The sequence below is a fragment of the Lissotriton helveticus genome, chromosome 9 (assembly GCF_964261635.1).
Source record: "Lissotriton helveticus chromosome 9, aLisHel1.1, whole genome shotgun sequence".
Classification (NCBI taxonomy): Eukaryota; Metazoa; Chordata; class Amphibia; order Caudata; family Salamandridae; genus Lissotriton; species Lissotriton helveticus.
Genome location: NC_136070.1, coordinates 1,017,601,124 through 1,018,177,839, shown reverse-complemented (window position 1 = coordinate 1,018,177,839; position 576,716 = coordinate 1,017,601,124). Strand labels below are relative to the sequence as shown.

The 576,716-nt window shown below is 45.3% G+C and overlaps 1 protein-coding gene across 1 annotated transcript; it reads left to right on the top strand.

Annotated features, from left to right (window-relative positions):
* Positions 1 to 142,424: 142,424 nt before the first annotated feature.
* LOC144783125 (uncharacterized) lies at positions 142,425 to 441,416 on the top strand. Its single transcript, XM_078662267.1, has 6 exons — positions 142,425 to 142,512; positions 163,048 to 163,386; positions 164,090 to 164,147; positions 169,992 to 170,049; positions 258,942 to 259,020; positions 440,881 to 441,416. The coding sequence occupies exons 1-3, from the start codon at positions 142,433 to 142,435 to the stop codon at positions 164,100 to 164,102; spliced, it is 432 nt and encodes a 143-aa protein (XP_078518393.1). The 5' UTR covers positions 142,425 to 142,432; the 3' UTR covers positions 164,103 to 164,147; positions 169,992 to 170,049; positions 258,942 to 259,020; positions 440,881 to 441,416.
* Positions 441,417 to 576,716: the final 135,300 nt, after the last annotated feature.

The window sequence follows — 576,716 nt, the reverse complement described above, 5'->3', positions numbered from 1 at the left end:
AGCTTGAAGGGAAGTCATTGAGGTCTGAGGCGTTTTTCCCTTGGAAAGGATAAGGTCCAGTGTCTGTGTAGCGCTGTCGCGGAGCCAAACAGATGGCTGTAGTTTAATTATGTAGTGAAATTACTAGAAGCTGCTGCAACATTCTTTCGTTCTTCTCAATCTCCCATTTTAATTAATGACACAGAATGAGCCCAGTGCTCACCTGGGGGCTATCGGCCATCCCTGCCAACTGACAGCTCGAGTGCAAGGCCATGTTCCAGCAGAAAACACACTGAGATGGGGGTAGACTGTCTCTTTATCGCTGACCTCAATTAACCCCTTGCCTTGTACTTGAAGTAATGGCTACCTAAATGCCAGAGCACTCTTTGGGCCATGAAACAAATACGCTCCCACTTCTTTCCAGGAAAACATTTACCTTAGTCTTTATCCAAAATCTCCTCTGTTCCATACCGGAAGGAGTGTGTCTGTTTCTATTCTTTCAGCACACGGACTCTTTTTTCCTATGCTCAAAGGTAATTGCTCTACCCTTTTACTTTATGGGGTATACTTACAAGGGGAACGCGCCCCCAGAATATCACTTTTAGCAAGTTTCTGGTGGCGCTCTGCCCTTCTCCATATTTACATAGCAGCATTAAGCCACTTTTATTGGCTTATCACCGCCTAATAAATACAGCCCTTTTAGATGCATCACTTTGTATGAAAGGGGCGTGCAATGGGTGTTACAACACCCATTGCTTTTTAATACTGCCACAGATTTACAAAAATCTGTAAATCTGAGGCAGCACCAAAAACTAACACCATGCAAGAGCAGGCGTTAGAATGGTGAAATGAAGAGAAATCATTGTATTTCTTCCTGTTTTTGCTTTTTCAATGTGTGCTGCATTCTGCAGCACACGTCAAAAGAGCAAAGCGCCATGAATGATTGTCTATGTGCAGGAAGGCGACCCTTCCTGCACATAAACAAGCATTAAATAATGACAATGTGCTATTTGTATGTTTGCTGAATTCTGCAGCACACATGTAAGTAATAAATCACCATTATGGATTGTTTATGTTCGAGAAGGGACACCTTCCTGCAAATAAACAATCAGTCCCTGCATCACAGGCACCCATGCACTATGGTTCAAGGGTGCCTGCGTTGGCGCTAGGCAGCTTATTTTAGTACCAGTGCTATGGAAAAAACACTGTGAGCAGGATGCAAGAAAGGTGGGAGAAGGACATGGGTGAGATGGATGATACCGACGGATTAGCGGACCTGATGCACCCGAGAGTGATCGCCAAAAAGTCTAGATTGAGGCTAATAAAGCTTTAGATACTGCATAGGGTTGACCATGACTGGGAGCATTTGAACATGGGGAGAGAAATATCCCCAAACTGTGTGAGGTGTAAAGTGTATAGTAGGAGTTTCCTGTGCAAGTTGTGGAGCTGCCTGTCATTCATACCTACTAGACCACAAGAGTTCGTGATTTATATAATATTTAGGGAGTTGATATACCCTTGAACCAAACTAAATACTCTTTGGCATTCCAAATGATGTAGATGTCCCACGAGCCAAGCTCTTCTTCAGTAATCTGAGATTATTTTTATCGAAGAGGGATATTGCCAAATACTGGGGGTGCCGGATGTCTCTGCACTACAAGAATGGAGGAAGGGGATGGACATATATATGGCTGTAGAGAAATTCCCCTTCAAGAATAGAGATTGTCCCTGAAAATTTTACAAAGTCTGGGGTAATTAGATAAAATACTATGATTTGGACTCTACTGAAGGTGCAACTAGGCCTCTAACGTAACCAGCTTTATGTTCATGCCTTGATGCCATTGTGTTTTCTACAAGTTTCAATTTTTATTTGATGTGTTGGGGAGTACTGAGGAACCAGGGAGACAGTTGTGGCCAGCATGACTTGTGGGTCGGGGGCAGGGGGTCGCACGGGGAGGGAATGTTTAATTTAAAATAAAATAACTTACCTCCGCCAGCCCGGTTCCGCGTCCTCTGTCCTGCGTCGTTCTCTGCAACAGGAAGCAGGCAGCTTCCCTCCCCTCTCCAAAGCCAATCAAAATGCTGCAATGGCAGCATCGTGATTGGCTGGGACGCTGACCATACAGGTGTCTGTGGAGAGGCCATTTTCTCCATGTAGGCTGCATGCAACCCACATGGAGAAAATGAAGAATGCGCATGACTGGTTTGGTTGGCCCCAGAGGACCGACCAAACAGTCAGGGCCCACAGCATTGGGCTTGCCACTCCTCCCCTGCCCTCAAGCAGGCTCGCCCACCCACCGGCCCCCAAACAAACCCCTCTGCTTTCTCACAGTGCGAGCAGCAGAAACATAAATTGGTATTTATAATACTATGTTATGTTTCTGGTGCCCACACCGCGAGCAAGCAGTGGGACCACGCTCCTCCGTCCACATGGAGGAGCCAACCCTGCAGGAAGATGGAGGGGTTGAACCTTGTCATGTAATCAGGGATGAAAGGGTGGGTGGTGTCACTTCTGCTACCCCTGTATGTATGTATATTATGGTATTTGTATAGGACAAACCTAGCCGAGAAACAATGATGCAACAAACCCCCTTTGGTTGTGTCCATTCAGTTTGTGTTCAGCACAGGGAGGGGGCATACTTAAGCCCCCTCCACACAGAGCTTCTTTTCATGTATAATTTGACAGGTGACCGGCTTTCTAGTCTCCTCACAGCCAGTGGATCGATTCCCACTCGCAACAGCAACAAAGCTGATGTAATGTTGAATTGCAAAAGCCTTCCACAATCATGAGCTCTTTGCTTCACTCCTAGGACTGAGCCAAAGGTTTCATTCAGGCTTAAATGGATCAATGATAGATTCATTTGTAAAAGTATTCAAGTGAATCACATGGGAATAACACATCTCCTAGATTGCACAGTTTGAAGAAAACACAACAAGCTTCATAGTCTTTGTTCTTTGTAAAGCAAGTGATGAAAAGTTCCATAGTCCTGTCAAACAAACTATCAGGATGGCAGTGCATAGAACACTGCTCTGAGAATGTGGCACTGTAGATGACAACAGATTTCTTTCCACCAGCCTGCCTCAAGTGGACCATCCGTAACACAACCTGACAGTGACCATGTTAATAGTAAGCTGTGTCTTCATGATTCCTTCATTTGAGGCAAGGGTGTGACTGGAAGTCTCCTCTAAACAGTGAGGTATGGGTCAGTTGTGAGTCCAAACCTCAATTTCCAGTTGCTTTCATTACAATGTAACTACAAGGAAGGACCTTCAAGCCTCTGAACAGTGATACAACAGCTTTAACAGCCCAGCTTCAATGAACAATAAGCTCCAAAGACACAAATGAGCGGAGGGTAGTAGGACAATGACATGCCAGAAGAGAGCATTGAAATGCAGCAAACATGGGGCACATGGTATGGAGCAAACACAAGATGATAGATGGAGTGCTGAAGCATTTAAACTACTCACCCCTAGTCAAGAGATCTGGGTTTAATCCATCGTTCTTTTACTCACTATGCCACCCCAGTTTAGACCTAGCCATATACAAATCAGTCTTGGGCTTGCTCCTCATGGGAACAGTCCAACCCAAACTGCCGGGCCAGGTCCTCCCTAGACCAGAAACAAGCATCCTGGGACCAGTTTTGGGGTATCGCCTCTCATCAGCCTGGCTAGATTGACTCCAGTGGCACAGCAAGCAAGGAACCCATGTCTTGACATACCATTGGCCACTTAGGGCAAACATAGCAAACAAAACAAGATGATGGACAGAGTGCCGACACTTTTAAACCACTCACCTCCAGCAAAGAGATCGGGTTTAATCCATCATTCTTTTACTCGCTATGCCAACGCAGTTTGGACTCAGCAATGAGCAAATCAGTCTTGCCCATGCTCCTCATGGGAACAGTACAGTCTGACCTCCCAGGTGAGGTCTTGCTTAGACCAGAAACAAGCGTCCTGGAACTGGTTTCAGGGTATCATCCCCTCATCAGCCAGGCTAGCTTAAATTCACTGGTACAGCGAGCAAGGGACCCATATTCGAGCATTACGTTGGGCAATTAGGGCAAACTTAGCAAATACAGCAAGATGATGGACTGAGTGCTGAAACTTTTCAACCACTCACCCCAGTCAAGAGATCATGGTTTAATTCATAGTTCTTTTGCTCACTATGCCACCCCAGTTTGAACCCAGCCATATGCAAACCAGTTTTGACCTTGCTCCTCATGGGAACAGTGCAGCCCGAACTGCTAGACCAGATCCTCCTTCGACCAGAAACAAGCATCCTGTGACCAGTTTTGGGGTATCACCTCTCATTAGCAAATCCAGCTTGAATCCAGTGGCACAGCAAGCAAGGGACCCACGTCTGGACATACTCTAGGCCAATTAGGGCAAACATAGCAAACACAACAAGATGATGCACACAGTGCTGAAACTTTTCAACCACTCACTGCCAGTCAAGAGATCTGGGTTCAATCCATCGGTCTGTTGCTCACTTTACCACCCCAGTTTGGACCCAGTCATGTGCAATTCAGTCTTGACCCTTATCCTCATGAGAACAGCTCAGCCCGAACTCCAAGGCCAGGTCCTCCCTGGACAGGAATTAGCATCCTCGGATTGGAAAATAGATGGGTACATTACCCTTCCGATCTCTACTTTTCATTTTCAGTACTGTCAACAACACCATCAAGTGGGCAGGTATGAAGCGTTAGGTGAAGGGTTCACACATCAACAATGGGAACTTCCTTTTACGTTCCGATGTAGAAATAAGGACACTGAAGTTTTTTCTCAGTGGTTTGGACTCCAAGAATACTTTAAGTGGGTCCTAAGTGTGCAAAGATGTTTCATTGCACGGGCTTGCAGATGATCTGTGGAGCATATTTCTTGCCACTTAATATTGTCTCCGATGGCCGGGGTACGTCCGACTTTCAAACTGTTCTTGATGTTGAATGCTCAGGGTTGCTGTGGAATGAGCCTGGGGTTGCCTATGTGGTAACTGTATCTTACATTGTAACATGTTACACACAAGTCCTCTTTCTGCCTACCCATGTAGTTAGAGAGGATATGCCAACATGCGCTTTGACGCCCTGATCAAACTTAAGCCTTATTGTTTCAGAAAGATGCAACCTTAACTTCGGCCAAGGAGACATTTGATCTTCAGGTACTGTGTTCCTCTTCGTAGATACAGGCGCTTCTCTGCACTAACTTCCTACAACATTTTGGGGAGCTGGGCCATTATATTTTTAATATGTCTCATACAACTGTAATTGTAGGGTTTTTCAAGAGCACAGGCACTGGGTTGGTCAGCTCCTTCCAGACTGTGTTCAGAGTTATTCCATCCTTCATCCACTCCATCCTCTGAAGCATCTATGGAGGCCTTCCACTGGTCCTGATCCTAGATGCAGGGATACTGCTTTTATTATTTTTGCTCTGCAATGGATGTCCCAGTTCGAGATCAATTGGAGCTGGCACTGTCCTGTAGTGCCATTAAGGCATGGTGCATTTCTTTAGCATACCTCTGCCTCAAGAACTGGAGGAACACTGGTTTCTATCTTTCTGGCCTGTATGGCTTCATTGCGCACAATCTGTGTTCCGCTGTCTCTTGTGCTCTTACGAGTGTGCCCTTGACCTGTGCTTGGGATCGCAGTTGGTTGAATGTTGCAATATATATACGTGCTGATGGACCTGCTGAAAGCCCATTGTACAGCTGTCTCCTGCGTAAACCTCTGCTCCTGGCCACGTTCTATGAGCTCCCCAGGGTTGCCTCCACACCTAGCTGTTTGGATCTAAGCTCTGTTTCAATGGAACATCAGGTGGTTGTCTGCAGAAGCTGGGAACAGCAATCTGTCTTCTACCACTCACAGCATGTAAACATCTTGCTTTCCATGCGGTGGAAACTTTTATTCTGACTGTTCTGCTTCAAATATTTGTTCTTTTAAAAAAAATTCACTTTGTTTTAAATGCTTTAAAATTTGTATATGTTTGGCTTTCATTATGCTTTAGACCTCCAAGTAGCATGAGTGCCTGATTTTAATGCTGCTGTAAAGCGATTTTATTATACATAATTTTTGGTATTTTCCTTTATGTTGGCTAGTATAATATAAGTTTTCTTTTGATAGCTTCTTACACCGACATATATCCGAGGAGTGGGTGTCATATGCCCGAGTTAGGCCCGGTAGGAATTAGTGCCATTCTTACATGCACACAATATTTTTTCCTAAAGTTGCCTTCTCTTTACCACTTCGAAATTTGACACACATTTGCATTTGTGATGCTTGGACTAGTTTCATAGAAACATCGACCTTGCTTACACAGAACACTTCATGAGAATACATTCACACTGCCTTGGCGTTAGGTGCAGGCCTCTCATATGTGTAATACAAATGTGTTTATTATTACATGCATATGGCTACACAGCTATCAGTAGAACACAAACAATGGTTGTCTGATCACAATCTCAGTCCGAGGCAAGGATGCATTTTCTATATATATAGTCTTTTTCATATCATAATCAGAGAAGACACTTCTACGGATCCCGAGGGGCCCTGCATGCTGAAGCTTTTGCCTAGCAACTGACTGACATCTCTGTGATGGGTGTCTAGTTCTTACTAAGAAAGGGGTAATAGACTCTTACCCACCAGGTAAAGGGGTTAGACCATCCAGCTAGGGGTTTTCTTGGCAGATCATATATTCACACCCAGACTCAAAGGTTAGGGTTAGCATCATAGGGATACACTCAATTGTTATAATCTCTTATATGTATGCATTTATAACCTGTCTCAACAAGGTGGTAGAACTCTTTGTTTTATTCACTGTGTTGACACTCATTATAACTTTTGTCTGCTTCTGTCTAATAATCATCACTGCCCATATTTTCTATACAAGAATCGCTAGGGTTCAATAAAGTTTGAAAACGCCCCTTTGTGTATTCTTTGTATATTTCTCTGAGCAAAAGAAAGCATGAGTGATTGAGTGGAAGTTTGAAGCCTGTAACCAGAGTTCCTGAGGGAACTGAGTTGTCATGTTCAGTGGTTGCCAGAACGGTTCACTCCCTGTTCAGGTGGCTAAAGGTGGCACTGCAAGTTAGCTGTTCCAAGAGACAACATATCCTACGAGGGTGCATGGAATCAGTTTGGCACCAACCTAAGTTTATGTCGTCCACAAATGCGCAGTTCCTACTGATTGGCGGAAACTACAAGACATGGCATGCCAGAAATGATATCACCTTTACATGACCTATGCATCTTAGCAATGTTCTTAAGAGATACTAGATGGAGGGTTTCTTATTACTATCGCAGTCTCATACTCACGTTCCCTGTCTTGTTTCTGTTTCTTCTTCTTCCCTCTTTCTAAGCTCTCCCTCTCTTTTGACTCTTTTATGGGTTTCTTTTGTATTCAGTCAAGCACTAAGGACTAACCAACTCTAGCTCTATCCAGATTGCACACGTTTTTAAGTTTGCCCAAATTTCTCTCACTTACCCTGTATGATTATCTTACAAGGAGTACCCACTATACGAGTGCACCTGTCGCTGGATATCATTGTGTTTCGAAGTCTATAATCATAACAACATTCTTGATGTATCACACAAAGTAATTCAAAACAGCACAGTCACTTATTATGAACTGATTGGGCATAATCATATATTTTCTACTGCAACAATTCCTCAATATTCAATTTCAATTCCTGCTTGTAATGTTTATATAAAACTCAATAAAATGTTTGAAAACCAACCTATTTGTTTTATGTATTATTTGAACTGATAAACTTTTAATGAATTTAAAAGTTATTTTGTTTCATATTCGAGCAACAATTAATAGCTAACAATTGAAAAGATATCAACAACTTGGAGAGGATGATCTAAAACCCTTCTATCTTATAGAGGCCTACAGAGGACGGTCATGCTGCCTAGACAAGTTGATCAGACTGAAGTAATCCATAAACTTTGTAATGCTAGTAGTGAATAAAAATAGGTGTATTGTATTAGTCAATTATTAGAATGATTCTGACTATTTAACATCTAATACTACCCCCTTAAAAATACATCACACAAAGAACAGTGATTAAGATAATCAAAATAACACACATTAAATAAACAAATTAATTACAACTATGACCTCTTAGGGTATACAGCGTTTACAACGCGCGCGTTACAACGAAGTACCATTACCACGCGGTTATAACAACGAAAGTTGTTACAACGAATTGCGCTGGGGGGCGCTCAAGGATAAAAAATCATTTAATTTACTATTCCAACACCTTCCCTACTATCCACGGGGACTGGTGTTGGAATAGTAAATTATATTTTTTAAATTTGCGCCCCCCCCCAACGCAAGTCGTTGTAACGACTTGCGTTGTTACAACCGCATGGTAATGGTACGCGTTGTAACAGTGTGCGTGCTAACGTCATACATCCCCTCTTAGTAACTTATTTAAGATTAAAATAAGGTTGATTAGAGAAATGTCTTGAAAATTATTAGATTGTGCATTAAAACAGTTTAATGACCCTCTAGCTTCACAGCTAGCAGCTATTATGCCATGGTTTCTTGCCTAGAATGAAAATATAAACCCTCAATCCCCTATAATTTGTGCAATATCTGGGACCCAAAAAGGCATCCCCCCTCTCCCTGAAGAAAGTTAGTAATACTGTGTTCCTGAGAGCCTTCTCCCAGATGGGACATCACGAAAATGTTTGCATGTATTGCAATTGCATTTATGTAGCTCTTATTACCCCTGGCGAAGTGGCCAAGTGGTTTCCAAATGAACCACATAAGACACCATATCAAATAATTCTTCAGCCTCTGAGTAGATTCTTCACACACATTAAGAGCAGTGGCATTGTGAACACTAACAGCCCACTCTAGCAGCTTAAATGGGGGTGACCACTAAAAGTTGATTAGTTTTACATTGGCATGATACTGTTTTATTTCGCCAACTAACGATGAAAGCACAAGTCATACTTCACAAGTAAAACATTTAAAGCATCTCAAGATTAAGCCTAGGCAGAATTTGCGGAATTCCGAGCTGACAAAAAAACGCTGCCCACACTATGCAGAGTTCCACAAGCGGCGGAGTGCGTTAGGGTCATGCCGTTCACTGTGATTTTGTGTGCTGGGTGTTTGTCCCATGCTGTAAAATCATTGCGAATGGCACCATGTGCAGCCTAAGAGGGTGAAGCTTCATTTCTGCTGCTCGCGTAGATTTTCTACTTTCTCAACGCGAACGGAAGGTTTCTCAAAGCGAGTGGTCGTGACCTGCCGGGACCACTCGCATTAAGAAATTCAACCACCCACGTGCCCCACAGAGTGCAGAAAACTATGCAAACTCCGCGAACGGAGCAGAGTTCACCATCCAGGCTTACTCAAGATATATTTTAATGCCCTGTAAAGGAAAAAGCAGCAGATGGGCAGCAATCAATCATACTGATGCAGGAGAATAAAATAAATGAGACGAATAAAAAACATCCATATTAGTAAAAACAATTCAATTCCTACTAGGGAAGCATATCATTCCTACAGTATTAGCCGACGGGCTTCAATCAATCATGATATAGCAATGATGACATAGATAAGAACATGCAAATAGCCAATAATCAAAATCCCTAATAAAATCAAATTGTCATTCATACAATATCATCATCTTACATATTACACAAAGGAGAACATTTCAAGCCCCCCCTCCAACCTAATCTGCGGGTGGAGAAGCAACCCATTTCAGTCTACGCCTGTTCATTCTGCAGGGCTCAACACAAAACCTACAAAACGCTCTGAGGGAAGAACAGGGCAGGTCGAACAAGTGCATGGAAGCAAATATGAAAGGAATGATGAAAACGAATCAACGGAAGAAAGTGTGGGTGAAAAGAAAAATTAAAGAGTTCAAGGTCGGGTGGTTGAAGGGATGGATAGAAGCGTGAAAAGATCACTTTGTGAAAGGAAGAAAGGGAAAAATGATTGATAAAGGGATCAATAGGTGAACGGAAGGATGGACACAAAAGTGTAAAGATGAATGGATAGATACATTGGAAGGAATGACAGACATACAATTGAAAGGATGAATAGATTGATAGCAAAAATGGAAAGGTCAAAATATGGATGGATGAAAGGATTGCGGATTGTGTGAACAGGTGGATACAATTGACATGGATGGTGAAAATATTGAAAGTATAGAAGGAAGGATGGAAAGTTGAAAGGATGATGGATGGATGGAAGGGAGGCAAGATGAATGGATAGACGAGTTGATGGGAGGGTGAAGGGAACTAATGTATGAAGGGTCGGGCTTACTTGTTTCATGCACTCCGTATCATTAGAGGCTCTGTTTAAAGTTGAGGTATTTTAATTTTGAGTCTTCTCCCTTGATTGAGAGGGACATTTACACCCTACAACCCTTCAACACTCCCCTGACTCACTGAAGGAGGCCATGTCTCTCTGGATCTAATGAGTGTTGCCAGCCTTCTCTCTTCACCACCATGCGGTGTTCTTCGTCTCTTCACAGACCTGAAAAGTTCAATTCCCAATGGAACGATCCTGCGTGTGCCGGGATCTTTCCCAGCTGCTTTCTTGACTTATTAATTAATATTTCTCTAGGTTTCTAATTAAACCATAAAACATACAATTTTTATCAAGAACAACTTCCTTAAAAGAAAGAAAAGGAAAGAGATAACACCGAAGCGGGCTTTCAACAGATAAAAAAATAGCACACAGCATAAAACGAAGCAACTCACACCATGCTACATTCAGTGTCCTTCTCTTCTAGATTACAGAACCACCAGTGCAGAGTCTAAACAAGACGAACAACCCACTTGCATCACAGCGGTCCGGATCATTATCCAAATACATAAGTAATTCATATTTTGTCATTTTGCCAATCTCATCGCTATTTCCTCCAATCTCATTAACACACAGTCCAAGAGGGAGGTCTCACTGGCCAGCATAAGTGAACATTGTCATAAAACAGTCTGTCCTGCTAAGTCTACATAAGCTTCCTAACTCAGATATAGCTTGTCTGTGCATTATCGACTTCTCCTCCCGCTACCTTCCCCTGCCACAATGCAGGGCAGAGGTGTCAGAAATTTGGGTCCTTGTCAACTGAAGTGCGAGCCCTGGTCAAGCAGCAACCACAAGCGTTGTCAGGGTAGGGCACAAGCAAACCGCAAGTGAACATGCGCTCACCCTCGTGGTAGCTTAGATCAGAGCAGTCAGGGTCTACTTAGGGCAATGGTTAGTGTTTTAGCGTAATACTTCAAATAGTAAAATGTAAATTGATATTTGTATAGCGCACTACTCACCCACAAGGGTCTCAAGGCGCGTGTACGAATACCGCTTTGGAACCCATCCTGGCTTTCCCTGTGAGGTGTCCACTCCTGTGCACCCCCAAGGTGGAGGCCAGGCATCCTTAGCGTTGTGGGGGACATTGTGGAGATTAAGCAAGCTATTGCCCAGAGTTGCAGAGTGGGACTCTATGATTGGAATAGGCACCGAGGCGAGAATTATCAGGTCCGTGGAATTTAAGCCCATGACCCGCCGAGGCGGGGAATTGTACCCTGGTCCCGGGCTAGACCTCTGCATCAGGGTCTGCCGCTCTAACCATTGAGCCACACTTATCCAGTGAGAGCCACACCACAAAAGGAGCCCACAACAGAGTTAGAAGAATAAAGTAGCGTTTAATATATAAAACAAGACCAACACGACAAAAATCCAGTTAGTAGAGCTAAAGATATTGAATTTTAAAGATTTTACAGAGTATAGTGCCAAAAGACGTAAAGTGCCAACTGTGACTATATGGTCACGCTGGACCAGGACAAAGTCTCAAGTTCAGGCCGGCCACAATTGAGCACGGATCAGCTACAGGGACCCAATTAGGCCTGCTGAACCCAAAGGGCCATATTTACCACTTATTTATGCAGTGCATCGGCTGCAAATGCTGCATTCCGTGAAAAGAAGAGAGGAGGAGAGAATCATATTTGCAGAAATATGGCACTCTCCTCCCCTTCCCCTTGCACCGTTTCCGAAATCAGCTGCTGTGCACCATGGAGACACCTTTGCACTATAGTGCAGGGGGTCTCCGTGAGTCTAGCATAGGTTTTGTACTGGAAGATTACCCTTCCAGTACAAAATACTATGCATAGACTGACTTTAACCCGTTTCCCTTTTTGTGCAGCACACGTACAAAGTCGGAAAAGGAAGGAGAAATTAAAGCATTTCTCCTTCATTACACCTACTTCAAAAGGGTGCAGTTTTTTGATGCTAAACCCTGTCTCCTTTATTTAGTAAATAGGGCTCAGCATCAGAAACCTTGGGTGGTTTCATGGGAATGCCCATGCTCCACCCACGCTATACCCCATTGGCGCTAAGTATTACTTTCACGTTATTTCCAGGGCTCAGTTTAGTGCGGGAAAGTAAATCGGAAAAAAGGATTTGGCACAGATTTGCATCACTTGTCCTAGTAAATCTCCCCCGAAGTACCTTTTAACCTGTTTGTGGAGTGGATCCAAGTGAAAGATGGGTCGTGCAACTGGGGCGATGCAGCAGTTCTGAGATGCGTCAAGGCTGCAATGCAAGGTCTTGTTGCATTGACATCAAGGATCTCGTCGACAGGGCTTGCAATGCGAAGTCTGGCATCAAGGATGTGGCGCACAGTTGGGGGCGATGTGTCGGTACCAAATAGCTGCCAGGCTGCCAAGCGAGTCTGACATTGTCGTTGAAGCTGCCATCGAGATGCAAGGGCCTGCACCGAGGAATGCTTCATATAGTGACAGTTCTGAAGGCGATGCCGGCTGCCGCAACAATGCAAGTTTTTGTGACAGGTCCAATACACACAGCAGCAGAGATGCATGTGTTCTGCTCAGGGTTTCGCCATGCAGCAGAGGTGCTGCTTCAGCTCTACTGAATCCATAGAGATTGGCAAAGCATCTTAAGCCCACTCTCAAGGGTCCAGGACAGGGGTGACACCACTTGGCAGGGGAGACTTACCTCACAGAACACAGAGTCCAGGTTCAGAGCAAGGTTGTTGGAAGCCTATTATATCCCTCAGGGTTCAGATCAGGATGCCAGACAACTAACCTGTGGAGTCGCTCTGGGTTCAAGAGATGCAGGTCCAGTCCTTCTCACATAGGCAAGAGGGGGCAGGCAGCAGATCAGCACAGCAAAGCAGGATTCCAGCAGCGTGCAGTACAACAGAGTGGCAGTCCTTCAGCAGCACCACAGTCTTTTCTGGCACAGTATACAGAGGTCCAGAAGTGTACTGAAGTGTTGATGTCTGAGGTACAGTATGTATACCCAGTTGCGCCTTTGAAGTGGGAAGAAGCTTCAGGAGGCCAGCCTTTGAAGTGCACAGATGCCCTGCTGTTCCTGCCCGGGCTCCAGACTAACTACAGGGGGTATGCAGCCCTTTTGTGTGGAGATGGTACACAGCCTAGCTAGGTGTAAATGAGGGTGGATCCAGCTCTTCCCTCCCATCCTGTCAGTGAAGACCCATCCAGACCCACCTAATCTCCTAATGTGTGTGGCTGTCTAGGAGTAAAACGCAAAGCCCAGCTGCCAACTACACCCAGTCATGTGGCCAGAGACAGGCTGCAATAGATAAGTCAAGAAAATGGCAACTTTCTAAAAGTGGCATTTTCAGAATTGTAATTTAAAATCTAACTTCACCATGAATTAGGATTTTAAATTCAGATTCCAGAGACACCAAAAATGATCTCGTCATCTCTTCCCATTTGGAAATTACAGGTATAAAATGTAATAAGACAACTCCAATGTTACCCGATGGGAGACATAGGCCTTGCAGTAGTGAAGAACGAATGTAAGAGTTTTTTACGACCATGAAATGTAAAACTTAAAAGTTCATGTCCTGCCGTTTAAAAATAATACACCTTGTCATCTGGGCTGTCCAGGACCTGCCATAGTGTTATATCAGCTGTATTAAAAAGGAAGGGTTGGGTTTGTCAAAGGCTAGTGTTTCTAGGTCAAAATGGCCATTTAAACTGCACACACAGGCTCTGCAATGACAGACCTGAGTCATGTTGATAAGGCTACTTAAGTGGATGACACAATCAAATCTGCAGGCCCACTAGTAGCATTTAATTTACAAGCCCTCGATACATGTAGTAGCACCTTACTAGGGACTTATAAGTAAATAAATATGCCTTTTGGGGACTAGCCAATATTATCATATTCAGAGGAAAGAGCACAAGCACTTTAGAGCTGGTTAAAGTGGTATAGTGTCCAGAATCCTAATGCCAGCAACCACGAGGTCACAAAATGTGGAGGAGGAAGGCAAAAATCTGGGGGGTAGACCACCCTAAGGCTGGTTGGACTTACAAGAGATTTATCTCATGTTATCATATTTGAAATTTACTGTGAGAGTCTGTAAAATAAATAGTTCACAAATATTGGGGTTTGTCCACCATCCCTTGAAAAACATTGTCTTGTTAACATCTGAAATAAGATTTGCCCAGAATCGCATGTCTTTTGGCAATTTCAAGAGCTGAGATTAAAAAAGCAGCTTTCTTTATTACACAAGACAGCAACTTAGAGCCTGATTTGAAGTTTGGTGGACAGCTTACTCTGTTGCAAATGTGATGGAGTACCTTGTCTGCCAAACCCTTGGTCCGTCTGCCTCATTTATAAATAGGCAGACCATACATATTCTTTTGACTGAGCCCCCTATGGTCTCTTCAACAGAATACTGTATTTCCTTCTATGACTCCTACTCCATCAAAGGGCATTACATTAAACTGCCCTATTTAAGGTGGACAGTGCCATGCTTCTTTTGTCTTGTTCATCAATCTAAGGAGAAACCTGGGGGTGAGGGACAGGGAAAAAAATCAATGATGACACACTCACCCTGGAAGAAAACTCACAGGGGTTCAGGATCATTAGTTTTTTTGTTTTTCACAAACAAATTCCCACTTTGGGAGTTTTTGGGAGAACAAAAACTGAAATGTTTTACAGCCAGCAGTTATGGCTGGCAGTGCCATCAATCAGACATTTCCTACATTGACAGGAACTGCCATGACAGCGACTTTGGTCAATGTGGAGAGATGTCAGCGGTGTCTACGGACAACTCTAAATTTGTGGGTTGGGTTGTCTGTAGGACATTAATCCATCTGCCAAACTCTAAATCAGGTTCCTAGACAGTACTAATTTGAAAGTTGGAACAACTTAAGGCCTGCGAGAAACATACATTGATGATCTTGCGATTATCATTGACAATCTTGAGCTCTCCATCTATAAGGTAGATAATTTGGCAAAGGCAACACTAAATGCCAATGGATCAAAATCCACAGAAGCCTATGTATATTGGAGTGGTATTACGGTGCAGTTGACAGTAAGAGGAAACAGGACCAGGGAGACATGCAGCAGACATTACAAGAGTAAGGTCTGTGGTACAGCTCCAAACTGTGGTATGGTGTCATGCCTTAATGGTTAGAGCAGTACAGAAAGCCCATAGAGTTAATAGAACTGGATGAGGATGTCTGCATCGGCTAAAAGTGCTGGACAAGCAGTAGAAAAGATAGAGGATTTACATAATATCAGTGTTGCTGTGCCTCCTAGGCTAAGTGAGGCCAGTAACACAAGGCCAATAAGGAATAAGGTTTTGGATAATTTTAGGAACAAGGGTGCAGAGTTGGTGCTCTGACATATGCCATACCCTTTAAGACAGTGTTGGGTGCTTTTGGATTTGCCCCCAGAATATTGCTGAGATAATAGATGAAGGTGCATTGCTGTGAGTAGAAAGAAGGGATACCATTCCTCATCATGCGTGTCCCCAAAAGTGACAGGTCTGTGTGTCCTTAAAAGTGACAGGTCTGTGTCCCTAAAAGTGACATGCCTGTGTGTGTCCTTAAAAGTGACAGGTATGTGTCCCCAAAAGTGACATGGTGTTTCTGTCCTTAAAAATGACAGCTGGTGAGCAAAAAGTTTGGTGACATGAGGAATGTGTGGTCTCCCTAACTGGAGCTGGGCTGTGGGGGATGTAGCTTAGGGGGGGGGGGGGGGGGTCAGAGCACGAGACAGTGTTAAATGTTATGTTAGCCTAGCAGGGCATTTAGGTTAAGGGAAATGTGTGCGCAAAAAGTGGCTTCGTGTAAGAGGGGGGATGTCTGGGGATATTTAAATGGCTTCGTGTAAGAGGGGGGATGTCCGGGCATGTTTAAATGTTTGCAGAGTAAAGCTGAGAAGAGGAAAGAAAAACTAATCAACCAGGCCCCACCTTCCCAGGAGAACAGTCACGAGTCCCAAGCACTGCTGATTACACATCCCTCCCCTCAGCAAACAATAGGTTTAAAAGCTGTCATAATAATAAGAGTCTATCTAACAAACAAAGCCCTGATTAGAAAAACATGGGCATCCGCCATGTCCCTAAACTACGGAAAGAGCTTATCTTTCCCAGAGATTGAGTCACGAGCACCTCTCTTCCCACTATAGACAGTAGGTTTAATTAACATATGTTAAAGGGGGCTAACAGAAGATTGGTCAGAAAATGTTCCCCCCAAGGCCCCCATTACATGTTTCTAAACCACACCTCCATAAAGGGTGTTGACTTAATCATCAGGTCAGTCCATGTATAAAAGCATGCTCTGTGGGGTCAGCAGAAATAGCCATTAAAAAAAAAAAAACAGAGGGAACAACATACTTGGATTGTTTTGCTGCACAGGCCCAATTCAGGAGTTTCAAGGAATAATGGATCAGAACAACCTATCACAGATTGATGCAGCGTGCTACACATTTATGCCTGTAAGTAAAATAGGGGGCTGGCGCAATGTTGTATGTTTAAGGCTTTATTTAAAAGTATCAGGAGCAAGGCTTTTAAGGTGAAGGAGGGTGTATTTAAAATATTTTAAAAAGGGTACCTAGTGCAATGTCGGACAGTGTTCATAATGTTTTAAATAATATATAATGGGGGTTGTGGGCTGTTGTCTAAGGTGTAAAATGCTGGATGTGTAAAGGGGTGGTTGTCATTTTAAGTTTTTAAAATGCGCTAAGCGCAAGGGAACTGTATGTAATGTGAATAAAGGGTGGTTTTGGTTGTGGCACAGGGTTCTAACCTTAAGATTATGCAGGTCATAGAAACATTTCAACATGTGGGGGCTTGTTTAATGGGGTCCTGCTAGAGTTTGTAAATGCTTTCAAGTTACGTTTAAAAGGTTGTTTAAAACAGGTTGGGATGGTGTCTGAAGTGAATAATGGCTTTGTTGATTCATTGTGGACCCCTTGCTCTCCCTGATAGTGACTGTATAAATAGCGGTAGTATTCTCTACACCAAACAACAACTACTATCTCTGTGTCCCACATTCAATGATAGCTGCCGCCACAACCTACGAGCGGACACTCCCTCTCTACAGTGTGAGATCTGTGCCTTTACTGCACACCCCTCGAACATTGAAAAACAAGAAACAGCCAAAATAAAGCTGATATTGCTCAACTGCAGATCTATGAAAAAGCATAAACAGGAGATACATGATCTGCTCACAGAGGAGGGCCCTGACGTCCTTTTTCTGACTGAAACTTGGTTAGATGACACATCGGCGCCCAAAACCCTTGAAGCTATTCCCCCAGGCTACGGTCTGCTCAGAATTGACTGAGTTCGCCAGAGAGGTGGGGGGTTAGCACTGATATATAAGGGGGACTTACAATGTACTTTAGAGAAAGCCACCCTATCTAACAGTGAGTGTGGTTTTTTCACGATAAACGTTTGCCCTAAAAATACCATCAATGGATTCCTTATATATCGTCCTCCCGTGGGGGGGGCACACAGTTCTGTGACCATCTCACAGAACTGATAACTCAACCTGCACTCCGTTATAAAAAATTACTCGTTCTGGGTGACTTAAACCTCCATTTTGAAGACAATGACTGTGGGGAGGCACAGGCGGTGGATGAAGCTCTGAAATCTCTAATGCTCAACTTACAATTATTGTCCCCATCGCATCAATTAGGGCATCTCTTGGACCCTGTTTTTGCTAATTGGGATGGTATTAAGGTCTCCACTCCGATTAGAATCACTTGGTCTGACCATTACATTATTCCCTTTGTGGTAAATGGTACTCCTCAGGAAATCGGGAATACTAAGCCCAACTCCCACAAATGCAGAAATTGGAAACATTTTAGCCTAGATTCTTTTAATCTTGCCCTGCTAAAGGAACCCCCTCCCCGTGGTGACACCCTTCTGGAAGCATGGCATGACTATGAGAGTTGGATGTCCAAAGCTCTGGATACAGTAGCGCCTTGGACACTGAAACCCCCCATAAGAAATACTAAAACATTTACCACATAGAGAAATGTTACACATCCCAAGTTGTCTTGATCTAATTTTAACTTTGCACAGATACAGAAATTTGATGGATGAATAAATATCTCAGGGACCTATACTAACTCGCAACTTAGCAGGATGGCTAAACCTCCACTAGCATGCCCCTTTGTAGATTTTTTTGCTGCACTACAATACACGTAGTAGTTATCTAACTGAAATTATTCAACTGCCCACGTCTCTTGGAGGCAGATTATTTTAGGGTCTAGGTGTGCTAAAGAAATAAGCGAAATGTAAAAAGCTTGAACGCTCCTTGAGAAAAAACTATGATTCAGAAAGCAAGCTTAATTACAGAGCAGAACAAAAAAAATATCATAAACTCTTGAGAGCTACTAAAGGCAATTATCTCAGGGAAAGAATAGAACTGGCAGACAACCCCACCAAAGAACTCTTCTCGGTATATAAAGAACTTATGGTACCCACTAGACTAGAAGCCCAGGACATCTACTCCAATGAGCTATGTCACTCTATTGCAGACTACTTTGTAAGCAAAGTTGAAAAAATACACACCACCTTTACGAGTGGCACTGATCCACCGTCTGATCACGGTGCGACAGTGGATATTTCAGACAATAAACCTTGCCTGTCGTGTTTTAAAGTCCCTGACAGACAAGACCTGCTTAGCATCGCTAATAGCATTCAGTCCGGCTCACCCATGGACATCATCCCTCCGAAACGTTGTAAGGGAATTTTAGAAAGCACTATTGATCATATTGGTCATATGATAACTCTATCCTTCCAAGAGTGCCATGTGCTGGATAGGTGGAAAATGGCCCAAGTCATCCCATTAAAAAAGAAACCCAATGTGCAAATTTCCCAGTTTCAGAATCTCCGCCCTATCTCCCTCCTCCCCTTCTGTATGAAAGTGGTGGAGAAGATAGCCAACATTCAACTCATGAAACATCTTGAAGATGAGTCTCTCCTTCACTCCACACAGTCAGGGTTCAGAGCCTGTTACTCTACTGAGTCAGCCCTTCTCTTCTCTACAGAATGTCTGAGGCAAATGGCGGATGAGGGGCAGACAGCAGCGTTGGTACTTTTAGATCTTAGTACAGCTTTTGACACCGTGCTGCACACAACGCTGCTGTCTCGCCTCTCGGATATGAGAGTGGTAGGATCTGCCTTTGAATGGATTAAATCTTTTCTTGAAAACAGGAGTTTTCAAATGCATTGTCCTCCATTCAAATCCTCCCCCAGGAAGCTGAGACATGGGGTTCCACAGGGCTCCAGTTTGAGCCCTACCTTGTTCAATCTCTATATGGAACCCCTGGCCCACATTGTGCAATCTTTCGGAGTGGATATTGTCACGTATGCTGACGATACCCAACTCATGATTAAACTCACACACAATCAGGAAGATGCCACCAATTTCTCCAACTGCCTTCTGTCAGTAGCAGGTTGGATGAATAACAACTGCCTACGCCTTAATGGCGACAAGACGGAGCTTTTAGTCATCGGTAAATCCTTTTGTGACTGGTCACCTGAGTGGTGGCCAACTGAACTGGGCGCAATTCCTTCTCCATCGGAATCAGTCAGGAACCTCGGAGTTATGCTTGATGCTGATCTCTCTTTTAAACACCAGGTCAGCAAAGTCACGGGTAGATGCTACAGCAAACTCAAAACTCTTCGCAAAATCCTCGACCTTCTTCCCATCAACGCTAGGAGAAGCCTCATCCACGCATTAGTCACACCTCATCTTGACTACGGTAATGCCCTGCTCTTAGGTTTAAGTAAGAAAGGCTTACACCAACTACAGTGTTTACAAAACGCTGCTGCACGCCTGGTTCTCAATCTGCCCCGCAGAGCATCTGGGAAGTTGGCTCTGTCAAGACTTCACCGGCTCCCCATCAGGGAGCTTATTAAGTTCAAAGCGCTTTGCTTTGCCCACCGCATTGCCCAAGGAAAGGGCCCAAGATACCTGCAAAAGCTCCTTACCGTCCATCGCCCCATCCGGAACCTGAGATCGGCCGGAGCAATGCTGTTTAAACTCCCTCGCATTCGCAAGGCCAGGATGGGAGGCCGTTCCTTTAGGTTTTTGGCAAGTAAACACTGGAACGAACTGCCCATAGATCTTCGTATGGAGCCCTCAGAAACAAGATTCCGTTCAAAACTTAAAACCCATCTTTTCCCTGCCAACTACAACTAGTGTTTCTAGCTTAATTTTCCCCCTCCCTCCGGTCTTCTGCCTTCTAGGGTCTTACAGCAATTTATAGCGCGGGGACACACTGTTTTAGTGTAACCAGGCGCTCTAGAAATGGCTATATTATTATTATTATTATTATTGCTTTTAAAAGCTAGGTGTGTAGGTATTAATGTTAATAGGGGTTATGCTGTTGGGCTGTCACAGAGGTTGCAGGGTTTGTATTTAAGGTGCATAATGATATAGGCCTTAGGCGGGTACCTGTAGAGGGTAATGTGTATTTTACAGCACATAGAAACATTTTACAGGGGTCACTACTGCTTTAAGGGTCCCAGAGCCAACAAAATAAAATAACACCGGTTTGTACTCACCCTCTGGTTATGCAGGCGGTGAACTGTGTCAGGCAGTATAGTCTTCTGCTAGTTGTCCCGCTTGGATAAAAAAACTGTTATAAGTTCACAGGGTCAGGGTCCATACGAGGTGAAAGGCCCTGTGAAGGGACATGTACATGTACATGTGTACATGTATTTGAGCTTGTAAAGCGCACTGCTACCCGTCCGTAGGTTTCCTGGCGCTGTATAACTCTGGGGAACCCGTCCTGGCTTTCCCTGTGGGATGGTCCCTGCTGGGAGTCCCCAAGGTGGAGCCAGGCATCCCTGGAATTGATGGGGCCGTTGTGGAGATTAGGCAAGCTAATGCCCAGAGTTGCCGAGTGGAACCCCTGATTAGAGTAAGCACCGAAGCGAGAATTATCGAGTCCGCTGACCCAAGTCCACAACCCTGCCGCGTCGGGAATTGAACCCTGGTCCCAGGCCGACTTCTGCTCCCGGGTCTGCCGCCTCTAACCTGTGAGCCACACTACTCCTACACTAGATGGTGGACCCCTCAAAAAAAAAACAAGGTTTGTAACCCCAGATCCCTATGAGGTCCTGGGGCATGGTGTGGTCCTAGGGCCCAAAGTAGCATGTCCAATGTCGGTGCTCTGGGGTCTATGCAAGGCTTTGGGTGGCTCGAGGCCCCAAAATTATTTTAAAATAAATAAATAAAGATGGCCAGGGTGTTGGGGCTTGAGGCCCCATTTTTTTATTAAAATAAAGAGCCCCCAGAGACCTCTTCCCTGCGTGGTGCTCTGGGGGCCTCATTGCTGCAGCTGTGTGGGGCGCGATGCCCCGTTATTCATAAAATAAAAGGTCCCAGAACCCTCGGTCCAAGTGAGGGGCTCTGGGACTTGTGCTGCGGTATGGCCGGTGGGGCTCGAGGTCCTTTTTAATAAAAAATAAAGGCCCACAGAGACCATTGCCATGCGTGGTACTCTGGGGGCTTGTGAGGCAGTGCTGGGGCTCGAGGCACGATTTTTAAAAAATGAAGCCCCTGGAGCCCGCTGCACTTAATGCGGAGCTCCGGGGTGTTTGTTGTGCTGGGGTGGCTCCCAGAGTCCGCTATGTCCCGTGCGCGACTCTGGGGGCTACTGTGGGGTCGGGTGTGGGGCTCGACGATCCGTTTTTTAAAAATGAAGCCCCGGAGCACTCTGCAGTGGTGCGGAGCTTCGGGGGCTGGTGCAGGATCCGGGGCATTGCGGGATGGCTTTAGGCGGCCCGGGGGCTCGAGGCAAGGTTTCAAAAGTGAAGCCCCCAGAGCCCACTTACCGCTGGCGCTGCTCTGGGGGTAGATTGCTGCGTATACATGGATCCCACGTGGATCCCGATGGCAGCGGCTGCAGGGAGCCAGGGAGCTCCCTCTTCGTGACTGCGAGTTCAGGACCCGGCGCTTACGTGATGTCACCGGGGACACCCCTGACATCACGAAAGGGGCGGGCCCTGTCCTAGCAATCACGAAGAGGAAGCTCCATGCTTGGGGGTGCCCATGTGCCTGCTTTGGCTTTTTTAGGTGTCTACAGCCCCTAAGGAGGGCTCACAATAAATAAAGTGTTTTTAAAAAAAATATGTGGCAGGGCAGCAGGCAGCGTCCTCAAAGCGGATGCCAGGGCATGCCCCGACCCTCAGTGATGTCACCGGGGACACCCCTGACATCATGAAGGGGCGGGGCCTGCCCTCGCACACGCGACACGGATGATCCCTGGCAGAGCTTCCTACATGCTGGCTGGGCCCCAAAGGGGGCATTCAATAAATTTAAAAAAAAATGTGTTTACAGCAGCAGGGACCTGATTAGCAGCGTCCCTGCCGCTTTCAAGATCGCGTGTTTTGGGGGTAATTTTATATAGCTCATACACGATCTGAAGGCCTGCCCTTTATTGCAGTATTACCCTTTTACCTGTATTTGGTACTCTTTTGTAACTTGCACACGTCACTTTTCTCTTGTAACACACCGTTTGCTATCTCTTACATTTTGTTTGCTTTAGATACTTGCAAAAGTGCCACCAATGCCTACGCAATGTTTGTTCTTGTGCTTGAGTGTCTGACATTTATTGCAGTATTATACCTCTACTTGTACGTTGTTCGCTTTTGTAACTTGCACAAATGTCACTTTTTTCCTCATGTAATGTACCTTTGCTACCTCTTGTATTTTGTTTGCTCACAATATCACTATTGCCGCATGTAACAAAACGTTTGCTTCTGTAATTTGTTCACCTGTAATTTGCGCCGCATGCATCAGTACTGTTCCAATTATTAAGCGCTCTGACACCTTCGGGTAAAGCCTGTGCTATATAAAAACGCATAAATAAATAAATAAATTAAGTGCTTTGCCCAGAAGCATAGGCTATGGCGCAGGGTTGTTTTTCTCATGTTTTTGCTCTACCCCAGACAGCCCATTTTTAAAATGCGTGTTTTTTCCACCACCAGACATCCATTTTAAATGCAGACCTGAGAGTGTATATAGTGTAGACAGTGCTGCGCATAATGTATTTAGGGGTAGATTATGACTGCTTTTTTTCCTAGGAGATATCCTTTTGTTACTTGCAGTTTATAAGCAAAATTCTAACCCGGCGCTATGTTTATTAAAGGGCTGAAAAGAACAACTTGAGGTTTGTATACTATGGATATGCACCCATGTTAGGGGTGTACCTATGTTGGGATTGTGTGTAGATATGAGGGGATCTTATTAAAAATTAAATGTCCAGAGAAGGCTGTTTTCAATTTTGAATTTATGATTGCCATTTTCTAAGGTGTATGTAACAAACTGTAAGGCCTTGTTTATGAGGTGTAGTTTTAAACCTTTTTTTGTTGTTTTTAAATCTAACCCTAAACAGGACATCCCTGTAATTGACATCACCGACACCGAAATGCTAACCATACAAGCACGTATATGTATTTAGAGTTGCATAGTTCTGTGTAGTTTTTTGTACACCATTGTCTCAGAAGTTCTGCTTTTTTCTAATGGTCTTCTCATGTGTGCATGCTTTTATAGATTATGACGCCGCTCTACAACTAGATTCTGATGATCTAGAGCTATACCTGGGGGCTCAAGACGTGTCGCAACGTATTCAGGATAATGTGGTTCTTTCTGGTAAATCAAAAAGAAATGCCAGGGTTCTTTAAACTGTCTAAGACTTAGACTTTGTTAGCCCAATAACCCCAGGGGTGTACTGTAGGAGGGCTTCTCAGAAGGGACTGCTAAGGACTTGTTTATACCACAAATGTGATTATTGTTTCTTTGCAGGTTCCTCAGAGACAAGCACGACCGACACCGCTTTGCAAGAGGCTGCACCACCATCAAAAGAAAGACCGCTAAAGAGGAAAGCTTCAACATATGGAAAGGAACCGATGACAAAGAAAGGAGTGGGGAAAAGACCTCTAAAAGGTGTATTTTTACAAAAGGGTGCGAAAAAAAGAACTCTCTGTGTTTTATTCTAGCAGGTAGAAGAGGGGCCAGCCGCCGTGTTGTAGGGGTTGTACAAAGGGGGGCGGTGTAGAAATTATTGTGGTGGGGTGTCTATGGGTAGTGTAAGCATAACATTGTAAATGTAAATTGATACTTGTATAGCGCACTACTCACCCGCAAGGGTCTCAAGGCGCTTGTACGAATACTGCTGTGGAACCCATCCTGGCTTTCCCTGTGAGGTGTCCACTCCTGGGCACCCCCAAGGTGGAGGCCAGGCATCCTTAGCGTTGTGGGGGTCGTTGTGGAGATTAAGCAAGCTATTGCCCAGAGTTGCAGAGTGGGACTCCATGATTGGAATAGGCATCGAGGCGAGAATTATCAGGTCCGTGGAATTTTTTAGCCCAAGACCCGCCAAGGCAGGGAATTGAACCCTGGTCCCGGGCTAGACCTCTGCATCAGGGTCTGCCGCTCTAACCATTGAGCCACACTTCTCCACATTATCTCCAGCATCATTATACATGTTCTTTATTTTTTCTAATATATTTATTTTTTATCTTACATTCTAGGAGCCATTCAAAAGAACACAGCTGAAAATACGTGTGAGGTCAAGAGGTCTGCGAAGCCGTTAAGGGACATAACAACGACCGTTCAGAATGCAGAGCCTCCAGCAAAAGGTGTGAGTAGGCGTGTGCGACAGGACAAGCTCTGCACATACTACACGCACATACAACAGAGAACCCGCACGGCTGCGAAATGTCAGATCAATCCCTCCTCCAGCATGTTGAACAATCCTACAGGAATGTCTATTCTACACCAGGAGGGGGGCAAGAGCGAAGACGTACTTACAAGCCCAGACAAAGTTAGGCCTGTTCAGTGTAAAAGCGATGTGGCGTATCTGAACCCTCTCAAAATCTCAACGCCAGTCGCTGAAGATATGTACATCCCCAAACTCCTAAAGCGAGGCACCTCTCAAGATACTATCTTAAGAAGAAACACGGGGTGCAGGCAGATCCCTTAATCAAGCCCCTTACGACGCCGTCTCCTACCCATACCTTGAAGTCCTCTATAGTTTTAAATAAACTAACAGCTTCTGTAGCAGGGTTCCCCCTAGACCAAACCCTAAAACCGGCTATAATCATGCCTTCTGGGCTTAGAGGCTCAGAGGATGATAATGCTCAGCCCCCAGACACCCCTTACAAAGCTAGCAGTGGTGGTCTCAAGGCATTGATAGATATGGTCACCAAACTTGATAGCCCCGCAGAAGCACCGCACAAGGACCCTTCCAGCACGCACAGTGGGTATTTGTATACGGCTGTTAGACATTCACCCTCCCACAACCACGACAATTCCTTAGCCGATAGGGACCACAATTGTTTTGACGGTCATTTACACTCCCCAACACTTATGTCACCTATCCCCCCACCGGGAGCATACGACCCAACCAGCCCCGCGCCCGGTGTAAGCCACACATCACCAACAGCAATATGCGGCGATAATAGTACGGGTTGGGACGATTGGTCAAATCAGGGTTTAGAGGACATATCTAGTGAGGACCCTTTCACGGCAGCCCCGGGGTGTTCGCACTGGGACCCGCTTTCTATGAACCCTCCGGTACCTCAGTTACAGAATGGTGTTGCGGCGAATGGGGCGAGTGGGGGTCCAGGGATGTTGCAGCCTGGTGTACAACCGGCCACTGTATTCATCCCTAATCCGCCGCAATACGATTCTCTAAACCCAAAAGAGGTACTAGGGGCCCATGTGAAAGACATACAATTGGCGGTCAGAAAGTTAAAACGACAAGTGAACACCGCCACCTTAAAACTAGGGGTGTGCGGTAGCGTCGACAGATCGGGGCTGGAGGCGCAGCGAAAGATACTACAAATGGTTGACCAGTGTAAAAGGGTTATCATACAAACGTGCCAAACAACAGTGGCCGATATTTGGAGTATCCTCTCTTGACTATGCCTACGTAGGCCCTTAAGGACCCAACAAGCCCTGGGTGTTAATAAAAGTAAGCGTAAATCTAAATACAGCAGCAAGGTCCACACAGTTCTGACAAAGTCCCTGCGTTTCTTACGCTTCCTCAACCGTAAAAAGGACATGGAACCCCTCAAGCAAGATTATATATTTTCACTTGCAATTGGAGGGATCTCGGGGTAGAGCACCAAAACGACAATCCCAGGTACACACAGAAGGCACTAGGGCTGGGGCTGTAGCAGAGGTCTCTATGAGCACATCACACACAGACACAAACCATACTGTTCAGGTAGGAGGGGGTCGGCTACCTAGAAAAGTATGGTCCCGAAAAAAACATAAGTGGGCTAATAGCGCTAAGCAACACCGGCTTTTAATAAGTAAATTAAAGAAAGCCAAAATATGCACTACACGGCGTCTTAAAAGGACCCCCGAGCCCGGCCTAAACCAGAATCCCCAAAATGATACAGCAGCAAACTCCCCCTCCAGTCAGATTCCTAAAGATGAGGATTCAGAGACAGTGTTCTTAGAGAGCGTCAGAACCTACAGCCGTACTGTAGAGAGATTTAAAGCTACAGAGCACTACGAGGAGTTTAGGTTTATTAACCTACACCGGATAAGGTCCTCCATGCACGGGCAATTAGTCATACAGCAGGCTGTGCAATCACTCATAGATAGGTTGATACGTGATGTGGGTCCTAATGATTTTTTCCAGCTCCGCTTCCAGGGGCAGGGCCTTGACAGTCCGTTGTTCACCAAACGAAGGGCCCTTGATGTGTTTGATGCTGTGTAATTTTTAGAAAACCTGTCGAAGCTTTTACAGAGTAAGGCTGAACTAGTCGCCTATGGCACTTTCAGAGTCATAGCCCTCAATGTAAGGGGTCATGAGGGGGTGTTTCCAGGCCTTTAAAGAGCGTCCTGTACAGTAAGATCATTGGTAAGAAACAACGTTGGCTGCCCAACTTTAACAACGGAGCAGCCAACACATGTCTGGCGGCCAGCATCGTGGAATTGCTGATGGGTCGCAACTCCACCGACGCTGTCATCATGTCTAAAGCAGCTGAAGCCCATGAGGTTCTTGAAATACCTCCAGACCGCATGGTCGGCTTTTGGCGACATAGGTCTTTTTGAGAACTATTTTGCCGTTACGGTGAAAGTTCTTTATCACAACGGTTCTTGGAAGAACTTTACAACCGGGGATCATGTGAAAAACAAGACTGTATATGTCCTTCACCATGAGAATCACTTTTACGGTATCTTGAACCTTAAAAGTTTTCTGGGAGTCAAGTACGTGTGCACACATTGCGACCATATATACAACACTAAGGCACAGCATCAGTGTGAAATACATTGTAAGATATGTCAGAGGGATGGTTGCGTTGTAGATGATGCCCTGAAGGTGCTGTGTCGCACCTGTAAAATGTTTTGTCGCTCGCAAGACTGCTTGCGCATACACCGTGAAGCTATTAAATGCAGCCCTAAAATGGACTGTCAAGAGAGTGGCAGGTATGTGTCGACAGAGCACAAATGCAAAGGCATGAAATGTCCAAGGTGTCAGATTCCATGTTGGGCTGGATTTGTACACCAGTGGTACATGGTTAAAGGCAGACCCCAGCCCAAAACCGAAGATTACATCGTTTTTGATATAGAGTGCACACAAGAGACGGGGGTACACCAACCTAACTATATTTACGCCCATCACCTAACTTCCGATGACTGCTGGGAGTTTGAGGGGCGAACGTGCGTTGGTGATTTCCGTAATACGTTCATTCAGTCCAAATTCAAAGGGTATACCATGCTCGCTCATTTTTATTTTACAGAATATGATTCGTGAAAAGGTGCAAGTAGAACTCATCACTCAAGGTTCCAAGCTGATGTTGGTAATGGCTGGGCAGTTACAAATAAGATTCATAGACACCCTGAATTTCCTACCCACTTAGAATCGTACCCTTAACGATTCTAACGGCTGGCATGGGCGGCGGCAAGATGGCGGTCTGGCCGTAGGACCCCACAGCAGCGTCCTGCCTGAGCTCCGTGAAACTTACATGGAGTAGAGAGCAAACACCAGCGAGAAACTAGCCGAGGCTTAGTTGAAAGATTCGTTTCAGTGGCGGAAAAAAATCTTTAGCCTGGAGGCTTTAGACTGCAGCGGCAGCGACGATGGCGGCTGAAATAAGAAGACTCTATAGATCCTTCTAGCGGATTAAACTAAATACAGACTGGTCCATTGGAGGCGGTTAATGAGTGAGAAATACCTGAGAGACGGGAAACGCTAACGGTAACCGGAGCAAAAGTCGGCTATCAAAACAAATATGAGCTTACTTGCTACCGTCACGCAGCCTTCCCCCTATGAATGCGGCTTACCGGTGGCCGGCTCATCAGCTTGTAGAGAACTGGTTGTTTTGCTCGGATGGGCGCCGGCAGTTTCTCAGCAGCAGTATCTGCGGGTGCGGAAGCAGGAGCATTGGCGTAGCAACTCCGTGGAGCTTAGGGCGGAGCTCAGAGCGGAGCTGAGTGTGGAAGCATCGACGGTGTGCAGCAAGTCACCGGAGCTGAATGCGGATGATCTCGATCACCTCAGCGGGGAGTTTGATTTCAACAGCCTGTGCCTACGATTGGGAAGAGCAGTTGTGGAAATTTTGAATTTAGCGGAGCTAGCACCGTTTGAAGACTTTGCCAATTTAAGACTAGTTCTGGAAATGCCGGCTAAATCAGCTTCGTCAGCAGCTGCAAGAGCAAGACTGGCAAAAGCAGCTAGAGCACTCCGCGAGGCAGAACTGGAGGAGCAGCAGCTACAACAGGCTGGGGAAGGCAGTCAAAGTGGTGGTGTGTTTACTGATCCTATAATTGGTGCCAAAACGAGGAAACAAGTCCAGAAGACACCAACCACCTGTTTACCACGCCAAGAGGTCTTAGCCACCAAGCGGAAAATGAATAGCACTTTAGAGGTAGCAAGTCCTGGTAACACGGTTATGGATCTACTCAGAAGAAAGCAAGGGGGCCAAGGGGTCCCGGGGAACGTAGGAAATACAGAGGATACCCTAGTACATTCACCTAGTACGCCTACCACGGGGGTACCCCTCGAGGTTCTACTATCCCCGCAGCAACTAGAGAAAAGTGGCCCTGCCCCTACACAAGCTACACCGGCGGAGAGTCCGGAGGAAAATCTAACTGTGAGTACTTTAAGCGTTATTAATGGTGGTGCTGGCATTAACACTAACCGCCATTTAGACTCTAACACTGCTCCAACCGCCTCGCCGAGAGCTATTAACATGTCTCCTAACACTCAAAGTGATTCAACCTCTAATTTTTCAATGTCGTTCTTTGGGACTGGTGAGAACATAATGGGGGTAGTGGATGATAATCAACCTCAAGATAATCAAGTAGGTCAAATCTCTTCTCTACCTACGAAGGGCTTAGCAAGTGGTCCTTCTTTAATGACTGCGATGGAAGAAACACCCTTGGGGGAGCACATCCTAACTCATGGCCATGCAAATTCTGACCCTCAAACGCTATTGATTGACAATAACGACAGTAATGACGAGAACAGGGGAGCAACTGCAACCCAGGGATCTTCCCTTCCTGAAGCTGAAAAAGAAGGGACTATATTCTACTCTTTTTCCGATGAGACAGGAGTAGAAACAGGAGTAGAGGTGGAGAACGAGGACGGAGAGTCAGATAAAGCTAACTCTAGTATTGAGTATGATGAAGATGACCTGGAATATGAAGAAGATGGCGAATCCCTTCTTTTTACATCTTCTGCAGAAGAGAGTATAGAGGAGGAGGCGCAAACAAATACAGTCAAATCCAAACCTAAACCCTTGTCCAAGATTAGACAACGAGCCCCATGTAGCACTGATCTGTCTAACCAACATGTACTTCCCCCTAATGCAGTAGAAACCATCCTGCAGGCCATCGCGGCCCATAGGGAACAGACGGAGGAGGACAGTAAACGATCAAGAATGGCTCTACGCAAGATCCAGGGGGTGGTTAAAAAATTGACCAAAACTTGTAAATCAATTGGTGAAAGGGTTACGGAAGTTGAGGCAAGAGTAATGACTATGGAAAATGAAACTCAAGCAAACGTAGAGAAGATCAAACTCCAAGAAGCTGAGCTAATGGATATGAATTGGAAGCTCGAGGATTTTGAGAATCGTCAGCGCCGCAATAATTTACGCTTATTGGGAATTCCGGAAAAAATGGAAGGGGAGAATGTACGCGCATTTGTTATTAAACTATTCAAAGAGTCTATGCCCGACCTAACTAATTGGAACTGGGAACTTGAGATTCAACGAGCTCACAGGATGCCGTTTAACCCTCCTGTTAAACCTGGCCCCTATCCTCGTGCTATCCTAATTTACTTTGGGAATTTCTTATTGAGACAATCAGTGGCCGAGAAAGCTAGACCTGATCATAAACTTACATGTAATGAGGTTTCTTTTTTTACTAGGCCTGACTTCTGCCATGCCACAGTGGAGAGGCGATGGCGGCTGCGATCTTTAATTAAACCCTTTCAAGAAAAGGGGGCCCAGGCTTATTTAAATAACCCCGCGAAACTAAAGGTTGTATGGGCAGGCTAAGTTTTTCGTTTCAGAGATTAAAGCAAAGGCTTATCTCGATGAGATTAATAGATAGGGGCTAGTAATGTTGTAAATAGAATATATAGTCTCTCGCTAAGCCACTACCATCGATTGATCAGTGCTTGATTATTATTTTTTTTTGGTATGGTCTATTGTTTAGTATGTAACTCTATATTCCTATAGGCTTGAACATGTACTACATTATTAAGACGGATACGGTAGCTCAGACGCTGCACTGCTAGCATCACCAGGACTCTGGTAGAGTCCGATTGCCCATTAATTGGAGGGGGGGGTCCCTAGAGGGGGAGGGACCTGCAGGGGGGAGGGGGGGTGGGTGGGGTCTGCGGGGGGGTTGGAAAAAAGAAAAGAACCTGATCCAGAGGGTGAAGCCTTGTTTTGTGTAGATTTTAAGAATTGTATAAATAAAGTAAATAAAGTAAGTAGCTGCATGATGAAGAAATCAAAGATCTTTGATAACTACAATGAAAGAATTAGAGAGTTTTTTATACATGCCGATTCACTGACTAATGGCTAGATTGAAAATCCAAACTTGGAATATTGGGGGTCTATTGAACAGGGAAAAACAACGCCGATTGTGTGAATTAATAAAGCTTAATCCTGTAGACATCCTATGTCTACAAGAGACACATGTTTCATGGGACAAAAGATCACAATTGAGGCTAAGAGGATATAATCTATTAGCCGTCTCTACCCAAACATCAAACATAAGAGGGGTGGCGATTCTCGCTAAAACTTATCTTGGTCAACCAATACGTGCTGCCTCTGATCCACTTGGTAGATGGGCAATAGCGAATTACCAAATGGTTTGGTTATCTGCACGATTTATGGTTCTAATCAGGACGATCCGACAGTATTTTCACTACTCGAAGTTGAGCTTGCAACCTGGCAAGGCTCGCTAGTGATCTGTGGAGACTTTAATATTTCATTAAAAACACATTTATTTAACGATCACAATAACCATAATCTGCAGAGCTATATAGGACGCAAACCCAAAGTATATAAAGCTATCAGGAGACTCGCAAATAGTTTGGGACTAGTAGATATATGGGGTGTTAAGAATCAGCAGGACTCAGGATGTACATACTTTTCCCACCCACATCAAAAACATGTCCGTATAGATTACTTTTTTTCTACTAGGGATTTATTGGCTCAGGCGGTAATTACAAAACATCCTAAGATCTTATCTGATCACAATGCTCTGGTTCTCACACTGACAGTTGGCGATCAAAAGCAGCTGCGACAGTGGTCATTTGATCGAAAACTGTTGGTCGACAATGAATACATTAAACACATTAAAAAATGGACGGAGGAATTCTTTGATATCAACCGTTTCAGTGCCTTCAGAAACACAGTATGGGATTCCTTTAAATCTGCCCTTAGGGGTGAGACCATTAGCTACCAAGCTAGAGCGAGAGAGCTAAATAAGAATGACTTTAATGCTAAAGTAATAGCCTTGGCTAAGGCAGAGGAAGAGCATACCACAGCTATTTTCCACGGGGCAGATGCTACACAATCAATGTATTTAGTTACTCTATTTAAAAATGAGCTAAACAATAGTCTTAGCCAGAAAGCAGCACAGAATTACAGTGCTCATAGGAGAGATATTTATGAAAATGGGGGAAAAGTGGGGAGGCAGCTGGCGTTACACACCCGTCAAAGGAATGTTTCCAATCAGATTAAATTGATAACTGACAATGGTAAATCATATACGCAAGCAGATGAGATCATTTCGTTATTCCAGCAGTATTATCAGAATTTATATACGGAAGACTCTACCGTTCTATCAAATACAGAGTATGAATTTTTGAACAACTTCGTCAATAACACCGAGGGTTTACAAGAATTAGACGATACTACACGTCAGGATTTGGAAAGAGAAATCACCCTAGATGAGGTATTACTATCTCTAACCTCACTTACATCGGGCAAAGCAGCAGGTCCTGATAAACTACCTATAGACCTATATAAAATTCTGAGCCCTCAGCTGGGACCAATACTTCATGATCTGTTTTTAGGTATTCAATGGAACGGGCTAACGCCGGATTCCTGGAATAACACAAATATAATTGTTTTCCCCAAAAAAGAGAAATCACCTCAGCAATTAACATAATACCGTCCCATATCATTAACCAACGCGGATTCCAAAATATACGCCAAGGTGTTAGCCACGAGACTTAGCAGTGTCATTGAGCAAATCGTCTCCCAGTGGCAACATGGCTTTGTTCCTGGCAAAGGAACAACGGACCATACATCTAGAGTAATTGCCTTGTTTGATGCCATGACGGTCACGGGGGGCCGAATGTCAATGATACTATTAGATGCCGAGAAGGCATTTGACCGTGTCTCGTGGAATTTCCTGTGGGCAATTATGCAACTAAATAATTTTGGCCCCAAATTTATTAAGGCGATAAGATCAATGTACCTGTCTCCCAAAGCTAAAGTACAACTGATGGGATTTGAATCTGATGATATCAGTATAACTAGAGGTACGAGGCAAGGTTGTCCTTGCTCCCCCTTATTATTTGCTCTATATATCAACCCTTTGATTTTAAAACTTATTGAGAGTTTTAGTATTAACCCAATTGTTCTTGGCCCGTTTTCTACTAAAGTATTAGCATATGCTGATGATATTGCGATCTTAACATCAAACCCGACTGAGGCTATGGAGGAAATTGAGGCTATAACCACAGAATATGGCATCTATTCTGGATACTCTTTAAATAAAAGGAAGACAATTGTATTATGGACTGACAACATCAACTTTAATGATCAAAGGAGAGCTGCAAATGCTACTTATTTAGGAATTGTTTTTGCTCCTAATGTTAAAACCTTAATCAACCATAACTTTATCCCATTGATTCAAAAAATTACAAAAGATCTGGATAGAGTAAATGGGCTCAACTTGTCTATTATAGGGCGGGCTAATTTCCTTAAAATGAATATACTTCCCAAATGCCTTTACCTGTTTCGAGCAATTCCACTCGCCATAGATCCGAAGATCTTAAAAACTCTTGAATCCCTTATGATTAAGTTTGTTTGGCAACATGGAAAAATCCGAAGGTCTCATAAGTTAATGTCTCTACCTAGCGAAAGAGGTGGGTTGGCAATACCTAATATTAGTATGTATCACTGGGCCGCACTTCTTAAACAAATGACCCCACTGATTAGCTCTAATGTAAGGGTGCTAACCCCTGATAACAATATTCCACCATCAATATATGAGCTATTATTAGGGGATAAGGCCAATGGATTGTTTTTACAACAGATTGAGGCACGAGATTACAACAATGATCGGAAATATGAAATCATAAATGGGGCATTAAAGGTTTGGGGCAAAGTTACTAAACACCTGCACATTACTAAATGGAATAGGTATACCTCTTTGTGGTATACGAAGACGACCCTGCCTTTTTCAAACGACATTATAGCAAGGAAATGGCAGAGACTTGGAATTATGCGTGTTAAAGATTTCCTTGTACATGAGTTAGAAACTACTTTCTTAGATGTTAAGGATAAATATCATCTCTCTAATGGGGACTATATTAAATATGTGCAAATATATACAATCCTCAAGGCTAAGAGACCCACCCTCGAGTTACAGAAAATAGATCTTTTTGAGGCTATTAATAGATCCTACACAAGAATTGGTGTTATATATAATCTTCTCCTTGTTAATGTACAAGATGATCTGGAAAAAACTGAATCTAGCTGGGCAGCCAAACTTAGCAATCCCAATGTTGATATATATAAAAGTTTAGAGTTGAGCCAAAGACTTTTTAGGGCTAGCAACCTTAAAGCCCAAACATATAAAACCATTTTTGGTCTTTATTATACACCCGCTAAACTGTATTCCTGGGGTAGAAGGGAAAATGATTTATGCCCAAGATGTACACAAGGACCAGCTGATCTAATACATATGCTAAGCAGTTGCCCCAAACTTGTTCAAATCAAACGTATGATTGCGGATTATTGGGAGGTGCTGTTTGGCCATAAACTTCCAGAAACAGATTCATTGTTTATTTTAGGACATGATTCATCGATTGCTCTATCAAAGAATGAGCAAAATTTATTATTTATAGGTACGGCGGTACTCAGAATTATTTTGTCGGCCCGCTGGAAAGAAACTGAACCACCAAGCTTCCAGATGTGGCTGGCTCGTTTTTTAGCTGTTTTCAGCTTCGAGAGAGCAATATATTCTACAAGAGGGCTTAAATGGAAAAGAATTGGAGAATCAATTTGGTCTCCAGTGTTGAGCTGGAAAGCAGGATTAAATATATTTATCTAGATTTGCTTTGATGGGACGGAAGGTAACATATAACCTACAATATATGTAATAGGGTATTATCTAAAAATTCTTGTTATTTGATGTAATATATTTTGTGAATTATTGGTGGACATCCTTGACTCATCAAAGGTCTGGTATTACCTTTTGTAATTACCTATTGTATCAATTTTTGTTTTATCCTATTATTCTATTATTCCTTCTTTCTTATCAATGAGAAACCCTTGAATATGAATATGAATATGATTATGATTATGTTTATAATTATGATGGTTTATGATTTCACCTTGATTTCACCTTGTACTCTTTTTTTTTTTTTTTTTTTTTTGTAATACGCTCTCTTCTTTTTCTCTTCATTTTTTCTTTTCATTGTTCTGCTATGTACCTGTCTGGATTGAGTTCAATAAAAAAAAAAAAAAAGAATTTCCTACCCATGAAATTGAGAAAGCTGCCAAAAGCTTTTGGTTTCCCCGGGTGTAAAGGGTTTTTTCCACACTTTTTTAACACTTGGGCGAACCAGAATTATGTGGGGCCCATGCCGCCTCAGGACAGCTACGGGGTTAATTATACGATGCCTGCTGAGAAAGAGAGTTTTCTACAGTGGTACTCTGAAAACCATGAAAAAGAGTTTAATTTTCAAACCGAATTGAAAGCCTATTGCAAGGCCGATGTAATGATCCTGCGACAGGCCTGCAACCTCTTCAGAGATGTTGTGGTGTCTATGACTAAGAAAGTCAGGGTCATGAAACACAAAATGCCTCAAATGACTAAGAAAGTCAGGGTCTTGAAACCCAAGGCACCTCAAATGCCAAAGGCGGTTGAATACATAGACCCTTTTCAAAACATCACCTTGGCCTCCATGTGTATGTCCATCTACAAGCACATGTTTTTAAGACCAGAAAGTATCGCTTTAGTGCCGCCAGACCTCTATAACGGTGAACAGAAACGTTATTCAACCCCTTCTATCCAATGGCTCATGTACATCTCTGAGAAGGAAGACATAGATATTCGGCATGCCTTACAGGGTGGTGAATACTGCCTGGGTCCCTATTACCTGGATGGGTACGCCGAAATTAAGGGCTTGCCGATGACCTTTGAATACAACGGCTGTTTTTACCACGGCTGTCCTCAGTGTTACAAACCCCATGAGTTTAACAGACTGATGGGGGCCAAATTTGGACACTTACTATGATAAGGGCCCAGAATGTTGAAAAATGTGGCTTTGCTCTGAGGGTACTATGGGAGTACAAGTGGTTAGAGATGGTAGCAACCAACACCGAGCTCCCTTCTTTCCTTCAGAGTCGTGATTTACCACAACCTCTGGAACCCCGCGATGCCTTATTCGGGGGGCGTACAAATGCCATACAGCTATACAGGGCTGCTGGGGAGGGTGAGAAAATACACTATTATGATTTCACTAGTCGCATTTCAGGATTTCCTTACCTGCTGGGGGCGATTTTCTTCCACTGGCCCCGCTCCTCCAGCTGTTCTGAGGCCAGTCTTCTGCCAGGTCCGCTGAGTACCGTGAGGGGAACGGCCGCCGACCGCCGAAAAACGCGACAAACTACTACTCCCAGAAGCCCCAGTCCTAGCCCATGCGCCTGCCATTGGAGTCATCAGGCAGTGCCAGGGCTCTTCAAAAGGGCAAACGGTGCTCCACACCGCGGGACGCGCCAGGCTAAGCCTGGGCAAAGGGCGGGCCGTCTGTGGCCATCCGGGGCAGGACGAGGCTGGGCTGGGCCACCCCTCCAACACCCTTGAAAAGACTTGAGCAGGTACCTTTGACACCGAACTTGTAATACGATTAATGGGGAAACGGAAAAGTACGGAAGGGGGACTAAATGCTCCAAGTAAAGTAAAAAAGCCAAGGAGGTCCAAGAAAGCCCTCAAACATGCGGGGGAAAACTGTGTTATGAGTCGCATCGAGGCACTGGTGGAGGACTGTGAACTTTTACTCAGGACAGATGACCCGTTAAACAGGAATGTTGTAGCAAATGCGGGGAGAGTTACTGAAGAGCAAAGGGGGACAGGCATACAAGGCCCTATAGTAATCCCGTATATGTTCTTAGGGAAAAAGCAGGGCAATAGTGTTCCTGTAGAAGTAACTGATACACCATGTACAAATGTGATTGGCAACACAGATTTAGATTTAGTAGCTATCTGTCCACCAGTAATTGACCCTATTATAGTTTGTAATAATAGGTTTTCTGTGTTAGCTAATATTGACACCCCTGATGCTGAGACTGTGGTCCAACCAAATCAACTAAGTGCCTCACATTTGGTACAGGAGCTGATGATATTGAACAGGGGGGATGTATAGAATTTTCTATGTATTCTACTACCCAAGGGGCCAATAGCGTTGCCTTAATTAATATAGTAAATAAACTGTGCAAGACAATAGAGGACATGCAATTAAAGATTGAGGCTCTCACTAACACAGTAAATAATGCCATATCTGGGGGAGGCACATGCTCAAACTGTTGTATGGTAACAAAAGCCGGGCCTGATAAATTGCTAGTCTGCCATAAATACCTCGAACAAGGGGGAGAACAGAAATGTCCAAAGTAAGGAACGAGCACTGAACAATGGTACGGTAAAAGGAAGTAAGGGGCCTCTGCTGGCCCAGCCTAAAGTAGCTGTCGGGCTTCCAAATACAACAGCTAGAGATTTATCATCTGCCCCTAAAGTCGAACCTAGTGCCGTTGCCAAAACCGACGTACCCCCCCCCCCCCCCCCCCGCCCGGGTAGGATGACTTTTTTTGCCACCGGAAGTAAATGACCTAGTGGTAGTCCTCACAGGTGTAACACCGCTGAAAGCTAACATCCAGGAGTCAACTGAGGACCTAGTGAGGAAGACTAAGTATTGGCTAGATTGTAACCAGTGGGGAAACAACCTTAAAGTATCGCCTCACATTTTGATGGCAAGACGCATAGCATGGGTAGGACCAAATGCAAAGGAAATTGAGGGCGACTGCATAGTTGTTAACTTCAATAAAGGGGATATAGCAGGGAAGATATGCTCACATTAGGGCTCAGGGGGGTATTAAAGTTCTACCCCTAGCCTTTTTCTATCCACCAACTAAAGGGAAAAATCAAAATGTTAAGCGAGGTTTGGGGGATACTTTTCCCAGATTTAGTCAACATGCAAATAATGTAAATAATGGGGGAATAGTATCTGGTCCCCAATTTGCAAGGAACCTAGTAAATGTGCGAGGGCATACACAGATTGCAACTAGATTACCATCACTCACCACCCTTGATGAGAACGATTGACTGGATATAGAGATTTCTAACCAGAGTAGTCAGAGTAGCCATCCAGAGATTTCCAATCCCCATGGGCAAAGTGAATTAAGTAGGCCCAACTTCGGTATTCTGAGCAGGAACATCGCCGGTCTAAGAAATAAAAAAGATGACCCTAAATGGCTGGAACTGATTAAGCGGTTTGATCTGGTAGGGTTTCAAGAAACCTGGGAGAGGGAGGGAGATTGATGGTTGGATTTATATACATCTTTCTCCAACCCAGCGGAAGTGGTCCCTTCTGGTAGAGCTAAAGGGCGGCTCCTTTTGCTATTTTCTGTAAAATTACCGTGGCAGTATCAAAGGGTTGAAGTAGGTACACCCCATTGTTTAGCAGTGGAACTGAGGGAGTGTAATACTACAAAACTTCTGGTAGTAAATGTCTATAACTCACCAGATTGTGCAAATGGAAATGAACATTTGTTGATCTTAAAATCATTTTTAGAGGACTATAGAGAAAAGCAAACCACTTATTACCTGATTATTCTTTTAGGGGATTTTAATATACACCCGTGTGAGCAGGATTGTCAGGGGGATCTGGATACGGGGGAGGCCACAGCCTATCCTATACCCCATTTTGAGCATAATAGACAGGGGGAATGCTTGGAGGAAGTCCTGGCGGCAGTGGATCTCTATGAACCTAATATATCGGAACAAATTAACAGGACCCCGACGTTTATTGGTAAGGGTAGTAGCACTGTTATTGATTATATTTTTTGTCGTCTTTACTGTTGTCTAGTGTTATTTTTTATGGGGCAAGACACTCATATTTTAGTGATCACAATCCGGTCATTTTGAAATTAAAAAATGAATGTGGTTTGGTGCAATCTAGGAGACACATGCGGGTAGAGGTTAGCATTAAACCAACTGACCAGGGAAGAAGGCTAAAATGGACAAAGATAATCCCGGAGATTTTTTTAGATACCCTTTTTTTGTCAATAACGGCCATGTTGAATATATGTATGGATTCTATATCTGGGGACATGATGGTTATTGAGGCCTTCACTGCCATTTGTAAACAAATATCTGTGAACTTAATGGCCCTGGTAAAAAGGGGGCAACAAATGGCCGAGAAATGGTTTGATTCCACCTGTTCGAGGGCACATAGCCTTTTAATGAAAGCCATTAAACAGACCCCACAAAATAGGACTAATGTGGCTATACTTAGAAAGGATTATAAGTTTGCTGTAAGGGCTAGGAAAAAGGACATTAGAAGGGAAGCTTGGGAGGCCTTGATGTCGGTTGATGTCTTAAAGAATAGCCGCAGTTTTTGGGAAATTGTAAATAAACCATTTTTTTCAGAAAACGGTAACAATGTGGCAGAATGTAATATCACTGAGGCACAATGGTTAGAACATTTTGAGGCTATATATGATACCCCTACATCGTCTGATCCAACCACTTGGGCTGTCCCAAGAGATTCAAACCAGCCTTTGAATTTTAAAGAGGATGAAGTAGTTTTGGCCATTAAGGCCATGTCTAGTAACAAGGCCCAAGGCCCAGACGGTGTCCCAGCCGATTTATATAAAATACATCCAGTCTTCTGGGCACAATTTTTGACAACATTTTTTAATATTGCAGCAAAGGGGAATCATCCACCATCCTGGGCCACGTCTATTATAGTTCCTATATTTAAAAAAGGTAACAGAGGAGATGCCCGTTGTTACAGACCAATCTCCCTAATTGATTCTGCCGTAAAGGTCCTGGGGAGGGCGGTTTTAGGTAAAATGAAAGGATGGCTAGATGAGAATAATGTAATATCAAATTCTTAATATGGTTTTAGAAGTGGCAGGGGGACTCAAGATCAGTGCCGTAATTTATCCCTGTTAATTGGCAAATATACCTCAGCCAAAGGGGGAGTACTCCAGTTGGCATTTATGGACTTATCGTCAGCTTTCGACCTGGTAAACAGGTCAAAGCTCTGGACGATCCTCCTAGAGATGGGGATGGAAAAAAGTCTTGTTCACTTCCTAGCTGACCTGCATCAGAACCTTACTGCGCGGGTGAGGATCGACCAAGATGGGAACTGCACTAGGCACTTTAGCTCTGGACGTGGCGTACGACAGGGTTGTATTTTAGCACCTTTGCTTTTTACTCTTTATATTAATAATTTAGGCAAGTTTTTAGATATAGCCAGTCTAGATGTCCCCAAAATTGGTCAGGAGCGTTGCCCGGTGCTTCTGTATGCCGACGATGCTGTTTTGTTATCCCGCACAGCAGTCAGCCTACTGCTGGTGGGATTTGGTAATTTTATGAAATCCCTGGATTAAAGGTAAATATAGCCAAGTCACATGTAATGAGTGTAGGTCGCCAGAGTAAACGAAATTGCCGGGCTTTTTATTGCGAAGGCTCCGAAGTTACCAGGGTAACTTCTTTTATGTATTTGGGGATTCTCTTTGATGAGAAAGGTACATGGGCTGCTCAACATAAACTTAAGGTCAATGGCATGGCTAGGGCAATTGCGGCCGTAAATGGATTTGCCAAACGGTTAGGAACCAAACCTGTTGAGGTAATTGTGAACATCTACAAAGCTAAATGTATCGCAATTGCCACATATGGCTCCTCTATCCGGGAGTATAGAGCTATGGAGGGGATACAGCTGAAGGAGAATACATTTGTACGGGGTATATTATCGGTTCCCCAATCAACACCCACCTATGCTGTACATCAGGAACTGGGGGTGGGTTATATAACCGATACACTCAGGTTGGCGCCAGTTATTCTTTGGCTTAAATTGTGGCTTAATCCAGAATTAGACCTTAATCACAGACTGATCAGGGATTGTCTCACTTTGGATGGTGTACATAAGGTTAGGTGGCTTGTTTATGTAAGGGAAACATTGGTAACTGTTGGTCGACAGGACCTTTATGATGAACCTGGGTTGATCACGAAAATGGATCCCAGCGGGGTGAAGAAACAGCTTTTAAATTTGTGGGCAGTACAACGGGAGGAATTGGAGCTGAAAAAAGTAACGGTAAAAGCCCATTATCTTTTAAAAACTACACCGTCGATGGAACCTTACCTGAAAATTGTGACTAGGCCTTTCCATTATATACTCCTTACACGCTTCCGTTTTAATTTAATTCACCTCTCACTGGGAAATTCCAAGGGGTGGTGCAGGCTGGAAGAACTAGGGCCATGCACTTGCGATAATTTTTCAGCCCAGGACACAATGCATTTAATAATGTTCTGTGACTTGTATAGTGACATCAGGAAGAGGTTTCTTTTTCCCTTACTAAAAAGAAAGGGTTTTATCCAAGTTAAGCCAGCCTTATTGTACTTACAGTTACTAAGTGACCCCGACGAGATCTTTTATATAGCCAGTTTTCTTACGGCAGCTATCCGGTTGAGAAATAGCCGTGAGAAGAGTCCATAATTAATTAATGAGGTTTTAATTTTGATTTTATCCTTTTAAACTTGGTTTTTATGACTGGTATTTTTTAATGAGTTTTATATCAAATATCTTGGATGTATTGTTACTTTTGTCCTGTAAATGCACTTTACCTGGCCAGTACTGTATTGCGTTCTTTGCACATAGCCTGCCCACTGCCGGATTGTATCACACTATGGACACTTTATATTGTATTTTTGCACATATATGTATGTATGTATTTTGTGTCTGTACTTTTATGGTTTTAACTTAACCGAATAAAGTGGTTTGACTGACTGACTGACTGATTTCACTAGTCTGTAAACAAAATGAAGGTGTACCCCTTACAACACCCTACCATCATATATAGAGATTTTAAGCCCCTTTCCGAATACTTTGGGCTTGTCAAATGTGAAATCTTTCCTCCAAGGCAGCTTTACTTTCCAGTGTTACCATGAAGAGTCGATGGTAAGCTGATGCTCCCCCATGTCGAACGCTGTGTTTAAAGAGGTCGGTGGTTGCAGTCACACCGAAGAACAAAGGATGCTCACAGGGACCTGGTGCATCATCAAGGTCCAAGCTGCCTTAGACAAAGGCTACAGACTCGCAGAGTACACGAGGTGTGGCATTTTAAGAGGACCACGACACGCCTCTTTTCACGCTACATTAATTTGTTTCTCAGAGACAAACAGGAGGCCTCCGGATATCCCGATTGGTGTACTAGTCAAGCTGCAAAGCAGAAATACATCGATGACTACCACACGCACGAGGGTATACATTTACGGCCACATTTGATAGAGGTCAACCCTGCCGGCCGACAGTTAGCCAAACATTGTCTCAACTCCTTATGGGGAAAATTTGCACAGCGTACAAACATGTCAAATACGACCTTAATAACAGATCCTGACTAACTGTTTAAGTACCTTTTTGCACCTTGTTACGAGGTGTCCAGCTGCGAGTTTATCGATGACGAGACCGCTGCTGTGTGCTGGAAATACACAAAAGAGTATCCCACAATGTGTAACAACATAAATATCTTTATAGCATGCTTCACAACTGCACACGCCCGTCTAGAGCTTTACGGTGTTATGGATAAACTCCAGGACCGCTGTCTGTATCATGATACCGACTCAGTGATTTTTTTGAGGTAACCGGGGGATGAAGATCCTCCTCTTGGGGATTATCTAGGTAATTTAACCAGCGAACTCGATAAGGATGAGCACATAATAGAATATACCTCAGCCGGACCTAAGACATACTCGTTCAAAACGAACACCAACAAAGTGTGTATGAAGGTCTAAGGTATAACATTAAACGTCAGCAACACCCTAAAAATTAATTTTGACAGTCTGAAAGATCTGGTGCATGAATACACTGCAGCGGACGATCACGGCTGAGTTATTCAATCACCAATTTTTCAATGAAAGATTTTTGGTTCTCTGGACGACATGTCCACACACATATTCTGGGAAGTATTTTGCAACCACCTCTCACCACCCAATAACCCTACAATTTATATCAGCATTCACAAGAGAATTATTCTCCATTCCTGACAATGAGCATTCATCATTAAGTGACATCCATGCACAAACTCACCAGCCATCCAAAACTTATTGTTGCTAACCCTGGGCGTAGTTTGTGTAGTAGCGCCACGGGTAGCTACGCCAAGTGCACTATGCAAGTTACGCGTAGCTACGCAAATTGCGTAGTGCGGTAGGGAAAATGCTGTTCGCACTAATTGCACAGTGCCGGATGCTTGTACGCACTGCATAATCATTGCAAACGGCATCTTGCACAGTACAAGCGGTTCTTTTCTGCCGCTCGAGTAGATTTGTACTCGAGCAGCAGCTTTCTCATGCGGACTGGTAGTTTCTCATCGTGAGCAGTCGTGAGCATACGCGACCACTCGCAGTGAGAAACCTGACCTCCCCGCGTTGAAAATCTCGCCTGGAGGTCTATTTTCCACTCTCGCGATCGGCAACTTGATGTTGCTGTTCGCGAACGAGGAAAAAGTCTCGCTTGGATGTTGATTTTGCACACTTGCGGTCGCAAACTTGACGTTGAGGACCGCGAGCAAGCAAAAAATGCCTGCTACGCTACGAGTTTTTGCACTGTGTTACGTGCAATTCACGTAGTGCGTAGTAGCGCAAACTATGCATGCTCCGCGAGCATAGCATAGTACTACACCCAGGGTTAGTTGCTATCCCATTTCTTCATCCCATGAAACCTGTAGGTAGCAGCTCATATGCCTCCCTTTTAATCTTAACTTTCCCTATACCTCCAAATTAAACCTGTTGTAGTGCAACAATACACCGCTGTGCCTTCTGTAATAATTACTTGTAGCATAAATTCTAGCCTTGGTCTTACAAGCCTGGTCGGTCCCCTTGGTCTTGCTCGTTTGTGTATTTGTTCACACTTGGGGTATGTACTGTTTGTGCAACCATTTCTTACTGAATTATGGTGCTCTTGCACTAAGCTATTATATGATTGGTAAAGCTCTGATCCATAAAATCAGAGCCTTTCTGTTGGAAACCGGCTATTTCTGGTAGGCTAAGGCTGATGCCAAAGCCAGGCAGAAACCACCATTCCAGTCAGGGCAAGGAAGTCACACGCCAAGATAACCCCTGCTCACCCTCTAGGTAGCATGGCGCAAGCAGTCTGGGCTAAACTCGGAGGCGATGTGTAAAGCATTTGCGTCAGCGCACAACAGCAACAACATACTAGGTACACCACAAAAGAGACTCCACACAAGGTTATATTAAAATAACTTTTGTATTGTCAAAAACATATCAGATAGAAATCACACATGTACATTGTGCCAACTGGCACGGCAATATTCACAAGGAATTATTTACAAGACAGGGCCACATGGGCCACTGTCTGAATCAACACTTTGCAGATATAGAAATACTTGTCAGAAATTAGAATAAAAGTATATAAACTTCACTGTAACACAAAGTAACAGTTATAGATCACATCCAGTAACTACAGGGAACAGGTAAGTACCACCTACGCAACCCTAAACTCCTTGGGAGACTGTCACGCAGGGGACCAGGACCTCACTAGGACCACCTGTACTAAAAAGAACAACCACCTAAGTATCACACAGCATTTAGGGGTCTAAGAAAGAACACATTACCCATGATGTATGAACCACATTCAGAGGAGTATTAAAGGAAAACCACATAAGTAGCACACAGCGTCTAGGGGTCTAAGAAAGAACACAGTACCCATGATGCATAAAGATACATTCAGAGGAGTAATAAAGAGAAACACATAATGTATAAACCTACACATTCAGCGGTGTTAAGAATAAAGCACATGATGCAATAAAATTACATTCAGAGGTACCAGAATAATACAGTAGCGCAAAAGTCACATGATGTCTAAAACATTCAGAGGTGCAGGAATAAGACATGATGCAAGAAATCACATTCAGAGGTGCAAGAACCATACAATTGCGCAAAACCTACATAAGCCACCACCTGTGGCAGTCCCTAGGCCAACTGGCCTTGTTGGGGCTAGAACGCCCTGAGTCTCAATGTCAGGGGCCTAAACGATGCAGGGGCCCACTACTTGCTGGGCCCCTGGGAACACTCACAAGGGCCTAAACGTAGCAGCTGGCACTAAGTGCTGCGCAGCTGGGTAGGCCTGGCACCACGGTGCCCTCGCTGTCCCATGCAGGGACTCTCTCTCCAACTTGCGCCTAAACGGTGCAGCTGCCCACTAATTGCTGGACAGCCGGAGAATCATAACTGCGCCGGGGCCCTCACTGGCCCTAGAACGAACTACGCGAAAGGTTGGAGCCACACAGGCTCTGTCAATAACCTTCGCAACTCCGTTTGAGCCACACAGGCTCTGTCCTCAGAAATGCCCCCTGAGCCTAGCAGGCTCTTAAAGCAACTGTGGGAGTCGTTGGAGCCCTCCCTCGGGGGCCCGACATCAAGCACCTGGCCCCCGAGCCTCTCTGGGCTCAAAGCACACAAAATGAGGCCCCTGGAGCCTCTCGGGGCTCTGGATATCGTTGGGGCGACCCGCTGCCAACCGGGGCCGCCCTGCTCCAATTATGCCCCTCCGAGCCTCTGGGCTCGCCAAACGAGATGAGGCCCCTTGAGCCCCTCTGGGCTCATAGAACGTTGGGGCGACCCACTGCCATCTGGGGCCGCCCTCGAAGCCCTCGTGGCTTCACACTGGCTATCGGCGCGAGCTCGCGCCACTGGGGGGGGGCGGACACCGCAGCGTGCCCCAGCGCCCCTCCCCTCTTCTGCCGTGGCGGAGCTCTCAAGCTCCCAATTATCATGCCCCTTCGGTGGAGCCTCAAGGCTCTGGCTTAACGTTGGGGCGACCCACTGCCAACCGGGGCCGCCCAAGCACCAACTCTGCCTCACCGGCAAGGAACACCCCCGAACTCCCTCCTGGAGCGGAGCAGAAGCAGCACTGTCCCCTGCACGCCCGCACTCACCGGTACCTTGGGAGGCGGCGTCGGCTCTTCTCTGCGGGGCTCTCAGGCGGCGGCGGCTCCTTGATGCAGCAGGGCTCCCTCGCATCACGGGAGCCCTGCAAGCCGACCGCCACGCTTCTTCTTCTTCCTCCTCAGATGCCGCCGGGCTCCCTCAGCTCACGGGAGCCCGGCCGACCCGCCGCCATGCAGCGCCATCTTCCCCTCGCCTCCTCATCTTCCTCACGCGGACCGCGGGGCGGGACTTCCGGCCGGCCGCCACAGGATTGGCCGGCCGGTCAACCACTTCCGGGTCGCCGCGGGCAGCGCGGCGGCCCGATTCAGACAGGCAGGCGGGCAGCTATCCAAGGGAATGACAAAGCGAGGTGGGCTCTCGTGCAGTAAATAACTACGGGCGTCACCTCAGCGCGTCCAGCGCTATCGCCGAGCCTGAAGCGCTCCTAAGCGCTAGAGAGTCCAGGAAAAGCGCTCTCAAGCGCTTGGGTGAAATGAAGCGCTCCTAAGCGCTAGAACACCGGCAGAGCGCTCCCAGGCGCTCAGGGGGAAGCGCAGCGCCTCCAGGCGCTAGAAATCCAGCTCCAGCGCTCTCCCCAGGAAAATGCAGCTCCTCCATGCTGCCACGGTCCCAGAGCCTCCCAGGAGTAAAGCCAAGTCCCCCCCTCAGCCCAGGCAGGGCAGAGGGGTCCCCCAGGAGTCCAGGCATCCAGGAGCTGGGCAGCGCCCACCCCTCCTAGCTTCAAGTCCAGCAACCAAGAACAAGACAAGAACATTTTGGAAGGGGCAGAGCCCCTTCTTATCCACAGAAAAAGCTTTGAAGTCTTTAGAAGTCTTTGTGTAGGCGAGCCCTAAGCTCTGGGAGTATCTGGTTTCCCTCTCCTGTCAGCCTCAGGTCAGAGGTGACAGGGGGCCATCGGGAGGGAGAGTCATCCAGGGTGGGCCGACAGACACAGCCTGGCACCACCAGAGCTCTTTCCACTCCCCCCTAACAGCAGATGGGGGGCCTTTCATCTACGGCTTGACTCAGACCCCCTCCTCCAGACAGTCCATCTACCAACAGGCCCAGGCATGCCTGGGCCAGGCCCATCAGCCAATCACGTGCTAGCAGACTCACTACACAATTATGCCAACTTCTAAAAGTGGCGCTTCTGGACTAGATACAGCCATGCCGCATACACCATTCTGCAGCATTCATTCTCACGAGTTCATACATATCAAACTCGCCCCTGCACTCCCCATGCATCAGGAATCTACCATGGGCATACATATTCCCCATTCATTCCTATGGGAGGGCAGGTCACTCACCATCCCTACACAGAAAGCACACGCACTTTACACTGTACCACAGTGAAAAAGTGCGCAGAGGCCTACAATCACCAATCCAGGTTCCAAAAACAGGCTAGGAAAAAGCAAAAAGTCACGGTGTAAACCTGCCCAAAGGACCGGGTCCAACTCATCCCCCTTCCAGCCAAAACGCAGGGTAGACCAATCACTACACTGATGGTCTTCAATGCTTTGGGCGACAAAACCACGGAGACGGGCCACCTTACAGTTTTTCGCCACTCTGAACCCACAGGGATTTCCCTCAACAAAAGCTCTCTGACACAACTAGGATACCCCACTGGTACACACTAGTCATCCACAGCCAGGACCAGGCCCTAGGCCATCCAAAGATCACAGGTCCTAACCAATCCACAGAGTGGGGGCAGAAGCCCCTGGCACCCAATGGCCAATCTCCACTCTCTCCCTCAGGGTAGCTACACTACCACTGATCCTACAACCTAGGGACCACACCCTCAGGCTGACTAGAAGTCACGGCAAGAATGCCCGATCCTACCTCTACTCTACCAATGTTAGAACGGGGGGTCTCTAGTTGGCAGAGGTAAATACCTTAGACCAAGTAGGGACCCTTGCTTCCAGTCAGGGTGAAGGAATAACCCTCACAGGGAAGCACTCACCAGAACACAACTCTCCTACCAGATCAGGACCTCACTCCGTCACTGGTCTACCACCTGGAAACGATTCCACTTCTGAGGTACAAAGCACACAGCACAGTCCCTCTTCAAGCCGGTGGGGGGACACAGCACACAGCAAAGCCCCCTTTCCTCTACCTTAGTGGAAACAACAAACTGCAGGCGGGCCCCAGAACACACAGCAAGGGCAGCCCCCTCGGTCTCTTCAGCTGATTCACTTTGGTAGAGTTCCTCTTGACCTAGAAGTTTCCTAATCTCCCAACCTAGGATTTACACCCTTAAGTTGCACCGGGGTCCGAAGTACACCGTCCTTCTGCACCCCCTTCCAGTTCCACTATCACAGGCACCGTATGTCTCAGGCTAGACAGAGCACACGCCAGCGGCGTAGCAGCGACACACTCTCCTCCCCTATTCCCTATCACAGGGTGATTCTCAGTATGTTCCCGGCTAGACAGAGCACACGCCAGCGGCGTATCAGCAACACACTTTCCTCCCACCGGGGTCAGAAGTAAGGACACCGTCCCTCTGCACCCCCCTCCAGAGTTCTGCACCCTCCCACCTGGGAGCGGTACCCCTGGAAGCCAACAACCGGTCAGGACACTGATTACCGATGCCCTTCCCTCCAGGTCAGGCTGAACCTGAACCTGGCCTCCCCCCTCCTCGGGGAACGACCTCCAGAGGCCCCAAAAAAAAATGGTCAAGCACTCTAGACGGTCAAATGCTCAGCGTACCAGGACTTCTGCACCCTCCACTTAGGAGCGGTACTGCCCAACACTAGGACCGCCGGAGTTCTGATTACAGACACTCCCCGTCCTCTCGACACAGGAAGATCCTCTTCAAATGACTTGTAAGTACAGCCTAGGCCCCTGACCTGGCGCTCCCTTAGGGAACCCTCCAGGCCCCGAGACAAGGTTTCGGGCCAACGTGGGACACACCGTCCCACACTCACTCCGCCTCCACTGAGACAGGACGTGAGCCCCTACACCCCTACCATCCTAATGGGACATAGCTGGGCTACACATGAACCTTTTCACCTACACAGGATCATCAGATACACAAGCCACTACTTTTAGAATCACTCCCTAATGTCTCTGCACGACATCCAGCACACCGCCAGACATCCACCTTCTTGTCCAATGCCTCTGCAGGATCTCCTGCACACCACCAGAGGTACACCTCACGTGCAAGCTCCTTAAAAAAAACTCACACCAACTCCTCCAGTTCAAGACACCACTCATCCACACACTCCCCCTCCAGACTGGTGAGACAGTTCCTCACTGCCTCTGACTCTCAACCTGTCACTCTCTTACTGAGCACCAGGCACCATACTCTGGGAACTGTGGTAAATAAATAATTAATTACCGGTACTATTTTTGACTAGATATATATAATAACAGATAGCTCAATAAATAAGAGTCAAGATTCGAGGTAGCTGGAGTTTGCAGGTTTTAATATAGCATAAAGGACAGGAACAGGACAACCTGCACGGGAATAGGATGGCAGCTGCCGGGGGGCAGGATCTGGGCAAGAGTGGCAACTTTTAATAACAGTGCACAAGTATATATAGTTAAACAAAACACATGGTATTCAATACAGTAGGCGTAACAGTAGGCGGGGCCTGTAACAGTCGCGAAAGATAAGGCATGACTGATGCAACAAGAAGGCGTGTTCAGGGCGTATACATAGACATGTGATGTAAACGTAACAGAATATGTCATAAAAGGGGTGGAAACATGGAGGGGGCTACCTGAGCAGCTGGGACCTCTAACCTAGTGGTGCGCGCAAACTGGCAATGACGTGTTACTAGGGAGAACTGGGGGGCTATGACTTCTGCGCTAGAAGAAGAGACGAAAAGTCTGGAGTGTCAGGGCGACATGTACCTAAAGCCTATCTAGTATCTAGTGTTTAGAGAACATGTTGATAGATTCCAAAAGTTATCAGGGCAAAGGCTAACAGACACTAAGACTGGTGCATGCATTATTCTACATGTAGTGTGTGTTGAGGAATATTCTATGAATATTAATACAGTATTTCTCTTACATGGAGACATAAAGGCTAGACCATGACGGAAACTATTGATGTGATTCAGTAGCTTAGGAATGCAGAGAAGGAGGGCTGGACTGATAACTAGAAACATAACATACTCTTGGCAGACTGGAGGCAGAGCCAGGCCGAGCCGGGCACTGTGAGGCATGAAAGTAAGCTAAGGGTCAGGGATACAGGTGGGGGCTGTATCGCTCCTCAGAGAGGTTTCAGGAAACAGGAGCTGAATCTGAGTCCGGGCCCTTTTGAGGCCTAGAAACGGGGACTTTTCAATGAATTAACGTGCACACTGTAAAACGTGGCAACGTAGGTTTACATAGGCCTAATACTCGTAGCTTTCACGAGAACTGGAAACTGGCATACTAGAGATGGACACAACTGTAATTGCGTCTTTAATCGATCATAGGGAATACATATGCATATTAATCATGCACATATAACATAGGATGGGGAACATGTAGGCACATATAACATGGCAAAATTTACTTTTCCACATTCCCTCCTTGTGCCCTACGTTTCCATCAGGAAACATCAATATTCATGATACCATCTATCATTTCATACAGTATCATTTGTTCGTCTCGAATTGTCTTGGAACGGGATTTAGAACGGGATTTAGGACTAGGAATACATGATGTAGCACAAATGCCGCAAATCGCAGGGCCACATTGTATACAGAGGCAGCAACTGAATATGATCATTACTGCAATACCTAGGAATGACAATACTTTCCATCCCCAAGCAGATATGATACTCCAGAGCCAACCGGACCATGTGCCTGGATTCTGGTGTAACTGATGGGCAATTTTATGAAGTCTGGTTATAGCTGAATAAACAGACGGTGCGTTATTAGGAATGAAAATGCAACAACTAGATCCGATGACTCTACATGCTCCTCCTCTATCGGCCAGTATGACGTCAAGAACGAGACGATTTTGGAGCACGACAAATCTCATAGCAGATTGCTCTTCGGTCAAGTTACCTAGAGCAGAAGTAGTCTCATTCACTACAGCTTCAAGGGTTCTGGTTAATCTACGTATTAGCTTACTATTCTGGACAGGTCCTATAAAGAAGAAGAAACCTTTATTAAAGTCTTGATATTGTTCTAGAGTAGTTTCAGTTTGATCGACAATTGGGGACTCAATCTCCCTTCTATGTCTGACGTGTACTAGATGTGTGTTTCTGTGATAATCAGATGGGGCTAGGAAAACTGGTGGCAGTAGGAAGGCAATATAACATGTTCCATCCCAATCGAGGGGCAGACGAACATATGCGGTCTGACCACACACAAAATAAGAATGACGTGAGGCTTTGAAAATAGATTTCCCACTGTCACTATACTTAACAGTAGTAGTACAATCACTATGTCCTACATGTGCGGAACCATTATTTCTGACACATAATTCGCCTTTGACTGGTAGTACTGAAATGGCAGGTAAGTCTGGAGTAGTATCAGACTGAACATTCAGGACCATGAAATTCGAAGAATAGTTACCTAAATTATAAACTTCATTTTCTAGTCCTAACCCTGTTCTATGGGGGAGACCTTGCTTGTCTGGAAAACATGTTCTATTCAGAAGGGACATATCATTTGAGGATGACGTTAACGTGGACCATGCTCCACACGAACCATTATGTGAAAACGGATAAGGAAAGAGTGGCAGAACTCCCTTCGGTGTCTGGAAAGGGGGGAGTCGACCACACACCCAACAATTAGTGGCATTGCTGGTCTGGTGTGAATAGTGTAACATTCTGATGAACGTGTTATTTCTCATAGCAAGACGATAGGATAACTCGTGAGGAGGCAGATCACTAAACATGTGCTCTACTGTAGCATTAGGAAACTTATTTACATGAGAAATTGGAAAACATAAATGAAATGCATAACTTGTGCAGGTAACCATCAAACTTAGAAACAATAGAAAACTTAGAAAAACGATACATCGGATAGAGTTTTGACTAACTCTCTCACTATGGGGGTCTATCTCATACATGTCAGATACCTGTCTAACCGTTTCACCCGAGGGGGACTTAGACAATTAAACTGGCTGACTTATTTTACTAGACCGGAGCTTCTTTTTATACTCCTGCTGCGGAGTTTCCTCTAACAGGGGAGGCTTGGACTCAAAGTTTGTAGCGGGACAGTCCTTGAAAATAGGGCAGTCTTTAGAATTCTGGCAGTCCTTTAAAATGGAACAGTCCAATGTTTTTATGCGACATACATGGAATTTCTTGACGTGAGACAGGTGCACCCAGCCCTTGCGGCCTTCTAGCTTCACGGCCGTGCGGGTGGTCAGAAGGACTAGTTGAGGTTGCTTCCAACGGGGCTCCAGCGGACTTGAACGATCAAAGTTCCTCACAAGTACAAAACATCCTGGAACGATTTCATGCGGTTTCACCTCGGTATTGTCTGGAAATGCGGCGGCAACCTGTGAACGACAAGAGTGTAGGGCAGACATCAAGGAAGCTAGGTAATCTGGAAGTATTACTGGAAACATCGGTAATACTTCGGGGTCTAGGTGTACCCCACATGTTCGGGGGGCGGCCGAATACGACCTCATAAGGGGACAGACCTGATCTGGAATGTGCGACCATGCGCATATAAAATAGAGCGACTGGCAGAGCTACTAACCAGTCTACACCTTTCTCTTTACATGTCTTAGCAATACGGATTTTCAGGGTTTGATTATGTCTCTCTACGAGACCGGCTGCTTCTGAATGGCGTACACAATGGAACTTCCACTGGTACCCTAACAAAAGGGAAACATGCTTCATTAGCTCAGATGAGAATGGCTGGCCGTTATCAGAATACACGACCCTAGGGAGTCCATAACGGGGGAAGAATTCACGAACCAACTGCCTGGCAGTGGTCGCTGCTGTGTAATCTGGAACTGGATATGCTTCTGTCCACCTGGACAAAGCGCATACAACTACGAGGACATACTTGAAACCTCGACATCGCTCCATCTGAATATAATCCATCTGGAGGACTTCAAAAGGGTGGTCAGGAGGTTGGAATCCACCTTGTTCCACCGGGACACTTTTACCTGGGTTGAACTGGCAACATATCATACAAGTACGGACTTTCTGCTTGGCTGCAGCTCGTAAGTGCTTGTTAAACCAAAGGTTCTGGATACTGTCTAACATAGCTTTTTCTCCTAGATGTGCTGGACTATGTGCGGTATTGATAATGACTTGAACCATAGAGTCGGGGAGAAACCATGTGGCTTTTCCCTTCGTCACCCATCCCTGATCTGTCTGGACCCCTCCTTGTTCGGACCATTTCCTGATTTCTTCAGGAGTAGCATGTAACTGTATGTCTATGACATCTTGTGTAGGGTCCTTAACTGTCATACAAGTTGTCTGTTCTGGAGTGGATGTCTGTGTCGTGTTAACTGGAATGTCTGGTGTCTGAGCTGTAAGCTTGGCTGTTCGATCTGCTAGATCGTTACCTTGGGAAATAATGTCAGTAACTTTCGTATGTGCTTTGCACTTCATGATAGCAATAGCTGTCGGTAAATGTATTGCATCTAACAGAGCTTGAATGAGGAGACCATGCTGAATCTTGGTTCCATGAGAAGTCATGAAACCTCTCTCCTGCCAGAGCACTCCGAAGTCGTGTACAACTCCGAATGCGTAACGTGAGTCTGTATATATGTTTACTTTCAGGTTCTTGGCTCGTATGCAGGCTTGGGTCAGAGCAACTAGCTCTGCTGCTTGAGCAGACAGGGTGTCAATACGGTGTGTTTCAATAACTTCAGTGTCAGTAGTCACTGCATACGCGGCTACTAGTTCTCCTGTACTAGTTCTCATACATGAACCATCCACATAAAGTGTCAGGTCAGGATCAGGTAATGCAATGTCTGTCAGGTCTTGTCTTGGCTTAGTCATAGTGTTAATGACTTCCACACAGTCATGTGTGGCGGGATTTGAAGTAACTGACGGTAACAGAGTAGCAGGATTTAAAACGTTGCAGCGTCTGATTTCTATGTGTGGCTGGAACAGGGTCAGTTCATAACCTGTTAAACGTGCAATGGTCAAGTGTTGAGTCTGTGTTCGGTTTAAAAGAACTTCCACGGAGTGTGGAACTTGTACTGTCAGGGAATGTCCTAATACTATGGAATCACTTTGTCTAATAGCTAGAGCTGTGGCTGCAACTGACTTGAGGCACGCAGGCAGAGCCTGGGCTACTGGATCTAATGTGCTCGAAAAATAAGCACAAGGCTTGTATTGTCCTGCTTGATCTTGTGTGAGAACAGATAATGCAGTACCATTACGTTCTGTGACAAAAAGTGTAAAAGGCTTGCTGTAGTTCGGTGTAGCTAGAACAGGTGCTTGGCATAAGGCTTTCTTTAATTCATTAAAACTAAGTGTATGTTCAGATGTCCAAGGGATGACAGTCGATACGGCTGCCTCCTGTGTCGTTAACTGTATCAGTGGCTTTGCTAGAAATGCATACTGAGGAATCCATTATCTGCAGTAAGAAGTGAGGCCGATAAAAGCTCGTACCTCCTTCTGTGTCTTGGGCTGTGGAAGACTCGCTATTAACTGGATACGGTCTGGTGTCAACTGCCTACCCCACTTGGACAGTAAGTGGCCTAAGTAGATCACTTGCTGGACACAGAATTGTAATTTGGAAGGGGACACCTTGTGCCCCATCTCGGCTAGGAAATACAGAACTGTTAGTGACGCTCGCTCGCAGTCACGTTCAGAACGGGCTGTGATCAGTAGATCATCGACATACTGGAGCAGGGCAGTGTCAGCTGGCATGTGAATATTGTCTAGTTGTCTTTTGAGTGCTTGACTGTAAATGCTAGGACTTTCTGTGAAACCTTGAGGAGCTCGTGTGAATTTATAGCTCCTTCCATTTAAACAAAAACCGAAAAGGTACTGGCTATCTGGATGAATTGGAACACTGAAAAATGCATTCTTGAGGTCGATTACAGTAAAAAATACAGCTTCAGAGTCAATAGCTGTCAATAGGGATGAAATATCTGGGACTACTGGATACTGGGGTATGATACATTTATTAAGTTCTCGAAGGTCAATCACCAATCGATATACTGGAGGTGCATTTGGATCAGTACATTTCATGACTGGAATGATAGGAGAATTACATACATTGGAGTCAGTTTCTACAACCACTCCTTGAGCAATGAGCTCGTCTATAATTTTGGATAAGGCTGCTACAGCCTCAGGTGGCAATCTGTACTGTCTGATTCGTGGCAGGACTATACCTTGCTTGAGAGTCACACGATGGGGTGTGATTTGCATGAAACCTACATCAGTTGGACCTTGCGCCCATAAATGCTGCGGTACATTTGACAATCTTGGATCAAAATCTCGTAATACATAGTGACCTTTAAAGTCACGCAAAAACATACGTATTCCTTCTGGGGAACAGCAAATAACTGCACCTAATTCTTTCAATGTCCTAATACCTAACAAATTTTCTGGACATGACTTCGTAAGTAACAAATCAGTAGTTCGGGACAATGGACCAACTTCTAGAGTAACTGGCTTTGATATCTCGTTTACAATAGGCTTTCCTGAAAATCCAAGGGAAACATTTCTAGAGCCTGAGAGCGGAGCCCCTGGAACCTCGTCATGACTGATAGTAGTCCTACTTGCCCCTGTATCAATCAGAAACTTTCTGTCTTTCCCTAATACTTGACTATGTACATAGGGACCCTCTTGATCTACAGGTATCTCGATGAGAGGCAAGCCTACCTCCCTCTCTAGGCTGTTTCATGAATATGGTTGATACTCTGGATACTCTGACTGAGCATACTGGTACATCTGCTGTGTAACATGCTGTGTTGCAGCGATAGGCTGCGGTGCTGGAACTGTCTGTTGTGCATTCTGTGGCTGAGAAGCCTGTGAAACTTGTTCTTGTCTAGGCGGGCGTGGTCTTTCTTTAGTTTTACCAGTGGCTATGTTGTGTTTCAGAACTGCACACTCGTTTATAAAATGACCTGTCTGTTTACAATAATTGCATGTCCCTTTAACGGGAGCCGCAGGATGACTGGCTTGATTCGGACCCCTCTTCTGACTGTCTTGTGGAACAGATTGTGCAACTAGTACTTTAATTTTCGTGTCTTTCATACGTATCCTTTCATGTTCTTGCTCTTCCCTGATTCTATTCTGGTGATACTGGAGCATCTGGAGCATCTGTGACGGGGTACTAGCTTGCCAAGTACTTTCGACTTTCAAAACTCGATTCTTCACTTGTGGGCTTGAATTCTCGACTAGTTTAGTAACAAAAAGATGAGGGTATGATTCGCTACCTGTCTTCAAACCACTGTTGATTATAAAACATTTCTCGAATCTAGAATAAAAATCACTAGTATCTTCATCCTGTTTCTGTTTGCATGCTGAGATTGCATCCTAGTCTTCCTTTTTCGTGGCTAATAACCTAGGCAAAACTTGAATCAATAACTCTGGCAATTCTTTACATTTGTCCCCAAGACCGGTACCTGGTACTCGTATTTTATCTTCAGCTTCTAGAACTGCCCAATCGATCTTTTTCTCTCCCACCTCCCATTCTTTTTCCTTGAGTTTTTCATATACCCCTGCGGGCAACAGGACCTTTAACATTTTAATAATATCTGGATACGTGTATTCTCCCATACGGAGCATGTCTTTTAATTCTCGATGGAACCCTGCTGGATCTTTGTCGTGACAGGGAATTAATTTCTTCATCTCTAAGAGTTCCATCTTTGTGATGGGGGTGTAAACAAATACTCGTTGCATTTCACCACCCTCTGTCCTAACTGGGTGTACTTCTCGTAACGGATGCTGTCTATCTATGTAAAATGGTTTACTTTCTGGGGGTGAGACGTGAACAAAATGCGGGTTCAGAAACGTTCTATATTTGTGGCGCTGTTCTAAAATGACACTAATTAAATCGGTACCTAAACCTTTCCATTTATACTGGAGTAACTCGTTCAGGACATCATGTAACGGACCTGGATCAGAATGTTGTCCCTCATACAGTGTAATGAGGTGCTGGATCATATACATACCCACCAGTCGCTGCTCGGCTGGGGGCAGTTTCAGAAACATTTGTGCCACTATTTCGTCTGGAAAAGTGGTAGAATCAGTAATCCATCGGACTGCTGATCGGGCTAGTTCTTGTTCATGCATGGTACTAAGTTCACTATAACCGATACGTAATTTCAAAATGTGATCGGTAGCTTGAAATACTTGTTCCAGAGAACCTTGTTCTGGTGCTGGATGATGAATGACTTTCTTGTGTTCTAGGCGTAAATGTCGGTCTGGAAATCTAGATTTACCTACATACGCTATTCTGGCGGTATTCTCGTCGTCTACCTCTTCAGTAGAAGAGTCGTTTTCCTTCTCGCTTACTTGTGCTGTTTTGCGTTGCACGTGTAACCTTATTATTTCTTTACGGATTTTCTTGTACATACTCTCTATACTACTGAGTGTCTTGTGTCTACCCTCGGCTATATTATCACTCCACCTGGTCAGAACTTTCATTTCGGTCGGATCTTTAGTCGGACAATCTTGTTCCCTTATTAAGCAATTGATTAAAAACTTTAATAGCATGAGCTGGGTCTCAGCTTTCCTTAGAGACATGATTTCGCCAATACTTTCTGGATCATCCCCTGTACGGATGAAACGATACATTCTGTCTAGATCTTCTTTTTTTTAATATTCGGTAGGGTGTCCAAATACTCGGTCACCCGTCTTACACGCAATGAATATAAAACCATATTATCATCGCCTGGGACTGGATCATAACGGCATTCGGTAAGAGCTCGTCTGATATCTGCGACGGACTGATATTTGGGCGTACGCTGTAACGCACGTTCATGTAACTCGACTAATGTTACACGTTTGTGTGGCGGCGGGGTACCAGGAGGACCTCCTCCCGCGGCCCCTAAACTGGAATCGTCGACTGATACTCTTCGTGCTGGCAGAGTGACCGAAGTAGCGGGAATTTGTACTGTGGGCTGGACCGGGGGTACCGTAACAGGTACTGCAACAGGTGCCCCGGTGGCTGGAAGAGCAGGAATTACATTATTTACAGGAGCTGGCGGAGCAGGATTCGCATACTCTGGGACTGTGTCGTCCAAATAGGACGAGAGAAAAATATCAGCTGCGGTCGGTTTGTGACGTAGCTTAATCGGAACTAATGGCGGCGGGAAATTACATGGTGCTTCCGGGGTTGCTTTTGGCAAGCCCTCGGCAAGAAGAGGATACATACCCTTAATGAGGGCATTTCTCTGTTGGTCTGACTGTTCGGCTTTAACTTGTTCACCTACTTCGATTAATTCCCTTTCTTGGGCTCTTTCTGAGGATTCTCTACTTAATTCTGACTTTCTGATTTCTTTCTCTGTTCTTTTATGCGATTCTTTGCGCCATAACTCGATGGCATCTTTCTGGGACTGTCTGGCTTTCTTTTTCCATTATGCTTCTTCTACTCGCATGATGCACTCGGCATCCCACGTACCTGATACGGGCCATCTATACTTTTCCTCTAACTGTTTGGTGTACTCCACCCATAAATCTAAATACAATATGGCACTTATGCCATGCTTTTGATACATAAAATGACCTGGACTGTCCCTAGGCGGGACAGGAACTGCTTCTTCTAACAGACCTTTTCTAGTTTTTAACTGACGTAACTTGGAGAACAGAGGCATGGCTGAACTGGAGTCTAGACACAATACAATACACAATGAACACGATGATTACTGAAAAACAACACATTCATACCACGACATTGAAAACACATTGAAGAACATTTAAAATAACAGTTCGGACAAAATACTACCTGGAGTACTGAAAACAGAATACATGAATTTCTCGAGAACAGAACTGACTAGAACAGAAACTAGAAGGACTAGATGCACTGCTAAAACAGTACGAAACTTACCGGTCCCATAAAGAGACACGTCAGGACCCGCATCCACCTAAGTGGACACTTCGTGTTGGATCTGCGTACCCAAACCCACGGACCAGAGACAAATTAATTGACCCTGTCTAGATACTACCCCAGCAACGGTACTCACCGGGCAGCAAGAACGGAAGGCCTCGGACTGGACTGGACTGCTACGACGACGGACGGACGAACTTCGGACTTCTGTTACGGGTGGGCCTCCGGATACCTCGGACCTTGGACTCTCGGCTTGGGCTCTGGTCGGGACTCGCCGCGTTCCTCCACCGCCTCGTCTGGATGCTGGACCGCAACCTCCGTCTCCTCCGTGGGCCTGAGGGATACTTGAAGCAGAAATATCTGCACGTGCACGGTATGGTTCCGTCACGGCTGCAGAGGATCAGGGGGCCTGCGTGGCTTCTCCGGCGCGTGGGGAAAGGGCAAGTCCCTATTCGGGCGCCATTATGTGGTAAATAAATAATTAATTACCGGTACTATTTTTGACTAGATATATATAATAACAGATAGCTCAATAAATAAGAGTCAAGATTCGAGGTAGCTGGAGTTTGCAGGTTTTAATATAGCATAAAGGACAGGAACAGGACAACCTGCACGGGAATAGGATGGCAGCTGCCGGGGGGCAGGATCTGGGCAAGAGTGGCAACTTTTAATAACAGTGCACAAGTATATATAGTTAAACAAAACACATGGTATTCAATACAGTAGGCGTAACAGTAGGCGGGGCCTGTAACAGTCGCGAAAGATAAGGCATGACTGATGCAACAAGAAGGCGTGTTCAGGGCGTATACATAGACATGTGATGTAAACGTAACAGAATATGTCATAAAAGGGGTGGAAACATGGAGGGGGCTACCTGAGCAGCTGGGACCTCTAACCTAGTGGTGCGCGCAAACTGGCAATGACGTGTTACTAGGGAGAACTGGGGGGCTATGACTTCTGCGCTAGAAGAAAGGACGAAAAGTCTGGAGTGTCAGGGCGACATGTACCTAAAGCCTATCTAGTATCTAGTGTTTAGAGAACATGTTGATAGAATCCAAAAGTTATCAGGGCAAAGGCTAACAGACACTAAGACTGGTGCATGCATTATTCTACATGTAGTGTGTGTTGAGGAATATTCTATGAATATTAATACAGTATTTCTCTTACATGGAGACATAAAGGCTAGACCATGACGGAAACTATTGATGTGATTCAGTAGCTTAGGAATGCAGAGAAGGAGGGCTGGACTGATAACTAGAAACATAACATACTCTTGGCAGACTGGAGGCAGAGCCAGGCCGAGCCGGGCACTGTGAGGCATGAAAGTAAGCTAAGGGTCAGGGATACAGGTGGGGGCTGTATCGCTCCTCAGAGAGGTTTCAGGAAACAGGAGCTGAATCTGAGTCCGGGCCCTTTTGAGGCCTAGAAACGGGGACTTTTCAATGAATTAACGTGCACACTGTAAAACGTGGCAACGTAGGTTTACATAGGCCTAATACTCGTAGCTTTCACGAGAACTGGAAACTGGCATACTAGAGATGGACACAACTGTAATTGCGTCTTTAATCGATCATAGGGAATACATATGCATATTAATCATGCACATATAACATAGGATGGGGAACACGTAGGCACATATAACATGGCAAAATTTACTTTTCCACAGAACTGGGAATGGGAATTCACGCACTGGACACATTTAAGCTGCCACCACTGGATCCTACCATACTGGGGAATCCAGACACACACACTACACTCAGGGAATAACCACCCTCCTGAGCAAGCAATTTCTCCTCCACCCTCCCTCTCTTCCATCTACCCACACAGGGACAGGAATAGGGATTGGACACTGGACCCAGCAAGGGGTTCCTAACCTATGGGAACCTCCCCTATCTGCTGGCGTCCCGCCCTGTCATTTTCTCTCTTCTGCCACTAAACATAAAGCGCAGGAACACCATCTGAAAATGACACTTTTGAGGAAAAAGAAAAAAATAAACAATAATCCCAAATATGTGACTATCTGAAAAACGCAGAGTTTTTGTAATGTAGCCAATTGTCGCTATGGCACTGGGCAAACGCAAGTCCAAATCCGCACCGCTGACCCACCAATGTTGGAAACCGGCTATTTCTGGTAGGCTAAGGCTGATGCCAAAGCCAGGCAGAAACCACCATTCCAGTTAGGGCAAGGAAGTCACACGCCAAGATAACCCCTGCTCACCCTCTAGGTAGCATGGCGCAAGCAGTCTGGGCTAAACTCGGAGGCGATGTGTAAAGCATTTGCGTCAGCGCACAACAGCAACAACATACTAGGTACACCACAAAAGAGACTCCACACAAGGTTATATTAAAATAACTTTTGTATTGTCAAAAACATATCAGATAGAAATCACACATGTACATTGTGCCAACTGGCACGGCAATATTCACAAGGAATTATTTACAAGACAGGGCCACATGGGCCACTGTCTGAATCAACACTTTGCAGATATAGAAATACTTGTCAGAAATTAGAATAAAAGTATATAAACTTCACTGTAACACAAAGTAACAGTTATAGATCACATCCAGTAACTACAGGGAACAGGTAAGTACCACCTACGCAACCCTAAACTCCGTGGGAGACTGTCACGCAGGGGACCAGGACCTCACTAGGACCACCTGTACTAAAAAGAACAACCACCTAAGTATCACACAGCATTTAGGGGTCTAAGAAAGAACACATTACCCATGATGTATGAACCACATTCAGAGGAGTATTAAAGGAAAACCACATAAGTAGCACACAGCGTCTAGGGGTCTAAGAAAGAACACAGTACCCATGATGCATAAAGATACATTCAGAGGAGTAATAAAGAGAAACACATAATGTATAAACCTACACATTCAGCGGTGTTAAGAATAAAGCACATGATGCAATAAAATTACATTCAGAGGTACCAGAATAATACAGTAGCGCAAAAGTCACATGATGTCTAAAACATTCAGAGGTGCAGGAATAAGACATGATGCAAGAAATCACATTCAGAGGTGCAAGAACCATACAATTGCGCAAAACCTACATAAGCCACCACCTGTGGCAGTCCCTAGGCCAACTGGCCTTGTTGGGGCTAGAACGCCCTGAGTCTCAATGTCAGGGGCCTAAACGATGCAGGGGCCCACTACTTGCTGGGCCCCTGGGAACACTCACAAGGGCCTAAACGTAGCAGCTGGCACTAAGTGCTGCGCAGCTGGGTAGGCCTGGCACCACGGTGCCCTCGCTGTCCCATGCAGGGACTCTCTCTCCAACTTGCGCCTAAACGGTGCAGCTGCCCACTAATTGCTGGACAGCCGGAGAATCATAACTGCGCCGGGGCCCTCACTGGCCCTAGAACGAACTACGCGAAAGGTTGGAGCCACACAGGCTCTGTCAATAACCTTCGCAACTCCGTTTGAGCCACACAGGCTCTGTCCTCAGAAATGCCCCCTGAGCCTAGCAGGCTCTTAAAGCAACTGTGGGAGTCGTTGGAGCCCTCCCTCGGGGGCCCGACATCAAGCACCTGGCCCCGAGCCTCTCTGGGCTCAAAGCACACAAAATGAGGCCCCTGGAGCCTCTCGGGGCTCTGGATATCGTTGGGGCGACCCGCTGCCAACCGGGGCCGCCCTGCTCCAATTATGCCCCTCCGAGCCTCTGGGCTCGCCAAACGAGATGAGGCCCCTTGAGCCCCTCTGGGCTCATAGAACGTTGGGGCGACCCACTGCCATCTGGGGCCGCCCTCGAAGCCCTCGTGGCTTCACACTGGCTATCGGCGCGAGCTCGCGCCACTGGGGGGGGGGCGGACACCGCAGCGTGCCCCAGCACCCCTCCCCTCTTCTGCCGTGGCGGAGCTCTCAAGCTCCCAATTATCATGCCCCTTCGGTGGAGCCTCAAGGCTCTGGCTTAACGTTGGGGCGACCCACTGCCAATCGGGGCCGCCCAAGCACCAACTCTGCCTCACCGGCAAGGAACACCCCCGAACTCCCTCCTGGAGCGGAGCAGAAGCAGCACTGTCCCCTGCACGCCCGCACTCACCGGTACCTTGGGAGGCGGCGTCGGCTCTTCTCTGCGGGGCTCTCAGGCGGCGGCGGCTCCTTGATGCAGCAGGGCTCCCTCGCATCACGGGAGCCCTGCAAGCCGACCGCCACGCTTCTTCTTCTTCCTCCTCAGATGCCGCCGGGCTCCCTCAGCTCACGGGAGCCCGGCCGACCCGCCGCCATGCAGGGCCATCTTCCCCTCGCCTCCTCATCTTCCTCACGCGGACCGCGGGGCGGGACTTCCGGCCGGCCGCCACAGGATTGGCCGGCCGGTCAACCACTTCCGGGTCGCCGCGGGCAGCGCGGCGGCCCGATTCAGACAGGCAGGCGGGCAGCTATCCAAGGGAATGACAAAGCGAGGTGGGCTCTCGTGCAGTAAATAACTACGGGCGTCACCTCAGCGCGTCCAGCGCTATCGCCGAGCCTGAAGCGCTCCTAAGCGCTAGAGAGTCCAGGAAAAGCGCTCTCAAGCGCTTGGGTGAAATGAAGCGCTCCTAAGCGCTAGAACACCGGCAGAGCGCTCCCAGGCACTCAGGGGGAAGCGCAGCGCCTCCAGGCGCTAGAAATCCAGCTCCAGCGCTCTCCCCAGGAAAATGCAGCTCCTCCATGCTGCCACGGTCCCAGAGCCTCCCAGGAGTAAAGCCAAGTCCCCCCCTCAGCCCAGGCAGGGCAGAGGGGTCCCCCAGGAGTCCAGGCATCCAGGAGCTGGGCAGCGCCCACCCCTCCTAGCTTCAAGTCCAGCAACCAAGAACAAGACAAGAACATTTTGGAAGGGGCAGAGCCCCTTCTTATCCACAGAAAAAGCTTTGAAGTCTTTAGAAGTCTTTGTGTAGGCGAGCCCTAAGCTCTGGGAGTATCTGGTTTCCCTCTCCTGTCAGCCTCAGGTCAGAGGTGACAGGGGGCCATCGGGAGGGAGAGTCATCCAGGGTGGGCCGACAGACACAGCCTGGCACCACCAGAGCTCTTTCCACTCCCCCCTAACAGCAGATGGGGGGCCTTTCATCTACGGCTTGACTCAGACCCCCTCCTCCAGACAGTCCATCTACCAACAGGCCCAGGCATGCCTGGGCCAGGCCCATCAGCCAATCACGTGCTAGCAGACTCACTACACAATTATGCCAACTTCTAAAAGTGGCGCTTCTGGACTAGATACAGCCATGCCGCATACACCATTCTGCAGCATTCATTCTCACGAGTTCATACATATCAAACTCGCCCCTGCACTCCCCATGCATCAGGAATCTACCATGGGCATACATATTCCCCATTCATTCCTATGGGAGGGCAGGTCACTCACCATCCCTACACAGAAAGCAAACGCACTTTACACTGTACCACAGTGAAAAAGTGCGCAGAGGCCTACAATCACCAATCCAGGTTCCAAAAACAGGCTAGGAAAAAGCAAAAAGTCACGGGGTAAACCTGCCCAAAGGACCGGGTCCAACACTTTCTAACTGCAAAAATGGCATTTTTGAATTCATCTCTTTGCGATTCAGTCAGATATTCCAGAATCATGCCTCTGTATCACACAGAGTTTGGATTGGTATAAACTGGAGAATCCTATTTTTCATCCATTCAACGATTTATTTTTCATCTGAAAAAGTTTTCCTTCACATTTTGGATCGATGTTACAAAATTTGAGAATAGTGCCACTTGCCCATTGTAGCATAATACTCTTTTCCCTTGCTGTCTTTGTAATTGAGTCAATAATAGTGCTTCGCTCCAGTTGTGGGCCAAACCATGGCTTTAAGGCTTGGGCTTCATGCTAGATGTGAGGGAATGTCTGTAAATCTGGAATTTTGATGAAGAGTCTCTACACAATTGTCTCCATGTTTGCCACAGTAAGATCCACTGAATCAACGAATATTGTGCTGCAAGAGCCTTTAAATCAGAATTTTGGTGTAGATAGATATAATCATTGCTTAAAGCTTTCAAACTGATGTAGGCATTGGATATGGAATCTCACTGAACACCTCTGAGCTTCATTTAGCCACTCTCTTTGTTTTTGAAGCTTTTCTATATGTGTTTGCCATGTCTCTTCAGTCCATCCTTCTCGGTTCAGACCTCTCTTAGGGCAAACAATACCTCCAGAAAGGTGTAGTATAGATCAGAAGGAAATCAAGGGGCACATTTAATTAAAAACCATGCATTGCAGCGCAATAAGTCACTTTGCTGCACTGCACGATAGAGAAAGGGCAGGAATACCCCATATCTAACATGATATGGCACATTGCTGTTTTTTTCCTGCGCTGGCGCACAATATGCTGACTAGTTCCAAAGCAGACACCCTTACACCATGGTGAAAGGGTCCATGCGTTGTAAGCAGGATTGTTTTTGTGCAGGAAGGTGTCCTTCCTGCATAAAAACAATATGGAGAGGCAGTTTCTTCTGTCTATGTGTGCCACAGAATGCAGCACATATAGAAAGAGGAAAGAACGAAGAGAAATAAAACAAGCATTTGCAATGCAATAGGTCTCGCAGCATTAAAGTTTGAGTTACTGGCATTGTAAATGACAATGCTTTGCATTAATGTTTTTTTTATTTGCAATTGGTATATAAACATTGTTTGTGAGTGGTTAGCTGTTGCTTATGCTAAGCTAAGTTGGCAGTAATATAGAGTGCTAGTCTTGCTTGTTATAAGCATGCTGATTTAAAGCGCTCTGATACCTGCGGGTAAAGTTTGCGCTATATAAAAGTGAAAACTAATAAATAAATAAAAAACAGCCTACCTGTACAACGTCCTTTCTTATGACAGAAGCATGCACAAAGAGAGAAGGGATAGAGGTGTTCACACACAAGGAAGCAGGGACGTGCACACATTAAACAATGGAAGCGCAGAGGTACGCATAAACGCGGGGCATGGGGAGGCAGATGGATGCACACAAGAGAAGCTGAGAGGTGCAAGCGGGGATGGGGAGGCATGCACGGGCACCAGGCACCCTACCCCCAAATCCACACACACCTCTGGCAATCAGGAAGAGCAGAAGCCTCATGACCAGGCAAGTACTGAGATATAGGCAGCCTCTCTCCCCTCAATCTGCTCCACAAGAGGAAGCACGGCTGATCATGTTCATTAACGCCGTCCAATTGCATATAATTAGTGCAGATGGGTTCAGGCTGAATGCCGTGTCTCTGGTGATGGGCCTATAGAGCCTGCACCTCCACATATGCAGGGTTCAGCAGCTGCTGACTGAGCTGAGTCCATCGTTTAAGTTGTATTGCAGGAGTGCCCAAAGCAATGTCTCAAAGAGGCTGCATAATCCAGGCCTCCCAGCTCCTGCCAACTCCGCGCAGCATCACAATGGCAGTCACTCGCCAGGCCAGCCGGAGATGAAGGCCTCGATGTCTGAGTGTCTCACAGGCGGTGAGGGCTCTGCATGTTCGGGACAGGATAGGAAGGAGAGGGTGTCCCTCAGCTGCCCGGCGTCTGCACCATGCAGGAATCCGCCCAGTCCCACGGCCGGCATACACGGGCCCAATCGCCTCCCCAGCCGTCCCGCCAGCAGCAGCTCGCAGGTCATGACCATGCACTAAGACCTACACCTGCCTCTGCAGATGCAGGCCCAGGCGAGGCAGCTACCTCACTCACCACAGCTAGCAGGGGCAACTCGATGGTCCCTTCTCAGCGGTATATGGGGGCCGCACCTGGGTCCGACTCCGTCTCTGGGTCTCGGCGGGGCAGCACGTCTCCTGCAGGGCCTGCTCAGCAGCCATGAGAGTGCCAGGCACCGGCCAGGTGATTCCGCCTCTGCTCGATTCGCAGTGCACTCGTGTAGCGCGAGTGATCAGAAATACCGCGATCTGCCTCCTAACACCATCCCTCACCGCAGGGTCAGAGCAGGACAGCACCACGGCTCAGCTTAGATCGGCAATGCGGCCATGCAGCCCCACCTCCGCTCACTCCAGGAAGGACCAGCACCACAGGGGATCAGGAGGTGCGCTTGAGGGCTCCCCAATGGCCATGCATTCCACCCTTGGCCCCTGCCGCTGTCCGCAACTCTGGGGGAGAACGGGGTGGGCAACATTCAATTACTGCCAGCAGCTCCATAGGCTGCCCTCGGGCCCGCGCCGGGCCACAGTTCAGGGCAGGCAAGTGGTCTGTCTGCAGCGCTGGAGGCAGCTCTGGGCCATCACTGCAAGCTGTGAGGTCAGAGGGGCCCCAGTCTGCTGATGCAGAGGCGGTCGTCATCTTCCTCCGGCGGCGCCTTCCAGTCTCTGCGCCACCGCAAGTTCAGGCCAATTTGCATGACAGTAGGACGGGGCCGGTCCCGTAGCTGCGCCCTACGTGGCCATCTTGCCTCGCTGTCTGCTGGACTACTGGGATACAGCGAAGTACACAAGTCGGGACCCCCACATACCCTGAGCGCGTGACTCCCCCCCCCCCTCCCTAGCCCCTAGTGAAAGCAGGCTCTTACCTAGGCGCTGGGTCTGTTGGAGCAGCGATGGACTGACGAGCCAGGGAGGGTCTGGCCATGCTTTGTACCCGTGACCGCCCCCTCCGCTGAGGGTGGACCGAACCCAGGGAAGCCGGGCCCCGCTCTCACACCTCCTGCTCCGTCCTCCATTGGACGAGGTGATGCCCGGTCCAGCTTATAGTGGGCTTCGAGATCCCGAGGCCAGGAGGTGCGAGGGAGTTTATTCTGGCTGTTAGGAGGGTACATATTGATGCACGAAAAGAAGGGTGGGGGTAGAAAGATGGGACGGATGGGGCGGTGAGGGGCGGGAAACTGTCCGGAGGATCAGATGAATGGGCAGAGGAAACAGAAGAGGCAAAGAAATTGATAGCGAAACCGAAATTTACCAGCCGCGCGTCGTGAGCTGTCTACGTTGCAAGATCTTGTCTCCCCTTGTTGTCGGCTGAGCCGACAGCTATAGTTCTCTGGCGAGAACGCGCTTCGCGCGCTTCTAGCCGAGACCTAAAAACGTCTGGTTCCGCCTTACCTGGGGAGTTGTAGCATTTTTACGCATTCCCAGGTCTACCAAAATGGTAAATCTGAGAGTGTGCCAAAATGGATGGGTGGATGTGTGGGAGCACCCATTCTCCACCCATTGAGCACCTTCCTGGGGCAGAGTAATGAAACTCAGCCATTTGCGCTGCGTTGCATAACTCTAGATTTAGCAAGCCACGCAATGTAGCCTTGGCATGATAAATCTTACTTAGCAGTTGCATCTCCATTGCGTGGTGCAAAGGCGATGCAATTGCTTAATGAATCCTGCCTTAAATTCTCTTTGGGGCATAATCTCAAGAACGTGTGATTACCATCGCAAAAGTAACTGAACGCAACTTTCAACATCGCAGTCTATCACGTGAAAATAACGATGTGTTAACTAAGTATTCACAACACTGAAGCACCATGCAATAGGCTCCCAACACCGCGTCAAATGTCGTGATGAAGTCAATGCGATGCAGCAAAAATGCGAAACACAAACGCAGAAAAAGTAGCGATGAGGCCAAACGCGATACAAAAAGCAGCGAAAACCTGCGACAGGCCGGCAAATCCCAGACGTCAGGTGGAAAAATGCACCATAAAAGCAGAGTAACAAAAGGTGAGATGACAACGTACGAGCACAACCCCACAGCAGTGACACAGAACTAATGACCATTGTCCCACATCAGATAGGCATTACCTCACAAACAGCCACAATGTACATTGACATGCATTCAGCATGTAACCTGCCCCAATGCGGAAACATACATGGAACACACTATGAAACTTCATCTCCTCTTCACATTGCAGAGGGACAATCAACACTCCCTGCGCACCGACGTGCCATGTCCATGATCGAACAACAAGGAAAGCATGGACTAATGTAGGGGCAGTGACACCCCCTTAAGTACATGTCACACAGAAGTGTGTCTCAATGGTTAGAGCGGCAGACCCTGATGCAGAGGTCTGGCCCAGGACCACGGTTCAATTCCCACCTCGGCCGGTCTTGGACTCAATTTCCCCGGACCTGATAATTCTCGCCTCAGTGCCTATTCTAATCATGGGTCCCACTCTGCAACTCTGGGCAATAGCTTGCTTAATCTCCACAACGGCCCCAACAGCGCTGGGATGCCTGGCTTCACCTTGGAGGTGCACAGGAGTGGACATTTCACAGGGAAAAGCCAGGAAGGGTTCCACAGCGGTATGCGTTACAGCGCCAGGACACCCATGGGTATTAGTGCGCTTTACAAGTACAAATTACATTTACATTTACATTTACATTACATGTCATGGGACTTGAGTCACAGGGTGCATTCCTGCATCATGGCGGCACATATCAGAGCCTAAAAGAAGCCCTGTTGTCACTTGTAGGCCACAAATGACAGCCAAAATGGAACGAATTTGGTATACATGTGACTCGCCGAATAGTGGTATACCGTAACAACTGTGACACATAGAACTGGCACTTCGAACACATGACACCCTGAACAGCCTCATTGCCCAGAGGTGACACACCAACCATCCATTAACAAATTCCTAAATTGCTAGCACTTCATGTCGCACCTACACTTGTCTGAGTGAAGTGCCTGTACAGACGAGTGACAATCACGCTCGGAATGTGTTTCTGAATGCATTTATTTTCACATGCTGTGCCTGTGGTCAGTCATCGTACTGTTGCTAAGGACAGTCACAATGTGAAGTCAACCAGAGAAGAAATTGTCAATGATGTAGTCCCTACGGGCTATTCCTGCTGCATCTGCAGTGGGGTGTGGTCCACCTGCCTCATCATCATCATCATCATCCGGTGCATCTGGCACCCGTATCCATGGGGCTCTGCTGTACACACATATGTTGTGCAACACACAACATGCAACGATCATCTTGACGCGATGTCTGGACTGTACAGGAGCCTTCCACCTGTGATGTCCAGGCACTTGAAACGTGACATCAACACGCCAAATGTGCACTCCATGATGCCCCTGGTGCATTTGTTGGCCAAACTGTCTTGCCTCTGGGCCTATGAGTTGGGGGCTCGGAGGGGTGTCATCATCCAAGCGCAGAGTGCATACCCTTGGTCACCTGTGACAGTGCAGAGAGACATGAGTCAAGACTACGTACTGCATCATGTCTTTGCAGGCACACTGGTTCATTGGTGTGTGATATGTGTGACTTAGTGATTCCTGTATAACATTAACTGTTTGTTGCAAATGAGCGGCATCAATATGTATTATGTATCCTCACTGCTGATCCTCCCTCCCCAAGCATCGTCACTAGTGTGTGCAGCGCGGTTGCATCACTTGCACCCCCACGTCACACCATTGTCATTCCTGTCTGCGCATGTCCACAAGCTTGACTACGACACAGTGTTGATTTGCGCAGAAGGTGGCCAGCCACGTGTGTAGGCCCATTGTAAGGACAGGAATGACAGCTGTAGAGCACCTGCCTAGCTGAACTCGACAAGCAGTTGAGGGTAGATACTTGGCTAATGCTGCACCAATGGCGACACACACAACAGTTGGCATGTGTGATCCCTGACCCCGAGCAGGAATGCCCTCCCCCATGTACCCCTTTGCCCGAGCATGCACACCGGGGCCATGCCACATAGCAACATTGTCAATAGCAGGACGGGTGGTGCAGACAACAGAGACACACGCATCAGCCACATCCTCGGCAAGGCCTACACTTATCCACACCCAGATCCAAGTGTGGAGGAGCCACACCCCTACGCTGTACTGTCCTTTGCCAGTCCACCCCACTTACGCTCACAGGGAGGTATGACTTGGTTATATGTCCCAGGTCTGCGCCACTGCCTACGGTGACACGGTTGCACCCACTGTTCACAGCACAATGTAATGTGGTATGGCCCGGGCCCTCATGCATACATAATGACCACACAGACACACTGAGTGATTTCATGGAACTGGCTACGGGCACATGCGTCCGGCCCCTTTTATTGCCAGGGTCACATGTCCAGTGACATCTGTGCTGGATGGGTGTTGGGTAGTGCAAGCCACCCCCCAGGGTTGGTGCTGACAACAACCACAACAGTGATCAGACAATCAGAAGTTGAAAGTTCAAACAGCAAGGGTCCATGACTTGAGCTGCACAGAGTTAGTGGCCCCGGATGCACAGCGGCCGGCACAGGCACACCGCCCTGGGACGGTGACTTGCGGTGCACTGAAGAAAGGGTCACGCGAGCTGAGCGGGTCCTCGTCGATGTCCAAGGAGAATGTCATGGAGGGTTGCAGGAGACAGTGGAAGGGGTCCTTCCAGGGCATGAGGCAGAGGGCAGAAGCAAGCAGAAAAAGGTAAATGCGGAGTCGAATGCTACAGACTCCTCTTTTCCTCCATGTCAGTATCAGTTACATGAAGATGTAGACTACCCCCAGCCCATGGTCTCAGACGCCACCGAAGTTCAACCAGACTGCACTCAGTGGGACCAGAGCTGAAAGGGGATGCAGTCTGCCATGAGGCCCGTACAATGACATGAACTCTGCAATGCAAAGAGCAAGACTCAGTTCCAATTGTGTGACCTACACCACCGCAGTGTGTGCCGGAGGCAGCAGTCAGCAGTGGCCCACAGCCACGTGTGGTAGGCCTGCACTGCACAGAGTCAGTGGCACCAGTGCTGTTGCACCAGTGCTGTTGTTGGTAGTGTACCATCACCTCCATAAAGGTGAGCCTTTTCTTCTCCGTACTGAAGCGCGTCTACCTCTTACTGCACTCCTTGCACACTGCGACATGAACACTCCCATGAAGAAATCAAGACGCAGTTCCAAAAGTGTGACCTAGTTGGCAGCAGTGTCGGCCAGAGGCAGTGGTCAGGGTGAGTTAACCATTGGCCAGCCATCTCCTCCTGGATCTCTAACACATGAGGTTGGAATGGAATGTGGATTAGATTTGTGTCTGACGGAGTTAGTGACACCAGAGCTGAGCGGGTGTGCTGCCTATGACGATGCCGTGTCCTGCCTGATACGGACTGCATTGGATTGATGTGAGGCCTGCAGGACCACTGTGTAGGCGGAAGGCAGCAGTCAGCAAGGGCCCACAGACACGTTTGGTTGTAGTCCTATGCACAGACTTGTTGGCACCACATCGAAGGCTGTATAGTGACATAAACTCAGCCATGAATAATGTTCTCTGCAATGGTGTAATCAAGACTCAGTTCCAAATGTGTGACCTACTTGTTCGCTGGGTATGCCAGTGGAGTACGTCAACAAGAAAGGAGAACTACGGGCCTGTGTCGCGGAGGCCGTGATGTTGGAGGAGGCTGCCAAGGTCGGGGGCCTTGGGCTTGGAGCTTGCACCGGCACGTGGTGGGCCCTCTTCGACACACACCAGTGTTGGCAGGTGGGCATTGGGGCCTGGGTGAGCAGGGGCGGGCAAGATTTGTCCGGGGACCAGCGTCCCGGGATACAGCAGGCACACAGGATTGCAGGCAAAACACCACTCACAGCGTTGGCATCGGCCTCGTGACATGGTGAGAGGTACAGCCCCGGCAGGGAAAATGGGCATTCCGGAAGAGGACCACGCCCAGAGTTACGTGCTTTTTATTCACACCCCTACGCTAGCCTGTCGTACACCAGGCCAGGCCACTCCGCACACGCTTACGGGGGGGGGGCGTAAAAAATGACAATTCCGTGATCTTCCCCACTCGCTGGGGTGACATGGTTGTGGCCACTGTCCTCAACACTACCACCACCATCAGTATCTGTCGATATGGATATGTCTGTGGTCTGCATACTGCAGTCCGGCCAGCACATCCACGTCACACATGGCATTGTGTGCAGTGTCATTCATCGGTCACATCGCCTCTTTCGCACATGCCTGGTTCCCTCCTCTCCCCACGTTCTGCAATTGTGTGGCTGAGGTGCCATGCCGTTGATGGCTCATGTACATGGCTAGCCAAGGTTCCCACAGTAAGTTGTGCTGTCATGTCTGGTGGGTGGGCGTGTTGTTTGGCATGTTGTATTTGACTTTGTGACATGTGCATTCTCACAGTTGAGGGTTGCATGATTGTGGAGTTGAGGTGTGTGGTGTGTGGTGTGTTCATTTGGTACTTACCAACGAGCAGTACATTTCTGTAAGTGCCAGCCTGGAAGCGCTGGTTGATGATGGACTGTCTGAAGATGTGGGAATCATTCACACTGCCTGGGTAGTGTACGACGACATTGGTGAAGTGTCCCTGGTGGTCCACTATGATGGAATGCGTGTGCTTTCTGTTGCGGTAATTGTGTGCAGTGTCGACAGGGGGCAAAAGTAGGACATGTGAGCAGTCAATTGCCCCAACACATGTGGGAAGCCAGCTATGGCGTAGAAACCTTGCTTGGTCTCCAGCTGTTCCTGCGCAGTGTGGGGGAAGTATAGGTACTGGGGTACCAAGCTGATAATGGCATCCAGGACAGGTCTGATGAACTTTGATAGGGCTGCCTGTGAGACTCCTCCGAGTCTGGCAGTTGTTGGTTGGAAGGTACCACAGGCTAACAGATGCAGCACAGCCAGCAGCTTTGTCTGCGGAGGGATGATGGCTGTCCGCTGTGTTGGTACCATCAGCCTGTGGGCAATGATGTTCAGGATGCAGAGGATGGTTGTCCTTTTGAGCCTGTAGTGGGCAATGACATACTCTGGTGTTAAGTCTGTGAGGCTGGTGCGTTTTCTTAAGGTCCGCGGCCTGTGTATGCCTGCCTCTGTGGTGGTCCGGGGAGGGCGGGGTCCGGGTGGGGTTGGCGGGCCTGGGGGTGGTGGCGGTGGTTGTTGTGGGCCTGTTGGGGCTCCGAGCTGCATGATCAGTAGCTCCATGGCATCTGGGCGGGGATCCCTTTTCTGGTGCAGGCTGTCGTCCGACTTTAGACCAGGTCAGGGCACTTAATTTCCTGCTGCTAACGCACCTTATCACCTGTTTTGGGTTCTTATCGATGATCGGGCTAATCGTTGAGAATGTTGCGAAGTGGTGTTGTCGCTGTTAATTGCGCGGGAACACCTACTCTGCATCTCATTAGCTTTAGTTGCCGGTGTCATCTGTGGCGATGTTTTTTGCGGCTGCTATCGCATGTAAATTGGTGATATGGGCTGTTGGCGCCAGCTTGTGAATGGGGAGATACATTTATCGCGACTTTGGCTGCGATAAAGTGCTGATAACTCGGCGATAGTTCCTCGAGAATATGCCCCTTACAGTGGTTGCTCAGCTGCAGGACCATTCACACTGACTCTGCACATCACAAAGTTATTGAGATAGACTGCATTTTTATTTTCTACGGTTCTCGTGTTTCATTTCAAAAGATGGTCTCAATTCAAAGCACGGGGTAGGCTTATTCTGAAATAAAACTGTGTATTCACGTTTAGTACCAAAATATCCGATGGCTTTCTCTTCTAGAGATTTAGCAACGAAAAACATGTTTTTACATCAAAGCCAAATCTTTTTATGTACTACCTCTTTGTCAAAAATATAAGTACCACATCCCATTGTATAAAAAAATCACAAGCGAGCCCTTTCAAAATAAAACATTCAAACTATTTTTAATTTACTTTTACATCAAAAGGAAAACAGTAAAACAAATGTTCTCATTATGATGTAAATGTTAATCAACAGAGTCTTTGAGCTCAAACACTTGGATTATGGGTATCCTAATTGCTTAGAATCATATTTACACAGAATTTAATTTCTTTCCCCTCCTATTTATATTAACACTTTCGTTTATTGTGCTTCAATCTTTAATTATATGGCCTAGTACAAAATGGCAACTTGTTTTGGCCTTTGCTTGAGCTATTCAGGACAGAGATAATAATCACCTTACAATTCAGTGTTTTTGTAAATAACCATTATTGTCCCATCTGTTCATTAGAAAAGTTACTCAATTATTTTTTCCATTTTCTGTAGATGTCCTACATGGCAACCCAAATTGTACTTACGTTTGATAATATAGCTGTGCAAAAATGCCATAGCAAATTCTCAATTTCGATAAGTGGGGGCTTGATATTATAATCCCAGAAACCTCATACAAATTAGGAAACCCACTTCAAACTATCTGAATAGCATAATGGGGTTACAAGTGGTTCTCAAAAAGAATCAAACTTTTTTCATTAGTGCAAACAAAAATGATTATCCAATTAGTGAAAAAAAATGATTAAGGTTTCTTGAAGAGAGTCAATCATTGTGCCTCTAGTTTAGCTGCATTGATCACTCTGAACAGAAGGCAGCTCCAGTTCGGCGAGAAGCACACATAGACATTTGCGGTATGGCATGCACTCCCCTGGACAACTCACCTTGGCTCTCCGGCCATCAACCTTTAGTTTCCCACTCTCTGCAATCTGCGACATTTTAGCGGTAATTGTTTGCAACCAGTGGCGTAACGAAACTGGAAGAGGCCTTCCTGCAAAGTATATGGAGAGGGCTACCCATGTTCCAGACCCAGTTAGGAGCTCTTAAACCAGGGGCCCGCTGCCCATGCACAGTGCTGGAAAGAGGCTCCTGGAGCTCAAGAACACCCCCCACACCATGGGGGCTGTGAGGGCTATTGCTACGCCACTGATTGCAACCCTATGGTGACATTTCCTACATCTGTGCAGGGGTAGCATGCACACAGCGTCCCTCCAGCTATGTGGTCAAAGTTTCTGGCAGTGCCAGTCCTGGTGGCACTCTGGAGGGTACCTAGAAAGCCGCTAGCGCAATATCAACACCACTCCACTCCACTATGTTAATATTTTCCAAGATACAAAGGGGCAGATTAACAAGCCACTTGCGCCACTTTTGTGTCACTTTTCCCATGTTAAAAATTATGCAAAAGTGGTGCAAGGGGCTTGTAAATCTGCCTATAGTGATTACAACCAGTCGCATATTTCATTTGATCTGAAGGGATCTAATCAACAACAGGTAGCTCTTCAAAATGAGGAGTTGCTCTTGCTCACCTGTGATCAGTTGTACAATTTATGAATAATTTGTTGGTTTGGAAGGCAACATTTGGGTGGATTTATAAGGGGCTTGAGTACATATTCATAAGAGCAGCCTTCTTGGATGTAGTACTCACCAATCCACTCCTCAACCCCACTGTATCTCTTTTTTAAAGATATCCTTATCCAATACTGACCATGCCACTTGTATGAAGTTTTGTTTAGGAATTACCTTTAGAGTGATGCAAAATATTGACTTTGTGTGTTCACCTGTCAGCATCAGTAGTTAAATAACAATTTAAAAAATGATATAGGTAGGACATAACAATTGTGTATTTTTAACATTGCAGGGCTTAATTGTGAGAGCCCTGTGTCACTTTTGCACCACATAAACTGGTACATGCATGATGCAGAGCTCTCATAAAGATTTATGGTGAAAGGGTGCCTATGTTGACACTAGGCTGCTGAAAAGGCACCAGCGCAGGCATAAAGGACAGCAATTCACTGTATTGCTTAAATAGGCTGTCCTTTCATTTTGGTGCAGGGCAGCACAGGAAGATGCCTTGTTGCACTGCTCTATTCCAAAATGCAATAAATGAGACCCTTAGTCCCTCATCACAAGTATGTCAGTTTTTGGTGAGAGTATACTGGATGGTTAGAATCTTGATTCCGACTGGCATCCTCACACCACATTCTGGTGAGTATGAATTTTCACCCCAGAATTGAAAGTAACTGCACAGTATAGGTACTCTATGGAGAAATTTGCTGGCTCGTGTTCAGGGAAGGCAGAAAGTGTCAATGAGAGGGCCAGTGTGGAGCTGGGCGGTCATTTGCTCAGGGGAGGCTTCAGGCAGCCCAGGTAGAGCAATTTCTGCTCCGCTGATACTTTTGCCTGAGCCAAGCAGTGGTGCTACCTGCAGCAAGTACACCTACAGACTGGAACAAGGACCAATGTCTCTTGTCCGGGAATATTCAGGTCTGGAATGTATAGACCTGATAGTTTTGAACCAGTGTGTACTTGGACTTGGGGGTGCCTGAATTTCACCCGGAGTTACTGCTCCAGGTAAACCTTTGCCTCTTGCAATGAAGACCTTACGCCCTTGAGTGCAAAAGAGCTTTCTGATCCTTGCTGAAAGCTCTGTTTGCTCAGGAGTTGGGACTCCCAGTAGAGCAGAATTTATCGCCCCCAGTAATTACCAGGTGTGATAAAGTCCACACCTTTCACAAAATTTCAGTAGGTCATACCTGGGGAAAGCGTTGGCTATTTACAGCGATATATATGCATGTTACTCTACAAAAACTCAGAATAGGTACAATTTATGCCAAGTGATACATTCTGAACCCTCAGAAGTCTGATTTATAGGGTGCAATAAATATCACATACCCTTCTGGGGAATTCATAATCTGAATATACATCATAGGAATGGGGGATGCACACCCTCTTGAAATACGGTTCCTTCACTTTTTTCATACTTGTTCATCCTATGTTGCGTGCTCGATGTTACAGTGCCTTGCCCTGGTGGCACGTGAGTATTAAATTACATCATTCTTGGGGCGATTTTCTGCCCCAAAACCAATGGCACAGCCCAGTGTTGCTTCTTCTATGTCTGTCGATCACTTTAATCAATCAATCAATCAGGGGTTGGTAAAGCGCACTACTCACCCATGAGGGTCCCAAGGTGCTGGGGGGGCAGAGCAGATCCTGATCAGTCGAAAAGCCAGGTCTTGAGGTCCTTCCTGAACGTGTGAAAGGTAGGGGAGCATTTGATGTCAACAGGGAGATCGTTCCAGGTATTGGCCGCAATGTAGGAGAAAGCTCTCCTGCCGGTTCTGTTCCTGCATATGCGGGGGACCTGAGCCAGTTTGAGGTTGGCGGAGCGGAGGTTCCTCTTGGGTGCGTGGAAACAGACTCTGTTGTTGAGGTATTTGGGTCCGATGTCGTGGAGGGATTTGTAGGCGTGGTTGAGGAGTTTGAAAGTGACCCTCTTCTCGGCAGGAAGCCAGTGGAACGCTCGTAGGTGTTGGGTCATGTGTTTGTGGCACGGTGTCCCTAGGACGAGTCTGGCTGCGGCGTTCTGGATGGTCTGGAGTTTGTGTAGTAGACATTTGTTGACCCCGGCGTAGAGGGCACTGCGTAGTCCAGTCTGCTGGTTATGAGTGTGTGGGTGACGGTCCGTCTGCAGTCGCGGGGGATCCATTTGAAGGTCTTCCGGAGGGTGCGGAGGCAGTTGAAACTAGTGGATGCGACGACGTTGATCTGGTGGTTCATGGAGAGGGAGGAGTCCAGGATGATGCCAAGGTTGCGGGTGTGGTCTGTGGGGGCCGGTGGGCTCCCGAGGGCGGAGGGCCACCAGGTGCTGTCCCAGGCAGTGGTGCGGGGTCCCAGGACGCGGATCTCCGTCTTCTCCGAGTTGAGTTTTAGGCAGCTGTCCTTCATCCATGCTGCAACATGCTCAGTCCTTCCTGGAAACTGGTGTCTTCTGGGTTCTTCGTGAGGGAGAGGATGACCTGGGTGTCGTCGGCGTAGGATACGATGCTGAGCCCATGCTGTCTGATGATGGCGGCGAGAGGGGCCATGTAGATGTTAAACAGCGTGGGGCTGAGTGATGATCCTTGGGGTACTCCGCAGTTGATGTCCGTGGGTTCGGAGAGGAAGGGGGGATTCTGATCCTCTGGGTTCTGCCGGAGAGGAAGGACTAGACCCAGTTGATGGCGGCTCCCTGTATCCTTGCGTCATGGAGTCTGGCGGCTAGAGTGCGATGTGAGACGGTGAAGGACTGGACTTTCTAAGGCCCAGCGGTGCCAGGGAACAACACCTGAAACCTTCGTGGGTTACCCGTTCTGGCGTACAAGTGACAGAGACACAGGACACTTCCTTCGGCGTCAAAGATCAGCGTTTATTACTGCAGGGATGCAAAAGTCACAAGAAGTACAACTGAGTGTAGGTTCTGAGAGTCTGCTTCGAATTGCAAACGTGGATCGCTCCTTTTATACACGTTTTCGACATTGCAAAACATACAGACAAAAGGTTACAACTTAGTTCCCATAATAAACGCTAAAAAAAGAATTGTATTGATGTTTTCAAAAACCCGGCACATAATTACAGTACATTTGTCGGTTCCCAACTGTAAAAGCACATTATCCTGCTGCTAGGCACATTCCACTCTAGTTGTAAAAGGACGAGAGTAAGAGACAAGAACAGGTGTAAGGAAGTCAGACAACAGAAGAAGAAAGAGTGTGGGGGTAATATCGGAAGCGCAATCCCAGGATCAAAGGATTCGAGCCGAGCGCATGCAAGGCTGAAACAATAGGCCAACGTGGGAAGATTACCCTCGAGCGGAGCCATCTGCCTCTGCCGTGTCATCCCCCAGTCATAAAAGACGCACAAAAAGGAATATACATCCTCCGCAAAGCTTGGGAATCACAGGGTCATGAGGCGGACATTCGCCTGTTCGCTGACTACGTGAGGGCAAGAAACAAAATGGATGCCGTATCTAAAATGGAACCCGAGGGTTCAGATGTAGAAACCCGTAAATAAGATGAACCCTTCTAAGTAGCGTAGCGAAAACGCATACACCTACTAAATTCGTCATTTACGGTTCATAGATACCAAACTCGTCCATATTCGATCACGCCCAAAACATAAAACATCGTAACGATTCTCACGGAACCTCAGACGCTCCTTTTGCCCTTATGTAGGCAAACACTAGTTGAAATCAAAATCAATTTCGATTTTCATCAGATCATTTAGGTGTTGCTGGAACATTATTCTATCCATCAATGCTTCCTTGGTGACAGGTGGCCTTCTTATACACGTTGCAGCACAAAGGCCACATAAGGCAGGACCACACTGTACACAAAGACAACACGTGAACAGAAACGTCACAACGACCCCTATAATCATCAGAATCTTCCAACCCCAAGTCGACATCAAACCCCAAAACCATCCTAGTAGCGTCCAATCTCCCTCGTCCACGTGTATGGACTCTGAGATTTTATGCAACTTCGAGATGGCTTGATAAACAGTCGGAGCATTATCAGGTATGAAAATGCAGCAACTCGAATGGATTACCTTACACACACCATCTCTATCTGCAAGAACAACATCTAGAACCATACGGTTCTGTAATGTCATGAGTCTATCCGCTTGAAGCTCCGCTGTCAGGTTACCAAGGGCGCTTGCAGTGATATTAGCAGTCGATTCTACCACACGAGTTAACTGCCTCAAATTCCTACTATTAACCATAGGACCCCAAAACGGCAGGAAACCCTTAAAGAAATCTCCTGCCTCTTGACCAGCAGTGTCCTCTTTACTAATAACACCTCTCACAACTCTGGTTTTGTGATAATCTGAGGCAACTGTAAAAGTCGGTGGTAGAAGATTCGCGATATAACATGTGCCCGAGAAATCACGGGGCAACCATGTATAAGCACGATCGTAACACACAAAATAAGTACCCTTGGCAGTCAGGAAGACAGGGGAAGAGAGCATCGGTAAGACATACGTGTCAGTACAAGCTCTCTTCCCAAGCTGAGCTCTCGGATTTCGACCAAGACCTTGCAGACAGAAATGACCAAGATGTGGTACGATCCATATCGGAGACGAGCTTCTAAGCTGCCTATTACTCACTGATATACTATACTCAACCTCACTCAGATCCTTGTAAGCTCGCACCTCTTCCTCTGGGATAAGCGATACATCAAAAATATCTCTATTTAAATCAGCAATTGCTATCGCCAAAGACTTGTGGTACGGGCCAGGACCAAGGTCTACAGAGCGAGGCTCTCGATGGGGGTAGGAATCTAGTGCACTACGGAACATAGTTTGGAATGCTCGAGCTGACCCCTGGGAGCTATAAGGAAGGACAAAATACGGAATACCCCTATCCATAGTATGTGGCATTAACCCACACACCCAGCAATTGGTGGTATTCATCACCAACTGATGCTGATGTAGGAGTTGAACAAAGGAATTGTTCATAAATTCCGCACGTCTAACCTGTTCATGTTGGGGCAGAAGATGAAAGGAATGTGGAGAAATAGTGGGAACAGAATTCAGATTGTGGGAAGGAGGAGTAGGTAAAGTAGGAGGCAAAAATGATTGAATTTCAAGGTATACTCCACCCACCAGTAGCATAGAAACAGTTAGGAACACCATAAAAACCTGAAACAAAAAACATTTGGTTCGAAACATCTTACGCAATTTTGATCTTTGCACCGACATTTTCTCCATTTCCGACAGCTTAGAAAACTCCATCCTCTAAAAACCGTCCGTGACGTTCTTGACGCACTTCGTTCGGAGTAGCAATTATCAATTCCCAGGAGTTCCCAGAAATCGACAAAAAGTAATCAACCTAGTGTCAGATACCTGCTAAACAGAAGAAAGTACCCGCACGGCCCTACGGTCAACCCGGATGATAAGGTTCTAATCAATAAAGCATTCAGTTTAATGTAACTCTTCTAGCTGCACGAAAAAAGAAAGGTACATATATAATATAAATGTCCACAATATTCGTAGCAACAGTAAGGGCTGATGTGAACTCAAAAATAAAATAAAAACAATTTTATGAGTCTCTATCGCGCGATCGAAGAAAATATCGACGTCTGCCAGGTCGAGTCTGCTCTTCAAATAACGGTTCAGATGGCAAAACAGTGTTCGATTGATCAGGTAATAGTTCAGAATTTGAACTCTCCAATGCCGATGACAAAGGTGTGGTTTTAGATCCTTCAACAGGTCTGTCGGATTGGACTAAATCGTTCCTTACAAGCTGGGCATCACTAAATGGCACATAGTACGGGAGAGTACTGGTTTCAGACGAGGCAATTCCTTTCTTTATCCATGTATCTGCTGGCAAAGGAAGCGGAACCTTCTTGGTGTGGGTGGCATGCACCCGATGCTTTCTTCCTTCCAGCCGAACCGCAGTCCTCGTCGTCAGCAAAACCTGGTAGGGTCCCACGAATCTTGGCTCAAGATTCCGTTTTCGTCCAAAATTACGGGTGACCACCCAGTCACCTGGTTGGAGCCGATGACCAGGACCCTCTGTTCGTGCCGGTAAAGTCTCAAAAACCTGTTGATGAATCAAACTCAATTTAGCAGTCAGATCATAAAGATAGTCAATCAACATTGGATACTCAAGTCTGTTAAACTCCTTAGGCCTCGGAACTCCCCAAATGTTTGCAGGACGGCCGAACACAATCTCATATGGGCTAAGCCCTACTCGAGAGTGCACAGTCGCCCTGGTCGATAAGAGAGCTAGAGGCAAGGCATCAGGCCATGCTAAACCAGTCATTGCCTGGATTTTGGCAAGCTTTAGTTTCAGGGTACCATTATATCCTTCCACCAAACCCGCAGACTGAGGATGATTGGCACTGTGATATTTTTGAACTATCCCGAAACCACTACACACATTCTTCATCACACTTCCCACAAACTCACTTCCGTTGTCTGACCATACAATCCGCAGCATTCCATACCTCGGGAAATACTCTTTAAGCAAAACTTTTGCCGTGGACAGGGCAGTATTATCCTTGAGAGGGTAAGCCTCAATCCATCTGGAGAACGCACAAACTACAACCAAAACATACTTCAGATTATTGCATCTCTCCATATGGATGAAGTCTAACTGAATAATTTCAAAGGGACATGTAGGAGGAGCAAAGTGACCAGGTGGAGTGGGGGTGCCCTTGCCAGGATTATACATCAAGCATACCATACAATTCTTAACCACTCTCTCCGCACATTTAGTAATCCCATCATTCTTCCATACGGGAGACAACAACTTACATATGCCTTTCGTGCTAATATGTGACGTGCCGTGAGCCATAGTAACAACGGCAAGCACATATGCATCCGGTAACATCCATCTCTGCTTCTCTGACAAATCAACCCAACATCCATTCTCGTCTAACTTCCCTGTACTTTCTTTCCACTGCGTCTTTTCCATTTCAGTAGCTTCATTCTGTATTTCCTTCACACTCTCAATTGTGTCCTCACACATACTAGTCTCCGCTGGCCATCTTATTGAACTCGCAACATACATTCGATTTGTCAAATCTCTGGCTGTCTCCTTAGCAATCTCATCCGCAAACGCATTACCGCGACCAACATCATCTGTCACTTTCCGATGCGCACTGCATTTAATTATTGCCACCTGCTTAGGCAATGTAAGTGCATCCAAAAGGTCATTCACAAGCTGTCCATGCTGAATCTTCGTACCATGCGACGTAAAAAACCCTCTTTCTCTCCACAATCGACCAAAACTATGTGCTACTCCAAACGCATACTGACTGTCGGTAAACACATTCACTCGCTTTCCTCTAGACAACACACACGCTCTCGTCAATGCAATTAATTCGGCCGCCTGGGCCGAATTCTGACTCAATCTCGCAGTCTCCACAACCGTACTCAATGTCACTACAGCATACGCAGTCGTCACATCACCATTCAGCATGAACCATCCACATCCACCATTTAGCATGAACCATCCACATACAAAGTACCATCGGGGTCTACCAATGGAGTGTTTTTCAGGTCAACACGACCCTTCGTCTCTTCTTCAGTTCTTAAATAACAATCATGTGGTGCTACATCATCTGATTCCACGCCGACCGGCAACAATGTTGCTGGATTCAATACATTACATTGTTTTATTCGTATATGACTTGCCAAGAGTGCCAGCTCATACCCAGACAATCTTGCGCTTGTCAGGTGTTGAGTTTTTGTTCGGTTCAAAAGAGTGTCAACTGCATGCGGAACCATCACCGTAAGCATATTGTCCATGACCAGACCTGCGGACTGTCGAATAGACACCGCAGCTGCCGCCGTTGCTTTTAAACAACTCAGCAAAGCTCTAGCTACTGGGTCTAAGGTCGAGGAAAAATACGCACATGGACGTTGTTTGTCACCAAATTGTTGCGTCAAAACACTCAACGCACAACCATCCCTCTCGTGAACGTAGAGTGTAAACGGCTTACTGTAATCAGGAGTGCCTAACACAGGAGCCGAACACAACGCATCACGTAAATCCGAAAAACTTTTCTGACACTCCTCAGTCCAGGGCAAAGGAGTCGAAACATCCTTGCACGTGAGAGCTAACAATGGCTTCGCCAACAATGAAAAATTTGGAATCCACTGTCTGCAGTATGACGTAATACCTAGAAAGGCACGTACATCTCTCTGAGTTTTTGGCACAGTCATTCGAGCAATCGCTGCAATTCTTTCTGGGGTCAACCTTCTCCCTTCTTTTGACAGTAAGTGACCTAAGTAGGTTACTTCTTGACAACAATATTGCAACTTAGAAGGTGACACCTTGTGATGTAAGTCACATAAATGATGCAACAACGATACTGTAGCAGTTTTGCAAATGACCTCAGTATCAGCAGCTACCAATAGGTCGTCAACATACTGAATCAAAGCCGCACCCGTCGGTAACACAAATGCATCAAGTTGACTCTTAAGAGCTTGACTGTAGATCGATGGACTCTCACAGTAGCCCTGTGGTGCGCGTTTAAATCTAAAACTACGACCACCTAATGAGAATCCGAATAGATCCCTGCTTTCCTCAGCGATCGGAATACTAAAGAAAGCATTCTTTAGGTCGATCACTGTGAACCAGGAGGCAGAAGCTGGAATCAGGGTCAACAAAGCCGTGATGTCAGGCACCACAGGAAACTGTGGGACCACAATTTTATTCAGTTCTCTTAAATCAATTACGAAACGATATACAGGAGGTTGAGATGGATCGGTTCGTTTTAGGATGGGTAACACAGGACTATTACACACATTTCCCCTAGTTTCTTCAATGACATCCTTGTTGATCAGGTCATAAATGATCGCTAAGAGCGCTCGCTCACCATCAAGAGAGATACGGTACTGAGGTATACGTGGCATGCGCACATTTGACTTCAACTGGACCACATAAGGTGGAATGTCCAACAGGCCCACATCATTGGGACCCGTGGCCCATAGCGACGCAGGAAGAGAACTCAGTTCCGGTGGGAACTTATCGATTGACAAATACATAGGAGAGATTACTCTCTGCCCTAATGTAAGCTCCACTCCCGCAGGAGAGCAATACAGAGTTGCATATAACCGTTTTAACAAATCCAAACCCAAAAGATTCTGACCACAACCTGTAGATAAGATCAATGGGGCCTCTAGCTCGCAAGGACCAATTGTAAGAGACAAAGGGCTAGAGACGGGATTGCTAACAGGGGCGCCAGAGAATCCAATAGAAACGTTGGTTGAGCCAGACAAAGGTGCGCCAGGGAGTTTCGAATGCATGATGGAACGTTTCGATGCACCAGTGTCCAACAGAAAAGGCTCAACTACGCCAGATGTAGCAACTGCGACGTAAGGCCCACTCTGATCAACCGGAACTGACACTACTCCCTCTCTTTGTCTGTGGCTGTCCTAGTAACGATCGTCTGCAACAACCTCATGTGCCACGTAATAATCATCCACATGGTACTGTGCGGATCTAGCGGACCCCGCATTTCGCTGGTCAAAACAATTATTCACGTCCGACGAAGTAGCAGGGCGCTCATTCTGATTTTGAGCAATACCCCGACCTCTACCTCGAGATGTCTGCTGGGGACCACCACGACCCCCTCGCGCCGACACACCATTAAGGCGATCACGTAAAGCGGGACAATCATATTTTATATGGCCTTCTCTCCTACAATATGCACACTGATTATACCCAAGCGTAGATCTAAAATCAGAGGAGTCAGACCGTGGCTGTATCCTAGAAGGCTGTGCTTGTGGTCGATACTGCTGTTGTGAATCATTTTGATTCGAACGCGGAGGATACGCTTGCTGCAACAAAACCTTCGTTTTAAGCTCCTTCGTTTTCTTATCTGAACGATCACTTTCCTCCTTTTCCCTATTCTCATAGTATTGAGCCGTCGCTAAAATTTGAGCCGTGGTTGAAACAGCCCATGCACTTTCTGAATTTTTCAATTTGTTGCATAGCTCAGGCAACAAATTTAGCACAAATTTATCGACAAATAATCGCTGACCTCCCTCAGTGCTCATGTCCTGGCCACTATGATCAATAAAGGCCTCTTCAAATCTAGTAAAGAAATCTGAGACATTCTCGTCTTTCTTTTGCTTGCAAGCCGATAATTTGTCCCAATTAACCCTCATCGCTGGCATAAGTGTTTTCATGAGCGCAATGATTCTTTGGGGCAAATCTGCAATTAACTGCTCGGGCTTAGCCCCACCAATTTGTCGCCCATCAGCCGCTAGTAGTGTAGCCCAATCACCGCCCAATTCAACTAAATGATTCTCCTGGCGAATTTTCGCCCAAATTGGTTGTGGTACGACATTTCCAAACAGCATGTCGATGTCAGCAAGGTTCATAATAGAAGCATCCACCAATTGGGATAACTCCTTATAATAACCTGCCGGATTCTTGCGTGGATCAGGCAAAGATTGCTTCACCTGTAAAACTTCTGATCGCTTCCATGGGAGGTGTATCCAAACTCTTTGGAAGTATGGCAGAACCGCAGGATTAGCTGTAGGATCACCTGGCATGTATACTGGCGGAACCTCTCGCATAGGATACTGACCGGAATTCGTTTTCTGAGTATCGGAATCATCATCAAACGACACTCGAGAAAACACTGTGCACCGTAAGGCTAATAATCGCTCTAATGCACGTCGTACATCTCCACCTACAATCATGCCGTTCGAAAATTGACTCTGGAGTTCAGTCATACCGGGCGGTACATTATCTATATCGTCATTGTACCACTCTTCTCTCAAGAAGTTACACATTTCTTCGAACACGAATCTCTGTGTAGGCTCATTAAACTGAGAAAACGTATCGAAAACTATGCGTGGAGGGTAATTAGCAGGGTGTCTTATCCACCTACGCGCCATGGTTACTAACTTAGCACTCTCCTCGTCACCAGGGATCTGACTTCGTCTTTGGGGGGTTGCAGAAACTTTGGGTGGAAATAACGATCCGGAAAATGGGGAGTAGAGAGTAGCAACGGTGTTAGGGATACGATTACGAACAGAAGGAGAAGAGGGGAAAAGAACGGGAGCAACAACGTTAGAAGTAAACGTAGGAACAGCAGAGGCAGCCAAGATAGTCGAAGTAGCAGGTACTGAAGGCTGCGAAGGGAAAGGCAAAGGAGCAGTAGGAATAAGTGCAGTTGGAGGAACTAACACAGGACCAACAACAGACTGACCAGTAGCCGCTGGAACAACTGGAGGAAGAACAGGGGGCATTACGGGAGGAATTACAGGAGGAACCACAGGGGCTGTAGTACCCTGAGCATAAGGAGGTGGCGATTTCAACAATACGCTAACAAAGGATCCTCTTTCGAGTCTTCGTTCTTCTTATCTAAACTCGATAAAACCGGATAACATTTATCCACCTTCATGTGATGCAATCTAGTAGAAACTTCTATCTCTGTTTCTGCTTTATCTCGCTGACATTGTTGTACAACTTGCATTATCGGAACGATACCTTCTCTTTTATTTTTCTTAAGCTGTTTGATTTCTTTCTGTTTGGCCTCTTTGCGCCATAACCGAAAGGAATCAAACATAGCTGGCCTAGCTTTCTTTTTAAACATTTTAATTTCGAGATTGTCTAAAATCTCAGTTTCAAAACTTCCATGTGGTGGCCAACTAAGGACACCATCTTTTTTCGTATAGCGGACCCAACAATCATTATATATAATTGGGCCCACACCATGTCGACTATAGAGCTCATATATCGGAGTTCCAACTGGAGGTATCGGACACGAGTCCTCCAACCGGGAATCCTTGTTGCAACACTTAAAGAAACCAAAGAAACCACTATGGCCAGGCATCGTGCACACTGACCTAGTATCAAACTTCAAGGGTTATCAAAGTACTAATTCTTCGTAAAAAACAAAACCCTCGGTTTTTGGCAATTGCAACTGTCAAATAACAACTAAGAACCAACAACTAAGGACCACAAATGCAATGGAACCATGCAAACAACTAAGCACCAAGAAACAACCAAGGATACAGGGAGCGACCCACAAATACTTAACTAAGAATTCAATGGCGTCACCAGGAAGGCCCGTCTATCGTCTCGCCATACAAAGGACTACGCCAGGCGCCAAAACAGGTCGACAGTCAGAGCATCGGTCCGTCGCAGCCGTCAGGAGGCGGGAATCTTCGCGGGAAAAATCTTCGGACCACTTATTTCGACAACAGGATCGATGAAGCGGGGTGCACCTTCCCTCGGAGATTTCACACGAAGTTCCTCACGATCGTCAGGCTTTGGACCGGTACCGCTGATGTCGCCCCACGTTGGGCGCCAACTGAAGGACTGGACTTTCTAAGGCCCAGCGGTGCCAGGGAACAACACCTGAAACCTTCGTGGGTTACCCGTTCTGGCGTACAAGTGACAGAGACACGGGACACTTCCTTCGGCGTCCAAGATCAGCGTTTATTACTGCAGGGATGCAAAAGTCACAAGAAGTACAACTGAGTGTAGGTTCTGAGAGTCTGCTTCGAATTGCAAACGTGGATCGCTCCTTTTATACACGTTTTCGACATTGCACAACATACAGACAAAAGGTTACAACTTAGTTCCCATAATAAACGCTAAAAAAAGAATTGTATTGATGTTTTCAAAAACCCGGCACATAATTACAGTACATTTGTCGGTTCCCAACTGTAAAAGCACATTATCCTGCTGCTAGGCACATTCCACTCTAGTTGTAAAAGGACGAGAGTAAGAGACAAGAACAGGTGTAAGGAAGTCAGACAACAGAAGAAGAAAGAGTGTGGGGGTAATATCGGAAGCGCAATCCCAGGATCAAAGGATTCGAGCCGAGCGCATGCAAGGCTGAAACAATAGGCCAACGTGGGAAGATTACCCTCGAGCGGAGCCATCTGCCTCTGCCGTGTCATCCCCCAGTCATAAAAGACGCACAAAAAGGAATATACATCCTCCGCAAAGCTTGGGAATCACAGGGTCATGAGGCGGACATTTGCCTGTTCGCTGACTACGTGAGGGCAAGAAACAAAATGGATGCCGTATCTAAAATGGAACCCGAGGGTTCAGATGTAGAAACCCGTAAATAAGATGAACCCTTCTAAGTAGCGTAGCGAAAACGCATACACCTACTAAATTCGTCATTACGGTTCATAGATACCAAACTCGTCCATATTCGATCACGCCCAAAACATCGTAACGATTCTCACGGAACCTCAACGGTGTTGAAAGCTGCTGAGAGGTCCAGGAAGATTGAGAGCCGTGGTGTGTCCCTGGTCCAGCAGCTTGCGGATGTCGTCAGTGGCGGCGAGGAGGACGGTCTCTGTGATGTGGTTGCTGTGGAAGCCAGACTGGGAGGCATCTAGGATGGAGTTTTCTTTGATGAAGGTGGTCAGCGGGTGTTCACGAGTCTCTCGGAGACTTTGGCTGCGAAGGGGAGGAGAGAGATGGGCCTGTAGTTCTTCAGATCGGTGGGGCCGGCCGTTGGTTTCTTGAGGAGGGGTTTCACCTCTGCACGTTTCCAGTCGTCTGGGCTGATGCCGGATTTGAGGGAGGAGTTGATCTTGTGTCCTAGTTTGGGTGCCATGACAGCACCAGCCCTGTGGAAGATGTGAGGGGCGCAGGGGTCGGTAGGGGCTCCTGAGTGAGTCTTCTTCATGGTTTTGGTGATGAGCTCGACGGACGCGGGGCCCAGGAGGTCATGGTTCGTTTCTCAGTGTAAGAATTGGCTTTTGTAGTCTGGTCTGCCCTGTTCCCATGATGCACTGGGCCAGGGACAGACTAATTTGCATATAGCCGGGTTCTGAAACTGGGATGGTGCAATGAGCTAAAAAACGGTGTTGGATCTAGCCCTGATCTCTTGACTGGGTGAGAGTACTCTGCTTAATTCAGAGACTCTGTCCATCACCACCCCTTGTAGTAAATAATGGTTCGCTTCTCAGCGGGGGTGGGTCGAGGGGTGCTGTCTTGCGATGGCTCGCTGAAATTATCATAGAGGTCCTTGACCTTCAGGTGGAAGTAGGCTCTGAGTTTGTCGCAGAGTTCCTGGGAGGGTGTGATGCCAGTGGCATCGCAGGAGGGTTTTGCGAACTGCTGAATGAAGTTCAACAGTTCCTTGACATTGGGTGCGTTTGCCTTGACTTTATATCTGATGAAGGTACGCTTGGTGTCTCTTATGCGCTGGTGGTATTCCTTCAGGGCACTCTTGTGGTTGTTCTGTGCTTCTGTTGTCTTCTGGTTCCGCCAGGTTTTCTCCAGGCACCTGCAGGTGCTTCAGGCATCCTGGAATTCAGTGGTGAACCAGGCGGCCTTCGGAGTGCGTTGCTGTCTGGCAGGGAGGCGGAGAGGTGTCAGCTTGTCGGCGCAGCAAGAGATCCAGCGGTGAAATTCCCTAGCTGCAGCGTTGGTGTCGGTAGTAGTGGTGCAGGGGGGTTCTTGGAGGAAGGTGGAGATCAGGTGTTCCTCAGTGATCTTCCCCCAGTTCAGTCGTGGCGGTAGCGGGGCAGGGTTGGGTGCGGTGGTGGTGTTGAAGGTGACATGGACGCAGTGGTGGTCGGTCCAGAGGGGCTGGGTGGTGTGGCTGAAGCGGATGTTGGATCCTCCCGCGAAGATAGGGTCGAGGGTGTGACCAGATTCTGTGGATGGGTGTGCTGACGAGCTGCTCCAGTCCTAGGTTGGCGAGGTTCTCGCAGAGCGTTGTGAAACCGGCTCATTCCTGTTGTCAAGGTGGAAATTCAAGTCCCAGAGTACCAAGTAGTTCGTGGAGGTGATGGCGAGGGGTGCGGCGAGCTCGCTGATGGTAGTTGCGGCCTGGGTGCAACGTCCTGGTGGTCTGTATATGAGGGTGCCTCATAGAGTGGTCCTGGGGTTGGTCTGGGTCTGGAAGTGGATGTGTTCAATGTTAGAGTGGGGGTCGTTCATGCTGGATGTGGAAAGCCGGAGGGAGGTCTGTGTGTGCGATGGTGAGTCCTCGTACTGGGCGGTGAAGGCAGTCTTTTCTCTGGATCTTATAGCCATCTGGGATGGCCGCAGTGATGTCGGGTCCAGAGGTTGAGTTGGTCCAGGTTTCCGTGAAAAATGCGACATCGGGGGAGAGGGAGTCAATCAGGTCCCAGATCTCGGTTGCTTGTCGGTGCATGGAGCACACGTTGAGAAGGATGCATGTCAGGGTTCCGGTGGGGCGTGATGTCTGTGGGTCCTTTACTCCTTTTTACTTCTTGTACTCATATGTTTCATCACACTTTTCACTGTAAAACCAATTTGTTCCACACACCAAGTGATGCGATTTTCAATGGTTTCTCATATTCAAGATGTGCCCATCTGGACCTCTCTTCAAGAATAACTACTGACACATTTGTTCATCCAGGACAGTTTTTATTAAGACCCAATGCATTTCGGGCTTCTAGGGCCCTTCATCAGGGGTAACCTATAATAACAGATAAGACATTTATTGTAATTCCATAAGCCAAAATATATATATAAACCGGCATGCAAACTTTTCATATAATATTGACGGCACCCCAGTCCCTAATAACTGTCACATTATACATTTGTCTCCTATGCAACTTGAGGTGCAATAAGATAACACCCCATTTAAATAAAGAACCTTTAGTGAGATTAGGTCCCATCCCTTTATATCTACTCAACCTCCTCGACCAGTGGCTCCCACAAAATTTCAGTATCACCCTGAACACACCTACTTCTCCAACCAAAAAGTACCATCGTGCTTTCACACTCTCTCTGTTCCATCCTGCTATAAAGCACAACATTACTCTCAAAACTTTACCCTTTGCTAAAAAAAACCTTTCAATACCGCCCCCTACTTATAACCTTTCTTTCCTCTTTCTTCAACACCCACCTTCACTTAACAAATCTGTGTGAGTTGTGCTGCTCTCGCTCCATCATTATACTGGTCTTTGGTTTTCGCATTCCCCGTTTTAATCAGTCGCTATCTACTATCTACCAATCACTATTACCATGTTTGCTATTCCTCCCCCCTCCACACTCTTTTCTTCACCCCTTTATCACCCGGTATTATCAAGAGTCATCTGCACTGTTCAAATCTTTGCAGTCTCTGCCTCCCATACCTGTCAACAAAAACCGTCCGTCCTCTTCTCCCTTTCCACAATAAGACTTCCTATCACTTACACAGCCCAGATTTAAACCAAATCCTCGTGTTCAGGATCCTCCCACCTAGTTAATCTATAATTGGCCACATGTGCAACCCTCTCTCACCGCAAAGGAGTAAAAAGGAGTAAAGTAATCGACAGACATAGAAGAAGCAACACTGGGATGTGCCAATGGTTTTGGGGTGGAAAATAGCCCCAAGAATTATGGAATTCATAATCAAAGCCATATTGCAAGTAACAATTGGAAATACATCTTCTTTTAAATTACTCAGTAACCTAAAGTGATTGAACTATACTATTTCAGAAAAGAGATACGTTGCTAGTGTGGACGTATGAAATAGTGAATAAATAACAACAGAAAACAAGTTTTCTCAATGCCATCATCTATAGATACTGTTTGAGCAAGAGAATTGTAATGAAAAAGGTTTTGGGCTCCATCCATGTAATGTGGAATTGGTGCTCTCACTCAATGTTTCAGCCTAATGAAGAGGGTGGTTTCTTGGCCTGCTTCAGTATAATACAGAGATGCTATATTTGTCCTCTTAAATAGCCTGAAAAAACACCCTGAGACATTATATGATAGCATATATAAGTGTGTGCACAGGTTACAGAGATGCGACCGACAAACTGGCGGTTCATACGAGAAAAAAGTATCTAAAATGCCAGTCTTAGCCACTCTTTCTAAAATGTCCCGGTATTAAATTCTCCTATGAATAAGTATGGAGCTCTATTATGTCTGTGAGAAAAGGAGCTGGAGTGGAAAGCCATTTTATTAAAAGCAACTGGATGAAGGAAGAAAAAAGTGTTATGTGCAGATAGCGGCTGTAGCATTACCGGCCTTTTTAGCATTATATTTTTTCACATTATTATGAGATCTTAAAACGAGCTTCAATGTGTCCCCCGCGCCTCCCCCCCCTTAACTGGTAATGACGATAATGTAGCCCAGAATCTATTCAGGTGAAAAATTATTTTAGCAGTATTTGCTTCCGTGCGGAACAGCAAAAACTGCAGCCACTGATTACATGTTAAACAAAAACATAAGCACACAAAAACTAGAAATAATCATATGTTTTCAGGACATGCACATTGTTTCTGTCCCTAGCTACCCTAGGTTTATGTTTCAAGTCGTGCTGGTTTGGTTGGGAGAACTGTTTTTTTTCAAAGAAAGCAGTTACTGATAACACAAAGACTAGAAGCCATTTCAGTTCCTCTCATTAAAATTGCGTGGCAACGAGGTACCAAAGCGGAAAATAGCTTAATTTAGCATTCCGCATTTCGAAAACAGGAAATGTGTTCCTGCAGGTAATGACTAATAACACGTGCATATGTAAAGCCTCTGCCCTGGTTTCTCGGCGCTGAATAATAGATGTTTATAGTTACCCTGCTCAATGGTGGGTATGAACGAGGACTCGAACCTGTGACAAAGATGTCAAAAACAAGTCCCTGATGTGGATGCTTTTTCCCGCTGAACCACCAGATCCTTTTAATATAAGTATAGTCCTAGGCTTTTGTTGTGCGATCTATTTATAAGTTAGGCATTTACCAACATACCTTGCGTATTGAATGCTATGATTACGTTTGGTAATCCCCATTACTCTTAGTCCTACTCGTCCTCGACCCAGTCATCACTCATGAGGTATTCCACAGACAGGAAACAAAACAGGAAACACTTTTAGGCTCCACCCCCCCTCCTGCCAGGTGCTATATCAGACCTAACCACCAGAAGCACATCCTGACACACCAAGCAACAAAGGCCTGGACAGGGAGGGAGGGTGGGAAGTATGACTGGGTCGAGGACGAGTAGGACTAAGAGTAATGGGGATTACCATACGTAATCATAGCATTACCTCTACGTTCCTCATCCTCGACCCAGTCATCACTCATGAGGCATACCAAAGCAACGCTTAAACAGGCCTTTGGCAACCCAAACACAGCAAAACACAGACCAGACACAAAGGAGTGCAGCAAGTGAAAAAGTTTAATACACAAACAGAAATCAGAGCGGAGGGGGAACCCCCACAGCTTGCAACACCCCACGACCAAAATTGGTCCGGTCAGACAGGGCACAATTTAACCTGTAGTGTCGCACAAACGTGGACTCGGAGGCCCTGGTCCCAGCACGACAAATCTCATCAAGAGACACACCATGAAAAGCAGCCCAGGAGGCAGACACGCCCGAGTGGAAAGCGCCTGAACCCCCGCTGGACAAGGCAAACCAGCACCACGATAGGCAAGAGTGATGCCAGCCTTAATCCAACGACCCAAGGTGAGCCTGGAAGCAGCCTTACCCTTACCAGCCAAACCAAAGGTCACAAAGAGAGAGTCAGAAGTACGAAACTCCCCAGAACGAGCCACATAAATGGACAGGGCACGCCGCAGGTCCAAAGAATGAAGCAAAAGCTCAGAAGGAGAAGAAGGAGAAGGACACAAAGAAGGAAGAACCAGCTCCTGAGAGGAATGGAAACGGGAGCGGACTTTGGGGACAAAACCAGGATCCAAAGAGAGCACCACAGCGTCATCCAGAAAACGCAAAAACGGCGGGGAACAACGCAAGGCTGTAAGCTCCCCCAACCGCCTCGCAGAAGTGATGGCCACCAGAAAGGCCACTTTGTAGGACAGAAACTTAAGGTCCACAGTCTCCAAAGGCTCAAAGGGGGAAGACTGCAAAACACCCAACACCAAAGACAAATCCCAAGGGGGTACCAGAGAACGAATAGAAGGGGAAGAGAGAGAAAAACTACAAAACAGCCGAGAAACCAAGAGACCATCAGAAGACAGAAAGGAATCCGGGTCCCGGAAGGCCCGGATAGCAGCCCACTGGCCCCTCAAGGTAGAAACAGCAAAGCGCTTCTGAAAGCCATCCAGAAAAAAGACACAGGGCAAGAGGTAGGAGACAAACCAGAAGAGGAACACCACCCCGAGAAGGAAGCGCAGTGCTTCGAGTAGGAAGACAAAGTAGACGGCCTACGAGAGGCCTGCATCACAGAGATGATGTGGTCGGGCAGACCACGGACCCCAAGAGACAACCGTTCAACCTCCAGACCGCCAAGGAGAGGGGAACCAGAAGAGGAGACGGGGACCTCAGAGGAGACCGGTAGCGGGGCAGAAGCCAAGGAGGGCCCACCGCGAGGCCCAGCAGCAGAGGAAACCCGGACCTCCTCGGCCAGTGCGGAAGAACAGCCACCACCTGAGCCCCCTCCCGCTGTACCTTCAACAAGAAGGCAGGAATCAGAGGAAAGGGAGGAAAGGCATAAAGAAGCCAAGGAGTCCACCGGAGAGACAAGGCATCCACTCCCCAGGCGCCCACCTCCGGAGACCTGGAGCAGAACAGGGGAACCAGGGCATTGGACCGGGAGGCGAACAAGTCCTGATCCGGAGTCCCGAACCTCAGACAAAGCAAGCGAAAAGTACGGGGATCCAGGCACAGGGACAGAGACGAAGGAAACCTCTGGCTCAACGAATCCACCACCACGTTGTCCACACCCCGAATGTGCTGAGCAGACAGGGCCAGAAGATTCTTCTCCGCCCAGGCCAATATGGAGCAGGCCATCAGATTCAGGGAAGAACTGCGGGTCCCCCCCTGTTGATTGAGATAGGCCACAGACACGGTGTTGTCCGACCTCACCAGAACATGGCAACCCCTCAGATGAAGATGGAAAAAGCGGCGCGCCCTCTCCACTGCAGACAACTCCCTCCAGTTGGATGACCTGCGAGACTCCACCGGGAGCCAACGAGCCTGCACAGCCCAATGGTCCAGAGTCGCCCCCCAGCCTGAAGCGCTGGCATCCGTGGTCACAACCAGAGGAGGAGGCAGACGGAACAACATCCCCACGGAAAGGTGGAGAGGATCCAGCCACCACTGAAGAGCAGACACAATATCCAGAGACACGGGCACAGGGATCGCATAATCCAGGACAGGAAAGGGGACCCATCGCTGCACATGCCACAGCAGGGGGCGCAGATGAACCCTGGCCCAGGGCACGGTGAAGACAGAAGCAGCCATGTGGCCCTGAACCTCCAGCCACTGAAGGAGGGGAGCCGAGGGCAGTGACAACAACTTCCTCAGCAAAGACTGGAGGCGGCGAATCCGGGCCTCCGGCAGGAACCCTTTGCCCAACACGGAATCGAACACAGCACCGATGAAGGTCCTCTGAGTGGCAGGCTCCAGGTGGCACTTCGGCAAGTTTATCAAGAACCCATGTTCCCTGAGCGTAGTCATGGTCAAGAGAAGGTGGCGGGACATGACCTCCAGGGAGGAAGCCTGAACCATCCAGTCGTCTAGATACGGGAACACCGACACCCCCAGGAGATGGAGATGGGCCACCAAGGGAGCCACCACCTTGGTGAACACCCTGGGGGCGGATCGAAGACCAAAGGGAAGAACGCAGAACTGCCAGTGCTGGCCCTCCAGGCAGAAGCGCAGGAAACGCTGATCCCCCACAGCCACCGGGACGTGAAGGTAAGCATCCTGGAGGTCCAGAGTGGAGAACACCCAACCGGACTGAATCAGCGAAATAACCTTCTGGAGAGTTTCCATCTTGAACGGGATCTTCCTCACGAACAAGTTCAGACCCCGAAGGTTGATGACCACCCGGAAGCCCCCTGTGATCTTCGGCACCACAAAGATGATGGAGTAGACGCCCAACCCCCTCTCCGCCACCGGAACAGGGACAACTGCAAGCTTGCTGACCAAAGAACGAACCCCGTCCGACAAGGCCAGACGGCGGGAGGCATCCCGCGGAGAAGGGGTCACCACCACCCCTGAGGGGGGAGGGGGGGATAGGAACTCGATCCGGTAGCCCCTCGACAAGACATCCAGCACCCGTCTGTCGGTTGTCGTCAGGCGCCAAGCAGGAAGGAACAAGCGAAGTCTCCCACCAACCAGTGGCGGACCAGCAGCGAGAACGTCCCCTAGGCTGGCATAGTCAGGAACGCTGTGGACCAGACCCGGCACCCCTCTGGGACTTCTTCTGAAACTTCCTGGGAAAAGACCGGCCAGTGCCACGCTGACTCCGAAAAGAGGACTGCTGAAACCTGGAAGGCTGGCGGAAAGTCCTGGCACCAGAGAAGGATGAACCCTCATGGGGCGGAAGGTCACGAAAAGACAAAGAATGCTTGCGTTCCTTGAAGACCTTGTGTAGCTACTCTTCCAGCGAGTCACCAAACAGACGAGCACCAGTGAAAGGCAGCCTCAAAGCCATGGAACGCTGGGCTGCGTCCGTCTTCCAATCCCGCAGGAACAGGTTACGGCGGGCAGCATTAGAGGAACCACAGGACATAGCAGAAGCCCTCACAGTATCAAAGGCGATGTCCGACAGGAATTCCGCCTGGCGCTCCATAGACTCCAACAACTCAGGACAACCCGCACCCGCCTGCATGGATGAAAACAGGGACTTGAAATCGGTCAGCAAACACTGGGCAACGTACGCCCCATAAATGCCAGAACGAATAGCCAGATGAGAAGCGGCATAGGACTTCTTCAGGGCAGAATCCACCTTCTTGTCCACCCCGTCCTTCAAAATGTTATCCTCAGCCATGGAAGGGCGACCCACAAGACTGGCCACCACAGAGTCCACAGGAATGGAATCAGGCAAAGTGTCCGCCATATCCCGTAACGGATAAAGTTTAGACATAAACCTAGGCATGGCTATATGATCCGGGTCCTTCCACTCCTTCAGCAGGACATCAGACACAAAGGGATGCACCGGCAAGGAAGAGGCAACAGGCTTCCGAAACTGCAGCAAGAGCGAATCCTGAGAGGAACTAGGCGTAGCGTCATCAGGAAACCCCATGTTAACCCGAACATGGGAAAGGACGTCAGGCAAGAAATCCCTAGAAATGTACTTTCCCTGCAGATCAACAGCAGCCAGCGAAGATTCATCAGAATCAGCAGAGGAGGAAATATCGGAATAAAGGGCAGCAGAACCAGAAAGACCAACAACATCCTTCCTCATCGCCTTGATATCAGAAAGAGTCTCCAGGATAAGGCGCTTAATCCGCTCATCATCAGCCTTCCTGGCTCGCTTTACAGGAGGAGAGGAGTCCCCACTGGAACCCGGGGAAGACGGAGGCACAGGAGAGGAATGCTTCCTCTTGCGATGAGGTTTACCCATAACGAACACACAACGCACAAAGCAGGAACAAATGAATGCACACCACAAGAGCACACAAACACCCCCCCAGAGGATGCCTATATATACATATACAGGGAAAACCCAAATCAACCCCCCACAGGGAGGACCGTAATAGGCCAAAAAATAGCCAAAACAACCAAGAAAGCCTCTCAAAACAACCAGGGAGGCAAGCCCACGACCCCCTAGCCAACCAACAAGCCAGGCCGGAAAGAGGGAGGGGCAGGCAAAGCAAAAAGAGAGACAAACAGCCCCCGCGGCTAATGCAGCCGAAAATGAAAAGGAGCGACTCACCCAGGCTCTGCTAGCGCCATAATTACCACCAGAATCTGGACGCAGGGCCGCCGGGTCAGGAGGAGGCGGCACACATCCAAAAATGCCCCTCAAGGACCCGGGCGTCCGTCCAAACAGCCTACCGTGAAGAAAGCCCACTGCGCATGCGCGGAACCATCCAGGCATCGCGAGAGGAGGGCGGGCTTCCGAACCACAACACAGGAGGAAGCCCGGCCAGAGGAAAAACAGCGCAGCGGCGCCAGCCATCCCTCGCAAAATGCTGCGACCAGCAGCGCCACCACACCGGGCCCCCACATCCCCAGAGGGGCCCGGGGGAGAAAGAGGATTGACACGGGGAGGAGCGACGCATCCCAGCGCTCCCCCCACGGCCCCAAGGCAACAAAGCCTAAATGCAACATCCCCCGGGCCCCCATAACCACAGAGAGGCCCGGGGGGGATGGGGGGGGGGAGGAAGAACAAGGGGAGGGACGCGCAAACAACAAACCAGCGCGCCCAACCCCTACCTGCCAATGCATCCATCCAGGCACAGCAACAGCAAACTGGGCATGAAGCAGAGGAAGATCAGAGAAGCCCAGCAGCCCCGGTCAACCAAGCCCAGGAGGAGACAGGGAAGCCCAGCAGCCCCACTCCAAAAGAATCCCACGAAGGTCCATGGGAGCCCCCCAGAGCCCAGCAGAGGAGGATCCACAGGACAAAGATGGAGATAAGTGCCCGGCACCCACCCCAGCATCTCCCATCAAGTAATTCACCGACAGGAAACAAAACAGGATGTGCTTCTGGTGGTTAGGTCTGATATAGCACCTGGCAGGAGGGGGGGTGGAGCCTAAAAGCGTTTCCTGTTTTGTTTCCTGTCTGTGGAATACCTCATGAGTGATGACTGGGTTGAGGACGAGGGACGTAGAGGTAATGAAGTGTTTGTAAGGAACCACATCCTTAGAACGGTTGTAAGGATTTCGTCAGCTTATAGTGAACCCTGAAATGCTTTGCTTTGTGCTTCGCCTTGATTTGTTTGCTTGTTAGACTTTTACGCCTTTTCTGGGCTAGGAGAAGGTAGGATATGGTAATTTAAAGGTAAACAAACCTGCCTGGGGACATTCTGCCTGAAATGTCAAACCATGGAGAGCCCACGAAGACCAGGCACCGTGCTAAAAGACTGATGCTGCATGGCATTGATGCAGCTCCTATACAGTCGCCATACTGGTATTAGGGTGTGTGCAATTTGCTTTCACGTAATTTGGTGAAAGTACGTGTAATTATGATTAATACAAATCCGTAATTTTCGTTATACTTGTTAAAAATGCATCCTCGTGTCACTTTTTAGCACAAGGGTGCATTAAAGAAGAGTTCTATTGTTCCTGTGCTTTCGCTGTAAATGCTTTCTGCGAAATATTGCAAGTTGCACCATTTGCTGAAAATATTTTCTGCAGGTGACTTGAAATTACACAAAGTGTCGTAAATTTGGCAATTTCACGTAATAAGTGTTTTTCTAAATTCATAACATTGCATGGGTTACACTGGTGTTATTTAACCTAACTGGTATGCCATCAAAGGAGGAGCAAGTGAAAGGGGATCAGGAAGCAAAATGAGTAATAAATCAGGGGAATACATTATCGTTGGGGGATGTGGGGGAGTGGCTAAGTGAAGAAGGACATGCACACAGAAAGGTGGTGTGGTATGAACTGCGCAAGGTAAGTGAACACGTATAATATAACAATATGATAATGACAAAGCTCTAAGGGAAATTGTACAGCGACCACCATTCACTGTCAACAGCGTAGGAAAAGTCCACTTAAATAGAACAAACACATCAATTCCCGAGCTATAGTCAATTAGTTTTCAAGTGCAACCAATTAATCCACGCAGGGGTCTGTTCAGTAAGTTTTCTTCTTGGGTTCTTTATTCAATGTTTAGTGCATGGAATACATTCTATTGGGGCGTGGCTAAACGCCCAATGAGTATGGCGGTGCTCTGGTGAAGCTCCGGGAACCGAAGCGGCGAAGTCGCGCTCACAGGCTACTGTGCGCGAAGATGACCGGCAGAATGTTTCCCTAAACAGGCGCTCATCCCCACATGACTTCGTTCGAGGGGACACCTCGTGAGATTGCTTCACTAGGAGTGGAATGCTTATTTTTTTGTAAGAGGACTGGTTTGGCGCTCTAACGCTAAATCTTGCTGCACCTGCTTCACGGGTGCCGCTGCGCCGTTAAGGATTTCCCTACCTGGATTGGCGGTACTGGGCGGCTGAATCCATCAATCAGGAACGCCTGTGTCTGCTGTGAGGCGCGAGGAGCAGTGTAGCAGGGACTCAATCTCCCAAGAGTCCCTGCTTGATTGTCATCACCTGGTCCAGCGCTACCAGCGAGACCCGCCCACTGGCACCTGCCCGCCCTATATTTTGACTATTGTCTGCCGCTGCGCGGGAGCGCGCGGGAGCGTCGGGCGAAACCCGGGCAAAGGGCGGGCCCTCTTAGGCCCTCATCGTCCGAAGGAGGCCGGGCTGGGCCCCTTCCCTTTCCATCAGCATATTGATATTGATGTCATTACAATCACTGAGTAAGCACACCCATTTAAAAAAACTCTAAATGGTTCCTTGTAGTAAAATGCTTTAGTGGAAATTGACCTGAGTTCATTGATTAGAGCTGAAGCGTGTTCTAATTAGGCTCTCTCACCCACTACTAATTGTTATAATGTCGTCCCTCCAAAAGGAAAAATCACAATTGCCTGGAGGAAATAATCGAGGTACACTCGATAATTACATTTTCAGGGTTGGCTCAGACACTGACATGGAAACTATGCTTTCAGAGCGACGGGCCGAGAGACGCCGCTCAGTGGAGCTCATTAAGAATAAGCGTTCGTCTCTGGGCACGTTGCAGCAAGCTATTTCACCCGTCCCTAGTTCCATTCACGAAAAGGAGGGCTGTGCTGAATCCCTTAATGACAGTATCCCACTACTTTTCCAGGATAGATCCCCTACACTAGCTGAATTTAGTCACCCGACAATAAATGTCTCAACATCTTCTTCTAACCCGATCCCAGAGGTCGAAGTTCTGTTAGATACACCTTTACCTAAAGTTAAGTCAATTCAAAAAGCAAAAAAGACACATAAACCCAACCAAGTCCAAGGTCCCCCCCCCCAAAAAAAGGAGGAAGAGGGGCAGTAGTCTACATAAAAATAAAACCACCCATACCAACTTGGGGAACACCAAAAGCTCCTTAGATAATCCATCCCTAACATCTGTAGTAGTTACACCAAACACATGTTTCATTAAAAGACTCGTCCACCACTGACCTAGTGGGCAATATGGAACATTTAATTAGATCCCTCATATTGCCACTAGGCTGAAAAGAATAGCCCTACAATTGGGAAAGCTGGAACTAGTCATTGGGGAAATTAAAGAGGCCACTAAGGACCTACAAAAGTTCACACCAGCCCCCCCTATATCTGTCCCAGCCCCAAATATCACGATTCAAAAAGTCACAAAAATTGTGAATCCACCTAAAACAAAAGTGACAAAATTAATCCCCCATAAAACAATAGAGCCAAACATAAATATAAAAAGAAAAGAGAAGGAGGCCCTAGTGAGAGGAAAATCAAACCCTCCTTGGAGTGTTCCAAAAGTGAATGACCAAGAAAATGCTGTGAGGGAAATTCCACTTAAAAGGCCCATAGTGGAATTGCCGCCGGAATCAGTCCCATATGTGGCGGTTCTTACTGGCGTGCCACCTCTAGAGGAGGGTAGCGCAGAAGCTGAATACCAACTGAGAAACAAAGTAATCTTTTGGCTAAAACAGAATCGCCCACTCCCTCCAAATATAAACGGCAAAATTCTGTATGTCAGACGTCTTCCCTGGCTAGGAAAAAGGAAATAAAACATTAAGGGGGACATTATAGTAATACATTTTAGGGACAAAAGAGCTGTTGGACATATTATAAATTGGATTCCCAAAATGGCAGTAATGTAATTACTGCGCGCAATTTAACATACGTTTATCCCAGAGGTTCAATGGCCCCTGTAAGTAATGTCAGGCCCCTGTTTCATCCCCAGAGCAATCATACAGGGCCCCCATTCCGAAACCAGAGTGACTGGTTTGGGCCTCCATTTTCAAATTTGGAAGGTTGTCTTAGGTTCTTTTCCCACCAGCAATTTAACCATCCCATTCCCGTGTACAATCGTTATGCCGTCTTTTCAGGCATGGAGGGAGTTGACTGACTTGATTCTGGGATCTTACCTAACAACACTTCTGACAGCCCACAAAAGGTGTCATTTACGACTATGGAACAACCCCCTAATGCCATCTTACTCACTCAATGCCTAAAGCAAACCTGTTCGCAGGATATAGTGATTGACCTCGCGACTTTGACCGCGGGTCAGAACCATTCTTCCATAGATTCCACCTTTAAACAGGACTTAACCCCTAAAACCACTAATAGACTGACATCAGACAATGGGGTACATACAGGGGTTGAGAAAAAACATCGTGTCACAGTTCTATTTTGGAATGTGGCAGGTCAGCGGGCCAATGTGACTAATGATAAATGGGTGGACTTTATCCCCAAATTTGACATTATAACAATACAGGAGACCTGGGCATGTGATGTGATACATATGGAGGGTTTTAAGCCCTATTTCTCACCTGCCCAACCACCTACTTCAGGTAGAGCGAAAGGAGGTCTAACAATTTATGTTGCAAACCTCCTCAACACAACTGAAGTTGTGCCTATTAAATTAGACCCAAATTTCCAGATTCTAAGGGCATGCTTCAATAATAATGATAACTTCCTTGTAGTAAATTTCTATAACAACCTGTCAGATCTTGAAGCACTGAATATGGGATCCCTGATTCGCTCTATACTATTAGCTCGCAAGAGAAAGGCAGTCAAGGAGGAGGTAATTATTTGGAGGGGGGGGGGATTTTAATCTGGGACCATGTATTTCTGGAAAAAATGACATTTGTGGTTTCCTAGATGAAGCCAGCAACCCAATCACACACTTTAGGCATTCCACCTTAGGTAACCTCCTCAACGAAACAATGTTTGAATTAGACTTAGTTGTAGCAAATAATCTTAATAAGGCAGATTTGTTACTTACTCCAACATTTCATGGGAGGGGGCACCAAACAGTCATAGATTATATTCTGGTCTCAAATGGCGAAAGGTCGGCAGAAGCAGTGTTCACTTCACATAAAACTGCATTAAGTGACCACACTCCAATTAGCATCTCAATCCCATTGCCCCAGAATCCAAGAAGCGGTTATAGCTCCATTTTAGCACAAAACAACTTGGTGTTAAACAGAATAAATGGTTACGCTTTGAAATGGGGGAAAATAGTCCCCACAGAAATAACAAAGCAAGTGGTAGCAAGGGCCTTCCCTCATCTCACAAAATGTCTTAGCTTAGATGTAACAGATCAAGAAATCATTACCAACTTTGAGGCAATTATAAAAGTAGTTAATGAGGCTTTGTGGATTGAAGTAAAACATAAAACCACACAGAAAAAGGGCTGGTTTAACCATGCTTGCATGGTTGCCTATTCTAATCTAAAAACCGCCCTGAGGAAACCAGTTAGGATCTCACAAGAGGTAAAAGAATTACGGAAGACATACAATTCTGCACTTAAAATTAGAAAACAGGAATTAAAAAACCAATTATGGGACCAATTGCACGAAAGCTGCACTTATAAGAATTCGGCTGCCTTCTGGCAAGTGGTCAAATCCCCTTTCTTAGCTGACAATAATAAGCTCCCAAAAATAGAGGTAGCAATAGAAGAGAAAGATTGGGTCCAACATTTCTCTAAGATTTTTTCTCTTATTTCGGATTCTCAAAACCCACAGGACCCCAGACCCATTGATCCACCTAGCTCTTATCCAATTGACCTACAGTTTACACCAATGCAAATTGAACAGGCTCTGAAAGTTAGCAAAAATAGGAAGGCACCGGGTCCCGATGGTGTCCCAATCGATCTGTTCAAAGCCCAAATGGACCTTTGGACCCCTGTTCTAACCAGAGTTCTGAATGCAACTTGCAACGTTGGTCTACTGGAATCCTGGTCGAGGTCCGTGTTAGTTCCCATATTTAAAAAAGGGGACAGGGGGTCGGTTTCTTGCTATCGCCCAATCTCTCTTCTAGACTCCCTTGGTAAAGTGGCTGGTCGAGTCATTTTAGAACTATTACAAGATTGGGCAGATGATGGCAGAATCATTTCAGACCTACAATACGGGTTTCGTCAAGGCTTGGGGACTACTGAACAGGCCTTAAATCTTTCCCTCCTGATCGATCAATAAGTTTCCATCAAGGAAGGAGACCTGTACATGGTCTATGTGGACTTATCATCCGCATTCGATTGCGTCTCCCACTCCAAACTTTGGTCTATATTGATCGACATGAGGGCACCACCGAATGAAATAAAATTCCTGAGAGAACTTTACACAAATGCTACAGCAAAAGTCCGCTATGGGATGGGGGGGGAGCTGACGGTGGAGTTTCCAATAGAAAGAGGGGTGAGGCAAGGGTGTGTCCTGGCACCCTTCCTCTTTACATTGTATACCAACGGGCTGGAAAGAGAGATGCTGAAGGGGTGCCAGGATCTCCCAATGGTGAACAATTGCCCAATTCCCGCACTCCTTTATGCTGACGACACAGTCATACTAGCCCGTTCCCCCTCAAACTTAAATGAACCTGGACAGATACTCCACGTTTATGGCAGGTCTGGATCTGAAAATAAATATTAGCAAAACCTTTGTTATGAGGGTAGGTTCAGGTCGTAAAAATAAAATGAGGGGGATCTAACTCAACAAGGAAAAGATAGTGACTACTGATAAATATTCTTACTTGGGTATAACAATTGACCACAAACTCTCGTGGACAGCAGCCGTGGAAACACGAAAATTGCTTTTTATAAGAACCACAGCAGCCCTAATTAATTTCACCAAAAAGCTGGGAAAGAGAGCTCCCCCAGAAATTATCATGATATACAAAGCCAAATGTTTATCTGTGGCCTTGTATGGAGCTGGTCTTTGGGGCTTTGTGGCCCTTGATAGTATCCAAAGGGTAGAAAACTATTTTTTAAGGTTCCTTCTTGGAGTGCCTGGCAGCTCGGGTACTTTTGCTTGTCACACTGAGCTGGGTCTCGCATATGTAACAGACCTATCAAAAATTGAACCCTTGTTATTGTGGGCATAGGATTTGGACCTCAGACAAGGCAACCTTAACTCAATGTATTCTCTCTGACTGCTTGAAAATGGATAACGCTAATAACTCAAGGTGGTTGCGGTATATAGCAAGGTTCTTCCATGATTTGGGGTGGAATCAATATTATTTAAATTCCTCCCTAATTCGTGAGGTACCGAGAAAGGTTCTAAAAAAGAAATGCCTGTCTCATCTAGAGGATTTGAGATTGATGAGTGAAATCACCAAACCTTCTGTTATTCACACCTTGCTTATACAAGCGGTACCCGCTATACAGCCGTACCTCACCTATAACACCACAAGTTATGAGCGTCATCTTCTTGTAAAGTTCAAGATTAATTCTTTTTATAGATTGGTTGCATTTCCTCCTAGAAATAATTGGGCAAAAGTGCTGTCGCCTTGTCCTTGTGATGGTGTCTCTTCCCAATCTACTTCCCACACCATTTTTTTCTGTAATTTTTATCATAAACTCAGGAAAAAATGGCTGATACCTCTTTTAAGGAGTACTGGTTTTATACAATATCGTCCAGCATTGCTTTTTCTACAACTGCTACAGGGTGAGCGGCTGGTATTCGTAGTGGCTAGCTTTCTCAAATGTCTTGTCCGCCACTGTATGACTTTAGATTGAACATTTTATAACACTTAAATCTGAAATTTAATACTGTAATATGCAACGTCAAGTTTTTAAAACTGAATTCAATTCGCTGGTTGCTAATCGTTTAATATTTTAAACTGTAAATATTGTATTTTAAAAATTGTTTTATAAACGGTTATTTGATTGTATTTATTTATGCACATATATATGTCTATTTCTTTGTATGCTTTTATGATTTGCATCCAAAATCGAAATAAAGCAATATTGAATTGAATTGAATTGACTTTGTTCGCAGTTTCCTAAGAACAGTGAAGCGACTATTTCCAGAGGTAACCACCCGATCACGGAGCCGTTTTACTGCGGCCGCCATTTTGTTTTGGTTTTCTCCCTGTTTTTGCCGCATTCACTTTCTTTCATCCCAGTAGAAGCATAAAATGACATAAATCGCAATCTGAAATGCCCACACATGCTGCTCCATTGTCTCTGTTTGAGTTTTGAAGGGATGGAATAGCCAGCTTTACCTCACTGATTCATGCGCTGTGTGACAGCTGGATGCAACCACCATTTTGAGGAATGCTTCAAGTTTCATACAATTTGATGAACAAAAGGTAACAACATGGAATTTAAATACTTTCAAGATGTTTTTTCTTCATGCATACTGTTCTGCTAAAATTCTCTCCTGCGTTCTACATGTTTTAAAAGGAAAAAGAATAACGAGCAATAGGTCTGTTTATGTTGTTGAGGACATTGCTACGAGCCTGGCTCTAAAACATCCTTCAACAGTGCACGGAGCATGAAATATAATATCATAATCCCTTTGGCTGCATTAGTTACCCTGTGCCATTGACTCTCATCGACAGAATACTTGTACTTTATGGTCTGAACGCTGAACTCCTCATACTTGTTGGATAGGACGAAGGATTCCTTCTATACTGCAACTAAATCAAAAAGCTCTTTCATTAAAAACTCAAAGCTCTTTTCGAAACTCTCCGAACTGGAAGATTCTGGTATCCTGATCTCAGAAGATTACCGTGCAACAATGGATTCTACGTCAGTAGTCTCAGGAAAGTCTAATGTAAAGCGTCTGAAAAAAGACCCCCCTAGACCACCTAAACCACCTTCCCTTCTCCGGTTTCAATGGAGTTATTGCTACAAGAGTTAAGGGCCCTTAGACCCTTTGTTGAGGAAACAAATTCCAAATTACAAGTCCTGTCGGATAAATGGTCTCAACTTGATACCAAACTTACAACAGTGGACCATACTATGTCCTCTTTCTCAGACACCACCAAGACTGTCACGTTAATGCAATCACAAGTGTCATCACTCCTAAAGAAGATCGAAGATGTCGAAAAACGCAATAGAAAGAACAATATACGTATTTTTAGGCCTGGTGGAAGGGGCAGAAGGTACAGATCCCATCGGTTTCTTCAAATCCTTTCTCCCGAAGACCCTACACCTATCAGATGACACTGTGTTAAACATTCAACGTGCCCACAGACTAGGCAGAGTTTGCAGTAACAGCGCCTCCTCAAAGCGGCCAAGAGGAGTTATCCTTCACTTCCCTGAATACACGGATCTATTGAAAGTTCTGTCAGCCACCAAAGCTATCCAACAGATCTCCTGGTCTGGATCAACATTATTTTTTGCACAGGATTACTCCAAGGATACAGCAGCTAGACACAAAGCTTTCCTTAACTTGAGACCTGATCTGCGTTCCATGGGAGCCAGATATGGCCTTTATCATCCATGCCTATTTAAAGTCACCTATAACAGTAGAACAACTTCTTGTGAGGATCCTTTACGTCTTCAAAGCTTCATTAGTTCACACAAGATAGACCTCATGGAAACTTCAAGACCTTCCTCCTCACATATCACATGATTTCTTTGATATTCATATTGGTCTTCCCATTGTTCCTTTAAGTACAGGAAAGTGCTACTATTTTACAAATTTGTTTCTAACCTACTCTTAATTGTTTTAAAATTGAAAACCGATTGTACTGTTCCTAGCTCAAGTTAGGGGTTCTTATCCGCTGTTTATAGTTTATCATTCAGGATAGTGCTAAATATGTTACTCTTTGTTTTTACAGCTGTGTTATCGTCTTGGCGTGACTCGCCCCCGGTTAGGTTCAGTCCTCACTAGACTTCTCGTCTGCTCCATGTGGTTCTATCCACCCCATACCTGTGTTCCCTTTATGTAGGTATGTTATTTATTTTGTCTTTTGTTTCTTGTTTTGTCTGGTTTTTCCTTGACTATTTCTCTTTAGGTGTCACTACTCTATTGTTCTTTCTTTCATGATTACTTTCAGGTTTGTAATTATCCATCTTCTTATATCTCTGTCTTTGCATTACTCAACTATTATCCTCTTTTTCCATGGTTTTACTATTGCTATTCTTTCTTCTTGGCTTAACCTATCAAGTTTCCGTTTTTTTATTTCACTTGTATCTGAGCTAACAATTTTTCTTACTCCTTTCTATTTATCTATATACAATGATGGTTTCATTGGATTGGATTTATCTGTCATATTTCTTATACCTCTCTTCCTTTTTGAACTTTTATGTCTTTAAAATTAATTTCATGGAACGTTAGGGGATTGAACTCTCCTATTAAACGGCAATGAGTTTTAACACATCTAGCTAAATTAAATTCTGATATAGTTTTTCTACAAGAAACGCATCTCACCGAAATTGAATCTTTAAAATTAAAAAGAGATTGGGTAGGAGAAGTATTCTTTTCTCAAGGAGACGGGAAGCGCAATGAAGTCATGATACTTTGTCGGAAATCACTCCCAGTTAAACTCATTTCACAAGACTCGGATGCTGATGGTAGATGGTTAAATGTCAAACTATCTCTTAAAGGTGTTCCTGTTTCTCTTCTTAATGTTTATGCACCCACAGGTGGAGATACTAGTTTTTGGCATACCCTAGCTAAGCAAATTACTCATTGCATTGAAGATAATTTTATATTGGCCGGCGATTGTAATCAGATTGGACCCGTTTGTGAACAGATTTTCCAAAGTTTCTTTTGTCCCCAATAAGCCTCATAAATCTTTTGTTCACACAATTACTCAGCATAAACTCCTTGATGCATGGAGGCTGTGCAATCCGGTGACTAGAGAATATACCTTTTATTCCCCAGCCCATCAAACTCAGTCACGAATAGACTATATTTTTGTTTCACATAATATCGCGCAAACTCTTACACATGCAGAAATTGGCCCCATTCTCTTGTCAGATCATGCCCCTGTCTCAATTGGACTCGACATATTACCTAAAATTAATGCACCTAGAAGATGGCGCTTCAATAATTCTCTCCTTTTAGATCCAGTTTTTACAACCTCTTTTATCATTTTTTTCAATGAGTACTTTGCTATAAATCACAGTTAATCCTTGCCATTTTCAATTGTTTGGGATGCTTTTAAAGCTTCAGCAAGGGATTTTATTATTGGGTATGTGGCCAAAAAACGAAAAAAGCCTTGCAAGATTACAAATGGTCTTCATCTTGACATTAAGAGATTGGAGCATACATACTACACATCACATTCGAAAGAATGCCTAACAGCTCTTATAAATGCCAAAATGCAATTAAAAAAAAATCCACAGACAATGCCTCATTATACCTTTTAAAGTCTAGTGCAAAATTCTACGGAGGCAAAAATAAAGCAGGGAAAATACTGGCTAATTATTTAAAAATTCATCATAATAAATTGAATATTGAATCTATATACGATGAGCAGTCTGCTCTAAAACTTAAAGACGCTGAGATATTGAACGAGTTTTCTCTTTTTTATAAATCCCTATACAACTCCGAAACGCACCCTACACACCAATCATTATCAAATTTTTTCACTAGTTTTCAAAAATTTCAAGGCAATCCTGATGATCTACACCCCCTGGAAGCAGACCTAACACAACCAGAACTTTTCAAAGCCCTCTCACATCTTAAAAAAGACAAAGCACCTGGCCCAGATGGTTTTACTGTCAAGTTCTACCTGCACTTCTCCAAACTACTAATGCCCAAATTATATACCCTATTATGCTCTTTTCGTTCACTAGATAGGTCCTCTGGCTCCTTTTCCGAAGCATACATAGTCAACATTGATTACAGCATTTTTTCCAAAGCTTTAGCCATACGTTTAAAATCCTATCTACCGAATTTATTGGGTAAGGAGCAATCCGGTTTGGTTAAAGGACGAGTCATAACAGATAACACGCGGATGTTTGTCCAAATCATCCCACCTAAAATATCCCTTTGCAGCCATAGCATTAGACGCAGAAAAGGCATTTGATGGAGTTGAATGGGATTACTTTTTCTACACTCTCAAATGGTTTGGCTTTGGTCCTAAATTCATATCTTTGATATCCCTTCTATATTCCAACCCTCGAGCTGCAGTTTGTGGTAATGGTTTAATTTCTCCTTATTTCGATTTGGGTAGAGGAGTACGACAAGGAAGGCCCTTTCTCCTTTCCTTTTCAATTTGGCTCTAGAGTCCTTTTTGTGTAAATGACGCCAAAATTCAAATTTATATGGTTTCCAAACACCTAATTCCCATATTAAACTTGCAGCTTATGCTGATGATATTTTGCTTTTTATGTCAAAAACGGAAGAGTCAACCCCGCTTTTTTAGAGGAAGTAAATTCTTTTCCCCTAATTTCCACCTACAAATTGAATACCGACAAGTGTGAGATTTTGCCCCAAACAAAGTACACTTTTACATCAGATTTTAATGCATCTCATTTTACGTGGAATTCCAGGCACATTAAGTATGTAGGACTATATTTTACATCGTCATTATCGGACACAGTTACACTATGTATGAATAAGTGTATACAAAAACTCTCAGAATTAACAACTAAATGGCATCCTCTTTACCTATCCTGGTGGGGACGCTTAGATACTATAAAGATGATGTTTGCCCCTATAGTCTTATAAACTATCTCTAACATCCCAATTACTATACCTGCTAAATTATTTAAGGAAATCAATTCTATTCTCTCCTCCTTTCTGTGGAGTGATAAAAAGCCCCGAATGTCTTTAGTAAAATTAACTGGACCCAAATTCAAAGGTGGAGTTAGCTTCCCAGACTTTCCGGCCTATCAGAGAGCTTTTCTTTTGCGTCAAGCCTTCTTTTGGCTACTTGACTCCACAGATGATTGCCCTCTTTGGACTTCACTTGAAAGTCTATTTTATCTCCTTTCTCCTTCCGCAAATATCTTTCCTTTTCACGAAAACCTCAGTACCTCTCCACCCCCATAATGAAGACTACCTCCAAGCTCCTGGAATCAATTATTAACTTCACTTGTATTATCTCAGATTCCTTTCTTAATTCACCAATTTGGCATAACAAAAACGTACTCATTCGTAACAAGCCCTTTTATTGGAAGTCTTGGAGGCAGAGGGGACTGTCATGGGTGTATCAATTATTCTCAGGTCCCGATTTTATACCATTCTCCTCACTTAGCGAATCATTCAATCTCCCTGCCTCATTTGTCCATAAATACAAGCTACTCAAGAAAGCTGTGATGGATACATATACCCAACTCTCCACTTTAGCTGATGCTCCTAGCTTACTAGAAACTTCCCTGTGTCTCCACACTCTGTTACAGTCCCAGCCTAAAGCTTCCACTATATATAATTATTTACAAATCATGTGCGCCGACAGACCGAAGTCCAAAGTTGAAAAAATTATGGGAACAGACCTAATGACCTCATGGCCGCTAACACTTTGGGCCAAAATATGGATCAAAATACGTAAATCTTCCACAGAAGCTAATTCAAAACAAACACTATTCTTCGTATATAAACACCTGCCGCAGTAAGCAAATCCTTTTCAACCGTATCAGATATCTGTTGTACATGCTCACCTTCAAATGCTGATTTATTCCACATGTTATTTTATTGTCCATGGGTATATACTTTTTGGCAGCAAGTTTGGTCCCAAATTAATCGAATTCATGGTACTAAGTTTACTTTTTCTTTTATCCATGTTTTTCTTGGAAGCTTGTCACATATTTGGAAAATTCCAAGTTTAATATCAAAATCATTGATTTGTTAATTGCGGCCGCTTTTCAACAAATTACCACAAACTGGAAAGATTGTACAAAGATTTCTTACAAGGCATTTTGGTATGCCGTGTGTCGTAACCATATATTAGTTATCTCTTTTGTTTATCCTATACATTTGGCAACAAAGCGCTTACATTTATGGTCACCTGTTACAATGTATATTGATGCAAGCGCCCAATGACGCACCTTCCCACAACCACTCCAGCAAGAGGTCCCTAAGCCACCTTGACACTCCCAAACGCTCCTAAACATGTTTTTAATTTAATGTTGCTTCTATTCTAATTACCGTGCTTCACTTTCTCTTTATCTACAAATCGGTCGACTTCAATGTCCTTTTAAGATCGAATTGTAATGTAACAACAGAGTTTAATATTTTGTATTGTATGATGACACCTCAATTGTTTCAATAAAATATTTTCTGAACTGGAATATCTTCAATCCTTTAACAACAGAACAGATAGCCACAGATTATGTCCAGATCATGCCAACACGTGTTTCATCCAGGATTAACCTAGGACTTCCTCAGGGCGCACATTCCGATGTATTAAGCTTAAAGAATCAACTCAATGGCTACCTTCATGAACCTTCTTCATTAGGGACAGCAACCATAAATAGTAGAATCAATTGAAAAGGTCAAAGTACATGTAGCTACACACCAGGAATCACTACGGAATAGTTTCCGTCTGGACTAAATGGATTTTAAGGACTATACTTGGTTTTAATAATATTGCTGCTTTTGACTGATGATGTACTTTGACTCTTCAATTGATTGTACTATTTATGGTTGCTGTCTCTAATGAAGAAGGTTCATGAAGGTAGCCATTGATTTGATTCTTTATGCTTAATACAGAGGACTGCAGCAGAAAGTGGTATATTTACAAGATGACGTTAAGCTACACAAAGTGGCTTAGACCCATCTTGTAAATTCGGAAAATGGCGCTGGTCCACCGTAGTGTTAAAAAAAGTGATACTCAAGTTGCGGACAGGGCTTATAAATATGCCCCTAAGTCTTCTGCTCAACGCATGCTACCTAAGGGTACATTCAGGTGTTTATCACAGCAAACCCATCCAGCCACAGGGGGAGAAAGTTAATATGGCGCACGTACTACAGCCAGTAACCCTCCTTGCACTTTTAGCTTCAATCAATTAATCAAACCGGGGTTTTGAATTGCACTGTTCACCCATGAGGGTCTCAAGGTACTAGGGTGGAGGTGCGAGCAGCTCCGTAGCTCTGTATATCATTCGAACAACCAGGTCTTGAGGTCCTTTCTGAATTGGTGCAGTGTCGGGCTTCATCGGATGCGGAGAGGGAGTTCGTTCCAGGTCTTGGCCGCCAGGTAGGAGAAGGATCTGCCACCTGCTGTGGATACGGGGGACCGTGGCTAGGGTGAGGTAGGCAGATTGTTGCGGGGTTTCACTAAAAGGCCGATGGCAATCCAAAATTGATTTATGTGGTGTCACCAGGGGTTCAAGGCTGTGCACTGGTACCTTTGCTGCTCCTATTATTTTGTTAAAGTGGTGGCACCCTCGACTGAAAACTGGACAAATATCTTGTAAACATAAAGGATATAATCAGAAAGACATCCACCTGCTATGTTCAGAGAAACACTTGTGTGCTCACAAAGAACTAAACAGCATTATGTGGATTGCTTATATCCTCTGACGGGAGAGTAAATGTTTCAAAGAAGGTTATAAATATCAAGCTGCTTTAATTGGAACAATTAAATACAAACAGTGTCCACTAAGAAATCAATTTCCCTGTTTTTACTTACAAATATGTCTCTGTCTATCTCACTGGAATACAAAAGTTCAAGTGAGTGTCCATTCAACAGTTGCCCTGTTATAAACAATTTTTCATTTAATGTCACAGTTTCAGAAATGTCAAAGCATAATGAAAGCAGTACAAAGAGAATAGGACAAATCTACATGTCACAATCACATTCAACCCTGTTGTTGCAAAGTCATCATGGGCCCTGGGCACCTCCAACATTTTTGCTGACTGAAGCTGGTGGTAACTGATTTTGGCTAACCCTGGGCTCTGCTTAACCAGGCCCAGGGCCAGTACTAAGCGCAAGGAACACATTAGAATATAGTTAAAACACATAACATACACTAGGGTACACTATGGTATGGTGGGGCACCCCTGTAGTTGGCATAACCTACCCCATAAGCCCCTTGTATATAATAGGGTAGGGGATTGAAACTGCCTAGAAGTCCCCAGTACCCTGGGGCATGGCAGTTTAGAGGTCAGCAGCTTTTTCTGCTCTTGCATGTGTGCACAGCTGAAGCCTAAGGTCAGTTTAAAAACAGCCCTGGGTAACCAGGACTGCTTTTAAAAAGTAAATTGTGCCCACACTCGACTTTGGTGGTGTGGGCACTTAAAAATGGATAACCTACAATATGTTGCCATGTTAGGGATCCCCAGGGTCTCTCCTAGGTATCCCAGGGGTGAGCGGTCAGATATATATAAGGTACACGATTATGAAATGAGTTTTTATATGCCTGGGTAAAGTGAAATGTCACATTTCACTCCCCACATTGTGGTAAAGTGCTGCTCAAATTCGAATTTGATGCTAGGAGCACTGGGAAAGAGAGCTCTGCAATGTTTCTACAGATTCAGGACCCCTAAAGACTCCCCTAGTGGCGCATGGGGTGGGGTTCCTGTAGATATACGGCAAGTACTTATAACATATGTTTTTTATAAGCCCTGGTGTTAGAAAACTGGCCTAACTCATTTGTCCTCTTGAAAATCCCATGCCCTATAGGTTAACATTGCAGGAAGTTATTAAATAATAACTCCTGATAGGAAGGAGATAGAGCTACCTTTCAAAAACATCTCAGAATAGTATTGCTAAATCCAACAATGTCATATTGTTGATTTTTTCTAAAGTGTACAAACAAGAAGTTATAAGACTTTCTTGTTTGTAAGTTCAAATTCAGCCTTTCAGTGGTCTGCCCTGATTGGTCAGAGTTAAGTGGATTAGCCAGCCTGCCTTGAAGAGGTGATAAAGAGCTCAGTGGTTAACCAACTCTGCTGGGAGGGCAGTGTGCTGTTACATAGGAATGAAGACCAGGGGGCGGAGTCGTAGACCATGCTCTTCAAAGGCAGGGGGAGGCCTGGGTGTCAGCTACACGTTTACACTTTTGACCCAGAGTCAGGCTAGGCTTACAGAAGGTATGTGCAGATGGTAGTGGGAGAGTCTAGGGTAATAAGCCATCCCTGGGGGTGTGTTTAGCCAGGTCTTGACTCTCTGCTGGAAAATCAGCCATTGTGAATTTGAAAGATTTGATGCACTCCAGGACAAAATAATGCCACACTCTAAAGGATGTGGTCATCGCCTTGAGGAGTTACCCTACTCCCATTGGTCAGGAGTGACCAGCTGCTTGACCCAGAGAATTTAGAATAAGTATCTGAGAGGGGCAGAGCCCTCCAGATCTGCTGCTTGAAACTGAATGAAGCAAGATGTGCCTGCTGAGAAGATTTTGCTGTGCATAGAATTCTAAGGCCGGACCTCTGAAGACTGCACCATCTGAAACTACAGCCCTGTTGATTATCTTGCTGTAAAAGAGTGGACTCCATGAAAGCTACAGGTTAAAAGAGCTCAACTGGAACATCACCAACTAAATCTACACCTTGGAGACCCATCAGTGGATTTGTAAGGGTTTTGTACCAGTGGATTGTGGAAATTGAAATCCTCAACTTTCAAGGACCATCTTGGAGCTTCCAAACCCTTGGAGTAAGTTTGAGACACGCTGGGACCCCTTGAGGAACTTCAGGAAGAAGTTCAATAAGTTTGGTGAACTTTGGACCAACTTTGAAAAAAAGCTCCATAGAGGGACCGACTCAACCTGGCCAGCCAGGCCGCCTGCCTTCAACCGCGAGCTGGCCAAGCTACCCAGGTTCGTCCCACTAAAAGCTCCAAAGCTCCAACTTCCAGAGATTGACTCGGACTAGAGAAAATCTAAAGCCGGCGAACCCTCACCGGATCTGGCTACATGAGGAGCATCGAGAGACCCTGCGACAAAAAGCCCCAGAAAAGTTTCTAAGTCCGCTCGTAGAAAAGTCGACCGGGAGCAACTGTGAGAGCCAAGCCGCCTGCCTGCCATTGAGGGTGGGCCTGGAATCCTGGGTTGTCCCGCTAAAATGTTCTAAGTCCGCTCCAGGGAAGTTGACCAGGACCTCATCACAAGTCAAGCCGGTGAACCCTCACCGAATCCGGACTGGCTGGGAGCTTCAAGGGGCCTCGAGAGAAAAAGCTCCAGAAAAGTTTCTAAGTGTGAAGGTAGAAACTGAGACCGGGACCTGCCAGGGGTTTAGTCGCTCAGGGCTCCATCGTGCTCAGCCTGAAACTTTGATTTTGCACCAGTCTATGGCGAGCATGTATCACAATATGGTGCTATCATCTTTTTTGTGCTATATTTGATTAAATCTTTAAAAATTCCTATCTCTGGTTTCCTACATTGGATTTCTGTCGTTTTGGTGTAATTTTAAAGATAACAATATTTCTTGTTGTTATAAATTGTTGTTGGATTTTTATTATGTGTTGTGTCTTACTTATTTACTGAAATGGTGTTTTTAAATGCTTTACATACCTGTCTTTGAAGTTAAGCCTGTCTGCTCGCAGCCACGTTAGCAAGGGTTGTGCATCGGAATCATTTTCTAAAACCTATGCTGGGTCCTACCATGTGTTAGTGGCCTTAATGCCAGTGGCAGACCTACATTTGCCCCTACCAATAACCCACTTTCCAACACCTGGTATTTGCCTATACAATATAGATATAATATATAGTACATATAAAATATATCTATGGCAGGTACAGACACAACAGCCTGAATTTGTTGTTTAAAATGAGGGCATGGGGCATATAGACTGCTCTGTTCATGTAATTTTGCACCAACACGCATTTATCATTATATTAAGGATTATATGGGTGTGGTGTTTTATTTCATGTCGTTTTTGTGGTGGTCCTTGCTTTTTTGCTGAAGCAATTACCAAAACGTTTATGTTGCCCTGAGCATGTTCATATGAGTATGAATTGATGCCACCTCAAAATAGCAACAAAAAGAAAGGAAAAAACTGTTCAAGATTAAAGAAAATGTAATATTGTGAAAAATGGCAGTTCTGTGCAAAATAGCACTACTTGATAGTTTATTTAATCCAAGCTCTGAATATTTGTGATTTATCAAAACATATTCACACATAAATATAAAACGGGCCTTTTGTGTGATGTGTACGCAAAATAATCAGGTGCATATCAAGCTAGAAACAAGTTCAAATCAATATTCATTATTGAATCAAACAACGTTTAATTATTGATATCCAAGCACTGATGAAGGTAGGCGAGCCATGCTGCATCAATTGAGTATTTGCAGACCAATAAGTGGCAATAACCCATATGTGCACAGGAGAAACTGAACATTGCTTTCCTAATTAATGAATCATCACACCACGTTCGCCGTAGGGAGCTGACAAACTGCTCAATATCACAGCATAATAAATAGGGTCGATTTATGCATAAACTGTCCAATGCAGAGCGGTGTCCAGTAGCTGGAGGCCAATGCAGTGGGAGTTGTTTATACGACAGTCTAAGAGTCGCATAATAAATGACGTATTTATGGTTAGGGGACAGTGGAGAGACGAATAATCACATCATTGCAGTGCAATCATGTTTACATCTTGTAAATAAGCAAGCGATATGCAATCATTAGAACACCCTCAAATAACATAAAAACAACAGGGGGTGAAATTAAATTTCTCAGCTGAATTGCTAATGCATATCTGTGTGCTGTTATTATGGACAAAGGTTAACGTGAAAAGATCTCTAACCAATCATCATGAATAAAATGCAAAAATCTTACGTGTGATGTTCCCTGTGAACATTTGTTGTGGAGCCTGCCTCTTTTCCAATCAGTGAATACAACAGAAGCAATCAACATCACTCTAGTATAAAACGCAATTATGGTGACACGTGTCTTCCGCAATCACTCTAATGCTACAATTAATAACTGTTTCTTCCAGTGAAGGGATATGTTGAGCTAAGATGAAATGGCGATCAGTTAATTAACTATAATAATATTAACAGCACCCTGGCTGAAAAATAATTATAAATGCGGGTACTAAATCATGCACGAGTCATTTGCTGTTAATGCCCATTCATTCTAGTGTTCTTGTGTCTGTCCTTAAACTTGAGGTTGCGCATATTCGTAGACCAATCCCTAGCTGCCATTTTTAAAGGGCCAGTACTAAATTATGGTTATTGCAGCAAGCTCCCTAAAGGTACCAAGAACAGGAGGCCACAAGATTGCGACATCACTAAATGGTCCCAATCAAAGAGAGGCGGGGCTCAAATAGTTTGCCTGGGGCTCCAAAATTCTTTCCATTGGTCTTGACAGGGGTGGCTCCTCCATTTTAGGGGAGTCACTTCGCCCCACTGAAATGTCCCCAGAGACAAACAATAAAATAATAATGACGTTAAATCATTACCATTTATTTTTCTTCGACCAATCCCAAACAGAGCATCAGGATAGGGGTGGGCAGGGCACTTTCAGTTCAAAGTGAGCATGTCTTTTTGGCTGTCCGTCTCGTGACGGCCAGCCATACATGCACACTTTAAACCTCTTTAACCCAGCTGTTTTAGGACAGCGGGTTAGAGAAAGCAGAAGCCTCCAGTGCTCCTCTGAGCGCTGATGGAGGCTGCTCCCACCAATCCTGGTGCCTGTGTCTTGCTGGCGAGTGCAGCGCCACTTTGGCTCGGGAGTTTGATTTAGGAAATACTACGGAGAAACTATGACAACTTTCCACGTGTTCCTAGATTCTTATGCAAATTTAAAAAATAAATCATAAATGTCCATATTCTTTTGACTAGGCCCCCTATTCTTGTCTCAGTGCTACAGGACGGGCAACATTTAAAGAAACTGCAGTATGAAAGTGTCCCTACTCGTGGTGTGTATTATTTGCGTTTAATAATACTTTATTAACTTCCTAAATATGATGTAATTCAACATATAGGGCCTGATTACGATGTAGGTAGGAAAGCCTCCGACTGCTATTCGGAGGCTTTCCGACCTACACGTTAGGTTTACATTCTGACCGCTGAATTACAATGTCAGCGGTCAGTGTGTAAACCGGTTTGGGAAACCGATTGGGTTCCAATGGGCTCAAGGAGCCTGTCGGCCAGTCAGAAAGGCCACATAATCTCTTTAGGAAGGCGTTTCTGCCTTTGGGATTATGATGGCACTTTCCGACAGCAGTTCCATGTTGTCCTTTACGACATTGAACTGCTGATGGAAAGTGTCTTTGGGGGCCCCTAGCAGGGCCCCCTTCTTTCCTGGCCCTCCGGTTAAGACCCTGGAGGGCACTCATGTTGACTCCTTCACACCCCTGCACCCCATTGAGAAATGTGAGTTTTTACACATCCCTGCAACTTGTGGCACCAAGAGGTGCCTGCCACAAGTTGCAGGGATGTGTAAAAACTCACATTTCTCAATGGGAGCTTGTGCTGCAGGTGGTTTTTCCCTGCAGCACAAGCTCCCATTGAGGAATGGGAGTTTGCAGCCGCCCCATGTGTGGTCGCATTGTGACAAGGTGGGCGGAACCGATGACCTGTGGTTGGTCAGTTCTCAAAACAAGACAGTGTCTGGCAGAGAAAAATCCGCCAGACATCGAAATAGGGCCCTTGGTGTTATTAAAACTATTTCTTAATCGCTACTCATTAAGAAAAAAGAAAACAACTAATTTAAAATGTATCATTACATTTGACAATATATCAGACAGAAGGCTATTAAAGTAACCAATCCAATAACGTATGAATCAATTCACAGTTAAATATATAAACAATGTCAAGGGCTTTTATACCTAGAACGGCTAGTAACAGGAAAAAATATGAAAGCATCATTTCAAATATTATCTAATTAAGGGAAAACATAATTTTAATTATAATCTAATTTAAGGGATAATTAACAAATATATTTAAAAAATGCACACTGTCCCTTAACCTAAATGTGAACAGCCCTATCCAGCAACTAAATAATACATGGCTTTAATTTCATTTGGATGGGCGGGTTAAACTTTTCCTTGGATGAAGTTGGGTGGGAATATATGCCTTCTGCAAATTCAGAGTATTTTTCTTGACTTCATCCAACTTTGCCCGAGGCACAGTTTTACCCAACTGGCTACCAACAGGGATAATTTCTTGCTGCAGGAAGTCCCAATGATGAGACATCTTGAAAAAGAAAATTGATACTACAACCCTTTCCACCAACACCTAAGTGTCAAGATGTCATGGTAGGGGAGCTGCAATCAAGGGACGGATACAGTTGGTTCTGGCAGGGGTCACTTCAGGGGCAGAGAAGCTCATATATGCCCATGTAAACTGGAGCCACAGGACATTTGAAGCATAACAAAGACAGAGATGAGAATCCCACATTTCAGCCCTACATATTTCTAGAACTGATCGTGGAGGTAACAACATTTCTTCTTCAACAATCCTGATCTTATGTGGGCAACATTGACCAATCCACTGAGAGCAGACATAAAATGTTTCTGTATTTCACTGTTCAGCCAAAAATCTTCAGTGCTTCATATGCTCAAAATCCTGCTGTCCTTCCTAAAGTCACCAGATAGGCCCCATGCACTAACAAACTTCTCAAATTTAGAAGGGATATGGCTAAAGGCTACCGTATCAAGCCAAACACTCTCAAAAGGCACAGAGCACTAAGGAATAGTGCCAAGAAACCCTCAGGTATTCGTGCGCTCAATAAGTCTTTTTAACATTAACATAAATCTGCAGCTATCTCATAAATATTACATCTACTAATAAGCCATTATATATCAAATAATCTAGAGACACTTTTTTGAGCTATTTAGCCCCAAATTGATGTACTCTCCAAAATACCAAAGTCAATTCTCAGAACGGAACCTTCACCTGAAACGCATCCAATGTGAATGCCTTCAGCAACATTACTTATTTTTCCATCCTGCCCTGCACCATACATGCCATGCCAAAAGCAGTGTATCGCTGCCATCTGCACTTTCTCCAAGCCACATCCAATTCCCTGTGAAATGCTTCAAACACAAATTCAATATTTTCTGAGAAAAACTTTTAGTCATATTACACCAAGGGGCATATTTACAAGCCCCTTGCATCGCCGCTAAGTCATATTTTGTGATGTATCGGTGGCGTAAACCACCAAACCATATTTATGAGGCCCCAAAGGCCACTTTGCATTGCTTTGAATGGCAAATCGCTGCGTTGCCTTACTCTGCGCTAGGAAGGTGTTCCATGGGTGTTGCGGTGAGTGTTCCCACGCAACACCCATATATTGTGATGACTCACCAGATTTACAAGTCCATGCAAACCTGGGGATGCGCCAAAACATTATGCCTCCCAGGGGAGGTGCACTGAGGAGAAATAACTTTAACACACAAATATAAATGGCAGGGAATCGATGGGGCACTGGTCTACCATTGCAGTGGGTTTGGCAATATTGCAAAAAAATCCAATACCATTCTGTATAATCTGGATGCAAACACATTAAAAATAGATGATACATAACTCCAAAAGTCTCAGACCAGATTTACTGTGGTGCATTGTGTAAATCGGGCAAGCAGAACAGCGCCATACCTCCTAAATTATGGTGCTGATTCCATCACTCCCATAGTACTGGTGCTCTTTAGGCTGACATGAGGACAGGGGTTCCTTCCAGTATGAAATCTATCCTTTAACACTTTTCTCACCTCAATGTATCACAGAAAGGCACAATGCTCATGAAGGGGACTATCTATAATGCAAACAGATTTTAAATGACAAAAACACACAAGAGCTTGCTGATGTAATTCAATGTTATGCTCATTTGCAATTGCATTCAATCAAGCATTTGATCATGTAGGAGTTGATGTTAAGAAATTTTAGGGTTACAAATTGTGGTCAGGTCTTCATCTGAACAGAAACGTGGCATACACCCTTAGTAATGAAAAGAAAACTGTGTTCGGGATCTTTTATTTTTTTTCTGTTTAATAATTGTTTGTATTAAATCACGTCACCTTCACGAGCACGGTGACATCAAACCTCATCACCAGGAATAATATCCTTATGTGATGAATTGGCATTTTCTGTTTATGAATATAGATGTAGTCTCTACTTGGAAATTGTTGTGCTTTTTGCTTGTACCCACAAAGAGGACTGATATTAGCCACTTTCCCAGTAATATTTACTGTACAGAGTTATTTCCTGACAGAATCATCATATGATATATGTGTATATTTTTCCCAGTAAAATAATGTGTTTATGCTCTTCTCTTTTCTGTTGTTACACCTGAAAATAAATTGATTTATATTTTGTTTAAAAGAGTACACAGGAACTAGAAGAAATATTTTTCAAAATCCCTGCCTTAGACGTAGTTCTGTGGGCTTTCTATCCTTCGCTGTTGCATCCTGTTGTGGTTGGGGTGGTGGTGGCACTTTTTGTTCACCAGAGCTGTCCCCCTCAGGTACTATGGGAAATCCTTTCCTGGTAGCAATGTTGTGCAAAGTAGCATAATAGTCTACAATTTTACATGCGGACTGTGGTGCATACGCAAGAGCTCCTTCATTCCTGTGCAGACTGGAATCTACTTTTGAGAAAGCTGTTAGATCTGAGGGTCTCTAGTTGGCACAGGTTGGCACTTGTGACAAATAGGGACCCTTGCTTCTAGTCAGGGTAAGGAGGAAACACTCTTCAGGTAACCCCTGCTCAACCCCTTGGTAGCTTGGCACGAGCAGTCAGGCTTATCGAAGGCAATGTGTAAAGTATTTGTACCAACACTCACAGTAACACAGTGAAAACTCCACAAACTGACTCCACAACAGTTTAGAAAAATAAAGGTATTTAATCTAAACTACACAAGAACAAAACAACAAAAATCCAACATACACAGTTCAAGAATATGGTTGCCAAAGGGTTCTTAAGGTTGCGTTAAAATAATCCACAGATGCGTCACGTTTTAGCCAACAGTACCTTTAGATGCGACAAAAGTTCCAAGTGAAAGCTGTAACATTGAAAAGCAAGCGATGCGTCACTCCTGAGACCCTGGGGAGGCGATGCAAGAACCCCGCTGGACACAGCAGGTGTGTTGCGGTGACTCCGGTCTATATGGGGAGGGATGCGATACCTTGCGTGGATTCCGGTTCACAGGTTTCGGTGGAAGCGGCTCGCAAAAGGTACGATGCGACGATCTTCGGGCGGCGATGATCTCTGGTGCGACGACGATGCACGGCTCAGCGGTGATCTTCTCCTCTCGCGGCCCCTCGATACGATGGCTCTGTGACGACTCTCGCAGCGACGTGATGCGGTCCGCAAGCAAGCAGTGCGGTGATCTCACCCAGTGACGACAGGCTCTGTGGAGATACTCACAGCGATGGTAATCCACCCGCACCCGTTCAGTGCGTCCTGCAAACGAAGGATGCGACAACTCTGGCAACGGCAACAGGTGCTGCAACGATCTCGGCCTTCATAGCTGCTGGAATTTCTTCGCACTGACGGGGATGCGCTCCGCAAGCGAGCGATGCAATAGAACTTGCAGAAAGTCTTTAAAATCTTGGTTCCCTGCTTCCCAATACAGGTACAACTTCCAGAGGCACCACACATGGGCCAATCACTCTAGGAAGGACAGAACTCTCTCAGTAGAGTTCAGGGAAGCTGAGGTTGAAGTCCTTTTGTTCCTGGGACTTCTAAACAAGGAGTTAGCTCTTTTTCAGGCCCTTGGAGATTTCTTCAAGCAAGGGGACACAGCACAAAGCCTAGTCCTTCCACTCTCCTTGGCAGCAAAGCAACTGTAGGTCAGTCCAGCAAAGCAACAGCAGGACAGTCTTCCTTCTTCGGTCTTCCAGCTTTCTTTCCTTTCACAGTGCAGAGCAGAAACATCAGACGCCCCACAGGAGGAGGAGCCAGCATTGTGGAGGGAAGGCCCAGCCCTGGGGCACTTTGTTGACATGATTCCTTCTCTCCTTTCACAGTGCAGGACAGAGACATTAGATGCACCACAGGGGGTGGAGCCAGCACTGTGGGGGGCAGGCATAGTCCTTTTCAGGTCCCAGGTGCAACTCCTCCCTCCCATCTAGATGCAGATCTCCCTATTCACCACTGGGCAGACTCAAAAGGGCCATTTCCAATAAAAGCTAAACAAATGTTCGATAACTGAACATATGCATCTGGCTGCTACATTATACCTTCTTTGGCTGAAAGTGCAGGGCTATTGTATGGGATCATTGTCCACTATCATCAAGCATTTGCACTGTGACTCGAAATGGTAAAATAACACAAGATGCAATGTTCAATTAACATATATCTAAGATATTAAAGAAGATTTTATTTATTAAACTGTCCTACAAATAGCTGCCTCTGGACATATGGCTGTATTATCCACAGTGAAAAAACATGTAGGAATTGCGTGTACTCCCAGGGCATTTTGCCACTAGGTCTGTGATTTTTAGCATTGTATACAAGCTGTGTGTTTAGAGATTGCTGAGTCTTCCAATTGCAATAGAGGTGCTCTGTTACGGAGGGATGGCCCCATGTGTCCCATCTATACATCAAATCACATCAAGAAAATGCCCTTTTCAATAAACCTTACCTTGGTATCATGTGTTTCTTGGTTGTGTTTAGAAAAATAGTATGATTGGGTATTTGTAATAGCATAGTATCCAGATTTCAGAAAAATCTTGAAAGCTCACTTTGTGTTACTCCCCCTGTTTCAAGAACCGTCAAATAGCCGCCTGAGGTTGGGAGATACAGTGAACATGGAACCTGTACATGTGTTTGGAATAGCCACACCCCTTTGAGTGTTTGGGATTATCGATGGAAATGCTAAATGAGATCTAGCATAACATGGCTACTGTTCCTATACTTAATATAATAATTTCCTCCTGCCTTTGGTCAAATGTAGTGATTCTCTTTTTTGCATCTCCATATTATCTGCTTCATTGCAAGGAGAGTCATCCTTCATACCATCACATATACTGCAACCTTTTTGAGGAAAACAAATGTGGGACTCCACATTTTATAGTATGCACATTGTAAACCTCTGAACTCACTTGGTCCAAATTAGAAGGTACAAAACACCTAAATTCTGGCAATCCACTATTTGTGAATGGTTCATACATAAGGTTTTTGATTCCCAGTTTGTGATTCACAAATAGGAAATCGCTATTACGAGCTGCTAAAATAGCAATTTCAAAAATGTTCTAGTTATTATTATTATTTATATCATTTGTAGAGCGCACTGTAACCCTGCGGTCATCCTGGCGCTGAGATATAGGTCGAAAAGAGGCGGTCAGCTGTGAAAAACAAGCAGAAGGCATACCAGCAGAAGCTATTACTATTGCACCTGGGGTGTTATGCCCTCGGAAAAAGCCAGGTCTTGTTGGAGTGCAAAAAGAAGACATGGACTTTAAGATGCCCATAGTACTTATCAATGTACTCATTTAGCAGTCACAATCTAGATAGCGGCTGTTATGTTACTCGCTAAATGTTAGTACACCTGACTCCTTCTTCTGACTAGGGGATTCTCTGTTGTCTCTGTAAATGAATGTCCGAGAAGGTTCATTGGTGTTCTTTTGCGACAGCCTTCTCTATGGTCACAGAAAAGACCAGATCTTACCTTGCAAAGAAATGTCCCAAATGATTCTTTAGTTCTCATGTTTCATGATCCTTAACCATCTCAGAAGTTTGAATCTGCCTGGACTATGTAGGTAATCCCAAACAAATTAGGATGGAACCTTTTCAAAGCCCAGACAATGCCTTTAGCCTATTTCACAGTCATTGTCCCATTCTGTTTCATGATCTTGAAATAAAGATTGATAAAGGTTTTTAGAGGGACACCAAATACTTTGTCAGAAGCATTCATATTCCCTATGAATGGCTGACCCTATCTGAAATCCTAAACTGCGCGGGTTTTACTATGAACTATAGCATGCCTGTCAACGTTCTTCTGACATTTCACAGTCCAAGTGAAGTCCTTTGTCTTTTTCCTGAATGTCATTGTGTTATGGGAACAAATAGAATATGAGCCCACAATTCTACACAGCATGGCTATAATGCCCAGAGAGGTCCAGAGATATTTGCACTAGGGTTTAGAGCTTAGGAATGTCCCTGCTCAAATGGGCCTTGACCTTAATAATAATTAAGTATCCCGCAGAACATGTTGGTATCTCTGAATCCATAGTGATAAGGAAATCCCATAATACGTGATGCAGGTGGCAAATTCATTGTAGATAGCCATCCAATCAGAGACTGTTGCTGGGACTGCTTATCGCGCTACCACTAATTTTCCTGATTACTATACACTAGTTATGTGGGACTGGCGATTTTGGCATTCCAAATTCATTTCAGCAAGGTCGGAGGCTTACTTTCATCTCTGATGTATCTTTCTTGAATCTAACCCAGATACTCAGATCACTACAGTAGAAATGTGCTAGTTACTTCGAACTATATACTGACAACTGAACATAATGAGCCCGATTCACAGAACTAACTTAAGACAAAATCCTAAAATTACTACCATTTTCGTATTCACAGAAGACACTTACTCATTTTGGTATTCACAGAAGACACTTACTAATTTCGGTATTCACAGAAGTTAGGAGTCCTAACTTTAGGATTCCTAAATGCCTTCTGTGAATACCGAAAGTTCTAAAGTTAGGATTTTTCTCAGTTTAGGAGTAGTAAAGTTAGGACTCCTAACTTTAGGGCTCCTAAATGCCTTCTGTGAATACCGAAAGTCTTAAAATTAGGATTTTTCTCAATTTAGTAGTAGTAAAGTTAGGACTCCTAACTTTAGGACTCCTAAATGCCTTCTGTGAATACCGAAAATCTTAAAATTAGGATTTTTCTCAGTTTAGTAGTAGTAAAGTTGGGAAAAATCCAAATTTTAAGACTTTCGGTATTCACTGAAGGCATTTAGGAGTCTGAAAGTTAGGAGTCCTAACTTTACTACTACTAAATTGAGAGAAATCCTAATTTTTAGACTTTCGGTATTCACAGAAGGCATTTTGGAGTTTTAAAGTTAGGAGTCCTAACTTTACTACTACTAAACTGAGAAGAATCCTAATTTTAAGACTTTCGGTATTCGCAGAAGGCATTTAGGAGTCTGAAAGTTAGGAGTCCTAACTTTACTACTACTAAATTGAGAAAAATCCTAATTTTAAGACTTTCGGTGTTCACAGAAGGCATTTAGGAGTCCTAAAGTTAGGAGTCCTAACTTTACTACTACTAAATTGAGAAAAATCCTAACTTTAAGACTTTCGGTATTCACAGAAGGCATTTAGGAGTCCTAAAGTTAGGACTCCTAACTTCTGTAAATACCGAAATGAGTAAGTGCCTTCTGTGAATACCAAAATGAGTAAGTGCCTTCTGTGAATACCAAAATGGTAGTAAGTTTAGGATTTTGTCTTAAGTTAGTTCTGTGAATAGGGCCCAATGTGCTGTTTCCATCTTAAAATAGGCTACTGTTAACCAGTTATTCAGTCAGGTTTTATTTATTCAGTCTGTGCTAATAAAGCTTGCACAGCTGATACTCCCAGGCTACCTTTTATCTGTTGTTTATGAAAGTTTACACTGGTGATGCTCATGTTTTAAATCTTCCATGTGTTCAGATAGCTTGCACTGAAGTGGTACCTGTTCTGTGCGTGCGACTTAAGCTTTTATTGTTAATGCTCATGTTGTACTTGTTCTGTGTGTATATAAAGTTTGTACCGTTGATGTTCATGTAGCACCCGTTCCAAGGTTTTGGACCAAGTTTGCACTGTTGATGCTACTGTGGTACATGTTCTGTGCTTGCGAGTTACGTTTTCACCACGGTTGCCCACGTATTTCTTTCTGTATGTCAGCTAAGGACCCTTGCACTGCTTATATCTTTATGGTACCCTTCCTGTGTTTGAGAGAAGCTGATCATGTGGCACCTGTTTCTTCTTCTTGGACAAAGCTTGCACTGATGATGCTATTATGGTACCTGTTCTATGCCAGCAAGTGAAGCCTTCACAGTTGAGGCCCACGTAGTACTTCTTGTGTGTCTGCGAATGACCCTTGTACTGCTGATATCTCTGTGGTACCCTTTCTGTGCTTTATATGGAAGCTTTCACTGTTGATGCTATTGTTGTACCTGTTCTGTGCTTGTGAGTGAAGCCTTCACCATTGAGACCCATGTGGTACCTGTTGCGAATCAGCTTATGACCTGTTTACTGCTGATATCAGTGTGGTACCCTTTTTATGTTTAATAGAGAAGCTTGCACTGTTGATGCTCATGTGGCACCTGTTCCTTTTGTTTGCATAAAGCTTGCACTGTTTGCTGTTGTGGTACCTGTCCTGTGCATGTAAGTGACGCCTTCACCGTTAGAGCACATGTGGTACCTATTGCGAGTCTGCTTATGACCTATTCACAGCTGATATCCATGTGCTACCCTTTCTGTGTTTGAGAGGGAAGATTGCACTGTTGATAACCATGTGTCACCTGTTCCTTGTTTTTTGGCAAAGCTTGCACTGTTGATGCTATTGTGGTACCTGTCCTCTGCTTGGGATTAAAGCCTTCACCACTGATGCCCACGATGCACTTGTTCTATGTCAGTGAATGACCCTTGCACTGCTCATATCTCTATGGTACCCTCTCTGTTTTCGAGATGGAAACTTGCACTGTTGCTGCTCGTATGGCAACTGTTCCTTGTTTTGCGTAAATCTTGCACTTTTGATGCTATTGTGGTGCCTGTTTTCTGTTTGCGAGTGAAGATTTTACCACTGCTGCCCATGTGATACTTGTTGCGACTCTGGGGAGGTATGCAACCTTTACAACGCAACTTTCACCACGCAGTGATGTTACAAGGCATGTAATACAATGAAAACCATTACAACGCATTGCACTGGGGGCGCTCTAGGATAAGGAATAGTTTTAATTTACTATCCAACACCTTCCCTAATGTCCACGGGGACTGGAGTTGGAATAGTAAATTAAACTATTCACTATCCAGCACCCCCAAGTGTAATGCGTTTTAAAGGTTTGCGTTGTAATACTTGCGTTGTAACAGCATGCATGGTAAAAGCATGCGTTGTAAAGTCATACATCCCTCTGGGGACATCCATAAGTAAAGCCAAACTGTTGAAGTCTATGGGCCTCCGTTTATCCGCTTTTACCCCTTCCGAGCGCTTTCATTACTTCATTGCTGCTTTGAGAAGTAGTAGGAAGCAGTGAAATCCTGTCCCCTGATTAACTTGGAGAAGTGTGCTACTGCTGACAGGTGGGCCTGGGCCAAGGACCTTGACCTTCTGTTCGGAAATGCCCTCTGAATGAATTGTTCCACATCCCCCTTTCTCTTGCCTGCATCGTCTAGCGTCTGGATATTTCCTATTTGCATCACTGTCTAAGCGTATTTCTTGTAGTGCTTTGCCGCATCGGGGGTAAGTGCTAGCGCGTTGGGTAAATGTATAGTGCTTTTCCTACAATGCAGCTGCGTAAAGGGCCAGAAGAGTTGTCTCCAGTGACCATATGCGTGTTACTATGTCATCACACCGAAGGGCGCAGGGGTCCCTTGAGTGAGCTGTCCATAATAGTGGGTAAATTGCTGGAAGAAGATGCACACCGCTAGTGTGTGCGGCGGGGCCAAAGGGCGGGGCTTCTATGCGAGTTCACATGCCTCTTGTGTGTATAAAAGGTCAGAGACGATCAGAGCAGTAAACGAGGAGAAAGAAGCTCCTGGTCACAGGAACTGCACGGGGATTGCACTCGTGAAAGTGAAGGATGCAGAGGCCTCCATCAAGCATCACAGCAGATACTGCATCGACGGCAGATACTGGGAGAAAGCACACCTGCCCAGCGCCGGGGTCCCTTGAGTGAGCTGTCCATCATAGTGGGTCAGGGTGGGAAAACGGTGCACACCGCTAGTGTGTGCGGCGGGGCCAAAGGGCGGGGCTTCTATGCGAGTTCACATGCCTCTTGTGTGTATAAAAGGTCAGAGACCGATCAGAGCAGCAGACGAGGAGAAAGAAGCTCCTGGTCACAGGAACTGCATGGGGATTGCGCTCGTGAAAGTGTAGGATGCAAAGGCCTCCATCCAGCATCACAGCTAATTTTCGACTGTAGATATGGGGAGAAAGCACACCTGCCCAGCCTCGACGAAGCTCACAATTGTTTGTGGGCTGATGAATGCGTAACTGAATTTGAGCTTCAACTCGGGCACCTGCTTTATTTATATCTGTAAGTGCTTCCTGTTGAGGTTTAATTTTTGTGACAGGAGCATCGTGCCAGAATGAACCCTGTCCTTCATATTTATCCAAGAAGACACCACCGGTTTGTGCAATACCTCTACTCAACTACCAAACTTGCGGGGCTTCTAAAAAAAATCCACCCACAAGCGGAATCGCGAATTTTTTGGCAATTTGGCATGATTCACGGATCGCAAAATTGCCGAAAATCCGCAAAATCCACGAGTGGAACGGATTTTGCACCCATACTTAATCAATAGGATCGACAAGTCCATCCTGCCAGAGACCATAAATTCTCTAGGAAGGGGGTCATGTCCCTCCCCGCCTTTGGTGCCAGCTCCCTGAATCTGCTCACCTGTGCACTGGAAAGAGCATCCGCCACTGGGTTCTCCATCCCAGGTACATGGTGCGCCTTCAGCTCGATGTTCCCTTCCAAATGTAATTGAACCAAGAGGAGCATTAGCCTCAATGTGTCAGGACACCTGGCTGTGCCTCAGTTGATCACCTGCACCATTCCTTTGTTATCGGACCAGAGCGTCAGCTTCATGTCCCTCAATTTTCACTTCCAGGCCATCAGGGCCACTACATTGGGGAACAACTTTAGAAATGTGAAGTTGCTGGTGATGCCCTGTTTATGCCAGCTGTCTGGCCATTGTCCTGCGCACCACTTGTCACCTAGTTTTGCTCCGAAGCCTATGCTACCTGACTCGTCTGTGAACAAGGCGATCTGCCATCACCCAGCCCTCTCTCCAAATTAACAGGCCGTTAAACTCAGCAAGGAATGTGCCCCACATGATGAGGTCATGCTTGACCCCCAACCTGACATGGTGGTGTTTGTGCGTAAGCCTGACAGTTAACTAAGTTAGACGTCTGGCAAAGACCATGCCGGCCAGGATGATCCTTTCTGCACAGTTGAGCTTTCTAATAAGCTGCTGTAACTCGCAGAGGGTTGACTTCTCCCTACTGCGCATGTTTCTTATGTCATCCCTGAATTCACTTACTTTAGCCTCTGGGAGCCTGGACATTCCTGCGACTGAGTCAAGCTCAATCCCTAAAAATGTGAGCTGTGTGGAGGGTACTACTGTTTTATCTGCTGCCAGTGGTACTCCCAGATCCCCGCTAGTTCTTGGAATGCTGCCAGGGTCTCACCACATTCTGCCGACCTGGCTGGACCGACGAACAAGAAGTCATCGAGGTAGTGCAACTTGACCCCCGCGGGGTGCTGATCATGCAAAGCCCATTCTAAAAAGGTGCTAAACTGCTGAAAATATGTGCAGGACACTGAACAGCCCATTGGCATTGCTTTCTCAAAGTAATTTGCCTCCTCCCACTGGAAACCCAACAGGTGAAAGCTAACCGGGTGAACCGGGAGGAGGCGAAATGCAGATTCAATATCGGCTTTCGCCATAAGGGCGCCATGGCCCGAATCCCTTACTAGGTCCATAGCATTGTCCACTGTTGCGTAACCCACTGCATACCTCTGAGCTAATGCCATGGTTAACCGACTCCCCTTCAGGGAAGGAAAGGTGTTGAATGAGTCTGAACTGACCCGCTTCCTTCTTGTGAACCACCCCCAATGGGGAGATCTCTAATCTCTTTGGTGCCGGGGAGGGCAGGGGGCCCTCAATCCTAACTAGAGATTTCTCTTTGTCTATTTTTTGCCTCACTATGTCTGGGTTCTGCAGCGCTGGTTTTAAATTGTTAGCATTGCCCGAGGGCAGGGGGGCCTCACATGGTATGACAAAACTTTCCTCAAAACCTGTCACTAAAATCCTCACGCAATCATTGTTATGGTATTTGTTAGCCAGCCGTCTGAGCTAGTGCGTGTTAATGGGGGACGCGGCTAGCTGGTAACTGCTTGAGTCCTCTAGTTCCCCCATACCCCTTGTGCCTGTGCTAGTGCTTCTCCTTCTCATTCTTATCCCCTCACTGATCGTTCTTGCATCTGTATCCCGCTGCTGGGTGCCCCCCCACATGTGGCACTATCAAGTACAAAAAAGATAGGTACGGAGGAATTAATATGACTTTTATTTCAGTATAGGGAACATTTAATTACCCTATCGTCAGTCTTTTGACATTACAGAAATTCTAATCTGATAATTTACGACAAACATATACAGAGGAACCGATCTATAAACATTACAGAATGACAATGTGAAAACATACACAATTACATATAACAAAATTAATGAATGAAATTATATATGCATGGACAACAATAAACAAAACTTTGAGTTGCCAAAACCCAAACAGTATTTTAACTAGTGTTCACCTATTAATTCTAGGTGATACACTCAGAGGTAGTCCAAATGAACACTTTAGGCAAAGGCACCTCTTTTCTTTTGTCTCTATTGTGTCAAAATCAAATTCTTAAACAATTCTTTGTTAATTTGGTAAAGACTCCTCCAAAAGTTGTTGACGCGGGCTAGCTTCAGCTGTAGATTCTTCTAGGCCCGCTGGTGGGTGGGGCCTTCCAATTGTTGTATGTTTTAGGCTTGTGAAATGACCTGCCTTTGCTTTTGTAAAAGGAACCCAAAAAGGGCTGCTCACCCTTCTCCGCCCATGTCTTGACCTACTTGCCACCATCATTTTATATATAAAACTGGACACATCCTTCTTGTTCCATTCTATCTCAGGGTGTGTCTGCATTTTCAATCTAAAGCCTTTATCGTATTCTAACCATGTATTCCCCGGGAACTGCATGTGTGCCCTGTGAATATTGTCCTCACAGAGCCAGAGGTCTGCTACCTTCTGAGGGAATCTCTCAACAATAATGCAGGCCATGATTCTGAAGGCATCCGGCCAATTATCGAAGTTTCTTTCTTTCCTCTCCTTTCTCCTCTCTCTCCTATCCTCATCCTTCTTATTGCACATCGTTAGATCCAGCCAATCCAATTGTATTTCTAACAATGAGAAAATATCTATCAATTCTTTTCTCTATATCCTCTCCTTGACTGCTAATGGTATGAGGTTTGCTAACCTACTGGCATTCGTAGTCAGTGATGCAGGGCCTGGTGATGGCCTAGTGTATGATTCGGGGGTTGACCAGCTCTATCTTGGTCGTTTGTTCTGTTTGCACTGCCATATGCCTCTATGGGGGATACCATCACCCCTGTCTCCTGCGCCCGGGTGCTGGGATCAGTTGGCCCCGCTGGATGCTCCCCAAGGCGTTCCTGCCATGAGCTGCCTGGGTCTACTAGGTGCCATGTTAGCCCTGATGTCCACCCCCTTGAGGCGGGACGCCTGCCGCCCCAGCCCCTGTGGGTCACAGCCCTTGAGTAGTAAAGGTGCAAATGATTTCAACCATTCCTGCACTATCGCACAAATATGCTCACCAGTCGTAGTGTTGGTGTTCCCGCTTGGTCCTGCCACCGCCGTGATGTCTACAGGCGACAGGTTGTCCCTTCTGGACCCTCCCTTGGATGCCAACTTCCTTGGTGCTTTCGCTGGTGCCCTCTGCCTCTCCCAGGCGCTGGCGGGCCATTGACTTCCGCTGGTTGCTTCCTGGTGTCTCTTCAGGATTCCTACTCCATGTGCGCCTGCAGCCAGCTAGTACCATGTGCCTCTGATACTACCCTGATCTGCCACAGCAGATCACCCAGCTCCCCCTGGCTGGGTCCCTTCGCTGCAGTTCGCCATCCTGCTTTGGTTCTCTTGTTCTTATTACTGTACTCCTTAAAGCTGGGTGGCAGGGTGATGCCGCCTTTGTATGCACCAAACAGTGATGGCGCTCCCCCAAAGGTTGCACCCATGTCCCCAGTGTCCAGGGAGCTTAATCAATTTGCGCGTGAAACACCAAGCAAGATAGCCACACATTAAACCTTTGTGTCACTTCATTCACCTTTAAACAGCATGCAGGAATTCCTGGTACGTTCTACATCCTGCCGAAATATTTGAAACGTCCCTGCTTGTGATGTGATTCCAAAGGGACTTGTTTCAGGTTTTATCTTAACGCTTTATCGTGGCTGGAGCAAAGGAATACAGGGCCTGACACTTTAAATCGAGCAAACTTTGCAGCGTGCTGGGATTCGTGATGTATGCAAAAACAACAATTGATGGACAGAATGCAGAACAATGTCATACATTCACCCCAGTACAGAGATCTGGGCCTAAATCCATCGTTTATTTTGCACTCCACACCACCCCAGGTCAGACATGGCTATATGCAAATCAGCCTTGACCCTGTGCCTCATGGGAACAGTCCAGCCCGAACTGCCAAGCCATGTCTTTCCTGGACCGGAATCAAGCATCCAAGGACCGGTTTCTGGCTATCAGCCTTCATCAGCCTGGATAGCTTGACTCCAGTGGTGTGGAGAGCATGGGACTCACGTCTGAGCATACCCATCCCACTCGGCGTGACAAATGCAAAAACAACAATTGATGGACAGAATGCAGAACAATGTCATACATTCACCCCAGTACAGAGATCTGGGCCTAAATCCATCGTTTTTTTGCACTCCACACCACCCCAGATCAGACATGGCCATATGCAAATCAGCCTTGACCCTGTGCCTCATGGGAACAGTCCAGCTCGAACTGCCAAGCCATGTCTTTCCTGGACCGGAATCAAGCATCCAAGGACCGGTTTCTGGCTATCAGCCTTCATCAGCCTGGATAGCTTGACTCCAGTGGTGTGGAGAGCATGGGACTCACGTCTGAGCATACCCATCCCACTCGGGGTGACAAATGCAAAAACAACAATTGATGGACAGAATGCAGAACAATGTCATACATTCACCTCAGTACAGAGATCTGGGCCTAAATCCATCGTTTTTTTGCACTCCACACCACCCCAGGTCAGACATGGCTATATGCAAATCAGCCTTGACCCTGTGCCTCATGGGAACAGTCCAGCCCGAACTGCCAAGCCATGTCTTTCCTGGACCGGAATCAAGCATCCAAGGACCGGCTTCTGGCTATCAGCCTTCATCAGCCTGGATAGCTTGACTCCAGTGGTGTGGAGAGCATGGGACTCACGTCTGAGCATACCCATCCCACTCGGGTGACAAATGCAAAAACAACAATTGATGGACAGAATGCAGAACAATGTCATACATTCACCCCAGTACAGAGATCTGGGCCTAAATCCATTGTTTTTTTGCACTCCACACCACCCCAGGTCAGACATGGCTATATGCAAATCAGCCTTGACCCTGTGCCTCATGGGAACAGTCCAGCCCGAACTGCCAAGCCATGTCTTTCCTGGACCGGAATCAAGCATCCAAGGACCGGTTTCTGGCTATCAGCCTTCATCAGCCTGGATAGCTTGACTCCAGTGGTGTGGCGAGCATGGGACTCACGTCTGAGGATACCCATCCCACTCGGGGTGACAAATGCTAAAACAACAATTGATGGACAGAATGCAGAACAATGTCATACATTCACCCCAGTACAGAGATCTGGGCCTAAATCCATCGTTTTTTTGCACTCCACCACCACCACAAAAACGATGGATTTAGGCCCAGATCCTTGTACTGGGGTGAATGTATGACATTGTTCTACATTCTGTCCATAAACTGTGTTTTTTGCAATTTTCACCCCGAGTGGGCTGGGTATGCTCAGACGTGAGTCCCAGGCTCTCCACACCACTGGAGTCAAGCTATCCAGGCTGATGAAGGCTGATAGCCAGAAACCGGTCCTTGGATGCTTGATTCCGGTCTGGGAAGACATGGCTTGGTAGTTCGGACTGGACTGTTCCCATGAGGCACAGTGTCAGAGCTGATTTGCATATAGCCAGTGTCTAACCCAGGGTGGTGTGGAGTGCAAAAAAACTATGGATTTAGGCCCAGATCCTTGTACTGGGGTGAATGTATGACATTGTTCTACATTCTGTCCATCAACTGTGTTTTTTGCAATTTTCACCGGGATTCGTGATGTGGCAGAAATAATTTGCAAGAAACTGCGTCTGACAGTCTCACTTTACGTCGGCGCCCATAGCAACGCTACCACCCAGGATACTTGGTGTGCTTCACGAGAGCACCCATAGCAAGGCTACCTCCCCGGAGGACTCCTACCTCACTTCTGTCAGAGGGGGCACTCCCCTCGCAGACCAGAGAAATGCGTAGTTGCAGCGGGCGTGCTCGCCGCCAACTCCGCAAACTCCGCAGACAACACTGGCTCTGACTCCACAGTAATTGTCCCACGACCCGGTGACGAACACGGCGGCTGCTGCAGGGATGATGCTTGTATGGTATCAGTGAGCATTGCTGATTTCTAGGGCACCCAACTGGCAGGTCCTCTTCGCTGCACTCCGCTCCAATGTAATCCCTAGTGAAGCTCAGGGGAGTTCGTTTGCATGGCCGACTTGAAACCAGCACCGACTCAGGAAGGGACGACCGCTGCAGGCGACGATCCGGTAAGGGGAACCTCTCTCCTTTTTAATATTGGAAGGGCCTCAGCAACTCTCCTTTCTTGCTGCAGCAGATTTCGTCCAACCATAAAAATTTCTCAAAAAACTTCAGCGCCGCTCCCCAGCTCCAAGATACAGTAGTGAGCTGCAGTCTTGTTTTCGTCTGTCAGATTCCTTCTGACAGTGGTGAGTTTTTGGATACCGAGGCAGTAACCTCAATTCTCCACATTCATTTTGAATTTTTTAGTCGCTGTTAAGGTTGTCTTATTGATGTGTGACGCTTTGTCACAGTTGAGGTTGTATCACAGGGTCAGCTCAGTGATGGGCCGCGGGTAGCGTCAATTGAGTTTGCAGAATTGTCAGCATGTTTCCTCAAAGAGTCTCGTCTTTGTCTATCTAGTACCTTCTGATAGTATTGAGTTTTTGGGTGCCTGCTGAGGCGATTATGCCGTCAGACAGTGAAAGGGTTTTGGTTGCCTGCCGAGGCGATTATGCTGTCAGGCAGTGATGAGTTTTGCGTACCTGCCGGCCGTTTGCCTTTTCGCAGTGATGAGTTTTTGGATTCTGCGTTGCTGATTCAGTTTCACAAGGTTAGCGCTTCGATGGGCCGCGGGTAGCAATCAAATGGGTTTGTAGAGATGTCTGCGAGTTTCCTGATCAGTGGGTTTTCTTTTTGATCCAATCCTTTGTAGAATGTCCTGTTGAGTTTGAGGAGATGGTCGTCCAACATCTCAATGCCTAGGTCTCTGTGGAGGTCTGCTGTTCGTGTGATCATAGGAGCACCTGCTGCAATCCGTAAGGCCTTGCTCTGTAGTCTCTGTAGGTCTTTCCGAAGCTGCGGGCGGCATCCACTCCAAACTGGTGAAGCGTATGTCATAGTTGGTCGAATTATTGCGGTGATTGCTCGCACCTTGCTCTGCATGGGCATCGACGTGGTCTTCAGGAGTGGGTATATTGCAGCCAGTTTGGCTGCTGCTTTCTGGCAGGTCTTCTCTATGTGGTTTAGTGAGCTGCAGTATGGGGAGCGGTGCCTTATATCCCGCCTTTCCATTCTTCTCTCTGATCTTGGGGAGGAGGGTGCCTCTGATTGGGGGGATTGAAACTTTTATCTGGCCCCCTTATTGGCTCGGTGACCTGGTGCCTTTCAGGCGTGAGTTCGCCACGCAAAAATCACCCCCTCTCTGCTTCGGGTGCTTCCAGGCGGCGCAAACCGGCTCCTTTCAGGACTCTGGGATCAGTTATGGCGCCGGCTCTGGAGACCCCCTTCGGGGGCAGCCTCTGCTAGACCCGTTCTCTGCTGATATCAATGTGGAACCCTTTTTGCGTTTGTGAGGGAAGCATGCACTGCCGATCCTCGTGAGGTACCCGTCCCTTGTATTTTACAGAACCTTGTCAACTACTACACAATGCCAAAACCATTGCCAGTTCTTGTTTTATCTCTCGACTTATGTCAGGATGGGCTGTTTGAACATCTGTAAATGTGATTGCCAACTGATTTTATTTCTATGTAACATGCTTTCAAAACTAATGGAAAAAGAACCAGTCATAGCAGTGCTGAATGTTTATTTTAGGGTTGGCACAATATATGCATGCACATGCCATTAAAACGTGTCTTGTTTATATTAAAAGCCATCTGCCTTTTAGAAATACTAATGGAAACTAGAGGCCCGATGGGACCTGCCGACTGATGTTTGATTTCCGCCTGTGGAGAAAACAAAACGCACTTGCCTCTTCGACAATTTAACTATCATGCATACATAAATAGTTGCTCAGCTCCGTCGTTAGAGTTTTAACTCATGTCAGATTATATATTTTTTTTAATTTGAACTCATCTGAGCTTTGAGTTTGTGTGTGTTTTTTTCACACAAACGTAAGTGACTACGGTTGAATATACACGGGTGCTCGTAATAATTATGCATTTATAGAGAGACTTGGAGAACACTTTTATTTTTCTAATTATGTGGCGATAACTTTTTTAAATGATTTTGATAGAGATGTATCTGACACTGAGGGAAGAGAAGAAAGTTAACAGTAACATAAAATAAGCAATGTCTAGGTCAGTTAAGCTGTGAGTGCCATTTTTGTTTATGATAATGTATGTATGAAACCCAGGGTGCCACAAAAAAGATGACGTAAGGATGCTCAAAATGTTACTGACTCTCTTTACTCAGCTGTGTGGAGTAAATGCTATGTGTTTATTATAGGCTTTTCAAGAAAATAAATGAGTAATCACCCGCAAGGTATTATATAATCCGGTGGAAATGTTCTCTGAATCGCACATTAATTCACAGAGCCCTAGGCAACACATGTACTTTTTAAAACGTCTTGGGACCTTGCAGATACAGAGCTCTTTTTCAGCTACATCTGATATTCTAACCTATAATTGTCGTTTTTATAGTACATCACTGCCACTAATGTGGCTCAGAAGAGCTATAAAATCACTCTCTTGGCATTAAGGTGCATGTTCGTATGAATGAAGAGGGTGATTTTAAGTTTGGCTTGTGTGTACAGTGGAACATTGTACTTCTATGATTGCTGGTTGGATGCTCCAGTCGTACCACAGAGGGAATGTGGCAGCGAAACGCAAAAGATGCATGTCAAGGAGGTGGGATGGGGTGGCATTAGGCAGAGACTAAAACTAGCTGTGGGACGGGGTGTGGTGGCTGGCTGTGTGTGAGTTTAGTTTGTGGAGATGGGCTAAGTGCACCCGTAGGTGACTTGTAGGGCGGCCAGAGGTGAGCCGGGGTTGCGGTGCAGCGAACCACATGCACAAATAGGACCCTCACAGTTTTTCAGAATTCTCAGTTATGCAGGGAATGGGAGTTACCTGCCAAATTGGGATTCCAAGATGTGTGGTAACCGTGCATGCAATATTGCTGTGCCCTCAGGGTTTCTAAGGACCTATACACCCAAGTAAACTCTTAGAGGCAGATTTACAAGCCCCTTGCACCACTTTTGCGTCATTTTTAACATGGGAAACATGACGCAAAAGTGGCGCAAGGGCCTTGTAAATAAGCCCCTTAATGTACATGTCTTCAGAAAATCTGCCTCAAATTTGGGAAGAAATCAGTGAGGGGACACTGATTTGTGTGGTATTCCCACCTTCCATGGGGGCAATTTAGAATGGTGCATTAATACCTCACCCCTAATTTATAACATCTTGGTTATAGAGATGTTCATGTCATCCACTGCTCCACCAGTGGAACACTGTGGAGATGATGTAATATGGAATGTTGGTCTTTGGAAACCACATTTGGAGAAGGGCTGAGCACCTTGCTGGCTGCTCCTGGTGGGACTGTATTACTGTTGTACTATTTATCTACAATAAGTACTCTTAGACCATCTCAACCAGCCTGGAGTGATTATTACAATTTTATAGCGATGAGGACCTCCAAGAATCTGCATTTGCTACCTCTAAGGCCTTCAATTTCAAGTCTGGAGTATCTGAGTACCTACTCTCAAGTTGAAACAACATCTCAATCTACAGCTGCGTATATTCAACCAACTGGCACACCAAAGCCCCACCAGTGACCTCCCATTGGTCGCCCTCTACGCAAAAGTGCCAATTCTTGTCTCTACGCAGCTCATGTCTTTTCCTGCTGTTCCTACAGCATCTCAAAAACTCTGTTCCTGCTGTTCCTACAGCTTCTCAAAAGATCTGTTCTTGCTACGCATGCAGCACCTCAACAAGCAAGATAAAGGTGTTCTAAGGTAGCCAAGAACAAGTTCATCTACACCTACAACATCAAGGGAATCAGAGTTTGCCTGTTCTTGTGTCTCACTTTCACTTTCAATTGCTTCTGACTGGTGCATACCATTTTTTTTTCAAGTTTTCTGAACAATGACATCAAAGGGTGTAATTATGACTGTGAAGGTGGTCCAAGCTATTGTAGCGATTGTAGTGGAATTTGTCTACAAGTACTATTTGAGTAAACATGTGTTCACAGCGTGCGTCTTTTCTACAAGTGGCGGCGCAAGCACATTCACTCTGAAGAGGATTTACAAGGTGAGGCATTTCTTTGTCTTATTGTTAGTCTCCTTTGAGACATTGAGACCTTCCATTTTGCCAACCGTTGCGTATGCATTTCAAAGCATGTGTCAGATTTGAGAGTCAGGCCACAGGAGTCGACAAAGTTTTCCAAAGCCTCCTCGCCTCAACTGTCACCCGAATGATATAACAATCCGGGGTTCAGCTAAAACGCGGGGTAAAAGGGAATGGGAGAAACAGAGAGATAGCCTCCGCGTAAAAGAACACAAGTCCTCGTCCGCTTCTGGTCTGTTCAGCAGGGCGTCTTGTTTACTGCACCGGTGGAGACAACATGCATAAATACACACAATAACCTTTTCTAATTGTACTATTCGGGTGTTCAGATTTAATATTTACCCCTTAGACCTGGGCTATGGCTGCTCTCTATGCTGTAGTTGATAAGGCGCATTACACAGGGTATCTGTTGATAAAATGGGTATACTAATTATCTGCTCATTAAATTATCACTCTTGAATTATTTATTTCTATAATCTCTTTAGCTCTGTGTGTTTTTATTTTCAACTCTCTCAGAAACTGTAAATAAGTAAGCAACTGTTCTTCATTTTGAACCTTGCAGTATTCTTCAACCAACGATAATTTGTGCCAGAAAATAATGATAATGTTCTCTGTACCTTTTCTCCACAAGAATATGATTGTCTTCACTCAGAAGCCCTTTGAAATACTAGCGTTACCTCTATTCACCAGCTGGGCAACTCTTACGACTGCTGCACGATGCTCTTCGGTGCTAGGAATTCACTACCACGTTGCGCATGCGTTTATTACTCGATAATTAAACTACACTGAAGGCTACAAAACGCTACTCGCGTTTTGACTGAAGATATTCTCCTCTCGAAGTCGCGGTGCGAGGAGGAGACACTTGCTCCTCGCGCAAAGTCAGTTGAAGCGCGCAGTTCTCTCACAGAACGTGCACGTAACAAGCTCCACAGATCGCGAGCCCGCAGCACTAGACCGCTAACCTTACAGTAGGCGGTAGCGTCCACTCCGCCTCTCTCGGGCAAGAGTGCTTAATGCTTTTAACACAGTGGCGAAGTAACAGGATTGAAACCTGATGTCGCCGCACCTTGCCTAGACGTTTATTCTGTATCAGCCAGCACTGATTCATTGGTCTCTTTATTCTGGTTTTCAACTTGGTGATCGCGGTAATCCTGACAGCATGTCACGCGTGCATGGAGCAGAGCGCGCACTTACCTCCACCTTCTACATGTGACGTTCTTCTGTCCTCCGTGCGATCTGCTGCCTTTTGTTCCGGCATGCACATGCATGCCGGTAGCCACTCTACATGTGTCTCAGTGCGTGCCACCATCTTGTGGCTGGAACCGGAAGCTCCAGGCACCCTACGCAGTTCATATGGGTCCAAGAGACTTTATTGCCAATCACGCTCCGTGTCTAGTGGTTAAGCTTTATTTGTCAATTAAGGTTTTTCAAGGGGATCACAAACATCTCTGTTTCTTCACTTTGCCTCTTAAGATGGACTGCTTTCAGGTGAATTTCTCTAACCTCATCAAAGGCCAAGACAAGGACACTCTACTTTGTTTCCAGGTCGTGTGGTGAGTTCTCCTCAAGGAAATAACAAGAAGGGGAGAGAGAGTCTGAATGAGTTGATTCGTTCTCCCTGATTAAGCTTGTGTAAACAAAAGGAATCCACCAAAATTTCTGAAAGTGTTCCCTACAGTGGTGGGGAGCACTTAGTGTTCTTTAAAATACCCCTCACACACCAAAAGGACCCTTGGTGTCATGCTTCATCATTGGGGTCTTCGCACCCCTCTACGGGATGTGGCATGCTACGACCTACGATTACGCGGGAGCACTTATTTCAATGACTATGCATGGTGTGTGTGAGGGTTTGATATGAGTGAGTGGTGGGGTTATGGGTGAGTGATGAGTTAAAAAGTGCCTGGCTCGTGGGGTGGACTAAAAAATCTTTAATAGGCCCTCGGGCTGGTACTGTTAAAAAAGTGAAGTACGAGGTGTCTATGTAGTGTTATGTACATCACCTCTTGTGTGTCAATACTGCAAGTTACAGAGAAAATACAACATAAAGTTATAGCCCACAAACGTAGTACCTTTGTGGACATTAATAATGTGGGAATTTTATCCACAGAGAAATTAAATTACTTCTTACACTCTTGTCCACTCAACATTGTGCAATTACACTTCAAAGGGCCAACAATAACACAACATCCTACATAACACATTAGATAGCAGCTGTGCACACAACCAACACAGCACAGATATGCCATAAAGTTTATTGTCAATGTGAACACAACAGCAGTGCTGCCCAACACACCACACAGCACATCCACTCATTCATGACAGATCTCTGAACATACACCAATGCAGCCAAAATAATAGATTAACTGGCATTCCAACCACTCTACCTGAAAAAGAATCTTTATAAACCAGTGCTTTTATTTTAGCTGTCAAATTTCCCTTTGGGCTGTTCAACTCAATGGGAGTATTTCTAATCTTTATTCCAACTTGCATTTTAATTTTAGAGGGACTTTCTGTAACACTTGCTCTTTGCCTGAAGAGTCAATTTATTTATTTATTTATTTATTTATTTATAGTATTTATAGAGCGCGAGCGAAGGCCCTTGGGCATCTCGGCGCTGGGATATCTGCCATATTCAGCCAGGAGGGAAAGTGGGAATCACTGATTAAAGAGCCAGGTCTTGAGTTGTTTTCGAAAAGACCAAAGAGACGGGCTGGTTTTAATGGCATGTGGCAGAGTATTCCAGAGTCTAGGTGCTGACACTAGGAATCTTCTGTCACCCCAGGGCACCAGTTTGGTACGAGGTACCACTAACTCGTGTAGGTTGGAGGATCGTAGGGGTCTGAGGGGGCGGTAGGGAGTGAGATTTTGGATCAGAAAGGCTGGTCCTTGGTTGTGCAAGGCCTTATAAACAATGCAGAGAGTCTTAAATTTAATTCTATTTCTGATAGAAAGCCAGTGGAGTTCTCTGATGGTACCTGACACTGAGTGGAATTTGGGGACACCTCCCAAAAGCCTGGCAGCTGCATTTTGAATTGCTTGCATTTTATTGAGAACTCTTTCTTGAGTGTTCAGAAATAGTGCATTGCAGTAGTCCAGGGTGGACAATACCAGGGATGTTATCAGGGTTTTGCCTGCTGTAGCCGGAAGGAAAGGGAGAATTTTGTTTATAAGTCGTAACTTATAGAAGGCAGAGGATGTGATCTGATTTGCATGTGGGAGAAAAGTGAGGCGGTCATCGAACATAACTCCCAAATTCCTCACCCTGCTCACCGGGGTGGGAGGGGGACCCAATGACAGTGGCCACCAGCGGTAGGACCATTCCGGCGTCAGATTTCCGAAGATAACTACTTCGGATTTGTCAGAATTCAATTTCAGGCAATTGGAAGCCATCCAATTCCCTATTGCTTCCATGCCCAGATTGAATTCGTCTGCTATTTTTTGGCCATTATTCCTGATGGCAAGGACCAGCTGGGTATCGTCAGCATAGGATGTAAGGCTCATCCCATGGGCTCGGATGACATTGGCCAGGTCCGACACATATATATTGAAAAGTGTCGGACTCAGGGATGAGCCTTGGGGTACTCCACATGGCAGCGATAGGGTGGAAGACTGAAAGGGTCCTATGGTGACCACCTGGGTCCTGTGTGCCAAGAAGGAGGCCAGGAGAGTCTTGGCCGTTTGCTGAACACCCATGCTTTCGACACGGTCGATTAAGGTGGTGTGATCGACCGTGTCGAAAGCCGCCGACAGGTCCAGCAGTATGAGAAACGCTGTTCCCCCGGCATCCCGAATAGTTCTAATGTCCTCCGTGGCCTTGATCAGTGCCGTCTCCGTCCCATGATATTGACGGAAGCCAAACTGGGAGTCGTCCAGCAAGTGGTGTTCCTCAATAAAGGCTGATAGTTGGAGATTCAGGGCCTTTTCGACGATCTTGGCCACGGCTGGGAGGCTGGCAATGGGCCGATAGCTCTTAAGTTCGTCCTTGTCGAGATTGGGTTTTTTAAGCAGTGGTCTTATTAGAGTTTTTTTCAGCGTAAGTGGGTAGATACCTGAAGTAATCATGATATTACAAATGGTTGTGATGGCAGGAAGAACCACTTCGATCACCGGAAATAGTACTTTAAGGGGACATGGGTCAAGAGCAGAGCCCGTCTTAATGGAAGACATAATGTCCCTAATCTGAGCTGTAGAGACCTCTGCAAACTGGAGGAGTGAGGGGCTAGTTCTAATGATACAAGCCGAATCAGAGGTGGTTTTGGGGGTGATTTTAACACCGTTGGCAAAGGCTGCATAGATGTCATTGACTTTGCTGAAGAAGAAATTAGCCAGCGCATCACAAAGCGGCTGGGAGGGAGGAGGGTGTAAGTTGGGCAAATAGCCTGCTAGCTGTTTGGTGGTTTCATACAAGGCCTTATTAGAGTTTTTAGATAGTTCTATTCTCTCACAGTAGAACTTGTTCTTGGCCTCAATAATCATAGTACAATCAAGTACAATCTTAGTGGGAGTAAGAAGCGAGTTATTGTAATAGCATTCTAGATAGTGCCCAATTGGGGTTTTGTCCACTCCATAGTCAAGAGACTGCATTGTTTGCGGTTTTGGACAATACTCGTATGTTGCTGGATAAAGGTGGATGAGCAGCCCTTGTATTAATAGATGTTGGTTCATCTTTCAGTACTTCAACTGTCTATCACACTGTCCTCTGACAAATACTCGACAATGTTGGCGTTCATGGGCAAGCAGTAGGGTGTCTCTTCTTGTTTCTGAGTGACCAAGTGCAGTGATCTTACCACCTTTTGCTCTAAAACATTGGGGTTCCAAAAAGGATCATTACTCAGTCCTACACTATTTAACATTTATTTATCACTCCTGACCAAGTTGATTCGAAGTTTGTTTTCATTGCTAATGTCATTCACTGATGATGAAAAAACTGTTGTCTCTGGGCAGATGTATCTGCTACAGCTTTCAATCATGTGTGTCTCTAATCAGTAGCTCCCTGGATGAGCAGAAATTAAGTAGAGATAAAACTCTTCTCATGTTCATGCATGTGACCACCATGTGTGCACCTAACTGGTGGCTTTAAGAGTTGGGAATAGATCCTACCCAGTAGAATCTGTAAAGAATCTGCAAAATACCTGGGTATAGTTGTCAATACTGCATTATATTTTGAGAAACAAATTGAGCATCCGACTTTAAAGCTGGGGAACCAGGTTGGAGTCTGGTGGGAGGCTCAAACATCCTGTGATTCTTGGCAAATCACATAATCTCCCCGTGCCTAAAAATAAAAGTGTCTGTCTGAAATGCAACTGGTGCTCATGTAAAGCGTTCTGATACCTACAGGTCAAGTCCGCGCTATTCATGCTCCATAATGTTCTTCCTCTCTTGCATAATAAGGTATGACATAGAGTGGCTTAAGCACAAAATACTATTATGTTTGTACTCCTGCAACACTCTATACCTGGATTACCCAGTAAAGTCCTTGCAGTGACTACAACGCATCCAGAATTTGATGGTCAGACTACTCTTGAGTCTTCCCTGGACTTGCTCAATTTCTGATTCCTGCACAGCACCACATTGGTTCCCAACTAATAAGAGCTCTACATCTAAAGCTCCGTGTATCTCTCATGTGGCTTTTAACAAGTATTAGCTCCAGCTGCTGCACTCAAAACCCAGGTGCTATGTTCCTGGCCAAGCCCTGAGGACCACAGATGTGTATCTTTATAAATATGCTTCATCATCACCACTTACTGCCATCATCTACGTGCCTCACATGCATATCTTCTGGGCAATGGGGCACCTTTCCAACGAAGAAATATATAAGCAGTTTGGTTGAGGTCTTCAGTCATCACCATCTGAAAATGTACAAGTCACCAATAGTGACATAGAAAAGTAAGTAGAAATAATATAGGTTGACAAACTGTCTTTACCAAATACATTTTGGTGCTAAACAAGTTTATGTTCTTATCCAACCATATTTAGGTCTGGTTAATATAACCCTGCAGCAGTATGCACCCACTTATTCATTCCACTACTGAGAATTTCATTTCAAGATATAATAGCTTGCGTGGGAGATGTGGTCAAGCTGCCCAAATAGCAGATTTTTTTTAAAGTTTCTGAAAACCCCTTAAGGCTTGAGGTCTTGAGGGAGACAATCTCACAAATACCTACATTTACAAAGATAATAATTTGTTGATTGTTATTATTTTTGTGGTACACTTCATCCTCAGCTAAAGCTGTGCAAAGTTACAACCTCACACAAACCCCTTCATATAATTTTGCTGCTGTTTTTTTAATTTCTCACATCTGCTTACATAGAGGGCTATATGTCAGAATATCATTGTCAGAAATATCACCTGACATAGCTCTAGTGTCTGAAATATCATTTACAAAATATCACCCCATTGGGTGTAGAGTTTCTATTATTAATTCAATGAGGTGATAGTGTTGTAAAAAAAAGTTAGCATACAATATTTAAGTCAGACTATTCTCTGAGTAGGCTAATGTGGCCCCACACCATATAATTGCAGTTGATGGACCATTGTGCTTGCAACATGCTCCTGTTTTTTCATTAATAAGAGCTTTAGGCAGAAGTCAAAGTTTGACAACAAAAGACTGTGTGACAGGGTTAATGGTCACGGCCCTCCAAGCCTATAGACCGCCTTGCTCATCGAGAACATAAATGAATCAATTAATTCCAAAGAGCAACAAATACAAATTGTTCTGAAAAGTAGTACATCTGTATAACCTTAAAAAAGGAAATTAGTGGGATCCCGGTCCCATTCCTATCCACCGACTTGAAGCTCTGGATTTAAGGTATGATTTTTAAAACTTTTCTTGTCACTTAGTAAACCTATGCCAGAAAAAAAGTGTTCCAATTGCGGAATTCTTAAAATGTACATTATTCATAAAACAATGGACTTGTAAATTATGCATTTTGTGTGTGTACTCCAAGTGTGCTTTTTAAATTATACATACACACATTATGCAAGGTATATTTGAAGAGGGATTGAAGAAAAGCAGGAGTGCTCAGATGATTGCCAAAGGAGTGACCTCGCATATGCAAAGCAAATTTAGTTTACATGCACTGGGTAATACATATTCTTGTATACACACAAAGCTATGGGACTGTACTCACTACAGTTTTATGAGCATCCAATTTACACCTGAAACATCTGAGAATATCCTGTACAGAAGGAAGAGCAACGTTTAGCAAAATCTGCAAAATTTATAAGATGTGTGTAGACTTAGTAAGGGGGCAGGTAGAAGGAAAATAAAAACTTGCAAAGCACACATCCCAAAGTATCGAAATCTCTAAATTGATCATTTCCCTAAAGAAAGAAGTACAGAAACAATATACCGTAATACGATTAGAAGGGGGGGGTTAAAGTCACCATTGTATGTAAATACCACAAATTTTACACGTGCAGACGACGTTGTGTAAACTACTCTAAATTCACCACTGAATTAGGAAAGAACCATAGCATAAAAGCACAGGCTTAAGCAAAACTTACAAGCTGATTAAAATACTTATGTTTCAATTAACCTTTGTGAATCAGCCTGTTAATTATTTCATGTGTAGGTCATTTTTTTGTACTTAATGTATAACTGATAACCTGTAATGATGAAAATACCACTACATTTTATTCTTTTCTTTTCTCTTTCCTCTGAGTGGGATGTATGGATGAGGAAAGCTATGCACTTTGGTGGAGATCTCCTCTCTCGTGAGTGAGCTTATGTTTACCAGGAATTCCTTTGTGAATTTCTGGCAGATGTAAGTTAAATTCAGGCATAATCTCACGTTTTTTGCCATAATGACATTTGTGAATAGGTCCTGCAGTTTGTAAAAAAAAATTCAACATCTGAAACCCATAGAAGTATTCTGAAGAATATGTACAGGTTTAATGCTTCTGTGGAATTCACAAATATTGGAAACAATAAGCCTGGAAAGCTGAAGCAATCACTGGGATAGGTAGTGGTGGTCTAAGAAAGTCGCACATCCAGTTCTGTTGAACAGTACGAAAAATTCATATATACACGAGGCTTCTAAAAAATGACGGTGCCAATCAAAGTATCAGGATCATCCCACTACCAAGGATGTCTTATCAGCAGGTAATGGATACCTACTATTAAGTATATATTAAACAGGTTATACCTCGGCACTCTGCTGTTTTTCACAGTCACAATTAAGGTGCGTTATGTATTATATTACAAAAGGTCTATTCCTATCGAGTATATCTCAGTTGTGAAAGAAAGCCAATTATACTTAGTGGGACAGCATATATGCGAAATAAGTCAAAAAGAAGAGAACATCTAATAGATAAATATTTGATCTTGTTTTGTATTTAATACCTTTGTACTTGACTGTATTATATGATAGTAAGTACAATGTTGGTATTCAACTTAGTGTCAATACTGTTTTTCCAAAAAAACACAAGTTGTGTACATCAAGGAATTTTTCAATAAAGACATTCATAACCATTAGAACAATTTTGTTGAAACTTATTTAAGCACTACAAAAAGGAGAAAACATGTTAAGCGGCCACGTTGGGGGTCCTTGTCCAAGGGCCCTCCAAATCGTGATGGTCACTAAAACAGCCGATCACAGCCGACACGTGTTTCGTTACTTTTTCTGTAACTTTTTCAAGTCTGTAAGATAACAAATATACATACTGTAGTGCACATTACACATTCAATCTGTTGGCTAACAGTGTATAATATTAATTAACCATGCAGCTTATTGTGCAAAGAAGAAACAATTTAATGTGCGTTGATGTTCTCTCAAAGTGCACAGGAAGGCGAGGAAAAGATAAAAAAAAATAAAAAAAAGGTGTATAAAGATATTTACCAAATAGTTAGTACTCTTGCAGTCATATAAAGTTGGAAGAGTGTTGTAGAACAGAAAGACCCAAAGTACGTGAAGCAATATTTTGTAGTGAATAATAAAATTATACCTTATGCCCCAAGAGTTGATGTTACTCGAAAAACAAGTGCAAACGTTGGAAAGAGGTAAGGGAGCAAATTAATTCTACCTTTCTCTTAGCGTAAAATGTTCTTATAAAAATGTTCTCCCTGTTTCTTAGCTCTGTAAGGAGAATGGCTGTAAAGCGCAAAGACATGATATTAAAATTTAAATCCCAGTTTATTCCGATATTCTGCATGGAAAACAGTCAGATCATAGTATGTCTTTTGTCTACAAGATATATAATCGAACAACCAGAAAAACGCAGTGAGGTATAGAAGATCCAAAATGATGAGTATTGTGATGGAAAGGATCCCATCCGGTAATCTAAAAGTATGATTGTTATAAAAAAAATAAGGTAAATGAAAGCCGGTAATGAGGAGCATTGTGCTATCTATTATAAGATCATATGGCGGGTGCATTAGTGAGAAACGACTATGATAAAATTCTAAAGCGCTATACCTGGTGCGCAAAGTTATCGGGTTCCGCCCTATTTGAATTTCTGCTGCTCCAGATAGTGAAGCAATTGGAATGAAAGAATGGCGGAATTTCTCTGTAAAAACAAATAGCAAACAGGAGAAAAATCAATCTGCAGAAAGTTCTAGTATACCGGAAAAGACTGCAACAAGATGTCAAGTGTTTATTTTAGAAATAAAAAAGTGCTCAAAGAGACACTTCACGGATTATTTATATATTATTAGGGCTATCGTAGCATATAAAGCTTAAATGTATTGCAGTGCAAACAGTGACGTTTTTGCAAGCCTAAATCACAATTACCACACATAATATGAGTGTCCATTAACAACATATTGGATTAAAAAGTTCGAAATAGGTATATTTATTCTTTAAAAATAGTCAAGCCATTTTGTAGGTAGGGACTGGAGTCCAAAATGCTAATTTTTGAAAAAAAGGGCGGTGACCACAGTCTTACTCGTCTCTTTAGTTAAACTGATTCGCGTCTTGGGAGACGAAAAGTAAAGAGAGACAAAGCAGAGTAATATTTTCAGTAATATTTGTAATCCAAATATAAAGTGCTAGAAAAAAGTACACTTGAAGAATAAAACAATGGCTTACATCATGTGCCGAGTGGGATTCAGCCACTGCAAGGACTATGATAGGTCCCTAAAGTAAAAAAAAAAAAAGGCGAAATGATACAAGTTTAAAAAGTTTGTCTCAGATTACCAGAGACAGTCAATATAAAAACTATTGGGGTTGTGGGTAAGATCTAATGCACTTACTTGAAATGAGGCAAAGTATAAGTATGGCGTGTCCGCAGGAATCTTTCAAAAAAGGCAGCGACGGCCATATTGGCTCCTTTCTCCCTTTTTATAGTCAAGTGATCACTAGACACAGAGAGAGGACTTGGGCACAGATTAGATGTGAGCCCGGTCTGTTAGTAAAGACAGATAAAGTAAACAGACTAAATATAAAGAGAGGGGTGACCGCAAGTGTATATTAAAGAATCCGGATTTCTGTAAAGTTCAAAGAATGTGTGACAATAAAAAGCAAAATTAGTTCTAAATGTGTGAGTCGCTCAGGAACACGGAAAAAAAGCATCCTGAGCATAGTGACATCACATGATATTTGTTGTGAAGGTGATTCGCCTACAACATGAAAAAACGAACAAACAACAGATTTCCAATATATCTAGTCTGCCTCATAGTGTCTTAAAGGAGGAGATTAGCCTCCAAAAAGTTAGTCTTGTCTAATGAAAGGTTTTTGGATCTAATAGGTTCATCTCTATAACTGTTTCGAAAATGTAGTGTTCTTACTGATCACACATTTAGTGCATTAAGAAGTGCTGTCAGTAAAAGAGATAGAAGGTAGAGAAAGGGGAAGGAAGAAAAGAAGTAAAAATGAGTTAGCAGGTGACACAAAAACATTTTACAGTTGCCTAAGGCATAGCACAAGTTGTTGTCAATGCATTTGTCAAGACACAAATGTCAATAAAGAATAAGTGAAAGCAGATGGCAAAGATGTGACATTACAGTTTCTATTTTGGAAAAGGGGGGTGGTGATGGACAGAGTTTCTGAATGATGCAGAATACTCTTACCAAGTCAAGAGATCATGGTTTTAATCCATCACCGTTTTTTAGCTCACTGCACCATCCCAGCTCAGAACCTGGCTATATGCAAATTAGTCTGTTCCTGTCCCAGTGCATGATGGGAACAGGGCAAACCAAACTACCAAGCCAATTCTTATACTGGGAAGGAAACAAGCTTCCGGGGACCGGTTTCTGGCATCACAGCCTTCTTCGGCCCGGCTTGCTTGAATCCTGATGGTGCAATGAGCAAGGGACTCACGTCTGAGTATACCCTCCCACACATAGTGTGGATAAAATCGATTTTGGAAAAGGGGGGTGGTGATGGACAGAGTTTCTGAATGATGCAGAATACTCTTACCAAGTCAAGAGATCATGGTTTTAATCCATCACCGTTTTTTAGCTCACTGCACCATCCCAGCTCAGAACCTGGCTATATGCAAATTAGTCTGTTCCTGTCCCAGTGCATGATGGGAACAGGGCAAACCAAACTACCAAGCCAATTACAGTTTCTATACAGACATATCACAAAATACTATCGATGTATTCATCGTAGAATGTCTTTCAAAGAACATCTGAGATGTGATAGTAATGTACAGTGTTGTTCAATATCTGAGCATACATATTTTCAGACACCTATAATGTTGGACAATTATGTCATTTTAGTGTGTGTTCCATAAGGGACATATTGGTTCACAGAATTTTAAGTAACGGCGTGTTATTACTCCAAGGATCATCAGTCCTTAAGAAAAACATATCATTATTTATCATAATTAATTCCCTGTTTCACCGCACAAAGGCGTATTATCCATTGAGCTTCCAGCTTTCTTAGGGCGTGAATATGGTCCCCTCCTCTGGGATCATTATACGCTTGAGCTATCCCATGAAACCTAATGTTAGTTATGGACATGTTTGGATGAGTTTCGTGAAAGTGAACTGCCATAGGATAACTACTGTCATTATTGCGGATTGCTCAAATGTGTTCTTGTATTCTTTCTTTTAGGGCACGGATGGTGCTCCCTATGTAGATCAAGTTACAAGGATATTTGATACAGTATACTATGAATTTAGATTCACAGTTGATAAAATCTTTGATGAAATATTTTGTCGGAGTATTGTAGCTGAACTCTTTGTTGCCATTGTCAGCCAAAGGGCACATATTACATTGTGTACACCTATAGAAACCCTTAGGTTTGTTATGTAACCACGTTTTGTTGATAGTCTTTGGTGGATGATAACTCATACAGAGTATGTCCCTTAGTGTCTTACTTCTTCTATGTATTATTTTGGGTTTTTGTGTCAGGTGTTCAGTCAAAGATCTATCTAAAGTTAAGAGATGCCAGTGTTTAGATAGAATTTTATAAATTGCATTAGTTTCAACATGAAAGTCCATAATAAGGCTCAATTTATCAAAAATATTTTTTTCGTATGTTTCGAGCTCTTCTTTAACAAACTCCCTCTAGGAGTTTTGATGATTCTCTTTCTCGCTTGTCTGAGCATATCCTTAGGATAGCCCCTACTGGCAAAGCGGGCTTGTAAGGTGTCCAGTTCATGATGGAAGATATTGTCCTCACTGCAATTTCTGCGTGCTCGTGTCATTTCGCCCAAAGGAATTGCTCTAATTTGGGCTTGGGGATGGGCGCTGGTGGCACGTAACACAAAGTTACACGCTGTCTTTTTTCGGAAAAGTTTGGACATGATCTTAGGACCTTTGGTATATATAGTAATGTCCAGAAAATCTATTTCCGTAGTGCTGAAATTTGAAGTAAATTGCAAGTTGAAATTGTTGTTGTTTAGATGTTCAGTCAAATTTTCAAATTCCAACTTACTACCTGCCCAGATGACGAAAATATCGTCTATGTAACGACCCCAATACACAATATGTGCTGTCAAATTAGGGGGGCCGTTACCCCACCGATATTTTAGTTCAAATTTGCCTATATGCAGATTGGCTACTGATGGGGAAAATTTAGAGCCCATGGCTACTCCCATCGCCTTCTGATACCATGTGCCCTGGTGGAGAAAGACGTTGTTTTCCAGAACAATTTTTGTCATGTTGAGAACCATCTCAGTATGTTAATATAAAGTGGCATCTCTCTGATAGAGTGTGTCAGGCAGAGCTTGTAAGCCCTAATCCCAAGGAATACTGGTATACAAAGCACACACATCTAGTATGGCAAAGGAAAGATCCGTGGTCCATTCTATGTCATCTAGTTTATTTAAAAGATCGCCAATGTCACGTAGGTATGAAGAAAGATTAAGAACAAAGGGCTGCAGAAAAATATCAATATATTCAGAAAGTTGCTCGGTGGGGGAACCGATCCCTGATAGAATGGGTCTGCCTGGGAGAAATGCCGAGATCTTATGAATTTTGGGCAGGATAATATATACACGGTGCCTTTGGTGAATTTGTGTAAAGATATCTTACTCTCCATCCGAGAGGAGTCCTTGGGCTTGCCAATTTTTTTGTTCAGATTCTATAAGGTAATACATTTTTTGAGAGGATTGGTAGTCAATTTGCAGTAAGTTTTTTCATCCTGAAATTGTCTGTCTATTTCCTTGATGTAATCATCGTCTTTCATCAGTACTATGTTTCCGCCCTTATCGGCTTCTTTTATGACCAGCTCTGAATTATTGGACAAGGTTTTAAGTGCCAGATATTCTGATTTTGTGAGGTTATATCTATATTGTTTGTGATGTTCATTAAGTAGATCCTCCAAGATGTAGAGGTCCTGTGTGACTGCCCTGTGAAAATCATCTATCATATTGTCAGATTGAAAATTCGGGACATACACAGATTTCAATTTAAGTCCACTGCCTACATTCAAGTCAGTTTCCACACCTAAATGATTAAGTGTGTCGGACATAGTCAGGGAGTTGTCCTTTATGGATAAGAGTGTATGCGTGTTCTGAACATCTCTGATAGTTTTATTGCTTGGTACTACTGTTGAGTTCACAGGTATACTAGAAGCCGGATTTTCAGCAAAGAATTTTTTTAATTTTGCTTTTCTCACAAATTTAAAAACAACCACATGTATGTTAACAAAATCTGGTCTAGAAGTAGGGCAGAAACCCAGCCCTTTAGTTAAGACTTCTTTGTCATTAGCAGTGAGATCAACATTTGATAAATAGACAATATTGACATTGCTGGCACATGCAGTTACATTGTCACTAATCTGGAATTCATTATTCATAGTCTGACCTAGTGCGATGCATTGCGAGCCACTGATATGGTATTTGTGGCTCCTTCTATGGTGCCCGTTCCGCCTCCCCCCCCTTCTGGTTTTTTTTGGGGCGTCTCGCTTGTATATGTTCCTGGAACCTATGCGGAAACGGTTCATTTCGTCTAAAAAAGACGAAGAAGTGCCTGAATCCAAGTTTGGTGCTACAGTTAGTAGTCCTGTTTCTGTAGTAATACTACATTATTTTCCATTTATATTAATGGTATTGTGGAATACTTGACATGTCCCCGTCCTTATGTTTGCGGATGATACGCTTATACTTTCCCGTACACCGAGCGGCCTCCAAAAGGCTGTTAATGCATTTGGTGATTACTGTGATAGTCGGGGCCTTGAGCTGAACACAACAAAGACAAAATTTATGTGTTTGAACCGACAGTCTACATTTAAAGGTGTAATCAAGTATAAGGGTACCCCCCTCGAGGAAGTGAAAGCTTTTTCCTATTTAGGAATAATACTTCAGAACAATATGGAATGGAAATCGCATATTAATAATGCAATACTAAAGTTTAGCCAGTTATCAGGTGCGGTGGCCATGAAACACAAAGCCTCCTTGACAAAGCCTATAAATTGTGCTCTTGAAATTTACAACATGAAGGTCTTGAGCGCATGTTTGTTTGGCTCTGAACTCTGGGGCCTATCAAATCTGGCGGACTTGGTTGTAGCGGAAAATAAATTTTTGCGAGGGTTAATAATGGTACCGCAAAGTACCCCTATAATTCCATTGAAGCTGGACTTGGGTAGGAAAAGCATTGAGGATATTGCCCGATTACGGCCATTGTTGTATTGGAGGCGTCTGATGGTGACCCCTGAGCTGGCTCACTACACCGATGCATTGTTAGATGTTGTTAAGTTTGATCAGTTCCACTGTATTGTTTGGCTGAAAGATCTGCGGGGCCTACTGGCAAAACTAAATTTGGACCATCTTTGGGGAAACAGGGATTTGAGTTGTTTTCCGACAAAAGCAAAACTGAAAGAAATGTACTGGGAGATGGTGTATTCTACAATTTACTGCTCTGGGAAAATAGCCAAACTGTCAGCTCGGTTTCTGAATATTAAAATGGTACCAGTATGTGAAACCTATTGGGACATAATTGAAAGCCCACGTGACAGGAAGCTATATTTTCAATTCTGAGTAGGAACACTGCCAGTAAATGCTTTTAAGAAACACTGGATCCCACCGTGGGATGAGCATTGCAACTTCTGTAAAGATCAAACGGAGCATATCTCCCACTTGTTGTTTTGTTGCCCCTTATATACCAACCCACGCCGGAAATGGCTACGCCCAGTTTGTCTAAATATTGGCACTCGCAGCCAATCGACTGCACTTAGAATACTAGAATCTGACTGTTCCCCGCTTTTTGTAACTGCTGTAGCAAAATTTCTTGGTTGGGCATGGGTAATTCGCACTCGCACTTTGGTAGTTAATGAGATAAACTGAAATTGTTTTAATAGAAGTTTATGAAATAAGCAAGTATTTTATCTGTGTAGTTTTTTCGACTGTCAAATGTTTAATAATGTATTTTAATATAAATTTTTAGACGTAGTATTTATTTGTATAGTGATTAGGGAGGAAATGCTTTTATGACAATTGTCGAATAAAAGCTTTGAAATTGATAATACTACTCTCACTTTGGACACTGGAGATATCTAACTCACTAGTAGAAGCTGTCATAATCGGTGGTTTATTAGTCACATTTTTGGCAATCTGCTTTGGCTTAACCACATCAAATTTTTTTGCAAAAGTAAAAACTCCTCCATTTCTATAATCTGTTTCATCTCGTTTGAACTTCCTCATTTTTTTGTACTTAATGTATAACTGATAACCTGCAATGATGAAAATACCACTACATTTTCTTATTTTCTTTTCTTTTCTTTTCTCTTTCCTCTGAGTGGGATGTATGGATGAGGAAAGCTATGCACTTTAGTGGAGATCTCGTGAGTGAGCTTATGCTTACCAGGAATTCCTTTGTGAATTTCGGCCAGATGTAAGTTAAATTCAGGCATAACCTCACGTTTTTTGCCAAAATGACATTTGTGAATAGGTCCTGCAGTTTGTAAAAAAAAGTTCAACATCTGAAACCCATAGAAGTAGTCTGAAGAATATGTACAGGTTTAATGCTTCTGTGGAATTCACAAATATTGGAAACAATAAGCCTCGAAAGCTGCACCATGTTATGTGATGTTTATACAAGTTACTATTTCACCAAAAAGTAACAGTACATGGGGCAACTGCAGTTCACCTGAGCATTTTCACATTTTTTTCTTCATTTGTTCCTCCTCGAGGATAATATTCTGAATTGGAGACACTACTTATTCATTGACCCTATGAAGTTTGGAGGCGTTTGGTTCCTCTCCCCACACTTGAAGGATGCTTTAGGATATTTAATACAGCCTTTCGCCGGAGGATATCTGACCTTTGATTGGATGGAAAAGGGTTGGTTAAGAGTTTGAGAATGCCCGCATGCTGACAAATCTGTGGACATCCACAAACTCACAAGCCAAATCATGCCTTAGTCTGTCATGTCCCACCTACACTGGCTTTAAATAAGTGGTAATTTTATTCGGTTGGTGTGTACATGTATGCAGCAATCAATTCATCTACACCTACTGGGTTTCATTTAGAGGATACCTTCCTAACCAAAGTGCATGGAACTATTTTCGACCATAAACATAGGTTTATGATTGAAAAAGTCTTTGTGAAATAGGTTCTTGGACATTAGGAAGCATGAGCAATTCCTATCACTGTGTTAGAATGTACTGAAGCTGGAAGCTGTCACAAATTCTCTGCTTTGAAGACATTTCAGAGTAAGACGTTACCATTTCAGACTCAGCATGTGAGTGATGCACCACTGTAAAAGGAACCTTTGCCTAGCTCAATTTACCTTCAAACTGTATCTGCCATAACAACTAAAAATAAAAAGAATCACTTGCTGATTGATATTCCTTGAGGCTAGTGGCATAGCTAGCCACTTCGCCGCCCGTGGCGGACCCTGCCACTGCTGCCCGTGGAGGCCATAGGAGCAGGGGGAGGGGGTTGCTGGCGATTTTCCCGCGATTGCCGCCCAGCCCAAACGCACGGAAGGGGCGGGTGTCCGCTACCCCCAAAAACCTGTGCCGCCCGGGGCAGACTGTACCCACTCCTTGCTACGCCACTGCTTGAGGCTGCTTGCAGTTTATCTAACGTTCAGCTTATTTCTGTCGGACCCAGCTTCTTGGCAGGGGGGACAGCGTCCACCCTGTGAAAAGAGTGGGGGGACGCCGTCCACCCGCGTTTACCCCCGACTCGAGCCCTGACCTTGCCACCCCAAAGGTGTTCTATTAACTGGGAAATCATTTTCATCTTTTACTCTCTTATTGGCCCTCTCCTATTCGTTGTTCACTCAACCAAGGCCAAACTTGCATAACGCGTGCCAATGCAACATTTCCAGTAATCAAAGTACAAAAAATAGATGTTTTTTGCCTGCAAAGAAGTGTGAAATTTCTGATTGTCTCCCCCAATGTCTGTAAAGTTTGTTTAGTTTATCTTCGCTCATGTAATGTTGTTATTGTAACTACATTTTCCTTCAATGAATCCTAGCCTGGCTGAACAATACATGCAGAATTGTTTTCTTTGTAACAGTAACATTTGCTGAGTTTCTGTTGCACATTGGCAAACATTTGCAGATGTTTTTTCAACATGTATACCTTTTGTTGAACTTTTCTAAACACAGAGGCACATCGCCAAAGAAAAATACAAACTGTGTGCTGCAAAGTCTATCTTATGCAGAACTGTTTTGTTATTGTTAAAAAGTGTATGTATGTGCTGCATGCATCAAAAATCATGGATGTGATAAAGGAAAAAGAAATCTGCCCTCTTTTGAGAAAGTGATTTAGACTCAAGGCAAATATCTCCCAGAGGCAGAAAATACCAGCCCCTGGGAGACTTAGGGCAACTTTAGAGGCAAATATCTTGGGAGGTTTTGCTCTCAATGCAGCCCCCCACAAAACTCATCAGATAGATTAGTGATGCTCCTGCCAATTCTGGGGCACCACAAAAAAATCCATATGCAAATGTAAGACCTTTGCAGGGGTTTGTGCTGCACTCCTTGCAGGAAGTGAACATGAACCTGAACCTTTAGCCATTTGAGGGCCTCACGCTGCTGTTAAATAATCCCAGGTGCCGTGCCCAATTGGGCACCTTGATAGAAGTGCTTATAGGAGGCTGCTGTCAGAGCCCCAAGGCCCTCACAGCACCTCGGTCACACCCAGCTTTCCTCAGCCAGCACAGCAACATTAATTTAAACTCATGCGGCGGGAGCCAGCAATCTCTTTTCACTCAGACCTAAAGGTGGAAGCGGATCAGATTCCACTGCCTGCCCAGGCCGTAGGTAGGGAGATAGAAGGGCGCGCGCTCAGCACCCCTAATAAGGGCAACATACCCAGCCATGTTCACTTCTGGCCCGTGGATCGAGTGATCTGGTCCCCTTACTTACGCACTTGCCTGAGAGATAGGCTTGAGGAGGGGGCAAAAACATGCACACCTCACCATTAATATTAAAAACACGAAGAGGCAATGACCCCCAGTGACTTAGGGCTAGATGTCGGTAAATCAGATTTACCGATTCATAAATACCGAATTTTACCGATTCGGTATTCATGAATCGGTAAATCTGATGTAGGTAATTATTCGGTAACAAATACCGAAACAATAGGATTCGGTATTTACCGATTCGGTAATTACCGAATCGATATTTGCCATTGATTCCTATGGGCCTTGAGGAATCAATGGCAAATACCGATTCGGTAATTACCGAATCGGTAAAAATACCGAATTGCCAAGGGGGACAGGGTGTCACTTTGACACCCTGTTGCACCCCTGTTTCTGCCCTGTGTGCCATGTGACACACAGACATGCCCTTAGGGCATGTCTGTGTGCCACATGGCACAGGTGTACATGCACAGATGTGCATGTACACAGGAATTCGTTATTTAACATGGAATAGTATTCTATGGTAAATAACGATTCGGTAAGGGCCTGTGGCACTGATTACAGTGCCACCTACATATTGATTTACAGTATTGGTAAATTTACCGATTCGGTATTTTACAGATTCTGTAAATTTACAGAATCAGTAAATTTACCGATTCTGTAAATTAAAGGCCCCCTACATTACAAAACCCAAATACTGGTCGGTAACGGCCGGAATCGGCTGTTACCGACCGGCATTTTGGTCTCCTACATCTGGCCCTAAGTCCTCTTGGGGGGGGGAGGGGGGGATTTTGAAGAATTGTACCTGAGCAATCTCCATTTCATGGCCAGTCTTCCCAGGAATTGAGCTTAGAAAATTGCCAACTCCAGCCCAAAGGGCCAGTCTAGATGATCTTGGGCTCAGGTTGCTCTTAGTGGTGAGCCCTAGCCACTAAGAGAATTTTCTTCAGCCCTCCTTGCCTCCGAAATATACTTTTGATTGGGAGCTGGATTTTCAGTCTCCCTTTGCCAGACTTGTGTTCTGACTGAGCTCCAGGTATTATTTACTCCTTAGGGGGTCATTTTGCATAGCCGATCCGAAGCCAATAAGCAGAACACCCTCTTGACTTTTGGTCATCTTGTGAGTCACCTGTGTGAGCAGAGTCAGTGGCAACCTTCACGTCACCCCCTGCAGGACCAGTCCGCAGAAGTCTCTGGGGACCCCTCCAGAGTCCTCGAGTATGTTAATTCTAACCCTGGGCGATGAACTCAGCTCTGCTTGCGGAGTTTGCGGTGTTTTCTGCACTACGTGTTACGTAAAATGTTTTTTTCTTTGCTCGAGTTCGTCAACGTCAATTTGAGGATCGCAAGAGAGGAAAATCAACCTCCCGGCGAGATTTTTTCTCATTCGCGATTGACAACATCAAGTTGGCAAACATGAGCGTGGAAAATCAATCTCCCGGTGAGATTTCTCAACGCGGGGGTCAGGTTTCTCATTGCCAGTGGTCGCAAATGCTCGTGTTGAGAAACTGACCGTTCGTGTTGAGAAAGCTGCTGCTCAAGTAAAAATCTACTCGAGCGGCAGAAAAGGAAAGCAGGGACCGCTTGCGCTGTGCAAGGTGCAGTTCACAATGATTGCACAGAGCGTACAAGCATCGGCACTGTGCAATCACCATGAACTGCACTTTTCTATCACACTCTGCCGCTTGCAGAGCTCCGCCTAGTGCAACTGAGATTTTTTTTGCACTTCGCTGAGTTCCGCGTAGTGCAACTCCGCGAACCCCGCCCAGGGTTAGTTAATTCCCTCATCATAAGGGGGCAGCACTACTGGTTCTCATCCTAGTCCTGGGTATCATCTGGAGTTAAATCCCTTCTGTCCACTCTTTCAGTAATATCAGGTGCAGTGGCAGCTCCTCCGATAAGGCGGAGGAGCGTCGCCCCACTGCTTTATAGCAGTGAAGTTAAGGAAAAATAATATATTAATAACTTGTGTTATTATCATTTTATTTTGTCCTGATGTCCGACAGCTTTACGGGTGGGGCTGCTCTCATGAGAGGTGCAGGGGGAGTGTTGAGCAAACTGTATGTGCTCATGAATGTTTGGCTGGCCGTCTCGAACCGGCCAAGCATTCATGAGCACTTTGCATGCTCTCCACGCAGGCTGAAGATTAAATGGACCACTTATCAGAAAGTCAACCTATCATGACTGTGACTAGGCTTAAATGTATGTCTACCTGAATTAATTGGGACTTGGTGCGAAAGATTATGTGCCAAAATTCCTTCAAATAAAGACAAGACACCAGATCTCATGTAACCAATCTCTTAACACCTGATCTGGATATCTCAAGCACCGCTGATGTGGGCTGGCACCAACCTTGTGTAGGAATGCAGGCACTAAACAAAGTATGCATTTGCAAAGATGAGGACCTCCATCTTGTCCGAGTTCAGCTTCAGACGGCTGATCTTCATCCAGTCGGCGACGGCCTTCATTCCTTCGTGGAGGTTGGCCTTGGCGTTGATGGGGTCCTTGGTGAGGGAGAGGATCAGTTGAGTGTCATCGGCGTAGGAGATTATGTTGAGGTTCTGCTGTCGGGCGACGTGTGCGAGCGGGGCCATGTAAATGTTGAACAGTGTCGGGCTGAGTGAGGATCCCTGGGGTACGCCGCAGATGATCTTGGAGGCTTTGGAATGGAATGGGGGAGGCGGATGCTCTGGGTGTCAGACTCAATATAAATTCCTGTTACACAGGAACAGAGATGCTAGTTCTCAAATCCACCCAAAACAGCAACTCAGAGCTTGAGGTCACAAGTCTCTAGAGAGGTTATTCTAGGGGAAGGGGGATATTGGATAAAATAACAAAAGAGAGAGAGAGAAGAGGCTGTCCTGATGGGTTTCTTCGGTAGTCCGTCCAGCAGACTTCTATTTGGTCAAGAAAACCTGTGGTGGAAGAGTTAAACCAACATGAATTTCTTGCTACACTACGCTACTCTACTTCTTGTATCTATTTGCACCTTACCCTTACCCTAAGACTTCCAGGACTCTGCTTCTCTTCTATTTTCTTTCCTTTGGACACCTTCTATATATGTGTGTGGTCCTAGGTTGAGACGTCTGTCTGTAATTTTAGAAATACACCTTAGTCAAATATCCTTCTTTTATTTCCCTAAACACCTCCCTATTGTATCTCATTACTTTCTTTGTTCCTTGTAAATGCTTTCTCTTATACTCTATGCTCTCTGTTTAATTCTTGCTGTATTCTTGTCTTGTACACCTGCAATATATATATGTGGAGACGAAGCCCTTACCTCGCTGCAGCCACGTCCGAGCGTGGGGGTTCTGACCCCCGCACCCGGTCACTTAACGTCCCGGACACCCAGGACTCCATCTCTCTTTTTCCCCCTGCAGGTATCAACACCGACAACAGACCCCGGAGGACCGGAAGTGGCCGCCCGCGAAGCCCGGAAGTGACGACACGGAAGCCGCCACCTCTGACCCCGGAAGTGCTGCTACGGCGTCCAACCCGGAAGGTAGAAAAACCCACGGCCAAGGAGGAGAAGCGTTCGAAGCAGCCGACTCGTGGCAGGAGACAGCGGAAAGCGAAGAACCCCCGACAGAGAGTGGAGCAGTGCGGCGAGAGCGAAGCGAGGACGAGGAGGAGGAGGACGTCTGGACGGAAGACTGGTGGCGTCCTCAGGAGGTGGTTGGAGAGCGGCCGCAACTCGGACGAGAGTTGCGGCGGGGAACGTGAGTACCTTCCATCCTTTTCTCAGTGCCCCCTCCCTGTAAATAGTTGTAGATATCGTACGTAAAGCAGCACGAGCACCGAGCACTGTATATTGCCCCTTTTTGCACTGGCACTGTAAAGAGTCCGAGCACCGTCTCCGGCACCCAACACCCCTCTTTTCCTCCCCTCTCTTACTTGCCTTGTCCTGCGTACCCGTCCTTCCCCTCCTCACTGGATAATTTCATTCCCTCACGTCCTGGTGTGGGTGGCAGTACTCCAAGTCCATTACTAGTCGGACTAACGCCCGTACACTTCTCTCCTTTCTTGAAGCCTCCGAGGAGTCCCAGTGCCCTACGTGGGAGAAGACAGTACACGCCCGGAGGAGAAGACCCGACCTACAGCGACCGCTCGGCCCGGGTTGTCCATCCTAAGATCCACCCTACAAACCCGCCGGAACCTGGAAAGCACCCCACCTTCCCTTCAGACTTTGTTCACCCCTTCTAATAAAATCACTGCTGAGCATAGCTCATTATATCCGGCCTCCAAGCCTGTTATTCCGGTCCGCACAACCCACACGTCCACAATATATCACATACTTTATTTGAGGCTTATTTCCTTATTAACTCTCTATTTATTTTCTTTACTAACTGCAACTCACTTGTTGTGTTTTTCTTTTGATATCGTTGTCTATTGGTAATGTAATTCTCTTTTATTTCGTTTCAGGGCTGGCCTGTGAATTCGGTTCTTTAGACGCCCTAGTTGAAGATGGCCTACAACCTTGGTAAGTATAATTCTCTTCACTTATGGCTGTGGATGTTGTAAGGTCAAATCGTTTTCTGAAGGCGTGAATAGTTCTTTCTGTTTTTTCCACATTTAGAATTACTTTCTATGCATTCTCTGACAGGACAATTATACGGTGATTAATATCAACTGGTATTCACTGGCAACTGTTTAGACTGGTATTACTATTAAGCGTTTCTTTTCTCGATATTGTCACTTAGCTTCAGCTTCTGCTCTTCGCTTCCTGTAACTTCTCTGAGGTGCGTCTTAACGCGAACTCGAGTCTCCTCAGAAACTCGAAACCGTTGCTCTCTACGGACTCCTTGCTGCCGCTCACGTGTCTGCACTCGTTCTTTCCGTTTTCCTCGAACTCAAAGACTGGATTACTCTAAATATTGGTTATGACTTGAAATTACTGGGACACTGAGATTACGCTACCGGACTCGGTCAGATCCTCGGTGAAGTGCGCGGTTCGTCAGCAGCGCGCGCCTCACCAGGATTCAGTAGCGCGAGCAGCAAGACTAGAATGTCAACAATGACTCGAATCTGGCGGCCTATTCAGGCGCCATCTTCGAGTCAGTTCCGACCAGCCCATTTGAATGACGCAGGTCTTGTTATTTCTGAGTTCTCCCTGTACTATTGCCCCAATTTGCAATCGTGGAGTCCTGACAGTACCCTCCAACAAGGTAGACTCTCCCTTCCGAGGCTTGGTTGGGAATCGTCGATGAAAAACCTTAATCAGTCTTGGAGCATGTACATCTTCTTCTCGTTCCTAAGATCTTTCCTCAGGCCCATAACCTTTCCAGTCCACCAGATAATATAGCCTTCCTCTTAATCTTTTTGAGTCGAGAATTTCTTTGACTTCGAACTCCGTACCTGTCTCGAATTGCAGAGGTCTAGGTGGTGAATCTTTTCGCAAATTCTCTGGGGCCTTTTTTAACAAGGATATGTGAAAAACTGGATGGACCTTCAACTTAGATGGCAGCTGGAGTCGATAAGTCACCGGGTTTACTTTTTCTTCTACTCGGTACGGGCCAATAAACCTCGGTTGAAATTTTCGATTTCCCTTGAGCCTCAGATTCTTGGTACTTAACCAAACCTTGTCCCCTATTTCCAACAGAGGCCCTACACGTCTCTTCTTGTCTGCATAAACTTTATATTTTTCCTTAGCCTTTTGGAGATTCTCAATTGCACTCTTATGTACTTGTTCTAATTGTGTAACTATCTCCTCTACCGCTGGGACTGAGATTTCAACTTGTCTAAGGGTTGAATTTGGTTGTCTGCCATAATTCATAAAGAACGGGGAAAATCCAGTGGACACATTTTTTGCATTGTTGTGAGCAAACTCTGCAGCCCATAGATAGTCCGACCAATTACCTTCCTGTTTCAAAAGAAACAATCTCAGGTACTGTTCGAGTTCTTGATTCACCCTCTCGGTTTGACCATCAGTCTCTGGATGATAACTGGTGGAAAACCGAACTTCAGTGCCCAACCCTTCCATAAATGATTTCCAAAAATGGGAAATGAACTGTGGGCCCCGGTCAGTTATTACAACCCTAGGGATTCGTGTATCTTTACAATCTGAGCGCTGAAATGAGCCGCCAACTGTTTAGCCGTTGGCACTCCTTTCAGGGCGGTGAAATGGGCCATTTTAGAAAAGGAATCTACCACAACTAGTATGGTGTTAAAACCCTGACTAAGAGGTAAATCAGTGATGAGGTCCAGTGTGACAGTGTGCCAGGGATAGGGTGGAGTAGGCAAAGGCATAAGTAACCCTTTTGGGGCCTGTCTTTCAGATTTTCCCTGAGCGCATGTCTCGCAAGTTTTAACGTACTGCTCAATATTTTTCGACATTTCGGGCCACCAATAGTGTCGCTGGATCAATTCCTTGGTCTTTGCCTCACCTTTATGTCCAGCTAATTTTGCATCATGACATTCCTTCATAATCTGTTGCTGTAATTCTTTGGTGGGAATATACAGAGCTCCTCGATAGTACGGCAATCGATGATGAATCTCTCCTCCTTCTTTTCTTGCCCAATCTTCCATGGCCTTTTCATTCATTGCTTCCGAGATGCCTTTTTCCAAGTTAACTGAAGTGATTGCTCCGATAATTCTTTCACTTGGGATAATTGACTGGTCTCTTATCGGCGTCTTGTGATTCTCAGTGTCAATTCTGGATAAGGCGTCTGCTTTTCCATTCTGGGCTCCAGGTCGGTAGGTGATGACAAAGTCGTATTCAGCAAAATACAGTGACCATCGTAATTGTCTTGGGGTCAACGTTCTAGCTGTTTTCAGAAATTTCAAATTTCTATGATCCGTGTACACTGTGACTTGATGCTGTGCTCCCATCAGATGATGCCTCCAATCCTTGAATGTGTCTTTTATCGCCAATAACTCTTTCTCAGTGATCGTATAGTTAACTTCGGCCGGGTTCCATTTCCTGGATCTATAAGCCACTGGATGTAATTGCCCAGTTAACTTACTTCGCTGAGATAAGACCCCTCCAACTGCCTGATCGGACGCATCAGTCTCCACGTAAAAAGGTTCAGCTGGGTCTGCATGTTGTAGAATTGGTGCCGAAGTGAAACTTTCCTTCAGGGATTGAAAGGCTTCTTCTGCCGTAGTGGTCCATTCAAATTTGATTCCTTTCTTTAACAGTCGAGTGAGTGGCAAAATCTTATGCGAAAACTCACTAATGAATCTCCGGTAGAAATTGGCAAACCCAATAAAACTTTGCACCTCCTTGACACTCTCTGGGGACTTCCAGTTTGTTACTGCTTCGATTTTCTTTTGGTCCATTAGTATTCCCGTGGGGGAAATTACAAAACCCAGAAATTCGACTTGGGATACACTGAAAGCACATTTTTCTAGTTTGACGAACAGTTTGTTTTCTCTTAGTTTTTGCAAGACCCCTCTAACCTGAACCTGATGATTTTCTACATCCTCCGAGTATATAAGAATGTCGTCGATGTACACGATGGCACACTGATCGATTAATTCCTTCAGCACATCGTTTATGAAGTGCTGAAAGGCTGCAGGTGCGTTACATAAACCATAGGGCATAACCTGATATTCGAACAGGCCGAATCTCGTCCTAAAAGCCGTCTTCCATTCATCTCCCTCTTTCATCCTTACCAGATGATAGGCTCCTCTCAAATCCAATTTTGTGTAGATTTTTGCTCCATTTACTTGATCTAGTAGAACTGATATCAGTGGTAATGGATAACGTTTTTTCTTTGTGATTTTATTAATCGCTCTGTAGTCGATGCAAGTCCTCAGATCTCCTTCCTTCTTAGGCACAAAAAATAGAGGCGAGGAGACTGGGGACTGTGAGGGACGGATGAAACCATTCGCTAAGTATTTATCCAAATATTCTCTTAGATGACGATGTTCTTTCTCTGTACGAGCATATACTCGACTACAAGGCAAGTTTGAACCCGGTTCCAACTCAATCTTACAATCATAAGGGCGGTGTGGTGGTAGTTGTTCCGCCTCCACTTCATTGACGACATCTTCAAACTCTTGGTATTCCTCTGGTACTTCTTGTACCTGGATCGCACAGATAGTCCTTCCGATTTGACATAACAGGTGTGCAGGATTTTCCTCTGGTTCTATTTTTAAATTCCCAAAACAATTTTCCAAACAGTAACTCGACTCCATTTCTACTGTTCTTGTACTCCAGTTAATGCTCGGATTATGTTCGGTGAGCCAGGGAAGTCCTAGAATTAATTGAAATTGGGGGGCATCAATTAAATTAAACTGGATCTTCTCTTCATGTCCCTCATTTGAGATAAACTGTATCAACTCTGTGTGGCTGACTATCGGACCCGAAGATAAATTGGTGCCATCCACTGCTCTAACGGGTTCACTTCTTGATTTCTGGATGGCCTTGATTCCCACTCTACTCGCAAATTTCAGATCGCAAAAATTTCCGGTGGCTCCTGAGTCAATCATTACAGAGACTTCCATCAGCGTTACTTGTCGGAACCTGATTTCCATGGATAGGATTAAATGGGGAGCCGCTGATTGCAGGGTATTTGCCACTCTATGTTCTCCTGGAGTTTGGTCCAAAATCGCATCCACCTGTCCAACTCCTCCAACAGATGGTGCTGTTAGTTTTCCTTCGGCTTGAAGTTCACTTTGCGTTTCTTCGGACAATTTCTTACAAAATGGCCTCCGGATCCACAGTACATACAAAGATTGCTGACTCTTCGTTTTTCCTTCTCCTCTTTAGAGAGAGGACCCCGGATTGTTCCAATCTGCATAGGTTCTACGCCCTGCGGTACTTCATAACTCCGTCCACCTTCCGATCTGACTCGATCGAATCTTGGCACCACAGCTCTGTAATCTTTCTTCTTTTCTCCTTTTCTTTCCCCTTGACGAAAATCGATTTCTAAGACCAAGTCTACTAGTGTGGAGATTTCTGTGGGTCTGTTTGGTATTCCAGCCAAAACATCTTTCAATTCGTCCTTCAATCCACGGTAAAATACTGCTGCCCTCTTACTCTCTGGCCAGTTGGTCTCCACCACAAGCTTGTTGAATTGAGCTAAATACGAGACCACATCACGATTTCCCTGTTTCAAATCAAGCAGCTCATTGTCGACAGCTTGGGATATTTGCCGTCTATCAAATATGCGAAGAAACTCTTCCTTAAAGTTCTCGTAATTCCGAAATATTGGATCGTTCTTCGTTATCAAAGGCAAAGACCAAGAAGCTGCATCCCCACTTAAATATGACAACACAAATGCTACTCGAGACTGCGCATCAGGGAAAATGGAAGGGCGACACAGGAAATGCAACGAGCATTGGGTGATGAATATCTGAGCCTTTTGTGGATCTCCACTAAAGCGTTCTGGAGCTGCTAAAGGAATGACGGGTGATAAGGAGTGAATCACTTGATTTGTTGTTCTACTTGTCCCTTCTAATAATGGGGTTTGAGTACCTGAACTAGGACCAAAGGGTTGTCTAACCCTTTGTGCCAATTCTGCGGTCTCTTTTCTTGAGTTCACTATTTCCATTCTAAGGTTCTGATTCTCCTCCCGGACTGCACTCAACTCCTTTTGTATGGTATCTAAAATGGTTCCTAAACCTTGCAAATCTATTCCCTCTGTTCAGGTGTAAAATGCAACTTGGGCACTTCACTCTGTCAGACTCAATATAAATTCCTGTTACACAGGAACAGAGATGCTAGTTCCCAAATCCACCCAAAACAGCAACTCAGAGCTTGAGGTCACAAGTCTCTAGAGAGGCTATTCTAGGGGAAGGGGGATATTGGATAAAATAACAAAAGAGAGAGAGAGAAGAGGCTGTCCTGATGGGTTTCTTCGGTAATCCGTCCAGCAGACTTCTATTTGGTCAAGAAAACCTGTGGGGGAAGAGTTAAACCAACATGAATTTCTTGCTACACTACGCTACTCTACTTCTTGTATCTATTTGCACCTTACCCTTACCCTAAGACTTCCAGGACTCTGCTTCTCTTCTATTTTCTTTCCTTTGGACACCTTCTATATATGTGTGTGGTCCTGGGTTGAGACGTCTGTCTGTAATTTTAGAAATACACCTTAGTCAAATATCCTTCTTTTATTTCCCTAAACACCTCCCTATTGTATCTCACTTACTTTCTTTGTTCCTTGTAAATGCTTTCTCTTATACTCTATGCTCTCTGTTTAATTCTTGCTGTATTCTTGTCTTGTACACCTGCAATATATATATTACATACTTTATTTGAGGCTTATTTCCTTATTAACTCTCTATTTATTTTCTTTACTAACTGCAACTCACTTGTTGTGTTTTTCTTTTGATATCGTTGTCTATTGGTAATGTAATTCTCTTTATTTCGTTTCAGGGCTGGCCTGTGAATTCGGTTCTTTAGACGCCCTAGTTGAAGATGGCCTACAACCTTGGTAAGTATAATTCTCTTCACTTATGGCTGTGGATGTTGTAAGGTCAAATCGTTTTCTGAAGGCGTGAATAGTTCTTTCTGTTTTTTCCACATTTAGAATTACTTTCTATGCATTCTCTGACAGGACAATTATACGGTGATTAATATCAACTGGTATTCACTGGCAACTGTTTAGACTGGTATTACTATTAAGCGTTTCTTTTCTCGATATTGTCACTTAGCTTCAGCTTCTGCTCTTCACTTCCTGTAACTTCTCTGAGGTGCGTCTTAACGCGAACTCGAGTCTCCTCAGAAACTCGAAACCGTTGCTCTCTACGGACTCCTTGCTGCCGCTCACGTGTCTGCACTCGTTCTTTCCGTTTTCCTCGAACTCAAAGACTGGATTACTCTAAATATCGGTTATGACTTGAAATTACTGGGACACTGAGATTACGCTACCGGACTCGGTCAGATCCTCGGTGAAGTGCGCGGTTCGTCAGCAGCGCGCGCCTCACCAGGATTCAGTAGCGCAAGCAGCAAGACTAGAATGTCAACAATGACTCGAATCTGGCGGCCTATTCAGGCGCCATCTTCGAGTCAGTTCCGACCAGCCCATTTGAATGATGCAGGTCTTGTTATTTCTGAGTTCTCCCTGTACTATTGCCCCAATTTGCAATCGTGGAGTCCTGACACTGGGTTCTGCCGGAGAGGAAGGAGGTGGTCCATTCCAGAGCCTTGTCTCAGATCCCTGCGGCGTGAAGGCGTGCGCGTAGAGTGCGGTGGCAGATGGTGTTGAAGGCGGCGTGGATCTGGATGTGCCTGTGTTCTGTGGTGCTGAGCTCGTCGTCGGTGCTAGTCAATACCCTGATGCTGTTCTTGTGGACGATGGCGATTCCTCCTCTGAATCTGTTGGTACAGTCTCTGTGGGTGATCTTGTAGATGTCAGGTGCGGAGGTGTTGTTCAACCAGGTCTCTGTCAGGAAGGCGACGTCTCGGGATGTTGTGTTGAGCAGGTCCCAGAGCTCGACGGCGTGTTTGCGTGCGGAGCAGGTTTTCAATTGTATTCATCGGAGGTGGTTGAGGTCTTTCTTGGCGGGTGGTTCGTCGGCTCTGAGGCTGGTGTAGCTGCAGTTCCAGCAGGTGAAGGGACCGTGTGTGCATTGAGGGGTGGCCTTGATGCAGGTGCGGGTCCATCCCGAGTTGAGAGCGTGCATAGTGCTGGCGTCATAGTGGTGGCGGTTGTCATGGCGAGTGCGGGGCCCGGGGTTCCGGTGCTGGGCGCGGTTCAGGCACGGACGGGCGCAGGCGGGCAGGCCTTAGGTGCGCCTCTGGTGCGCCAGCAGCGCGGACGAGCAGCAGCTAGCATTTATGGGGAGGTGGGAGGGAGGAGCAGCTGGGAGGCGGGAGGCAGGGGCAGCGAGTGGGCAGTCAGGGCGGCGGGGGTGCAGGGGACACAGCGGCGGGGGCGGTGAGGGACGATGAAGGGAACAGAAGGCAAAAAGGCACAAAAACAAGGGAACACGAGTGTCACAGAAGGCAAGAGGGCACAGAAATGCAGGGGAAAAATGAGTGGCACAGAAGGCAAAAAAGGCACAGAAATACAGGAAAAACGAGTGTCACAGAAGGCAAGAGGGCACAGACATACAGGAAAAACACCAGTGGCACAGAAGGCAAAAAGGGCACAAGAATACTGGGGCAGCTGAGAAACAAGGCAAAAACGGGCAGAGAGGCAGCGAGGGGAACAGAAGGGAAAACCGGGCAGAGAGACACGGGGCAGCAAGGGATACAGGAGGAAAAACCGGGCAGAGACACCGGGACAGCGAGAGGTAGAGAAGAAGAAACCGGACAGAGACACGAGGGCAGCGAGGGGTACAGAAGGGAAAACCGGGCTGAGAGACACGGGGACAGAGAGGGGAACAGAGAGAGGAAAACGGGCACGGACCACGAACAGGCAGTGGGGGAAGACAGAACAACAGCAGTCACAGACAGAACAATGAAGTACAGGCAATACAATAAAACAATAAAGCGGAAGATTAACAAACCTGCGGCCTGCCACTGGCCACCAGGGATGAGGTGCAGGTGGTAGCCTGCGGGTGGTGGAGGGCCTCGAACTTCCTCAGCAGCGGCAGCTGGGGCAGGGACACATAGGCGGTGCTGTGTGGAGGGGGAGCGACCTACCTGGTGGGGTCAAGGGTCGCTCTCCTCACTGCGCAGCGGCCGGCCTATGTGGGGAGGTGGGAGGGAGGAGCAGATGGGAGGCGGGGGCAGCGAATGGGCAATGGGCAGTCAGGGGGGGCGGGCCGCAGGGGACGCAGCGGCGGGGCGGTGAGGGACGATGAAGGGAACAGAAGGCAGAAAGGGCACAAGATCGAAGGAAAACGAGTGTCACAGAAGGCAAGAGGTCACGAAATACAGGGAACAAACGAATGTCACAGAAGGCAAGAGGGCACAGAAATACAGGGAAAAAACGAGTTACACAGAAGGCAAGAGGGCACAGAAACACAGGAAAAACGAGTGTCACAGAGGCAAGAGGGCACAGAAACACAGGAAAAACTAGTGTCACAACTGCAAGAGGGCACAGAAACACAGGGAAAAAACGAGTGTCACAGAAGGCAAGCGGCCTATTAGACATGTAGTCACATATCTTAAAGGAGGATTTTACACACACCAGATTCATTATACACGTTGTATATTTCCACTGAGGTAATTGTTTTTAAAGATGACTTACAACGCTCAGCAAATTAACCTCTTCACTGTTAGAAAAGTGGTTAGGTACCATAGTGGAGATTAATGACATGCAATGGTTATATTGGGCACGCTGTTGATTTCCGTTGAGGAAATTTCCTTTATAAAGCCCTGTTCACTAACCTTTTGAGGGCATCACAGTTTTTGGACAGCGAAGTAATTTTTTTGTCCGTAGTTGAGGGGCTTGCTTGTAAGGGACGTTCGGAGGAGAATCTGCCTGACAGAGAGGAGAAGGAAGGGAGGGGTCTGAGGAGATAAGAAAGAGCACAGAGGTAGTATGAAGACAGTGGGGTTGTGGGTGCTACAGAGGGGTTGGAAGGATAAGAAGATACAAGAGGATGCAAAGGATGCAGGATATAGTCTTCCTGACACCAAGGCTGGGAAAATCTTAATTCACTGTCTTTTTGTATGGTTCCAAATATTAGCTTTGTCCTCCAGGCCATGTTTTCTAGGTGTTTTTATTTATACTTAACCTATACAACGCCTTTAGCAATCTGGTGAGTTCAATAGTGTCATTTTTCTGTTGATTCTCTAAGTTGGAATCTCGTTATCCTAGAGTTGTAGGTGTGGTTGCTTGTCCTAGTTTTCCCTTCAGTCCTGCATTCCCCATGTACAGTTGCTGGGAACTATCAGGGGTTATTAGAGACAGTCTTTTCGTTGCCTGCACAGTTTGTGATTTGGTTATCAAGCAATCTTTTTTAAAGGATTATTCCAATCTATAAAAATGGCTCCCATCCTACTTTTGCCCCATAAGCCTCATTGACAACTTGCAGAAACTATTTAGTTGAATTCTACTGACTCGACCGCAAGCTTAGATGGAGGACACAGGAGTGCTTATTCCTCTTCAAGCTGGGTTCAGAGCAGGGACTAGCACTATCGACCAAGTCATCCAATTGCAATTAGTACATTGGAAATATGTCACGCTGAGTGGTGACAAACTATACATAATTATTGTGGACATTCAGTCAGCATTTGATCCTGTCCCTGGGGTTGCCCTTTGGGAGGTTTTGACCAACATGGGTGTCCTGAAATACTTCATCAATGTCATCAGTAGGCTTCATATGAGTAATTATGCTCAGCATAGCTGTGGCTCCTCTGGAGAGTTGACAGACCCAATTCCAGTGTTTTGAGGTGTAAAACAAGGGTGTGTTTTAGCCTTCTACTTATTACCCGGTTCTTCTGATTCATTAATGATTTGGAGGCCAATCTGGAGCGATGTAAGCTCAATATCCTGAGTCTGGCTAGTAGGAAGGTCCCAGCACTCCTGTTCGTGGAAGACAACTTGCTGATATTGAAGTCCCCCATGGGTATTCAAAATCTGCTCAATAAGTTAAGTGTCTTCTACAGGCATAGAGGACTGGAGATCAGCCGGAATAAAACCAATTATTCTGTGTTAAATCCTGCCACCGTTCCCGGTCGCACCCAGTTTTTAATGGTGTCCCATTGGAGAGGGTCCACACTTTTGGATATCTGGGTTACACCCTTAATGAGTTAGTTGGGGTGTCTACCCAGAAGTGCAAACTTAAATTGAAGCACTGTACAAGAGGTATCTTGAGTGATCTGTGGGGCTCTCGGTTTCACCTGGTAACCACTGCACTGCAAGTCTGAAATCTGCAAGCACTGGGGGGGTCATTATATTGTGGGGAACTTTGGGGGCACGATAATGTAAATGACATAGAGTTGGTGGAGAATCATTTTTTACGCCTACTCACCAACCTTCCAGTTAGTATTCCACTTGGCCCGCTTCGGTTGGACCTTTGCATTAGGTTTGTCATCACAAAATAAGGCTAAGACCTTTAATGCACTGGAGGAGGATCTGGTCCTCTGCAGAACTAGAATCTTATCAGAGAGGTGTAGATTAAATCGTAACGCTCCCTTGGGCTGCCAGGATCCCTTGGTTGGGGTTTATCAAATGTTGGATAACTGAAATAGGATGTGGGTGCACCCTGAATCTGCTTGTAGTGTGTCCAGGTCCACAGTAAAAATGTTGTACTGAAGTCATGTTGGTGGAGAACTCCACAGGGTCGGGATTCTTGACCTCAAATTTTTGGGAGTTTAAGGATGCTAACTCATAGGGAGAGTATGTGGGTACAATTTAGCCACCAGCCGCTAGAACACTTTATATTAAGTTTCATATATAGATGCTGCAGCTTCAGGTCAGAGATGGCATTGCTCCCTTTCCGAATTGGATATGATCTGCCCAATTTCCCCCGAGGCAAAGGAGTCCATAGATCACATTTTTTTTTCATTTGCCTCCAGTACCAAGCATACAGGGGGGGGTATGGATTGTGCCACTATGGTGCAATTTGAGTGTCTAGGACTTTAGGACTCCATCAAGAATACTTCGATCTAGTCCAGAGCAACCAATTGTATTTGCCGTCTCCCAGTTCCTATTGCGCATTTGGAGACGTAGGCAGAAAAGGGCTGTTCTCCTAGACTAGGCCCAGGGGGTTATTCAACTGAGTGCTGCTGTATGAACTGCATACTGTTTTTAGCATGGATTTGAACTATAGGCATATGTATGTATTTTATATGTTTTACTCTTTTTCACTATGGATGATTGTTTCCCATGTGGTGCTACTTCTTGTCACCCTTTTTGGGTTTCTTAATTATTTATTGAGTAATTTTTACTGTTTTTTATTGTATTGGTGAAATGTGACTTCAGTGCTTTTATGGCAATTTGCCAAAATAAAGACAAATGATGATGATATCCAGAAAAAGGAGGTCAAACCAATTGTTTTTATATCTACACTAATTTTCAACTCCCTGTGGAAGAAGGACAGCCCTCAACCAGTGGAGAATTGCTCAGTCAGTTCCAAAATCCTTCTGTTCCTAGATTACCTGTCATTCATGCCATTCAAAATGTACTCATTAGAGAGTGGAAACATCCTGGTCGAACTCTAGGGCCCAAGTTCATGGAGAGACTTTACCCGTTAGCCAAAGGAGAGAGATAACTTCCCTAGAACTTGACTATCAAATTTAACGGGTTAAACCTTCTGAACTAACTGAAGATGATGTTCTTTCCGACCCGGTTAATAATAAGGTTGAGGGTTCCCTCAAGAGATCTCATGCTTGTCTCAGCCTTTCTCTGAGATCTGAAACTTTTGGAGTCTACAGCTCTCCATCCCTTGTCAAGTATTTTCAGTCACTATCTTCTGCAATCCAGGAAGGAGAGGACTTCTCTCAGTTATTCGGATGCATGGAGATTCAAGACCGCTTTTATCTGACATTACGTTTCATAACTTAAGCGCCACTGGCATGGCATCGACTGTTTCAGCTTGGTACCGCCTACATCTTCATAATTGGAGGGTAGAAGTGTGAAATGTCTTCTTTGAAAGCCCTTTGGGTATTAGATTGTTTGATGAAATATTGGAAGAAGAAACACTCGCAACGTTTTCATCAAAAATAGAGGTCTTTGGATAATATCAAAAAGCGACTCCAGGAGGGAAAATAATATTAATATTGTAACAGATCCCACTTTCAGACAAGAGGTACTTAATACGGCTCTGTCTCAAAGACAACTGACAAGAATAACACTAAGGGGTCGATCAGGATGGCGGACGGAAGAGCCACCGCGGCCCTGGAGTAGGCGGAAAAAGCCTTTTCCGTGTCCGCCTGCCGCGGATACTCCGTCCGCCATATCAGGATAGGAAAACGTGTCAAATTTCCGTCCGCGACGGAAAAGCACGCTCCGCCGGCCAACTACACACGACCACGCGGCGGACGGAACACATCCGGACGCTCCGCCGTACGCACTGACGTCTAAGACCGTCCCCCAAATCAAGATGGCGGAAAACACACATAAAACCGCAGCGGAAAAACAACCTGTCTTAACACGGCGGAATCCCCACAGCGAACATAGGTGACACAGCCGAGATACCCACCGCAAGCTGACCACCACCATGGACCCGGCGCTACACGCTTTCCCGATGCTCTTCGCGATCCACCACGTCCTAGTCATGGCCTACTATGGACGACGACGCAGGTAAGGTACAAACCATTGGCTGTCTGGAGGGGAATACCAGCAAGGGACGTGACGTAGGGAGGGGGAGTGTCATGTTACCGAAACCACTGATGAGAAGCATATACGAATACACATTTGCAGTACGCAAGCAGGAATGGCAACGACAGACCACGAGACTTGATAGACTACCTTTATTGTCCAAAATAGGGGTCAAATCACAGTGTATGCGTGAGCATGGGCAAAGTGGGCACCAGAGCAGGTACAACATAGCAGGCAACGAGAGGGCAGCATGCAGTATCAGAGCATCAACAGGGCATTGTAGAGTACAGAGCAGGTACATCAGAGCAGGTAACGAGAGGGCAGCATGCAGTATCAGAGCATCAACAGGGCATTGTGCAGTACAGAGCAGGTACATCATAGGCAGGTAACGAGAGGGCAGTATGCAGTATCAGAGCATCAACAGGGCATTGTGCAGTACAGAGCAGGTACATCATAGGCAGTAAACGAGAGGGCAGTATGCAGTATCAGAGCATCAACAGGGCATTGTAGAGTACAGAGCAGGTACATCAGAGCAGGTAACGAGAGGGCAGCATGCAGTATCAGAGCATCAACAGGGCATTGTAGAGTACAGAGCAGGTACATCAGAGCAGGTAACGAGAGGGCAGCATGCAGTATCAGAGCATCAACAGGGCATTGTGCAGTACAGAGCAGGTACATCATAGGCAGGTAACGAGAGGGCAGTATGCAGTATCAGAGCATCAACAGGTCATTGTAGAGTACAGAGCAGGTACATCAGAGCAGGTAACGAGAGGGCAGTATGCAGTATCAGAGCATCAACAGGGCATTGTGCAGTACAGAGCAGGTACATCAGAGGCAGCACGTGAGAGGGCCAAAGTGCATCAACAGTCCATTGCACAGAACAGGCCCATCAGAGGCAGCACGTGAGAGGGCCAAAGTGCATCAACAGTCCATTGCACAGAACAGGCCCATCAGAGGCAGCACACACATGGGCCACGGACCCAGACACACTGGCAGCACCAGCAACAGGAGTGTGAGACACAGCCACAGCCCGAGTGACACACACATGGGCCACGGACCCAGACACACTGGCAGAACCAGCAACAGGAGTGTGAGACACAGCCACAGCCCGAGTGACACACACATGGGCCACGGACCCAGACACACTGGCAGCACCAGCAACAGGAGTGTGAGACACAGCCACAGCCCGAGTGACACACACATGGGCCACGGACCCAGACACACTGGCAGCACCAGCAACAGGAGTGTGAGACACAGCCACAGATGTAGTCACTGACACGTGAGCCACTGACCCAGACAGACTGCCAGCACCAGAAACAGGAGTGTGCAACACAGCCACAGATCTTCTAACTGACACGTGAGCCATAGACCCAGATACACTGCCAGGACCTGCAACAGGAGAGGGCACAACTGACACTGTGCCACCATCTGATACATGAGAGTCAACTGCACCAGCGCCACTGGGACAACTGAAATGATGAGCCACAGGGCTGTATGGGCCAGGAGGCAGGGTGGGCCTGGGAGCTGGGGATAGCTCACCTAGAGCCAAATCGGGGTTTGCAGGTGTCAATGGTGTGTGTCTGCGTTTCTTAGGGAGGTGTGAGTGCACCCTGGACAGGACAGGACTGCCAAGTGGTGGGGACTCCAAAGAATCACCACCCAGCATAGGTGGAGCAACTGCTGCCGGGGATCTGGTTTCGGGGGACGTGCTGGAGCCTGCTTGTCGTTTGCTCTGTGCCTGCCGCCTGGACTCGGAATGATGTGTAATGGGGGATGCAACAACAGGGGACACCCTCCTCTGCTTCTGACTGGCCTGGATGGGAGTGGAGGTATGGGGGGACTCCGCCGCGGAGACATCAGTTTGGCGTTTAGTAGAAAACATCAGCCTCAGTGCAGCCAGGGGTGAAGTATGCCTGTCCTTGATAGCGCCATTGTCCATGCTAGATGCCTTGTCCGTAGGTTGTGCCTTATCCTTAGGTGGAGTGTTGTCTCTGGATGTAGCCTGTGCCCTGCTCGCCGCCCTGTTCCTGCCAGCAGACTTGTCGTCTGTGGTGCACCTGCCTCCAGCAGACACCTGCTCCCTGTGTGTGTCCCTGCCCTTGGGAGTGTTCCTATCCACTGCTGTGGGCCTGCTCTTGGGAGTCTCCCTGCTCTTAGTAGGTGCCTTAGTCTTCTCACTGTCCTTGGGAGTGTTCCTATCCACTGCTGTGGGCCTGCTCTTGGGAGTCTCCCTGCACTTAGTAGGTGCCTTAGTCTTCTCACTGTCCTTGGGAGTGTCCCTTACCTCTGCTGTGGGCCTGCTCTTGGGAGTCTCCCTGCTCTCAGTAGGTGCCTTAGTCTTCTCACTGTCCTTGGGAGTGTCCCTTACCTCTGCTGTGGGCCTGCTCTTGGGAGTCTCCCTGCTCTCAGTAGGTGCCTTAGTCTTCTCACTGTCCTTGGGAGTGTCCCTTACCTCTGCTGTGGGCCTGCTCTTGGGAGTCTCCCTGCTCTTAGTAGGTGCCTTAGTCTTCTCACTGTCCTTGGGAGTGTCCCTTACCTCTGCTGTGGGCCTGCTCTTGGGAGTCTCCCTGCTCTTAGCAGGTGCCTTTGTCTTCTGACTGGCCTTGTCCAAGGAACAGTCCATGGACATGTGAGTATCCCTTGCCTTCAGAGTACCTTTCATGTTGAATGCCTGTGTAGCTCCGGAAGGCATGTCCCCCAACAACACTTGTGGATCCTGTGTGTGTACTCCAGTGCATCTGACGTCGTCTACGTGAACAGATTTAGCTGATCTAGGGGATGGGGTCTGTGCCCTGCGTGCCCTGACGTGCTGTCTGACGCTGCTTCTAGTGCAATAACCTGTATTTGAGTCCTGCTCTGAATAATCACTACTCCCTGAGACATCCAGCGGTGTAGATGGGGAAACAGAAGTAGCACCCTGTTCATTCGACTGTACTATTGCAGACGACACACTGCTTGCCAATGACTGCACTGTCCTGTGTAGACCTGCAAGATCGCCATGCATCCCTTCCATGAATGCCACCACCTGCCCCAACTTCCTATCATGGTCCTGGAAAGCATTTGTCATATTGGTCTGACCCACACACAGCTGTCGCAGCAGATCAACGGCCTCAGCACACAGTGCGTTTTGGCTCACCGTGGCAGGGGCAGCGGTGCCTGCACCGAACGCCACTCTGCTCCCCCTACTCCTCCGGCCACGAACAATACATGGTGCAGTTGGCGGAAGTGTGTGCCCTGTGTGCTGTCTTCCGACAGAAGGTGATGAGTGCCCACTCCCAGTCTGTGACAACAGTGCAGGCTCACCAAGAGTGTCCGACGAGGAGGACGATGGTGTCTCCACATGCGAGTCCTCAGGGACGGTCCTGTCCCCCTCTCCGGCGCTGGCCTCCTCCGTGTCAGTCTGCGTGTGTGCGAAGTCTGAGCCGGACTCATTTCCTCGGCTACTCTCCACCGTCTGTGGCTGAGTGTCCTCTGTCAAAGCTGAAATGCACAGAAAAGATGTGTGAGTCATGGGCACACTCACGTACAGAAGGAACAGGATAGCCAAATCACATAGCAGACAAAGGTTCATGAGCCCTCATCCTGCACATGGCCCACCCCTACCAGTCATCCTCACATTTTCTGCCATGGGGCCATGGACCACTAGGGGATGTGCTTTAACACTCAACTACTAAGCAAGTGGCGTGTCAACATGGCGGACCTGGATGTCAAATGAGTACCACCCAATGGGACCAAAATGCCATCACAGGCATACATACGCAACACGGAACTCAATAGTGTGTCTGTGCACCAATACATGCATAGCACTCACAAGTTTCCTACACAGACAGTATGCTCACCGCTAGTTTGCTGTTGATCGGCACTCAGACGTTCGGCCAGTTCAGGATGCGTCACTGCAATGATACGGTGCATGAGAGGGGTCATGGAGCGTCGGGCCAGACGGGGCGTCCTTGGAATCAGGCCCAGTGTTACTTCCGCTACATTCTTGCTCAGCCTGGAAATGTCGTCCCAGCGTTTGTGGCAGTGTGTATGTCGTCTGTTGCACACCCCAAATGCCCGTACTTCCCGTGCTATGGTCCTCCACAGGTCCTTGCGAAGGTGCAGCTTGACCTACCATGATGGGAGACAAAAGGGTTTAAGTCAGTGGACAGGTGGCCTGTCACACACATAGGGGCAAGACGTTACTGTCAGCAGCCATGCACAATCAGGAACATATGTCTAGCCCACACTACACAGCTAAGATATAAATAGGCCTGATCATTTGGCCCCCTCATGCACACCAACATGTCCCACACTGCACTTACCACCCGTCCCGGTGCGCCGTAGAGGCGTCCATAGTTGCGGAGTACACCGTCCACGAGGACATCAAGCTCCGCGGAGGTGAAGGGTCGAGACCGGATCTCTTTGCCACTCGACATGGCAAGATCACGGAGTATGGCACTAGAGCAGCAGTCGGTGGTCAGCTCAGCAGCAGCAGCAGCAGGTCGAGGTGATGGTCACAGGCAGCAGTCGGTGGTCAGCTCAGCAGCAGCAGCAGCAGGTCGAGGTGATGGTCACAGGCAGCAGTCGGTGGTCAGCTCAGCAGCAGCAGGTCGAGGTGATGGTCACAGGCAGCAGTCGGTGGTCAGCTCAGCAGCAGCAGGTCGAGGTGATGGTCACAGGCAGCAGTCGGTGGTCAGCTCAGCAGCAGCAGCAGCAGGTCGAGGTGATGGTCACAGGCAGCACTGGTCCCCAGGGTAGGAAGTTTCATTTTGGCCAAGACACATATATAGGGCCCTCAGCACGTGTCAGTGGCATACGTCGCCAGCAATTGGTCAGCCCTGGAAGCGTGATCGTGAAATGGGCCAATGACTGGCCCTGTTGTTGCGGTGCACAGCTTCCGCTACTTGCGATTGGCCGTATGCGGCCAGCGTCCCTCTTCCCATTGGCTGCATGTGCAGGGACCGTCACGGGCACACATCGGCAACCGCACGTGCAAGCTTCAGGCACGGATGCTTCAGTTGCAACAATGTACTATCACTGGCGCCTCCATGGCGGTGCACGTACACAGCGGGGGAGGTGCAGGCCTATACACCCTGCAGATGTACTCAATGGACATGCCAGTTCATGACCCCCCTTACAGTCACCTTGCATCATCCACCGTACACCGGCCGGAGCGGCCGGCCCATGAACAACCGCCGTGCCCGGCCATGAACAACCGCCGGTCCCGGCCATGAACAACCGCCGTGCCCGGCCATGAACAACCGCCGGTCCCGGCCATGAACAACCGCCGTGCCCGGCCATGAACAACCGCCGGTCCCGGCCATGAACAACCGCCGTGCCCGGCCATGAACAACCGCCGTGCCCGGCCATGAACAACCGCCGTGCCCGGCCATGAACAACCGCCGTGCCCGGCCATGAACAACCGCCGTGCCCGGCCATGAACAACCGCCGTGCCCGGCCATGAACAACCGCCGTGCCCGGCCATGGCGGTTGTGTTCATGGCCGGGCATGGCGGTTGTTCATGGCCGGGACCGGCGGTTGTTCATGGCCGGGCACAGCGGTTGTTCATGGCCGGGCACGGCGGTTGTTCATGGCCGGGCACGGCGGTTGTTCATGGCCGGGACCGGCGGTTGTTCATGGCCGGGCACGGCGGTTGTTCATGGCCGGGCACGGCGGTTGTTCATGGCCGGGCACGGCGGTTGTTCATGGCCGGGACCGGCGGTTGTTCATGGCCGGGACCGGCGGTTGTTCATGGCCGGGCACGGCGGTTGTTCATGGCCGGGACCGGCGGTTGTTCATGGCCGGGCACGGCGGTTGTTCATGGGCCGGCCGCTCCGGCCGGTGTACGGTGGATGATGCAAGGTGACTGTAAGGGGGGTCATGAACTGGCATGTCCATTGAGTACATCTGCAGGGTGTATAGGCCTGCACCTCCCCCGCTGTGTACGTGCACCGCCATGGAGGCGCCAGTGATAGTACATTGTTGCAACTGAAGCATCCGTGCCTGAAGCTTGCACGTGCGGTTGCCGATGTGTGCCGTGACGGTCCCTGCACATGCAGCCAATGGGAAGAGGGACGCAGGCCGCATATGGCCTTTGGGAAGTAGCGGAAGTTGAGCACCGCCATGGCGGCGCCAAATATGTGATCTTGTCAGACGCTGCACCGTGATGTGTTGTGTGCAGTTGCGTCATGAGGGATGTGAGCGTGATTGTGAAAGGTCATATGTCATACAATATAGCATGTGTGTCCATACAATGGACATCGGTCGGCACACAATGGGCAACAGATGTGCATTTGTACGTGTTGACGTCGGGTTTGACCCTACAGACGTTGTTACATCTTCACAACTACACAGTACATCACGGCTGTGTGGCCAATTAATGCATCTGTTGTCAGTTTCTTGTTGTGTCGAGGTGACTACAGTGGTGGTGGTACACATGCATTCCGTGTATGTGATTTATACGTTCTGTCACCATGCATGTCATTACCGTATGCACATCATCATTGGTGGTGGCATTTGTGCTTGATGACATGGCGTGTGTAAACTTATCGTTTGTGTGCATGCAGTTGCATGAGTGTCTGTGATGTGTCTACGATACATTAGGGTGACGACTGAAGTTTTGTCAGTAAGGTACACATGTGATGGAGTTGTACACGTATGCGTCGTTTGTAAGTTGACCTAAGTTACATCTCTCTCCCACACAGGAGGGCTCCAAATGTGCATCGCCCATACACTCTGCTGGAGGATATGGTAGACGAGGAGGTGATTCGGAAATTCAGGCTGGATCGACGTCGGTTGCTGGAGCTTGTGGCTCAATTGTCTCCTCATCTGCAGCCACGTAGAACGTATCCTGGCTCGTTTACACCCACTGCAAAGGTCATGGCGGTACTACATTTCTTCGCTACTGGCACATTTCAGTATACAGTTGGAGGTGCCGGGGGTATGTCACAGGCCATGTTCAGCACGGTTCTTCGGGATGTGTTAACAGCTATGATGCTGTACAAGGATGAGTACATACATTTCCCACGTCCGGAAGAGTTGCCAGCTGTCAAAGCTGGTTTCTATGCACTGGGCCACATACCTCACGTTGTGGGCTCAATTGATGGCACGCACATCGCGCTCATTCCACCACGGGCACGCGAACAAGTGTTCAGGAATCGAAAACACTTTCATTCGCTGAACGTGCAGGTGGTGTGCCTGGCGAGCAACATCATCTCCCATGTGTGTGCAAGATTTCCTGGATCCGCACATGACGCCCACATCATGCGAACCAGCAATGTCCCACGACTCATGGCAAATCTGCCACCCGGTCAAGCGTGGCTTGTTGGTGAGTGTGCAGTGGGGACTCTTGTGATCTCTGTGTTGCATGGGGTACCCACCATATCTTGTTCTGATGTTTGTCTCTGTCATCCCCCTACATAGGCGACTCGGCTTACCCAAACCGGCCCTGGCTCCTCAGTCCCCTACGTAATCCGAGGACGGCGGGTGAAATGCGGTACAATGAGGCACATGGAAGGACACGGAGAGTCATCGAACGTACCTTTGGACTGCTCAAGTCTAGGTTTCGGTGCCTCGATAAGACCGGAGGGGCCCTGCCTTACTCACCAGGAAAAGTATGCAAGATCGTGATTGCCTGCTGCATGCTCCACAACCTGGCAGTACGCAATAACATTGAACTGCTGTTGGACCCTGAAGACGAAGGAGTTCCTCGGCCTCCCATCCCACCCATGTCGACTGATGAGGATAGTGGTGAGGAGGAAGGTGTGGACCAGAGGCGCCAGCTCATTGATCGCTACTTCCCTTGAATGTGAGTATCTACCTCTAGTGGCGGTTGACAATGGCTCATGTATGTTTTCTGGTGTTGTGTGGATATGGGGTTAATCAGCTGGGTGTGGTTTGTGATGGTTGCACATGTGTGTCTTCATGTCTTTGGACATAGGAGTGTCCATGATGTGTGTGCTCCCATCCCATGCTTGTGTGATGATTGTCGTTTGTGTAATGTTGCTGTGCATTGTGTTGTGATGTGTGTGAATCTCTTTAGTGACGTGTGTTTGCTGTCTCTGGTTTTCTCTAGGTCACTCCCGCAGCGCCATGATCATGTGCGACTATGATCCCTGTACCTGTTTACGTCTGTATCTGATGGCAATCATGTGAATAAACATGGAGGCAAAACATCATTGTGTGAGTAAATGCAATTTATTGACAGGTTGTGCTTTTGTGCTGGTGAATATTTACAAGTAAGTGGGGGGGAGGGAGTTGGAGTTGAAGGTAATGGCAGATGAAATGTCCGTGCTGACACCACATTGGGGGGTGTCAGGCTAGTCCAGCAGACCAGTGGCAATGATTGTCTATGTGGGACAGGATGGTTTGCAGGGTGAATGTCTGGCACAGGCAGTGGCATTGTCAAGGTCGTCCCCTCTTGGAGCGTGTGCCTGGCGCTCCAACACTGCTCTCAGCCACTTCATGCCTCGGCCGCCCCCTCCGTCTCGGAGGTGGTACAGAGTCAGCTGGGAGGGCAGGTTGGTGATGGGCCACATCCGTCGCCAGGGGCTCAGGTGGTGGTGGCGGCGGTGGAGGCGGAGGCGGAGGTGACGGGGGAGGCGGAGGTGACGGTGGCGGTGGCGCTGACACACTTGGTGGAGGGGGGGGGGGTTGTTCCGGCCAACCCATTCCCTCCACATCGTTGCCTGCTGGCTCATGATCACCAACATCTGGCCAAGGATGCCAGAGATCTCGCGCAGGATGTTGGTGTTGTCCACTGAGTCCTGGTGAACACGATCAGCGTTTGCCTGGGACCGGTCGTATGAGGCCTGGCACCTGGCAAGAGCTTGTAGGGACTGTGCCACTGGCTCGGGTAGCTGTCCCTCCTCTGACCGGCGGTGTGTGGCTCGCCTGATTGGCAGTTGTCCCGTTGCCTGTGTTTGTGGCCCACTCACCCTGCTTGTGTGTGGGGCCGTTGGACCAGCGTTGCGCGCTGGGTCATGCTGGGTGGCACCGGCAGGAGTCGTGGTGCTGGTGGTAGTGGTGGTACTGGTGGTACTGGTGGTACTGGTGGTGGTGGGGACTGTGCAGATCACAGAGACAGGTGCCGCGGGAGTCACACATGCGACGTTGGTCGGTCCCGGGAGTCCCTGTGAGCCAGATGGCCCTGGCTGCGTGCTTGGTCCCGCTCCATCCTCCGCCCCGGAGCTGCCTGTGTCGTCGTCAGCAGAGAGTCCTGTAGGTGTGGGAGGCGAGGCTGGCGGCCGGGTACTGCTTTCCCCAGTCAGTTGACGATCACCTGAGGGACAAGATCGAGCTGGTCAGTAATGTGGACAGTACATGGTTACATTGATTTGTAGACATTTCTGTTTCCTGTCGCACACACCCCACCCTCCACCACCACCACCACCGCCACCCTCCCCGTGCACATGGGGGCCTGTTGGGAGTTGTAGTTTGGGCCTCTCACACACCCCACCCTCCACCACCACCACCACCGCCACCCTCCCCGTGCACATGGGGGCCTGTTGGGAGTTGTAGTTTGGGCCTCTCACACACCCCACCCTCCACCACCACCACCACCACCACCCTCCCCGTGCACATGGGGGCCTGTTGGGAGTTGTAGTTTGGGCCTCTCACACACCCCACCCTCCACCACCACCGCCACCCTCCCCGTGCACATGGGGGCCTGTTGGGAGTTGTAGTTTGGGCCTCTCACACACCCCACCCTCCACCACCACCAACACCACCACCCTCCCCGTGCACATGGGGGCCTGTTGGGAGTTGTAGTTTGGGCCTCTCACACACCCCACCCTCCACCACCACCACCACCGCCACCCTCCCCGTGCACATGGGGGCCTGTTGGGAGTTGTAGTTTGGGCCTCTCACACACCCCACCCTCCACCACCACCACCCTCCCCGTGCACATGGGGGCCTGTTGGGAGTTGTAGTTTGGGCCTCTCACACACCCCACCCTCCACCACCACCACCACCACCACCCTCCCCGTGAACATGGGGGCCTGTTGGGAGCCATGGACATGTTAGTGTGTTGGTGTCCGACGTGCATGGGTTGGGGCGTGGGGGATGTTTATTCTCAGTTGTGTGAGCCTGACCATGTCGTGCTGATCGTGGTGCTTGGTTTGTACTCACCAGTCTCTTCTCCTTCGTCAAGGCCGTCTAGGCTCTCTGGGTGTAGTATCACCAGCACCTTCTCCTCCCAATCGGTGTAGGGTATGGGCTCCGGGGGTGTGCCACCGCCAGTAAGATTGGCTCTGGCGTGGTTTTTCGCTCGGATGCCCTTGACCCTGGTCTTAAGGTCATGCCACCGCCTCTGAATGTCGTGCTTGGTCCTCGGCACAGTCCCCGACGCATTCACCCGAGTGACGATCCTGTCCCACATGTGGTTCTTTTGCGCCACGGTCGTCTGCTGGACTTGGGCCCCGAAGATGTTGGGCTCCACACGGATAATTTCATCTACCATTACCCGCAACTCTGTCTCCGTGAATTTGGGTTTTTTTTTGGGTGCCATAGTGTGTGGTGCTCAGTGTGTGAGTTGAGTGAGTTGGGAGGTGCAGGTGTGTGGTGTGTGATGTGTAGGATTTGTGTGGTGGGTGTTTGTGTGGTAGGGTGGTGGGTGGGTGTCTTCTATGTGATTTTATGTGAGTTAGCAGTGTCTCGAATGGCCCTCTTGCTGGCAGCAATGCTGTGGTGCAAGGGATTGTGGTTGTGTGGGGGTGTCTTTTTGTAGTCGTGTCTCAATGGTTGTTGCGAGTCAGGTGGTAGGTGGGCGTGTTGACTTGTGTGCATTATTGGATAATTGGGACGTGTCATGGTGGCTTGTGCTTGGGGGGGGGGGCCTTGTCAATGTTCGTATGTTTGCTTAGGACTTGCGGTGCACTTTCATACATTTGTTAGGCGCTAGGGATGTTGTGCGTGTTGGCCTTCCGCCCTGATGCTGTGGTTCTCGTAGCATTGTTTCCGCCGCGGACGTGGATGGCTGTGAGTTCCGTGGTACGGGCGGATTTATCCTAATTGCGGCCACGGAGTATTCTCAGGTATGGCGGTACATGTTTTATTTTCCGCGGTCATTTCCGTCCGCGGCAGTGGTTGTTCTTTGGACTCCGTCCGCCGCGGACGGACTTGGTTGTGTTCCGTCCACCGCGGACGGTGTTGGTTGTGATCCGTCCGCCGCGGTCGGAGTTTCGTGACATGGATATCCTAATCCCAACCGCGGTTTCTCCGCGGCGCAGCCGGGAGTAAAATTTCCCCCACCATGGCGGACAGTACCCATTTCCGTCCGCCATCCTAATCGGCCCCATAGTATGGTTCCTTGCTTTCCATTTACTCCCTCTAGTCCCGTGGAGGGTCATCTTCCTTTTCAAGAGACTTGGAAAGATCAATTCTCAGACCTCTTGGGTGACACAGTTGATTTCTCAGTGTTACTTGATAGATATACTTCCAGATTTGCCACAACCTCTCTTTATTCATAGAAATTGGCCTCAAGACCAAGGAAAGAGCAGCTCTGCAGGACAGTATTATTCTGTCACAATAAAAGAGGGAGATTGTGTAAGTTCCTCTTCTGTAAAAGGTTGTTATTCCTGAGTGTTTCTTGTACAGAAATCTTTGGGGGAATTCAAGATGATGAGAGATTTTGCGCATCCTGAATCTCTTCATACGTATGAAACACTAGAGGCTAATCTCCATGTACCAATCTGCACAAGTCATCAGAGATTCCTGAGGTTCGTTGTGTGGGGCATCCATTCGCAAATCAAAGCTATGCTGTTTCATCTGAAAATCTCACCCAGAGTTTTCACCAAGTTTTTTCTCCCACTTTCGGCCTCCTGCGTGCATAGGAAGACATTGTTCACCCTTATATAGGCAATTCTCTCATTAAGTCCTCTTCCATGTCCAGACCTCAAAGGACAACGGGGCTGACAATTCAGACACTCTTGAACTTCAGATTCCTAATCAACTGGTAAAAGGCCCTCTTTTCAACCTTCTCAGAGAATGGACTACAAAGGGACCACATTTGACAAGTTTCAGGGCCTAGTATCTCTTCTGGATTCCCGAAGGACAAATTCGGGAGTCTGATCCATGTGCTGATGGAACTTGGGGAGTCTCCAACCAGGTTATGAGTCAACATTTAGAAAACCATGATAAATGCTGTTTTTCCCCTGTTGGCTTCTTGTTACTGCATTTTTGTACATACACATACCAATTGGGCATATCTCCTTTCTTTCAGACAGCAAAGCTTTTCATTATTCTTTGGGTGTGCCCTCAGCTCAGCCAGGTGGCCTCTCGTATCTGAATTTCTGGCAACCTCATCTGCAGACCTTCGACCATCCAATACCAGTGACCTGCACAACTTGCAAACATCTATCATGAGGCATAAACCCTACATCCCTGAACAGAGGTTCTCCCTGTTATTGCCCGAACCCATTTGTACTGATGACAGATGCCAGTGGGATGGGGGGCAGTTTTGGAGTTGCATACTGCTCAGGTTCAGAGACCAGTTTGGAGCACAGTCAATCCTCCAGCTACAAAGAACTGATGACTATGTGAAAGGGAATATAATCATTTATCCAATTACTGAAGGGGAAGTCTTTATTGATTCGAACCCACAACATAGTTACAATAGCTTCCTTGAACCACCAGCTGAGAATGTGGTCCTCTTCTCAGAATTCTCTAGTACAGGGGTACTTATAGTACGGCCCGCGGACTGGCAGCAGCCCGGCAAGCCTTCTGTGGCGGCCCGCGGCCCATGAGACATCATCGTACCCTTGTTTTAAAAAAACATTTTCAAAGAGTGTCTGCAAACATTGCCGGTTGCAGAGACACTCGGAGAGAGACTGCTGCTCTGTGGGGGCCGGGCGATGCATTCCAGCGAGGCCAGAGTGGAGCTGCAGGGGCGCTAAGAGGAGGTGAAATACAGCAAAGCCCCATTCACATGCAAATGGTCTTTTAAAGACCTGTGAAGTGCTCGGGTGGGGCTGTGTGTCTGTGTGCGCTGGGGAAGCTGGCTCAGCCGGGTGACACACAGGCAGGGTGAGATGACAGAGGGAGGTAGCGGGACAGAGACAGAGGGAGAGCGAAGGAAAGGGAGACAGAGAAAGGGAGACAGACAGAGGGACGAGGGCGACAGAGGGAGACAGAGGGAGGGTGACGGAGTGAGGGAGACGGAGTGAGGGAAGGGAGTGAGGGAGGGAGTGAGGGAAGGAGAGTGAAGGAAGGGGAGTGAGGGAAGGGAGTGAGGGAAGGAGAGTGAGTGAGGGGATGAGTGAGGGAGGGAGTGAGGGATGGGGAGTGAGGGAGTGAGGGAAGGGGAATGAATGAAGGGGAGGGAGTGAGGGAAGGGGAGTGAGGGAAGGGGAGTAAGGGAAGGAGTGAGGGAAGGGGCGTGCAGAAAGGAGTGAGGGAGGGAGTGAGGGAAGGGGAGTGAGGGAAGGAGTGGGGGAAGGGGAGGGATGGAGGGAGGGAAGGGGAGTGAGGGAGGGAGTGAGGGAAGGGGAGTGAGGGAAGGGGAGTGAGGGAGACAGGGAAGCGTAGTGAGGGAGGGAGTGAGGGAGGGGGTGAGGGAGGGAGTGAGGGAGGGGTGAGGGAAGGGGAGTGAGTGAGGGGTGAGGGAAGGGGAGTGAGGGAAGGGGGGTGAGTGAAGGGGAGTGAGGGAAGGGGAGTGAGAGAAGGGGAGTGAGGGAGTGAGGGAAGGGGAGTGAGGGAGGGGGTGAGGGAAGGGGTGTGAGGGAAGGGGAGTGAGGGAGGGAGAGAGGGAAGGGGAGTGAGGGTGAGGGAAGGGAGTGAGGGAGGAAGAGGGGGAAGAGGGGGAAGGGGAGTGATGGTGAGGGAGGGAAGGAGAGGAAAGGAGAGGGAAGGAGAGGGAGGGAGAAGGAAGGAGAGGGAGGGGGTGGGAAGGAGAAGGAAGGAGAGAGGGAGAGTGAGTGAGACAGAGGGAGACAGGGAGGGAGAGAGGGAGATAGAGGGAGATAGAGAGATGGAGGGAGGGAGACAGAGATATATATAATATACATATATATATATATATATATATATATATATATATATATATATATATATATATATATATATATATATATATATATATATATATATATATATATATATATATATATATATATATATATATATATATATATATATATATATATATATATATATATATATATATCACCTACTGGCAGTGGCCAGTAGGTATATATAGTTAGGATTTTTTCTCTATGGGATTTTTGAACATTCTATGTCTAATAACTTTGGCGTTTGTGGACAGTATTGGCTGAAATTTTCAGGAAAATGGAACATTTTGTTTCTGAGCAGCCCCTGAAAATTTGGGGGGGGTTCGTCAAGGGGGGGCCGAGAAAAAAGGGGGGTCCCAAAACGCGTTTTTCCAATGTTAATTTCCATAGGGCGGTTGGCCTCACTTTTAGCCCGAACGGCTGAATGGATTTGCACGAAACTTGGCAAAATTGTAGGGACTGTTAGCCCGATGTGCCTTTGCTAGGTCTCAATATATGTGCTCCAGTGGATTTTGAGAAATTAACGTTCAAAAAAAGATATATACCTGTAAGCGCGCTCCGGGCAGCGCTCCGGTTCGCGTACTTGACGCGTAACGGAACTTCGCGAAGCGAAGCTGATTGGCTCTCCGGTGTCTGTCAACATTCTAAACAGTCCGGAGCGGCCGCCATCTTGTCTCTCGGTAGGATCGAGAGACAAGAGGAGGCCAAAACAAAGGGGGAAATGACCATAAGGGGGCATAGTAGATCCTCCCTGACCCCCTAGGTTTGATGTGGAGGCTTTAAAAGGGCCCCGCGGGGCAAAAAAAATAAATAAATAATCGTTTTTTTTCGTGGGGTGCGCCCGGTACGCGTAACGGAAAGCGGACTGGGGAGCGTACTACAAGGAAACAAGAATGATTGACTTTTAACTTATTGTATGTTTATAGACTTTTTTTTTTTTTCTGCTGAGTGACGTCTCGGCCTATCTCCACGGGATGCAGTCCCTACCATCTCGGCGTTTAAGCCCAGGGGGACCAGTAGTGTGGGAGAGATAACGTCTGTTAACGTTCGATTTGAAGGAAATCAGGAAGTGTTGATAAACATTGTCTGCGCCATCTTGCCTTTTTTCAAATGCCACACTTTTGTCGTGCACGGCAGCCATTTTAGATGCCTTGACCAGACCCACTCTCTGCACGCTGTCGATCCTTAGCATGGCTCCCCACCCTCGCAAGCATCTCCCCCAGGCACTGGTCACCCCCGCTTTCTGTCTTATGCATGGGCAATAAACCTCCCCCCATCTGTGCTGCTCTTCCTTGAGAATCACACCCTGTGCCCGCCCGACACCTCCCTTTCGCCCTATTCACTACCGCACCCTCTGACACTCCTCTTCCTCTGTGTCCGATTGTCCAGGCCGGTCCCAGTCTATCACCTAGCCCTGCAGATGTAGTTTATGGCCCCAGCTGTAAAGAATCACCCCTCTTCAAAGGAGTTACAGTAGATCAAGGCCCCCACCCGATGAGATCCGTCACACCACACGCGTTCCTACTATCTGAAAACCATCCTGTATTGTGATTGGGGAGGGGACCGAGCCTGAAGCGGAAGATTCCAGGGATGCCTCTTTGTACATCAAAGTTTTTACAATTATGTGTCACATTAAAAATATATAGCACTCCAACAAAGTAGTGGGATTATAAAACTTTAATAACTTATAAATATATACAACTCAACAAAAACAGTAAATACATTTAAACATTTTTTTGAAAAAAGAAGCAACAATGGTCAGTAGCTGTGTTTTGTGCGAATAGTCCCAAGGCAGCACAACGTGCTGAGTTCTGGACGGCACCCAGGTGATGTTACCTGGGTGCCGCACTGGTTTTTGGTATCCTACAATGCAGCTCCGAAAAACGGCGTGGGGCGTCCTGGGGGGTGCGGGGGGAGGCCTCGTCAGTAGCGGTCTGTTGTGCGAATAGTCCCAAGGCAGCAGAACGCGCTGAGATGTGGATGGCACCCAGGTGATGTCCAGTAAGTTGCCGCACTGGTTTTGGTATCCTACAATGCTGCTCCGAATAACGGCGTGGGGCGCCCCGGGGGGGGGGTGAGGCGGCGTGAACGGGCCTCCCCAGGTGGAGGCTCGTCTGCTGTAGTGGGGCGCCCCTTTACCGTTTCAGTTGCCATTCCGCCCGCTTTTGGTACACTGTGCCAAAATCCGCCATTCAGCTGAGTTGCGCCCACTCTTGCAGTGCAGCGATAGGCGGCTGCCACAGGACTCTCAAAATGGCGGCAGGCTCTTTCCTTTTTGGGCCTGGTCCACTGAAATGGCCCTGGGACACCTTGGAACTCGGACGCTTGTCTGCTAGGTCTTGGACCCCATTCTCGAAAGCGTCCCCTCAGCCTTGAAGATTCTACAAAAGTCTTGGGGGCCCCCGACTCCTGCAGGCTTCCGGTGGGGAGCGGCTGCCATGATTGCTCGCGGAATGACCACGACTGAGCCACGAGATGGTGGTGCTTTCATGCTGACGCCAGCTTCAGTCTGAAACATCCAGAAACAAGGTGGGGCTTTCATCGTTTGGGAAAAAAAAATGTTTTAATCCAATGAAAAGTGTTATTTTTAGGTCATATGATCAAGCCTTCCATCATTAGGAAACCAAAAGTAAAATAAACCAATGAAAAGTTTTATAAACAAGTCACATGACCTGTTATGCGGCATAGGGCTATAAAAAGCGTAGAAAATCCGTTGGCACGTGAGGCGGCGTCAGTAGCGGACCGATGTGCGAATAGGCCGAAGGCAGCACAACGCGCCAAGATCCGGATGGCACCGAGGTGGTGTCCAGCAAGTTGCCGCACTGGTGTGGCCATCCTACAATGCTGCGCCGAAAGTCGGCGTGGGGCGCCCCGTTGGCCTGTGAGTTCGCGTCAGTCAGTGGGGGCTGTTTGAGGATCTGACTGCATTGGAAAGCAATGTGATGCTGTGCGTCGCCCCCAAGATGGAGGTTCCTCGGCTGCAGTGGGGCGCCCCTTGGTGTTTCACTCGCTATGCAGCTGAGTTGCGTGCGCACTTGCGGCGAATAGGCCGAAGGCAGCACAACGCGCCGAGATCTGGATGGCACCGAGGTGGTGTCCAGCAAGTTGCCGCACTGGTGTGGCCATCCTACAATGCTGCGCCGAAAGTCGGCGTGGGGTGCCCCGTTGGCCTGTGAGGTGGCGTCAGTAGCGGACCGATGTGTGAATAGGCCGGAACCAGCACAAGGCGCCAAGATCCGGATGGCACCGAGGTGGTGTCATAGTTGAGAGTTCTGAGCAGCGCTTGTAACACTGTCTGAAGCTTATTTGCACCTGCTGCAGCTTCACTATTGCCCTGGTGTGGCCTAAGATCGCCCATGACATAGGCGGCCGCCTCCCGGGGTCCGGCGGAACTTTTTTCCTTTTCCTTTGTGCATCTTGTCCCACAATCCGTTTGACCTGAAGACACGACCAGGTCCCTGAATGTGTGCAGGGGGACGCTATTGATTGAATCAAAATGGCGGCTTCACACAAAGCTGACTCAAGCGTTGCTGCTGATGCTATACAGACAAAAACTGGTTTTCAGTTTGTACATTCTTCAGGATTTTTCCATCCAAGGCTGGTTGAGAGTTTGTAGAACAATGGCTTCAGATTTTCAACATACTACTCTTCAACATTCTTCCTAAATGTAACAATGTGAGACTCACTAGGAGAACGGTGTAGTGAGGGCCACAAACGGCTGTTTATCTTTCCTTTCAAAATGCTGCCAACAATATTTTCGGAATGGAAGACACCACAAGGCGCTGAGATTCGGTTGGCACCGAGGTGGTGTCCAGCAAGTTGCCGCTTTGGTGTGGCCATCCTACAATGCTGCGCCGAAAGTCGGCGTGGGGTGCCCGAAGGGGGGGGGGAGGCGGCGCAAACGAGCCTCTCCCGCTTCTCCATGTGGAGGCACTTCATCTGCAGTGGGGCGCCGAGATCCGGATGGCACCGAGGTGGTGTCTAGCAAGTTGCCGCACTGGTGTGGCCATCCGACAATGCTGCGCCGAAAGACGGCGTGGGGTGCCCGAAGGGGGGGGGGAGGCGGCGCAAACGAGCCTCTCCCGCCTCTCCAGTTTGAGGCACTTCATCTGCAGTGGAGCGCCGTCTAGCTGAGTTTCGCCCGCTCTTGCTGTTACAGCGACAGGCGGCTGCAACAGGACTCTCAAAATGGCGGCCTGTTCTTTGGATTTGGGCCTGGTCCACTAAAATGGCCCTGGGACACCTTAGAACTCGGACGCTCGAATTTTTTTTCCTTTCCTCTACATGCAAAAAAGGTAAATGCCCGGTACGTTACCTGCCTCATCTGCCACGATGTACTCTCCAGAGGAACCGAAAAAAAATATAGTTATGGTAATTATACCATGCATCGTCATATGGAGAGGTGGCACCGATTAATTATAGTGCTGCACAAAAGAGAGATTTGGAGGACAACCCCCGACCCGCCAGTACATTCACCAAAGAAGTGGCACTGACAGCATCAGAGGCAAGGGAAACGGTCCCAAATATTCAGAAGAACTTTGGAAAGATTAAAATGACATGTTTAGATTGTGGCAAATTAATTTCATGTGGACAGATGAGTGTTACTCTAATAAATACAGCATATGAACATCATCATAGTCGATGGTTGGTGGAGACATTTTGACTATATCCTGGACCTGCCCGTCCTCGCCCAAAATGGCGCCGGAATAAATGGGACTCGTAACTCCTTGTTGTGTACTGGTTGCACAACCTTGATATCACGAGATACGTATGCAGTTTTGAAGCACATGGCGGGCGGGGACGAGAATTGATTGAATATTTCGACATCCCTATTGATATTAAGTTCTGATGTGTTATTGATTACTGTACTATTGAAAGTTCGAATTAACGTCACCCATGGTACTTGCCCGCAAATGTATATCTAGATAATTTTATTGTAACTGGCCCTGTCGTATTTTAATTATAAAATGTACGTCCACCGATTCCGCAACTGTTAGACACCTTAGTTCTTGCAACCTAATGGCCCGCCCGTTACGTTCCTCTACAGTGTAAATGTCTCCTCATCATATACGATTACAGTTTGCTCCGTGGCCGGCCCACGTGGTTATAGGCCCGTATTTGTATACTGACATTTTCACAATAAAGGTTTTTAAAAGAAAACATGGTAGTAGTATTTACATTGGTAAAGTTTTTAATAATAGTCACTGTTTTCGAATCAGTAAAAGGCAAGTGAAATAAAGCAGTCCAATTACATGAAGGGTAAAAGGTATAATACGCAGGAACGCAGTAAAGATAAATGGTCAAGGGCTGTTGTGTTTTCTACTCCTGCAACATAAAGTGATCGATAAGAATCTGATATTCAGGCGTATCGGCGACTAAGACAGCAGGCCGAGCCTCTTTTGCTCAACGGCTCCGTCATGGGACGAAGAAACGCCCTTTTTCTCGAAAAAGGAATATATTTTACTTGCAGGACAGTTGTAAATTTTCCGGGAAAGTACATTAGCCTGGAACATTATAACATATATGTTTAAGAAAAAATAATGTTCGAAAGTAATAAAAAGTGTAATTGTTAGGTCATATGACCAAGCCTTTCATCATTAGAATAAGAAAAGTAAAATGAACCAATGAAAAGTTTTATTAACAAGTCACATGACCTGTTATGCTTACGTTACGCGCTGCGCGCCGCACCCCGGATCGCTTCCGGGAAGCTGCGCTTCGCGCACCGGAGCACTTCCGGATGCGCTAACGCGGCGCGTCATATGACGCATTACGCGACAACGCAGGTCCAGAATATAGTCAAAATGTCTCCACCAACCAGCGGTCGGAACACAACCCCTTTCAGCAGGCTAAATAGTTCTGTTAAATGACAACAGAAGGGACAGGCAACAAGAACCATCAGTCAAAGAGGGGAGGGCAAGTTCTTCTCTACCGGGTCACGTTGGGGCGCTACCGGAACTGATCGAATTGGTAGTCTACAGTGTTTCTGGATGTTTCAGACTGAAGCTGGCGTCAGCATGAGAGCACCACCATCTCGTAGCTCCGTCGTGGCCATTCCACGAGCAATCATGGCAGCCGCTCCCCACCAGAAGCCTGCGGGAGTCGGGGGCCCCCAAGACTTTTGTAGAATCTTCAAGGCTGAGGGGACGCTTTCGAGAATGGAGCCCAAGCCCTAGCAGACAAGCGTCCGAGTTCCAAGGTGTCGCAGGGCCATTTTAGTGGACCACGCCCAAATCTGAAGAGCCGGCCGCCATTTTGAGAGTCCTGTGGCAGCCGCCTATCGCTGAACCGCAAGAGCGGGAGCAACTCAACTACATGGTGAGCGAGACGCTGTAGTCGCAAGAGCGGGCGGTAAACAGCTGAATAGCGGAAGAGGCACAGTGTAGCAAAAGCGGGCGGAATGGCAACTGAAACGGTAAAGGGGCGCCCCACTACAGCGTGTCTTTAGGTCAAACGGATTGTGGGACAAGGTCAAGAATGGAAGAGTCACCAAAAGGCAAAAAGTTCCGCTTGACCCCGGGAGCCGGCCACCTATGTCCGGGGCGATCTCAGGCCACACCAGGGCAACACGACTTGGGGAGGGGGCCGGAGCCAAGCGCCCCCTCCGAGTCCGCGCCATCACACCGTCCCTCGGGGGCCTCCGTCAAGCGGTTCAGGGAGGCACCGCATCACATTGTTTTCAAATGCAGTCACGTCCTCAAACAGCCCCCACTTACATTGAGAATAGTGAAGGTGTAGCAGGTGCAAATAAGCTTCAGACAGTCTAACAAGCACTCCTCAAAACTTTGAAGTATCAGAGTGCATGAGTTTCATGCTCGATCGATTGAGCTAGCCGGATCGGGCAACAAAAAGTATAAAATAGTTATGTAAATAGTTATTTAATAAAATGTTTTACCCTGTTACTTTGCTGGTGTGTTGTATATATTTGTAATATTTGCATAGAGTTTATCGTTATTTTGGGCGGGGTGGGTGGCGGAGCCGAGCTGTCTTGCAGCCATCATGGTGTGGAGCTCAGTTCATCTCACTAGTTTCGTATTTCTCATGAGGGGTTGTTCCTAATGTTTCTATTTTAGCGAGGTCAAAAAGAGATCCCATTAGTGGCCTACTGATTTTGCTCGATTCCTTTTGTTTTTTTACACGATTTTTCACTATCTGCAAAGACTAAACAGAGTATTGCGACTCTGTGCTTGTTTGTAAATAGAGAATGAACCAAAGAGAACCAATTCTAAAACAGTAAATGCTTGGATAACAATCAATCAAATGGAGAGAGAAGCAGGCACGACGGATTACAACGGGGGCAAAGGCCTGCGTTAACTACCCTTCACTATCTGCAAAGAGAGAGTACTCCTAATAGAAATGAGGGGGGGGGGGGCAGCATTCAAAGCAGATCAGTGTGCATAAACACGAAAATGTTTTTACTTACCACGTACTTGACATTCGACAGCTTATGATATTTGCTATTAAAAAACCATTGAAATTCACTGAAAAAACCATAGGTTAGAGACCATATATAGTTAGGAATTAGCATTTACAAAACCTTGAAAATTCACTGAAAAAACCATAGGTTATAGACCATATGTAGTTAGGGATTAGCATTTACAAAACCTTATTTTACTCGCACAAAACCATTGAAATTCGCATATATAGTTAGTTGCGCTAACTATATATCGCGCACCCGCAATCCACTGCTGATGATGTCACATATTACATCATTCATGACATGGTCAGTGACATCACTGATGACATCACTGATGACATCTCAAATGACATCACTGATGACATCTCATTTGACATCATTCTTGTGCTAATACGATGAACCTCTTCAGACTCTAATATAACCTTAGATACACTCAGTGTATACAGACACTCACACACTGTCACTCATCCATGGAGTTACTCACACACCTAGTCAGTCATGCAAAGAAACAATCTCACCTCCATTTCCTCAACTATACAGTTATACACACCTTACTTATTCAAACATATACTAACACATATTTACTCTCTTATACAATCCCTGATACAAGTTCACAATGATCCATACAGCCACTCACACATTCAGTGGCTCTCATGCACAGTTATTTATATATGCCAACTCTCACATGTACTGTGTTTTACATATGTACTTACTATGACATGTAGCATTGAGATATCCATTCACTCATCAATACACTCATGCACACAGTCAACCGCCCATGTAGCTGTTTCCACATGCACTCTTGAACTCATACACCTAGTGAATCAACTGCTCACACATCTATGCACAGAGTCACACACCTCCCAGCCACCCCCACACAAACTCAATCTCCCATACAAATACTTGGGCAACCAATCAATAACACATATAGCCTCTCGTATAGCTAATGATCAACACATGCAGCAGTTTACATCACAACAGACATACTGATGCACACATTCAGACAGTTTAGTCACTAACCCATGCATTTAGTACGACACATTTATTCACTCACTCATACAGTCAGTCACGCACCTACTAAATCCTTCATCCAGACACTTATACATCCACTCATTCTTCAATATATCAAACATATTTAAACTTTACAGAAACACACAGTCACTGGATGATGTCATCAGTGATGTCATCAGTGATGTCATCAGTGATGTCATCAGTGATGTCATTTGAGATGTCATCAGTGATGTCATCAGTGATGTCACTGACCATGTCATGAATGATGTAATATGTGACATCATCAGCAGTGGATTGCGGGTGCGCGATATATAGTTAGCGCAACTAACTATATATGCGAATTTCAATGGTTTTGTGCGAGTAAAATAAGGTTTTGTAAATGCTAATCCCTAACTATATATGGTCTATAACCTATGGTTTTTTCAGTGAATTTTCAAGGTTTTGTAAATGCTAATTCCTAACTATATATGGTCTCTAACCTATGTTTTTTTCAGTGAATATATATATATATATATATATATATATATATATATTAAACACATACAATCCGGCGTAATCCCTCCTTCGATCACAAAAAGGAATAACACGGGAGCCGTGGCCTCTATTCTTAGTGCAGTTTTTTATTCAGACACAACGTCCTACGCGTTTCGGAGTGAATCTACTCCTTCGTCACGGCCCGTGATGAAGGAGTAGATTCACTCCGAAACGCGTAGGACGTTGTGTCTGAATAAAAAACTGCACTAAGAATAGAGGCCACGGCTCCCGTGTTATTCCTTTCTGTGATCGAAGGAGGGATTACGCCGGATTGTATGTGTTTAATTTTAAGGGGGTGGCTACCCCTGCCGTGAGCCCGCCGACATAGAGGCTTGGAAACAGCTACAACTGTGTGTTTATATATATATATATATATATATATATATATATATATATATATATATACCGGGTCTGGTAGCTCAGTGGACGAAGGCGTCCGCTGCAGGGACCTGTGTTCAACCTCATGGTCACAGTTTTTTTTGTTGCTCTAGCCCCACCCCCTCCCCCACTGACCCCGCCACCTCCGGTGCGGCCCTCTGACACAAACCACACTGTCAATTTGGCCCCTGAGAGAAAGTTTGTGAGTACCCATGCTCTAGTAGAACACATTTGCTTCAGGGAGAGGAGAACCTGCTGAACATCAGAGCAATTTTATTCAGGGGTTCTTTAAACAGTCAGGCAGACTCCCTCAGCAGAATCATTCCCAGCTCTCAATATTTTGTTCAAAGTACCCTACTACTTCAAGAGATTGGCAGGAAGTGGGAGTGCCCAGTGATAGCTCCCTTCTCATTAGCAGAGAATTCCCACTTCCCGCTGTTTCTCTAAAGGTTCCTTGGCAGAGTACATAGATGATCTGATCAACCCCTGACCATCAGGCCTCCTCTGCCCTTTCCTCTGATTCCATTGAGCTCAACTCTGTTAGCACTGTTATAGAGGGAACCAGCACAGATGATATTTGTAGTGCCGTTCTGGACACAGAGAACTTGGTTTCCGGTGTTGCGACTCCTTCAGCTGGAACAGGAGTGGCTTTTCCTTACTGTCCTTCTCCTTTGGCATTTCTGACCCTCCCATTGGACACTTTACAATGTATAAAACTTTGGATTTGAAGATTGAGAGGGAGGGTTTTATGAGTAATGGCTGTCCTTAGCCATTTCTAAATTCCTACAGACTTCTCGGAGGGATTCCACTAAAAGGCTATATGTTTACTACTATAAATCCTGTAGCAAGTGGTGTTCTCAGAGATCTGTGTTTCCAGTAGCAATTGATACACACAACATACTGCAGTTTCTGTAGGAAGGCTTTGATAATGTGCCTATCTATATCCACCCTTAGAGCACAGACATTGCCAATCAAAGTATAAAGGCTTTTCTGAAATGATCTTTCTCCCTTGGATCCCTTAGTGTCCAGACTCTTAAGGGGATTTAAACTTTTAAGACCTAGGGTACGTCACATCTTTCCTTCCTAGAATTTACCCCTGAATTAGCTTCCCTACAAAAGACCCCAAATGAACTCCAGGAAGGGGTACCAGACATGTTTCATACATACAAGACCGTTTTCTTAGTTGCCATTGCAATGCTTTGATGTTTAGGGGAACCTGGAGCTTTAGTTTGCAGACATTCATATGTGAGGGTCTTCGAAGACCAGACAGTCCTTTTTCTTTATCTGAAATTCCTTTCCAAGATCTATTCTAAATGTCACAGAACTGAGGAAATTATCCTTCTTGTATTATGGCCAGAAGCAGACATGGAGGGTTCGCTGCTCTATCTTCTGGATGTAGTAAGAGCCGTTATGATCTAGCTGCAGTGGATGGGCGAGTATAGAAATTCTGACTCCATGTTTGTAGATTTTGGCTCAGTATGTGCAGGTAATAAGCTTTCTTCTTTCTCCCTGGCTAGGTGGATTAAGTAAATTATTTTGCTTGTTTACCAAGAAGCTGGAAAGGAGATTCCTGGATCTGTTACGGCTCACTCTACAAGAGGCTTGGCTGCTTCTTGGGCTAAATGGCTGGTGTGTCATTTGACCCCGGCTTGCTGATCTACTTTAATTTATCATTACAGATTGACTTTTACTCATGGGTCTCATTTGGCTTGTGGTTCCCAGACTCTGTTGGGCTTGATGTCTCCATGAAGACCCTATATTTTGTTTTCCTTTTTGGATGTGTGCATTTGGCGGTTTGTAAGAAAGGCAAAACAAGTATTTCCACCTCTTTCTCAATCTCTGTTGCTTTTTCCTGTCGGCTGATGAAGATATAACTTGCTTATGCAATCTTCAATCTGTAAGGAATGGGATGAATAAGGAGATAAATTGAATTACTTAATGGTAATCCTCATTAATTCGATTCTTCTTCACTCATCCCAGTACTTACAACCCTTACTCACTCCCTACTTCTTTCATCAGCCTTAGGATTGTCTAGGATAAGAAAAACAGAAAGTGCTAGCTAAGGGGGTCGGGAGGTATGAAATAAAATATGAGCCCCCCATTTCAAAGCTTAGAAAGGTTTGAAATGGGTGGCTCAATCCTTAAGTACTGGGACAAGTAAGGAAGAATCGGTAAGTAATCTGACCATTAAACCTGGAAGCATGGACATCTGCAGTAAGCTGCAGTAAGAGATTCTGGCACAAGTATAAGAGGCAAGGTCCTACTGATCTTCCAGCCTCCATTAAGCCCTGCCTCATACTAGCAAATATATCAAAAGACTGGTGACTCACATAAAGCTTTTCTTGTTCTCACTTTAGTATGTATCACCAGGCAGAACCATGCTTCTCAAAATGCCCTGGGAAGACTTCAATGAAGGGTAAATCAGACCCCAAAGTCACATCCCTTAAACATTCTCCTCTACACCAAACTCTCTTTTTAGCTCCTTTGAGCTAAGTGCTTTTTCACTCTAAAGAAAGAACATTTTGCAGACTGTAAACTTGCTAAATATGTAAAGGGTTCAAAGTAAGTGTACATGTTTCCAAGCCAGCAAGATAATTAATAATTAAAAAGGGCACAAAGAACGTTCATTGCCCTCTGGTGGAGCTTGAGCTTTTGGAAACAACAAATATGTGTTCATGCATTGATTGGTATGTATGTGTTCATGCATGCATGTGTGTACATATATGTGTATGTATGTGTGTATATGTAAATATGTGTGTGCATAATTATTTGCATGTATGTACACCTTTTTGATTTAAAAAAAGTAACAATTTAATACATAAACACTTCCAAAAAGGTACCACATGTGCAAATACGACTTGTTAATTGTTAGATGCGTGGTATCGTTAGAAATTGAGGTTTCTGGTGGGCAGAGTGTACACCCTGTCCAAGCAAGATCCTTAATCCTAGGCAGGGTAATTCAGATACACACCCTAAATTAACCTGTGTTTACCCTCTAGTAGCTTGGCAAAGAGCAGTAAGGCTAAACTTAAGAGGCAATGTGTAAAGTATTAGTGCAACACAGTGAAATCACCCCAAAAAGACACCACGCAAGTTTAGAAAAATAGAGAATACCTATCTGAGTAACACAAGACCAAAATTACAAAAAGTCAATCAGTAGAAGTCAAGGTATGTATTTTTAAAGATTACATCCAAAAACAGTCACTAGCAGTCAAAAGGTTACTTGAGGTTGTGAAGGACCTCTGCAAATCCAAAGTTCAGGCCAACTGTGAGGGAGGGCAGGCCGACTACAGAACCCACGCAGGGTCCACTGAAAAAGTATCTTGTATGGGGCAAAGCGTTGAGAGCCTGATGCATCAGTGTTTTCCACACAGTCGGGTGAATGAGTCAGAGCCAATGCTGCGAAGACGGTGGCGAAGAATCAGCGCTATATTGTATTCTAGCCTCCTAGATGGTGTTGAAGGAGTGGTGCTGTGTCAATGTGAACCTCGAAGTCAGGACCCGCTTCATCGTCGAATCGGCGTCAGAGGACGCTGCTTTAGTTCCAATTGGCGCAGAGGGGTCACTGCATCGATGTTTGATCAAAATAGCTACAGAACCCACTTCTGAGGCCCAGGACTGGAGGGGACACCTGAGGCAAGGGTAGGACTCACAGATTGCAGAGTTCAACAGAGTTGCAAGAAGTCTTTTGGGTCCCTGAGACTTCAGAAAACAGGAGGCAAGCCAACAATCCCTTAGAGAATCTTGGGTATAAGGATGTTACGATTAGGTCCAGTCCCTCTCACTTCCAGACAAGAAGCAGCAGGTAGCAGTCCAACTCAGCAATGCAGATAGCAAAGTGGCAGTCCCTCCTACAGCACAGCAGCTCTTCTTCCACACAGAATGCCCTTGATTCCAACAGAGTTCTAATTTTGTGGTGTCAGGATTCCAGTGAGTATACCCAAATGTGCCTTTGTAGTGGGGGGGACATCAAAGAGTTCTTTGAAGTTCACATAGTCCCTGCCTTTCCTGCCCTGGCTCCAGACACACTACAGTGGGATATGCAGCTATTTGTGTGGTCACAGACACAACCATATTCAGGTGCAAGTGTCAGCTCCTCCCTCCCAATCTATCTCAGGAAGGCCTATCTGCCTGGTGATGGGCAATCAAGATGCAAATTTCACACCCTAGCTTCTTTTGTGTGACTGTCTAGAGGGAATGCACAAAGCCCAGCTGTCACCCAGCCAAGACGTGTATTCAGAGAGGCACAGAATGGTTAAAGTAAGAAAATGCCAACTTTCTAAAAGTGCCATTTTAAGAATTACTATTCTCTGACACAAATACTTTTGTCGTCCACAATACTTCATCCCAACGAAGGGTGCACCCAAAAGTTATATGCATGTGGGTGTTTAGTTAGGATAGACGTTTCTGATTGTGGTTTGAGTGAGATTGGGTGAGGTGGGATTGATGTGTTGGTAGGATTCTTTTTCGGTTTAGGCAAGGTGCATTATGGGGGATTATAGTATTTGGAACGGGTTGTGATTGTATTAGGTGGGTGGACGTTGATTGAGGACACGGGGGTGTGAGCACGGGTTCTATAACGGTTTGCGTCTGAGTGGGATTGTGAGAGCATTATGGGGATTATAGTATTTGGAACGGGCTGTAATTGTATCAGGTGGGTGGACGTTGATTGAGGACACATAGGTGCCAGCACAGGTTCTATAAAGGTTTGCGTGTGAGTGTGATTGTGAGAGCAGTTTGGGAGAGTTGGTGAGGCGGTCACCGGTCGAATCAAGTGTACGGGCTTATGAGCACAAAGCGTGAAGTAAGTACAGATTTGAGTGTTGATTATTTCACTTAGGGTAAAGTTAGCAATAGTTGTGGGGGGGCACGAGCACGCTGGTTTTAGCAGGGGTGAGAACATTGTTTTGGCAGCATTTTTTCAAGGGGGCGGGAGGTTAATAAGATTTAATTGATTTTGTTGGCATTATGTTTTGTTTAAAGAGCACTTTTAATTCTGCGCAATTGGTGTAGCTTTTCATGTTGTGTTTTTCAGAAACCCCTGACGAAGAGCCTTTGGCTCGAAATGCATTGGGTAATACTAACATGGCCTATGCTGGTGTTTATTAAATCACGTGTCGCTGTTTAAAAGCCTGGAATGGAAAGCAGCCGCATTTGAAAATGTGTAATAAACATCTTAATGGAATTTTGCTGTCTCAATTGCATTGACATAGAAAAGATGGATTTAAATAATGAATCAAAGGTCAAGTTTTGAGAAAAGATGGTTGAAAGTGATGGATTGAAAGGGAAAAGGTCCCATTTACCACAGTGCGCCAGTCTGGTGCGTCAGTTATGTGCCTTATAGTTTTCAACTTTCTAAAAGTGTCATTTTCAGAATTACTATTTAAAATCCAACTCCACCACAAGTTGTGATTTTAAATTGTGAGTCCAGAGACACCAAACTCCAAATCTCTATATTTTCCTAATTGCAGGTTACACTTAGAAGATGTTTTAAGGCAATCCCAATGTTAACCTATAGGAGAGATAGGCCTTGCAGTAGTGAAACATTTAGCAGTGTGTCACTACCAGGCAGGGGCGGCTCCTCTGTTATGGCAGAGGATCGTCATCCCACTAGTTGGCAGCTAGGGGTGGGTGGTGAACTCCGCTCTGCCAAGGGAGTTTCCGGAGTTTTGCCTACACTGTGCTCCACTTGGAGAGTGGAGTTCTGCAAAACTCAGCAGGCCACCGCATCTTCTAGTTTTAAATGTTTCCCCTGCCCCGTGCTAAAAAACAATGCCACAAATGGACAAAGAGACATCACTTTTGTCGGGCGCTGTACATATTAAATACTAACATTATTTTTAGACACAGAGGAAGGTTATGATCAGGGTGAGGGAAAACAACAAAGGAAATAGTCAAGGATTGAACCTCCTCGCCCAGACCAACATACCAAAGAAATGACACTCTAGAATGCATGCCATGTGCAAGTAGATAAAAAGAGGATGGGTTAAGAAGTAGAAAATGCATCCCAAAGAAAAACGCAAAGGAATAAAGTCCCAGGAAACACGGAAGAGGAAAATAGTTGATTATTGTAGCAACGCTCGTGCGACCCAAGACCAGCGCTAATAATAAAAAGGGCCGACACTCTATTTTAGTAGAACAGCTCCAGTGCCTCCATCCTTCTCTTTATATCAATTCTCTGATTCCAGCAGTCCTTGCGTGCGAGTCTTTGTGTCTCACCTCACACTACATTTCTCCTAAAATACTTTTATACAAAAACAAGTGACCTTCAAACAAGGAACCTTCAACGGAAAGGCTAACTTTACTGAGTCTCATAACACCGAGTCACCAACAGCAATTTGGGAAACTCAAGCGTGCCAAGCCTGTCTTTATCAAGTGTGGTTGCAGCCTCTCCCCTGCTAGCTTGTATCAAGACAGTAAGGTGCCCAGGTCTAGCTCACTCTCTGTGCTGAACAGTACTTCATTAACTCAGCATCAGCGGGTGACTTTGGATGTGCTTTGTGCTGACTATGCTCTCACTTTGAGGGGAGCTAGGTGTTATACCGTAAGCAATCCTAAGTCGTACGGCCAGGAAGGGGAGGACAAGGGAAAGTGATGTAGGGAGGAGCGCCAGATAACTACTTATAGTGTCAGCACCAGTGGGGAGGAGGTGTGATTGGAACTACTAAGTGTGCCTGATGGTTTAGCCGGCCATCTTAACCCGGCCGAACTATCATGCGCACTTAGCATTTCTCCACCTGCCTGTGTTGTACAGCCTGATGGAGAAAGGCCAAAGGCTCCCTGGCACTGGCTGAGTGGTAAACCAGGCTGACACAACAAGAATGATACAAAAGGGGGTGGGGATGGACGGAGCATCTAAACCAATCAAACACTCACACCCAGTCAAAAGATCTGGGTTTAATCCATCACCGTTCATTAGCCCACTCTGCCACCCCAGTTCAGACATGGCCATATGCAAATCAGTCTGACCCTGTGCCTCATGGGAACAGTCCTGCCCGAACTGCCAAGCCATGCATTCCCTGGACCGGAAACAAGCTTCTGATGACCGGTTTCTGGCATTACAGCCGTCTTCAGCCCGGCTTGCTTGAATCCAGTGGCAAAGTGAGCAAGGGACTCACGTCTGAGCATACCCTGCCACACTTATGTCGGCCAAAGCGGTACAAAAGGGGGTGGTGATGGACGGAGCATCTGAACCAATCAAACACTCACACCCAGTCAAAAGATCTTGGTTTAATCCATCACCGTTCTTTAGCCCACTCTGCCACCCTAGTTCAGACATGGCCATATGCAAATCAGTCTGACCCTGTGCCTCAAGGGAACAGTCCAGCCCGAACTGCCAAGCCATGCCTTCCCTGGACCGTAAACAAGCTTCCGAGGACCGGTTTCTGCTTTTACAGCCTTTTTCAGCCCGGCTTGCTTGAATCCAGTGGCAAAGTGAGCAAGGGACTCACGTCTGAGCATACCCTGCCACACTTATGGCAGCCAAAGCAGTACAAAAGGGGTGGTGATGGACGGAGCATCTGAACCAATCAAACACTCACACCCAGTCAAAAGATCTGGGTTTAATCCATAACCGTTCTTTAGCTGACTCTGCCACCCCAGTTCAGACATGGCCATATGCAAATCAGTCTGAACCTGTGCCTCATGGGAACAGTCCAGCCCGAACTGCCAAGCCATGCCTTCCCTGGACCAGAAACAAGCTTCCAAGGACCAGTTTCTGGCATTACAGCCGTCTTCAGCCCGGCTTGCTTGAATCTAGTGGCAAAGTGAGCAAGGGACTCACGTCTGAGCATACCCTGCCACACTTATGGCGGCCAAAGCGGTACAAAAGGGGGTGGTGATGGACGGAGCATCTGAACCACCCCCTTTTGTACCGCTTATGCTCAGACGTGAGTCCCTTGCTCACTTTGCCACTGGATTCAAGCAAGCTGGGCTGAAGACGGCTGTAATGCCACAAACCGGTCCTCGGAAGCTTGTTTCCGGTCCAGGGAAGGCATGGCTTGGCAGTTCGGGCTGGACTGTTCCCAGGAGGCACAGGGTCAGACTGATTTGCATATGGCCATGTCTGAGGAATTCTTTGATGAAGTGCTCTCTACTCACGAAATGTGTCAGGAAAGGACTATTTTGGTGCAACGATGTTTGCGGCTGTGTTTGCCCTCGCAGAATAAATGGTGACAAATTGAAAACCTACCTGGTGTTGGTCCTCTCTCAGCAGGCAAACTGTTGGTGTTTGATGTTTAGCGGCCCCGCATGAGCCATGAGAGTGACCCCGCTGCGTTCACGCAGTCTCGCTGAAGTGTCAACCGGCATTTTGGCAAAGGGACAGGGAGTGTCGATTGTGTGAGGTAAAGAGGCAGGCCAGAAACGTACATGCTGCTGTGCACACCCCACTTGGGATATACTTTTTATCAACACGTTTCGAAACCGAGCGACTCACTGCAGTAAAATATGCACTACATCACCCAGCAGGCCAGAGGAATGGCCACGCCCATTGTGGCAGGGAAGAAACTGTTGAAATAGTAGTGCGGAAAATGCCGGTTTTATTTCTGTGGTGTCCGGAATCCTTTGATGAAGTGCTCTCTATGTACGAAACGCACCAGGAAAGGACTATTTTGGTACAACGATGTTTTTGGCTGTGCTTGCCCTCGCAGAATAAATGTTGCCAAATTGAAAACCTACCTGGTGTTGGTCCTCTCTCAGCAGGCAAACTGTTGGTGTTTGATGTTTAGCGGCCCCGCCTGAGCCGCGAGAGTGATCCCGCTGCGTTCACGCAGTCTCGCTGAAGTGTCAACCGGCATTTTGGCAAAGGGACAGGGAGTGTCGATTGTGTGAGGTGAAGAGGTAAGCCAGAAACGTACATGCTGCTGTGCACACCCCACTTGGGATATAATTTTTAGCAACACGTTTTGAAACCGAGCGACTCACAGCAGTAAAATATGCACTACCTCACCCAGCAGGCCAGAGGAATGGCCACGCCCATTGTGGCAGGGAAGAAACTGTTGAAATAGTAGTGCGAAAAATGCCGGTTTCATTTCTGTGGTGTCCGGAATCCTTTGATGAAGTGCTCTCTACGCACGAAACGCATCAGGAAAGGACTATTTTGGTGCAACGATGTTTGTGGCTGTGCTTGCCCTCGCAGAATAAATGGTGACAAATTGAAAACCTACCTGGTGTTGGTCCTCTCTCAGCAGGCAAACTGTTGGTGTTTGATGTTTAGCGGCCCCGCCTGAGCCGCGAGAGTGACCCCGCTGCATTGACGCAGTCTCGCTGAAGTGTCAACCGGCATTTTGGCAAAGGGACAGGGAGTGTCGATTGTGTGAGGTGAAGAGGCAAGCCAGAAACGTACATGCTGCTGTGCACACCCCACTTGGGATGTAATTTTTATTAAACACGTTTTGAAACCGAGCGACTCACTGCAGTAAAATATGCACTACATCACCCAGGAGGCCAGAGGAATGCCCACGCCCATTGTGGCAGGGAAGAAACTGTTGAAATAGTAGTGCGGAAAATGCCGGTTTCATTTCTGTGGTGTCCGGAATCCTTTGATGAAGGGCTCTCTACGCACGAAATGCGTCAGGAAAGGACTATTTTGGTGCAACGATATTTGTGGCTGTGCTTGCCCTCGCACAATAAATGGTTACAAATTGAAAACCTACCTGGTGTTGGTCCTCTCTCAGCAGGCAAACTGTTGGTGTTTGATGTTTAGAGGTCCCGCCTGAGCCGCGAGAGTGACCCTGCTGCGTTCACGCAGTCTCGCTGAAGTGTCAACCGGCATTTTGGCAAAGGGACAGGGAGTGTCGATTGTGTGAGGTGAAGAGGCAAGCCAGAAACGTACATGCTGCTATGCACACCCCACTTGGGATATAATTTTTATCAACACGTTTTGAAACCGAGCGACTCAATGCAGTAAAATATGCACTACATCACCCAGCAGGCCAGAGGAATGCCCACGCCCATTGTGACAGGGAAGAAACTGTTGAAATATTAGTGCGGAGAATGCCGGTTTCATTTCTGTGGTGTCCGGAATCCTTTGATGAAGTGCTCTCTACGCACGAAACGTGTCAGGAAAGGACTATTTTGGTGCAACGATGTTTGTGGCTGTGTTTGCCCTCGCAGAATAAATGGTGACAAATTGAAAACCTACCTGGTGTTGGTCCTCTCTCAGCAGGAAAACTGTTGGTGTTTGATGTTTAGCGGCCCCGCCTGAGCCGCAAGAGTGACCCCGCTGCATTGACGCAGTCTCGCTGAAGTGTCAACCGGCATTTTGGTAAAGGGACAGGGAGTGTCGATTGTGTGAGGTGAAGAGGCAAGCCAGAAACGTACAAGCTGCTGTGCACACCCCACTTGGGAAGTAATTTTTATTAAACACGTTTTGAAACCGAGCGAATCACTGCAGTAAAATATGCACTACATCACCCAGCAGGCCAGAGGAATGCCCACGCCCATTGTGACAGGGAAGAAACTGTTGAAATAGTAGTGCGGAAAATGCCGGTTTCATTTCTATGGTGTCCGGAATCCTTTGATGAAGTGCTCTCTACGCCCGAAACGTGTCAGGAAAGGACTATTTTGGTGCAACGATGTTTGTGGCTGTGTTTGCCCTCGCAGAATAAATGGTGACAAATTGAAAACCTACCTGGTGTTGGTCCTCTCTCAGCAGGAAAACTGTTGGTGTTTGATATATATATATATACTAGCAGCTTGTCCCGACGTTGTCCGGGTATGAATTGCTGACGGCCAGTAGTATATTATTTTGTAGGATTTTGTTTTGATAACATTTCTTATCTGTGACAGGCCTGTGAAACGCTTCGATTCACAGTGCACTGCTGATGCACTTAAGAGTGCGCGTTCAGTAGTGTGTGAACTCGAGTTTCCCTACTTTATTTTTCCTTGCAATATTATATAGCGGGAACTCGACAACATGGCATGAGCACAATTTACATTACAGAAGAATACATTCATTTGTGGTAGGCACAGAGAGACAAAGCGATTTGCCTGGAATCACAGGATGTTGAGCTGATGCCGAAATTCGAACGTAGCTCCCCAGCTCTAAAGTTCGCAATTCTAGAACTTGTGGCGGGAGGTGTGTCTAAAAGTGTATGTCGGTGCTGGCCATCAATGAGAGAGACTTGTGCATTTTTCAAATCGGTGGTGAAAAAATATGAGTATGTTGCTGGAGAGGTGGGCCGCTGTGCCACCAATGTACTTACCGGGGGAGGGTAAACACCCATTATTCCACGACTTTCTATCCGCATACCATCACTCCGCATATTTTCATTACCAAAGTACCATGACTCCGCAATGCCATTATAACGCATGGCATTACATTTTATATGCTTTTACCACGCCTACATTTACAACGAAATTCGTTGTAAATGTATGAAGGGTAAAACATGTTTTTTTTAATGTTTGGATAAGGTAAATATGGGTATAGGGGTATATGTTTTGGAGTGCTGAGGTATATGTTTTGGGGTGTTTGGGTATTTTAAGGGTTCAGATATAGTTTTGGGTTATGGGGTACAGGGGTAGTTTTAGCGTTTAGGGATAGGTATGGGTTTTGGGATACAGGGGTATTTTTAGGGTTCAGGGCTAGGTTTGGGTTTTGGGGTATAGGGGTATGTTTAGGGTTCAGGGCTAGGTTTGTGTTTTGGGGTATGGGGGTATTTTAGGGTTCAGGGGTAGGTTTGGGTTTTGGGGGTACAGGGTTATTTGTATGGTTCAGGGCTAGGTTTGGGTTTTGGAGTACAGGGGTATTTTTAGGGTTATGGGGTAGGTTTGGGTTTTGGGGTACAGGGGTATTTTAAGGGTTCAGGGCTAGGTTTGGGTTTTGGGATACAGGGGTATTTTAGGGTTATGGGGTAGGTTTTGGTTTTGGGGTACAGGGGTATTTTTAGGGTTCAGGGCTAGGTTTGGGTTTTGGAGTACAGGGGTATTTTAGGGTTCAGGGGTAGGTTTGGGTTTTTGGGTACAGGGTTATTTTTATGGTTCAGGGCCAGGTTTGGGTTTTGAGGTACAGGAGTATTTTTAGGGTTCAGGGGTAGGTTTGGGTTTTGGGGTACAGGGGTATTTTAAGGGTTCAGGGCTAGGTTTGGGTTTTGGGGTACAGGGGTATTTTAGGGTTCAGGGGTAGGTTTGGGTTTTGGGGTACAGGGGTATTTTTAGGGTTCAGGGCTAGGTTTGGGTTTGGGGGTATAGGGGTATTTTTAGGGTTCAGGGGTAGGTTTGGGTTTTGAGGTACAGGGGTATTTATAGGGTTCAGGGCTAGGTTTTGGTTTTGGGATACAGGGGTATTTTTAGGGTTTAGGGATATGTTTGGGTTTTGGGGTACAGGGTATATTTATAGGGTTAAGATGGGTTAGTGTTTAAGGGTGTTGGGGTATTTTAAGGAGTAAGGGTGGGTTATGATTATGGGGTGCAGGGGTATTTAAAGGGATCAGGGTGGACACCCGGAGCTGGAATGTACAGAACCTGGGAAGAAAAAACAATGAAATATTGGGCACAATGCTCGCTTTTTTTTCCCCGTAATCTCGCGCCCCGCACACGCCCACGCCCCCAGCACACGCCCACAGCACACGATATGAAACATGGCATGAAGGGCGGAACGTACCACACGCCCCCAGCGTTTGTCACGCCCCCCAGCACACGCCCACAGCACAACGCAGACACGCCCACAAGGGACTACTTTGCTGGCACGGTTCTTTTACCTTTTAAATGTACATGGTGGGCGTCTGCATAGCCTATGTCCTTCTGCTGCAACTGCCCTTTCCAACGCTGTATTGGGTGTTGTGATTGGTGCTGTGGTTCCTGAGATTACACGCCTCAAGGGTTTGGGCTCCCTCTTTATTATATTAGTATATATATATATATATATATATATATATATATATATATATATATATATATATATACACACACACACACACACACACACACACAGACCAACAATTTAATTATTAGTTTATAAAATATGTCTTACATTTTAAAACCAATTTTCCTTTCATTTTTTAATAAATGACTTTAATACATGAATTAATTATAGATATATTTTGATAATTCTTACTATATAATAAATACATATGAAGTTTATACTTTAGGCTTGATTTTGTTGTTATTTCATTCTTAAGAAGAAGAATAGTAATTAAATTTAATATTTTCAAAATAATGTAATGTGTAATTCTAAATTAAGTTAATAAAGTTATAGCATTTTATATTTTGTTCTACATTTTAAAATCAGTATTTTTAAATAATTTACATTAATATTTCAATTAAAAATATTGTATTTTAATTTTTATAAACTTTTAAACTTCCCATACTCTACATAGGTAGATAGCAGCCCCGGTGGCACAGACCTCAGCCTAGGTGTGAGAAGTTACAAGTATTTAAGTTACACTCCTAACATAGACTCGACCTCCTGAAGTCATGGGTCGGTACATGCAAATTAACACTTTCAAATTACTTTACCCTTGTAAATAGAGAAAACTCAAAGTAGTAAATTCCCTAAAAAATGTAAGAGTACATTTACTTGTAGTAAATTCATACATGTAAATTTACGTTTGCGAATAGGGCCCACAGTGTGTATTGCAACCTTAGAGAGTTGTTTGGCTGATATGGAGGTCCTTGGGGACACTATGAGCTAAAGAGAAAGTGTGTTGTGTGTGTGGAGTGGGGCAAGTGGGGAATCTGTACTTGGTTCTCACTCCCACTATACCAGACATACCACTGTAGGGCTTGGGCAAAAGAAAGGTCTATCTGCTTATCACAGAGTAGAGTCTCCGGATTTCCACATCAGATATTCACACACAATGCTTTTAGCCACATAGGTATCTTAAGGTATGTGCTCCGTGCCTTACGATAGGGAGAAAGACATTAAGAACGTATGAGCACCTTGGAAGCGGGAGAGGGTGTGATGAACTTACGTCCAGAGGTATTGAAGATTCATTTATTTACTGAGTTACTTTGCTAGCTTATGTGTTTAATTTCCCTTTCCTGTAGGTACATTGGCCTACAGATTGAAATATACTTGATTGCTATGGAGGCACCAGGTGACTACGATAAAGAATAGGCTATTGCCAGGTTTTGAGAGATGCTTCAGCAGGTCACAGGAAAGAGGATGGGATACATAGCATGCTGCAGATGCATTCACAGACTGCAGTACTTTACCTCCTCAGAGCATGTGGTCTTCCATCACACATTGGCTGGCTGTGCCTCAACCCTCTTCTAGAAACAGCCCAGAAACTCGGCCCACATTTATTACTCAGTATCACAGCACTGTTGTGGCTGTATACCAGCATCTCCACAGTCTGACTTGTGTCTTACTTCTATTAGCAGAAGCCAATACGTTAAAAGTAGGACTGCATGCCCTTGTAAATATATACAGTTTTTAATGGTGCAGAAGCAATTCAGCTGATATATCTGGCTTCACTGTAAAAGAATATAACAGCCTTTATACCTCTGCAAGGGCATTCTTAGATTCCAGTGCATAAGCGGTACAAGGAATGGTGAAGTTCAAAGTAGGCCCAGCTCCAGGATACCTGATCTGGGAGGGTGAGGAAAAAACATAGGAATACCATGAAGATACATTGGGGAGCAGGTAAAAATCAAAAAAAGGTTTCAGCGATCTGCTGTTTTAGACACTAAGGGCCTCTCCTTGCGCCAACGGAATGTCACTTTTTTTACTTTCCGTGGCGCAGGAGCCTGCTCCATATTCATGAGGCAGCACTATGCCACTTTTTTTGGCTTAATTCTGCCTCGTAAATATTGTTCCTTTTAATGCAGTTTTATGCGTTAAAGGGGCATACAAAGGGTGGTGCTGTGAGCGTTCCCAGCAACATCCATGACTTTTTGACACTGCCCAGATTTACAAGAAATCGTAAATCTGAGGCAGCGCCAAAAACCTACGCTGGGAGGCTCAAAGAGGAGAAATATCTTTATTTCTCCTCGTTTTTCTTTTTTCTATGTGTACAGCAGAATGCAGCACACATAGGAACATGAAAAATCCTCCTCTGATTGTTTTTGTGCAGGAAGGTTTCACTCCTGCACAAAAATAATCATCCCTGCAACACAGGCACCCTTGCACGATGGTGCAAAGGAGGCTGCATTGGCGCACGGCAGCCCATTGTGCAGAAAGACTGCAATAAAGAATGCACAACCATTAGCGTGCTTGTTCTTTATTAGTACCAAAAATGATTAATGGTGTGGTAGTCCTCGGTCCAAGTCTTATGGATATAGTATTTTACTTGTACTGCTGCTTTTGGCTCAAAAACATACTACCCTACAGTGAATGCTCCAGGCAGTTGTCTTTGGCACCCTGGACAGCTTCAATCTGGACTACAGCATCTACTTCACCACCTACGGCCAACTGCAGAAGCCTCCTGAAATGCCAAATAATTAAGAGATATATAAAATATATATATATATATATATATATATATATATATATATATATATATATATATATATATATATATATATATGTATATTTGTGTGTGTTTCTAAGAGACGAGGGAGGCTGGTGAAGCAGTGGAGGCAGAAAGAAGTTCATGCAAAAGTAGAGAGAGAAAAGATGCCAGCGAAGAGGTGAGAAGTGAGGTGTGAGACATGTAGCTAGAGGGACTTTAGAAAGCAAGATGTGTGGAGAGAAAGGACATACATGATTTAAATGTAGGGAGAAATTGAAGAGGGTAGTGATGCGAAGGGAAGCTTGAGGGTGACTGAGATACTCAGAAGAACACACCCTCTTTAGCAAACTGTTGTGTTATCTTCCCACTCTCATATTTTCCAACTTGTTCACCATCTCCTATTTTCATACTTGAAACATTTTACATTCTAATTATTCACAATATTATTGTTGTTACTCATTTTTATATATCGAATACAAATAGGAGATAACTAGCACTGGCATAGCCAGTAAGTGTGGTTCGTTTAAGGCAGATCTGTTTTCTTGTGAGAGTCATATGTTGTTGTGTGCTATGTTTTGATGCACTAACAGAAAACCAAGAAATACATCCAAATACTGGTCGGGTGGCTTTCTGTGTCAAGAATAGGATTCTAGTTCAATTGATTACATAGGTGACAGCTCTCATATGGGATTCCTAGTTACAGTTCTTTGACCACACCCCTTTAAATGGCACACAAGATTTTACATATCTTTAAAGTACTGAATATACTCTAAGGGCAACGGTCAGTTCTACACAAATGCTGACCAGTGTGGAGCAATCTTCGGCCTGAAGGCAGGGCCTTAACGTATCTCCTTTCTACCTTCTATTTTGTGGACACCAAAATCTATGCTACTCAGTTGTAGCCTACAAGTTCTCCACATGCTCTGCTTTGAGATGAGTGACTCTGAGGAGGGGCTTGTTTGCTGATAACGGGTTGTCTGACAGCCCTGGACAAGATCACAGAAATGTGGAGAAGAAGCAACGAATGTATTAGGTCAGAGACAAGGGGAATCCCTCAGACCTGAAAGGCACTAGCCCCACACTCGGAAGAAAGGATACAGGAAAACGACAAAGGGATACAGCACAGGTGGTAGTGGAATCAAATGTTGGTGTGTTGGAAATAGTAAAATCCTAGAAAACGTTAAAGCTGGGGGTAGGGGAATTAAAAGAAACTGGAGAACAGACAGTGTAGAAGTAAACTGACGTTTTGCAGTGGAGAATTGGAGAATCACAGCTGGGGTGTTCAAGCATGTATGGTAAAATAAAAACAAGTTTGAGCTCAGGTGAAAACATGGGCCCTCGTAAGAAGCGGCCAGTATAATTCCAGTATGTGCTCTAATTACTGTTACCCCACATACAGGAATTATGAATTTAGTGGGTGATACCACTCTTCTCAGTTTTTTCCCAGAAACATTTCGGCAGGTCAGAGCTGCCAAAATGTATTGAGGTAAAAACTCCTGACAGTTGCAAGGACATGCAAATTTGTTGTTGGAGGCACTAAAATCTGCAGGTTATTTCCCATTATTCAGGACAAATTAGCAATTGGGAGTTATTTATTGCACCGATATAGTCCAAAGCAGCAGAGTCGGACTTTATCAGGTCCGAAATATATTTGCCCAAACACTGGGGCATTCGTACCGAGGACGTGTGAAAATAAATGGGTCAAAAAAAATGTATGGGTTGATTCACAATGCTGTTTTTAAAATTTAGAAATCTTCTCTCCTCGCAGATTTTCTTCTACTACTTGAGCATCTTTTTGGGTAAGTCACGCAATCCCCAGGGGTGCGTATGGAAATCTACCCATGTTGCACATTTCCACAAGTGCTAGTTCTGGACAATCTTCTTCAGCAAGTGTGGGAAAAAAATACAGCATTACTGCGTTATACTTTTTTCTCTTTATCCTCCTCCCAGATTTTGTTTTAATGGTTGAAACATCGCTTTCTCTACAACTCCAAAAATTGTAGCGATGTTTCTGTGTTTTTCATATTTATTTTATGTGCTTATGACAGCACTAACTTTCACAAACTGAGCGTGATAATGCATTGAAAATGATTCCGAATATGTTATGTAGTGCTATGTGATTGCCAATAGTATAATTGCGATTAAGCGCTCTTGGGTTGGGAGTTCCATCCCCTGATTTTGAGGACTTCATCACTGGTGAAGGTGGTTTTCTGTCTGAATTGTATCTTAAGAAATGTGAGTGCGGTTAATATTTTGTGTTCTTGTTTGGGTGTTGTTTCAGGGTGTGGTGGCTGTAGATATCAGTGCATGCCATCTGAAGGTTTGGTAAGAATGCCGCACATTTTTGAGGTTTTATGTGTTCACTATCTTCTTATCGGCTACCCCTTGGAGAGGACTTTGAGTTCCGCCGACCAGTTGTCACTCATTAGAAATAACAGTGGGGCACAAAAAAAACGTAGATAAGTCTCTTGAAGAATACAACGTATTAGAACGTATCCAACTGAATGTGGACTGTCCAGGAAGTAAGCAGGTGGAGGGGGGAGGCTGACAGGAAGTTAGGCAACATCAAAGCAGCGGAAACGCACGAGAAGTTGGCATTCAACAAATGTCGAAAAGTTTGCTCAGGGCCTGTTGGCTGTTTGTAACCAGCGTTGTTATCTGAACGCTGCACCCCCCTCCTCTTATCGTAGGAGATAAAAAAATGAATAGAAAATGAAAGTATAAGGCGGCAGAAGAAAGGAGCGGGAGCCGCAGTCTCTGGCAGTGCAGCTCCGATTAGGAAGACGCGCGCGCCACATCTGTCTCCTGAAGCGCAAATGAGCGCGTGCAAGCTGCGATCACATCTCGACAGCAGGAGGCTGGACGGCTCTGATTGTTCGCTCTTACCCGGCAACGCAGGACCTCTTGAGAGGGCCTGGGGAAGGGGAGATAAGAAAGACGAGCCAGGAGCTCTCAGCTTCGAAATTGCCTCGCCAGGCCACAGCTGCTGGGGGAGAAAGACTTGACATTTCTCATGCAAGAGGCTGCCAGGAACCCTGAGTGACAGGGCGGGACCAAGAGCTCAGGAGCACGTGGCCTGACGTTGGGAACACAGCTCTGCCAATGTAAGCCTTACAGCCCTGCAGCCACCTCCTGCTCTTCCAGATACAACCCCCCCCCACCCCACACACACACACACACACACACTCGCCCTTGCTGATGGGAGTGAATTAAATGAGGCAGGAGGGGGTCCCTTTTGTGTTCTCTGGTCAGTACCTGGATAAGCAGGGGACTGGACCCTGAACACAAATCTCCCCAGACCTCCTCCAACTTACCTAAATCACCCATAGCTCATGCCTCGCACAGATTGATGGCTTTGTTGATGTGTCCCAGAAGGGGTAAGAGGGTGAAGGGAGGGCAAGAAACACCCTTCCTAAAGCAGTGTTAAAAACATACCCTGAAGGACTAAAACCACTTTAAACTGGCAAATCAGAGAGAAAGTCACAAAAGGACAAGGACAAGCGTGGAGCAAGATGAGAAGGGCGCTGTTGTTGGAATAACCTTAATACACACGCTCCATAAGGACCTCAGAAAATTGGCGCCCTGGGCCTGGGTCCATCTGGGCATGCTTAAGGTCGACCCTGCATACACCACTAGCAAGCTGGATCCCACACACAGTGCTTCTCCCACATCCCAACCTGCAGAACCCTTTCACGTAATAATATCTGCACCCTTAGGCGACTCATGCATTCACAAACATGCTCTTGGCCCCAACACTTTAAGCCCCCATACTCCTGTTCAGACACATCCCACTGCTGTTATGATCATGTATCCTTACAGCTCTGCCAGCGCACCCCATCCCCACAGAAAGATGCTGCAGTCATGATATTTTAGTACTGAGCACCTCACTTATAGTCCAAATATTAAAGCAAACAAACATATCCACCAACATGCTAGTATTGAGGAAGGTCAGCAGCTCTTCCAAAGTTCTTCATTCCTACTTCACCCTAACTTTACCTGTAGGATCTTTTGATAGGTCAGTTATTTCTACCTGTATCAGCTCCAATAGCGCGCCATTCTCCTTTATTACAGGCCTGAGATTCAAGTGTCCTCTGCAGAACCACTGCTGCTCCAGCACCTTCACAACTCTTCACAACCACGACTCCGCCAGTGTGCCTCAGTGCCTCAGTGTTGGTCTGTGGGTACCGGGTACCTGGGGTACAAAGGTCACTGAACATTGGTTGGGAGTCCTAAAAATCATTGTATAGTTTCTCAGACAGTCAAATCACCCCCAGTGATAGTGACTATGGGCCTGATCAAGAATGGGTGCGAAGAAAAAATAATCGTCAAGTATGTGGAGAAATGGGGGCATGGCCACGACGGAGAGCGGAATGGCCGCTCTTCAGTGAAGCTCCTCCATGCGGGCTCCCAGCGGAGACGAACACGGCATGATCCGCAACTCCAACTAGCCGCAACTTACCTGATTGGCCTCCTGATGCTGCCCGGTGCCTTTGGGAACTTTTATTGCCATCGGGAGCGACCTCGGCGGTGAGTGGGGTGGAGGGGAGGCGAGGCCTCCGGACCTCGGCGCCATCTTCTCTTCTGCGCCGGTACACTGGGTGGGTGCGGTTCGGGTCTTGCCCGCCGGGCCTCTCGCTCTTCGTTGCTCCCTCCGGGCCTCCTGGCGCGCTGTCCTTCCTCCGCGCCCCCCCACCCCCCGGTTGGGGTGCCTGATTCCTGACGCGCTCCGGGGCCCCGGGCCTAGGGGTGCGCTGGATCCGGGGCCTCGATTGGTGGGCTTGTGCGGGGTTTTTTTTGGGCGGCGGGCTGGAGCGCTTGTCTGGGGGCGGCGGGACTCGGGGTTTTTGACGGCCGAGATTACCGGCTGCGCTCACCGGTCACTTCCGGCGGCCCTGCCCCACTCGCGCCTGGCGGAACGGCTGTTTCCCCCCATCCTCCTGGCCTTATGTCGGGAGAGGGTCGCTCCCCGCTCTGAGGCCCGCTGACTCTGGCACGCGTTGTTGCTGGTGCCCGGCCCCCGCTGTGTCCTCCTGCTCCCTGCATATGACCATTGGCGACTGCTAAGAACCATGGCGCCACATCTGAGGGCCGAGCCTCTGCCGCCCTCGCTTGCCGTGCACGGACGTTGCACACTCCACTGGGACCTACCGGAGCTCGAACCTGCCAACGCCCTATTGCCACCTACCTTGTAGATTGGCGCTGAGGACAGTTGCTGTTGCCACCGCATCTCCCTCTCAATCTCTGAGATGGGGAAGAGGGACCTGAATCAACGGAAGCTCAGCTTCGATAAGACCTCTCTCCTCACCACTGACCCCCCTCCGGGGACGGCCTCTGGGGCCGCTGGCGCAGTGGAGGCGGGGGATGCTACTGCGATGATGGCCGCCATGATGGGGGAAATGCGGGCTGGCTTCAAGGCGCTGGACACTCGTTTTGACGCACTGGACCAACGGCTTACGGACATGAGCTCCGCAGTTCAGGCTCATGACTGTAGACTTGATTTAGCGGAGTCCAGGATTTCGGACATTGAGGACGGGGCTGCGAAGTCGCTGAAACGGCTGGAACGGGTTGAATCAATCCTAAAAAACGTGCCCATGAAAAATGAGGACTTAGAAGCGCGTAGCCGGCGCAATAACATTCGTATCTTAGGCGTGGCGGAGACGACTGCCACAGGCCGGTTTGATACCTTTGTGGAACATCTTCTCATCGAACTATTTGGAAAAGACACCTTCACTGCTGGCTTTGTCGTGGAACGAGCCCACAGATCGCTGGGGCCTAGGCCCCGCACAGGTCTCCCACCCAGGCCCATAATAGCTCGCATCATGAACTTTCACGACCGCGACGCCGTACTCCGCGCTGCACGGGAGGCGGGAGAAGTGTAGTGGCAGGGCAGTAAGTTGTCCTTTTTCCCGGACTACACACTCATGGTGCAAGAAGCGCGCCGCAAATATGCTAGCGTCAAGTCTGCTCTCCGTAACCTTGGTTTAAAATACGCCATGCTCTATCCGGCGAGACTGAAGGTGGAGGTGGACGGCAGATTTCGCATTTTTGACTCTCCAGCTGAAGCGCAAGACTTTTGTCACGGCTACAAGAAACAAGGTTCCACATCCCCCTCTGGCTCCGGCTCGCATTCTCCTCCCTGCAATGATACGCAGTCCAGCGCCGATCTTTTTGCCGATATGGACAGGGGCTGATTCTCCAGCGTCTCCTCCTCTTTGTATGCTATTTGTTCTGATGTTAATGGTTATTCCTTCCAGGTTTGTTGTACGAACATTGACGTAGTGTTCGCTTTGCCGGATAGCCCGCGTGGCGTGGCGTTGCTACCCCCCATGGCGTACGCCTGCTTGCACATCTTCTTTAGGGGTTTAATGTTTCTTTTGTCACATGTGTATTCTCTGCAATTGTGGTTTTCGCAAATGACAGTTTCTGCTATATTTCACTTTTTGATTGGGGTCCGCCTCTCAGGGGCTGTTGGGAGGCTGGGTGGTGGGAGGGGGATGGGCTGTGTGTTGTTTTGGTGGTCCATTTTGTTTGCATGTTGTTGCGAGATTCATGTGACTGGCTGGCCGGATGCACGGTTTCCTTTGATTGACCCTGTTATGGAGATATGGCCAGGATAGGTCTTAAGGCTGGCCCCTCCATGTTAACGCTGATGACTTGGAATGTTCGTGGCCTGAACACCACGCGGAAGCGCAGACAGGTACTGAACTGTGCTGTGCGTTACAAAGTGGATATACTGTTCCTACAGGAAACTCATTTGTAAGCATGGGCGCAAAATCCGTTCCGCTCGCGGATTTTTCGGATTTTCGGCAAATCCGCAATCTGCGAACTCTCGCGGATGTGGCGAAAATACGCAAATCCGTGCGAAGCGGATTTTTTGCTTGTGTTCGCACTGCTCGCGGTCCGCGGCGCGGGCAGCAACAATCTCGCACTCGCGAAAGTACAAAAATTACAATTGGGGAGGGGTGAAGGAAGTGGCCCAGTCTCCAACTTCCTGTTCCTGTCCAGCAAGCTCCTCCCATAGGGGTGGGGTGAAGGAAGTGCCCCAGTCTCCAACTTCCTGTTCCTGTCCAGCAAGCTCCTCCCATTGCTTAGTCCATTTCCTGGCCACTTTGATTTCGATCTTGACTGGGAAGGATTACTTTTTGTGGATGCTGCTGGATATTTGGATTTGAGGCCTTTTGGATTACTTTTGGATTCGAAATTTTATTTCACAAGGAAGTAAGTTAATGTTGTTTGTTTGTGGTGATTTTTGTGTGTGTTGCTTGTTTTTCGACTTTTTGGGGGGGGGGAAATCTGCAAGTTCGCGAGCTGAGGATTTTTTTGCTTGTGTTCGCACTTCTCGCGTCCCGCGCAGCAACAATCTCGCACTCGCGAAATTGTAAAAATTACAATTCTGCACATGAATTGAAAACCACCAGGCTTAGTTATGGGTGCATGCATGATACAACTGTTTTGTTGAAATTTATTTTTAACATGATTCTGGCCAGGGCATGGATGGCATTGGATTGTGGTGATTTTTGTGTGTTTTATGACTTTTTGGGGTGGTGTTGGGGGCTTGTTATGTGGGTGGGGGCCATTTTATTGCCTGGTCCCGTGTGGGTGGGGGTCTATGGGCCATTTTTAAGCCAGTTTGTGTGCTTTGTGCCATAGGCCTGCACCCAGTGTGCTCTGATTTCATCCATTATGGCCAGGGGGCCCAGAATCGGTCTGTTCGTGGATTTTGCTGGTTTTTCGGCACGTTCGCGCCGTGAAGCAACAATCTCGCACTCGCGAAATTGTAAAAATTGCAATTTTGCACCAGAAAACCACCAGCAGGCAGCATAAGCCTTCTGAAACTTCATGGATGGCATTGGATTGTGGTGATTTGATTTGTGTTGTGTTTTTTGACTTTTTGGAGTAGGGGTTGGGGGCTGGCTATGTTGGTGGTGGCCATTTTGAGGCATGGTCCTGGCCATGTGGATAGGGGTCAAGCGGCCATTTTGAAGGCAGGCAGTGAGCTTTGTGCCATAGGCCTGCACCCATTTTGCCTTGCTTTCACCCATTGTGCCCAGGGGGAGTCAGTGGTACATGAAACTATAACCCTCTCTGTGTGTGCTCTCTTGGATCAATGTTAAATTCCTGTTTCCCAAAAATTTAGCAATTCTTAATTTTGAAATTTCCATATTGTGTGGTGTGCACGAGTGTATTCATAAATGCCTACTTGCAAACTATTTATTGAAGTGCTACATATGCAACATATATTTACTGATGTTCCTCTGTCTTCGTTTGCTTGTAGGTGCATAAAGTCAATAAATCCGCATCATCGTTGAGCCTCAGTGCCAGGAAGAAGTCCTGCTGCGGCCTGTTGTTCCGACATCTGAAGAAGATGGCTCCAAAAAGAGGTGCCCGTAGGTCCTCTAGCAAGAAAGATGTCTCTACTAAGGAGAAGAAGAAGCAAGTGGCACCACTTACCAAGGAGACTGGTGGCACCACCACTAAATTTTTGTGGGGAAAACAAAGGCCCACCATGAGTGCTGGACAGGTAGCCTGTTTAGTGGTTACATCACCAACGACCAGTGATGTTGGCTCATCGCAAGAAAGTAGCAGCACACCATCAACACAGGTTGTAACTCATCTCACAAGTACTATTCAACAACCAAAGCCGCAACAACAACTGTATGGGTTACTAGTACAAGCACAAGTACATGCGCAAGGAGCTGTCCGAGAAGGAGCTGTCCGAGAAGGAAAAGTTAAATAGATCAAAAAAATATTAAAACAAGCAAAGGATGGCAGAGATATACAGAGGATAGATACACCATGCCCAGACACATGAATGAAAAACAAGATGGCGGCCCAAACACGTGCGTGTAAGTAAGTTCGCACGCGATTTCTCTCGCGAACTCGTGCGAACTTGCATTCGCAAGGCGCTCATTGCGCGAGATTACACATAGCGGGCGGAAACGGAAATACGTCACGCAAACAAAATGGCGGCGCCCATACTCAACCTTGGGGTAACTCGCACGAGTTCGCGGCTTCCACGGTCGAGTTCGCACGACGCCGCGCCTCGCGAATAGGGCGAAATTACCGAAAAACGAGTTTTGCAAAAGCAAAACCAACGAGCAGGTGCAAAAGTTCGAGCTCATCATTTGTAACCATTTACCTGTAGTGCTTCCTGAAGGGGCCCTCCAGAATCCAGTTGCCTACTTGCAACTATTGTGTGACCCTGCTCTGACAGTCACAGAATAGTTACAAGTATGCCATTGCATCCTGTTATTGCAACAAAAAGGAAAGGGAGCAGACAAGCAGGTGCCAGCCTTCATTAATGTCAGTTGGGGCAGGGCAGGGGTTGTTGTTTGCAAAACTTAGTGCAGGTGTGCTTGGCTTTGCCACAATAATGTACACTCACTAGTCAATCAGAGGGTGCTGTGATGACACCGAGGGTGGCATGGGTGTGCCAGCCAGAGGGTGGCATGGGTGAACCAGAGTGCCAGTGTTGACAGAGGATGGCAGTGCTTTGCTTTGCCCCAATAATGTACACTGGTGAACCAGAGGGTGCTGTAATGACACAGAGGGTGACATGGGTGAGCCAGAGGGTGGCATGGGTGACCAAAGAGAGTGCCAGTGGTGACAGAGGGTGGCAGTGATGAAGAAAGCCTTGCAAACAGGCTGGGCACGTAGAAACAACAAGTTCGCAAAACTGGCGACCCGACAAGTAAGTTCGCAATTTGCGAAATTGTACAAAACCCTCGCGAACTTGCAGAAACCCGTGCGAACACACACCCCCCCAAAAAATACGCAAATCCGCGAGAAATCGCGGATTTTGTGGATTTTCGCAATCCGCAAATCCGCAAATCCGCAAATTCGCGGATTGCGAATCCGCAAAATCCGCCCATGCTTACTCATTTGATGCACTCAGACACTCACTCTCTGGCCAGGGGATGGGGTGCACACAGAGTATTTTCGTGTTACAGTAAATACGCCAGAGGGGTGGCGATTCTGGTTCATAAGCGTGTTCCCTTTGTGCTGCTTGATAGTAAGACTGACGATGAGGGCAGATATTTGCTGATCTCTGGAGTGTTGTATGGGTATAGAATTGCAATGGTGTGTGTCTACGGCCCTAATGTCGACTCCCCTGCCTTTTTTCAGCATCTACAGCTTCTGCTGCTCCGTTCCGACATTGACTTACTGGCAATGGGGGGTGACTTCAACCTCTTGATGAATCCTGGTAGGGACAGCACCTCCCTCTCCCCGGACTGCAAACCACTTGCCCGCTCGGTGATGGCGGACATCTGCTCTCACTTTTCCCTCATTGATGTTGAGGCCAGGGCGCACCCACACACCCCCGAATACACACACCACTCAGGCTTCCATAACACTAGCACCAGAATAGACTACTGGCTACTCTCCCGGGCGTGGCCGGTTGGACGGACACTCTTTCCACACCCCCCGCACGCTATCCGATCACTCCCCGGTGGTGCTGACACTGGCGGTCCCGAGGTTGGGTGGTTATGAGAGGCAGTGGAGGTTCCCCGGCAGGGCCTTGCTTGACCCGATTTTTACAGAGGAGGTCCGCACATCCATTGATGATTATTTTGAAACTAACACTGGCTCTGTGACCTCCTGGGCCACACTGTGGGAGGGTTTTAAGGCCACCATCCGAGGGGTTTGTATTGCCAAGCACGTTGGGGCCCTTCGCGACACTCTCACCACTTTAACCCACATAGAAGCTGACGTCTCCGCACTGGAGAGGGAGATACTTGGGGATCCCTCCCCGGCCCGAGAGTCCAGGCGCCTTGAGCTTCTGCTGGAATTTAGGGACACTGCGGACAGGGAGCTCCGATTTCTAGGTAAACACTACACAGCGCGTCAGTATGGGGAGGGAGAGAGGCCGGGCAAGTTGCTGGCGCAGATGCTCCGCCCGCCACACCAAGCGGCTTACATAACTGATATCCTTGACACTCAGGGTACTCTGCATTACTCCACTCCCGATATTTGCGATACCTTTTTGTCCTACTATAACCGTCTTTACACTTCTACACTATCAGGTGACTACTGCAACCCAGGGCCGTATCTTAACGAGATAGCCATGGTCTACCTCGAGAAAAATATGCAGGACTTTCTGGCTGACCCTATCACGCCAGATTACATAATTGAGGCTATAGACTCGCTGAAGAGCTCCTCGGCGCCTGGTCTTGATGGGTTTACAGCCGATTTTTATAAGGAGTACAAAGAGGAACTGGTGCCGCGCCTGGTGGAGGTATATGCGGAGGCATTGGAATCGGGCATTCTCCCCCCTACCCTCCGGGAGGCGGTCATAGTTCTGCTTCCCAAACCGGGTCGCGATCCCTCCCACTGTAGTTCCTACCGCCCTTTGTCCCTCCTAAACCTCGACTACAAAATTCTAGCCAAGGTCCTGGCAATTCGCTTGGCGCTTCTGGTAGACACCCTGGTCGCGCCAGCCCAGTCCGGCTTTGTCCCGCACAGGTCCACCTCTCTCAACCTCCGTACGTTGTTCTCTGTTCTGCATAAAATCGACCCCTCCACCCCGGCGGCTGCGGTATTCCTGGACGCTGAGAAAGCGTTCGACACCCTGGAGTGGCCCTTTTTTTTATCCATCATGCGCAGAATGGGCATGCCTGCGGTGTTCGTGGCCACGGTAGAATTGCTGTACTCTGTACCCACGGCGCGTATACGTTTGAATGGCACCATAACTGAGAACTTTGCACTTTCTAGAGGGACCATACAGGGCTGCCCCTTGTCCCCACTCCTGTACATCCTAGCAATGGACCCCTTGGTCCGTCATTTTCAGGAGAAACAACTCCATAGGGGTTTGCAATTCCGCACGGGTCCTCTTCTTGTCTCTTTATAAGCGGACGACACAGTCTTGTATGTCCGCACCCCTAGTACTAATTTGGAACCCTTAATCCATGAGATCACGCGCTTCGGCTCGTACTCTGGCCTCAAGATAAATTGGCACAAGTCGCTTATTTTTCCCTTGACCCCCTCCACAGTGCAATGGGACTGTTCCTTCCCTCTGGAATGGTGCACGGACTCCGTTAAGTACCTTGGAATACACATCCATCTTGATGCGGTGTCCATTGTACGACTAAACTACGGACGTGCCCTTGATATTTTGGAGGATAATACGGAGCGGTGGCTCCGTCTTCCTTTGTCCATGGCTGGCCGGATTGCCATTGTCAAAATGGTTGTCCTCCCTCGGTTTTTATATTTATTCAACAACATCCCAATCCCTCTTACTAAGGTTTTTTTCGCACAACTTCGCTCTACATTGCTGCGCCTGATATGGGGCGGCAGGAACCCTCGTGTGGCTTGGCACACGTTGACATTGCCTTATGAGCGGGGAGGATTCAGGGTGCCGGATTTTCACCTTTATTACTTGGTGGCGCAGTGCTCATATGCGCACTCCTGGTTCCACCCCGATGCCAGAGTCCCCTTCCTGCGGCCTGAAGCCGATACGGCGCTTCCGGTGCCACTCCGCTCCGTCCTCCCCAAGGGGGTTCCCTGAGACCCGCAAGACATACAGCCGGTCTCCACTACGAGCTGGGCCTGGGATAAGTTGCGGAGGCTGCTTCGCATGGATAGGTTGTACTCTTCTGCGCTTCCCCTCCCCAACCCTCACTGGCTCCCCATCACTGGAGAGGCGATAGTTGGCCGCACGCTGTCCAAATTTCAATTACACACGATTGGTGACCTGTTCCCAGAGGGGCATGCTTTTTCCTTGACGGAGGACACCCGCTTTGCTGACCGCACATTTATGGACGCCTTCACCCTGACCAGACTCCAGTCCATGCTGCGCGCTGAATTCCCCACGTTTCCATTACCTCCGACTGAGGACCCTGCACTCACGTTTATTATACAGAATCAAACGGGTACTCACGTGGTGTTAGGCTATACAGACTCTGCATGACATCTCTTCCCTCCTTTGACACCGCGGTGCGCGCTGCGTGGGAAAGGGACTTGGGCATTCAGATTACGGACGATCAGTGGGAGGCATGCTGCGCTGTCACCAAAAACGTGTCCATGAATAGTAGGCACACACTTCTTCACTTCAAGTTCCTACGGAGGATGTACCACACCCCTGCGCTTGCTCATAAGATAGACACTAACAGACCGCACTGTTGTCCCAGGTGCGCCGCTCCACATGCTGATTTTTCCTATTTGTCATGGACGTGCCCGCGGATACATACATATTGGCTGGAAGTCCATAGGGTCCTGGGTGACATACTGGGCACGACTCTGCATCCTACCCCCGAAATTGCGTTGTTGGGCTACGTTGCTAATTTCCCGCGCCCTCTCCGTAGACTAGCGTCCCTGTGCTTCCTTCTGGCCAAGAGGGAAATTGCGCTGCTCTGGTGCGCTCGTCGCGCTCCGCAGGTCGGCGCATGGCTAAGGAGTGTGGCCCACTGCAATGTTAACAGCGTGGAGTTTTCGGCCTTGCTCCCGCCAGCTTCCCGTCCAACAGATATATGGGGACCATATCGAAGCTATGTTGAAAAACTGACTCAGAAGGCGCAGTCCCAATCCCTTCATTTCATTGTCCCGGAGGGGGTGGGTTAGGGTGTGTGCGGCCCCGACGTGCTCCCGACGCCATCTAACGTGACCGCTCACCAATTTGGGCTCTATACTGCGGTCTGATTTGAGTGGAGGAGTTGGGCCTGGAGGCCGGTGTGTTTCCATGCGTAGTGCTTGCCTACTGTGGAGTCTCGCTCCTTTTTGAGTGGTGCACTGTGCTAGCAGGCCCGTGCCAAGATGTGTGGGTTATGTCCTCGACCACCGCAACATTCTAACTATATACCTGCTCCTGTGCTGCCCGACTTGCCTTCTTGATTCTCGCATGCTTATTGATTTTATTTCCTTTGATGTACTGTGTTTCTTGTTTTTATTGCACTTCGTTTCTTTTTGTCTTTATGATTTTCCTGTATTGAAAAAATGGCACTCTGTATTTTTTCTCGAACCGGCCAGAACTTCTCCACTCCTGCATTAATCTTCTTAGTTTGTTAAGTATTGTATCGCCACCTGGTGCACACCTACTGTTCTGGTTTGTTGAAGACTACTGTGAATTGTATTTGGTGCTGAATAAAGTCTTTTAAAAAAAAAAAAAGTATGTGGAGAAATTGGTAAAGCTTGAAAAGAATTTCTCCACAGAAGTTCCTCCTCTGTAGGAAAAGTATTTTGGAAGAAAAATACACCAGCAGATGTACGTACTTTCTCCACAAGCGAGAGACTTTCCCTTACTACCAAACTCTAAATCAATCCCTGTATGTTTTTGACAGTGTACAAATTGACTTGGGATCCAAAGTCTAGTGTAGCCAATTTTATTACCAGGATCCATAATTAGCTAAATTCAGTGTGTATGTGAATCAAATGTGGTGGTGTGTAGTGGCAGATTGTAAATATGTGTTTTTGATCCTAGACTCTAAGGTAGAGCTGCACAATTAAACGAGGGCGGTGGGTTTTCCAGTCTTGAGGGGCCAATGTGGGGCGGAGGTGGAAGGACAGAGGGACTGAGAAAAAGGTCGAAGATACTATTTTAGTGATGGACAACCAGTATTCAGGTTGTCAACTGTGCACAAGGTGAAACTTAGGGCCTAATTTTCAAAATATAGGCGTAGGATAGTACCACAAGTCTTTTTGCTGTGCTGCCCTACACCAAATTGAGATGGCAAAAATGCACAGTATTTATGAGATACTGTGCATTCCTGTCCTTTCAGCCTGCACCGACGCGTAATTTGGTGCCTAGTGCCAACACAGGCACCCCTTCACCATGGTGAAAGGGCATCTGCGTTGTTCGCAGGATTATTTTTGTGCATGAAGGGGCACCTTTCTGCCCAAAAACATTCCTGGGAGGCCTTTTAGTTGTTCTATGTGTGCTGCAGAATGTAGCTCACATGGAAAGAGGAAAAAACAAGGAGAAATTAAACATTTGTCCTCGTTACGCCTGCTCTGGGGAGATGGAAGATTTTAGTGCGCCACGTATTTACGTGATTTTGTGAATATGGAAAAGTGTCAGAATCCATGGGTGTTGCATGAGAACACCCACCGCAATACCTGTGGAATGACTCCTTGATGCAGAGTAAGGCTGCTGCCTTGCTTTACTCCATATCTATGAGGCCTTGCAAAGCCACACAGGGTGGCTATGTGTCGCCTCACAGATATGACTGGGAGGCCTGCGCCACCAGAGTATAACAAAAGTGACACTCCGGTGGTCCATGTCTTAGGATAAAAGCCCCTTAGTTCCTTGGCACTGAGTATTGGATGTAACTGTGAGCAGCCCTTGACAAGGATTGCACTAGGGGTTCCCTACTGTAAATGTCTCAATATTGTACAAAGGTGTCTCAGTCTGGTTACATCAGAGAAGGTTTCCTTGTACATGGGAATCACAGCTCGGAATCTTGTGAGAGAGGTAAGCTTCTGTTATTCTGCCCATGGTAGAGAAATCCTAAAGCAGGCACAACTTTGGAAAAGTAAATGCCTGCATGAAAAAAACAGAAAACTTGAAATTCTAACACCAATTTAACACTGTTTTGAAACCTGAATGCACCTAATAAATAATACATGGGAATTGTTAAGGAGAACAATTCTTTTTTTGTGTGTAGTTGTCCTTTTTCCCTAACAATTTGATATCAGTTTGGATTCGCTTCCTGAGAGGAATTACCAACAATAGAGGGACAAGACATAGTGGAACCCAGAATAGAGAAAAGGAATGTTCACCTATTGCCAGTATAGTGGGTAGGACTGGGTAGAGCTCCTATTAAATACATAGGGCCAGATTTACATGCCCCTTGCGCAGCCTGCTAAGTGGTATTTACAAGAACAGGTAAAGTCAGCCTGCATGACTTAACCTGTGCTTGTAAATATCGTCCCTGTTCATGCAACACTTTGCTGTGTTGGGACGTGACATGGGTGTTGCTGTGGGTGTTCCCATGCAACAGCCATGTCCACTGATGCATTTCCAGATTGACGAGAAATCGTAAATCTGGAAATGCGTCAGAATGCTACGCCACCTTAGGGGTGGCGTAGCTAGGTGCAACGAGGAAACATGTTTTAATTTCTCCTCGTTTTTTTCCTCTTTCAATGTGTGCTGCATTCTGCAGCACACATTGAAAGAGGAAATCACCTCAATTGATTGTTTTTGTGCAGGAAGGTGCCCCTTGCTGCACAAAAACAATCTCCCCACAACTCAGGCAACCTTGCACCATGGTGCAAGGGTGCCTGTACCGGCATATGGCAGTAGCCTGTGCGCCAGCGCAGGCGGAAGCACAGAGATGCAACATATTGTTGTAAATATGTTGCATCCATGTGCTTCGAAACTAATGCAACGCGGCACAGAAAAATGACTTGCGGCACTGCGCTGCGTTAGTTTCTTGTAGATCTGCTCCACAAAGGTTTATTGAGTCTGTGTTCCGAAGTTCACCACTCCCCTCCGCAGCTTCATTTACAATCTTGAATCAAAAATCACTTCAGCAGCAAACATATCTTTCTCAGTCCAACCTCAAATCCAATTATAGCACATGCTCGGCCTTGTTTTTGCAGAATTTCTTTTCAATATTTAAAAACAAGCTTCATGCTGGATTTTGAAAGACCCCAGCTCACCCTGAAACAAACATCACAACACATTTTCCTGTCTTAGTTGTTACTTCTAGCATGGTGTACCCATCCTCTTTTCAAAGGAGCATTATTTACTGTATCTTTAAAAAAGAATCCCTCAGTCCAGTGAGACCAACCAGTGACAGGAACGTTTTCTAACGTATGCATGTAGCAAGACTGTTGAAGAGACGCATTAACAGCTGTCTCCAAGTATTTGTTGGTACTGGCAACGTCTTGGGCCATCTTGCATCCAGTTCTAACTACTGTGAGACGCTGAATCCGTGCATGCAGCTGGTCAGGACACGCTCCAATACTTTACCAATGATAACAGTGATGAGTTCATGATTCTTTTAGGTCTGTCAGAAGTGTTCTACTCTGTTGACCACCCTCCTTGTGGAAATGACCTCACAAGCGTGGCATGTGAATATATGACGTTACAACGCAAACAATTACAATGCATGCTTTTACAACACAGGTTTACATCGCAATTACCATAACATCGCATGATTTTACAACGCATGGCTTTACAATGCATTTTTTAAAACTACCATTACAATGCATTCAATTAAAATCCGTACCATTAAAATGCATAATACTTTTTGGGCAACAGTAGGGTAAGTGTTGGAAAGTGTAGGGGTAAAAAAGGAATTTTCCCACTCCAGTGAGTGCAACAGAGGGGTAAGTGTTGGATAGTGTAGGGGTTAACATTACTATCCCCACTCCAGTGAGTGCAACAGTAGGGAAAGTGTTGGATAGTGTAGTGGTAAAGTTTGCTATTCCCATCTACCCCAAAACCCATACCCACCCTAAAACCAAAAAATCTCCATAACTTACCTTATAATGTGTAATGGCATGCATTGTAATGGCATGCGTTGTAGTGACATGCGTTCTAAAGGCATGTCTTGTAATGGCGTGCGATGTAAAGACAGTTGTGTTGCAACATTTGGGGGTTGTAAAAGCAATGCGATGTAATGACTGTTTTTTAATGGATGTTTCCCATGTAGGACTGAATCAAACATGTTGAGGTCATAAGGGAGCCTCCCATCATTGAAATCTTGCAATCAAGCGTTACTATCATTGCTAGTGTTGGCAACTCTACTCCAACTATACAGTTTTGCCGTGTACTTTTGCTAATGACCCTCAAAATCGTTTACAGTAGGCCTTAAGACCCAAGTCCTCACATCCCACAGTGTAAATGTTATTTACAAACAACGTAAGCGGTCATGGGCATAAGGGAGACAGTCAAATTAAATGGAGCAGAATTGAGGTACTTGTTGGCAGCACATTGTCATTGTACACTAAGGAGTTCTGATGCCTTCAGTGGGAGGGTGCCCACAGGACGTTCCTGTTCCAGATATCTGGGATTCTATGATTATCACAGGAATTGCAACTCAGGAATCAACCTGTTACCTATGATAAGCTCTCCAACTTCTACTGCCTAAAACAGCTGAAGGCTTGCCAGCATTTTTTCTTTATTCCTGAAAATAATTTACCTCCTTAGCAAAAGGTGTGCAATGGTCTCTGAGCCTCATTTTTACTATGGTGGTAATGTAATTTAAGGCAAAAATGTCCAGAAACATGAATGATGCATTTTCTTGCCTCACAACCATATGCAGTATTATTGTATGCCCATGTTGCGTTACCACATGCCTTTTGCTAGTAGTAATAGAGAACAACAAGATACGCAAAAATGTGCAGGGATCTTTTGCCACACTAACAATCAATATGGCAGTTGTGGCACTACTACACCACACAGGCCTAGTACTGCTTTTGCAATGGAGGTGCACACTCCCTGAGGTCCAACAGCCATCAAACCTCCTATACCACCATAATAGTTAATCCAATAATGGAAGGCAACTCCAAATTCCAATAATCTTATATCATATTCACACAAAATTCCATCAGTAAAGTTCCTGCAGTGATGGTCAAGAGAAACTCTACAGTCAGTTCATTAAAATGAATATAATATCAAACCCAGAGACGTTTTCAATCTCTTTTATTCATTTATTCAAGACCAAATGAGCGAATACGCAGAAGGACTGATGTGGTGTTGAATACATAAATAACAGATGGACATATGGAAAACGGTATCCTCATTGAAATGTCATCATTAATGATTGCCCTGATGAAGTCCCATGGCAGAGACGAAATGCATTGGCTGGGCCATTGACGTGTTGATTGCATACTGTAACACATTTTGAATGTTGGGAAACTAAAAGAAGACGAAAGAATAAAGATGATGGAGGTACAGGAGAAATTAATCGACAGAACTTGTGAAGATGAAGAGGGGAGACAAAAAGAACACCTCAGGGGAAGTTTCTGATAGCAGATGTGAGAGCTCAGTTTATGGCAAGGAATGTTTACGAGCTAAGAAATAGTGATGAAAGAACAGCAACAAGGAGGGAAAAAACTGTTTTGATCTCGTGCAATTGGCTGGAAAGGAAGCTACTGACATTATGTTTGAAGTACAGGAGTTTATTGAGTACAACATTACTAAGGGTTAGGTGTTAAGGAAGAGGAAGGAGGTTATACATTAGGGTAGGGCAATGTGTAGGGGAGGATCACTTAGAATTCATTTGTTAGTACAAGGCCTAAAAAAAACAAGATAACAAAGAGGGTGTGCTAAGGCATTGTCTCCCAGGCGGTCGAGCATATGTTTTCTCCTGCTTCATAACATCCTCCAACTTGTCCACCGTTAATGCCTTCCTTCTGTCTTTTTCCTACTAATCTCTCTAGCAGTGCTCTTGCATCTTTGGGCCAGATTCATCAAACCAAAATCCGCTCGCAAAGGGCCAGATTCTGAGAATCTGGCCCTTTGCGAGCGGTATTTTTGCATTTGGGGTGCATCATCCCAAATGCAAAAATCGCAATTTTAGAAATCACTAAATTGCGATTATTTGCATTTAAGGAATCTCAATTTGAGATTCCTTAAATGCAGTGCATGAAAGTTTCTAAAATAGCGAATTCGCTAATAGGGCACGCAAATTACCATGAAGTACAACTTCGTAGTAATTTGCAAAAACTTTGAAAAATGCACTAAAGTACATTTTTCAAAGTTCCATGTTGCGCACACACATGCCCTAAGGGCATGTGTGTGTGCAACATAAGTGCACATATCAATTTCAGGGGTGCAACAGGGCGTCCTTTGGACACCCCTGCACCCTTGAAATCGCAATCTCAATTTGCGAATCGCTAATTGCGATTCGCAAATTGAGATTGTCTTCCCATTCATTCCTATGGGCCTCTAGGCCTATAGGAATGAATGGGGAGGTATTCCTTAATTACGACTCGCAATGTGCGAGTCACAATTAAGGAATTCTAAGAAATCGCTATTTTTTAAGTGATTTCTTGATGCATTCCATTTTGCAATTCCTTAATAGCGAATCGGTATTTTTTGCTATTAAGGAATCGCAAATTGGTTTGTTGATGCATCTGGGGGTTTGTCTCTACTCTGTGGTCCATTCCTGATAAATTGCACCCATGCTTGTCAACATAAGTGCCTTGTGGACTGGGCAACGAGTCCTCAATTAACTCAAATAGGACCCGCATGTCTTCTAATATTGCTTCCCCTTTCTGGCGGTAGACAATTCTTGCTCATGGAATCTTGTCCAATGGAACTGAGACAGGGAGTCAGCAATACCATTATCCAGTCTTGGCATGTGTCTAGCACAGAATACCATGTTCAACAGTAAACATCATCATAATACTAATCTTCGAGCTGTCCCAGAACACAGCAATCCACAGTTGACTGCATGTTAATCATATGCACGATTGCTTTGTTGTCTAGGACAACATTAACCTACCTGTTCTGCAGTCTCCTGCGCCACAACCTCACTGTCTGCAAGACCAACAAGAATTTTTAAATACATTTGTGCCTTTTCAACTCCTCAATGTCCATTCCAGTATAGCCTGATTCCACCAGCCCCTGGTACATCAGAGACGAGCTAACCATCCAGGTAAGCTGGTCAGTCTGCAGCCACATGCTCCAAATCAATAAGTCCTGCCCATCCCTTCAGATATCATCAGACTGTGGATGTGTTTTGACACTCCTTTCATGGAACAGGCAGTGTCAGGGTCATCCACTGGAGCCAAAGCTCATTTCCTCCCGCTTCCCAGGATTTTGATAGATCCAACATTCTTCTTGCCATGAATTCCTTCTCATTCTTCAACCATGCAACCCCTCGAAAGGCTAATACTAGTTGTCCCGATGACAACCAGACCTTTGACGAGTGCCATAATGGACTCTGGATATTTTTCACAAAAAAAGTGGTGCAAATGAGAAATGCTGCTGTCCATGTATCAATGTTTGTATGCGGCCTCTGTAATTGTGTCAACTCTCTATCTTCAGTTTTCTACAATTCTTTGTTATGCATTTCTCTAGAAAACAGCTTAAAGGAATCTGTACACACACATGCCCCCTCAATGGTGCCATAGTGGGAAGCTTCACTTTCGTGCTGATGCAAACACCTGACTGTTTTTCCTTTCCTGATTCTGCCTTCTCTTTTTCCTGCCTGTCATAACTGCTGCTCCATCTTCTTTTTTCTTTTTGTAACCTTCCTTCTCTCCATTCTCTGTCTTCAATGCCTGACATCTTAGCAGCTATTTCTCTGTTGTTAGATCCTCTGCACAGTCCTTCTCCCCTGTCGTTCTCTGTGGAATTGTCCTCCCTATCCAGTCCTCTTCTATAAAAGCATGTCCCATGACTCCAACCAGCTCTGTTGGAACACCTCAAATATAATGCTCTTGCTCAATTGATCTCAGGACCCTGCTTCTGCCACCCTGGATACTCTACTTCCCTGTCTACACTTCCAACCAATTGCCCCCATACTCTCCCTTCACTGATGCCCATTGCTTATGGTGGCCTCCAGCCCATCTCTATCTTCTCTCTACCCACTCTACTCTCAAGGCCCTTCCCATTTATAGTATCTTTTTCTCTCTTTCATGTGCCTGTTTATGTCTAAGGAGACTGTGGCCCCTGTTTCTTATCCTGTATCCTTCTTTTTCTGCCGATCATCTCGTGTCATCTCTCGTTTGCCGGGCACCGCTGATGCCTCAAGGACTAATCTCCATTTCTGCCTTTGTCTTTTCCTGCCCGACATCTTCCGATTAAAACTAGTCCTCAGTGGAAGACCCATCCCATTCCTCAAGGCCTTCCAGATTGGACACCACGCACCCCTCGGTTGAACCAAATCAAAGTTTTAGGGAATGGGCTCCACACCTGTGGCTCATCACCTGTCTTAGCATTCTAGTCTCATAGTATCACTAATCTTTCTGATTCTTCTTTCCACTATTTAATCCATCCCCACTGCCAATCTCCTTTCTCCTCCTTGTAGTTCTAATGCATGTCTTCTTAAGATGAGAGGCACTTTGCTAGCCTCCACCTCTACTGTTGTGCCCAGGACCACTGCCCCCAGCTCTATTGCTTTTCTCACAATGATGGGGTCATATGCTTATGTAAACCGGCCCCTTCTAATTGGAATACTGGATCTAATGAGGTGGCATCCTCCTTCTGAAACGCCTGGCCTTCCTGGCAAGCATGTCATGTGCTTGTCATGAATGCATCCTTCCTGCGCCTGCTGCATCACCACAGTATTCAGTCAACATTGTAATGCTGCATGACTGGGGGCCATCACCAGGGTCTTCTGACATCACATGCTGTCAAGTCCTGCATCCTTCTTCCTCAATGCCCGCTGCATGAGTAGGGAGTTCCATCCTTCTGTGCTATGCCTACTTTGTTGGAGTCACCTCTCTCAGAGTTATCTGGCTAAATATTTTCCTGCTGTACCATCTGACGGAAGAAACTATGTAAGTTGTGAACTTCTCCAAAAGCAGTGCTCCTAAAGTACTTTACACTGAGCTTACTGTTGGGAGAAGTTGGGACTGACAGATTTAAAAGATCCCCTTGATTATGCTCAGAGCCATATAAGGCTGCACAATTGGTGCTCCTACATGCTTTCACACAATGTGTCCTATTGGTAAAGGATGACACTTGGGTGTTTGTTCTCCAAAGCATTGGTTTGGTACTGGCAGGGGTCCCTTCTAGGGATTTTCCCATTTTGTATTTGTGCTGTACAATGAAGTACACATGCAAAGTTTGAAAAACAAGGAGAAATTAAAGCATTTATACTTGGGACGTCAGCCTCCAGTAGGCATAAGATTAAGTCACAAATCCCTGTCTACCAAGGTTTATAGATAGGGATATGTATCAAAACCCATCAGGGTTTGCATAGGAACATCCCTGCACCATTAAAATGCCCCCTTGACGCACAGTAATACATAGCAGTGCATAGTGAAACTTGGCGTTACTTTGGGATTCTATCGTATGGTATATGTGCTGGGTTTGCATCACAAAAATGATGCAGATCCCGTGCCAAACATTAGTAAATCAGCCTAAATCCAGAAATTCTTGTTGGGAAAAGCTGCTCGAGCTGTGAGTTTCTCAAGGATGGTGTTCCAGAATGCTTCCTCACAGCGCCTCCTGCTGGGAGAGGCAGTCGAAAGCAGTTCAAACACCTCAGCAGTGAAGCTTTCCACTGTTCCCTAATGCTAGTGCTTTGAAGTAACTAGCTGAGGCACTTATGCAGCTGAAGCCTATTTCCATTCATTCTGAATTTCCTGTCTGATAGGAATAAACGGTGAGCGAAAGAAAAGCTTCCCAAAACCTTTGTGGATAAACAGCGGCGTCCAATGAAATCTGTAATTCAAACCAGCATGTCCTGGTCACCCGTGCGGAAAATGGACAAAAATGAAGAGCATTAAGTGTGAGGCCAACTATCAAGAGAGCCTGAGATCACTAAGCAGCAGCATGAAGGAAGTAAAGCTAAATAGGCAGCTGGCACAGTTTGACAAGAAGCATGGCCGACCAATGGATACTGACCTTGAGAGATATCAAAGCATTTCTGCAGCTTACTTGGGTCTAGAATAATGTTATAAGCACATCCAACAATAATGACAGGGGCGTAAGACAAGTTCCTGCAGACCCTGCGGTGCAAGAGCCCCTCAACCCTTCACAGACCACTTTCAGGCCAAGGTGAATGAATATCTGTAGGGTATGGGAGATCTAGCCCCCCCCCATTGCTTTCTGCAGGGGAGGGCATCATTTTGCATTATGTCTCTGAACAATGAATAGTGTTGGAGCTTGGCAATAACATCTTATCATTCGCCAAAACGTCAAAGGATGCACATTAATACGTAATCATAAAACATATGAAACACTGACAACTGTAAATATATGATTTGTTTATACACTTTCCGTAAGGTGGTTTGCCCAAGCATATTCTAGAATCGCAAGGGCCCATATTGACAACTCCCCTCTACCCTATATTCACATATTAAGGATGTACGTTGTTACAACGCATGCTTTTACCACGCATGCCGTTACAACGCAATTTTACAACGCAAGCCATTACAACGCATTGCTTTGGAGGGTGCTGGATAGTGAATAGTTTAATTTACTATTCCAACTCCAGTCCCCGTGGATATTAGGGAAGGTGTTGGATAGTAAATTAAAACTATTCCCTATCCTAGAGCGCCCCCCAGTGCAAAGCGTTGTAATGGTTTTCGTTGTAAAACCTGCGTTGTAAAGGCACTGCGTGGTAAAGGATATTTCCCACATATTAAATATGATTGGTTACCCAAGGGTAATAACTAACAACAGACAATTAAATACAAATTATACTACAATTTATATTGCCACAGATGGCAGCACTATTATTAAATGAAGACCTCTTGACCCTGTACCAAAAATTGCAATTGCTGTTTTTGTTAAACCCTCAGCCACTCTATTAATGGCATGCTGAATCATTGGGTCTCATCCTGGTCCCACAAAACCAGGGTGTATATTGACAACAGATGACGATAAATAATGCAAAGCGCGCTTAGCGCTTTTATATTTATCGCCGTCTATTGCTGGAATTTATCACCATGCTTGGGCTGTATTTACAGTGCATAGCGCCATGGCGATATAAATTCCAGCGATAGCGGGGTAATTGCCGTTTTGCATGGAACATCGCTGGTTTTCCAGCGAGTCTTCCCTGCAAAACGGCTAAATGCTTGTTGATACGACCATGTGGTCGTAACACAAGAATCCACCCCCCATGTTAGGTATGGGTTAGTCAAGATTTTAGCAGACGGTAGTTATTGGTGAAAATATCAGTTTGGCCCAAATCTAACGTCTGCTAAAATGCGTGGGCCACCTTGTAAATATCGCGATGTGCACATCAGAGATATTTACAAGGTTTTACTGCCCAGTGATGCCCACTTTGCATGAGGCGTCGGAAAAAAGGGTGCTAACATGTGCTAATGCATGTTAGCACCCTCTTGTAAATTGGGCGATATTTTTATCTCCGCTTTTTTGGCTTTAACAGCCAAAAAGGGGAGCTATGCCCCTTGCAAATATGCCCCCAGGATGGGCGCGACCATTTTCCAGGGAGCACATTGGATAATCTCTTATCGTGGCATTCTAGAAAATGTAAAATACCTCTGAACACTTAGGCATCCCTTTATTGATGGTGTTGCTGGTATTATTAAAAAATACAATTAGTGGGGGTGCTTCTGGGAATTAATGGCCCTACACCCTCTGTGCCCGATTGTTGACTTTGTCGTAGCCTTCATGTTTAGGGGGTGCGGATAGCTACCCAGAAGGCAAGTCTCAACAGATTCTAATTGTGGTTTAGCTGTTATTGCAGCAATGCATTCTGTGACGTCCCTGCAATAGCCCTAGAATGCCTTACAAGCTCATAGCATGTGGTAACGATTTGCCTGATCAGTTCAGCATCTGGGGCCATCCTCGAGTACGCCAGCAAACACCCTATGCAACCTCTGGGGAATGAGATATGCTCTGTGTAAAATGTTACATTGTATAATTTGGAAATTGGCATTATTTAAGACCTTTCTATATTACTCCTGGGCCCTTCCCCATTCTTCTTCATTACAGGTGTGTTGTGAATATTTCTCTGTCAACTGGTGCAGCGATGCTCCAGTCTGGTCTTGAATTACCCTGTACAGCGATGTGATCAATCTATGTCCGTCACCCATCATTTGTATAGTTGTACCACTGCATCTGTACTTGGTTCTGTCATGTCAGCATTCCATTGTCTCTTCGGCGCATTTGTGATCTTACCATATGTTAGGATCTGACCTTCTCCCAGCCCACGCTCCGCAACTAGGGTAGTAAAGGCTGCAATAGCTCAGTTGGAATATAGGCCCTCCTCTGTCTTTATTCCCACCTCCTTTACACAAGGTTAAGTCTCTGGCAGTCAACGGGCCATTGGAGGTAGGCAGATCCTTCAGTGGGAGTGTCAGGGAGTAGAGGGCATCCGACTATCAAGAGAGCATCTGCGCAGCACCAGGGCCGGCTTCTGTAGCATTATTGGTAACCTTTTAGGGAGTTTGGTCACCCGGAACATGAGGCAATCGAGGGCACCACTAAGGAGTCACTCTTTTGGGACCGCCATCTCAGATACATGGTGGCCAGCCATCCAGTACAACACCCACTGCAGCTTGGCTGCCAAGTAATATCCACGAAAGTCAGGAGCGCCGAGGTTTCCCTTATCCCTTGGCAAATGCAGCTTTGCCAGCCAAAGTCATCCATGTGCCGGGAGTACTGTGGTTGTAACAAACATGGAAGGTTAGTAAAGTGAGGTAAGGTAAGGTAAGTATTTATTTGTTGATTACTTAAAATCATTACAATCAGCAGAGTACACATACAAAATAAAATTAGATTAAAAATATGCCGCTACAGTGTACATTTATATCCAAGCATAATCTACAACTAAGTCCTAACATGGTTTATTTGGCTGCAAATGATCAGCAAGCAAAAATAAAGTGCATAGTTTACAGTATACAATACATTACTCTAAGAACGACTTTAAAACAATGGGAACTGCAAAGATAAAAAAACTCCCAATAAAATAACATTTAAAATAACTTTAGCAATAAAGTACAATTATGCTAGTAAACTTCTAGCAGCAGAAACTAAAGTACCTTGTGCTAGCAGCTAAAGTTGTTAATATACCAAAAAACTTTAGAATAGTGAAAGATACATAAAAGAGAACCAACCAAATTAAAATTGCATTAGGAACGACATTAGCAATAAAGTGCATTTGTACTAATAGACTTTAGCAACAAAAAAAAAATGCTTAGTGTTGGCAACTTTAATTTCCAATATACCATACATCAGTCTAAAAGGTACTCTATAACAATGTAAACAGGGACAAAAAAGAAGAAATCGTAGTAAAATACAATTGTTCAAACCTCAGAGATGGTATATGATTCCTCAAAGCAGACTTTAACTGTTTTAATTTAAAGGGTGCCAGCACTATCCCTAAAGACATTTAATAGTAATATAACAAACAGCAACAGTGCACTTGGGCTAGCAAGCCTTAACGACTGTTGTTTATATACCATGCATAACCTACGAAATACATTGCAGCATTATAAATAATTTTCATATCGTAAATATCTTCACTTCAATTGTCAATATTTCAAAGTTTCTCTTCAACTATAGAAATATACTCAACAAATCGGGAAATAAGACGGGTGGTGGCTCCATTTAGATTGATTGATTGATTGATTGATTGATTTATCCACTTATAAAGCGCGCGAATGCCCGAAGGCGTCTTGGCGCTTATTTAGACATAAGTCTTGGCGTCTTATTTAGACATAAGATGATGTTGTTTCTACAAGATCTTACCCCCAAGTCATTAAAAATAGACTTTAATATAGTTTTCTGCTCTTCTAACAGTTTGGGGCATACGTTACTATATGCACTAAGGTTTCCTCACAAGAACCACATAACCTACACAATTTAGAGGGCCACTTGTTTTCCCATTTTGGTATTCCATCTTTAGTCGGATATCTCCCGAACCATTGTAGCATAAATTTATTCTTAATTAAGGGTTTTAAATGGAACAACAAATATGGTTGGGGAGCCAGTTTACCAAAGGAATTTGCAATTGACCATAAGTGTTTATTTTTCCTAAGTTCATCTTTATCTATTATAGTCGACAATAAAATAGCTGATTGGTTAATTGATTTTTTATAAACCACTTTCCTGATTTCGTCTTCTAGGTTTGGACAATCAAAATTACATAGACACTCATTTAAGTATATTTGCCAACTACTCGCGTATTCACCTCTCATCATCTCATGCCAACACTGATTTGTAAGGGAACCCCCTTCAGCACGAGACAATGACAATAAGGTTTTTTAAAATGTAGATTGTCGGGCCAATATTTGTCTTTTTAGACCAAATTCTAGTCTTATATTGGCACGGCTAATATATCTGGGAATCCTAAAAACTGATTTATATATCCTTATTTCAATGTCGTCAAGGGTTTTCGCGTCTTTGCAGCGGAAAATAATGTAACCGTAATCCAAGGATGGAATCAACTTTGCTTTCATAACCTTCAACAGGTGATCGTAATTTGGGCATGATAGCTTATCTCTAAATTTTCTAAAAGCAAATGATAGTGATGTTCCCTTAGCATCAAGCTTATTAAAATGCTGCCTAAATGACATACTATCGTCAAATGTGATTCCTAAATATTTGTACTATTTTACACATTCAATGACCAAACCATTGATATTCCATTCTTTCATTCCTAATTTCGTTTGTCCTACGGTCATTATTTTGGTCTTTTTTGTATTTATTTTTAGACCATTTTGAGAAACATATTGGTTAAAAGAATCTATTAATCTTTTTAGTCTTATAACAGATTGGCTTAATAAAATGGTGTCATAGGCATATTGTAGATATTTATTTTCCTTGCCTAAAATAGCAGGAGAATGGGCATTAGCATGTTTAAAATGAACTGGGAGATCAGACATAAAAAGATTAAAAATATAAGGTGCCTAGACATAACCTTGTTTCAATCCAATATTGGTCTCGAGATGATGAGTTGTGTGTCTTCCATCACCAACTTTGATCTGTACCCATGCATTGGAGTATAATAATTTAATCATATTTAGTAGGGTGTTAGATATGCCCCAATTGGTTAACTTCGACCATAATAAATTTCACGGTACAGAAACAAAGGCGGCTTTTAAATCAATGAAACAAATATACAACTTTTCTTTACTATATTTTGCCCTATCGCCCAATAACGTCAATAAAATCAAATTTGTGTTAGTCGATTCTTCCTTTCTAAAACCAGTTTGTAAATAAGTTATTTAGCAGACGGGAGAGCATCATCATTTTCACAATCACTAATCGACACAGAACCGAAAGAGGCAATTATGTCCGAATGTAAACCTGATCCTTCAGAGCTCAGAAGACTCTACCCAGATTCCCCTCCAGTAAGTCCGCTTAATAATGATAACTATTAATCTCTAAATAATGGAAGCTGTGAGAGGCCCATGGCTGTGGTTCCCCTTCCAACAACACTCATCTCTCCAGGGCAGAACTCTGGAGCGGAGCGAATATCTGAGATTTGGATGGATTAACTTACAGCCCAGATATTAAGTGGAATTGGTGTAAAGTGTGTAAAGTGTGTGCAATAGTGGTTATATTCATTGTGATGTCTCGAGCATTAAGGAGCATTTCGCCCGCAGACGAGGATATTGCATGTGTGATCCCTGCCCCTAGAATGCTCCAGGTCTAACCCTGGAGTCTAAGATTTATAGCTTATTGCTCCATAGCAAGGGAAAATAATAAATATGACTCCAATATATGACTACCTTTTTTGACCTTACCCAAGGATCTGAAGGAGATACAGCCAACTCAAATTGTTGAATACCTGTTTGAGAGCCAATCAGTATTTTACTCAATACTTTATAATAAGAATTAAGTATGGAAATTTGTTCGTACAAGGACAAAGAAATCGGGACATGTGCAGGCTCAAGGATGGAGGGGACCATGTTTTCAACAGTAACCAGGGGGAGAAGGCCAGCTTTTTGTGCTGCGTTAAAGAGTTGGAGTAATTTGGGTACAAGAAGGGATTCATACACTGAGTAAAACTCGATTTTCAGTCCATCTGAGCCAGGTTGTATTCCTAGCCAATCTGCCAATGACCTGTAATATGTGCTCTAACATTGTGGCTGACAAATCCTCTGCCGCATTCTGCGATGAGGGGATAGGGAGGCCCATCAAGAAGTGCTCTAATCATGGTTGGGTCACCTGGCAGCTTCACATAGAGTCGGTCATAATATTCTCTAAATGCTGTGTTAATTTTTGTTCTGGGTGTGCACTATTTGCCGCCCTGGGTTCTAATTGTGACAATGGGTGCTGTGGAGAGGAAGGTTGAATGACCCATGCTAATACACACCCCGACTAGTTCCCCTACACGTGGGCTTTTTCAGCATAGCCTTTTCAGTCTAAGCACCACAGCTAATCCAGTAGGGCAATGTGATTTTTGCGGGCCTCTAGTTATTAGGGGTTCTATGTAGATTCATCTGCAGTTGCGCGCTCGAGGGAGAGGAGGGAGTCTTCAATCTTTCTAAGCTCTTTATGAATTACTCTGTGGGTTTCCAGGGGCTCAATGCAATGTCTGGGGATTACTACCTTAAAGTCCTCCCACTCTGGAAGTGGTAAGGAGGCTGTATTCTCACTCTTTAAAAAACAATCACTGATTATGTGTCAAAGTTTTCCTCTGAATGTCGGCTCTTCTAGCCAGGTAGGCTGACATTTCCAGGTCGGAATTGGGGTGGGCATTCGACCCCACTCCAAGCTCAACTCCAGCAGAGTATGGTTGTAGAGGGTCTTACCCATATAAGTGGTGTGGTATATTTGTTGCTGCAGGGGTAAAGTACAGACTATATGATCTAATCTGGCATGTAGATTGGTGGGTGAAGCAGAAGGAATAGTCCCTCATGTCCCTGTTTTTAGGTCGTTAGCATTGTGGCGAGATTCTAGTAAGCAGTACGAAAAGTCTGCCAAAACTGCGGATTAGACACAGTTCATGTGATCTATGCGCGTGCACGCCAGCCACATCACACCCCACCATTTGTCTGTGCCTCGCATCAGACTTCAAAGGCTGCCGCTCCCCCCAATCAGACTTCAAAGGCTGCCGCTCCCCTGCCCCCGCATCAGACTTCCTGATTCTGAAACTGATCAACGCAGTCACCACCAGTCTCTTCTCTCTGTCTTATGATGTCTGCCCTGCCACCATTTACTTTGGACCCTCGCCCTCTCACCTCCTCACCCTCACACACCCTCATACAATCTCACCCTCACACACCCTCACTCACTCTCACTCACCCACACACTCTCACACACGTCACACCCTCACACCCTCTAACCCTCACACCCTCATCCACCCTCACACAACCTCACTCACCCTCACACCCTCACACCCTCATCCCCCTCACCCTCACAACCCTCTCACCCTCAGTCACCCTCACACCCTCACACCCTCTCCCCCTCACACCCCCTCACCCTCACACCCCCTCACCCTCACACACCCTCACACACCCTCACACACACTCACACCTTAACCCATCCTCACACACCCTCACACCCTCACCCCCTCACCCTCACAACCCTCTCACCCTCACTCACACCCACCCCCTCACATCCCCACACCCTCACACACCCTCACACACCCTCAACCTCACACACCCCTCACACACACCCTCACTCACCCTCTCACCCACCCTCACCCACCCTCACACCCTCACCCACCCTCACACCCTCACCCACCCTCACACACCCTCACACCTTAACCCTCACCCCCTCTCACCCTCTCACACCCTCACTCAACCTCACTCACCCTCACTCACCCTCACACACCCTCACCCTCACACCCTCAACCCCCTCACCCTCACAACCCTCTCACCCTCACTTACCCTCAATCCCTTGCACCCCACACCCCACACCCTCCCACCCATCACCCTCACACCCCCTCACCCTCAACCCCTCACCCTCACAGCCCCACACCCTCACACACCCTCTCACCCTCACCCACCCTCACACACCCTCACTCACCCTCACACCCTCACCCCCTCACTCACCCTCACCCCCTCACACCCCCTAACTCTCACACACCCTCACACACCCTCACCCTCACTCACCCTCTCACCCTCACACACCCTCTCACCCTCACACCCCCTCACCCTCACACACCCTCACTCACCCTCACACCCCCTCACCCTCACACACCCTCACACCCTCACACACCTTCATCCTCACAACCCTCATCCTCACACCCCTCACCCTCACTCCCCCTCACCCACCTTCACACCCCCTCACCCTCACACCCCCTCACACCCCCTAACTCTCACACACTCTCACCCTCACACACCCTCTCACCCCCTCACCCTCACACCCCCTCACCCTCACACACCCTCACACCCCCTAACTCTCACACACCCTCACCCTCACACACCCTCACCCTCAATCACCCTCTCACCCTCACACCCCCTCACCCTCTCACCCTCACACACCATCACCCTCACACACCCTCACCCTCACACACACTCACACACCCTCACCAGTATAGCATAACAAAACATAGCATAGCATATCAAAACACAGCATAGCAAAGCATAACAACAAAAAAGCATAGGATAGCAAAACTTAGCATAGCATAACAAAACAAAGCATAGGATAGCAAAATAACGCATAGGATAGCAAAACAAAACAAAGCATAGCATAGCATAACAAAACACAACAAAACATAGCTTAGCATAACAAAGCATAGCAAAACAAAACATAGCATAGTAAAACAAAACATAGCATAGAAATAACATAACACAACTAAACATAGCAGAACAAAACATAGCAAAACACAACAAAACATAGCAAAGCATAACAAAGCACAACAAAACATAGCATACATAACAAAACATAGCATTGCAAAGCATAGCAAAACATAGCATAGCATACCATAACAAAACACAACAAAACATAGCATAACAAAACACAACATAGCATAGCATAGAATAACAAAACAAAGCTTAGCATAACAAAACATGGCATAACAAAGCATAGCATAACAAAACATAGCATAACAAAACATAGCATAGGAAAACAAAGCATAGCATGATAAAACAAAACAAAACATAGCATAGCATAACAAAGTATAGGAAAACACAACAAAACATAGCATAGCATAACAAATCACAACAAAACACAACAAAACATTGCATAGCATAACAAAAGAAAGCATAGGATAGCAAAACTAAACATAGCATAGCATAACATAACATAAAAAAGCATAGGATAGCAAAACAAAACATAGCATAGCATAACAAAACATAGCAAAACACAACAAAACGTAGCATAGCATAACAAAACACAACAAAACATTGCATACATAACAAAACATAGCATTCCAAAGCATAGCAAATCATAGCATAGCATAACAAAACACAACAAAACATAGCATGGCATAACTAAACCCAACATAGCATATCATAACAAAACACAACATAGCATAGCATAACAAAACATAGCATAACAAAGCATGGCATAACAAAGCATAGCATAACAAAACATAGCATAGCAAAACAAAACATAGCATAATAAAACACAACAAAACATAGCGTAGCATAACTAAACATAGCATAACAAAGCATAGCATAACAAAACACAACAAAACATAGCATAGCATAACAAAACAAAGCATAGGATAGCAAAACTAAACATAGCATAGCATAACAAAACAAAGCATAGGATGGCAAAACCAAACATAGCATAACATAACAAAATACAGCATAACATAACAAAACATAGCATAACAAAACACAACAACACATAGCATAACAAAACATAGCAAAACACAACAAAACATAGCATAGTTTAACAAAACACAACAAAACATAGCATAGCAAAACAAAACATATAATAGCATAGCAAAACATAGTATATCAAACACAACAAAACATAGCATAGCATACCATAATGAAACATAGCATAGAAAAACAAAGCATAGCATAATAAAACACAACAAAATATAGCATAGCATAACAAAACATAGCATAGCAACACAAAGCATAGCATAGCAAAACATAGCATTGCATAACAAAACATAGCATAGCATAACAAAACACAGCATAGCATAGCATAACAAATCAAAGCATAGGATAGCAAAACATAGCATAGCATAACAAAACAAAACATAGGATAGCAAAACAAAACATAGCATAGCATACAGCATCACTCCACACCACCACAGCATCACTCAGGGGCACCATAACATCACTATGCGCTACCACAGCATCACCGAACGCCACAGCATCACTCGGTCGCCATCACAACATCACTCAGCGCCACCACAGCATCAATCTGTGCAACCATTCAACAACACCTGGTTCAAATATGTTCTCTCAATGTTTCAAGCTTTATTACAAATGTAACAAAAATATGTTAATATTTCACTTCTGTTCTTGGATTATCGTCACAATAAAATACACTGAACATAATCTTCACAGAAGTTATTTACAAAACTTTAAGCTATTGCCATTATAAATTACAATAACTTTTATTTAAGTACTAGCTTACCCGTAGCGCGTTGCTGCGATCTCCGAAAAAAGGAAATTCAAGGAAACTCGTTATGATAACATTCAAATTACATTCTGTCATTTTTATTGAAACTTGTTCATTTTAATATGGAAAACATTTCGAAGTGTCGTTTTAATTCTATTTATTTATTCGAGTGCTTGTGGATACACAATTTTTTGTTTTTCCATTTGGTGCGTACATCAGTATTCAAAAGATTATGAGGGCCCTGGGGGGGGGGGCGATTTTTAAAAACAATTTATGCCAGAAACCTTCGCGGGAGTGTACTCAACAACTTCCCAAAGTTTCCTGGCGATCAGATGAATGGTGTTTTAATTCTATTTATTTATTCGAGTGCTTGTGGATACACAATTTTTTGTTTTTCCGTCTTGTGCGTACATCAGTATTCGAAAGATTACGAGGGCCCTGGGGGGGCTGATATTTAAAGAAATGTTATGCCAGGAACCTTCGCGTGAGTGTACTCAACAACTTCCCAAAGTTTCATGGCGATATTTTGTTTTTCCGTCTTGTGCGTACATCAGTATTCGAAAGATTATGAGGGCCCTGGGGGGCCGATATTTAAAAACATTTTATGCCAGAAACCTTCGCGGCTCAACAACTTCCCAAAGTTTCATGGCGATCGGATGAATGGTGTTTTAATTCTATTTATTTATTCGAGTGCTTGTGGATACACAATTTGTTGTTTTTCTGTCTGGTGCGTACATCAGTATCGAAAGATTATGAGGGCCCTGGGGGGCCAATATTTTAAAAAAAAAATTATGCAGAATCCTTCGCGGGAGTGTACTCAACAACTTCCCAAAGTTTCATGGCGATCGGATGAATGGTGTAGTAATGCATAAAGGACAAACAGACAGAGAGACAGACAGTTATACATTCGTTTTTATATATATAGATTAATTATTGAAAAAAAATTAAAAGCCATTATGTGTAATATCAATACATGTAAGTCACGTAAATACAACACATATTGCATTACAAATGCTATAGGTGTCACATTTGCGAAAGTTATAACTATTGGCATTGTAAATGACAAAGATATTAACCTTTTCCATGCTGATGACAGCTCCCGGACGTCATGAGTCACGGTGGGCGTGTGTTGATGATGGCCGGGAACCGTCATGACCACGCCCACGATAGGAATGTTCAGCACTGCGGCGGAATTCGCTTCGCAGCAATGAGGTTAATTTCGGTATTTTCAAAAATAAAACATAAATAAAAAATGTGTCATTTACAATACCAATAGCTCAAACTTTCTTAATGCGAGACCTATTGCATTGCAAATGCTTGTTTGGTTTGTCAGATGTCTGTCACCTCCCAAGCGTGCAGCCATGCTGACAGGTTCTTAGCATTGTACACCGTAGGGACCCCAGGTAGAGGTGTGAGCAGTGCAGTCCAGTGCCTAGAACAGCATTGAAATCCCTTCTCAAGGAACCAAGGCATTGATGCCCAGTCTGTGAGTTCATGTGATAGTGTCTGTAAAAAACGGTGCTGGGGTACAATGGGTGAAGATATACTACCAATCACTAAGGGAGAACCAACAATTTTTCCCTTGAACAGGACTTAGAGCCTGTCGGGGTCCACTCACTCGTACTCAACCACATAGAACACCCCAGGTTGGAGCCAGACCACAGCCCCTTTGTTGAAAGCCTAACATACTGTGCCAAACAGCCACCCTCTACCCTCTACAAATGTGTTACAATTCCTTACTCTCTGGTTCAGTTAAATGCATTTCTTGCAGGAATGCTATATGCATGCTTCATCGCTTACGTTGTGCTAGTATTTTATATTGCTTCTGTGGGAAGCCTAGCCCCTGAATACTTCAGGTACTGAAATGTTAGTTGCCCCTATGTTGCTGTACTATTTGTTGTGGCATTTAATAAAATAGAGTGGGGGCTATGTGGGAGTAAGTCTTGGCACACTCCCTTAAGGTGTGCAGGTAGCGCTGTCCTAGGAGGATCCTGCTGGGATATAAGGTGTTACCCCCGAACATCATAGGAAACATTACATCCCCCATCTCCCGGTCAAGTGCAAACAGGGGCTCCGACCAGTAACTTGATAACCTCTGTGTGCAACTATAAACTGTGAACCGTGAACCTGGCACACTGGAACTATATCAGGGGTGTTGTCCAGTGAAGGGTGACTGGCCATCTCCTTGTCTAAGTGTATAGGAGGTCCTCTTTTGCAACCCATCAATCGATATATATGATAATATATACATGACATTATGGTGACAGGGATTGCTCACAAATCTACACATATCAGCCGCGGCCCGTGGAGGGAGTTCCGTGGGGCAGAAAGGCGGGTCGGGGAGGGGCAGGGTGGGGGATGCTAACCACCGGAATATGGCTAATGTATGTATGTATGTATGTATAAACCATTTTGTAACGCACTCTGTTACTTGGGAGTATCCTGGCGCGGTAGGGAAGAGGCAGAGGAAGACAGAGAAGAATCAGCTTAGATCACATTCCTAAACAGATGGGTTTTAAGATTTTTCTTAAACTGGGCCACCCCTTGCGTAGTTCGTAAGAAAAGAGGGAGTGCATTCCAGGCGCGAGCAGTCACAATGGGTATAGACTGGCCCCCTTAAAGCGAGGAAGAGCCATTCTAAACATGGTAGATGATCTGAGAGCTCGTGAAGGGGCATAGAAAGTGAATCTCTTTTTTAAGTAAGCAGGTCCTTGATCATGGGTTGCTCTGAACGAGAGCACTAAGGCTTTGAACAAAATGCGTTGAGATACTGGTAGCCAGTGGAGATTGCACAGATGGGAACCCACACTCTTCCATCTCGGGACATTAAATATGAGACGGACCGCGGCATTCTGAATGACCTGCAGGCGTTTGACCAGGTAGGCTGGAATACCGCTAAACAAAGCGTTCACGTAATCCAGCCTTGCTAGAATGAGTGCGCGGGCGACCGTCTCTTTAGCTTCTCTAGGAAGCAAAGGAAAAAATCTGCGCAACATTCTCAGCATGGCAAAGCACGTCCCGGAGAGCTTCTTTATGTGATCCTCAAATCGAAGGTCCTCGCCAAACCAGATGCCCAGATTTTTTGCAGGACCACCCATCACCTTGGGGCTAGGAATGTTCGAGGGCCACAGCAGATTCCTAAAATTAGAGGGGAAAGAACCATAAAAAAGCACCTCGGATTTGTCCTCATTGCATTTCAGCTGAGCCAGAGATAGCCAGCGAAAAACTGAGGAAAAACACAGCTGAACAGATGAGGTATCTAGATGATCGTCTGGCCAGGTAAACAGCAGCTGAGTATCGTCAGCATACCCTATAACCTTAGCCCCATACTGCTCCGCTAGACACACCAGGGGGGTGATGTAAATGTTGAACAGTAGGGGACTAATGGTAGACCCTTGGGGGACCCCAGTGAGAAGAGGCTTAGGTTCCGAGGCATGGGGCGGCATCCAGACCTGTTGTGACCTGTCAGATAAAAATGAGGACAACCAGGCTAGGACACCTCCTCCAACGCTTATAGCAGACAGCCTGGCAAGAAGGTGCTTATGGGGAACGGTATCGAACGCGGCAGAGAGGTCCAATAAAATCAGGACCGCTCTGCGGCCTCCGTCAAGACATTCCCGGATCGATTCCGCCAACTCCACCAGAGCTGTCTCCGTGCTATAGGCCGCTCGAAAGCCCGATTGAGCTGGATGGAGAGCATTAGAGGACTCCACAAAGCTCTCCAATTGAAGGAAAGCCACTTTCTCACATATTTTTGCCAAAGCGGGCAGAAGAGATATGGGGCGATAATTCCCAGGGACAGTAGCATCCAGCCCAGGTTTTTTCAAAAGCGGCAGAAGTTTTGCCTGCTTCCAATCACGAGGGACCTCAGCAGAAGATAGGGAGCAATTCACAATTTGGGTAACCTCACTGCAAACAATGTCTGCCACCTCCGAAAGCACCCGGGCAGGGCAATGGTCAGAGGGGGAGCCCGATTTAAGAGATTGAAGGAGGGGCAGAACATCACAGTCCGTAACCAGCGAAAAGTCCGTGAACTGTAGCACGTCGCAGGGCCGAGGCGTAAAGGAAGGGCCATCCACAGAGCAGTCTGCTGGTAACGCTGAGAGTAAATCCTGTTGGATCTTAGTTATTTTATTAATAAAAAAATCAGACAGGTCCTCGCACCATTGTGCCGAAGAAGGGAGTATGGCGGAATCCGCAACAGGGGACACAAAACTTTTTACAATAGAGAAAATCTCCCTACTGTTATTTTCTGGTTTGGCAATTCTCCCTGCATAATAGTTCCCTTTAGCTATCTTGATAGTGGCATAGTAGTCTTTTTGGGCTGTGCGTAGGGCGGACTTTGACTCCGAGCTGTACTCAAGTCTCCAGGCACGCTCCAGCTTCTTGCACCTTTTTTTCAACTCCCTTAATTCAGGCGAAAACCAGGGCTGGGAGGGGGTGTATCGGAGCCTGGACACCGTAGTACGTTTCGTAGAAACATTAGCCGCCTGCAGCACCCACCCATTAAAAGCACTAAGCGCCTCCCCAACCACAGAAGTGAGCTTAGGGCGAGCTCTAGAAAGAGCATGGCCGAACGCAACCAGATTAATCTTCTGGGTATGGCTCGAGGGAAAGTTGGATGCGAGTCGCCTTACACCCTCCACCATCCACGAGAACCTAACAAGAACATGATCAGACCACGTTACCTTTTCTAGGCTAAGAGTCTCGAAAGGAAAGTTGGAGCAAACTACATCCAACAGGTGACCCCCAGCATGAGTAGGCAAGGTCACCCATTGTTTGAGCTGAGCAAGGTCCAAGATTTCCCCCAGCCGGCGAGCTTCACGAGAGTCAGAGACATCAACATGAATGTTAAAATCGCCGAGCAGAAGGAATTTTGGAAAGCTTAAGGCTTGAGGCACTATGTATTCCTCCAGATTGTCAATAAAGTGATTGGCAGGGCCAGGTGGCCTATAAAGCAGTGAGCCCCCCAAGGTAAAGTGAGGCGTAATAGCGAGAGTGAAGTGGAGAACTTCACCGTCAACCCCAGCAGCGAGTTGCTCAGAGGCAAAGTGCCACCCCTCTTTAAAAATAACAGCTAGCCCGCCTCCTCTACCCAGGGGCCTGTCAGCCCTGGCAATCTTAAAACCCCTAGGAACAGCAAGCTCCACAATCGGGGCACATGAGTTGGTCAGCCACGTCTCTGTTATGAAAAGAACCTCAAGCTGACCATCCACCAGCAACTCAAAAATGTCAGCGGCATGTTTCACAACAGATCTAGCATTGAGTGAAGTAAACAATTTAATAAATAAAACGATTTTCATAGCGGGCCCTGCATCTCAAAATGCGATGCAAGGCGCGCTACAAAATTCGTTTTATGTATTAAATAGTTTACTTACCTCACATTATCCATATTCCAGTGTTTAGCACCCCCAGCCCCGCCTTTCTGCCCCACGGAACTCACTCCACGGGCCGCGGCTGCACATAATCATCCCTGCTGCTCAGCCCCATACTGCACAAGCTCTAGCTGGTGGGAGTGCAAACAAGGGAGGCAACAGCAACGTACTTTAGACAGGAAAGTGCATTACAAATGTTGTCTTCAGTTTATGTTGTCACTAACATCTCCCGGCCTCTCCCCTGAGTCATCTGTGGGCATAGATGGGAGCATGTCTTGAAGCGATACCAGGGTCTCTAAGGGGCATATCAGCAAGGGCTTTATCTCCGCTTTTTTGGCTTTAAAAGCCAGAGAAGTGGAGATAAAACCATCGCCTTTATCTCCGCTTTTTTGGCTTTAAAAGCCAGAGAAGTGGAGATAAAACCATCGCCCTACCAGCAAGAGGGTGCAAACATGCATATTCGCATGTTAGCACCCTTTTGCACTACGCCTACCGTTTGCATCTCTAAAGAGATGCAAAGTGGGAGTTCCTGACATACACTATGTGTCAGGACTTCAATTTGCAGCTTCACGCTATCAACAAGGATGCCCTAGCATTTTAGCAGACTTTAGTTTTTGGAGAAAACTGCTAAATTCTTGACTTTGCCACCCCTAACAGAGGGGGTAGATTCTGCTGATACGACCACAGGGTCGTATCAGCAAGGTTATCGCCGTTTTTGCAGGGAACATCGCTGTAAAAACCAGCGATGTTCCCAGCAAAATGGCGATTTCCCCGCTATCGCAGGAATTTTTATCGCCTTGGAGATACGCGTTGCTAATAACACGATATCTCCATGATAAAAACCTGCGGTAGCGGGCGTTAGGGAAAGGAACGCTAAGCACGCGTTGCGATAGTTATCGCAAAGCGATGCTGATTTGACCCCTAAATTGCCATATTGTATCTGATCTGTTAACCCCTTCGACGCTCATGACGAGCTGGGCTCGTCATGAGGTAGCCTCCTCGCACGCTCATGACGAGCCCAGCTCGTCATGAATAATGGGTTTTTTAAAACATGAGCACAGGAGGGGAATTTCGCTAGCGCTCATGTGGTTAAGGGAATGGCCTTGGCAGCCTTTTCATGATCCCTCCAAGAGCGGTGCCGTTCTCGAGGCCTCCTCTGTGGTTGTGAAGAAAAATGAATGACAAGACACCATGCTTTTCAGTTTAGCCAGGAAGAGGAGGGCATATTTATATCCAAGTTCTCGCAGACATGTCTTGACTCCCATAAAGGAGGCCCTCTGATGTTGCACCTCCAGGGTATAGTCCGGGAAAATCATAATTTTTCATTGAATCAAAGGGGAACCGGTTCGTGTTTTCTTGAGGATGTGTTCTCGATAATTTCGAAGTTTTGCTACTGTAGGCTTCGGGGTCACTCCCGTAAAAGGACGCCTGCATGCATCTCCCGATGGAACGTGCAGCTCTGCAATAGTATTGGGCAGATCTGTAATCATTGTATGTAGCTGGGCCAGGCTCCAGGGGATATATGCCACCTCCCCAGGCATTTGCTTGCCACCAGCCGGGGAGAGCGGCGGCCAACCAGGTTTGAAGTGGGGAGGGACCCTTGACTAAGTGACTAATTGAGTCTTGGGGTTTCTTTCTGGCCCCTTTTAACTGTGAGCTGTGGTCTAACTAAACACTTTTACCATGGTGTCTTTATTACTTTTTCCTTTAAATATTATTGGTGATGGAAACCCCAAGATTTGACTACATGGCTACCCCCACCGCCCCTCGAGGGGTAAGGTTTGCCCAACATTAGGGTAAGTGTGTAGGGATGACTACAAGAAAAATTAAACTACGAATAAATGAGCACAAAAGCACCATCCGGTGCCACAAACAGGCTACCCGACTGACCAACCATTTCCTACAAATGAAACACAAAGCAGAGGAAATGAACTGGACAGTCTTAGAGCAACCCTTTGTGCCTCCCCATGTGAGAGACGTCTCACGGTACCTCTTCCTCAGAGAACAAAAGTGGATATATAAACTGAGGAGTGATACAGAGGGCCTCATTGACGATATCCCGTGGGTGTCTATTTAGTCTGGACCAAATCACCACACTCAAATGTACCCCATACATAATTATCAGCATCTGGACATAGGACGGATACATCACAAATTTCTATCTTGGAGAACATATGTTTGCAGTGGCACTAACAGTAATTCCCCCCTTTTCTTCTCTGGATTTACTTTCCATGTGGCATCTGGGTTTTGCGCACGGGGCATACTACCACCTCCGTACGTTTCTTACCCCGACCACTTTACATCCGGAGATGGCATATGCTGTACAGTGAGCCTTCTTGTGTAGCGGACTCTTTGTGTTCCTTGAATTTTGACATAAATTACTGGTTAGTTCAACATTGTCTGTGCATCTCATTTCTGGTAAAGTGTATTTTCCTGAGTGAGTCTACCGTAGAGACAGATGTTCCGACATAACCTCCCTCTCTGGACATCTTGCCTAGTATTTTATTATCATGGCCACACGCATGATTGCGGTTTAACCTACTAGTGGCCATGAATTCAGGACCAATTAGAGTGAGGACCCTCTGCCTACTATGACGTATTGCCGGAAAGTGGCGCGGCGCTGACGGTAGGTCGAGCGGCTGCATTTAATATTGACACCTAAGAGGCTCTTTTCTTCCACCTAAGCATTTGCTTCTGTTGGGCTGTGTTTGGCTTAAGGGTGCTGCCTCGTAATATAACACCGTGCATATACGCATGAATTGGCGCATCGACCTTAGGGCCTTATTAGGCGCGCACGCACTGTGCCCGCTTTACTCCAGACGTAATGGTGTTTACAGTGTTGCACTTCTATTGTTGTGCACCGTGACCTGGGTACCCTGATTGGCTAATACCCTGATTGGCTAGAACAAGTCGGGCTGATTGGCTATCACTGAAGGGATGTCCGCGCAGTTCACAGTTTTCCATGTGGTCCGCCACCTCGAATCGTTAAAATGTGAAACACAAAAACCGCTGTATCGGCCTTTTTGAGCATAATGTCTTGTGATTGCACATATAATGAGACATTATAACATTACTATATCGGCCTTTTGAGCACAATGTCACCAAAAGCGCTCAAATAGATATATGAAAATCGCCGTATTGGCACCTTGAATACAAACGTCATGCAAATAAAAACATCATGCATTATCTTCTGCCCTTGCACATTAAGCTCCCCCCGCAGCGCTCTTTGAGGTCCGCAACAGTCAGCCACGACCAGCGAGTCCTTCCTACGGGCTCCTTTCTGGTCTGCTACAGCACGATCAGGCACAATGGGAAATGTTCTAATTTTTTATACTAGATGGCCCTCTGTGGTCCGACACTTGTGTGAATCGTTACTGCTTGTTTATTGGCTACTTTGCCCTTTAAAAACCTCCTCACCGCGCTAAGTCGGTACCTCCCCCTTTGGCTTAGGATCAGGCCAGAGGTACCGACGGACAGCTGAGGCAGCGCACTGAGCAGAGCTTTTTCCTCCATCTTTCTCCAAATGTCCTGTTTTTTCATCGCTTGTCCTTATGCTGGGCCGATTTTTCAATTTAAAATGGTGCATCCTTGAGTGCCCGCATGGTACCATTCTGTTCCAACTTTTCAAGTCCTTTTAAAAAATAGGATTTTCTGTGCTTTTAAGTACAGTGCTTTGTTGGCTGAATGACTTGCCAACACCATCTCAGTCACAGTCTCATGGCGGCCCTCCAGGGTGCTGCCTCTTGCTAATCTCAGTACCAATACCTAGGTTTAACATTTCAGTAAAAAAGATCGTTTGGGTGTGACCTAATTAGGAATCCAATATATTTTTTCTATTTCACAATAGAGCGGGGCCTCCACTTCCTGAGTATTGGCCAGGAGAGGCGAGGCTTTCTCCCAAGACTTATTGGGTGAGTAAACTAAAAACTTGTAAATTGTAATATAACTATCACTATGGAGAATGACTCTTTAGCTATCACAACATGTGGCGCAACTTTTGATTGTATATGTGTTTTACCTGTTTGTTACCTGTATATATTTGTATATACTTCATTTTAGGAAAGAATCCACATTAATTGCGAACCAGGCATCCCAAGTATGAAAAATCTACGTACGGTAGGATGTTCGGTATCATATGGTATGTGTAAAAAATTATCTATTGCACATTTACTTCATTGCAGTAGTGTACTTAAGGTCCTGACGAAAGCCTGGTAGGTGAGTGAATCCTACAATGGCAGAAACATGTTGACCGAATACCATCTTTAACTGGCAGTTATAATTTCAAACTGTCATACACTCATTTTTAATTTTGACACCATGATATTTCCCTAATAAAGCCTTCCCTTATATCATGGTAGTTAATTTTATATTGCACTTTTGACTTATTTTTCACACTGTTTCTCACTGCAATCAACATCCCACACCACTACAACCACGATTGGTCTTTTTGGTAGGACACATCACTGGTGGTTCCGGTGGATTGGAGAAGCACACAATACCAACAGGTGTTTCTCCTTATTCGGACCATCTTTACAGTAATCCCAGATGATGATGCTCTGCCATATGGGTGGGCTGATGGGATTCATTTTCTTATGGTTGTATATACTCCACAGGTAAACACAGAGCCTTTCTACTTCGCCCTTGTTATAGTTGACACCAGTGACAGTCTTTTTGTTTTTTCTATATGTTGAATGGGGGTGTAGCCTGTCTCTCTGGTCTGTAAAGTTTTTGTTTTCCCCTTAGACCCTCCTCCAACTATTTGTTACGTAAGTGTGTAGCATGTCACTCTGATTTTAAAATTGTATACATGTATCCCACGTCCTTCAGCAATAAAGTCATAACAGAGTGTAAATCTCAGCATAAACCGGTCATCACTATTTGTTCTTTGGAGAGTATGTGGTGTGATATTGAAACTCAATAATTGATCCATAATTTGGTCTGGAAGTGAGACACAAGAAGCATAGCTTGCATAAATGCTTTATTGCGCTGCTAGAGAGTACGACACCCAGAGTGGAAGAACACACCAGTCATTAATGTCAGAATTCAGGCACTTCACAACAGAGGATGTTGAGCATGTCCAAATTAAGCTGATACATTGTGGCATGTAATCCTTCATGCCATACACTGTTTTTGTCTTTCACTGTACTTTCCTAATGTAACAAGTTGACTATGAATGAGGTCTTATTTCCTGTGTGTGTGAATTGGTGGGAACTGATCCTTGGACTGTACCCATAAAGAAGATACAAATGATTTTGTCTTTTTTGAAACTAACCTGTAAGGTTGACAAAGACTGTAGTTTGTCATGACTAGCTTGGGAAACTGCTGGAGTAACAAATGGTACCTGACAAACGGAAGATGACCACACAATGAACAGACCACTGTGGTCTGATCGCTGATGTCACAACTTCATCACCTACACTATAAAGACGACCGTCCCAAAGGAGGGTGTGTGTGTGAAGGATAAGGATTAGACTGGAGATGCATACCGAAGAGCTCTCTTACTTTTTGGCTCTTTTTGCTCAACGACGTGGAATGCTTTTTCATCTGCTGCTGTAACTGCTGATCGATTTGGACTCCTTTCCTTGCCAACAACCTGAACACAATTCTCAGATTTTTCTTTTCCAATGAACGTGCTTACCTATCTCTTTTTGCATAGATTTAGTGAGATACTAAAGGCCATATTATGAGTCTGGCGATCCCTGGATCGCCAGACTAATGGGAGAGAGGAGGTGGTAGTGGTCTTCTGAACACCCTATTACAACCAGGGTGGTAGGGCCACACTGGGACCACCACAGCGGCCAGGGATTAAAGATCCCTAGTGGTGGCGCGGTCACAATATGCTTGACGGGGCCAAGCATATTATAAGTTTACTCACCGTCACACTTTTCTTGGTGGTGCAACTGCCAAGAAAAGTGTGGTGGTGATTAAAAAAAGGGAGCCCTACAGCGCCCCTTTGTGCCTCTGCACCATGGTGTGCATGCAGGGGGGCACATATTGTGCCCCCTATGTGCAGGTACGGATTTTGGCGTTCCCACTTCATAGTCACCGCCGTGGGAACACCAAAGAACTTCCCACCATACAGGAGAAAACTGCTTATCTGGTGGGTGGTTTAAACACGGGTTTAGCTGTGCAGGAGCGGGACGTCCCGCTCCCGCACCGCCAAACTCATAATAAGGCCCTAAAACTGAACTTTTTTGATTCTTAACGTTTCCAAATGTTCATGGACATTTCCCTAGAGGACTTTACGTTTATCCTGTGACCCCTTTCCTGAATGAGGTTTTTCCTCTTTTAACCATCCCCCCGCCTTCATTGGTAGTGGAAAACTATAATGCTTAAACCATACTCTTTGAAATTGTTTGATTAAATGTCTAGTTTTATAACTACTTAAAATGTTGCTTGTATGCATTGAATTTGGATCAATAATTTAATAACCAATTTATCTAAATTTGTCTTAATCTGTTATTGTGTCCTAATATTCTTTCTTTAAACTGTACTATTTAGTATTGATTCTAGATGCGTAATAAAAAGTCATTGATTATTTTCAAAGCATCATGTTCTGCTTCTTCTGTTCTGTATTGTCACTGCAGAAATCTTGGTGTGTATAATTCTGGTTAGACTGAACTTCTTCAGGAGGTTGGGTCTACCTATTGCTATACTTTACATGTATAGTATGTTTCTGAGCGTAATTTATTTGAGCCTCATTTTGAACTTATGAGTTGACCACTAGTTAATGGTTCTCATTGGGTGGCTAACTGCGGTTTGGACACCCTAAGTCTCACCCCTCACTACGACCGAAAAAGATTCATCATAGGACCAATGCCTCTATGAGTATAGTGTACATCTGTGTTCAGTAGAAACTCACAAAAAGATGGGCCAGTGCAGAAGCTGAAGTAAAGAAAAGTTTCTGCTGGATCAATAGCCACTTTATATTCTGCTAAAATGGCCTTATAACAATAGCATGGTTCTGAAATATCTACTAGATAGTAAAATGCAAAACAAAATATATACGTGCTCCATTAGGATTTGGGACTTTATTAACAGGGCAAGTAGAACATCTCCTGATCTGTTAAATTTTTATTTAATACAAAGAAAAAAACATCGTGTGAACACAACTGTATGCAATGAAAAGCAGGCAGTAACACATCACCAAAATACATGTAATCTCTAATTACAACACAGCCAGCAACAGGGCTCTCGGTGCAGGAGCAAAGATAGCTTACTTAGCTTAGTTAGTTATTCCACATGTTGTTAAAGTGAATGTAGCACTTTCATGCGAAGCAATGTAGTATTGTTATACATGAATAGGGTTTTACTTTTTATATGTAAAAATTGCAAACACTTGGACAAATCACACATGCTGTTGTACTCTTCCACACCCAGGAGGACACCATAATTAGGTGAACAAATTAAGAGTAATAATTAGGTGAACAATTTAAGGACACTAATTAGGTTACCAAATTAAGGACATAGCCAGTTGCATATAATGTCTGCACTTTTAATGCACACTCATTTTGATTTTGACAAGCAGAATGTTGGAAACCAGTGTAGTGAAATGTTGGAAAGTGTGCATGCAGAAAAGCATCCTCTGAAGGCTTCTGTTTTAGTCGTTGGTCTTGAACAACAGTGTTGTTTATTAGTTTTACATGGGTCAGAGGAAAAGATAAAATTTAGTATACAATATCTACATGTTACACAGTGTATGTGTTCATTGGAAGTTGGGCCTTGAGCTGGGACGGAGCACAGACTATTGTATACTATGTGCCAGATTTACTAAATTCTCATGCAACGCAGCACAGCTACCAAAAATTCTGTGCTGTGTTGTGTGAGAAGGAGAGAGCAGGAGAGTGTAATTTCTACAGGGACATGGCTCTCTCCTCCCCTCTTCCGAGCTCCGACGCAGAATTTTGCTGCCGAGCACCATGCACACAGCTTTGTGCCACAGTGCAAGAGTGTGAGCCTAGCATAGGTTTTGTACTGGAAGGGTTCTTTACAGTACAAAATATTATGCCTAGACAACTTTTCAAACTTTTCCTACTTTCTATATGAACTGCACAGTGCAGCACAGATGCAAAGTTGGAAAAGAAAGGAGAAATGAAAACATTTCTCCTTTTAACGCCGTTTTCAAGAACTGTTAATTTTTTACTTAAAACTCAGGGGCATATTTACAAGCCCCTATCACCACATGAACGTTGCTTTTTACGACGTTCCTGTGGCGATAGGGGCTTCACCTTATTTACAAGTTGGCGTTAAGCCACAAAACGTGGTTTAATACCGCCTTGTATATAAGGCTTCCTTTCACGCTAAACTTAACGAGAAAGGAGTGGCCAATGGGTGTTGAGGTGGGTGCTTTACCGCAGCACCCATTGATTTTGATGCTGCCCCATATTTACAAGTGTGGTGTAAATATGGGGCAGCGTCAAAATTAAAACCAGGGATAACCTGGTCTTTACATTGCAAAATTAGGAGAAATGCGTTCTTTCTCCTCGTTTTTGCTATTTCTATATGTCCTGCATTGTGTACACATGCAAACAGCAAAACGCCATGAACTATTGTTTATGTGCAGGAAGGTGTCTCTTCCTGCATATAAACGATCATTACAAAAAATACGATTTGCAGCTTCTATGTGTGCTGCACAATGCAGCACACATAGGAGCTACAAATCTTCATTTATGATTATTTATGTACCTTCCTGCAAATAAACATTCATTCCCCCAATGCAGGCCCCAATGCACTATGGAGCAAGGGTGGCTGTGTTGGTGCTAGGCAGCTTAATTTAGTGCCAACACTAGGGGAAACACTAGGGGCACCGTATCATTTTCAGAATGGCGGAGCGTGGCATTAGCAAGTTTTGCTCGACACCACGCTCTGTCATTCTGTTGTACGTATGCCCATCTACCTCAAATTTTTTGTAGATAGGGTTTTGCGTAAAATATCAGATGGTTCCATGGGAACACCTATGTACCACCCATTTAACACCCCTTTGATGCTAAGTGATGCAAAGCATCACTTTGAGCTGCTTTGCATTAGTTTTAGGCAACTTTGCATCGCAAAACAAGCTTTGCGCTGAAAAGTAAATAACAAAAAATAATTTTGTGCTGGTTTGCATCGGTTTTCTGATGCAAACACAGCGCACAACGCTGTAAATCTGGCCCTACATCTGTCAAAAATAAGTAAAGGCAAATTGCAACAGCAAGCTCACTTTTTTAACTAAATAATTAATTTGTGGGGACAATACATGATTTGGCTTTTTGTGGGTGTAAGAATGCCTCCATATGTTTACGTTTTGTTAAACGGCTGAAAGCCCTCACCTACGGATGACATACTGCCAGAGCAGGGGTCCATCCCTTATAAACACACACAGGCTGCTCTGCACTCTGGCATCAGATCCTGGTACAACATTAACAATTTGCTAGGGCTGACACTTAAAAGAAAACTGGGGGCCAGGCCCTGCTCTACGCGCCTCCCTCTGCACCACATGAAGGCACGGAAACCAGATCAATGAGATCCCTGCCATAAGACAAAGACAGATGCAACTGGGTCTTATGAGATGTTTCCCACTCTTAACCGCCCCCTGGATTTATTAGGCCATTAGATAAAATAAGATAGATAGGAACGATTAACGAAAAATTGCTAGTTTTAAGTCTAGGTCTTATAAAAAAGAAGTGGGGGGACTGACCAAGTTAGACACTATGTAAGTGACATCATGATGCCTGCCATCACAGCACATGACATCTCTACGTAGAGATATAAAAGAAATAAACTAGCGCTATTTAAATTATTTGTGTAAATACTGGGGCAGAGCAGGCCCTCTGACAGTCTTACAGTGTCTGCACTTATATACAGAGAACAAAGGCAAATGCATGCCTCTCTTATTTGATATTTTTTTGATATTTGATATTTGATATTTGAAGGGGTATTTCTAAAGCGCAGCGTTCGCTCCGGAGGGAGCATCATGGCGCTAAGATTCCTGAAGCCCAGTGTAGGAGGTTAACGGAGGCTAGATAGCAGCTTTAGACCAGTCATCGGGGAGGTTAAAAATCCAAGTCTTTAGGAGATGTCTGAAGGGTTTCTCCAGGGTTTGTTGTCTCAGGTGTTTGGGCATGCTATTCCAGGCTTTAATGGCCAGGAAGCTTAACGTTTTTCCACCTTTCGTCTTCAAGTTGTACCTGGCAGGGGATATGAGATTGTCATGGGCGGAACGGAGGAGACGAGTCGGAATGTAGTGGTGGAAATACCTGTGAAGAGATAGATTTGTTTCTCTCTGTGGCATTTATATTTAAGTGTAAGGTTCCAGCTCTCCAGTCAAGATATTTAAAAAAAATAAAAGCTTGATGGCTCCTTAACTTCGGCCTAGCTGGAGGTGAAAAAAAGCCCCCTCCCTGCCTGCACGTTGCTGCTGGAAATGGAAAGCAGACAACATGCAGGCCTGCTCATGTCCCGGTTTCTTACTGGCACAAGTTCAACACATTTCTGTGGGGCCTAACTTCTTGGCAGGGGGGACAGCGTCCACACTGTGAAAATAGTGGGTGTATGCCGTGGCCCAATGGACGCCCGACTCGTGCCTTAGGTTTTATAAATAGTGAGAGGGGCTTTTCGATTTAACATGTAATCTACGGATGTAAAACTATAGAAAGAAACATTATTAATTTTATGTGAGATAGCATATTGTACAATTTGTATAGGGCTACCCATGTGAGACGCCCAACCTATTCACTCTGAATGTAGTTCGGCCCAAGACAGCGTGGCTCCAGAAATGGCCGTCTATTGGTCCGCAGGCAGGTCCGCGGGCTCGAGGACGGACATGCTGTACAATAGTAGAGTCTTTGCGCCATATCCGCCTTCCCCGCGTGACGTCTGAGACCCTTCACCTCCCAGAAGCCTCTCTTAAAGAGGCGCCGACAATATTTATCATCCATTATTCATTGTTTGCTGCCAGCCAAAGGCCTGGCAGGCGGTCTTGAAGCGTCTCTGTAATCAGCGGGGTTGCGCTTAGCATCTGATAGAAATTTACAGCAAAATGCTGATTTCCGACGTCAAGGAGTTTTGCCACCTGCCTCTTTCTTTTTCCACAAACATCAATTTGCCCCTCCTGAGTCCCTTTCGCACCTCACCTCAATCAGTACCCTCTCTGTGACGCGCCAGTAGCCTCTTTCTCAGCTCAGAGAGCTTTGCCGCCATTAAATGTGTATTTACAACAGTTGCCCAATTCACAGATGTGTTTAGAAAATGCCGACAAGGTTTCAATTGGATTTTATAAGAAGAAAACACATATTTGTACATTCTCTTCTTTCTACATTAGCTGCTACTCGCGGCTCTGAATGATGCTCCCTTGTTTTCAGACGAGAAATGACATCGTTTGAGCGATTGTGTGCAAATTCCTCTCCTCCCCCATGACAGTCGCACTATTGGTGGAACTACTGGGACTTTTGTTCTTTATGTCTTTTTTAGAATCATTTAGGCTTTATGTGTGTCTGAGTTAGGCATACTCAGGGGACACTTTATACTAGATATAACAACTGGTGATCCCTCAATTGCAAAATTAAATATTGTTTTTGAAGTTTGGAAGACACTGCAGCTAATTAACAGGAGTTTTAATACTTTTCAGACTTTCTTCTGATTTCTTTTTATTGAAACAAATCGTCTGATTCTCACCTATCTGAAGTGCGTTAGTTGTTTCTTGGGGCAGACCTGCAAGTTATGGAGGTATGTATTTTAGAAGGGCCATAAAAACTGGATTTATCCATCACCAAGACCAGTACCTTTAAGACTACAACGATACCTGGTTTGTATATGCTCTTGCGACTCTACCCTCACTTCTTTGCTTTCTGCGACATATGCAAAGTTCACTCAAATGAAGCTGGGTGAAGTTTGTAGCACTCTCTCTGGGGATCTCATACACAACCAATACTTAACATTTATAGACAACAGTGTTACCAACACCCTTGTCCCATCAATGTATATAAAAATCTAAATCATTAAGCCATGGTCTGCAAGGCACTTAGAGACCACCCCCAGAAATATGAATTAGCTAAAGGAATACTGCAATGCAACTCAATATAACAGTAATTGCTGTGGTGCACAGTTGTCCAAAGAAAGACCAGGAGACCTGAATCCTGGTCCGCTTTTTAAAAATAATCCTTGACTAGGCAAATGAGTTCATGTAAACGGTAGCTTCTGTAGATAGTATGAAAAGATAGCATAGATCCAGCTCTACTGGGCCTACTGTGTGATGTAAGGACACTGTGAAAATGACTGAAGAACAACATGTTCGTTGGTGTTGGTTCTGGCCCTTTTTGCAGGGCTATCCCCAAACTTTGTTACCTTCTTCCGCCTATTTTTTCAGACCTAATTTGTTGGCTTTAGGACTCTAGACACATTTCCACCAGTGCTAAAGTGCATGTGCTCTCTGTGTAAATTGAACTGGTGATTGGTTTATCCGTGGTTGGCATATTTGATTCACTAGAAAGACCCTAGTAAAGTGCACCAGGTGTGCCCAGTGTAAATCAAATGCTACTAGTGGGCCTGCATCACTGATTGTACCACCTACATGAGTAGCCCTGCAAGCATGTCTCAGACCTGCCACTTCAATGTCTGTGTGTGCAGTTCTGAACTGCCATTTTGACCTGGCAAGTGCACCCACTTGCCAAGCCCAAACCTTCCCTTTTAATACTTGTAGGTCACCCCTATGTAGGCCCAAGGCAGCGCCATGGTCAGGGTGCAATGTATTTAAAAGTTAGGACACTTTCTGTCGTGTTTTACATGTCCTTATAGTGAAATACTGCTAATTTCATTTTTCACTGTTAAAATTACTATCTCTCCCATAGTGTAACAAATGGATTGCCTTGAAATATCTTTTAAGTGTAATTTCCCATTGGAAGCTGATAGAGATTTGGAGTTTGGGGTTTCTGTACTCACAATTTAAAAGTACATCTTTTGGTGAAATTGGTTTTTAAATTGTGTGTTTGAAAATGACAATTTTAGAAAGTGTGCATTTTTTTGCTTAACCATTCTGTGCCTCTGCCTGTCTGTAGAATCCACGTCTGGGTTAGAATGACAGTTGGGCTCTTGTGCATTCGCTCTAGACAGTCACACAAAGCGAGCTGAGATGTGCCTTGCATATCCTGATGGGTCATCACCAGGTTGATGGGCCTTCCTGAGCTAGAGTGGTGGAAGGAGTTGTCATTGACACCTGACTAGGGCTGTGCCTGTCCTCACACAAAGCTGCCTCCACCCCACACTCAAATCAGAACACTTCTGGACTAAGGACATTCTGCCAGGAAGAAGAGCTGGATGCTGTAGGAGGAACTGCCACACTGTCTGTTGCTTTTTTGTGCTGGCTTGCTGCTACGGTCCTGAGAGTGAAAGGACTGGACTTTTCTTTCTGTATCCTGCTTCCAAGGTTCTCCTAGGAATTATGTGTGCTTACCTCCTGTTAAGATTTCTCTGGGCAATCAAAGACTTCAACTATCAGTGCCTGGGCTCTTCTGCTGAGAGTCCTGACTTGCCAAGTGGTGCCAAATCCAGTCCCAGGGCCCTTGGAAATGGAATCTGGTGAACTAAAGGAGAAGATCCTCACATCGACTCCCAGCGTCTGTTTTTATCGGCACATTGCTACAATTTTCAAAGCATTCTCACTGTTAGCACCAGAACGTGGTTGTCCATTGGCACATCAACCATGGCTTTCATCGTAGGCCCCAGCCTTCCATCACAGTGCGTCAGAAGAACCACTGCAGCGCGAGTTTCGAGTAGCGCTTCACCAAAGTCCTTGACGCACTGCTCTAACTCTGTCGCAGCGCCTGCTTCATCACTGTGAAATCGACGGAGCTCGTCTGGATTTTTGATGCATCATCCCTGACGCTGATTTCTTCATTGACCCTGCCCAACAGTAAGGAAAGCTGCATGCCTAGAGATCGATGCATTACCTCCCCTTCCAGTAAGGAACGGACACATCACCTCTCCTATGCAGCAGTAAGGAACCATCACATCAGCTCACCCGGCAGTAAGGAACCGATGCATCACCTCCCCTGGCAGTAAGGAACTGACGTATCACTTCCCCTGGGAGTAAAGAACTGATGCATCACTTTGCTTTTCCAGCACCTCACTGACCCTGTTTTGTCTTTGAATTTTGATGCATCCAAGGTACTTTGTGTTAAGAGTGACACATCCATCAAATTCTAAGGACTGAACTTATTTAACCTTTGAAAAGTAATATCTTTACTTGTGCATGTTGGATTTTTATCGTTTTGTTCTCATTTTATTCAGATAATATTGGCTATTTTTCCAAACTGGAGTCATTTTGTAGTGTTTTGACTGTGTTACTGTGTGTATGTACAAATGCTTAACACATTGCCTCTGAGCTAAGCCTGACTACTTGTGTCAGGCTACCAAGAGGGTGAGCAGGGGCTAGCTTAGCTGTGTGGCTTCCTTGCCCTGACTAGAGTGAAGGTCCCTACTTGGACAGGATGCAAACTACTGCTAACTAGAGACCCCATTTCTAACAGTAGATTTTCAAAATGTGCAAACAAATTATAATATTAAAATAAGGACAAGGGCCTACATTTTGTTTCAGGAGCCTGCGATCAGTGATGCATAATGCTGGGGTTCAAGAATAGGTCTGTCTATTCTTGAGCCTACCTTCTGCTTCTCCCACCACCTAATACTTCCTGACTCTTTATCTCCCTCTTACAGGTCCTTTTTCATCCCTTCTTTCTCCCTTTATCACAGTTTTACTACCTTTCGCTACCTTCTTTCTCTCTTTTATGCCTTTCTGTTTCTTTCTCTAGGTCAAAGTCTGATGATGAAAAAAAAGTTACGTTCCGTAAAAACGGCTGCAAGTTCCCATCACCAAATGAAAGAGAGAAATATTGTTCACTTAATTAAATGTTGACTTGCATATATTTTCCTCCTTCAACATTCTTTTATAGTCTCCTCCTTGCTATTTACCTGCTTCCTTAATCTTTATTCTTCTTTGATATGTTAACATTTGAAGGCTACCTAGGTTCACCAGGACCTCCTGCAACCATTTTGTATGTTGTACCTCAGACTAGGATTGGTCTGTTAGTTTTTTTCTTTGCTTTCCCTTCTTACATCCACTCTCTATCCAATTTGTTTTTATTCTTCTCCACACAAGTTTCCTTTTTCTTCTCTCTCTCATCTACATTTAGCACCCATAAAGGCTTCTCTTACCTTTGTCGCTATCATCTTCCATGAAAGCTCTCTCATTTCTTCATTAATGATTGGGGCAAGAAATAAAGGCAGAATATCCAAGGTTCACAAATGTTGTGACCAGAATAATGAGTGCCAAAATATCAAAGACGTAATTGCACAGAGTAAGGTACGGACAGGGCTTTAAGTGGGCTGGTTCCTGCCAGCTCTTAAAAGCAGGTGCCGAGACACGTCCCTTTCGGGCTCTCCATTTTGCCTTCAGGGTGGAGAAAAAAATGTAACTCTGCATCCGTCACTGCTTTTGATCTAACTTCAAAGATACTCATTTTTCAGTTTTATAAAGCTGAAACTTGGAAAAAACATGAGCAACAGTTACATTACACAAGGACATATTCATGTTTTGATCCAAAGGATGTTGAGCCGACGTAAGGCCCGAACCTGCTTTCTCAGCTTGAAAATCAGCAGCTCTACCCTCACACCACAACCTCACCCACAAGAATGGAAGCATTTACAATATTATATACAACAAAGTCTTCGTTGGTGCTTATTTTATGATGTAATTTGCAGCCATTGACAAAGCCAGTAGCCCCGGCTTGTTGTAGGTGTATAGTCAGTGGTCGAAGTGGGGACAAAAAAGTAGCGGAACTGTGGGCGGAGACTCAGGGGGCGGGAATAAGCAGAGGATTGGATTAGTGGGCGGAGTCGGAGGTGTGGCTAAAAATAGCAAAACATACCAATTTTTAGTGCATTTGGCATTTCTCTGACCAGTTACAGCTTATAACGTTATTTAATTCAAACAATCGATAAACATGTTCATTTGAGGTTTAATATTTATTTATTTATTTATTTTGAAGGTTTTATATAGCGCGAACAAGACTCTTGCGAGTATCAGAGCGCTTTACATGACAAGTAGAAATATATACAGTATATATTACGATATAATGAACCACGAAATAAGTAATAGATACATCTGGATCAAGAAAAGGCAGTGCGATGCTAGTTCAAAACGGCAAAGATAAACAGAAGGACGGGCCCTAAAATAGTGTTTTACATATAATCAGCCAGCGCACCACTTTACATACAGTACCTCTCCTACAATGCTTTTATATATAATCATCCCAGTACACTGCTTTACATATGACGTCCCCTGGTGAGCAGATTTGTAGGTACTCGCTCCTGAGCCCTGACACCAGTGCACTGTTTTACATATAGTGCTCTCCAGTGAACGGATTTATGAATACTCAGTCATGTGCCTTGTCATGTGCTCTCCTGTGCACTGCTGTACATAATAGTGATTTCAGTACACGCTTCTATATATAATGACACCAGTGCACTGTTTTACATATAGTGCTCTCCAGGAATTTTAAATGCCCGCACTGAGCCTGGCATGGGTGGTGCCGCCAACTGCACTGGCTGGCTTCTGAGTAGGGCACTACACATTGAAAGAGCAGATTTACAGCAAGTCACAAAGTCCCCCAGGTGGCGTCCGTCAGTCTGCTTGACACCAATCCTTTGTCACAGGTCACAGGGGGCGGGCAGGCAGGCAGTGTACTCACAAATGAGGTGTGAATCACGGTCTCACGGCAGCAGCAGGGCCATCAGAGGTAGCCGCTTTCGCGCTATGCTACACTGATGGCCCTTTCAGTCTCACTTTGTAGGCCCCGAGACACAACAGGGAAGGGGAGGAGGTCAGGCGCAGTGCAGAGGCCCTTGTCAATATTCACGTTGCACCACGCGCCCGACCTTCGTCAATATTCACGTTGAACCACTCAAACAAAAAAAGTGGCTATTCCTACAGTCCCGGAACGCCCTTTGAAAACCAAAAAGTAGGGGAACGGACTTGCATAATTTTTAGAAGTAGGGGCACACCGTGCCCTTCCGTCCCCGCCCACTTCTAACACTGTGTATAGTACTTGTTGTGTTATATATCTGGATAACTGGACAGATGCAGCAAAATACTAGTGGGGCAGCACACTATGCTGAGTGCAGATTTTTAGCTTAAGTATTTTAAGCCACGTCCTTAAATAAATCGGCCAAGCCCCTATGAGAGACCACCAGTTTTTCACCCCACTTAAAACCCTCTGTATAGATTTATTATTCTTAACACCACAATTATGTACCTTGAAGATAAATATATGTTACTCCATGCTGGACGCCACTGGGTAGTTATAGTTAGGACAGCAGTTACAGAGGAAAAGCGATTTTTGTGTTGCTAATAACTTTGGCCCTGGCTGATGAATCTCCATGAAACTATACATAAAAATGCTACTTTTTGACGAGTTTATGCATAGAAAGTTTCAGGGTGATCCGTCAAATGGGGTGACAAAAAATGGGGGTCCCAAAATACAAAATCCCCATGCATTTTTCATAGACTTCTTTAAGAAGGGCTACAGCAGAAACTGCTAAACGGAATTGCACCAAATATGGCAGGAAGCTAGATCTTGGGCCAATATTGTGCTTTTCTGATATGGTATAAATCCATTCAGATTTTAGTGCTCACAAATATTTATATATCTGGACAGTTGGATCAACGAGAGTCAGACTCAGGTGGGAGTTTGCACTCTGATTGGATACCAGCAGCATCAGAAAATGTTTGCTGGCAGCCATTACAGAACTTAGGGAAAAAAGGGAAGGGGCCAGCGTTAGAGATCTGGATAGGGGATGTTACGACATGGGCTGAGGCAGAGGAAAGAGCTCTTTGTCAGCAGGAAGCCAGAGGGGTCCAAAGGCGCCAGATCGCCGAACCACGGGTAGAGGTATCACAGAGTTGGTAACACCCGTGAGGAGAAACAGACTCGGAACAGGGTGAGCTAGATGGACATGAGGACAGAGTTCAGGGATAGGAATCAGATGGAGGTATTTGGAAGGAGAGTTATGGATTGAATTGGTGACTCTGGGGTCAGATTACTCTACACTACTCTCTTCGTCAGGCAGGATCTACATAGCCTGACACTGTTTGCAGTTTGTGCTCTGCTGCCCCCTACCTCCCCATGGACACAATCCTGTCTGCCCTAATTATTGTGTGACACACAAATTACATGAATCACTGCCATGCTGCAACGCCTATGATGTGCCACTGCAGACCAAAGTCTACCTCACGTGAGACATAGTTAGAAGGTTTTATATCTTATTGTTTGTCTTATCTTGTTATGATTTTTCCTGGTTTTACCTTTTCCACTGGAACTAATTCAAAGTTGTCTGAGATTCAGGATATGGGGAGGTATTGGGTATACACCTGAAAGTAGGGACTCTCTTTTGTCTAACAAATATGTGGACCGGTCTCTATACATATCTATGAATGCTGGATTATAACTGACAAGGTTCTCATATAAATTAGAATACGGTACATAAAGCCATGGATGCCCTCCTTAATATATCACACTGTCTCTCTATACCTGCAATGTATTTGTAAACTTTTGTGGATTTAAACTATATGGTAACCTCTTGATTTATTACATACATTTTCTCTGTATATGTTTTAACGTGCATGCAAATAAACATATGTTAAAAAAAAAAAGATTAAAGGAACATTATAGTTAGGTCTGATAAATAGATCAGATTTTGTTTTAAAAAGTCTTTCGAAATTCACTGAAAAAACCAAGGTTAGGTGACAACGTCAGTGATAACATTAACAATTTAAACTAAAAACGCACATGCATTCAATCAGAACTAACTATATATTGTGCCCCCACCATGCACTGCTTATGACCTCACATATTACATCATTTATGAGACGTTTTCTGATGCTTTATTTTTTAAACAAAAGCAGATCTGTTTGTCAGACCTAACTATAACTTTACTCTAAACTTTGTGTTTTCCAGTGGAAAAAATTAATACAAAATAATATATATATATATATATATATATATATATATATATATATATATATATATATATATATATATATATATATATATATATATATATATATATATATATATATATATATGTTCGCTCCAATCTCTTCAATAATACCCAGCCGGGTTAGAAGAAGTACAGCACTCTCGGAGTTCCAAAGGTCCGCAAAGATGGTTTTATTACCTAAACAATAATAAAACCATCTTATGGGTATTATTGAAGAGATTGGAGCGAACATTGTTATCGCGGGACACCACCATGGAAACAGCACCCGCTGCACGAGTGACTCGTGTTATTGGTGTTTTTGGAGCAAGAATATATATATATATATCATCAAGTTGCCGATCGCGAGCGTGGGAAATAAACCTCCCGGCGAGATTCTCATTGTGGGGAGAAACTACCAGTCCGCGTTGAGAAAGCTGCCGCTCGAGTACAAATCTACTCGAGCTGCAGAAAACGACTGCTTGCACTGTGCAAAATACAGTTTGCAATGATTTCACAGTGCGGACAAGCATCCGGCACTGTGAAATCAGTGCAAACAGCATTTTGCACTGTACACTACGCAGTTCGCGTAGCTATACATAGCTTGCATAGTGCGAAGTGCACTTCGCGTAGCTACCCGTAGTGCTACTATGCGAACTACGCCCAGGGTTAGTTCCCGGCACCTTTTATTGCCAGGGTCACATGTCCAGTGATGCCTGTGCTGGATGGGTGGTGGGTAGATTAAGCCACCCCTCCGGGGTTGGTTGGTGCTGGCAACAACTACAAGAGTGATCAGACAATCAGAAGTTCAAAGTTCAAACAGCAAGGGTCCATGACTTGAGTTGCACAGAGTTAGTGGCCCAGGATGCACTGCGGCCGGCACAGGCACACCGCCACAGGATGGTGACTTATGATGCACTGAGGATTGGGCCACGAGAGCTGAGCGGGTCCTCGTTGATGTCCAAGGAGAATGTGGGGCACAGTGGAAGCTGTCCATCCAGGGCAGGATGCAGAGGGCAGAAGCAAGTAGAAACAGGCACCATGGAGGAGTTGAATGCTACAGTCTCCTGTTTACCACCTTGTTAGTATCAGCTGCATGATGATGAAGAAAACCTCCAGGCCATAGACTCAGATGCCACCAAAGTTCAACCACAGAGTGCCCATGACTTCCGTGTCACAGAGTCAGTGGCACCAGAGCTGGAAGGGGATGCAGACTGCGATGGGACCTGTACAATGATATGAACTCTGCCATGAAGAGAACAAGACTCAGTTCCAATTGTGTGACCTACTCGACTGCAGTGTGTGACGGAGGCAGCGGTCAGCAGTGGCCTACAGCCACGTGTCGTCGGCTTGCGATGAACAGAGTTAGTGGCACCAGTGCAGTCGCTGTTGTGTTCGATCACCTCCACAACGGAGATCCTATTTCCCTCCAGATAGAACCACGTCTTCCTCTTACTCCTCTCCTTGCGTAATTTGATATAAACTCTGCCATGATGAAATCAAATGTTGACCTACATGACCGCAGTGTAGGCCGGAGGGCGAACTCATCAAGGGCCCACAGACACCTGTGGTTGGAATGCTATTCACAGAGTTGGTGGCACCACATCGAAGGGAGTATAGTGACATAAAATCAGCTATAAATTATGTACTCTGCCATTGTGTAATCAAGACTCAGTTCCAAATGTTGACCAACTTGTCAGTGGTGTATGCTGGTGGAGTACGTCAACGAGAAAGGAGTACTGCGGGCCTTGCTCGCAGAGGCCGTGATGGCCTGAGGAGGCTGCCAAGGTCGCGGGCCTCAGCCTTGGAGCATGGACCGGCATGTCGTGAGCCCTCTGTGACTCACACCGGTGTTGGCAGGTGAGCAGTGAGGCCTGGGAGCAAAGGGGCTGGCAAGACAGGTTGGGGGACCTGCGGCCCGGGGTGCAGCAGATGCACAGGATCGCAGGCAACACCGCTAACGGCCACGGCATCGGCCTCATGGCAGGGTGACAGGCGCCGCCCTGGCAGACTCATTGACCATTTCGGAAGGGAACTGTACCCAGAGCTACTTGCTTTTTATTTACACCCCTATGCTAGCCTGGCGTATGCTGGGCCAGCCCACTCCGTTCTCTCTTACAGGGGGAATGTAACAAGCTACATTTCCACGGTCTTCCCCACTGGCTGGGGTGACATGGTTGCATCCACTGTCCACTTAATTCCATACACCAGTTGTGTATGTCGACATTGATATGTGTGTGGTCTGCGTTCTGCAGCCTGTCCAGCACATCCACGCCTCACTTGCAATTGTTACCTTCTCATTCATGGGTCACTTGCCTCCTTCGCACATGCCTGGTTCCCACCTCTCCCCACGGTCTGCTATTGTGTGGCTGAGGTGCCATACCGTTGTTGGCTCATGTACATGGCTAGCCCAGGTTATGACAGTAAGTTGTGCTGTTGTGTCTGGTGTGTGGGCATGATGTTTGGCATGTTGTATGTGAGTTTGTAACATGTGCATTCCCAAAGTTGTTATTTGCAAGATTGTGGAGTTGGGGTGTGTGGTGTGTTCATTTGGTACTTACCAACGAGCAGTGCATTGCCGTAGGTGACATTCTGGAAGCGCAGGTTGATGATGGATTGTTGGACGATGTAGGAATCATGAACACTGCTTGGGTAGTTGGCGACGAAAATGGTGAAGGGTCCCCGTTGGTCCACTATTGCCTGCACATTGATGGAATGCGTGTGCTTTCTGTTGCAGTAATTGTGTGCAGTGTCGGCAGTGGGCACAAGTAGGACATGTGCGCAGTCAATTGCTCTCAACAAGTGCGGGAAGCCAGCTATGGCGTAGAAGCCTTGCTTGGTCTCTAGCTGTCACTGCGCAGTGTGGGGGAAGTATAGGTACTGGGGTACCAAGCTGATGATGGCATCCAGGACAGGTGTGAGTAACTTGGATAGGGCTGGATGTGAGACTCCTCTGACTCTGGCGGTTGTTGGTTGGAAGGTACCAGAGGCCTACCAGTGCAGCATAGCCAGCAGATTTGTCTGCAGAGGAATGTTGGTTATCTGCTGTGTTGGTACCGTCAGCCTGTGGGCAATGATGTTCAGGATGCAGAGAATGGTTGTCCTTTTGAGCCTATAGTGGGCAATGATGTTAAGTCTGTGAGACTGGTGCGTTTCCTGAAGGTCTGCTGTCTTTGTCTGCGCTACCTCTGTGGTTGCCGGGGGGGTGGGGGTTCCGAGGAATGGGTGGGGGTTACAAGTCATAGAGAGGCCAACAATTAATTGATCTCCAATGAATCCTGATGTTTTATAGAGGAGTCGTGGAGTGTTCTGGACCTAAAATTGGCGTCGACGTTTCGACCCTAGCGCGCCCCAGTTGGTGGTCGCTACGGGTCTTTATCAAGACAGGATATGGTTGGTTATAGTCTGTAACATAAAGGCTAGGTATCAGAGAGGCAACAAACGTGTGGCAACTCTTCAGGCAAATCATCCTCCCTGAACCATGTGAGTACTTATTGACTCACCACTAATTGTTTCTTATTTTCAAAGTTACGCAACAGCCTCTCTGATACCTAGCCATATCGAAACGTCGACGCCAATTTTAGGTCCAGAACACTCCATGACTCCTCTATGAAACATCAGGATTCATTGGAGATCAATTAATTGTTGGCCTCTCTATGACTTGTGTATATAATTGTTCTAATTGTTGTGTATATACCTTAGCACTTGAGCACCTTTTTCACTAGTTGTCACTTAACTGTATATATATGTGATGGTCGTACTTTGTATTAATTGTTTTTTGTAACTGAATGAAGTAATTCAGCAAAAATTAAATTGAATTCTAAATATATGTATGAATTCTACACCAGGCTAGGTTATTTGTTTTTTCTGCTTGAGTATTGATTTCTCAGCAGCGTATATGTATCAGAGAGATCTCACCGCTTTAGAAAGTAACCACATTCTACCCAACAGAACCTTCATTTGCTTACTTCTATATACCCAGGTTCTGAGGGACCCAGGGTCACCCCATTGTTGTGAAACTAAATGTGTAGTCAAAGCAACACTGACTTATAAAGCTCTAATTGTCTGAAAGTAAGGATGATTATATAGTATAGCTTTGTTAGGAGATAAAAGATCATGTACATAAAGTGTTTCATACAATTATAATATTAGGCAGGGGAGATTCTGATTAACCCAAAGTCGCACAGTGTTCAGTTAAATGGCACTGCTGGGATTTGAAGCCAGGCTCCAAGATAGGCAGCTTTGCCATCAAACCATACTCGGTACACTTTAAGACCTTTCCCAGTTTTCTTGGATTTACTAAGGATTTACTAGGAAAAAAATGCAATTGCACATTTGTTTTCACTTTTTCTCTTCACATTTGTCACTAGGGAAAATCCCCTCCTTAACATTCCTGGGGTAAAAGCCTGTGTCTGTCCATCTTTTCTGCCTTCATACACACTTTTTCCAATTTGTTTGGAGTAACGTAAGATATGCATATAGACTGGGATTGTTTTGAATGCCACAAATGCATGGTCATTTTCGGATAACAAAATATGTGGGATGTGGAAGTGCTAAGCAACAATCAGTGGCGGTTTCTCGTCTTGGGGCTTAAATGAAAGAAGTGTTTCCTCCTTCCTTTGCTAAAATAACCTTTGTGGAAGTTGCTGAGGAAGAGAGCAGATGTTAGGTATAGGTCCAGGCAGTTTATGAGGCAGACAATGGCAGTTGTATTGATGGATATGTGCAGTAAGCATATTGTCTAGAAATTAGAAATGAGAAATTAGTGTTTTTCTCCGACAGCCAATGAACGTTCACCAGCCCAGTTTGAGCATAGTCTAGGCATCGCTGAAGGTGAAGGCTGTAGGCTAAAAGCTTTATTTTGGACTTCATGTAATATTCTAAGATGTTTCATGGTGACCCCTAAGTATAAGACGTTGGTAGAGTTCCTCAATGAGTTACTACAGTTTTTTTTAATAAGTGTTGGATCTTTTAGTCACTTATGGAACCTTATGCGCATCATGGCTGTTGATTTTAACTACCTCAGATGGAATCTGATGTGCATCATGAGGGGTTGGTCCGTCAGCCACACATGTAGTCTTGTATGCAACCTGAGGATTGGTAGCATTAGTCTCAGATGGAGAGTGAGGACTGAATTCATCAGTCTCATATGGAGTCTAATGTGGAGTGGTGTGGCTCACTGGTTAGAGGCAGCAGACCCGGAAGCAGAGAACCGCCCGGGACCAGGGTTAAATTCCCGACGCGGCAGGGTCGTGGACCTAGGGTCAGCGGACTCGACAATTCTCGCTTCGGTGCCTACTCTAACCAGGGATCACACTCGGCAACTCTGGGCTTTAAGCTTGCCTCATCTCTACAACGGCCCCCCACAGACGCCGGGGATGCCTGGTTTCACCTTGGAGATACCCAGAAGGGACCATCTCACAGGGAAAGGCAGGAGGGGTTCCCCAGCGGTCTTCAGCACCGGGACGCTCACGGGCAGCTGTGCGATTTACAAGTCCAACACATTTACATTTACATTTACATGTGTATCCTGATACCTGGATGCTTTGGTGTCAGATGGGTCTAATGAGCCTTCTGAGGACTGGATGCATCAGTCTCAGATGGAGTCTTATCTGCATAATGAGGACTGGGTGTAATATTCTGCGATGGAAACTAATGTCTGGATGCTATTTCCCACGGTGTAATCACACGTGCATCATGGGGACTCGATGCAATGGGAGGTCCGGGGCTATAGCCTCAGATGGTTTCTGATATTCCCCTTGAGGGCTGCACTCTGTGGTCTAAGATGTAGTAACAGGTTCATGATGGGGGTTGGGGGTTGGGCGCTATACTCTAAGATGTACTCTCACATGCATCATGAGTACTGAATGCAGTAGCTAAGATTGAGACTGGTATGCATCCTGATGGCTGGCTGCTAGTTTCAGCTGGAGTGTCAAATATGTTCTGAGGGCTGGCTGATACATTCTTAGATGTAGTCATACATGCCTTCATATGGCTGAGTGCTTTCGTCTAAGACTGAGTCTCATATATATGAGGGCCGGGTGCTGTCATCTAAGATGGAGACAGGTGTGTATAGCCTCAGAAGGAGTCTCATGTGCATCCTGAAGGCTGGATGCTGTAGCCTTCAGTGAAGTCTCAAGTGTCTCATGACGAATGAGTACAGGAGTCTAAGATGTATATCATGAGATTTGGGTTTGGGGTTTTGAAGTCTCTAGTGGAGTCAAGGGTGCTTCTTTAGGCATGGACCTTTCACACTGAGATAGAGTATCTTGTCTGCCACAAGGTGGGCGGAGGCAATGGAACCTAATAGTAGACTTCTCCATTTGTTTGGAAAGTAGAGAAGCTGAAAACTTGTGTTGAGGGGTAGATTTTCAGCCTTTGCCTAAATGAAAGCAGTTGTTTTGTGTTTCCGAGGTGGGGCGACAGGGAGCTTTATAGGTAGAAAGCTTACTTGTTCTAGCAGTGCCTTGAAGTTCCCAGTGCAACGGTTGAGCCTTTCCTTGTGGGGCGGCTTTGCTCATGGGAATCAACTTCTAGATGGGTATTCTCTGTGCTCAGTTGCTTGTGGCCAGTGAATAGACCCTAATGTTAAATACTGTATTTAAGAAAGTGCCTGTGCAGCCGGAACAAAGTTGAGGGCATGTGATCCTAACGTCTCATCTTGCCTATGAATCCTGCTGATGAATTCTGTAGACTAGGCAGTGGAAGAATGCATAGTGTGGTTTGGGGGCACTTGGAAATGCTTTGTTCTGGAATCTTTTATGCCGCCAGGAAGTGATTGGACATTCCTTGTCACATAAAGATGAATAGTTAAAGTTATGTTATGGTAAAGAATATGTCTGTAACACTGTATTGCACTTTTTAGTTTGACCTTCTAGGGCTGTCGGGTTTGAGTACCTTCAGTTACCTATTTCTGCTTTCTGAGAGTGAATGTAGGGTCATCAGTAACAGTATGACTGCACAGTAGGTGAGTGGATAGTAGATTAAACTACGATGATAGTCGAACTGTAGGTGCTCACGTGGATAAAATGCAAACACCTCTCAGCCTAATCATTAAGGTCCCTACACAAGGCACTTTTATTAGAATCTAAATCTAGCAGAGGAACTTCTCCTCTTGTGTGCTGTGACTTCCTCCTGAGTAGCTGCTGGTTGTTTAAGGGCACGATCTTAAAATGCCTCAGAGACAGATAGCAATAACTGGTGTTTAAAATTACCCTCCTGCTAGGGAGGGGGCGTGTCTAGAAAGCAAAAAAAGCATCTCTCTTGGGGCTCTGAAAGTAATGAGGAAGTTAGGAAATGAAGAGGAAGTTTGGAAACAGATCACATAACCCCCTATATAGTCTGAACCAGAGGTAACGTGTAAAGGTTTTGTGTATTAAGAAATTCAGTAAATAAGACCACAGAAAAAAACAAGCAATACAATTATTGAAAAAATAATAATTTTGAAGATAAAACAGAAATAGTTGCGTGACTCAGGGGCATTTTTAAAGAAATACATAATATGTCATTCAAGGGAGTAAAGAGATTAGCCCACATGAAGATTACCCCTGCCAGGCGGCCAAGAAGGAATTACTCCGATTGTGTATTATCATAACCTTTGACTGTTAACATGGAAAGAGATTTCAGGAGGAGGCGATGGCCGAAAGAGGAATTTAATCTTTTCCTAAAGTGGAATTTAGCTTTCCTTTTAAGGCAGGCTTGCTTGTTTATTTACAAGCAGAAAACAATTGTATATGGTTTTATTATTTTTCACTTATTAATTAACCTACATTTTAAATGGATTGCATTGTAATGTTGTGAAGGCAGCGCCTTAACTGGGTTAAGGTGATGCTTAGTTTTTAAGGAAAAATGTAATATCATATTGGTTGATTTTTTTGTTTTGTGTGTTTGAAAATGTAGTTTAATTTTAGGAATGTTTGGAGATTCTTGTTTTGTAGAGTCTCGGTAATGGTCTTTTCTAATACGATTTGAAAACATTGCAGTTTAAATGAGTGTGATCTGTGGTTTCAAAATCTATTTTTTTAAAGCAGAAATCTTTTCTCAACAGTCTTACAAGTAAAGTATACAGAAAGGTTTAATATATTAACCCCTTCGGCGCTGATGACGAGCTCAGCTCGTCATCAGTTGCGCCGCTCGCACGCTGATGACGAGCTGAGCTCGTCATGTAACGCGGCTTTTTGAAAAAAGCCGCGCAGCGCGCATGCGGTTAAAGGCAAATGCCAAGGAACAATTAGACCAGCACCATTTCCCTATTAGAAATTAAAAACGGGTGGCCTTACTTATGAGGGCTTGCGCTGCAGTTGCTTCACTTTTTTGTAACGCTTCGCCGGTGTAAACAATGCATCAATTTGTAATGCCCTGCGCTACATTATACATACGTCAGGTATAATATATCAGGGTGGGTGTTCCCCTGCAGATGCGTCACTTTGTAGACCTCTGCGTACATTATACCTGCATCAGGTATAATGTATGCAGGGTAGGCGTTCACCCGCATCCAAGCCTCATAGAAATGGCGCATTGAAATCTATAAGGGTGACGCAGTGCTATATTCATAGCAATCCCCCTGCATTGCTGGAGTTGCGTCACGCTTCCGACACAATTCCAGCCATTCTTCAGTTTTGCGCCGACAGATACGTCAGTAATACTGACGTATCTGTCATTCCTTGCGACATGATGCGCCATCTAGTAAATATGACGCATCCATCATGTTGCCAGGAGAGAGCACTGAGAAGTGGCACATCACTGTTTTCCCGCAGCAATGTGTTACTTCTCATAAATAAGGCCCGCAGTTCTTGAAAATCTGGGATCGTCCAGGCTAATCAGGGACATCTGGTCACCCTAGAAATGCTGCCCACTCCATGGCTCACTTTATTGTTACTGGAGTACCCCAATCATGTGGGCCCATAGGCATATGTAGAAAACAAATTGTATTGCATCATGACTGAAATGCAAACATTAACATTTGTAAAAGCAAAGTCTCCAGGCATTTTTGCTAAGTAATTGTTTCCTTTCAAATGCAAATTAATTGCAAGTAATTCTGTTTTTGCCATCTCACTTGCAGCCCTCCGAACAAACCCGGAAAGTTTCGGATGTGCAGGGGCCTCGCAAAAAACTCCAGAGCCCTCACTGGGCGGGGGGTGGGGGAGTAAGATAAAAACAGCTGAGGTAGTTTGGTCCTCACCACTCCCTCCCTTCGGATGCTTGGTGTAGTGCTATTATCAGTGCTCTATGTTTGCACCTGTGTACAAACATAGTAGTTTGGTCCTCACCACTCCCTCCCTTCGGATGCTTGGTGTAGTGCTATTATCAGTGCTCTATGTTTGCACCTGTGTACATTTTTGGGGGTTACCAACATGGACAGCATTGAGGGATCGCCAGAGGTCACAACTGCACACCTGCCAACAGGACAGAGGGAGGTTTTGAAAGACAGAAATAGAAACAGATTTTTCCCATTTATTTCTATTGAAGCAGATGCAATTATAGGCGGAAGACAATTAAAATAAAGCCATTCTGTGCTTAAAAAATCGGGAGTCCCACGCCTGAATCCGGTCTATTGGCAGGTATGGAACTCCCCCCCCCACACTCCTCCCCCCCCCCCCCCCCCCCCCCGAATCACCCTATGTGACCTATGGCACTGCTCTTGTGATTTCTGTGGTGGAGACTGCCCCATCAAAGAGGAAAAAACACAAACACTGCTCTCTTTCTGTGTATATCATCCATCAGTTTCTGCGTGATTTGTTTCCCCTCAAGCTCTGCACCTGCTGAGTGCAGCAAGCTACATGCTAGTGCCCTGTTGTCCCAGTTCTTTCAGAGATAGTACATAATTTGTTGCTTGCTGTTAAACTTGCTGCTTTCTTTTTGAGGAACAAGGTAAGGCCCTTCAAATAGTAGGAGGGGAAACCCTAGAAGGTCTCCTGGCACTCTGTCAGGAAGCTTACAGTTACATTGAAAAAAATACCTGCTCTTTATCCCCTCACATCCTTTTAAATCAAGCTAAAAGACAGGGGCTGAAAAAATACTTTGTTTATGCAAGTACTGGCTGTCCTTCTGAATTGTGTATGGGGCATGAAACTTGTCTCTAGTGCATGCTGCCAAGTACTAAAAAATGCATAGTCCTGTGTTCACAAGCACAGCGTCCTGTGCTTGGGGCATTGCATTATGTTATATTTAAAACTGGGGGATGCTCATGACTTTCAGAGATATTTAAATGTTACTAAAACGAGGATCACTTAAGACCTAGGGCAAATTTATTAAACTTACACGCAGCTCAGAAAGCCACGTTGCTGTGCTGCGTGAAAGGGAAATGACAGGAATGCGCTGTATTTAACATTATATGGCGTATTCAAGCCATTTCCTTGCGCTGGCACATAAACTGCTACCTAACACTAATGCATGCACCCTTGCACCGTGATGCAAGGGTGCATGCGTTGCAGACAGGATTCCTGCACAAAAAACAATCCTCTAAGCTACTTTCCTGTTTTTATGAGTGCTGCAGGATGCCCCACACATAGAAAGAGGTAAAAATGGGGGGAAATAAAGATATTTCTCTTCGTTACGCCTCACCTGGGAATGCATAGTATTTGGACAAATTCCCAGGTCTACCAGTAATGGTAAATCTGAGAATGGGCCAAAATCCAAGGGTGAGTGCATGGAAGTCCATGGGTCGCACACTACTCCACCCACCAGCGGGTATACCCCAAGAGCATCACGGTAAATGCAGTTCTTCAAAGTGTGTGCACTTTTTGTAGATTTTGGAGTGTAAAAGCAAAGTTGCAATCATCAGCAGAGTATAGGCATTTTTCAGGGGTTTGCTGTGCAGGCTGCCAAATATTTTCGTGTCTGGTACCTCTCACGGCGCGTAGGCGCGTTATCCCCACATTCCACCTATGGAACGCCTCCCTGGGGAACAGTATTGCAACGCAGTGATTTGCGCTATGTTGTGTACTCTAGATTTATCAATCCACTCAGGGCCATGCAAGCTGACCTTGCGTGGCTTGATAAATCTAACTTTAGAGTTGCATCGCCCTTGCGTTCCGTTGCATGACGCGAGGGCAATGCAACACAATTTACCCCTAAAGTGCAAGTATTTTAAATGGGCAGCATGTCTTGTGGCCATTGACTATTGCACTTTGGATGTCTTTCACACCCTGTGGATAATTTTATCAGAGTATTGTTTCCTGTTCACGCAGCGCAGCAAGTTCAATTGCTGTGCCGGACAGCTTGAAAGTTTGATAAATTTACCCCTCAGAGTTTTGTGACACAATGCACTGCCCAATTGATATCAGAAGCATATCATAGTCTCCGTCACCTATGTTTAAGACTTGGCAAAATTAATACATTTTAACTAGGTTTGATTATTAAAGCAGTTGTAGGCACAGAATTAGCCCAATTTAAGGTTTCAAGCATTTTGCCTTGAGTTTAATTTTTGCACCCGGCAGTAGATCTAACTGGGTATGAGGTACAACTCTTAACATGTTTGTTTAAATTATGCCCATCTTCCCAATAGTTGAGCAGCATTAACATAAATGCATTAAACAATATTAATACTTTTTTGGTTGGTGACGACAACCTTAAGCTCAGACAGTTAGAAGCTAATATACCTTGCTTGGGGGTTGCATTGTGTAATTTCTTGACTATGCGCCATGTTCCAAGGCATTTGATTGTATATTATGAAATAGAGCGCTATGTTTTGCAGTGTTTAATATACATGATGTAAGAAGTGGATTATTATTTGAGGTGGGCGCCTGGACTACACCATAGGTTTTAATTTTGTAGTCAAGAAGGTAGGATTTTAACAAAACACTTTTTTTTTTTTTTTTTAAAAGCAGTCGGTCTGTCTGAAGTTGTCAATATTAGAAGCTTCCAGATGCAATGGGCCTTCGATGCAGTTAGAATAGACAGTTTTGTTTATCTTATGTATAGAGCAGTGGCAGCTGGAAGGGGATGGTGGCGGGGGCGAGGGGGGTTTGAAAAAAAGAAAAAAAAAGAACTGCCGCCTCTCTGCCAACCTCGCTGTATCCTGCCTTCCAGAAGTACCCAGGCTCCCCTAGCCAATCACAACGCTGCTGTCATCAGCATGACCGCAGCATCGTGAGTTATCTGAGTGCCGTGGTTCGACACTCAGACAGGGAGTGGGAGGCTGTGCATGCTCTCCACCCAGGCTGTGCAATACAGCGGTGGAGAACATGTTAAGTGTGTATGACGGTTTGGCCTGCACAAGACGGCCGACCAAACCGTCATGCAGCTTATAATGCAGAAACCACTCCTCCTCCCTCTTACGTCATGCTATCCCACTGCCCTACTGTAACATGGAACTTGCAGCTAGACTAAAAATAAAATGATAATAACGTTCTGTTATTATCATTTTATTTTTCCTTTGCACTGCTCTTAAATCAGTGGGGCAAAGCCCGCCCGTCACCCTATCGGCTATCGGGACCGGCCGCCTAAAGGGCGGGGGTCCCGACATTGGTATTAGGATGCGCCTGCCACAGTGGCAGGCGCATTCCTCAATGTAACATTGTGGCGGGCGGTGCTCACTGCACCGCCCACCACACTGTTAAAAAATAAATGCACGTATTTAAATGATCGAAGCGGCAGGCACCGCACGGTGCCTGCCACTTCGATCATGTAAATGCAGGGGGGTACCACAGGTACCCCCCCATGTGCCACCCCCCTTTGGCCTTCACTCTGGGGGCCAACAGGGGGCCACCGCAGCAATCACCGCCTGCCTTTCCGTGGCGGCATTGCCGCCGCGGAAAGGCCCCTAAATTTAGCCATCGTAATATGGCTGGCGGTGTCCATTGGACACCGCCACCATATTATTCCATTACTGCGGCGGTCGCAAGGCGACCGCGGCGGTAAAGCAGCGGACGGTCTTTCCGTCCGCCGCTGTCCCCCCGCCATCCTAATATGGCGGGGGGGATCCAGGCATTGGTGTCGGGCGGATTGCCTCCGCCAGGCCAGCGGTGGCCACCGCCAGCCTGGCGGAGGCAATCCGCGCAATCCGCCCAACATCATAATGGGCCCCATAGTCTCTTAAATGGAATTTAGAACCTTTCAGAAGGGCAAGGTCCAAGCCTTTGGCAGGCAAGCGTTCCTCAAGATGTACACATCATCATCATGTTTCCACTGAAGCCATTGATTTGTGGACCAAAACGTCTGACCAGGACAAACTGTATTTTATAGCCACCAATGTTGCTTTACTAGTTAGGTCAATTTGCCACTTTACCACTGTCCTAGGATTTTTTCTTTGCACTTTTCTTTTCCGCTTTGGGTGCCACCTTCCGAGGCACGCTTTGTACCTTCTCCCAGTCATCTAGATGTGAAAACAAAATGATTCACTTTTCTCTGACAGCTTGAAACGTTATTTCTGGTCATTCCTACAGATCCCAACTGCTCAGGGCAGGTTTCTAGGCTACAGATTTCTCTCCTGCAAGGAATATTGCAGTGTCCAGTTTTCTGGAGGCAGCATGGCCCTCTTGGAGTCATGAATCATTTAGCTTTTTGTGCCCTTGGGAAAAGACAAACAGAATGCCAACCATGTGGCTTTTGAAAAGCAGTCCAAGTCTCTTGATACCAGCAGGAATCATTCGGCCCTTGCATCCTCCTCTTCCAGGAAGAGTCAAGATATTTCTTTCTTCCAGCAGGGCCTTCTTAAGATGTAGTCTTAACAGGTCCAGGAATTTTATGAAGAGATGGTGGTGAGGTGTGGATTATATCCCATGCTCTAGCCAGTGATTGGATTGCATCAAAATCTCTTTGTAATACTGTAAAATTACACAGGAGCTTCTTTTTCAAGATGGCAGAACCCTTCTTTCACAAGCTAGGCCTTTCTCTAACTGCCTTGGCACTCCCCTATTTAGATGAGCTTTCTTCTCACATGACAGGGTTAAAACTGGTTGTACCTCCACTGTGGAGCTGGGATGCCTAGGAGAGTCCCGGGGCAGAATAGGAAAGGCATCTTTGCTGCCTCTAACTGAAAAGAGTTGCCGATCATGTATTTTTGTCCTGCCAGGTGTTGCTGTCCACTCCCACATAGGTAATCATTGTTAAGTAGTCAGTAGTTGAAACCACCCTGTACAAACCTCTGTTCTTTCTGAGACTTATTGAATGGCATTACAGGTAACTTCATTAGACCAACTGGGTGAAACCAATGTTATTAATATTATTTTTGGCCTAGAGCACATAAACTATGGCACTTAATATCAGTACCACAGTGACAGAGTCCTAATACCAGACAAAATAGGGTCCAGAACAAGGTGAAAACAGAGTGACCAGACGGAAAGTGTAAATTTGTTACAGCTTCCCATATGGTGAAAATCTTATTCAAAGGAATTATGTCATACCTGCAAAAAAACATTATGTCGATTTGAAATACAACTTTTGAAACCTCCTCTTTTTGTGCACTAAAATCAGACGAATATATTACACGTTTGAGTGTAATGCATATGCATAACTTCTCAGCCTATAACATTTTTTTTACATGTGTACCCTCCCGAAGAATATTTTCCTTCTCTATCACCAAAATATGCCTCTCTCATTGCCTTAGGAGACTGAACTTCTTCTTCTCTCTGCCTGAACACAGGACAAGAACTCCCAGTCAAGTGGCATACTACACTGAAGGATTAGCTAAATGTGATCACCCCAGCTAAATTTCTTAGCTTCAGACATGTACATAACTACCCCTTGAGCTACACATCAAATAATTGGCCAGGGATGTCATGCATTGGATACATTTTAATGTCATCAAGCCTTTCCTCCCAAAAAAAGACTTTAAACTGGATGTGTAAGTCCTGGTCATTTCATATATAGAATATGAAAATGCACTGCTAACTGTACTGCCTAAATCTCGTCTATCTCGCACCAAAACATCGACCATTCAGCAGCAGGGCATGGTCCGAGAATATGGTGGACAAAATATAATCTGACAAAAATTATTTTGTCTTAAATATTTGTTTGAAAATATCACCTCATTGGACATATTATTATTACATGTTGACCCAATTTGAATAATGCTTTTGAAAATGATAGTTAGTACATAGCATTTATGTCAGTAGGTCATTTTGTAAGTGATATTCTGGCATGCAATCAGAGTCACTTCTATTCTACAACACAAAAAAATCTTAGCACATCACACCAGATCTTTCATCATTATGATGAATTCACATGCAACGTTGCTTCCCAAACACATCACACATCTGAAAACTCTTCAGAGCTATCAGCATAATCTCTCACATTAGCTATCAGCATGACATGTTCTATCGTATTTCATTTCAATGTGATTCCCATATGCCCTTGGTGGCCCCATCTGAAATGTCCTTATCAAATGTGGCCACAAAAATCTATACCACTCTCTCCGGATATATGACGTTACAACGCATACTTTTACCACGCCTACCATTACCACGCATTTTTTACAATGCATGATCCATTACAACGCATACCATTACAACGCATGTATTTACAACGCAGGTACCTTTACAAAGCATACCATTACAACGTAAGTATTGGTAAGTATATAATATTTTTTTAAATGTAATTTAATTAAAATTAATTTAATGTAATTTAATTTAATTTAATTAATTTAATTTAATTTAATTTAATTTAATTTATTTAATGTAATTTAATTTAATACATTTAATTTAATGTAATTTAAATTTAATTATATTTAATTTTTACCCTATACCCCTTTACCCAAAAACCCAAAACTGACTCTAAACCCTAAAAATACCCCTTTACCCAAAAACCCAAAACTGACCCTAAACCCTAAAAATACCCCTTTAGCCAAAAACCCAAAACTGACCCTGAACCCTAAAAATATCCCTGTACCCCAAAAACCCAAAACTGACCCTAAACCCTAAAAATACCCCTTTACCCAAAAACCCAAAACTGACCCTGAACCCTAAAAATACCCCTTTACTCAAAAACTGAAAACTGACCCTGAACCCTAAAAATACCCCTTTACCCAAAAACTGAAAACTGACCCTGAACCCTAAAAATACCCCTTTACCCAAAAACTGAAAACTGACCCTGAACCCTAAAAATACCCCTTTACCCAAAAACTGAAAACTGACCCTGAACCCTAAAAATACCCTTTTACCCAAAAACTGAAAACTGACCCTGAACCCTAAAAATACCCCTTTACCCAAAAACTGAAAACTGACCCTGAACCCTAAAAATACCCCTTTACCCAAAAACTGAAAACTGACCCTGAACCCTAAAAATACCCCTTTACCCAAAAACTGAAAACTGACCCTGAACCCTAAAAATACCCCTTTACCCAAAAACTGAAAACTGACCCTGAACCCTAAAAATACCCCTTTACCCAAAAACTGAAAACTGACCCTGAACCCTAAAAATACCCTTTACCCAAAAACTGAAAACTGACCCTAAACCCTAAAAATACCCCTTTACCCAAAAACTGAAAACTGACCCTAAACCCTAAAAATACCCCTTTACCCAAAAATGCAAACTTATAATATTTTTAATAAAATAATATACTTACCAATACTTACGTTGTAATGGTATGCGTTGTAAAGGTACCTGCGTCGTAAATACATGCGTGGTAATGGTATGCGTTGTAATGGATCCTGCGTTGTAAAAAATGCGTGGTAATGGTAGGTCGTTGTAAAAGTTGCGTTGTAAAGGTTGTATACCCTCTCTCCATATCACAGAATTGGGTTATCTTGATCGCATATCAAAGAACATCTACTGTCTCACCCCTATAACTTATTGGTTTAATATCAGGAAATAGCAGTGTTATCTTTTCCACTCCAAATTGTCTCTTACAATTGTTATTGCTACAATGTGTATAGAGAACCAGAGTCTGTCCACACTTTAACTTTTTTTACCATCAAGTAAAATTTCATATTTAGAAATAGCCATAGGTTCACTGTTGACAGTCAGTTGTCCTTCACAAGAACCAATTTTCTTTACTTCCTCCATAAAATATTCACTCCGAGTCGTTCCAGAATTGCAAACTGTCATAATGGCGTTTGCAAAACATCCTGGCCATTTGACAAGTGTCCACAATTGCCACACCTATAGAATTTTGAACATGAATCTCTGCATTCTCTACCAAATTAGACATTCATACCTTCCAGGATAACTTCCAGAATACACTCATTGCTAGAACTGCTTTTCAATTCTCCACCCTTACACTCAACATGGCATTCAGATTTTACTCCACACACTCTCTAATGCACTCAGTTTGTGGACTTCTCCATTCCTTCTCCACTTGCTACAGACATCTTTAAGATCAGGAATCATTGTCAATAGTTTCTCCTGAACACTTGAAATGTTAATGCAACTCACCAACTGATGCCTAACTAGTGAATCAGTGAGCTTACCAAAATAACATATGCGTAGCAATATTCTCAAACAGGCCTCATATTTGGGCACACGTTCAGTTTTTCCCTGGATTCTTGCACAACATTTTGGACATATAAAAGCAACATTGATGTGAGTGGCAACATTTTTCTCCATTATTGGAAGTGACATCTCAAATAAATCCCCAGGTTCATCATCAGTATCCCCCACAGGTAATGGTTCAAGGTCTCACACATATTCCAGCCTTCAATCCTACGTTTTTTTGAACAACCAGTTGTTTCCTAACTGGGTAGAACTTTATTCCACTGACGGAGACAAGAAGAGAGTCAACATTTTTTCCATCATTTCAAAAGTAATATTGGGTTTCCTTTTTCCGAACTGTTAGACCTGACATCATTGGCGTGAGTCTCCCTTCCATTTTGACGGATTGGCTCCTCTGTTGTGATATGTTTTTGCTGGTGTTATGCTTTGGGCACTGGGCCACTGATAATCAGTGCCACAGTGCAAGTGCTCCCAATGTTAAATGTATGTACTAATTGGTTTTTCCATGATTGGGTTATTTGATTTATCTGTCAGCTCCTAGTACAGTGCACCATGTGTGCCCAGGGCTTGTAAATCAAATGCTACTGGTGGGCTTGCAGCACTGGTTGTGCCACCCCCAGAAGCAGCTTGTAAAGTGTGTCTCGGGCCTGCCGTTGCAAGGCCTGTGTGCAGTCTAGCACTGCCATGTCGACTTGGCCAAGTGCACCCACTTGCCAGTATCTAAACCTTCCCTTTGCTTCATATTAAACACCCCTATGGTAGGCCCAAGGTCAGGGTGAATTGTAAGTATAAGGTAGGACATGCTCTGATGTGTGTAGCATGTTCTAATAGTGATTTACAGCCATTTTCGTTTTTCACTATTGAAGGCTACCTGTTCTCATAGGCAAGAATGGGCAGTTACATTATTACATTCTTATAATCCGAACTGACTCAGGGAACATGGTAGAAATTTGAATTTAGTATGCCTGAACTCAGAATAATAAAATACATATTTTAGTACAGTTGGTTTTAATATTCTTTGTTTGAATATACCACTTTTAGAAAGTAGGTATTTTCCTGCCTAACTATCCAGGCCTGCCTCTGCTGGGTTGTGTATTCCTTGTCTGGGTTTATGAGTGACAGGGCTGGGGGATTGCAGGAGACAGGCTGGGACAGCCCAGTGGTGAATAGAGAGATCTGCATCTAGATGGGAGGGAGGAGTTGCACCTGGGACCTGAATAGGGCTGGGCCTTCCCTCTACAATGCTGGCTCCACCCCCAGCGGCTTGTCTGATGCCTCTGCCCTGCACTGTGAAAGGAGAGGAGGAATCATGTCAACAGAGTGCTCCAGAGCTGTATCTTCCCTCTGCTGTGCTGGCTGCACCTTCTGTGGGGTGGCTGATATCTCTGCCCTGTACAGTGAAAGGAAGAAGAGAGTCATGTAAACAAAGTGCTCAGGAACTGGTTTGGACTAGGCAGAGGCCTCTCTGCCTTCAGAGAACAAAGGATTTCGGGGTATAAATATTGGGACCCTGATCCCAAGAAATTAGATCACTTCTGGAACAAGAAACCTTTCTGCCAAGGAGAAGAACCAAGGATGCTGCAGGAGTTTGGACTGCCCCTCTGCCAGTGTGCTGTTTGCTGGGTTGGCCTGCAGTGGTTGCTTCATTGCCAAGGAAAAGGAGAAGGAACTTTGTAAGGACTTTCATCTACAGAATATTCTCCAAGGGCTTGAACTGTGCTTGCCTCCTGCTGAAGTCTCAGGGACAAAAGACTTAGCCTCCAGCTCCCTCCTGAATTTCCTTGCTGGGAATTCTGACTCCAGACACTTGCGTGCCGCTGCGAGCTGGAAGCGCGACGCATCGAAAAGAAGCGTGTTGCCGCCACAGCTGAAATCATCGCAACGGATCACTGAAACAATATCGAGGACACAAATATAGAACTACCAAAATATCGAGTAAAAAGTATAGAATAGAAAATATCGACTTCCTATCTCCAAACAGGTAAGTACAAAAATATCGAATCAAAAATATGGTTGTAAAAAATATAGATAGTCAAAATATCGATTTTTTTAAAATGCTTTAAAGTAATTATAAATTAATGAAATAATAAATATAATTAACTTAAACATACTGAAAATACTTAAATAACATTAAAATTATTAAATAATTAATGTAAGTAAAAAAAACATACAAATTGATTTATTAATACATATATATATATATATATATATATATATATATATATATATATATATATATAAACGTAATATTAATAACAAATATAAAATATTTTTACCGTAGGATAGCGGAAAGAGTAACATTTACTATTACCACTCCAGTAAGTGCAACAGTAGAGTAAGCGTTGGATAGCGTAGGGGTAAAAATTACTATTCACACTCCAGAAAGGGCAACAGTAGGGAAAGTGTTGGATACCGTAGGGGTAAAAATTACTATTCCCACTCCAGGGAGTGCAACAGTAGGGAAAGCGTTGGATAGTGGGAGGGTAAAAATTACTATTCCCACTCCAAAGAGTGCAACGGTAGGGAAAGCGTTGGATAGCGTAGGGGTAAAAATTACTATTTCCACTCCAGAGAGTGCAACAGTAGGGAAAGCGTTGGATAGCGCAAGGGTAAAAATTACTATTCCCACTCCAGAGAGTGCAACAGTAGGGAAAGCATTGCATAGCGTAGGGGTAAAAATGAATATTCCCACTCCAGAGAGTGCAACAGTAGGGAAAGCGTTGGATAGCGTAAGGGTAAAAATTACTATTCCCACTCCAGAGAGTGCAACAGTAGGGAAAGCATTGGATAGCGGGAGGATAAAAATGACTATTCCCACTCCAGAGAGTGCAACAGTAGGGAAAGCGTTGGATAGCGTAGGGGTCAAAATGACTATTCCCACTCCAGAGAGTGCAACAGTAGGGAAAGCGTTGGATAGCGTTAGGGTAAAAATTACTATTCCCACTCCAGAAAGTGCAACAGTAAGGAAAGCGTTGGATAGCGTAGGGGTAAAAATTACTATTCCCACTCCAGAGAGAGCAACAGTAGGGAAAGCGTTGGATAGCGTAGAGGTAAAAATTACTATTCCCACTCCAGAGAGTGCAACAGTAGAGAAAGCGTTGGATAGCGTAGGGGTAAAAATTACTATTCCCACTCCAGAGAGGGCAACAGTAGGGAAAGTGTTGGATAGCGTAGGGGTAAAAATTACTATTCCCACTCCAGAGAGTGCAACAGTAGGGAAGGCGTTGGATAGTGGGAGGGTAAAAATTACTATTCCCACTCCAGTGAGTGCAACAGTAGGGAAAGTGTTGGATAGCGTAGGGCTTAAAATTACTATTCCCATTCCAGAGAGTGCAACAGTAGGGAAGGCGTTGGATAGTGGGAGGGAAAAAATTACTATTCCCACTCCAGTGAGTGCAACAGTAGGGAAAGCGTTGGATAGCGTAGGGGTAAAAATTACTATTCCAACTCCAGAGAGTGAAACAGTAGGGAAAGCGTAGGGGAAAAAATTACTATTCCCACTCCAGAGAGTGCAACAGTAGGGAACGCGTTGGATATCGTAGGGAAAAAATTACTATTCCTACTACAGAGAATGCAACAGTAGAGAAAGCGTAGGATAGCGTAGGGGTAAAAATAACTATTCCCACTCCAGTGAGTGCAACAGTAGGGAAAGTAAATTCTTCATATATTAATAAAAAATATATATATTAATACCAATTAAAAGTTAATTAAAAATAAGTACAAATTTAATATAATATAATAACTAATAAAAAAATACAAATAAAATGTATTTATTTATAATCATTAACTATTATTACAAATTAATCACCAATGTACAATTAATTAAAATTGAAAAATAATTAACAATTAATTAAAAAATAAATACCAATAAATAAATGTATACATTTAATTAATAACAATTAAATTACTTCCCACCCTATTCCCCTATAAAACCACAACCCGCTACAGTAAATAATTTAATACAATTTACATAATTATCAATTAATCAATTAATACAAATGAATTACTAATTATAATTTAATTAATTACCAATTAAAAATTAATTAACAATTAATTCAAGATAAATACCAATAAATAAATTAAAACATTTAATCAATTATGAATAAATTACTTCCCACCCTATTCCCCTATAAACCCACAACCTGCTACAGAAAAAAAAAACATAATTATCAATTAATCAATTAATACAAATTAATTACAAATTATATAATTTAAGTAATTACCAATTAAAAATTAATTAACAATTAATTCAAGATAAATACCAATAAATAAATTAAAACATTTAATCAATTATAATTAAATTACTTCCCACCCTTTTCCCCTATAAACCCACAACCCGCTACAGAATTAAATTACGCAAAAATTAAATACATAAAATTAATTACTTAAAATGAATTAAAAAATAAATATACACTTTTCCCACATATACTAACATAATAAACACTTAAAAAAATTCGATATTATTACAAAAATCGATATATTTTACATCTATATTAAATACTTCGATATTTTGACTTTCTATATTTATGTAAATCGATATTAACTTACTTACCTCAAATTCAATATTTTTGTTGTCAATATTCTGTCCATTCGATATTCTGTCCATTCTATATTTTTTACTCGATATTAAGGTAATTCTATATTTTTTACTCGATATTATGACTGTATACCCATCGCAACGCCAGAGAAGCGAGCCTTTGCCGCATATCCCTGGAAGTGTGTGTTCATCGAAGCTGCCTGCTGTCGCATCACCGGAGAAGCGTGATGGCATCGAGAGAGTCGCCATAGCATCACTGGAGAAGCGTGTTGCAGGGCCTGTCGCGGCTCCAAAGTACAGAGTCGTTGCAAGGCTGCCAGGGTGTCATCGCATCGTCATCGCATCACCGCATCAAGGGCGCCATCTTCTCGCATCGCAACTGGATCGTCGCATCGCATCAAGGTGCCATCTTGCACACCGCAACGGACCCACAGGCCGAGAATCTACGCATCACCTCCGCACCGGTAAGGCTCACGACGAGTCCCCTCCTTTGCGGAAGCATTGAGGAAGGACACAACCGTTCCCCCGGGTCACAGAACCGACGCATCTCCCCTTTTGCGAGCCTTTTGTTCACTTTGCGTTAAGCATCCAGGTACTTTGTTGAGAACTTTGTCGCATTTACAAACAACTTGAACTAAGAGACTTTAATCATCTTTTAAGTAATCTTAAGTGTAGTATTGTGGATTTTTGTCTTTTGTGGTCTTGTGTTTAAGTCTATATAAAGAATACTTGTTTTTATAAAACCTGTGTTGTGCCCATCTGTAGTGTTTTCCCTGTATTACTGTGTATATTCATAAATTCTTAACACACTGCCTCTGAGATAAGCTTGTCTGCTCATGCCAAGCTAGCAAGGGGGTGAGCAGGGGTTATTAAGGAGTGTAATCCCGAGGAGGAGCTTGGCGGGCATCCGAGATGGCCGCGTGAGCACAGCGCTCCCCGGACCCCCGCCGCTCCCGGCATAATATCCTGCATAAATCCTGATTTTTCACGAGGATTTGTATAGAGGACGTTGGGCTGATCTACCTGGACCTTTCAGAAATTTATTTTGACACCGGGTGCCTGAGTTACGGTGATTCGAACTTTTGGGCTCCGCCCTTGAGGTGCGCCCGGGACTGGGTGAGGTTCAGTGGCCGTCTTGGAGTTGAACAACAACGGCAGGGGGATTGGACTTGTGGGTCCCCTTCTTAAGTTTCGGTTTCGATTCTGCCTCTGACTGGGACATCGGCGAGAGGGTCGGGCCAGAGCTGGGTCCAGGGCACGAGTCGGCTGTCGGGCCTTTGGCTGGACTATTCTCCTATTTGGCTGTCCCTTTCCTAGTGGTACCCTTGTTGCGGTCCTTTGGTCCTGAGGCCTCCCTTTCTGGTGCCCGGTCCGTTGACCCTGGTGAATCTCCTTGTGACGCATCTCCAAAATGGCGGGCAGAGGGGACCGGGAGACGCGGAAGACGAAGGCACCTCTGCGCGGGGGTCCGGTCCAATCTAACGTCATGGACCGTTATACCCACTCTAAGGGGTCCCCCGGAGCTGCCCTGCCCGGTCCCAGTGCGTCTGACCACGTCGTGGATGCGTCGACGGAGCCTTCCTTGCAGGACATCATGGGTGCCATTTCTGGCATGAGGGAGTCGATAGGCCAACAATATGAAACCTTGGCCCACAAAATTGACACCGTGGCCATCGATGTGAACTTAATTCGAGCCGATCTCTCGAAAACGAACGAAAAGGTGAAGTCATTGGACATCAAATCATCCAGCCTCACGGCGGACGTCTCTGAGATACAGACGGAGATTGGCAATCTCCGTAGGGTGAACGATTTCATGACCCGACGCTTGGAAGATTTTGAGAACAGGGCACGTCGCTGTAATGTTCGCGTGGTTGGTGTTCCGGAGAATCCAGAACCCCACTCGGTTGATCTCCTGGTTGAAGACCTGATCCAAAACCACCTTTCTCCATCTGGCCTTAGTAAATTTTTTACAGTGGAGCGTGCACATCGTGTTCCGGGGGGCCAGGGTAAGCCAGGTGCCCCGCCGAGACCTATTGTTGCAAAACTTTTCCACTATAGGGATCGGGACGCTATCCTGCAGGCATCACGGGTGAAGGGCCCGGTGGCCTTTGAGAATGCCACGGTGAACTTTTATCCGGACTTTTCCCAACAGGTCCAGAAGCAGCGGATGGGATTTCGTGGTGCCAAGAAGCGTCTTAGGGACATGGGGATGCGCTACGCTATGCTTTTTCCGACCAGGCTGCGGGTTGAGTATAATGACCGAACTTTCATCTTTGATCGGCCGGATGCTGTGAATGACTGGCTGGACTCCTTGCCTTATACTAAAACAGTTGCATTACAGTGAATACAATAGGCGGAGCAGTGGGTGTGGTCAATAGCAGTCACGAAAGATAAGGGTGAAAGTGGGTGTAACAAGGCGTATACATAGACATGTGATGTAAACGTAACAGAATATGTCATTAATGGGGCGGAAACATGGAGGGGGCTACCTAAGGAGCCGGGACCTCTAACCTAATGGTGCGCGCAAACTGACAATGACGTGTTACTAGGAGAAGCTGGGGGCTATGAACTCTGTGCTAGGAGCAGAGACTGAAGTCTGGAGAGTCAGGGCGACATGTGCCTAAACAATATCTAGTATCTGATGTTTAGAGAACATGTTGATAGAATCCAAAAGTTATCGGGGTAAAGGCTAACAGACTCTAAGACTGATGCATGCATTATTCTACATGTAGTGCGTGTTGAAGAATATTAAATGACCAGTAAATGCAGTATTTCTCTTACATGGAGACGTAAAGGCTAGACGATGACGGGAACTATTGATGCGATTCAGTAGCTTAGGAATGCAGAGAAGGAGGGCTGGACTGATAACTAGAATCATAACATACTCTTGGCAGACTCGTAGGCAGAGCCAGGCTGAGCCGGGCACTGTGAGGCAGGAAGTAAGTGAAGGGTCGAGGATACAGGTGGGGGCTGTATCGCTCCTCAGCGAGGGTTCAGGAGACAGAAGCTAAATCTGGTGTCCGGGCCCTTTTGAGGCCTAGAAAACGGGGACTTTACAATGAAATAACGTGCACACTGAGAAACGTGCCAACGTAACTTTACATAGGCCTAATACTCGTAGTTTTCACGAGAACTGGAAACTGGCATACTAGAGATGGACACAACTATAATTGCATCTTAAATCGAACATGGGGAATACATATGCATATTAATCATGCACACATAACATAAGATGGAGGACACGTAGGGACACAGAACATGGCAAAATTTACTTTTCCACATTCCCTCCTTGTCACTACGTTTCCATCAGGAAACATCAATATTCATGATACCATCTATCATTTCATACAGTATCATTTGCTCGTCTCGAATTTTCTTGGAACGGGATTTAGAACGGGACTTGGGACTAGGAATACAAGAGGTAGCACAAATGCCGCAAATCGCAGGGCCACATTGTATACAGAGGCAGCAACTGAATATGATCGCTACTGCAATACCCAGAAAAGACAATACTTTCCATCCCCAGGCGGAAATCATGTTCCAGAACCAACCGGACCATGTCCAGGTGCCTGGATCTTGGTGTAACATATGGGCAATTTTATGGAGTCTGGTTATAGCTGAATAAACAGACGGCGCGTTATTAGGAATGAAAATGCAGCAACTAGATCCGATGACTCTACATGCCCCGCCCCTATCGGCCAGTATGACGTCAAGGACGAGACGATTCTGGAGCACGACAATTCTCATAAAGGATTGCTCTTCGGTTAAGTTACCTAGAGCAGAAGTAGTCTCAATCACTACTGCTTCGAGGGTTCTGGTTAATCTACGTATCAGTTTACTATTCACGACAGTACCTAAGTAGGGAAAGACACCTTTATTGATGTCTATGTATTGCTCTAGAGCAGTTTCAGTATAATCGACAATCGGGAGTTCTCTCTTGTGTCTAGTATGTACTAGGTGGGAATTCCTATGATAGTCAGGTGGGGCTAGAAAAACTGGTGGCAGTAGGAAGGCAATGTAACAGATACCATCCCAATCGAGGGGCAGACGAACATATGCGGTTTGACCACAAACAAAATAGGAATGACGTGAAGCTTTGAAAATAGATTTCCTACTGTCACTATACTTGACAACAGTAGTACAATCACTATGTCCTACATGTACGGAACCATTCTTTCGGACACATAATTCGCCTTTGACTGGTAATACTGACATAGCAGGTAAGTCTGGAGTAGTATCAGACTGAACATTCAGGACCATGAAATTCGAAGAATAATTACCTAAATTATAGACTTCATTCTCTAGATCTAACCCTGTTCTGTGGGGAAGACCTTGTTTGTCTGGAAAACATGTACTGTTAAGAAAAGACATATCTGTTGAGGATGACGTTAACGTGGACCATGCTCCACACGAACCATTATGTGAAAATGGATAAGGAAAGAGTGGCAGAACTCCCTTCGGTGTCTGGAAAGGGGGGAGTCGACCACACACCCAACAATTAGTGGCATTGCTGGTCTGGTGTGAATAATGTAACATGCGGATAAAGGAATTATTACGCATAGCAAGACGATAAGAGAGTTCATGAGGAGGCAGATCACTAAACGTGTGCTCTACTGTAACAATAGAAGACTTATTTACATGAGGAACTGGAAAATACAAATAAAATGCATAACCTGTGCAGGTAAACATAAGGCTAAAAAACAATATGAAACTTAGAAAAACGATACATCGGATTGAGTTTTGACTAACTCTCTCACTATGGGGGTCTATTTTATACATGTCAGAAACCGGTCTAACCGTTTCACCTAGGGGAGGACTTAGACAATCAAACTGGCTGACTTATTTTACTAGACCTTAATTTTAGCTTATACTCCTGTTGCGGAGTTTTCTCTAACAGGGAGGGATTCGTATCATAGTCTTTTGCGGGACAGTCCTTAAGAATAGTACTTTGGCAGTCTTTCAAATCCTCGGAAATGTTCTTGGTAACAGACTTCAATCCAAAAAATCTTTTCACATGTGACAAATGGACCCAGCCCTTCCTGCCTTCCAGCTTGACGGCAGTACGGGTGGCCAGGAGGACCTGTTTGGGTTCTTTCCAGCGGGGCTCCAGCGGACTTGAACGATCAAAGTTCCTCACAAGAACCATGCATCCGGGAACGATTTCATGCGGTGCCACCTCGGTATTGTCTGGAAATGCGGCAGCAACCTGTGAACGACAAGAGTTGAGGGCAGACATCAAGGAAGCTAGGTAATCCGTCAGCATATTACTTGAAACATCGGTAATACTTCGGGGTCTAGGTGTACCCCACATGTTAGGGGGGTGGCCGAATACGACCTCGTACGGAGACAGACCTGATCTGGAATGTGCGACCATGCGCATATAAAACAAAGCGACTGGCAGAGCTACTAGCCAGTCTACACCTTTCTCTTTACATATTTTAGCAATGCGGATTTTCAGGGTCTGATTATGTCTCTCTACTAGACCAGCTGCTTCAGGATGGCGTACACAATGGAACTTCCACTGGTACCCTAACAAAAGGGAAATATGTTTCATAAGCTCAGATGAGAATGGCTGGCCGTTATCAGAATATACGACTCTAGGGAGTCCGTAGCGGGGGAAGAATTCACGAACCAACTGCTTGGCAGTGGTCGCGGCTGTGTAATCTGGGACTGGATATGCCTCTGTCCACCTGGACAAAGCGCATACAACTACGAGGACATACTTGAAACCTCGACATCGCTCCATCTGAATATAATCCATCTGGAGGACTTCAAAAGGGTGGTCAGGGGGCTGGAATCCACCTTGTTCCACCGGGACACTTTTACCTGGATTAAACTGGCAACATATCATACAGGTACGGACTTTCTGCTTAGCTGCAGCTCGTAAATGCTTGTTGAACCAAATGTTCTGGATACTATCTAACATAGCTTTTTCTCCTAAATGTGCTGGACTATGTGCGGTATTAATAATGACTTGAACCATAGAGTCGGGGAGAAACCATGTGGCTCTACCCTTCGTTACCCATCCCTGATCTGTCTGGACCCCTCCTTGTTCGGACCATTTCTTGATTTCATCGGGAGTAGCATGTGACTGGATATCTATGACATCTTGAGTGGGGTCCTTAACTGTCATACATGTAGTCGGATCTGGAATATGTGTCTGTGTCGGGTTAACTGAAATGTCTGGAGTCTGAGCTGTAAGCTTGGCTGTGCGATCTGCTAGATCATTACCTTGGGAAATAGTGTCAGTAACTTTCGTATGTGCTTTGCACTTCATGATAGCAATAGATGTCGGTAAGTGTATGGCATCTAACAGAGCCTGAATAAGAAGACCATGCTGAATCTTGGTTCCATGAGAAGTCATGAAACCTCTCTCCTGCCAGAGCACTCCGAAGTCGTGTACAACTCCGAATGCGTAGCGTGAATCTGTGTAAACATTAACTTTCAGGTTCTTAGCGTGTATGCAGGCTTGGGTCAGAGCGACTAGCTCTGCTGCTTGAGCAGACAGGGTGTCAATACGGTGTGTTTCTATAACTTCAGTGTCTGTAGTCACTGCATACGCGGCTACTAGTTCTCCTGTACTTGTTCTCATACATGAACCATCCACATAAAGTGTCAGGTCGGGATCTGGTAATGGAATATCTGTCAGATCTTGTCTTGGCTTTGTCATAGTGTTAACTACTTCCACACAGTCGTGTGTGGCAGAATTCGAAATAACTGATGGTAACAGTGTAGCAGGATTTAGAACGTTGCAGCGTCTGATTTCTATGTGTGGCTGGAACAGTGTCAGTTCATAACCTGTTAAACGTGCAATTGTCAAGTGCTGAGTCTGTGTTCGGTTTAAAAGAACTTCCACGGAGTGTGGAACTTGTACTGTCAAGGAATGTCCTAATACTATGGAATCACTTTGTCTGATAGCTAGTGCTGTGGCTGCAACTGACTTGAGGCACGCAGGCAGAGCCTGGGCTACAGGATCTAGTGTGCTCGAAAAATAAGCACAGGGCTTGTACTGTCCTGCTTGATCTTGTGTGAGAACAGATAATGCTGTACCTTCACGTTCTGTGACAAAAAGTGTAAAAGGCTTACTGTAGTTCGGTGTAGCTAGAACTGGAGCTTGGCATAGAGCTTTCTTTAACTCATTGAAACTAAGTGTATGTTCAGATGTCCAAGGGAGGACAGTCGATACGGCTGCCTCCTGTGTCGTTAACTGTATCAGTGGCTTTGCTAGAAATGCATACTGAGGAATCCATTGTCTGCAGTAAGAAGTGAGGCCGATAAAAGCACGTACCTCCTTCTGGGTCTTGGGCTGAGGAAGACTCGCTATTAACTGGATACGGTCTGGTGTCAACTGCCTACCCCTCTTGGACAGTAAGTGGCCTAAGTAGATCACTTGCTGGACACAGAATTGAAGCTTCGAAGGGGACACCTTGTGCCCCATCTCGGCAAGAAAATACAAGACTGTAAGTGATGCTCGCTCGCAAGCACGTTCAGAACGGGCTGTGATCAGTAGATCATCGACATACTGGAGCAGGGCAGTGTCAGTTGGCATGTGAATGTTGTCTAGTTGTCTCTTAAGTGCTTGACTGTAAATACTTGGACTTTCCGTGAAACCTTGAGGAGCTCGTGTGAACATATAGCTCCTTCCATTTAAACAAAATCCGAAAAGAAACTGGCTGTCTGGATGAATGGGGACACTGAAAAATGCGTTCTTGAGGTCTATGACTGTGAAAAATGTGGCTTCGGAATCAATGGCTGTCAATAGGGATGAAATATCTGGGACAACTGGGTACTGGGGAATAATACATTTATTGAGTTCTCGAAGGTCAATCACTAATCGATATACTGGGGGTGCATTTGGATCAGTACGTTTCATGACGGGAATGATCGGAGAATTACATACATTGGAGTCAGTTTCTACAACTACTCCTTGAGCCATGAGCTCGTCAATAATTTTGGACAAGGCTGTTACAGCCTCAGGTGGCAATCTGTACTGTCTGATTCGTGGTAACACTACACCTGACTTGAGAGTCACACGATGGGGTGTGATTTGCATATAACCAACATCAGTTGGACCTTGTGCCCATAGATGCTGCGGAACATTAGACAATCTCGGATCAAAATCTCGTAATACATAGTGACCCTTGAAGTCACGTAGGAACAGTCGTATTCCTTCTGGGGAGCAGCAAATAACTGCACCTAATTCTTTCAGTGTTTTAATACCTAACAGATTTTCTGGACACGACTTCGTAAGTAACAGATCAGTAGTGCGGGACAATGGACCTACTTCTAGAGTAACTGGCTTAGATATCTCGTTTACAATAGGCTTTCCTGAAAAACCAAGGGAAACATTTCTAGAGCCTGAGAGCGGAGCCCCTGGAACTTCGGCGTGACTGATGGTCGTCCTACTTGCCCCTGTATCAATCAGAAACTTTCTGTCTTTCCCTAGTACTTGACTATGAACATAGGGACCCTCTTGATCTACAGGTATCTCGATGAGAGGCAAGCCTACCTCCCTCTCTAGGCTGTTTCATGAATACGGTTGATACTCTGGATACTCAGACTGGGCATACTGGTACATCTTCTGTGTAACATGCTGTGTTGCAGCTATAGGCTGCGGTGCTGGAACTGTCTGTTGTGCATTCTGTGGCTGAGAAGTCTGTGAAACTTGTTCTTGTCTAGGCGGACGTGGTCTTTCTTTAGTCTTACCAGTAGCTATATTATGTTTCAGAACTGCACACTCGTTTATATAATGACCTGGCTGTTTACAATAATTGCATGTCCCTTTAACGGGAACTGCAGGATGACTGGCTTGATTCGTACCCCTCTTCTGACTGTCTTGAGGAACAGATTGTGCAACTAGTACTTTCATTTTCGTGTCTTTCATACGTTTTCTCTCGTGTTCTTGCTCTTCTCTGATTCTATTCTGGTGGTATTGAAGCATCTGTAACATCTGGGACGGAGTACTAGCTTGCCATGTGCTTTCGACTTTCAAAACTCGGTTCTTAACTTGTGGACTTGAGTTCTCGACTAATTTAGTAACAAAAAGATGAGGGTATGACTCGCTACTCGTCTTGAGGCCACTGTTTATAATAAAGCATTTCTCAAATCTAGAATAAAAATCACTAGTGTCTTCGTCTTGTTTCTGTTTACAGGCTGAGATTGCATCCCAGTCTTCCTTTTTAGTGGCTAATAACCTTGGCAAAACTTGTATTAACAGTTCTGGTAATTCTTTACATTTCTCTCCTAGACCGGTACCTGGTACTCGTATCTTATCTTCAGCTTCTAGAACTGCCCAATCGATCTTTTTCTCTCCCACCTCCCATTCTTTTTCCTTGAGTTTCTCGTATACCCCTGCGGGCAACAGGACCTTTAACATTTTAATAATATCTGGATACGTGTATTCTCCCATACGGAGCATGTCTTTTAATTCTCGGTGGAACCCTGCTGGATCTTTGTGGTGACAAGGAATTAATTTCTTCATCTCTAAGAGTTCCATCTTTGTAATCGGGGTGTAAACAAACACTTGTTGCATTTCACCATCTGCTGTCCTGACTGGGTGTACTTCTCGTAACGGATTCTGTCTGTCTATGTAAAAGGGTTTACTTTCTGGGGGTGAGACATGAACAAAATGCGGGTTCGAAAACGTTCTATATTTGTGGCGCTGTTCTAGAATGACACTAATTAAATCGGTACCTAAACCTTTCCATCTATACTGGAGTAACTCGTTCAGGACATCGTGTAACGGACCTGGATCAGAATGTTGACCCTCATACAGAGTAATGAGGTGCTGGATCATATACATACCCACCAGTCGTTGCTCGGCTGGGGGCAATTTCAGAAACATTTGTCCCACTATTTCGTCTGGAAAAGTGGTAGAATCAGTAATCCATCGGACTGCTGATCGGGCTAGTTCTTGTTCATGCATAGTACTTAATTCACTGTAACCGATTCGTGATTTCAGAATGTGATCGGTAGCTTGAAATACTTGTTCTAGAGAACCTTGTTCTGGTGCTGGATGAGGGACAGTTTTCTTGTAGTCTAGGCGTAAATGGCGGTCTGGAAATCTAGATTTTCCTACATACGCTATTCTGGCGGGATTCTCGTCCTCTACCTCTTCTGTAGAAGAGTCATTTTCTTTCTCGCTTACTTGTGCTGCTTTACGTTGTTCGTGTAACTTTATTATTTCCTTACGAATTCTCTTGTACATACTCTCTATACTACTGATAGTTCTGTGTTTACCCTCGGCTATATTATCACTCCACCTTGTCAGGATTCTCATTTCGGCCGGATCTTTAGTCGGATAATCTTGTTCCCTTATTAAACAATTAATCAGAAACTTTAATAACATGAGCTGGATCTCAGCTTTCCTTTGAGACATGGCTTCGCCAATACTTTCTGGATCATCCCCTGTACGGATGAAACGATATATTCTGTCTAGATCTTCTTTCATATTCGGTAGGGTGTCCAAATACCCGGTCACCCGTCTTACACGGATGGAATATATAACTGTACTATCATCACCTGCAACTGGATCATAGCGGCATTCAGTAAGAGCTCGTCGGATATCTGCAACGGACTTATATTTGGGCGTACGCTGTAACGCACATTCATGTAACTCGACTAACGTTACTCGTTGGTGTGGTGGCGGGGTACCAGGAGGACCTCCTCCTGCGGCCCCTAAACTGGAATCGTCGACTGATACTCTTCGTACTGGCGCGGCGGGAAATTGTAATGTAGGCTGAACCGGGGGTACCGTGACAGGTACTCCGGTGACTGCAGGAGCAGGATTTACATTATTTACAGGAGCTGGCGGATTTGCATATTCTGGGACTGTGTCGTCCAAATAGGACGAAATAAAAATATCAGCTGCGGTCGGTTTGTGACGTAGCTTAGTCGGAACTAATGGTGGCGGAAAATTACTGGATGCCTCTGGGGTCGCTTTTGGCAAGCCCTCGGCAAGAAGAGGATACATACCCTTAATAAGGGCATGCCTCTGTCTGTCTGACTGTTCGGTTTTGACTCGTTCACCTATCTCGATTAATTCCCTTTCTTGGGCTCGTTCTAAGGATTCTCTACTTAATTCTGACTTTCTGATTTCTTTTTCGGTTCTTTTATGAGATTCTTTGCGCCATAACTCGATGGCATCTTTCTGTGACTGTCTGGCTTTCTTTTTCCATAATGCTTCTTCTATTCGCATGATGCACTCGGCATCCCATGTGCCTGATACAGGCCATCTATACTTTTCCTCTAACTGTTTGGTATACTCTACCCATAAATCTAGATATAATATGGCACTTATGCCATGCTTTTGATACATAAAATGACCTGGACTGTCCCTAGGCGGGACAGGAACTGCTGCTTCTAGCAGACCTTTTCTGGTTTTTAACTGACGTAATTTAAAAAAATAAGGGCATGACTGAACTGTAACCTAGACACAATACGCAATTACAATACACAATGAACACGATAATTACTCCACATTCATACCACGACATTAAAATACATGAAGAACATTAAAAATAACAGTTCGAACAGAATACTACCTGGAATACGGAAAACAGAATACATGAATTTTCTCTTGAGAACAGAACTGACTAGAACAGAAACTAGATGCACTGCTAAAACAGTACGAAACTCACCGGTATCATAAAGAGACACGTCAGGACCCGCATCCACCGAAGTGGACACTTCGTTTTGGGATCTGTGTACCACCAAACCCCACGGACCAGAGACAATTAGATTGACCCTGTCTAGATACTACCCCAGCAACGGTACTCACCGGGCAGCAAGGACGGAAGGCCTCGGACTGGACTGGACTGCTTCGACACCGGACGGACGAACTTCGGACTTCTGTTACGGGTGGGCCTCCGGATACCTCGGACCTTGGACTCTCGGCTTGGGCTCTGGTCGGGACTCGCCGCGTTCCTCCACCGCCTCGTCTGGATGCTGGACCGCCACCTCCGTCTCCTCCGTGGGCCTGAGGGATACTTGGAGCAGAAATATCTGCACGTGGCCGGTATGGTTCCGTCACGGCTGCAGAGGGTCAGGGGGCCGGCGTGGCTTCACCGGCGCGTGGGGAAAGGGCAAGTCCCTGTTCGGGCGCCATTATGTGGTATATAAATAAATAATACCGGATCTAGGTTTGACTGGACATAATAATAACAGATAGCTCAATAAATAAGAGTCAAGATTCGAGGTAGTAGGAGTTTGCAGGTTTAATACAGCATAAAGGACAGGAACAGGACAACCTGCACGGGAACAGGATGGCAGGGCCCTGCAGGGGGGACAGGGAATGAGCGCGCTAACTTTAATAACAGTACACAAGCATATATACTAAAACAGTTGCATTACAGTGAATACAATAGGCGGAGCAGTGGGTGTGGTCAATAGCAGTCGCGAAAGATAAGGGCGAAAGTGGGTGTAACAAGGCGTATACATAGACATGTGATGTAAACGTAACAGAATATGTCATTAATGGGGCGGAAACATGGAGGGGGCTACCTAAGGAGCCGGGACCTCTAACCTAATGGTGCGCGCAAACTGACAATGACGTGTTACTAGGAGAAGCTGGGGGCTATGAACTCTGTGCTAGGAGCAGAGACTGAAGTCTGGAGAGTCAGGGCGACATGTGCCTAAACAATATCTAGTATCTGATGTTTAGAGAACATGTTGATAGAATCCAAAAGTTATCGGGGTAAAGGCTAACAGACTCTAAGACTGATGCATGCATTATTCTACATGTAGTGCGTGTTGAAGAATATTAAATGACCAGTAAATGCAGTATTTCTCTTACATGGAGACGTAAAGGCTAGACGATGACGGGAACTATTGATGCGATTCAGTAGCTTAGGAATGCAGAGAAGGAGGGCTGGACTGATAACTAGAATCATAACATACTCTTGGCAGACTCGTAGGCAGAGCCAGGCTGAGCCGGGCACTGTGAGGCAGGAAGTAAGTGAAGGGTCGAGGATACAGGTGGGGGCTGTATCGCTCCTCAGCGAGGGTTCAGGAGACAGAAGCTAAATCTGGTGTCCGGGCCCTTTTGAGGCCTAGAAAACGGGGACTTTACAATGAAATAACGTGCACACTGAGAAACGTGGCAACGTAACTTTACATAGGCCTAATACTCGTAGTTTTCACGAGAACTGGAAACTGGCATACTAGAGATGGACACAACTATAATTGCATCTTAAATCGAACATGGGGAATACATATGCATATTAATCATGCACACATAACATAAGATGGAGGACACGTAGGGACACAGAACATGGCAAAATTTACTTTTCCACAGCCTGGCCGACCTCCTGAGACTGAGTCCGATGTCCACCCGGGCGGTGCTGAAGGTGGTGTAGAGAGCTGAACATTTCGTCTTTGCCTGGTGCCTTGTTTTGAATAACTCTTTCCAGGAGTGTATGCCTACGTTCCTCTACTGCTTATGTGATTTGATGTATGTTCTTTTCTCGTTATTGGCCTTAATCGGGGTGGCGGGTGGGACGGAGCCTTTCCTCCTCCGGGGTCTTTGTGTAGAATAGGGGTTCTTGGGCGACAGGCACACTGCAGGTTGGGGTGGCTTTTTAGCTTTTTGCAGGGGTGCAGGGTGGGGGGTGTTTTCTTGTTATTTGGGGGGTGGGTGGTTGGGAAGTTCGTTGTTTGTCTGTTCTGTTCTCAAGGCGACTTTATCCTGTATTTGAAGATGTTTCTTGTGTCATGCTCATTGGTGGGGGGTTTTGGCTTTGCTGGGTGGGATGGGGGTAGCGGGTTGAGATTTGTTTCGTGGAACGTTAACGGTCTGGGGGATCGTATCAAACGGAGAGTGGTGTTGAAATGTATACGACGTTTATCTCCTGATATTGTTTTCCTGCAGGAGACTCATTTGGTAGGCAATGTTTGTCATGCGATGAATAGGTGGGGCTATCGCCTCGTAGCACATTCGGGGTTTACCTCGGGTTCTAGGGGTGTGGGTATCCTTGTTCGGGCTTCCCTCCCCCTAGCTATTGATGATGTGATTCAGGATGATCGGGGGCGATATGCTGTCCTTGTGGGTCGCTATGAGGGTCGTGCCCTCTCCCTATTTACTGTTTACGTGCCCCCCCGGCTTGCAGACTTCTACCTTTTCCGATTTGGGCCGTGTGTTGTTGGACCTCCCTGATAGTACTCTCTTTCTGGCTGGTGATTTTAATTCGGTGTTCTCCGGTCTCCACGATCGCCACCCCCCTAGAGATACTCCTGCGGCCCAACAGTGGTTGGGTGGGTTTTTGGATACCTTTGGCTTGGTGGATTGCTGGAGGCTTTTGCATCCTACTCAGCTTCAATACACCTTTCACTCTGGGGCCCATGGGAGTCTGTCTAGACTGGATTATTTCCTGATGCCTGCGGCTCAGTCGCCAGCGGTGTGTGAGATTGTACACCTACCCAGGGGTATTTCTGACCACTCTCCGCTCTGGCTTCGTTTTGAGGTTGTAGTGGAGGCAGTGGGCCGGGTGGCTCCCATTAATCCGTGGTACCTTACCTCCCCCGAGACCCGCAGCCTTTTGCTTCAGTCTTTGGACGCATATTTTCTGGATAACGAGGGGTCGGTTTCCTCAGCGGTGTCCCTGTGGGAGGCCTTTAAGACGGTGATTCGTGGGCAGGCCCTCTCCCTTATTGTTGAAGCTAAGAGGGCGAGGAATAGGGAGGTGGTGGACCTTGAGGGAGAGATTTCTGCATTGGAGGATGCTTTGGAATCGGGTGTCACGTCTGCGAAACTCCACGCCCTGGGTCTGAAACAATTTGCCTATAAATCTATTGTCACGGATGCTGCTAAAGTGATGTTTCGGGAGCAACAGGGTTGTTTGTATGATGTGGGGGACAAAGCGGGTAAATTGCTGGCATGGCTGGATAAGAAGGAGAGAGCTAATCGTGTGGTGCCCGTGATTCAGTCTTCGAGTGGTGAGAGTGTGACGGACCCGATTGGAATAGTTGACTGTTTTGCTGAGTACTTCCGTGTGGTATATACCCCTGTGTCTGTGAGGGATGTGGCTGACTCTCGCCTTCTATTGCGTGATATAGCTCTGCCCAGTGTCTCCGATTTGGATCGTGTGGCGTTGGATTCCCCCTTTACTGTTGATGAGATAGCTACTGCCATCCGTTCACTCCGTTCGGGCAAAGCATTGGGCCCGAACGGGTTGCCAATTGAACTGTACAAGTTGCGTCCCGACAGAGTGGCGCCATATCTTCGCGCCATGTTTCTGGAGTCCCGGGAATGGGGTATTCTCCCATATGATCAGCGACTGGCCACGATAGTTGTCATCCCCAAGGATGGTAAACCACGGGACCTTTGTTCATCCTATAGGCCCATATCCCTGCTGAATGTTGAGCCCAAGGTATTGGCGAAACTCCTGGCGTCCCGCCTCCTGACGGTCATTAGTGGCTTGGTCCATCCAGATCAATCCGGATTTATCCCGCATCGCAACACGGCTCTTAACCTACGTCGTCTACACGGTGCGATTGCGAGGGCGGGGCTTCTGACTGAGCCGGCCATTTTGGCATCGTTGGATGCCTCAATGGCTTTTGACACTGTGGAATGGCCTTATCTTTGGGCTGCTCTTGAGAAATTTGGTTTCGGGCCTGAGTTTATTGGTTGGATTAAGTTATTATATGCTGAACCTCTGGCGCAAGTAGTGGTAAATGGTAGAGTTTCGACCCCTTTCACCCTTGGCAGGGGTACCCGTCAGGGCTGCCCCTTGTCTCCGTTGCTTTTTGCACTCGCCTTGGAACCATTAGCTGCATGGCTTCGGTGGGAGCCTTCGCTCAAGGGGATTCGCTGGTCACCGGACTTTGAGGACCGCGTCTCGCTTTACGCGGACGACATTCTTTTATATCTCACCTCCCCGCGTAAATCTCTGACTGTTTTATTTGATGTTCTCACTTTATTTGGTGCCAACTCAGGCCTCGTTATTAACTGGGCCAAGTCCTGCGTGCATGTTCTTTCGGGTGTTTTACCCCCATTGCCGAGCAGACTTCCTATCCAGGTGGTCCAGTCTGGCTTCAAATATTTAGGGATTTTCATTATGCTGGACCCCTCGCTCCGATTTGAGCGTAATCTCCTCCCCCCGTTGCTTAGATTGCGACTGGACGTGGCCCGTTGGCGTAAGCTTCCTTTGTCTTCTCTGGGCAGGGCGGCTCTGTTTAAAATGATGTCCTTGCCGCGGTTCCTCTATGCGCTCCAGAATTCCTATGACGACATCCCCAAGACCTATTTCCGAGAGACTGAGAGTCTTCAAAGGCAATTGATTTGGGACGGGCGTCCACGTATTGCCCTCGCGAAACTCTCCATCCCTTGGTACGACGGGGGCATGGCGCTCCCCGATATCAAGCGATATTATTGGGCTTCCCAGTTGTCTGCTATTAATCACGCGATGTTTTCACCGGGTCGAAATCCTGCATTCGAGATGGATAGACTCCAGCTGCCAGGTGGGGACTTTAATAGAGCGCTTTATTCTCGATCAGCCGGGCGCCATCTTGTGGGCCCGTCTAGGATTGCAGTAACTGTGTGGCGAGCCGCGAATGTGAGTTTGGGATGGGAGGATAGAATGACACTGGCGACGCCGCTTTATGCCTCGGAACGTTTGGGGTGTCTCTGGTCTACTAAGGGCTTCGACCGCTGGGATATGATTGGGATATGTAAGGTGGGTGATGTCTGTTCGAAAGGCAGTGTGAAGTCGTTCCAGGCCCTCCAGGCGGAATACGGTTTGAATGGTAGGGAATTTTTTCGTTATCTGCAGGTCCGACACGCCCTCGCCTCAGTCTTGACTCCTGATGAGGCCCTGCCCGAGTCTTCCCCCCTCGAAGATCGTGTCCTTGATGGGCACCTGCCTGATAGCACTATTTCCCTGATCTATAAGAAGCTGATCAATAATCGGGCGGACTTATTGGTCCGACTTCGGGAGGTTTGGGTCGGCGATGGGTTGGAACTGGACGACGAGGATTGGCAATCGGCACTCTCTTCTCCCAAGGAGGTAGCCATTCCTGCCCGTCTCCGTTTGGTTCAACTTAAAATCCTTCATCGAGTGTATGTTACTGGTCCGCGTCTGGTGACAATGGGCTTTTCCCTGGATGGGTTATGTAAGCGTGGTTGTGGGTCGAGTGCTACTTTTTTACACATGCTTTGGGAGTGCCCAGTTGTGGCGGCCTACTGGACTGCTGTGCTTGAGGTGATGACTGCTGTGACTGGTGTTGCCCTGCGGCCGGAGCCACGACGGTGTCTGTTGAATGTGTGGGAGCCCACTGACTACTCTGTAGCCCAGACCAGATGGGCTACCTTGGGTTACATGATTGCGAAACGGGATATTGCGCAACTCTGGGGCGCATCCAGGCCCCCTGAGGTCTCGAAATGGGAGGACAACATGGACTGGTCCATGTTTCGTGAGAAGACTGTATATGTGGCCAGGGGCAGACCCAGGGCGTGGACGAAGATTTGGGGCCAGTGGAATGAATATCGTGGGGATATCTGTACCCCTCCCCTTGTAGGCACTACTGATGTTGTCCTATCTCCCTAGGCGAGCGTTCCCGGAACCTTTTCATACTGTTTTGTGAATTTCCGATTCTCCCCGCTGCTCCCCCCCCCCGACCTTGTTAGAGCCTCAGGGCTCTTGGTATGTTCTCCTGAGTGTTGACCATCCCCTCCGTTCTTTGGGCTGACCTTGATTACTGTGCATTCGCCTTTTTAGTGTTTGTTTTTCTTTTTGTATAAAACAAAAATGCAATATGCTCTGTGATATGTTGGGAGTAATGCTTGGTACTTGATTTGTGCCTGACCACGGGAGTACATTTCTAATTTATTCCTTGTGCCTTATTATTAGCGGCCAGCCCGTGAGGTTGTAGGCCCATTCTTGTATTTTTCTATGCTTGCTCAAATAAAGGTTTTTGAACAAAAAAAAAAAAAAAAAAAAAAAGGAGTGTAACCCCCTTATCCTGATTTAGAAGTAAGGGTCCCTATTTGGACAAAGGTGAATACCATTGCCAACTAGAGACCCCCAGATCTAACACGAACAAACTATAGGTGGGTGGGACATCCTTGCTGCAAACATAGTTGATCTTGTGATATGATATATTCTCAAGTATGAGTTGAACCTTGCTGGGAATTAGTATACATTGTCGAAGTACACATCGGAGTGTTGAGTTTTGACATCAGTTTTCTGAATTTTGCAGATTAAGTTATATGGTGTCAGCTTACTTTGTCCATTCCTTCAGTATCTCCCATTTACATAGCCAAATGTGAATTTGTTTCCAACTGCCTTAAAAAAAAGACAAAATGTACTTACTTGTATTTAATACTAGGGGTGGGAGGAAGTCGCGTAAGTGACTTCCGCGGAGATTGAACCAATCTCCGTGCCTCTCTGCAAATTTCCGTTACGTGACACCCGCCCGCCCACCTCCCGCACCCCCCCTCCTCCTGCCCGCCTCCCGCGCGCAATATTAAACATTTATTAAAGCCTAAAATAAGATTTAATAACACTTACCTTATCGCGGGGTCATCTTCCTGGTCTATCGCGCCTTCTTGAAACTGCGCATGCGCGGAAGCCTGCGCATGCGCATTCCTCACCAGGAATGCGCATGCCGTTCGCACCCCGAGTGTGCGGAGATTTGCCCTGTTTCTCCGCCTTCTTTGCGAATGGCGGAAGGGGCAAATCTCCGCCCATTCCGTGGGCGGAACGGAAATGTCCGCCCACCCCTATTTATTACTACTTCCATTGCCAGTGTTCAACCCTATTTGTATGAAATGATCACAATCCAGGTGAGGGTTTGAAGGCTTTATTGTATTACTCAGTGACACCAACCAACCTGCAGGACAGCTACTCATCAACTGACATGTCCAGAATCTCTCCACACCAGCACTTTAAGGCTGGGGGCCATCATCAGCAAGCAAGGGGTTAACGCCAACACCCTGTCTGACACCTTCAGTCTTCTCAAGCTGCCCTGATGACACATTGTGTTCCATCATTCCCAGGTCTGTAGAGCAATCATAACACAGGTTTTTTATTTTTATAAATATATTGCAATCTTGCACATATTATAATATGCTAAATTGGCTGGTGCTGCTTAAAAGGAAGCTTTCCTTTCAGATTTCCTTCAGTGTTTTGCTCTTGAGTGACAGGTTGAGTGGTTTCATTGAATGAATATTTATACAGTGATCTGCGAGTTTGCATTCTCAGTCTCTGCCTCTCCCCATCTTGCTGCTTCACCCCTCCCTATCCCTTATTCTCGCTCTCTTAAAGGGTGTTCCAACCTCAGACCTGGGTTCAGGGCCCTGCCAGGATCCGCCTCTGCGGATAATTTTACAGTAAAACAATAAAAGCAGTGGACGCATTTGGTTTTCCTTCCCTCCTGATGGGGGTCCGGTATTTCGGAACAGCAGAAAGTGGCTGCGAGATGTTAAACTTTCCATCAAAATGCAGTCTGGAGCAAAGCTTTATCAGCGAGATTGCTTCCAATTGCATGAAATTGATGCTTAAAGAGAAAGAGAATGACAGCTCTGCAGGTAAGCAGCAATCTAGAGAGGCAGAGCGCCAGCTTCTGAGTGCACAGGGGGAGGGGCAGAAACTGGAACAGGAAAGGAGAGAGGGCACGCTGATTGTCCAAATAGTAGCCAGTCAGCCAATGTCAGCAGCAGATTTGGGTAATTCAATTGTTCTAAGTCAAAAGGAGGTGAGCTGGGGACCTGGGTGTACTGTAAGAGGAAATGGTGCATTGATAATGAACTGAAATTACCTTTCTGGCGCGCTAAAGAAACCAGGGAAGTCTCAACGTTTCGAGATAATTTGATGTTTGTGGAAGAGGCCATCTTTAGAGTTATGAACGATAATGCACAACAACAATCACATCACAAGCTCATAGAAATGCAGCTGATGCTGAGCCCTGCTGGGTAAGCTGTTGGAACACAGGGCCATATGTATCATCAACTTGATTTGAGATTCTAAAATAGTGATTTTTAAGAAATCGCTATTTGAGAATCGCAAATAGGTATGTATGTACAAAATCGCATTTTTTTGCGATTTCTTAAAATTCCTTAATTGCGATTAGCATATTGCGAATCGCAATTAAGGAATACTTTCCCAGTCATTTCTATGGGCCAGGAGGCCCATAGGAATGAATGGGAAGGTATTCTCAATGTGCAATTCTCAATTTGCTAATCGCAAATTGAGAATAATTTCAAGGGACACCCTGTTGCACCCCTGAAATATGCATGGGTGCACATGTGGCGCACATACATGTCCTAAGGGCATGTATGTGCGTCACATAGCACTTTGAAAAATGCAAAAATGTGCATTTTTCAAGGAATTCGCAACTTACCACCAACTAGAAGTTGGTAGTAATTTGCGATTCCTTAAGGACATTTTGCAATTTTCTTTTTGCTTCATACATTGCATTTAAGGAATCGCAAAATTTGTGATTCCTTAAATGCAATTTCAAAATAAGGAATCGCAAATGTTGCAATTCCTTGTTTTGCACCAGATTTTGCTTTATACATACCATTTAGCAAATTCGCATTTGCAAAGGCCGAAATTCTGCGAATTTCGGGCTTTACGAATGCGAATTTGCTTGATACAAATGGCCCATTGACATGCAACCTGCTGCGGTGGGGACCTGGTGCCTCTCTGAACCTTCTACTGTACCATTGTACTGATGCTCTCTGTTAACAATAAAAAAAGTCCCAGTACTCAGCTTAGCTAAAATTATGTTGAATGGTGCTGAGTAACGATCAGTAGGATCCACTTGAAGCCAGAAGGTTTCCTTAGAAACGGACAGATGTCCCAGGCAGTGCAGCCGGGGTCTCTTGTTCTCGAAGGACAGAGACAGCACTGCATACTCAAGACGATGGGCCAAAGGAGAGAGAAGGCAGTCTCCTTCTCTCCTCAGAACCAATGGAGATAGGAGGCAGCCCCACGGGACACCACCACTCCTGCTGCCTGACTGTTTGGCAGGGGAGAGTAGGAAAAGTCAACCACTCAACAATGAATCACTATATTCCTTTTTAAGTTGCACTACCCAGACAGTTCAACCTGTCTGGCTGCAAAAGTTCTATTGTGAGTTTTCCAAGAACTTACAGAGGCTGACAGGCACGGCCATTGCTTACCATTGGTTGACTTTACTGTCACTCTCATTTCTTTGCTTCTTATTCGATGACTTTCTTTTTCCATCTTCAGTTTGTCCCTTCTCTGTAGTGTATTATCTCAACCTTCTTCTTGACAAGTTGATTTACGTCCTCCCACTGCTCACTTTTGGGGAACTTTTTCTTTTTGGTTAAGTATTCTATCAGAGTGCATATATGTTTTCCAGCTCCCTCCCTCTATTTCTTCTCCTTCTCCACCCTTGCTCCATGTTGTACTCTTCCACTGCTTCTACCCCAATCCCTTTGTGCTTTTCTCCTCACTTACCTGTGCCCCTCGACCCACCTCTCATGTTCACCCCTCATGCTTCTTGTTTCTTCCGCTTCTCTCCCGCTTCTCTGTTGCTCTCTCCTTCCCTGGCTTAATTTGTAATATGTCCCCCTGCCTTCTCCTCATTTCTCCTCCCCCACATGTACTCACCCACTCGTTCCCCCTTGCCTACTCTACCCCGCAGGTATTTTTTAAATTTATATATTTTTTTGGTGGGCCAGGCAGCAAATTGTTGCTGGTCATCAACAAAAGCACATTAGTCGACATTAAATGTATTTTTTATTTGAACAGTCTAAGTGGTGCCCCTCAACATGGATCAGTCAATAAAAAGAAAGACGAAATGGTACCTGTGTTCGTCTGTTAGCACATGTATAAGCGATGACCTGTACCCATGCCTGCAGAACGATGTGACCATCAACAGCAGCCTTTCACTGCGCCTTTTAGTTTTTGTGTTTCTTGAAGATGGTAGTAAACATTGGAAAACCATTACCCTTAATCACTCCTGTTCAGAATTGTCAAAAAGCATTGCAAAACAAGTAGGTCACAAACGCGAGACCTAATGTGTTTGCCAATTCTTGTTTTGAAAAGAAGGACACACATAGAACCTGAGTGTGGTGGTGTTGGACCTGGCACCATTGGCGTGGGTCTCCCATCCATTTTTGCTGTTGCCTCATGTATTTTTGCTGGTGTTAGATGCTTTGGGCACTGTGCCACTGCTATTCAGTGCCACAGTGCAAGTTCTCCCTTCTGTAAATGAATGTATTGATTGGTGATTCCATGTTTGGCTATTTGGTTTACTTGTCAGACCCTAGTCTAGTGCACTGAGTGTGCCAGGGCGTGTAAATCCAAATGCTGCTGGTGGGCCTGCAGCACTGGTTGTGCCACCCACAGAAGCAGCCTTGTAAAGTGTGTCTAAGGTCTGCCATTGCAGAGCCTGCGTGCAGTCTGGTACTGTCATGCTGACTGGGCAAGTGCACCCACTTGCCAGTCCCTAAACCTTACCTTTCTTCATATCAGTCACCCCTATGGTAGGCCCAAGGGCAGGGTGCATTGTAAATATAAGGTAGGTCCAGCCCTGGTGTGTGTGGCATGTCCTAATAGTGAATTGCAGCCATTTTTGTTTTTTACTATTGCAAGGCTACCTGTTCTCCATAGGCCATAGAATGGGCTGTTAGAATTGTTACATTTTATAATCCTAACAGGCTCAGAGAACATTGTAGAAATTCGAGTTTAGTATGTCTGAACTCAGAATAATAAAATATATCTTTTAGTGAAGTTTATTTTAATATTCTGTGTTTGCAAATACCACTTTTAGAAAGTAGGTCTTTGCTTGTCTAACCATTCAAACCTGCCTCTGCTAGTTTGTGTTTTCCAATGTCTGGTTTCTGTGAGTGACAGGGCTGGGGAATTCCAGGAGACAGGCTGAGTCACCCAATGGGGAATAGAGAGATCTGCATCCAGATGGGAGGGAGGAATGCATCTGAACTCTGAATAGGGCTGTGCTTGCCTTTCACAATGCTGGCGCCACCCCCTGGGGAGCGGCTGATGTCTCTGCCCTGCACAGTGAAAGAAGAGAAGGAAGACTGTCAACAGAGTACTCCAGGGCTGTACTTGCCTTCCACAATGCTGGCTCCACCTCCTGTGGGGCGTCTGATGTTTCTGCCTTGCACTGTGAAAGGAAAGGAGAGGTCTGGTAAACAAAGTGCTCAGGAACTGGTTTGGACTAGGCACAGGCCCCTCTCCCCTCAGAGAACAAAGGATTTTGGGGTATAAATATTGGGACCCTACTCCCATGAAATAAGATCCCTTTGGACTACAAGAAGAAACCTTTACTGAGAAGAGGAACCTGAAGAAACTGAGGAGAGACTATTCCCAAGCTGAAGTGCTGCTTGGGGGATTGGCCTGCAGTGGTTGCCTTACTGCCAAAGGAAGGAGAAAGTAACTTTGTGGAAGTGCCTGCTGCTGTTTTGGGCCTTCTGAGGAACTGCGTGTCGCAAGGAGCTGGAAGCGTGACTCAACGAGAAGAAGCGTGTTGCCGTCACTGTGCCTGCCGTCGCAATTCCGGAGAAAGGAGGGTGTCGCCGCTGGAACTGTCACACTGCACCGCATCAGAGAGAAGCGTGCCACAATGAAGAGGAAGCGTGTCGCTGTTGCTGCCGTCGCAACTCCGAAGAAGGAGGGTGTCGCCGCTGGAGCTGTCGCACTGCACCGCATCAGGAGTAGAATCTCACATCGAGGTCGGAGCGTGTCGCCGTCGCTGTGCCTGCCGTCGCAACTCCGGAGAAAGGAGGGTGTCGCTGCTGGAACTGTCGCATTGCACAGCATCGACCAAGAGCATCTCACATCGCCGATGAGCGTGCCGCCGTCGGAGCTGCTGCCGTCGCATCTTGGATGTCGCCGCTGTAGTTGTCGCATCGAGCGGAAGCTTCACGCATCGTGGAGAAGAGCGCCGCCGCTGGAGCTGTTGCCCTCGCATCGTAAGGGTGTCGCCGCTGAAGTCCACGCATCGAACCGAGAGTTTCTCACATCCCCGAGAAGCGTGCCGCATCTGGAAGATTTTCACGTCTTTATTTCTTTGCACCTGAACTTTGCCGCATTTCCCATCGCTGCAACATTGCTTGTCGTGGAAGCGCAACGCAACTTAAGGTACATTGACGCAGAGTGTCGCATCTAAGAACTGAACTGAACTAAGCTTAAATCTAGCATCTTAAAGTAGTCATAGTGTGTATTTTGGTTGTTTATGGTCTTGTGGTAACTCTATATAATATAAAACCTGATATAAAACCTGTGTGGTGTCCATTTGTAGTGTTGTCACTGGGTTACTGTATGTGGTCACAACTGCTTAACTTACAACGCCTCTGAAGTAAAGCCTTGCTGCTCGCGCCACGCAACCTAGAGGGAGAGCAAGGTTTATTTTAGGTGTGTAATCCCCCTTACCCTGACTAGAGGAGAGGGTCCCTATTTGTCACAAGTACCTACCTGTGCCAACTAGAGACCCCCAAATCTAACAGATGGTGTCTCCCTTAATTTCAATAATGTCTTCATACAGTCATTCCGCATACTGTCTGTAAGAGAGTGATACCCCACTTTAGGCTGTTGGAGCAGAAAATAACATTAAAACTCGAATTACGACATTAATGAGAGAAAAATAATAAACATGCACCAACTACATGTTCATGAAAAATTAGCAAAATGAGAGAATTTAGTTACTGCATCATAAAAGCATGCAGACAAAGATATAGACTAGAGATCGTACAACTTATGTAGACTGTGATTTATTGATTGAAGAGTATTATTTTCATTAACGTGTGGTAGAAATGTGTAAAGGGTGAACTCTCATGTTATGGAGTTTACCCCTAATCATTATAATTTTCATGTATATATGTATAACTAATAAGAGTTTATCAAATTTTATGAATAACCCTAGTTATGAGGATGAACCTTAACAAAATTTACCATTTATGTGTGCAAACGTGTGCACCAAAACAACAAAAGGAAAAGTTGGTGTTACACATTCCTAATGAATTATCCTTCTGTGAAACTTTCATAGATTGTATTCCGTACATGTACTAAGGTTGATACGAATCCTAACGGTCAGGAGACGCCAGCGGCTACATCCAGCCCGTCCGCGACCTAACCTCGATTTACCCCGCCGGAGCTCGATGAAAGGAAATACCGGCTTCCAGAATACGCTGAACAAACCGGGCTTCAAGAGTGGGAATTATTTTCAATCCGCACTCGGAAACATAAAAACATTGAGACAACGACTCTTTTGCCTTAATTAAACTTTCGAACTGCATATCATAGGAAAGAATTTAAACAGCTGACCGAGTGGAGAAGTAATAGTAGAAAAAGGATCGGGGAAAATATAAATCTATTGACATAGATTGACACCTCTTGTCTGAGCATAAGTGGAGTGCTTTTATCTGAATACGAAACACTCTTACCATGGGAAGTCGTAATCCTCCTTCTTTCGAAATTAATACAGTATAAACTTGTGGCTCCTGAAGAAGGCGTTTGTGGAAACGCCGAAACGCGCGTCGAACAGAATTAGTTTTTTGCCACGTTTTATGCCCTTGTGAATATGTGTTTTTTAAACTTTAGGATTTAGAAAGAACTTTAGCCGTTCACAGTTGAAAGTCTATTCTATTTGTCTATCTGTATATTTTAAATATAAATTGATACAAGAAGTTTTTATGATTTGTGGTTTCTTGTTCACTTTTTTAATTATTGTGATATAATAAATTCCTTTTGTGTTGTATACATGTGTATTAACTCCCTCTTTTATTGTGCTTTATAATTTTTGTTTGTTTGAATTCTGTACAAGTAATTAAAATTTAGTACACTGATTTGAAATGTTTTGATTTCATTTGTGATTACATAGAATGCTGATGAGTCTATATATTAGGTAAAATATTTTCCTAACCAGCTGTCTTGTTGTTAGCTATCTGTTTTTACAAAGCATGTACTAAGGTTATGCATTCTTAATGAAGACTTAAAAACGTATTTTGAAATATTTTTATACGTTAGTACTTTCAATGTAGTAATGCATCATACTGATACGTATTATTATTGATGATGCTATAAGCTTTATTTCGACATCCAGAGTCATAAAAGCAATAAAAGACATTTATTCGTAACCACACTGAGGTCCTAATTGAGAGACTCAGAAAGCCTCTGACTGCAAATTGAAATCTCAATGCGGGTTTCACTTTCAACCACCGCATTACCATGCAGGCAGTCGAAAGTGAAACCAGCCGGTCACTCCAGCTGGAATCTGAGAGGCTCAAGGAGCCTGTCAGCCGGTCAGAAGCCTGCCAGTAATCCCTATGGTGGGCGTTTCCGCCATAGGGATTACGATGTCTGTTTCCAACAGGCTTTCCATCTTGGGGTTTCCGACATGGAAAGCCTCTCGGAAAGCGACGTTGGGGGCCCCTAGCAGGGCCTCCTCTACCCTGTGACCTCTAGTTGGGTGCCGTGCTTCCCAAATAATCCCTGCACCGAGTGGCAGGCACCCTGAGTGGACTAAGTGGTCTGACCAAATTAAGTGAATCCAGTAGGTGTCACCACCGGAACTTTAAGAATATAAAATTGCCTGATGAGAGAGCTCAAGAGGCGGGTATAAGGGCACCGAAATGAAAAGAGAGGGCAAGAGCGAGAAGAGAGAATCCTTGAGGACCGGTGATCTGATTGGCTGAGGAACTGGCGAACACAGTACAAGTGTTGAGAGAACTGCCAGTTATTCCTTACTATCGCTGACTGAGATTTGCAGAACTTCCATTCCATCTTTCACTTGCTTAATGCAGATGCACCTAGCTTACTTTCCGAACTGACGCATATGCTTATGCGCTTGGTGGTCTCTTCCTTTCTGGGAGACTGTTTGAACTGGCCTATTCCATGTCTCTTCCTGAACTCTTGAGCTTTGGTTTACTTACTTTGCCTCTGGAAATGTGCGGATGCATTTAAACATACTTAACTCTTGATGAACTATACAAAATAATTTCATAACGTCTCAGCTATTTTAATTATTTCCATCCAAATGAATGTGCATTCTTAATCCTGTTAATCAATGATAAGGAAGGATCCTATTAGAGAGATTACTGAGCATGACATTCTAATGTTATTATTCTCTATTGCTTTAACTTAGCTTTTAGTGTGTATGATTTTGGGTCACCTACATTTCTTCTGGAGATTTGGACTTGCTGTGAGAATTCTTTATCTTTATAGCATTGTATTAAGACTAATCACTTGAGCCTATTTTCCAATTTGTTGTTCGGTCATCCAATTCCTAGTCCTCATTGGATAAATGCTGACTCCCTTATATCCAACCCCTCTCGGCACAAAACAAGGTCCATCGGAAGACCAAGAGAGTGGTAAGCTCATTTGATAACAGGAAAACCATAGTTCGATAACGTTGGGCCCAGTAAATGCTACAGCAAGGCCGAATCATGTGTTGATTTTTTAATAGTTTTATGATAAATTGGGAAAGGATATGAAATATCACTGTTAATATCACTAAGGTCATGATTTAGAGTTTGCCAGACAGGATATTTCACCACAAATATGGCAGAGTACCCTGTCCAACAAACTGACAAACCACTCACTCTGCTTAGAGCCGACAGTTTTCATTTCTGCCAGCAGTGCCCCTGCAGGCCCCGCCGCCAAAACCTTACAATAACAGCCTGTCTGACATAGGCCATCAGTGTACGTACATCATTCTGAATGCCCTATTTAAAGTCTTGCAAATTTTGTTTTCTTCAGCCAAGTACAGCGTGGCGGTCCCTAATCGGAAGGAAGAAATATTAACCCCACCCCAGAGTGTTAGTATTTTGTTTTGCAAAAATAAGGACCCACTTTGGGACTTGTTTTCTAAGTGGTCGCATAAATCATGGCAGCCTCTGAGCAAACTTTCAGTACATTCAGAGGAGCTACTCAGGTAACAGCTCCTTTGATGGTACAGAGATGTACGCCATGAGAGCGCATATCTCTACATACTGCAGAGGAATAGGCCACCCACCAAATTCTAAATTGGACTCGTGGGACCCAATGTACAAACATTAGGAATACCGATTTCCTAATTGCGATTCTCTATGAATCACAATGAAAGAAATCGGTATTCCTAATGTATGATATAATGTTTTGAGCCTTATCAGCGATTCTTAGTGGAACACAAATACACCTACAACATGCATATTAATGAGGTAGATTGCAATTTGCAACCCATTGGGAATTACAGCCATTACAGGGATGGTGGCTTGTTGAAGTAAAGCAATCTTCTTCTTTTTTTTATGTAGCCCATTTTCACTCAAAGGAAATGGGGATTTTTTTAAAAAGAAAAATGAAACTCCCCAGTTTCATTTTTAGATTTCGGATAGACAGCACATACGCTGTCTCAAAGAGACATGGCGTGTGTATCCGTGGGCTTCAGCCAACTCACAGGCTTCCCATTTGCTCACTGCATGGTCTGTCTCATATTCTTTGTCACCATTTGTCACTGGTATGCATGGCCAAGCCTCTTCTTTTGTTTGGCCCTCCCCAGAGCATGGACCAAGTACTTGTAAACATTCACAGCTCCTGTTTTTTAGACCATTTTAAGACTTATGTTGTTCTATCTTTTCTTTAAACAGTGCTTGTGCTTTTACAAGCTCCATCTTCCCACCTGTCCTCATACCCGTCCACAGATCACCCCCTCCCCGCTACTGCTTTTCCCTTTGTTGCTACTTTCCTTTTCCTCCACCTCCTCTCTCCCATCCCTGCTTGCTCCCTCGCACCAGCCGATACTTGCCCCGTACACAAATCAACCCTCCCCCGATCCCGTCACTGTTTTAAACCCTCATTGTAGTCTGTTTCGATCTATTGAGTGGTGGTGTTCTGCCTTTTATTGTCCTGTTAGTGTATAGCTGAAGTGCTGATTGGCACCCATGTAGTCTCTGTGTATTTTCCTTGCATGTGGGTATTAGGTGTGTGTGCATGTTTACACCATATGTGGTTGTTCGGCAAAGATGTTCATAGGTGGAAAATCCAACCTCAAGTGATTCAAGCATGCGTTATCACAGGGCATGTTACAGTTTCTAAAGTACCTGTGTCTGTCTAACCTCATTGCTTCACATTTCATAGATAGGGACTCTATTACTTAAATTTCCCCCATCCGGACACTTTCTTACTTTCCCTACATTCACCGGTGAAGTGCTTCCATGCACCATTGTTGTTTAACTTGAATTCTCTTCAAAGGAGCCAGGCCATCAGTGTCCTTGGCAAATGTAGTCCTTTCAATGTGGTTGACAATCCAATGTATTGTCTCATGGTCACTACTGTAAACCAGCCTAACACAGTGATTCTTTCCATTTTTTTGTGCAGTTTTATATAGTGCTAACACCACCTGAACGTAGTGGAGCACTTTAAATTAACACCTGTTGCTTTTTTGTGTGCAGTTTTATATAGCGCCAACATCACCCATAGGTATTCGAGCACTTTACATTAGCACCATTGCTTTACAAAATGACGCATTCATTTTTGTAGGCACATGGAGATTAATGGCTCATTTATGTGGAATTGGCATAGGGCAGCACCGCAAGTCTTCAACACCGATGTAAAAGGTCAGGACTGCACCATATTTATGAAATACAGTGCATTCCTGTCCTTTCCCCCTGTCCTGGTGAAAGGTTTGCTGCATAACTCCAACGTGGGCACCTTTACATCAGGGTGCAAGGGTGCCTCCTTTGCAGGCAGGGTTGTTTTTGTGCTGGAAGGGGCACCTTCCTTTTCAAAAACAATCTAGAAAGGCGTTTTCCTCTTTCTATTTGTGCTTCAAAATGCAGCACACGTGGTAAGAGGAAAAAATGAGGAGGAATACAAATGTTACTCCTTATTACAGCTGCACTGGGGAGGCACAAAGTTTTGACACTGTCCCAGGTTGATGTGATTAAGTAAATCTGGGGCAGCATCAAAATCCATGGGAGTTGGTTGGGAAAACTCACCTCAAGTCCATGGAACTCTTTCTTGACGCAGAGTAAGACAAAGAAGCGACTTGCGTTGCTTTGTCTTACTCCATGCCTATGATGCCATACAAAGCCACGCAGAGTGGTTTTGCGTCGCCTCATACATATGCCCGATAGACTTCCACAACGGAGAGTCAAAAAAAGTGATGCTCCTGCAGCACAAGCCTCTCATAAATAAGTCCCTAATTGATTCGCCCAGAATCAAGGGTGGCAAACCAATGCCAAAATTCAAACCCGGTTTCCCAGCTCCATAGTCGGCAGCTGGGGCTCTTATTTCACATCCAAGAGGATGCCACATCGTCTCCCTAGCCTCAGCCATAGTTCCACATTTTGTGATTGCAGCCAAATCACTTCCCCTTGGCAGACCACATTTGCTGTTTGTTGCCTGTCCACCTCCGTCCTGTCGCTGCTTGCCCCTTTCTCCCAACTCTGCTCTTCACATTTGTTTTTTTTGTGCACTATTATGTTGTGCAATCACCACTCAAAAGTATTGGAGTTCTTTACATAACCACTAGTTACCAGTGGTGGCTGTTGACATTTAAAAGTGGTGAGGCGTAACATGATTTTCATACTACAGCGAGCGAGTGTAGCGAGCGAGCCCGAACAACCTGAGGGGGGTTTAGGGAGATTCTTTCCTGCGACAATTTTGAAAAAAGAGTGGACAAATGGTGCATTTTCAAGCAAATTTGAGAAAGCAGGAAGGTTAATAAAGCAATTGTGAAAGTGCAGTTATTACATTAATAGAGAGATGTCATATAACATAGGTAGCTGCTTATTCAGTATAACCACAGAGCTTCATAACAGACTTAGAGACTCACTGACCTATTTACATCATGTGCATTTTGTGATCTGCATCAGGTACATGTTCTTTGCAGCAGGCACATTAATCTTCTGTGCTACCTTTCCTCGAGTCAAAACTTCCACTAGACAAAACTCTGATCTCTCTCTAGGAAAAACATTAACCATCAGCCTTATCATGACATTTTTATTGTTACTGAAAATTGCCAGAGGCCAGTGGTAACAGTGCTTTTAGAACCATAATATACTTGCAACTCCATTCAATTTACGCTCTAGACAAGAGAGCAATATGCTGCCTAAATAAAAAGTACCGGCATCCTGGAAGAAGCAAAGTAAAGCATGTGAAATGTAAGCAGGAAGAACATGGTTACCAATCCACCCATCAATCAGTTATTGCAGTACCCCAGGATTGGTGCACTTCCCCACCCTTGAAAACAATGCTGTTCAAAAAAAGACAAGAAAACAAAAGTGCTGCTTCACTGACAAACTCTGCAAAGTAGCGCTAATATGTTTGGGTGTGAATAATATCAATCTAGCCACTTTGCAAATACTCTGACTTGCTTTTGTTCATTTTTTTAAATTTATTTTTCATAGTTGGAACCTTTTATTCCCAAAGCACACTGTGAAAACAAAAATGTTGACCCCCCCCCCCCTTACTACTACAAGGAGACTGAGGTCTGTTGCTCTATAACAGTGTCTGTAAGGTTTAGCACTGCATAGTCAGTGCTTCATGTGAGATTAATTAATTATAATGACAGCAAAGTATGCTTGGATCCAGTTTGCAAGCACTGACGCAGCAGTCTGTGAGCTCAGCAGTGGCAGAGCTGCCGGTGATTGGACTATCACTGTACAACCAAGCACAGACTGCTGGCCATTGCTGTATACATCAATAGTGCGCAGTATAGTAAAATACCATAAAGTATAGTGTAGCAAAGCACAGCACAGTCCAGCAATCCACAGAACTGCAGCAAACATAAAACTGGTATAAAAAGCACAGTGCACAACGTTACCGCACAATACAGTCCAGAAAACTATAGCATACAACAGTGCAATACAGTGCAACATAGCACACGACAAAAGCACAAATCCGGACATCCGATTCAATACGGGAATACCTCTTGGCACTCGATTAAAGCAGTGAACATCAAAGCAGAATAGAACATAACACAACAATACACAGCCCATTAAAATACAGCACTGTACACGGTGCAATGCAATACAAAACATCAGCGCTTAATAGAGCACAGCACCGTGCAGCACTGCACACATCATACATACACGGGACAGCACAGAACACAGCAGAACGGCATGCTATAGCACAACAGAGCACAGGGCATGCACAGACGCATTCATGCAGGTCAACCAGACCCCTGCAGCCCACACCGTTTCAGGTGGTATTCTACAGCACTCGCACAGTCGCGCTACACAATATCTAGACTCCATTCCCTAAAGAACTAACCCCGAAAGGGTGCACTGCAGGAGGACAGCGTCAGCTATATCCAAAGGCCCCACTCTACAGTACAACCTGACATGAGCCTCTGGAATACAGCACAACAAGCAACTGTGTACCTGCAGTGGAAACAAACTCATTACCCTTGTACCTCTGTTAGTCACCGGACCCTGGTACTGAAGCATAGGTAAACCCTACTCTACTGCACAATGAACCCACTGCACTATGGTGCAAATAGAGCCTGGGTTTGGGTCCCACACAAAATAATGCGCAACCAGCCAAACTGGGAACCAAAGGGCCCTGGTACTACAGCATATGTAGACCCTACTCTACCGCACAATTAACCCACTGCACTACGGGCAAATAGAGCCTGGGTTTGGTTCCCACACTAAACACTGCGTAACCAGACGCACTGGGTACCAAAAATAGTGGCGCAGCAGTCTGTGAGTCTAAAGAGCAATGGCAGTGCTGCCCTGTTTGCACATGCGGTGCCTGCCTGGGAGAGTCAAGAGGTACCACCGCTCAGGACACACACACGCACACACAAACACAACACACAAGTGCAGACACACAACAAAAGCACACAAACACACGGTCACGGAGGCACATACAACACACATAACACACGCGCACACACAGCACACAGGAACTTCTCCGGGCATGAGCCTGGCATTTATCATCCTTTGGCTCCATCCAGGGAGCGCGGGAAGAAATGCAAACTAATTACTCACCCGTCCAGAAGTCATTCTGAAGGTGCAGAGAGGGGGCTGCAATGAGGACACGGCGTTTACTGGCAGAATGGTAAACGAGCTGACCTAAGTGTACACACAAGGACAGTGCTTCTGTGTATTCCTGACTTTCTCACAAATAGAAGTGCACTACGATGCAATCTGCCTGGCCTTTCCACTTCAATGCATAGTCTGACCAGGTGCAAGCATGGTGAAGGCGAATACATAAGGCAGATAGGAGATCATTTCTCGCTGTACTGCACGTTTTTCAATTGTTGCGCTTTGTTAAGCAATAGAAAGAGAAAAACTGTTCAGATGATAGATCCTTTGGGCGCCATCTTCTAAAAGTAAGCTTCCACGATCCACGTTGGTGAAGGTACAGGTACAGCGCCCTTCATAAAAGTTGATAGTACTGTAATCCAGTGACTGACTAAGTATCTGGCACACAGTTACAGATTGAACTTTGCAATTACTCTGGAATCTGGAATGCATTTATAATGAAGCGTTATTTTCGTGTGCCTGCACCTCTGCCTGTACAAGGCCTAGTCGTAGTGAGCCATGCATGGCGGCCATCCCCAGGGAGACATCAGCGGCCCTGTAATACTAACTAATGTGAAGCTCTGTGGATGATGGCGGCTCATGCAGGAGGGGCCCACCAACGGCGATATCGGACATTAGATATTATGGTTGGGTACTGCCTAACCCCCCTCCCGCAATCTGCCCGAGACCCAATGTGTAGTGGGGACCCTCCCATTCCCATCTCCCCAAATGTTAAATACTTCAGACACCACAACTTCTTTGGATTAGGGGTCGTAGACCCTGTCTGCATTTATTACAAAATGAATAACATTATAAAAATGATGATTATTTACATTATATGCAAAACGCTGAAAGTCCAATACATTGATAGGTACAAGGTGCTCATTGACTAACTTTAACATGTCTCTAATATATATCCATTCGTATTTTATACTAAATGCTGAACATAATTTACTTTCTGCGTAACCCTTTTAGAGCCTACGGTAAGGTCAATGACTGGCAGCCCCAGGTAGTAATCTTTATTGTTTGATTATTAAAAATCTTACAATTGCAAATGCAGAAAACAAGTTTAAATTAAGTTAAGTTTAAAACAGTTAAAATTACCCTAACATCATAAAATTCTTTTGTTTCATAATAAGTTACATTTTAGAAATATTATTCTCCTAATTTCCTTTCCACTTTTAGTAGGAACCTTACAAAAGTAGCATTCAAACCTATGTCATCTGAGTGAAGGCACCTTATCAGGGCCTGTCTGCATGTCCTTATTCCACGTACATTGAGCGGTAATTTAAGTAATGCTCTTCTCTCATTTAGGAGTTCAGGACAAATACATAATAGGTGAAGGATATTCTCCTCACCCTTATTACACAGTCTACATAATGTTAGTTTTTCCATGTTTTTCCACGGGGGAAGATGGCATAATCTCGGCATAATTCCAAATCTCGCTTTAAGAAACACCTTTCTATTTTTTTCAGTCCAAGGTGTTTCCAAATAATGTTGTATTTCCTTTTTTTGTAAGCATTTATAATTGTCCAAGCATGTTTCCTCTTTATAAGGTTAGCTTTGTCGCTTACAATGGATAGTTGGCTTGCAGTTCTATTAATTATTTTTTTAAACGAAGCATTGGTTATATTATTTTTCCAGATAGAGGTAACTGCAAACTCATCTATCGCTTCCTTGAGATAGGTCCAAGCTGTTGAGTTTACATTATTATTTATTTCATTCCAAAGTAACTGTGATATTTCATTATCGTGGTCATTTTCTATTCGTTTCCAGATTTTAATAAAATGACCTTGCCTCACGTAGTGTTGATTGGTTAATCCAAATTCCAACCTAATTTGTGCAGATGATGCATTCGCTGGGAGTTGAAATAGTGCCCTATATGTTCTTGTAAGGGCCTTATTTATTATTTCGGTGTCCTTTCCCATTGAAGCTTCACTACCGTACGTGATAGTAGGTAGGAGTCTTGCCCCTATAATGTTCAGCAGTGGACCATATGTAAGGTTACTAAGTGACTTCCGTACAATTCTAAATGCTGCAGTCAGTGCGTTAGCCTTCCGTTGTATATCCTTTTTTTGTAACTGGTAATTACCCTTGTCATCGAAAAGCACACCCAAGTATTTATATACATCTACTTGTTCCAATATGGTTTTATTCAAGTACCATTTGCTTTTATATCCTATTTTGTTATTCTTAGTGACTACCATAGTCTTGGTTTTTGTTTCATTGATCACCATCCCATTTTCCTTGGCGTACATTTGTGTCCGACTGATTAGACTTTGTAATCCAACTTTAGTGTGACTCAGAAGGATGACATCGTCTCCGTACAGCAGGTTGGTGATGTGCTTTCCACCTAATTTCGGTGGGTGAGCGTTCAATTCATCCAATATCCCAGTTAAATCAGACAGGAACAGATTAAAGAGGAGGGGGGCTAAAACGCATCCTTGTTTTAGTCCTTCAGTTGCAGGGATTTCCTTTGATATGGTCTGTCCATCCCCCATCCTCACCCTAACCCACAAATTTACTGTATAGGAGACGAATCAGCCTAAGAAGAACCGCTGGTATTTTCTCTTCCTGGAGTTTTTTCCATAATAGGTTTCTTTGAACACAATCAAATGCAGATTTGAAATCTATAAAACATAGATAGAGTGGTTGTTTAGCTTTGATTGACTTATCCATAAGCAGAGACAAAACCAAAATATTTGTCGTTGTCCCCAAACCTTGTATGAAGCCCGTTTGGTTCAAGGGCAGTATCTTATTTTCGAGTACCCATTCACTAAGGTTCGTTAGCAAAATCCTGGCAAACAACTTGGCGTCTGTGTCCTGTAATGTAATCAGCCTGTAATTTTCTGCGAGTGCCCAATTTCCTTTTTTGAAAATTGGCGTGATTAAAGATCCTCGCCATGACTCAGGTATAACTTCTTTTTGAATGAATTCTCCATATAGTTTTTCTAAGTACATCGCCCAAAGTTCTGGATTTTCTTTGTAGAGTGCAAATGGTATGCCATTTGGTCCAGGAGCTCCATCCTTCTGTTTTTTAATTAATTTTATTATTTCCTCCTTTGTTATTTGTATAGGTATTTCCAAGTCACTGTCATTACTTCCTATTTCTGTGACCGTATTATTGTTGCTAGTAAGATACATTTCTTGTTTCCTTGTCCCTGTATTGTTCTGGTTTAGATGATTTCTCAGAAATGTAACCCATTCCTGCTCAGTTAGTGGAGATGTAACCACCTGTTTGTTTGGTCTAACAAGTCCATTGATGATTTTCCAGAATTCTCTTGGGTTCTTTTGTTTACTAGCATGGAATATGTTAGCCCAAATTGCCTGTTTTGCTTGGTTTTTCTCACTCCATATTAATTTCTTCAGATATTGGTTAAGTGATTTCAATTCTCCCAAAGTTTCTTCTTTTACACCTTGTTTCTTTGTTCGCCTAATGATCTTATTCCGGGCTCTTTTTAACTAAAGTTATTGTATATGGGAGGTTTATATAGGATTCCTTTTCATTATTTTCCTCTTTACGATGCTTCTTATTCCATTTTCTTTGTAATTGCAAATGGGGTTTGACCACCTTCTTAGTAAAGTTCACCCATTGCTCTATCACTGTTTCCGCTGTTGTATCTTTAAAACAAATCTCCAAGAGACTCTCCACATGTTCATTCATTATTTCTCTGTTTCCTACATTCCAAAACAATTTATTATAGTTTGTTGTTCCAATGCATCCCTGGACGGTTTGGTATACTTGATTTGTAGTGCTTTTAATGTTCAATGTTATTATCTGCTAGCAGTGATCACTGTCTGTTGCTTTCTGTAGCTCATACAAGATAATGTTCTGAAACATACTTAGCGACGTCATGGTATAGTCGATCCTAGACTTTGCGTTATACCCAAAATAATAAATCGGCCGTTAAGAATACAAAGACCCATCACTTCCATATCTTTAACAAGTTGTGTACCCATTTTGTTCAGAGGGGAAATGTTCTCTTTTCCTAGGTCCTGTTGGGGAATTGACCATTGATGGTCTTGTGATTGAGTTATATCGTCTCTTATATGAGATGACATTAAGTTTAAATTAAAATCCCCAGTAATCAGGTAGTCTGCTATAGGATTGTCCAACATTTGGTTAATTAGAAGATTGTTCATGGTTGCACAGGTTGCTTCCCTACTCGTATGTTTTGGCTGGATATATACGTTAATTAAGTACACAGATTTAGATTTTTGGTATGATGTTTTATAGGTCAATTTACCTATTAGGATGTTTTTACTACCAGAATCAATTTGCTCGTGGTTTGCCCGTATGGAGTTAGAAATAAAAATTGCCTGGCCCCCACTCGGGCGACCAAATGTATGCGTTTTATTCGCGTTTATATAGTACGCTGCATATCCGTGTAACATAAATGGTTCGGTTTCCCATGTTTCTTGTAATAGGATAATCTGACATGGACACACTATTGAGTCTATTTATGCATTATGGATCTTTCTTCCCAATCCATTAATGTTCCACGAACACATTCTTATTTGTCCCCTCTCATTGTTATTCACGGGTTCTTGCTCGGTTCTGTCGACTCATTGTTTGCTGTTACTATGTAATGCCATGTTTATCCAAGTTTCATTTATTTCTAAATTCCTTTCTATATTCCTTTGTGGAGTTGTGGCTCCTAATTTCATAGGGGATCTACCAAGTGCATTTTTTAGTACTGAAACTATCTGTTTATCTGATGTATCGTGATTTGGTTTTATTTCTTCCATAGTAAACGGAGTCGGGTAGACCTCTGGGATTTGTTTGGTTACTGATATACCCCAGGCTTTAAATGTCGTATACTCACTCAGAATCTGTTCGGCTATTGTTGATGATATTAGTGTTATTAGTGTGGGGGCCTGGTGGCTTTCTTTCCCTGGGATAAACTCAATTGAGACAATATCTCCACTGACAATATTAGATAATGATGCCATTGATTTGAATATTCTGAGTAAGTTTCCACGGTTTAATATATCATGCCTACCTCTAGACTCGAATTCCGGTGAAAATATAAGTTATTCATTGTTTTTGGGTGGTTGGTGATTTAGGGCCTCAATTGCTTTAGATTGCCTAGGTTTGTAGGTAATTCTTTTAACCCCTTCCCTATTTTCAATACACAGATACTCCCCTTCGTGCAGTTTTGTAGACCTTATCCCCTCCTCCCTTGCTGTTGTTTCAGGATTTTTTCTCCTATTTCCTTAGCACTGTGAGTTTGATGAAGAATAGTATTTTGGGTTGATTTAATTGGGCTCCCATCAATCCTTTTTTTAAGGATAAAATTAATTGGAAATCTTTCTTCTTCTTTTCGCTTTACGTGCTGAGTTGCTGTAAGGGGTCGGTTATCTAGGGTCGAAATGGCCACACGGTCTTCTGGTGCTCTACTTACTTGCCTAGTTGGGCCATGGGGTGAGTTATCTAGGGTGCCAGTGGCCACTCGCTCTTCTACTACTCTTCTTTCCTCCGTCATTGGATTTTCAGTTTGGTTTAGAGTGGCCCCATTTGTCGGACACATTCCGCTTGATGTTTTTTGTCCAAAGATGGGGAAATATTTGGTTCTACCATCTTGAGTTGCATCAGTTGTTATTAATATCTGCTCATTATCAGGTCTTGTAGAAGCACCTTCTTTGGATTTTTTTATTTTTCCTTGCTTTACGTATTTTCTTTCTTTGATGTTTTGACATCATAGTGAAGCCATCCGTATCCTTATCATTATACATCTGTTCCTCTTTTTTTTCCTTACTGCTTGTTGCATCTCCAGTTTGTTCCGATGCTTGCAGAACTGGTAGTTTTAGTGTTTCACCCTGTAGTTTTGCTTTAGTTTGTTGCTTTGTTAATGCTATTATCTCTGGCCCTTCAGGAATTTCAGTCACCTTCATATTCTCTTTTTCTTTCTTTTCCATAGTCATAACATTTTTTGTATTGACTTTCTCGTTGTTCTTTTGAATGTCCCTTTTAGTGTCTTCAATTATAGAAGACAAAACTTCTGGTAATGCTGCTAATTTGTCGATAATGGGTAGGTATATACATTCCGTGGTCGTTTTTTCATTATCTCTCTGTGCTCTGGTTATCAGATCATTGAGTTTGGCAAGTTTATTATCAATCCCCACAACAGTATTTGCCATAATTTTTAGAAGATCAGTTTGTATATCCATTTTATTTGATTGGTATTGAAGTGCCTCAAGAGTAAGAGTCGAGGTTTCGTAGTAAATGTCCCAAGTTATCCCAGATCCTTTTTGCTTAGTTCCCAGTTGGATGTTATGTGGGGTGTCGCCATTTAGATGTTTGTTATCCTGGCGATTATACATTCCGCATTAAAATTATCCGTTACATTTTCATCTGGGTCATTAGTTTCTTTTTTCCTACCTCATCTTCCCCAAATGGCATGAGTTGTTTTATTTTTTCCTTATCTGTGTCTTTATAATTGGCATTCTCAGACTTAGCAGTGTGTTGTCCCAATTGATTGTTTATTTCCTCAGGTGTTAAAAACATCCTTTTCGTGATTTCTACATTGACTTCTATAGGAATCCTTGTTGGGTTTTGTTCCATCCTGACTCCCTGGTAGGATCCAGGAGATTTTAGGTCTAGATCGTTTGTAGAGCTGTTAAGATCCTCAGCCATTGTCTCTGATGTTGTATCATAAGTATACTTTTCTTTTGTATTTTCTCGCTGTATTGTCCCTTGCAGTTGAGTTCCAACCATTATATTTGGTCTGTGATTTGGAATTCATCACTATTTTCGTTAAGTTTAGCAATTTGTTTATTAGTTGTTTTGTTACATATAGGTTTAATGGAGGTCTGTAATTTATCCCTTTCTGCTTCCAGTCCCATTGACATTAAAGCTCCAGTTGGGTCCTTCATAAATTGAAATTTGACCGGTATTTTACCGGATTTCTCGAACATCCATGCTATTGGAGAGATTAAAGACTGATTCAGCCCTGGAGTATTTGATTTTAAGTTTTTTTGATACCATAGAGTGTTGTGTTCTCTTTGTGTATTTTGTTGCTAAACCTAGTATCCTCACCTTTCCAGAACGCATGTTTCTAGAATTATGTGTCACCTTTTGTCAACGTATTTTTCCCGTTGTACTCTGCCACTATTATCAATCAATTATAACCAATGGTCACAGATCAATATGGAACTCACCCTATTCTTCAACCTTTTAGCTGAATCCAGCTCCCCAGCCTCTGTGCACTTTCTTCCCGCTGATTCTGTCACCAAATGCTGATATAGCACCAGTAAGGCGTTGTTAGAGTTGCCAAAACCGCAAATCACTGCTCAACATCCACCACAGCAACACTGGCGCCAGAGAACTGGATAGATGGTGGTAAGTAGGAGGCTGCTGAGTTGCTAGGTTGAATAGGGGGGGGCAAGGAGTGGAGCTTCAGGGGGACAGAACTTGTGGTTCTTGCAGTTCTTGCTTACGAGCGGAGCGCTCGGGAAGTGCCTCCAACCAAATCAGACCTAGTCGGATTGGTCGTGGGCCCAGGGGTGAGCTTGCGCCATGATGCGTGCCGTGTGTTCCTGCACTGATGTTCATTGACCTCCTGCGTGGCAGGATGGCGGTGCTTGTGTCGTGCGCTCCCGTGGTGCTGATTGTTGGCCTCCTGCATGGCAGATTGGCGCCACCTGTGCCGTATGAGGATCCACTGCATGCTCTTCCCCTGCGTTGCAGGCTGAAGAAACTGCAAAATTCAACAGGTGAAAAACCAACCATCAGCTGACCACTCTGTAATTGATCACAGCATATGTAAGAGCACATAGCGTTTATAACAGTTTGATGACAATCAGAATACTGGCTTCCTATGAAACTTTCAAATGGGTCCCACTATTCCATCATAATTTTGTCATGGAATAGTTCCTCCTTGAACAAGATTAATAACGCCAACAAAGTAAAGGTGATTATCTCAATACTGTAATGTGGGTAAGTATCGGCATTTGGCTACACAAAGCTTCCTCAGACTTGCATATTTGATTGACCTAGTTTTACTATCTGTGGTTTATTCTCTTAATGTTTACTTCTATATGCAATGTCATAGTGTACTGTTAACCTTTGATAAGGGCTCTGTCACTGTTTTTGGTCTGGTTTCTGCTAACAAAACTGCTAATTGTGAAATATTGGGAATTAGTTGAGGGGGGTGTGAGCCCTTCTCTGCAAAAGCCACAACACTTGCCAGAGTGAACAACAAAAAGTTATAAATTAGCCTGTGCTTAACCCACTGGAAGTTTGGCACAAAAGCAGTCAGGTTTAACTTGTAGGCAAGTTGTAAAGTATTTATGCAGCACAGAAACAGTAATAAAGTGGGAACATAACACAAGAAAAAATGTATATCAATATAGAAAAATAGAATAAAATGTAATAAATACAATGACACCAAAACAACAAACATCCAAGCAGTGGAAATGGAGATATAGTATTTTAAAGATTTAGATAAAAGTAACGTCAAAAGAGCAAAGCGCCAACTAAGGGTATCTGCCAAAGTTGAACCGTGACAACATTTAGGCTGCCCATGATGGAGGGCAGGCTGGGCACTGGTCCAAGTTGATCCCTGTGAGGATTGCACCTTGCGTTCTTGAATAGCAATCTGTGTGGCATTGCTTTGCAGGGCTTCACAACTAATTTGGTGGAACGTTCAATTAGGCTGGTACCGCACATTTAAACTACTTCCAAGAGTTCAGCACTGGAAAGCCACAATTTGGAGGGTGAAGACTCACTCAGGGTGGGTCCAGGGGCAGGTTCAAGATGGGTGGAGCCTTTTCTGTCCTTGCTGCTCTGCTCAGGATTCGAACCAACTAACCTTGGAGTCTCTCTGGTAGTCTTAAGTGCAAGCAGAAAAGCAGGTCCCAAGCAGCAGGGAAGTTCTTTGAGGGCACAACGGAAGCTTCAGGCAGAGGGGTAGTCCTCCTCTTGGTGCAACAGGGCAGTCTTCTGAAGTACACAGCAGGCCACAGTCCTCTGAGAGTCCTTCTACAAGTCCATAAGTGAACTGAAGAGTTGGTCTGAGTGACCATTTTATTTTTACCTGGTGCCCCCTTTGAAGGAGTTTCCCCCTCAAGAGACGTGTATGGAATTTCCGTTCTTCTTGTCCTGGTCCCAAGTTGTTTGGGGGCACAATGACCTAGTGTGAAGCTCTTTATGAGTGTGGCAGCCTCTTTGAAGTGCAAGTGTGGTTGGGGAAAGTTTCACACATCCCCATTCTGCCTAGATGGCCCATTCTGCCACAACCAGTCTCTCTATTGTGTGGCTGTTTGGGAGGAATACACAATGGCCAACTGCCACTCACACCTAGTCATGTGACCCAGGGGTAGGCTTCAGACAGCAAATGGTTAAGAGAAGAAAATGCCAACTTTCTAAAATTTAAAATTTCAGAATTGTGACTTAAAATCTGACTTTACAATTAAAAAAACATTATAAATTACAATTCTTTAGAGACCAAACTCAAATCAAGAGTTATAATTTATTAAACATAATAAGGTAACCCAACGGTTCTCTATGAGAGAGGTAGGTCTTCCAGTTCTGAAAAACTAATTTAAGAGTTTATCACTACTAGGACATGGAAAACTTAAAAGTACATGTCCAACATTTTACAAACACTGCACACTACACTATTGGCTGTTTAGGGCCTACACTAGGGGTGACTTATATGTATTAAAAAGGAAGATTTAGGCCTCACAAATGGTCCTATTGTCAAACTGACAGTTTATAACTGCATGCACAGTCTGCAATGGTAGTCCTGAGGCAGGTTTTAGAGGTTTACTTAAGGAATAGGACACGTTACAATGCAAACCTTTACAAAGCATGCCTTTACAACGCAGTTTTTACATTGCAACATCCATTACAACGCATGATTTTACAACGCATTTCATCACAACGCATTTTCAGAAACTACACTTACAATGCATTCCATTACAACGCATACCATTACAACGCATAACATTACAACACATTATACTTTTAGGACAACAGTAGTGTAAGTGTTGGATAGTGTAGGGGTAAAAATTATTATTCCCACTCCAGTGAGTGCAACAGTAGTGTAAGTGTTGAAAGTGTACGGGTAAAAAATACTCTACCCATTCCAGTGAGTGCAACAGTAGGGTAAGTGTTGGATAGTGCAGGGGTAACAATTACTATTTCCTATTACTTACCTTATAATGAGTTGTAATGGCATGCGTTGTAGTGGTATGCACTGTAATAGCGAGAGTGTAGTGACATGCTTTGTAATGGCTGCAATGCAATGGCATGTGATGTAAAGGACGTTGCGTTGTAATGACTGTGTTATAAAGGTAGTACGTTGTAATGAATGAGTTGTAATGGTTGTTTCCCTTACTTAAGTAGATGGCATAATAAGTGCTGCAGGCCCACTAGTAGTATTTAATTTGTAGGACCTTGGCTATGGTATATGTAGTGTTACGGTCTAGCAGCCGTACGTCGCGCGACGTGCGTGACGTACCAGCTGCCATCTTGGGATGCGCGCGCATCCCATAGCGAGGAGCGCGAAACGCCGAACAGAGAGGCTGCGACTCGGCGCTCTCATTAGCAAGTTAATTAGCAATAAACAAGCGTAATCCCTTACAACCGACTCCTGTCATTATTGGGCACACCCACACCTCTACAATGGCGACGAGGATGGGATAAAGAGCAGGAGTGCACCATTGGAGGCTACAGCACAGAAGCCAACAGCAGGATAGAGGAAGCAACCCAACAGGAGTCAAGCAACAGGGACGACTGGCAAGGAGACAAGCTGCAAGCACCAAGTAAGCAGCCAGAAGCAGCACAACATCGCTAGAGAGCGCGGCAGAGCCCACAAACCACCGGCACTAACTCTAACTAGAAAAAAAAAAATAAAGCACCCACAACAGTCCACTGCCCCACCACTGAAGGCACCAGCACTGGCTACTTCAGGGGAGAGAGAAGGGGGAGACTGAGATAATCCTTACCAACGAACAGAGAAACAGGAAGGTACTAGGGCGCCAGGCAGTCCAGGAAACCACAGCGGCACGCCAACAGCAGAAAGACGCGAAAAGATGTGCGCACAAGCGGCGTATGCGACAGCCCCGGTACAATTCTTACCAAAGCCTGGGGAACCCCTCATGAAATGGGAGGATTGGCGGGACTACATAGACAATTTCATAGAGGTACTGGAGGATGAAAATTATGAGAAGTTCTCCAGCAAGAGGAAGAAGCGGATACTGTTACTCAATCTGGGACCGGAGGGCCTCAGAGTGTACAAAAATCTAGTACCCAAACAACGAGGAAGCACGGACGACGACGTGTATGCTCACGCCATAGATGACTTGAATGAACATTACAAGCCGACAGTTTGTGTATCAATAGACAGATTCAACTTCCAGCAGAGGAAGCAACGACAAGGAGAATCAGTGGAGGAGTATGTGGCGGCATTAAGAAAATTGGCGGCCACATGCAAATACGATACATGGCAAGACGAGTTCATCAAGGACCAAATCGTGATGCATTCCACGAGTGCGGCAGTACAGGACAAGCTGTGGGCCAGCGGGGACACCACGCTGAAGGAAGTGATGGTGATAGTCAAGAGGGCAGAATTGGCGCGGAGGTGTGCAGAAGCAGCAAAGAAGGAGACGACAACAAGCCAAATGGTGAACAGGGTAGAAGACGAGGAGCCCCGCAAAGACTACAGAAGTAAAGGATCCTCAGCCAAGGGACCCAACAAGTGGCAAGGCAACCCAGGTCCCCCGGGAAAACAGACAGGGAACAACAAGAAAGCGTGTTACAGATGCAGGAGTTGGTCCCACGAGGCGCATGACAGGAAGTGCCCAGCATTTCGCGCCAAATGTTTGCACTGTGGAATCGTAGGGCACTACGAAAAGGTTTTCCGCAAGAAAACGTCCAGGAACATGGTGAGATTCATCGACCATGAACAAGAAGCCCAAGAAGAAGATGGGGAGGCAGATGATGATGTCGTTCTCTGTATCTATGATCAGGTGCTGAGCGTTGACAACAAAAGATCGACCAAACCGGTGCTGGACATGATGATTGGGGGAGTACCTATAAGCATAGTGGCAGATACCGGCTCACCCTACACCATAGTCCAGAGGGCGGTGTGGAACGAAACCTTCAAAGCTCACCTGGGCCCGGACTTGGAGAAATTAGACATCCGACCAATAACATACAATGGAGATCGCATTCCCATGGTAGGATTCAGACCATTAAAGTTTGAATTCAGAGGACGCAGCGCTGACTGCAAACTGTACATTTCGGAAAGAGGACCCTCTGTGCTGGGTTGGCTCGACCAAGGCGACCTAGGAATAAAACTGGACCCAGGAGGGAAGGAGCAGATACTACTCACAGAACCGGAGGAGTGGCCAGACTTGGACAAGTGGAAGAAAGAGTACCCCAAAGTATTCGGAGGCACGGTGGGAAAACTAGAAAAATTCGCACACAAGATTATCCTCAAGGCTGAAGCTGTACCGGTGACTCACAAGGTGAGGAACGTACCATTGGCAGTGAGAGAGGCAGTGCAGGAAGAACTGCAGGAACTGGAAAGGAAGGGGCTCATCGAGCCGATCACGTGTGCGGAGTGGCTGGCGCCACTGGTGGTGGTTATGAAACCCAGCGGGAAGGTCAGGCTGTGCGTCGACCTGCGAGAACTAAATAAGAACATCGTGGTGGAGAAGTTCCCCTTACCAAGGATCGAGGAGATGCTAGCCAAGACTAGAGGAATCAAGTGGTACTCCACCATTGATTTAACTTCAGCATACCACCAAATTGCATTGCACCCGGAGAGCAGGAAGTTGACGTCATTCATTACCCCCTTCGGGTGCTACCAGTTTCGACGCATGCCGTTTGGCCTAGCATCGGCGGCGGCGGTGTTTTCAAAAGCTTATGCACAAATTATTCAAACGTATGGACGGCATCCAATACTTCCAGGATGACATCCTAGTGATGGGGCGAGACAAAATAGACCACGATAAGAAGCTAAGCAAAGTGCTGAAGGTGTTAGAAGACAAGGGACTCACAGCAGAATGGGCCAAATGCCGTTTAGGCATGGAATCAGTGACCTACCTAGGCCACGAAATAGGAGTACGAGGTATCACTCCTAAGACTGAGAATGTAAGAGCGATCTGTGAAGCACCACCACCCGCCACCAAAGAGGATGTCAGATCCTTCTTGGGTATGGCGGAATACTACAGTAAGTTTGTGCAGCATTTCGCAACCAAGACACACCACATGATGAAACTAACCAGAGAGAACTCGGTGTTTTGCTGGACGGAGGAAGCCCAGGGAGAATTCGAAGCAATCAAGAAGGATGTGATAGGAGCCATTCCCCTGCAAGGGTATGACCCCCAGGGCAAGACAGTACTCATCACAGACGCCAGCGACAAGGGATTGGGCGCAGTGTTGATGCAAGACCGAGGCCAAGGAGTGATGGAAACCCTCAGCTTTGCATCACGTACGCTAAATGACACAGAAAAGAAATACAGCGTCATAGAAAAGGAAATGCTGGCAGTGGTGTGGGCGATGACGAGATTCCGACAGTTCCTGTGGGGCACACGGTTCCAGTTAAAGACAGATCATAAACCCCTGGTGAAGGTGCTAACGTCCAGTGGACATGCAAGTGCCACTCCCAGGATCTCGAAAATGACGCTGAAACTGCTGGAATTCAGATACGATGTAGAACACATCCCAGGCAGCCGGAACAACGTTGCGGATTACTTAAGCAGGGCAGCGGTCATGGAGGACGGAGAAGAAGACCAGGCAGGTGGAGAAGAAATGGTGGCCTTGACGGAAGACCAAGAAAGAGTCATCAGTAATCAGGAGTGGAACGAAGCATATGGCAAGGACCAGATCATGCAAGAAGTGAAGACATGTGTCATGAAAGGATGGCCGGATAAAAGGCATACCGATGAGAGACTTAGACCCTACTACGAGGTCAGGGAGGAATTGTCAGTGGATGACCAAGGAGTGTTCATTTACTGAGGAGACAAAGTCATACCTCCTGCAGGCCTCATCCCGAGCTTACTGGAGACACTCCACGAAGGGCATCTAGGGATCGGCAAGATGAAGGCGAGAACCAAACAGAATTACTGGTGGCCAGGCATGGACCTACGGGCTGAGCGGCACGTTAGAGACTGCACACAATGCCAGGGAGCAGACAAGACACTCAAACCCCTACGTCCAGCCTTGGGAAAGTTCGATCCTCCACAGAACCCGTGGGAGGAATTGTCCATAGACATCTTGGGCCCGATCTTAGATGGACATGGCGTCCAGAAGTACGTGTGTGTTATCATTGACAGATATTCGAAATGGCCGGAGCTGAAGGTGGAAGAAGTAATGGACACTGAGACCATACTGAGTTTTTTGACAGACACGTTCGTGAGGGAAGGCATTCCAAAATCAATCCTAAGTGATAATGGCCCCCAGTTCACCTCAGAAAAGTGGGTCAACTTTATGGAGAGAAATGGCATCCTCTCCAAACACACCTCAATATATCACCCGGCCGGCAACGGGCTGGTGGAACGTTTCAACAGAGTGATAATGGGGTCTGTGCAGGCAGCAATATCCAACAACAAAGACTGGGAGAAGGAAATCTGGCACATGGTATGGGCATACAGAATCACTCCAACGGGAACAGGATATAGCCCCTTCCAGATACTGAGGGGCCGTGACCCTTTCACTAAGGACAATAGAGCGTGGAAGGAGAAAACCATTACAAGTAAATGGTCTCCAGCAGTGGTCCGAGCCAACCTGGAAAGGGCGCAGGCAATCTATGCCAAGCACTACAACGAACGCAGAAACGTGAAAAATACAGGACTGGAAGAAGGAGAGTGGGTGCGAGTCAAGTTGGCAACGTTGCAGAGAAAGGGAGACAGTAAATACAGTAAACCACTCCAGGTCAAGGAGGTGTATGACAGAGCGGCGTTGTTGAGCGATTGCAATGTATGGTCGCAGGACCGCATGGCAAGATGCAACAAGGTACTACGGTGGAGCCAAGATGTGATGGACCTAGAAGGAGCAGAGGAGACCAATGTAGAGAAGGAGCAAGTGGAGGTGGAAGTGAATGAGAGAAGAAGAGATGGCAAGGAGGAACAAGGAGATCAGAATGGCCAAGGAACGAGGGCAGACATGGACATAAGGAGAGCAGGAGCGAGTGTGGCTGCGCCGAGCATTGAAGGAGGGGGTGCAGAGGCCCATGAGAGAGAGACTCAATCCACCCCAGTAAGGCTGACCCGGAGGGGCAGAGCTGTGGTGAAACCAACAAGGTTTCGAGACTTTGACATGAGCGGCGGACTGTAAGTAAATGTTCATTGTTTGGAAAAAAGGGAGATATGTAGTGTTACGGTCTAGCAGCCGTACGTCGCGCGACGTGCGTGACGTACCAGCGGCCATCTTGGGATGCGTGCGCATCCCATAGCGAGGAGCGCGAAACGCCGAACAGAGAGGCAGCGGCTCGGCGCTCTCATTAGCAAGTTAATTAGCAATAAACCAGGGTAATCCCTTACAACCGACTCCTGTCATTATTGGGCACACCCACACCTCTACAGTATACTACTTTACTAGGCATTTATAAGTAAGATAAATATGTCACTCAGCTGTTAGCCAATTTTGCCATGTTTAAAGAGGAGAGCTTACACACTTCAGAACTGGTTAGCATTGGTAAAGTGCACAGAGTCCAATGGTCAACAAATGCAAATTCAGTAAAACAGGAGGGAAAAAGGGAAAACGTTTGGGGGTGACTCTCCGGAGAGTGCCAAGTCCAACACTAATAAATAAATGATTAATTAAGTGTATCGGAAAATGTGAGGAGACACGCATGCTAATGCCTATATTCTGTGGCGTGGGTTAGGCCATTCATTTTATTCTAGGCATGTGTGAAACAACAAAATTCAATTTCCTAAAATTTCATGTGATGTAAAAATTATGCAAAATAACGTGACATTTAGTTTCACGAAATTGAAGTGTTTCATGTGAAAATAGAATTTGAGGGCATACTGGCAGGGGACAAGAGTTTATAAAGACTAGATGGTACAAATAATAGAGCTAATGTACTCTAGTGGTATTATTCACACAAAACATAGGCAGTTCAAAAATGCATTATATTTCAAAATTAACATTAGACACTCTAAAGAGAGTAGTCAGCACCGTATGCCATAGCACATTTCCAAGTACAGAAACATTTTAAAGGCAAATAGGTAGAAGGGCTTGATGATGTGCTCAGTGATTCAACATATGACGTGGTCACTGTTCTGGCTGGTAAATATACATATGGCATCCTCAGGAGACCCAGCACTAGCCCAAGATGACTGCAAATTTCCAGCATTCGTTTTCAGTCAGAGATTATGCAATGAAAAGTGCTACCAAAAACACAATAAGGAACTGTTAACATACTGAACCACGCCTCAATTTTGCTCTACTCAAGGTGCTGAGATCGGAGCGAAGTAGTCCCTATCAGAATTTGATAATCCGGGGGGCATGGCTAAGCGCCCGATGAGCATGGCGGCGTCTCTGTGAGGCTCCCCTAACCGGCGCGGCGGTATCGCGCTTAGAGGACACATTGCGCGAAGCCGACCGGAAGAATGTACATCTGAAAAGCCGCTCACCTCAAAGGACTCTTTTCCGACTCTCTTATCTTCATCTAACAGGCATTTCTGTAAGGTAAATGCCCAGCTTCGAGGCTGCTCAGTCACGGCCATCATCTGTGAATCAAGCTACGTCGCGGCAGCCTGTCTCTCCGTCATGCAGCTGTAATGTTTATCTTTCTGCCCGAACGCCAGCACTTGCATTACGCACCACATACTTTTGCCTTACTATGATTGGCTCTGAATGTAAAGGAGTGCCCCGTTTTTCACCTCGTGGTTGCGTTTGCTCTGAGGATATGATTAGGCAGCCGCCATTTTGTGAAGCTTCACCGCTAACAAGATAATGAGCCACTATGTTTTCAGGTGGAGGCTTACTCGTTTTTATTACTTTTTCACATTCTAAGCCTTCCTTATAACACCAATATACTTATCCAGCATCACTATCTTCATGATTTTTGTGCTCTTTGGACGGTACGATTTTATACCTTTTGCTGCAGATGAGGTTATACTAGACACAGATGTCTGGCTGCAAAATCTTCGTTTCAAGTGCTTTTTCTCAGGATTAACTGACTTTTGACCTGGTTACTTGTTTTCTTCACTCTGCATATCTGATATGTAAATGGACAGACCAAAAGGATCTCTTTGCACTGCATCCAAGCCACATCGTTCTTTCATCAAAAATTCAAAACTTTTCTCAGAGTTCTCTAAACTAGAAGATTCAGGTCTGTTTGAGTCAGAAGACACCAACACAACAATGGATTCCACAGTAGTCTTGCCAGGAAAGTCTAAAGTTAAACGTCTGAAGAAAGACCCCCCTCGCCACCCAAACCACCCACTCCAGTCTCAATGGAGCTGTTATTGCAGGAGATAAGAGCTCTCAGACCTTTCGTCGAGGAAACCAACTCTAAATTACCAGCTCTCTCAGACAACTGGTCTCAACTCAATAACAGACTTACAAGTGTTGAACAAAATGCCTCCTCCCTCAGCGAAACTATCAAGGGTGTCAGATTCTTCCAGTCTCAGGTTGTATCACTCCAAAAGCAGGTTGAGGACTTGGAAAACCGAAATAGGAGGAACAACGTTCGCATTTACGGGCTGGCGGAGAGGGCGGAAGGTGCAGATCCTATAAGCTTCTTCAAATCCTTTCTCCCCAAGATACTTAATCTTCCAAAGGACACCTTGTTGAATATACAACGTGCTCACAGACTTGGCCGAGCTTCCACCAATACAACCCTTCCACAGCGTCCAAGAGGTGTTATCCTTTTTTTTCTTGAATACACAGATTTATTGAAAGTATTGGCAGCCGCTAAAGTCATCAAGCGGATCTCTTGGTCTGGCTTCACACTGTTTTTTGCACAGGATTATTCAAGAGCTACAGCAGCCAGACGCAAGACTTTCCTTAGTATGAGACCTGATCTTCACTTCATGTTGACCAGATATGGTCTATACCACTCATGCCTATTTAAAGTCACTGATAACAACAAAATGACATCATATGAAGATCCTCTACATCTACAAAGTTTCATTAATTCTCACAGCACGATCCATATGGATTCTTCAGGACCTTCTTCCTTTCATGTTCCCTGACTCTTCTGAAGTCTGCACATGAGGGTTTATTGCAATTGTAATTGCTAGTTAGTTTGATGATGTTATTCTTATTTATGCGTTGTTAGGTCTCCTCTTTTAGTATTTAATTTGTTTGAGGTTCACACTAATTTTGGTTCATTTATCATATCTTTTTATTATTGTCTTTTTGTTCAAATAACAACTTGTTCGTTAATATGTTTTTCTTCGCTTTTTGCAGTTATGTTTACGTTTTGGCGTGACATCACCCCGGTACGGTTTAGCCTTCCCTAGACGGTTCGTCTGCTCCGTGTGGTTCTTCCCACCCCCACATCCTTGTTTCGTTTATGTAGGTATGTTATTTGTATTGTCCTTTGTTTTTTGGTTAATTCATTGCATTATTTGTCTTTCTCATGGTGTCTATACTTTCTCTTCTTTTTTCCTCATCCCTACTTCCCTACTTTTTTCTAATACTACATATTTAATCTTTTTCTCTCTCTCGATCCCTGTATTACTTGCACATTTTGTCTTTTTCCATGGTTCTATGTCACCTGAGTTCTATCTCTGGTATCTGTCATCTGCTATTTTTCCTCTTCTTTGGCTCAGGTTTAAATTGCTCATTTCTTTCTATCTTCTCGATTTTCATACTCCCTTTTTCCACCTCATTGAATTGGACTATCATTTCATATTGTTATTTCTATTCTTTTTTAATATTTTATGTCACTTAAATTAGTTTTCCCACTGCCATTTTTTGCTGTTTCGTTCCGCAGCGCCCGCCTGCATTACCATGCCTGCATTCTGGCTGGTATTGAGATGCCATTTGGACTAACATCCTTCAAGCTGACCTGAAAGGGGACGCCCTCATTGTATGTAATAGTTTTAGGTGCAACACGATTCTGACAGTATTTGGCTCACACGGTGTATAAAAGGAATCTCCTTAAGAGCGCTACGGATTGCAATTTGAACCGATTTGAAAGATCTTTGATACTTGTCCCTCAGGTGTAAAACAGTTCCCACTATATTAGGCGCATATCCTGTATCAAGGGATCCCTTCATGAGCGCGACGAGATGTAAATTGAACCGTTTTTGTAAGATATTTCTCCCAGCTTTCCCATTATAGAACCTCGTTTGAGATTGGCTGACTAAGACGCCTTTATAATTTGGACGTGGCCCTGCTGGTCAATTTAAACCTTTATCGTGATATGCTCAGGGTCACATCTTATAAATACAATAACCACTCTTTGACAGGGAACGACACCTTTATATGGACGTGGCCCTGCTGGTTAATTTGAACTTTTATCGAGATACGTACAATATAACATCTCTTAACACAATACTGCTTTTTGACGGGGGGACATTATCCAGAGAGAAATCCCCCGCTCTTTTCAAAACGCCTGGAGGGGCTTTACCCCATACTAATCCTATGCCCTGAAGAAGTCCGTAAATGGATGAAACGTGTCGGCTGTCCATTGTGTTGAATGCTGTGTTTTTGCTGGAATAAAAAGAAAGAAAAAAGAAAGGAAAAAAGAAATACCGAAGTCTTCTCTAATTTTTGGTTATGGACAATTGACTTGATTGTGTTGATTGAATTTTTGGGTGGTGCACCTTTTCTTCATTTAAAAATTGTTAAAGTCCCGGTTGGGAACTACTACTGTGACGGTGGGTACCGAACTGTGTGCACACAGCTCCCACCTTAAATAGTGGGCAAGTTACTAATAGAGTAGAAAGATCGGGTTAGATGCTGCTAGACAGGAGGTTCCACTGTCAGTGCTTATTTATCTACTAGTTTCATGGAACATTAGGGGATTACATTCTCCTATAAAGAGACAGAGGGTTTTGACCCACTTGGCCAAGTTAAACGCTGATATTGTTTTTTTTTACAAGAAATACACCTCACTGTTACTGAATATTTGAAAATAAAAAGACGTTAGATGGGAGAGTTTTATTTTTCTCCAGGGGATGGTAAGCGAAATGGAGTTGTGATATTGTGTCACAATCTCTCCCAGTTACATTATTATCGCAGGAATCAGATGTTGATGGGAGATGGCTTATTGTTAAATTGTCACTAAAAGGTGTTCCAGTTTCTCTTCTTAATGTTTATGCCCCCTTCTGGCCTGCTTTAGCCAAGCAACTCTCTCATTGCATTGAAGATAATTTTATAATGGCCGGAGTCTGTAACCAGGTGTTTGACCCTTTTATAGACAGATATTCTAAAGTGCCTTTTGTCCCCAATAAATCACACAAACCTTTCACTCATAGTATCACTCAACATAAATTGCTTGATGCCTGGCGCCTCTGTAACCCGACCACCAGAGAATACTCCTTTTACTCCTCAGCCCATCACACTCAATCAAGAATTGATTATATCTTTGTCTCCCATAACATTTCGCAGTCCCTCACACATGCAGAAATTGGTCCTATTCTCCTATCGGATCATGCACCCATTTCAATTGGCTTTGATGTATTGCGCAGAAACAAGGCTCCTAGAAGATGGCGTTACAACAACGCACTCCTCTTAGATCCAAAGTTCACTGCATCCTTTACCTCCTTCTTTAGTGATTACTTTGATGGAAACCATACAGAGTCCCTACCACTCTCGACTATTTGGGACGCTTTTAAAGCTTCAGCAAGATATTTTATTATTGGTTTTGTTGCAAAGAAATGAAAAATTGCACGTAAGATTACCATGGACATCCTCTAAGACATTTAAAACTGGAACACTCATATTATGCATCTCACTCGGAGGAATGTTTACAGACCCTTATTAATGCTAAAAGGCAATTTAGTAAGAAGTCAACAGAAGATGCCTCACTTTACTTGTTAGACTCCAGTGCAAAATTCTATGGTGGTAGAAATAAAGCAGGAACATATTTAGCCAACTACTTAAAGATTTGCTACAACAAATGAAACATTGATTCTGTCTTTGATGAACATTTGGTCTTAAAATTTAAAGACGCCGAAATTTTAAATGACCTCTCTCTTCTACAAATCTTTATATTCATCAGAAACCCAACCTTCGGATCACTCATTAGCACAATTCTTTTTAAACATCCAAAAGCCCCAACAGATCCCTCTGGATCTATCTCCCTTAGAATCAGATCTTACCCAGCTTGAACTCCTAAAAGCTCTTCAAAACCTTAAAAAGACAAAGCACCTGGCCCGGATGGTTTAACCATCGAATTTTATATCCATTTTTCTGAATTTTTAATTCCCATATTACAATCACTTATAAACTTTTTTTTGTTCCTCAAATAGTTCTTCGGGTTCTTTTTCGGAAGCCCATATATGTCTTATCCTAAAGAAGGTAAAGATTCTAAGTACTGTAAAAACTACAGGCCTATTTCATTGGTCAATATTGACTGCAACATTACATTACAACATTACAGACAATGCACAACTCTTTTTTGATGTTTTATCCAAATCCTCACATCTTAACCATGCTCTGGCAGCAATTGCGTTGGATGCCAAAAAGGTTTTGATAGAGTTGAGTGGAAATATCTATTCTACACTCTTAAATGGTTTGGTTTCGGCCCCAACTTTATAACTTTATTATCCCTCCTCTACTCCAACCCCCGTACTGCAGTATGCGCCAATGGCTTAATTTCCCCATTTTTTAACTTAGGCAGAGGTGTGCATCTAGGCTGTCCTCTCTCTTCCTTCCTATTCAATCTGGCCCAAGAACCATTTTTGTCCAAACTACGTCAAAACCCAAGCATATATGGTTTTCAAACATCAAATGTTCATATCAAACTTGCAGCCTATGCCGATGATATTTTGCTCTTTATGTCCAGACCACAAGACTCAATTCCGGCTTTTTTAGTGGAGGTGAAGTCTTATTCCCTCATAAACGGGTACAAATTAAATTATGATAAATGTGAAATATTGCCTTTAACAAAACATACTTTTAGCTCAGAATTTCAAGCCTCTCAATTCAAATGGAGTCCAAATCATATTGAATATCTAGGTTTACACTTCACATCTTCAATCTCAGAAACAGTAACATTATGTATGAATAGATGTATTCAAAAGCTTTCAGAACTGACGTCTAAATGGCATCCTCTTCACCTGTCTTGAAGATGATGTTATCGCCCATAGTTTTATACACTATTTCTAACATCCCAGTCCCAATCACAACTAAATTATTTAAGAAAGTCAACTCTATTTTATCCTCTTTCTTGTGGAGTAATAAGAAGCCTTGAATGTCTATACTAAAATGAATTTGCCCTAAATCAGAAGGTGGAGTTACCTTTCCGGATTTTCAGGCTTATCAGAAAGATTTCTTGTTACGTCAGGCCTCTCTTTGGTTGCTTGACTCTACAGATGATTGTCCTCTCTGGACTTTAACAGAGTGTCTTTTTTATCTCCATACTAATTTCGTGAATGTCTTTCTTTTTCACGCAAACCACAATCCATCTCAACTCCCATAATAAAACATACTTCCGAATTACTCAATCTACCTTATCACTCCACTCACGTTACTAAGGACTCCTTTCTAAACTCAACAATTTGGCATAAAAAAAATTTGTTGATCCAAAACAAACCTTTTTATTGGAGGACTTGGAGAAATAAAGGTTTAATATGGATCTATCAGCTATTTTCAGAGTCAGAATTTTTGCCTTTTGCTACACTCAAGCAGGTATTCAATCTACCGGCCTCCTTTATCCATAAATACAACATACTCAAAAAAACTGTGCTGGAAATTTACACCCACTTCCTTACTATACACAATGCCTCTACTAACCCAGAAACCTCCTCACGACATCATACTTTGTTAATGACCACACCCAAAGCCTCTACTATTTACAGCCACCTGCAAGGCATTGACATTGATAGACAGAAGACAACAACTGAAGAGGCATGGGAACGAGATTTCACTACATGCTGGCCATTATCACTTTGGAAAGGCATATGGACCAAAATACGTAAATCCTCCAGGGCAACAAATACCACACAGACATTATTCTTTGTTTATAACAGACTTTTATTCAAGCCAGTTACATTATGCAAAAGATTTTCAACCATTCCGGATACATGTTGGACTTGTTCATCCCATAATGCTGACCTATTTCATATGTTATTTACATGCTAGCAAGTACACAATTTCTGGAAGCAAGTATGGTCTCAAATTAACTTAGGGGCATATTATCAAGAAAGGGCGTTACATTATCGCCGCTTTTATCGGCAGGAAACTGCCGATAAAGGGGCGATAATGTGCTTGATAATATGCTCTATGAATTCCAATCGAAGCCCATGTTAGATGTGAAGACATCTAACATGGGCTTCGATTGGAATTCATAGAGCATATTATCAAGCACATTATCGCCCCTTTATCGGCAGTTTCCTGCCGATAAAAGCGGCGATAATGTAACGCCCTTTCTTGATAATATTCCCCTTAATTTTTGACAGTACATTTTCTTTTACTCATATTTTCCTAGGCAGTCTTTCCTCCATTTGGGACAATGTTTCACTTAATGTCAAAATTATTGATTTATTATTAGCGATTGCCTTTCAACAAATTACCATTAATTGGAAAGACTTTACGAGAATCTCCTATAAGGCTTGGTGGTATATTGTTTGTCATAACCACAGGTTAGATACTGCCTTTGTTTATCCTACTCATATGGCTACGAAACACGCCTGTCACAATATATATTGATGCTAATGCCAATCGATGTTCTCTACTAAAACCTTCTCAACAGGAAGTTCTCAAATCACCTTGACTTCCCTAATGGTTCCATAAGTTTCATTTGTGTACCTTAAAGGCATTTATGACTCACTTATTTAGCTTTTTTCTGTTTCAATTTTGTATTAATTGTCCAATTCTAATACTTTTTATGTAGTAAGCTTGGTAGGTACTGATGTAAGATTCACGTTGTATACTTTGCATAGACACCTTGTTTTCTTTTCAATAAGGCAATGATCTCATTTTAAAGGTATACATGAATAAGTAAAATACAGAAATGCATAAGCTGGGCCATCAAATAAGATAGCCATTGAGCATGCAGATCATAAAGAACAAAGCAAAGCACTTAGTAAAGTTTTAATGGAAATCCAGCATAGAGTCAACTTCTAAGAATGGGGAAAGGGTTTCCTCCTAACATGGAGAAACCACACTCTTTTATAGTATTTCAGACAAAGGCTTCATACATTTACTACATCAATATGTGGTTCACATGGTCTTATTTAATAGAAAACAAGCAAAATAACAACAGTTGCAGCACTATACATTCTAGGATTTTCTCACTATTCTATTACATTGAGTTCTCCGATACATCACATCTGTTCTCGGCACATACTTAGAATGTTATTCATTCAAGGACAGTCTCTCTGTTCTTGAGAAAGTACACTCCATTTAATTAGCTTTGAAAAATCACACTCTTGCGGTAGCACTCTCGTCATTATGACTAAGAATAAACAGCGGCTCAAGTCAAATGTTAAACTGCTGCATCACACTGAAAATAAATGACAGGGCCTAAATTGTCCTTAGTTTGGAAAATACTACATGTTTACATTCTGTGCACCAAATTTTAAAATATCTGCTATTACAGAGCTATTATTTGTCTCACCTAGAAATGGAAGCAGGTAAGGTCTAGTGAATATGGGAACGTCTTGGAAAGAGCTGGTTCTTCACACCATTCATGAATTCCTGTTGTTTAATGATTGTTTTTATCACTGTCAGAAGGTAGCTCCATAGTTTAAGCGCCTGTACAGAAAAGGAGGATCCACTGACGTGGTTCTTTACTTAAGAAAAGATAGTCAGCTTTGGTGGTGCCATCTAGGGTGGAATGTTCTCTTTTGTGAATATCATTAGTTTTACTGGATGAAAACTGGGTGTTGGCTGAAAAGGGCTGATGTAGCCAATGAAGTTCCTCTTGGGTCGGTGAGATGTGATCAAGTAGATGCACTTGCGAAAGTTGTCTTGTCACAGCATTTTATATTTTCTTCATTGCCTAAGAAAAGATAGTGTGTCCGCCTATCAAGATGTAACAAAAGGATGGCCATGGAAGCCTGAAGCTTCTGCAGGAACCCTAGATGGAAAGACATTGACATAGAGTATGCATGGTGTACAAGGAGCACCTTGTAACTTGGTTTGCTTGAGGAACATGCAACCCATGCTCTCTCACATGTTTCTCCCTTCTCTTTATGCTTTTGCCTGTACTTCTAATTCCGCTACACTGTTAAGGGAAGGTAATTATTCTGTTCTGCACATGTCAGGATTACTGTTTTGGATACATTTAAGGTTACTGGCATCCTTTGGTTGACAAACTCTGAGATACTACTCTTGTTTTGATCTTTTAAGAGCCTTGGATTGTATATGCAGTTTTAGCATGATCTGGAAGCAGTTGTGTAGTTGTAGCTCGTTAGGTTGAAGGATGTGGTGATATTCATTAGTGGATAGAGGTAGACATTGAACAAGAGTGGAGCAATAACAGATCCAGTTAAGGAATTTTCCCATGATGTCAAGTTTCTCCTGTTTCTCCATTATAATGCACAGGCCCAGTAGAAGTGCAACCGTGTCATTCCTGGCCGTGGTGGTCTTTGGATCCTTCCAAATGGAGATGAGCTTGAATTCTTTGCCTCTCCTCTGGTAGAATCTGGTTTGTTCATCTGAGATTTGTTTTCTTTCAGGAAGTCACAGATCTAGGTGACCGTCCTAACTCCGTGTGAAGCGGTCGCTCCCCACGCTCCCTGACCTGGGTATCGTTGCACTTTGCCCGCATTGCTAGAATTGAACTGGTGCCTGCTTTAGCTTACTACTGCCAAGCATTGTTTTGCCCATTGCTCGCTTTTAAATCTGCGCAAATTAGAATTTGTACTTTGCCCGCATTTTAATCTGTGTAACTATCGGAGCGCTCGCATTGCTTTACTTGATTTAATAGTCACTGCCTGATTGTGCTGGTGCCACTTTGTGCCCCAATCTCGTCCTGTTTTCGGTTTTGCTTTCGCTGCCATCTTTGTTGTTATTCCTCGTAGCCAGCCTCTCCACCCCGCTCCCGCCTCCCAGCTGCCCCTCCCTCCCACTGACTGATAAGGCTCGTTCCGTAGGCAGCAGCGCTTTGACCGTCCTAACTCCGTGTGAAGCGGTCGCTCCCCACGCTCCCTGACCTGGGTATCGTTGCGCTTTGCCCGCATTGCTAGAATTGAACTGGTGCCTGCTTTAGCTTACTACTCCCAAGCATTGTTTTGCCCATTGCTCGCTTTTAAATCTGCGCAAATTAGAATTTGTACTTTGCCCGCATTTTAATCTGTGTAACTATCGGAGCGCTCGCATTGCTTTACTTGATTTAATAGTCACTGCCTAATTGTGCCGGTGCCACTTTGTGCCCCAATCTGGTCCTGTTTTCGGTTTTGCTTTCGCTGCCATCTTTGTTGTTATTCCTCGTAGCCAGCCTCTCCACCCCGCTCCCGCCTCCCAGCTGCCCCTCCCTCGCTCCGCCCCCTTCCACCATCCTCTTATGACAGATGCATTCACGCGCAGCGTCCACGCGCAGCGGGCGCGCCAAAGGTAAGCCCGTCTACGCCCGTCCGCGCCTGGACCGCGCCCAGCGCCAAACCCCCTGCCCCCGCAAAACCCACTCCAACTGCATAACATACGACGCCGCAACCCTCTCAGCCCTTAACCCCGGCCGGCTCCCAAACTGCTACCAAGCCGCCCCAGGACACACCCATGGACCCTTCAACTGCCACTCCTGCAAGTTCGACTGCACCATGACCCACACCCAATCCACAAACCACAAACAGAGCTCCGACACTAACCACCTCAAGTGCATCCTGCTCAACACCTGCTCAGTCCACAGACATGCCATTGAACTCTGGAACCTACTCGACACTACATCACCGGACGTCGCCTTCCTTACAGAAACATGGATGAACGCCTCATCAGCGCCCGACATCACCATAGCCATCCCGGACAGCTACAAGATCATCCGAAAAGATCACACCAACCAAACAGGAGGAGGCATCGCCATTGTCCATAAGAACACCATCCGCATCACAACTAGTTCCGACGATAACCTTCACTTCCAGATTCACACCGACCCCAAAACAACACTCAGAGGCACCCTCATCTACAGACCACCAGGACCCCGCACACAATTCAACGAAGACATCACTGACTTCATCAGCCCACATGCCCTCCCCTCCGAGAACTACATTCTACTGGGATACCTCTACTTCCACCTGGAAAAGAAAAACGACAGCAACACCACCACCCTTCTGGACAACCTGGCCAATCTCGGACTCAAGCAACTCGTTAACACCCCCACCCACTTTGCCGGACACACGCTTGACCCTATCTTCACCTCCAGCAAACACGTCTCCTTCGACCACACCACAGCTCTCCATTGGACGGACCACAGCTGCGTTCACTTCAACTACAAAAAGACCATGACTCACAACCCCCCACAACCCATTCCTCGAAGAAATTGGAACTAAATCACCACCGACTAGCTCTTCACATCGCTTCACCAAAACCCCCTGCCAAATCATCGGACCCAAACCAAGCAGCCACCAACCTCACACAATGGATCGCCCACAGCGCCGACGAACTAGCACCCTTGAAAAACCATCTAATCAAGCAAGGTAGCAAAAAAGCCCCCTGGTTCAACGAGGACCTTAAGAAATCCAAGAAGTTCTGTCGTACTCTCGAGAAAACCTGGAGAAAAAACCCAACCACTAACAACCTATCCACCTTCAAGAGCGCCACCCGCAAACACCACCAACTGATCCGATCCACCAAGAAATCAGCATTCAAGGATCGACTTGACAACAATGCCCAAAACAGCAAGGAACTATTCAACATCGTCAAAGAATTTACTAACCCCACCGCCGGCACCAACGACATCACCCCCTCCCAAGACCTCTGCGACTCTCTATCCTCATTCTTCCACTACAAAATCGCCGAAATACATAACAGCTTTGAAAACCAGTCCGAAGACCAGTCCACCCCACCCACCTCCAAACCAAAACCGCACTCTAACAACCTTTGCACCTGGAACCCAATCAACACCGAAGACACCATCCGCCTGATGAACTCCATCCACTCAGGATCGCCAACCGACCCATGTCCCCACCACATTTTCAACAAAGCAGACTCCATCATCGCACCCCATCTCCGTGATGTCATCAACTGTTCCTTCAACTCCGCTACCTTCCCGGAAAACTGAAAACATGCCGAACTCAGCGCCCTTCTGAAGAAACCCACAGCAGACCCCACCGAACTTAAGAACTACCGCCCCATCTCGCTCCTCCCATTCCCTGCCAAAGTCATTGAGAAAGCCGTCAACAGTCAGCTCGCCGCCTTCCTCAAATCCAACAAATCCCTCGACCCTTCACAGTCCGGCTTCCGAGCCAAACACAGCACCGAAACCGCCCTCATCGCAGCAACAGACGACATCCGAACTCTACTGGACAACGGAGAAACAGTTGCTCTCATCTTACTTGACCTCTCCGCAGCCTTTGACACAGTCTGTCATAGCACCCTTATACAACGCCTCAGCAACATCGGAATACAAGGAAAAGCATTGGACTGGATCATCTCGTTCCTCACCGGAAGAACCCAGAGAGTCCGCCTCCCACCTTTCAAATCAGAGGCCACCGAAGTCATCTGCGGCGTACCACAAGGATCATCACTCAGTCCCACCCTCTTCAACGTATACATGAGTCCCCTCGCATCCATAGCACGACAACACAACCTCAACATCATCTCCTACGCAGACGACACCCAGCTGATACTCTCCCTCACCAAAGACCCAAACACCGCCAAAACCAACTTACACGGAGGAATGAAAGAAGTAGCCGAGTGGATGAAGAACAGCCGATTAAAACTAAACTCGGACAAAACGGAAGTCCTCATCTTAGGGTCATCCCCCTCCACCTGGGACGACTCATGGTGGCCACCAGCCCTGGGCACCGCGCCCATACCTACGGACCACGCACGTAACCTAGGCTTCATCCTGGACTCCTCCCTCTCGATGAACAGACAAGTCAACGCCGTCTCATCATCATGCTTCAACATCCTACGCATGCTCAAAAAAATATTCTGTTGGATCCCCACCGAAACAAGAAAGACAGTCACCCACGCACTGGTCACAAGCCGACTGGACTACGGAAATACCCTTTACGCCGGAACCACAGTCAAACGACAGAAAAAACTCCAACGCATCCAAAACGCCTCAGCCAGACTCATATTGGACATTCCTCGGCAAACCCACATCTCCGGCCACCTGAAAGACCTCCATTGGCTCCCTGTCAACAAGAGAATAACGTTCCGTCTCCTCACCCACGCACACAAAGCCCTCTACGACCTAGGACCCGAATGCCTCAACACGCGACTATCCTTCTACACCCCCCCTCGTCCAATCAAGCCCTCGCCGCAATTCCGCGCATCCACAGATCCACCATGGGGGGAAGATCCTTCTCCTACTTAGCGGCCAAAACATGGAATTCTCTCCCCACCCACCTCCGCCTTTGCACAGAATCACCTCTCCTTCAGAAAGCAACTAAAAACCTGGATATTCAATAAGTAAAGCACCTCCCTCCCTCAAGCGCCTTGAGACCCTCTGGGTGAGTAGCGCGCTATACAAATTTTCGAACTTGAACTTGAATGCCCCTCTCTGAATCAGTTTCTTAAGGAATGCACACTTTAAGATCGATCTGTAGCTGACAGGTCTGCTGTGTCCAGATTGTTCTTCATGATGATTGTTTATGTATAGGGTGTTTTCAGAGCTGAGGGGAAGATGCCTGATGATAGAGAATTGCGTACAATGGGCATCACAGTGGTTGCAGACATTGTAGACAGAAGTATCTTCTTGACGGTTTACAGTGGACAGGTGTCTCAATGAGAGTCTGCGGGTCCACTAGCTTTGATTTGGCACACAATTCCCATATTGAGAAGGACACACGTCCTGGAAATATTCTGCTAGGTTTCATCCTCAAATATTCACTATTAGCTTCTTGCTGGCCAGATGAAATATGCGGTGCTTTAAGGCTCAGTAACTGGGATATTGCTCTTTTGATGGCATCTTATGCCACTACTACGTCCAGTGTGAAGATTTCTGGCCTATCTAATCTTGCTATAGAGACTTACTCTACAAAACTCTTCATCTCCTCCCCACCACCCCTCAGCTTGGTATGTTAAAATAATTATAGGTATACACTATCTCTTCCTATCCTTATATCATTGTCCCATTCATCCCTGGATCTCCTTGACGTGTAGACATTTCTGTGCATGGCAACAGTTATTATGCTTTTTTTGCCCATATCATATTTTCTCCTAATTTAACTATGATAATGTGCCTTTGCATTATTCTGTTCTAGGGCCCGATACTTCATCTGCAAGACTATCATGTTCCATCCAATTCCTTGTTCAGAGCTAGCAAGTTATGCTTTTCTAATTCTTCTCCCTCTCCGTCCTATTGTAGTTTCTCATTCCAGCCATTTCTCAGTTATTTTAGAAATGGAATGTCCTTTAATCGCTGTTTTGTAGACCTTCAACAACATTTAGTTTTTAAATCAATAAATCTCTGACTCATTTAAAGAGAATTCACACAATTTTTCATCATATATCTCAGTGTTGTATCCAGAGGAGAATGATCAGAGATCTATGTAACTAAGAACTCAGTGAGTTAAACCTGCAAACATTGTCTCCTGATGTGAAACAATAATATGGAAAATGTTTTGTGTGCATGTGATAAATATGTTTTGTCTTGTTTCTATAAGGTAGTCCTCCAGACATAGTGTATCCAAAGATTTTTCCAGTCTCGGTTGATCTTCGCTGAATGGTGAACTTTCCCTCTTTTGTATATTTCTTCATTCATTTGCACTTTATATTCTCACTCTATTTTCAACATGACATCAAGGACCTGCAAAATCAAATTCCCTAACTTTTCTAGTGGAACGCCTTGTACTTTCGGGACTGGACACATTGATATCTACACTTCAGAATTGGCATCCTATCTTCTAGATGCTACTTAGACCCATGTATATCTTGTTAAGGTACCGGAATCTCCTTAACTAAATACCATCTGACAAAAATATTGTAAGCTAAATATAGTTTTAAAACATATACCACACTGGAGTTAATCATTGCTTATCTACCTCCAAGATGACATGATTTTCAGAAAGGGTGCTTAGAACACAATATTTATGTAATTCAACAATTTTGTCAGCAGTATTTTGACACTTACAACCTGTATCTGCTTTTACAAAATCAATTGAAACAACTTTTGACAAATAAAGCCCCACACTGGGATCTTGTTGAAAATATAGGATGGTCTAATAGATTATATTTCCCTGTACCTATGAAACTACACATATTCACGACCAGATGCAATTTGCTTTAGTAACACAGCACATGAGTGTATGTTTACCATTTAAGTCATGATCCCGCTTTTAATTTTATAACCCAATCTATTTGCATTCTGAGAGTAAACCTTCATCTCATCTTACATTTTGGTAAGGGTAGCATACCCATTGACAACTACTGTCCCATTTATACACTCTTTCTCTTCAGCAAATTATAATTTCGGTTATTTTGTATTATGTTGGACATAACATACTCAACTCTCACCACCCCATCACTCTGTGTGGCAGTGCACAGATCATCTGTCTCCTCAAAGATAATTATCAAACTGACCTAGTTCTTCATTGTAAATAAGGCGAACTAGCAGATAGGACTGATGACATAAACAGGAGCTCTTGTCACCTTGCCCTGATCAAAGCTCCGATGCTGAAGATTAGTCAATATATTCAGGATTCCGTACTGAAGATTTGTAATCAATCAATGTGTATCCAATACTGAAGATTCGTCAATATATTCAAGATTCCATACTGAAGATTTTTAATCCATCAGTGTGTATCTACAAGCTTTTTTACGTTTCCCTCTTAGACTAGTCCCTTCAAGACAGACACATGACCCTTTCAGTCTTCCATTCTGTCCCCGACGCCATTTCTCAATGTGACTTTCAGTTATACTTGTCTGACTTTATCATAACCTCGTGATGCTGTATTGTTCAACCATGAATCTTATGAATCTCCTTGTGCACTGTTGTAAACATTACCACATAACATGTAAAGCGCTCTGATGGATTTGGGTTTAGCTAGCGCTATATATAACTCAAAATAATAATAATAATCCTCTTTTTTCCTCATGGGCTGAATGTTCCAGTATCTCTAAGCCACTTATTGCATTTGCAATCAATTTATAGTTGGCAATTTTCTCTTCCTTGTACAGTTTCCCTTAGTACCTAATTCTGGAACTCTATGGGGCAGATTTACAAGCCCCCTGCTCCACCAGTACGTCACTTTTTGTGATGTACTGGTGGCGCATGTTACTGCTCCATGTTTACAAGGACAGGAAAAGCCACGCTGCGTGGCTTTACCTGTCCTTGTAAATATGGCCTCTTTACACGCAGCACTTTGCGTGAAAGGGGCATTCCATGGTTGTTGTTTTCGGTGGTCCCACGCAACACCCATGGAACCAGACACATTTCCAGATTTATGAGGAATCGTGAATCTGGAAATGCGTGAGATTGCTATGCAACCCTAGAGGTGGCATAGCGAGACGCAACAAGGAGAAATGTTTTCATTTCTCTTCGTTTTTTTCCTCTGTCAATGCATGCTGCATTCTACAGCAAGCATTGAAAGGGGAAAATGCCCGTAGTAATTGTTTTTGTGCAGGAAGGTTCCCCTTCCTGCACAAAAACAATCTCCCTATGACGCAGGTATCCTTGCACTATGGTGCAAGGGTGCCTGCGCTGGCGCATGGCAGCAGTTTGTGCGCCAGCGCAGGGGACAGCACACAAATGCAACATATTATTGTAAATATGTTGCATTCCTGTGCTTTGGAAGTGCCGCAGCGTGGCACAGCCAAAGGGCTTGCATTGCTGCTGCAATTCTTGTAAATCTGCCCCAATGTTTCTGGATCTTCTTTGTAAGTATATGTAAACCTCTTTTTTCATTTAAAGTTACAAAACTATTCAGCTTGGTATATCTCTAAAGAACATGTCTCCAATCCTCCGACTCCTGCCCAACTGACCTCCACTCCTAGCACCCAAGACACCACAACGCCGTCCCACTTAGCCAACCACCCACCTCCCACCTCACTGCCAGCTAGGTATTCAGAACCTCGCGCCTCCCTCACCCTACTACCCCACCCCACAACAGGACCTTTTCCCCTCCCACCCTTAGTCCCCACTCCCACACCACCACCCCCCAACCCTAGTCCCCTCTCCTCCCCCACCATCCCTCCCCCTCCTACCACTAGTCCCCCCACCTCCCCACCATCCCTCCCTCTACCCTAGCACCGCATCATACCGACACACCCCTCCTCCCTCACTCCAGTATCTTAGACACTCACTCACCCGCTATAGTAACCTCACCCTCTCCGTTTCCAGGCAGAGGTCACTCCTCTTCTTACAACGCCCCCACCCTCACTCCCCCTTCCCCTCCCCATACACCTTCCCTTCCACTACCAGCTAGGTACTCAGAACCACACGCCTCCCTCAACCCTACTTCCCCACCCCACAACAGGACCTTTGCCCCTCCCAGGACCTTTTCCCTTCCGAACCTAAGTCCCCACTCCCACATCACCCCCCCACCCCTAGTCCCCCCTACTCCCCCACCATCCCTCCCCCTCCTACCACTAGTCCCCCTACCTCCCCCACCATCCCTCCCGCTATCCTAGCACCACCTCATAACGGCACACCCCTCCTCCCTCACTCCAGTATCTTAGACACTTACTCACCCTCTATAGAAACCTCACTCTCTCCGTTTCCAGGCAGAGATCACTCCCCTTCTTACAACACCCCCACCCCCACTCTCCCTTCCCCTTCCCATACACCTTCCCTACGCCACTTGCTCACCTCGTACTCTGAACCCCCCCATTCCAGCCAACCCCCCTATGCTCCCATCCCCAACACACCATTCCTAACACCACTTTGGACAAGATTATGTCCACCCTTCTCCAAATCAAAGAGGATCTTCATACCTTCAAAGAGTTGTTTTCTAATCAACCCAGACACCCCTCACCCACCAGTACCCTGTCACCTAACAAGTCCCCCACCCATCCTACACACTCTCGCAAACAAAACTCTCCGTACTGGACCTCAATCCCAACCTGTAAATCTACCACACGCCCTCGACGAACCATCAATCCACTCTCCGGGTATGACATACGCTCCCTCCTACGTTCTTATGATCCTGTTCGCCTGACCCACATAGCCACCACTCACCTTCACATCCCCACTATCCACTCCAACCCGCAAAGGTCCCCCACACATAACAATAGAGGTACCGTCCCTAATAACCTTAAAAAAGTCTCCCTCACTCTAGACCCCTCCTCCTCCTTCGTCAACCCACGGCTCAAGTACACACTACTCAACTGCAGATCTGCCGCTAGACATGCTTCTGACATAGCTGACCTCATCAACGCACTGGACCTTGACCTAACCATCCTCACTGAAACCTGGTTAACAGAATCCTTATCGCCACTCATTGACATTCTAGTACCCCCCAACTACCACATCATCCGACTGGATAGGACTGGCAAGACAGGCGGTGGAATCGCATGCATTTATCGGAGCGACCTCTCAGTTACTAGAGCCACTTCCCCTATATTCTCCTCTTGTGAACACATTTGCCTCGACATCATTAGTGAGGGCAAAACAGTATGCTCTCTACATATTATTTACCACCCACCAGGGGACAACCTCACCTTCACTCAACAACTCATGGACATGATCACAACTAACTCCGGTCGTCAAAACACTCATATATTGCTTGGTGATTTCAACCTTCACTGGAACGATCACAATGACTCGGTGGTAAATAGTCTCAAAAACGTCCTCAACGCTCTAGACCTCACCCAAATCTGCAACAGCCTCACTCATGACAAAGGCTCTATCCTAGATCTAATCATCTCCAAAGAGGAATCCACCCAACTTGGGTCAATCTAACCCTGTAACTGGTGGTCTGACCACCACATTATCACATTCTTCATCAACGAAAATGTTAAACTCAACTCGGTTCAATCCACCAAACTTAAAGTCTGGAAAAGAGACCTGAAGAAACTCAACCCCAACTCATTACCTTCCCCCAGCTACAATCTTCACCTACCCCCTACCAGACGTTCAGGCTCTCACCGACCACTACCTCAACTCAATGACCACAATAATCAATGAGGTCGCCCCCCTGCAGTAAAAGATCGTCTCCTCTAAGAACTCAAAACCATGGTAGGATGGTCTGCTTAACGACGATAGACGAGCCATGAGACTGGCAGAACGCAACTGTAGATCAGCCCCCTCGGCTATGCACCTTAAAACACTTAAGAAAAAGAGAAACGCCTACTTTAGAAAAATCAAACGCACGAAACCAGATTTCTTTAGCCACCAGCTTGACCAAGCAAAAAACCGGCCTAAAAAACTGTTCGAGTTAATCAAAACTCAATCCAAGGAACAACCTCAACGAACACATGACACGACTAGCACTCTACCGTCATGTGAAAAATTCTCTACTTTCTTTATCCTAAAGACAGATAACATCAGGAACGATCTTCTCAATGATCTAAGCCTTTACTCCAGCCCCCTCAGCAAAACACCCATTGAATCAAAAAACAATGCTACATGGTCGTCCTTTGACACCTACACAGAAGAAGAAATGATAGGCAAGATGCTCAGTACCCTGAAACCCTCTAATCACCTCACGGACTTCCTACCTGCAAACGCTGTAAAGGACTTCATCCCACTGCTTCTCCCGCTTTGAACCAAAATTATTAACAGCTCACTTTTACACGGACTCATCCCAGACTCTCTCAAAGTGGGACAAGTTTTGCCCATACTTAAGAAACCCACAGCAGACCCTACGGACCTAAACAACTACCGTCCTATTTCCAATCTTCCTACCCTGGCCATATTGCTGGAAAAGTGTGTACATCTCCAACTGACAAAACACATCGATCAGTTTGACCTCCTCAACTCACACCAATAAGGCTTCCGAGCAGGACACAGCAACGGAATCAGCTATGACACACATAATTGATGACGCACTTCAAATCTTAGATAAGAACGATACCTGCCTCCTCATCCTACTCGACCTCTCATCAGCCTTTGACACCGTCAACCACTAGAACTTACTCGAGCTGCTGAATATCAGAATGGGTCTATCAGGGACTGTACTCAAGTGGTTTACCTCCTTTCTGCATAACCGGACTCAGAAATTCAAGATCAACAACACGATGTCCTCACCCGTTCCTGTAACACTAGGTGTCCCACAAGGATCCTCCCTATCCCCAACATTGTTCAATCTAGTCCTGGAACCACTCACCGCACTCCTGCAAGCATCTAATGTACAATTTCACATGTACGCAGACGCCACCCAACTCTACCTCAAAATACAATCCCCTGAAGACATCAAACTACTCAACACAACACTTAGGAACACACAGACATGGCTGGCCGAAAATCATCTCAAACTTAACGCTCTAAAAACGGAATTCCTTCTAATAGCACCTCCCGCTAAAATCCCCATCACTCAGGCTTGGCTTAAACACCTAACTGCACTCAACGTCCTACCTACCATCATGGATTCAGCGAAATCTTTAGGCATAACCCTTGACGCCAAACTAAATATGCAACATCATATCAGCAAGGCAACTGAGGGAGCTAACTTCCAAATCAATACTTTGAGGAAGCTTAAACCCTTCCTCCCAGCCAAGGACTTCCAGACCGCAGTACAAGCCCTAGTTATTCCTCTGATAGATTATGGAAGTGTCGCCCTCTGTGGTCTCCCCATATCAACAACCGCACCACTAAGAGCCTCTATGAACGCTGCAGCGAGACTTATCACTGGATCAAAAAAGCGCTCACACATTTCTCCTGACTTAAAATCTCTGAACTGGCTGCCTTACGAAGCTAGAATCCATCTGAAAATCGCTTGCATGAAACACATGGCTATACACCACAACTCGCCCAGCTACCTCATTCAGAAATTGACAATTTCAGGTGGTTCAAGAGCCACAAGAAGCACAGAAAATCTTCTTTTGAAACCACAAAGATTCCACAAGGAAAAAACTTATAAACACTCCTTCTCAGGGATGGCACCCAGGATCTGGAATGCCCTTCCTCCAGAAACCAGACTTATCTCCTCCACGGCATCTTTCAAAAAAGAAGTAAAATCGATCCTCATGGCTAAATTCACATGAATATAACTCTCGATACTCATCATCTATCCTTTTACTACATTTTCTGGACTGACCAACTATGTACCTTGTTACCTTACTTTGCTCTCCACTGATAACCTTCTGCTCCTCTGTGCACAAATCGTCTGTTAATCACTCTTTTGCTTTTCTGATCCCATATATGTGTAAAGCGCTCTGATATCTGCAAGGATCTTGTTTGCGCTATATAAAACTTTCAAAATAAAATAAATAAGTAATTCTGTGAGGATTCCACGGGGTAACTTGACAGGGTACTTCAGGTTGGGGATTTGTTTAAATAAGTGTAGTCTTTTTGCATTTTTCAAGGAGGATTTATAGAATTTGCTGTGTCACTGAAGTCAAATTTTATCAAAGCTGCATAATATTTTTTTCAATTGTAGTAAAGGTGCATTGATATTTGATTTTGGTTTTGGTACTGCTTTATTGATCAAAGGTTACCTATTTCATTACTTAGAGTGTGTGGATGTTCAAGAGAGAATGTCTTTTTCAAAGCCTGCGAAGAACCATTTGAAGAGCTCTCTGGCTTGTATTGTTTGATTGGGTGCTGAGATAACTGAGAGGTGACCTTCCAGTTGGTGGTGAAAAAATGGTGATGATGGCCACTTATAAAGAGGGTTGCCTGCCTGTGACATCAATGATCCCAGGTAGGGCAAACATTTTATTGAGGATGAGGCTTGTTAGATATATAGGTTCAGTGACCAGGGCAGTTGAGAGGTTCCAACTTTGTTGTCATGATTTCAGGCTGGAGGGAAGAAGATTAGTTAAGCCAAGTTAATCCTAGCCTTCAGGTAACCAACATTGCAAATGTTGGGATGTTTTAAGGAGATGCCTGAGATAGCATAAAGAAAGGGAGCAGTGAAATCTCTGTTGTTTGTCGGTGATGGGTAGATGAGCGCAATGCTCATTGGAAGGTAGATGAAGCAGAGTATGCCAACAGAGTTCACAGTCTGTCAAGACAATATATTTCTTGATGGCAGTTTATAATGACGCCTTCGAGATAATAGCTATTCCTTCCACTGGAAGTTGAGTTTAAGCAATTGATATCCTGGAAACATTGCACCTCCAAACTTTGTTTCTGTAATGAAGAGTAGCTCACATTTTGAGTCTGAGATGAGATGCAACATCTTTGGATAGCTCTTGTTCATTGAATGAGCATTGATCAGCAAACAGCTCACATGAAGGGATTTTCAAAAGCAAAATGAGAGGGGTCGATAACAAGCATTTCCTAGGGGCAAGAGGTGGTAAGAAAGAAATAAAGGTAAGAGGAAAGGATGGGAGAAGGATATCTAAAATAGTAGAGATCCAGGAAGTTGAAGATCAAAAACAGTAACTGAGTGAAGGTTCTTCTTCTTTATTGATAAGTAGAGACTATTCTGGGTGAGGATAGGTAACGATGTGGTGAGGTTTCTTAGTGTGTGAGTAGATAGGAGGAACATATTATTTGTTTAGCCCTCTTGCTGTATTCTATGACCCCTTTGGTTCTCTGCGGTGTTGTGTTGTTCTGATCTTGTTAAAGCGCCAGGACGCCCCTTTGCTGGGGCAGCTGTCTGCGATACAAATAAAAATAACATAACATAACATAACATAACATTAGCAATATAAACCAAGAACACACAGACACACACACACACACACACACAAACGCACAAGTAAAATCTCACACACATTTAACCTTTGTGAAATACGTGTATAAAATGTCTTGGTAAAATTGCTTTATTATGAAAAGAAAGTATGCCTATATATTTTAAGTGTGTTTGGATTAAACATTTCTATTTATGTTTCTAGCAAATGTACCACAACATTGGACAAATTCACAAAGGCCCTAATTACGAGTCTGGCGGTCCGGGGACTGCTAGATTCGTGGTGGCGCAGTGATGGTAGTCCAGCCATCGCCAAACTTGCTGTCTGACTGACCCAATATGAGTTGGGCTGTTGGACCGCCCTGGGGGACCGTGGCTGCACCAGTGGTACTGTTCCCTGGCAGTGTTGCAGTGGTCTTGCGTCCGCAATATGCTTGGTGGGACCGCCGTGGTCCGACAAGCATATTACAAGTGTTGTCTTTTATTTGCATCTGGGTTATATGTTGGTTGCTGTAGAGCACATTGAAGTCAACATGTGTTCATTTACGTAGTCTCTTTTACTTCCACCTATTGTACCATATAATACGTATAAACATAAGTACTGAGATGTTACCTATTTAAATTTTATAGACTTTTCATCTCTCTTCCCTCTTTATGGTATCTAGAGGACTGAGCCCGCCCAGGTTACGACTTGAAAATATAAAACAAATGTAAATGAAAAATAAAATGCACTTCTCACACACTAAGAACAGGTCAAGTGCAAACAGAAGGGACAGTAAACTGCCTTCTAACAAGCAAAACAGGTATAGCACAGGCAACAGCAGTGTAAGATTACTCAGAGCAGGTACAGCACAAGCGTGCCTGCTATAATTTATAATGTATCATACAATAAATCATTTTTTTCGGGCAAAATGTGGACAAAGTTGTTGTTTTGCTTTGCAGCAGGAGGTATTAATTATACGAGGTCCAAGCGAATGCCCCAGACTGAGTTCAGGTCTCTTCTCCACCTGCATTGTTCTCCATTCAGTTGTAATCCCTTCTCCTCGCTTTTGAATGTTCCTATCGCTGTTCCCCCAAGGATTTAACTTTGCAAAATCTATTTCCTTTTTCTTTTTTCTCTCGCTCTTTTCCGACCGCTGGAAAATCCGCTCGAGAGAGGCCAAGCCTGAGCAGCCAGTGTAAGATGATTAAAAAGCATAAGAAATTAATCTCCCGGATAGGCACAGGCTTCCGGATTTCAAAGGGCCCAACTTCTTATTTTGTTGCCAAAAAGCTTTATTGAATAAGTGAGCGCCGGAGGGTATTAGGAATGCAAACAAGGGGCAGTAGCAGAGTGGAGAGAGGAGAGGAAGGGGAAGGAAGAGGAAACAAGGGAAGCATTTAGAATCGTGGAGACAAGGAAGATAGGAGGGAGGAAGCTGAGGGGTATGAGAGGTCAGCAGAGGAAGCAGTCCGACAGGAAGTAAAAAGATGAGAGGATAGGTAAGGAGCCAGAAAGACAAAGGTGAACGCAATGGGCAGTAATAGCACAGAGTCAAGATAGCCTGGAATGAAGAGGAACGAAGCGAAGATGAATTATGGATTGTGGGCAAGATCAAAGTGGAGGAAGTGGGTTGTAAGTAGAAGGAAAATTAGAAATATGGAAATACAGAAGACAGTATATGTGAATTAAGAGGCAGGTGTTAAGGAATGAAACCAGAATACAGGGGCGTATTCACAAGAAAGTGATGCAGCGCAGCACTGCACACCATTTGGCTGACCCGCGCTGCGTCACTTTCAAAGCACAGGGATGCCTCGTATTTACAACAATATGTCATATCCATGTGCTTTATCCTGGGAGAGCACACAATTGGGTGCCATCTGCCACTGCAGGCACCCTTGCGCCAAAGTGCAAGGATGTCTTTGCTTTAGGGAGATTGTTTTTGTGCAGGAAGGGACACCTTCCTGCACAAAAACAATAATGTGTTGTGGCTTCCTCTTCCTGTGTGTAATGCAGAATGCTACATGCATAGAAAGAGGAGAAAACAAAGAGAAATAAAAGTATTTCTCCTCGTTGCACCACCATACACCTCCCCTGGGGAGGCGTAGGAATCTGATGTATTCCCAGGTTTCCAAAATGTTGTAAATCTGGGAATACGGCAGAATCCATGGGTGTTGCGTGGGAACACCAACAGCAACACCCATGGCATGCCCGTTCACGCAAAGTGCTGCGTGAAAAGGGGCCCTATTTACAAGGCCACGAAAAGCCACACAGGGTGGCTTAACGTGGCGTTGTAAATTTGAAGCACCACACTGTGCCGCCGGTGTGTCAAAAAAAGTGACGCACCTGCTGCACAAGGGGCTGTTAAATATGCCCCACAGTATATATAGGATTGAGGTGCTCTAGAAAGAACCAAGTAACTCTGAAAAGAGAGAGGGACAAAGATAAGAAGCTTATAAAGGGTAGTAGGTGTGTGTACATATGAAAACGTTTTTTTCTATAACTTTGCGACGTTTGGACAATAGATTTATGGTTTTCGGATGCACTAGAAACTGCTATGGCACAATTTAAAGTATAGTCTGAGCCTTTCCGAGACAGCAGCACCTTTACTCTGAAAAGGTTTGGAACGCTTTTCTATGATGTTTGCTAATAAATGTGAAATTAACTTGCACAAATACATACATTTCCAGCATAAACCGAGCATGGGACGGCAAGAACTGTTGCAAATCAATTAACAATGTGGCAGTGATTGGCTATCATGATCCCCATCACTGATCTGCCATTTTGCCAAAAGAAGCGTTGTTTTTTTTTTATTATGAGTTTATTGTTTTTGTGTGTTTTCAAACATTTTTTTCTTTTCTAGTTGTTTTTTCTTAACGTTTTTAACAAAAACTAAAAAACCTGAAGATTTCAAACTAAATGCACTAAACTTGTGCATGACTTTGTTAAACTCAAAAATCAATTTACACTTATGGCTTCTTTTTGCCTCAATCACTGCTGGAATGGACTGCGCACCAACAGTAATAACAGTTTTGCATTTTATTCAAAAAGTTCCAATGGCCCTAAATTCAGGGATTGTAGCAGACATATAATCTGCAGATGTAGATGGCAGCTGGTCAGCAGGCACCACAGTAGATGTTGATGCCTGTGATGCCTAATTTTCACTCTCATGAAGTGGCGAGGATGAATGGTTCTCATGTGTTTCATCATGATGCTCGTATCGTGACTATTTTTTTAGCAGTGCCCCTTGATAGTGTTTTGTTTCAAAGGGTACATTGGACTACCTTTGCTACAACCTTTTTCTTTCCAGAAGGGATATTGAAAAATGTCCATACTATTTACTCTATCCTTTTGGGTGGTTTCTCATCCTCAGATGAAACATCTCTGCATTCCTCTTCTGTATGTCCTGCTGATGCCATGTTCCAGAAACAAAAGCAGCAATGCAATTGCAGAATGAACAACTCAAGACCAGCTCAGTCTTTGTGAAGGTGTGATATCTACCATCACACTCGAAAGCATGCAAAACAAGTGGGGGAGACATCCTGTACAGAAGCATGAAAGGTGTTGTAATCAATGTAATCTCTCTGTTGCTCCGTCACACGGGATTCGCATTGATGTCTCGATGACGTCATGGTGTCCCCACAAATATAGACATTTTCATAAAACAACGTTCTAAAGTAGAATTACGTATTGGGATATCAGTTTCTATGTGATTTTATTAAATTACTTACCTCAAACTAACAAATAGAAATTCACTGAAAAAACCAAGGGGCATATTATCAAGGGCTTTATCTCCGCTTTTTTGGCTTTAAAAGCCAAAAAAGCGGAGATAAAGCTATTGCCCTGTTAAAAAGAGGGTGCTAACATGCATAATTGCATGTTAGCACCCTTTTTTCCCTATGCCTCCCTTTGCATCTCTAATGAGATGCAAAGTGGGCGTTCCACACCTAAATAACGTGAGAAATGTCGCTAACCGTCATTTCTCCAATTAACAAGCTGCACGCTAAACAGCATAGCGATAAGAAAAGTAGCACAAACCAGGCCAAAGTCTGTTCCCAGCAAGGGATTGGGTGCATACAGCCAGGCCCTGTGACCAAGCTCTCCTACACATGGCCAAAGGCTGAGTGCAGTCAGGTTGGATTAACATAAGGTAAATAAATATGACTTAACATTGGACCCTAGAAATTCACTGCAAAAGCTAAAGGTTACAGGGATGTTATAGTTAGGTAATAGAATTAACAAAAACCTTAGCAATTCACCAAAAAAACAAAGGTTACAGTGACATTATAATTAGGTTCAGATTTTACATGCACAAAATCATAGCAATTCAATAGCTAAACTTATAGTTTTCATAAGAAACTATAACTCGTGCCCTAAGGTAACTATAACTCACAACCTCACCATGCACTGCTCCTTACCTTCCATATTACATCAGTAATAACATCTTCTATGACAACTATTTTTTGACAATCGTTCTCAGGTAGCAAAATGAGACAGATCCTTATTCCTGACGGCTCCGTTTTGGTCTGGCAGTCATTGCGGGATTCACGTTGTGCCTGTCCACAGCCTGCCTGCTCTGAGACTCAGATGAATGATGTCTAGTCTCCGAATGGATTGTTATAAGTCAAGGACCTTGATAGTCACCCAAGGAACTGGATTCAAAGTCCCACTTTCTCCAAAAGGAACAGAGCTGACCTGCTGAGCTGCAGAGCAGGGGCTACCGGGTTTACAGTGTCCACAGATCTGCTCCACACGACGGAACTGGTGGCTCCGGCGGCCTGGATGACTTAGGATCCGGGGGCTCGTCAGGTGCTCACACCGAAGGAGGGCAGAGTGGTGAGCCCCTGTGACCGCCCACCTGCTGGCTGAGAAACATCTACTGCAGAGGCAACGCAGGCCAGGAGAGGGGCGGGCCTGATATCCTAAAGAGGCTGCAGCAGTGACACTGTGTTCATGCCTCTCCATCCGGCCTCAAGAGAGGGCCTACAGATGCCTGGGCCAGTGAGGACTCCACCGCAGAAAGGACAAGCAAGACACACAAGTACCTGTTTCTGGCCACCGTAGGAGTGCATGCCTGCAATCTGAGGAGTTGGTGATTGACTGCGACATACTGGACACACTGAATTTAAGGAGAGTTTCTGCTCTGTTGCTCAGATAGGAGCCTTGTACTGCAGCCTGACGCACCCTTTGGAGGCCCTGTGGGGGCAGGGGCCACAAGTGAGCCTGAGGGTGGGGTCCCAGTGCTCTGAGTGCTGGGTCTGGAGCACTTGGTCCTGGGGCTTAACCTCCAGTTTGATTTTGCCCCCGTGCGAATGCTGCATTGCCCGGCCTGAGCCTGGATCACCATTTCTTTCACCTAGCCGTGGTGTGCCATGGCTTGGAAAGCCTCTGGCAGCGACTTTACGTCTTTGCTTCCTTGCCCAGTGCTCGGCAGGACCTATTTGCCTTGGCAGTCTGCTCTGAAGGGTTGGCCATTATGCTTGTTTGGACTGCACCGTGTAGAGGGTGGCTTGACTAGAAGGCCTGACTAGAGGTAGGGTGCAACATAGCAGCTCACTCATGGCCCCTGCTCTACACAGCAGTCCTGAACACGTGGTGAGGGTGTGCTCTCAGTGTCTTGTTCTGTTACCTTCCTTGCCACTCTCCTGCCCTCTCACATGATTGACTGGCTGCATGTTATTCATGTTTCTAGTGTCACTCAATAAGAACTGGGACTAGGATTTGGGCTGTATGGTTCGGAATCACTCCATTGGCTGCACAAACCAGGCTGGAGCACACTCATCTGTTTTCCACTGGCTGTCTGGGGTGGGGCTCGGTCCCCCAGCACTCTGCACTCTCTACAGCGCGGTAGGTGGGAGGCAGTCCCGTGGTCCGTAAAGGCACCACAGTCCTCTCGCAGGTTAGAAAGGCCAGTCTGGGTCACCCCCCTTGGCCTTTGACCCTGCCATTAGATTTAAGCTCTGGGCGCAGGGAACATTGTTAAACATTATCACCTACTAGAGGCGCGAAGATGGATAAGAGGACATTAGGAGGGGGCCAGAACACCGCACAAACACCCTCAATGCCTACTCTTTGGATAGAATGCTTCAGAGGGCCATGACGGCAATTAATAATGATTAATCACACAGAGAGAATGTTATCCCTTACTGCTGCCAGTGTTTCCAATAGCTCTAGGGTCTTACCCAAGCCCATAACATCTTTACTAACTAATCAAGGGCAACTTTCCACTGATACTGGGGTACAAGGTTTGTCTACTGCTTCATTGCCACTGAGAGCTCACCTGACAGCCCACCCCATGTAAGAAAGCAAAAGGCCCGGATAGAATTCTAAAATCTAAGCCTATTAAAAAAATGACTTGAAGCTTTTTACCTCCCAAGTCCCCTGATGTTGCCCTGTTCCAACAGAAAGCGACTCTCCACTAATACCTACATCATATCCAACACACCCGGATCAAGCTGGGGGAAAGTAACTGTTCTAAGTCTTTCCTAAACGTATACACTCAAAGGGACCCTATATCATTCAATAGTATATCCAGAAAGGAAGAAATCCCCCATTCCATGAAAGGGTCAAAGAAACAAGAAGAATGAAGAGTGGGGAGAAGGCCAAGTAGAAGTACAGCCAGTGATAGGACTGCCCCCAGCCTTATGCCCAAATGTGATTATCCTCGCAGGTGTCCCCGGCCTAAGGATGGGACAAAAGGAGTCTTATGAACAATTGTTTAACAAGACCTGGAACTGGTTGGGCCGCTAAAGACATTTTCCGCCCAGACTTGCTTACAACATTTTGATGCTAAGGAGGATGTGATGGATTTTGAGGGTCCCAAGGGGAACAGCAAACTTCTCAGTGCATGAAGAGCTGGGCAGGATAGCCATAAATCCTTTACTTTGTTGGCTAAACTGTTGGCTAAATACTGATATACCCCTTACACAACAAATCTTGCAAGAAGCCTTAACATGGGATAACAGGTTCAAAGTCCCTTGGATTAAATATATCAGTAACTGTTTCTCTGAATTAGGGCGCCCCGATCTTTTTGTAACCCCAACGTCTATAACTAAATCTGATGTTATCTTTGTGAAGAAGACCTTTATTACATCCAGGTATCTAGCCCGGGAGGAGGGTGAATTAATGAAAGACAGTGTTCGGAAACATGTGCTATTAAAAACATCCTTGTGCATGCAACCGTACCTGTCATGGCCTTTGTCAGGTTATGATCGCTTTTTGCTGACGAGGTTTCGCCTAGATATATTCCATCTTCTATTAGCCGTACCTAGGGGGGCCCATCGTGGCCAAGTGCTGCCAGCTTGAGGCTGCGACGAAAAGTCTCCGCAAGACCTGGCACACTTTCTTTTCATCTGCCCCTTTTATACTGTACCACGGAGGCTATATCTAAAACCATGCCTCAAACAGCTGAATTTTGCACAAATCAAACGAGCACTTTACTACCTCCAACTTTTAAGCGGTGACTGTACTTTATTTGTATGCAGCTTTTTAAAATTAGCACTTAAATTCAGGGAAAGTATGGAGGGGTAATTGTGCTGTTGATAGATATATTTTTAATTAATATAACTTATATTTTTTAATGTGTATCCTGCTTGTGACTTTGTACTAGATGTTGCTTTTAATAATGTTTGGATTTTATGTGTTAATGTATGTTTATAAAATGCACTTTTATGGTTGCTACTATGAATAACCGAATAAAGTTATTTGATCTGATCTGAGTCTTATGAACAATTGTTTAACAAGACTGGGAACTGGTTGGGCCGCTAAAGACATTTTCCGCCCAGACTTGCTTACAACATTTTGATGCTAAGGAGGATGTGATGGATTGGGCTACTGAGGCCAGACACACATGGTGATTGCATCATAGTCAACTTTAATACTCACAATTTGGCTAAAAGTCAGTTACATGGGAATCTGAGTACTCTGGTGGAATGCAGTAAGATTGTTTTATTGCCTTTGGGTTATGATCCAGCTGATGACCCCCATCAGCTGGATCCTAGAGACGATGTGAAATGAAATGAAAATAGGTATTTTTAAGAGCACAGCTACTCCACGGAGTGTCCGGGCGCTAAGGACTACCAGATAACAGGCAAACACGGCCCAGAGGCCAGTCTGCCCACGGAGGACTATTGCTGAAACAGCCAGGTTTTTAACTGTCTCCTGAAGGAGAACAGATCCAGGGCCTGCCTAAGATAAAGAGGCAGACGGTTCCGTGCACGGGCAGCCTGTACTTGAAAGGAGCGACCGCCGGTCCGGGAACGGGCACATTTCAGAATAAGCAATGGAGCATTACCTGGGGACCTCAAGGCATGTTTTGGCTCCTAGTGCAGGGCCCTTCTCTTGAGATATACAACTCCTGTGCCATGAAAGGGCCCAGAAGGCCAGAACCAGGGCCTTAAACTGTATCTTCTTCCGTACTGGTAACCAGTGCAAGGCCTTCGAATGGGTTGTCATATGTGTTCTGGGTCCCACCACGAGTGTAGCTCTGGCCGCCCCATTTTGCATCACCTGCAGACGGTTCAGTAAATACTCAGGTAGGCCCAGATACATAACATTGACGTAATCCAACCTGGATGTGATTAAGGCCTGTGCTACGATCTTTCTGTACTCAACCGGTAGCAGGGGAAGGAAGTTATTTAGCATTTTTAACATGCCGAAACAAGTGCCAGCGACAGCTTGAATTTGGGCTTTCATTGTTAGAGTATCATCCAACTTGACCCCCAAATTCCTCACCATACTGACTTGGCAGTGGGAAGGGACATGTTGCGAGGCCACCATTGTTCGCATTGTGGGCAACCAACGAAGATAATCTCTGACTTTTCGGAATTACATTTTAATTGGTTAAGCTGAAGCCAAGAAAAGACCCCCTTCAGACAGATAGTAATCTTGTTGCCCTTAAAGTCCGTCCCTTTGTCGCACGTAAACTGCAGTTGAGTATCGTCAGTGTAGGATACTGTCTTTGCACCATACAACTCAGCTAATAGTGTGAGCGGGCCATATACATGTTAAAAAGAGACAGGCTTAATATAGATCCCTGTGGAACCCCGCCTTTGGCTTGGTAGGGTGGGAGACCAGTTTCCTGCTGCTAGTCACTCAAGAAAAAAGCTAACCAATTAAATATCGTGCCCCAATCCCACAGTACCCTTGAACACAGTAAAAAGTAATTTGTCCATTTTAAGTTGGAACATTGCAGGGCTAAGAACACTTTTAGCTGACAAACGGGGGTGGATTTTTGTCAAACATTTGGGATAGTGTGTTTTCAAGAAACCTGGGATATAGAGAGGAACCTATACATGGATAGGTTTGTCGCTTTCCAGGTCAAAGCCGAGCCCTCTCAGTTTGAAGAGCAAAAAGGGGGCCTGGCAACTTTTATAAGTTTAGGATTAGACTGCACTGTAGAACTAATAACACTTGACTCTGGAATTATCTTGGGAGTACTATTATCGTTTACCCATCATATTAAGGTGTTGGGGCCGGATGTACGAACATTTTTTGGGCAAAATTGGCCCGTCCCGTGTGCAAACCCTATTTTGTGAGTCTTAACCTATTAACAACAAAGAATGAAACCTGGGGTGGACAATATTTAACGGGGTCCAGTGTACATGTCCAAATCACTAGTAACAAAGAGAGGTATAAAGTTCCCCGATAGGATTAAGTAGAAGGCGTCTGTGTGTGTGTAGTGTAGAGAGAAAGAAAGATATCCAAGAGGGAAGGAGGAAAGGGGAATTTCCCTCTTGGGAACTAGAACCCTCACACACCCAGCAAGCTAGGTGTCATGCTTCATCATATGGGTCCTGCTCCTCATCAGACTGGCGCTGCAATGGCTGATGGGCACCCGCGAAGGGGCTCTTTAGCGGAGATTTTTTGTCCCAGCCATATGGTGCATGCGTGTGAGAGGGCAGGTGAATGTGTAGTGGTGAAAAAGGGGACCAGTCGCTCCCGATCCCTTACGGATTACGCGTGGGGGTAGGTTTGCAGGCAGAGACCGCACACCGCTTGGGTGCCTGACTCTACTGTGCAGGTCCCACATGAGCAGACTGCGGGGCACCTTAGGGATTTACTTAGGGTTGCGCCATCCAAGGCAGGACCAGTTGGCCTGCCCCACTAAAGACCTTAAGATTCAAGGTTGTATTTTTAATTCACTGTGTAGTACTGATTACTGAGGTCCTGAGGAATTGCTAGAATAGCAAGAAACATGTCGACCTAGTTAGAGGGTTGCAGGTATTTCGCCACAATTACTCGTGGCGTCTCTCTCCCCTCCCACTATTTTAACCAAGGGAGTTAGCCACACCATTAAAGTTCTTTGTGGACTAACCCACCTTTTTTAATTCACTTTCACTTTTTCACGACTACACATTCACCTGCCCTCTCACGGCCATGCACCATAAGGCTGGAACAAAAGAGCCCCTTCGCGGGTGCCCGTCAGACATTGCAGCGCCATCACAATCCGGTTCTGGCAAAGTTTGGCTGGAGTGATCCTGTAGCTACGTCTGCTAACATCTATAAACACCCGCTAACACTCAAAATTCAAGGGAAGCGTATTAGTTGGGGGAAAGTCATCCCTGAGGACTTTCTAAGGAATTTGGTCCAGAAGTGCAGATGTGAATTTGAAGTGTGTCTGAATGTTGATGCGCATGATTATACCATTTTTGATTATTTCACTATTATTTGAAAAGAGGCCCAGCAAGCCCTGACTGGACATAACATCAAGACAATTAGTCCAGGACCTAAATGTTTCAATAGGAACTGTTCAAGGGCCCATAAAAATCCAAAGATAGACCTTGAGACAAAACCCAGGCAGATCTGCGCTGTTAAAGCGGCAAGGAGGGCCTATGCATTAGCCTGCAGGGATAGACTAAGCTCCCTAAGGAGGGGAGCCTGGGACAAGCTTGAGGAGACCTGAATTACATTGAAAACAATCTTACCCTGCATACAGACACCCTTGCACTATGGTGCAAGGGTGCCTGCGTTGGCGCTAGGCTGCTAAGTGTAGCACTAGCACAGGGGAAAGGGCAGGGCTGCACCGTGCTCTTGTAAATATGGTGCAGCCCTGTGTTTCTGAAGTGGCAAACACCTCTCTCTGCCACTTCCCTTGTACAGATGCCCCGAATGAATATCTTTTAATTAATAAATACACTGTGGTTAAAAAAGAAAGTATACATTTAGACTTCATGAACCTCAGCACGGCCTGTGACACAGTGATACGATCCAAGCTGTGGGGTGTGCTGAGGGAAATGGGTGTGGAAGAGGCCTCAATCAATCAATCAATCAATCAATAAATCAATCAATCAGTGATTTGTATCGCACGCTACTCACCCCGAAGGGTCTCAAGTCGCTGGGGGGAGGGGTCCGTTACTGCTCGAAAAGCAAGGTCTTGAGTTGCTTCCTGAAGGAGAGGTGTTCCTGGGTCAGCCGTAGGTGGATGGGGAGGGAGTTCCATGTCTTGGCCGTCAGGTAGGAGAAGGATCTTCCTCCAGCGGTGGCTCTGCGAATGCGTGGTATGGCGGCGATGGCGAGGCTGGCTGATCGTAGCTGGCGGGTGTGTGTGTAGAAAGAGAGGCGGCTGTTGAGGTACTTTGGGCCCATGTCCTGGAGAGCCTTGTGTGCATGGGTGAGGAGGCTGAACGTGATCTTCTTGTTGATGGGGAGCCAGTGCAGGTGTCTCAGGTGGGTCGAGATATGGCTGTGGCGAGGGATGTCCAGGGTGAGTCGTGCGGAGGCGTTCTGTATGCGCTGGAGTCTTTTCCTTCGTGGCCTTAGGGCTTAGTGGCATTTTTGAACAATTTGCACTTGGGGCTTGAGGCATCGGTAAGATATGGCCCATCCGGGGACTGCACTAAGCCCCTTCCGACTCAGACTCTCGCTGATGTCGTGAACCCAGCGGTATCTTTCCATTCATAGTAAACCTCTGAATTTACCCTGGGCACTGTCATTATTCATTACACAGGTAAGTAAATAGTGAGGTACTCCTCACTGATACACACCCTTTTCACCTTGCACTTTGAAATTTGCACTAACCAACGTCCATCGCCCATTTCTCAATTGTTTTTCCTGGTTTGAGTCATCTGCCCTGATGTCTCCATCATGAGACCAGCTACGCCCCCCCCTCGATTACATCGTCATACAATATCTGGACGCCTGGACCCGAACACCGGCTCCGTCTCTTCTTCATCAATCGGTGAGTCTCCTCAGTCAGTTTTCCGCGTATGGCCACCTCGGCTTGCAGCCTCCTGCCATTAATTAGCCTGCCTCCTTCCCCCGTGGCAGAACTTTCACTTAGACTCAGAGGGATTGTTACCATTTTGTTACTTGACCCACTCGCATTATGCTCAATTTCTGTGATTTGAACCTCAGTTGTGGCTCTTAATAATTTAGACCTGTCTTTTTTCGACCTTGCGGAACCATCCTCACATTAGGGCCCGATTGACCCTTACTTGTTCTCTATTCACTCCCAGAGGGCATTCTCCAAGTGGCCATGACCAGGACCATCACCTGCGTACCAGTCCCTACACCCACTCTCCCTCTAATTATTTCCTTAATTTCACAGAAATTCCCTCAGCACACCAGATGATTGTGCCTTCCTCTCCATCCATCTACCTGGATTACCTGCACACCATGCTTTGGGTGCATTTTCGGAAGTACTAGCAAATGGATTTCCTTCCTGCCTCCCACAGAGGTACTTTGACCTTTCTCCCAACCCTTGACCTTGACTACTCAGGTGACCAACACTATTCTTACTCTATCCCCTTTTATTCTCCCCCTTGTACAAAATCAACAAATTCCTTTGTAACCTGGTCCTGAAGATTGCCTGAAATGATCAAAGGTCAAAATGCAGTTGATCACCCAGCGCAACGTTTTGCGCACTTTTGGCTCTTTTACTTGACTCTATCTAATTACCTCCCATATTACATCACTCACAACATATTCTATGACACCATAGATAACATCAATGCAATATCTGAAATGACTTGATTGAAAGTATCACTGTGCATGGTGAGGGAGAGAGTTCTAGTTACTTAGGGTACGAGTTATAGTCACTTAAAATAACTATTACTGGTGAATTTCAGTGAATCTTTTCCATTTCAAACTATATGTTTTACCTGCATTTTAACCTGACTATAATGTCCCTCTAGCCTATGTTTTATTCAGAGAATGTTGACGTTTTTTAAAAATTTCAAGTAAGATGAATTACATTTTCTAACTATTATGTCACTTTAACCTTTGTTTGTTCTGCGGATATGTGTGTGTGTGTGTGTGTGTGTGTGTGTGTGTGTGTGTATAAACATATATACACACACACACTCTAAACATCAGGACAATATTGAGTGACATTTGACTTCTTCAAATTTCAAACAATTCAGCGTCCTTCATATACATAGTTAATCATTCCAAGTAGCTTCAGCAGTATATACAGCAGCAACTGAAGCTTGAGTAATGTCACTAAGATGTTTACCTTTTGCAAAACCTTTTTCATCTTCATGAATTAATGATTGCATAATTTTCTGTAATTGCTTGGCTAAAATATTAGTAAACACGTTTTTTGTCATTTGTTAAAGAAATCAGATGGTAATTTCCACAATAGAGAGGGCTTTTGCCAGAATTTTTAGTTAGACAGATTACGGGCTTTGACCACGATCTAGATGGTCTATGCTGTTGCCATACATCATTGAAGCTATCTTTCAATACTTTATACATTTCCTCTGGAAGCACATTAGGTCCAGCCAAAATTACAACATTTCTGGGGGCATATTTACAAAAAAATGTTGGGGCGCAGAGCTGCGCCATAATGAGCAGCGCAGCACTCTGACATTTCTAAAACGCAGCAATGAGCCGTATTCACAAGAATATGATGCAACCCATTATTTCCTCGGGCACTGGCACAAAAAAAGCTGCCTAGCACTCGTGCAGGCACCCGGCCGCCATGTTGGAAGTGTACCTGCACTGTAGGAGTGATTATTTATGAGCAGGAAGAGGCACCTTCCTGCGCATAAACATGTATTCATGGAGATTTGTTCTTTCTATGTTTGGTGCAGAATGCAGCACACAATGGAAAGAGCAAAATATGAGGAGAAATGAATGCTTTCTCCTCGTATTGCCATTCGGCATTCTAGCACGTGGTAATCCATGGTATTCAGATTACGCTGTTTTTGACACTGCCTCAGCCTTGTCAATCTGGGGCCACATCAAAAAGCAATGGGTGTTGCGGTGGAATGCCAAAAGCAATACCCATTGCAAACCCCTTTGCCGTAGAGGACTGTGGTGGAAAGGGGCATTTTTAGAAGGTCAACCCCTACCTTAGAGCAGGACACACCCTCGACCACATCTTCGCTGCAGGAAACAGCGTCCAATTTAGCCACACAACGCAGCCACCTTGGACCAAACATCATTGCCTACACTTCGCCATCAACACACTCAAGGCACCCATACCAGCCCCACGCCCACCACAAAAGAACTGGAGCACAGTTACCGATGAGCAACTTAACTCCACCCTCACCCGAGACATCCACACCTGGGGACCCGATACAAACAACGCAAATGACGCTGCCAGAGAACTCCACAACTGGATCTCCAACTGTGCAGACGAGCTCGCCCCGCTACGCAACCCTGACAGACAATGCCCCAGGAAAGCAGCCTGGTTTACCACTGCTCTCCAAGAATCCAGACTCACCTGCAGATGCCTGGAGAAGACTTGGAGAAACACCAAGACCACCGAAAACCACACCACCTACAAGGATGCCATGACGGACTCCCACAATCAGATCAGAGCCACCAAGGAACTTCATCCACAACAAAATCCTGGCCAACACCACCAACTCCAAGGAACTTTTCAGTGTCATTCAAGAATTCACCAACCCACGCAGTGAAGCCACAGACATCACCCCATCCCAAGACCTCTGCAACAAGCTTGGAACCTATTTCCACCTCAAGATCAAAAACCTCTATGACAACTTCATCGACCATCCACCAGGCACCACAGACAGCTCCCCGCCCCCCCATAAATACCAGCCAGCCCACAATCTCCAAACTGGACACCAATCACGACCGAAGACACTGCCTCGACCATGAAAAGCATCCACTCAGGGGCCTCCCACTGACCCCTGCCCCCTTCACATCTACCACAGAGCCATGGCCACCACCTCACCGAACTACAATGCACCAGCATCACCACCTTCAAAACAGGCACCTTCTCAGATGACAGGAAGCGTGCAGAAGTCAGACCCCTGCTCAAGAAGCCCACAGCTGACTCCACCCACCTCAAGAACTATCGGCCCATCTCGCTCCTCCCCTTCGCAGCCAAAGTTGCAATGAAAACAGTCAACAGGAAACTGACACAATTCATTGAAGAGAACGCCAACCTCAACCCGTCCCAATCCAGATTCCGAAGCAATCACAGCACAGAGACCGCAATACTCGCCACCACAGACGACATCCACTCTCTCCTGGATCAAGGCCACTCCGCAGCCCTCATCCTACTCAACCTATCAGCGGCCTTCGACACCGTCTTCCACCGCACACTGGTCGCTAGACTACATGGCGTAGGCACACAAGGAACAGCCCATGACTGAATCTGATCATTCCTCACCAGAAGAAGCCAAAGGATCAGACTCCCTCCCTTCCTCTCTGACCCAACAAAAATCACCTGTGGAGTCCCACAGGGTTCATCACTGGGCCCCAGCCTCTTCAACATCTACATGGCCCCCCTCAGCCATCGTCTGACAACGCGGCCTCAACATCGTATCCTATGCCGACGACACGCAGCTCATCTTCCCCCTCACAAAAGACCCCACCACTGCCAAACTCAGCTTCCAGAAAGGAATGCAAGACATCGCAGTCTGGATGATCAACAGCTGCCTGAAGCTCAATGCCGAGAAGACAGAAGTCCTCGTCCTCAGTACAAACCCTTCTGCATGGGACAGCACCTGGTGGCCGACCGCCCACCTACCCCCTCAGACCACTCCAAGAACATAGGCATCGTACTCCACTCATCACTCACCATGAACGAACAGGTCAACACCGTCACCTCCAACTGCTTCAACACCCTCCTCATCCTCTGCAAGACCTTCAAGTGGATCCCCCCTGAGTCAAGGAAGACAGTCACCCACGCACTCTTCACAAGCAGACTGGACTATGGAAACACATGCCACCATCAACAAGTCCCTATTCCACAAACTCCAGACAATACAGAACACTGCCACCAGGCTCGTCCTCGGCATCCCTCGACACGAACACATCAGCCAACACCTACGAAGTCTCCACTGGCTCCCTGTGGAGAAAAGAGTCACTTTCAAAATCCTCACTCATGCCTACAAATGCCTACACAACAACGGACCCAAATACCTCAACGACAGAATCAACTTCCACGTACTCAAAAGAAACCTCCGATCTTCAAACCTCGCACTGGCTGAAACTCCACACATCCACAGAGCCAGAGCAGGCGGAAGATCCTTCTCTCACATTGCAGCCAAGACCTGGAACGAGCTACCAGCAGACATCAGATGCGCCCCCTCCCTGAACACCTTTAGGAAGATTCTCAAGACCTGGCTCTTCGGCTAAACAGATCTGCTGACCTCAGCGCTTTGAGACCCTCACGGGTGAATAGTGCGCTTGCAATTCCCTGATTGATTGATTGACATTAAGCCATGTTAAGTAGCTGAATGCCACCTTGTAAATATGGGAAATGGCGCAAAGCCACTGAGGCTTCAAAAAAAGTGACACTTGGGGCTTGTAGATATGCCCCCTGTTCTTCCATGACTTACTGAGTCGTAATATCCCTTTCCTACCGTTCTAGTGCCTCCGATTTTAGTTTCAGAAACCCTATACCTGATAGCCATCTATTGTTATAGTCCACATCTGGATCCTTTCAATTTCCATAAATGTATTAACAGAACTGCCTAAAATCTTCTATTATTGCTCATTCTTAGGAATTGCTCTGGGTACTTGTGGTTTACTTTTTTTATGGGAGAACATGGCAGCCGCTAGGCAGAGTGGTCAGGAGGTATTCCTCCCATATAGGACACCGTCTTGTTCCATCTGCTGAGGTTTTTTGTGGCGTAGCTGTTGTGCATGAGCTTTCTTATTGCTGAGTTCATTTTGCAGCATGGCATGTGGGGAGGAGTGTGGCTCTCTGAATAATCAGTATTTACTGCCGAAGGTTGTGATGGAAATGGCCTGAGAGGTCCTAGACAGGTGAGATGAGAACTCAACTGCCTTTTGGCTAGGGTTGCATTATAGAAATAACATATGCGCACATGCATCCATCTATCCATACATACATACATGCAAAACTTCCTAAGAAAAACTGCAATTTTGTATCCCTGTGTATAATATTTAGCTCATGAGAGTTCTGCAGGACAGTGACATCTATTGCCAGAGTGTACTGATCTGTAAGTTGCCATGTCCGGTAACCATCCTCCAGGTATGAACTGTCTTGGGTATGTCTGGAAATTGTGGACACTGAATCCGTGGGTATGTCACTCTGGTTAAACCTTTGCACTATTATATTAAAAGGGTGCCCCTGAATCCTTGAAATAGTCCAACTAGGCTGAACATGTGCTTGTACAAACAAAAGAAGCCCTCCCCTGTGTGCCTGTCTTGCGGCTTACAGATTACGCAAAACCCTTTACTCTGTATTGTCACGAACTAGATGGACTTGCCATTGGAGTCCATAATATTCCTCTGCCCTAGCTTTTGTAGTGGCAGATCTGCCTCCATGCCTCCGGTCTGTGGCCGCTGCTGCCATTTTGTAGAACCATTTGAAAACATTTCATCGCTTCTACCTTGATTTTGGCTGTTCCTCATTCTGTTGCTCTCCTTGCACTACTAAGACCCACACCTTTCCACTGCCATGCTGTCTCAATACAAAATCCAGTTATTGTCTGCTGCCCACATTACTCTATTTGAATGTCCCATCCTTAACCCTGCATCCCAAAACCCACCAACGGTAAGGGAGAAACCCATAATTGTCTTGTAGTAAGCAAACATCTTACAAAACTCTGTACTGATCTTACAAATGCTCTTATACCAAATTGTGAATAAATATTTTGTGGATGGATCATGTCTTAGAAATGATGAAGGTCAGCGTGTTGCCGGTTTGCCAGTATGTACAATATATCCAGTTGTTAAGAGCAGCTGCCTGCTCAATGTCAGATCTGCTTAGGTTCTGGTGTGCAATGCTCCTACCAGAGTTTGTCTCCTTGCCAAGAAAAGGACTGTAACTATATTGAAAGATTAAAGTAATTCTTCTGGCATCACTCATGACTTTGGGCTTCATTGGATGCAGTGAGATTTCCTAACTACTGCCTACACCTCAGTTAAAATGGCATCTATGCCAAGAAACCTCGGGCTGCCTTGCTTTTCCCATTTAATATAGTATATTTCAATGCCGAAAAACACACCAAACTGCTGGTAGATGCCGGCTCAGTCGGGTTAGGAGCCGTGCTTGCCCAAGAACAAGAGCCAGGATGATGGGCATCCCTACCGTTCGCACGTAAGGCACTGATACCAACGGATACACGGTACGCAAAAATCAAGTGGGAAGCCCTGACAATAAACTGGGCCTGCAGGCACTTCCACCTGTACCTGAGCAGCCAGCCATTTAAGGTTGTCACTGATCACAAGCCTCTGGTACCACTCTTCAGAGGATCAGCACCTCACCCACCTCCGCGGATTGAGAGGTGGGCAATCCATCTGCAACATTATCAGATGGAGGTGGTCTAAAGACCAGGATTGAAAAACCCAACTGATTTTCGGTCGCGCCACCCCATGCCCTCCAAGAAACATGACAGCCCCAATATCTTGGAGTAATATTTGATGAAAAAGGCTCATTCAAGCAGCATAAAACAGAGTTATAAAGGAAAGGAAATTCCTTCCTCTCAGCTTTTCGTTCCCTACAGAGGTCACTAGGAGGTTTCAGTCATCAACCACTACTTAAGATATTACATGCAAAACATTTACCAACTATTTCGTATGGGAGCAAGGCGATGCGGGGTAAAGATGCAGCAATATTAAATAAAATTGGCACCAAAATATTTTGATCTCTGTTTAAACGACCATGCACGCAAACCAATCCCAGATATGATTTGAATTTGGTCTACTAAACCAAATCATTGCACGAAAGGGATTGTACGTTAAAACCTGGAAAAGAATAAAATCAAATATTTCAAACCGGTTAGATTAAGCCCTTTGGCATGAAGTTCAAACAAATCCTATTTCACCAACATGGAAGAACTTAACTGAAGCAATAGAAGATCTGTCTATCGATTCTCTATGGGAAACTCCACTGACTCCAGCAATTTTTTAAAAAGTATAACGGTTTACTGAAAAGAACATCAATGTTAATAGACAAAGAACTATGTATATGTAAGTCACATGCCTGGATGGTTATGAATGAATATAAAATCCTTAAACCGCAGTTTTATTTAGAGTCTGGATGGTCTCTGTGACAAAAAAAAGGTTCATAAGAGCAAGATTTGGAATTCTTCCAGGCCTCGTGCACGCAATGCCGTGGTTGAGACAATCAACAGTAACTTCCTGTAGACTGTGTAAACTTGGCGAAGAGAACATAATTAATTTAATTTGCATATGCCCGGCCTTATTAAATCTAAGGCACAGATTGTTAAGGATAGCATTTAACAAGCGGGACATCCACCCATGCAAACAAGCGGGGATAGCATGTCTTAAATCATCTGACACAGGATTGAATGGTATATTTATAATATTTATGAGAGCAGTGGAAACGAAAATGGCAAAAATGATTTGATCTTACTTTTAGCCTTATGTGATGAAAACGTATTTATTCAATATATTAGGGAAACATGTAGGAATATTGTTCTTTGTCGGTTCCTTATAAATATAAATATGTAACAGCTATGTTTTTTTAACAATGTTAGTGATTTTTACAGTAATGATTAAATTGATCTCTGTCATAATGTTTTATTCTTTCAAACTCTGCAAGATTTTTTTTTTTTTGGTTCGTAAGAGTTTTATTGACATTTAACATCATTACATCTATTTCGCCTACAACCCTCAGGCCGGCTACGTTTTCAATCACGTGTGATGGTTATATTGTACACAGCTGTTTAGCCGACAACCATCGGTCCGGCAGCGAATGAATCGGATTTACTTGCACATCAAACCATATATCATTGCTGATCGTCAGTATCTCTTACTTTTGTATTTTATAAACATAACTTTAACTCTTGATCCAGTATTGCGAAGAACATCCTTCAACTCTGCCCTGTGTATGTAGTTTACCCTTCCGGCGGTCATTCATGCTCCCTCCTGTTATGACTATGTACAGTTATCCCCCCACAATTCCTCCCCGTTGTGTAATATTTGCTTATGGGCCCCCTAGGTCCACATTCATTACCTTCAGTCATCCGAGTCCTCACCCTCTGAACTGTCATTATCGTCTTCATCCAGCGGTTCACATAAGTCTCCCCGGTATTTATTCCAGGGTGACCACACTGCATTCCATTTGCGCTGGTTGGCTCTCTTCTTATATACCACCCTTTCTGTCACCATAATCATATCCATATTCTTGCACCACTGGCCTAGTGTTGGTGTCTCCACCGCCCCCCACTTGTGTGCTATATCCCGTTTAGCTACCATGCATCCCACAGTCGTCCATACCTTCCCCTGACGTGTCAGGTTCGTCGGTCCCCATATATGTAGTAAGGCCATACGGGGGTCCGGCACCAGTGTCGTTTCTAGCGTCTGTGAGATGGTGCGAGTTATACATCTCCAATATTCTGAGATCCTAGGGCACTCCCAAAGTGTATGCAGGAATGTACCCTCCCCACCACAACCCCTCAGGAAATGCGGGTTATCTGCTCTGTGTAGCTTATATAGGGTTGTCCTTGTGAAGTATATTCGGTGTATGACCTTCAGTTGGACCAGACGGAACCTTGCCGAAATACCCGCCTCTCTGGGGGAAGCTAGCGCCGCATTCCAGTCTGTTTCGTCCATGTCACCCAGTTCCTCTACCCACTTCTCCCGCAACAACTCTGATCTACAATAAACTAAAACTAAGCATTGGGAATGCTCAATGAGGTTGATGACTACATCCAGATGATCTCGAGTGCTGTGTGCCCCCGAGCATTAAGACTGGAAGACATCATGGAAGCAGCCGAATCGGGCCCATTATTGAGTGAGTGCGCGATGCAGTACAGAGTGGAACATGGAGAGACTTCCTCTGGAACGCCAACGATTGGGCGCCCGAAGACAGAGAGACTCTGACAAAGATGCGGAGGATGCGGGAAGAGTTCAGAGCCACCCATGAAAGAATCCTACCGCGAGAATCTCGCATTGTAATCTTGAAGGCACTCAGACACCAGGTCACACTATTGGCGCACGGAGGACATCAAGGCATCACGAAGATGAAGTCAAGGATGCGGGAAAAAGTGTGGCTCCTGGGGCTGAAGGAAATGGCTGAAGATCTCATGTGAAGGGGCTCGGCATACCAGATGATGAGCACACCGGATAGGCCGGCACCGGTGATCACTGAAGAACTGTGTGCCGATCACTGGTCCTAACTTGGCATGGACTTTGGACGTTTCCCCGATGGAAAGACTACTCTCGTTCTCATGGATGCCTACTCCAAGTATCCTATTGTAGACAAAATTACCTCCACAGTGTTTATCCAAGTGGCTCCTGTTCTGGAGAAGGTGTTTGCAACCTTCTGCCTCATGGCAGAAATCAGGAGTGACAACGGGCCCCGTTCCACGGAGTACAATTCACCGAGTTCCTCAAGCAGCGAGGGATCTGGCACCACTGTATTACCCCGCAGTGGCTGCAAGCTAACGGAGACAAGGAAAGGTTTATGTGCACGCTAAACAAAGCACTTTGCATTGCCACAGTCGAACAGGCTGATCCCAAACGACACCTCCACCTATTCCTCAGGGAATATCGGAGCACCTCCCACTGCATGACTCAACAAACACCATGGACTCTGATATTCAACGGGCCATGGAGGGACCTTATCCCCACATATCCCGGATGGGCACCACTGCCTCATGATGCCCAGAGAACACAAGCACATCACAAAAGGTGCAACGTGCAAGCCAGCGTACGGTGCCGGGCCAGGCCACAATCACTTCGGCCCAGAGGCTCCATCATCATCAAAGACCGCCGACCTGGGTGGAAGTTCAGGACACCATATGAGCCTGGAATATGGACAGTCATTGCTAACGATGGCACCATGGTGATGGCTAGGTAAGGACAGGAAGGAGTATCAAGAAATATTTCATGAGGTCACACCATCACCACTCTCCTCACGCTTGGGTAACGGTGAAGACAATGCCGGCTGGTCAGAGTACGAGGATGGCAACACCGTTGAGAGAGGTACCGGGGGTCAAAGCCCAGTGAACACCAACGTAGACCAACAAAGCACTCCGCCGAGTGTAGCCCCCGCCAGTGAGCTGCTCCTTCGCAGTCAGTCACACTGATATAGCCCCCAGCCAAACCCTCAACCAAGCGGATGGCTCAAAGACTTTGCATGTTTTCTTTTTTTGAGGAGTTTTATATAGCGCGAACTTGACCCGGTATCGGGTATCAGAGCGCTTTACATAGCATCAGTTGCGTTACAGAAGGACACATTCATTTTTGTTAGGCACGGGGAGATTAAGTGATTTGCCCAGAATCACGGGATGTTCAGCGTCATTGCCGAGACTCGAACCCGGTTCCCCAGATTCGATGTCGACCGCCCTAGCCTTTATTCTTAAAGACCGAGTTGGAGAGGGAAGTAGCAGATCAATGGTCCTGCTATTAGGACAACAACCAGATGTATACATGTAGGCCTGAGGCATATTAAGATCTCCATAGGCCTAGACAACGTCACGACAGCCTGCACTATTGCAGTCTTCATCGTTAGTTCCCTGATGATCTGATGATACAGGACTGCATGAATTTAGTGATCACTGCCCTGCAGTTTTGCCACAACAAATCAGTAGCTCTTTCAGCAAGCATAATGCAAAACACCTACTACTTAATTAACATGACTAAAGACAAACGTGTTGCTGAGCCTCAATTCTATATAATGCCCAGTGCTGGAATTTATGTGGAACCAACAAGATTATGATGCCAATAGCTACTTACCCAACTGTGAGCTGGTACTGGGTTCTATGATGGGGACTAAAAATCATCCCTTTTGTGTCCCTGTGTCCTGTGCCAACATCAATACAGAGGCAGCGGCACCCGTGTGCATTCTATGTGTTGCACCAGCGGGAGTTGCAGAACACTGATTTTAATTTCCAGCACAACCAGCTGCATGATGCCACACTTGTTGGTCAATCTCATTTGTTTAGTGTCCAGGTATTGTCTCAGATGCAAACAGTTGGAGGTCAAATGCAACACATCTGCAACATGCAAACATGGTTGCCACACTGAGATACCCTTCAAGCGAAATGAAGACCCACATGAGTTTAACATCGCAAGTTGTATGGAGGTAAACTGAGACGTTAATGTGTTCTTGACTTTCTTAGTATCTGGTACTTTGTAAAATATGTAGATCTAGGCTTGCTTTGCAAATACACTCGATATGTGTTTGTGTATGTTTGTGTGTGTGTGTTTTTGTGTATGTGTGTGTGTGAGAGAGAGAGCGAGTACATATAGACTAATCTTTTTTATAGCACTTAATTCATGCTATTTTTGGCTCTTAATAGTAAGGTAGAAATGCGCCATCTTGCAATTGAAACCCATTATAGCAACCTTACCATAACAAAAGTTAACATTTCTAAGGCTTCTAATGTATGCCTTGTAGGTTACATGGAGATTTTTTGAAATCTGTAACTTATGCTTGTATGAAAGATTCTGCAGCAGGCACATTTACTCTGTGCTATTCTATGATGATTTAAACTTGTGACCAGAGAGTGTACACAAGTCACTCTAGAAAATAGATTAACCACCTAAAATGGACATCTTTTAACCTGTTTTTCACCCATACCCTCAAATGGACCATCCTTTCTACCCACAGGTGCCCGGATAAATTTAGATGTTTCGTTTTTCTATAGTACTTAACACGGGTGGGGGCAGGGGTGGGGTTCGGGGGGTTTCTCCAAGTGGCAGATAATGTGACACTAAATGAAGCATAGGGAAATAACCAGGGTCGGACATGAAACCAAAATCTGCCCTTGCAAAAATGTCACACCAGCCCCAGAGTACAGAAGACACCAAGTATAATGGAATCGTGGGAAATGGCTGGGAAAAACTGCAGCCCATCCTGCATTGAAAGCGGTCCGCAGCCGGCAGCCTACTGCTGAAATGTTGGGGTAGCAAAATGGCCAGTCTTACTCTGGAGGTGACCTGATTTTCCTAAGATCACACAATTTGATTAGTCGAGGAAGCCACTTTTAAAGTCCAAGGGGCAGATTTACAAGCCCCTAGAGACGTCTTTATGACACCGTTGCTTCACTTCTGTGACACAGCGGCATCATAAACAATGGCCACTATGCAACATATTTACAACGTGACGCATCTAGGGAGATACGTCACATTGTAAAGCCCTAAGCTACATTATACCTGCATCAGGTATAATGTATGCAGGGTGGGCGTTCCGTCGCAAGGAAGCCTCGTAAAAGTGACGCAGTGAAACCCGCAAGATTTCACTGAGTCTCTTTTATGATACCTCTGCGTCAGCACCTTAAGCCTACTTGTAGCAGGACGCAGCACAGCAAGTATTGGCCGCCCCTGAGCAGTGCGTCGGGCTTGCATCACGACTCCAGCATTGCATCACCTGTACGCCGACAGATGCATCACTCATCTGTCTATCCTTGCGCCATGGTGCGCCGCATTTTAAATGCGGCACATCCAGGGTGGCGCAAGGGTTTTTGTAGGTCACGCAAAATAACTGGCGCGTCCCTGCTAATATGCAGAGATGCGGTACAAAAGGGGGTGGGAAAAAAATATGCAGAGATGCTCCAGTTATTGTAAATCAGACCCCAAGTCTCCCAGATCAACTGCTAAAAAGATTTGAGGCGAGCATTTGTGCCCTCAACTCCTACTGCAGAATGAGGGGTGGGGGTCGGGGGGGGGTTAAGCAGGGCTTGCAGGCCGCCTTGAGTGTACCTCTAGCCAGAAGGCAAGCGTCAATGCCCAGGAAAGATGGGAAGTGACAGCTGGATTGGAGAGAGGGACACAGATTTAATGACTTCAGACTGTCAGTGTTGGCCACGGGAAGTCATGGCCCCGCTTCACCCATGAGGAGGAAGAGAGAGCTTCACGTCGGTGCATGTTAAGCAGTTCACTCAATTAACATTCATCGGAATGAGCACAATGAGGAGAAGGGAGAGGAGGGGCTACAGCGCCCGCACAACCTCCTGAGACCGCCAAAGGACCAGGGCATCCATAATCAGGCAGTGGCCATCTCCGCGCAGTCAGGGTACCCGAACATCGAACACTGGCACTGGGTCGACCTGGGAATAACCCTGGGGCACTGAATAGATCTGCCAGCTCTGATGGATCCTATAATTGTACCATTTGCGAACAAAAGTTTTCATGAATGGCTGGCATTTTAGTCTGCAAAGGTCAGTATCATATTAGCACAGGTAATGACTAAAGTTTAGAATTCCTACAGAAGCAACTGAGCCTTTTTCAGACTTTGATAAAGTATTATAAAATTGGCTCCCAGCATTTGCAGTTTCAGTACTAAAACAGCAGGATGCGCAGCCAGAAAGGTCTGGGGGGTATTTACTAAGATATCACGCAGCGCATCAAGTCACATTGCAGCACAATCATTCACCTTGCAGCGCTACGTGATAAGGAGACAGAAGAATGACTCATACTGAACAATATACAGCACATTCCTGTAATTTCCCAGCGCTGGGGCACAATGTGCTGCCTAGCACCAACGTATGCACCATGGTGCAAGGCTGACTGCGTTGTAAGCAAGATTGTTTTTGTGCAGGAAGGGACAACTTACTGCACAAAAGAAATCCTCTGAGGCTTTTTTCTCTTTCTATGAAAGAGGATCTAACAAGGAGAAACACAGACATTTCTCCCCGTTGCCTCACCTGGAAAGGCGTAGCATTCTAACACATTCCCAAGACTAGCAGTATTGGTAAATCTGGGAATGCTTCAAAATCCATGGGTGGATGTGTGGGAACACCCACACTCCACCCATGGAATGCCTTCCCAGGGCTGAGCAACGCAATGCAGAGATCTGCTCTCCATTGTGTTACTCTGCATTTATCAAGCCACTCACTGCCACATAAGGTTGCCTTGCATGGCTTTGTAATACTACTAGATTTTACTGTGCCATTGCGCCCCCTTGCCTGGCGCAAGGACAATGCAAAATCTACATAAATATGTCCCTCAAGGTATGATAACACAATGGCAAGTTGGTGGTAAAGACACAGGCTATTGTGTTGGTGGGTAACCAGAGCATGCCGGTTGCGGATACCAAATAAGAGCCTTACACAGGTAGAGGTATTTTATTATCTACCACACACCCTTCCAGAACCATCACACCTTTTTCCTTAGAATGAGTCCCCTGGACCTGACACAAATGGCACACCCTGTTATTGTCATAGGGACATTACATTCCTCCTAAAATATCCAAACTTTTAGAAACTCATATACATTTGTAAATATGCATAACCCCACCATAGCATTTACCAAGACATCTTACATCACAAATCACATCCCAAAGTCTTTCTAAAGGGTAGTAGGGGCTGAAGTCACCCGCAAATGTTATCAAGGGTGATCACTTCTTCATTCAGTCAGTAGGTTCACTGGATCTCATCTGGGACATATCTTCTTCCCTAGTGAATTCTCCATTGTCTCTCTATCACTGGCATTGCCCCGGATGGCGAATGAGACGCCTGGATGTAAATTCACTTTCCCTTGCAGGTGCACCAGGGCCACTTATCTTGCCTATTAAATGTTCAGCCACTGAGAGGCTTAATTACAAGCACCCTGGGCTGCCTGAGCATCACTTTTTGTGATGCTCCATTAGCGCTGATTAAAATCGTGGTTTTGAATGGCCTCATAGATATGGAGTAAGGCAAGGCAGCGTAAATCGCTACGTTGCCTTATTGTGTGCTCGGGAGGCATTCCATGGGTACTGCGGTGGGGTCTCCCATGCAACACCTATGAATGTTTACGCTGCCCCAGATTTACAAGAGCATGTAAAGCTAGGAAAGTGCCAAATCCTTACATCTCCTGAAGTGAGGCATAACGAGGGAACATTTCTCAATTTCTCCTCGCTATTTCTTCTTTCTATGTGTGTTGCAGAATATGCAGTGTTAGACCTGACACCCTTGGCGTGGTTTTCCCCCATCTTTTTGCCTCTGTCTCCTGTATTTTTGATGCTGTGCTGGATTTCGTTTTTGCTGGTTTAGATGCTTTGGACACTCTGCCACTGCTGATCAGTGCCAGAGTGTAAGTGCTCCCTATGTAAATTGTCATATTGATTGGGTATACCTGATTGGCATTTTTGTTTCACCATGAACTCCCTAGTAAAGTGCACTGTGTGTGCCAGGGCTGGTGATGACAGATGCTACTAGTGGGCCTGCAGCGCAGATTGCGCCACCCACATGAGTAGCCCTAAAATGGTGTCTCAGGCCTGCCAGCGCAGTGCCTGTGTGCAGTCAGTGGACTGCCATGTCCGCCTGGCCAGTGTCCCCACTGGCTGGGCCTAACCCTTCCCTGTCTGTGCACATCAGTCACCCCTATGGAAGGCTCAAGGTACCCCCCTGGGCAGGGTGCAGTGTATGGGTAAGGTAGAGCATGTACTAGTGCAGGTCACATGCTCTGGTAGTGAGCAGCAGCCATTTTGTGTGCTCACTGCTGTAAGGTTATCTTGCTCCATAGAATAACATGGGGGAGGCTGGTCCCAATGGATACCAGCCTATCTTCTCATAGGAACAAGATGGGACATAAGTGATTGATATCCCTGAACTCAGAATTTAATAACACATCTTTTAGTAGAGGTTGTTTTTAAATTCTGTGTTTGAGAATAGTACTTTTAGAAAGTGGCTGTTCTCTTGTCTAACCTTTCTGTGTGCCTGGGCCTGCTTGTGGATTGACTGTCTGGTTTGAGGGTGACAGGGGCTGCAGGGCCCCCAGGAGGTTGTCTGAATCAGCCCGTGGATGAAAGGCTGCATCTGCTGCCAGGGAAGTGGGAGGAAATAGCACCTGGGAGTGAATAGGGCTGTGCCTGCCTGCCACAATGCTGGCTCCACCTCCCCGCTGGGCGACTGTCACCTCTGTCCCTGATACTGAAAGAAAGAAGGAAGCCAGGAAAGCCCCACTGCTCCAGTAACACCCAGAACTGGTTTAGACCGGGCTCAGGGCCCACTTGCACAAAGACTTCAAAGGAACTTCAATGAATTTTTTGGGTATAAAAGAAGGACCCCTGACAACAGAAAATTAGATTCTACAATCAAGAGGAACCTCTGCTGGAAGAAGGACTGCTGGAGAACTGAAGGAAGATTGCCTTGCTGTGTGCTCCAAGGGCTGACCTGTTCTGTTGTTCAACTAAAAGCTGAGAAGAAGAAAGGGACGTTGCTTGAACCAAAAAAACTTTGCTGTGTGCTGTGTCTTCAACTTGAATCTCCAAGGGCCTGAGAAGAGCTGGCCTCCTGTTCCTGGAACCCAGGGTTAAAAGGTTCCTAAAGAAACTGAAAACGCTGTAAGGATCGTGCTGTCTTGGCCTGGTGCGTGATTCATCTTTAACTACTGATCGTGGGCAGAGATCGGCGTGTTCATCGGCACTCATTCTGCAAAGGTCGGAGGTCCGCGGTGCCTTCCCTTGTGAGTCCTGCCCCAACAAGATCCTGTGGCCGTGAGGGCGGTCTCGTGGTGACCCGCGCCCTCAAGAATCACTGCGCCGTTAAAATTGCCGCTGCCTGAGGCCTGAATTCGTCCTGCGATCTCGCCGTAACTTGCCGGGACCGCAGAGCCAGAGATCGAAGCCGCCGTGCGCTCATTGGCTGTGAGCGTCGAGCCCCCTCAGCAACGCCCCGCTGGGATTGGTTCCCCGGCCGCCGCGCCATCGGGATAGCCGCGCTGTGAGTGGCTGAGGTCTCGTCATCCCTGAGGGCTTGTCCCGGGAGCCGCACTGCCGTTGGCTCACTCCCGGGTGTTTGCGAGGGCTCGCCTGCAGAGCCGTGACCTGATTGGCCCATCCAAGAGGAGCTGCGCTCGAAGACGCCGGGAGCCGCGACGCGAAGAAGAGCCTTCCCGGAGAAGACCCGTCCTCGCCGAGGGAACCGCGAGTGCCTCTGTGACCCCCGGCCTGCTGTCCCAACTACCCAGCGTCTGCATACCTCCCCCGCCGCTCGTTGGATTGCCGAGAGCGGGCGGGAGAGCAACCGGGACCGGCCGGGGCTGGCATCAGAGGTCTTCTGTCACCGAGGCTTTTGGGGTGAGCGTTTCATCACCAGGAGCGGGATATTAACCTGCTCGTGTCCATGAAGGTGTTGGCACGACTACCTGTGAGGCGCTCACATTGACGGGGCTTAGTAGTTTGAAGAGCCAGTGCATTAGGTTGCTTACGCTGGCATTGCTTGGTTTATTCATTTTGAGAGCCAATTTGAGATAAGTCAGTAACGTTATTTTTACTACTGATTTTTAGAGACTTGAGACTGATTCTTATGTAAGAACTTCCTGAAAACAAGTGCAACCAATTAAGATTAAGTGCAACCTTTCTTCAAATAAGCAACCTTAGTGTATTCTTGATTTTTACTGCATAAATTAGATAAAGCTATATTTTTATAAAAATACTTACCTGTATGGTCTCAGTTTGTGGTGGATGGGGAGTCATTGTTTGTGTTAAGTGCATCTATTATACACATTGCCTTAGGGATGAGCCTGTCTGCTCGTGCCAAGAGGGTGAGCAGGGGATATCTACTGTGTGTATTCCTTCACCCTGACTAGAAGCAAGGGTCCCTACTTGGTCTAAGGTACTTACCTCTGCCAATTAGAGACCCCAGATCTAACATGCAGCACACCCGGAAAAGGGGAAAATGCAGCTTAGGATTGTTAGGATTGTTTCTGTGCAGGAAGGTGCCCCTTCCTGGACAAAAACATGCCTAAAAACAACACAGGCACCCTTGCATCATTGTTTCCGCTAGATAGCTGAAAAGGCGCCAGTGCAGAGAGAACGGACAGGAATGCACCGTATTGCACAAATAAGGTGCATTCCTGCCCTTTCACTTTGGTGTAGGTCAGAGCACCAAGTTGACTTGCTGAGCTGCCCTACGGCAAATCATCATAAATAATGCCCTCAATTGTTACGTTTTTAAAAAGCAACACATTCCGAGTGACTTCCTTTCCATTCCACTGAGCTGTCATCATGGTGCCCCGTCAACCAGTCACTCTCCAGAGGCTCTGCAATAAACATTTGCTGCCAGGGTAACAATCACACGCTAGCACTACATTTCCAATTCCCAGGGGCTTATTTACGAGCCCCCTGCGCTGCTGGAGCATCTCTTTTTGTGATGCTCTGGCGGCGTGTAGTACAAATCATATCTATGAGGCCAATGAAAGCCACTATCTGTGGCTTTGAATGGCCTCATAGATATGGAGTAAGTCAAGGCAGCACACCAAAGCCTCATGCCTCCCTAGGTGAGCATTAACAAGGAGAATTTTTTTTATGTTTCTGCACCACACATAGAAAGATGAAAACACCTCTTTGGATTGCTTCTGTGCAGGAAGGTGTCCCTTCCTACACAAAAACAATCATGCCAACAACACAGGCCCCCTTGCACCATGGTGCAAGGGTGCTTGCGTTGGCGCTTGGCAGCTGAAACGGTGCGAGCACAGGAAGAAAGGACAGGAATGCACCATATTGCATAAATATGGTGCATCCCTGCCCCTTAACATTGACGTAGGGCAGCGCAACAAGATGTCTTGCTGTACTGCCTTACTTCAAATCCCCGTAAATAAGGGCCTCAGTTCACTGGACTTGACTTCCCTCTTTTAGCAGTACAAAAGGGGGTGGTGATGGACGGAGCATCTGAACCAATCAAACACTCACACCCAGTCAAAAGATCTGGGTTTGATCCATCACCGTTCTTTAGCCCACTCTGCCACCCCAGTTCAGACATGGATATATGCAAATCAGTCTGACCCTGTGCCTCATGGGAACATTCCAGCTGTCTTCAGCCCGGCTTGCTTGAATCCAGTGGCAAAGTGAGCAAGGGACTCACGTCTGAGCATACCCTGCCACACTTATGGCGGCCAAAGCGGTACAAAAGGGGGTGGTGATGGACGGAGAATCTGAACCAATCAAACACTCACACCCAGTCAAAAGATCTGGGTTTGATCCATCATGCAAATTTCGTTTTTGACAACTCTTTACCACCTGCTTGTCCTCTATTGGGCTTGGTAGCCAGCTTGCATTGGTATGTCCAAACATCTTATGAGGAGTTTGTCACTATTCACAATAGAAGGAATAGATTGTCCATTCAAGGAAATGGTGATTTGCATGTGCAATTCAATTCAGTTTTGTTCATTGTTCAACCTGCCCATTCACCTGGGCAATCTGGGCATTGCTTTTTGGTGAACAATGTCCCACGATTCTAGATACTCCACCATTTTCTGTCCATAGAGCAGAGGGCTGCTGTCAGTCTGAATTTCTTGTAACAGACCATATGTGTCAATAACCTGCAACTTTGGTATCACCTCAATGTCCACCGTCATTGATACTATCTCGACTTTGGGATATTTTGGGAAGTCATCTATTACCACCAACATGTAGCAGCCATGTAGTAAGCTACCAAAGTCCATAGTGGCTCAGTCCCACCGGTATCACAAGGAGAATAAGAGATTTGCCCAGAATCACAGGACGTTGAGCGTCGTTGCAGAGACTCGAACGCGGTTCCCCAGCTTCGAGGTCGACTGCTCTAGCCATAAGGCTACATCCTCTCCCTTTAGGATTTCCCACTGTCCTATGTTCACAACATTCAGTGCCATCTACAGTCATCATTTTGTGTGACATCCATGATTTTGTTCACCGGAATAGGCAATGGGTGTGATCTTTAGACCACATACTGCCCATATTCTTCTATCATCTGAACTGCTCACTCTTCATTCTGAGTGAAGGGAGTCCTGGATAGATAGTCTGCTAGATTGTGAGAGCCAGGTTTATACTCAACTCTGAAAAAATATTCTTGCATCTGGAGCACCAACGCCTCTATTCGAGGAGGAGGTTTAGTGAATGATCCCTGGAACAACAGATCTAGGGGCTTGTGGTCAGTGTGCACAAAGAATGATTCTCCATATAGATATAAATGGAAATAACAACATGCCCAGTATATTGCTATGGCCTTGCATTCCATCTGTGAGTTCTACTACTCCATGGAGGTGAGCATGTATCTAGCATATGCCACTCAGGCCCACTCCTCACATTCTTCAGTCTGAGACAACACCCCCTGAATCCAGTTGGGCTGGCATCCACTGACAACTAAGTAACCCTGGCGGTGTTGATGTTTACCAGAGTAGTGTCAACAGACTGTGCCTTTTTGGTAGTTGGAAAGCCTTTACATGCTTAACACGTCATGCCCACTGTTCAGATGTCATATCAAGCTCTCAAAGTGGCTTGGTCAGACAGTTAATATTTTTAGTGACTCGCTACCTTAATGTCCAGCACCCTGGCCAAATACGGGAATACCCCTTCCAATGTAAATCAGTATCTGAAGAAACAGATCAGATTCTGTGTTGCAAAATTGTTTTTGTCCATTTAATAAGCCATATTGTTTGCTCTTTGTATCACCCGGTTTTGGACTTTTTACTGTGGGTCAGTCTCAGTACATGTGTCTCATCCACGGTAACCACACAGTAAATGGACTGTGCATGTTTACCGCCAGTGTCTGCCTTTTAAGATAAGGCCACTGCGATGCAGCTAGGGCAAAGAGAAATAGCCTGTCAAGCAGAAAAAATAAGCAGCAGACAGGTATATAAATGGAGGAGATTAGAAAGATCTGAACAAGAAAGGCACCAGGAGAAAAATGTCTGTCCAGAAGTAAACCCGCAACTACAGTTATAAATCCGCTTGGGAGAACTTCAAGAACCAGGAGAAGGAATTGGTACAGAATAACATGTAGGACAACACAACAGAAAGCAACAAGCCACTCAGTGATTTAAGAAGGGAGCGCTGTAAGAAGTGTGGCTGAATAAGAGTAACTAAGAGCCTTCTACTAGAGTTGTGATCTATGTAACTAATGGCCTCAATCAATCAATCAATCAATCAAACTTTATTACCCCGATACAATACCGGCATAAAAAGTATTCTACAGACATAATTATAAAAAAAAGATACATTACAGGTTATGCTAATATATATCTACGCCAATTTAAAAAGATAACAATTAAAATGATAAAATATAAAACAGTCATAGACTAAAAACAATAATTCATACATATATACAAAGATTTTAAACAAGCCAGCACCTTTAACTGCGTCTTAAATATCAGTTTAGGGATTTAATCTGCTCCTGCTTAGAGCTGATGAAAAAAAAACGAGGCCAAGTAGAAACACGCCAAAGGATCCTGTAGTGACTGAACATAATATAGGGCTGGACGACATTATCTGAAGTTAAATTTTCGCATGAGGGGGAGAATATATCTATTTCTTTCATTAGTATACAGTTTGGAAAAGAATAGAAAATGTAGGTCAATCTGAGTAGACCGCATGTCACAAGGACAAGAACGGAGTGCGGAGATCACATAGGTTTTTGACGGATGACCGAATTAATGGCCTCACCCATGAGTGTTAGAATGCTTGACAAATATATACATGACTGCTTTCTGTACAAAGAATAACCAAAATAGGCAGAAAAGAAGATAGGTATTTATACTTCTCATGACATCATCATCCTCATGAGTAATGTTATGTTATGTTATGTTAAATTGATTTGTAGAGCGCGGCTAACACCATTAGGTTTCTTGGCGCTGTGCTGGAGCGTAGTGAAGAAGAATATGAAGCAGAATCTAAGGGTATGAGACAGTGAAAAGAAAGGTTTTAAGGAGTGATCTGAAGCCAGAGTATGAAGGTGCAAGTCTAAGGGAGAGAGGAAGGGAGTTCCAGAGGGATGGAGCCAGAAGGAAGAACCTCAGGCCCCCGTGTTTTTTCCTCTTGAACCTGGGGACGGATAGCAGGGCCATTTGGGATGAACATAAGTTGCGAGACGGGGTATAAGAATGGAGGAGGGAAGAAATAAAGGAGGGCCCGAGACCAGAGAGAGACTTGAAGACAGTGCAGCCTAACTTAAATTTGCAGCGGGCGGATACCGGCAGCCAATGAAGACTCTTTAAGAGTGGACGGACATGCTGATCTTTTGGATGGTGGTAGATCAGGCGGGCAGCTTGATTTTGTATCAGCTGGAGTCTTCTCAGTTGGTACTCGGGGATGCCGACGTACAGCGCGTTGGCATAGTCGAGTCGACTGATCACTAACGCCAGGAGTGCTAGCGTGAGCGCTTCGGTGGTAAGTAGGCGGGAGATTTTCCGGAGTTTCCTGAGTTGGAAGTGGCTGGCGGACACCACTGCGCTGATCTGGGGTGTCATAGAGAGGTCATTACTGATAATGACGCCCAGGCTTTTAGCAGAGTTGACTGGAGACGGAGGGCTTCCAAGGCTGGCAGGCCAGATGGAAGGCTGCCAAGGGTTGGAGGCTCCCCCGACAAGAATTAGTTCAGTCTTGTCGGGGTTGAGCTTGAGGTGGTTTTGGCTCATCCAGTTGCTGATGAAGCAGAGTGTATTTTGGAAAGTAAAGACGGAGTCCTCGGAAGAGTCGATATTAAAAATCAATTGAATATCGTCCGCGTAGTTGAACGCGGTAACGCTCAACCCGCGGAGGGCACGGAGTAACGGGGCTAAATACAAATTAAAAAGGAGAGGGGATCATGAGGAGCCCTGGGGGACACCACAGGACAGCTCAACCTGAGTGGTGGAAAACTGAGACAGCCTGGCGGCTTGTTGTCGTTCCGTCAGGAAAGACTGGACCCAGTCAAGAGCAGTCCCTCGGATGCCGGCCTCTCCGACACGGTCGACCAGGATCCCATGGTCGACCGTGTCGAAGGCGGCCGATAGATCCAGAAGGACAAGGGCTTGTCGGGTGTTAACATCAGCCCCTCTGCGCAGTTCGTCCATCACGGAGAGAATGACAGCCTCCGCGGAATGCGCAGGTCTGAACCCTGCCTGCTTAGAGTATAAAACACACGAGTCCTCGATAAAGGAACTCAATAAAATACTTGATGATTTTAAAAGTAAGCATATTACTCTAGGAAAGTCAAGTAAAAAAGAGATATCTTTGTTAGTCAATTGAACTGAAACAGTATCCATGGCTCTGGGGCATCAACGGTAAATGACAGTGCCCACCTCGGATGGTGCACAGTAACCACAATCCATGGTAAACAACTGAACCAGTGAATATTGTCCTTTAGTCAGTCGGTCAAAATCTTTATTTGATTGTTAGAAAATCATAAAAGAGAAATAAATTACAGAGTTCATGGATATATAATGAACACATATAATACCTAAGGATTTCCGGTATAAAATCGCACATTTCAGAAATTGACCAAATGCAGAGCATACTAACGGTTACTTAGGGAGGGCAGAAAATAAAATGCAGATTTAGATTGAATAAAAATATTTGCTTTATTTTCAGTCACTAAAAATGATGAGAAAAATGCCAGTACAATGCGAAAAAAAAACATAAAATGTAAAAGCGATTGGGGAGAAATGTCATCACAAGGGCAAGTCATGACCGTATTAAAGTCAAATTGTCTCAGAGGGAGATTGAGTAGGCATAACATGTTCTGAATCAAAATTTCGTTAAAAAGAATGTCACCCATGGGTTAGGGATCCATAACAAACATGGTTCAATATCCCGGTGGTCTGAATTATGACATTGTCCTAATAGACGGTTGAATTAGTTAATCGTCCTCTCTATTAGTTATGTTATGTTATGTTATGCACTTTTGTATTGCGCACAGCTGCCCCAGCTAAGGGGCGTCCTGGCGCATGGCAGGCAAAGTGCAACAGATAGCAGAAACACAACAGAAATAAGAAAATTTATTTAAAAAGGAAAGTTTTCAGCGCTTTGCGAAAGGCCAAAAGGTCATCCAATAACCGCAAGTCCACTGGGAGGGAATTCCAAAGTTCAGCCGCCCTAACCCGGAAAGAGCGACCCCCAGCCCGACACAGCCTGTATCGGGGGACCACCGCGAGCGCTTGACTTCCCGATCTCAAAGCACGGGAAGGAACATACCATGCCAGGAGATCATCAAGAATTGGCGGACCAACTCCCCTCAAGATCTTAAACGCCACGCACAACACCTTAAACTGGATGTGTATTGGATTAGTAGTGTAAGTAGGTAAGTAAATTCTTTATTGTTCAGTTAATTAACACCATTACAATATAAAGCATTCCACGACATATAAAACAAAACTTTTGGGGCTGTAATAAAGGAATAATAATTAGAAAAACGGAAAGGGAAAGGGGTGTGTAAAAGCATAAAAACTATGTAGCAAAGGGTCTAACACCAAGTTCAATAAAGTCTTCCAGAGCACAAGTTAGTCTTACAGGCACTATTCTTAAGTCTCTATGAGGGTCAAGCCTGTGTCAGCGGGCCTCGTTTTTTCACAAAACTGTCCAGAAATTTTACTGACCTACAGATCAATTGGGGGTCTGCTGAGCATAGAATCTGGACTATCGCGGATCGGCAGGTGCGGACTCCTTGCTCGTTGAGTTTGTCCTTGAGCCAGTGCCGCCGACCCTGGTACATGGCTGGGCAGATGCAAACTATATGTATCATATCTTGTTTACCTGCACCTCAAAGGTCACATTCCGTAGTGTCTTGTTGTCTCCATTTGGGTTGGTCTAGCCTTGAGGGCAAAATGCCCAGCCTTAGATGGAGAAATTTACGTTTGAGTATCAACGAGAATGCAGTATCTAGGTAGGGTGCTGGGGCAGGCCTTGTATACGATTTGATGGTCATCCAGGCATGGGTTCGGGTACTAAAGGTTATTTTATCGCTAAGGAACGAGTGTTTCTTAACCATCCTTTTAACCACCTGGTTAAACGAAGGAACTGGCTGTTTTGTTTCCCACAATGTTCCCAGCTCGGTTACCGCTAGTGAGAGCTTTAGGTACTTTGAGTGCTCGGAGTTCGGACTTGTCTGGATCGCTTCCCAAAGTGCGCCATTCATTTTATTCTCCTGTTTCCTCCAGACGTTGTACCAGAATTTGATGGTCTCGTGTTGTTTCAGTAAAACTTGAGATTGCAATCCAAATTCAAGTCTGACTTGCGCTGGAGAGGAACTGTTCGATAGCAAGAAAACCCGTTTATAGACTTTAGTTTGAATTTTATCCAGGAGGGTGGCGCTTTTCCCATGGTGCAAGACACTCCCATATGCTATTGTAGGCAGTAGTTTTGATTTCATTGCGATTAGCAAAGGGGAGACAAGGGGACCCTTTAGCTCGACTGCCAAACTGGCGAAGGCGTGCAATAAGGTGGACCCTTTTCTTTCGATGTCTTTGTAGTGCAGTCAGCAAGCACTCAGGCAGAGTGTTATCTTCTGCTAAATACTCTGTGAGAGGACGTTTCTGAATACTTTGTTGTCAGAGGACATTCTAAACTGTTTAAGCGAATTAATTGATTCGAAAATTTTAAAATTGCATGTGTGTTCAAAAATTGTATTTCATGTTTTAAAATCATTAAATTGCACTCAGCAGACCCGTCGCTCACACGCAATCACCCCAGCACACACACGCTCGATTCCTGCCGATTTAGGGCAAGGCACCGAGCAGCAGGGAATTTGTGGCGGCCATTTTAGGGTGGGACAGAGCGGTGAGAGCGCTCTAGTCTCGGAGATAAAAGGAAACAGTCCCTTTCCGCGTTAGCGGACGCGTATCAGCGGACGCACCTCGTCTTCGCCAGAGTCCAGCCAGAGTCGGCCCGTCTGTGCCCATCCGGGCCAGGCCGGGTCATAGGGCATAATTCTCTGCCCCTCCTATTTCAGGTATGTTAACAGGTGCTCAACTCAGGGTGTTACGCCCTAATAGCCATGATACCTGCTTAACCCTGAACCCGCTTCTAGCTGGTGTACAAACATGCCCTGAATGTACCCTCTCCTTGACTATCAGCCCTATCCTAACACCCCACTAGGTACTGTTTTCAAATCTTACCAGCAGAGAGAGAGCTCTAGCAATTTCACATTCTACCTGATAAACTGTCGTTCATTACCACAACACAAATTAGATATCTTTCACCTATTGATTGAAAAAAAGCCCACCGCCATATTTTTAACTGAGACGTGGCTTCACGACGGATCAGGTCCAGATGTTGCTACCGCCCTCCCCCCGAGTTATGCTATTGCAAGGAGGGACCGGGTAGGCCAAACAGGAGGGGGTATCGCCATTATTTACAGCAGAGATTATGTGTGCAACTTTGAACCTGCAGATATCCCTAACTGCGAAGCGGCATCTTTCAAAATTACCCTCAGTCCAAACTTCACCTTCTCTGGCTTATTGATCTACCGACCGCCAGTAAATAATTCTTCTTGGTCAGATAATTTGCCTAATTTCATCCTACCCCAACATCTGAAAGCCCAAAACTTCACTGTACTTGGAGATTTGAATCTTCATCTAGAAGATGACAAAAACAAGTCCTGTAAAAACCTAATAGACGACCTCATGGTTTTGGACATGACGCTACGTAATAGGGGTCCAACTCACAAAGCTGGACATTTGTTAGACCCTATTATATCAAATATGAAAGAACTCTCATGGCTTAACACCACGCCTGTTCTCTGGTCAGACCATTTCCTATTAAGTTTCGCCATTTCACTTAAACCTACTAAATGTCCAGTTACAACTCCTTCAGAATCTTTTAGGAGAAACTGGAAATCCCTAAACTTGGAAGATCTCAACAATGCTTTGAAGAAAGATCACCCATGTTTAGAAGGAGATATGGATAGCGTTGCAGAGTCTACACACACATGGTTAACTGGCGCAGTTGACACTTGCCTGCCCTTAGCCCGTTGCAAAGGAAAAATACATCGTCCTCCTGCCCCCTGGTTTACAGAAGCTCTTAAGAAAGAAAAATCTACCTGTAAGACTCTAGAGAGGCAGTGGTGAAAAAATTACGAACTTCATCAAAAAGAAGTCTATCGAAAGGCCAGAAATAGTTATCATTCAGCTTGCATGAAAGCCAAAGCATGCTATGTCACCATTACTATTAACATGGCCGTAAATAAATCCCAGACTCTCTTTAATACTGTAAAAGAGTTGGCTGGTGAGAATTCTAGAGCGGAACCTACCCCTCTCAATACCCAGCAATGCCAGGACTTGGCTTCTTTTTTCACTGATAAGATTGAGAACATTGTCTCTAATATCAAAATTGACAGCAGGATCACAGGCAAGCAAGAAAACACCTCCCAATTTCCCAGTGGAAACTGTCATCTTGAAGCCTGGCCTCCCATTAAATTGGACACACTGAAGGAACTATTAAAATCGATCAAATCGGGTTCCCCACGTGACCCTATTCCTATCAGTATCATAAACAAGTTAGAGGACGCTGCTTTGACTTCCATAGCAGAGATATTGAATGCTTCCATAGAGCAAGCCACAGTTCCTGCCCTATGGAAACATGCTATGGTCAGCCCTCTACTTAAAAAACCAGGCGCAGACCCTATGATATTGGCCAATTATCGTCCAATTTCATTACTGCCTGCCTTTTCTAAAATTTTAGAGAGGCATATCCATAAGGCACTTTCAACCTGTGTGGAAAACAACGAGCTCCTTCATTCGTCCCAATCTGGGATTAGGAGTGGTTATTCCACCGAGACGGCCCTGCTCGGGGTCTCAGAAAAGATCAGGGAGCTTATGGATGATGGCCAAACGGTAGCGTTGGTCTTGTTGGATCTTAGTGCGGCCTTCGACACCATTTCTCACTCCATACTGCTTGGCAGGCTGGGGGAGAATGGTGTCGAGGGCAAAGCACTGGAGTGGATTAGATCTTACTTATCCCTCCGCACTTTTCAGATCTCCTCTTCAGAGGCATGCTCTGAGGTATTCCACTCTCCTCATGGTGTGCCACAGGGATCAATTCTGAGCCCTTTGTTTTTTAACTTGTACCTGCGACCGCTGGCCAATCTCGCAGAAAACTTTGGTCTTAGTTTAATGACTTATGCAGATGACTCACAAATTCTGTTTTCACTTCCTAAATCCGACTTGTCTGCTCCATCTGCTTTAAAAGAAGGCCTTCAAAAAATATTTAGTTGGATGTCAGCTAACCAACTTAAATTAAATGGGGAGAAAACAGAGGTTCTCCTCTTAGGGAACAGTAAAGATCTCTGGAGTGATCCCCACTGGCCATCGTCATTAGGTAAACTTCCACCTCCAGCCTCTCAGGTTAGAAACCTTGGGGTCATCATAGATGACAGTCTATCTATGACTCAGCAAGCAAACAAAGTGGCAGGTATATGTTTTACCATTCTTAAATGGTTACGTAAAATTGTCTGGATGTTGCCATCTACCACCCAGAAGACCGTAGTCAATGCCTTAGTGACATCTCGGCTTGATTACGGTAACATCTTGTACCTGGGCTCAAACAAGGCAGTAATAAAACGTCTGCAACTGGTGCAGAATGCTGCGGCCAGACTGCTCTGCAGAATCTCTAGATCCGCTAGGATCACCAAACATCTTAGGGACCTGCATTGGCTCAGGGTTGAGAACCGAATTCATTTCAAAACCCTGAATTACCTATTTAAAATCAAAGCTGGCACTGCTCCCAAATACCTACAGGACCTTGCTAAGCCCTACCTCCCAAATCGCAGCCTTCGTTCAGGCACAGCTGCGAACTTTGTGGTACCGAGGTTCAAACGGGCCAGAATAGGTGGGAGATCCTGTTCCTACCTGGGCCCAACGTTATGGAACTCACTGCCCATTCATATACGCAAGGAGGAAAGCTATATGAATTTTAGAAAAAATTTAAAAACTTGGCTGTTCGACAAATAAATGCTTTGACTGTTCTCTCTCCAGTTGTACTTTTGTGTCTTGCTGGTCCGGCGCCGGGAAACCCTTTGTGGGTAGCTGTGCGCCTTACAAGTGTTATAAAATAAATAAATAAAATAAATAAAGTGCACTTGGAAGTTTAGGCGCTTGTCTAAGTGTACCCCCAAATATTTATAGCTGTTTACGGCTTCCAGCTGATCATTGTTTATTCGGAAGGTTGGCGGATTTTTGCGTCGACGTGTTATGAGCATTGTCTTTGTTTTCCTGATGTTTATTGTTAACAGGTTCCTTTTTGTGTAACTAGACAGGTCGTGTAGCAGGCGTTGAAGGCCGATTCTTGTCTGGCTCAACAGTACCACGTCGTCCGCGTACGATAAGTGCGTTAGACGAAAGGAGCCTAGCCTTGGAGGATGCGCATTGACCTTGTCTAGGCTTTCTGCCAAATCGCTCATAAATAAGTTAAATAGATGTGGGGCCAAGACGCAGCCTTGCTTTAATCCATCGACAGTGTGGATCTTCCTGGTCAAGCGGCGCCCATTATCAATTTTTACCTGCATCCAGGTTTCAGTGTAGAGATTAATAATAGGCAAGAGGATTGAGTCCGGTAGGCCGAGATATTTTAATTTTTCCCACAACATTTGCCTTTTGACGCGGTCAAATGCCGCCTTGAGGTCCACGAAACAGGTGTAAAGCTCCTGGGAATTCTGTAGGCTTTTCCCAGCGATCAAGCATAGGGCCATAGCATTCGTCATAGTTCCTATAGCGCGTCGAAATCCGGTCTGGTTCAGTGGAATTTTACTGTTAGTTTCAGACCATTCGGCCAGATCGGCTAGTATCAGTGACGCATGGTATTTTGCTTCGGCGTCAAGGAGGGCGATCATACGATAGTTGTTCGGATCCTTGCGGTCTCCGCCTTTATAGATTGGTGTTATGATCGCCCCCCTCCAACTCTCGGGAACGCCACCTGTTTTGCTTACCGTTCGAAACAGTAAGTTAAATTTACTAGCCCAGTACTGTGGGTCCTCCTTGTAGATGGCTTGCGGAATGCCGTTTGGACCTGGGGCGCTGTCTTGCCTACTTTTTCCAAATATTTTTAGGATGCTTTGTTCGTCGTCTTGCCTGAGGCATAATGCCATAGTTCCATGAGCCTTTGCGCTGTTCCCTTTGGGCACTAGGGCGGTGTCTTCCTGCTCTGAGTTGACTTTTGCTTCGGTGACCAAGGTTGTAGCTGTGCTCAAGTTGTTAATTGAGAATGTGTCCGTTAAGTGTTGAGACCCTTACAACTCAGGTATATAGGCCATGCTAATTGGTTGGACTGTCCGATTTACGGAGTTAACTTGCAGCCAAAAGGCCCGCGAATCGGCTTTCTTTATGTTGTGCAGTAGTATGGACCAGAACTCGTTTTGGAGATTTTGTTTTCAGTCCATATTAGTTTCTTATATTGAGTCCTGGCCTTGCGTACTGCTGCCCAGATACTAGCGTTTTGGGTTTGCCCACATGCTCAATGTGATAGTTTATTCAGGTGCCTCTTTAGTAATAGTGCAGATCTGTTAAATTCGGTGTTGAATTTGAAAGAGGTTCTTGAATTATTGCTTGAATTAGACCTTGGAAGTTGCTTCAAATAGTTATTCCAGGTGTCTGGGCTCAGGGCGTTCTCTGTCAGGAACTCTTCGAGTAGATTTTTGGCGTCATTAGCTATCCGCGGAAGGGAGTCACTTGTCCACTTGAGCCGCTTCAGGTTGATGGTCGTGACATTTCCTGGTAGCGTCGGAGCTGGTGCGTATTTAGGTATGTCCATCATGATCTCGAAATGCTGTTTAGCATGGTCGCTATCCAGAGAACAGATGGTGTGGAAGTCTTGTATTTGGCTAAGCAGGGGTAGTGTGACAAATGTGTAGTCCAGTGGGGAGCAGGAGTTATGGCCAATGTAGGTCAAGGAGGGAGGGATGTGTTGATTGGTTCTTCCGTTTAAAGCTCTTAGACCGAGATTTTCAAGGTCCCATATGAGTTGTTTACCCTCCTTGTCGTTCTTCCTTGCCTGAGGGACCACCTGCGGCAAGACGTTCCAAATTTCATTTGCAGCGTTGATGTTAGCTTCGTCCTCCGGATGGTGTAGGAGGTTTGATTTGAAGTCGCCCGTGAGAATTATCTCCCAGTCAGAGTGTTCCAAGCGCATGTTTGAGAGCACAGAGATGATGCGCTGGAAGAGTGGTTTTTTTTTAGAGATTTTTTGGGGTTTGCGTGATTATATCCCTAAATTGTTTTTTTTGCCCAGTGAAATCCATCCCGAATGGAAGCGAGCCATGGTCATCCCTTTATTGAAAAAGACCGGAGCAGATCCTTCTGTACTATCTAACTTTAGACCTATATCTCTGCTTCCGGCTTTCTCCAAAATTTTGGAGAAACATATCAATATTCAACTGACACAACACATAGACAAAGTTGGCTTTCCTCGTTATTCACAATCTGGGTTCAGAGCCAACTTTTCAACTGAAACCGCTCTGCTTGGGGTCACTGAGAAACTGCGCCAGCATTTAGATCAAGGGGAAACTGCGGCACTCATTCTATTAGATTTGAGTGCCGCATTCGATACTGTGTCGTATAACATCTTGCTCAATACTCTTAGGTCTCTTGGGCTGGACGGCACTGCCCTATCCTGGTTTGCTTCATTCCTTGATTGTTGCACTTTTCAAGTCTTTTCTGCTAGGGCATCATCTAAGATCTGCGTATCAGCATACGGAGTCCCACTGGGATCCATTTTAAGCCCCCTGCTCTTCAACATCTATGTCAGACCTCTGTCAGAGATTGTGGAAGAGGCGGGTCTTTTCCTATATTCGTATTCGGATGACACGCAGATTGTCTTTTCGCTGTCCACCACTAAAGACGCTACGACATCTGCCCTTCAGTACGGTCATCAGCAAGTGACAGAGTGGATGTGCCTTAACTTTTTGAAGTTAAATGGGGATAAGACTGAGGTCCTTATCCTGGGCAAGCACAAGGACCTATGGGGCCCTCACCACTGGCCCCAGGAAATGGGTTCCTTTCCCCTACCTAACACCCATGTCCGTAATCTGGGCATCATTATTGATGATAGTCTCTCTAAGTGGCGAGTGTTGCTGCCATCTGTTTCACGATCTTGAGGTGGCTTCGTAAGATCATTTGGATGCTTCCTGCCTCAACCCAACTCACGGTAGTCCAGGCACTCATCACCTATCGCCTTGATTACGGCAATGTTCTCTATCTCGGTAGCTGCCAAACGGCATTGACAAAGCTACAGGTAGTCCAGAACTCTGCAGTACGCCTTCTTTGTCAAGTTCCTAGACATGCTTCCATCTCGCCGTATTTACGTGACCTTCACTGGCTTCAAATTGATCAAAGAATTAAATTTAAAACCCTGTGTTACATCTTTAAAATCAAACAAGGTGTGGCACCAGCGTATCTGCAAGAGCTCATCCATCCTTACATTCCTTCTCGTCCCCTGCACTCTACAGCCCATGGAGACTTTGTGATTCCCAGATTTAAATTTGCAAGAATGGGAGGCCGTTCCTTTTCTTGTCTTGGCCCTAAAATCTGGAATTCTCTTCCGGTGTCCCTGAAGAATGACCCGTCCTATCTCAGTTTTCGAAGAAATCTTAAAACCTGGATTTTTTAGTAGCAAATGGTTCTTGACTGCTCTTTTTTAACGATTTGTGTGCTAGGCGCCGGGAAACCCTTTTTGGGTAGCTGCGCGTGTTACAAAACTAATTTAATAATAATAATAATAATAATAATTCTTTTAGACAGCTGAGGGATTAGAATATAGGTCCGGTCTCTCCAATAAATCAACAATGTACTTAGTGGCATATCTACGAGCCTCTTTGTGTCGCTCTTGCACCATACAACGTGGTGCAAGAGAAACGCAAATTAAAAATTAGGGGGCTTATTCACAAGCCCCTTGCGCCGCTAGTGGATCACTTTTTATGTGATACAAAGTGACGCACCGGTGGCACCAGGGGCTTATAAATAAGCCCGAGATTCATGAAGCCACACAAGACCACCTTGCGTGGCTCTGAGTGGCTCCATAAATCTCGTGTACTGCAATGCAAATCGCTGCGTTGCATTACTCTGCTCCAGGGTGGTTTTGCTATGGGCGTTGCCTGGGTGTTCCCATGCAGCATTAATGGATTTTGACACATTCCCAGATTTACCAGAAGTGGTAGACCTGGGAAAGTGCCAAAAACCTACACCTTCCCAAGTGAGGCATAATGAGGAGAAATAGTTTTTTTCTCCTGGTTTCTTCCTCTTGAGGAAAAAAACACAGGGGATTGTTTTTGTGCAGGAAGGTGCCCCTTCTTGCACAAAAAAACACCTTACAATGCAGGCACCCGTGCACCATGGTGCAAGGGTGCCTGGCTTGGTGCTAGGCAGCAAAAAGGGTGCCAATGCAGGGGAAAATGTTATGTTTTGTTATGTTATGGGCGCTTATATCGCGCACAGCTGCTCCAGCGAAGGGGCGTCCTGGCGCTTGACAAGGTAAACAACACAACACAACTGACAAGCAGAAAACTAAAAAGACTTACAAGCTAAGGAAATAGGAAGGTCTTGATGGCCCTACGAAATGAAAGAAGATCATCCAGTGCACGGATCTTTAAAGGAAGGGAGTTCCACAGAGCCGCAGCTCGCACTCGGAAAGAGCGGCCGCCCACACGGCTAAGCTTGAACCGGGGAACCACTGCCAGTTCCTGACCCAAAGATCGTAAAGAGCGGGCAGGAACATACAGAGACAGAAGGTTCATAAGGATCTGGGCAGAGGAGCCCTTGAGGATTTTATAGGTCAAGCAAAGCACCTTGAACTGAATCCTCTGCTTAACCTGCAGCCAGTGAAGGGAGTGCAGAGTGTTGGTGACGGAACAGAACCTAGGCAGCCCTACCACTGCTCTGGCTGCCGCGTTCTGAACCCGTAGCAGACGGGTGATTTCAGCCTGATTAACCCCTACCAAGAGAGAACTGGCGTAATCAAGCCGCGAGATCACCGTCGCCTGCACCACTAGCTGCCTAGTCGAGGCATCGAAGAATTTTAAGACTGGTTTTAGCCCACGCAGAATGCCAAAACAGCACGCAGCAGTTTTTTTAGTGTGGCAGACAAAGTTAAGGGCCGGATCTAACCACACCCCGAGATTTTTTATCTCCGTTACCGGAGTCGGGGTGGTCCCAAGTTCAGGTGGCCACCACATGTCACCCCAGAGTTCCGCCTGCTTGCCGATTATCATAATCTCATTTTTTTTTGCGTTCAGCTGAAGACAGTTGGAATTCATCCAGCTGGCGACCGCCCGGAGTCCATTCTGGAACCTTGGGGCATCCAAACACGAGTCCCCGCTGAGCGTGACCGCTAACTGAGTGTCGTCAGCATATGAGACCGTGGTCATGCCCCACTGCTTGACGACATCAGCCAGCGGCTTCACGTAAAGATTGAACAACGTGGGGCTCAGCGAGGAACCCTGGGGGACCCCAAGGTCCAGAGGGTGGAAATTGGACTGATGGGGCGGAATGGCAACGCAAAAAGATCGATCGGCAAGAAAGGAACGGAACCACTGGAGAGCCGACCCTACAATGCCAGCTTCCTCCAAGCGCTGAAGAAGAATCGTGTGCGAGACAGTGTCAAAGGCAGCGCTAAGATCTAATAAAACAAGCGCCGCCGTTTGACCCGAGTCTAGCACCGTGCGCAGGTGTTCCACCATGGAGAGTAAGGCTGTCTCTGTGCTGTGACCAGCCCGAAAGCCGTTCTGCGTCGGGTCCAAAATGTTAGCCCGCGAGAGGTGGTCAGAGAGGGCCATATTCACATGGGCCTCTGCTACTTTCGCGGGCCACGGAAGAAGCGATATCGGGCGGTAGTTCTCAGGTTTGAGAGGATCTAAACAAGGCTTCTTCAGGATGGGCGTAACCACCGCCTGTTTCCACTTGGCGGGAACCATACCTGAAGCAAGCGAAAGATTGATCAGAGAACGCACCGGTAGGAGACCGAAGGATGACAGGTCCCTAAACACCGCTCGTCTTAACGGGTCAGCCGGCGAACCAGACTTAATTTGCAGAGCCAATTTATTAAAGCTCTCGGGCAGCAGACAAGGAAGCGTGTGCAATACATCGTGCTCTTGGGAGCTAGGCGAAACCCCAGCATACGGCATGGCAGTGGGGAAGGCTCGATAAATGGCTTGAACCTTCTCAAGAAAGAAGGCCGCCAGGGCCTCACAGTGTGCAATGGAACTGGTTTCAATGCTAGGGGACTTTTTTGACACCAGATGTTTAAGAGCTTTAAAGATGGATTTCGAGGGGTTCGGGCTATTGCGGAATTCAAAGGAATAGAACGCCGCACGAGCTCTACAGACAGCGCGGTGATAGATTTTAATGGTGGCCAGATACGCAATTTTTTTACTGGAGTCATAAGTTTTCCGCCATTCTCTTTCTGCGCGTCTGCACGTACTTTTTAGAATGCGTAGAGATCCATCATACCAAGGGCTGGAGTCCCTGGAGCCACATCTACTAAGAGTCACCGGAATTAGGCAATCCAGCGCCCGAGTGATCCACTCACAAAAGAGGCGATAGCCCGTTTCCACATTGTCTAATGGGCCCAACGGGTCCTCGGACAGAATGCGGAAAAGATCCTCTAACTTAAGTTTATTCCAGTGTCGTCTAGGGACGACTCTGGCCATAGGTTTAGGTGAATGCTCATACAATGGGCACCGAATCGTCACTAAAAAATGATCAGTCCAGGCCAGGGGGATAGAAGTTTCAACCCTGGCCTCGGCAAGATTCGTAAAAAAGGGGTCCAGGATATGTCCTCCCGCATGGGTGGGAGAAGTGACCAATTGGGACAGTTGAAAGGCCTCCAGGTCAGCCAGAGTGCTACTAACAGCAGGGGTGATCAGGTTATCAAAGTGGAGGTTCAAATCCCCAAGGATGGAAAAATTAGCGCATCCTACAGCCAGCGCACTAATGGCGTCTGGAAGAGCCTCCCTGAACGCCACGTCACTACCCGGAGGTCGGTATATCAGCATACCGGAGAAAGAAAAGTGGGGGCTAATAGAGATCTTAAAAGAGGCACTTTCGCAGCCAGAAATTTTTAGAAAAGGCAGAAATGCGCCATATTGCCTTAAATACAGTGCATTCCTACCCTTTCACTGGCACATAGCTGCACGGCATGTCTTGGCCATAAATATGTCCCTTAATATGTTTGAGAAAACCAATAGGCAGCCCATGGTCGCATCTAAGACAGTCTATTTTTTTTTTTTTTTAAAACCTTTATTGTACAAAGAAAGCTCACAAATACGGGCCTACAACCCCACGGGCTGGCCACCACACGGTAAAAAACGTAGCAAAGGAGAATAGGTTCTTCACAGGATATGGCACCAGGAGCACAGGAGAAACCACAAAGGCCATCGAGCAATCAGCACAAACAGGATAACAAAAGGTTAATTTTCTAATACGGGGCGGGGGAACAGAAGAATAACGGGCCGTGGAAGAAACAACAAGGGAGGGGCCGCGGCAAGCCGCCATTTTATGAACACAGGATGAAACAATAAGCCATACAAACATAGCTACCAAAGAATATACACATAATCGGAGTACAAAGAAGCTACGATGGCATCAGTCAAACCGCGCTCACCCGTCACCGCCCCCACCCAAATTGAGGAGACAGAACCAAAAAGGCCCCCATTGCACAATACAATACGATACGCACCCCAACGGAAATAGAGAGACCCCCATAAAGGAGGAAGGGGAAGAGGGAAAAAGGGGACAAAAGAAGGGACTCCCACCAAATCACGCACCCCCAGGAGACAAGACAGAACAACATGACCCGGCAAGTGATATACCAAAAAGTCGATACCAAAATAACCAGCGGGCCACAATCAGACACACACCGGAATACGAACGCCACAGAAACTCCCCAGGGGGACACATGAGGAGACAGAGTCCCGAAAAGGTGAATACACAAGAGCCATAGAACAAAAAAAGGAAGAAATAAGGGGGGAAAAAGACCCCCCAATAGAGACAGACCCCCCCACCCACCCCTAAGCCCACCCTGCACCCCTGCAGAAGGCTACGGCCTACCCCCCCGCAGCGTGCCTGTCGCCCTAATTAGAACCCGAAATATAGCGGAGCAAAGTGAAGTCGGAAACAGAAGACAAAAACGGGAAGGGCAAGGGAAGGGAACACGGGATGGGAGACACATACACACACATACACGGGGGAGGGCCGGAAAACAGGAGGAAACGCACCCGGCCACCCGCCTGAGTCGAAGGTCCAAGACCCCGGGAAGCCAAAGATTATCAGGTTACAGTCCAAGAGCACCAAACAGTCACACATAACCATACCAGGACACGTTGATCATCCAAACCAGTACAAGACTACCGCACGCAGATGCCAGTGCATATCAGCCCTGTCCCTGTTTGTCCAAAGTGGGAACAGTCCGATCCAGCGAGGTCCAGGCCACGAAGAACAGAAGGCAGACAGCAGGAAAATCCAACGGCAGTCCAGAAAATACACGTGAAGGACAACACGGAAGATCCAGGAAAGTCACGAAGTGTAGCAAACGATGCAGGCACAGGTCCAAGGATATGTCCAAAGAAACCGACCCATCTGGGCCAGCACAGGAGAGATCGCCGGGCAGCGGCGGCAAAAAGGAACCGGGAGAGTCATGAAGGTCAGGCCGAGCAAAATCCAGCTCCCGGGCCAGAGGCAAAGGAGGCAGAGCCGGAGGAGGAGGCACCATCAAGTTCCGCACACCCACGGACGCGGTCGTAGCCGGGGCCAATTCCGCCAGGATAATTCCAGCCGCACCCCACAACGGCAAAGTCACATCCGGCCGTGGGGGCCCGGGAGGCCCGTAGCGAGGAACCATCTCCGAAGTAATGACAGGCGCGGCCACCAAGAGTCGCCAGGAGAGCAGGGCATCCAGGACCTCTTTAAGTGTAGGAAAACCTTTACAGTATTCATCACCCGGGCCATGCGGCGGGCCTCCAGCGCTCGTCCAGGCCCGGCCAAGACAATTGGGGTCGGTCGCCATTTGAGAGCCCAACAAGGCCGCGCGGCCGCCAACCTCCGCCGGGGCGACGGCAAGGCAAGTGTAGTTGCGCCGACCAGCGGCAGAGCACCCCGGGCAGGAAGGGGGGCCACCAGAAGAAAGGGACCTCACCGGCCACCCAACGCCGCCGGTCCCGTTCTCCGAGTCCGGGCGGCAAAATCAAAATGGCCGGGCCGGAGAACAAAGGGGGAGCAAGCCGGATACACGAGGAGCTCCGGCAATGGAAGGCAGCGCCTCCACCAAAGGCCTCCTCCCCACGGGAATCAGCCAGGAAGGACCTCCGGCCCACACGAACAACGGCCTTCCGACCACCTCCACCGCGCCCCGAAGGGCAGCACCGCAGGCTCCGTCCGGCCCGGGAGCCAGCAAGAAGATCCAGGCCAGTCCGCCTCCGACTCCCCAAAATTATCGTGGGCACCGCACCGGATCCACAGCAGCCAGGACAACCGGAACAAGAGGTAAGTGCCTGCAGGGCGTCGTAGCACTACCACACAGCAAAGAGGGCTTCCCGGGGCAGGATAACAGCAGGATAAATGTGAAAATACAGGCGGGCGAACGGAGCCGAGCTAAAACGCGGCCATCTCGGTCGCGAGCTAGGCTCCTCCCTCATCTAAGACAGTCTAGAATGTTTTTATGATTGAGGGAGGTATTGGGGCTCGATCTGCAGACAGCCAGAGCAGAATGGGTGCCAAGGCAATAAGATCTAACACATACCCCAACCCTAATTCATCATACATGCAAAAGGTGGGGCTGCTGCTAGGAACCCCCAGCAAATGCTTACCGAAGCAGTTCTATTCCCTTGGAATATATTTAGTTTTGTAGTAGCCACCCAGTGCTGCCTCAAAGGTTAGTATGTCCCAGCAATTATGTTTGCATCCCTCCAACATGGGTTGTACAGGCTTGTTTCCTATGTTGGTAGCAAAGTTCAGCAGAAGACCTATTTATTGTGTTAACTTTATGGTTTTAGTGGACATACACAGGCCACATGTCCCTTGGAATTCGAAAATAACGCCCAAGTAGGAAAAGTGACTGACTGACGACCCTTTTCGCCTTAACGCTAAAGACTCTAGTTTTGTCGTGTATATGACCGCAAAATATATAGAACGTTTTAGATGGGTTGGTATCAAGATCAAGACTATCCATGAACTCAATTAATTTATCAGTAAGGATCTTCAAGCCACTGGGTGTCCAGGCCAGTAGTACCACTTCATCAGCATATAACTGGGTGAGTAAAATAGTAGAATTAACCTTTAGCATATCTTGGCCGTGTGAAATTAAAAAGGGACAAGAGTGTTGATGTAAAGTAAAAATAGAATAGAAGCCATCACAAACCCTTGCTTAACTCCTCGATTTAGGGCAAAGGCCGGCGGCCTGTCCAGTAACCAAATTCTGCAATAGACTGTTGGACTGGCCTGTCAGGCAGCTTCCCACTCAGGAACTCCCAAACTGACCAGCATAAAAGGGTCAGTGTGTGGGCCCTCTTTTTGGTCCCCCGGGGCTGTAATATGTCAACTGGTCAACATGCTAGCCCTTTCAAGCTGGCCCATCTTGCAATGATAGACTGCTGGAATGTCCTCTTGTCCATTATCTGACAACATTGGATGTGCTAAGAAACAAGCTCAATTCAAGTAGTGAATGTTCTTAAAAACTTTAAGCTCTATTCACAAAGAGCTTCTGCAGTCCTGGTGGAATCACTGCACCGCAGTTCCGATTGCGTAGATTCCACCAAAGCTGCGGAAGATATTTCAGGGACATCTGAAGGATTTTGGGGGCCCTGGTCCAAACGTATTTTGGGGTCTCTGGTCGGAACCGTTTTGAATTTATGATCCAGTTTCAGCTCTTTAATGCCCTCTTTGGCCAGGTCACTAACAGTACACAGGCACACCTGTCCAAATTCTAAATGTGTTTAAATCTATTATTCAGGGATAGTGATGTGTATTTTCAATATTGTAACACAGCAGCAGGTCACTAATAATACTGCTTATAATCTCTGTGACGCCCTCCCATTTCTCATATGCGAGGGCCGGCTTTGATCTAAAAGAAACTTTTTTTCGAATGGATGTTGCATGAAACAAATACAACGTTTCTTTGTAAAATGTATGTAATAGACTCTAACACATCACCCACATTAAAAATAACTTAAGGGAATGATGGCATTTACAACAATCTCTTTAGAATTATTAATGATCACCAGGGCTAGACTGTCTGCAGAAGGGAGCTGGTTCTATCGGAGGGTTCCGAAAGGCTGGGGCCCTGGACCAGAGTCCACTTTGCCCATGCCTCAAAACGTCTCTGAGTTCTTTGTGAAATAGGCCCTTTGATTCAGCACCCAGCAAGGCAGGTATGTACTGGGGTCGGCAGGGAGACCACACCAATTGATATGGTCTGGTCAGCTTGACGTCTTGCAAATGCTGGCCAGCCATTGGAGGAGAGGAGCGTCACTCAGTTCAGGCCCTGCCTTGACGCGATTCGGGGGCGTTTTTCTCTCTTTTTTAAGCCCCGCCCCTTTTCTAGTGGTGGCGTTACACCCCCCCTCTCGCCGAGGTCCCAGTCTATTTCTCCTGTAATGTACCCTTTGCTACCTCTTGTATTTTGTTTGCTCACAATTGTCACTTTTGCCTAATGTAACTTAACGTCTGCTTTTGTAACGTGTTCACTCGTCTCATGGATCATTTTTCTGTTATTTTTAGAGATGTTATTTTCGTTGTTACTATTATCACTGTTCACTATAGTGGTGCAGGCGGTACGGTTGTCCTAGGTTTCCAAACTAATCATGCAGGTTTTAGAGAGAGTGCACGGAAGTTGTCCCTTCCAGGCCTCGCCTCCACCCGCACCTGGCCGTGGTGGTCAGGTTGGATACGTGCGGGTCACTCTGCTGCCAGGAATCCGGGGGAGGGGAGGGACGAGGAGTAACATTAAAGTGTTTCAGTGCACAGGTTCAATCACGGCGGGACCCTGCCACCTCTTTGCACCCCCTCCCCTCCCCTCCTTGGAGAAGTCGCGCTGCATGTCCGGCCGGCGCGGTCTGGGTGTCCGGCTGGCTCTGCCTCTCTAGTTGGTGGCGGTGCCGAGGGTCATTAGGGCTGTGCAAACAGCGCTGTGCATGCAGCAGAAGAGCAGAAGTGATTAATTATTGCACTCATATTAGGTGGACACTGCACACGTCCTTTGCACTGCACTATTCACCGAGCTCCCCCGCCTCGAGGCGCTGAAAGAAGCAGCCAAACTCACACGGCCTCACACGGTCTGCTCTGCAGAATGCTAAACAAAAGCACAATGACTCTTTTTAAAGGGCTGCCCACTCCAGACATGGCATTCAGTATAGACAAAAAGGTTTGAAAGATATTTATCACACACGGACATTGTGTGCGGTTTCTGGAGCTGGTCAGTGTGGCGCTCAGAAATGTATGTGGAGTACTAGCTAATACTACACAACCGGCGCTATATAATACACAAGCGCCATCGATGGCACATCCAGCGCCATCTAATACTACACAACCAGCGCTACTACTAGACAACCAGCGCTATGTAATACTACACAACTAGTGCTATTAATACTACACAACCAGCGCTATGACTACACAACCAATGCTAATACTGCACAACACCTCTATCTAATACTGCACAACTAGGGCCATCTAATTATACACAAACAGCGCTATCTAATATAGCAATGAGACCAGTAGTGCAGAGGGAGAAAAAGGTATCCGAGAACCCTGCACAATAATTGTGCACTTTCTCTCTTAGCAGCAAAGTGTGATCTTGGCCAAATCACATATTCTGCCTATCCCGTGTTTGATAAAATCGACAGTGCCTAAACAAAACATAAGAACTAGACGATCACTTCTGCAATGCATCACAATGTGACTTTACAGACGAGTGCGCGGGACACCGGTGTGTGGCAGAAGCAGCAGAAAGCACACATCAAACAGTATGTGTCTTGCTTTATCCATATTTAAAATTTTTAAATAGCGTCCACTTGAACTGAATTGCCTCATGGCACTGTGGATAGCGAATGTGTTTGTGAGAGGCACTTAAGCACTGTCCGGAGAGGGCAGGGGGCGGTCAAGTTACTGTTTCATTATGCCATACCCGGCCTCCGTTCGATGCAGACTCCGTCTAACATTGGACATCACAAGTGGCCCCTGGCTAGGTGTGAGCAGCGACAACAAGCGCTGCGCTGACACTTCTTTACATCTCTTCAAGGACCGCATATTTTGAGTCCCTACTCACAACTGAGCTGGAGGATTGTTAGATATCTGCAACAAGTTCACCAGGCAGCTTAAGTTCCTATGCCAGGGCTGAGTATCTCACCAAGGTCTGTGTTTTAACTTTGCATTCTGGGGCTTGTAGTTCGGAATGGTGTTAGGCACCGAAAAGAGTACAAATAATAAAAAGACTGGAGTGGACAAACCGCTCCTACCCACGTGCCATCTTTAATCTTGTGCCTGTTCTTATTGTACGATAAATTCCAGCTAACCCATCCCCCCTTGCACTGTGGCCCGTGGTCACATCCTAATCAGGTGCGGGCCACTAAAGACAGTTAATGGCCTCCCTATGCACACGCTGCCAGGCTCGTTTGGGGAGAGTTATTTGCCCCTTTTAAACAGGTCTCACTCTCAGCTTTCGCAGCCTGAATCTCGGCCCAATTTGTCCTTCGGAAGATTAAAAACGTGAGGTTGGGGCGGAAAATGTCACTTCTGAGGCCTGGACACATCCCCGGCCCCTTAAATTGGAAATTGCCGGAGTGAGCTGTCCTATCTGGGAGATTTACGCCTCTGTAATCCTCGGGCGCAGGTCTCCTTAATACATTTCACTTTGGAAGGCAGGCAATATGCCTCGGTAATTAGTGCATTTAAAGCAGGTTCCTCCTTTAAAGTACCCGTCCTGCCTGGACCACCCGCAAAAACCGGGCTGTGTTCGTGAGATCAAAAGGAGACCTTAAAGGCAGCTTTTTTTGTTGATTCACTTTTTGAAATGCTGTTCATTAATTTATTTATTTATTGCTAATATGGAACGGCAGTTCCTGCTCCGCTATCCTTGAAGGATTACTTTATAAACTACTTTAAATCCCACGGTAGGAGACCCTGGATGCAAAATGCTTCACTGGCTTTCTCTGAACCATTCATGGTTGCTCTACACGATCCACTGGTGGGTCAGTAGGAAGTTGGTGTGGAGAGCTTGGACTGGGTGTCGTATTCTCAGGGTGAATATATGCTGATCCTTAAAGTCCTTTTCATTAATGTCACACGTATCCACTGCTTCAATGGAGAGGTGATACGGGGCACACGTTTTCCATTGGCCCTGATTTTGCAGTGAAACTCTTGCCTCTGTTCCCTGCCTGCGCTCGCCCGGGTGCATGAGCACCTCCGTGGCGTACGTGGTGAAGGAGGCCAGCCCCGGGGTGTAGGCCTGCGAGGGCGCGGCGCTGGAGAGCCTGCGGGAGACGTGCGAGGGGGCCGGCGTCCGCCTGGAGATGCTGCCCTTCGGCAAGCTGGACTTCGGGGAGACCGGCGTGCTCGACCGCTTCTACAATGCAGGTGAGAGGCCCTTTTCTGCCCCCCCTGTTCCCTCGTTGTGCTTGCTTTTCTGCCCCCCTGTTCCCTCGTTATGCTTGCTTTTTCTGCCCCCCTGTTCCCTCGTTGTGCTTGCTTTTCTGCCCCCCCCTGTTTCCTCGTTGTGCTTGCTTTTCTCCGCCCCGTTCCCTCGTTGTGCTTGCATTTCTGCCCCCCTTTTCCCTCGTTGTGCTTGCTTTTCTGCCTCCCGTTCCCTCGCTGTGCTTGCTTTTCTGCCCCCCCTGTTCCCTTATTGTGCTTGCTTTTTTTAACGATTCTGTGTTTACCTGATGCTTTGTTATTCCCCGTTTCCTTTTCCTCCTATTGTTTGGCAGTCTTTAATCAGCCTCATTGATTGCTCCTCTGGTGAACCCTGACTACCACATCCCCCATAATGGAAGTCCCCAGTGTTCGAGACCCCTCGCAGTGATCAATAGCATGTTGCGCATCATGCAGTCCAAGAAGGGAGGTCTCCCTTGGGCTGATTCCAACTATTCCATTATTTAGTGGTATCTCTTATCCTTTGATGTGTTGTGGAAACAGTCATATCTGGATTGGTATGTTTACTTTTCACAATTAGGCCTGTTACAAATTGCCATCAGTGTGGCAGTTGATTGGTGTCCAAGGCAGTTGTACAAGTCCGGATAAAGCTACTCTTAGACTTGTATCACTCTATAGTAGGCATTGGAAAAACTAGTAGGTCCGGCGCTGGCTAGTTGCCTTTTGCCTTTGTTGAATTTTAGTTTTTCTTGTTTTTTGTTCAACTTTTATTTTTGGGGGAGCTGCTTGTTTTTTCTTGCCTTTGTTACCTGGGACGTTACTGGGCAGAGATGGGCCTGTGGCTCACCTAGACTGAGGGATGTCTGTGTGTGTGTGTTGGGCTCTGTGTGTGTGCGTTGGGCTCTGTGTGTGTGTTGGGCTCTGTGTGTGTGTGTTGGGCTCTGTGTGTGTGTGTGTTGGGCTCTGTGTGTGTGGGGGGCTCTGTGTGTGTGTGGGACTCTGTGTGTGTGTGTGGGGGGGGCTCTATGTGTGTGTGTGGGGGGCTCTGTGTGTGTGTGTGGGGCTCTGTGTGTGTGTGTGTGGGGCTCTGTGTGTGTGGGGGGGCTCTGTGTGTGTGTGGCTCTGTGTGTCTGTGTGGGGCTCTGTGTGTCTGTGTGGGCCTCTGTGTGTCTGTGTGTGGGGCTCTGTGTGTCTGTGTGTGGGGCTCTGTGTGTCTGTGTGTGGGGCTCTGTGTGTGGGGCTCTGTGACCTCTGTTCCCTGCTTTTGCTCGATTTTCTTGCCTCTGTTTCATGCCTGTGCTCGATTTTCTTGCCTCTGTTCCCTGCTTCTGATAATTTTTTTCTTGCCTCTGTTCCCTGCTTCTGATCGGTTTTTTTCTTGCCTCTGTTCCCTGCTTCTGATCGCTCCCTGCTTCTGATCGTTTTTTTCTTGCCTCGGTCCCTGGGGCGTTACTGGGCAGAGATGGGCGTGTGGCTGACCTAGACTGAGGGATGTCTGTGTGTGTGTGTTGGGCTCTGTGTGTGTGTGTTGGGCTGTGTGTGTGTGTAGGTGGCTCTGTGTGGGTGGCTCTGTGTGTGTTTGGGTGGCTCTATGTGAATGACTGTGTGGGTGGCTCTGTGTGGGTGGCTCTGTGTGGGTGGCTCTGTATGTGTGAGTGGGTGGCTTTGTGTGTGTGGCTCTGTGTGGGTGCAAATGCAATAGGTCTCGCATTTGCGAGAGATTAAGCTATTGGCATTGTAAATGATAATGCCATTTATTTATATGTTTTAAAAACAAAAACATTAATACAAATAATGTCATGAGCAATGCCAATAGCTCTAACTTTAACAGTGCCGAGACCATTGCATTGTAAATGCTTGTTTTTCCTTGCCATTGCTGCTGAGCCCTAGGATGCTCTGGTCCGGTTAGAGGAATGGCAATAGAGGTAGAGATGTCATGATAGGTTCGAGACTTCGTTGAGATGAATGTTTGGCTCTGATCATGGCCCTCGCACTACCAGGACTGAGGAAATTAAGTTGAGACAAGCTTCCCAGGCACTGCCTGTTTCCTGCCCCACTTCAACTTAAAAAGATAAGCATGATAAGCACAGGACAGTCCAGCACACAATCACACATCTGAAAAGGAACATTATAAAAACATAATACCCCATGAACAAAGATAGATGAACATTTAGAAAAAAAGTAACATTGTATACTCGTTGCCTTTTTGTTGAAAAGACCACAAATATGGCATATTCCTCTGTTTACAAATTGTTTCAGCTATCTGTGGTCAGCGGGGCCTTGGGTGGGTATATTTTGGTTATTTACATGTATACTTAGCTCGAGTACCCCACTGTGTCCTTACAGTACCCTTCATACATGACATCTAAAAAGTCTGATCTGTGCCTGTCTCTTGACAGCTGAGCTGCAATTTACATGTTTCTCACTGAAAATCTGTAATAGAGAGCAAATTCTGTGGGATGTCAAAATCCTTTTTGTTTTGCCAATCAATGTAATGGCTGTCATTGAGGTGCTGACTCTCTCCCTCTGTGCTATTGAGTCAGGAGAAGATAGTGTTATTAACCAAAAATTACCTTTCTTCTTTTATGCGTAATTTTGTGCTTTTTTGAACTAAAGACATTTTGACATCTTAAACATAAATTGTCTAACATGTGATAATTGTATTTATTGTAACTAGAATTTATAAAATATATAAACAAAAATCATTGTCCTTTGTTGATAAAAACAGATGCAGAAGGATGCATTCATTCAGTGGCTGACTTACGTGACGGGTAAACAGAAAACGTAGGTTGAAATCCTGGCTTCCTCAACTGACAAAACTGTGTGATCCTTTGGGAAATCACTTTACTTCATTGCATTTCATTATGACTGAGTGTCCCATCTGAGAGCACCATGAAGAAATTTAGTTTAGGATGGGCGTTATGTTAATGCCTCATTTGTGTATGGTTTACTGGAAAATAAGGTTGCAACACATATAAGAACAGCATATCTATACATAGAATGGACACGAGAAACCGACATCTCTTGGTTGACTAACGGCAGCGGCATCTGGGTATGGTGGAAAGGTCAGGTTTAAAAAGCACTCATTTTAATAGATGTCAATGGAGTGATATGGTCTAATGCAATAAAGTGAAAAACAAGCATTCAGAAAAATATAGTTTTAATTTCAAGGAATCTCATTCTTATTTTCAGATGTTAGCTGTGTCATTTACATGACAAATCTTTTGATGCCTCAGCTCCTCCGTTGGGTCTTATCGCCAAATTCTAAAACTGTCTCTGCTCCCCTTTCGAGTTTCTGGATTACCTACTGCTCCCTGACGCCTGTGCTCTGATGGACGTTAATGCAAGAGTAGGACATACAGAAGTTTCAACCCTTGGAGAAAATTCATTTCAAATTGACACAGTGCAGCACAGCAACCGCACTTTTGGGCAGATTTACAAGCCCACTGCGACCCTATTAGTTATAAGGCCCCTTAAAAAGGCCTTAAAAGAGTCCCAAACGCAGCCCGGTGAAGCGGAGCCGATATTTGTGTTCATAAAATACTCAGCTTCCGTTACTAAAAACCCTATGTCCTCTGGTGCTGAGAGAAATGATCAATCAAATGACCAGGTTCTAGGGGAAGCTTTAAAAAGACCTTCCATTACCATATAAACTGCAGAATGATCTGATATATGGGACGGTAAATATAAAATATTTTTAACTAGGTTTTCCAATTTTTGACTAATCAGAATGATATCAATTCGTGATTGATGGTGATACTTGTAATTACGAAATGAAGAGGCCATTTGCTGCCCAGTCCTAGTCCTCCAAATGTCCAAATAGCCATACAGCTTCATGATATCAAGTAAAAAAGCTCTGGTTTTTGACGACGTTAATGCCCGACTATTAGGTGATTTATCTAAAGAAGGATCCAAAACTATATTAAAATCTCCAGCAAAAATAGTGGGCTCTGGAGCAGATAGTAGATGTGCAAAAATAGTTTTTAAGACCGAGGGGTTGTCCTGATTTGGACCATAGTATCCAACTATTGTAATTTGTATGCCTGTGATATTTACTGTTACAATAACCCATCTGCCACCTGGGTCTACTAATTTGGATATGAGACAAGCTTTTACGGATTTCTTAAATATAATCGTAACTCTCCTATTATTCATGGTTTGAGTTGTTGGAATACATAGATCGATCCATCTATTCTTTTCTGTTCAGGGAAAGCATCTCCAGCTCTGTCAGATGTGTCTCCTGGAGAATAATGACCTGCGCATCCGATTCATGAAGATATTGCAAGATCTTGTCCCTTCTAGGTCTGGTGCGCAGGCCATTAATATTCCAAGAGAGGATCCGCAGAGCGGCCCCCTGAAGTCTACTCATAGGTTAACGATACATCCCTTTATCTTCGCATTTGCCCAATCGGACCCCTCAAACCCAAGCCTATGCTGTAATAGGTTGATAAACACACCAAACCTCCAGCACAATAATACTATATTAAAGCGATCAGACGTCACCCCAATAAACAACACAAAACCCGATACCAAGCAGAAAATGATGACATTTTTATATTTTTTCCCTTACGACACCCACCCAATACCTCCGTGCCCTAAACTACCCAACCTCCCCCCCTGGGAAACCCTTGCCCTATCTATCCGGAACTAGTCCAGAAGATAGTGCCCCCCCGACTCCCACCAATTCTACTCCTTATAAAAAATCAATAGTATTTAAGAGGAGACTCAAAAGTATTGTCCTAGGAATGCCTATAATCGAATAAACCCCCCTTACATTCTTATAACTCATCTCTAAAGCAAACACCACTTTCCCACCTCTTTTCCTTTACTTATTCTCTTATTCTTGCTCCTTTTTAAGGGGCCTTATAACTAATAGAGTTTCGTATAGGGGCAAACTCTATAGAGAAGAGGTATCGTCTACTGAGGCTGAGATCACCAGGCTACAAGGGGAAATTGATCAGTATTCAGCTGCTCCTATTAATGTCTTACAGGAAATACAAAAAAAACTATTACAGGAAAAGGGGCACCTAGGTTCGGTCCTGAATTCCCGTTTACTTCAGAAATGGGAAGCAAGTAAAATTGCTCATTTTCAGTACGGGGAAGGTGCAGGTAAACTTTTATCCTGGAAGGCAAAAACTGACCAGGTTCGAAATAATATTGATTTGATTACCCAGGATAGTGTGTCATATTCCTCAGACGAAGACATTAGGAGAATTTTTTGATCATTTTTTCAGGAGATTTACCATGAAGATAAGTGTATAGAGCTGGATCGTATCGAGCATTGGTTAAAAGAAACCCATTTGCCATCACTCTCCATGGAACAACGAGCCTTATTAAATCAGGTTATTACACAAGAGGAGGTTAAAACCGCTATTTTGAGTAGTAAAAAGGGGAAGGCGGCAGGTCCGGATGGCCTCCCGGCCGAGATATATAGAGCTTTAGAGCAGGCAATTGTCCCTTTTCTAACCACCCTATTTAACCAGATCCTTCAGGAGGGTATGTCACCTCCTGTCTCTTGGGATAGTGCATCCATAACTCTAATATTAAAACCAGGAAAGTCACCACCAAATTATGGATCGTATAGACCGATCTCTATTCTTAACGTCGATTATAACATTTTTACATCAAATTTGGCGAATACATTAGGGTCGGTTGTCGGAGACATTCTACATCAGGATCAGAGGGGCTTTGTTAAAGGTTGACAATTGTATAAATTAACCTACGATCTTATAGGTGCGATCGACATGGCATCCACTGATTCTCTTCCCCTGGCGGTTCTCACGCTTGATGCGACTAAGGCCTTCGACAGGGTGAATTGGTCATACCTGTTGGGGGCCTTGGACAGGTTAATTGTTGGGGACCGCTTCTGTAGAGTAGTGAAGTTGCTATATCAGAATCCATCTGCCTGTCTTCTGGTAAATGGTTCGTTATCAGACCCATTCAATATCACAAGGGGTACACGTCAGGGCTGACCCCTCTCCCATCTCCTGTTCGATTTATACATCGACCCTTTCGCCCAGCGCTTGAGAGATGATTGTAACATCAAACCTTTTACGTACAGGGGATGGGAGAGGAAGGTTGCCCTATACGCTGATAACATCTGGATCTTTTCATCGGAATTACGTTCAGCTCTTCCCTCGGTTATTAAACTGGCTCAAGAATTTGGGGACATCTCTGGGTATGAGGTTATTGCCTCAAAAACTGAGATTATGGAGTGGAATGACACCGATTTAGGGGTAGGGGTGATGCCCAACCCAAAAATGCGGTACCTGGGTCTAAATATCGTTCACGATATTGATAAAATTGTGGACAACAATTTCTCTGCTGTAGCTAAGGATTGTCGTAGATTGATGTGTATCTGGTCCTCTCTGCCCTTATCTATTTTGGGAAGAGTAAATCTCATCAAGATGTCCATTCTACCAAAAATTACTTTTCTGTTCAACACAATTCCCCTTTATTTTGAACCTTTATTATTATCTAAGTTACAGAGCGATATTAGTTATTTTATTTGGGCCCAGCACATACCCAGGATTGCATGGAAAAAGATCCGGCGACGAAAAGAGAAGGGTGGCCTAGCAGCGCCAGATCTTCAACTGTATGCATGGGCCTTCCAGCTTACCCACTTTCGTACGCTGTTGAAGATGCCGACTTGTGTTGGGATTGGATGCATGTTTAAGGCCATGCTTAGTGGGGTTAGCTCAGCACAGGTGGGGTTTTTGTTTAAATTCGGTGACCCTAAATTTTTTTTAAAGATAAAATTGAAGGTATTGCTGGGATTTGCGAGAACATGGGTTAAGCTTAGAAGCTCTATAAAGTTGGGATATTTCTCAAGCAGGGCTCTCTTATGTGATTCACCAGGGAGTCCAGGTTTGCTGAGAGATAGTCTTGCTCGGCTATTGAGAGAGACGGGGCTGGAAGTATGGGGTTATCTGTTCATAGAAGGAGTATTGGTTTCATGGGAATCTTTGAATGTTAGAACAAGTTCAAGCTTATCTAGGTTTACATTTTTTCAGATTTCTATTTGGGCTAATTCCCAGGCCATCGTGAAGAGCAGATACCCAGTAGGGGGAGCTGTCACCTGGAGTCTTTACTTCTTAACAAAACCCCGGCCAGAAAGGAAGTTTCACTTTTGTACCATTCAATTCTAGAAGAAACTGATGGTGAATTCCACCTGCCTATGCAACTTTGGGGGACCCCTTTTGCGGCACTTGACCTTGAAAATCTTTGGCTCTCCTCCTGCAACATACTCTGGAGTATCGTCAAGCCAGCCTGGCTCCGTAGAAATCATCTTTTCACCTTACATAGGGCTTATTACTCGCCCCAGCGGCTTTCAAAATTTTCTAAAAACTCATCTGTCGCGTGTGCTAGGTGTGGGACCAAGGCAGCCTCGGATTTACATAAGTTTTTTGACTGTCCTTTTTTGGCATCTTTTTGGGACTCAATAAGTTCATTCCTTACCGCTTCTCTAGGTTTCCAAATTACGATAAACTCTGCTCTTGCAATATTTGGTGTCTCTGAAGGCATCACAGGTCCTGCTAAACATCTTCTCTTTTATTCCATTCTGTTGGCTAGGAGGGAATCTGCAAAAAATGGAAGGACTCGATACCACCCTCTTTCTTTGACTGGCGAACAGCAGTTTTGCAAGTATCAAAGTTGGATTTGGCAAGAGCAGGTAACCAAGCTAAAAGGCTTTTTGGCACCTTCTGAAGTGGGATTAATTTAATACAGACATGTTTTTTTTTTCCCATGGTCCAATGATTCTGCTGCTTTGGTTTTCGTTTGTTTCCTTAAAAAGTGCACATATTCACACCAGGGTGGTCCAGGTAGTAGGTGTGTAATTGCAGCAATATTACCCCACAAAGGTTCCTGCATAAAGGTCGCGAAATATTTGACATTACTGATTGGCGGTGTCATCATTATAAATGACTTACCATGCCATCCAGCTTGCTGAGGCAGCCTGTCGCTCTCTGTGTACTCTGCAGAAGGTACCAAAGTGGGAAATGAGGACATAAAAAAAAAAGCCCACTGCGACCCATTTACGCTGCTGTTGCGTCACTTTTGTGATGCAGCGGCAGCGTAAACCATGCGCCAAGTTGCGACTTATTTACAACATGACACGTCTAGGTAGATGCCCCATGTTGTAAAGTACTGTGCCACATAAAACCTGTGTCAGGTTTCATGTGGGCGTTCCGTCGCAGGGTGGGCGTTGCGTCGCAGGAAAGCCATGTAAAACTGACTCAGTGAAATCTACAAGATTGAGTTAGTTTTACGACGCCGCTCCGTCAAACCCTTACGCCTTCCTGAAGCAGGCGTAAGGAGTTACGCATCCCGTAAAGTATGGGCAGCCCCTGTGAATTGCTGGAGTTGCGTTGCAATTGCGACACAACTCCAGCAATGCATCGCCCTTACGCTACAAGATGCGACATGCATCTACCTATCCTTGGGCCACGGTGCGCCGCATTGTAAATGCGACGCATCCATGGTGGGACGTGTCACATCTATTCTGGCCCATCCCTGCTCATTTGCAGAGATGCGCCAGATATTTTAAATATGCCCCTTTGTGCGTTGCTTCCATAAAAGGGAGAGTTAAGGACATTGTCAAGGAGTTAAGGACTGTCAAACTCGGGCAGCTTATTATGCTACTGAGTTCTCCAATAGTTCCAATCCCTCCAAGCTTATCTTCAAGGTACTTAAAGATCTGATGGGGAAACGGGCCACCTCGATAGAAATCTGCACGGATTCACACTGTGAGAGCCTGGCATCCTTCTTCGTGGAGAAGGTGCAGGCAATCTACCGAGGTTTTACATCTTCCGTCCCCGCGGAGGCTCCGAGTACTGTGAAGACTTTGGTTGTGGAGACCTTGTCCTTCTTGCCGGCTATGTCTGTTGAGGTATTTGACACTCTAAGCCTCAAAATTAAATCTGGCTCTCCCTTAGATCCATTGAAGCCGGAGTTCTTCACTCTTCTCCCGCCGCTGTGTCGTGAGCCCATCCTGGATCTTATCAATCTTTCCCTTACTGAGGGCGTGGTTCCTCCATCCTGGAAGCAAGCTGTGGTCAGCCCTATTTTGAAGAAACCCAATCTTGACCCCTTGCTCCCGGAAAATTACCGGCCCATCTCCCTCCTGCCTTGGACCGCAAAGGTCACTGAGGCACACGTGAATACCATTCTGTCTACCCATCTCTCTCGTAATAACATTCTTGACGAGAGTCAAAATGGGTTCCGCACTCAACACAGCACTGAAACGGCCCTGCTCTTCATGACCGAGCACTTGCGGTCAGTGCTGGATGCGGGGCAGACAGCGGCGCTCCTGCTGTTAGACCTGAGCGCCGCATTTGACACGGTGTCTCATGACATTTTAGTGCGGCGTTTGGAGGAAGTGGGTATCGGAGGGAAAGCTCTTGAGTGGTTCCGCTCCTTCCTTTCGGACCGGTGTTTTAAAGTGGCCATTCCACCTGGCCAGTCCTCGTTCCACTCTCTCGGTCTGGGAGTTCCCCAGGGCTCCGCTTTAAGTCCTACACTGTTCAATCTGTATGTGAAACCGCTGGCTGCTGTCGTCAGGGAATGTGGCCTTACCATGACATCGTACGCCGACGACACGCAGCTGGCGGTAACACTTAGCGGAGACCCTGAGGTGAATGCGCCCAGATTTCGAGCTGGACTTATAGCTGTGGCTAAGTGGATGCGTTGCAACTGCTTACAGCTTAACGCTAAAAAAACCGAGGTCCTGATTCTAGGGAGGCAGACGGAACTTTGGGGAGACCAGTGGTGGCCTCCCGAACTGGGGGTCTCTCCCACTCCAGCGGCCGAAGTTAAAAACCTGGGGGTGTGGCTGGATTCCCATCTTTCTTTTGCCAGCCATACGAAGAGGGTAGCAGCTACCTGTTTTGGTATCCTGCGGGGACTGAGGCCTGTCCTTAAGTTCTTCGACCCCCCCACGCGGCAACTGGTGGTTCAGGCCTCCATCTTGTCGCGATTGGACTACGGGAGCGCTTTGCTACTTGGAGTGAACCAGGCTGAGGCTTCTAGGCTTCAGATTGTGCAGAATGCTGCTGCACGTGCCATTGTGGGCCTTCCGAGGCGGTGTTCTGTTTCCACTGTTCTGACTTCCCTTCATTGGCTTCCGGTCAGACAGAGAATCAAATTTAAGGCTCTCTGTCTGACATTTAAGATTCTGAAGCTTTCCTCCCCTCCTGCCCTTGCGGGCCTTATTGCTCCGTATCTGCCCACACGTTCCCTCAGGTCTGAATCTCACCACCTGGCGATTAAGCCTAGGTTCAGACTGAGTAGGATGGGAGGGCGCTCCTTTCGCGTTCTGGCAGTTGACCTATGGAATTCTCTCCCTGTACACATCCGTGCCCTGGATAGTCTTATTCTTTTCAGGCGCGCTATTAAAACCCACCTGTTCGCTTCTGGCAATTGATCTCCTCTTTCCCCGGCTCTGATCTGTTGTGTTGTGGTATCTGGACAGGCGCCAGGACGCCCCTTCGCTGGGGCAGCTGTGCGCCGAATAAAAGTTATTAACATAACATAACATAACATTGCCAAATCTACTGAGAAATTAGGCTTTTGCTCTTTCTTACTACCGTGGCTCACTTTCGGCTGCTTTGCCCAATGGACACACTCTTGCAACATGGTGGAAGAATGTATGTGATGTCTAGCGTGGTTTTTTAAAGTTTTATTATCATTTTGCAGTGGATGCATTTACAACATAAATTTCGCAATTAAGTCAGGTTGGCAGAATACAAGCTAAAAACAGTAGTCACAAGCCATTAAGTGGCAGAAAATGATACAGACAGTGCATCAATGTCTTATTGCGCGCGCTGTACCTCGTCCTCAACTATCTCCTTATCCATGAAGGAAGCGTCCGAGTCTGAGTGCTATTTGAGGTAAGTTCAAAGTAAGTCCCAAAAATCTTTAGGATGATACATGGGGTGAAGTTCCTGAGCACAGAGTTCGGCTTGATCCATACAGTATATTGGGGCATATTTACAAGCCTGTAGTGACGTTGCTGTGGTGATAGTGGCTTCTCCTTATTTACAAGGTAGTGTTAAGCCACTTAATGTGGCTTAACGCTACCTTGTAAATAAGGCACCTTTTCATGCTATACTTAGCGTCAAAGGGGTGGGTAATGGGTGTTGCAGTGGGCGTTACACTGCAACATCCATTGATTTTGATGCTGCCCAATGTTTACAAGGGTGGCGTAAATATGGGTAGCGCCAAAATTAAGACCAGGGAAAACCTGGTGTTGAACAGGCACAACAAGAAGAAATGCTTAACTTCTCCTTGTTTTTGCTATTTCTTTGTGTGCTACGTTGTGCAGGAAGGTGTCCCTTCCTGCACATAAACATTCAGTGTAAAAATGACGAGTTGCAACTTCTATGTGTGCTGCTCAATGCAGCACACCTAGAAGATTACAATTCGCCATTTCAGATTGCTTATGTGCAGGAAGGGACTCTTCCCCGCACATAAACGATCATTTCCCTCAAAGCAGACACAGTGCATTATGGTACAAGGGTGCCTGCATTGGTGCTAGGCAGATGAAATTAGCGCCAGCAAAGGGGAAAAAGCAGGGCTGCACCATATTGTTGGAAATATGGTGCAACCCTGTGTTTCTGAAGCGGTGGAGGGCGGCGTTAAGGCAGCAAGGCTAATGCCACTCTCTCTCACTTCAATGCAAATATGCCCTATAATGTCCTGTATCCAGTGATTGTGTGGAGGCACCACTTTTTGCATCCAATGCATAGCCACTCTACTATTGGCCAGTAGGAGAGCCATCGGAGTGAACCGCTGTGTACATGTGGGTGACTCAATAGTAGCACCTAGCAGAGCTTTGCAGGGTGAGGGGTAAAGAGCGACACCCACCATAACACTGAACAGATCTAGCCCTTCAGTCCAGTACATAGACATTCTGGGGCAACTTCGTGCAGAGTGCAAAAATCCCACAATAACCCCAACACATTTTTTTGCATTCCACTTCAGAATCAGAAACAAACTTAGCTATTAGTTCGCGGGTAATAGTAATGTAGAGTCAATGTAGGAACTTACACTGAATGAGTTTATGGCGATATGTGAGAGTAACATCCTGCACCTGTGCACAACTGTAGTACCAGCATTTATCATTTATTTGGAACCCCAGTTCTGCCTCCCACTACGATCTACTGGTATAGAATGGGACGGGCATTCAAGATCACTTTTCCATGAAGTAAAGAGTTAGGTCTGGCCAAATCTTCTCGCTGCATATAGTCCGTGAGCATACTAGGCTCAGGAAGCAAGCTGGGGAAGTCTGTAAAGGCCCTAGCGGCAGTACACAATTGGTGGTAAAACAAGACTGTCCAGGACATTCTCGAAACTCTAGAATGCTAATAAACCCCCATTCGGGAAGAGGTCTCGCTGGGTGTCTATATTCTTTTTTTTTTTTTTTTTTTTTTTATGAATTTTTATTTATACTTCATCAACTGATACAGCACGCATCTATCTCCCCTCTTGTCCCTGGAGGGATGGATAAATCAAAAAGGAACACTATGAGAATGCAGAGTCTCAATACATTGTATATTTTAGCTTGTATGTGTTGCCAGTCCAGCATAGCATGTAATACCCTAATGTCCAAATGGCCATATAAGGTCACTCAAGCCAAAATGTTGGGCTCAGCCCATTCTGCATTACGATAGTCCATAGAGCTATCATGAAAGATGAACAAGCAAAGAAGGAGCTCAAATAATGAAAAAAAAACAAGGAGGGAAAAAGAAAAAAATGAAACAGAAGGGGCTGAAGGGGGTGGGGGGGGAGAGGGGGTAGTCTCTCCGCCATCAGATGTGAGACAATCAGCGGTGCGCCTGCAACGTACAACAGCTTCCATCTTATCCCTGCTTAGTCAGCATTAACGGGCTCCTCTGACCTATCGGGCGGCTGAGCAGTGAGGTACCTCTGTAGCGGTTCCCATATGTTTTTAAGGCATGCCTGCACGGGCAATAATTCCCAAAACTCTGATAGCTGGTTATGGCAAAAAGATGCGTGTCTGAGCTAGCCAGCCATTCACGGTTTCCGCCATCTACCCCAGCACATCGCCACTCTCCTCTCAGCAAGTAGTAGAAGCATAGCTGTCAGCTTCCGGTTTTCTGACGGCACCTTTCGCACTTATCCAAGCAAGGCAACCAATGGGGATCGCTCACATCTAAACCCCCTCACTTCCTCCATAAGTCATACGCAATGCAGCTCTGAGCTGAAAGTATTTCAGTCGGTCCATTAGTCCAGTGTGGTCGTCCTCCAGTGCCTCATCCAAACCAATAAACATGCCATCAGGAAATGCACTGCCCAGCGTATGCCGCTGCATCTTCCGCCGTCTTTGACATGCTCCTGCTTCAGCCGTGAAAGTGAATGCTGGGTGTCAAATGAGTGGCATGGAGGGTGCAAACATAGGGTCTAGTCATGCCCTGCGTTGGAGCTTCTGCCATGCCCAGATATTGCACTGGGGGATCTGCTCATTTGAGTAGAAACTCTGATTGCAACTCGTTGGTGGCCGCAGTTAGCAGAAAGATCGTGGACTTCCCCCTGTTGACCGTTACACCAGAAATGCCACCAAACCTGGTTATTTCACGAATGAGTGGGTCCAAGTTTGCTGCCGGGTGGTTGAACATACAAAGTTACATCATCCATGTACAGTGATACTGGGATCACCTGTGGTGTAAAATTGAGGCTGCGGTGTGCGTGGTGCTGCCGTAGTCTGGCTGCAAGTAGCTCCATGGCTATGGTGAATTGGAGCGGTGATAACAGGCAGCCTTGCCTCGTGCCAAGCGCCACCCTGATAGGGGGTGAGATCTCACAATTTATTTGCAGTTTCAGGATTGGGGACATATACACAAGAGCAATGTTTTGTAGGAAGAACGAGCTCAGGCTGATACGGTCAAGAAGTTTAAAAGGATAAGTCCACTCCAGGGTGTCAAATGCCTTAGTTGAATCCAGAAAGATGGCGGCCGCTGGAAGAGAGGGATCAATTTCTTGCATGGTGGCGAAAAGGATGCGGAGATTATGGGACATACTCCTACCAGGATTTAAGCCACACTGGTCAGGTCTAAGCACCGTGGGGATCAGGGGAAGTAACCAGGAGGCAAGTAGTTTGCAGAGTATTTTATTATCAAGATTATTCATGGACAGTCTGTAGGAGTTGCACCACTGTGGGTCCTTGTCTGGTTTTAAAACCATTACAATCAGTGCCTCTCGGAGGGACGGGGGGAGAAATCCCTGCTCCAATGCTTTCTCATACATGTTGAGGAGATGGGGCACGAGGAGTGGCACATAATCCTTGTAGAAGGCAGATGTGAGTCTGTTCGGACCAGGCGCCTTGTCTCCTGGCATCGCTCGGATCAGGCCTATCACCTCCTCCTCAGTGAACGGCTTGTCCAGGTACTTACGGTGGTTATCACTGAGCCACACCATTTCAAACTAATCCAGGAAAGAAATTAAACCGGGGTGCATCTCAGCTTGGCGTGCAGCGTACAGCGAGGAGTAAAAGGCCATAATTTCTCTTTGTACCGCCTCCCTTCCTATGGCTTCGGAGTCTTCCACCACCCCTACCTCACTGATATAGTCATTTGCCTATGGGTTTTTGAGAAGGCCAGCCAGCGTTTTCCTGGCCTAGTCTCCCCCGCCGTATTGGTGGGCTTCGACCTCCTTACCTAAATCCGGTGTCTCCCTATGTGCTGCTTTTTTTAATTCGTCCATCTTGCCCCTGATTTGGCTAAGAATTGCCAGCTGGTTAGAGGCAATGTACTCAGATTCAAGTTCCAATATCTTCTTTTCCAGGTTGCGGAAGTCGTCCCTAAGAGCTTGCAGGACCCCTGACTGTTTAGCAATACACTTGCCACTGATAACGGTCTTGAAGACCTCCACAGCATGGACTGGGACTCTACTGATCCCACATTTAACTCCAAATATTCAACGATTGCGGACCTTATCTCTTCCCGAAAGACCTGGTCTCTGTAGGGAGCCTCCAAGTGAACGCTCTGCTAGGAGCGACAGGCAGCGTAAATTTCAGCAGGGCCAGTGCATGCTCCGAAAGGGATCTAGCAAGAGGAGCACTATTACATACCCAAGTATTCACGCCACGTGACATTAACCAGTTTTCGATTCTAGACCACGTGTGTCCGGCAGTCGATAAGTAGGTTCCATCCCTGCTATGGGGATGTCAGCGACACCAGACATCCACCAGATCCTGGTCCCCCATGAGGGTTTGCAGCTGCTCTGCTGCCCGCGGGTGAGGTCTATGAGGTCCACCTAGTCTGTCCATTTCCGGGTCGAGAGCCAGATTAAAATTCCCTCCCCAGAGTGTCGCACCAGGGGCCAAGGGATTCCGCCAGCCGCCAAACGTCTGCAAGGAAAGAGGGATTATCTGTATTGGGGCCATACACTGATATGAAATTCAAAAAACACAAGAAAAACCTCTCCTACAACATTATATAACAGTAGGTAATATATCCATTAATTTTTATATAACATCATTGTCCCACACTGCAAGAATTATAAGAAAAACATATACATTTATTATTTCAAATCCATCAGTGAGTACAAATTCATAGAAAACATTTATATATATAGAATAGGCTATGAGACAACTGTCTGACGAAAGATGTTACTGTAAAGTAGATAAGCGGTACATAGTGAATCTACGAGAAGAATACTACAAACAACTGGGGCACTGGCGAGATAAAGGTTTACTAACATGGGATGAAGAGAGGTTTCTCCACAAGGATAATCCTAAAACCCCTACCTTTTATCTGTTGCCAAAAGTGCACAAAAATATATCGAAACCACCGGGTAGACCAATAGTCGCATCTATCGATAGCCTCTTTGAGCATACCAGCATTTATATAGACTATTTTCTTTTCCCATGTGTCAAGGAATTATCTTCCTATGTGAGGGATACCACCGATTTTATCCACAAAATTTCAAGTATTGATTTGGACGAACAATGTTGGCTGGTATGTTTGGATGTCGAGTCCCTATATACAAGTATAAGGCATAAGGATGGCATTAAAGCGTGTCAGTTCTTTTTGAAACAACGGAAATTAGAATATCTTGAACATACTTGTATGGTTTTAGAAATGATTAGGCTGTGTCTGAATGAAAATGTATTTCTGTTTAACAAAGAACACTACAGACAACAACAAGGAACTTCCGTGGGCACCTGCTTCACCCCCAGTTATGCCAACCTCATGGTGGGCTGGTGGGAGAAGCAGGTGCTCTGGAATGACGAAACGGAAAAATAGGCATTGAACGTAGTACGATGGCTAAGATATATAGATGATGTCTTTTTTGTATGGCGGGGAACGGAAAATGATCTGAATTGTTTCATTGACTGTCTAAATGATAATCATGTGAATTTAAAATTTACAAGGCACTACAGCAGACACTCCGTAGACTTCTTAGATGTCAAAGTCACCAATACCAGTAACCAACTAGCCACCTCACTTTTCCGTAAGGAGACAGCAGGGAACTCTCTACTCCATTCTTCCAGCGCCCACCCCCCTAGTTTTCGGTGGGTAATCCCTTTTAGTGAATTCCTGAGAGCTAAAAGAAATTGCTCAACAGAATCACACTTCCAAAACGTTAAGGAGGAGATGAAAGAAAGATTCAAAGCCAGGGGGTATTCCTCCAAATCCCTCAAGGTAGCTGAATCTAGAGTTGACAAAATATCAAGGGAGAAAGCCTTAACACCTAAAACTACTAATGATTTGATTTCCAAAACAGAAACCCCAAAAGTGAGGTTTATCACCAAATACTGCAACCAGTCTAACCAGATAAGACAAATACTGAGAAACAGGTGGGACATACTGAGGCAAGATCCCATACTAAGAAACGCCATTGGCAGCTCACCTGGCATTTCGTACCAACATGGCCAATCATTGAGGGATTGCATAGTACAGAGTCACCTAGCCCCCAAAGAGACTGACTGGCTTAAAACAACTAAGGGTTTCAGGAAATGTGGAAATTGCAAGGCTTGCAAATATAGTCAAAATTGTAATGAGATCCTCCTTCCTAAAACGAAAATGAAATGGAAGATCAACACCTTGATAACATGCACCACAGAATACGTTGTATACCTGATTCGTTGCCCATGCGACTTATGGTATCTTGGGTCAACTACAGCACCTGTCAAGAAACGTATTCTTGAGCATTTCCGAGCGATTACTAACCAAGACTACTCTTGCAGCACAGGTAGGCATTTTAGTCGATTCCACCAAAGTGATGCTTCTAAAGCAAACTACATAGGAATTGCCACCATCAAAAGTAGCATCAGGGGTGGTGACAGATTGGGAGCACTACGCAAATTAGAATCAAGACTGATTCTTTTGGCAGGCACCCGTTTCCCTGTCGGTTTAAATATGGACGAGGAATTACATTCCCATCTTTAAATAAATTGATTTCCCTTGTGAAAAATAGGACAGCTGAACTCTCACCTGAAATATTATACCACTTGTTTTATTTACCCTTCCCGCACTTCCTCACCCCCTAAACCCCTTTCTCTTACATGTGAAACCAGTCTCTATTTAGCCATGATGTAGTTTGTGTAACATACAATTGAGTAGGTCCTCTGAGTATAATCATGAACTCTATAGACTGCCCTTCTCTTGCACTGGATAAATCACCGAATTTTTTCCTCTCCTTCCTTTAGGTTGTGAAGAAGAGAATACTGCTTTTGAGCGACGTCTATACATGAGATATTTACGTTCTTCCCACAATGTTTTTTGTGTGTATTTTCACAGTTGATACCTGTAGAATCCAATAGAGTTATCTGCATGGAATAGGTTTAAAGGTACTATACCATAATTGTCCTTGGAGTAATCATGCATTACGATGTATACGGGTACTATACCGAAATTTTTGGGACCTGCTAAATCTCACATGTGAACGGAGTTTCTCCCTCATGTATGAAAAGAGAGATGGTTGTGTTAATTTGTATCTTATTTAAAAAAGGGGCATTTTCTCTTTTATTTTCACTTTGTTCACATTTAGAAACTTTGTATATATTTCAGCCAGTGATTGTAACTGATACAGAAGCCTAAACACTGCTCTGAGTCTTAAAGAGAAATGTTGTTTATGTCTATGATTAAACGTGTTTACACCTTTAAATAGTGGGTTGAGAAATAACGCGGGTCATGTGACCAAGAACAACTTGTTGTTCGAACCGCGTTATCTCTTGACCTCTGTGCCTGCCGAATAAAGAACTTTTTCGAATGAACTGTGGGCTTGTCTGAATTCAGTGGATCGGATTCTATCTTTGCATATATATATATATATATATATATATATATATACAAGACAGGTCAATCAAATAAACACATCATATAGCCCCCAGCCAAACTCACACATTCAAACATCCTCTCAGTCAGTCACAACGTCATACGCTACAAGACAAAAGCAATGCAATAGTAACAAGACCAAAATACACAGGAAACCCAAAAACAGAAAATACAAACAAAAATAGGGCGCCGACGTGCGTTTTGGAAAGGACAATTATCCACAGTTCCTTCGTCAGGGCGCAAGGACAGCCAAAATATGTAAATAATTTCTTCCAAATCGAGGATTCCTTGAATTTTCAATAAGTAAGTCCTTTAGAACGAGTTATCAAGGGCTATATCTTGACGATGATTAGAACCAATCTATAATACAAAGTCTGTGGGGACAATGAAAGGGAACATTAGGCAAAATATTTAATGAGCATAACACAACGCTGCTGGAGAACCCACCACCAAGTTCAAGACAATGTTTTAAAACCAACAAGGGCGCGAGAAGAAAAAATGAGTGCATATAAAGAATTAAGAAAACCAAGAGACTGGAGGGATACAATATAAATATAATAGAGATCGTAAACCCCAAATAAGAACCCAAAGAAAAAAGGGGAACAAAGTAGACAGACAACCTACAACCATTCCTAACATACACTTCTTCAAATAGCCTACCCAAAGTCTATAGGTAGATCACGCAGATTCTTAGGTACAGCCAGTCGCTATACGGAGTCCAAGAGATCATGCCTAATACAGACAATCAAAAGTTAGTAGATACACAATTATCTAAAGGAGAGACTAAACCTTATAGCCCAAAACTACAGTCTAATAGCCCATTATCTAGAACAAGGGCCTACTTACTCTCAAGAACAAAATAAAGAGTACATAAAAGATGCCAATGATATCCAAAATGCTGATAAGCAAAAGTTTGTCGGGCAAGCTAAAACAGAAAAGAAAATATAAGAGGTACAGTTGTTCCCGACAGGATAAAGAAACAGAAATAGAACAATCCTAAATCCCTAATTGATGAAAACAAGGGCGGCGGGCATAGAAACATTGTTAACGTATGTATATAAAGTACCCACCTATGATCAACCACGGTGCTCTACAAGTAACTCCTGGGGGGCCCCAAAACAAGATATAAGGCAGACTACACGCGCTTCTTCCGTGAATTCAAATAATCCTAGGTAATGAGTTGCAAGGAAGTTCTTTGCTATCAAATAGGGGGGCTGCAATAAAGGGAAAGGAAATACTGGATGAAACACTAACCGTGTATCTAAAGTCCTCAGTGTGCTAGCTCCCCAGAGGCGGACCCCCCCCAACACAGTTAACAAACTTACCTGATGATCCTGCACGGCATGCCGGTAGGGATACTCGGCACGATGACAACACCACGTCTCTCTATCTTCCGCCGTTGTGAGGTGGCTATGGCCGGAGGAACGCCCTTAGAAATACGGAACACGGGACCGGTCAAACCGCATCAGCTGTGCCGAGGGGGCAACAGAGAAAGGACTAATAAAAGGAACACGTTTCCAGCAGCCATGATGGAGAGGGCTACAACATCGCCCGACTTCGTTTTGAAATGAAAGGAAATTTCATACAAACAGGGCACAAAGGAGAAGAAATAATTTAGAAAAATAGCGCGAAATAAAGAGAGCGTGTCCGATACTGTAGCCTTCTAAGGGAAAAGGAACCTAATGACGACTTCTACATGAGCCCGAACGAAATAGCAAACGGACTAATAGACGAACCTGGCGCGGCCATGATGGAAAAGGAAGTAACAACCATGGGCAGGAAGTCCTGGTAAAACCTCAATAAGAGGTGGAGACAGAAATATCAAACCACAGTCCCTAAAAGTGGTGAACCGATGTACAAATTAAGGATAGGGGATATACACCGGTCCATACAGAACAATTTATGTCACCAGGAAATACAACAAGGGAACACATAAGAAAATGAAACCAAAGGGCGGGTTCAGAAAGCCAGTTGACAGCCGTCAACAGGACATCAAAAATGTATAGTTTACAGTACAGCACTATGCCAGGGTATAGATTCATTAAGCTCTGTAGCCGCCGTCTGCAAGGTAAAGATCCAAAAGACTTCTCTTTTGGCTTGTAGGCCATTGATGTTATTGTCCTGCAGATTATGGACCTTCTAAAGAATTCTCCATTTGAGATCATTGAGAGAATGGTGTTTCTCATGCCAATGTGTCACTAGAGGTGCTCCCCTTTTGTTATTCCGTATAGCTGATTTATGTTCGCTGAGACGAGTTCTAAACTCACGACTAGTTTCCCCTACCTACCCAGCCGGGCAGGGGCAAAAGATCAGGTAAATAACATTGGCTGATCTGCAGTTCGTCATTTCTTTCATGGAGAACTTTCTCTTGCCCCATATCAAGACATCTGACACTATCGCTGATCCACAGGCATGACAGTTTCCACACCTGGGAGTATCTAGAACGGGATTCTCTCCAGTGATAGATTTCTGGAGCGGTAGAATAGCATTCTTAAACTTAGAATGAACTAGATGATTTTGAAGATTCCTGTTCCTCCGGAACGCAAACACTGGTTTTGGTAAGACTGTTCCAGGGGATACTGAGTTCAAAATATGCCACTGTGAACAAACAATCTGACGTAATTGATTGTTGATATTTGAATGGTGTGTGCAGACGAGTTTAGGATTATTGGTCTCTTTTTTATTCTCCAACAGGGCATCTCTATTATAGTAATTTGCCCGTTTGTATGATTCTTTGGGCAGCCTTGGAGGGTAACCTCGTTTGAGTAACTTGTTTCTAAGTTCTTCCGCATGAGTCTCAAAATTAAGCATACTGGTGCAATTACGTCTCAGCCTCAAAAATTGGCTGAAGGGTATGCCATCTTTCTGGCTACGAGGATGGAAGCTTTGATATTGTAAAAGCGTATTGCACGCAGTAGGTTTCACATAAAGCGAAACTTCAATCACTCCGTCCAAGGCTTGGATCCAAATGTCTAAAAACTCAATGCAATTTCTGCTAATATTGGTACTGAATTTGAGATGGGGGTCACATAGGTTAAGCCATAGAGTAAATTCTTCCAGCTGTTCTTCCGGTCCAATACACTGATATGAGCCTCACCGGACGACCGCCAAGCACCCTTGCCGCCACAACATAGAGCCCCTGAGGGTTGCATATCACTGCTCCAAAGTGCCATGGGAGCCTCTTCCTCAGAATAATGGCTGTACTTCTGGCGTAGTTGCAGTGCCCTGCAGTAAACCTTTCCCCCATCGCCCCCGCGTGCAGGCGCATGCAGTTAGTGTTTGTTATATGTAGCTCTTGCAGAAAACCAAAGTCCCCCCGTGGCGGTTGAGATATGCTGCTACCATTCGCATCTTTCTGCAGTCATTCAACCCACGCACATTCCACGTTACTGCTTTCAAAGTTGTTTTGGTAGCATTCCCAGTCCTGCAGGCATTCTCAGAGGTTGGAGCGAGTGAGCTATGAGGCATCTTCCTTCATGTATTGGCGTGAGGCCGGAGAGGGGAACAGAAACGAAACAGGGAGCCAGAAAAACAATCAATAAAAACACCCAACACCCGTCATACCCACCCCCACCTACTACAGTTACCCCACAAGGCTGCAAGGCATTTCCCGTATCCCAAATGGGCCACAAATGGCCAACAGTATAGCAAACAATGGGACTCATCCCAGAGGGTGGCGCCAGGAAGCTCAGCGTATCACAGCAGCTTTAGTGCTGGGCGGCTGGAAGTGAATTACAGAGATGGGCCACCTCTCTTGCCATCGGTCCATCTTGTAGTTTTCTGCAAGGTCCACCAGCAAGGGCAGAAGTCGCAGAAAGAGGGGCAGAGCACTTATTCCACTGCCAGGTGATACACAGCTGAGTTTTTAGTCGTTGTCACTAAGAGAGTTCTCTATTGCCTGTTCCTTGTCTTTAGGTGCGGCAGGTTTGGCCGGCCAAAGGCCTCGGACAAATGTGGTGGCCAGATTAGGGTCAGTAAAAAATAAAATCTTGCCAGAGTGAAAAATTCAAAGCTTCACGGGGTATAGAAGAGAGTACTTGATGCCTTGCTGTTGCTGCAATCACTTTACTGGCACAAACTCTCTTCTGGCTGCTTGGACGGAGAAGGTGAAGTCTGGGAAAAAGTAAATCACGTTTCCCTGACATCTGGTTTCTTGCAGGTCCCTGGCTTTATGTAGCACCACATCTCGGTCCCTGTAGTAGAGTATTTTTGGGCAAATATAGGTCTTGCCAGGGCTCCGAGGGGGCGTGGGCTGAGCGATCTATGGGCACGTTCAACTATGCAGACATGTGAAAGGGCGTCGCCAAAGAGGGAACAGAGCATTTCTTCGATGTAGTCTTTGCCCTTGGTTATCACAGTGGTCTTTGGAATCCCAAGAATTCTTAGGTTGTTACATCGCGACCTGGCTTCAAGGTCTTCGGTCTTGTTTCTAATTACTTACAGCACCTTCTCCATTTGCAGCCATTTCTCCTGGGTGGTATTGTTTTTGTCCTCTAGCGAGGAGGTGCATTGTTCAAACTCAGCATGGAGCTTGTTCTGGTTGACACCTTGTTTCTAAGCCGGTCCAGTCGGTCAGACATGGAGTCTATTTTATGGTCGATTGCAGACAGGGATTGTTTCAATTCTGAAAACATATTGCAAATGTTCGGTTCGCCTTGCGAGGAGGGTTCCACACTGGTCGCTGCCTGCTCTTCGGCCATCTGGGTGGTTCCCCCGGGAGGTTTACGCTGCTCAAAGGAGATCTTGGGTTGCCTTGCGGTGAGTTTGCCCATGCTTCGCTATGTGCTTCACGCACAAGGGCGCGCTACCATCTGGATCAGTGGCCAGCGGTGTAATCACTCTGGGACAAAGGGCGGCAGTTCAGTGCTGGTGCTGATGCCCGTGTAGTCGCTCTCCCCCTCCAACAGTGCTGAGGCACAGCTTGGCAGTTTGGTCTGGACTGTTCCCATGAGGCACAGGGTCAAGACTGAGGAGTAGTGGGCAAAAGAACACTGGCTGTAACCCAGATCTCTTGACTGGGGGAGATTGTTTGACTCATTCACCATTCCGTCCATCATTTGTTGCAGTTACACTTTTTGTCCTAAGTGGGACTGGTATGCCCAGACATGGGTCCCTTGCTCACTGTGCTACTGGATTCAAGCTACCCTGGCTGATGAAGGGTGACATACCCCGAAACCGGTCCCAGGGTGCTTGTTTCTGGTCCAGGGAGGACCTGGCTTGGCAGTTCGGTCTGGACTGTTCCCATGAGGCAGCGGCTCAAGACTGATTTGCATATGACTGGGTCCAAACTGGGGTGGCGTAGTGGGCAAAAGAACAATGGATTTAACCCAGATCTCTTGACTGGGGGGAATATTTGAATCATTCAGCATTCCGTCCATCATTTGTTGCAGGCACAGCATGTTAGCGCTGCGGTCGTCGCAGTCTTTTCCACCCTGGAGCGGCTGAGGCTGGATATTCCCTCTCCTTGTCGCTTGTTCGACGGACACCTACCTCACCCCCAATCTTTTTCAAGGTCCACAGGCAGGAAAGACATGCCTCTACTACGCCCTTTATTCCTGGTGCAGTGCGCCACCACCAGGTGCCTCTTCCGTCAGTGTCACAGGTGGTATGCAGCATTTCCAACAGGAAAGTCTAGGCACAGAGCTGTGTGCCCCTCTACAAACCCACTGTATTTGGGCCCCACTCAGTGGTATTAATGGTGCACCCTCCTAGGAGGCATCTTGGACTGCTGATCCGCTTATGGAAAAGGTCAGAGGGGGAGGATGTTGCTTATTTGATCCAGTTCCGTCCCCCCTGTCACCTTTGCATGCCTCCTCCAGGTTCCTAAGTGAGTAAGCAACGGGCCCACCTTACGACTGGCCAAGCCTCCAGTGCACTGGGTCTGTCAGCACCACAGGGCTTGCATGTCTCAGCTGAAAGGGCCGAAGCCCAATGTGGTCTCTGCTCTGCAGTCCGAGCCCCTCGCAACAGCAGCACACTGGCACCTACATCCAGGCCACAACTCTAAGCCCAGGCACACACTTGCTCACCGCAGGGGGCCCACGCACACCGTTGTCTAGCGTGATTCCTGTCCACAGCCCTCCTGCTTCTCAGGGCTCACCGCTCCACGGCAACAGGGGCCCAGGGTGGAGCGCGACTGCCTGCATCGCTTTACCGTCAAGGTGCAGTCAGGATCCTTGGCTCCCACGCATGTCCTCTCTGCTCTTCTCAGAACAGCTATTGCACCACCGACCAGCTGGCTCGGTGCATACTATGCAGTCAGCGTGGGGACCTCCCTTCAGCTTAGGTACTCCAGCCCGCCATCTTGCCACTGCAGGCCACGTACCATGCTCAGCTCTCCTGCGGTTTTCGCCCTACTCAGTCTGCCACCATTGACGGAATTGCTATCAGCCACTTACCTGACATGTCAGGTACATTTCCTATCTTTTGCAGGCGCCGTCAGTGGCCCGAGCTGCAGGATAAATGACGGATAGTCCGTCCAGCAAGTAGAGCCTCACTAGGTGGTGGCCATCTTGCAGCCGGCACTCTAGCTCCCCCCGAGTGTCTATATTCTCTGTCCTTAAGATACACGCCACCAAATCTTTGAGCAGGTGGTTGAAATAAACAGGCCAAAGTGGGCCATATGGTAGCGGACAACCCTCTTTTCTTAGACAATATCCAGCATGCATGACATGCCATGTCAACCACGTCCATGCCATCCAGAAACACAGAGAGATGTCAACAGATCATAGCCAGACGTGGCTTGGGGCATGTCACAGTACGTTCTATAAAAACTCGAATTGGCATTCCAAAATCAGAGAGCCAGGACTTAACATAGTGTGCCTGTGCCAGTAAGGGGATTGTTTATGAGAAACTAACTCATCGTGGTGCTGCAAGTAATTTTGCTGCACCATGCTGCGTTAGCTTCGAGGCACAGGTATGCGACATATCAACAACAACATGTCACTTTTCCCTGCGCTGGCGCACAAACTGCTGCCATGCGCCGGTACCCTTGCTCCATCGTGCAAGGATGCCTGCGTTGTGGGGAGATTTTTTTGTGCAGGAAGGGGCACCCTCTAGTCGTTCACCCATCCCTTTCCCCACCCAAGCAAGCCCCAATCGTCGGCCTGTGCCTAACCCGATGCAAAAAAAAAAAGTCATACTAGGTGGGAATGCATGCACTCAACACATGGGGGTGCCATGCAGCACAACCAATCTGAGCAATAATTCCACATATGACCAGGTACAGCAATGGTAGTTCTGCCGTAAATTAGCATGCATAGATAACAGCAGTGTACCATAACAACAGATAACAAACTACCCAGGGTGCAAGTACGGTGCAACAATCAATGGTCTATAGTCACACAGTTATACACGTTATATAATAATTTTGCCAGTAGCCAGAGGTCCTAGTTGTATTCACTGAGAGCAGAGGCCGGGCTTTGAAACCGATTTTGGCTGAGCTGGGTGCCAAGCCATAATGGTAATTTCACCGTAGGCAGGTTACAACTAATTCAGTTGCTATCGCAGGGTGGGTGAAAAAGTCAGTTTTCTCTTCGTACTTCACCCGAAGTGTGGCCGGATATATCATGGAGCTCCTGTTAGCCTTAGTACGGAAGGCTTGCCTAACTGCGGCAAACGCTCACCTGTCTTCCAGTACTGCTGGTGTAAATGCACAATACAAAGCAATGGGAGTGAAATAATAGCAAAGATCCATTTGTGCCCTCCTAAGGAGGAAAATCTGATCACGCTCCCTGAAGTTTAGCAGGTGAGCTATGATAGGTCGGGGGCTTTGCCCTGGCCATGGCTTAGGTGTTAGGGAGTGAGGTGCTTGCTCAACTATAAAGGTGATAGAGAAAGCATCCAACCACACAGGGCAACCGACATGTCCTCTAAAAAGCTGTCCATATTGTCGGTGTTAGATGAGATGATTTAGCTACTCCGACAATGCGCACATTGGGCCTCATTTATGAGAAGTGACACATCGCTGCATGAAAACAGTGATGCGTCACTTCTCAGTGCGCCCCCTTGTGACATGAGGCATGCGTCATATTTACTGTATGACGCATCATGTTGCAAGGAGTTACAGGTATGTTAGTGTTTCTGAGGTATATGTAGGCGCTAAAGTGACGCTTGCTGGAGTGTGTCTGAAAACAGACGCAACTCCAGCAATGTGTCCTTTCACATGGGCCAAGCCCCATGTGAAAGGGCATGCATCAGTCTTATGCCTGTAGTGAGGCAGGCGTTAGATATTGACACAATGGCGTCCTAGAAGTGGCGCCCTGAAATCTCATAGATTTCAATGCGCCACTCCTTCGAGGCTTTTTGGATTGGAACGCCCACGCTGCATACAATATACCTGGTGCAGGTATGATGTGGCTTAGGGGTTTACAAAGTGACACATCTGCCTAGATAACGAACGACGGCATAAAATATGCACCATGTTGCACCCTAATTACAAAGTGATGCATCTGCCTAGATGCATCACTTTGTAAATAGGGCGCAACATAGCGCATTTGTTACGCCATTGGTGCATCACAAAATGTGACGCACCAGCGACCTAAAAGTGGCACAAGGCCTCATAAATAAGGCACAATATTGCAACTCGAGGGGCTTGCTAGGTCGTCATTCTTTCCTCTGATAATAGTAAGTTCACATTTGAGAGCTGTAATATGAATAGGCGCCTGGCCTTGCAGGTCCTATATCAGAGATTTATATTTAAACTTGCATGAACCTGACATCCTGCCTGTGGAATTGTTTCTGAAAATAATCCTTGCACTCTCAAGTTTTGAGAAGTTATAAGAGAGACTATTAATTAGCATAACAAATAACATCACAGGAAGTGATTTCCCACACGTTTTGACACCAGTAAGTGGAAAGTAGCCTGAATAAAATGATCAAGAAATATAAAAAAAATTACCAAAATACTAAAAGAAAGATAAACTCTGAAAATGCACACCAAATTGATCATATTGGCAACATCTGGGTCTAGATTAAAATGAGGAAAATGCAATTAGTCATACCCATTTAATAGGCAAGAACTTTGATATCTCTATAGTGACCGCTCTGATAAATTAATGGGCCAACTGGAGGGCTCCCTATATGATGGGATGGCTCCTTGAAGCTGTTTCCACAATTAATTAATTAAAAAAATTAATTACATCGAATTGGCATTTGATTAAGAACCTACACGAAGACTTTGAAGCACTCCCACTATTTGCGTTTCGCAAAGAAAAAAGTGTGGCTAACCACATTGTCCGTGCAGCATTACCTGTGAATCCAGCACCAACATTAAGGAGCATGTTGGGTATGAAACCTATAACTGGACACCATAAGTGTGGAACTTGCACATGCTGCGACCAAACCATAGAAAGTGCAACTTTCTCCTTCCAGAATATCCATTGGAAACATGAATCATTTTCCAACTGCAAAACCAGGAACGTAGTCTATGGTGTCATGTGCCCCTGTCCAAACCTATACATTGGCAAAACAACCCAGGAAATTAGACAGCGTATTACACAACATAAGTCCCGCATCAGGAGAAAAGTCGTGAATGCGCCACTCGTGAACCACTGGATTAGTAAAGATCACAAGGAGAACGAATTCCAGTGGACTGTCCTATCCAAAATTGAAAAGGATCCTCGAGGGGGGGACCTTGAAGCACGCCTAAGTCAAAGAGAAGCTTTACTTATTATGAAGTTTAATACTGCCACGAACGGGCTTAATGAAATTTCTGAAATTTTTAAACCGCTGTAAAAACATGGTGGTTGCACCTGTTCTGTTTCCGCGTACCTTTGGCTGAAGCCCATTGAAGCTGCCTGTCTGTGGTGCCAAATTATCAGTACATTTCTCCGTCAGTCAATGTATCCAGTGAACAAACTACCACATCCAGCATCCCATGCGGTAACCCCGCGAGGAAACAGGAAGTATAACGATGCACACTGAACATCGCGTTTCCATGACACACAGCTAGTGGATTCAGTGGCGTTTGGAACTTACATCCGCTCGGTAAGGCGGCAGCGCTGCAAGTTTGATCAGTTTCGTTGCAGCTCCCAGTTCAACTAAAACGCTGAATGTTTTCTGTCCCCGACAGGAGAGACGAAGACTGCCAAGTAACGAGGGACGCGCTTGAGAACCATTGAGCAGCGCAAACAGATATACCTACGGTAAGCGCAGATGAGGTATAAATGTCAACGTAGCAGCCGTGTCATTCCTGTGGGTTGTCAGTAAATTGACCCCTTGTTTTAACATTAGAGTTGGAGAACACGAGCAATTCAGACGAAAAGAAACCGCCTTCATTCGGCAGGAATCTGTGCAAGCACCGCATTTGAACATTGGGTAAGCCACTCCAATGGAGCTGTTTAGCTTCTTTTCGCGACTTTGTCTAGGTAGTCTTTATCCGCTACATGCTGTCACCTGAGCTTTTTCAAACTTTCTCCTCTTTTTAGTGTGGTCATGATATGATACTTGGAGCGTGGCATAATTGGAGTACAAATATAAGCTGGAGACTTTCAGGTATGAAGGCGTCTAGGGGGACGCAGTGTTGATCTAAGGATATCGTTTTTGCTAAACGTAGTCAGTCTAAAATTGTGTCATTCTGTTTTTTATAGATAGTTATTGGTCCTGAGGAGAACCCATTAATCAGCCGGGGTTCGAAACGCGTCGACCAACGGGGTCCCTGCACACATAAAAAAAGTTTCTTTGTATACATAAAGGAAAAAGATTCCTTGTTACAGTTCTGATTTGTTGAAATTTGTGACATATGGTACATTAATTGTGTTACACACGTAGTTGTGTTAAAGGGACCTCCCTTTCTTCTTTTTTTATATATAATTTTTCATTTTTTATTTTCTTCTTTTTTGAGATGTATGCATGAATGTTTGTGACATGAGTGTGAAATTGGCCAAATGAAAGGTGTTGAGATTGTTTTTTCACTGGTTTGTTCTCCAATGTGTTGTTTGGTTACGTACATAAATACACTTTTATATCATGTTGTTCTTTTGAAAAAAATGTTTTGAACAATTAAAATGAATATTGAATAAGGTACATTTGACTAAGTTGCAATTTTTAAAGCAACATTTCACGTTTTCTTTCATGAAATAATTAGAAATATTTGGTTAGTCAGTCTCAGCATTGGCAATTGTGTTGTTCTATTACGATATTGGCTCAGCCTTGCTGAGTAAGAGCCAAGACCCATTACAGTTTGGTGCTTTTAACAATATTGGCAGGGGTCTGGGCAATGCAATTACCTTAATGCAATTATCATTGAGGTAAATACATTGCCGGCCTCTCACAATGGTCCTAACATCTACTGTGTTGGGCTTTTTGCTTTTGTCTGCCTGAGTAGCAGCTCTGATTCCAAACAGAAACAAGCTTTGGCAATGTCAATAGGTCTGGGTTTAAAGGAATGTTGTACGGTAATGTGAAGCATTAAAGTAAATAGGTGGGAATAGATATGTACCTCTGTGGAAGCAAAGAACCGTAGAATAATATTTGTGAAGGTTGAAAGGTCCGGTCAGGTGACAGATGCTCTCTCAAGCCAGACCTAAAAATCCATGTAGGTTAATGACTGCTCTCCTCCCATCTGTACTGCTGCCAGAGAAAAAGCAACATAAATTGGCTAGTTAACTAAGGATGCATGAAATTGCGTGTCTGTTTCCCAAAAGAGAATTTTAGTGATTCAATATTAGGAAATCGCAAACTGCTATGTACAACAGTGTTTTTCACACTGTTAGCAATTCACAGTGGGTCGCAAATGGACCTGCCTCATCAATATTCGTGAGACAGGTCGCAATTTGCGACCCATTTTGAATGGCTGGTCTGCTGGGTCAGCTGACAACCATGTCTGTGATTCCTTTTTAAATTAAGTAATTATTTTTTGGGCAATGCAACCGTTTTCCTTAAAAGAAAACAGGATGCATTAAAAAATAAATAAAAGCTACCTTTTCATTTTTTAGGAGTAGGCCGTGCAACCACTGCCTGCTTTTAAAAAACGTTGGTGCCCACATTCAGAAATAAGAAGCTGTCCCTTGGGGACCCCTTCCCGTTTGCGAATGGGTTACCACCAACTTGCAGTTGGTGGTAACTGCAAATGTTTTGCGACCTCATTCCCACTTACAAAACATTCATACATACCGGTGGTATTCGGGATTAGGAAGGGATGCCCTGAACATGCGCCTTTCTAATACCGAATAGCAAAAACTAAATGTGATTCGGTAATAAGTTAGTGAAACACATTTTGCCTTCAGTACATGGTAAAATGCATATTACTGGTTGCAAACAACCCAATCGGCCATTTGCAACCGGTAAAATGTTTTGTACATCTGGCCATAAGACACTATAATTACATTCCGAGGGCATATGTGTGCCCCTGAATGTTCACCCTCAGGCAGCTGGAAAAATAAGCACAATGATCACAGTTGCATGGAGGGGAATCACTTGTTTTTTGTAGCAGCACACAACTTCTGCCCAATCAAAACATGTACAACTGCTTCCCAAAGAGGGTGGAGCCAAAGCCACTCTCTAGTGATGCTCAAAAACCTGTCTGGAGGCAGCTTTGCTGTCAATCAACACCATTAAAAGGAAGAACACGGCATGCTTTATAATTCCCCCGAATATTTTTCCCACCACTGAAAAAGTTTTACATTGCCTTATGAGAAGTACTGGTAACCTGTATCGGACACTACAAGCCCGTTTAAAGTTCTGGTGCAGTCAAATTAAAACAGGGAACTATTTCTGTCGCTTAAAATTCATCTGCTTTTTCAAGCTCTAGGCTCTCACTTGTGTTAAAAAAAGTCATAATGAATATGCAGAGCAGACAGAAATAGAAAGGCTGAGATGTTCCACAAGTCGCAGCTTCTCACTGTTTTCCAGGCTGTGAACAGCAGAGGGCCTGTCCTGATCTAGTCTGAGCTCTTGATGAGGATGATGCTCTGTGTGACTGAAGAGAAAATCTTGTCCCAAACACACAGGCCACCGCTGCTCTCTCCCTCATGACCTGAAGGGCTGGTGAGGCAACACACAGATGAACACCCTCACTGTGGGCTCTAAATAGCAGACCGTCTGTACTGGGTTATCTGACTCTTTGCGTTCAAACGAGCCACCAAGGTGCTGCACGCCAGGCAAAAGCACCACATTCCTCGACACGGCTACCTAAATATCCTCAGGCAGGGCTGTGGTGTCGTGAAGTATAAGCTCCATCACGTTTGATGACGGGACACTGTTGTGACCCTACTTCCTGGTGAGCAGATTCCTAGGCCAGTTTAACCCCCTACAAAACTGAACAAAGTCTCAGGCTAAATGCCCACTCCCAGAGGTGCATTTTTTGGGACCAAATATTCAGCGCTTCTCCCCTAACTGGATTAGTCTCTCCTCAAAACATCCCGACATCACCACACCACTCACTCCCAACCCTCCTTGGCCCTAACTAAACTGCAGAAGAGACCAACATTCACAGACACAAGATTTGTGAAATAGGTGGCTGAATATGGATATCTACCTTCCAACAAGTTACAAGTTGAAATGGTGGAGGGAGTACCACCCATCTGCTGCGGTCAGCAATGCTGGCATGGACTCTACATATAGAATGAGGAAATTTTAATTTGTAATTTTTTTTATTTTAAAAGTTTTGTATAGCGCTAGCTAGACCCTTAGGTATCAGAGTGCTTCACATACACATTGTGAAAAACAGAAGGGCCTTACATTACCTAGGAGGCTGACAGTAAGTAAGCAAACCACAGATAAAGAATACAGCATGAACAATAAATAACTGTGCAACGGAGGGTTAGAAAAAAAAGAAAAAAACAAGGTGATTAGCATAGTCCGTTCAACAACAATCCTTGAATGGGAGTCAACTCGGAGTATTGAGGCACCCATAACCTCATAAACACCAACAGTACTTACACCCATGCTAGTTTTCAGGGATACAAAACTAAGACTAGAAGACCATGTAGTGCAGGTACCCATTACCTCATAAACACCAACAGTGCTTACACCCATGCTTGTTTTCAAGTTACAAAACTAAGACTAGACGGTGCTAACAGGTGAATAAGCCAATGCGGCTGCAAGAGCCCCAAGGTCTCTCCGAAATGGTTAAATCGTAATATACACCCATTTACGATCTCACCGTAGAGAATCCTTTTGGTTCCTGGAGAGGTTGTTGAACTTTTTTCATGGTAGGTGAATTAGAGCTCTCCCAAATCAATTAAAAACAATAATGTGAATTAGAATTTAGGATCAGTCGATGATGAGGGTTGGTAAAAGTTTCAAAACCTTTAAAGCGATATATGCGATGTGAGGAATGGCAGAGGCAGACTCACATCACCGAGCTTGAGGCTTAGATTCTTGTCTTCGAAGGTGTAATGGAGAGATCCGCATCAGAGCCCACTGCTCGCTCTTTGGAGAAGGAGCGGGCTGAGCTTCACCCGGATCTCCCTGGAGAAGGCACAACGATGTTAGAGGGAATCTACTCAAAGAGTGTATGCCCACGGAGACAAATCAGGTAAGTTGCTGCACTGGCTGGCAGCCAGGGAGTTGTACAGTAAGGTGGTCCCAGCTATTAGAGATGATTTTGGTGCCCTATGGGAGGAATTGCCTGCTGTAGCCCAAAGGTTTGCTATTAAAATGTATATGCAGCCTGCCCACCTCCTCCAGAGGAGTCCTGCCGCTCTCTTCTTGGGGATATTCCCCTACCAGCTATTCCTCCCTCCTTGGCATGTGAGCTGGATTTGCCGCTGTTGTTGGAGGAGGTGAGGCAGGTGATCATTGATCTTGAACCGGGGAGGACTCTCGGCCCTATAGGTTTTTTATCAAGTGTTTATAAAGATATTGCAATCTCCTGTCACCACATTTAGTGGCTCTTAATGCTGATGGTTTGAAACGTGGTTCCTTTTCCTCAGACCTTGATGTCGCCACTATTGTGGTCCAGCTTAAGGCTGGCCAGCTGGCGGACTGTTGCTCATCTTATCATCCCATATCATTTATTAATGTAGATATTAAAATATTTGCAAAGGTATTGGCAACCAGGATTGGCCAAACCCTCTCCTATTTGTTGCACCCAGATAATGTGGCTTACTTACCATCGTATTTGGAGGGTACAGTTGGCCCACGCCAGAGTGCATCACATGGGGGGAGAGCTTGCTCTAGTCCTGATTGATTTTCAAAAGGCCTTTGACACGTTTCCAGGCTGTTTCTAGAAGCAGTACTACAGATTGTGGATCTTGGCTCTGTGCTCTGCAGAATGGTAACATTGCTCTATATGGCTCCATCGGCACAAGTTCGAGTCAATGGGATCCTAGCTTCACCTTTCCCTATCCGTAGGGACATGCGCCAAGGCGTCCCTTATCGCCGCTGCTTTTCGCTCTTGCCATAGAGCTGTTATCCCGCCTAATACGACGATGTTATGAACGGGTTTGGCTGGAACAGTGGGGGAAATATAGAAGATTGCATTGCCCTATATGTGGATGATTTTCTGCTTTTCTTCAGTGATGCTCAGATGACGGACCCCGATGCCTTGAGATCCTTCAGTTGTATGTTGAGGTGTCAGGCCTTCGGTAAATGCAAGTAACTCAGCTCTGGTATCAGTGTCTGGCGATGAAATGGGACCAATCTGGTGCCCTGGCATCCCTACTAGACAGAACTCTTTTCAATATCTTGGGGTCCATATCTCTTGTCTTCCTGTCCTGGCATGGTCTCTCAAATGTCATCTTCTTCAACTCACACTAGATCAAGGCTTGCATAGGTGGAATCGCCACGCCCCTTAATCCTATGGGGTGTATTGCTCCGCAGTACCTTTACGTCCTGCCAAATTATTCCAACCCTGTTTTCAGGGCATGGTTCCGCTCCCTCACAGTAAAATTATCCTCTTTTATTTGGCAGGTGCTCTCCAGTGAGTGGCTTTTGCTTCAGCCAGGAAGTTGCTGTTCGACTGGGGCCTGGGTGCCCCTGATATTTACGCTTACTCTATTGCTGCTCATTTGGTCCAGATGATCAAGTGGTTCACTGAGGGATGGAATGATCCAGGATATCGGCTTGAGTTACATCTTTTGGGCTTTGATGGATTACTGGACCTTTTATGTAAAGTTTCTAGGGCTACTTCAAGTCTTTTAGCAAATCCCTATTTATTAATTAAGGGAAACACACAACAGTAACACTCCAAACTACAAAATTTTAGAAAAGTACAAAATATTTATTAAATTTTTTGATATCAGTTAGTTATCGGATATATTTTTTATATATAATCATACACATATATTGGCAAACTAATGTGACAGACCTTAGCTACACAAATTAGCACAGATGCACAACATTCTTAATACTTTCATACAAAAACATTTATCCTTCAAATTTACACATACAGATAAATATCATAAAAAATTGTGTCACACCAAAATTGGTGTAGCTAAGGTCTGTCACATTAGTTTGCCAATATATGTGTATGATTATATATACAAAATATATCCGATAACTAACTGATATCAAAACAATGAATAAATATTTTGTACTTTTCTAAAATGTTGTAGTTTGGAGTGTCACTGTTGTGTGTTTCCCTTAATTAATAAATAGTGATTTGCTAAAAGACTTGAAGTAGCCCTAGAAACTTTACATATTTGTACATTCCCTGTCTAGGTATACTTCTCACTAGTTCCAGGGGTCCCCTTCTCTTTGCAATTACTGGACCTTTTATACAGCACTGCGTTGACCAAGGAGATTCGGTCCTGCCCTCGGGTAACTGCGCTTTGCTGGTGGGAGGCCTTGCGCCTCACACACTGGGATGGGCCCCTATGGAGGGGCATCTGGCTAGGCCAGGTGGCCGGCCTGGCAGGATTCTCCCAATGGCATCCCATAGGCATTGCCTACTTTGTTGACATCCACAAGAGAGGGTCTGATGTCCCTTCAAGAATTGCAGAAATGCTACAACTTATCACAAACACAGTTTTTTCACTACCTACAGATGCAGCACACCCGGAAAAACTCACATCCTGGCAGAAGTGCAGCTGCCTGAATGCAGACCTCTTGAAACAAAGCTATTTGAGGGGTCACCTGGGTAAAGGAGCAATAGGAATGATTTATCGGTCTCTGATAATTAATGCCCCAAACCGCTTCGCACAGTTATACCAAAGGTGGGCGGTCTGGGTGGGACCACTAGAGGATGAGGACAGGAGACTGGAGAGATACATGTCTTGGTCCATGAGAGCTGGCCATTTCCTCCAGGCTGCGAATGGTACAGGTCAATTACATTCATGCTACATACTTAAGTCTGTCCAGCATGTGACAGAGGGGTGGGGAGGGAGCAGGTGTGCATGCTGTAATACCGCATGTGCTGACTTCATTCACATGACATGGTCCTATCCGCACCTCAAGCCCTTCTGGGAGGGAGTGACCCAGGAGATTTCTGTAGTCCTGGAGAATCATAGCTAGATCCCCGAGAGGCCTTACTGGGATTATTGGTGGAAATTGGTGAGTACAGGGATGAGAGGAGATTCATTGGGGTGGTGCCACTGATGGCGAAGAAAGATATTGCCCACTGCTGAAGGCACCCGGAGGCCCACTCCCTGGTGGTATGGTGGCGGGGTGTCGACTGGTGTGAGTGACAGGAGCGACCTTTAAATGAGGCCCGTGGTTGCCCTCAAAAACACCTAAAGATATGGGGAAATGATGTCTGTATCATGGACTGCCTTTGTAAAGCTGTATTATTACTAGGGAATTGCCAGTGCTCCTAGGTTGGACCAAATGGAAAGGTGTTATTTATACTTACATGTGAATGCAGCTGTGTAATGAAAAATGTAATAAAAAAGTGGTTATTAAAACAAAGTTTCAAAACCTTTATCTTAAGGTGAGAATATCTAAATCTTTTTATTTGGGTTAGTAGGTTTACAGAAATATATAATTGATTTGATTAGAGTCAGCATTAGAGAAATTCACAGTGTTCCATAAATAATCCCCATAAAGAAACTGAAAGAACCTATTCTAAATAGAACACATGAAGAGTTCCTATAGAGAAGAGCAAATAAGAAAAATGGATTTCTCATGAAGAGTAGTTCTGGAAATTTAGCCGAGTTCCCTACAGTTGCAGTAACAACAGTAAATAAAAGTGTGATCCTTGCCGGAGCATTGATCACCAAATTCCAAAAGTCGTCACCTCAAAGGAATAGTTAGAGGAAATCAATTCTCCTTAAAGAAGAGTCCCGGGAGAGGGAGATCTAGTGGTAAAAACGAACAGAGTAGCAGTAGAAAGTAAAATTGAAGTGGGATGAGGGAAAAAAACAACTAACTGACTAGGAATACTCATTAATATAAATTTTCACTTTTGTAAAATTTCTACAGCCATTCTTTGTCGATATCCAATAGGAAAGGTTCACAAGATGCTGTAGTTGGTCACACAATGCTTCTTCTTCTAATTCCCACAGTCTACACTTTTGATGCCAGTAGTCGATACAATTTATATTGTTACTTGTTAGATGAGGGAAGGTTCTCATGAGAATCCTCTTACCTAAGCTAAAGGATGCTCTATGAGCTCGATGCATGAACAATAGCTAGTCAGTAACATGAAATCATCTATCAATGTTATTCGGAAGCATCGTTCAAAAAGTTTCTAAGTCATCATTTAGCATAAACGATTTTACAGCTCATTGAATTCTAACACATGACCTAACATGCATGGGGTGAGGAGCTGTATAAACATGATGTTACAGTCAGCACATTTCTGAAAGATGTCACTAATGCTAAGCAGTTTTTCTAAATCTTCCATTCACGTAGCTGTGAGCAAGAGTCGAGTTAGAAGACTTTTGAGCCTTGTTATTATACCCGTTAGGAAATAATAGCGTAGTGCCAAAAAATCTTTTCTCTGAAGCATGCACTAATACACATGCATTTAGTTAACGTACTTTCACCGTTTACTTTAGTATTCTAAAAATGATGCATTTATTGTCTACTAATCATTCCCTACATCCACATTTCAACAACATTTAAAGCATTTTACGTGCAATCGTAGAAAGGTGAGTAAGTAGGTTTTCTAAATTCATGCTCATTTCTCCCTCGACCAAAGGGGTAGCCTATCGGCTACACCAAAAGCGTTGCCTATTGGTTTAGCTACTCCTATAACCAGCTGTGCAATGGGCATGCTTCTATTCTCCAGCACATACAGGATATGGAGGCTTAGTTTAGACTAGTGACAATTACTCCTACTTTAAACACACTAAAGAGGATTATACGCTGTATGTGAATCATCAATATATTGGTTATATAAAACAATAATATTTTTGTTGCTTATGAATACACATTTTGTGCCCTTATGGCCAATAAGACAAATTGTCTTAGAAGTACCTCCCCGAATAACACACACACACATACACACATCCAGCCCAAGCAGAATGTTGTAGTCTTCCCTCCAGTGGTACAAAAACTCCTGTGAAAAAAAGTTGGATAATTCCCCTTGGGCCTTTAACCGGCACTAGTCCTTGCAAATTTGTAACCTATCGAGGCACTTCTGTTGGGAACCCTTCTAGCAAGGTGTCACCCATGATACTGTTTCTGGTCGCACTAATGGATTTCATTTTTGATTTCACACTTGTAAGAAGAGCATTCATTCCTCATGGCCTTTCTCCATCCCAGATATCTTGAGAGCTGTCTTTATCAATGAAATAAACAATCATTATGAATTAGCAGTACTTCCCCCTCTTCTGAACTTGCCACCAGCCCGCTGTCCACCCTACTAGACAAAGCTTCAATCTCACCTGTGCCTCCTGAGTGACCCAATAATAGCCAATACTAGAATGATCAATTTTGGACCATGTCATTTTAAAACCCATCTTTTCTTCTTCCAGGCAGCATGATTTCCTCTCTGTTACCCAATGTGCTTTCACATTCCACCTGGGCACTACTTTCTCACAGACTTTCAGTGTTTCAAAAAAATTTGCATACATACATTGGATCAAAAGAGCCTCTTACCGCGATGTACACAGTTCACACAACACACTCACCTCAACCTCTATCCCTATTAATACAACCCCTTGTCCTTGGGAGCCACTCCAGTCTCACCCATTGGTATGATAATTGACATATACCCCTACCCTGAATGCCACAGACAGATTTTTCGGCATTAGCACACACGGATCATGCATGTGCTCCATGACGCAATGCCTGACTCACAGGGTGCAGTTTTATTAGACTGGAAGCAGCACACAAAGCATTATCCTGATTATGGTAAAGGGCTACTGCCTTTACCCAAAGTTAAGTAACATGAGTGCAGCGGTGGCAGCATACCGTTTTTTATCACAGTGATTAGTAAAGTGAGTAGGCCTTTTATACCTGTGTCACTGGAGTGAGGACTATCAGCCCGCATATGTACAGTTCAGCTGCTGTATGCCTAACTCACTGTTGGCCTACATCATGTTAGTATGTAGCAATATGAAGTGCACATGTGAGTGTTTCTGTATAGAGGTGTACATTCACTGAAAGCTCAAGCCAGGTTCGAACCTAAAGCCCGGCTTGAGTTCAACTCGAGGTCCTGTTGGATCCTCAAGCGTATAATGAGACAAGCTTTAATGTGGCTTCTGCCTGCCACACTCTCTCAACCCAGGATGGGATGTTAAGGCCAAAGCTGTCAAATTTGGAACTGGGAAACCAAATTTGAGTCTCAGCATCAGCTCAACATCCTGTGATTCTAGGAAAATCACATAATCTCCCCATGCCTACAAACAATGAATATAACCTTGTGTAATGATACTGTGCTCATGTAATGCGCTGGTGGGAAATTGGGTTGGTGGTTGGGGGGGTGAAACCCTGCCCAGGCAACAGCTGACGGTTGTCAGGGTAATCCACAAAAAGTCACTAAATTAACCTGTGCTTAGCCCTCTGATAGCTTGACACAAAAACAGAGAAGCTTAACTTAGAGGCAATGTATAAAGTAATTATGCAAAACTTACACAATAACAAAGTGAAAACACAACACAAGAAATATTCTGCACTGATTAAGGAAAGTAGAGTAAAATGCAATACATAATTTGACACCAAAACAAAACAAAATCCAATCAGTAGAACCGGAGATAACAAAGCCTTAACATCAGGAAAAACAAACACATCATCATAAATTGTCTGATTTGTACAAAGTGAATCCAGAAAACCTGGATACATCACGGCTTCCCAGTTTAAATTGTGTGATCTCAGGCAAATATTTTATTTTACAAAAATTCCCTTTTCTTCTCATTGCCACTGCTATAATGTAACATATTAATGTAAAAGATTCCACCTGTTAAGGAAATAAACTTTTTTGAGTTATCAAGCGTCTTTATCATATTTTACATGATATATGTTGTACTATTTACATAGCAAACAATTTTCAGGGCTCAGCTTGTGCACTGGCTCTAAGAGCCAAGCCAGACCCTTGGCTTGGCTCTAGCTTGGCTTTCCCTGTTAATTTGTTGGCACACCCGCCTCCAGGACCGGACTGGGAACAGAAACCGGCCCTGGCAATCTGCTCAGCGGGGCCCCCTGGGGTGAGGGGGAGTGCAGCCGAGCAGATTGCGACGGCCGGTTTCGGACAATTTTGTTACAGGGGGCTGATATTGCCGACCCCCGGTAACAAAAACGGCCCCCAGGGGCCCAAAAACGCCACCCACCCTAGCGGCCTACCGGGGAAATGCCCGGTGCCCGCTATGGCCAGTCCGGCCCTGCCTGCCTCTACCTGTGTATGGCACAGTTCATGGAGGCCTGTAGGTTCCATATTGGATGCCAAGTGCCTTTGAGAGGCCCATGGAGGTGGGCAACCAGCCCATACAGATTTATGATCTGCATTCCTGAGAGCTGGGTGGAACACATATGTTGGAGGAAGGGAGAGCCAGGCTCTCTAGTGAAGTTCAAAAGAGTTCTTTGATTCTGAAAAGGCCACTGGATAGTGGGATTTGGCTACATCTCAGGGAGGAGATGAGGCTGAGAAGGCAATCAAAAAGAATAGGGCTGGTGGCCTTCATAGTCTTTTGATAGGCATATATCAGTGAGGCTGACAATTTCGGGGTGGGTGGAGTTCGCAGAGTTTCATTCCATGGAACTCCGCAGAGTTCCTGAAAAACGCTACCAAATTCCATAGAGTTCCGCTTATGGGCGGAGTATAGCAATTTGCCCAAACATAGCAAATTTTCGTTTTTGTAAAAATAAAAGAGGAGCGTTTGTTGTTGTTGTGGGGAGGGTCCTGTCGTGGCAGGGTGGGGAGATGAGAGCTGCTGTGCGCTCGGTGAGCATCTGCTGGGAGCAGCGTAATGCAGTTCGGCTGCTCCACACTGGCTCCACCGCTCCTGCCAGGGCTGCCTTCCTGGCAGTGACACACATTACAAAGCCCCAGGATCACTGGTACATTGCAGAATAGCTGAGCATCAGCTCCCACGTGACAGATCCCTTAGCCCTCCCTTTCAACACCCCCAGTCATACACTGGTATGCGCAGTGTGCAACCAAAGGCAGGCAGGCGTTGGTGTCTTACCCTCACCTTGATTCGTCACCCAGAGGAGAAGGTTGGGGCAGGAGCCAGGTGGACAAGCTGCATTTATTGGACAGAAGACAGTCCCACAGCATGCACGACACAAAGCTTACTCACAGCGCTACCATAATACTAAAGGTGAGCACCCTCACCTCAGTCTCAACAGCCTGCCAGAAGGATACCACCTACTTCTATGTTGCCACTGCTGTCTTATCGTCCAATGCATGCTCATTAGAGGATGTCCCAGACAATCTTTCACCCCCTTTACAGGCACACTTTTTGGAGGCTGTGAAGGGTACCCGGATGAAGACACCTAGTAATGAGGCTCTATGGTCTATGTCTCAACCATCTATTGCCTGTAAAGGCCAATTAGATAAGGTTCCGCAGCTGGGACTGGCAACAGCACCAAGTTTGGGCAGGTGTCTCATGCAGGCTGTCACCATTAGCCTCCCCTCAGCTCTCTGCCTCTACGTGGCAGTAATTATAGGTGTCCCTGAATATTTGTATGGTCAATCTTAGACCGTTGAACAATTTACTAACAAGGTGTTGAATTAGTTGGTTAGAAACAAAAGTTTTCCTTTTTTTTTCTGCTTTGGGGATCATTATTGTAAGTAGGGTAGCTGGAGTGGTGTATCCCCAAAAAATTGTGGAGTCGACTGTGTCATTATCAATTTTAGGTGCCCCGAGATGGGCCGCAGTTTGTTGACCTGTTCTTCTGACCAGGCAGATAACGAAAGCAAGATTCTGATGGTCTTGTTGGGTTATTTATGTAAACTTTTGTTTGATTGTGGCTTGCCAACTCTCTGTACATCCCAGTACCCTCAGGGCCTATTGGATGGCAAGGTAGCCGTTGTAACCTTAACAAGAAACCTGGTCAGTTTGTTGCCACTGGAGTGTACAGCAACATTATGCACTTATCTGGGGACGTTCCTTCACCTAGTTGCTATGCAGTTCTTTCAAGTTGTGGTCAGATTGACTGACTGTTTAGTTCTCCTCCAGAGGACATAGCAAAGCCTGTTCCTGTTACTTCTTCTTTGTGGTAAATAAACTCGGGACCCGAAAGGGCACCTCCGCACTTTGGCACCCTGGTCCTTGGTGTCCTCCTCTTTTTCATTGATTAGTTGGAACATTGCAGGGATTAATCATCCAGATTGGTTGGCAGCGGAGAACAGCCATGACAGCTCGGGGATTACCCCGCACTGCCATTACAACGCGGGGATTACAACAAAAGTTGTTATAACGACTTTCGCTGGAGGGCGCTGTTGGATAGGGAATAGTTTAATTTTGTATCCAACACCTTCCCTACTGTCAACGTGGGCTGGAGTTGGAATAGAAAATTAAACTATTCCTCTATCCAGTGCCCTCCAGCGAAAGTTGTTGTAACAACTTTCGCTGTAAACTGCACGTTGTAATGGCATGCAGGGTAAAAGCCCGCGTTGTAATGACATACAACCGTTGGCAGCTATTAGTAGTTTTGATATTACTGTTTTCCAAGACACCTGGGCTACCTGCCCTGTATCGGGTGATGGGTTTCCATGCTTATCAGCTGCCGCCCCTTTCTCTTGTCATGTTCGAGCTAAGGGCGGTCTTTTAATTTGGATGAATCTGACTCTTCAGTCTCTGAATTGGATACCCGTTGCTTTGCTTTTCAGACTGTGTTGATTAAGGACCCTCTGAGTTCTTTTTAATTGATTCATTTTTATAACAACGATTTTACTAGTGCAGCCTGTGAGAATTTTGTTAAATTGTTTTCTTCCATAGACAAACTTAAGGTTCCGAGGTATGGGAGGGAAGCACAACCAAACTGTATTATATGTGCTGATTTTAATTCTAAATTATGGTTCAATTCAATGAGCTTGGGGGTGTGATTGCAATTGGCCATGCTGTAGACTCAGACTGCAGGGGTGCTGAGCTAGGATCTTATATGTATGCGATTTAATTAACATCGTCCAAGTTTCTGACAAAGATGATCCCCGGTGCCAACTTTTAGCGGGCGGGGTCGGCCTTCTACCATTGACTATTTTTTTCGTAAGCATAATTTATTCTCAGTTTTCAAAGTTGGCTACAGCCTAGTAACTGACTGGGGTGACCATAATGCCCTAGTGGTAAAGTGGTTTGACCCGCTAGCAGGGGCGGCTTTAGGTTCATGGTGGCCCTGGGCAGGGAGCGTAGGTAGTGGACCCCGGAAGAGGGGGTCCGGGCGGGGCGGAGCGCGGAGGCCAGTGAAGAGGGGGAGGGTCAGGGTGTTTGGAAGTGCAACAGAGCCGGAGGCTGCCAAATCTCTGCCAGGGGCTGCCACGCAAATATGTATCCATCCTCAGAGGATTATTATATTAAATATATATATTGGCGTGGTGGCCCCTGGATTTGGTGGCCCTGTGCAGGTGCACAGCTTGCACATGCCTAAGGCCACCCCTGCCGCTATGAAGCTTGTGCTACCATCTTCTTCTAGTGATGGCCGAAGGCTATGTGGGTCCCTTTAGGCACCTGAGCACTTTATTATTTCTCTTATTGCTAACAACCTAGGGTCCTTTCTTGCCTGTTTATCAGACGTTGCATTAAAGAAAGCCTTATGAAGCCAGTGAAGGTTGTTCCTGCTCAGCCTAGATGGTTCAGTTCTGAATGCTCCACAGCTGACAGTAGGTCTTAGGAAGTTTGTGGCGGCTAAGCCTAGAATTCATGTTGAGGTTATAAATGCACAAAAATGTTATAAAAACATGTTAAAAAAGGAGGAGAAACAACCTACCGATGTCAGATTTGGAAGTGATTGGGGCAGCATCTCTCCACAATAACAGTAAACTCTTTTGGAGGTTAGTTAATGGAATTCATCAGAGAGATGCCCCAGCCAACACGCTGAGATCCAGCATTTCTGGCTGAGAATGAGTCTCCTATTTGCAGGCTATTTATTTCATAAAGTAAAATGAGAGGCTAACCCAGATTCTGCTAAGTAGGTGATATACACTGCCAAAGTCACCATGGCTATTAAGCTAAGTCCAGGGGGTAAGTCAGCTGGGCCTGATGGTATGCCCATTAAGTTAATCAAGTGCAAACCTGAGGTCTGGGGCCTTCTTTTTACCAACGTGTTTAACATCTTTGTGAGTAACAGGTTACCAAGTTCATGGTCTCTCTCGGTGATCGTCCCAATTTTTAGGAAGGGTGACATAAAGGCCCCTAGGTGCTATAGGCCCATCTGACTGATTGACAGCACTGAGAACATTTTAGGCAGGGTTGTGTTTTCTCACTCTAAATTCTTGTGTAAGAGAAATAAAATCATTAACCCCTGTCAGTATGGGTTCAAGACATAGTTGGGTACAGTAGAGTTGTGCCTGAATTTGCACCATATTTTGGGTATGTATAACATCACTAGGCGCTGCCCACTGTACATCGCCTTTATGGACCAGTCGCCTGCATTCAATTGTGTCAATCAAACCAAGTTGTGGCTACTCTTGTTGGATATGGGGGTTGAAGTTTCTTTGGTACGTTTGTACCATACCCTTCATGTTAACTTGTCAATCAGACTTTGTTGTGGCATTATGGCCAACCTGACTGGCTCTTTTGATTTATTTCGGGGGGAACATCAGGGTGATATCCTGGCCCCATTTTTATTTGCTCTTTATATCAATTACCTTGTCCCCTGTCCAGCCAATGCCTCAGTTCGTGTTCCAGTTATGGGAAAGACTCTCATTCCAGAATTATTTTATAGGGATGACGTACTTCTTATGGCCAGTATGGCTGTCAAATGCTCTTTGAAAACTTGCAAGGTCTTTTGTATCTTTTGTGAGGGAACTGGAGCTAGTCATCAACTTCAGTAGGTCCCATATCATGGCTTGCGGCCCAGGCAAAATTAACAATTTTGCTTCACCTATTGGTGGTAACATCTTGACAGCCGTTAATAGTATCCAATACCTAGGTAAGTATTTCGACTTTTCAGGCACTTGGTAAACTCAAGTCTGGACCACTTGTCTAAATATGTCTAAATCTGCAGGTGCAATACTTAACCTTCTGCAGTCTCAAGGCGCACTACTATGCTGACTTTACTCTACGTGTGTGCCAGCTGCATCATATGGTGATGGAGTGTGGGGCTACTCTCATCTACCATTGCTCCAATATGAGGAAGATTGAGTCTGTAGACAACTCCTCTCAGTCCCACAAATCACCTCACACTTTATTATATTATGCATACAGAGTTATCAGTGTAGTATGTTTCAGATCTACTGCGTCTAGCATCTTTGATGTTTTGAGTGTCTTTTTGGTCCTCAGGGGAGACAGACCTGAACAGAGAGAGTATGAATGACTGTTTTGCTTGAGAGAACGGGCTTAGGCTACCGTGGCTTGCTTACCTGAAGGATTCCTTATGTTAGGTCGACCTTCTGCATTTTTTTGATATGCCAGAGTCCCTTTCTAATAGCGATAAACAGATTGTCAAGCTTACTTTTTTGAGTTTATTTTGACAGAGAGGTTGAGGGGTGAATAAGAGAAGCTCTCTATTTAGGATTGCATCCAATTTAGGGGGATCAGCACTACTATTTAGTATTTAGATGTCCCTTTAACTCGGTGGAAATATTCCCATTTAGTTCGCTTTAGGGCAGGGACTGTTAGGCATTTGCTAGGCTTTCCGCCTGGGACGGAAATGTTTACTAGCAGCCCACAGGTTTGCCCGTGTGATGATTTGTCTCCATTCCTTACTACATTTTATGCTTTTTGTAAGTTTTTGAGACTGTATTTTTAACTATTTTGAAAACCTTTTTTAAGCCATTTAGCGTTCAGTCAGTGTATAATTTGGTTGCTTTATTTGCAGCTTCTAGATAACACTGAGGCGTGTTTTAGAGTAAGTTTCTTTTTGAAGGCGGCATTAAGAGCACGTAAATCAATGGAAGAATAAATAGCTTTTAGTTTCGTATTTTAATGTTTATGTCTGTTTAGTCATATACAGCCTGATTCATCATTCTCCCGTTTTGCGAGCCCCTAATAGCGATTCATAAGGAATCGCTATTAAGGACTTGCAAAACGGGATTTATGTAGAAATTGCATAAAGAAATGCGATTCCTACACATTCCTTATTTGCGATTAGCAAATTGCTAATCGCAAATAAGGAATAACTCCCCATTCATTCCTATGGGCCTAAAGGCTCATAGGAATGAATGGGGAGTTATTCCTTATTTGCGAATAGCAATTTGCTAATCGCAAATAAGATAGCGATTTCAAGGGTGCCAGGGGTGTCCAAAGGACACCCTGTAGCACCCCTGAAATGTAATCTACATTGGTGTTGCGCACACACATGTCCAAAGGACATGTGTGTGTGTAACATGCAACTTAGAAAAATGCATTTAAATGCATTTTTCTAAGTTTTCGCTATTTACCACGAGGTTTGACCTCGCGGTAAATAGCGGCCCAAAATAGCGATTTCGGTATTTTAAAATGGTTCAGGAATCGCATTTAAGGAATCTCAAATAGAGATTCCTTAAATGCAATTCCTCGCAAATATGCGAATTCTTTAATAGCGAATTTTCAGCCTGATTCATGTACGGGCCGTTTTGCGTGTCCCTAATAGCGAGTAATAGCGACTCGCTATTGAGGAAACGCAAAACGGCATTCATGTAATTTTCGGGGAAAAAATAGCGACTCGCACGCGGACGCTAAATCCGTTAGCGACCAACTAAAAACGCAGAAAAATCGCTATTCCCGGCTATCTGCGTCGGGATTGCGACTCGCAATCCCATGCAATCGGGAATGCGACTCGCAATCCCGTGCGATCGGGAATGCGACTCGCAATCCCGTGCGATCGGGAATGCGACTCGCAATCTCGCGCGATCGGGAAAACGGGAAGTCGCTTTCCGAGCACAGTGATGACATCACAACCAGGAAGCAGGCAGTTCCCACCCCCAAACACCACAGCGAGGCAAACCTCCGAGGGAGCAAGTCGGCAAGCAGACGCTAAACCAGCGATAGCGACTTCTCTACCGACTGAAATAGCGACATATCTGCTGCCATGGCTGAGGAACCTGTCCCTGGCCCCAGCAACAGCGCAGGACGAAAGCGAAAGCTCAAGTTCTCAGAGCAGGAGCTCGAGAACCTCATTGAAGGGGTGGTGGCCAACCATGACCGGCTGTTCAGGACCAACTCCAGAAAGGTCCCAGAGCAAGACAAGCGCAGGATCTGGCTGGGAATAGCCTCCAGCGTAAACTCGGTGGGTGTGGCCGATCGGTCATTGGAGGAGCTAAAGAAGCGCTGGTATGACCTCCGAGGTCGTGCCAAGGAGAGGGTGGCGGAGCGCCTTGGAGAGGCATCGGGCACTGGAGGTGGCGGACCGACAGTCCCACCCAACACACCTCTGGAGGACCAGGTCGAGGACACCCTTGAGAGGGAGGCGTGCGTTGGCGTGACCCCTCTGGACTCCTCCCGCCCCACCCAAGACACCCAAGGTAAGTGGCATGCGACTGCGACCCTGTCCCCTATGACCGTCCCTGACTAAATAGGCTCACTTATTAGCCCTTAGTCATGCCTTTGTTGCGCATCAGGGAATGCCCTGAAGCATTGTGGGAGATGTAGTATGTCCACAATGTAGTAGTACCCCAATGCAGCCAGACAGGTCCCAAATTACGCAAATCCACTGCCATCCAGGGAATGTCACCCAGCATGCATGTAACATCAGCACGTCTGACAGTCACATGCAACTAATGAGTATCCACTTACCCTCACAGGTGGCGCAGACAGCAGTGACAGCGAGAGGCTGCTGATAGATGAGGAGGCCCAGGAGGAGGAATCACAACCAGAAAGCCAGGCACCAGCCCCTGCCGCTCAAACAACACCAGCAGCCAGGCCCCCACCAACGTTGTGGCCCCTGCATCTAGCATCCCACCCGCAGCCAAGGCCAGTCCCCCACCGTAGCTGCATCAGGATCTGCCGCACCACCCGCAGCCAAGGCAGGCCCCCCACCGTAGCTGCATCTGGATCTGCCGCACCACCCGCAGCCAAGGCCAGGCCCCCCACCGTAGCTGCATCTGGATCTGCCGCACCACCCGCAGCCAGAGCCAGGCACCCCACAAATGTGCCCCCAGTCCCTGCCGCACCAGCAACGCCTGCTGCAACACCACCTGCAGCTGGTGCCAATAGATCTGGGCCTGCGACAGCGGCAACACCGCGGGCAATCAGCAGGAGGGGCAATGGACATCGCTATGCCTGCATGAGCGTTGAGAGACGCATGCTCCGTATCCACCAGCGCCAGTCACAGCAGCAAGGTGCCATCCAGCTCCAGCTGCACAAAATTGGGCGCAATGTGGCGGGAGTTGGAGAGCGCATGGACCGCATGACGGCGGCCATGGGCCGCATGACAGCAGCCATGGAGGAGAACACTGCTGCGCTGCTCAAGCACCGCAGTGTAGCGAGCCAGCGCCACCACCAGCTGATGAGCCGGCTGTTGGCCTATAGCAGGTCGAATTATGTGGCAGCAAATGCCACCACCCAGTTGTCGCGGCGCTCTCTCACCCAGCAGCACCAACTAGTGCAGTGCTGTGAGGACATCACCAGGGTGCTGGAGCACCTAACCACCGCCGTAACGGCACTACACACACCTGCGCTACCGGCCATGGAGGAGAACACTGCTGCGCTGCTCAAGCACCGCAGTGTAGCGAGCCAGCGCCACCACCAGCTGATGAGCCGGCTGTCGGCCTATAGCAGGTCGAATTATGTGGCAGCAAATGCCACCACCCAGTTGTCGCGGCGCTCTCTCACCCAGCAGCACCAACTAGTGCAGTGCTGTGAGGACATCACCAGGGTGCTGGAGCACCTAACCACCGCCGTAACGGCACTACACACACCTGCGCTACCGGCCACTGTAGGGGGCGACGATGCCAGTGAGGGTGCCTCCAGCGTGAGCAGCCAATCGGCCACACTGGTCCCGCCACCTAGGCGCAGCACCAGGGCAACGCCTGGTACAGGAGCCCAGGAAGAGGAAGAGCCTCAGAGGCGCTTGGGCATTACGAGCAGGAGGCGCCATTGACACTGTCTGCATAACACTGGCACAGGCTGACGCTAAGCCTGCCAAGTACATGCACACTGCAGTATGACGCAATACTGGTATTTGTAAATAGTTGGAGTGATTACCTTTTTGTTGTGAATGAAACAAATATATTTTTTTTGCTGCACACATTAGCCTTGTGTAATCATTACATTTTGCATGCAATTGTGATATGTGGGGTGGGGGAAGAGGGTGGGCTAGAAATTGTTCACTGTGATGTGGTTGCGACATCTGTGGCCTTCAGCTGGGTTCTCCCCGCGTGCATGGTGCACATGTGCTGGTGGCCGGTCGTCCCCTTCAGATTCACTGCCTGAGATGTCAACAGGTATCCGGCGCTTGGTTGCAATGTTATGGAGCATTGCACAGACAGCCACAATGCGGCAGCACGCAGCAGGACTGTAATACATGGCCCCACCTGTCTTGTGCAGTATACGGAACCTGCTCTTGAGCAGGCCAAATGTCCTTTCTATACAGTTCCTTGTCCGGATGTGCGCAACGTTGTAGCGCCGTTGCTGAGGTGTGGCAGGGTTGAGGTAAGGGGTCAGGAGGTATTCCCGTAGGGCGTAGCCACTGTCACCTGAATGAGAGGAGCAGATGTTGATTGCCTGTGCAGCGCAGTGACTTCATTGCAATGTGACATTGTCGACAAAGTGTACTTCCCCAAACTCTCCTCTGAGCAGTCGTGTGTGGAGTCCACTGTGCCTGAAGATAAAGGAATCATGGGTACTCCCTGGGTACTGTGCGACAATGTCAGTGATGATGGTCTTGGCATTGCAGACCATCTGTATGTTGAGGGAGTGGTAGGACTTCCGGTTGCGGTACATATACTCCGTGGCAGCTGGTGGGCAGATGGCGACGTGGGTACAGTCGATGCAGCCGAGGACATGGGGAAAATGGGCTATATTGTAAAATTGTAGTTTTGTCAGGTCCAATTCCTGTTGGCTCGTGGGAAATGTGATGTGGCGGTGGAGCTGGGTGAGCATGGCGTCAACAAAAGTGTGGAGGCAGCGTGACATGGTGGGCTGGGATATCCCCCCAGCAGCCGCTACTATGCCCTGGAAACTGCCGGAGGCCAGGAGGTGCAGGCTGCACAATACCTGCACATGTGTAGGCACAGAATTGTTTCGCCTTGTTGGGTGCTGCATGAGGGGGTCAAGTTCTTGTATCAGCCAGGTGATCATTTCCCCATTCAGCCTGTATTTGGCATAAATCTGTTCTCTGGTTTGGCCCAGCAAGGTGACCCGCTGCCGGTAAATCCTTTCCTGCCTCATGCGTCTCCTCCGTGCTGCTCGCTGTAGCCTTCGCCGCCTCACCACCATGTACATTCCTGGCATTGTGGAACGCCTAATGCTGCTGCTGAATGTCCTTATGTGTGATTGGTCAGGCCTGGACCTGTTGGTGATTGGCCAACTGTTTTTCAAATTTTACTTAATCATGGCTTTTATGGTTACCACCTGCTTTGAGTTGTCCTTAATTTGCGCCGCGCAAAAATGCGATTTTGGGGTTTTCCGCTATTGTTTCTTTTTCATGAATGCCGATTGAGAATAAATTGCGTTTCGCTATTCATTTCGCAGATTCCGTGGTTGGTCGCTATTTCCGTATCGCTAATGCGCGACTACCGGGACTCTGCGACTATTATAGCGTAATCGCTATTTAAATCGCTATTCTGTGTTTGCGAATTCGCTATTTTGTACTTGAATGCCGATTCCGTATTTTGCACCCGCAATTGCATTTTCGCAGCCATTGCGGGCGCAATTTCGCTTCATGAATCAGGCTGTTTGCATTTGGGATGATGAATCCCAAATGCAAAAATTGCACTCGCAAAGGGCCAGATTCTCAGAATCTGGCCCTTTGCGAGCGCAATTAAGCTTGATGAATCAGGCTGATAAGACCCTTAGAGGCTTGTGATATTAGGGTTGCTGGTTGTTGGTGGGCTCTGTTGTCTTTTTTATGTAATTGTTATCTATTACATGTAGTCCGCATTTTAAAGCTGTGCATTGTGTTTGCACTTTATCATGCTCCCTGGAACGTTTATTGTCTCATTTATGATATATTTTGTAAATGCGCTTTATTCTTCTTCTTAGAATCGAATAAAGGGAAACTGACTGCAGAGGGTACTTATCAGGCTTGATTTCCGTCTAATTTCTTTCAAACTAAGTGAAATATCACTTTTTCTATTGTTTAGCGGAGCATGCGGCCCTTCTATACCAGGAAGTGTTTTACCGACAGCTATTGGTAAATGAACTCACATGGGTCAAGTGCATTGGTCGGTTCTAGAGTGTGAAATTATCATTTCTAAGCAGTGAGCCTGCTTTTCAGGTAGCAATTTATTATTCATTCATCTGACACACATTACAGTGTCGGCTCCTCCACTAAGGCGGAGGAGCGTCGCCCCAGTGCTTAAAAGGAAAAATAAAATGATACGAATGCATCGTTATTGTCATTTTATTTTTCCTATTGGAGTCAGTGGTGAGGCGGGGCGGGGAGGGGTTGGCCAGAGCAGGTGGAGGAGTGGTTTTCACTCCCTGAGTGCACATGACTGTAGGCCGACCCTCTTGGGCCGGCCAAACAGTCATGATCACTTTGCATCTTCCCCACCAGGCTGCATTACACAGCCTGATGAGGAACATGCAAAGCCTCCCCGTCTCTGTCTTAGCGCCGAAGCATGGCGCTCAGACCAATCACAACACTGCACTCCAGTGTTGTGATTGATTCAGGGGATCCCGGGTGCTTCCTGCTAGCAGCTGGACTGCAGACCGGAAGAAGTAAGAGGATGGAGGAGAGGCGGCGGCTAACCAGCCGCCACAGGTGCGCCTTTTCTTTTCTTTTTCTCCCTCTCAATTCCTCCCTACCCCCGAAAGGTACCAGCCACTACTGCATTCATATACTCCTGATAGGTGCAAAAAGAACAATTGATGGACAGAGTGCAGAACAATGTCATACATTCACCCCAGTACAGAAATCTGGGCCAAAATTCATAATTTGTTTGTTCCCCATGGCATTCTAATTTGAACACAGCCATATGCAAATCAGTCTTGACCCTGCGTCCAATGGGAACAGTCCAGTTCGAACTGTCTGGCCAGGTCCTCCCTGGACCGGAAACAAGCATCCTAGGACCGGTTTCAGGGTTTCATCCCTCACCAGCCAGGATAGCTTGACTCTAGTGGCATGGAGATCACGGGTCCCATTGTGTACCCCGAAACCGGTCCTCGGATGCTTGTTTCCAGTCCAGAGAGAACCTGTATGACATTTTTCTGCAGTCTGCCCATCAATTGTTCTTTTTGCATTTGTCACCCCGAGTAGGACAGGTATGCCCTGACGTGGGTCCCGTACTCTCCATGCCACTGGAGTCAAGCTATCCTGGCTGAAGAGGGGTGAACCCCCGAAACCAGTCCTAGGATGCTTATTTCCAGTCCAGGGAGAAACTGGCCTGGCAGTTCAGGCTGGACTGTTCCCGTTGGGCGCAGGGTCAAGACTGATTTGCATATGGCAGGGTTCAAACTGCAATGGCATGGGGAGCAAAAAAAACAATGGATTTAGGCCCAGATCTCGCTACTGCAGGGAACGTATGACATTGTTCTGCATTCTGTCCATCAAGTGTTCTTTTTGCACATATCTCTTTGGAGATCAGAGTCCTCTTACCGGAGCCATCACAGTCAGGGGGAGCCTCTCGATTCAGGCTGCAGGCGTCATTGTGGAGTTCAGGAGAGGTCAGCCAATACTGGATTTGAGGTCAGGATCGCTGGGGAGACATCACCGGACAGGTGAGCCACTCAGACTCGGGCCGAGGGCATCGGGTGCAGAGTGGGCAGGAGTTGCGGTTCCAGCTGGAATCGAAGCCCTTGGAGTTTGATTCTTCTGTACAGGGCTGCTCTCCTCAGGAGATCTGGTCTTTGTTGAAGAGTAGGGAGGCTTCCTCAGGATTCTGGAGGTCGCTGCCGACAGGACATGCATTGTCTTCTGCAGAGTCTTTATAGCTGGAGACAGGCCAGTAGGGCCTAGGCCAAGTCAGTAGTCATCTTCAGGATTTGCTGCACAGTCTCTTCTTCATCCTTCTTCTTCGTAGGTTGCAGGAATCTAGTTTCTAGGTCGGGGGAAGCCACCTAAACACTACATTAAGTAGGATTTTAGGGAAGTAGTAAGTAGGGTCAATGGGCACCTTACCTGCGGTGACTACATCCACTATTATGCCAGCCTCCTGTGGGAGGGGACAGGACCTAGCCCTGATTCGAGAGTCCCCTAATCTTCAAGATGGCAGGAAGGAAAAGTGTGCTTAACTTTGCACACCTCCTAGTCTTTTGAGTTTTCCTGCTGGTTTTCCTGCCCAAAGTGGAGGTGTAACCCGGGGGCTGCCATCTGCTTCTAGCAGCAGAGGCTGGGGGTCACATTACAAAGGCGGAAGGCCTTTGACTCATCCCCTTCGAGCACTGGCCCATCCTTGGGAGGGAGGTGTGATACCACTGCCCAGGATGTAAAGTAAGTAAAAAATGTTATTGTTTTTGATTAATTAAAACCATTACAAAAATAGACGTAAAAAAAGACTTCGTAAGTAATAAGACAAGAGAAGTGCAATTCTAAAAGCTTAAAAGTCGCTGGTAAAAAGGTGGCTTTGTTCAGCTACTTATGGAGGGGTTCAAAGGTCTGTGCTCTAAGTTCCCGATTATGTGGATTAAAACTACCTTATGTGGTTCTTGGGTTGATGCGATGCGCTGCCCTCCCTTGCTTTGATCCTACTAGTGACAGGAATTTCACGAGCTTCGCATTTAGCTGCCGGTCCTTGAGGTCAAAGCATGCATCCACAGCCTGTCTCCGGGTTCGAATCCCTCGTTCATTAAAGTGGGCTTTGAGTAATCCTGTCCTTTCATCCTTTAGTTTGGTACAGGAGCAGTGTACATGTTCCATGTCTTCAGTGTCGTTCCCACATATTCTGCATGTGTTTTCCCATTTCTCCCTCGGCCAAGGTGGAAGATGCTGGATGGCTGGCAGAATTCCAAGCCTATGTTTTAGGAATTGTTTTTTGGTCTTCCTGGAGTATCCCAGATTGAAGAATGACTGTGGCCCAAGTGATTTGTAACCCCCCAGAGTCATCCAGGCGTGTCTCCTGCGGGCAAAAGCGACTTTGTCTTCGACAAGGGAGATTTTTTTGATTACTCTTTTTTACTGCTTGCTTAAAAAGCAAGTGGGTAGTTTGAGTTTCCCATAGGTCCACTAGCCCAGTAGTAGCAGGATGTGCATTGTTTCTGTTTGCAGAGAGCAGAGGCTCTCCACCCAGGGATCCAGAAACATGTCTGTCTGTATCAGGCTGCCTAAAGCCAGTCAGTGCCCACACCAGGGTCAGTAGGTTTTCAGGAGCACCTCTGAGGTGCCCTCTGAGTGGATGTTTTAATAAATCTCCCGTTGGCATCAGGGCCAATTTATTACAAGGAGCTGTTTGATACCAACACTCCTGGATTCAGTGAAGCCATCATGGTGTCAGGGAACTTGAGTTGTCAAGTTTAGAGCCTATGTTCTCCTCATGGCTTCCCAGAGCGACCGCGCAGCGGATGCGCGCAGCGGGAGCGCCGATTGAGCGCCGAAGGTGCGCCAAAGGTAAGCCCGTCTGCGCCCGTCCGCGCCTGGCCCGCGCCCAGCGCCAGGACCCCTGGCCCTCCCCGCCGAGGCAAGACGACCCGACTGACCTACGACGCCGCCACTCTCAACGCACTCAATGCCGGCCGGACCCACGCCTGCTGCCGAGCCACCCCGAGACGCACCCACGGACCCTTCACCTGCTGCACCTGCAAGTTCACCTGCCTCCGAACCTGCCCCGCACCCGCCAAGACAAACACCAGCAGCAACCACCTCAAGTGCATCCTGATCAACACCCGCTCCGTCCACAGACACGCAGTGGAACTCTGGAACCTCCTCGACGCTACATCACCGGACGTCGCCTTCCTCACGGAAACCTGGATGAACGCCTCCTCTGCACCCGACATCGCCATCGCCATCCCGGACGGGTACAAGATCATCAGGAGGGACCGCATCAACCAGACCGGAGGTGGCATCGCCATCGTCCACAGGAACACCATCCGCGTCACGACCGACGCCAACGACTCCTTCGCCGCAGCCGAACATCTCCACTTCCAGATTCACACCGACCCTAAGACGACCCTCAGAGGCACCCTCGTCTACAGACCCCCGGGACCACGCACACAATTCAGCGAAGACATCACAGACTTCATCAGCCCGCACGCCCTCCCCTCCACTGACTACATCCTCCTCGGGGACCTCAACTTCCACCTGGAGAACAACAAGGACCGCAACACCACCGCCCTGCTGGAAAACCTCGCCAACCTCGGATTCAAGCATCTGGTCAACACCCCCACCCACTACGCCGGCCACACGCTTGATCCCGTCTTCTCTTCCAGCAAGTACATCACCCTCAGCCACGCCACCGGACTCCACTGGACCGACCACAGCTGCGTCCACTTCAGCTTCAAAAGATCCACAACCCACCACCATCCGCAACAGGTACCTCACAGGAATTGGAGCAAGATCACCGCAGACCAGCTCACCACCTCCCTCAGCCAGAGCCCACCCGCCAACACAACGGACCCCAACGAAGCAGCCCGCAACTTCACACAGTGGCTAACCGCCTGCGCCGACGACCTCGCGCCACTAAAGAACCCTCCCAGCAGACCCAGAAGCAAGAAGGCATCCTGGTTCACCGACGACCTCAAGGACTCCAAGAAGACCTGCCGCACCCTCGAGAAAGCCTGGCTCCTCGACCGGACCACCGACAACATGACCGCCCTCAAACACGCTACCCGCAAGCACCGCCAGCTCATCCGCACCACCAAGAAGAAATCCCTGAAGGAACGACTGGACAACAACGCCCACGACAGCAAAGAGCTCTTCACTATCGTCAAGGAGTTCTCCAACCCCAGCACCGGCACCAACGACATCACTCCGTCACAAGACCTCTGCGACTCCCTCGCCTCATTCTTCCACCGCAAGATCGCCGACATCCACAACAGCTTCGGCGCCCCACCCACGCACCCAACCGTCGAACCAACGCACCCCACCGCCACCCTTCGCACCTGGACCACGGTGACCACTGAAGACACAGCCCGCACTATGAACACCATCCACTCCGGATCACCGACCGACCCCTGCCCACACCACGTCTTCAACAAGGCCGACTCCACCATCGCACCCCAACTCCGGAACATCATCAACGCCTCCTTCAACACCGCCACCTTCCCGGAGAGCTGGAAGCACGCCGAGATCAGCGCCCTCCTGAAGAAACCTACAGCGGACCCCACCGATCTCAAAAACTTCCGCCCCATCTCGCTCCTCCCTTTTCCTGCTAAAGTCATCGAGAAGATCGTCAACAGACAACTGACCGCCTTCCTCGAGACAAACGGAACCCTCGACCCCTCGCAGTTCGGCTTCAGAGCCAACCACAGCACCGAGACCGCCCTCATCGCAGCCACCGACGACATCCGGACCCTGCTCGACAAGGGGGAAACAGTGGCCCTCATCCTCCTGGACCTCTCCGCTGCGTTCGACACGGTGTGCCACCGCACCCTAGTCCAGCTCCTCAGCAACATCGGTATCCAAGAGAAGGCACTGGTGTGGATCATCTCGTTCCTCGCCGGAAGAACACAAAGAGTCCGCCTCCCCCCGTTTCGCTCCGAGGCCACCGAAGTCATCTGCGGCGTCCCGCAAGGATCTTCACTCAGCCCCACCCTCTTCAACATCTACATGAAACCTCTCGCAGCCATCGCACGCCAGCACAACCTCAACATCATCTCTTACGCCGAAGACACCCAGCTGATCCTCTCCCTCACCAGAGACCCCGACACCGCCAGAACCTGCCTACACGAAGAGATGAAAGACGTCGCCGAGTGGATGAAGGACAGCCGCCTGAAACTGAACTCGGACAAGACGGAAGTCCTCATCCTGGGATCTTCGCCCTCCGCCTGGGACGACTCCTGGTGGCCCCCAGCCCTGGGCACTGCACCCAAGCCAACCGACCACGCACGCAACCTGGGCTTCATCCTGGACCCCTCGTTCTCGATGACCAGACAAGTCAACGCCATCTCCTCATCGTGCTTCAACACCCTGCGTATGCTTCGCAAGATCTTCCGCTGGATCCCGACCGAGACCAGGAAGACTGTCACCCAGGCACTCGTCACCATCCGACTGGACTACGGAAACGCCCTCTACGCCGGAACCACAGCCAAGCTACAAAAAAGACTCCTGCGCATCCAGAACGCCTCCGCCCGACTCATCCTGGATGTCCCCCGACGCAGCCACATCTCCAGCCACCTGAGGAACCTGCACTGGCTCCCCGTCGACAAGAGGATCACGTTCCGGCTCCTCACCCATGCACACAAGTCTCTCCACGACCTGGGCCCCAAGTACCTCAACGACCGCCTGACCTTCTACACGCCCACCCGCCAGCTACGGTCCACCAGCCTCGCAGCCGTACCACGCATCCGAAGAGCCACCGCCGGAGGAAGATCCTTCTCTTACCTGGCTGCCAAGACTTGGAACTCCCTCCCCATCCACCTTCGGCTGACCCAGGACCATCTCGCCTTCAGGAAACAACTCAAGACCTGGCTGTTCGAGCAGTAGCATACCCCTCCCCCCAAGCGCCTTGAGACCCTCCCGGGTGAGTAGTGCGCTATACAAATGGCATGATTGATTGATTGATTGGCACTTACAATATTTTAAAATGTTGCTAAGTATTGTAGGAACATATCAACTTATGCAGATATACCCTCACCTGTGCATAACAATTTAACAGTGATACAAAAACGGAGTTTCTGCACTGGGGGTTGGCAGAGTGCCGCCAGCTTTATCCTCTGACTTCTGGCCTATCTCCACGGATGCACCTTTGGTACCTGTGAGAACGGTACGCAACCTGGGGGTTAGCTTCAATGACAAGCTTAACCTGGAGTTGCATGTGAACAAAGTAGTCAGGAATTGCTATATGCTCCTTAAAGGACTCCGAAAGGCACTACCTTTGTTACCTCCTTAGGCCAGAGGCATAGTGGTTAGGAGTTTGGTCCTTAGCTGCCTGGATTACTGCAATGCTTTGTTACTGGAGTCCCCGAAGTATTTGATTTCCCGGCTCCAGAGTATCCAGGCTGCAGCAGCAAAGCTTGTCCGAATGAGAACTCGTGGATCTTCAACTTCCCAGGCACTTGCCGAGCTACTTTGGCTCCCTGTCAGCCAAAGGATACTGTTTAAGTCCTTGTGCATTGCTTTTAAAGCGATTCACAGATTTGGATCCAAACCCCTTCAGGGCAGGTTTGGCTGGTATGCCCCTCCGCGAAGTTTGCGCTCATCGGCAGCCAGCCTGGCAACTGTCCCTAGGATCAAGAAAACCACATTGGGGGGAGAGTGTTTGGCGTGACAGCCGCCTAGTTATGGAACAGTCTTCCCTTGGAATTGAGGCAAATACAGGATTTATTGCCGTTTCTGAAGAAAGTTAAGACCTGGCTTTTCCCCAGAGTGTAACCAGCAGCTGTAGCCCTCCGCCACCTGTCCCTATCTATCTTTTATTGTGTCTCAGCACCAGGATGCCCATAGGGTTACAGTGTGCTTTATAAATATTAAATACATACATACCTGTGATATTGGGCTGTAAGGCCTGCTTGATGGTAACTTACCTATACCTACAGGCAGTGCTGGCTGGCATGGCACCCAGGCTGGTTGCCAGGTTGACTTTGTCATTTTTTCACTTCACAAGGGCCTGGTACTTGTAGGGGGGAAACCCAGGGGACCCTCTTCAGCTTACCGGCCTTAGGTACCCACGGTACAACTTACTATGGACTTATAGGGGTCAGAAGTACCTATTGTGGATATGTATTAGGGAGGAAGCGCTGGCACAGCAGCCATGATTGGCAGGGACCCTGTGCACTACAATCGAAACTGCATCAAATACCAGGCAAACAGTGGGGGTTAAAAGAGGCACTTTCTGCCACTCCCACTGAGTCTTCTTGGGTGTAAATGCAGGCCTATCATGGCCCGGGCATGTGCCGCAATCTAAATAGCAACTAGGAGTTTGCGCTGCTTGCCTGAGAATTTGGAGCTGAAGCACAACCACACTGAATCCTGTCCTCTCTATTGTCCAGCCATTGGACTGAATCACCTGATAATACTGATGTGTAACATCAAAACAAAGAATTGAAAACATGATGGACATTAACCCCTTCCGTGCTTGTGGCGGAACCACTCCGTCACGAGCCACGGACGCTCTGTGCTGTTGACGGGGTGGGTCCGTCACGGTGCGGCCGCCCCGCCCACGCTGCAGGAATTCCGCGCCTGCGCGGCCGTTCTAATGAGCGGGCGGGCCCGTGACGGAACCACTCCGTCACAAGCACAGCACGCCCGTGGCTCGTGATGAAGTGGTTCCTTCCGCGCATGGCGGCGGCGCCGCGCGACCCCCCCCACCCAGCGCCGCGGTGGAAATACCGTCACGGCCAAGTGGTTAACAGAAGGAACACGAACAGGACCACAGTGACTTTACCTTGCTATACTTATAAAGACATAATTAAAAGGACAGGATGTTTACAACCCCATATTGAATAAAGCCCTGAAAAAGTATCTGCCTACTGGTATTGGATGGGGTGAAACACTTTTGGCTACAGAAAGAACAGCAATAATCATATTTAATACAATCTTGAAAGCAGATGACACAGTTACTGTGGATATCTTTTTATTAAGAATACTCTGCAATGTATTGACAGCGACTGCCTTACAAATAATTAAAAGAAGAGTTAGACACTCAACACTACGAGCACTCTGGGAGTTGTAGTTATGGGCTGCTTCCATTGGAGTGAATCACCTGATAATACTGATTTGTAACATCAAAATAAAGAAATAAAACCATGATGTGATGTCCTCGTGACAAGGAGCTACGTGGCAGCCCTTTAGCTAGCCCCGGCGCCCTGCCAAGGACACCTGATCCAGGTGCGCTGCTTTGCTTGATTCTTTCGGTGGAGCAGAAAATGAGCAGGAAGCTCTCCCCGCCCTCCCCTGCTCACCTCCTCCGGCGCAGGGAATGAAACTGCTAATGGAGCTAATTGAGTTCTGTTTCACCCAATTTGCCTGCTGTAGAAGTTCATCTGCAGCCAGCTGTACTGCAGCTGCCGTCTCCGCAGCATCCTCGGGAAAAACTCTTCATTTGCTCCAAATTCATTACTGCCCCTGAAACGGCAGTGTTGGCAGCGCTGAGTAAATTAGGCGCTAGCCAGTGTGTGTGCTGCGCGGCTGGCTCGGCTGGCAGTTGTGAATGAATACTGTGTGGATGGTGTCTTTTGGGCTGGCGTATAGACGGAGGCACTCGTTCCTGTGTGTACCAAACAGTGACTACCAAAGCGCGGGCACAGTATGCACCAAGGCTTTAAATGGGATGAAAACAACTGGGGGCGGTCTCTCAAAGGGGCGTGGCTTAAAACACGTAAGACAAAAAATCGGTGCTCCACTCAGCTGGTATTTTGTTGCTGCTGTCATAATTTTTTATTTTATTTTTCAGATATATATAGCGCGAACTCGACCCGCAAGGAACACTTTGCATGAGCTCGCATTACATTACACAAGGACACGTTCATTTTTTGGTGGGAACTGGCAGATTAAGGGATTTGCCAGTCACAGGATGTTGAGCCCACGCTGAGACTCGACCCTGGTTCCCCAGCTCCAAGGTCGCCAGCTCTGGCCGTGAGACCACATCCTCCCCCCTTTTCACTGCATTGTAATGCAGTGTCATTGCATCTGCATATATAATACAACAAGTAACATTACACATACAACAGGCCAAGAGTGTTGATCTTTGTCAATGGTTGTTAGTTGCAATAGCAACAACTATGGCTCCGTTGTATATAATATGAACATCCTTCAGTTCTGTAATAATAAGACTATGAAAGAACTTTAAGGAGTCTCTTAGACTCCTTAAAGTCACATCAAAGGCAGGGGAGGGTGGCACTGCTGCAGAGTTCAGATTATTTTTTCACCCTGAGGGTGAGGTCAAAAATGGAGAGCCCGATAGGGACTCGTCTCAGCACCTGCTTTTTGGAACTGCTGGTGCTGAGACCTGGCCCACTTAAAGCCCAGTGTGCACCCTGAAAATCGACACCAGAATATCGATGGGACGCAATATCGAGGGCAGAATAAAATATCTTCAGGGAATGAGTCTCAGGCGCGCAACACCCATTGGGCTTGCTGGGCTTCAGCCACCCCCCCCCCCCCCGTCGCCCCCCCTGCCCGGGCTAAGATGACACGCACTGAAATCATTAAACTAACGCTGCGCATCGGAGCCGAGAATGTGATTTTTATTATGCATTCTGAGAGGCCCAGCAGCCCGAGCAGACAGCCAGCCTCTGAACAGTTTCCTCGAGTGAACCCCCCTGCCCTGACCTCTTGTTTTCCTTTAGAGTGGCACAGAGGTGAAATCCTTGCCTGAAGGCAGGGATTCACCTAAGCACTTGATGGGTTATAAGCATGGGGTGTGAAGTGCACAGCAGGGAGGAAGGCATGGCCAGTGCAGGTGACGCTTTTCTTTTGTATGGGAATTTCTGCTGGCCTCATAGCCAGGGTGTGCTGTCTGTGCACTTGTAAGGATGTGTATTCCATACAAGTGCACAGACAGCAAACCCTGGGCTAAGACACATGCAGAAATTAATTTTCAAAGGAAAAGCATCACCTGCACTGCCATCCCTTTCACCCTGCTGTCTGTGCACTTGGATGGAATTCACATCCACCGCACTGCTCCCCAGATAAATGGTGAACAGGGCCATGGATCTTTCTATTTTCGCATCCAAGGGCAGCAGCGAAGAAGCAGAGGGGACCCAGGCAAGGAGAATCCAGGAGACCTATCTACTCTGAGACCTTCGAGGGGCTGGATGCCAGGACGCAGTGCTGCTGATCAGCCCGACTCCACAGTATAGTATCAGAGGAGCAGTCAGAAGTTTTTTATGTAAGTTCCAGTAACTTTAATGCATTTTTCAGCACATCATTACCTTTTGGGGGTGCTAGTGGGTAACTTTAGAGTTCAGAGTGGGTGTGGGTTTTAGGGAGCCAGTGAGTAATTTTATGGTTCATGGTGGGTTACAAATTGGGGTGCCAGGGTTTAATTTTAGGGTTCTGAGCGGGTATGGGTTTTGGGGTTCCAGGGGGCAATTTTAGGGTTTAGGGTGGGTATGGGTTTTGGGGTGCCAGGGGTCATTTTAGGGTTCAGCGTGGGTATGTGTTTTGGTGTGCCAGGGGTAATTTGAGGGTTCAGGGAAGGTGTGGGTTTTGGGGTGTCAGCGGGCAATTTTAGGGTTCAGGGTGGGTATGGGTTATGGGGTGCCGGGGGAATTTATGGTTCAGCATGGGTATGGGTTTTTGGGTGCCAGAGGGTAATTTTAGGGTGTGGGGTGGGTATGGGTTTTGGGGTGCCAGGGGTGGGGGGGATACTTTTAGGGTTCAGGGTGGGTGTGGGTTTTGGGGTGCCATGGGATTAATTTTAGGGTTCAGCGTGGGTATGTGTTTTATAGTGCCAGGGGTAATTTTAGGGTTTAGGGCAGGTGTGGGTTTTGGGATGTTAGGGGGCTATTTTAGGGTTCAGGGTGGTTATGGGGTGCCAGAGGGGAATTTATGGTTCTGCATGGGTATGGGTTTTGGGGTGCCTGGGGTAATTTTAAGGTTCAGGGTGGGTATGGGTTTTGGAGGGCAATGAGGGAATTTATGGTTTAGCATGGGTATGGTTTCTGGGGTGCCAGGGGTAATTTAAGGTTCAGGGTGGTAATGGGTTTTGGGGTGCCAAGGGGTAATTTTAGGGTGTGGGGTGAGTATGGGTTTTGGGGTGCCAGGGGGGGATAATTTTAGGGATCAGGATGGGTATGGGTTTTGGGGTGCCGGGGGTAATTTTAGAGTTCAGGGCGGGTATGGGTTTTAAGGTGTGAGGGGGCATTAACCGATCCTGATTATCTGCCATTTGAGCTCCGCCCCATTGATTAACATTAGCCACGCCCCTTCTTTTGCCATGTTAGCCCCCCCCGAAATGAAGACCTAGTTGCGCCCCTGATGAGTCTAGGGGGCATATTAGCAAGAACCTCGTTAAAATTATTGCCGTTTTAGCGGCAGTAAACTGCCGCTAAAACGGCGATAATGGGCTTGCTAATATGCGTTATAAAATTCCAGTAGAAGCCCAGGTTAGATGTGCAGGACATCTAACATGGACTTCTATTGGAATTCTGTAACGCATATTAGCAAGCCCATTATCCCCGGTTTAGCAGCAGTTTACTGCCACTAAAACAGCGATAATTTTAACGAAGTTCTTGCTAATATGCCCCTAGATTTTCTGTATCTAACTATGCATCAACGTACCTACGCGGTACTTATATCTTCAAGGTTGTAGCTGTGAAATTTGGGGGTCAATAGTATTCAGCAGCACGACCGCAAGTACAGGTGCATCAGAATAGACAGAAATGCATGCTTAAATCCCGCATTTACAAGAACTGATGCTGTATAGTACAGGCACCACCAGAGCAAGCTTCAAATAGGTACATTATGTGTATGCACAAGAAACACTTAAGGTTCTACCACAGAGCATGTGACTAGCACAGAAAAAAGTAGTGTGTGCTTACCTCACACTAGAAACGTATGCGCGTGGGAACGGGTCAAGCTTCCCTGACACATGGAACATGCTGCCTATGCACAGGAGACATACAGCCTGATTCATCAAGCTGAAATCGGCTCGCAAAGGGCCAGATTCTGAGAATCTGGCCCTTTGCGAGCGCTATTTTTGCATTTGGGATTCATCATCCCAAATGCAAAAATCGGTAATAGCGATTTCGCTATTTTGCGAGGAATTACATTTAAGGAATCTCTATTTGAGATTCCTTAAATGCAATTCATCATCCATTTAAAAATTGCGAATTCGCAATTTGGCCCGCTATTTACCGCGAGGTCAAACCTCGTGGTAAATAGCGAAAACTTAGAAAAATGCTTTTAAAAGCATTTTTCTAAGTTGCATGTTGCGCACACACATGTCCTTTGGACATGTGTGTGCGCAACACCTGTTTCAATTTGCATTTAAGGGGTGCTACAGGGTGTCCTTTGGACACCCCTGGCACCCTTTAAATCGCTATCTTATTTGCGATTAGCTAATTGCTAATCGCAAATAAGGAATACTCCCCATTCATTCCTATGGGCCTTTTGGCCCATAGGAATGCATGGGGAGTTATTCTTTATTTGCGATTAGCAATTTGCTAATCGCAAATAAGGAATGTGTAGGAATCGCATTTCTACATGAATCCCGTTTTGCAAATCCTTAATAGCGATTCATAAGGAAACGGGAGATTGATGAATCAGGCTGATAGATGCACATCGGAAACATTAGGGCAACATCCCTTCCACAGGAAACAGCAGGGCAAGCTTCACTCACTCAGGTGACGTGAATAGCACAGAAAATACAATGAAAGTGCTTCCCTCGCTTTGGAAACATGTATGTGCACGAGAACAGGGGCGGCTCTAGGCTCATGGCGGCCCTGGGCAGGGAGCGTAGGTAGGGGGCCCCGGAAGAGAGGGTCCGGGCGGGGTGGAGCACGGAGGCCAGTGAAAAAGGGGGGGAGTGTTAGGCTGTTTGGAAGTGGAACAGAGCCGGAGGCCGGCAAATCCCTGCCTGGGGCCGCCACGCAAATATGTAACCATCCTCAGAGGATTACTATATTAAGGATATATATTGGCATGGTGGCCCCTGGGGTTTGGTGGCCCTGTGCAGGTGCACAGCCTGCACATGCCTAAGGCCGCCCCTGACGAGAAACATAAAGGGAAGCGTTCATTACAATGGGAACAGTAATGCAAGCTTCAGTCACAGGGCGGCGTGAACAGCACAGAAAATACAATTATAATGGGAACAGTAATGGAGGCTTCAATCACACCGCGGCGTGAACAGCACAGACTCTAAAAGGACGTGCTTATGCCGCAAGGGAAACATGTATGTGCACCGGAAACATAAAGGCAAGCGTCCCTTACAATGAGAACAGTAATGCAAGCTTCACTCACGTAAAGGGCTTGAACAGCAGGGATAATGAATACAAGGGTGTGCTTAACTCACGCAAGGGACGTGAATAGCACGGTGAGCTTGCCTCGCAACGGAAAAATGAATGTTCATCGGAAATAAAAAGCGAAGCATCCTTTACAACATAACAGCAAGGGCAAAACCCTCTCATCTGTGAATGTCACAAATAAATGCAAGGGTGAGCTTACCTCTCATAGGAAATGTGTGTGCATCGAAATAGAAAGGCAAGTGTCGCTCACCCTGGGCACAGTGGGGCAAAATTCCAACATACACTGCAGGTGCCTTCCTCGCACAGCAAACAAATGCTTGTCCGAGATATTAGGGCAAGCACCGCCCCCCCTCCCCCCCAATACAGGGAATAGTAGTGCAAGCCACCCTGACACACGAAACATGCTGGCTTTGCACAAGAAGCATACATGCGCATCAAAAACGTTAGGACTAACCTTCCTCATACAGGGAACAGTAGTGCAATTTCCTCCCACACAGGAGACATGCTACCCTTGCACAAGAAACACATCCACATTACACATAATATGGCAATGACCTCTCACACAAAAAGAGTAGTGCAAGCTTCAGTCACACAAGGCATATAAATAGCACAGAAAGCACAGGGGTGTGCTCACCTCATATGGGAAAGATGTATGCGCATTGCAAGCATGAGGGCAAGCATCCCTCATACTGGGAACAGTGGGGGAAACTTTGATTTGATTTTGAATTTATAAAGCGTGACATTTACCCAAAGGCGTCAAGCCTCTATTACTTTCAACATACGCTGCAGGCACGTGCCTTGCACAGGGAACATATGCTCAACGGAAACAAGGGTAAGCAGCCCTTAACACCTCACTCCGCCACTTCTGAAACGCAAGGCTGCACTATAGAAGATAATGGTGCAGCCTTGCATTTCCCCCTGTGCTGGCGCTACACTTAGCAGTGTAGTGCCAACACAGGCACCCTTGCTCCATAGTGCAAGGGTGTCTGAGTGCAGAGGAGGATTGTTTACGTATAGGAAGGTGCCCCTTCCTGCACATAAAAAATCCTAAAATGCCATTTTGTCACTTTTATGTGTGCTGCTTCATGCAGCACACATGGAAGTCACAAAATTACATTTTTGTTACAGATTGTTTATGTAGAGGAAGGCAGACCTTCCTGTACATAAACAATCCATGGCAGTTTGCTTTTTCCATGTGTGCTGCACAAGGCAGCACACATGTAAAAAACAAAAATGAAGAGAAATAATGCATTTCTCCTCGTTATCCCAAGTTATTTTTGGTGATGCCTCCTATGTATGCTGCCCTTGTACATAGGGGGCAGTGTCAAAGTCAATGGATGTTGCAGTGAAACGCACACCGCAACACCTATTGCCCACCCCTTTCACGCTAACCACAGCATGAAGGGGGCCTTATTTACATGGCAGCATTAAGCCACGTTGAGTGGCTTAACGCTGCCTTGTAAATAAAGCTAAGCCCCTTTCGCCACCACAATGTTTGAAAAAGTGCAGTTGTGGTGGCAATGAAGGCTTGTACATATGCCCCATTGATGGTAGACTGCATGGCGTGGCACTGCTTTACATTTGATCCAAACAAGACCAAAATATATCATTTATTCTGCAAGTTTTCGCTTTCCCTTTACAGTCATGGCTTCAGGAACTTAATGTAGGTGATATCAGCCTTGCAGATTGTTCATCAAGCCAAGCCTTTGCGTTTTGTCCCTTGATTCCAAATCATAAGCGATCCCGCATTGAATAGATTTGCGAGTCGCCTCCATAGCATCACTATCACACGCAGACCTCTCAAAAGGGCTGAGTCATTTCTGACAGGTAAAAGAGAATCAATACAACTTGTCTGTTTCACTACACCTGTCAAACTCGTCCCCTGTGGCGTGCTGCAAGGGTTCTGTCTAGCTCCGCTGCGCTTCAATCTATATGGATCACCCTTAGGGCGTGTGGTACATGATTCAGCCATGTCCTATTAGATGCACCCAGATGACCTACAGATTTTGCTGAACATTGTTAAGTGGAGAGGAGCCCGTGCCAGCAGCGCTCCTGGGAAGTCTGGAAGCACTGCAGTGCTGGAGGAAGGCCGGGTACCTGAAACATGACCAGACTAAGCCACAGACTATCCTCACGAGGTGCTCCTCGGTTGGTTTTACTCCCAACTTCTGGCTGACAACTGTGGGTCGTTGCCTGCCCACTGTAGAGGTGGTCAGAAATTTTGGGTTTATAGTATGTTGAGCTATCTTTACATGTCCAAATTTCAGTGGTATCTAAAACATGGTTTTATAATCTTTTAGGAGCTTGGCTTCGCAAATTTTTCACATAAATTACTGGACATTGGAAAGAACTGTGGATGCAGATGAAAGTGAAGATGTTTATTGACTAGTTATGCATCCTTCAATCAGGACCCCACACATGCACTTACCAGAGCTATAATCTTGACACCAGAGCTTCAATGGCACTCTTTTTTGGGCCATTATATTCTCATGCAACACAAATAAAATGTAACATATCCCCTTTTCCTAAACCCAAATTTAAATCTAGTGACACATCCAAAATCTCAGATTTGAACAACATTGAAACAAAAGTATATAAAATACTTATCGTGTATTCCGATTAATGCATAGATGAATACAAGAATATAAGGCTTGCTTCCAGGTCTGCTTTAGCTAGCTTGCACTGGCTGTCATTTAAATAGAGAATCTCATTTAAACTCATGTGCTTCTGTCACCAAATCTTTAATGATAAAGGTACCGGGTACCTCGGCTCTCTGGTGAAATGCCACAAACCAAGCCGTAGTCTTAGATCCTCTTGAACGAACCAGGCAGTTATTCCGCAGGTAAGGAAAGCTAGATGGGGTGGTCGCTCCTTTGCCTTTCTAGCGGCTCAGGCATGGAATTCCCCTCCCCTCCATCTGAGGGTGAAACCATTGGATTGACTGTTCCGAAGGAGAATAAAACATGGCTATTTCCCCTAGATGCCAGCGCAGTCATGAATCTCAGTTCGTCAAGTATATAGACATATGGCATTATATATTTTTTTCTTCTGGTCACTCTCTGGCTGCGATGCGCCGTTAGGCGTAACCCAGCGCTTTACAAATAGCATTATTATTATTATTATTATTATTATTATTATTATCAAGGTTGCATCACTATGACACATAAGCCACCAATTTTGTAGGACATACTTTTATCTTTTCACTGCTTTTCTCTGTACATGGATATAACTTTTATTGACATTATTACAATTTGATGTCAGATAACAATGTGCAATTCCCATGGCATTCTACCTGTCTCCAGGATACAACATTAGCATGTTTCTATGTGTCTCACATACTCATTTTGATTCAGAGTATTTCGATCCAACTTTCCTGAAAAATGCCTATGCTTCTGTCATTGTGCAGATTCTTGTATACTTCTTGCATTGCCTCAAATCTCCTTATCTGTGCATCAAGTCTACTGCCTGATTATGCACAAAAATGGGGTACACCACACCAGAAGGTGAACGCCTTCTTTTTTTAAATAACTATCCTCAGGACATCTGAGCATCTTTGAAGCGAGAGCGATAACTCTTTCACATCGTTATCTCCTTCAGAGCTTATGGGATGCTTAGATGGCTTAGATATGAGCTGGCATCAGTCGCTACCCTTATTAAGCTCCTGGGGTGATATTGCTTTAAAATCGGGGCACTAATTACAGACATTTCTATGTCACCAAACCATTATTTGCTTTGCTTTGACCATTCATACCTTTCCCTTCCTCAGCAAATTTCTCATAGCCAGTGTTCTTTCTAAAAAATGATCGACAAACTTGATGTAATATACAGCCAGACCATGAAAGGACTTCATCCCTCATTCAAGGAAAATGTTCAATCTCATTCAACATTTTCAACTTAGGTTTAATGCCTTCTTTAGTTGTGACATGCCCCAAATACTCTACCTTGTCCACTGTAAACCTGCACATGTTGATACCTAGCATCGGTCTAGCTGATATCAATTTACCCAGCACCTGACTCATCACTCTATTATGATTATCCTTCCTACTGACCAGAATGTCATCCTGAATGCATGCTACCAGCAGATACTCTTCGGACAACCTTCGGACAACCTTTGGATAACACATTAAAAGACTGCAGAGGGTGACACAAGTAGAAATAGCATTCTCAAGGTCAGCTGGTCAGATCAGATCAGCAGGAATGAAATGCAACATGGTGGTATGTATTTCACAGATCTATGAAAGAAAGACATTTTGCCTCACTCAGTTTTGCCAACATTTGATAGATGTTGAGTAAGAGATGACTGTCAACCTAAATACAGCGACTAAAGTACCTCAAATCAATGCACATTCTTAATTTACCATCAAACTTGCAGGCCAGTACAAAAAGGCTTAACCACTCAGAAGGATGTGTTGGGACAGTGAACTGCTCTTCACACAACCCTCTTCATTTCTCCCTCCAACGAGTCTCTTAGGAGAAGAAGGACATTCCACACTTTTGTGAACCTTTGATAATGATCCTTCTTTCATAATGATATGTTCGGAAATCATCTCAATCATCTAAGCATTCCCCGAAACCTGAGATTCAAAGTTCCACCAGTTATTTCTGATTTGCATTACTGAAACGTGTGCTGGATGACTCAGATTTAACACTGTCCCTAGACCTCTTTGTTCTCTCCAGCCTAATAATACTCTCCCCTTTTTCAACAAGTAGACTCTTCAATTTGCAGTTTTCCCTTATTGTTAAAAATATCTTTGAAGAACCCCAACGGTCTCAGTTTGATTCCACAATATCATACCAGTCTCACATTGGTTTCTTTTATGGTAATCTCAATAAACGTGTTCCTAGTTATGAGAGCAATCAGTCTCTAGAGAACACATTGCCCACATGTACACTTTACATAAAGACTTCATCCCCTTCAATGTCCACCCAGCACCATGATGGAGAAATAAACCTCCACCAACTTAAGTTGGACTTAAGTTAACAGATATGCTTCACAACATTCATCAGCTCCATCCCTTCATTCATAACCAACACATTGGGCCCTATTATGATGTCGGTTGGACGAGCGTCTGACCAACACCGTAGTGGGATGGAATCTGCCCGACTAGTAGTGGGTGGTTGCACCCGCAGTATTAGGATTCACTGCCCTATTGGCAGTTGAAAACATCAATTTTTCGATTGCAGCTTGTGTGGCGGCCGGAAAAGAGCCACAGCGATGCCTGCCACATAGTGCAGAGATGTTTAGGGGTGCACCACAGGTGCCCCATGCCCTATAGTGGCGGGCCAGGGGGCAAGGGGGCCCATCTAGGGGCCCCCTAAGTCACTTTCCGCCTGCCTTTTTTTGGCGGGCGAACCACCTTGAAAGGGCAGGCGGAAAGCGACATTGTAATCCTGACGGTGAAGCTGAGGCTGGCTCTGTTGCCATTTTGGGATTACAATTCTTCCTGCTGACCCAACGGGCTCCGTGAGCCCAGAGTGGAATTCCCCCGTGGGCTTCCCTCCGACCATCAGTCACATAACATGGCTGTCGGACAGAAATCTATGATGTCGGGCAGAAAGCTTTGGACGAGCTGTTGGATGGCTTTTAGCCCTACATCATAATGAATCCCATTGTCTTTCTCCTCACTACTTGTTTTCTTCACTATCTGGACCTATCTTCGGTCTTTGTGCTCACTTCTAAATAGTTTTTTCATATAATCTTTATTCAGCAAGTGCTGCCATAAATTTTCACATAAATACAATTCATATTAAAACTTTAAAATAGACAAAACCAATAAAATCCTTAAAAAGCCATTAATGAGTAGTACTCAGGTAGCAGCATAATCTAAAAACATTTTAGTCATGAAATGACACTGAACAGGCTACAGTAAAATAACGTGGACTTCTGGATTCCAATGGAAATTAGCACCTCATTGAAGAAAGCATTTAGTTAGAAGGAGGAGCTAAAATAATTCCGATTGATGACATTACCATTAACAAGGGTCAGTGCAATACAGTATTCAAGGCCCTATACTGCCCTGTCTGGTTCTCCACACTCTCAGTTAAAAACGTGACACAGTAAATACAATCAAGGGTGGTGTATTGGATCTGAGGATTCTAGAAACAATCCTATAGTTCCTAATCTCCATAATCGGACAGAGTGGTAATATCCACTTCTTCCTGTGGTTATAATAACGTTGGAAGAAAAATAAAATATGATTAATACATTCCTTTGTCTGGGGACAGAAAGGACAGGTCATGTGTGGGTCAGTATCATGTTGCCCCATTTAGTGGTAAATGTACGCAATGGTAAGGTCCAGAAATGAAATTTGGTGTACAGGGTTTTTGCCAATGGAGGTTTAATGGAGTCCATCTATTCTTCCATAAAGAAGGTATCTTTAAATTCCAGTAAAGCTAGAGTCAAATCTCCCATACTCCTGCTCACTTCCCCATCTATATACCTCCAGTAATTCCCCTTAAGTACAGCCTTTGACACACCAGTCATAGCTCCCTAATTAGTCCACAGGTGTTCAAATCTAAGCTTTATCAGGTAGGTCTTCATTTGCCCGACTCCAGGCTGCCTAAGTAGCTCCTCCAATCCCACCCAATACGAAACTAAGTCCACAGAAGCCCATAGTCATCTCCAATACAGCAAAGGTCTAAGGGCTGCTTTATGGGTGATGACCTGTGGCCTAGATCCAACTGTAGTGGCGGGAGTTGGGTACTAGATGGGAGATTCGCCAAAGATTCGAAAGAATTGGTTCTCACTCACGTCCAATACAATGACCTTGACGTGTCCCCACAATTCTTCCCATTATAAAGACCCGCCGAGTGCTTGTAGGTTGAAAATTTGGATGGCCAGAGATACTGGTCGAAAGCTAGAACCCTTGAAACCCCTCAAGATGACCCATGCATAATGTTCAAGCTTCAACTAATGTGCAGACCAACCAAAAATTATCCATCAGTTTGAGACCCAGATACTCAAATGTGTGAACACTCTCAAGGGGAGCACCCTTCTCAAAGACAAGTTTGAGTGGGTTGTGTGGCTAGGATTAAAGTTCATATACTTGGTCTTTTGAAGGTTAATCTCAAGTTATCTCTACTCACAGAAGACATCGAACTGGTCAAAGAGATTTTGGATACCCATAGGGGATTTGGATACCAGCAGGTTGTCATTTGTGAACAGGAGGGGCGGAATATTCTTACCTGCTAAGCTCGGGTCGTCCTGATTGTTTTTTCACACATGTGAAAATTGACCTGCCTTCTAACAACAGTATCACCTGACCTTCACAGAAATGTAAATGTTGTAGTGTTTTACACTCTCCCAACTATAGCACTTTGTTTTGCCCTTAATCTCCATCCACACATCTGGATTTGTTTTTCTACTCCCTTTCCGCATTCACATTGCTCACCTACTCTAAGCATATCTTAGTTTCTTGTCTCTTCGTTTCATTTCTAGGGTATAAATATGCAATATCAGAAAAAGCACCAAGGCTTTCACTAAGGTTGGACAGCAAAATTATAGAATATTAATATAGACAAACCAAGACCATGATACCATTTCACCATATAGCCTGAAGAACACTCATAGTGCGTCTGGCCTGCAGGTGAAACATGACTTGGCTGTGTCTTCTCTAAAGAATATTACCTGGTAAGCCAAAGACTACATGCATACTTACAAAACTGTTGCTTTAAACTAAAAGGCAACTCAAATATATTGCAGAAAAGGATTCTTCCTTTAAATCTATCAGGATGGGAGTCTTAAAAGGAATGCTGAACTAAAAACAATTGAGGTGACACATGGTTAAACATACCACTGAGGAGGACCCTATTTTGGCCTTATCAGAAGCACTGTCTTCACCCAGATCTAACCCCAGGACCACCACACTTGGTGCTCACTGCAGCCACAGTGTTACTCAACAATTACGGCTATGGCTGGGCTGGGACAGTGATGTTGATGGATAGCAGCGTGGAGGTGCATGTACTGTTATTCAGGTTTCCTTGTTCCATCTGGTGACCCCTTCCATATTGAAATCAGGCTGTGAGTACTGCTACCCCGTCCCAATATAGTAAACGTTTTGAGGGGGTTAGTGGTGTGGGGTGAGGCAGTGGTTGGTGAAACCCTTGCTCTATTGAAACATGTATTTGGTGGCATAAGGGTATTTGCAGGACTTTGCTGAGAGAGGATGCTAACTCCCCCCACCAAGGTAAAAAAATGGAAAGAGAAAGAGTGAATTGGGAGGAGTATTGTGTCAAGAGAGAGTTGGGGATAATCACTGTGTAATTGGTAGGTACGAAGCGTAAGGTAGACAATGAGAGGTAGTTAGAGAGAGAAAAGTATTGTACAGCCATTCAGCTATGCAGGTAAATCAAATCACTGTGCATGCCGTGAATGAGACTTAATATGACAAAGCATTGTTCAGACTCTGAGTGAATTGATGGGAAGTGCTTTCCAGAAAGTGATCCAGCATATATCAGTGAGTAGTATTCTACTAGTAGTTAGTGAGCAACTGTGGCAGAAGTATAGTATCTGGCTGCTAGTGTAGGAGAACAAAACACACAAGATGATGGACGGAATGTTGCACAGTGGCAAAACATTCACTCCCAGTCACAGCCCGGCTTGCTTGAATCCAGTGGCAAAGTGAGCAAGGGACTCACGTCTGAGAATACCCTGCCAACTTATGGCGAACAAAGTGGTACAAAAGGAGGTGTTGATGGACGGAGCATCTGAACCAAACAAACACTCACACACAGTCAAAAGATCTGGGTTTAACCCATCACCGTTCTTTATCCCACTCTGCCACCCCAGTTCAGACATGGCCATATGCAAATCAGTCTGACCCTGTGCCTCATGGGAACAGTACAGCCCGAACTGCCAAGCCATGCCTTCCCTGGACCGGAAACAAGCTTCCTAGGACCGGTTTCTGGCATTTCAGCCGTCTTCAGCATTCCGTCCATCATCTTGTTTGGTTTGCTGTTCACCCTATGTGGGAAGGGTATGCCCAGACGTGGGTCCCTTGCTCACTAAGCCACTGGAGTCAAGCTATCCTGGCTGAAGACGACTGATAGCCAGAAACCGGTCCTAGGATGCTTGATTCCGGTCCAGGAAAGACATGGCTTGGCAGTTCGGTCTGGACTGTTCCCATGAGGCACAGGTTCAGGACTGATTTGCATATGGCCATGTCTGAACTGGGGTGGCTTGTGAGCAAAATAACGATGGATTAAACCCAGATCTGTGACTGGGGGTGAATGTTTAGCCATTATGCAACATTCCGTCCATCATCTTGTGTGTTTTGCTGTTCACCCTATGTGGGAAGGGTATGCCCAGACGTGGGTCCCTTGCTCACTAAGCCACTGGAGTCAAGCTATCCTGGCTGAAGACGGTTGATAGCCAGAAACCGGTCCTAGGATGCTTGATTCCGGTCCAGGAAAGACAATGCTTGGCAGTTCGGTCTGGACTGTTCCCATGAGGCACAGGGTCAGGACTGATTTGCATATGGCCATGTCTGAACTGGGGTGGCTTGGTGAGCAAAATAACGATGGATTAAACCCAGATCTGTGACTGGGGGTGAATGTTTAGCCATTGTGCAACATTCCGTCCATCATCTTGTGTGTTTTGCTGTTCACCCTATGTGGGAAGGGTATGCCCAGACGTGGGTCCCTTGCTCACTAAGCCACTGGAGTCAAGCTATCCTGGCTGAAGACGGCTGATAGCCAGAAACCGGTCCTAGGATGCTTGATTTCGGTCCAGGAAAGACATGGCTTGGCAGATCGGCCTGGACTGTTCCCATGAGGCACAGGGTCAGGACTGATTTGCATATGGCCATGTCTGAACTGGGATGGCTTGGTGAGCAAAATAACGATGGATTAAACCCAGATCTGTGACTGGGGGTGAATGTTTAGCCATTGTGCAACATTCTGTCCATCATCTTGTGTGTTTTGCTAGTGTAGGAGAGCCATTGTGCTAATACTGAGTGGGAGACAAGAGTTCCATAGACCGAAAGTGGGTGAGACACTACAGAGTATGGGAGAGAAACATTGAAAGGACAGTCAATGTAGAGAACCACTGTGTTGTGGGAGAAAACACACTGTTAGAAATGAAGGTCTCTGGTTGACAGGTTTGTACCCTGTCCAAGTAGAGACCCCTCCTTATAGTCAGGGTACACTTCTAAAATACTCCCTGCTCATCCCTTGGCAGCTTGGCACAAGCAGTTAGGCTTATCTCAGAGGCAATGTGTAACGCATTTGCACATAACAAACAGTAATACAATGAAAACACTTCAAAAGGACACCACATTACTTTTAGAAAAATAGACAATATTTATCGGTGTAAAACAAGACCAAAACGATAAAGATCCAACATATAGTAATCAAAATATGAATATTGCAAAAATAAACTTAAAATACAAATTGATAGCGCCATCCAGGGCTATCACGGTGTTGAGACAAACAAATCCAACAGTTCAGGCCGCTGCGGTGTCTTTGTCCAGCTACAGTGTCGGGAAGTCCCGCAAACAGTACCTTGGAAATGCAGGGCGTGGTAGACCCTGCAATGAGCTTCGAAGCGGTGGCATCAGAAGGCATCAGTCCTGGAGGTCGATGCAGGAGTAGTCGGGCCCTTAAAGTCAAACGCGTTGCAGATCGAACTCCATGAGGTTGAAGTCATTAGCGTCAGCCGGCGTCAAGGCAGTGGTTTGAAGTGGAGCGTTGGGGCGTGCAGTGCCCTGAGGTCGTGGTGCAGACAGCGCCTCAATGACGATGTCCAGAGGCACGGGTAAGAGCAGGACTGCGGTGGGAAGTGGGGCAATGCTTGTCACTGACAGGTCACAGTGCAAGCAGCTGCGACGTGGTTGCTCAAGCAGTGTCGTTAGTAGACGATCTGGAGTCAATGGCAGTCCGTCAAGTAACTTACGAGCAGTGCCCTGATGCCATGATGCAGGCAGTGGCGTCGAGGTCGGCGTAGAGCAGCGTTGTTGGGGATACCAGGGAAAGGATGCAAAGCAAGGTGGTGTGAAGTGCAGTGCCCTCAGGTGAAGGTGCAACCAGTGGCTCGGTGGCGGGCGTCATTGACGGTGAGATCAGGGTTGCAATGCGATGTGGGGAGGTGCTTTCTGTAGTGCCAACAGGTCACAGACCCAGCAGCGGAGTTGTTGACAGTGTTGGGTTGCTTTGTCTTCTGTTGCAGCACAAAACACACAGTTCCCAGTGCTGTAAGCAGATGATCTTGAAGTCTTTGTTGTTCCTGGGAATTCTTGAACAGGGGGAAAGCTCTAACTCAAGCCCTTGGAGAAACTCAGGAAAATAAGTTGCAGAAAGTCCAGTCCAGTCCTTTCACTGCCCAAGACAGAAGCAGCCACTGCAGGCCAACACGGCAAAGCACACTGCAAAGTGGTAGTTCCTCCTGACAGGTTCTCTAGCTCTTCTTCTTGGCAGGTTCCTTAGTCCAAAAGAGTTCTAAAGTCCTGGGGACATGGCCCAATATTTATACAACTTTTCCCATTGAAGATGTAGGCAACAATTCCCTCGTGTAGTCCTGTCCTCTCTAGCCCAGCTTCACTATAGGAGGTGGAGACAGCATTGGGCAGAGTAGACACAGCATATGCAGGTGCTGGTGAAAACACCTCCCACTACTCTAAATGCAGACCATGTCTATTCCGCCTGGCTATGAGTCACCCAGGAAAGGCAGGAAACAACTCAACCCCCTTGTGACTGTCTACTGTGAATGCACATTCCCACCTCCTGTCACTCCAAAACCAGACAGTGAATACACAAACAGGCAGAGTCACACATAATGGTTAAACAACAAAATACCCACTTTCTAAAATTGGCATTTTCAAACACACAATTTAAAAAACACCTTTACTAAAAGATGTTATTAATTTCTGAGCTCAGAGAGCCTAAACTCAATTTCTATATTTCCCCAATTGAAAGTTATACTTGTAAAATGTTACAAGGCAACTCTAATGATCACCTATAGGAAAGTCAGTCTTTCATAATGAAAAACAAAATGCATAGTATTTCACTATCAGGTCATGTAAAACATACCAGCACATGTCCTACCTTTCACATACACTGCACCCTGCCAATAGGGCTACCCTGGGCCTACCTTAGGGGTGCCTTCCATGTAGTAAGAGGGAAGGATAGGGCCTGGCAATTGGGTGCACATGCGATGTCGACATGGGAGTTATAATTGCAAATAGACACTGCAGTGGCAGGTCTGCAACAGCTTTGAAAGGCTACTTGTGTGGATGGCACAGCAAGTGCTACAGGCCCACTAGTAGCATTTGATTTAAAGTCCTGTGGCACACGCAGTGCACTGTACTAGGGACTTACTCGTAAATCAAAAATACCAATCATGGAAAACCAATCATAACATAATGTACAGGCCCCTGAACTTTAGCACTGAATATCAGGCACAAATGGGCAAAGAAACACTAAACCAGCCAAAACAAAGTCCAGCATTACCATAAAAAACTGGAGGTTAGAAAGCAAAAAGACTTGGAAAACACACCAAAGCATGCCAGGTCTAACACACACTTAGGTGGTGGTCAGGTTTCTGCCCTTATCTGCTCTCTCATCATGTCAGAGCCTACGGACCATAAGCAAAAGAAGAGTAAAGGATCCCTGAAATGATCTAAGCAGGAACCTCCGGACCCTGACTCCGAGATTAATGATAAATCTGATTAGTATTCGACACTGGACACTAAGCGGACGCAATCCTGAAGAATGGTAACACGCTGCACGAGGTAGCCAAGAGCACTGAGATTAACATGGACTTGTTTCATGTCAAGGTAGCTGGCATTAGAAAGGATCTCAAGGAACTGAACATAAGAATTACCAATACGGAGAACAGTAACAGCATTGACGAAGATTGCTACAACCTCAACTCCAGACAACTCACAAAATCTTAGTCTCTAATCTCCAGCCTATAATTCGTCATCACTGAACTGGAGGACCACAACAGATGGAGACATCTCTGAATTCTTGGCCTGTCAGAGGGCTCTGTGGATGGATCCAGATATACAGTAGCATTCTTAGAGGAGCAGATACCGTTGACCTGAATGGCTCTTTTTCTAGAGAATTTGAGCTGGAATGTGCCCACTGCGTCCCATCATTCAAACCCAAGAACGTGAAATCTCTAAGAACTATGATCTTTAAATCATTGAGAGAACAACACTCAAAGCTTATCCTGGCCCACATGAGGAGGGTCAACTTGATTATATGGCAGAGCGCTTGAATCTCCATCTCGTAGGAATTTGCCAGAGACACAGTCACTAGAAGGAAAGGGTTTCTTGCATTAAAGAAGACACTCGTAGCCAAATCCATTCACTTCTATTTTGCCAACTCCTCAACATTTAAAATCATCCTTAAAGGCCAACCTATGTATTTCAATGAACAGGCATGCCTGCAAAAACATCTAGTGAATAGATCAGAGACCAGATGGATCATGACACCAGTCCGCCCAAATGCACACTCTTGAGCAGGATGGTGCTCTTAATGATGATGATCTCACACTCTTTCTGGGTTGGTGTGCCCATTTCATCTCAACACTGTCTACAGTACCTGGGTTCATATCTCAAATTACTAAAGGTCCTAGTCCTATTCGTTGGCCTTACAATTGTGTATTATAATGCCGCTAATGGATAGATATTCCTACAATGTTTGTTTACTGTTCCACAAGGGATGCATGTTAGGTGTGACTGCTGTGAGTTGCCTTTGACTTTCTCAATGCCTATTATACATGATATTCTGATTCTAAGTATTTTTTGTTCTAGACATGAGAGGTCTTTTAGGACCAGTGTTCGTGGTTGTTGTCACAAAATGTTGAACTATATATATTTCTTTATTGTTTGTGCTTCTTTTTCCCCGTAATTTGGGTATCCGGGATGTATGTCACGTTTTGTATCCGGTTGTCAGGCTCCGCCTTATGTCTCTTCGGAGCTGTGCTGAAATACCTGCACCTTCCCCCGAAGAACGACCCCAATGTCTGAATGAGAACACAGACCACTAAGGCAGTTTCACTGGGGAAGGAAAGGAAGGGGACAGCAGGGAGGGAGATCTGCAATGACAAAGAACAAGCTATTAGAACGAATCCCCCCGTACCCTCCTTAGTCTAGCACTCCTACTAGCTACACACAAGGCACTTAATATGTATACATCCTCATACCTGTAAAGGTAAATAAGGAGACTAGTGCGAGGAGAAGAGATACGAGGTGGTACCAGGGATTCTGCTCAACTGTATAAGAAAACAAAAGAACATGCATGAAACCCTATTCCAAGAACAACTATGCTATAAGCTCATAACTCTCCACACATACCATATCCTGTGTGTACACACAGCAGTAACAAAATCCCTCGAACTTGATACCCCTCACTCGTTTCTCCTGCTTGGATGAGAGATAAACAGGGTTGTGGCGAAAAAACATATAAACAGACAGGGTTAATTCCTCCTTAATGTTGTCTGCAAACTAGAATCCTGGACGCCTCTATGTTAGTGTCACATGTCAAAACACCAGTAATTCCGGCTATCGATATAGCCTCAGGGCGACGCTGCACCACAACGCCATGAAATGTAAAAGAAGCAATCCCCGGTCAGGTATTACCAAGGTTCGTCTGAAGCACTCAGACGGTAACAGCTCTCTCAGCCGAAAGAGACCCGGTGAGTTCGTGACACACGCTAAGTGCGTGTACGAGAGTCTGGAGCTCGAACGGTTCTGTCCAAGGAACCCAGGATAGAATGGAGAAAGAATACAAGTGCTTACCGCATCCACAGCTTACCGCCCATACCTGAGGAATATCCTGAATTATCGGCGCTGCCGATGTTTCTTGTGCGGTCTTTATTTCCGGGTATGGCGTGCTCTGCGTCTCTTACGTGACGTGTTTCTCGGCATGCCGGGAATTGTAGTTTTGTGTTCCCGAACCTCGGAGGCTTGTTGATGTTCTGCGGTGCTCCGCTGATAGAGAAGGTGTTGCGGCGCCCTGGCTCCTTGTGGTGGATTCTGACAGTACATCCCCCTTCACAAGGGGCGCCGACCCTGCACGGGTTTGTCCGGACAGGAGCTGTGGAATCGTGCCACCAGCCGGGGGGCATGCACAGCCCCAGCAGGCTCCCAGGAATTCTCCTCCGGACCGTAGCCCTTCCAGGAGATCAGATATTGTAAACGCCCCCTCACCCACTTGGAGTCCAGTACCCCCTGCACTTCATACTCCTTGTCATTGTGAACCCAGATGGGCAAGGGCAACCGACGTTGCGGGCAATGAGAAGGCTTCAAAAGGGATACATGAAACACCGGGTGTATCCTGAAATGCGCAGGTAAGCGCAATTGCACAGCCACAGGATTGACATGTTTCACGACCTTGTAGGGCCCTATGAACCTTGGATTGAACACGCTGTGTCTTTTGAATCTAATGTGCTTTGTAGACAACCACACCAAATCACCACTCTTGTACACCGGACTTGGCCTGCGGTGTTTGTCCACCTGCTTCTTATAGCTAGCCTTGGCATGCATAAGATTCTTGCGTGTGGCAAGCAGCACCTTGCGAACACGCAACAACCTCTCCCTGACGTCTGGCAGCTTACTGCACGTGCTAGGTAGCAACAATGGGGTGAATCTTAGATGGTGCCCGTAAGAACAAAAGAAAGGGGTGTGCTGAGTGGATGAATGCTGGGTGCTGTTATAAGCGATTTCTGCCTCCCACAACCAAGCCACCCAAGCATCCGTGTTACTTTGGACGTAACAACGCAGATACTGCTTCAGAGTTTGGTTTAGCCTCTCAGTCTGCCCATCAGTTTGCGGGTGGAAACTGGTGGACAAAGAGGACGCTATCTGTAACTCTGCACACCAAGTTTTCCAGAAGCGAGCAGTGAACTGTGCCCCCCTGTCTGACACAATAACCCTCGGGAGACCTTGTATTCTTACAATATTAACCAAAAGAAGGTGAGCCAACTGACTAGCTGTGGGGACCTGATTACAAGCTACGAAGTGACCCATTTTTGTCAAGTAATCTACAACCACGATGATGGCGGTTTCCCCTGGTCTTTGGGGAGGCCGAATATGAAGTCCACCAAAAATCTCTCCCATGGGTATTCCGTTGTGGGCATAGGTTGTAAGAGCCCCTGCGTTTGCTGTCGATTGGACTTCATCTGGGCACATATGGTACACTCCATCACCCATCTCCGTAAGTCCGGCCTTACTGAAGGCCACCAGAACTGCCTCAACACCTTCTCCAACATTTTCACGTACCCCATGTGTCCCGCACAAGGGGTATCATGGCACCAGGAATACACAAGTTTTCTTAAAGTGTTTGTAGGAACGAGTACCTGGTTTCCTCTCATGGGTACTCCGTATTTTATCTTCCATTCAGGATGATGCCTAATCCAGGTTCTCCACACACAGGTATGTATGCCTTTTTTCACTCCAGAGAGTAAATCCCTAGTTTGCGTAACACCGCCCACTTGAGAGGGTTCAATGATTGCTCTGCTCGGTTTCATGGCATGCATTGTTGGGTGTTCTTGTCTGGTCAAGGCATCCGCCTTTTTGTTGTTCGAGCCAGGTCTGAAAGTGACGATAAACCGGTATTCTTCGAAGAACAACATCCAACGCAGTTGTCGTGGCGTGAGATGTCTTGCGGCACGCATGAACTGTAGGTTCCGATGGTCAGTATAAACAGTGACTAACTGTTTCGCACCCAACAACCAATGTCTCCATTCCAAGAAGGCATCCCGGATGGCCAACAGCTCATTCTCAGCGATCGTGTAATTGCACTCAGCCGTGCTTAGTTTCCTAGACATAAATGCGATGGGGTGTAACACGCCGGTGGCTTTATTTCTTTGAGACAGCACTGCACCAAACGCAACTTCGGAGGTATCGGCCTCCACGATAAACGGCATTTCGGGATTGGCATGAATCGGTATCGGTGCCGTGGAGAAGGAGTTCTTCAACTGATCGAATGACTGTTGTGCTTTCTGATCCCAGACAAAAGGGACATTCTTATGTGTGAGTCGGGTTAACGGGGCCACCAATCTGGAAAATCCGTGGATGAAACGCCTGTAAAAGTTGGCAAACCCTAACAGGCTCTGGATGTCCTTGACGTTACAGGGACGTGGCCATTCTTTCACCGCCTTGACCTTTCTTTCTGCCATCACCTGTCCCGACGGAGTAAGCATCACTCCCAGAAACTCCACGGTGGTACCGTGGAATTCACACTTGATGATTTTACAGTACAAATGATGAGACAACAGGACCTGTAACACCAGACTCACATGTTCAACAGGTTCCTCCATGGTATTCGAATAGATCAGGATGTCTTCAATGTAGACAACAACATGATGGTCCAGGAATTCACGTAGGACTTCGTTGACAAAAAATTGAAATGCGGCCGGGGCATTACACAATCCGAAGGGCATCACTAGATACTCGTAAAGCCCATACCGCGTCTTGAATGCTGTTTTCCACTCATCACCTTGTCGTATTCTGACAAGGTGATAAGCCCCCCTCAGGTCTAGCTTGGTGTACACTGTGGCTGATCTTACTTGCTCCAACAGGACCGGAATCAATGGCAAGGGATATTGTTTTTTTATTGTAACGGTATTCAGTGCCCTGTAGTCGATACATCATCTCTTCTCGCCATTGGCCTTTTGGGATAAAAAACAGCGGTGATGCTGCTGGAGACCTAGAAGGCCTGATGTATCCAAGGGCCAGGTATTTATCCAGATATGCTCGTAGTATTTCGTTCTCGGGTATCGTGAGGGCGTAGATTCTGCCATTGGGCACCACTGCTCCTGGAAGAAGGTCTATCCGGCAGTCGTACGCACGGTGAGGAGGAAGCGCTTCTGCCTTAACGTCGCTGAACTCTGCTTCATAAGCTTTATAACAAAGAGGGAGTGATACTTCTTTTTCAGCGGCAGTGGCGATTTGCAGTACTGAAGCCAATACTCGCGAAGGGTCTGTTCTTTCATAGCTACAATGGTCTTGGCAGAAAGTGGACTTGAACTGAACTGTACCGGAAGTCCAATGTATATGGGGCTCATGTTTTTTCAACCATGGAAGCCCCAAGATGACCCTGTACTGGGGTGCTTCGATGATATTGAACGACATCTTCTCATGGTGTGTTCCCGCGGAAGAGAGAGCGTATTCTGAGTATGATAAACTTTGGGCCCAGCCTTCAGCTCTTTGCCGTCAACAGCATATACCGTTTCTGGATGTTCCTTGGCGATCAAACATACCCCCAGGCGTTCTGGTTCCGCTGAATCCATGAAACAGCCGGTAGCGCCAGAGTCCACCATTGCTCTGATGTTCTTTTCCTCCGACGCGATTACCAGGGACATACTTAAAAACAGGTGGTTCTTCTCGGGTTCGTTTCCCGGCGTAATGGAAGGGATGGTTTTCCTGCTTGATGGTTCCCCTTCACACACCTTCAAGCTTTGTAGTTTTCCTGTTCCTTTTCAGTGATTCCTGCTGCGGCCTGTCCTGTCCTGATCCTGCCTGGCTTGGGTTTTACAGGACATTCCCGCAAGAAATGCCCTTTCTTCCCACAATATAAGCAAAGACCTTGTTTCCGACGGTAGTTCTTTTCGCTAAGCGTCAACGATGCCCGTACTGCTCCGATTTCCATAGGTTCCGGCACCAAGGAAGTCTTTTCCCCGTGCCCTGGGTGTTCGTAGGGTAGAACAGGCCGTTCTTTCGTCTTATGATCCCCCTTTCGCTCTTTCATCCTGTGATCCAGGCGCAATGCGAGCTCAATAAGTGCGGAGCAGGTACGGGGTTGCGGATCAATTTGTGCTAACACATCCTTTAGGTCATCATTCAGGCCTTGGTAAAAGAGGGCAGATTGTTTGACTTCAGGCCAGTCCGTTTCAGCCACCAAACGACGGAAGTAATCCAGATACGTAACCAAGTCCGAGTTGCCTTGCTTTAGTTTCAGAAGTTCCCTATCAGCTGTAAAGGTCTCAGCCCGTCTATCAAAAGTTTTTTCGAATTCGGCACGGAAGTCATCCCATTCGTATAGCAAAGGGTCATCTCTTCTCACAACAGGGACTGCCCATTGGGCCGCCTCACCCCCCAAGTAGGAAATCAAAAAGGCCACCCTGGCTTGGTTGGTAGCGAACATTTTCGGTTTGCACATGAAGTGCAGCAATACCTGTGTCATAAACACCTGTACTTTACTATTGTCCCCATAAAAATGTTTAGGGGGAGCTAGGGGTATCTGAACGGGTATCTCCACTATCACTGAGGTAGAAGGAACCTGACTCCCCCCTCCCAGGGTCTGGGGCATTGGAGTTCTGTCCATCCTAGCTTTTAATTGGGCATTCTCGGCTCTGGAAGCCGCCACTTCCCTATTGGAGGCTGCAAGTTCGGTTTGAACCAGCGCCAACGCTGCCAGTACGTCGTCTAGAGTTGTCATGGTATAGTTCAGCACAGCCAGGAAGAGAGAATATTCTTGGGCCGATAATTCTGTCAGGCTCCGCCTGATGTCTCTTCGGAGCTGTGCTGAAATACCTGCACCTTCCTCCGAAGAACGACCCCAATGTCTGAATGAGAACACAGACCACTAAGGCAGTTTCACTGGGGAAGGAAAGGAAGGGGACAGCAGGGAGGGAGATCTGCAATGACAAAGAACAAGCTATTAGAACGAATCCCCCCGTACCCTCCTTAGTCTAACACACCTACTAGCTACACACAAGGCACTTAATATGTATACATCCTCATACCTGTAAAGGAAAATAAGGAGACTAGTGCGAGGAGAAGAGATACGAGGTGGTACCAGAGATTCTGCTCAACTGTATAAGAAAACAAAAGAACATGCATGAAACCCTATTCCAAGAACAACTATGCTATATGCTCATAACTCTCCACACATACCATATCCTGTGTGTACACACAGCAGTAACAAAATCCCTCGAACCTGATACCCCTCACTCGTTTCTCCTGCTTGGATGAGAGATAAACAGGGTTGTGAAGAAAAAACATATAAAGCAGACAGGGTTAATTCCTCCTTAACGTTGTCTGCAAACTAGAAGCCTGGACGCCTCTATGTTAGTGTCACATGTCAAAACACCAGTAATTCCGGCTATCGATATAGCCTCAGGGCGACGCTGCACCACAACGCCATGAAATGTAAAAGAAGCAATCCCCGGTCAGGTATTACCAAGGTTCGTCTGAAGCACTCAGACGGTAACAGCTCTCTCAGCCGAGAGAAACCCGGGGAGTTCGTGACACACGCTAAGTGCGTGTACGAGAGTCTGGAGCTCGAACGGTTCTGTCCAAGGAACCCAGGATACAATGGAGAAAGAATACAAGTGCTTACCGCATCCACAGCTTACCGCCCATACCTGAGGAATATCCTGAATTATCGGCGCTGCCGATGTTTCTTGCGCGGTCTTTATTTCCGGGTATGGCGTGCTCTGCGTCTCTTACGTGACGCGTTTCTCGGCATGCCGGGAATTGTAGTTTTGTGTTCCCGAACCTCGGAGGCTTGTTGATCTTCTGCAGTGCTCTGCTGATAGAGAAGGTGTCTCGGTGCCCTGCCTCCTTGTGGCGGATTCTGACACCGCATTAGTGCTGTTTGTTTTTTAAATGCGGCTTTTTTGGTTGAATTGTTATCCTCCTAGTTCTTCTCCAGTTTCTGACTCCATGATTATCTCTAACCAGCTACTTGCATGAGTTTCTCAAAAATGCCAATGGTCAGCCCTCATCTCCTTGGGACTTTCACACCCCAATCTATAGAGTACTGTTTCCTGTTTCGGGTATACTTTTGTGTGTGTTTCTCTTTCACCTACCAGTTTTGCCCTCTTGCTCGCTATTCTACTTTTCCCTATCTAGCTGTCTTTCTGTTCTTTTTTCCTTTTCTCGTCTACGTCTCTCTTTAATCCCCTAGCCAGTATCACACCAAGTAGCTTGTGATCCATCCCTGTCTCTTCTATCACCGTGTTCTGACCCAGCTCCATTACCTTCCATCAACACTGCTGTCATGGCTCATACTTACCTTACAATGGCCTCCTTGAAAGTTATCTCGCTGAACTGCAAGGTCCTCAACCACCCGGTGAAGGGAAGCAAATTCTCTGATTACTGTAACATTCTCAAGGATGACATAGCTTTTCTTCAAGAAACAAAAATAAGATATGAGCTGGTTGGGTCCATGACTTGATATGTTCCACTGCAATAGCAAAGAAAAAATGTGTTATTAGACTTATCTGGAAAAACTCAGCTCTTTCCATAATTGCTTCAGAACAGGGCAATGAGGGAAGGTGGCTTATTTTTTAAGTCTATGCTATAAATATTTATGCACCTAATAATGATGACCATCAGTTTTGGACTGCGTTAAACTCCAAAACCACACTTCTCTCTCAATCTTCCCATCTCATATCGGGTGGGGACTTTAATCTACCACTGGATCACAGTCTTGACGGATTAGACATTAATTTTATATTTCATTTTGTAGCTCTCCCTTTGTAATGTATGACATGTACTTGAGTTCAACCCCTCTCTGTACAATGCTCATATCGTGACCATTGCTATGTAGACGTACACCACGGCATGTAACTCACAATTTTATTGCTTTATTATATTTCATTATCCCTGTATTCTATTTTCTCTCCAAACTCTACAAAAAAACTTACTGAAATAAAAAAACATGCACATAAGTGAACAAATAATAATTTGTATCAAATATACAATCAATAGGTAAATAAGCCACAGAATGTCTTCCCGTTATCTGGTCAGATGCCTGGCTTATACTTTAGTTAATAAAATGTAATATTTCATGTAATAAATTCTAACATTTTACTGTGACAGGCTGCCTTCCTCTTTCCAACTGCCAGTGCTGATACTGATGGGGGACCAGCTGGGTTCCGTTCCCCGCATTTAATCTTATGATGGGATCCGGCTCCGGCCTGGAACATTCCTGAATCTTTCCAAATGTATACTAGTGCGGTGCCCAGACACTGGTACGCATACGGGCATATTTAAGTAGGGGTGGGTGGAATTTGTGTAGTCGTGCTAAGCAAAGTTCCCCGAAACGATAAAAAAATTCTGCGAACACGTGGAATTGCTTGTTCTGCACGTTCGCGTTGCTTTTTCCCTGTGCTCGGGGAGAAATATCTTGCGAACTCACATTTTGAAAGTGCTAACAAGCAAAAATTACGCAAAGTCGCAGATCGCGGAAGTTTTGGCAATTCCGCGAAACGCGAAATTACCCAAATTCCGCAAATTCCATGAGCGGAACGGACTTTGCCGCCCAGGCCTATATTTAAGGGTGGCTTGCATGGCGTTTGCACCACATAATGTGGTCCATGCGCTACACAAACCTCTAAGTCACATTTATGAAGCCCTGCAAAGCCACTTTGCATGGCTCTGAGTGTCCTCATAACTCTCGAGTAGCGCAATGCAGTGCTGATCACTGCGTTGTGCTACTCTGCCCTGGGTAAGTGTTCTATGGGTGTTGTTGCAGTGGGTGTTACCAAGCAACTGTCATAGATTTTGCCGCATTCCCAGATATACAAGGATTTGTAAACCTGGGAATGCGCCATAAACTTATGCCTTCCCAGGAGAGGTGTTATGAGGAGAAATAGCTTTATTTCCCCTAGTTTTTTCCTCTTACTATGTGTGCTGCAGAAAAAGCTGCTCAGGATTGTTTTTGTGCAGGAAGGTTCTCCTTCCTGCAAAAAAGCAATCCTGCCTACAACACAGGCACCCTTGTACCGTGGTGCAAGGGCGCCTTATTGGCACTTGGCTACCAAAATGGCACCAGTGCAAGGGAAAAGGACAAGAATGTGCCGTTTTGGATAAATATGGCATATTCCTGCCTTTCCCTGTGACGCAGGGCAACACAGTAAGTTTATTTACGTCACAAAAAGTCATAAATATGCCCCATACTTTCCAGTTCTACAGCTGCTTCTCTGTTCGTAAGCATTTGCATCTGGTTGCCAAAAGCCACCTTCCACATTCACAAGTTTTGAGAGGCCCTGTGAATATCTACTTTGCGATGCCAGTGATTACGTTAGTTTCATCGCATTATGCAGCCGTGTTTGAAAGCCAATCGTGTACAATTTGCAGGTACCGATTTTTAAACTACCCCTAGTTCATTGGGTCCTTATTTTTCTGGACAATTTTTAACAGAAAGTTGTAATCTAATAGCTCCAAATCAGGTTGGGCTCTTGCCAAATAGGAGTTACGTTTTACTGGTTTTTGTAAAATGCTCAAAGTGACAACATGTCCAAGGGTGTTTACAGGGAAAGGACCTGGCACAGAAAGATGATACAGGAAGGACTGCTTATTCTATATCTCTGTGTTACTGGTGCAAGAGGATAAGACTGCCCAATCCTCAGGATGTGAGGCATGGACTGCGCACAGAGATTATAGGCCATAGACGATACAGAAATCAGGGTCTTTATTCATTTTCTGAAGTTCATAAAGTTGTCCTCCATGTGGAGATGAAGGGAGAGAGAGTTCCATAAGAGTGATCCTTTTGAACGCAGAGAGCTTATTTATAATCCCTTGCGAGACTTTTGCGCCGAAGTGCGCCACTTTTTTTACAAAAAATGTGCCACGTTGCGCCCTATTTACAAAGTAACGCATCTAGGCAGATGCGTCACTTTATAAACCCCTGTGACATGTTATACCTGCGCCAGGTATAATGTATGTAGGATGGGCGTTACCCGGCAAAAAACCGCGTAGAAGTGGCGCATTGAGATCTATAAGATTTCAGTGCGCCACTTCTAGGACGCTACTGCGTCAATATCTTACACCTGCCTCAGAGCAGGCGTAAGACTTACACAGGCCCTTTCACATGGTCTTGCTTCAAGTGAAAGGAGCATTGCTGGAGTTGTGCCACGCTTGCGACACAACTCCAGCCATGCGTCAGTTTTGCCCCGGCAGATATGTCAGTAATACTGACGTATCTGTCATTCCTTGCGACATGATGCATCATACAGTAAATATGACGCATCAATGGTGTTGCAAGGAGGGCGCACTGAGAAGTGTTGCATTGCAGCTTTGTCGCAGTGATGGGACACTTCTCATAAATAAGGCCCAGAGTTTTTAACCAAATTCTCCTAGGAATAGTTGTGCGTGCCTATCAAGAAATACTTTAGAATCCACGTTGACTGCCGATGTGCAATACGTAATGCTGCTGTCACTAGATCAATGCTTCCAAAATTAAATAATAGCATATCTTCAGTAAGAACAAGTGTGCTCTGAGGTAGGCCTGCTTGAAATTTTGTGAAATTTCATTCTCCAAAATTGTTTACGAGATTCCACAGTATTTTACATAAAAATACAACACCAGGGTTGGGACAATGCAGGAGGCAATGCGGTCAGTTTGGCACCTTTATGCATATTATCTGGGAATGCGAGTATATCAATGTTTACTGGCGCAATATACACAACACTATGCACAGAGTACTAGGAATGTCCCTGTCTCCCGAGGCAAGGAGATGCTTACTTAATATATGGGAACCGACTGATTTAAATACTTCGCAGACGCAATGGGTCACTCTAGCCTATATGATTGCCAAGCGGAATATTGCCCAGCTATGGGGAGCAGAACAGCCCCCCTCCGTGGAAGGATGGGAAGACGATTTGGATTGGTGTATGTTTAGGGAGAAACCCACATACCTCGCGAGGGGACGCCCTTGGAAATGGTCTTTGATTTGGGGGCCTTGGAATAGTTACAGAGGAGAAATATGTGCACCGCCTATTCATGTTACCCCTAATGATTCTCCCTCCCCGTGAAGTTCTGATGTGTTTTTACTTTTGCATCTTGTTAATCCTGCATCCTCACGAAGTATGCGCAACTGCTATAATTAACCCTCTGTAATGTGATTTCTGCTGATGTTCGTTTCAATAAAAAGAAATATAAAAAAATATAAAAAAATAAAACACCAGGGAGTACCTAGTGTTCAGGTCACATGCAATACAAGCAAGGGCACTGGTTTGAGAAGAAAATGTCTCACTAGATAGTTATTCTCAAACCAATTTCTTCTGAACACAAATTGTGCAAGATTGTGTGAAATTACTCCACCGGAAATTGGAGGAATTTCACGTAAAATAAAATTCATGAAATTGGAGGGCTAAACACATATTTTACAAAACCCAACGCTTGAAGTCTTGGGGAATGTTGAAATAAATGTCAACCTGATGAACAACAAGTTCAAATTATACCTTGGAGGAGAGCCTGATCATGCTAGAGTTTGTAGTAATCCTTTCCTTAATTGATCAAGGAAACAAGCACAAGTTTACGGGTTCTCTTCAGAATTCACGAAGTTGTAAAGTTTAGAAAGCTGAAAGTTAACAGATGTAATTACTTTTTTTTAAAGATCTTTTGAATCTGCCATGCAGAAATTCTATGCTTTTATCCTTTAGAGCTGGGACTAATTCTGGCGCCATTACATGGTGGGAGTCTGGAGAGAAGCCCTACTTTTACATCTGTGTTGTGAAAACAGCAACGGTTCTCTGTTTAGATTCCATTTTCTTGAGAAAATTCTCAGCCTGTTAATTGTGTGTAGGCACCCAAAACAGGGGATATTGTACATAAGCTTAAATATAATTGGGTGTCATTCACGCTGGAGCGTAACAACTCGTCCCTGTGGGTGGCTTGTGATTCAAAAATAGACACTGAAAGAAATATGTGCTAAAGCGAAGGCTATGTCCGCCCACAGGGATGATTTCTGCTTTCTTGCAGAACACTTTGATTGTTTTGGAGCCTTGAAGCCTATTCTTCAAGGTACCTAAGTTAGGAGATAAAGATGCCATTTTAATTTGGCTTCAAAAGGAATTTGAGGCAAGCCCAGAACTTAAATTGAGCCAGTGGTTGCCAGTGCGGGCCACCAGCACTTAATTTTGGGGACAGGCACATATTTTTCTGCCATAGATATTTAGGGGAGCAAGAGAGGGAAATGCACAAACGCACAAAACGGAAAAACCAGCACAAAGCAGGAAAGCAGGAACCTGCAAGAGTGAGATAAAAGGGAAGGGGGTGTCTGGAAGTAGATTAAAGAGGCCTAAGGTGGGTCTAAGGCTACAGGGCCTTGGTATAATGTGTGCAATATTTATTTTGAACCAATCGCAGGCTTCTGAGCAGATTTTCGGGCACTGGCACTCATTCTTTTACAAATTAGGCACTGGGCAAGCACAGCATTCCACAACACAACACTTGGGGCCAGATGTAGGTAGGGTTTTACCGGTCGGTAACGGCCGAATTCGGCCGTTACCGACCGGTAAAAGGAATTTGAGATGTAGGGGGCAGAATCGGTAATTTTACCGTTCTGTAATTTACCGATCTGTAATTTTACAGAATCTGTAAATATACCGGTCGGTAAATTTACAGAACGGTAAAATTACAGATTCTGTAAAATCGATATGTAGGTGGGACTCTGATGAGTCCCACAAGGCCTAAGAAATCGGTATTTTACCATCAAATTCAATTTGATGGTGAAATACCGATTCAGGTGAGCATGCAAATGTGTGCATGCACACCTGTGCCATATGACAGGCAGACCTGCCCTTAGGGCAGGTATGCCTGCCATATGGCCCCCGAACCTTTTTTGGGGGTGCTAGAGGGTGTCAAAGTGACACCCCCTGCACCCTTGCCAAAAATCTGTATTTACCGATCGGTAAATACCGACCTGTAATGCCCCATTCATTCCTATGGGCTTCAAAGCCCATAGGAATGAATGGAGCATTACAGGTCGGTATTTACCGAATCGGTAAATACCGACTTTTAAGGAATCGGTAAATCCACATCTGGATTTACCTACATCTCGGTACATCTATTTTACCGACTCTTAAATACCGAATCGGTAAAATTCGGTATTTAAGTGTCGGTAAAATAGATTTACCTACATCTGGCCCTTGATCCCTTAATCCTCATACCCTTGTCCTGCATAGTTCATTTATTTTCAACGCCATTTACTCAATCTGAGGTCTCAGAATACACATCAAATATTTCCACAATAATTGATAAGTATTTTAAGCCACCTGCAGGTGGAATATTAATTCTGTTTTTGGTCTGGGTGAAATGTAAATTATGCCTGCATGAATCAAGTCATTTCACAAATTTCGTGTTAAGCCTGTAACACATAATTCCTCAATTTACGCTATTCACATGATGTCATTCACAGCAAAATTATAGCACATGAACAACACCAGCAAACAGAATGTGAGTGGCTACTATTTGCTGCAATTGTGTTTTCCACTCTTTTTTTTAGTAAGGAATGGTTGCTTGCTCAAAAATTAACACAAGGATGCATTTGGCACAAAAATATAGCGCTAAATGACAGATTTTCATTTCACCTCATTAGAGGCAATTTCAAATTTTCCTGAAATTTTTTGTAATTATGCAAAAGCAAATTACACTAATTTTGCACACCCATATTCTGATTGCATAACAGCCAGCAATTTGAAATATGTGGTTACTTTATATACTTAAGACGTGTTATAATATTCCAGCAAAGTAGCATTGTTCATATCATTAAATCATGTAAACACAGACATAACTAGATCAAATAGGGTACCCCGGATTTGAACTATATGCCAAATGGCACTTGACAAGTGAGTGAGGCTATCAAGCCTGGCATTCTATCAGAGGATTGCTTATCTGAGGAAACTCTGAAAACAAAGTGGCAAAATGGTGCATGTTACATTTCAATTCTCAAAGACATTTGGCCAAAAAGTTAGTGCTACTCATGCACGAGCAGCCTAATCTACTGAAGCGAAATTCAGAGGGGTTAGGAAGTTTCCCCATAATATATCTATCATTCATTTCAATTTTGTATTCTCTTTCTTTCACCTTTCTGTATGGAAGTCTTCTCTTCTTGCCATCATATTTTCTTTGTTATTTTTTCTTTTATTCCTTTTTTGTTTCTTTGTTTCAATCTGTTTCCTTCTGTCCTTCTTGCTTTTTGTGCATATAGTTCCATCTGTCTTTCATTTTCTCCTTATTACTTTCCTTATTCCTGTCCTTATTTCCTGACTTTCAATGTTTTTTATCTTAATATCTGCTCATCATTTTCTACTTTACGTCATAAGTTTTTCATCTTTCTGTTCTTTTACTTTACAGTTTTTCAGCTTTCTTCTTCCAATCCCTCTTTCATATCTCCTTTCCTGTATTTCTTTTGCTCTGTTTTTACCTTATTTTCACCGGGGTCCTGTTTCTGCCCTCCACCTAGCTGTCTTAGACAGCTGGGTGAAGAGGTTTACACTGCGCATGTCAGGCTGGCCATCGCAAGGCAGCCGGCCAAAGTGACATACGCAGTGTAAACTGGTCGAGTGAGCTTCACTCCTCTGCTTCCAGTCAGCAGCAAAAACTGCGCAGGCTAGGAGCAGTGAAAAATGCAATGGTAATTCACTTTATTGCCATTTTATTTTTTTACTTTTGATGCATGACAGCAGGGTTGCAAAGCTCCTCCGCCCTAATGGGGAGGGGGTGTTGCTGCTTATTTTCCTTTGTTTAAGTAATTCCTTCATTATTTCCTTCTTTGTTTCGCAGTTATGCCTTTCTTTCTCTTGATACTTTGACTCTCTCTTCTTTCCATCTTTCTGTCTTTTTTTCCATTTTATCTATTATTCACCTTTCTTTTTTTCTGACCTTCCTTCTGTCATTCCCTGCCTATCCTCCATTCTTCCCCTATCATTTGTTCTTTCTGTCTTAATTTTATCTATCCATCCATCCATCCATCCATCCAACCTTTCTTCCATCTATTGACCTTTGCAAAATCTAGTTTACCTCATCCTTCCTTCTTTCACACCCTCATTCATTCTCTCATCCATTTTCATTCTCCCACTTTCCACAGCCATTGAGTTATCTATTCTGCTGTACATCAGCCTAAGCATCCATCTCTCCCTCCTTCTTTCCTCTCATTCATCCATTTTTTCTTCCACCCTTCCTGTTTTCTTCCATTCATCCTTCTCTCAATATTTCTCCCATTCACACTTATTTCCACCAACTCATCCTTCTCTTCATCCATTTCTCCACCCATCCATCTATTCTTCTCTCATCTAAAAAATATATAACTAAATTAATAAAAATATAACAAAAAATATATTGCCATTAACTACAACCATTTATAAATAAATCTTATACATCAGATTGTAAACTACAGTGCATACATCAGATATCTTGGGTCACCGTTGTCTATGTGTCAAATACATCAGTTTTACTAATTGCAAAGGTAGCAACTAACAATTTACAGCCTGTGCATATCCGTATTATTTAAATGACCGCTGCCTTATCATAACTGAGCTTTGAATTCTTGTGACCACGTTTGCATAATGTGGCCCCTGTGGGCCTAATGCTGCTATATACTTATTGTTGCAGTTTGTGTAAAGTGCTGTAATGCAAAAAAGTGCAAAGTGCCCCTTAATAAATGCTAAATCAATTGTGATAAAACGTATTAATATGTTAAAGTGCAGGAGGTAGTAGCATACATTTTAAATCTTCCTATTGACTAGTGGCATCCGCATATCACCTATTATCTTAATGGGATTAGTCTGCAAATATGAATTATCCTAGGTAATATCAACTGTGAGCTATCCTAAAGGGGTTTGGAGGGGATATGGGCTTCCAAGTATTTCATATAAGTATAGACATCCTCACTTGGTGTATCTATGCAAGACAGTACTTGTGGATATAAATGTGGGGGCTGGTGGCATTACAGGTAGGTGTAAAGATCCTCGCTAGAATTAAGGCCCTGAGGAGTTTTTGTATCAAGTTCAATGATATATCGAGTTTCCAATTTTCTTAATGCAGCCTCTCGGTTTCCCCCTCACATTGGATTTAAGAGTGAGTCTGGCAAATAATATTTAAGATGTTCTAAGTTGTTATTATGGGTTTCTTTGAAATGGCGAACAAAAGGGTAGGTCGAATCGGAATTGGTGATTGCCCTGATGTGCTGGAGTATTCGCTTGTGGGCTTGCAATTTGGTGCTGCCCACGTAGTGCAGTCCACATGAACACTCCAACACATAAACTGCATGGTCTGTCTTGCATGTTAAAACATTTTTTTTATTGTATTAGGTCTATCCTGAAATGGAGTTGAAAAAGTTGATTTGTTTATGCCAAATTTGCATGCACAACAAGTGTTACATTTGATAAATCCTTTTCTTTGTATCAGCCAATTGCCAGTTGTCAGAACTTCCAGACTGCTTGACTGGGTGTGAGTGTTTTATTGGTTCAGATGCTCCGTCTATCACCACCCCCTTTTGTACCACTTTGTTCGCCATAAGTTGGCATGGTATGCTCAGACATGAGTCCCTTGCTCACTTTAAAACTGGATTCAAGCAAGCTAGGCTGAAGACGGCTGAAATGCCAGAAACCAGTCCTCGGAAGCTTGTTTCCGGTCCAGGGAAGGCATGGCTTGGCAGTTCGGGCTGGACTGTTCCCATGAGGCACAGGGTCAGACTGATTTGCGTATGGCCATGTCTGAACTAGGGTGGCAGAGTGGGCTAAAGAACGGTGATGGATTAAACCCAGATCTGTTGACTGGGTGTGAGTGTTTGATTGGTTCAGATGCTCCGTCCATCACCACCCCCTTTTGTACCACTTTGTTCGCCATAAGTTGTCAGGGTATGCTCAGACGTGAGCCCCTTGCTCACTTTACCACTGGATTCAAGCAAGCCAGGCTGAAGATGGCTGAAATGCCAGAAACCAGTCCTCGGAAGCTTGTTTCCGGTCCAGGGAAGGCATGGCTTGGCAGTTCAGGCTGGACTGTTCCCATGAGGCACAGGGTCAGACTGATTTGCATATGGCCATGTCCGAACTGGGGTGGCAGAGTGGGCTAAAGAACGATGATGGATTAAGCCCAGATCTCTTGACTGAGTGTGAGTGTTTGATTTGTTCAGATGCTCCGTCCATCACCACCCCCTTTTGTACCACTTTGTTCGCCATAAGTTGGCAGGGTATGCTCAGACGTGAGTCCCGTGCTCACTTTGCCACTGGATTCAAACAAGCCGGGCTGAAGACGGCTGAAATGCCAGAAACCGGTCCTCGGAAGCTTGTTTCCAGTCCAGGGAAGGCATCGCTTGGCAGTTCGGGCCGGACTGTTCCCATGAGGCACAAGGTCAGACTGATTTGCATATGGCCATGTCTGAACTGGGGTGGCAGAGTGGGCTAAAGAACGTGATGGATTAAAACCAGATCTCTTGTCTGGGTGTGAGTGTTTGATTGGTTCAGATGCTCCGTCCATCACCACCCCCTTTTGTACCACTTTGTTCGCCATAAGTTGGCAGGGTATGCTCAGACTTGAGTCCCTTGCTTACTTTGCCACTGGATTCAAGCAAGCTGGGCTGAAGACTGCTCAAATGCCAGAAATTGGTCCTCGGAAGCTTGTTTCCGGTCCAGGGAAGGCATGGCTTGGCAGTTCGGGCTGGACTGTTCCCAAACCTAGATCTGTTGACTGGGTGTGAGTGTTTGATTGGTTCAGATGCTCCGTCCATCACCACCCCCTTTTGTACCACTTTGTTTCTAACTAAAGCATCACTCATGCAGGTGGCTTTCGTAAAGGTGATAGCAGGGCTTTTGGGCAAAAGAGTACCAATGACGGGGTCACTTAATATAAGCGGACAATTCTTTTTGATTATATTTCCTAATCTGCCTTCTTGTTTGTTGTAAATAAGGATTAGTCTAGTTTCTTGCTCTCCTTTTTTTCTGTACTGCTACAATAGTGTCTACCCTGTTTTCTCTGATCCCAAACAACAAATCTGATCAACTTAGAATTTGTGATTTTCCGATTGCTATGACTATTGTTTGTTTTGAGTATCCTCTTGGTCGAAACCCAGGGCCGGACTGAGAGCCAAAACCGGCCCTGGCAAAGTGCTCTGCAGGCCCCCTGGGGGTGCGATCGAGCTCTTTGCCGGGGCCGGTTTTCGGCCGATTTTGTTACAGGGCCGATTTTGCAGCTATGCTGCAAAAACGGCCCTGTAACAAAAACGGCCCCCAGGGCCCAAAACCGACCCCCACCCTTGCGGCGCACCGGGGGATTGCCCGGTGCCCGAAACGGCCAGTCCGGGCCTGTCGAAACCTTGTTTTGCTGTCCCTTTGGGCTGCCCTAAGGTCTACATCATTGCTGCAAATTCTTTCAAGTCTTAGCATTTCTCTGTAAGGGATGAAATGTATCAAGTGCTTTCGATGAAAGCTAGGGGCGTGTAATACTGTGTTACGGGCCATCTCCTTTCGATGTAACCTGATTTCTATTCTCCTATGGGCAATATAAACCTGTACATCAAGACAATAGACCGATTCTGCACTTATAGATGCTGTAAACTACAAATTGATGTCATTAACATTAATTTCGGATACAAACTTTAGTGCACTGTCTTCGGATCCCCGCCATATTACAAAAAGATCATGTATGTATCTCAACCATACATTTACATGTTTGCCCAGTGTTTCCTTGTAGTTTGCCATGAGGACCAGCTCCTCCCACCAGCCCATGTGGAGATATGCATTGCTGGGGGAAAAAACTGTCCCCCTTGGCAACCCCCCGGACCTGCTGGAAGATCTGATTCTGGAACATAAAATAGTTATTTTCTAGGCAAATTGATGTCATTTTGTTATGTTGAAATAACCAAATTGGTCTGGTGCTCAGAAAATTCTAAAGTGCTCTAATGCCATATTTGTGGTTGATGCTTGTATAGAGCTCGAATATATATATTCACAAAAAACATAGGTTTCAGGGACATTATAGTTAAAAATTAGCATTTAAAAAACCTTAGAAATTCATAGAAAAAAATGTAGGTTTCAGGGACGTTATAGTTAGAAATTAACATTTAAAAAACCATAGAAATTCACTGAAAAAACCATGGGTTTCAGGGACGTTATAGTTAGTTGGACATTTCACTCGTACAAAACCAGAGAAATGTGGCCATTATAGTTAGTAGAGCTAACTATAACTCGCGCCCCCGCAATGCACTGCTGATGGCATGACATATTACATTACTCATGACATGGTCAGTGACATCACTGATGACATCACTGAAGACATCTCAAATGGCATCACTGATGACATCATGCAGTGACTGTGTTTCTATAAAGTTTAAATATGTTTTATATATATGCCAAGGTGTATTGAAGAATGAGTGGGTGTATACGTGTCTGGGTGGAGGATTTAATAGTTGTGTTACTGACTGTATAAGTGAGTGATTAATTGTGTCTTACTGAATGCATGGGTTAGTGACTAAAGTGTGTGAATGTCTGTATCAGTCTTTCTGTTGTTGTGTAAGCTGCTGCATGGGTTGGCGAGTAGCTAAATGAGTGTCTATATGGGTTATTTATTGGTTGTGTGAGTATCTGTATGGGTGCCTGAGTGTTTGTGTGGGTGGGTGGGGGTGTGTGACTTTCTGCATAAATGTGTGAGTGGGTGATTCACTAAGTGTATGGGTTCAAGAGTGCATGTGGAAATAGCTGTATGGGTGGGTGAATGTGTGTATGGGTGTGTTGGTGAGTGAATGGATGTCTCAGTGGCATATATGTGAGTAACTACATATGTGAAAGGCAGTATATGTGAGTGTTGGAGAATATAAATGACTATACGTGAGAGTGTGTGATTGTGAGAGGGGCTGTATGAATGAGTGTGTGCTTGTGTCAATGATTGTATAAGAGAGTAAGTCTCTATAAAATCTCTATAAAATCCTCCAATTATTTGTTAAACCTGTGGCCTGTGAAGGCCTGATGATTTTACACAAGTCTTATGTGATGATATCTCCGCATTCTTCGAAAATAAAATTGAGTCAATATACCAGAAAATAACACAATCTTTAAACGGTGAGAACAATGTTGACCTTTCTTCCTCTAGAAAACCAAAGAATGAAAGCAGTGGTTTTACAACGATTCCAGAGGTCAGTTTGCCTGAGGTAACTGCTTTATATAGTTATATTAAGTCAGGATCAACAAACGACCTCCTGCCTGCAAAAATGATAGTTTCTCTAGGGAGCCTGCTTTCCCAAGGTTTTCGCACATTAATTAATCTCTCTCTTAAGGAAGGACAAGTGCCCAGTGTCTGGAAAAAGGCGATTGTGAACCCTATTCGTAAAAATGCAGCGCTGCCATGGTCAGATTTGAACAACCTCCGCCCGATCTCCCTCTTGCCCCATCTGAGTAAGATGACTGAGGATAGAGGAGGATCCATGATTCTGTTGCTGTTGGATTTGTCCGCTGCCTTTGACACAGTGTCACATGACATTCTCATCAGTCGTCTGAAGAGGGTAGGGATAGGTGGAACTGCTCTGGCATGGCTAGAAAGTTTCATCACTTGCCGCTCACAAAGTGTTCGACTGGGCTCCCATTTTTCCATCTCTAGGGAGCTCACCAAGGGTGTTCCACGGGCTCATGCCTAAGCCCCACATTGTTTAATGTTTATGTGGCCCCTTTGGCTGAAATTGTGAGAGAATATGGGTTCACACCAATATCATACGCAGACGACACTCAGCTGCTGTTTCCTTTTCAGACAATGACACCAGCAGTTAAAAACTCTTTTGCTGCAGGGATGAGAGCTGTATCCCATTGGATGACCTCCAATTGCCTGCAATGCAATGTGAGCAAGACGGAGGTCATGCTTTTCGGAGAGGCCCCGCTCTTATGGTCACCAGAGTGGTGGCCTCCCGAATTAGGCTCTGTCCCCAGTCCTAAAGAGATAGTAAAGAACTTGGGAGTTCGACTTGATCAATCACTGACACTCAAAGATCATGTTAATCAGGTAACTGGATCTTGTTTTTGGGTCATTGGCCTTCTGAGAAGGGTGTTTCCCTATTTAGCGGACAGCTATAGGAAAACTCTAGTCCAGGCATTGGTAATTAGTAGACTGCACTATTGTAATGGGCTGCTTATTTCTGCCAATGAGGAACAACTTGGTAGACTACAGGTAGCCCAAAATACAGCTGCCAGACTGATCTTGAATGTTCCATCTAGATCCCCCTCCCGTCCCCTGCTGAACAGGCTACATTGGTTGCCTGTTCGCCAGAGGGTGAAATTCAAGATATGCTGTATAATTCATAAATGTCTGTCTGCTGCTGGTCCTAAGTACCTATCAGAAATTTTTAGCCCTTATGAGCCAGGTCGTTCTCTGCGCTCCCAGACCCAATCTTTGCTCCAAGTACCACGGATCAAAAAGGAAAGACAGGGAGGCCGAGCTCTATCTTATAGAGGCCCTACCCTCTGGAACTCCCTGCCTCTCACCCTTAGGCAAAATCCTAATTTGACCACCTTTAGGAAATGCTTAAAGACTCACCTGTTTCTGACCATGTAGATACCCTTTCCTGCCTGACGGTCTTTTATTTGGAATCAGCTTTGGTAAGAACACAAGCGCGGAGATACCCCTTCGGGGGTCGAATTCCTGCGCTATATAAGCAAATTAAAAAGTATATGTTAGTATCTGTATGAATAGTTGAGGTAGTAAATGTATAGCTGTATAGGTGAGTAAATGGCAGTGTTATTGATTCTTTACATGACTGGCTAGGTGTGTGAATAACTATGTATGAGTGGCAGTGTGTGAGTGTCTGTATAGGTGTATGAGTGCATATGATAGTGCTAAATTGATGAGTGACTGCATGTATGAGTGACTGTATGGGTGAATGAATGGATGTGTGTATATACCTAGGAATCAGCCAGTGGGTATGAAGTAACTGCTGTTGGTTTGTCTATGGTTTCAAAAATGGTAGTCTGTATTTTAGAGTGGGTGTATCAAAGCTTATATTAGGGTGTGAGGAGGTGCATACAATTATCACATGGATGACGTCATCAGTGATGTCATTTGAGATATCATGAGTGATGTCATCAGTGGTGTCACTGACCATGTCATGAGTGATGTAATATGTGACGTAATCAGCAGTGCATTGTGGGGGCACAAGTTATAGTTAACTCTACTAACTATAATGGCCGAATTTCTCTGGTTTTGTACGAGTGAAATGTCCAACTAACTATAACATCCCTGAAACCTATATTTATTTCAGTGAATTTCTAAGGTTTTTTAAAAGCAAATTTCTAACTATAACTTCCCTGAAACCTATGTTTTTTCCTATGAATTTCTAAGGTTTTTTAAATGCTAATTTCTAACTATAACGTCCCTGAAACCTATGTTTTTTGTGAATTTCAAAAGTTTTTAAATGCTAATTTCTAATTATAATGTTCATTAAACCTATGTTGTTTTCAGTAATTTTGAAAAAACATTTAGTGATATTATGTAACTTTAATATCCTTAAAAAATAGTTTTTGTAATTTTTTATGTTATTTAAAGTATATAATGTCTTCTTTTTTATTAAATACTAAAATATATATATATTTTTTCGAAAAGTGTAGTTGCGCATCCATTCTGTACCTATCTCAGGGGCTCATTAGGATGGCGGACGGACTTGCGTCCGTCCGCCACCCTAGAGTAGGAGGGACCGTCCGCATGGGCTGCGGCGGTCCCTCCGTGCAAATTAGGATGTGACCGCCACCCTGGCGGTCACATCCTGGATATTTAACATTGCGGCGGGTGCAGCTTCAAGCTGCACCCGCCGCAATGTTAAAAAAGCATACATTGCATATGTATGCAGCAAGCAGCAGGCACCGCGCGGTGCCTGCCGCTTGCTGCATACATATGCAGGGGGGTACCATAGGTACCCCCCATGTGCACCCCCCACCCCCCTTCACCCAGGGGGCCCGCAACGGGCCCCCGCAGTGAAGCACCATATGCTTTTACACGGCGGAATATCCGCCATGTAAAAGCATTTCTTTCTGTGCATCCTAATATGGTGGACGGTGTCTGAGAGACACCGTCACCATATTACAGCTTTTCCGCCGCGGTTGTAAGCCAACCGCGGCGGAAAAGCTGCGGACGGAAAACAGGACCCACCAGCCATCCTAATGTGGTGGTGGGTCTTTGGTCGGTCCGCTGCGTTTTTTCCGCATCCTCCGGGCCGGCGGTGGATTCCGCCGGCCCAGAGGATGCGGAAAAACCGCAATCCTAATGAGCCCCTTAGTGTGTGCGTGGATTCAAACCTTCATATTGGTGAAGTCGTGAAGGATGCGCGTTTCAGCCAGCCCACTCCGCTTACGTTTACAGGGAAAGAACAACAGCGCTACATGTCCCAGGTCTTCCCTGTAGTGATCTGCTGATCACAGGTCTAGTTGTCAGCATGCCACAGCCACTCCCTCACGGCTGGTTTACACCCACACCCATGCAGCACAGGACATGTGACCCTGCCAATAAAAAGGGCCGGCGCACGTGCTGGAGGCCATTTCCATTCTTTCCCATGACTTGAAGTACACAGAGTTGGTGGCAGCCGAGGCACTTTGCCCGACACGGGCCTGCCGTCACATGGCGATGACTTTAGTTTCACTGAATTAGTGCCACCAGAGCTAAGCGGGTGTGCAGCCTGCGATGATACGTAGGCCTCGATACACCATTCTGGCAATCAAGACCCGATTTGAATTGTGCGCTCGGTTGGACCGCGTGAATGCCACACAAAGATTTCTCCTCCGTGCGGTGCATTGATATGTTCTCGGCCATTGCAATATCAAGACCCAGAATCAAATGTGCGGCGTTCTGGCTGCCAAGGACGCGGGCCCCGGCCTTGGAGCTCGCTTCAGCACATGGCGGGCACTCTTGGACACACGCCGGTAGTGGAAGGTGAGCAGAGAGGCTTGTTTGCGCAGCAGCGGGCAGTCACCTCTGGGCGGTGGGAGTGAATGGTGTGCAGCAGTCTGGTTGTACAGGGGGGCAGACACCTCTGGGCGATGGGAGTGGATGGTGTGCAGCAGCCTGGTGTGCAGGGGCAGGCAGACACCTCTGGGTGGCAGGAGTGGATGGGGTACAGTAGCCTGGGTGCTCAGGGTCAGGCAGACACCTCTGGGTAGCAGGAGTGGATGGGGTGCACAAGCCTAAGTGCGCAGGGGCGGGACAGCAATGAAGGCGTGTGCAGTTGTATGTACTCTGCCATTACTGATTCTATACTATGTTTCAGATGAGTGAGCTTGAGGGCTGCAGTATGTCCCGGCACATGGTTGGAGACATACTGGTGGCGGAAAGGTGAGCTGTGAGTGTTTTTGTCTGCGGTGTCAGCACTCACTCTACCTTTCCATCTCTCCCTTTCTCTCTCTCACACTCTTTCTCCCTCTCTTCCTCTCTCTCTCTCACTCTTTCTCTCTCTCTTCCTCTCTCACTCTTTCTTTCTCTCTGTCTTGCTCTCTCTCTCACTCTTTCTCTCTTTCTCTCACTCTTCCTCTCTCTCTCACTCTCTCTCTCTCTCTCTCTCCCCTTTGATGGGCGCATGAGGCACAATCTTATCTTGCTTTTTGTCTTGCAGGCTGTGATTCACAGATTGTCGAGGGATGACATGCCATGGCTTTACCTACTGTTATTTTGTTGACATCAGCTGATTTGTTACGTTACAGATTTCGGAAGGTTGCTGTCACATTTCTTTGTCGGGGGTCAGACGGGCATGGCGGAAAAGAGGGTGGTGGTGGGGGGTGGCGGGGCACTGATGGGTGTCCGAGCTGCATGATCGTTGGCTCCATGGCATCTATCCAATTCTACTAATTTCCTCTGCGGGGAAACATGCATTTTGATTTGGTCTGACCACTCTCTGGTGAACTTCCAACTCAGGAGTCCTAGAAACCTTCCCACCCCCGCACCTCACACCAAACGCTGGTATAGACCTTGGCACAAACGGAAGCCTGACCAACTCCTGTCCCCTTTTTGCTCCTGGGACATCGACACTAGCACTTATAGTGTGGAAGAACAGCTAGCCCATTTTAACTCCACTATTTTAGACACTATAGATAAAGTAGCCCCTATGAAGCCACAGACCCACTCCCCTAAACCCACTCCCACTAGCTGGTATTCCCCAGCCTTACGAACCAAAAAGAGTCTGTGTAAAAAACTAGAGCGGATATGGCGACACTCTCACAGTGGGCAAGATAAAGAGAGATATAAAGCTGCACTGTCCTCATACCATAAAAATATTAAATCTGCCCGCAAGCTACACATCACTCTTCAACTGGAGCAAGCTAGAACCTAAATCTCAGAGCCTGGGAAACTGCAGAATATCCATCACAGCCACTGTGCGACAATATAGCTTTCTTTTTCATCCAAAAAATTGAAGACATCTACCAGAAAATTATCTTGTTCAATGTAACTTCTCCCCATTCTACAGCAGGATATCCCGGCTCCCTCAACAATACCTCACAGCTCCACTGCTTTCCCCCTCTCACTCCGGCAGAGGTTGAATCCCTTCTTACCAAAACTAAATCTGGTTCTCCCCTTGATATCATCCTTGCTAAAATCTCATCTAGATTTTCCGCACAGCTAGCCACACCCATCTGTTCCAATCTTAATAGCTCATTGAGTACAGGCAGACTCCCCCTAGAATGGAAAGCTGCTCAAGTCGTTCCTATTAGTAAAAACCACAAGATCTCCACAACTGAGCATTCAAATTACCGCCCCATATCTTTGCTCCCCCTTCAGAGCAAGCCTATTGAAAACCCATAAACAGACATCTGTCTGACTTCATCGAAACCTCTCACTGCCTCGATGTCTCACAGTCAGGCTACCAGGCCAAGCACAGTACTGAATCTGCTCTAGTTGAGGTAACTGATAACTTCAGAATGGCCCTGGACAATGGTCAGGCGGCACTTCTGGTGCTGCTTGACCTGTCAACAGCATTTGACACCATCTCACACCAGATCCTACTGTAGAGACTTCGAGACATTGAAGTATAGGGGCTTGCACTGAAGTGGATGACGGACTTTCTTACAGATAGAACCCAGAAGATCACTCTGGGGACCTTTAGATAAAAAAAAACAAAGTTACTAAGGGGGTACCGCAGGGCTCTTGTTTGAGCCACACTCTTTTTAACATCTATGTTACCCCTTGGCTAAACTTATGAGGAATTTAGGGTTCAATCCCACCTCATACACGGACAACACCCAGCTCCTCCTCACCTTTGATAAGAACAGACCTGATATACAATTCATCTTTTCTGAAGGCATGAAGATTATTGCTGCCTGGATGAGGACTAACGTCCTCCAATTGAACGGCGAGATATCGGAGATCATGTTGTTTGGAGGAGCAGCTATAAGCTGGACCACCAGATGGTTGCCAGAGGATCTGGGCAATGCCCCGTCCCCAAGGAAGTGGTAGAAAATGTAGGAATTAGGATCGATCAGAACCTCACTCTTGAAGCTCACACCAATACTACTGCTGGCACCTGTTTCTACACACTCAGTTTACTTAGAAGGATCTTCCCCTGGTTACCTTCCTCTACCAAAGAAATTGATGCAAGCTCTGGTACTAAGTCGATTGGAGTATTGAACCGCACTGTTAGCATCGGCCAACTAAGCCTCCTTAAACATGCTACAAGTTGTGCAGAACACAGTTGCAACTCTGGTAGCAAACGCCTCACCTAGAACGGCTTCCATTCACCTCCTCACAAAACTTCACTGGCTCCCTGTTAAAAAGCGGGTGAAATTTAAGATAGGCTGCACTGTTTAAAGCCCTTAATGAACAGGGGCCTTCCTACCTATCTGCTAAACTTATCAAGTATACCCCCACACAGCCTTTTAGATCGTGCTCCAAGCTCCTCCTCTGCACCCCTAGAATTAAAAAAGCGCTCAGTGGTGGCAAAGCTTTTTCACACCTTGCCCCTGCTTTCTAGAATGAGCTGCCCCTCCAGCGTCGCAACTGCCAGAGCCTCTCTCAGTTCAGGAAGCCTCTGAAAAATCATATCTTCTGATCCCCTCGGATCTGGCTGCAGCACTCCGTCCTGAGCGCAGAGGTACCCCTTTGGGGTGATTCAGCGCTTTATAAATTAATAATAATAATAATAATCTGTTGTCGTTCAGGTGTGGCTGTGGGCTGGGCTCCCTTTCATGTTTCATGTTGTAGTCCGACTTTACACAAGGTCAGAGCAGGTATAAACTTTCTGGTGCTAAAGCACCCTATCGCCTGTTTTGTGTTCTCTTCGCCGATCTTGCTAGTCGTTAAGAATGTTGCGCAGTGGTGTGTTTGCTGTTTTTTGCACGGGAACGCCTACTCTGCATCTCATTAGCGATATTTGCCGGGGTCATCTTTAACAATGCTTTTTGAGGCTGCTATCGCTTGTAAACTGTTGATATGGGCTGTTTGCACCAGCTTGTGAATGGTGCGTAAAATTTATCACCATTTTGGCTGTGATAAAGTGCCGCTAACTCGGCGATGTGTCCTTGTGAATATGCCCCTCGGTGTTTTAAAGACCTGAGAAGTACTTGAGTGCCAAGATGAGAGCCACGCACCCAGAAGTTCAATTTAGGGGGCCGAGCCGCGCACCCTATGTATTCACACTAGGGGGCAACACTGAGAGCCGCGCACCCTTCGTGTTCACACTAGGGGGCACTCTAGGGTCACGGCTTCAAACTTTTTTGAAAAAAAAAGTTCACCTCATTAATTTACATTCTCCTTGGGGACCCCATCCCCAGAGGCATGCCCACATTTACATCATTTTTTTTAAGGGGAGGGGCCTGTGTGCCCCCCTCCCAGGCCTCTTCTGGCCTCGGGGACCCTATCCCCTGGGTCCTGGCCTCTCTGTTGGAGACCATGGGGGAAGCCCCAATGCCCCCACGGTCCCGCCGGCTCCCCGCCTGCTGTGGGAGCCGGCATTGCTTTTAGGCAACGGGAGATGCTTACATGCAGCTTCCCTTGCCCAAAAGCAATTCTCCTTTCCTTTATTGAAGTTTTCCTCCTCTCGCCTCAATGAAGCAAACCAGGGTTTGCTATCACAGGGTGGAAGCCATGCTCTCGCCCTGTCATAGCAAATGGCAATGTTCGGGGGGTGGACACCCCGGGACATTGCAGGAGCCGGCCGGGGGCGGGGGGGTGATGGTCCTTAGGGCCATCAAGCGCTCCAGGAGGGGGGCCACGCGGCCCCCCTCTCTCTATTTTCAAAGCCTCGGGTGGTGGTTGTCCCCGGGGCTGCGGAAAGGTCATGTGCCCTCCCCCACCTAATTTACATAGCCCAGAGGAGTTGGCGGTATAATTATACAATTGCCCTAGGACCTGGCCCACCTGCGGGCTCATTTAAATGAAGTAGGGAAGCGTCCTTGTGGGACCCCCTGAGCACGCCTAGTGGGTCAGTGTGTTTCTACCCAGGCCCCTTTTCTTCATTTTTCACTATCTTTTACTGTTTTCTTGTGACTTGGTTCTACTGAGTCACAAATGGCTGCCAACACTTCCTGGTTTGGAGTGTTGGCAGCCAATTAGAATGAAGGTTGTGGTCGGGAGGGTTCGTGAACCCACCGCGTCCCTAGATATCGATATTTTCATTTTCTGATTTTCTCAGCAACTACTGAATGGATTTACACCATTTTACAAAAAGGTTGCTTTCTGAACCAAGCGCTACTAATTGCCAAATTTGCTGGATTAGCGTTCAGCAGTTCGGTTTGTAGCCTTGGCTAAAGTTTCCTATGGAGAAAACACTTTTTTGGACCCCCTTTTTTCTCAGCCCGTGCTTGACGAATCACCCCCAAACTTTCAGGATACAAACCGACCTGGATAGACCTTTTTTTGGTGAATTTCGCAAAGATTCGTCAAACGAAGCCAAAGTTATTAGCAAATCAAAAAATGCTTTCCCTATGGAAACTAGGTTCTAACTATAACTACCTACTGGCGACTGCCAGTAGGTAATATATATATATATATATATATATATATATATATATATATATATATATATATATATATATATATATATATATATATATATATATATATATTCACTGAAAAAACCATAGGTTTCACACCAGTTATAGTTAGGTGGAAATTTTACTCGCATAAAACCATTGAAATTTCCACGTTATAGTTAGTTGGACTCACTATAACTTGCGCGTGCAATGCACTGCTGATGACGTCACATATTACATCACTCATGACATGGTCAGTGACATCACTCATGACATCACTGATGACATCTCAAATGACATCACTGATGACAACATCCTTGTGACAAAGTGGCAGACCTCCTATCAGCATAAAATAACCTTTGACACACACATTCAAAAATAGAAACTAACATTTTCTTAAAAAAGGAGAAACCAATACCAAGTACAACAACTTATTAGGTAATTCCAACATCTACATACACATCCACTCATTCACCAACAGTTCTATATAGTCACTCATGCATGTACTTACTCATCATATGTACTCATACACCTATACATCCTGTTACACACTAATACTCATCCATATAGTTACTCACACACAAATTCACACATGCAAATAAACTATCAAAAAAACATTTACTTGATTATACCGCTAAATACACACCACTACACATACTTCTACAGAAACGGAAACATATTTACTCTCTTAAACAATCAATTATAAAAACACATACTCACTAACCCACCCATACACACAATCATCCACCCATACAGTCTTGCACACATGCTGTCTTCAAAATACATACAAATAGTGAGTCACTCATTCATGCATCTGTGCTCTAAGTAATATCCCCCACCGAACCATACAGACACTGATACTGATACTCAAAAAAACAACTAATAACCCATATACACACTCATGTAGCTACTCACCAACCCATGCAGCCACTTATACACAAAGTGAGACACAGATACAGATATTTAAATATTTAAACATTACTCGCTAATATATGTATTCACTAAGATACATTTAATAAGCCAGTTAACCAATCAATTTTACACATAAAAAACATCCATTTAGACATTTATTTACCCATTTATTCTTCCATCAACCTTTAGATATACATATATAAAAAATATTTATTTTTCAGAAAGATACACATTCACTGGATGATGTCATCAGTGATGTCATTTGAGATGTCATCAGTGATGTCATGAGTGATGTCACTGACCATGTCATGAGTGATGTAATATGTGACGTCATCAGCAGTGCATTGCACGCGCAAGTTATAGTGAGTCCAACTAACTATAACGTGGAAATTTCAATGGTTTTATGCGAGTAAAATTTCCACCTAACTATAACTGGTGTGAAACCTATGGTTTTTTCAGTGAATATATATATATATATATATATATATATATATATATATATATATATATATATATATATATATATATTCACTGAAAAAACCATAGGTTTCACACCAGTTATAGTTAGGTGGAAATTTTACTCGCATAAAACCATTGAAATTTCCACGTTATAGTTAGTTGGACTCACTATAACTTGCGCGTGCAATGCACTGCTGATGACGTCACATATTACATCACTCATGACATGGTCAGTGACATCACTCATGACATCACTGATGACATCTCAAATGACATCACTGATGACAACATCCTTGTGACAAAGTGGCAGACCTCCTATCAGCATAAAATAACCTTTGACACACACATTCAAAAATAGAAACTAACATTTTCTTAAAAAAGGAGAAACCAATACCAAGTACAACAACTTATTAGGTAATTCCAACATCTACATACACATCCACTCATTCACCAACAGTTCTATATAGTCACTCATGCATGTACTTACTCATCATATGTACTCATACACCTATACATCCTGTTACACACTAATACTCATCCATATAGTTACTCACACACAAATTCACACATGCAAATAAACTATCAAAAAAACATTTACTTGATTATACCGCTAAATACACACCACTACACATACTTCTACAGAAACGGAAACATATTTACTCTCTTAAACAATCAATTATAAAAACACATACTCACTAACCCACCCATACACACAATCATCCACCCATACAGTCTTGCACACATGCTGTCTTCAAAATACATACAAATAGTGAGTCACTCATTCATGCATCTGTGCTCTAAGTAATATCCCCCACCGAACCATACAGACACTGATACTGATACTCAAAAAAACAACTAATAACCCATATACACACTCATGTAGCTACTCACCAACCCATGCAGCCACTTATACACAAAGTGAGACACAGATACAGATATTTAAATATTTAAACATTACTCGCTAATATATGTATTCACTAAGATACATTTAATAAGCCAGTTAACCAATCAATTTTACACATAAAAAACATCCATTTAGACATTTATTTACTCATTTATTCTTCCATCAACCTTTAGATATACATATATAAAAAATATTTATTTTTCAGAAAGATACACATTCACTGGATGATGTCATCAGTGATGTCATTTGAGATGTCATCAGTGATGTCATGAGTGATGTCACTGACCATGTCATGAGTGATGTAATATGTGACGTCATCAGCAGTGCATTGCACGCGCAAGTTATAGTGAGTCCAACTAACTATAACGTGGAAATTTCAATGGTTTTATGCGAGTAAAATTTCCACCTAACTATAACTGGTGTGAAACCTATGGTTTTTTCAGTGAATTTAATAGGTTTTTTAAATGCTAATTCCTAACTATAACTGGTGTGAAACCTATGGTTTTTTCAGTGAATATATATATATATATATATATATATATAAAATTTCTATGGCAAAATGAAACCCCTCATTTTGTTCCTTTTCATTAAATGTATTAAGTGTTAACACTTTATTCCAATCAAGATGACTTCAGGTGTGCCATACTTTTGTCATAAGTAAGACTGTTAGCGTTCTAGTTGTTCTTTAGAACACTCTGGGACATTCTGTCATTGGGCTATAGTTGGGCTACATCTGGCTGATATTTGGGCTACATTTGTTTTTTTTGTCTCTGGTGGCCATCTTTGGGCTACATTGGGCTACATTAAGCTACATTGGGCTACATATATATAGCCCAATGTAGCCCAATATATATTTTTTCAAAGTTAATTTTCGTAAAAACCACTGGAGACATAGCAAAGGCACATCGGGGTACCAGTCCCTACAATTTTGCCAAGTTTGGTGGAAATCCATTCAGCCGTTCGGGCTAAAAGTGAGTCCAACCGCCCTATGGAAATTAACATGGGGAAAACACGTTTTGGGACCCCCCTTTTATCTCGGCCCTCGCTTGACGGATCCCCCCGAGACTTTCAGGGAAGGAGCGGATCGCAGCGAGGCAAAGTTAAGGAAAATTACAGGCAGATCCCTCATTCGGCGCCAAAGTTATTCCCAATAGAATGTTGCGGATTTCCTATGGAAAACGATCCTAACTAAACTACCTACTGGCGACCGCCAGTAGGTAATATATGTATATATATGTATATATATATATATATATATATATATATATATATATATATATATATATATATATATATATATATATATATATATATATATATTGTCCAAAGGCTCTGCAGCAAAAGGATCACTCGGGAGCAGGTTGGTTACAAACCATCATATTTATTGCATGCGCAGGAAGAGTCAGGTCCCGTTTACTTAATTCTTGCAATCCCGACGCGTTTCAGTGCTCTCCTCACTTTCTTCTGGGGAAAGAATGTACATGTGGTATTTCAAGGCAGTTTCCGCTTTCTTTTGTAGTAAAGCTTCGTTGAACGGGGCACACTGATGTGCCTTAACAACGTGGTGGGGCCACTACAGCCACTACGAACTTGCTCAATCAAATGCACATGCGGGACCCACTATTGGGAGACAAATGATGGCAGGCAATACTACAGATCCCAGAAACCAGTAGGAGGGATCACGTGCTACAAAGCAACAACGAAGCTTTACTACAAAAGAAAGCGGAAACTGCCTTGAAATACCACATGTACATTCTTTCCCCAGAAGAAAGTGCGGAGAGCACTGAAACGCGTCGGGATTGCAAGAATTAATTAAACGGGACCTGACTCTTCCTGCGCATGCAATAAATGATGGTTTGTAACCAACCTGCTCCCGAGTGATCCTTTTGCTGCAGAGCCTTTGGACAATAAATATATATATATATATATATATATATATATATTCACGAGCAAATGTCCCAGACGGGGGGAGCTGCTCGTAGCTGGTGCTGGCAGCAAGGTTAGGACAGCCTTGTAAATAATTCCGAAGCAATTACCCTTCAAAAAAGAAGATCGCCGCACACCACTCCATAGGTTCTTTACGTTTTATTTCATTTGGGTATTCCCCACCCTACGCGTTTCGGACAGTAAATGTCCCTGTTCACGGTTAACAAACATTTGTCTCTTGTTTGTTTCACTTATTTATACCATAACTACCACGTGGCAGAGTTACGTTGCATTGTGGGTTTGGTAGTTTAATCATACATTCCCATTCTCTGGGATCATCCAAAACCTTTGTCAGACCTGGGTTTGACATTTTCGAGTCAAGTTGGGACATAATTTAATTTGGTTGACACAATTGTTAATGTATTGTGTAACGTTATAGGGCTAAGTGCCCTAATACAAAGGGTTGATAACTATTAATTTTATCAGTGTTATATTAATGATGTGTCATTGAAAGATCATGGCTAAGTGCCTTGATAAATATAAATAGTCCACTTGATACGGCCATGTCAGTCTACTGGTCTGCGCCGGTTGAGGATAATAATTACTTTTCATAAAATTCATTTAGCAAGTTTGTGGATCTTGATTACATCATATTAGAGTTCATAATTAGTATATTTACTAAAGGTCCCAGTTTATAATTGTAGCAGAAAGCCATATATATGTTGTTGTCAAAGATAAAATCATAAATTTTCAGTTCTTAATTATTACAGTCTCAAAGATGTACGTACAGTTCCTCATCCGCGTTCATTCCCCACGGGCTGCGCGTTTTGAATTTGATTATTAGCTTGGATTCAAGTCGTCTTAGTTTCTTGTTTTTATCCCCACCACGTTCACTTTCTTTTAGCATTGCAATCCCTGCATATTTTATGTCTTTCCAAGTTTTTCCTGGATGGCTTTTTAGGTGTTTAGCAATCGCATAGCTGTTGTCATTATTTTTGATTGCTCGAATGTGTTCAAGTATTCTTTTTTTCAGAGGGCATATGGTTGAACCAATGTATTTTAAACCACAAAAACATTGGAGTTGGTAGACCACAAACTGTGAGTCGCATGTTATTTTGTCTTTTATTTCAAAAGTTCTTCCTTTAGGATCTTTCAAACTTTTTAAATTTTGTCCAATTTTGCAAGCCTTGCATGTTTGGCATTTGGTGAACCCCAGTTGTCTTTTTTCCAACCATGTTACAAGTTTGTCTTTTATGAAATGGCTGTTCACCAATGTGTCTTGAATTGAGGGGGCTATACGAAACGTGATCAACGGTCTCTCTCCTATCAGTGATCCTATTTCTGTATCCTTTTTTAAAACACTCCAATATTTTGTCAACATTTGTCTTATTTTAAAGCTCTCCTTTGAGTAAGTTAGAACTAACCGTGGTTTGTCTTCAATTGTTCTTTGATTCTTGTCTTTTGGTATAAGTGTTTCAGGTCTTGTTTTTACCCTTGCTCTTTGTTCCCCTCGTAGTATGTCTTTGTGTTTATATCCACGATCGGCAAATCGTTCTTTTGTTTCCTTGAACTTTTTCTCCATTTCCAATGGTTCTGAGCAATTTCGTTTCATGCGTAAAAATTCGCCATATGGGATGCTTTGTATGAGTGATGTTGGGTGGAAGCTAGTGCCATACAGGACACTGTTTGTTGATGTTTTCTTTCTGAAGACTGTTGTCTCTAGTTTGTTGTCTTTAACATAGACCTTAGTGTCTAAAAAGTCAATTTCTGCTTTTTGAATATTCGAGGTGAATTTTAAGCCCACCTCATTTTGATTGAGTATTGTTAAATACTCAATCAATTTCAATTTTGGACCCTTCCAGATGAGGAACAGGTCGTCTATGAACCTTAGCCATAACACCACATCCGTGGTGTAATTCTCGTTTTCTTCTCTCCAAGCTATGTTTTTCACCCACCAACCCATGGTGAGATTGGCATAGCTTGGAGAGAAGGAAACACCCATGGGACATCCGCAAGTTTGTTGATAATACTTCTTGTTAAAAAGAAAGATATTGTTAGATAAACCAAAAGCTATCATAGTCAACAGCATATTGGTATGTCTCAATTCAGATATAGGTCTTTGTTTCAGAAAATATTTAATCGCTGTTATGCCTATGTCGTGTTGTATAGAAGTATACAATGAGACTGCATCGATAGTAACGAGCCAGTAATCAGAATGCCATTCGGTCTCCATTATAATCCTAAGAAAATCTCCGGTATCTTTGATGAATGAGTTAAGGGTGGGAACAATTGGTGCCAAAAAGTGATCAACGTATAATGCTACAGTTTCACAAAGTGAGCCACAACTAGATATTATAGGTCTGGCTGGTGGATTGATTAATGTTTTGTGAATCTTTGGCAAAAAGTATATGGTGGGGGTGATTGGATGTTTCACAGTGAGATATTCTGCTTCTTCCTTGCTTAATAGTCCCTTTTCTTGCCATTCATGAATCAATTTGTGTAGATTGATCATTATTTCTACAGTTGGATTTTGTAGTAGTTGTTTGTAGTTCAGAACATTGTCTAGTTGGCGGTTAGCTTCATCTACATAATCTGTTTTGTTCAAGATGACTATGTTCCCGCCCTTATCAGCCGGTTTTATTTCAATTAGAGGATTTGTTTCAAGTGCTATCAGGGCTAGGCGTTCCTTTTTCGTTACATTTTCTCTTTTTGTCAATATGTTGTTCATTGATTCCAAATCTGTTTTAACTAGGTCATGATATGTGTCAATGCGGTTGCCAGGATATAAAACAGGACAGAACCGAGATTTATTTTTTTAATTTGTTTTGGTGCTGGAGTTAGTAGATATGCCCAGTTCAGATATTACTTGAGTATCACTTTGTTCAGTTTCTTCAAGTTGCTGGGCCAATTCATAAGCTGTTCGTAAGCCTGATACATCACCCACTGTAAATTGTTCTTGGTCGATGTCGGAATAGCATTCAGTTGGTATTTCTTCATTGGTTTTGCAATTTCTTTTTTTTGAGAAGAAGCTTTTTTAGTTTTAACTTTCTAATGTATTTGTATACATCTATTTTCGTTTCGACCTCATCCTGATGTTTGTCAGGGCAAATGGTTAGACCCTTTTTAAGTAGTGTGACTTCCGATTCTGTTAATGCATAGTTTGATAAATTGATAATCACATTTGAATCCATTTTGGTAGATTTTTTTGTAATTATTTCTTTGGCACTGCCCTGTTTCTCAGAGGATACCTTTGATTTACGACTTCTCCTGGTTTTCCTCCTTGGTTTTGGTTCATCGTTTGTCCTCTTCCCCTTCCTCTTACTTGGAAGTTTCCCCGTCCTCTTCCCTTTGTTTTTGGATTTTGTTGATCCTTGTAGAGGATCTGCATCTCCTCCAAAAAAGTAAAGTTATTCACCCCTGCTGTTGTTTGTTCTCCATCACTGGCTTCTGATTCTGTCACACTAGGGATGGTGTCGTTTTCAAAAGATTGAGGGTTTACATGTTGTTGTTTTTTGAGAGCATCAAAGTGTTTTGCGAAAGGGAAGATCGTCCCGTTGGCAAAGTCAGATTCGTCACGTCTGAATTTTCTTTGTTTTCTTTCTTGTATCTCTTCATCATGCTTATCCAGAATTTTTTCCATTATTTGACGTAAATTTTTCTTTATTTCTTCACTGTCTCCTAAAGCTTGTATTTGATCTTCCAATTCTTTTATTTTAGTGTGCAATTCCTCCACATTCTTTTTTGCATGTTTGATTATGATTAGGATCAAAACCTTTGTCTTTCAATGACACATCATTAATATAACACTGATAAAATTAATAGTTATCAACCCTTTGTATTAGGGCCCTTAACCCTATAACGTTACACAATACAGTAACAATTGTGTCAACCAAATTAAATTATGTCCCAACTTGACTCGAAAATGTCAAACACAGGTCTGACAAAGGTTTTGGATGATCCCAGAGAATGGGAATGTATGATTAAACTACCAAACCCACAATGCAACGTAACTCTGCCACGTGGTAGTTATGGTATAAATAAGTGAAACAAACAAGGGACAAATGTTTGTTAACCGTGAACAGGGACATTTACTGTCCGAAACGCGTAGGGTGGGGAATACCCAAATGAAATAAAACGTAAAGAACCTATGGAGTGGTGTGCGGCGATCTTCTTTTTTGAAGGGTAATTGCTTCGGAATTATTTACAAGGCTGTCCCAACCTTGCCGCCAGCACCAGCTACGAGCAGCTCCCACCGTCTGGGACATTTGCTTGTGAATTAATTAAAACACGGGGGAGAGCCCAGCATTTGAGCATTTCCAAACGGTGATACTTTGGGAAGAACGCGGAGTATCGACACCGAGCTGGATGCCACACGGGGTTTTGTGAACTAACACAATACTCACACCGTGAACTGAATTTGCATTTCCAGCCCGTAAGGAATGCGCTCTGATTCGAAGTGGAAAGGAAAGTAGCCTGAGTTAACCGGTTGAGCGCCGAATGGTAGTGTCGGAGGACACCAACAGCGACGGGAGTCTCTCGGGTGAGTCAACACATTTAACTTCAGTGCTAACATTTCCATTTACGATTGAATGCTGCAGCGAGTCTTATTATGAGATTATGTCTTTGACTTACAAAAGCTGATCTTCTTTGTGCCGCCAAGCAAGCCAAATTAAGACTCACTCCAATCTACAATTTCATCGAAGGCGATAATTTATTCGCCTTCATTTTGGACTAACACTAATTCCCTACAATTTTAACGAGCTTGTCACGCAACAACAATTACAAGTTTGTGTCAAACATCAGAAAAAGTAAAAATTGTTTATTTTCCCAGGAACTCGACCTTATTGATTTTATAATGGAAAAACGAGCAGCCCTACGTTTGGAAAAAGCGGAAAGCATGTTTACAATAAATGCTTCAACGTCAAATGCAATAGGAGGAAAACAAACAAGCACTTCCAAAACCACTAACCCCAATGCCAAACAACTATTCCAACAGATGGAAAAATTACTGCGTAAAGAAATCTCTCGCAGCTGGGAGATAATTACCTTAGAAAAATATACGAAGTTAGGCTTGGTACCACGAGGGTTACGAATCTTTACACTGCCTAATCACCCAGACACCACTGCTGAAATGTTGGAAGAATGGGGTCAAAATAATATGGACTGCTCGCGCAGAATGATCCTAATCATAATCAAACATGCAAAAAAGAATGTGGAGGAATTGCACTCTAAAATAAAAGAATTGGAAGATCAAATACAAGCTTTATGAGACAGTGAAGAAATAAAGAAAAATTTACGTCAAATAATGGAAAAAAATCTGGATAAGCATGATGAAGAGATACAAGAAAGAAAACAAAGAAAATTCAGACGTGACGAATCTGACTTTGCCAACAGGACGATCTTCACTTTCGCAAAACGCTTTGATGCTCTCAAAAAACAACAACATGCAAACCCTCAATCTTTTGAAAATGACACCATCCCTAGTGAGACAGAATCAGAAGCCAGTGATGGAGAACAAACAACAGCAGGGGTGAATAACTTTACTTTTTTAGAGGAGATGCAGATCCTCTACAAGGATCAACAAAATCCAAAAACAAAGGGAAGAGGACGGGGAAACTTCCAAGTAAGAGGAAGGGGAAGAGGACAAACGATGAACCAAAACCAAGGAGGAAAACAAGGAGAAGTCGTAAATCAAAGGTATCCTCTGAGAAACAGGGCAGTGCCAAAGAAATAATTACAAAAAAATCTACCAAAATGGATTCAAATGTGATTATCAATTTATCAAACTATACATTAACAGAATCGGAAGTCACACTACTTAAAAAGGGTCTAACCTTTTGCCCTGACAAACATCAGGATGAGGTCAAAACGAAAATAGATGTATACAAATACATTAGAAAGTTAAAACTAAAAAAATTCTTCTAAAAAAAAAGAAATTGCAAAACCAATGAAGAAATACCAACTGAATGCAATTCCGACATCGACCAAGAACAATTTACAGTGGGTGATGTATCAGGCTTACGAACAGCTTATGAATTGGCCCAGCAACTTGAAGAAACTGAACAAAGTGATACTCAAGTAATATCTGAACTGGGCATATCTACTAACTCCAGCACCAAAACAAATTTCAAAAATAAATCTCGGTTCTGTCCTGTTTTATATCCTGGCAACCGCATTGACACATATCATGACCTAGTTACAACAGATTTGGAATCAATGAACAACATATTGACAAAAAGAGAAAATGTAACGAAAAAGGAACGCCTAGCCCTGAAAGCCCTTGAAACAAATCCTCTAATTGAAATAAAACCGGCTGATAAGGGCGGGAACATAGTCATCTTGAACAAAACAGAATATGTAGATGAAGCTAACCACCAACTAGACAATGTTCTGAACTACAAACAACTACTACGAAATCCAACTGTAGAAATAATGATCAAACTACACAAAGTGATTCATGAATGGCAAGAAAAGGGACTATTAAGCAAGGAAGAAGCAGAATATCTCACTGTGAAACATCCAATCACCCCCACCATATACTTTTTGCCAAAGATTCACAAAACATTAATCAATCCACCAGCCAGACCTATAATATCTAGTTGTGGCTCACTTTGTGAAACTGTAGCATTATATGTTGATCACTTTTTGGCACCAATTGTTCCCACCCTTAACTCATTCATCAAAGATACCGGAGATTTTCTTAGGATTATAATGGAGACAGAATGGCATTCTGATTACTGGCTCGTTACTATCGATGCAGTCTCATTGTATACTTCTATACAACACGACATAGGCATAACAGCGATTAAATATTTTCTGAAACAAAGACCTATATCTGAATTGAGACATACCAATATGCTGTTGACTATGATAGCTTTTTGTTTATCTAACAATATCTTTCTTTTTAACAAGAAGTATTATCAACAAACTTGCGGATGTGCCATGGGTGTTTCCTTCTCTCCAAGCTATGCCAATCTCACCATGGGTTGGTGGGAGAAAAACATAGCTTGGAGAGAAGAAAACGAGAATTACACCACGGATGTGGTGTTATGGCTAATGTTCATAGACGACCTGTTCCTCATCTGGAAGGGTCCAACATTGAAATTGATTGAGTATTTAACAATACTCAATCAAAATGAGGTGGGCTTAAAATTCACCTCGAATATTCAAAAAGCAGAAATTGACTTTTTAGACACTAAGGTCTATGTTAAAGACAACAAATTAGAGACAACAGTCTTCAGAAAGAAAACATCAACAAACAGTGTCCTGTATGGCACTAGCTTCCACCCAACATCACTCAAACAAAGCATTCCATATGGCGAATTTTTACGCATGAAACGAAATTGCTCAGAACCATTGGAAATGGAGAAAAAGTTCAAGGAAACAAAAGAACGATTTGCCGATCATGGATATAAACACAAAGACATACTACGACTGGAACAAAGAGCAAGGGGAAAAACAAGACCTGAAACACTTACACCAAAAGACAAGAATCAAAGAACAATTGAAGACAAACCATGGTTAGTTCTAACTTACTCAAAGGAGAGCTTTAAAAAAAGACAAATTTTGACAAAATATTGGAGTGTTTTAAAAAAGGATACAGAAATAGGATCACTGATAGGAGAGAGACCGTTGATCACGTTTCGTAAAGCCCCCTCAATTCAAGACACATTGGTGAACAGCCATTTCAGAAAAGACAAACTTGTAACATGGTTGGAAAAAAGACAACTGGGGTTCACCAAATGCCAAACATGCAAGGCTTGCAAAATTGGACAAAATTAAAAAAGTTTGAAAGATCCTAAAGGAAGAACTTTTGAAATAAAAGACAAAATAACATGCGACTCACAGTTTGTGGTCTACCAACTCCAATGTTTTTGTGGTTTAAAATACATTGGTTCAACCATATGCCCTCTGAAAAAAAGAATACTTGAACACATTCGAGCAATATAAAATAATGATAACAGCTATGCGGTTGCTAAACACCTAAAAAGCCATCCAGGAAAAACTTGGAAAGACATAAAATATGCAGGGATTGCAATGATAAAAGAAAGTGAACGTGGTGGGGATAAAAACAAGAAACTAAGACGACTTGAATCCAAGCTAATAATCAAATTCAAAACGCGCAGCCCGTGGGGAATGAACGCGGATGAGGAACTGTACGTACATCTTTGAGACTGTAATAATTAAGAACTGAAAATTTATGATTTTATCTTTGACAACAACATATATATGGCTTTCTGCTACAATTATAAACTGGGACCTTTAGTAAATATACTAATTATGAACTCTAATATGATGTAATCAAGATCCACCAACTTGCTAAATGAATTTTATGAAAAGTAATTATCATCCTCAACCGGCGCCGACCAGTAGACTGACATGGCCGTATCAAGTGGACTATTTATATTTATCAAGGCACTTAGCCATGATCTTTCAATGACACATCATTAATATAACACTGATAAAATTAATAGTTATCAACCCTTTGTATTAGGGCACTTAGCCCTATAACGTTACACAATACAGTAACAATTGTGTCAACCAAATTAAATTATGTCCCAACTTGACTCGAAAATGTCAAACACAGGTCTGACAAAGGTTTTGGATGATCCCAGAGAATGGGAATATATGATTAAACTACCAAACCCACAATGCAACGTAACTCTGCCACGTGGTAGTTATGGTATAAATAAGTGAAACAAACAAGGGACAAATGTTTGTTAACCGTGAACAGGGACATTTACTGTCCGAAACGCGTAGGGTGGGGAATACCCAAATGAAATAAAACGTAAAGAACCTATGGAGTGGTGTGCGGCGATCTTCTTTTTTGAAGGGTAATTGCTTCGGAAATATATATATATATATATTCACTGAAAAAACCATAGGTTATAGACCATATATAGTTAGGAATTAGCATTTACAAAACCTTGAAAATTCACTGAAAAAAACATAGGTTATAGACCATATATCGTTAGGAATTAGCATTTAAAAAACCTTATTTTACCCACACAAAACCATTGAAATTCCATATATAGTTAGTTGCACTAACTATATATCGCGCACCCGCAATCCACTGCTGATGATGTCACATATTACATCATTCATGACATGGTCAGTGACATCACTGATGACATCACTGATGACATCTCAAATGATATCACTGATGACATGACTGATAACAACATCCAGTGATTTTTTGTTTCTGTAAAGTTTAAATATGTCTTACATATTGAAGAATGAGTGGATGTGTAAGTGTCTGGACGAAGGATTTAGTAGGTGCATGACTGACTGTATGACTGAGTGATTAAATGTGTCTCACTGAGTGCATGGGTTAGTGACTAAACTGTCTTAATTTGTGCATCATTATGTCTGTTGTTCTGTAAACTGCTGCATGTGTTGATCAGTAGCTATATGAGTAACTATATGGGTTATTGATTGATTGCCCAAGTATTTGTATGGGAGACTGAGTGTGTGTGTGGCTGACTGGGAGGTGTGTGACTCTGTGCAGATCAATGTGTACTTGTATCAATGATTGTATAAGAAGGTAAGTATGTGTTAGTATATGTTTGAAAATGTAAGGTGCTCTATGTTTAACTGTATAGACAAGAAAATGGAAGTGTCATTGATTCTTTACAGGACTGACTAGGTGTGTGAGTAACTCCATGGATGAGTGGCAGACTGTGAGTGTCTGTATAGGTGTATGAGTGCATATGATAGTGTTGTAAAGATGAGTGATTGTATGTATGAATGATTGTGTGGGTGAATGAGTGAAGGTGTGTGTAGACGTAGGAATCAGTGAGTGCGTATGTAGTAACTAGTATTGGTGTGTCAATGGTTTCAAAAATTATACTCTGTATTTAACACTGGGTGAAACAGAGGTTATATTAAAATGTGAGGAGATGCATTGTATTGTCACATGAATGATATCATCAGTGATGTGGTCATTGATGTCAAATGAGATGTCATCAGTGATGTCATCAGTGATGTCATTTGAGATGTCATCAGTGATGTCATCAGTGATGTCACTGACCATGTCATGAATGATGTAATATGTGACATCATCAGCAGTGGATTGCGGGTGCGCGATATATAGTTAGTGCAACTAACTATATATGGAATTTCAATGGTTTTGTGTGGGTAAAATAAGGTTTTTTAAATGCTAATTCCTAACGATATATGGTCTATAACCTATGGTTTTTTCAGTGAATTTTCAAGGTTTTGTAAATGCTAATTCCTAACTATAGATGGTCTATAACCTATGGTTTTTTCAGTGAATTTTCAAGGTTTTGTAAATGCTAATTCCTAACTATATATGGTCTATAACCTATGTTTTTTTCAGTGAATTTCAATGGTTTTTTAATAGCAAATATCATAAGCTGTCGAATGTCAAGTACGTGGTAAGTAAAAACATTTTCGTGTTTATGCACACTGATCTGCTTTGAATGCTGCCCCCCCCCCCTCATTTCTATTAGGAGTACTCTCTCTTTGCAGATAGTGAAAGGTAGTTAACGCAGGCCTTTGCCCCCGTTGTAATACGTCGTGCCTGCTTCTCTCTCCATTTGATTGATTGTTATCCAAGCATTTACTGCTTTAGAATTGGTTCTCTTTGGTTCATTCTCTATTTACAAACAAACACAGAGTCGCAATACTCTGTTTAGTCTTTGCAGATAACGAAAAATCGTGTAAAAAAACAAAAGGAATCGAGCAAAATCAGTAGGCCACTAATGGGATCTCTTTTTGACCTCGCTAAAATAGAAACATTAGGAACAACCCCTCATGACAAATACGAAACTAGTGAGATGAACTGAACTCCACACCATGATGGCTGCAATACAGCTCGGCTCCGCCACCCACCCCGCCCAAAATAACGATAAAGAGCGGCTGCCATAATTGCTCGCGGAATGGCCACGACGGAGCTACGAAATGGTGGTGCTCTCATGCTAACCCCAGCTTCAGTCTGAAACATCCAGAAACACTGTAGACTACCAATTCGATCAGTTCCGGTAGCGCCCCAATGTAACCCGGTAGAGAAGAACTAGCCCTCCCCTCTTTGACTGATGGTTCTTGTTGCCTGTCCCTTCTGTTGTCATTTAACAGAACTATTTAGCCTGCTGAAAGGGGTTGTGTTCCGACCGCTGGTTGGTGGAGACATTTTGACTATATTCTGGACCTGCGTTGTCGCGTAATGCGTCATATGACGCGCCGCGTTAGCGCATCCGGAAGTCATCCGGGGCGCGACGCGCAGCGCGTAACGTAAGCATAACAGGTCATGTGACTTGTTAATAAAACTTTTCATTGGTTCATTTTACTTTTCTTATTCTAATGATGAAAGGCTTGGTCATATGACCTAAAAATTACGCTTTTTATTACTTCCGAACATTATTTTTTCTTAAATATATGTTATAATGTTCCAGGCTAATGTACTTTCCCGGAAAATTTACAACTGTCCTGCAAGTAAAATATATTCTTTTTTCGAGAAAAAGGGCGTTTCTTCGTCCCATGACGGAGCCGTTGAGCAAAAAAGGGTCGACCTGCTGTCTTAGTCGCCGATACGCCTGAATATGAGATTCTTATCGATCACTTTATGTTGCAGGAGTAGAAAACACAACAGCCCTTGACCATTTATCTTTACTGCGTTCCTGCGTATTATACCTTTTACCCTTCATGTAATTGGTCTGCTTTATTTCACTTGCCTTTTAATGATTCTAAAACAGTGACTATTATTAAAAACTTTACCAATGTATATACTACTACCATGTTTTCTTTTAAAAACCTTTATTGTGAAAATTTCATTATACAAATACGAGCCTATAACCACGTGGGCCGGCCACGGAGCAAACTGTAATCGTATATGATGAGTAGACATTTACACTGTAGAGGAACGTAACGGGCGGGCCATTAGGTTGCAAGAACTAAGGTGTCTAACAGTTGCGGAATCGGTGGACGTACATTTTATAATTAAAATACGACAGGGCCAGTTACAATAAAATTATCTAGATATACATTTGCGGGCAAGTACCATGGGTGACGTTAATTCGAACTTTCAATAGTACAGTAATCAATAACACATCAGAACTTAATATCAATAGGGATGTCGAAATACTCAATCAATTCTCGTCCCCGCCCGCCATGTGCTTCAAAACTGCATACGTATCTCGTGATTTCAAGGTTCTGCAACCAGTACACAACAAGGAGTTACGAGTCCCATTTATTCCGGCGCCATTTTGGGCGAGGACGGGCAGGTCCAGGATATAGTCAAAATGTCTCTACCAACCATCGACTATGATGATGTTCATATGCTGTATTTATAGAGTAACACTCATCTGTCCACATGAAATTAATTTGCCACAATCTAAACATGTCATTTTAATCTTTCCAAAGTTCTTCTAAATATTTGGGACCGTTTCCCTTGCCTCTGATGCTGTCAGTGCCACTTCTTTGATGAATGTACTGGCAGGTCGGGGGTTCTCCTCCAAATCTCTCTTTTATGCAGCACTATAATTAATTGGTGCCACCTCTCCATATGACGATGCATGGTATAGTTACCATAACTATATTTTTTTTCGGTTCCTCTGGAGAGTACATCGTGGCAGATGAAGCGTATAACGTACCGGGCATTTACCTTTTTTTGCATGTAGAGGAAAGGAAAAAAAAATCGAGCGTCCGAGTTCTAAGGTGTCCCAGGGCCATTTTAGTGGACCAGGCCCAAATCCAAAGAACAGGCCGCCATTTTGAGAGTCCTGTTGCAGCCGCCTGTCGCTGTAGCATTAAGAGCGGCCGAAACTCAGCTGAATGGCAACTGAAACGGTAAAGGGGCGCCCCACTACAGCAGACGAGCCTCCACCTAGGAAGGCCCGTTCACGCCGCCTCCCCTCCACCTTCGGGCACCCCACGCCGGTATTCGGAGCAGTATTGTAGGATGGCCACACCAGTGCAGCAACTTGCTCGACACCACCTCGGTGGTAACCGAATCTCAGCGCCTTGTGGTGTCTTCTATTCAGAAAACATTGTTGTGCTGCCTTCGACCTATTCGCCGCAAGTGCGCACGCAACTCAGCTGCATAGCTTGCTAGACACCACCTCGGTGCTAACCGAATCTCAGCGCCTTGTGGTGTCTTCTATTCCAAAAATATTGTTGCGCTGCCTTTGGCCCCATTCGCACATCGGTCCGCTACTGACGCCATCTCACAGGCCAACGGGGCGCCCCACGCCGACTTTCAGCATTGTAGGATGGCCACACCAGTGCAACTTACTAGACACCACCTCGGTGCCATCCGGATCTTGGCATCTCAGCGCCTTGTGGTGTCTTCTATTCAGAAAATATTGTTGCGCTGTCTTTGGCCCCATTCGCACATCGGTCCGCTACTGACGCCATCTCACAGGCCAACGGGGCGCCCCACGCCGACTTTCAGCATTGTAGGATGGCCACACCAGTGCGGCAACTTGCTAGACATCACCTCGGTGGTAACCGAATCTCAGCGCCTTGTGGTGTCTTCTAGTCAGAAAATATTGTTGCGCGGCCTTTGGCCCCATTCGCACATCGGTCCGCTACTGACACCATCTCACAGGCCAACAGGGCGCCCCACGCCGACTTTTACCATTGTAGGATGGCCACACCAGTGCCACAACTTGCTAGACACCACCTCGATGCCATCCGGATCTTGGCATCTCAGCGCCTTGTGGTGTCTTCTATTCAGAAAATATTGTTGCGCTGCCTTTGGCCCCATTCGCACATCGGTCCGCTACTGACGCCATCTCACAGGCCAACGGGGCGCCCCACGCCGACTTTCAACATTGTAGGATGGCCACACCAGTGCGGCAACTTACTAGATACCACCTCGGTGCCATCCGGATCTTGGCGCGTTGTGCTGCCTTCGGCCTATTCGCACATCGGTCCGCTACTGACGCGAACTCACAGGCCAACGGGGCGCCCCACGCCGACTTTCAGCATTGTAGGATGGCCACACCAGTGGTGCAACTTGCTGGACACCACCTCGGTGCCATCCGGATCTTGGCGCGTTGTGTTGCCTTCGGCCTATTCGCACATCGGTCCGCTACTGACGCCGCCTCACGTGCCAACGTATTTTCTCCGCATTTTATACCCTATGCCGCATAACAGGTCATGTGACTTGTTTATAAAATTTTTCATTGGTTCATTTTACTTTTGGTTTCCTAATGATGGAAGGCTTGATCATATGACCTAAAAATAACACTTTTCATTGGATGAAAACTTTTTTTTTCCCAAACGATGAAAGCCCCACCTTGTTTCTGGATATTTCAGACTGAAGCTGGCGTCAGCATGAAAGCACCACCATCTCGTGGCTCCGTCGTGGTCATTCCGCGAGCAATCATGGCAGCCGCTCCCCACCAGAAGCCTGCAGGAGTCGGGGGCCCCCAAAACTTTTGTTGAATCCTCAAGGCGGAGGGGACTCTTTCGAGAATGGGGTCCAAGACCTAGCAGACAAGCGTCCGATTTCCAAGGTGTCCCAGGGCCATTTCAGTGGACCAGGCCCAAAAAGGAAAGAGCCTGCCGCCATTTTGAGAGTCCTGTGACAGCCGCCTATCGCTGCACCGCAAGAGTGGGCGCAACTCAGCTGAATTGCGGCTTTTGACACAGTGGACCAAAAGCGGACGGAATGGCAACTGAAACGGTAAAGGGGCGCCCCACTACAACAGACGAGACTCCACCTGGAGAGGCCCGTTCACGCCGCCTCCCCCCCCCCCCGGGGCGCCCCACGCCATTATTCGGAGCAGCATTGTAGGATACCAAAACCAGTGCGGCAACTTACTGGACATCACCTTGGTGCCATCGTTCTGCTGCCTTGGAACTATTCGCACAACAGTTTGCTACTGATGACCCACCCCCCGCGACGCCCCACGCCGGATGCCGAAATCAGTGCGGCACCCAGGCAACATCACCTGGGTGCCGTCCAGAAATCTGGACGTTGTGCTGCGTTGGGACTATTCGCACAGCCGACCGCTACTTCGTTGTTTTTCCCTAAAAATGTTTAAATGTTTTTACTGTTTTTGTTTTGTTGTATATATTTATAAGTTATTAAAGTTTTATAATCTTACTACTTTGTTGGAGTGCTATATATTTTTAATGTGACACATAATTGTAAAAACTTTGATGTACAAAGAGTCATCCCTGGAATCTTCCGCTTCAGGCTCGGTCCCCTCCCCAATCACAATACAGGATGGTTTTCAGATAGTAGGAACGCGTGTGCTGTGACGGATCTCATCGAGTGTGGGCCTTGATCTACTATAACTCCTTTGAAGAGGGGTGATTCTTTACAGCTGGGGCCATAAACTACATCTGCAGGGCTAGCTGATAGCCTAGGACCGGCCTGGACAATCGGACTCAGAGGAAAAGGAGTGTCAGAGGGTGCGGTAGTGAATAGGGCGAAAGGGAGGTGTCGGGCGGGCACAGGGTGTGATTCTCAGGGAAGAGCAGCGCAGATGGGGGAGGTTTATTACCCATGCATAAGACAGAGAACGGGGGTGACCAGTGCCTGGGGGAGATGCTTGCGAGGGTGGGGAGCCATGCTAAGGATCGACAGCGTGCAGAGAGTGGGTCTGGTCAAGGCATCTAAAATGACTGCCGTGCACGACAAAAGTGTGGCATTTGAAAAAAGGCAAGATGGCGCAGACAATGTTTTTCAACACTTCCTGATTTCCTTCGAATCGAACGTTAACAGACGTTGGGGCATATTACCAAAGTTAAGCGATATTTATCCCTAACGATGCTTAGCAACGAATTTTTTACCGCTAAGCATCGTCAGAAATTATCGCAGATAAACCTTGCTATTATCAAGGTTTATCGCAAATGCGATAAAAAACGACCGCAATGCATTAATATCGCTGAAAACTCAGCGATATTCATGCATTACCGAGCTAATGCTCTTAGCCATGTTATCCACCTCCCATTGGATAACATGGCTAAGAACTGCTCAGGGCAGGTGGTAGCTTTTGGAGATATTCGCGCTTAGCGCGAATATCTCCAAAAGTTGGTAATAGGAGATAGCGATGTTAGCGACTGTTTCCAGTCGCTAACATCTTGGCATGCCCACTTTGCATGTCATTAGTGATAAATATCACTGACATGCAAAGTGGGGCCCAAGATGGTCGCTATCTCCTACTAGCGGTCGCTAACTGGTGTTAGCAACAGCTAGGTAATACAGAGATAATTTTATCTCCGCGAAGCGGAGCGCTATTACAGATATATATCTTTTTTTGAACGTTAATTTCTCAAAATCCACTGAAGCACATATATTGAGACCTAGCAAAGGCACATCGAGCTACCAGTCCCTACAATTTTGCCAAGTTTCGTGCAAATCCATTCAGCCGTTCGATTATTATTATTATTATTTGTTTTGCCCCGCGGGGCCCTTTTAAAACCTCCACATCAAACCTAGGGGGTCAGGGAGGATCTACTATGCCCCCTTATGGTCATTTGCCCCTTCGCTTTGGCCTCCTCTTGGTTCTCGATCCTACCGAGAGACAAGATGGCGGCTGCTACGGACTGTTTGGAATGTTTACAGACGCCGGAGAACCAATCAGCTTCGCAAAGCTCCGTTACGCGAAAAGTACGCGAAGCGGAGCGCTGTTACAGATATATATCTTTTTTTGAACGTTAATTTCTCAAAATCCACTGGAGCACATATATTGAGACCAAGCAAAGGCACATCGGGCTACCAGTCCCTACAATTTTGCCAAGTTTCGTGCAAATCCATTCAGCCGTTCGATTATTATTTATTTTTTTTTTTTTGCCCCGCAGGGCCCTTTTAAAACCTCCACATCAAACCTAGAGGGTCAGGGAGGATCTACTATGCCCCCTTATGGTCATTTGCCCCTTCGCTTTGGCCTCCTCTTGTCTCTCGATCCTACCGAGAGACAAGATGGCGGCCGCTACGGACTGTTTGGAATGTTTACAGACGCCGGAGAACCAATCAGCTTCGCTTCACAAAGCTCCGTAACGCGTAAAGTCCGCGAACCGGAGCGCTGCCTGGTCCGCTGTTACAGATATATATCTTTTTTTGAACGTTAATTTCTCAAAATCCACTGGAGCACATATATTGAGACCTAGCAAAGGCACATCGGGCTACCAGTCCCTACAATTTTGCCAAGTTTCGTGCAAATCCATTCAGCCGTTCGGGCTAAAAGTGAGGCCAACCGCCCTATGGAAAACTCAATGTTAAAAACACGTTTTGGGACCCCCCCTTTTTTCTCGGCCCCCCCTTGACGAACCCCCCCCAAATTTTCAGGGGCTGCTCAGAAACAAAATGTTCCATTTTCCTGAAAATTTCAGCCAATTCCGTCCACAAACGCCAAAGTTATTAGACATAGAATTTTCAAAAATCCCATAGAGAAAAAATCCTAACTATATATACCTACTGGCGACCGCCAGTAGGTAATATATATATATATATATATATATATATATATATATATATATATATATACATATATATATATATATATATATATATATATATATATATATATATATATATATATATATATATAAATATATATATATACAGTGTCAGTCTGTTTTGAAGAACGTCCACATTTTGAACATCACATCCATTTGGCACTATATAACAGAAAATGACACCTCCAGACAGTTTTCTGGAACATGTTTATTTGTTCATTTCACCAAGTGCTACAGCAGCGTGAACTGGCCTACGTGTTTCAGCCATAGCCTTCAACAGGGCCACAGAGATGTGTGCGCAGAGTGCTAATTTACGGAGCTAGTATAACAAAATACACCCCAACAAAACTTTATTTAAAAAAAGAGACAAGACCCAGGTGTATCTCAAGTGCCAAGCCACACATTAAAACGCACCAAGTTATCCACATTTCATATCTACTATTGGAAGCAGAATGTCTTAAAGGAACAACAAAGAAATAATGGTAAAGTACCAAAATAATGAATCAATCTCCCCTACATGTTTTACAATTTCAAAATAATGCCCAACAGATGTCGTATAAGACATGTTTCCATTTCCAAGAGAGCAAGAATTCGATTTCATGCAAGCAGTTTAAACAAAACCAAATCCATTTCTTTCAAATTAAATGTTCTACAAATCAAATCAAGTAGAATTCTATTTGCAAAATGTAAACATGTAATATGAGTTCCACTAAAGCTATACGGAAAACATAAAGTGTGTAGTGCTTTTTAAGGTGCCAGAATATAGTTTCTACACAAAGTGCTCTTCAAAGACAGTCATTAAGTAATTTTCAGTTCCCACTGACAGTTTTTCTCATTCACCCAAAGCTATGAGGTAACTTCAAATTGCATGGTGTTCTATTAAAGTGCTAGTTTGACATCAATCGTATAATGCATATTGCCCAGTCAGAAAAGTCATTGTTGCAGAGTGCAAAGGTTTGAGCTAGATTAAAAGTGCCTTGTGCTATCTTAAAAAGTTGAATTGAATCTCTATATGCTAATAGCGATTGTACGCTATACAAAGATAGCTGATCTTAAAGATTTCACTGTGCAATGTGCTCATTTTAAGACCTATTTTATATATAAAAAGCTATTGTAAAGTGCATAGTACATAATACAGCATTATTACACAATGTAAATGTATAAGCCAGATTTAAAGTGCATTGTGCTATCTGAAAAAGTTGACTCGCTTCAGTCTTTATAAAGTGCTAATAATTGTAAACTATGTTATATAATTTGAAGTAAGCCAATTCAAAAGATTTTAAAGTGCATTGTGCAATTTTTCACGATTTTTTCTTAAAAACATTCTCTAAAAGATACACTAGTAAAGTACCTGGTATTATATGAGCAATCAGAATCAATACAATTAGGATAGTTGTAATCTATTGACTCATTGTTGAACATTCTAAAACAATCCAACATGCAACACGTTGAAGATATAATACACTATCATATCAGATGTAAGCTTTCAGGTCTATAGCACCATTTGAAAGAATCCATCTTGATTCCACCCTCCATAGTCTAAGTTCTCTGTCACCACCTCTCGGTTTTGAAAATATTTGTTGGATTCCATAGTACCCCAATTTACTACTATCTCCATTGTGTCTACCTCAGATATGCTTTGCAATAACATAAGTAAAATCCTTTTTCATAAAATCTCGAATATGGTGTTCATCCCAAACTTTAAGTTATTGATAGTACTTCCTATGTACATTATTTCACACTCACATTCCAGTGCATTCACTACATGGGTACTTTCACAATAAAAATGTTCCATGATCTTTTTCACTCTCCCATCAAATAGTTTGACCTCTGCCCTGTTATCACTCCTTTGCAGGCTTTCCATTTGATACATTTATGGAAACCTAATTTCTTCGGTATTGACCAATTGCATGATTGCTCTTGAATTCGCATGTAGCTAGGGGCCATTTGTACTAACGTTTTTTACAGGCGCAAATGGGTTTTAGACCTGTTTGCATCTGCAAAAAACGTGTGGCCCATGTACTAATCCTATATTGCGAGTCACAAATCAATTTGCGACTCGCAAAATAGGATTAGCTACTAACTATTAGGAGGGGGCATTCCAAAGGCGACCCTTCCTAATAGCAACTCTTGAAGCTATGTATGACTGTTTTGCAACTGCAATTGCGGTCGTAAAACAGTTGCAGTCTAAGGGTGGTAAACCACTCGCAAATGGGAAGGGGTCCCCAGGGCACCCCTTCACCTTTGTGAGTGACTCTCAAAATATTTTTTTAAGCGCAGGCAGTGGTCCGTTTAGACCACTGCCTGCCCTTAAAAAGATGCGACTGAAAAGTTTCATTTTTATTTTTTAAATGCATCCCATTTTCCTTTAAGGAAAACGGGCTGCATTTTAAAAAAGACTGCTTTATTTTAAAGCAGTCTCAGACATGGTGGTCTGCTGACCCCAGCAGGCCACCATCCCTGGGACTGCCAGCCATTCCCAATGGGGTCGCAAATTGAGACAGCCTCATTAATATGCATGAGGCATGCAATTTGCGATCCCATTGGGAATCGCAAACAGTGTCTCAGACACTGTTTTGCATTTTAATTTGCGAGTCGCAAATCCGACGCAATTTGCGAGGCACAAATTGGTGGGTCGTACATGTGGCCCTAAAAGATCTCCTAGTGAATGCATCTTCTGATAGGTTATGTTTGCATGATTCCGTACAACATCCTTAAAGTCTCCATTTTGTTCCAGAATCCTTCAGTTGTTTCTAAGGAATGTTTTACATTACACCTTCGTCGTTTTGGGCTTTTTTTCGGCAATAGGAGATCATTTCTATTTTTCTCTTTTGTTCTCTTCAAAGCACCCATCAAGACTGTTGTTCGGTATTTACCTCTTATAAATCTCCAATGCTTGTTCATCAAAATCTTTTTCTTCAGAACAATTTTTTTTAACCCTCAGATACTGGCCACAAGGTATACTCCATTTCAGAGCTGCTGGGTGTGCACTGTTTGCAAAAAGTACATTATTTCCGCTTGTGGGTTTTCTAAAGACCTTAGCACAAATCCTTTCTTGTGACATCTTTCAGAATTCCTTCCAACCCAAACTGTTTCAGTTTCCCAAAAGCCCGTGGCTAGATTGGCATACTTTGGGGCAAAAGAAGACCCCATGGCAGTCCCCTGTTTCTGTATATAATATTTCCCATCAAAGATGAAAATATTATTCATCTGGGAAAACTTAATTATATCCAGCAACATTTCTGTAAGGTTCAGTAAACTTAATGAACTAGATTTCAAATAAAGTCTGCTTGCTGCCAAACCACCCTTGTATCTTATAGATGTATTTAAGGAGACAAGATCAACTGTTGCCATTATGTAGTTTTGTTTCCACGGAATGTCATTAATTCCGCTTATAAAGTCCAAGGAATCTCTGATATAGGATGGGAGACTGGAAATAAATGGGAAGGGAAATATATCCAAAAATCTTGAAGCATACTCCAATAAGCAGTCTGATGAACTAAAAATGGGTTGTCCTGGAGGGTAATAAAATTATTTTATGGACTTTTGGCAAAAAATAAATGGTAATGTTGGATAATCTCCCTTCAACTAGAGATATTCATTGTAATTCAGGAGTTCCAAATGGTGCCATTCCTTAAATTTGTTATGAACAACCTTCATCACTTCTTTTAATGGATCCCCTGGTAATCTCTCATAGTGATCACAGTTGTTAAGTTGCCTTCTTGCTTCCAGTATATATTTACTCCTATCCATAATTACAAAGCCCCCCCTTTGTCAGAAGATGTATTATTATGTTTTTATTCTCCTCTAGTTCCATTAAAGCTGACCAATCATTGTTATCGTATTCTCTCTGCATTTGTTGGAATGTCCTTTTGCAGTTTTCACTGCTATCTTCTTCAACCCATCAGAGATCAGCTCTTGGAAAACAAACACTTTATTGCCTGGTGTCAATTGAGGGCAAAACTTTGAATTGTTTTTGCTTCCACTACTCACTGAAAGGTCGGTGTCAATATTAAATCCCACACAAAGGTCTTTGTCTTTAAATTCACTTCCATCAGTTGCTATTTCCTCTTCTAAACTCACAAGTGTTTGTAAATGTGGTAAATCCTTTTGTGTCAATATGGACAGTGTTTGTGTAGTTTCTCTAGCAGGTGATCAATAATATATCTTCATGGCAAAATGCTTCTTGAGTTTGAGTTTATGACAGATTTTATAGAGGTTGATCCTTACATTCGCTAGATCCATATTTAAGTTTAGACAAAAAGACAGCCCTTTATTTTTTTTATTTTTTTTATATTTTTATCGAGATTTTATTGCAGCAGAAGAAGAAAAAAAAGAAAAAACAGCCAACAATGTTACATAGAAGTAAAACACAACAAATTATTATGTATTCATGCGTTTCCCTTATTAACCTTACTTCGTTATCCATTTAGCAATTGGGGACCATAAATTACATCCATAAGTTTTCTTTCTAATACCCTTCATTTTATATAGTGCAATTTCAAAGTGATATATAGACAGAAGCTTGCTTTGCCATGTAAAAAAGTTTGGTGGTTCCTCATCGAGCCATCGTGATGTAATACATGAGCGATATACGGATATGCAGATAAAAATAAATCCTTCGTTCTCATCTAGACCCGGGTTAGCCATATTCTCTTCGCAACCAAAGATAACCAATGGTGCCGTTAATTTAATTAAAATATCTAAGGTTTCAAAGAAAAAACGTTCCACATCAGCAATGAATTGCTCCAATTTCGGGCAGAAAAAAAACATGTGAGCAGCATCAGCTGCAGTATAATTACACCGGTTACAATTTGTCCCCCGCCCTAAACTCCATTTTGCTAATTTCTCTGGTGTATAGTATAGCTCAAAAATTGACATAAAATGCTGGCTTATCAATGGCCCATTCAGCAAAACTTTACCGGCACTTGCAATACTTCTCTCCAAATCAACACTTTGAACATTTAATTTGTTTTGCCATCTAGCAGCTCTTACTTCTAACTCATTTTCTACACTTTCCAAAAGTAAATGATATAAAGGCCCTATTTTATGCCGGTGTTTAATTGCTTCAAAAATCGTAATTTTCCCCAAAACAATCATGTTTTTTGATCATTTCTGTAAACAAAAACTTCGTATCTGGAGATACTTAAAGAAATCCAAGTGAGGAACATGGTAAGTATTCATTAAATATTCAAATGAAACAAAGTAATTCCCATGAAATAGGTCTCCAATCTTATTAATCCCTAATTTAGACCACCTATGCATCATGCCATCATGGAATATTTCTGGAATAGAACAATTCTGCAAAGGGGTATATATATTAAGATTGGCACCTAACTGAAGTCTCTTTTTAATGGTTCTCCATATAGCATAAGCCGTGTCAAAGATCTTGAATTTAGTTTTTTTGTAGTAACTAGGCTCGATAATCCGATTTAAACACTGTTTAGCTCAGAGCCTAGGAGCATTTAGAAAATAGATGGTGTCAGGAAGTCCTCTATAAGGACATCTGGTAGTATTAAAACGTCCATATACTGCAGTATTGCCATCCAATGATAATATTGAAAATTCTGAATACCCCATCCCACTCTCTTTCGAGGCAGCATACAGCTTTTTAATCCTCTCCTAGACCGATGATACCCCCAGAGAAATCTAGAGCACATTCTCTCTAGGCGAACAAAATAGCCAGAGGGTATCAAAAAAGGAATAGCATGAAATAAATATAAACATTTGGGGAAATTAAGCTGCACCCTAAAAGTGAAAGCTTTAAGTTGTTTAATCTTTCAAAGATTTTGTTAGAAGATGCTATAACAGGATCTAAGTTAACAGGAATGATTTCTTCGATATTGGCTGTGATCCTTTTACCCAAATAAATAGCCTCTTTTTATAGTTTTATATTCACAGGGCGGCCTGTCACCGAATGGATAAGTTGTGTTTTGTCGACATTGAGTTTGTATCCTGATAGTCGACCAAATTCCGCCGCGGAATCTACAATGATGGGTAGTGCAGTGTTAATCTCGGCTGTTACCACTGCGATATCATCTGCATAAGCACAGACTTTAAAATCATGATTATGTAGCTGAATTGGCCTAATTGTTAGGTTCCTTTCTAGATTCATAATAAACGGGTCGATATATAGTGGGAACAGCAAGGGCGAGCAGGGACACCCCTGTCTCGTTCCCCTTGCTATTGCACTGCCCCCGACATCTTCCCAGAAACTCGGACAGCAGCGGTCGGCGGGATATACAATGTCCGTATTGCATTAATAAATTCAGCAGGAATCCCCTTTTTCCCTAGAACAGACCACAAAAAGGCCCATGTGACCCTGTTGAACGCTTTTTCGGCGTCCAACAGGGCCACACCAACCGAGGAACAAGTCCCCTGTGCCCAATCCAGTAAGGATATAATCCGTCTAATATGGTCTGTGGTACCTCTACCCTGTATAAATCCGTGTTGTCTTAAAGAGACGAGTTCTGGCATCAAATCATTTAACCGATTGGCTATAAGTTTCGAATAAACTTTGCTGTCCGAATTCAGCAATGAAATTGGTCTATAAGACCCCATTTCTTACGGAATTTTGCCTTTCTTTTTAAACACAACTATTATTGCCTCCGCCCATGAACGCGGGGCCTTCCCCGAAAAAGCTTGCTGACAAACGTCCACTAGTTCCTTTTTTAACTGGTTTCTAAATTTCCTGTAAAATTCCAACGGGATGTTATCTGGCCCCATGGCCTTACCCTGAGCCAACCCTAAAATCGCTATCTCGATCTCTTGCCAATCTGGAGGTGCCAATAGATTCAATCGTTGAGCTTCAGATAAAGTTACCTGAGTTACTTCCATTAAATTTTCATCCAGCTCAGCCGAAGCCGCAGCCACATCCTCACTATAAAGTTGTTGATAAAACTCTTGAAAGGCTATTAATACCCCCTCTTTGGTCTTCTGCACCACACCCTGCAGATCCTTTATTTTAGGAATCTCATTATACGCCTGTTTTTCCCTTGTCCTTTTGGCTAACATTCTGCCTGTTTTTTCTCCAAATTCATATGCCTCTTCCTTATACTGAATATAATTGGCAGCAATTTGATCGGCAATGCTGGTATAAACATTTGCTCTTTTAATGGAGAGATCATTCAGAACAGTCCAGCCCGAACTGCCAAGCCATGCCTTCCCTGGACCGGAAACAAGCTTCCGAGGACCGGTTTCTGGCATTCCAGCCGTCTTCAGCCCGGCTTGCTTGAATCCAGTGGCAAAGTGAGCAAGGGACTCACGTCTGAGCATACCACGCCTTACTTATGGCGGCAATATAGCCATGTCTGAACTGGGGTGGCAGAGTGGGCTAAAGAACGGTGATGGGTCAAACCCAGATCTTGTGACTGGGTGTGAGTGTTTGATTGGTTCAGATGCTCCGTCCATCACCACCCCCTTTTGTACCGCTTTGGCCGCCATTAGTGTGGCAGGGTATGCTCAGACGTGAGTCCCTTGCTCACTTTGCCACTGGATTCAAGCAAGCCGGGCTGAAGACGGCTGGAATGCCAGAAACCGGTCCTCGGAAGCTTGTTTCCGGTCCAGGGAAGGCATGGCTTGGCAGTTCGGGCTGGACTGTTCCCATGAGGCACAGGGTCAGACAGATTTGCATATAGCCATGTCTGAACTGGGGTGGCAGAGTGGGCTAAAGAACGGTGATGGGTCAAACCCAGATCTTTTGACTGGGTCTGAGTGTTTGATTGGTTCAGATGCTCCGTCCATCACCACCCCCTTTTGTACCTTTATTAATGGCAAAAAAATCCTCGATTGTTTTAGACATAAACTGGCAATATTGCTCATCCAATAGTAATTTCCGCTCAAAGGACCATCGTGGGAGTTCTTTTTTACCATCCGTATCAAAAGCCAGTTCTAATACAATAGGATTGTGATCAGATGCTAGTTTAGGGTGAATTTGAATTTTAGCTTTAGTTAGAAATGCGGATGTAATAAAAAAATAGTCCAATCGCACACATTTTGAGTGGGGGGCTGAAAAAAACGTAAACCCCTGATCATTCGGGTTCTTAACGTGCCATGCATCATAGAGACCGTGATCCATGAGCAGTCTGCGCAGGGCCGTATACACTAACTTCTTTCTCCCTACATATACTGGTTTGGATCTAACATTCCAGCCTGCCCCAATGTTAATGTTAAGATCGCCGCACATTAACACTGGAGTAATCCATTGTGCCAGTTCTAAATTAAGAAAGTTAAAGACTTCTGCGTCGTCCAAGTTTGGCCCATAAATATTGTAAAGTGTAAATCCTTGCTGCCCCACTTTGAATTCAGCAATAGCCCAACGACCCCACTTATCGGCAGCAGACTTTACACAGTCCACCACCCCCCTTTTGACTCCAGTTTGCTTAGAGCAGACTACCAATTCCATTCCCATGTTCTTTAAATATTCTCTATTGGCCCAAGCAATATGAGTTTCCTGCAAGCAAAGGATATCTATGCCCAGAATCTGAATAATCTTGGCTAAAATTTGGCGTTTCCTTGGGTCATTTAGGCCACAAATATTTAATGTGCAAATCTTTATTTTCCTATCCATTGCCCTTGTTGATCAGAGTCAATTCTTTGCAAAGATACATTTTTGATTACCTTAGATCTTCTACTTTTTTCTATCAGTTTTACGCAGTGCATATATTGTTTCTTCTCCTGAACGCCCATTATACATTTAGGGAGCAGATCTGAGTCTCCTCCTGCTGCCCTTTCCCCCCCCACCACCAAGAACTCGTGCCCCACCCGAACCCCCTCCTTCCCTTCCACCCCTTCCTCCCCTCCCCCAACCCATCCTTCCCACCATATGAGGTCCAGGCACCATCCGTCCCTGCAGTGGTGGCGTACCATGTCCCCCTCCCACAATCCCCTAGGACCAAGATCTCATTATAAGAAAAAAAATAAAAATTGCAACCAAGTCAGAAAAACAAAAAAACAGAGCTCGGACCTAATCGAGGCCATATTCTTACAGCGTTACTCCAGGATTTCACCTACTCCCCCTCCCACTACAAAGTTTCCAGGTACTCTTTAGCCTGGATTTCTGACATAAAAAACTTAGTTTGGCCTTTCATCATAACTTTAAGTTTCGCAGGATTCTGCAAATACACCACAGCTCCTTTCTTTTGAAAGTCCGGTATAAGTTGCCGAAAATGCCACCTTTTAGAGACTGTGGCCTGACACAAGTCCGGTCTAACAAAAAAGTTACTGTCCTTTGCTGATGCTTTCTTATCAGGTCTTGCCAAAGCATAGATATCTTCACGGGCTAGGACGTTGTTAAAACAAACTAATATCGCCCTAGGAAGGCTCTCTTCTCCTTCATGAGGCTGTCTCACTTTGAACGGAAACCTGTGTGCCCTTTGGATTTCCCGGGTCCATTCCCAAGTTGTCAACTCCGGGAATGCTTCTTTCAGGAGATCAGCAATAAACTTATGAACATTAGGGCCTTCCAATCCCTCAGGGACCTGTGGAAAAGTAAATTTTGCCATGTTCTGTGTCCCTACGTGTCATCCATCATATGTTATGTGTGCATGATTGATATGCATATGTATTCCCCATGTTCGATTAAAGACGCAATTATAGCTGTGTCCACCTCTAGTATGCCAATTTCCAGTTCTCGTGAATACTACGAATATCAGGCCTATGTAAAGCTATGTTGCCACGTTTCTCAGTGTACACGTTATTTCATTGTAAAGTCTGTCTCCTGAGCCTCGCTGAGGAGCGATACAGCCCCCACCTGTATCCCTGACCCTTCACTTACTTCCTGCCTCGCAGTGCCCGGCTCAGCCTGGCTCTGCCTCTGAGTCTGCCAAGAGTATGTTATGATCCTAGTTATCAGTCCAGCCCTCCTTCTCTGCATTCCTAAGCTACTGAATCGCATCAATAGTTTCCGTCATTATCTAGCCTTTACGTCTCCATGTAAGAGAAATATTGCATTTAATGGTCATTTAATATTCTTCATCACGCACTACATGTAGAATAATGCATGCTCCAGTCTTAGAGTCTGTTCGCCTTTACCCCGATAACTTTTGGATTCTATCAACATGCTCTCTAAACATCAGATACTAGATACTGCTTAGGTACATGTCGCCCTGACTCTCCAGACTTCAGTCTCTGCTCCTAGCACAGAGTTCGTAGCCCCAGCTTCTTCTAGTAACACGTCATTGCCAGTTTGCGCGCACCATTAGGTCAGAGGTCCCGGCTCCTTAGGTAGCCCCCTCCATGTTTCCGCCCCATTTATGACATATTCTGTTACGTTTGCATCACATGTCTATGTATACGCCTCTGTTACACCTACTTTCACCCTTATCTTTCGCGACTGCTATTGACCACACCCACTGCTCCGCCTATCATATGTATTGTAATGCAACTGTTTTAGTATATATGTTCGTGTATTGTTATTAAATGTTAGCGCGCTCATCCCAGATCCTGCCCGGCAGCTGTCGGGGCCCCCCTGTCAGGCCCTGCCATCCTATTCCTGTGCAGGTTGTCCTGTTCCTGTCCTTTATGCTGTAATAAACCTGCAAAACTCCTACTACCTCGAATCTTGACTCTTATTTATTGAGCTATCTGTTATTCATTTATCCATTCAAAAATAGAGGTATTATTTATTTATTTACCACATAATGGCGCCCGAATAGGGACTTGCCCTTTCCCCACGCGCCGGTGAAGCCACGCCGGCCCCCTGACCCTCTGCAGCCGTGACGGAACCATACCGTGCACGTGCAGATATTTCTGCTTCAAGTATCCCTCAGGCCCACGGAGGAGACGGAGGAGGCGGTCCAGCATCCAGACGAGGCGGTGGAGGAACGCGGCGAGTCCCGACCAGAGCCCAAGCCGAGAGTCCAAGGTCCGAGGTATCCGGAGGCCCACCCGTAACAGAAGTTCGAAGTTCGTCCGTCCGGCGTCGAAGCAGTCCAGTCCAGTCCGAGGCCTTCCGTTCTTGCTGCCCGGTGAGTACCGTTGCTGGGGTAGTATCTAGACAGGGTCAATCTAATTGACTCTGGTCCGTGGGTTGGTGGTACACAGGCCCACAAACGAAGTGTCCACTTCGGTGGATGCGGGTCCTGACGTGTCTCTGTATGAGACCGGTAAGTTTCGTACTGTTTCAGCAGTGCATCTAGTTTCTGTTCTAGTCAGTTCTGTTCTCGAGAAAATTCATGTATTCTGTTTCCCGTATTCCAGGTAGTATTCTGTTCGAACTGTTATTCTGAATGTTATTCATGTATTTTAATGTCGTGGTATGAGTGTGAAGTAATTATCGTGTTTATTGTGTATTGTGTTGTGTCCAGATTATAGTTCAGTCATGCCGCTCTTTTCAAAACTGCGTCAGTTAAAAACCAGAAAAGGTCTGCTAGAAGCAGAAGTTCCTGTTCCACCTAGGGACAGTCCAGGTCATTTCATGTATCAGAAGCATGGCATAAGCGCCATATTGTATCTAGATTTATGGGTAGAGTATACCAAACAGTTAGAGGAAAAGTATAGATGGCCCGTATCGGGTACATGGGATGCCGAGTGCATCATGAGAGTAGAAGAAGCATTATGGAAAAAGAAAGCCAGACAGTCACAGAAAGATGCCATCGAGTTATGGCGCAAAGAATCTCATAAAAGAACCGAAAAAGAAATCAGAAAGTCAGAATTAAGTAGAGAATCCTTAGAACGAGCCCAAGAAAGGGAATTAATCGAGATTGGTGAACGAGTTAAAACAGAACAGTCAGACAGACAGAGGCATGCCCTCATCAAGGGTATGTATCCTCTTCTTGCCGAGGGCTTGCCAAAAGCGACCCCGGAGGCATTCAGTAATTTTCCGCCACCATTAGTTCCGACCAAGCTACGTCACAAACCGACCGCAGCTGATATTTTCATTTCGTCCTATTTGGATGACACAGTCCCAGAATATGCAAATCCTGTTCCCGCTCCGCCAGTCCCTGTAAATCAGGCACTTCCCGCTCCTTCAGACACCGGAGTACCTGTTACGGTACCCCCGGTCCAGCACATTTTGTTCATGTCTCACCCCCAGAAAGTAAACCTTTTTACATAGACAGACAGAATCCGTTACGAGAAGTGCATCCAGTTAAGACAGACGGTGGTGAGATGCAACGAGTGTTTGTTTACACCCCTATCACAAAGATGGAACTCTTAGAGATGAAAAAGTTAATTCCCTGTCATGATAAAGATCCAGCAGGGTTCCACCGAGAATTAAAAGACATGCTCCGTATGGGAGAATACACGTATCCAGATATCATTAAAATTTTAAAAGTCTTGTTGCCCGCAGGGGTATATGAGAAACTCAAAGAAAAAGAATGGGAGGTGGGAGAGAAAAAGATCGATTGGACAGTCCTAGAAGCTGAAGACAAGGCACGAGTACCAGGTACCGGTCTTGGAGATAAATGTAAAGAATTACCAGAATTATTAATACAAGTTTTGCCTAGGTTATTGACAACTAGAAAAGAAGACTGGGATGCAATCTCAGCCTGTAAACAGAAACAAGATGAAGATATTAGTGATTATTATTCCAGATTTGAGAAATGTTTTACCATAAACAGTGGCCTCAAGACAAGTAGCGAATCATACCCTCATCTTTTTGTTACTAAATTAGTCGAGAATTCAAGTCCACAAATTAAAAACCGAGTTTTGAAAGTCGAAAGTACCTGGCAAGCTAATACCCCGTCCCAGATGTTACAGATGCTTCAATATCACCAGAATAGAATCAGAGAAGAGCAAGATCACGAAAGGAAACGTATGAAAGACACGAAAATGAAAGTACTAGTTGCACAATCCGTTCCTCAAGACAGTCAGAAAAGGGGTCCGAATCAAGCCAGTCATCCTGCAGCTCCCGTTAAAGGAAACTGCAATTATTGTAAACAGCCAGGTCATTTTATAAACGAGTGTGCAGTTCTGAAACACAACATAGCTACCGGTAAGACTAAAGAAAGACCACGTCCGCCGAGACAAGAACAAGTTACACAGACTCCTCAGTCACAGAATGCACCACAGACAGTTACAGTACCGCAGCCTATCGCTGCAACACAGCATGTTACACAGCAGATGTACCAGTATGCACAGTCTGAGTATCCAGAGTATCAGCCATATTCATGAAACAGCCTAGAGAGGGAGGTAGGCTTGCCTCTCATCGAGATACCTGTAGATCAAGAAGGTCCCTATGTTCATAGTCAAGTATTAGGGAAAGACAGAAAGTTTCTGATTGATACAGGGGCAAGTAGGACCACCATCAGTCACGCCGAAGTTCCAGGGGCTCCGCTCTCAGGCTCAAGAAATGTTTCCCTTGGATTTTCAGGAAAACCTATTGTGAATGAAATATCAAAGCCAGTTACTCTAGAAGTAGGTCCATTGTCCCGCACTACTGATCTGCTACTTACTAAGTCATGTCCAGAAAATCTATTAGGCATTAAGACACTGAAAGAGTTAGGTGCAGTTATATGCTGTTCCCCAGAGGGAATACGATTGTTCCTACGTGACTTCAAGGGTCACTATGTATTACGAGATTTTGATCCCAGATTGTCTAATGTTCCGCAGCATCTATGGGCGCAAGGTCCAACTGATGTTGGCTTTATGCAAATCACACCCCATCGTGTGACTCTCAAGCCAGGTGTAGTCCTGCCACGAATAAGACAGTACAGACTGCCACCTGAGGCTGTAGCAGCCTTATCCAAAATTATTGACGAGCTCATGGCTCAAGGAGTAGTTGTAGAAACTGACTCCAATGTATGTAATTCTCCGATCATTCCTGTTATGAAACGTACTGATCCGAATGCACCTCCAGTATATCGTTTAGTGATTGATCTCCGAGAGCTTAATAAATGTATTATTCCCCAGTACCCAGTTGTCCCAGATATCTCTTCCCTATTGACAGCCATTGATTCAGAAGCCTCATTTTTTACAGTCATAGACCTCAAGAACGCATTTTTTAGTGTCCCCATTCATCCAGACAGCCAGTTCCTTTTCGGATTTTGTTTAAATGGAAGGAGCTATATGTTCACACGCGCTCCTCAAGGTTTCACAGAAAGTCCTAGTATTTATAGTCAAGCACTCAAGAGACAACTAGACAACATTCACATGCCAACTGACACTGCCCTGCTCCAGTATGTCGATGATCTCCTGATCACAGCCCGTTCTGAATGTGCTTGCGAGCGAGCATCCCTTACAGTCTTGTATTTTCTAGCCGAGATGGGACACAAGGTGTCCCCTTCTAAGCTTCAATTCTGTGTCCAGCAAGTGGTCTACTTAGGACACTTACTGTCCAAGAGGGGTAGGCAGTTGACACCAGACCGTATCCAGTTAATAGCGAGTCTTCCTCAGCCCAAGACCCAGAAGGAGGTACGTGCTTTTATTGGCCTTACTTCTTATTGCAGACAATGGATTCCTCAGTATGCATTTCTAGCCAAGCCACTGATACAGTTAACGACACAGGAGGCAGCCGTATCGACTGTCCTCCCTTGGACATCTGAACATACACTCAGTTTCAATGAGTTAAAGAAAGCCCTATGTCAAGCCCCAGTTCTAGCAACACCGAACTACAGTAAGTCTTTTACACTTTTCGTCACAGAACGCGAAGGTACAGCATTATCTGTTCTCACACAAGATCAAGCAGGACAGTACAAGCCTTGTGCTTATTTTTCGAGCACATTAGATCCTGTAGCCCAGGCTCTGCCTGCGTGCCTTAAGTCAGTTGCAGCCACAGCACTAGCTATCAGACAAAGTGATTCCATAGTATTAGGACACTCCCTGACAGTACAAGTTCCACACTCCGTGGAAGTTCTTTTAAACCGAACACAAACTCAGCACTTGACAATTGCACGTTTAACAGGTTATGAATTGACACTGTTTCAGCCACACATAGAAATCAGGCGCTGCAACGTCCTAAATCCTGCTACACTGTTACCATCAGCTAATCCAAATCCTGCCACACACGATTGTGTGGAAGTAGTTAACATTATGACTAAGCCAAGACAAGATCTGACAGACATTCCATTACCAGATCCCGACCTGACACTTTATGTGGATGGTTCATGTATGAGAACTAGTACAGGAGAACTAGTAGCCGCGTATGCAGTGACTACTGACACTGAAGTTATTGAAACACACCGCATTGACACCCTGTCTGCTCAAGCAGCAGAGCTAGTTGCTCTGACTCAAGCCTGCATACACGCCAAGAACCTGAAAGTTAATGTTTACACAGATTCACGTTACGCATTTGGAGTTGTACACGACTTCGGAGTGCTCTGGCAAGAGAGAGGTTTCATGACTTCTCATGGAACCAAGATTCAGCATGGTCTTCTTATTCAAGCCCTGTTAGATGCAATACATTTACCGACATCCATTGCTATCATGAAGTGCAAAGCACATACGAAAGTTACTGACACTATTTCCCAAGGTAATGATCTAGCAGATCGCACAGCCAAGCTTACAGCTCAGACTCCAGACATTTCAGTTAATCCGACACAGACACACACTCCAGATCCGACTACATGTATGACAGTTAAAGACCCTACTCAAGATGTCATAGATATCCAGTTACATGCTACTCCCGATGAAATCAAGAAATGGTCCGAACAAGGAGGGGTACAGACAGATCAAGGATGGTTAACGAAGGGTAGAGCCACATGGTTTCTCCCCGACTCTATGGTTCAAGTCATTATTAATAACGCACATAGTCCAGCACATTTAGGAGAAAAAGCTATGTTAGACAGTGTCCAGAATATTTGGTTCAACAAGCATTTACGAGCTGCAGCCAAGCAGAAAGTCCGTACCTGTATGATATGTTGTCAGTTTAATCCAGGTAAAAGTGTCCCGGTGGAACAAGGTGGATTCTAGCCCCCTGACCACCCTTTTGAAGTCCTCCAGATGGATTACATTCAGAGGGAGCGATGTCGAGGTTTCAAGTATGTCCTTGTAGTTGTATGCGCTTTGTCCAGGTGGACAGAAGCATATCCAGTTCCAGATTATACAGCCGCGACCACTGCCAAGCAGTTGGTTCGTGAGTTCTTCCCCCGTTATGGACTCCCTAGAGTCGTATATTCTGACAACGGCCAGCCATTCTCATCTGAACTCATGAAGCATGTGTCCCTTTTGTTAGGGTACCAGTGGAAGTTCCATTGTGTACGCCATCCAGAAGCAGCCGGTCTCGTAGAGAGACATAATCAGACCCTGAAAATTCGAATTGCAAAAGTTTGTCAAGAGAAAGGTGTGGACTGGCTAGTAGCTCTGCCGGTCGCCCTGTTCTATATGCGCATGGTCGCACATTCCAGATCAGGTCTGTCCCCGTATGAGGTCGTTTTCGGCCGCCCCCCTAACATGTGGGGTACTCCTAGACCCCGAAGTATTACCGATGTTTCAAGTAATATGCTGACAGATTACCTAGCTTCCTTGATGTCTGCCCTCAACTCTTGTCGTTCACAGGTTGCTGCCGCATTTCCAGACAATACCGAGGTGGCACCGCATGAAATCGTTCCCGGATCCATGGTCTTAGTGAGAAATTTTGATCGCTCAAGTCCACTGGAGCCTCGCTGGAAGGAGCCCCGACAGGTCCTCCTGGCCACCCGTACAGCCGTGAAGTTGGAGGGACGCAAAGGCTGGGTGCATCTTTCGCATATCAAAAGGTTTTATGGATTGAAACCAATTTCAAAGAACATTTCCGAGGATTTAAAGGACTGCCAAAGTACTATTCTTAAGGACTGTCCCGCAAAAGACAATGTTACTGCACCCTCCCTGTTAGAGACAACTCCGCAACAGGAGTATAAACTTAAGTTAAGGTCTAGTAAAATAAGTCAGCCAGTTTGATTGTCTAAGTCCTCCCCTAGGTGAAACGGTTAGACCGGTTTCTGACATGTATAAAATAGACCCCCATAGTGAGAGAGTTAGTCAAAACTCAATCCGATGTATCGTTTTTCTATGTTTCATATTATTTCTCAGTATTATGATTTCCTGCACCAGTTATGCGTTCTATCTGTATTTTCCAGTTTCTCATGTAAATAAGTCCTCTAATGCTACAGTAGAGCACACGTTTAGTGATCTGCCTCCTCATGAACTCTCTTACCGCCTAGCTATGCGTAATAATTCTTATATCCGCATGTTACATTATTCACACCAGACCAGCAATGCCACAAATTGTTGGGTGTGTGGTCGACTCCCCCCTTTCCAGACCCCGAAGGGAGTTCTGCCACTCTTTCCTTATCCATTTTCACATAATGGTTCGTGTGGAGCATGGTCCACGTTAACGTCATCCTCAACAGATATGTCTTTTCTTAACAGTACATGTTTCCCAGACAAGCAAGGTCTTCCCCACAGAACAGGGTTAGATCTAGAAAACGAAGTTTACAATTTAGGTAATTATTCTTCGAATGTCATGGTCCTGAATGTTCAGTCTGATTCCACTCCAGACTTACCTGCTATTTCAGTACTACCAGTCAAAGGCGAATTATGTGTTAGAAATAATGGTTCCGTACATGTAGGACATAGCGATTGTACTACTATTGTCAAATATAGTGACAGTGGGAAATCTATTTTCAAAGCGTCACGTCATTCTTATTTTATTTGTGGTCAGACCGCATATGTTCGTCTGCCCCTCGATTGGGAGGGAACCTGTTACATTGCCTTCCTACTGCCACCAGTTTTCCTAGCCCCATCTGATTATCATAGAAACACACATCTATTACACCTTAAACATAGAAGGGAGATCGAGTCCCCAATTGTCGATTATACTGAAACTGCTCTAGAACAGTATACAGATTTCAATAGAGGTTTCTTCTTCTTTATAGGACCTATCCAGAATAGTAAGCTAATCCGTAGGTTAACCAGAACCCTTGAAGCTGTAGTAAATGAGACTGCCTCTGCTCTAGGTAACTTAACCGAAGAGCAATCTGCTATGAGATTTGTCGTTTTACAGAATCGTCTCGTCCTTGACGTCATATTGGCCGATAGGGGCGGGGCCTGTAGAGTCATCGGATCTAGTTGCTGCATTTTCATTCCAAATAACGCACCGTCTGTTTATTCAGCTATAACCAGACTCCATAAAATTGCCCATCTGTTACACCAAGACCCAGGCACCTGGACATGGTCCGGTTGGTTCTGGAATATAATTTCCGCTTGGGGATGGAAAGTCTTGTCCTTTCTAGGTATTGCAGTAGCGATCATATTCAGCTGCTGCCTCTGTATACAATGTGGCCCTGCGATTTGCGGCATTTGTGCTACCTCTTGTATTCCTAGTCCCAAGTCCCATTCTAAAACCCGTTCCCAGAAAATTCGAGACGAGCAAATGATACTGTATGAAATGATAGATGGTATCATGAATATTGATGTTTCCTGATGGAAACGTAGTGACAAGGAGGGAATGTGGAAAAGTAAATTTTGCCATGTTCTGTGTCCCTACGTGTCATCCATCATATGTTATGTGTGCATGATTGATATGCATATGTATTCCCCATGTTCGATTAAAGACGCAATTATAGCTGTGTCCACCTCTAGTATGCCAATTTCCAGTTCTCGTGAATACTACGAATATCAGGCCTATGTAAAGCTACGTTGCCACGTTTCTCAGTGTACACGTTATTTCATTGTAAAGTCTGTCTCCTGAGCCTCGCTGAGGAGCGATACAGCCCCCACCTGTATCCCTGACCCTTCACTTACTTCCTGCCTCGCAGTGCCCGGCTCAGCCTGGCTCTGCCTCTGAGTCTGCCAAGAGTATGTTATGATCCTAGTTATCAGTCCAGCCCTCCTTCTCTGCATTCCTAAGCTACTGAATCGCATCAATAGTTTCCGTCATTATCTAGCCTTTACGTCTCCATGTAAGAGAAATATTGCATTTAATGGTCATTTAATATTCTTCATCACGCACTACATGTAGAATAATGCATGCTCCAGTCTTAGAGTCTGTTCGCCTTTACCCCGATAACTTTTGGATTCTATCAACATGTTCTCTAAACATCAGATACTAGATACTGCTTAGGTACATGTCGCCCTGACTCTCCAGACTTCAGTCTCTGCTCCTAGCACAGAGTTCGTAGCCCCAGCTTCTTCTAGTAACACGTCATTGCCAGTTTGCGCGCACCATTAGGTCAGAGGTCCCGGCTCCTTAGGTAGCCCCCTCCATGTTTCCGCCCCATTTATGACATATTCTGTTACGTTTGCATCACATGTCTATGTATACGCCTCTGTTACACCTACTTTCACCCTTATCTTTCGCGACTGCTATTGACCACACCCACTGCTCCGCCTATCATATGTATTGTAATGCAACTGTTTTAGTATATATGTTCGTGTATTGTTATTAAATGTTAGCGCGCTCATCCCAGATCCTGCCCGGCAGCTGTCGGGGCCCCCCTGTCAGGCCCTGCCATCCTATTCCTGTGCAGGTTGTCCTGTTCCTGTCCTTTATGCTGTAATAAACCTGCAAAACTCCTACTACCTCGAATCTTGACTCTTATTTATTGAGCTATCTGTTATTCATTTATCCATTCAAAAATAGAGGTATTATTTATTTATTTACCACAGACCCCAAGGAAACGTAAGTTGTTCCTACGAGAATTGTTTTCGAGTTCCGCTAATTTGTGGCTCAATCGTCACGATGAGCCTTGACGGATTCCAATTCCTCTTTCTGTGCAGCGGCATGGTCCTCGAGAGCAGATATTCGAGCCTCTGCTTCTGTGACTCTAACTGCTGTTTCAGCTCCTAATTTTATCGCCCGCCTCACTGCATTTTTTACTTTGCTGCAGGTAGCTTGTACTCCAACAATTTCAGCTTTACTTTCGGCTCTATGGCCCATCATAGTCTCATATATAGATACCAAGGTGACTTCTTGTAAAGGCGGTGTCTCTACTAAGCTCGGAATCTCCTTCTCACCTGCCCGACCTTTGCTTGAGCTAGATATTTCCTTGATATTTTCATTTGTAGCTGAACTGGGTAATTGTGGACAGTCTGCTATAGGCTGCGGCGACCTTTTTATTGTTGTTTTCTTTCTTATAGTGGTAGAACTGCAGTTAGGAGACATCTTTCTATCTCCCGAAACCTCCCCCAGGCTGCTGCCTTCACTCACGCACTCGTCATCCGCCCAGTCTTTACTCAGGTGTGAGCCCTCATCCGCTTATTCTTCCGACAGTGAATAGAAATTTTCAATAGATTCTGGTACAGATAAAGCCTCCTGGGATCCCACCTCATGGGCGAGTAAGTTAGACTGCCGCAATAGAATATCATCTTTTTCCTTGAGTAAATCCCTCTGTGTACAGGCATCAATATTAATCCGCTCCACTTGTTCGACTTGAGACTGCTCAGCAGTTGGCACCGCAGCAAGCTCTTCAGATATTACAGGGACAACCGAAATATCAGTTACTGCTTCTATCAAAGGGGCCGGGGGGTCTGGAGTTAAGGTGGCAGATGGTGCCTCTACCTCTACTACTAGGGGCTCAGCTACGGAATCAGCGTTACGGGCACTCCGCCTCTCAAACGTGACTGGAAGGGTCAAACTCTGCATGCCTTGCTTCATCGAGCGAATACTAACAGCTCCTTTCCCCTTACTTTCTTCATTCTTCTTACGGCCCCCTGTTCGATAACATTCTCACCATCTTTTTCAGTTTCCCCGTTTGTATTACCAGTCATTCTTTCAGTATTTTCCCCCGTACCTGTCTCTTTGTTCTTTACACTGCGGGTAATATCTTTCATGATCTCATTCGCTTTACCAACACCTTTAGCCGGCATATTTTTTCTCGTGGCGCCTCCTCGAACACGCAATGTCCACTCAGGAGGGGGAAAAGAGGGAAAAGGGGAAATCTCCAAAGTGGCGTGTTGTGCCGGAAAACAATCAGGTCTCCCAGCATCCGTGCAGAATCCAAGTAAGAGCGATTTCCTCATCGAAAATGTGCAGCAGCTGATACTTTTTTTTTCCTCCCCTCCTTCACCACCGGGAAAAAAACACTCTCCGCAAGCTGACCGCCAAGTCCCAGGCTCCAGCCAGCTCCAGCTCCCTGCCCCGCCTCCTACTCCACCGCTGGAGCCCTCCGCGTCCTCCAAATCGCAGACACTGCAAAGCACCGGCCGATTAAATTTTCCGAGAGCTAACACGCCAGGTCAGTCTCGTGCTTCATGGGGCTTCCTTCCTCTTTGCAGAGTTTTCGCTTCGGCCGCAGCTGAAAGGGTTGGTCCGGGAATGGGAGAGAGGACCCGAGCTGTTACACAGCCCACGCCACGGACGCCATCTTGCCTCTCCGCGACAGCCCTTTATTTAAGAGTTCTCTGTGCTTCATGCTTAGGTCCATGCTTGAGAGATTGATTACCAAATCTTCCTCCATTATGATTTTCTTCTTCTTCTTCATCAGTCCTTATGATCTTTTTTTCTCCTCCTCTGCCACATTTTTCAGTTCCTGCTTCTTGTTCTTTATGGTTTGTTTGCTTTGTTCCTCCGTTGCCCCTCCCCCCCCCCCTTGTTGTCATCTGGAAGAGAAGCAGTTCCCAGAAAAATCCAACTTTGGTAAATTTGCAGAGGCTCCCTTATCTCCAGAGCTCACTTCCAAACTTTTTTACACTAGACGGTAATTCCACTCTGCCTCTCATTTGATCCATTCTTTGTCTATTGTCACATTGTCTACCAAATGTATAGATCCTTCCCAGTGCATAGTCCGTTTTGTCTCTATTACATCTTTAAGCTTTTTCATTTGAACTTCTTTCTAATGTTTGTCCATTTTCTTGTCTAATTCCTCCAAAAATCTTTTGCCTTCTTCTGTGTCCCCACATTTTTCCAAGGTTTTTTCCAAATCCTTCACTTTTTTTTAACCTTCATCCCACCAAGAGTATCTGCAACTCCCAAGGGACCGCGCTGTCTATCTGTCTACCCAGCGAAAAATGTATTCGGCCAGGGTCCTGACATAATACAGGACCTTTACCGTTGTTGGTGCCTTGGGTGTATTCATTGGAATGTATGGCCGGTACCGAAAGGACAAGGGCGGCTCATTTTTATACCCTGATCTAATTGCCATACCCTGGCAGCCGCCCTAATCCAATCTTCAACTTTCTGAGGTGTAGGATCCCTCCACCTCATACAAATGTCTCTTCTTGCAATTAATATCGGGTAGAAGAGGAGCCGCCTCTGCGATCGGAGGAGATTGCTTGTAATCCCATCAACTCCAAAGAGGACGAGTGATGAACTCAGAGTAGTCTCCACCCCAAAAATATATTTCAGAGAAAGTTCAATATATCACGAATAGCCCCTTAACCTAAGGCATCGAAAGAAAATATTAACATCATCGGCGCCCAAATGGCCACACCTTACACACTTAGGAGGGGGCTGGGGGGCAAACTTTGCGATTTTAGGCCGAGTCCAGTATAGTCGGTGAATAGCGAACACGTGATTCCTCTTCAGATTAGCAGGTATGACGGTGGAATCCATGAGCCTCAGGGAATTGTCCCAAGTCAATTTAATATCAGTCTTCAAGGGGGCTTCACACCATACTAAATGAGGAGGCGATAGCTTCCTCTCCTCAGCCTCCCGTAGTTTCTCATATGACTTAGCAATCTCCTTGCTCTTTGGTCTTGTATCCTGAAGAAGAAGATCTAACTCCCAGTCACTTCATATCTCCTGATTTGATGCCAAAAACTAAGAGGACAGTTGGATAAATTTAAACTTGGACAAGGTGTTTCCAGCTTTGGCTTTTAATACTTCCCAAGGATATAGTCCCTGAGTTATCATCAAATCTGCCCATGTTATAAGACCTGCCCTCCTGAATGGGAGAGTTAAACTGTCTTTTAGGCATGTTACGGTAGCAGGGGAGTCGCAAACTGTGGCCAGATCGGAATATTAACCTACGACACACGATCTGCTCATTTTGTACTATCATTTTAGTATGGAGCTCAATACCTTTAATCAAACTTTCTTGAAAAATCTGAGGTCACCAAACTTATATAGAAATCTCTATGCACTCCTCCCTGTAATCATTTACCCTAATAGCTCCCCCCACGTGTAATCATCATGCTTCCCCAACAGCATCTGAATATTTTTAAATTGGAATGCTGTACAATATAAATTAAAATCAGAGAAGGCCAATCCCGCCTTGTCGAGCCTCAGTCTGAGTTTTTTCCAGGTCAACCTGGCTCCCTTATAGGCCCAAATAAAACTGATGACCTTCCCCTGAATTTTATCAATACTTGATTTAGAGAACTCAAGAGGAATAGCATTAAAAAGGTAAGTCAGTTTGGGGAGTATCACCTTTTTTATCAGGTTAACACGCCCAAAAATCGTTAACAGTAGATTCTTCCACCTGGTTAGTAGGCACTCCATTTCTCTGGTGACCCTCTGCAAATTAATCTGGTGAATTTTATCTACGTCCTCCACGATTGAGATCCCCAAATATCTAAAACTTAGGGTCACTCTCCCACCCCAACCTCTGACATTCCAACACATTACCTCAGTTTTAGAGGTATTTACTGAATAACCTGAGAGGGCCCCATATTTGGCTACAAGATGATTTACTCTTGGAATTGTTATGGCAGGATCTGCTGTATAGATCAGCAGGTCATCTGCATAAAGCGCAACCTTACTGCTATGAGGTGGAGAACTAAAAGGGACCACCTGGGCATCTGATCTCAGGAGCTGGGCCAAAGGTTCTATATATATGTCAAACAGTAGGGGAGAGAGGGGGCAACCCTACCGTGTCCCTCTTGATATATTAAAGCTAGAGGTCAGTGAGCCGTTTAGGAGGATCTTAGCTGACGCACCCTCATACACTGATTGGAATGAATATAGGACACGAGGGCCAAACCCCATTGTTCTCATGACCTCTCAGAGAAATGTCCAACACACTCGGTCAAAAGCCTTGGCCGCATCCATAGCAATCACTGCCAAGGGAGCAGAACGTTCATTGGCAAGGTGTATTGTGCTGATAAATTGTTGGATCTGCTCCTGTATTTGTCTCTTAGGGATGAAGCTCTTCTGATCCGAGTGTTTCAGCTGTGGAGCCAACTTCGCACGTCTCCTTGCTAAAATACTCATAACAGTTTTATAATCTGCATTCAGCAGGGAGATCGGTCAACAAGAGTCCGCACTACTGGGATTCTTAGAGCGCTTCAGTATAAGAGCTAGTATGGCCTCTCTCCAAGATCTTAGAATGGGACCCTTCTCTCTATATATTGAATTAAAAAGGATGTTCTAGGTTGTAACCAGTTCCTCAGTTAATAAACTGTATACTTCATTAGGGAGGGCGTCCGTGCCAGGGGCCTTACCCTTCTTACTATTAGCCAAGCTTAGACAAATCTCTTCCTTAGTCATAGGGCCCTCCAGTATCTCTGGACTCTCCATAGTTAGGGTTGGCAATTGTATCTTATTAACCAGGTCTGGAGGAGATCTTGATTAGGACGAGTCTCCTCCTTGTAGAATGTGGGAAATAGAGAAACTAGGCAGGCATGCATATCTTCAGTCATATCTGAGAGATCCCCTTTAGCATTCA

Excerpts from the sequence above, each read along its gene's own strand:
- LOC144783125 (XM_078662267.1), top strand. The coding sequence starts at position 142,433 with ATGGACTGCTTTCAGGTGAATTTCTCTAACCTCATCAAAGGCCAAGAC. Across the intron at positions 142,513-163,047 it reads CTTTGTTTCCAGGTCGTGTG|GTATCAACACCGACAACAGA; the intron begins GTGAGTTCTCCT and ends TTCCCCCTGCAG.